Source organism: Arvicanthis niloticus, chromosome 12 (assembly GCF_011762505.2).
Source record: "Arvicanthis niloticus isolate mArvNil1 chromosome 12, mArvNil1.pat.X, whole genome shotgun sequence".
NCBI classification, from domain to species: Eukaryota; Metazoa; Chordata; class Mammalia; order Rodentia; family Muridae; genus Arvicanthis; species Arvicanthis niloticus.
Window position 1 is genome coordinate 19,964,318 of NC_047669.1, and position 471,587 is coordinate 20,435,904.

Consider the following 471,587-nt stretch of genomic DNA (forward strand, 5'->3'; position numbering starts at 1 on the left):
GTCGTTGCCTCAGAAGACCACCTACCTCTGCAACCAAGTGAGTGCTGGGATTAAAGGCATGAGCCACCACTCTCGGCTTTGCTGTGTTAGGAGCGAAAGTTATCAATGTGGACACACATTTTCTTCGATGAGTGCCAACCGTTGTTGATTCACACTCTCCTACGCGGTAGTTAAAAGCACAGCCTAGGGCTTGGGTTGTAGCTTATAGAGTGTATTCCTCTTATGTGTGCCAGGCACTGTGCTCAGTTCCTGACACCACAGAACAATAAAGGAGAAGACAAGCATCATCTCAGAGTGCTCATCCATGCATGTAATCTCAGTACTCAGGTGGTAGGGGCAGGAGGAACACAAGTTTGAGGCCAGCCTAGGCTACATAGTTCCAGGCCAGCATGAGCTAGCTATGCCCCCACCCCCAAAGAAACCTCTTTTGTAAAATGAATTTTAACAGAATATGATAGGGTTTTTTGGGAGAGTGGGGTTAGATTTATGGTATGTGATTTTTTTGTTTAGTTTTGTTTGGTTTCTCGAGACACGGTTTCTCTGTGGAGCCCTGACTGTCCTGGAACTCACTCTGTAGACCAGGCTGGCCTTGAACTCAGAAATCCACCTGCCTCTGCCTTTCAAATACTGGGATTAAAGGTGTGTGCCACCACTCCCTGGCTATGGTATGTGTTTTGAAAGATGAATTTAAAGCCAAATGTGGTGATGTGTGTGCCTGCAATTACGGCTGCACAAGGCTGAAACAGTAGGACCCTTCAGCCCACAAATGGGCTCTCGGTGTGACTTCCTTGGTAGAGTGCTCACCTAGCAAGAGACAAGTCCTGGTGTTGATTCTCAGCACTGAGAATTCTGACCTGGCCTGTAAGCCCAGGCTCAGGAGTAGAGGCTGGAGGGTCAGAATCCCAAGTGACCCCTTGGGTCACTTAGAGAGTTAGAGTACAGACTGGACTACAAGAGACCACTCTGCCCCGGGAAAGGAAAAAAGAACCATTGTATGATCCAGTATTGCCATTTTCTGAGTAAATGCTTGAACACATGGAGAACAGTGTCTAAAGGTGCTGTCCGCAGCAGGCCTCACGATAAATACTAGAACATAGAAGCAGATACGTTGTTTGTTTTTGGTTTTATTTTATTTATTTTGAGATTGCGTTTCTCTGTGTACCCCTGGCTGTTCTTGAACTCAGAGAGATCCACCTGCCTCTGCAGTACTGGATTGCTAGGATCAAAGGTGTGCCACCACCACCTGGCATAAATATATATGTATTGATAGACAAATGAGTTTTAAAAAACTAGGTATCGTTTTTTTTGATACATCGAATGGAGTATTGTTCAGCACTAAAAAAGGAAAGAAATCTTGACACATGCTGTGATATGAACTAACCTTTACTGCATTACACAGTAGTGTCTAAGCCACAGATAGACAACTACTGAGATCCCAACCATAGGGACGGGATCAGAAGGACGGTTGCCAGGACTGGAGGTGGAATTTCAGGTTAATAAACTGAAAAGAACTAAGTAAGGGACAATGCTGGTGTTCTTTGGGCTTGGCCATTATTTCTGATGTGATAGTCAGTCCTAATGAGGTATATTATGTTACATAAATTGACTTACTATATAAACAAAGATATATAAAACCATGACTTCTCTCCTTTCTCTTTACCCATCCTCATACCCACATAAATTGTGTGTCTGTCCGTGAAGCAGGAAAGCAAACAGCAGCCTGAGACTCCACTTGGTTTGGGCTCTAACACTGCACTAGGTACCCGAGACTCTTACCTGCATAGACTATGCACACACCCTTAGCAACCTAGAACCTCCAACAGCTCTGAGCTCTATACACACCCATCCCCACTGTTTTGTTTTTAAATAAATCACTTTAACTATCTCAAGTATAGTTTAGTGGTATTAATTACATTCATAATGCCATACTGATGGCAATGATTACTTAGCTCTTTTCGCTTTATTAACCTGAAATTCCACCTCCAGTCCTGGCAACCGTCCTTCTGATCCCGTCCCTATGGTTGGGATCTCAGTAGTTGTCTATCTGTGGCTTAGACACTACTGTGTAGTGCAGTAAAGGTTAGTTCATATCACAGCATGTGTCAAGATTTCTTTCCTTTTTAGTGCTGATCAATACTCCAGGAGGAAGTGGGGGGGGGGGATCATCCAATGTTCAAGGCCGGTCTCAGCCAGAATCAGACCTTGTTTCAGTCTGTAAGTAAGGAAGAAACTAGTTAGGTACAGTACCTACTTGGATCTATAATTTAGCCATTCAGGAGACACTGACCAGGAAGATCACTTGAGTTTGAATTCCTGACCAGCGCAGACAACATGGTTAAGACTCCCACCCCTGCCCCACCCCCCAAAAATCAAGCAGCCTTAAGTAGTTAAGATGAGGGAAATGACTCCAGCCAGTTGGCCTGTGTGGCTTTCCCAAGTGTCTGTGGTCGCCGCTTCCATTACCTTTCCAGTAGCCTGGGAGGGTGAGCTGAGACTGGCAGAGGTCACTGAGACAGGCGTGTGGGAAGTAAGCAGCCTGAGAGGAAGGCTGCTGCTTCATTTACCCAGGCAGTTACGGTTGCAGATTGCTCTCCAGTTCCTTCCCAAACTTGAGCTGGTATATGACACCCTGGCCTGTGAGCTGGAGGCTGGTGACCTCTTTACAGCAGTTCTACACGAGTGAGGCCCAAACAGCAGGCTTCCTAGTGTCCCCGTTCAGGAACTGGAGGGACCTCAGGAAGCTCCCATATCTGCCTGACACTGGAGCCCTAGGCAGCTCCTGTATGTGCCCAGCTCATGTTCACTTGGTGACATACACCAGCCCAGGAGTAACTGAAGCTTCTGGTGTAGCACCTGGATACCCGTGACAGGAGCACTGTCTGAACGAAGGCTAAGGAAGCAAAGGGCTCACCTGAGTGTGCAGACCTCAGCCTGACTCATGTGACTATATCAGTATTCTAGATGGGATAAAGGCATAGGTGTAATCTCGGCAACAGGATGCTGAGACAGGATTATTGTGAGTTTGAACTCATCTGGGTCTACACAACAAGTAAGTGGGGCCACTTAGCAAGACCTGGGTCAGAAAAGCAAAATAGTTCTGGAGAGTAGGAGTGGGAAGCCTAAGATGTAGAGACTGCATCTGCCGTCTTTTTTTGTTTTGTTTTTTGGTTTTTCAAGACAGGGTTTCTCTGTGTAGCCCTGGCTGTCCTGGAACTCACTCTGTAGACCAGGCTGGCCTCGAACTCAGAAATCTGCCAGTCTCTGCCTCCCAAGTGCTGGGATTAAAGGTGTGCGCCACCACTGCCAGGAGCATCTGCCGTCTTGATGTCTCAGCACATGGTAGACAGAATACAGAGGAAAAGGGGATCAGAAATGGAGGGGACCCTTAGTTATGTAGAGTATGAATTATTCATCCTGGGCTACATGCAGCCCTGTCTCAAAAACGGATGAAACTATGGGTGGATGGGTGGGTGGGTGGATGGGTGAGTGGGTGGATAGATAGCATAAGAGATTACATAAAAGCCTCTTCATAACCAACATTAACCAATTCATGGTCCAATGACTTGTTTTGTTTGTTTTGAAATAGGGTCTTTCTATGCAGCCCAGGCCGGCCTCAAACTCAGAGATCCACCTGCCTCTGCCTCCTGAGTGCTGGGAGTAAAGGTTTGCACCACCACACCTGGCCAACCGCCTTTTAACACTGTTGCATTCCCCAATTACAGTATTGTAAGGTTAACGTCCTGGCACACAAACTTGGGGGCACCGCAGCACCGGCTTCTCACTGCCTCAGGCTTTTGGAAAGGCCGCTTCGATTGCCTGGTATGGCTCAGCTTCAGTCCCCTCCTGTACCTGGGCATAGGTCTCCCCCATAACCACCTCTGGGAGAGCTTCCCTGTGTTTCTGTTCAGAGGCACCATCCCCTAAACCCCCTGAAGTTCACCTGGAGAGGACGCAGCATGAAGTGCTTGAAAGAGTTCAGTGCATGTCTGGTGTGTGTGTAGGGTAGCTGCAGAGATCAGTACACCCTGGGGGCCATTATGTAAGCCTCCAGAGTTCAAACATTTTCCTGACTGGAATTTGTCTTGTTCTACTATGCTGTCTATAACACCATCACTGGGGTCGGTGACAGAAACTATGAGACCAGGAGGCCATTCAAAACAGCTGGAAGGGGCTGGAGAGATGGCTCAGCAGTCAAGAGCACTGTCTGCTCTTCCAGAGGACATGGGTTCAATTCTCAGCAACCACATGGCAGCTTACAACTGTCTGTAACTCTAGTTCCAAAGGATCTGACACCCGCATACCGACATGCATGCACATAAAACACCAGTGCACATAAGAAATAAACAGCTAGAAACCACTCCATGAGATCAAGTTCTCTACAAAGACATTGAATAATTGCGGGACACTAGGCGTTTGATGGTCATTGATTTATTTGATTGTAACAACCTCCCGCTCCCGGATAGAGCACTTTCTATCTCAGTGTATGGAAATTGGAATTCAGAGTAGACCTTGGTCAGGCTGCTTACCTTACTTATAGGAAGTTCCTCTAGCCCAGGCAAGGACACTATTGGCTGTCCCAGATGGCCAGTCCTGAACTCTAGGAATATGCCACTAGGTGGCAGTAGAGCTAACGGACCCGGGAGAAACCTCTGGTTGAAATTGTTTTTGTTTTGTTTTTTTTTTAATAAAAGTAGCATGGACTTTTATTGATGTGACTAAAACTAGATTATTCAACAAAATAAACATTAACCAAGCAGGCACAGTCCTCCGGGTAAAAGGATAATAAACAGACCTTTAAACTTGGACCTTTCTGCCTACATTTCAGCAGTGTAATTGCTCAGAGGAGACTGTCTTCTGGGGACTCACCAGGCTTGAATGGTGCCCCAACTATGATACCTCTGTGTCCTGTGCTGACCCAGCCCTAGTGATGCTGGCTGTGAGGTGACCTTCCCCTAGGACAGTGTGTAAAAATCTGGACCCAGGTTGTAGACAGTGGGACCATGGTGTGCAGTGAAGCCTTCTGAGGGGGAGCTGATGTGCTTGTCTGTCTTCTAAGGAGGAGGAGAGAATCCAGACCCATCACGATCCCAGTTACTTTTTTTTTTTTTTTTTTTTTTTTTTGTGTGATAAAGGATGTATGGAGAATTTTGGTTTCTTAAAAAACCCAGTTATGTTATGTGAATGTTTTTGTTTTAATCCCAGGTGTAGGGTATGGGTTTGGCCATAGCTGCTAGCTGTGATTGTCTTGTGCTCTAGGAGGGGTGTGATCTTTGCCAGCTGAAGATAGTTTGTTTGGCGTTCTGTGGATTCTTGAGAGGGTATAAACGTGAGAGCCCTGAGCGGGCGTGTGGCGGCGGCTGCTGGTTTTTTCTGTTGCTCTGCTGTATTTCCATTGCTGTATTGCTGGTTGGAGCTATCCTCAAGATAGAGATTGGACTTGCCAAGGAACCCAGCAACCCTAATCAGCAGAAAGTAGTGTAAAGAGGTCTATACCTTTCACTTCTAACCTTCTTCCTCTCTTACCCAGTGTTGGGGGTGGGAGGATGGAAGGCATTAAGGTAGGATAAGGGTTGAAAGTGCGGTAGGTATAAGAACCCAATAAAATAACAACAGCAACAAAATCCAAAAAAAAACCACAAGGACATACCATCTTCCTGATCTAAAAGTATGAAAACCTCTCATTTCTTCATTCTCCCGAGTGGGGCGTATAATTCTCCCTTTGAAATGCAGTTTTGAAAAGGAGCCAGCAGTGGTGTCATACAGGTGTATTCCCAGCCTGGACAATGTGACCAGACCCATTCTGAGAAGGATTAGGTTGGGATGTGTGGCTCAGTGGTAGAGCACCTGCTTAGCATATATAAAATATGAAATACTGGGTTTCTTACCACACAATGTAACACGCACACACACACACACAATACATGGATGACTTAAAAGGTTATTTTTCACTTGGCTCTGCGGTTGGCACGGAACCAGACTGTACCCACTCATGTCTTGACAGGGTCCATCTCCTCAGGAAGTGTCCAGCTTCATTCTGCCAGCTTGGAACTGGCACACAGTCATCTCTCTTCACATGGTCAGCCTAAGACCAGCCTGGACCCACACTCAATGCTTTAGGGTCAGAGATCTTTGATCTCACAGCACTGATTGGTCACTGTCAGGTACTGGTCACACTGTGCCTGTCCACTCCACACCCAGAGGAGAACCTTCCAGGTCCTTGGGCATCATCATGAAGCTGGAGGCTGCTCCTCCCAGCAGCTCAGCACAAGCAAAATGTGGCCTAGTGGTCCCAGGAGTACCCATCGCTCAACTGGGATCAGCTCTCCCCTGAGCCATGGCAACCCCTGCTCTCTTGACATCTTAGTCCAAAACCTGACAGTCTGGGCATGATGGCTCATGACTGTGATACCAGCCCTTGGGAAGCTGAACAAATTGACAATGTGACTTTGAGGCTATCCTGAACTACGTAGTACCAGGCTAACCCAGGCAACATCCTAAGAGCCATGCATTTTCTGTGTTCCTAGCAGGGCCTCTCATTTCCTTGAGACAGCAACCTTATATCCCCTTCCTTTTTGAGAAAGCTTAAGACCAGAGGGGAAGGTGACTTTGCTATGTTTACACACAGATCTTCCCCATGTGATAGCAGGCCCCATTTAGAAAGGGAGGTAGGGTTAGGAAAGGGCAGGCCAGTGAGGTCTGCCTGGAGCTGGTCTGGGGCTGAGGCTGCTGATGGTGAAGACTAGAGGAGAGAGGTACAGAGGTTCATGGGAGACTGAGTTTTCATTTTTGATGGGTGCTTCCCTCGTGAGCCCTGCAGTTAGACACTCAATGAATCAGAAACATTGCCTTTTTGAGGATTCGAAGGAAATAGCCCCTTCCTGGCTGTTTAGAAACTCAAGCCTGAACCAGGAGGCTAGGAACCGTAGGTTCCACTGATTTGCATTGTGAGTTGACATTAATTTGTAGATTTCCCCATTTGGAGCCCTAACTAGACATAAAATGAAATTAACTAATTAGTACAAATGTCTGCAAGTGCTCACAGAACAATTACATGAGGAGGGATCGGGAGAGGGAAGGAAGGGACTTTATTGAGTTCTTTCTCCAGTCAGTGCTGAGCTGGGGCGGGGGGGGGGCGGGAGGGGGGGAGGCTTGGCTACAAATAGCAGGACAGCTCTCCTGGAGCCCTCTATGTGTAGATGGGGTCACATTGAGGCCCCTGCTCATCCTGACCTTGGTAAGACTTGGCGTCTGCCTGCTACAAAACCCTCGGCCCTTCCCTTTGCCTCAGTCCCTGAACCCTGGAGCAGGCTTAGAACAGCTGGCTTCAAGGTGGTGGGTACAGGTGAGCCCTGGGGGTCTAACCTCAGGCTGAGAGTCTCAAAATCACAGGCGGGGGAGGGGCACCTTTCCCAGGATGAAAGTGGAAGCCTTTCAGTCCTGGGCCAGCTGAGAAGAAGCTGGGGAGCGGAGTTGTGTTTGAGGGGTGAGCGCCTCCTTCCACTTGGCTATGTTTTGGATCTTTTAAAAAAGAATTTATTTAACTGGGCATGTAGCACACACACACACACCACAGCACACATACAAAGATCAAAGGACCACTGAGGGTCAGCCTTCTTCTTCCATCATGTGGATCCCAAGACAAGGATCCAACTTAGGATGGCAAGAGTCTTTATCCTGAGCCATCTTGCCAACCTATGCTTTGGTTTTAAGTATCCCCCTCCAAAACCCCATGTGCTAAAGACTTGGTTGCCAGCCATGGCACTCACTTTTGGGAGGTAGTTGAACCTTTAAGAGGTAGAGCCTAGTGGAAGGAAGTCATGCCATGGGTGTTCACCCTTAAAGGGAATGCTGGGACACTAGCCCCCACTCCTTCCTGGCTGCCTCGAGGGAAACAGACCTCCTTTGGTACCTGCTCTGCCCTGTGCTAACTGCACTACCACAGGCTCAAAAGGAATCCATCTATCAAAGCAAACCTTTTCTTCTGCTAAGTTGCTTTCCCCAGGCGTTTAGTCACAGCCAGGAGATGGAAAGCTGTTAACACCCACCTGGAGGCAGTGAAGTTAAGATATGGCAACTGGACCAGCAAAGTCAGCCCAGCTGGGATCTAGTTAGAGCAGCAGCCCCCAGCCCTGCCTACAACACTGCCCTGTTCCTACCCTCAGCCCCGCCCCCACCTCTACTTGTAGCTCAGGGCAGGTTGGTTGGTCCCGGCCCTGTGCTGTTCTGAGTGCTCAGGTAACTGAAGGTGTATGGAACTCTACCAAGCCATCCTGGCACTACAGAGGTAAGTCTGTGGAACCGTCATACCTGCACCTTACTTCTGTCTTTGCCCCTGGCCATTTAGGGTGAGGCCAGGGGACACCTAGGGCTGGGGTGGGAAGGAAACTATCTGTAGGAGGCAGCCTCCTTGCAGTTTGTATGCTAGCTACCTAACCTGCTCACCCTCCACCCAGTCCAGGCCTGGCTTAGGTCTGTTCTGTTCCCTCCATGGTGATCTGCAGAGACCTGGAGGTGCAGCAGCAGGCTACCCCCAGATACCCTCAGCACAGGAAGTCAGTCAGTGTTGCTGTTGACTAGACACACAAGTGGAAGGCAAGGAGAGAGGACAGACACATTGGGAACACCCAGTGCAGCCTCCCTGGCACCATGTGAGACAGACCTCTGTTATCCTCTGTGTTTTGCAAGTAAGGAAACTGAGGTTCAGAGAGGCTGACCTGTGCTCAGTCCTGGTCCTTGGGGTTGCATAGGTGGGGATTTATGGAACTTGTGGCATTTTTATCACTCCAGGCACCACTGTGGAAGCACTGAAAGACCCCTTAGAGGGGAGACCCTCATTCAAGTCTCGGGATGTCTCGGCCACCTAATAACTCACAAGACATGGATCTAGATGCAAACAGCAAGAGGCTTTAATCTGGGAATCGGCTGACTGATGGTCAACTCATAACTCACACAGGAGCAGAGGAATTGACAAATTGGCAGGGGAGAGGAAGACTTTAAAGTCCTTACAAACGGAGGTGGGGGAGGGGGTAACCAAGGGAACATATTATAAAAATAGTGGAAAGTCCCAGCCCATAATTCAGTGGGTCATGTGGAAAGCATCCTGTACACACATTTTTCTCAAGAATGCAATCTTGCTCAACCATTCACCTTGTGGTCAGCTAGTTCCTGGAACCACCCAGATGACTTGCATCTTTCTTTGTGGTCAGCTGGTTTCTGGAACCACCCAGATGACTTTGCATTTTTCCTTGTGGTCAGCTAGTTCCTGGAACCAGCTGGCTGACATTCTTGGCTCAGCTCTAGGGGACATAGAGAAAACTTTCTATACCTTTTAAGGAATTTTCTATACTTTTTAGCATGAAAGGATGGTCTCCTCCATCTCTCCAGAACACACAGCAGAGTCTTCAAGGAGAATCTGTCCAGGACTTTCTAAAAAAAAAAAAAAAAAAAAAAAAAGGAGGGGGAGAAAGGGGAGGGGGAGGGGAAAAAGAGGGTGAGGAGGAGAGGAAGAAGGAAAAAGAACAGAAAGGAGGAGGAAGAGGACTGGGTGTAGGTGTGGCACAAACGTGTAATCCTAGCTCTTGGAAATTAGAGGCAGAAGGACCAGGAGTTCAAGGTCAGCCTGGGTTATATGAGATTCTGTCTAAAGAAGTAGGAAAAAAAAAATCACCAGATGGACCTTCATCCTGAAAGCTAGGCAACCCTCCACTCTTGTCACAGAAACTGAAAAGGAGGGAGAGCCTTTGGGTCTCCCTCTAACTAGAACTAATTTCAATGCTATCTGTGGTATCAGTGGTTATAGGCAGAATTCCTGTGTACACTAAATTGGAAAATGTAATTTTAGGGGCCAACAAGGTGACTCAGCAGGTTAGAGCATTTTTGCCAAGCCTGGTGACCTAAGTTCAATCAATCCCCAGGACCCACAGAGTAGAAGGAGAAAACTGACTCCCACAGTTGTCCTGTGAACTCCATACATGCCTTGTGATGAATGCACACACACACACACACACACACACACACACATGTACACACACGTACACACACATGCACATACACGCATGTATACACGTGCGCACGCACAAGTGCATATATGATAAGTAAGTGTTGTGTAAAATGGAGTCTTGGGGCTGGTGAGATGGCTCAGTGGTTAAGAGCACTGACTGCTCTTCCAGAGGTCCTGAGTTCAATTCCCAGCAACTGCATACAACCATCTGTAATGGGATCTGATGCCCTCTTCTGGTGTGTCTGAAGACAGCTACAGTGTTTACATAAAATAAAGCAAAAACAAAAAGTTTGGGCTCTGTTAAATATTATCTTTAAAAAAAAAAAAAGGAGTCTTAGGGCTGGGGTTATAGACTCATACGTTTGAATGCTTGGTCCCAGTTGGTGGAACTGTTTGGGAAGGATTAGAAGGTGTGGCCTTGTTGAATGAGGTGTGTCACTGTGGGTGGGCTTTGAAGTTTCAAAGGATTTTTATCATTCCTAGTTTCTCTCTCTGTCTCCTACCTGTGCCGCCACACCCTGCCCTAATTGAAATTTGAGATGTGAGCTCTCAACAATTACAGCCCCTAAACCTTTGCTCCACCATCAGGGACTCTAACCCTCTGAAACCATAAGCTTAATTAAGTGCTGGTTTTTATAAGTTGCCTAGGTTGTAGTGTTTTGCTTTAATTAATTAATGTGTATGGATATTTTGCCTGTGTGTAAGTCTGTGCACCATGTGTATACCTAGTGCCTGTGGAGGCCAGAGGAGGGCATCAGATCCTCTGAGACTGGAGTTACAGACAATTGTCAGCTGCGATGTGGGTGCTGAGAATCAGACCTGGGTTCAGTGGAAGAGCAGCCAGTGCTCTTAACCACTGAGCCATCTCACCAGCCTGTCCTGGTATTTTATCACATACGGCAACCAAAATGTAACTAGCCAGGCAGTGGTGGCACAGGCCTTTAATTCCAGCACTTGGGAGGCAGAGGCAGGCGGATTTCTGAGTTCGAGACCAGCCTGGTCTACAGAGTGAGTTCCAGGATAGCCAGGGCTACACAGAAAAACCCTGTCTAGAAAAAAAAAACACAAACAAACAAACAAACAGAAAAAAGTATCAAAATGAAACTAAAGCACCTAACACCATCCAGAAAGGAAAGGAAAAAGAAAGAGGAAGAGGAGAAGGAGAAAGAGGAGGAGAAGGAGGAGGAGGAAGAGGAAGAAGAGGAGGAGAAAAAGAAAGAAGGAGGAGGAGGAGAAATCATCTCTTGGGTTCTAGGGCTTGGTGGTTAGGAGCACACACTGTTCTGACAAAGGACCAGAGCCCCGTACCCAGCACTCACAGCAAGTGGCTTACCATTACCTGTAACTCCAGCTCCAAGGAATTGGATATTCCTTCTGGCTTCTAGACACACATACATATAAACAGAAATAAAATGAGTTTTAAAAGTCAGTTGTATATGTCTTGAACATGTCCTTAAGCAGATGGAAGAAGATGGGCTTAGAGTTGGGTGCATTTGCAAAAACAGTTTCTGGGTGAGATCCGCGGCCATACTGAGTACCCGTCCACTCTGACTGTGTAAAAGAAGGGGTGCTGCCTGCCTGCCTGACCTTGTGGGAAGGCCTCCAAAGGGGACCTTAGCAACTGCACCAGTTACTGGTTACAGCAGAACCACTAGCAAGTTAGTACCTTAAACACCATTACCACAGACTCACTAGATGTCACACCGCAGGCTGGACAGCTTGCAAGTATTCCTGGGTTGTCGGTTTCAAAATGGCTTACTCACATTTTGGCTAGAAGATTGTTGTCTGAGGGCCTGGAGCCTCCTCTATTTGGCTTCTGTCCTGTACCCCATCATGAACACTGGGTCCTCCTGGGAGGAGAGGAACTACTTAGCCCTCTGAATGTCTAGAACCCAGTCACTTCCATGCGCTGATGATTTGGCAGCCACAGCCTACCTCGGAGTCAGGCTGTGGTATCATAGGCTGGATAGCTGCATGGAAATGCCCACCGGGGAGAGAAGAAATAATGGCAGCTATCTTTGGAGGAGCTATGCCCACCACAAGACCTGTGAGGTTAGTGAAGGACAGGCTGGGATCTGAGTCCCTTCTCCAATATATCATAGACAGATGAGCTGACTTTGGGCTTTGGGGGAGCAGTCATACCCTTAGGGCTCTTAGAATCTCCGTATAGCCATCAAGAGATGTCGTGGACATTTCTCACAGATCAAAAAGTGAACCGAGGCCAGGCATGGCAGTTCACAGCTTTCATACTAACATTTGGGAGGCTGAGACAGGAGGATTGCTACAAGTCTAAGGCTAGCCACGTCTACATGACAAGTTCCAGGCCAGTTAGAACTACATAGAGAGGCCCAATCTCAAGACTTTCACCCGCTCAAAATAGAAGAAAAAAGTGACCAGGTGTAAGGGCACACACCCTTAATTCCAGAACTAGAGAGGCAGAGGCAGGTGGATGTGCATTTGAGGCCAGCCAGGGCTGCATAGTGAGACCCTGTCTTCAAAACAAACAAAGCCAGGCCAAGCAGACAGCAAGTTCACAATGCTATAACAGCAATAAGTTGAACAAAAAGATGTCATAAGTGACGATCCAGATCACAAGGACCCCGACAACCTCAGGATGGGAGTCTCTGAGCGCTGCAAAGCATTCCAACAGAAGTCACCTGTTTGTCTTGTTTTGTTTAAGACGGGTATGTTTATGTAGCCCTGGCTGTCCTAGAACTCAGAGATAGACCAGGCTATATAGACCAGGCTGGCCTTGAACTCAGAGATACATCTGTCTCTGCCTCCTGAGTGCCGAGATTAAAGGTATGTACCACTGTGCCCCAACATGCAAAGCCATCCAGTTGGGAGGCAGAGGCAGGCGGATTTCTGAGTTCAGGGCCAGCCTGGTCTACAGAGCGAGTTCCAAGACAGCCAGGACTACACAGAGAAACCTTGTCTCAAAAAACAAACAAACAAAAAGCCATCTAGTTGAGTACCAAATAATACCACCCTTCTCCCAGCACATGACAGAAACAAGGCCATGAGGTGGAAGTGGTAAGGGAAGTTGGTTGGTTAAGTCGAAGCCAATCCTACTTTCTCACACAAAGCAGCACCTGCCACTAACTGCCTTGTCCCGGTCAGCACGGTTCTAGAAACCTGCCTGGAGCAATGCAGGTGGTAAGAAATGACAGATACTGAGAAACAATTGACAACATTCAGAAAGGCTGGGAATGAGTGGGTTGTGCTCACTCTGATGGACACAACTGGGGAACTCAACAAGATTCCATCACAGAGAGCAGCTTGGTCATTCTGCTGGTTACCATTTTGTCACATGGGCACAGTTGAAGTCATTTGGGGAGTGGGAGCCTCAACTGAGAGAATGCTCCCACTTGATTAGCCTGCGGTGCCACTTACCTTCCTATCTAATTATTGATGGATGATGTCAGAGAGTTCAGCTCACTGTGGGCCAGCAAGCTTCTGCTTCAGTTCCTGCCTCTAGGCCCTGACTTCCCTCAGTGATGAACCCTAACCTGGAAGTGTAAGATGAAATTTGCTCTTCTTTCTCAAAGTAGCTTTGGTCATGGTCATAGAGTTGTGTCACAGCAATAGAAACTCTATCTAAGACAGTCACAAACTACTCTTGTCTGTCATAGAGTAGGTGCTTCTGCAGTCCCCAGAGCCTAAAGGCCAAATGGGAAGCAGCCATTGTACTAAGCCTTAAGCAAGCCATCTGTTCCTAGGACCGTCCCTGCCTGGGGTCAGGTGGGTCACTAGGAAGTACAGTCAGATCCCAAAGACAGAAGGAACTCAACCATTGCCAGCCCTTCAATGCTTACCCTAGCCTGGAGATCCCTTCCAGTGCTGTGGGTCCCTTGTCTGATGCCTGGGAATAACCACACGCTCAGTTACATCTTTGGGCGTCTGCATGCCCAGGCTAAGATCTGGCTTCTGCTGTATTGACTGCTGCAGTGAGGTGGTGTGACAAGCAGAAGTGGGGAGCTGGTAATGAGGAAATGCCAGATATGTTAATGAAGAAATCCAGAATCTCTGTCTAGTCACAGGAGCAGAGTCTTTTCATGGAGAAACTGTAGCTGGCCTGGGTGGTAGCACTAGAGCTAGAGGCTCCTCCTCCTCTTCTTCCTCCTCCTCTTCCTCCTTGTCCTCCTCCCTCCCTCCCCTCTCCCCTCTCACCGCTGCCCCTGGGTGCTCTGTCTGAAGGGTGCCATGGAGAGTTGAGGTAAAACTACCCCAGTGAAATCAGACATGCAGTGCATAAAAGTGGGAAAGGAATGCAATGATAGTATAAAGTGGGAACTGGATCCAGGCGGAGTTTCCGGGGTGCCCTTCTGGACTGGATCCAGGCGAACTTTCCGGGGTACCCCTCTGGAGGTTCCTAGCTCTTCAGATTTCCCAGTGGTACAGGTGGATACAGTGGTACCACCTTAGCTGTGCCCACCAAGTGAGCTCACGATTAGGACAGGAGGGCTGACAGTAGTGACATATTCTCAGTGTGGCCTGCTTAGGGCATCATTCAAAAAGTCTGTTTCTTAGGAGAGGGACTTTCTCCTCCCATGGGATTAGCCCAGGTGTGACATCATCTCAGGGAAATCCCAGGAAGTCAGAGCAGACAGAAAGGGAGTTGAAGAGCTTATTCACAGGACCCGGTAGGAAGATGGGGTCCAGGTTAGCAAATAAACAGCAAGTAACATCCCTTGGTCATGAATCAGCACAGTCAAGCCTTGCAGGGGCAGGATGGAGTCCCAGCCAGAACTTGCTGAGAATCCTAGGGACAGAAGAAGGCTACCTGGCAGGCCCGTGGTCCCTCGGGTGCAAGCAAGATGGCTCAGTGGGTAAGTGTCCACTGGCAAGCCAGAGTTCTGTCCTCAGGACCCACATGGTAGAAGAGAGAACCAGCTCCTGCAAGTTATCCTCTAGCCTCCAAGTTCATGTTCTGATGACCATTCTCCACTGCCACACAAGTGTACACAGAACAAAAATGGAATGGAGAAATACTTTTAAAGAAAGAAAATCGTGGCTCCTGCCAACCCTCAGCCATGCAAGGGAGGGGATGATATTTGCCCAGCCCCCCTCCCCTTGCCTCCCAGTGGCACTTCCCACTGGGCAACCATGTCATCCTAGGTATTAGTCGGGCCAAGGTTTGAGTGACTTTTTGTTATGTTTTGTTTTTTCAAGACAGGGTTTCTCTGTGTAGTCCTGGCTGTCCTGGAACTCACTCTGTAGACCAGGCTGGCCTCGAACTCAGAAATCCACCTGCCTCTGCCTCCCAAGTGCTGGGATTAAAGGCGTGCGCCACCACTGCCTGGCTTGAGTGACTCTTTAAACGTGGTATGGCAAAGCTCAACCTGACGCTTCTTGATCTTCAGGGCTGCAGTTTGCCGCTAGCTTACTCATCTTGATGGCTTGCTGACAGTGAGTATTTCTTAAAATAGTTACACTGTTCTGGCCATTTGGAGGCTTTAGGTGCTTTTTTAAAGACAGTTTTCATTTTTTTGTTAGGTGCACTTTTTACACTCTCAGAGTCTTGAGAGAGGTGGTAGAGACTGTGCACTCACCTTGAGTCTAGGGTCTATCCAGGCCCTTGTACACGGCCCAGGTCAGCTCCGAGTCCAGTCAGAGAATCTGTATAATGTCCTTCCCGTTAGAGCTGTTTGAACCAATTCCCTCTCTTTAAGTTTTAAAAATATTTATTTTACTTTTATGTATATGTGTGTGTACCTGAGTGTGTACCTATGCACCATGTACATTCAATGTTGTCAATAGGCCAGAAGAGGGCGACATATTCCTGGAACTAGAGTTATAGACACTCCTGCCTTGCCTGGTAGGTACAGGGAACCACACCTGGGTCCTCTGCAAGAGCCGTTAGTGCTCTTAATAACTGAGCCATCTCTCCAATCCCACAATTCTCTTTTCTAATACCCAAAAGTCCTTTTGGGCTCACAAGACAAGGCTGAGTGGACAGGCTCAATGGCTGGCACATAGGAGTTCTTAGCATGTTTTATGCAGTGCCTGTGCCAAATGGGAAGCCTCAACCCTCTCATTCTGAGACTTGTCATTTGAGTGAGGTCAGCCCTGCCCAGTGCCACCCAGACATTCTCTCCAGGGGACATCAGGTAGGTGACAGCTGGCTGGAAACACTAGGGCTTAACAGACCCTTCTTGAATTATAAATACTGGTTCTTGCCTATGATGCCACCCTGATGTTTGTACTGTGTGGGGCAACAGCTTGCTCTGCTGCCTGGAAAGTGTCTAGCTTATAAATGTTACTGATGGGGGGTGGGGAGAGAGAGAGACACACACACACACACACAGAGAGACAGACAGAGAGAGACAGAGAGAAGGGGGAGAGAGAGAAGAGAGAGACAGAGAGGGGGGGAGAGAGAGACAGAGAGAGAGAGACAGACAGAGAGGGGGGAGAGAGAGAAGAGAGGGAGAGAGAGAGAAGAGAGAGACAGAGAGAGGGGGAAGAGAGAGGAGAGAGCGAGAGAGAGAGAGAGAGAGAGAGAGAGAGAGAGAGAGAGAGAAAGAGCCAAAGCCCATAGCCTCCCCCCTATGTCATGAGAATGTACAATGTTCTGTTCCAAGACAGTTAACAATGGAAAAGAAGCAGTTTAATCCTCTAGAGTCCTGGCCCAACATCAAATGCCCATGATGTGTCTGTGGAGATGGGGGAATTGGAGGAGAAAGTCCACCATCGCTTGCCAAGGGATGCTCGAATTGGGTAAATACAGCCCAACCTTAGAGCACCAGTTTTGGTCTAAGTTTTAAGGAAGAAAACACTTTTTTTTTTTTTTTTTTTTGCTATAAACACATTATGAAACCAACTGTAAAACTCACATGGATCTTGAAAATATAAATTGCAAATTTTCAAAGACATTTTTAGCTTACAGCTGGCCTTTTTGGACTTCAAGCCTCTTCTCATCCTCTTCCAGCTTGGATGCACGGGAGGGTGCTTTCGTGGCTGAAGAAGCAGGCTGGGGGAAGAGCCTTGGAGGTGGAGGGACTCTGAGGGTGAGTGTATGGCCTGCAGACAATGCTCCCCCACATAAACACTCGCCTTGCTCAGGAGCTGTCACCTCACGTCACAGAGAGCCACCCAGGTGGATGAGTTTAAGAGGATTCCTTTAACTGATGGAGATGGTCCCAGGTTCCCTCAGTGCCCTCTCAATGACAAGCACGTTACAAATTCCCACTTGATTCCAGATCTCCACAGCTGCCTCCACACAGTGAGTTAGAATTCTTTGTCTTCATTGGACAATGAAATTACATAACTTACTGTGCCTCTTTCTGCTTTCTTACCAGGGTGCTTTGAGTCAAACTCTCCAGTTTTGTAATATGGTCAACCCTGTGCCAGAAAATGCACACCCCTGCCACCATCAGGCAGTTTGTCCCCTGTGTACTAGATCTGGCTCTAGGTTGTAAATTGCTGGCAGAGTGTGTGTGTGAGGGGGGGGGGGAGCATGCTTTTTAGTGTAAATATGCTTCAATGAACTTTTAAAAGAATATAAGTGTATAATGAAAATTCAGACACAAGATCAAAAGCTGTTAATAAAGACAAGGAAAGATGTCAAGCATCAGAGAGAAGCACTTGCTTGTCCCCTACCCTGACCCCAAGTAGTCCTGTCTGCCCTTGATGGGTAACCCAGGCTGACCCTGAACTCCTGATACCCCTGTCTTTAGCTCCAAAGTGCTGAGCTTACAGCCTCGATGGCTTGTTTCTATGGTGCTGGGGATGGAAGCCAGGGCTTTGTGCATGCCAGGCCAGCAATCTATCAACTAAACTACATCCCTGATTTTTTTTTTTTTTTAAAGGAAAACTTGTGCAAATTTAAATAGCTTTTGGTCTTATAAAAAGTAATGCAGGCTGATGTGCAGACTTTCCTGATTAGTTCTTAGAGGTATTTGGGGGTGGGGGTGGGGGGAGAGAAACGCTGGGAAGATGGCTCGTTGGTTCAGAGCCACTCTGCTTCTTCAGTAGTCAGCCCCCGCACCAGCACCTACAGTACCTAACATCCAGTTCCTGGGTCTGGAGCCGTCGTCTGGCTTCTGATGCTGTACTCACATATATGCAGGAAAACACTCATTCACATCAAATAAGAGTGACAAATATGTTTGTTTGTTTGTTTTTGTTTGAGACAGGATTTCCCTGTGTAGCTCTGGCTGTCCTGATACTCACTCTGTAGACCAAGCTGGCTTTGAACTCAGAGATCCACCTGCCTCTACCTCCCAAATGCTGAGATTGAAGGTGTGTGCCATACTACCTGGCTAAGAGTAATAAATATTTTTAAGATTTATGCATGCACGTATGTATGTATATATTTTATGTATATGAGTGTATGTATATATGCATGCATGTCTGTATGTATTTTATGTATATAGGTATATGTATGTATGTATGCATGTCTGTATGTGTTTTATGTATACAGATATATGTATATATGCATGTATATATATAATATACTTTGCATGTACATGATGCACATGAGAAACAGCATCAGACTGTTGTGAGCTGCCATGTGGTTGCTGGGAATTGAACTCAGGACCTTTGGAGGATCAGTGAGTGCCCTTACCAACTGAGCCATCTCTCCAGCTCCCCAAGAATGATAAATATTTTAAAAAACTCTTTAGAATTCATCTACTCCTGGACTAGGGGTAAAGCTCTGTCGGTGTGGTGTTTGCCTGGCATTCATAACTGAGTCCCCATGTTCAATCCCCAGTACCACCCAGTGCTGTGGTGCACACCGGGAGCTCAGCCCTGGTGAGGGAGACCAGATGTTTAGTTGTTCCTCAGTTACATATTGAGTCCCAGGACAGCCTGGAGGACATAAGACGATGCCTCAAGGGGGCAGTTGGTTCTAGAAGTTCACTTTTTGCTCATCTGGTGTTAATTTATTTTAAAGACTTATTTATTTTGATTTTATGTGTATTTGTGAATGCCTGCATGTATGTAGATGTACTAGGTACATGTCTGGTGTCTCTGAAGAGGCCAAAGAGGGCATTAGATGCCCTGGCACTATAGTCACAGGTGGTCATGAGCCACCATGTAGGTGCTTGGAACTGAGCCCAGGTCATTTGCTAGAACGGCCAGTGCTCTTAGCCACTGAGCCATTTCTCCAGCCCTAGTGTTGTGTTAATGGTTACAAGGGCAAATTAGTTTCCTGAATCTGTGAGGATCTTTGGGTCACAAGAGACATATAGCACACCTGCACACACGTCTACACCCACCCACATGTGAACACAGATACACACACACACACACACACACACACACACACATACACACACACACCCCTCTCAGGCGGGGGAGTGGGACTGACTGACTGACTGACTGACAGACTCTGACTGCCTCTCCTTCTGCCAACTATGAAATCTGGTCGTATCTCAGTTACTATCCACTATCCATTGTTCCTGCCACAGTAACCCTCGGTCATGCCGTTGGTCACTTTTAGCCTTTGACTTCTTTTTTGTTTTGTTTTATTTTTCCAAGACAGGGTTTCTCTGTGTAACAACCCTAGCTGTCTTGGAACTCTTTGTAGACCAGGCTAGCCTCAAACTACAGAGATCCAAATTGCCTCTGACTCCTGAGTGCTGGGATTGAAGGCATGTGCCACGATGCCCGGCTGCCTTTATCTTTCTTAATCTCTTGGGAATATTTGATTAAGTCAAAAATATTCTAGGAAGTGAGAACAGGGTATTCAAAGGCCTGATTGTACCTGAGAGCAGGGACCACTCCAGATGAAATCCTGTGGGTCCGCCTCTGGGCTCACTCTGCTTGCCCTTGGCTCAGGCTGTGTGTTTTCTGGGCTTTTTTCCGATTACTCCTTCTAAGGTCTTTCCTTTGACCGTCTCCTTGACCTTGGCTCTCCCCTCAAGGTTCTGTGCTTAGTTACTTCCCTCCTCCCTCCATATGTTCTTTCTGAGAGATCTTTACTCATTTCCAAAGTTCTGATGACAGCCCTGTAAGGGTTAATATTGACTGTCAACTTGACAGGGTCGATAATTGCTCAGGAGACACACCCCTGTGCGTGCCTGTGAGTTTCTGAGTTGGGGTGATTGAGGTGGGAAGCTGCACCCTAAATGTGGGTGGCGCCAGTCCACTGGCCTGGGTCCTGCTCAGAACAAGCAGGAGAAATGAGCACAGCCTCCATCTCTCTGCTTCCTCTCAGCAGTGAGTGAAGTAACTGATACAACCCCCACACTGGTAGACGCCACACAGGCTCCCAGTTCAGGCAGAGTCCCAGCTAGGGATTTTATAGGGTCTCAGGATATCACTCAGCTAATTCATGTATCTTTGTCTTGTGTGTGCTCTGTGGTACCTACCACTGGCTGCTCAGGTTAGAAAGGAGAGGGCCAGCTTTGATCCCATTCCCTTAACCCCCACACAACATGAAATGGCATCCCCTAAGCGGAAGCTGCTCCTCACGGCCAGCACCCTCTTCTAGTCCCCTGGCCTTTCTCGCCTGGGCAGATGAACAGCCTCTTGAATGATCTCTTTACTAACTGCGATGGACTCTAATCCAACAATCACTGACCTCTGGATTTCTTCTTTTACGTCACCAGTAAAAATAGTTTACCCCTTATCACCCTCCGTGGAGAAGTCCTTTGTGAGCTTCCACGGAGCTGCTTTCATCTTGGGGTGCCACGGTCGGGCCTTTGAACACGATGTTCCCTCTTCCTCAGACTTTCACCTGACTTAGCCTGACTCTTTTGATTTTCTGATCTCAAAGTTAGCATCACTTTTTCAGATTAGGTTTCCCAGCCACATGGTTCTTTATCAACATGGACTCTTCTTAGTCTGTACAGAAGCTGGAAATGTCATTGTTCTTCTTGGATTGGACCGTTAGACCATAAGGACCCTGAAGACAGAAGATTTACCGACTTTTGGTTTTGGTTATCCTGAGCCGCAGCGCTGTGCGACAATCAGCAGATGATGAACAGTGACAGGATCCGGGACCAGGTGTATAAGGGATCCGCACTTTGTGTTGTTCATAGGGGCAAAGAACATAACTCCAAATAAAGCATAATTTTCTTAAGTCTGTGTCCGTGTGTGTATGCGTATGGTTCCTAAACACATGGCCACTTTCCACAGTGGGCAGGGTGTGCACCTCAGAGCTAGTGACAAGCTGGGCTGGGATAATTGGAATCTGTAACAATGGGCCCTTTGATTGAAAACCTGAATGCAGAACTTCCCAGAACACCAACCTGCACTTAGCAATCACAGGCTATTGTTGCAGGCCAACTGGACTTAAGAGTTCCTCCTCTGGTCTGCACACCTCTGAAGATGCGGTACACCTTGAACAGCCCTCCTTTTTAAGATGACACAGAGCAGGGACGTCTCCAGAGCCACCTCTAAGACCAGCACCTAGTCATCAACACTTAGTGCCTCATTTTGAATTGCAGCCAGAGAATGTGATAAACACGGGATTTAACATGTGCCCATTTGCATGTACGCATCTGACAGTGCCCATTTGCATGTACGCATCTGACAGTGCCCATTTGCATGTACGCATCTGACAGTGCCCATTTGCATGTACGCATCTGACAGTGCCCATTTGCATGTACGCATCTGACAGTGCCCATTTGCATGTACGCATCTGACAGTGCCCATTTGCATGTACGCATCTGACAGTGCCCATTTGCATGTACGCATCTGACAGTGCCCATTTGCATGTACGCATCTGACAGTGCCCATTTGCATGTATGCATCTGACAGTGCCCATTTGCAGGTACACATCTGACAGTGCCCATTTGCATGTACGCATCTGACAGTGCCCATTTGCATGTATGCATCTGACAGTGCCCATTTGTATGTACACATGTGACAGTGCCCATTTGCATGTACACATCTGACAGTGCCCATTTGCATGTACGCATCTGACAGTGCCCATTTGCAGGTACGCATCTGACAGTGCCCATTTGCATGTACACATCTGACAGTGCCCATTTGCATGTACACATCTGACAGTGCCCATTTGCATGTACGCATCTGACAGTGCCCATTTGCATGTACGCATCTGACAGTGCCCATTTGCATGTACACATTTGACATGTGCCCATTTGTATGTACACATTTGACAGTGCCCATTTGCATGTACGCATCTGACAGTGCCCATTTGCATGTACGCATCTGACAGTGCCCATTTGCATGTACGCATCTGACAGTGCCCATTTGCATGTACGCATCTGACAGTGCCCATTTGCATGTACGCATCTGACAGTGCCCATTTGCATGTACGCATCTGACAGTGCCCATTTGCATGTACGCATCTGACAGTGCCCATTTGCATGTACGCATCTGACAGTGCCCATTTGCATGTACGCATCTGACAATGCCCATTTGCATGTACGCATCTGACAGTGCCCATTTGCATGTACGCATCTGACAATGCCCATTTGCATGTACGCATCTGACAGTGCCCATTTGCATGTACGCATCTGACAGTGCCCATTTGCAGGTACACATCTGACAGTGCCCATTTGCGTGTATGCATCTGACAGTGCCCATTTGCATGTACGCATCTGACAGTGCCCATTTGCATGTACGCATCTGACAGTGCCCATTTGCATGTACGCATCTGACAGTGCCCATTTGCATGTACGCATCTGACAGTGCCCATTTGCATGTACGCATCTGACAGTGCCCATTTGCATGTACGCATCTGACAGTGCCCATTTGCATGTACGCATCTGACAGTGCCCATTTGCATGTACGCATCTGACAGTGCCCATTTGCATGTACGCATCTGACAATGCCCATTTGCATGTACGCATCTGACAGTGCCCATTTGCATGTACGCATCTGACAGTGCCCATTTGCATGTACGCATCTGACAGTGCCCATTTGCATGTACGCATCTGACAGTGCCCATTTGCAGGTACACATCTGACAGTGCCCATTTGCGTGTATGCATCTGACAGTGCCCATTTGCATGTACGCATCTGACAGTGCCCATTTGCATGTACGCATCTGACAGTGCCCATTTGCATGTACGCATCTGACAGTGCCCATTTGCATGTACACATCTGACAGTGCCCATTTGCATGTACGCATCTGACAGTGCCCATTTGCATGTACACATCTGACAGTGCCCATTTGCAGGTACACATCTGACAGTGCCCATTTGCATGTACGCATCTGACAGTGCCCATTTGCATGTACGCATTTGACATGTGCCCACTTATATGTACACACCTGACAGTGCCCATTTGCATGTACATATCAACCCTTATGTCCCCACTGAGCTTCACAGTGAAAATGTCTTTGCTGTGTCAGCCAGAGACTCAGGCAAAGCTGCCAAGTCCTCTGGTCAGAACCAGCTAAAGCAAGAGCTAGCTGACACTGAGTAGAACACTCCCTGTTAGAAACAGGCCTCTTCCTTGTGGGTAACGTGAGAACCACAAGAAAGGTGAGCAGGTCAGAATATGTACTGAACACCACAGTCCATATCCCAGGGAAGAATTTCTGCTCACTGCGAGGACTGTGTTAAGGCCTGGACTGAGGGAACTCAGCTGTGTGGCATTTTTCGCCTCCAAAATTTACTGCTTCTCTGGTGGGAAAGTATTCACACTGCCAAGCTGGACATGGTTCTCTCTCTCTCTCTCTCTCTCTCATTAGAATAAAATGACAAAATTCTCTAGCAGCTTTCTTAGAGGACGATAGGGACATGGTGGCATGGTGGCATCATGGAGACAGACAGAGCAGGGGCTTATTGGTAAAACTGGACTTGTGCAGGGGTGAAGAGCAAAGTAAGCACATTGGAGAAGGGCTTTCCATGGGAGGGAGGGAGGGAGGGAGGGAGGGAGGGAGGGAGGGAGGGAGGGAGGGAGGGAGGGAGGGAAGAGGGAGGGGGACACATTAGTCCGACTACCGCAGAGTGTGAGGCCTGGAGGCACGCTCAGTGGTTAGGATCCAGCAGGTTCAGTTCCAAGCGCCCACACAGCAGATCACAGCAAATGCAAGTCTAGTTCCAGGGGATCCAATGCCCTCTTCCGTCCTCCTTGGGTGCTACACCAGTGTAGTTCACATCGGGACATGAAGGCACACACTCATATATGTAAGCCTTTAAAAATAGAATGTAACAGTCAATCTTTATTGTCATTTAAGATAGATTTGAAATCACCTAAGAGACACAGAAGTGTCCGGATGTTTGAGGATACTTCCAGAGAGGTTTAACTTGGCCTGAAAGAAGGAGCCACCCTTCCAGACTGGGAATATCGACTTAAGAATGGGGAAAGGAGCCTAAGATATTTGTATATAACTTGGGCTTTGTAGCTTTTATTTATTCAGACTCATATGGCATGTTAATTAATGACTTATGATGGTGTCCTACTCTGGGCAGCTGTATAGGATCATCATGTGGTTAAAAGAAGATACTTCAAAAAAAAAAAAAAAAAAAAAAAAAAGAATGGGGAAAGGAGCCAGCAGTGGTGGCACACACTTTTAATCCAGGCACTTGGGAGGCAGAGGCAGGCAGATTTCTGAGTTCGAGGCCAGCCTGGTCTACAGAGTGAGTTCCAGGACAGCCAGGGCTACACAGAGAACCCCTGTCTTGAAAAACAAACAAACAAATAAACAAACAAACAACAAAAGAATGGGGAAAGGAAAACACTAGCCTCTCCCTCTCCCTCTCCCTCTCCCTCTCCCTCTCCCTCTCCCTCTCCCTCTCCCTCTCCCTCACCCTCTCCCTCTCCCTCTCCCTCTCCCTCTCCCTCTCCCTCTCCCTCTCCCTCTCCCTCTCCCTCCCCTGCCCCTCCTCTTCTCCTTCTCTCCTACCCTCCCTGGCTTTGAATGCACAATGCCCAGCCACTGCCCAGTCCTGTCACAGTGACTCCCAGCCACCATGGCTGTATCCCTGTCTGAGGTACTTTTCTATTGCTATGATAAAATACCAGGACCAACGAAGCACAGGAGGAGGGGTTCGTTTGGGGCTTACAGTTATGAGGGATAGGAAGGGGTCCGTCCCCATCACTAGGGCCATGAGGCAGCAGGCAGGCTTGGCAACTGGAGCTGGAAACTGATGGCTGAGGCCTCACATCTTAAGCCACAAACAGGAGGCAGAGAGAGCTAACCTGAGGTGGCATGAGTCTTTAAACTCTCAAAGGCTGCCCCCAGTGATGCATTTCCCAGCAAAGGCACACCTTCTAAGCTTCCCCAAACTGGGGACCACCATTCAAATGTCAGGACCAATGGGGGCTATTCTCATTCAAACCACCTCAGTCCCCTCAGAGAGTTGATTTAGTCAGGTTTCTGGCTACAGCAAGAGGGAACGTAACTAATGCATCTGGCAATGCTGTTTCTGGGGAAGCATCTCTGTGGAGGAACCTTTAATGATGCTGAGGCTGAGGGGCCCTAGGACTATGGGAGTCCAATGAAGGCAGAACCCAGGCTGTCCTGGTTTAAACCTAGAATGTCCCCCATAGCCTTGTGTTTTGAATGCTTGTTCTGCTGTGGTTAGAGTGCTGTATAGCCACTGGGATGTATAAACTCTGAGACAGGATCTCTGTGGGGAGCCAGTGCTACCCCAGTCGGGTCAATCCCAAAGCCATGGAGGCCTCAGCAAGTCTCACCATGTGTTCTTGGCTGGCATGAAACTCAGTATGTAGACCAGGCTGGCCTTTAACTCAAAGAAATTCACCTGCCTCTGCCTCCAAGAGCTGGAATTAAAGATGTGTGCCCCTGCAGGTTTGGCTAGCCCTTAGTTCTAGCCATTTTCTGCTTCCTAGCCCACCACAGTACAGTGATTCCACCCACCACCACTGACAGAGGCGCTCTGTAGGGAGAATCACCTGTCAATAAAAATCTGATTGCCAATGAGCTGAGGCAGGAAATAGGAGGTGGGAGTGTTGGTAGGGAGAGAACTTGGGGATAGAATCAGGTACAGAAAGATATTCACCCCAAACTCTGAGGAAAACAGTCGCATGGAACTGAGGAGAGGTAACTGGATATATGGCAGACTTACAGTAGATTAAATGGGGTAGTTAAGATCTAGCTGGGAACACGCCCAAGCCTACGAGCTAGATATTTGTTCATATATAATTAAGTCTCAGAGCCATTATTTCCAGAACTGGGGCACAGGTGGAAAAGCTCGCAGATACAACCCTCAGCTGTGCCTTTTCTACTATGATGAGGTTTCACATTTTTTCTTTAAACTGAAACATTCCATCTCCTTAAGACACAGGAAGAGAAGCTCATTAAGGCTAAGAAAGTAGAGAGGCCTACCTGCCCCTGATGGCCCGTGTGCACCGCTATGAAAGTCGGGGTCAGCTCTGTACAACCCTTAGACATCAACATGGCCCTGAGAGGCAGCCCAGACCACTGATGTCCACATGGCCACTGGTGGTAACATGGACCACTGCCTCCACAGTGCTAACTTCCTCTAACAAGGCCACACCTATTCCAATAAGGCCACTCCTCCTAGTAGTGCTACTCGCTGTTGGCCAAGCATTCAAACACATGAGTCTACAGGGCCAAACCTGAGGCCCTGAGGTCCTCCTGGTTATGTCTGGGACCCATGCTGGCCACCATGCCAGAGGGCCATGTCTGGGTTCATGTTTCTGCTGCAGAAGGGTCTATGTCAATGTCTATGGTCCATGTTACCACCAAAGGCCATCATTGTGGACATCAGTGGTCTGGGCTGCCACCTGGGGCCATGTTGGTATCTGAGGGCTGGGCTGAGCTGGCCCTGCTCTTCACTGGTTGCAGTACTTGGGAAAGCTGGCTCCACCCCTTATAGGCTGTGGCACTCAGGTGAGCTGGTCCAGCCCCTTGCTGGAACAGAGAGCTGCCTTGGTGGCTTGGGTGGAGGAGAGCTGGCTCCAATAGCACCAGCACAGAAGAGCTGACCCCGCCCCTTTCTGGCATGGATGTGAAAGAGAAGGCCTTACCCCTTCCCTGGGCATCATGGGAGAGCTGGCCCTGGTGGTATGGGTGCAGAAGAGCTGGTCCTGCACTTTTCTGGTTGTCACAGGAAGAAGAGCTGGCCCCACCCCTCACCTGGGCAAAGGGGGAGAGCGGGCCCTGATGGAACAGGTGTTAAGAGAGCTGGTATGCTGACTAAGGATGTAGCTACCACCTAGGCCCAGATCCAGGGCTTTGAGTTGAAACTCTCTAGCATCTACTCCATCAGTGAACTCCTGGAACACTTGAAGGGGCTGGCCCTGTATAACCAAAGCTGCATGATCTCCATGACACAGGGCGACAACAAGGTATTTGAGAAGAGTCCCAGTGTGGATCCAGTATTGATGGCCAGAGGCTTCAAATTAGATCAGTAACTCATTGCAAGTAAAGCTTTTTGGGCAAAAGGGTACCCTGTGGGACACACCATGACACACCACTGCCTTTTTTACGTTTTTATTATTTTTTTATTTTTTGTTTTCTTTAGGGGAGAGGTTGTAAGGGTGGAGGGTTAGGAGGTAAGTGGGATTGGGATACATGATATGAAATTCACAAAGAATCAAAAGTTAAAAATAAAAGGCTCAGGAAGTAAGGGACGTACAAGTCTCAGAAAGCCCCTGAAACTTACCAGATTCACAAAGACTTTCTTTCCCTCCCCCAGGTTATATAAATAGTAAAGACTGTTGAGGAGAGGGGAGACTCTCTGACCTGTTTAACTGCCTGCAAGTTGTGCAGAGCACTCCAGCTTTTGTGACTTAATATCCATGATGGGGTAGGCTTTGAGTTGTCTATGCTCCTTTAAATATCTCCTCACTCATACTCCTATAACCAACTCCAATTTGTTAATGGATTCATGGAGTTGGACTCTGATAGTATTGGTATTTTTCTCTGTCATTGGATCAGGATCTGGGGGTGTAGGTGTTTATATCACTTCAGGAGATAGTATCATACAACATCCAGGAGTTAATATCACACAACATCCAGGAGTTAATATCACACAACATCCAGGAGTTAATATCACACAACATCCAGGAGTTGATATCACACAACATCCAGGAGTGATATCTCAGAGAGACTGAGAGCCCTGAAACCATGAGCTCAAATAAATCTTTCCTCCCTTAAGTTGTTTCTCTCAAGAATTTTGGTCACAGTGATTCAAAGATAATTAACACAGTTTGGTTATTTAGTTAGCGAATTAAAATCCCTATCTATCTATCTATCTATCTATCTATCTATCTATCTATCTATCTATCTGTGTATGTATATATTCACACATGTGTACATGCCCTGGCATACATAGTAGAGGTCAGAGGACAACTTGCAGGACTTGGTTCTCTCTACCATGTGGGTCTCAGGGATTGAACTCAAGACTGTTAAGCATGGCAGAAGTCTTTATTCTCTGAGTCATCTCACCCACATTTATTTATTTTCAGACAGGGCCCTGTGTGCCTTACCACAAACCTGGACCTGGCTGTATAACCCAACCTGGACTTGAACTCAGAATTTTCCTGTCTCAGCCTCTTGAGTGCCAGGACTACAGGAGTATATCAGTGTACTAGGCTAGAGTGGTGTTTTAGAAGTGGTCCAAGGTCCCTCGAGGTGACTGGTCACTGTATTCCTGCTGCTCTCGGATCTTCTGTAAAGTTGTAGGGAAACCAGGAGGTAGAGGCAATTATTTCATTTCTTTTTTGATAGTATTTATAGTTTATCTAGACCCTGATTATTGCTTGGCTTGCTTATTTATTCATTGGTTCATTTATTGAATATATTTCTTAAGCACTTACCCTGTGTTGACACTTCTGTGTGTATACCACCAATATATAAACAGAATTATATATGTGTATACCTAGTTTAAAAAAGAAGAAGAAGAAGAAGCCTTCTTCCTAGTAGGATGGTGCACATCTTTAATCCAAGCAAGAGGCAAGCAGATCTCTGTGGGTTTGAGGCCAGCCTAATCCATATATAAAGCTCCAGGTTAGTCAAGGCTGCATAGTGAGACCCTGTCTTTTTATTATTTTTTTTCTCTAGAGGCCTGATCAGATACACAGACTTTCCCTCAAGAATTAATCAGAGAAGAGACATGATTGTGAGTTCATTTTAGGACCCTGTCTTTAACAACCACAACCACTACCACCACAACAGCAACGACTACAACAGCAGCAGCACCACCAACAACAAGCCTCCTTAGAAGGGTGTGCTCTCTTTTTAAAAATTGTATTAATGGGCTGGTGAGATGCCTTAGTGGTTAAGAGCACCAACTGCTCTTCAGGAGGTCATGAGTTCAAATCCCAGCAACCACATGGTGGCTCACAACCATCCATAATGAGATCTGATACCCTCATATGGGTGTCTGAAGACAGCTACAGTGTACTTTGGGCCAGAGTGGAGCCTGGAGCGAGCAGGGGCTGGAGCAAGAGGGAGAAGGGAAGGGAAAAATATTTATTTTATTTTCTGTGTATGTATGTGAGTCTGAATATATGTACATACAGCATGTGGTTAGGAGCCTGAAGAGGTCAGAAGAGGGCACCAGATCCCCTAGACATGGCTTTACAAGCAGCTGTGAGCCACCATGTAGGTGCTGAGGACTGACCCCAGGTCCCTGACAACAGCAGAAAGCACTCCTAATCACTGAGCCTTCTCTCAGCCCCTCTCCCCTTCTCCAGAACAGGAAGGCTTATGAAAGATGTTCTATGTAGGCAGACAAAGGTGTCATGTCAAGACTCATCAAAGAGGAATGTAAAACACCTGTAGATATTTTAAATTTAACTGAAAGATCTTACTTCTGTCAGGAGAGATGTCAAAACAGCCCCTAGCCTCCACTCCCTTCAGCCCACAGTCAGACTGGATGTTGTGGTCATGAGGCTCAGGCCCACTGAAGCTTAAAGCAGCAAATGGAAAGAAAATATCAGTAGCTGGGCAATGGTGGCCACACCCATGATTATACATGCTTGGGAGGCAGAGGCAAGAGGCACACCAGGAGTCTGAACTTACCATGAGCTCTGCAGGCTTGAGGCCAGCCCTGAGATACAGAGGAAATCTGTCTTAAACAGAAGAAAACAACAACAGAATAATAATTGATCTGAGGCTGAGAGCATAATTCAATGGTAAAGTGCTGCCCATTCATGTACAAGGTCCAGAGTCCTGGCACAGCATGGACAAAAAGAAGGTAGTGGGAAGACGAGGACCCAGGACATGGCTCAGTTGGTGGAGGGCTTGCCTAGCAAGGAGAAAACAGGTATGATGGTGGATGCCTATAACCCCAGCCCTCGAGAAGCAGATTACAAGTTCCAAGGCATCTGAACAAAAATCTGTCCCTGAATAGTATTTTGAGATGAACACTATTAATGTTCTAAAACCCAAGTGTGTGGTGGTTTGAATAAAAATGATCCCCACAGGCCCATAGGGAGGGAAGGACACTATTAGGAGGTGTGGCCTTGTCAGGATAGGCATGGCCTCAGAGGAAGTGCATCATTTGGGGTGGGTTTTGAGGTCTCAGAAGCTCAAATCAGCCGACAATCTCTTTCTTGCTGCCTCTGGATCCAGGGCAGAACTCTCAGCTACCTCTCTGGCACTACCTGCATGTATGACGCCATGCTTCCCACCGTGATGACAATGGACTAAACCTAAGAAACTGTAAGCCAGCCCCAATTAAACGTTTGCCTTTCTAAGAGTTGCTGTGGTCCTGGTGTTTCTTCACAGCAATGAAAACCCAACTAAGATCCCAAGTAAACTGGTTGAACTGAAGTGATGTCTGAGAGGAAATAGGTTACCGAGTGACTCTAACCTCTCAGGGAGGGACTTCTCCTTCCTTGGCTGCAAACTAGAGTGAAGAGAATTTTTAAAGTATCCATGCCTGAGCCTATGCCAGATCTCCTAAGTCGGTAGCCAGGTAGCTGTGGGTGTGCACCTGTTCAGTCACCTTTTTGAGATCTCTTGGAGACGTGGAATGGGCACCTCTGGCCTCCCCTGCTCTGGAATGCCCTAAGATGCTCTAGATGCGTCAGCGGCAGACCTTCTTCCAGAGCAAAGGCAAGTTCACAGGGAAGCCTCCACACCCTGAAAGGGTGGCCAAGGTAACCAGTAAGTTGGTCGGCAAGGTATCAACTTCAAAAGCAAAGAGTTCAAGTCACTTTCCCTGTGGCTAGAAACCTTTAAGATGTCACAAAGCAAACCTTTGTGCTCCAAAGCGGCTTTGAAGTTTAAAATGTAAAGCAAGCGGGGCGTCACCCTACGGAAGGGAACATTTGAAACTCCCAGAGAGCTTGTCAGGATTTCAAAGGAGAAGAATAACAGGTGAAAACCGACTGATGTCTAGAGGCAGCAAGGGCTAACAGGACCACAGTCCCCCCAAACCTTCGGGTCTGACTGTTTTATGCATAGAAATGGACAGTTATAGGACTGGAAGGCCAGCCTTCTCCCAGACAAGAGAATATCCAGAGCAACTTCTCTGTAGGGACAGATGAAACCTACAGGACCAGTCTCAGCAAAAACACCCTTAATGTCTTCTTAGAATGGTCCACACTACTTGTCATGTGACACTATTCCCTGGGGAGATGTGAACAAATATGTACTCACCCCAAATAAGGAACCAAGGACAGACCAAAATTCAGATACCACCAGAGATCAACTTGGCAAACCATTGAGTTATACTGCATAGAAGAATATGGCTGAGGGGTTACTTATAGAAGCTCAGAGACAGCTATATCAACAGAGCATAGGTGATGGCTCATGAAAACTATAGTGCACTGTACAGCCTTCAGGCAGCTCAGCAGGTTGAAGAGTATCCTTTCTTAGTAGTTCAGTTGGTTTGAGCCTCTTCCAGGCAGCTGGTCTTCTCTGAGTGTCTCTCTGTTCTTAAGGCTTGTACTTGCTTAAGGACAGAGAAGCCTGATGAATCTGGTCAGTTTCAGGGACTTCCTGAAGCTTAAAATTGTTCGCTTCCTTATCTTAATGAGCTTCCCTATAGAATGGAATGTTTCACCTTCCCATAAACATCTTTTCTCACAGTGAGCTTCCCTCCAAGATGAAAGGTTTTAATCTTGGAAGAAACTGTCACGAAACACCACTTAAACAGAACTGGGTGACTTAAGCAGTGTCCTTTAGGATGCCCTCACAGTAGCACAATGCTGCCCTGATCCTGTGTTAGAACACCTGTGCCTGTACAAACCACAAACCCTCTCTCTTCTGGTTGAGCATTTTTGTTTTGTTTTGTTTTTTTCCCCTTGTTGGTATAAGATGGTTTCCAGAGTCCTCACTATCTGGTTGTGCTCTCCAATCTGTCAGTGTGCTTCTTACTATCTGACACCCAGAACCAAACACTGGGTATGAAATATCAGATGCATTGGATATATATGGTGGTGGTGGGGGGAGGGTGATGCTTCTCTGTAATTAGAAAGGAAGCCAGTCCCAGGCTGGGTCAGCCCTGGGTCAGTGGCATAGGCTGAGGCCGGCGTTGAAAAAGTCTCTCTCAAGGATAGAAAAACTACATGGTCAGAGGAAAACAGCTAAGGGCTAGCACCAATTTGTGGCACCCAGGAATAGATATGAATGCTGCTTTGCAATTTAGTCCTTTACTTTTTATTAGTAAACATTATGAAAATGTGTGTGGTCTACTCAGGTATAGTCTATGGAGGATAAAAATGAAGAAGGCCACAGGAGTGAGGAAGAAAGGGGGAGAGACGGAGAGAAAGGGAAAAAGAGAGAGGGGAGGGAGAAAAGGGGAGAGAGAGAGGGAGGGAGGGAAGAGAGAGAAATGAGGGAGACTGGCCTCACTGTGATGTTGGCTGAAAACTCAGAGACTTCGATGTCAAACTAGAAATGATATAGAGTCACTAGCTGGTCCCTAGCCAAAAGCTGGTAGAATATTCTAGAAGGCAGGCAGGGACTAAGAGCAATAGTGGGTATTGGCTTTGGTCTCCTGGTCTCCTGCCTGGAACATTGGGAAGCTCAGTGTTCTGAGAGAGCAGGCCACAGGCCAAGGTAGTGTCCCCAAAAATATATCTCTGCGGCTCCTCTTGGGGCAGGAGGGTGGTTCCCGTGCTCACTTGTTCTTGTCTTGTTCCAGAGAGACAGGGCTCTAAAGAACGCTCTAGAGCAGTGGTTCTCAACCTGTGGGTTGTGACCCCCATGGGGGTTGCATATCAGATACCCTATCAGATATTTACATTGCGATTCATAACTAGCCAAATTATGGTTATAAAGTAGCAATGAAATAAATTTATGGTTGGCATCACCATAACATAAGGGTCGAGGCATTAGGAAGGATGAAGACCACTGGCCTAGGGAGTGTCTTGTCTACAAGGCATGGTGTCAGATACCTGAAACCTCCCCAGCACTTGGGAGATGGAGGCAGAATCACCTGGGAGTTCAAAGTCAGCTACCACGCAAGTTCTGGACCAGCCTGGGCTACATGAGAGTCTGCCTTGAAAAAAAAAATACAACAAAAGAAACAAAGAAGAGAAGGTTTGGTCTGGAAAGAGATATGACAGGGGTTACTGAGGGTAGTGGGCCAGTGGCTGCTCTGACCTTCAGCAGGAAGCAGCTTGGTGAGTGAGTGCCAGTCCCACTGGGAGGACAAAAGTGAAGGTTGTGCACCCTTCGGCAGGAGGCGGGCCGCAGTGCAAACGAACTGCGTGATGTCATTATTTGGCTATCCCATAATTTCTGCAGTTTGAAAGCTGAACCTGGTGACTCCCCTACCCTCCTATGGTGAAGATGCGTGTGCCTTACAGCAGACCAGGAAGCTCAGGGGAGGGCTATAGTCTCTGGAGGTCCCCGGGTAGGGACTGTCCACAAGAGGGCGCTTTTGAGCCCATTAAGCTGCAACTACCAATTCTTTTTGTTTCTTTGTATTTAATCTAACACATCACCATCTACAATGACTTTGTAATACGAGATTTCCTGGTTTTGTGAGTGGCTTATAATCGACCAGGAAGTATTTGCTCTAATTTCCCTCCAGGGTCACTGTCTTCTGGAAGTAGTCTCCTAAAATTAAAAAAAAAAAAAAAAAAAAAAAAAAGTACAGACAAGAAAGGTATGTGAGCTCTAATTGTATTTTTGAGAGAAAAGTTTTATTTTAACAGAAAGGGTAGTATGTAGGAGGAGCTAAAGTGAGAGGAAGAGAAGGAGTAAGGAGAGGAGGAGAAGAAGGAGAGGAGAAGCTAGGTGATGAGAGAGAGAAAGAGAGAGAAGGGGTGGGGCATGGAGGCAGATGTTCACGTGTCTCCACCAGTCAAAGATAGTTGATATATCTAGGTTGGGTATTGGGTTACACTTCTGATTGAGCATTACCAAACTTATAAAGCCTTTGATTAACATTTTAAAAAAATTATATAAAAGCAAAAAGGAAAAGGGGGCATGGGATAGGGGTTTTCTAGGGAGGGGAAATGGGGAAAGGGGATGGCATCTGAAATGTAAATAAAATATCCAATTAAAAAAAGAAAGAAAGAAAAAGAAAGGTATGTGAACCGAGGGCAAAAGTGGTGACAGGGACGTTGTTTTGTTTTGTTTGTTTGTTTCTGAGATACCTGAGCATGTACAGATCGTGAGACACTGTCTCAAAATTAGATGGAAACAGGGTCTGTGGGAGAGCTCGGCCCACAAACACCACCCTCAAGGCTGATGACCTGAGTTCAGACCCCCAGAACCCACGTTCTAGAAGGAAAGAACCAATTTCTGCAAGTTGTCCTCTGACCTCCACACACGTGGCATTCATGTTCTTGCCCACAAACACACACGGAAAATACATAATAAATATAACAATAAACATGTTTAAATCAAGCCTGGTGTGGTTGCTTATGTCTTTAATCCTGGCATTTTGGGAGGCAGAGGAAGGCTGATCTCTGAGTTTGAATCCAGCCTGGTCTACAAAGCAAGTCCAAGACAGCCAGGGGTATTCCACAGAGAAACCCTGTCTCAAACAACAACAATTAAAATCACACAAATATGACAAAAAGGAATAAAATATACAGGACTTCCACCAACATCCAGTCACCTTTCTGAGAGGGAAAATATTGCAGCAAGCTCAACCTATTATTTAAATTTGCACCCCCTGATGCTGGGACTTGAACCTGTGCCCTTCATAAGCACTCTCCCACTGACCTACAGTCCTAGCCTATACCACGGCTTTAAACATAGGACGCTGGCATCTGGCTCGAGTGGATCTTCACAATCTCTGATAAATCTAACACATGGCCCAAATGCTGCCTCCTAAAATACATCTCAGTAATACCAGTCTCACCTCTGAGAGGAGGAGGCAGGCTTGTAAACAGACTCTGTGAGATGAGCGTCAGCCCAGAGGAACAGCGGTGTTTGAGGGGGAATTTGAATGTGCTGAGCATGTGCGCCTGTCCAGAGTCACAGGGAGCAAGATGTGTTTGTTCGTTCATTCATGCATGTGCTTGTTTAACAAATATTTATTGAGGGCGACTCTGTGTCCACAGTGTATGTTTGGCTTTCAGGTCTCTCGCTCTGTAGAGGGCGGTACGGCGTATTTATTTATGCCCTGTGAGAGGCAGGGTAGTCCTGGTTAAGATGGCACATGCCTCTGAAATTTCCTAAGCTCTTGGCAGCCTCCGTGTGTACAAATGCAGGCAGGAAACTCTGCATGCATGGGTGTGATTAGACCACCCGAATACAGGCCTGCTCAGTAGTCCCACTCTTTATATTCAAGAGTCTCCATCATTCTCTCTTTAAAAAGATTTATTTTATTTTTACTGTGTCAGGAGGGGAGAGCAGGGGGGAGCTCACGTGTAAGTACAGTTGTCTTCAGAATCTAGAAGAGGGCATCTGATCCCCAGAGCTGAAGTTGCAGGCAGTGTGAGGTCCCAGCATGGGTGCTGGGAACCAAACCCATCTTTTGCAATAGTAGCAAGTGCTCTTGACCACGGAGCCATCTCCCCAGTCCTGGCCCCATCTCTTGACTCAGCAGCTACTCTTTCTCTTTTAATGCAAGAAAGGAGTGTCGAATGCTAACCTCTCCAAGTGTGTTCTCAGGCCCTTCCCGTTCTGATTAACTTGAGCCCTTTCTCAACCAACCAACCAGCCAACCAGCCAACCAACTTCGTGCTCCCTTGCTAGGGTCTGGTAAGACCTTGCTAGGGTCTGGTAAGTCTCCCCTCCCCCTCTTTTCTTACACAAACAACCTTGCTATTCTGCTACTCTTCAAACACCAAGCTTTTCTATTTCCAGTGGCCCCTGGCTTTTTCAGAGGCTAGTTTGTCTCAGTTCAGTCCATCTCCCCTCCCTGGAGACTCTACAGATCCGCTCAGTGAGACCAGAATTGCAAAGGTGACTTGTGGCTTTTCAAGAGAGAGAGCATCTCCCCTTGGCTGCTGTCCTCCTCCACCTTTAAAGATAAACCTCTCAGTTCCAGCTGTGTAACAGATGTTTCGCAGGGTCCCTGGTGCTAGTTGCTGCCATCTTTGTCCTTCTGGGGTCATCTCCATAAAAGGAAAGTGGATACTGTCCATGTTTGTTCTCTTTTATCTCCACAGAGACAGGGAGGTGAAAGAACACCAGAATTGATCATTTTAGATCTGAGATCGGACACACCAGAAGGGGACACTGGATCCCATTACAGATGGTTGTTGAACACAGGAGCCATCTCTCCGGCCCCTTAGAAAGATTCTTAACTGAATCCTGTCTTTGCTGCTTATTCCCTGTGGGGCCTTGGGATTATTTAACCGTCTGCCTTAATTTCCTCATCAACAAAAAGAAGTATAAGAGTAATTATCTCACATGGAATTGGGGAAACTAGGGAGATTGGGGTAGATCTGGGGGGTACTGAGATGGATTGGGTAAGTATAACCAAAATACATTGTATATAATTCTCAAAGAATTAATAAAAATATTATACTCTTAAAAAGAGTGATAATTTATTTCTCTCTGCAAGTGAAAGTGAGCCAACCCAAGCCACATTTTATATATCTATATCTATATATATATCTATATCTATATATATCTATATATATATAGAGAGAGAGAGAGAGAGAGAGAGAGAGAGAGAGAGAGAGAGAGAGAGAGAGAGAGAGAGAGAGAGAGAGAGAGTCAGGTTTATTGGGAAACAGATTGATCTTGGGTAGGGGAGTTCAATGAAGCCAGGGAAGTTGCCATAGGGAGGGAGACAGAGGGGAGGGGGAAGAGAAAGAGAGCGTGCAGAGAGTATGAAAGAAGAGAAAGAAAGAGAACAAAATGTCTGGATAATACATGGAAGAGCCTCTGGAGAAGGGGTAGCCCAGAGCCTGGGTTGGAAAGTTCAAGGCGCAGGGCTGTTATGCCAGGTAAGGACTGAGGGGTGCTGGAAGAACCTGGAGGCCAGGTCGGCTTTGGTATGTAAAATATGCACCTCAGCCCCTAGTCTGTGTCTGAAACCCAGCAAAGAGAATTTATCTCAAAGCATTGTTGTAAAGATAAATGAGTGAACGGATCTGTAGCTGTCAGAACGGAGGTTGTCCTGGGAAAGACCTGTGTGAAGTATTTCTTTTTTCTTTTTTTTTTTTTTTAACATAAAATTTTTATTGATTATCTGGGAATTCCACATAACTCACCCGGGTCACACTCACTTCCCAGCCCCCCACCCTGCCCTCCCCAGAAATATTCCTTTTTGTTGTTTTTGGTATTTGCACCTGAGGACACGGGTTCCGGTTTCTGGCCATGGCTGGTCCAGACATTACCTCAGTCTCACAGACACCTCAGTGCCCGTTGGCGGCTAGAAGGATGCTTGGATTCCTCATCTCTCCCCAACTTCAGCTTCGGAACCTACGGGGCAGCTGCGGTTTCCCTTGTAGCAGTTCTCTTTGGACACCCATCTCTATTCCTACCCTTTGCTAGAGGCCCGGATCTGCCGTTTGACTATGTCACCTAGGGCACCCGTGCGCCTCCCTTCACTGTACTCTGTGTCCACCCTGCTGGGTTCCGGGGTTTGGTGGGATCTGTCCTTATACTGCAGGGCGGATCCAGAATAATGATTCCCAGATGCTACTGAGCGTTTTTTCCCAGAAGTATCCATTTTCTTCTGATGATCGTGTGGTATGAAACCTCTATGGTTTAGGAAGGTGACCTCTGACCCTGGAATCCGACTGATCTGAATTCAAATCCAAGCTGCCCAAGTAGGTAAATTCTTGAACTGTTCAGAGTCTCTTAATAGGCTGGACAGTGGTGGCACACACCTTTAATCCCGGCACTTGGGAGGCAGAGGCAGGCGGATTTCTGAGTTCGAGGCCAGCCTGGTCTACAGAGTGAGTTCCAGGACAGCCAGGACTACACAGAGAAACCCTGTCTCGAAAAGACAAAAAAACAAAAACAAAAACGAGTCTCTTAACAAACAATGTATAAGTGTGTTAGGTTTGTGTGTGTACGGGTGCATTCTGGGTATTAAACCTGCAGAGTCAAGTGCTCAATTGGGCTACAGTACTCAGGCCCCAATTCAGGTATTTTAAATAATAGACAGAGGGAACCAGACTCCCAGGAGGTGTTCACTAAATACCTATTTTTAAAGTTGCTTATTCTACTTACTTGTACTCTATTTTTCTTCCCTATGCACTGTGGGGAGAGGGGCTGAGGGCCCATTGTCCTAACATCCTTCCCTGTGAGGGAAAGCTACTTAGCAGGGTTGCCACCTGGGGCAATGATTTAGAAGTATTAGGCTTTAGCAATGGGTTTGTGCTGAGCTGCTCCCAGAAATGAATTGATGTAGCCTCGTGATAACGATGAGCTCACTCCCTTCCCTGGCCATACCACATGATCAGTCTTGCATCTGCCTCTCCGAGTAACTTAACTTCTTTTTTGGCTTTCTATAGTGTGTTCCTGAAAGGTGCACGCTATAAACGGTCACTGCCCTTTATACTGTTAAAGCCTCATGGCAGACACAGCAGTAGTAGCTGGCTACACCCTATGCAAGCAAGCTTAGGTCTGCAAGATATCAGGTAGACTCTTGTCTGTCCCCCAAAGGAAAGGCTGAGCTTTCTGAATAAAGAGAACCTAGCTCCCCCCCCCCCCCGTGCTACTGTGAATGAATGAAGTCTCCACATATTGCATGAGATATTGCACTCAGATATTGCTGAGGTTGGGAATCTAGTTCTGTGGTGAAGCCTATGATTAGCATAAACACACAGACAATAAATGAAAATGTGATGGGCATTCTGTATTATGGGGAGGGGCAACCATAACCAGGAGGGATAGGAACAGCAGTTGATGGGGACAGGTTCTATTCTAGAAGGGGGAAAGGGAACAGCATGGGCAGAGCTAGTGCCCACTTGTGAAACAAACCAGATTTTTGCACAGGGCCGGTTTTAGTAAGCACAGCAGCTGGAGTCCGAGGCTGGGAACCATCAAGAGCTGGAGCTCTCTGCTTTCCCGCTTTAGAGCATGCTCTGACAGAGGCCTCTACATCCCACTGTCCTCAGAGAATGGGACTCTGCACGCAGCCTGCATTCATTTGCCCTTTGAAGCGTCTTCTGAGAAACGGAGCACCGAGTGGCGAAGAAGACACAGACGAATCTGCATTGAAGTGCCTAAAGTATAACCCAATCTGGGCCAAATGTAGCCCACAGGATCCTAAAAATGAGACACGTGGGCACCTCCAGCCTCTAATTACATGGTGAGGATGACGCAGGTTGGCTGCTGCCTGGGTTGAGAGCGTACAAAGCCTGCTGCCTCTTTCCTTATGGGAGGTGGTGACACAGTCTGGAGAGAACAGGGCAGAGGAAATGTCATTCTTGTCAGCATGAACATGTGTGTATCTTCTTAATGGAATTGTTTGTTTGTTTGTTTGTTGGTAAGATTTTAAAGCACTCAAAATGGCCTGTGTTTTATAAAATGAAACCAAAACAAAATAGCTTCACATTTCTAGACATTAGGGAGAATGCAAATTAAAAGCATAATTTGAGCGAGCCGGGCGCACTCTGATCTTGTAGTCTCAGCAATAGGAAAGCTAAGGAAGCAAGATCACTGGGGCCAGAAGTTCAAGGCCAGTCTAGCTGACTGCATGTCTCAGAACTGAGCCAGGCTCTGTGGCACATGCCTGTAATCCCAGCACTAGGAAGGTAAAGAAATCAGGAGTCCTGGGCTACATGAAGTAGTGTCTCAAGAAGTGGGAGGGGCTGAGATGACGGCCCAGTAAGGAGCATGAGGACCCAAGTTCGGATCCTCAACACCCTTATGAAGTCCAGACACGGCAGCCTGTAATTTTAGTCCTGGGGAGGGAGAGAGAAGATCCTGCGGGTTCTTTGGACAGCCAATCTAGCTGAACCACTGATCTCCAGACTCACTCGAGAGACCCTGTCTAAAGGTAAGATGGAGCTGATGAGACAGATCAGTGGTTAAACACGCCTGCCTGCAAGCCTGACAAGCCGAGTTTGATCCCTGGAACCCACATAGTGAAAGACTCTGGCCTGTACACACCACAATCCCCACTAAAATGCCATGGTCAGCGGTGGTGGCACATGCCTTTAATCCAGGCACTCAGGAGGTAGAGGCAGGTGGATTTCTTTTAGTTTGAGGACAGCCTGGTCTACAACTTGAGTTCCAGGTCAGCCAGGGCTACACAGAGAAACCCTGTCTTGAAGCAAAACAAAACACCCGCCCCCCACCCCCCAAAAAACAACCAACAACAACAAAACAAACAAACAAAAAACCCATTCAATTTTCTGTCTAGAATAAAATTGCTGTCTGATGTTAAAATATAAAGTAACTTTTATTAAGGAAACTTCCCTTTGCAGCAAATGTAGACCACTACAGAAAGCCACAACCAATCAAATGCAGAGTTGTGGATCTCAGTCCCAATGGACAATACTCCAACACCTAGGGCTCAGAGACCATTATGGATAACAGGGTGGAAAGGATGTGAGAGCCAGAGAAACAGGGAGTTTGCTGTGTGATTGTGTCTCCTAAGAATGTCAGAGTCTCCACCCATAAAGTCTCACTAATATGACCACCTAGGCATGAACCAGACAGGAAAGACATCAATAGACATTACAAAGTAAACAGGGGGTGGGGTGGGGTGGGGGGGAGCCACAAGGTCTTGACCCTTCACAAACAGAGACAACTAAGGAATGCTGACATCAGGAGAGATAATGTTCTCCAGTAAAAAAGCACACCAGTGACTTACCCAGTACCAAAAGGCCATCCCTGAAAACGTGTGTCCTGGCTAGTTTCATGTCGACTTGACACAAGCCAGAGTCGTTAGAGAGGAGGGAACCTTGACTGAGAAAATGCCTCCATAAAGCTGTAGGCAAGCCTGTATAGCAGGGGTTTTAAATTAGTGATTGATAGGGAAAGGCCTAGCCCATTGTGGGTGGGGCCAACCCTGGGCTGATGGTCCTTACTTAGTTCTGTAAGAAAGCAGGCTGAACAAGCCACACAGAGCAAGACAGTAAGCAGCACCCCTCCATGGTCTCTATGTCAGCTCCTGCCTCCAGGTTCCTGGTCTGTTTCAGTTCTTACTTTCCTTCAACGATGGACTAAGATGTGGATGTGTAAGCCATAGAAACCCTTTCCTCCCTAGCATGTGTTTTGGTCGTGGTATTTGTCAAAGCAATAGAAAAACCCTAAGACAACAGGTATTATATAAACTGAGTGGGTTTAATTTAAATGTATATATGCATAGCAGTAACAATAAAAAACAATAAAACAATAACAATAAAAAGAGACTGAATTTGGAAGAGGGCAAGGAGGGATATACGAGGGGGTTTGGAGAAAGGGAAGGGAAGGGAGAAGTGATGTAATGAAATTATGATCTCAAAAAAAAAGAAATTTTGTAAAAAACATAAAGACAAAATTCTGAAGCCTCCATGGCTGTCAGGGATGTGGACCAACAGAGCAAACACAGGAAATGCAAACTGTCTTTCTATCAAAGGGCTAAATAAGACAAAACTCCATTTAAAAAATGTAAAGAAGACACTTGGCATAAACTCAAATCTGGGCAGGGTCAGCACTTTTGGAAACCAAAAATATGTGTTCAAGTTTTATTTCTCCCTGGAAACAGCACCAATCTGTGTTAGCCAATCCTGTACAAATGTACTGCCCAGAGTCATCTGAGAGGAAGGAGCCTCCATAAGTCAGACTGTGGGCAAGCCTGTGGGGCATTTCTTAATTAGGGACTGATGAGTGAGGCCATCCCTGGGCTGGTGGTCCGGGGTTCTATAAGAATGCAGGCTGAGCAAAGCATGAGGAGCAAGCCAGTAAGCGGCACTCCCCCATGGCCCCTGCAACAGCAGCTCCTGCCTCCAGGTTTCCACCCTGCTTGAGGTCCTGTCCTAACTTCCTTCAGTGTTGAACAATGATATGAAAGCATAAGATAAGTGAATTCTTTCCTCCCCAGGTTGTTTTTGGTCATGGTGTAACATCATAGCAATGGCAACCGTAATTGTGTTTGCTTGCTTGATTTAGTGTGGCTCCACACCCTTCTGCAGAAGTAAAGCTTTTTGCCTTACTGAAATATTTTGAATACTTCTGGAGACCTCAGACCTGATTCTTACAACAGTCACTTTGGAAACAATTTGGCACATATATTTATATATCCCTTAATAAAGGACTTAGCAGTCCTGTTCCTACTGAGTAACTGAAGAGTTCACCATCTCCAGGAGTGGTCCAAATCATGAAACGCTGCTCAAATACGCAGAAGCAGAGCTACTGCCACAGGCAAGGAAAGCCATGGAGGAGGCTAAACATGTGAGAGAGGTCAACCCAAGGGGTTGCATGCTTAGCTGGGGCGGTGGCACAGTCTGTAATTCCAGAATTTGTGGGCCTGATTAAAGAGGGGTGAGTTCAAGCCCAACCTGGGTTACATAGGGAAACTACTGCAAAAACAAGAACCAACAAACAAAAGCTTGTTCTAGGATCCTGTTCACAGGCTGCCTTTCAAAAACCGCAGGGACAGGAAGTGATCAGTGGTTGTCTGTGACTGGGAGTTTTGTTTTCTATGAGACTCAAACCCAGGGCTTTACACACCCTGGGCATTTGCACTACTGTTGGGCTACATCCCCAGCTTCTGTGAGGATGCAGAACAGGGGAGTATGGAAGGATCAGGGGGCACATGAGACTGTCTGGTAATTTGATGATGGCAGTTACACAATTGTATACATTTCTCAGAGCTCAGTGAAAGAGTTTTACCTTAAAAAGAAGAATGATGCCTGGTGTTGATGGCACACACCTTCAATCCCAGCACCAAGGAGGCAGAGACAGGCAGGCGGATCTCTGAGTTCAAGGCCAATTTGTTCTACAGAGTGAGTTCCAGGACAGCCAATAGCCAGAGAGAAACTCTGTCTTAAAAAAAGAAGTTATTCTCTATGCATTAAACATCACACATCAATTTTTAAAGTATAGTTTATGTTTATTTTGTTTTATGTGCAGGGAGGTGTGTGTGTGTGTGTGTGTGTGTGAATTTTGCCATGGGCACATGGATACCTGTGGAGGCCAGAAAAGTGTGTAGATCTCCTGGAACTGGAGTTAACAGGTTGCTGTGGGCTGCCAGGCATGGGTGCCGAGAATTGAATTTGGAGCCTGTGGAAAAGCAGGAAGCATTCTTAGCCACTATGCTATCTCTCCAGCCCTGGAAACTGGATTTTTAAAAATATCTCATCAAGGGAGCTGGCAAAATGGCTTAGTGGAAAAGGCTCAGTGTCAATGTTAGTGACCTAAGTCCCAGGCCCCACATGGCAGGAGGAGAAGAGATTACTATAAGTCATTCTCTGATCCATAAACAGTGATATAGCATGCCCTTTCCACCCCCTGCAGACAAACAAGTAAAGAAAAGTGTGATTTTCAAGAGCTTTAAAGTTAAAGATTGGAGAGATGGCTCAGAAGAGAGCCTGAGTTCTATTTCCAACACCCATAAGGTGGTACACAAGCATCTGTAACTCAGGTTCTAGGGAGTCTGGTACCCTCTTCTGGCCTCCCTAGACACTAAGCATACACATGGTACACATGCACACATGCAGGCAAGACACTCATAAAATGTAAATCTAAGAAGAAAGAAAATCCCTGTAAAGGATTATTTCCACCGTGCAGTGGTGGCGCACGCCTTTAATCCCAGCACTTGGGAGGCCAGCCTGGTCTACAGAGTGAGTTGCAGGACAGCCAGGACTACACAGAGAAACCCTGTCTGGAAAAAACAAAGAAAAAAAACCAAACCAAAAAAACAAAAAAGGATTATTCCCAGTAGAATGCTGGTGTTATCACCTATGTTGACGTGGGCTAGTGTTTGTCACTTACCGTGTGTCAACCATGGTGCACATATTTGAAAGGTGTGCTAGTTGATTTTATGCAAATAAATACATAGCTATTAGAGTGAGCATTAAATTAATAACAAAACAAAACAAAAAACTCCACCATGGTTTCCAGAGGCTAAACATTCCAGATCAAGGAAGTGGGAAGTGGTACAGCTGGGACTTGAACCCAGGTCAGTTTGAGCAGAGTCAGCTTACTCAGTCTCTCATCTGAACTCCAGTGACACTTTGGACTGGGGAGTTTTGGGTGGAGGCTGAATTGTACCCTGTTTGCTTGGCAGTGCCCTTCTCTTTCATCCACCAGAGGCCAGCAGCGCCCTCTCATGGTGCCCCTAAGTACCTCAGATATTGTTAGATGTACCCTGAGGGCAAAGGCCTATTAAAATATTTAAAAAAAAATTGTAAAGATGTAAAGACCCACATAGAATGGCCACGGAAATACTAAGATCAGAGTAAAAATATGGCCTGTTTGGGTAGCTGGGACACTGTCACTGGGGCCTCTTGGAATCCCCCTGAAGTTGATACATTACGCATAAGACCCAGGATCTATGTGCACAGACAGAGATGGAACATGAAACCATACTATCCCGGAAATAAACCATGTCAAAGTGCTCTTTCCTCTCATGGTCTTCCTGGAATACTTTTGTCTGAGGGGTCTCATCACTAGTACATTGCTAGGTCGCCTTCAGAAACTGCCCGGTTTCCTGTTTTCCGCAGGAAGCCAGTCTTTCTCTTTAAAACTATTACAAGTTACCAAAGGAAGATGAACAGGGTGAGCACTCAGACTAGCTATGAAAAGAAGACACGATCATGAGATTGTGAGGTCTGTTCAATGATTAATATAGGCTTGGCAGTTCTTTAAAGGGACCGGGTCATGGTAGCATCGGCTGCCAGCCACTGAGAGCTCTCACATGTGTCCATAATCAGCACTGTCACCTCATCAAATTGTGACAAGCACTAAGCCTTATTGCCATTATAAAAATTAATCCAGTGATCAGCACAGAACTATAAAACTCCCAGAAGAAAACACGTAAGTCTTTGTAGCCTTGGATGAGGTAATGGTATTTTAGGTATAAATTCAAAACTTCAGTAATTAAAACTCTAAATCGGATGTTATAAAAGTTAAAAAAAATGTGCTTCTAAAGACAGTTATCAAAAGGGTAGGAAGACAACCCACAGAATAGGAAAAGGGACAGTCATATATCTGATAAAGGATTGATATTCAGAATATATTAAGAAGTTGTGTTACTCAACAACAACAGGACAAGTAACCCAATTTAAAAAATAATAAAAATCTGGGTGGTCATGGCACATACCTTTGATCCCAGTACTCAGAAGACAGAGGCAAGCAGGTCTCTGTGAATTTGAGGCCGACCTGCTCTGCAGAGTGAATTCTAGAACAGCCCCAGCTTCACAGAGAAATCCTTTCTGGACAAAACTGGAAAAAAAAAAAAAAAAAAGTAAAGTATTTGAGTAAGTGTGGTGGTTTGAATAGATTTAGCCCCCACAGACTGATGTGTTTGAGTGCTTGGCCCACAAAGAGTGACACTATTAGGAGGTGTGGCCTTGTTGGAGGAAGTGTATTATTATGTAGGTGAACTTGGAGGTCCTATGCTCAAGCTCCACCCAGTGTGGAAGACAGCTTCTCCTGGCTGCCTTCAAATCAAGATGTAGAACTCTGGGCTCCATCTCCAGCCCCATGCCTGCCTAAATGCTGCCATGTTTCCCACCATGATGATAATGGACTGAATCTCTGACCTGTTAGCCAGCCCCAATGAAATGGTTTCTTTTTTAAGAGTTGCCTTGGTCATGGTGTCACAGAAATAGATCCCTAAGACAGTAAGTTTCTCTTAAGATAAACAAGGAGGGTATGGTGGCACTCACCCACCCTTCATCTTAGCACTTGGGAGGCAGAGGCAGGAGGATATGTGTAAGCCTGAAGCCAGTCTGGTCTACACAGTGAGTTTCAGGACAGATAGGACTACATAGTGAGACCCTGTCTCAAATCAAACCAAACCAACAACAACAACAAAAATCACCAAACCAGAACAAACCTAGAAGAAAACAACAACACCCCAAACAACAAAAAGAAGATATACAAGGGACCAACAAGAACATGAAAAGATAAATAGTATCCTTTTAAAATTACAATTATTTTATTATTACAGTGTGTGTGTGTGTGTGTGTGTGTGTGTGTGTGTGTGTACTATGACACAAGTGTGGTGGTCAGAGGACAACTTGTGGGAAGTGGGTTCTTTCTTTCTACCACGTGGGTCCCGGGGATTGAACGCTGTCATCAGGTTTGGCAGCAAGTGCCTTTACCCTCTGTGCTCAACATCCTTAGCCAATGTGAGCAAGCAAATAAAATAACTGATAAAGCCAACAACAACAATGGAAAGGACTTAGTATTTGCATAAAATCCTCTCGGGTTTTTATACTGATAGAAAGTAAGTGCCATGCAAATTAAAAAATTGTGGTGTTTATACAGTGATTATTAGAAAAGACATGAGTGTTGGATTTTAAGTTGGTGTATAAAGTTCTGTTTTAATATGATGTTTATATATGTGCTTTGTTTCTGTTGGTGATCCTCTTCCCTCCCCGTCTTCCCCCCTTGCCTCTGCCTGCTGGATTCTTTCAACTCCTGTCCCCCCCCCCCCATTTCTTTTTATGTCATGTGTATTGCATTGTCCCGTTTCACCCCTGAGACCCTTTTTCCTTCTCCTGGTCCTCTTTCTAGTTTCAGTACTCCACCCCACCCCCAAATTCATAATTTTAATTTCACCCACAATCCTACAAATGAAGACCTGTTTGTTTGTTTGTTTGTTTTTGAGACAATAGTCTCAGTGCCCATGCTGACTTTGAACTCATCACATAGTTGAGTATGACCTCAAACCTCTGATCCCCTTGCCTTTACCTTCTCAAATACTAGGATCATAGACATAGAGCACACCCAGTTTTTATGTGGTGCTGAGAATTGGACCCAGGTCTTGTATATACTAGGTAAACTTTACCAACTAAACCACATGCCCAGCCACATTTTGGTGGTGAATTCAGGATGCAGCAACATTCAGGATGCAGCAACATTCAGGATGCAGCAACATTCAGGATGCAGCAACATTCAGGATGCAGCAACATTCAGGATGCAGCAACATTCAGGATGCAGCAACATTCAGGATGCAGCAACATTCAGGATGCAGCAACATTCAGGATGCAGCAACATTCAGGATGCAGCAACATTCAGGATGCAGTTTTTAAAAAATGTTTTGATCTATGGGCTCCATCCTTAGGATACCAAGGGTCAACTGGAGCCGGGCGGTGGAGCCGGGCACACGCCTTTAATCCCAGCACTTGGGAGGCAGAGGCAGGTGGATTTCTGAGTTTGAGGCCGGCCTGGTCTACAGAGTGAGTTCCAGGACAGCCAGGGCTACACAGAGAAACTCTGTCTCGAAAAACAAAAAGCAAGCAAACAAACAAACAAACAACAACAACAAAAAAACACAAACCCAAGGGTCAACTGTATACACAGGTCCAAGTATGGGGTATGAAAAACAATGTAACTGATTTTATTTTTTAACATCTGGCAACCAGCAGGACTGGGAGTGGAATGTATCTGTCTGCCCCATCTACTCCTGTTATTTCTTCCCACACGTCCTCTTCTTCCTCCTCTTTTTTTTCTTTTTCTTTTTCTTTTTTTTTTTTTTTTTTGATTTTTAATACAGTGTCTCATGCAGTGTCTCAAGTTAGCCTCAGACTCACTATGTAGTCAAGGTTGTCCTTGGGCTCCCTTGACAGGATTCTAGGTGTGCTCTACTCATGTTACAGGAAGAAGTGGCTTGGGATGATGGTCAGGGAGAAGCAGACATGGTTCACTTGGTGCATGGTGCTTATCTACCATGCACAGAACCCCGGGTTTGATCCCCAATACCAAATGAACCATGTAAGGCATGGTGGCGCAGCCATCCCAGCACCAGAGAGGAGAGAGGGACATAGAGACGGAAGAGTCAAGAGTTCAAGGTAATAGCTGCCTAGCAAGTTTGAGACTGTCTCAAAAATAAGTAAAAGATTTATTTTAATGTATTCATTTCTTTGACTTACATTTTTGGTGAAAATGTATTTCTTTTTATATATATTTTAATGATGTTACATAATTTTATTTAGAGTTTTATTTTTAAGTGTGTGTGTGTCTGTGTGTGTGCATGCACACACGTGTGTCTATGCACATAGATGCAGGTGCTCCTGGAGGCATTAATTGGAGTTACAGGTGGTTGGTAGCTGCCCAATTTGCATGCTGGGAACTGAACCCTGGTTCTCTGGAAGGACAGTAAGCACTCTAAACTGGCCCTAAGTCACATCATTTTTAATCTTTTAAGTTACCATTGTCAATGGAATACAAATTATATTAAAATCTTAATTTTAATTAAATTCTGAGGACTAGAGAGGTGGTTCAGTGGTTAAGAGCACTGGCTGCTCTTCCAGAGGACCTGGGTTCAATCCCAGCACCCACAAAGCAGCTCACAACTGTATGTAACTCCAGTTCCAGGGGATCTGACACCTTCACACAGAAATATGGGCAGACAAAACACCAATGCACATAAAAGAAAAAATAAAAAAATAAGTTAGTTGTTTTAAAAAAATACTGAATATATTTTCTAAAGTGAAAACAATAACTTTTATAGAAGAAATATATAATAATCCATGAATTATGTGAGCCCCATAAAACATGCCAAAATTGCTGACCCATTGACAAATTCCTAAATTCTCTTTGATACTTAGTCAGCTTCCATTCATATAAAAAAAATCCATTGCTTTACACTTAATTAAATTCTTTGTCACTTTAAAAATACATTTATTAAAATAAAGAGTACACTGTGTTTTGATTTAGGAATAGGTTAGAGTTTGGGGTATATCTCAATGGCAGAGACACAAAGCCCTCAGTTATATCCCTAACCCTGTGGGGGAAAAAAAGGTTGCATTAACTTGGTTTATAATTAATTTGTAGGTGGCTAGGTCTGTTATGAAGGTTTTTGGGTTCTTGCCTCAGGCTGCCTCTATGTTATAGACAGGACACCTCTGTCAAGGCCTTTTCTTCATATGTTTCCTATATTCATTTTTATAAAATTTAATTTTTGTGTGTGTGTGTGTGCGCGCGCATGTGTGTACATGCACTCCACAGAACATATGTGGATCTTAGAGAACAGCTTTTGGGAGTTAAGTTTTCATTCCATAGCCGGGCAGTGGTGGCGCTCGCCTTTAATCCCAGCACTTGGGAGGCAGAAGCAGGTAGATTTCTGAGGTCAAGGCCAGCCTGGTCTACAGAGTGAGTTCCAGGACAGCCAGGGCTACACAGAGACACCCTGTCTCAAAAAACAAAGAAACAAACAAACAAAAGAACTTTAGAGTCCTTATCTAAGATGGACCTTCTCATCTTCTGAAGTCTTCTCTACCAGTCACAGAGTTAGGAATCATCCTGGTTTCCCTACCCAGGTGGTTCTAGTTTACTCTGGTAGCTTTGATAAAACACTGATCAAAACTAACTTGGGCAGGAAAGGGTTTATTTCGGTTCACAGGCTGTGTCCACCACTGAGGGAAGCCAGCGCAGGAACTCAAGACAGGAGCCAGAGGCAACACCAGAGAATTCTTCTTGCTTGCTTTTTGTCTCTGGCTTGCTTCATTGCCTTTCTTATATAGTCCAGGCCCATCTGTCTAGGAATGGCACCACTCACAGTTGACCGGTTTGTTCAATTTCAGTTAGCAATTAAGAGGATGCTTCACAGACACGGTCAGAGGCCAGACTGAATTGAGCAAGTTTTCAGTTGCGGTTCCCTCTTCCCATATAACTTTTGTTTTGTGTCAAGCTGACAGCTGAAGTTAACTATGACATCCTTGTCAACTTTGACACATGTCCCACTTAAGTTTCCTGTTGCTGTGACAAACACCATAACTAAAAACAAATTGGAGAGATAAGAATTTGTTGGGCCTTTAGGTTACAGTCCGTCTTTCAGGACACCAAGGCAGGCATGCAACGTAGGAGCCTGGAAGTAAGAACTGAAGCAGAGATCATGGAAAAATGATGATTACTGTCTTGTTCTTCATGGCTTTCTCAGCTTGATTTCAATATAACTCAAGACTACATGGGTGGCAACAATCTCAGGAAACTGGGCCCTCCCATACCTAAATCGTTAATCAAGAAAAATCCCTCCAGATATGCTCACAGGACAATCACATGAAGGTAATTTCAGAGTTCAGATTCCTTCTTTCCAGACGACCCCATTTTGTGTCAAGTTGACAAAAACTAACCAGCACAACACACAACATGCCACTTTAAACCATAACCTCTCATTTTCTTGTTTGTCCCCAAAATCTCATGTTAATATCACAATCTACAATACAATGCAACTTTAGAAATCTATAGTTCTTGGCTACACAGAGAAACCCTGTCTCAAACAAACAAACAAAAATCTTATAGTTCTGTAAAAACTCCAATGCTTGCTGTGTGGTGATGGCATATGCCTTTAACCCCAACACTTGGGAGGCAGAGGTAGATGGATCTCTGTGAGTTGAAGACCAGCCTGTTTTACAGATAGAGTTTCCAAGACAGCCAAGACTTCATAGAAAGCCCTACCCCCAGAAAAAAAACCCTCAAACAAAACAAAAATCCAATGTTTTAAAAGTTCAATCTCGCTTTAAAATATTGCTTAGCTGTGGGCTAAATTAAAAAAAAAAAAAAACATTTAATTTAAAAAGGAGAACCAGAATATAGTTAGAGTCTTATCAATGCAAACCGAGATTCAGTAGAGTAAATCACATCCTGTAGTTGGATGTCCAGCCCCTTGGACTTACCCATGATCCTCTGGCCTTCAAAGGGCCTGGGAGCTCCACTAGGCCAGCTCTGCCATCCACAGCACAAGCTAATTTTCAGTCCGTAAGTCGTCACCCAACAGTCCTAGAATTCCCAGTATACTGGGGTCTCCACTGCAACTGAGGCTGTCTCTTTGCCAACGGCCTCTCGTAATGCCAAGACTCACTTGCTCTCTGTAATCCTTTTATGCTTTCAAAACCAGGATGTGGCAGACTCACTCATTGCCAAGTTGAGCTTCCAGCCTGAGATGCACACTTGCCACCCCCTGAACCACACCTTCCACGTGCTGACTCTGAGAAAGTACTTTCCCTCAGTTGGGCTGGCTTCCTACCAACCAGTGGAGTTTTCAGCTCTAGTTAATCAGCATCTAGTGTCCCAGGAAAGACAAGGCTTTTCCACGGGTCTGTAATGAAGAATATAACACAAACCACCCCGACAGAGTCTTTGCTTCCCACTGAAAGTTCACAAGCCAGGCCTCTGTGGTTTGCACCTCTCCCATCATTCCTATCTCTGAAGCTTCCCTAACAACTTGTTAAGTTCTGAGCACACAACAGCTCTATCCCAAAGTTCCAAATGCTTCCATAATCCTTTCCCAAACAACATGTTGAGATCTACCACAGTGATACCCCAATTTCCTGGATTTCCTGGTATCAATGTCTTCCCTGACTTGCTTTCTGTTGCTTCGATAAAACATGGGTCAAAAGCAACTTGAGGCATGGAAAGGTTTATTTGATTTAGAGCTTATAGCCCATTATTGAAAGAAGCTAAGACAGGAGGAACTCAAAGCAGCTCCTGGACACAGAGTGAAGCAGAGGCCATGGAGGAATGCTGCTTGCTGGCTGCCTTTGTCTGGCTTGCTTGGCCATCTTCCTTATGGCTGTTAGGCCAGCACTGCCCATTGTGATCTGGTCCCTTGTAATCAATTAGCAATTAAGACAATGCCTCGAAGGCATGCAGTTCTCCAGCTGAGGGTCTAGCAGGTGACTCTAGATTTGTTGTCAAGTTGACAGCTGAAGTTCACTATGACACAGTCACTTTCCTGTAACTTTTAAAATCATTCTCTGATCGGTCCTTTGCTCTGATCTTTATCATGGCTGCGCCAGCCTGGCTCTATAAGGCTGTGTCACCTCAAGCTTCTGAGTGCTTCAGTTTCTGAAAGGCACACTGACCTGCAGATCATACCTGAACATCTGACGCAGCATGCTCTAGACAAACCCACTAGAGTCTCTTCCAGAGAATGGTCCCTTTGCTGACCTGCAATTACACTCTGAGACTCCATGACCTAGAGGTGGATTTCAAATTTTACACTTTTTAAAACTGGGCAGCAGTGGTGGCCATGCCTTTACTCCTAAACACTTAGGTGGCAGAGGCAGGCAGATTGCTGAGTTGTAGGCCAGCCTGGTCTACAAAGTGAGTTCCAGCACAGTCAGGGCTGCACAGAGAAACCCTGTCTGGAAACATACAATCAGCAACAAAAACTAAAACAAACAAACAAACAAAAATAAATAAATAATCAAAATTCACCCATCTTCCCTGAGTGAACTTGGGCATGTTCCTTAGTTCTCTTGGCCTCTTTTCTTATCTGTAACTTGGTGGTAAAATACAACTTTTAAATGAGATTATATACAGGTCAAACACCCAGCACTGTAAGCCTAACCAAGTAAGGACTTAAGAGATTTAAGCCCTCATTATCTTTCTTCCAGACTCATCACTGATCTTCTCTGTCCCTTATAAAGCCCTTATCCAAGTGATTATCTCTGTTTCTGAACACAGTGTCTATGACTCAGCTTTCTTTCGACATTTTGTTCCTTTTGCTTGGTCTAGTTATATTGAGGGCTTGGTTCTTTAACTGTCTCTTGTATCCCACTCCCTTGCTATGGGCTTAATGTCTAAGTTCTCTCCAGAGACTGCATGAGTGATAGCATGAGTGATAAAGACCCTACTGGTGGCCTCATCTTGGCTGATGGGAGAGACCATTATAATTGTGGAGGACTGGAATGTTGTAGGTTAAGAGCCAAAGTTATTTTTTCTAGGCAATCTTGAACTGTTGCTAGCCATTAGCCTTTTGTATCTGGCGTAATCTTTTTTTTTTTTTTTTCTTTTCTTTTTTTTTTTTTTCCAGAGATAGAGTTTCTCTGTGTAGCCCTGGCTGTCCTGGAACTCACTCTGTAGACCAAGATGGACTCGAACTCAGAAATCCACCTGCCTCTGGCTCCCAAGTGCTGGGATTAAAGGCATGCGCCAGCACCGCCAGGCATCTGGTGTAATCTTGATGTAGCTGATGGATAAACTTTTGGGATGTATCATTAAGCTTGACTGAACTCTAGCCTCCACCACTTGTAATGCTAAGAACACTAGTAAGTAACATCTGAACGGTAGGGAAGAGAGATTTTGCTCTGCTGTAGCTTATCTAGCTGATGCCCCACAATGCAATTGACAAAGGCATTAAATTATGACTTTCTGCCATGAATTTTGTGACCTTAAAAGCTCATACCTCTTGTATGGCAAAACACGTCATTCAGGGGAACTTGGATCTGTGTCTCTGGACCATGGCCACTTATATGTGACTTGGAATAAGCTACCTTCTTAATTTAAAAAGTCACTATGTGATTTTATTATTTTCATTCTTTGTTTCTTGTAGATTGCGATCACTATTTTTGTATCAACACTAACTAGCCCACAGTGACAGTCCCTCTTACCAACACCCTTGATTTTCCTCCCTACAACTCTTGCTGAGCCCTTTTTCCTATGAAACCTTGACTTTGATTCAAAGTGACATCTCCTCTATGAAACCTGAGCCTCAGAGTGCAGCCAGAAAAACAATACACAGACAGCTCCAAATCACTGCCACTCAGTCTTTGAAGCTCCCCTGAATTTGCTTCCTTCACCCTTTATTTTTAGAGCGTGCAAGTGTGTGTGTGTGTGTGTGTGTGTGTGTGTGTGTGTGTGTGTGACTCAGAGGATAGCCTTGAGTCTCATACTTTGGAGTGCCATCTACTTCTTTTGAGACAGGGTCTCTCATTGGCCAGCAGCTCACCAATTAGGCCAAACTGGCTGGCCACCAAACCCCAGGGGTCTGCCCATCTCTACCTTTTCAACACTGGATTGCAAGCATGGCATTTTTATGTGAGTTCCTGGGATTGAATTCAGGTCTTCATGCTTGTAAGGCAAGCACTTTACCAATCAAGCCACTTTCCCAGCGGCTGATGTCTTTGTGTTTGTTTGACTCCACTTATGTTACATCTTGTTCAAACTGCAGAAAATTCCTGCTGTATTAACTCCATTTCCTCTTGTTAGGTGATCTCACCAAGAGGTGAAACAGAAGTTCCCACTGCCTGTCTGCCTCCTTCTCCACAGACTCCTGCACTGACACCATGCCACATCAGCACACTATTACTTCATACTCTGTGGGACTTGTATCCTGTTGTAGCCCAGGCAAAATGTTGAGGCCCGGGCTCGATCGAGTCCCTGTTCGGGTGCCAAAATAATGTTGGGGTCCACACTAGCCCCACGTTGGGGCAGCCAAAATAAATGTTGCAGCCCAGGCAAAATGTTGAGGCCTGGGCCGACCCACGTTTGGGCGGCCACTGTATCCCGGCCCAAGCTGCTGCTCCGGTCTGCGGGTGGAGGTTCAGCAAGAGCGAGGGTGAGAGCAGATTCTACCTAATGTCTGATTCGTCTCTGATCTCAGTCTGTTGTCTGGTTCTGTCTTCTATAGTCTGATTCTAAGCCACGCCTCTAAGTTACACCTTTAATCATGCCCTTAGGTCTTGTCTCTAACTCTGATCTCTATACTTCTAAGTCATACTTTTAAGTCACACACCTTTAATCTCACACACCTTTAATCTCAAGGTATCTAAACCAAGATTATCAGAGTGTGCTCAGCTGTTGTAGGCTATTGTAATCCAAGTCTCATGTCAGGGTGTATGGCTCAAGATGGCTGCAAAGCTGATAGCCGCTTTCTGCTAAAAGTCGGCCCCCAACAGTATCCTACTTGTTTTCTTGAAGAACTTGTATTTTAATTAATCGGTTGATTAACTGATTGTAATACTGTGGATTGGATCTAGGATTTTGGCCTTGCTAGATAAGCACTCTCTCCTGAACTAACCCAGCCTTCCCCTTTTTATTTATTTGTGTATGGTATATATAGTTGCCTGGTGTTTGAATGTGTGGGTGTAGATATGCACTTGTGTGTGTGTGTGTGTGTGTATGTGCCCCTAAGCTTGACATTGGGTGTCTTCCTCTATGAGTAGCCATCTTGTTTGTTTGTTTGTTCTGAGATAGGGTTTCTCTGGTGTAGAATTGGCCTTGGACTCACCAAAAACCTGCCTGCCTCTGACTCCCAAGTGCTGGGATTAAGTCACCTTGTTTTTTGAGGCAAGGTTTGTCACTGAACCAGGAGTTACCACTTGGCTAGGCTGGCTAGCCCGTGAGCTTTACCTTCACCTCCTATCCTGAGTGCTAGGGATATATATATATATATATATATATATATATATATATATATATATTCTCCAAACTTGGATCCCATGCTTATGAACCAAGTACTTTACCAACAGAAACATCTCCTCTATTTTTTTATAAAAGATTCATTTTTATTATTTTTATTTATGTATATATGTATGTATGTGGATATGTATGTATCAGGTGCCAGCAGAGGCCAGCAGAGGGCATTGACCACCTTGAGCTGTAGATATTAATCATTGTGAGCTGCTTAATAGGGGATGCTGGGAATTGCAAGAGCTCTTACTGATGAGCCATCTCTCTAGCTCTCCACCCTCTTTATGAGACAGGCTCTTGTTATGTAGCCTGTGATATTAGTCTTGAACTTGCTATGCATCCCAGGGTGACCTTGAACTCTCAGTCTTTCTGACTGAGACCCACTAAATGGTGGTTATATTTAGTACTGTCTTATGTAGCCTATGCTTGCTTCAAACTCAGTACGTCGCAGAGGATGACCCTGAAATGCCGATCCTCCTGTCTCCACCTCCTATGTGCGGAGATCACAGATGTGGGCCACCATGCTTGGCTTTTCTACTGCTTTTTTATTTTCAGTCTCTAGGTACCCAATATTATCCCAATACGTTCAGATCTATAAAGTTAAAATCCTCAGTCTGGCCTTGACCAGATTTCTTCTTCCTACCTTTGTCTTTTTCTTCACATTGAAAACACCCTGAAAATGTGTCTCCGCTGTTTCTTTCTGCCCTTTTGTTCTGACTCGTTCTTCAGTCCATCCATCACAGCGTGCCCTTTGCCTCCAAACTCTCCTATACCATCTCTTTAAAGCATTGAGTGCTCTCCCCAATGACACACCTCTTGGCTGCTCTTAAAACACTTCAGATGCATCTTCCACTGAAGCCCTAATGCTTGGTTCCTCCTATTCTCTCCCTTTTGTAATCTCTTTCCCTCGCGTTGGCTAAACCTAATAACTCCCTTCAAATAAATACAGTGTGATGGGAAGGCATTGTTCTGTCCCAAGCAGGCGAGATTAGACTTCGTGCTGGTTGGAGAAATGTTCCCTGTAGGCGCTGGTGTTTGAATATTTAGTCTCTGGTAGTGGTACTGTGTGGGAATGTTCAGGAGGTACAGTCATGCTGCAGGAAGAATGTCACTAGTGAGAGGTTTTGAGAGTGTATAGCCTCGCCGGGCAGTGGTGGCACACACCTTTAATCCCAGCACTTGGGAGGCAGAGAGGCAGGTGGATTTCTGACTTCGAGGCCAGCCTGGTCTACAGAGTGAGTTCTGGGACAGCCAGGGCTACACAGAGAAACCCTGTCTCGAAAAACCAAGAAAAAAAAGAGAGAGTGTGTGTGTGTATAGCCTCACATATGTCTAGCTTGCTCTCTCTGCTTTGTGCTTGCTTTTGAGGCTATGAGCTCTGGGCTTCCAGCTCCTACCTCCATGCCAGCCATTGCTGAGATGCCTTCCCACTATGATGGACTCTTACCCCTCTGGAATCTAAGCTCAAATAAACTTTCTCTATCTTAAGTTGCCTGCAGTCATGGTGTTTTTGTCACAGCAGCAGAGCATTGACTTATACAGACTTGCCTGCTCTCTCTAGCCCTCCTGAGAGCCGGCTAGTTAGATGTACTTGCTCTCTTTCTCTCATTCTTCTTGATTTTGCTTTGTGGAGGCCAACCCTATACTCTGAGTTAGTCCAGGAGAAGCCCACATGAGAAGGAACCCATGTCCTCAGTCTGACACCCCTAGGAAAATGGAGTGCTGCTAACTGTTTGGAAAAGGGCCACTTCCAGGCAAGCCTCCAGATGACACCTCGGCCAGTGCTGATTAATATTTTGATGGTTAATAAAAAACCCTGCAAGAGAGGGCCCAGCTAAGCAATGCAGATTGCTCACCCACACAACCGTGTGGTGGGCACGGTGAAGTTTGCTCCTTGTCTAACTGTAGGGGCTTATCTTAATTGAGATGGAAAGGCTTTCCCACTGTGGGTGGCATCATTCCCTGACCAGGTTCTAGACAGTTCTGTGGGGAAGGTGATAGTGATATAAAGTTATGTAGCCTGTTAGAGTCTATGTATCTATCCATCCATCTCCCAAGAAGAGCTGTGGAGGGAAACTGAGCAGGTAGCGGGATGGTGTGGACCATTCATTAAAGCATCAGACAGATGGTGAAAATAGATTTCTTTAAAAACAAGAGGTCTTTAAAAGACCAGGACTGTGTTATATAAATATTTTGGAGCAAAAGGACCAGTTAGGTCAGAGGTCTTGACTAGGACGGTAACTGGGAACTTGAGAACAAGGTGTCCTGAGTAGCTGGAACAGAGACAAACAGGGAGATTACCAGAGAGGAAACTAGTGAGTCCAGACCATGGACCACCTTAACTACTGCAAGGGTTTGGGGTTTTACTCTGAGTACTACAGGGACCTGTGGGAGGGTTCGGCTCAGAGGAGTCACATGATCACGCTGGCTACTATGTTTAGCACCGGCTGGAGAGAAATCTTCCCTGTTCTGTTTTTATCTCTCAGCCCTCAGTCTATTTTTCTCACCTGTTTGTTTCACCTCTTAAATATGCACGGAGCCATCTGCTTCTCCCAATTTCTGTTGTCGCTTCTGAAGTCAAACCAGCCACACCCCTTATTTTATTATTCATTCAGGTTATGCTTAGGGACTAGCTACTGTGTTCCAGGTTTGGTAACAAGCAATGACAAAATTGCCTTTGTGGCACCTACACTCTCCCTTGAATTTATTACTGTTGCTGTTGTTGTTGCTTTCTTTTGAGGCATGGTTCTCAATATATAGCCTTTGATGTCCTGGAAAACTTCCTATGTAGACTGGGCTGGCCTCAATTTTACAAGAGTTTCAAACTGCTAGGGTTAAAGCATGTGCCTCCACACTCAGCTTGAATTCATTACTGTTAAGAGCTTGCCATCTCTTACATGGCATAGGCTTTATTTGCTCACTTGCTCACGGTAGTCTCTTCTCAGCCAAGTGGAAGTTTGGGGGCTGGGGTGTAGCCCAGCCAGAGAGTGTGTCCTTTGCATGTGTGAGATCTTAGTTCCTTAACACACACACACACACACACACACACACACACACACACACACACACAAAACCCAAGAAGCACAAACTCAGCCATAGTATCTAGTTTGTTCACCATCTATAACCCCAGGGCCTTGAACACTGCCAGTTGAATGAATGAATGAATGAATGAATGAATGAAAAACTGTAACAGTCTTCTGGATGATCTCACTCCAATAACTTGAAACTTTCTTTGTGGGACCAGAGAGACAGCTCAGCAGTTAAAGGCAGCTGTGTTCAAACCTAAGGATCCCTGTTCACTTCCTGACCTATATCACAGAAGAAGAGAACCTATTCCCAGAAGCTTTTTTCTGACTTCCACATGTGTACCATGGTGTGCCACCTCCAATAAATAAATAAATAAAATGTAATGAAAAATGAATGTTCGCCGGGCAGTGGTGGCGCACACCTTTAATTCCAGCACTTGGGAGGCAGAGGCAGGCGGATTTCTGAGTTCGAGGCCAGCCTGGTCTACAGAGTGAGTTCCAGGACAGCCAGGGCTGCACAGAGAAACCCTGTCTCGAAAAACAAAACAAAAACAAAACAAAAAAAGAAAAAAAAAGAAAAAAGAAAAAAAAGAAAAATGAATGTTCTTTGACCCTGATCCATGGTAAGAATAGCATGTTACAATGTGAGCAGAGGCTCACATGCAGGCATGTGTGCAGGAGTAGGTATACTGTGATTTGTAGGTGTGTCCCTAAAGGCCCATGTGTCAGTGGTTTGGACCCTGGTCTAAGGCACTATTGAGAAATGGTGGATCCATTAAGAGTGGCAATCTGAGCTAGAGAGATGGTAAGAGAAAGAGGACCCAAGCTCTATTCCCAGTGCCCACATTGGGCAGCTCACAACCACTTGTTCCTATACATGTCACTTTTATTCCCTCAGATGATGGGTGAGATAAGAGCCATACCCAAGCTGTCCAAATACGTGGCTTGAGCTGAGCCCAGAGTGTTTCCTTATCTGTTCTAACTATCCTTAGGCCTAGAAGCTTCTGGCCTTCATACAATCTAATCTTCCAAGCTGATTCAATCTGGCTTCTCTCTGCTTCTGACTGAATTGCTCTGCCTGGCCTCATACTAACTTTGATGATCTGTTCTAATCTCCTGGCTCCTTCTCATTCTCTGGCTTTTTCTCACTTCACTTGTGTCTAGCTTCTTCTGTCTGTAACCTGTTTCTGTAAAAATGTTCAGGTAAACTGTCATATACACATATCACAGGCTACCACCTGTGTCTAGCCTGTTCTCTTTCTCTTTCTCTTTGCTGCTGTTCGGTAACTTCCCTTTCCTGTGCTGCTCTTGTGAAGAGTTGGGCATATCCTTTCTCTTACTCATTCTGTCAAATCCTTCTCTGCTTTGTCATTTTGTCTAAACTACAATTAGATGTCACTTGTAAATATGGCTGCCTCCTTCTATAAACTAAGCTTACCTTTATTGTTAGGGATTAAACATGTGTACTAAGGGCATGTCTGTGTTCCAGCCAGATCATACTGTAATCCAGAGCTTGTCTGAATTCCAGCAGATCACATAGACCTAGAAGGTCTTTGGATGTGATCCCTTGCTGTAGCAGCTGTGGTGCTAGATTAAAATCCCTTTACATGTTCCAGGCAATCCAACACCCTCTTCTGGCCTTCAGAGGTATATGTGGCATACCCGCATATACACATATACACATTATACTTAATTTAAAAATAAAGCAAGTCTTTAAAAAGAAGAGAGGGAGCCTGGTGGAGAAAAAAAAAAATGTTGGGGCTTCAGCTTCCTCCTCTTTCTTTCTTTGATATATACTGGCCATAATGCAGAGAGGCAGGCAGATCTGTAAGTTCAAAGCCAGCCTGGTGTATATTGAGAGTTTCAGGACAGCCAGGGATACACATTGAGACCCTGTCAGTTGCTTGAAATTAGCCTCATGTGCACTGGTACTTGTTGGTGCTCTCTGCTGACACACACCACACATACCACACACACATCCCCCACACACTCACACACAGTCACACACACACACACACACACACACACACACACAAAATATATCTTAAAAATTGTATTATGTAGCAATAAAAATATTTTATTGTGTACTATACTAACATCATAAATGTATTATTTTTTATATAACTATATATTATACAATGAATAATTTTTTATTGTTAATCTATAGTATTATATATTATTGGAAAGAATACAAAGTTAGATATTTTATATGTTATAAAACTATATAATATATTGTTATAAAAGTATGTAATAAAGTTATCTATTGTATATAATATTATATATAGTAAATTCTTATTATATATGTAAATGTTTTCACTTCCTAAGATTCTGAATAATTTGCAGACCCCTGGATGCAGTACAGTTTCTCCCAATAGGGCTCTACACAGGCTATTTTCCTTCTCTCCAGTGCTGTGCCTACCACTCCCTTTCAGGTCTTGGCTTCAATGTCACCTTGGGGAAGCTGTTCTGGCTCTGAGCTGGGCTGTATCCTCCTCCAGCATCCTGTGCTCATCCCTGGGTTAGCCTGTATTTCCTGGACTGAATCACACGTTTTACTCCTCCAAATGGACACTGTTAGCTCTTTCTGTGCTAGAAGGTGTTCTTTTTTGTCAATGTAATTCTAACATCAATTACCAGACATTCAATAGTATTGTTCTGTGAATCAAAGACAAATGTCTAGAATTCTCAATGGAATTATTATTCTTAGCACCAGTATGTTCTCTGACACATAGGAAGCATTCAGGGACTACTCCTGTGTAGTGGACAGATGTGAGTCCTGATGCTCACCCAAGCAGCCTTAGAAAAACAGAGGGGGGATCCAGTTTCAACGTATTGTGCTGTGTGGCCTTATCCTTCCTTTCTGCTTGAACAGAGGTCAGAAACGGAGTAAAGTGTGGATCTACAGCCTAGGAGGCTGAAGGTTTCTCCATATGCAACCCTGCCATGGCAGTGGAGGGGAAGCCACAGCAGATGCATGGACAGTTTCTGCATTCCTCCTGGGTGCATAGAAGCTATAAGGCAAATATCGCACATTTGATTTAATATTAAACATACTCCTTGTATGTTTTTAGTACACTTAATGTTATGATATATATATATATACACACATTGTACATAGTGTTATATATATGTATAATATATGTACGTAACATAACACACACATAATACATTATATATACACACACATATATGTATATGTGTGTATATATATGTATATATATCTATATATATATTCAGAGTTTTATACCATTATCTTCCCTTCTGAGGTGATCTGTAAGACTGGTGATGATGTGCCATGGATAGATAATGAAGGAAACAGATCTGCGACCTTTTTTCTGTAGCAGTTCTCCGATTCAGCATCTTGGGGAATGTGGAGTAAATGATCCCACAGATAACTGACCTTTACTTTTATAAACGTTCAAACTTTTAAAAACTAAAAAGATGGCAACCTTCCCAGTATACTGCACTCCTACACCGACTTTCCAAAACAGAAAGTTCCAAATAGTAATTGTCCTTGCCGACAGGACTGTGATTGTGTGTGCCAGCCATTTGTATGTCATATCTATCGCTGCTAGAGAGGGCATGCAGGGTTGGACACATGCAAGCAGATGCAGTGTGGCCCGAGGCCAGGTGGGTAATGATTTTAAATCATTTATTTATTTATTTTTATTTCGCGTGTTTTATTCTGTTTTCTGCATGTATGTCTGCATGTATGTCTGTTAGTGTGAACCTGTGAGTTACAGACAGTTGTGATTCTCCATGTGAGTGGGTGTTGGGAATGGAACCCATGTCCTCTAGAAGAACAATCAATGCTCTTAATTTCTGAGCCATCTCTCTAGCTCCTGGTAATGATTTTAACAGTAATACTAAAACTTTTTTAAAAAGATTTATTTATTTACTTTATATGAGTACACTGTCACTGTCTTCAGACGTACCAGAAGAGGGCATCAGATCCCATTACAGATGGTTGTGAGCCACCATGAGGGTGTGGGAAGGAATTGAACTTAGGCCCTCTGGAAGAGCAGTCAGTGCTCTTAATCACTGAGCCATCTCTCCAGCCCAAAACCTGTCTTTTTCTTTCTTTCTTTCTTTCTTTCTTTCTTTCTTTCTTTCTTTCTTTCTTTCTTTCTTTCTTTTGTTGTTGTTGTTGTTGTTGTTGTTGTTGTTGTTGTTGTTTTTTCGAGACAGGGTTTCTCTGTGCAGCCCTGGCTGTCCTGGAACTCACTCTGTAGACCAGACTGGCCTCAAACTCAGAAATCCTCCTGCCTCTGCCTCCCAAGTGCTGGGATTAAAGGCGTGCGCCACCACCACCGGCCAAAACCTGTCTTCTTGTTGTTTGAGTCAGACTCTCATTTATAGCCTTGGTTGTCCAAGAACTCATTATGTCCGCCAGGCTGACTTCCAGCTTTTCAGCAATCCTTCTGCCTCAGCCTTCAGAGTTCTGGGATTCTAGGTGTGAGCCACCGCACTTGCCTGAAAGTTATCTTTTCACAAACAAAACAAATCTGCAGCCGGCTGGCTTTTGAACTTTTCTCCGTGCACTCCCTCCCTTTTGTAAGGGAAGAACAGAGAGCATAGAGATGCATAATCTCCCAGAAAGAATAAAATGGCTGCCTCCGGGAAGCAGTATTTATTAAAGAGAGCGTGAGCCACTTCACAGGCTGTGTGAAAGGGACTTGCCTGGGGGTTTAGACACTTTAAATCCTCTCTGTCTCCTGCAGCTGTGTGTGAGTTTAGTCTGCCCTCTCTGAACCATAGTATTGGAGGATTTTCTGGCCTTCGTTTTTTAGGATTTGGGGCACTGGCGTTGAACCATGCAGAGCTTGCTCTAGCGCTGAGCTGTGCTCCCAGCACTGCTCTGTGGCTCTGCGTGGCTACAGAACTCTCCTTAGGAAGGTATGGAATGGTTGTTGCTGGGAATAACCAGCCAATGAGTGAGAAGGTAAAATAGCCAGCAAGGCTTCCTGTGTGCTCAGCCGGCCCCTGCCCGGCTCCCCGCGGTTAGCTCTTTCCATGCCCCTCCACACCACACAGTGGATCTATCTTAGGGTAACCCAGTACCTCGCTTAGCTCGTTTTAGAGTCTTTTCACTGGCTTCCATGTGGACTTTTAATAGACTGAATACTGGCTAGCTGGAAGTTCAAAGTTTTTGTTTGTTTGTTTGTTTTTGTTTTTGTTTTTTTTCCAAACCAACCAGCCTCTGTGTTGATCTAAACATTTGTTTAGTAACAGGGTAACTTTAATATGCTTTGATACCTTTTTTAAATGTGATGGCTACCAGCCTGCTAAAGAATTTGCGCTCTGGATTCGGGAAGAGATCCTGTTTCTAAGGACAGAGGCCAGTGGATGCTTTCTGACCTCCGCGCATGTGCACAGGTAAGCATAGTCACGTGGAGTGCACACCTGCACACAAAACACATATACATGTTTCGTACACACTCGCACAATAGCAATACACAATTGTGTGAAATCTTTATTTATTTATTTTTTTCATTTTTTTTTTTTTTTTATTCTCAGAAATCTTATTTAGACAGAATCTTTTGTAGTCCTGGCTGGTTTTGAACTCCATAGGCAACTAAAGATAGCCATGAACACTGGATCTCCCTGCGGTCACCTCCTAAGGGCTGGACTTACAGGCATGCAGCCCAGGACCAGGCTTTGAAATGTTGTCTGTTGTTTTAAGACTGGTTTGCTTATACAAGCCTCAAAGTCCTGGACTCAGTCAGTTCTCCTGACACAGCCTCTGTAGTGGTTAAAATGGTTAAAACCGCAGGTGCTTACCACCCACACCTGGCTTAAAGAAGTGGGTCTGTACATTCTACAAAAATAAAAACTGAATTGACACCACTTCTGCTTAATAAAAATCCACAGCTCTAATATGTAAAAGAATAATCAGTTTGTCTTCATTTGGTTAAACTCTTGGCAGGCACCAGATTCATTGGTTCCTCCCTTCCTCCCTCCTTCCCTTCCCTCCCTCCCTCCCTCCCTTTCTCCCCTCTGTTTTTTTTCTTCCGGACAGGGTCTTACTATGTAGTCCTGGCTGGCCTGGAATGTTCTATGCAGAGCTCAGACTCCCACCTTCCTTTCCCTCCCAAGTGCTGGGATAAACCCGAGTGCTGGCCAGTAACATCAGCCTCACTGAATTGGTCAGCCAGAGAGCAAGCTCAGAAAGAAGTCCTCTGAAAACTGCTCTATGTTTTTTTTTTTTTTCCCTGCAGCTTTATTGTTTATTTTGCCCTCAGCTCCATATATGATTTCCATGCTAAACATTCTGCATATTTTCTCACCCAAAGCATATTTCTCATGTTCTTTTCATGGAATTGGGGAAGCATCTGTATAGTTTTTTGTCTTTTCTCTCATCCCTATCTACTTGCAAGAACTTTGTTTTCTCTTCCGAATGTATAAATTTTCATTTTAGGAAATTTGGCCTGCTGTGTCCTTAATAATAATACCAACATATACATGGCATACAACAATGCCTTGCCAAACTACTTTCTCTTTGTGTGTTCCTTTGTGTGACACTGAGGTCATTCTTTAGGGACTGTGGGCTTTCTTCTGTCCTGGACTCAAGATCTGGCTGATGCTTCGTATCTTGAGTAGAAGCAAGCAGGCCATTCAGTTAGTTTTAGAGACAGTATGCACATCCACATCACTTAGTATCTGTGAGGGGATGATTCCAGGGACCTAACAGATATCAAAATCTGTGATGTCCAAATTCCTTATGAAAAATAGAACTGACTCCAGCTCTGGCTTCTTTAATACCTCATACAACATAAGTGTTTATACTGTAGTGTTTGAACAAAGTAGTGTTAGAATAAAGACAAGAGGAACAAAAATCTCTATGGTGAAACAGGTAGTATTTCCCAAATGTTTGTCATTCCTAGTTGATTGAATCCACTGATGTGGCACTGACTGGCCTGGAGGGCTGAGTACATAGCACTGACCTTGGACTGCCCTTCAGATCTGTTGTGGGGTATTGGGGGAGGTGTGCCAGGTAAAGAGAGCTCAAGGATCAGCACAAGCTAGTGGGACTGACAAAGTTTAGTGGCGGAGGCTCCTTTGGCCCAGTCTTTGATAAGGACTTGAGTTTCATGCGGGAAAAAAAAAAAAATCGCCAAGTGGAACTAGCCAACAAATGCCCTGTCAGGCAGCCACCTGGGTGGAGAAGGTAGCGGTTCATAGTGTCCTGAGCCTGGGTCCCAGAAAGCTTAGAGGATAGTTAGTTTAGGAGAGTCTAGAGCCCTGGGGAAGTCTTTGGGATTGGGATAGAAGTACATTGCTCCGGGAAGAAGCCCAGGGATCTAGATCTAAGAGCACAGATTCCAGAGCTGGAGTCTAGGAGTGGCCTTGCAAGGCTCTGCAATCCTCTACCAGAGCTGCTGCTCAGTCCATCCCTCCTTGGGTTGCCCCCCAACCCACGGGGGGGGGGGGGGGGTGACACTGGTATCTGCTTGCTGAATCTAGCCCACAGACACATTTTGTCTGACATGTTTTTGTATTCTCCAGAAGTGAAAGCTGGGCAGAGTAGTACACACCTAAACTCGTGGCACTTGAAGGCTGGAGGCAAGGGGATCAGGAGTTCATGGTCGGTCATCCTGATAAGCCATTAGAAACAGTGATCATGCCGGGCGGTGGTGGCGCACGCCTTTGATTCCAGCACTTGGGAGGCAGAGGCAGGCGGATTTCTGAGTTCGAGGCCAGCCTGGTCTACAGAGTGAGTACCAGGACAGCCAGGGCTGCACAGAAAAACCCTGTCTCAAAAAACCAAAAAAAAAAAAAAAAAAAAAAAAAAAAAAAAAAAAAAAAAAAAAAAAAAACCCAGTGATCACAGGAGTGTTCACATAACTGGGTTTAATGCCTTGCTTTTTCTTTGACTATTTGTGTTTATTGTATTGTTTGTTCCTTGCATCTATTGTATTGCTAGACCCTCAACCTAGAACTGACCTTATTACATGCATGTAATCAAAATGGTATAAAAGCATAAAGGAAGAGGGGGTATAAGATAGGGGGTTCTAGGGAGGGGAAATGGGGAGAGGAGATGACATCTGTACTGTAAATAAATAAAATATCCAATAAAAAAAAAGAGTTCATGGCCACTTTGCGATACAACACACACACACACACACACACCCCACAAGTATGTTGGTGCACACCTGTGGAGGCAAGAGGATTAGAAGTTCCAGGCCAGTCCTACTACATAGCAGCTTTGTAGCAAATTTTAAGCCAGCCTGGGCTACATGAGACTATAAACAAAACAAACAAACAAACAAAAATGGTGGAGGTGGGGGGAGGCTGGAGAGATGCCTTAGACAACCCTTGGAGATGGCCATTCTAGAGGAACCAGGTTCAATTCCCACTACCCACATGGCAGCTCACAACTGCCTGAAACTCCAGTTCCAGGAGATCCAATACCCTCACACAGACATATGTGCAGGCAAAACACATAAAACACATAAAATAAAAATAAAGAAATCACTAAAAAAAAGTTACTAGTTAACCCTCAGTTCGGATCTCCAAGTGCCTTATTTCTCATTTTCCTGTTCCTAGCCTGGACACTGTCAGCTGTGTTGAGTGGCTGTGGCCTTTAGACTAGCTGGAGTGCTGTCTCTTCTGTCCCTTTCCCTACCAGTTGTTTCCATATTTGCTGCACTCAGCTCACCTTACCTGCTATTTGTGGGTATATTTGCACGTGGGGTTTGCTACCTGTGCGGCTCCAGAACTCCTTAGTTCAAGTTCTCCTTCCTCCCAACAGTAAGTGCTACATCCATTTGACAAAAAGATCCTGAAGCCATCTTAACAAGGCAGTCAAAGGCTGGCAAGATGGCTCAGCTAGCTAGTAGAGGTGCTTGTCACGCAAGCTTGGTGACCTGAGTTCATCCTTGGAATCCACATAAAGGTGGACAGAAAACTGACTCTATGAAATAGTCATCTGAGATCCACAGGGTGACATGGCATGAACTGTACACACACACACACACACACACACACACACACACACACACACACACACACATGTGCACACATGTACACTCACACACAGAAACATACACAGATACAAGAAATAATTTTAAAAAACTATATTTTTAAGAGACTTCCTAACTCATCAATGATAGTCGTTTCCCTGTAAAGAAATCTTTCAACTAAAGGTGTCTGTGTTCTTTCTTTCTTTCTTTCTTTCTTTCTTTCTTTTCTTTCTTTCTTTCTTTCTTTCTTAATTTCTTTCTTTCTTTCTTTCTTTCTTTCTTTCTTAATTTCTTTCTTTCTTTCTTTCTTTCTTTCTTTCTTAATTTCTTTCTTTCTTTCTTTCTTTCTTTCTTTTTGGTTTTTCGAGACAGGGTTTCTCTGTGTAGCCCTGGCTGTCCTGGAACTCACTCTGTAGACCAGGCTGGCCTTGGACTCAGAAATCTGCCTGCCTCTGCCTCCCAAGTGCTGGGATTAAAGGCATGTGCCACCACTGCCCGGCGTCTGTGTACTTTCACAAGCCCATTAATGAAATCGGGAGTTGGGAGAGTGTGTGTCCCTTTCAGCACTTAGCTTGGAGGAGAAGCCTTTGTTTTGTTTTTAAAGGAAAAGAGCTAAACTAAAATAATACTAGATTATGAAATGTTATAAGGTCAACTCTGCGGTGCACTTGAGAATGCCAACCAGGAATGAATGACTGGATTTCTCAAACGTTGCTGCGGGGTTGGAAATGACAGATGCCTGAGATGCCTCAGTGGGGACAGACATGATGGCCTGAGCTCAGTCTCTGGCACCCACAGGACGGAGGAAGAGACCTGACTCCAGCAAGTCCTCTTTTCTTTTTTTCCTCCTTTCTTTAACAGGCTCTCATATATCCTCAAATGGCCTTGGGCTCACTGTGTAGCTGAGGGTGCCTTTGAACTGCTGATCCTGCTGCCTCTACCCGCTCAGTGCTGTGATATGGGTATGTGCTCCATCTCCTTTCCAGAACAGGAGTTTCTGGGGAGTGGGCTGCTGAGCCTGCTGGCCTTTGATTCCAGCTCTCAGAAAGCCCAGCAAGGAAAGACCTATGTGATTCAAGGCCAGCCTGGTATACATGTATACCTGTATACATAGCAAGTTCCAGGAAAGCCAGGGTTGCATAGTGAGAGCCTGTCCCCGAAACACCAAACCAAACCAAAAAACCAAAACAAAACAAAAAGAATGTCTGTCCTATGATACACCAGTTATACTTCTGGGCATTTTACCCCAGAGAAGTAGAAACTTCAGTTTACACAGAAACCTATATACACAGACTGAGGCTCTAGCTCAGTACTTCAGCATCTTTCTTTCTTTTTTTTTTTTTTTAAATATTATTTATTTAATGTATATGAGTACACTGTTGCTCTCTGCAGACACACCAGAAGACAGCATCCAATCCCATTACAGATGACTGTCACCTACCATGTGGTTGCTGGGAGTTGAACTCACGACCTCTGGAAGAGCAGTCAGTGCTCTTAACCACTGAGCCATCTCTCCAGCCCTACAGCATCTTTCTAGCATGTGGAAGGCCCAGGGTTTAATCCCCAGCACTGGTAAAAACCCACAACTAAATAAAACAAAAGCTGTACAACAATGATCACGGCAGTTTGTGTAATAATAGCAGATAAGCTAGACACAACTTGTATGTACATGGGGATGGAGGGACGGACTCTGGTATACCTGTGTGCACAACAGAACACTTCTCACCAATAGAAAAAAATGAACATTTGACATGTGTGGCAAATAATAGGAATCATGAAGGCCTTGCATTTAGGTAAAGGCATCAATAGGAAAAGGTCTCAATTGGTATGGGCTATAGACCAGTGTATAAGGCCTTAGGTTCAGTCCCCAGTACTGCTAGGAAAAAGGTCACACACACACATATAACACACACACTATATATAAATATACACATATCACATACATATATACATCACACATATATACAACACACATACATCACACTCTCACATGTGTATTATGTATGTGATACATATGTGTGTGATATATTAAATGATATTCGTGCTTATCTAGTATTTTCTTTTTTTTGGGGGGGGGGGATGTTTTCGAGACAAGAGTTTCTCTGTGTAGCTCTGGCTGTCCTGGAACTCACTCTGTACACCAGGCTGGCCTCGAACTCAGAAATCCGCCTGCCTCTGCCTCCCAAATGCTGTGCCCCGCCCCCAGCCCAGCCTATCTAGCATTTTTGAAAGGACTGAAAACAAAAAGCAAAAAAATAGTAACAAAGAGAAAGAGAATAGTTACCTGATACAAAGGAGCAACATTGGTTTTGGCTTGTCCCAAAGAAATGTTGGACATGGTGAGGAAGAAGACCATAGCAAGTGGTAGAGCGAGCTGCTCAGCTCATGGTGGCTACCGAGGGGAGAGGAGGGCTGTGTCCAGGGATAAAACATGCTCTTCAAGGGCACATAGCCTGCTTTGTCCAAATAGGGTTCCCTTCCTAAAGTTTCTACTCTTATTTCTCATGAATATGTCAAACTATGATATTTTAGCAATCCCTTGCTAGGGTTAGAGCCCCCAGAACCTAATCACCTCACAAGGGCCCTGCCTCTGAACCCTGCTGCACCGAGTGCTAAGTCAACACATATACAAACCACAACAGGTGATATGAGGGGGGTTCTTTTGTGATCAGAGTGGTTGCTTTTTTGGGGGTGGGAGGTGTTGTTTCAAGACAGGGTTTCTTTGTGTAACCTTGGCTGTCCTGTCCTGGAACTTGCCTTGTAGACCAGGCTGGCCTCGAACGCATGTCCACCTGCCTTTACCTCCTAAATGCTAGGATTAAAGATGTGCAGCACCATAAGCTGGTAAGGAGTGGTTCTGTCTTCACTGTGGGGACAGACCTTGCTCCTACACAGGATAGAGGTCAATTCTAAACATGTGTGTAGATGGACATAGATTGAGGGGTCACAGACACTGATGAGTTCTGTAGACGTTGTTACAAGCTCCTGTCAATCTGCAGCTGTTGGCGTCTCTCTAGTTTTATGTCACACCAATGGGAGAAGCTGGGGGAAGAGATAAATGAGCTGTTTGGCCCTGTGTTTGTAACTCCGTATGAGTGTACAGTCATTCTTAGAATTTATTATTAGTGGTGCCCATGTGGAAGTGGGGCAACTTTGTGGAATTGGTTCTCTCTACCTTTAGTGCGAGTGGAGCTCAGGTTGCCAGTCTTGAGAAGCAGACTAGCAGACTTGCCTTCACCTGCTGAACCCTCTGGCTGATGCTTTCTATTTTTTTTTTAAGAGTTATTTTTATTCATGCTGTGTGCTTGTGTGTATTATCTGCCGTGTGTGTGTGTGTGTGTGTGTGTGTGTGTGTGTGTGTGTAGGCGCTCAAAATGCTGAGCCATCTCAGACAGGGTTTCTTCTGTGTAGCCCTGGTTGTCCTAGAATTTGCTCTGGAGACCGGCCTGTCTCTTCCTCCCGAGTGCTGGGATTCAAGGCTTGTGACATACCATGTGTGGGTGCCTCTCCTTATTGTTTTAAAGTGGGTGACTGCCGGGAAGAAGAAATTAAGATGGAAAGGAAGCAAGCTGAATGGCTGACACTTGTATTGGGAATCGAAGCAAACAGCAGTATGGCAAAACAAAACAAAACAAAACAAAAAAAACAAAACCAGGAAGTATTTCTAGAAGTTTATAACCTACTGAGAGCCTTCAATCACTCTTACTTTGAAGTCATGGTCTGTAGTCTTCTTCAGTCTGCCCATTTTAGATGGCTGTTTCTTCATTGTCTCTTAATTATTTTCAGAAACAAAGAATTAGATCTATTCGTAGTAGCAACATTATTCATCTTAGTCCATTGGGTGTAACCCCATGCTTTCAGTTCTTTCTAGTTATTAGCTTCTCCACAGCTTAAAACCTGAAAGTTAGCTTCTTTGCTGCCAGACGTTTTTTTTTTTTTTTCCGTTTTAAAAATACATCTGAATTTGATGTCATTGCAGTTGCTAGAAGTTGCCAGAAGGCTGTCCTCCAGATAACTGTCCCTTGCTCTAGCTTATATCACTGTTTTGTTACAATTAGCATTCAGAATATGCACTGTCATCTTATTAAAATTTATATATATTTTTTTTAGTGGAGAAAGCTCATGGAGTTTATTGTGAAGCTGTCGGCCCATCCCTGCTTTTCTTAGTTAACTGTGTTTGAATTCAGCTGAACTTCTGAGCCTCAGCTACTTCAAACAGCATCGTGATTTACTAAGGTTAATGCCTGAGGGAATATTAACCTTGCAGACAGTAATCTAATTCAGTGTCATCACAAGTGCGGAAGTTTGGAGTTTCGCCAAAAAGCACTATTCAAATGAACATTCAAAGGGTGGGGAGGTGGGAGTGGACAAAGAGAATTCCAGAAATGGCTCTTTAGATATTTTAATGTCCTTTCCCTCTCACCTCAAGGGTTATGTTTAAGTATTGCAGAGAGGTGCTAAATAAAGCCTTGAGATTGTGATGAAGAAATCATAATGAAGGTACTCCATCTCTCATTAAGTTCCCGATAACTGTTCGATATTCACTGAACACATTTAGGTTACCTAGCTGACCTTGAACTAGTGTGTGGGTACAAAGGTCAGTAACTGTAAATCCTTCCATTGTACAGGCAACTAAGGGTCTTGGTGTTAGTTAAATGAGGGCACTCCTAAGAAAGGCCATGATTTAGTGAAGGTCATCAAAGCTGCCAAAAGATGGGTCAACTAAGCAATCTTAGGTATGTACAGATTATAACCAAGTCTTTACTGACATGCAGACCGAGGTTTGGGCCCAAAGAAGTCCTGACTGGGATCGCTTGCTTTTTCTCGGTGCCCACATCCTGCATCGCGGTTTGCAGACTCCAACCAGGTTTTCTGGTTTCAAGGGTGCAGGGTTACATCTTCCGGAAAGAGAGGAGAAGCTATGTAAGAGAATAAAAGAAAGAGCCAAGAAATCCTGGCTAAACCCTTCATCTACGTTCCCGCCCCTTCCACTTCCCAGGGCCCGGACCGCTATTAATCCCCATTTTTCACTTCTCGGGGTGCTAGACACGCACCCGGCCTCAAGGAGAGGACGTTCCGCCCAGTAGCTTTCTCAGTTCCGATTTCAAAGCGTTTTCCTTTCAGGCCCATCAGGGGGACCCCCCCCCCCCCCCCCAGCGCGGGCCCCGCTTCCCCGGCCACTCTGCGCCGCTGACACGCAGGCGCTGGAATCAAAGCCACGCTAGGTCTCGCAGCCAGGTCTCCCCGCCAGGCGAGGGCGGGCAGCCCGGAGCGCTTCCTGTGTGCGAGGCTTCCCACAATGCACCGCGCCGGCAGCAGCGGCGACCGCGGCGACGCTCTAGCCGCGCCATGTCTGCCTCTCGACTGCTCTGGGAGGAGGAAGAGAAGGAGGAAGAGGAGGAGGAGGAGGGGGAGGAAGAGGAGAAAGGCGCAGGGGTGGGAGCTGTCGCCGGAGCTGCCACAGCAAAAGTTCTTTCCCCTCCCCCTCGCCCTCCTCGCCGGGCCCGTGGGAAGGTCGGAGCTGCCGCCGCCTGCAGTCAGTGACCGCGCGCCTCGGCGCCAGCCCGCGGTAAACGCTCGGCCTGGCAGGCCCGGGCCCGGGAGGGCGGGGGAGGGGAGGGGGCGGCGCGCGGGGTGGGGGGGACGCGGCGGCGACGGCCTGACCCGCAGGAGCGGCGGGCCAGCCGGGGGGCGGCCCGGGAGGCGGCGGGCGCAGGCCGCGGGAGCGCGGGGCTGGGGGACGCGAGGATGGTGGGTTGGGGCTTGGAGAAGGAGAATGACGGGGGCGGCGGAGGCGAGCGGGCGGCCTCCGAGGCCTGCGGCCGGTGTCGGGTAGGAAGGAGGTGGGATGCACGCGGGGAGGCCTCGGGGTGCCAGGCTGTGGGCGAGGAGGCCGGCCAGACCCCAGGGCTCTCCGCCGTCTTGGTGCAGTGCATTATGCACCGCAGGCCTCGGTCGCTGCTGCTGCCTCGGTGTACTCTTTGGCTGCAGGGAAGGGCAGGGGCTGGTGAAAGGGGATTGCTTGCAGGAAGCATAGTGGGAGTGCGAAAGGGGCGAAAGGGGCCGGAGGGAAGATGCCGGATAGGTGGAGGAATGCCGGGGGTGGCTGCGGAGCAGTCTTGAGGATTCTGGGGGTGTTCATTGTGCAGATATGTTAGGTGTTTTATTATGGAAGGAACCGAAGCGTTTTCCAAGGCAAAGGAAGAAGGCTAGAATAGTTAGTTTCTGCGGATACAAGGAAGAGCGTTTGAAGCCAGAGGAGTGCTAAATATTGGAGAAGATGCAGGGAATGCATAATAGAATAGACAGATGTAGCATAATTATCAAATGCTGGCCCAAGGTCTAAAGAGTTATTCCAGATGGGCCAGAGTGGCCTAGTTCGGAACCTGTTTGGGCTCTTCAGTAGATGACATCCGGTAAGTGTGGGTCCCCGCTTGGTTGGGGTCATTGAGAATTAGTCACTTAGCCTGTAGATTGGTTTGAGACATTTTAGTGCCGCACTAGTGAACTGAAAAATCTTTGAAAGAGACCTTGAGAAACCGCCTGGCCTATGGGAATTCTTGAGGCCACGGAGTTAAGAATTTTAGCAGATTGCGAGTATTGTTTGTTACCGGAGGATGGATGAACACTGTCCTGGCAGACACTGGAATAGGAATTAACTTGGTCTGGCGGTTTTCTTCTTCACTGCCTAGCTTATATGGTTCCAGAAGAGCTGGTGCCGTATTTCAGCCTAGGTTGCAGGACACAAGATTATAATTGTCCACGTCGAGAGTTGGTGCATTATAGTCTGGTCTGTGGAGCTCCATCTGTGGCCCAAAGAAATCTAGTTGAATTGGTTCTGTACCTCGGGTTGGCGGGAGATCCTTTTCCATTCACAATTCCGGATGTACTCTGTCACGGAGGCATGATGTTATTAAAGAAAATAACATCTGCAAGCAAAATGTAGGCATAGAGGATCTAGACTATCTGTGGTGATCTTAGCTTACAAGGCGGACAGGAGTGGTTATCATGATGCCTAAGGAAACCTGAAGTGACCGATGAGTCTTCAGTATGATGAAGACGGACAGTTCTATGTTAGGAAACCCAAGTTCTTTTTGTTGCATTTACTGAATGCACAGTAGATCGTGTTTTTCAAGAAGGAACACTGGGTGAGGACAGTGTCTTGTCTTTTTTGTTTTTTTTGTTTTTTCTCGAGATAGGGTTTCTCTGTGTAGTTCTGGCCGTTCTGGAACTTACTGTTGTATACTAGACTGGCCTCGAACTCATGGAGATCCACCTTCCTCTGCCTCTTTAAATACATGTGCCACTGCCAGGCTAGAACAATGTGTTAAATTCTATTTGGATAGTATTCACCTTTTGTTATTAAGAGATATTACATAATGTGTTGTGATATCACTTTAACTGAAGAGAAGATGAGTATGTTAAATGTGGCAAATCTTTTTTATGGAAATTGAAGGAGAAGAGAATAATGGGGAGAATGGAGTGTCGTTTGGAAGAGAGAAGGCAAACTTAGGTATCACCCATTCCTTTAGCCAAGGTGCTACTTAATACATAAGGTGGGGAGATTAATTTTTCTTATAGAAATAACTGGAATTTTTATTTTGAAAAAACTTGGAAATTTTCCTGTCAGTGCATTTAGATTTTCTCACTTTTAAAGATTTTTATTTATGCATATTTATTTGTCTGTGTGATGTGTGCCATGGATGTGAGAGTACCCAAGGAGGTTAGAAGAGAATGTTGGCCCCTTTGGAGCTAGGGTGACAGGCAGTTTTGAACTGACTGTTGTGGGTTCTGGAAACTGAACTTGGGTCCTTTGGAACAGCAGGAAGCAGGCTTATTAGCTGCTTCTTTGGGCATTTTAAAGAAGAGCTCATTTGATATGATGCACCAGTTTTTACTGTCATCATGGTATCCGTGGCTCAGTTTTTCTCTGCTGCACTAGTATTGTGTATTGCCATTTCTTACTACAGAGCACCAAATACAGTATGTTGTTTTTCTTATGCAAATAATATGAATATGTATGTAATTAAAAAAAAAAGCTGTTCTAAGGGGACTAACAGTGAAAAGCAAAGTCTTCCTAAGACTGTTGCCTGCTATCTACTAGTTCCATATCTAGGATCCCCCCCCCCCCCCACCATGCGCTTCAGAGACAGGGTCTGTTGCTGATATGGAACTGGCTTTGTAGACCAGGCTGGCCTCAAACTCAACAGAGATCCACCTGCCTCTGCCTTCCAAGTGCTGGGATTAAAAGGCCTGCACTACCATGCCCAGTGTACTTTTTTGTTGATGTCCCCCCAGACTGGCCTCTTCAGTGTGTAGGAAAGCTGCCCTTGACTTTTGAACCTTTTGCCTCTTTGATGTCTGCCATTACAGGTGTGAGTTCCACATCTAGATTCTGCAGTGCTGGGAACTGAACCCAGGACTTTTTTTTTTTTTTTTTTTTAAACAGGGTTTGTCTGTGTAGCCCTGGCTGTCCTGGAACTCATTATATGGATGAGGCTGGCCAGGAACAAGTGCTGGAATTAAAGGCCTGGCTGAACCCAGGTCTTTTTTGCATGTTGGGTAAGCACTACCAACCGAGCTCCAGCTCCAGCCCACAATGTTTTTGTTTTTGTTGTTTTTCGAGACAGGGTTTCTCTGTGTAGCCCTGACTGTCCTGAAACTCACTCTGTAGACCAGGCTGGCCTGGAACTCAGAAATCCACCTGCCTCTGCCTCCCAAGTGCTGGGATTAAAGGTGTATGCCTCCACTGCCCAGCTCCCACAATTCTTTTCTTAGCCACATAGTGGGCATGGTGGAGTGCACCTTTAAGCCTAGCATTTGGGAGGCAGAGGCAGTCAGATGTCTGTGTGTTTGGTGCAGCCTGGTTTGGTGTGTTAGTTCCAGGACAGTCAAGGTTAAACCAGGGCTCAGTTACAGAGAGAAACCTTGTGTTATAAAAAAAACCCAAACCACACTTTATACAAAATACCAGTTACTGCATGGCATTTTCATACATGTATATAATTGCTTTGATCATATTGATCTCTCTGCTGCCTTGTCTTACTCTCCCCCACATTTGTCCTCTGTCACAGGCTGCTAGTTCTAAGCATTAATTTTTTTTTGTAGTTCATGTTTTTCTCTGACTCTCCCAAGTAGTTGGTAGGTTTTCATCACTTCTGTTCTTTGGTTTATGGACGTATGCCACCATGCTCTGCCCCATCATTTTTCTCTTTACCAAGATGACATCATCACTTTGGATCATGACTACCGAAGTCAGCTTTCCCTGAGTGAAATGGATGAATAGCATTGATGTCTTTTAGTTTTCATTCCTCCATTCTGATCTTCAGTTATTTTTGTGTATTAGATGTCTTATACTTTCAAATGATCTACCTTGATATTAAAAATGTTATTTTTAAGTTTAACTTTTATTTAAATTTTAGGAATTACTGCATGAGTGTGGGCACATGTGCAGCAATGTGAGTGTGTGTGGAGGTCAGAGGAGAACTTTAGAAGTCAGTTTTTCTGCTCAACCTTTATGTAGGTTCCAGAGATTGAACTCAGGTTGCCAGGCTAGCTTGCATCAGTAAGCAGCAAAGCACATTTACACACTGAACCATCTCGATGGCCCTACCTAAGCCTTGAGTTTTAGAGGTTGAAAAACTCAGTTTAGAAACTTTAAACCAAGTATGTTAGGATGTATCGTTTGACTTCCCACTATATTAGAAGAGGCTTTAAACATAACTTTAAAGAGGGAAAGAAAGTTTTGTTAAAGTAGTCAGAAGTATTGGCTGAAATGAGAAAGGGAGGCTTGGACCCAAACAAGATTTGCAGGAACCAGCGTCTTTGCCACACTAGCTTTGCTGGCTAGAGATGAGGATGCTTGGAAGCAGTGATTGCTTGTCTGGCTTGGAATTACCCACCAGGTTGCAGTGTACTTCAACAGTCTTCTGGAGAGCTTTAGTTGATGAAATGTGGAAATGTGTTAAAATGACCTCTTAATACTCATCCCAGGGGTCTGAGGTCTTCCCTTACCCATTTGAGATAGGACCATGCTAAATTGTCCAGCCATACCTATGTCTGGAATCTCTCAGCCCCCCTGCTTCATTCTTTTGGATTACAGGCACGTATTACATGCCTGGCTATAATTTTTTTTAAATTGCACTTATTTATTGTGTGTGTATGTGTGTGTGTGTGAACATGCACCATGGTCTAAGTGTGGAGGACAACCTGAGTGAGTCAGTTCTACCTTGTGGGTCTGTGGGATTAAACTTGGGTCACCAGTCTTTGCAGTGAATTCTGTCCCCCCACTGAACCATTTCCCTGGCCCCTCACTATAACTCTTAAATTTTTATTAAGTAATGGAGTGGTGGGGACATATGGTGGACAAATCTATGTTGCTTATTTAGAAGAATGGAGTTATTAGGGTTGGTAAAATTGCTTAGCTGGTAAGTGTTTGCTTCCAGGTCTGATAACCTGAGTTCAAATCCTGGGACTTGCATAGTAGAAGGAGAGAGCTGACCCCTGCAATTGCCCACTGACCTCTACGTGCAAGTGGCACGCACACACAGAGTAATAATAAGTACTAAAAAGAATGGAGTCAGTGTTTTCAAAACTGTGCGTGGAGTTGAGGTCTATAGCACTATAGATATGGGGAGTAAGAAGATACTGTTCTATTTCTTTTAGGAAAGCTTAAGTAATCGTACTCCTCTTAATGGCAAGATTTCTTTCACATGTAGTCGTGAATATTGAATCTTCTATTTCTTCTGTTCATTATCCCTGCTCCTCCCCCTTTTGGTATTGCACATTACATTTAGGGTCTTGTGCATGTTAGGCAAAGATTCTGCCTCTGGCCTAGCTGTATTCCCTCTGCATATTCATTTATATCAGTTCTCTCCCTTGCCTTCTTTTGGAAAATGCCAATTAGGTTGAACCTGTTCTAGAACTTCGACTTCATTTAATCTTTGAAGAAACTAAACAGCTTGCCTTTTACTAAATATCTTTTGCATGATTGCTGGAAGGCATTATTAGTCATAACACTCCAGAGGCAGAGGCAGGAGGCTTTCTCAGAGTTTCAGACCATCCTGGTTCATATAGGGAGCTCCAGGTCAGTCAGGTCTACATAGTAAACCTTGTATCAGGGAACAGAGCAACACAGGAGTGTGTGTGTGGGTTTGAGTTTGAGAGATTGGAGGACAAATGGATATTTGGTTGGATACTCTGCATTTGTGGAAGAAGGTGGAATAGATTAGATCTGACCTCTAATCCTGCATAAATGTTGAAGGGGTAAGATCAAAGGGCCTTTTCTAATCAGGGTGGTTTAATCTGGTCTGGAGAAGGACACTGGTTTCAGTGTGTATTTTCTTATCTCTAGCTGTTTGAAGGATCTGATTTGAGGGGTAGGGAGATGTCTCTGGGTGAGAACCCTTGCTGTGCAAGCATGAGGACCTGAGCTTAAATCCTTGAGACCCATAGAAAAGGCTAGAGCGGTTGCACCTATGCCTGCAGCCCCAGTACTGTGTGTAGGGTAGTCGTGGGAGCAGGGGTAGGCAGAGACTGGAATGCCTGCACAGTGGCAGATTCACTGAGAGACCTTGGTTCAAGGGAATAAGTCAGGAGCCAATACACATTCACACATTATTAAAACAGATTAAAAAAAAAGAATCCAATTTAGCTAGCCATGATGACACAAGCCTGTAGTTTCAGTACTACAAGAGGTGGAGGGTAAGGCAGGAAGATTTTGAGTTCTCAGTCAGCCATAGCTACAGTGTTGTGTCCCTCTTTTCCCCAAATCCCAAACAATTTGATATAATCCATTTTGAGAAAAATTTTAAAAAAAAAGTTGTTTTTTTTTTTTTTTTCTCTATGAGGTGAGAAGAACAGTTGTGGAACAATTCAGTAACTAAGAGGTCAGAAATTGATTTTTAAGTTTTTAAAAAATTATTTATTTTGATGTGTGCATGCATATGGGCACTGTGCCATAGTGCATGAGTCATGAGTGCGGAGGTAATGGGACAACTTACAGGAGTTGGTTCTCTCCAATCTTGTAGGTCCCAAGAATTGAACTCAGATTGTGGGACATGGCAGCAGGTGCCTTTACTAGTCTTAATCAGATCTTTTAAAATATAAATATTTGGGCTAGAGAGATGGCTGAGCAGTTAAAAGCACTGACTACTCTTCCAGAGGTCCTGAGTTCAAGTCCTAGCAACCACATGGTGGCTCAACCATCTGTACTAGGATCTGATGCCCTCTTCTGGTGTGTCTGAAGAGAACGACGATGCACCTTTTGTGGAACACCTGTTCTGATTGACTTTTTAACCTCTAGCACTGCTTTATACAAGTATTACCGAGTGTTTGTTGTGTGCTGTTGGGCGAGGGCTTTAAAGTCTATACTTGAGATGTGGTTCTTAGGAGTACATAGTTCTCTGAGGGTGGTACATTTATAAGTAGTACAAAGTATAAAGTTCTGAGTATCATTGTTGACAGATCTTTTTAAAACCATTTTACATTAATTTATTCTATGCATTTGGAGGTCTGAGGACAACTTGTCTGTTCTCTTCCACCCTGTGGATACCAGAGATGAAGGTCAGGTTGTCAGGTTTCTTACTTAAGTTTTGATTTTCTGTTTTTTTTTTAAGAAGTGCTAAAGACCAATCAATATCAAATAGAGAAAATAGAGACAAGTTTTACTTACAATTAGGTAGTCAAAGTTGGGAATATTTTGGACAGTGTTGACCGCTTTACAGTTAGGCACTTTCTAAGTGTTAATTGAGCAAGTCAGATGATTGGAATGAATTTTAAAAAGTATGGGGTAGCTTTGTTTTGCTTTTTGAGTTAGGGTTTCATTTGTAGCTGTAACTGGCTGTCCTGGAACTCTGTGTAGACCAAGCTGGTCTGAAGTCACAGAGATCCTTGTGCCTGTGCCTTGTAAGTACCGGGATTAAAGGTGTGTTTCACCAAGCCTGGTTGGACAAGGAGTTTTGAAGACTGTCAGTAGCATCAGAGTTCGGAGTATTGGGATATTTGCTAATAGTATTGGGGAAGGAGAGAAGGGGACAATGCTTGGGATGTTTGTGAGACTCCTAAGGGATTTCAGAGAGGAGTCACTGGGTTCCAGGTTTCTTGGGTAGCCATAGAGTCAGTCTACTGTCTGGATCTATTTGAATGCTTTCTGCCTTCTTTCTTTTATCTGTTCCTACTGAATTGTTTCTTTCTGAATTACCTTATGTTGGGCAGATTTTTGAGCCCCCTGTAACAACTGTGGGGTCTTCTCCATCTTTGTCTAGTGCATCTTTTAGTTTGTTATCTTCTGAGTCTACCTTGAAGAGTCTTTGAGGAAAGAGCACACCTGAGTCAGTCTAGCCTGCTGTCCTGACATTTTCCTGCACACTCTTCTCAGCTACTGTCTGAACTTCGGATGGGACAGATTGTTGTGAGGGCATATGTGCAATGGATGCACACATGCCTGTTGAACAAATAAGAGAATGGGAAACTGTATGAGGTAGGTAGTTCAGGAGAGCTGAATTATCTTTTCTTTTTTGTTTCACTCATTGATTTATAATTTGCATTTTATATAAACAAGAATTAAGGGGATTGATAAAAACGGGTGTACTAGAAAGAAATGAACATTGCTTGAGGAGATGCAGTTGAAGAAAAATACCTTAAGTATAAAATGTGGTCAGTATGGCTGGGCCTCATGCTTGTAACCTGGCACATAGAACAGGAGGATTGCTACAAGTTTGAGGGGCAGTTTGGTGTACATAGCAAATTCCAAGCTAGCTAGGATGATGGACTGAGAAGCTGTTTGGAAAGCTACCTCCTCACCTCCTGCCTCCAAAAGGAGATTGATTGGTTTAGATGTTGGAGAGTGAGAACTAAGGTGGAAGAGAATCAGATTGTGGAGAAAAGTGATTCTGAAAGAAGGAAATTATCACGATAGGTTATGTCTAATGAGAAGCAGGAGAGTGATGGGAGGGAGGTAAAGAGGATTGCTTGAAAGGGCTATTTTTGAGGAGGAAGATGGTAAGACTACTTGAAGCATGAGAGTTAACAGAAGTTTATACATAAGGCTTTCAGAAAATTCGTTGCTTGATTTTCATTTAACATATATAAAAGCATTGTTAGATGTCATCAAGAATGAACCCTTTGGAACCCTTTATGTTTCTGAGGGAGCTAGACTTGTGCACAAATACACAGTGATCACAAGTGTGCCACAAACAGCAAAGTGTTCCATAAGAAAATGTCCACTGTTACTGAAGTTGCAGAATGTATTTAACTGTAGAAGAACTTGGACTGCATTGCAGTGCTGCAGAAATGGGATTTGAAAGCCTAATGTAATACTGCAGATCTGGTACTCTAGTACTCGGAGACAGAGGCAGGAGGATCCAGTTTTTGGCTTACCAGAGTCGGTCCGGGATACATAATGAGACCTTGTCTCAAAAAAGAAAAAAAGAATACATCAAATAATTTAAAAAGAACATTTTAGTTGCAGAGTTTGGAGATGAGATATCTAAGATCTATGGGGAATGGCGTAGTATTTACATGATGACCCATAGTAAAAAATACAAGGTATGTTTCAGTTAATACGTGTGTGTACGAATATATGTATATGTAAAACAAAAAAATTCATAACTAAAACCATCTTTACCAAGGTAGATACTTTTATAGTAGTATATCCTATTCTCTTTTTAGAAAGTTCTTTCATTATTTTGTGTGCATGGGTGTTTTTGTCTGCATGTATGTCTGTACCCATGTTCATGCAGTGCCCCTGGAGATCAGAAGAGAGCATTGGATCCCTTGGGATTGGAGTTAGAGACAGGTGGGAGCTGCTGTGTGGGTTCTGGGGATTAAACCTGGTCACCTGGAAGAACAGCCCGTTCTCTTTTAACTGCTGAGTCATCCCTCTAGCACCCACCTCCCTTTTTAAAAAGATGGAATCAGACTGTATAGCCCTGTCTCACTATGTAGACCAGGCCTTTAATTTAGAAATTCACCTGCCTCTGCTTCCTGAGTACTTTGATGAAAGATGTGCCATGATGCCCAGACACCCCCCCCCCAAAAAAAAAAAAAAGAAAAAGAAAAAGAAAAAGAAAAAGAAAAAGAAAAAGAAAAAGAAAAAAACTGGCTTAGGGGGTTTGGGTTAGGAACATAGTTATCATGCATGAAATGGGTTTCATGAATTGCTAAATAATCATAACCTGTAGTTTAAGTACAGAGGGCTAATTCACGAGTAGAGCATATTATGTTTTAAAGTAGGAAGAGTTAGTCTGAGTTGGGTAGGATATGGATGATAAGTAGTTTGTATTTGGTGGGTTACTCTTGTGCTTTGTAAGCAAACAGAAGTTGTTTTTGTCTTAGCTCTTGTATTTACGCATCCTGTGATTGTAGAGTATTATTTCCTTTTCTGAATCTCCACTTTCTCATCAGAAAATTGATACATCATTGTACCTTTCTGACTAAGGTTGTGGTGGGGATTTGATGATGAGAATATGTTAGCAATAACATTGAAGTATGTTAATATCATTAATGTGTAGTTACAGAATTCTGAATAGAGGCTTGTCAAAAGCTATATATTAGACAGATTGACATTTCTTTTCTTTTCCCTTATATCCTAGGCCAGTGCTCTACCAGTGAGTTACGTCTAGGCTTATTTATTCAGTCTGACAATAGAAATACCATATAGCATTGGGGCAGTGTGGTGGGAGATGAGAAGACCAGGTAGGAGGCTCTTAACGACGAGCAGAAGGGCTTGAGTTAGTAGCATCAGCAGTGTTGGAGGCGAGAGGGTGGCAGGGGTGATTGCAGTGGAGAGACTAGGTAGCTAGATTCAGATGACAGCAGCTGAAATTGGATTGTATTTTTGGGTAGAATGGTGGGGTACATTACAACAGACAGTTTCTTTCATATAGTAAGAGTTTAATAATTTGTTGTATGATTAAATGTACAAACTGGGATAGAAGGAAGGGTATTACATGTATTTTTTTGATGGACTGCCAGAATTTACTTTGGAATCTTTGTATACTTATATTGCACAAGGTTTTATGGTAGGCAGTGAAAGGCTATATCTATGTTTATGGTCTATTTTCTTGAGGAATTTAGGGACAAAATATGCATCTGTCTATGACACAAGTAATTCGACAGCTTTGATCAGGCTTTGTGGAGAAATTGGTGTGTAGTTTAGAACTTGAAGGAGAGGTAAGATTGTATAGGTCACATGATGAGGGTAATAGAAGTGACAATTCTGGATGTGTTTAGGGGTTGGTGGTTTAAATCATCTATAATTATGGTTCGTGTTGAGGAATGGAAAGAAAGCAAGCTAGACAATAGTAGCGGGGAGAGCTCCAAATCCAGAGCAGAGCCGTCTAAAACATTTTGTTTATTGAAATACGGCCAGTAAAGTGCTCTAATCCTAAAGGCACAGGATAATATATTTCAAAACTTATTTTTATTTATTTATGTATTTATTTACATGGCTCCCTCCTAGTTTAATATGTAGGAGGTTTCTAACATTTCTTCTATTCCCATAAGCTCCCCAGGTGTCACCTCCAAGTAGAAAGATATCTTCTCGAAACCACAATTATTATTTTAATCTCTTTGTAACGGTGTAGTTCTGTGTGACTTTGAACTTCTTATAAATATAGTCTTACCTCTGTCTTTTCTTTTGCTCAAATCATGGCTGTGAGATTCATTTCTGTTGCATGTAGCAGTGATTTATTCATTGTCATTCCTCCTTAGGTATCTCTAGGTCACTGTTCCACAGTGTGTTTGCCTAATTTACAATTGTTGGACAACTGAATAGTCTGTATTTGAGGAACTCAAAGAAACTTTAACTTGATTTAAGATATAATGGGGCACCGTTGATGAAATTTTGTTTTCATTAATGAGTTTTGATTGGGGAAGTAAGAAGAGGGTTTAAGAATGGAGTCTTAAGACATTTTCCTTGTGTGATAGAGACATGACTGAAGAAGACATTTACAAGGCTGTGGCAGAGTGTGAAGTGTTGAGGATGTAAGTTGGCAGTAATAAATGGTAGGAATAAATAGTGACTGAGGGCTGTTGCGCTGTTAGCAGGAGGAAGTGTCAGTTAGTTAGACTGTCTCAGTACTGAGGGCTGTTGTGCTGTTAGCAGGAGGAAGTGTCAGTTAGACTGTCTCAGTACTGAGGGCTGTTGTGCTGTTAGCAGGAGGAAGTGTCAGTTAGTTAGACTGTCTCAGTACTGAGGGCTGTTGTGCTGTTAGCAGGAGGAAGTGTCAGTTAGACTGTCTCAGTACTGAGGGCTGTTGTGCTGTTAGCAGGAGGAAGTGTCAGTTAGTTAGACTGTCTCAGTACTGAGGGCTGTTGTGCTGTTAGCAGGAGGACGTGTCAGTTAGACTGTCTCAGTACTGAGGGCTGTTGTGCTGTTAGCAGGAGGACGTGTCAGTTAGACTGTCTCAGTACTGAGGGCTGTTGTGCTGTTAGCAGGAGGAAGTGTCAGTTAGACTGTCTCAGTGTTCTGGAACTTAACATGTAGACTTAGTACTAGACCTGCCAGCCACCCAGTAATGACAGAAACTTATTACTTATGACTGCTTACACCTTACAGCTCAGGCTTATTTCCAACTAGCTTGTATAACTTAATCCTGCTTATACTAGTCTATGTTTGCCACATGGCCTGCTACCTCTAACTCAGTTATCATATTTCTGATTTCTTCCATGGCTGGGTGGTAAATCTCTCCCCCCATCTCTATTTTTTCCCTAGAATTCCTATCTCTGCCCTCCTGCCTTTCCTCTCCTGTCCTGCTATTGGCCATTCAGTTCTTTATTAAATCAATCAGAATGTGATGGAGAAGATTCTTTTACAAAATACTCAGGGCAGATGATGATCCAGTAAAAATAACAATACCAAGGTCCAGCTTGTACTCAACTCTGAGCCAGTACAGAAATCAACGTTCAAATAAAACAAAGACAACCTTTACACAGTGCATAAAAAGATTATTTCAATATCTCTGTATAACCCTGACTGTCTTGGAACTTATTACATAGACTAGGCTGGCCTTGGACTCACAGAGATCCACCCGCCTCTTGCCTCCCAGTGTTAGCATTAAAAGCATGGGCCACCATACCTGGCTTTATAAATACATAAAATAAAAAAGAAATCAACAGATGCTCAGATCTTTAGGGATAACAGGTTGAGGCAGAGGGTGACGAGTGAAAGCTTATTTCTGGGGAGCTGAGGAAGATATCCATGGGAAGGAAAGTGTTGAGGCAATAATAGTAGAAGAGAGACTATTTTAGAAAGTTCCAAGATGGAGAATTAGAGTACTCAAATTTGGGTAAAGAGGAATGGACTTCACACAAGCAGAGTCTAGTTTAGAGTCATGAACCGAGAATCTAGTGTAGGAATGCTGTGTAAAATCATGCATGTATAAACCAAGACAGGTCTTTAAGCATCTGCCAAAGAGTGAGGACTTGAGTGGGGGCCAAGGGCCTGGCACGTAGGACCTAGCTTTTCTCTGTGGTCTTCAAGAAGGCAGATCACCAGAATGCATGAAGTTACTCAGTGGACTAAGAAAGATGGCAACAATGGATGTAGAGTTGTATTGAGTTAACTTTAGGAAGGGTGGATACTTTCTTCTGTAACTGGAGGCAAGAAGGAACAGACAGGTGAAGGAAGATACAGCATTGTAGAAGCTGTAAAGAGGATTACAGGTGCCAAAGGTATGGTCAGAGATTTTCATGAAGGGACTTGAGTATGAGTGGGATTAAGCATTTATGTATGGAAATGCTTTATGTTAGTTGATGGGATGAATAGTTATATTTAGAATAAACCATGGAAGATTCAGTGGCTTTCTGCTGCTGTTCTTAATACCCAGTGTGTGAGTGTGGAGAAAGCAGGTGAGGACAGACTCACTGAAGAGATGCACAGTGAGTGTGGTAAAAGACAGTGGTGTTCTGAGGAGAGCAGCACGCAGGACTGCTGGTCATAGTTTGTAGGGAGCAAGTGAGGCTAAATGCCAGGAAGAAGCAGGGGTCAAGCAAGGCATGATGGTACCAATACTCAGTAAACTGCGGCAGGAAGACTAAGTTCAAAACCAGCCCAAGCTACATCGCAAGGGCCTGTCTCAAAAAGATGAGGTATATATATATATATATCTCTGTCTGTCTGTGGTTAAGAAAAGAGAATCTTTGAAGTCATGAAGCACACTGAGTTGATGGGTTGTTTTTTAGTATATATATGTGGGTAGCTGATGTGGGTTATCTGTAGGAATGAGGAAGGTACCGAAGAAGAAAGTTTTTGAGCATATTGTTGAGCTCATTGAGAATAATGGCTAACCTAGAACAAAGCAGAATTGAAGTCATTGGAGGAAATATGTCAGAGATTGGTGGATGGTGTAGAAGGGATGAAGTGCACAGTGGGAACTACCCAGCAATCCTTGAGTGATAGAGTAGTAATAGGAGAAGCAGAAAGACATTTTATCAGGCTGAAGGAGTAGGAGAATAGTACTTTAGACATTGGAGAAGCAGTTTATGCAGGAAAGGGTGAGTTTGAGAAGAGTAAGTGGTTACAGCAGTCTGGTCAAGAGGTGAAAAGTCTCGTTTCTGAGGTATGGGATTGAGAGAAACAGACGGATTTGTTATAGACACCAGTTCTTTGATTTTTTTGTACAAAGTAGCATTTGTAGAATCATAATCTGTAATATTCAGATAAACTTATTTGAGAGATACGTGGATTAGGAGGGAAATACTGAAAATGAAGTAGAGTTCTATCAAAGATGAGAGGAAAGGAAAGGCCCCCTTTTTTTTTCTTTTTAGAGAGATGGCCAGTAGTAGTCTAGGCTGTCCTTGATTACTGCAGCTCTTGAACTTCTGATTGTCCTGCCTCTACCTCTCAAGTGCTGGGCCTATAGATTTGTGCACCACATGTGGTTTTATATGGTACTTGGATCAAACCCAGGGTTTGGTGCATGCTAGGTATGCATTCTAGCTACAAGCCACATCCCCAGTCAGAATATAGACAAGTTGATAGATAAATCAATAGAAGCTACTTAAATCAGTGCTTTTCAACCTATACATCATGATTTTTTCCAAAAACCTTTACCTCCAAAAATATTTGTGTTATGATTCATAACAGCAGCAAAATGACAGGAAGTAGCAATGAAAATAACATTATGGTTGGGGGGTGGTTATCACAACATGAGGAGCTGTGTTAAAGGGTCAGTGTTAGGTAGGGTGAGAAGTGCTGAGTAACTGCATAGACTGGAAGTGAACAAGGAGGTCTGAGAGGACCTGAGTGGGATTACAATTGAAGAGCAGTTTACAGGAGAGCACTGTCAGGCAGATGTGCTAACTGGGAACACTACTGTATACAGAGAGATTCAGGACGGATGCAGGAGGAACAGGTTAGATAGGAGGAAAGGCACAGACATCCTGTCCTGTTGAGGAACTTCAAATGCCCCCTTGGTATGTCCTACCTTTTATCTCACTTTCAATCTTTTTTATTTATTTATTTTTAGCTTTTTAAATAAGAGCCACAATCTTAGTTTTCACTAAGCTGGCCCTAAACTGTGATCCTTGTGTCTCAGACCTGTCCTTCTCTCCTCAGTGACTGAGGCTGAGGTATTCCATACCTCACTTATGCCGTATACTTTCTATTTTAGATGTATTTATTTTATTACATGAGTACACTGTCTCTGTCTCCAGACGAAGCACTAGAAGAGGGCATCAGATCCCATTACAGATGGTTGTGAGCCACCATGTGGTTGCTAGGAATTGAACTCAGGACCTCTGGAAGAGCAGACAGTGCTCTTAACTGCTGAGCCATCTCTCCAGCCCTACCAGCCATATACTTTCTTAGTTTTAGGAGTTTGCTTCCCATTTATTGTCAAGGTACAGATGCCTCCCCCACACAATTCTAAATATGTTTTCTTGGCTTGTTTCTATTTCTTTAATTTTTTTTTGATAATTTTGTACTTGTATATTCTAGTCTTATCTATTGAACATCTCTAAGGCGTTGACTTGCTAATCTTAAAGACAAAATATAGTTTAAATGGGAACTTGCCACCTTGAAAATCCTTTATCTTCTGTATACTTACCATGATTAATGGTATTTAAGACCAATACCAGGCCTCTTACTTGCTTGAATCTCTGCTTCCCAACTTAGCCTGCCTAGGTCTGTAGTAGTACTCATTTTTGTCACATTTTATTTTGTCACCTTTTCCTTTATACTATCAAGGATTTAATTTTTTTAAAAAAGGGTATTTATTAGTGTACGTGTGTGTTGCATATAGAGGTTAAAGGGTGACTGTGGGGCTGCCTCTCCACATTGCTGTGGGTTTGGGGGATGAGTGGTTCAGATGACTTTTTAGAATTTTTGTTTGTAGAGCCTTGAACTCAGAGATCTACTTGCCTCTCTGCTTCCATAGTGCTGGGATTAAATGTGCATGCCACCGCCACCAGCTTAGAAAGCATTGTTGATGGCAGGGTTGGAGATACAGCTCAGTTGTGGAGAGCTTGTGTAGCACCCTGGCCCTCAGTTCCATTCTGTCCGTAGTACTAGTACTGTCAAGAGGAAAGACAGGGACTGGGCCACACCTACAAAATGGCTTTTTAAAAGTGACGACTCTGGCATAATTTCACAGAATGTGACTATGTTAGGCTTGGAAATATTAACTTTGAGAGAACGATGGAACCAACCAGAAAAATGAGTGGCTCTATGAATTATTTGGCAGGAGCTGGTACAAGTTATAAAAGTTAAATTTGGTGAAATTTTTGAATAGCAAAGTTCCCGGGAGTAGTGTTATGGAAGAGACTTAGGAATCTTGTTAGGTCAATTTCAAAAAGTAAGTGGAAAGATGGGTTACAGAAAATTCCTTAAGGAAGAACACAGTTCTTACGTTGAAACCAGAGGGAGGGAAGACTGAAATGAGAAAATTAAGGGCTAGAGAAGTGAGAGGAAGAAGGAATGAAGTTACTGAAAGGTTTCTTCCTATTTAAGGCAGTATTCTGCCACGTGCCTGGTACCTTCTGATGACAGGCTCAGTTTTGTAAGGGTGCAGGTTTTTTACCAAAGTTCATTTTAGACACCCGGGAATAGGGAGTCCGAAAGTCTCCTAGGCTTTTGGAGCTCTGGACAGATTGGGGAGTCTGGCCTAACGGAGCCGAACAGCCGAGACAAGCCGAGCCCAGCCGAGCTGAGTCGATCTGATCCGATCCGATCCGATCTGAGTCGAGTTGTGTCGAGTCGAGCCGAGCGGGACCCACGCGCTTGCGGGCAAGAAGGCCCCTTGGCGTCGGTCCGGGGAGTAAGAGAGCCGGGAGGCGGAGCCTTTTGTGTGGAGCGCGTGCGCCCGAGGCCTCTCTGCTGCTTCCGGATCGGCGGTGCGCGCTGGGCCAGGCTGCCAGTGTGCCCCGGTACTGTGTCTGTTCCAGTTGGGCAGCCGAGGTCCAGGGGCTGCTTGCTACTCCTCCTGTTCGCTGCTCTGTGCTTACAGCCTTATGGTTCGTGAGAAGGTCAGGCTAGAATTTGGTTTACAAGACAACTTTGTTTAAAACTTGGACTTTGGCAGAGTATGTGTGCTGCAGTCCTTCTGTTGGTTGTGCTGGTAAAACCTGCGAGGTTAGTGGTGAGAACTCTCCCGAGGACTTTCCAGGGATAGACTGTGAGGCAAACTTTGTTCTCCAGACTGCAGAGTACTTTTTACAGTGACAGAGAACGGCTGCGTATGTAGTAGACTCAAAATTAAAGTTAGGAAATGCAAATTGGAAGCCCTCCACTCCCGCTTGCATTTGTCTTTTATTTTATGTAATAATTATGACTTGTTCAATTTCTCACTTAGAACTTTGAGAAATCAGGCATGATTTTAAAAAGGCTTACTAATTTTGTAGTGAACAATGATAAAAGTACTACTTGAATTTGAAATTTCAAGTGTGTTAAATGTTAAGTTATATAGGATTTTAGAACTAATAAATCTAAAAATATGTTAGCAATTGCTTTTTGGATGTCCGAGGCAGACTCTGGTTTCCCTTGGATTTCTGGATAGTATTATCAGTATGGTATGAGTGTAGAACCTCAACCTGAGTGTATAGTGTTTGAGATTACCAGTGTGTTTGCAGCTGGGAATAGACTCGGTCTCTTATTCCCAGTCTGGTGACCTATCCAAGAATAGACTAATGAAACTGGCTATTTATTTGTTTGGAGGGAAATATGGGCGAGTTGGTTTTAGAGTAAGCAGTAAAAAGCTGAGAAAAATAAATGTGGTAATGTTTAGTTTATTGTTGAAATGTGTAAGCCTAAGAGTAATTTATTTGCATGGAATTTCTTTGGCCTTTAAAAAAACAACAAAGGCCTTGAATATTCCTCAGTGTTAATTCCTTTTATGGGATTTGTGCTGCATTTGAATTTGATGAAATAGATGGATGTAGATGCTTGGCATTTAACTGGGAGATGTGTTTTCCCTGTGGATGTGTTCAGTGCTTACAAGTAACTTGAATGCTTAGCCTTTTCAGAAGTGCCAGGGAGGAAAGGAATTGTGTTAATAGTAGTCTCAGTCTAAACCTTCCTGCCTGGCCATTGCACAGGACTGTGATGCCAGAACTCAGGGGGCTTGAGGCAGGAGGATCACCACTTCCAGGTGAGTGTAGGCTAGAGAGCCAGACTGTCTCAAAACAAAAAAAGAAAAGAAAACCTTTGGACCTTCTTATGGAGGATGCTTAACAAGATACAGATAGAAATATTTATGAATATCTCCCACAGCTTTTAAAAATATTAAAGTTTTTAATTTAAGAAGTTTAAATTTTATATGTGTATGGGTGTTTTGCCTGCATGAATGTGTACTGGAGGCCAGAGGGGCCGTGGTGTCAGATCCTCTGGAATTGGAGTTATAGCTGATTGTGAGCTGTCATGTGGGTGTTGGGAATCGAACCTGGGTCTTCTGGTAGAGCAGCAACTCTTCTTATCAGTGGAACCATCTCTCCAGTCTCTCTCCCATAGCTTGTTATGCTCTTATACTATTTGCTTAGTGGCCTTTTTGTTTGTTTGTTTGTTTGTTTTAATTTTACTTTTTAAATTTTATTTAAAGATTTATTTATTTATTTATTGTATATGAATACACCATCACTGTCTTCAGGCACACCAGAAGAGGGCATCAGATTCCATTACAGATGGTTGTGAGCCACCATGTAGTTGCTGAGAATTGAACTCAGGACCTCTGGAAGAGCAGTAGTCAGTGCTCTTAACTGCTGAGCCATCTCTCCAGCCCTGTTTTTTTTGTTTGTTTGTTTGGTTTTTTTTTTGTTTTTTGTTTTTTTTTGTTTTTTTGAGACTGGTCTTCTCTGCTGCCTTGGCTGTTCTGGAACTTGCTCTGTAGACCAGGCTGATCTCAACTCTGCTTCCCTATTTCTGGGATTAAAGGCCAGCATCACCACTGCCCAGCTATAGTTTAAATTCGCTTACTTTATTGGAATTACTTTTAATCACCACTAAGGGAAAGATTATTTTCTTGACATAATTAAAGTAATCAAATTAAGAAACCTTATCACTTACGTGGCAAGAAGTATTCTTTTTTTAGTAGCCATCAAATTATTGTTTTTTATATTTATTTATATTTGTTGAATTCTTCAGTGAATTGTAATCATTGTGCAGTTTTCAATATTTCCTTTTAATAATTTGTATGTGTGCATAAATGGTTTGTGGTACCTTCCATGAGCACTGCCTTATTTTTCGAGACAATGAATTTCAATGAATTTCTTTCAATGAATTTGGGTAGGCTGGCTGCCAGTGTGTGCAGCAGCCTTGCGCTGGGGGCTCAGACACATGCTTTATTCTCAGAGTCATTGCCCCCAGTCTTCTTTTAAAAACATTCAAAAAGTTAAAAAAGAGCATACACAATTTTAAAACAAGATCATATGTTATATATATTATATATCTTTATATATTATATATTATATATGTAATATACATCACATAATCATATATATAGTATACATTGTATTATATATACATAATATATTATGCATCATATAATACATATTATATAATATAATGCATCATATAATACATATTATATAATATAATGCATCATATAATACATATTATATAATATAATGCATCATATAATACATATTATATAATATAATGCATCATATAATACATATTATATAATATAATGCATCATATAATACATATTATATAATATAATGCATCATATAATACATATTATATGATATATATATGATATATATGATATATATCATATAATATATAGGTAATAGGTATTATGCTATTTAATATATTATAGGTATTATAATATTTAATATATTATTTTTATTTTTGAGACAGGGTTTCTTTACGTGTGCATGCATGCATCTTGGCAGTATGTCTATATGCTTTTTTTTTTTTTTTTTTCCGAGACAGGGTTTCTCTGTGTAGCCCTGGCTATCCTGGAACTCACTCTGTAGACCAGGTTGGCCTCGAACTTAGAAATCCTCCTGCCTCTGCCTCCCAAGTGCTGGGATCAAAGGCATGCGCCACCACCGCCCGGCTGTCTATATGCTTGTATATGAGTAGAGGCTAGAAGATTTCTTGGAGCTGGAGTTCTTAGGTGTTTGTGGCTTATTACATAGATGCTGGGATCTGAACTCGAGTCCTAGTGATATTGTAGCAAACACTTAACTACTGACTCATCTCCCTACCTATCCTCTCAGTATTTTGTTTAATTCTTGTTGAGAGAGAAAATGTGTGTGTGTGTGTGTGTGTGTGTCTGTCTGTCTGTCTGTCTGTCTTTGTGTGTCCATGTACACATACATCCATTGCCCTGGTTTACCTGTTGAGGTCAAATGACAGCTTGTAGGGAGCTCAATCTCTACCTACTATGTGGGTCCCAAGGATCAAACTCTCAGGTCCCTAGACTTGGCAGCAAGTGCATTTTACTTGCCAAACCTGCTGAGCCCACAACTCTTGCTATTTTTAGGATAACTTTATTTTAAAATATTATAGGAAGTGGCTGTGCAGTTGGGTGTGGTGGTTCACACCTTTAATTCCAGCAGTCAGGAATAGTAGGCATTTCTCTGACTTCAAGGCCAATCTGGTCTATATAGCCATATCCAGGCCAGCCAGGGCTATAGAATGAGACTCTATCTCAAAAATAAAACAAAATCAGAAAGAATGCTGTGCTTCCTTCATCCAGACATTTTGTAAGTTACAAAACCCAGAAAATCGACAGTGGTACTTTTCTGTTAATAAGAATACTAAATTTGTAGTTTTTTTTTTTTAAACGATTTTTCGACCTACACTGCTTGTGTATGTATAATTTTGTGCTGTTTTTTTCTCATGTAGAGATGTATATAGCTACTACAGTGAAGATAAAAAACTTGAGTCACCACAAAGGGCACCCCTCTTGCCACCGGGTGAGATAGCCCCTTCACAGTGCTGCTCCCTGACTCCTGGCAGCCTGTCCCCTAGCTCTATGGTGTTTCCTTTTCCAGGATGGTATGTAGTGGTAAGTTAAAGAAAGGCACTTTGTTTAACCTTTCCCCTGTTGAGGGTTTGTTGTGGTGTATGTGCGTGTATGTGCGTGTGTACGTGCTGTGGCCAGAGGGAGGACTAGCATTCTTGTTGCTCTTTGTCCCATTTCAGTGAGACAGGGTCTCTTGCTGAATTTGCAGCTAGGCTGGCGGCCAGTAATCCTTTCTCCACCCCCTCACAGGGCCGGGCTTACAGACACACCTGGCTTTTTATGTGAGCTTTGGAGATTTGAACTAAGGCCTTTGGGTTTACAGAGCCAATGCTCCTTATCTGTTGAGCCATCCCTGAGTCCTGAGGAATGTTTAGAGTTTTTGATTGTAAACCAAGGGCTAGTGAAAATTTGTGCAGGAAATAGGAGGATTTTTTTTTCCCTCTTCGAGACAGGGTTTCTCTGTGTAGCCCTGGCTGTCCTGGAACTCACTCTATGGACCAGGCTGGCCTCAAACTTAGAAATCCACCTGCCTCTGCCTCCCAAGTGCTGGGATTAAAGGCATGCACCACCACTGCCTGACTCTTTTTTTTTTTTTTTTTTTGTAATAGGTGGATTTTATGTAAATAAAAGCTTTCCTTTTTTTCTAAAATAGGTGCTTAGTGGTGAGATTGCTGAGTTGTGTGCTAAGTGTGTGTTTAGTTACTTGCTGTGATGGTTAATGGTTTTGATCATCTTTTTATGTTTTTATTCTTTTCAGATTTTTTGTGAAATGCTTGATATCTTTAATTGAATCAGAATAATTTACTTATTTACTGTTGAGTTTTGAGAATTCTTTATAGAATAGTTTTTATTTAAGACCTTTTGTTGTGGGTTTTTTGTTTGTTTTGTATTTGTTTTTGGAGACAAGGTTTCTCTGTGTAGTCTTAGCTCTCCTGGAACTCACTCTGTAGACCAGGCTGGCCTCAAACTAAGAAATCCTCCTACCTTTGCCTCTAGTGCTGGGATTAAAGGTGTGTGCCACCATTGCCCAGTTGTTTTGAACATTTTAATGAAATCATAAAGTGGATGGATTTCTGTGTCCTGTTTATTTTGCTTACATGATGTAGGGTATGTTATTAGTTGATTCTTTTTTAATGGGTTAGGAGTAACCTATATGAACATACATTTTTGTCTGTTTGATCAGCATTTGGGTTGTTTAGACTTAGGTATTATGAATAATTATATTTTGAATATATGTGTTCGTTTTTTAAAGAGTAATTTTTTTCTTTTTGTGTATGCTGTGTGTATGTGCACATTTTCATGTTAGTTGGCACATTTGTGGGCTTAGACTCAAGGTTAATATCTGATATTTTTCTGATTATTTTTCTACCGTAATGTTTGAGGCAAGTTCTCTTAGTCAAACCCAGAGTTTACTAGTCTCATTAGCTAGCTTGCTCTGGGACTCTGTCTCCAGTCCTGGTTTTTGAGGCTGAATTACAGGTGAGCCAGCACTCATTTACTCAGTGGGTTCTGGGGATCTGAACTCTGTAAGCACGTTGACTACTGAGCTATGCTCTCCATGTAGTCCAGGCTGGGCTTGAACTCAGAGATCCACCAGCTTCCCTCCCACCCCCCGGGATTAAAGGCATACACCATCACACAATGTGGAAAGGAGTCCTTCTTTTAAAAATATGAAGACGCTACAGGTTCTCTGCAGCTGAGCTACACCCCTAAGCCTTGTTTTTGGTGTAAGCCTTTGCTTTCGGTTCTCCTGTGCATATGTCTAACAGCAGAATTGCTGAGTATAGTACTGCCACAATGTTCAATCAGTGAGTATAGCACCGCCAGTGTTCAATCAGTGAGTATAGTACTGCCACAATGTTCAATCAGTGAGTATAGCACCGCCACAGTGTTCAATCAATCAGTGAGTATAGCACCGCCACAGTGTTCAATCAGTGAGTATAGTACCACCACAGTGTTCAATCAGTGAGTATAGTACCACCACAGTGTTCAGTCAGTGAGTATAGTACCGCCACAGTGTTCAATCAGTGAGTATAGTACTGCCACAGTGTTCAATCAGTGAGTATAGTACCGCCACAGTGTTCAATCAGTGAGTATAGTACTGCCACAGTGTTCAATCAGTGAGTATAGTACCACCACAGTGTTCAATCAGTGAGTATAGTACCACCACAGTGTTCAATCAATCAGTGAGTATAGTACCGCCAGTGTTCAGTGAGTATAGCACCGCCACAGTGTTCAATCAGTGAGTATAGTACCGCCACAGTGTTCAATCAATCAGTGAGTATAGTACCGCCAGTGTTCAGTGAGTATAGCACCGCCACAGTGTTCAATCAGTGAGTATAGTACTGCCACAGTGTTCAATCAGTGAGTATAGTACCACCACAGTGTTCAATCAGTGAGTATAGCACCGCCACAGTGTTCAATCAGTGAGTATAGCACCGCCACAGTGTTCAATCAGTGAGTATAGTACCGCCACAGTGTTCAATCAGTGAGTATAGCACCACCACAGTGTTCAATCAGTGAGTATAGCACCGCCACAGTATTCAGTCAGTTAAGAAATCAATCGCAGACTTTTCCAAAGAAGCTTTTCTATTTTATTTTTTCATCAACAGTGTATGAACTTTTCAGTTTTCCTATATCTTATTGATATCACCTGAACTACACCCTCATCACCCATCCCTTGCTCCTTGTTGTATAGTTCAGATTGATTTCAGTTTAAGATCTTCTTATTCAAACTTCTCTAGTGGCAGGAATGTACAGCCTGGTGACAGATAGCCTTTTTGATTATAGCCTTGTTTGTGGGCTGTGAAGTTTAACGATGTGGTATTGTAAAACATGTGTTTGGTCTTTATCAATTTCCTGGCATGTAACTCCTAAAATGCTTGGAATCTCTAATGAGTTTCTTTTGTATTTATTGAGTGTAGTGAGGTTGTAACCTCCTAGTTAGCTTCAAGTGGAGACTGGTCACAGGAAAAATCTAGGTATGATTTGGAGTCCCAAGGATGTGAAGAATAAAGGTTGAAAAGATCTGCCCTTGATCAGAGTTATTATTTATCCTTACTTAGTGAGACCTTAGTTTTGAACACCAGAGATTTGAGTTGGGGAACTACTGGATAGTTCAACTTGTGAAGGAGGACTCTGCAGTATATTGTGCAGGAGAGAGAATGGAAGCAAGGTCATTCCCATGTTCCTTGTGCATGTGTGTCTCAGCTGATGTTTAATCACTGTCTTTTGAATGCCTTTCTTAGTAAGTATAAGATAATGTTTTTCTGAGTTCTGTGAAAAGCTCCAGCAAATTAATTGGATCGAGGTGGGGTTCATGGGAACCCTGATTAATAGCAGGCTAGTTGCTAGATGACCAACCTGGGGTTACATAGATGACATTTAAGGTAAAGCAGCTTATCTCCAGATTTGAGTTGATTTAAAGGTCAGTTTCTTAGAGTTTCTGTTGCTATGATGAAACAGCATGACCAACAGCAACTTGGGGAAGAAAGAACTCTAGGTTACTCTCTATCAACAGGGAAGTCAGGGCAGGAACTCAAGTCAGGAACGGAGGCAGACTTCAGAGGACTGCTGCTTACTGGCTTGCTCCTTATAGCTTTTTCAGCCTGCTTACACGATCTTGGACCAAATGCCAAGAGGGGCACCCTCTCACATCAGTCATTAATCAAGATAATACCCCCATAAACTTGCCCCACAGGCCAGTCTTATGGAGGCATTGTCTCAATTAATTAAGATTCCCTTTTCCTAAATATGTTTAGGTTTGTGTCAAGTTGAAAGAAACCAACCCGCACAGATGCCCAGCTAGTATCTGTTGCAGAACTTCAGAGAAACCCCTCCTGTACTTTTGGTGACGAGGTCAGAGTCTTTGTGTAGCCACAGTTTGTATGTACTTCACCTGAACGGTTGTCTTCACTTTCTTGATGAGATCTTTGAAGTGCAGCACTTAAGATTTTAATTAAAAAAAAAAAAAACAAAACCATAGTATAAGATCTGTGCTCTCAAAATTATATTTAGAGCATGAAATTAACTAGAAGCAGTGTTGGAAAGCAGAGTCCAGAAGCTTTTCACTTTTAAGCAGTGACATTTTAGATCCGTGCAGCATGACTCCTTGTTTTTATTTCCTTGTCCCCTTCAGCCCGCATGCACACTGACTTTCTTCTGTGGTTGCTTTAGACCCCTCATGGTGGAATCACACCATCTGACCATCTGTGGCTGGCTGGTTTGACTTAGCATTTTGTTCTCAATGTTTATCTAGCTTGAATCTCCCTTAAAGTGCTGAATGTTTTGTTGTATGTCTCTATAATACTTTATTGATTGATTGATTGCTTGATTGATTGATTATGTGGGCACACACATACTATACTCACACATAGAGGTCAGACACAACTTGTAGGAGTGGCTCTTCTTGTACTATGTGGACTCTAGGAATGAAACTCAGGTTGTCATGCTTGGTAGCAGCCGCCTTTACCTGCTGTCCCATTTTGAGAACTGGCCCATATCATAAATATTTTCCTTATCCATTATTTGTTGGTATTCATTTTGTTTCCACATTTTGGTTAGTGTGAAGAAGGTTGTAACTATCTGTTTGGGATCTGACTTCAGTTCTTTTGAGTAAATAAATCCCACCTATAGTAGGGTTACTATCTGAAAAGAGCCTCTATAAGCTTTCCTCAGTGGCTGGTATTACCATTTTGCATTCTCATTAGTAAGGCTCAGGGTTTTCAATTTTTTAAATATTCTCTCAACATTTACATTACCCTTTTGATCATGGCCACCCTAATAGGTGTAAGGTAATAATAGTTCAGTGTGATTTTTTTTTTTTTTTAGTTAAGTTTCCCTAGTGACTATAGTTTCCATGGTTTAAAAAAAAAAGGGTTTTTTGTTTGTTTGTTTGTTTTTGGTTTTTCGAGACAGGGTTCTCTGTGTAGCCCTGGCTGTCCTGGAACTCACTCTGTAGACCAGGCTGACCTCGAACTCAGAAATCCACCTGCCTCTGCCTCCCAGGTGCTGGGATTAAAGGTGTGTGCCACCACTGCCCGGAGGGTTTATTTTTATTTTCTGTGTATGTGTGTGTATATGCATGTGTGTATACATGTGCATATGCGCACATACACCTCGGAGGAGCAGAAGAGGGAGATGAATTCTGTGGATCTGGAGTTACAGACAGTTGTGAGTTGCCCATTGTGGGTGCTGGGGTCAAGGGAAGAGCAGCATCACTTTCTTCTTGATTGAGTTTTGGTAGCATTTTAGAACCTAGGGTCAAATTGAAGAGCATAAGATTGATTGCAATATTCCCTTATCTTTTAAACTTAGGGTCTGTAATTGATAATGTCGTTTTATTCTTAATATTGTTTGTGAACTCCTTTTCTGTTAGTTTTTTAGAGAGGTAAGGTAGAGGTAGGTGTGTGTGTGTGTGTGTGTGTGTGTATATGTATGTATGTGTAAACAGGTTTAAAAGTAGCCATGGCTAACCTTTAACTCCTTTTGGGCCTTAACTTGCCTTTAGGCCTTCTGCTACCTTCTAACCCAGCCTCCATCTCTGTGGTGCTGGCATTGCAGGTGTGTGCTCACACATCTGGTTTGTGGGGTGCTGAGGATGGAACATTGGGCTTTGTACATGCTAGGTAGGCACTCTACAGCTCGGTCTGGCCTATAAAGTTTTATTTAAAATGTTTCTTTTCTGTTTGATTTATTTCTGCTCTGCTTGTTTAAAATGCATTTTCCCTTTATGGTTGCATGCATGTGAGTGCACATCTGTATATGTATGCATATGTGTATGTATGCATATGTGTTCAGTACCAGAGGTCACCATTGGGTGTCTTCTTCATTTGTTTTCTATCTTATTCTAAAAGCTTTATTATGTTTGTTTTTTACCAAGATTAAAAAAAAAACATATATTTGTTTTATGTATATGAGTTCTTTATCTGCATATATATCTGAATACCAAAAGAAAGCATCAAAACTCTTTATAGATGGTTGTAAGCCACCATGTGGTTGCTGGGAATTGAACTCTGGAAAAACAGCCAATGCTGTTAGCTGCTGAGCTGTCTTTCCAGCCCCTTTCCCAAGATATATCTTGTTACTTTAAATTATGTATATGTATGTGTGTAAGTGTGAGAGTATGTACACACAGGTATAGAAGCCTATGAAGACCTAGGCACCTACAGTTGTGAGCCCCCTAAGGTGAGTGCTAGGAACTGAATTTGAGTACTCTACAATTGCAGTGTGTGCTCTTAAGTGCTGAACCAACTCTCCAAATTGTTACTTATTTGTGTATGTGTGTATCACCCACGTTCAACACTCTACATGTACAGGTTAAGAACAACTTTTAGGAGTCAGTCCCCTGCCTTGGTCATGTGGGTCTCAGGGATTGCGCTCAGGTGCTCAGGCCACACTTGTGGCAAGCACCTTTACCAGCCTGGCCACCTCACTGGTCCATCATTTTATTCATTCATTTATTCATCTATTGACACATCCATCCATTTATTGTTAAGGCTCTAAGAGTTTTAGAATTTATTATTTTATGTGTATGGGTATCTTGCCTGCATGTTAGTTTGGGCACTGCTTGCTTGTGAGGACCAGAAGAAGGCAGCAAGCTGCATCATATGCAAGAGTAGCATATACTCTTAATGTCTGAGCCATCTCTCCAGCCCTAAGGTGTACTTATTTATTTAGATTTGTTTTATTTGAATGAGTGTTTTGCCAGCATATGAGTACCATGTAAATATATCTGGTATCTACAAAAGTTGGTCTTGAATACCCTGGGACTGGAGTCACGGATGATTGTGGGCTACTATATGTGTGCTAGGATTTGATGTGTGTGTGTGTGAGCCTGGGCACTGTGCAAGGCATTTAGTATTTTAATCATTGAGCTGTCTCTCCAGCCCTCTAAGGTTTATTTTTAGTTATGTGTGTGGGGAGGTATATGCATGTGAATGTAGGCACAGGCCTCTGATCTCTAGAGTTGGAGTCGTAGGTCGCTGTGAGCCATCTGATTTGGGTACAGGGAACCGAGGTCTGGTCTTCTGCATGAGCAGTCTGCTTTTAACTACTGAGCAGAGACAAGGTTTCTTAGTGGATCTGTAGCTCACTGACTTGGCTAGGTTGGCCACTCAGTGAAGTTCAGGGGTCCCCTGTCTTTATGTAGGATTATACACACATGCCACAGTGTCTGGCTTTTTATGTGCTCTGAGGACCCAGACTTAGGTTCTTGTCCTTGTCCCTAGCACTTTGAAAACTGAGCCAGCTTCCCCCCCGCCCCTTCTTTTTTTTTTTTAATAAGGTTTTGTGTGTGTGTGTTTTAGATATACTTCAAGCTTCAGCTTCTCCCCTTTGTTTGGGAAATTTACTTCAATTAATCTTTAAAAAAAGATTTTTAAAGAATTATGTGTATGACTATTTTGCTTTCATGCATGGTTGTGTACCACATGTGTTCCTGGTTTCAGGCAAGGTCAGAAATAGTTATCAGGTTGCCTAGAAGTTAAGTTAGGGATGGTTGTAAGATACTGTGTAGGTGCTGGGACCTTAACCCCTGTCCTGTAAGAATAGCAACTGCTTTTAACTACTGAGCTATCTCTCCAGCTCTCTTCTCCAGCCATGACAGTCAGTCATGAGTAGGTCTACTAGCAATGTATGACTTCGGTTTATCTTCTGAGAGCTATTTATTTTTCTATTTCTGAAGGATAGTTTTACTAAGTGTATTATTAATTCTTCATTGGTATCTCCCTTGGAATTTGAAAAATACAATGCCACATTTATTTTTGGTCGCTGGTTTCAAATGAGAAAACTGTGTGTGTGTGTGTCTGTCTGTCTGTCTGATCCACAGAGGCCAGAAAAAAGATCCCCCATGGAGCTTGAATTTGAAGCAGTTGTGTGCTGCCCAACATAGGTTCTGGGGGACTGATCTCTGGTCCTTTGGAAAAGCATCAAGCTCTCTGAACTGCTCAGCTATCTCTTGAGCCCCCAAGCCCAATTTTTTATTAGCATTTATATTAAGTGCAACAGTTTTCTTTTTGACTCTTCGTAGTTGTTTAGCTGTCTTGTTATAAAGTTCAAGCTCAACAGGACTCGGGATTCTTCTACATCAGCTTCCCAGGTGCTGAGATGACAGGTCTGACCATTATCCCTTGCTTCAGAAGGACTTTTATTATTACGTAGCTTTTTCATGAAGAATTGGCATGTTTGGATATATGCAGTACAAATGTAGATGCCAGTGATTTACATCAGGTGTCTTTTATTGCTTTCCTTATTAGTTTTGAATCTTAAAAAAAAGTACATGCATATTTTATGAGTATACACAGAAGCATGACATGGCACACATGTGGAAGTCAGAGAACAGCTTGGGCATTGGTTTTCTCTCCGCCGCATGGGTTCTAGGGATCAAACTCAGGTCATCAGACTTGACATCACCGTGGAGCTCCAGCTTTGTCTTTCCTTTTAAATTTTTTTTTTTTTTAAAAAACAGGTTTATTTTACGTGTGTGTGTGTGTGCGTGCGTGCGTGTGCATGTGTGTGTGTGTGTGTACATGTACATACACAAATGCCTATGGAGGCCCCTGGACCTGGAGTTAAAAAGTAGGTAGTTGTAAGCTACCTGCTGTGGGTACTGGGGCTCAAACTTGGGTCCTGTGGAAAAGCAGTGAACACTCATAACTGGTAAGCCATATCTCAGCCCTTTCACTTTATTTTTTGAGATGGGGTCTCTCATTAGGACCTGTGGTTCACTGACTGGCTAGGAAGCCTCTGGATCCTCTTGTTTGCAGTGTTGGGATTGTAGGAATGCACTTACTTTATACATGGCTTTTCTGTCCTCAGGTTTAAATAGCAACAGGGTTATGGGTGTGAACCACCATAGTTACTCTGTTTTCTGTTTGTGATAATTGATTTCTTGATTGAAAATATTATTTTTAATAACAGCTTGTAACATAATTTGGTAGACTGTAAGTATGCACTATGGACAACATGCAGATAGACTGTGGAATTACTTGTAACTCTAGAAGTTAATCTAATTTTTTTTAGAACCAAAAACAAGAAGCATCTGTCATAAAAACAAAACAAACAAAAATCTCCCCAAACAAAGCAAACAAATAAGCAAAAATCCCCAAATCCTAAACTTCCAGTCTACTGCCAAGTTCATGCACTTTCTGAAATCTGGCTAAAAGAGAACTTTGTCAGTCAGTGCATTACAGATAGCTTCTGAGGAACCAGTGTGTACGTGTCTGTCTCATTAAGGGAAGAAAACAAAGCACTTCTTTAACTCTCCACTTCTCTCCCAGTGTCTTCCGTTTGTAGCTATGATTTCTCTCCTATCTCTAGTCTGTATCTCCCTGCCTGCCTAATGTGTGACTATCTTGCTGTCTAACAAAGGGCATTGTTCTGTATTTGTTTAACAGCACAGAGAGCATAACATGGGGACGGAGTGAGGGATATCTTTATAGAAGTCTTGAACAGAATTTTACAAAGGGTTAAATCAGTCCATCTGTCCCATCTGCTCCAGGTAGCAAACGTATCATCACCAAACAGTCCTTTTTGGATGGTGTTTGTTGTATAAGATCAGTTTTTATATATTTGCTGTTTTCAGCAAATGATTATCGTAACACACATACACACACACATTGTTCTCTGAGTCAGTAGCGTGGAAGAGTACATAATTTAAAGGGATATGTTAGTTTAGGTTGTTAAGCTGATTGATTACATGAGAAATTCAAGGCAAGTAAGGTTGGTTTTACATTGTTCTTTTAAAGGCAGGTTAAAGGAGGATACACATTATATACATATCCTAATGTATATAAAGGATATACATTAGGATAGTAGTCTTGAGTCCAAGTGACCTTAGTGCCTATTGTTAACTCAACCGTGGGGTCTAGCAAAAGCTTCTGTCTTTGAATACAAGAGATATTTTCATATAATATATCACCACAAACAAGAACTTCTGATTAGTTGTCATTCTTTAAAGCATTGTAAAATAAGTTCTGTAGTACTAAATTATTCCTCACATCTTGCTTTTAAAACAACTAAGCTAGATAGGACTTAACTATTCTGTACATAGATAATACTCACCATGCTGTTTTGTTAAGTGTTCATAATTTTAAACTAGACTCAGGCTTCCAGAATCTGTTTTGATGACCAGAAGTCTTCAAAGGGAAATGTCCCAATACTTGAGCTCTGCCACTTACTGGTTGGGTTTTGTTTTGTGAATGAACCTTCAAGTCTTCTTATTTGTAAAATGTGAGTAGTAAGTAATGACTAGTAACAGTAAGTAGTGTATATGTCTTAGTTGAAATACCTAAGACCAGGAGTGCTTTGGGTGGTGGGATATCTGTCTCTTCTCTTTTCTTTTCCTCCCTTCCTCCCACCTACCCTCCCTCCTTCCCCCCTCTCTTAAATGAGAGGATATTTATTTGCATAGATGTAATGAGATATCTTAGAAATGGCACTCAAATCTAAACATGAAATTCATTCATTTTTTGTGTATACCTAAAGTACATAAAGTGAAGGTAATTTTATATATATAGTATTTTGAAAAATAATTTTGTGTGTAGAACAGTTTTATGGTATGGAATTTTTTATTTGCATCAAATTGACACTCAAAGTTTGGGATTTTAGAACATTTTAAATTTCACATCAGAGATACTTAGCCCCTGTATCAGTTACAGGTATATTTCTTGGATGTCTGTAAGTTCCTGGGAATATTATTCAGCAAAATCTAAATACTGTTCTCTGTATTTTGTATGTGAGATCAGCATTAATAGGTCATCCTTTTTTTTGGTTTTGGAAAGTTAGCAGAGGCAGATAAATTATTCTCACTTTGATTTTCCTGTGATAAGTTGCTTAAACCTCTTCTATAGGACTTAGGACTTTATTATTCCAAATGAATACCGTCTATGCACTTTACCATTGCAAAATTATTAACACCTCTGACAGTGTCTTAGTCTTTTTCTGTTATTCTAATAAAGTATGAGGACAAAAGCAATTTAGAAGAGACTTATTTTCTGACTCACAGTTCAAGGTACAATCTTCTATGGGAAGGAGGTCAGGGTAGCAGGAGCTTGAAACATCTGTTCATGTGACACCCACAATCAGGAGACAGATTAATGCATATTAGTGTTGACCTCTCTTTCTCCATTTAATACAGTTTAGGATCCCAGCCCTGGGAATGGGTGCTACTCACAGTGGGCAGATCTTCCTATCCCAGTCACCACCACCACCATCTCTTACCAGTAAACTCAGAGATGCAAATGTACTGTCTCTCCCTCCTTCCCTCCCCACCCCCGTCTCCCTCCCTATCCCCCTCTCTCCACACTCTTTTTCCCACAGTAATAACAATAATAATTTGTTTTTGTTTTGTCTTGTTTTGTTTTGTTTTTCGAGACAGGGTTTCTCTCTGTAGCCCTGGCTGTCCTGGAACTCACTCTGTAGACCAGGCTGGCCTCGAACTCAGAAATCGGCCTGCCTCTGACTCCCAAGTGCATAATAATAATTTGTGATGGAAAGATAACACAAAAATATTTATGATTTCAGGCTATTTTGTATTATGTGAAGCGTGTTTCTTCTTGATTCATTATTTTTCTTTTTTTTTAAACAAAGCTAGTTATATTCTTTGATATATGACAACCTTTATTTGGTATGTTCAGTAAAAGTTATATAAGAAAGTAAGTAAGTATCCTTTTTGTGAAGATGTTTATGGAACTTTAAAATTTCAGAACCATTTTTCCAGGCAATAACAGTTAACATTTTGTAGTTATAATAATGTCTTGATTATGAAGGAGGTATAGCAAATCAGTTTTTAAAAAGGCTCAGAGAGAAATGTGTGTTTATACGCTTTTAAAATTTCATTTGCACACCAGTATTTTGCTTGCCTGATAGATGTCACCAGGGGTGTGAGCTCAGAAGAGGGGGTCAGTCAGAACCCTGAACCGGAGTGACAGATGATTTGGACAGTTCTATTTTGTGCGGCTGATAGCAGTTGTGAGAAGTGAATACGGCGATGGTCGTAGGACTAGAGAGTGTGAGTTCTGATAGGGAAGGAAGAGTGGAGATGGAGCAGAGTGCAGTGCATACTCAGTGTAGCTCTGACTCTCATGACCTCTACTTTCTCTTCTTCTGTTGCTATAGAAATAGATACTTAATGTGTTTCGGATGTATGGAGGCAGAAGTGGGAAGATTGCTTAAGCTCAGGCATTTGGGATCAGCCTGGAAAACATAGTAGGACTCTGTTAACAGTAATAAGCACATATTGGCTCTTTTGAGTGCTTGGCTTTGGGACAGGCAATGAATTGCTTACTAGAAACTTTTGTTGTTGTGCTGGTGACATAGCTGTTTTGTGACAAATTTTTTTTCTGGGGAGATGCAGCATATGCATTTACTCACTGCAGCTAGGGATCCCACCACAGAGTCGAGTACAGACACCACCAAAGTCAACTTGGGGAACCAACGAGCTCTCCTGGGGTTACTTACAGGAGTATGAGTGGGGGTTGCTTACAGGAGCAAACATGTCTCAAAGACAGCTAGCTATATCACCAAAGCCTACACTAGCATAGGTGACAGCTCACAAAACTGGGAACCTGGAGCTCACTGCACAGCCTGCAGTCAGACCAACAGTTGGGCAAGTGTCATTGTCAGGTGCCTCAGCTGGTTTAAACCTTTTCCAGGCAGCTTGGCTATTTCTGATCATTTCTGGTCATTATGGGCAGGTAGTCTGGTCAGAGTCGTCTGTATCTTGGCTTGCCTGATAATCTTTTTTTTTTTTTTTTTTTTTTTTTTTAAAGCATCATTTGAAGATTTATTTATTTATTTCATGTATGTGAGTACACTGTAGCTCTCTTCAGACACATCAGAAGAGGGCATCAGACCCCATTACAGATGGTTGTGAGCCACCATGTGGTTGCTGGCAGTTGAACCTCTGGAAGAGCAGCCAGTGCTCTTAATCACTGAGCCATCTCTCCAACCAGAGAATCTTTTTTTCAGGTTTTCCTGCTTATCTGTCAGGGAGGGGCCTAGGGAGTCTTGTCAATTTCAGGGATTTCCTGGAGTGTCACCCACGCTGGAGTGTCATCTGTGCTGGAGTGGGCTTTGGCTTGTCTTGGATTCTCTTGTCTGGGGTGAATAGGGGCGTGTGTGTGTGTGTGTGTGTGTGTGTGTGTGTGTGTTGTATTTTCCTAGGAAGGGTCTTGTCACACAAGAGCTCGGGTTGTTAGCATGCTAGGCAGGTGCTCTATCACTGAGCTGCATCATTGTCCCATGAAACAAACTACTTTAAAGTACATTGAGAAAATAATTATAACTAGAGCTACTCATTGTCTATAATATGATGAATTATCAGAAAGATTACTCTTTGGAAACCCATGAAAAACTACTATTAACATAATTTTTAATTGCTTGCTTATTTCTTAGCTATTACATTGATGGCTTTTATTGATTTACAGGACTTATACCAAAGTTTAAAAATGTGTGAGGGGAGTTGGTGAGATGGCTCAGTAAATGAGGTGCTTGGGGCCTGAGATGCAGACAAGGAATCTGTGGGGCAAACCAGCTAGCTAGACTATCCAAATTGTCCAGCTCTAGATTCAGCTTAGAGACCCTGCCTCAATAAATAAAGAGAGTGATCGAGGACAGCATTGGCATCATCTGTGGGCTTTCACATGCACATGTGTGTGCCACATGCACTGCTCATACCTCAGAGTTAAGGAAGTGCCACATATATTTTTTTCTATATACATTTACTTTTGTCCTATTCTGTGTCTGAGAATTTAGCTTTTAGTTTTCATAGCATTTGTTTGATATACCTGGAAAAATATCTCACTTAATATGAAGAAAGTGGATCTGTGCCCTATATCATTACAATGCAAACGAAATGTTAATTTTCTTAGTTTTTGCTAAGAGGTTAATTATTATATATAAATTAAAAATCATCCATAGATTATTTTGACATTATTAAATCTCTTTTGCCTTACAATTAAAAATATATATGTTTTTCTACTTCACAATCTACATTCACCTGTTTTTTTCTTTTTTTTTGGGGGGGGGAATCAAGGGGAAGAGGATGTGAGTAACCAAAGTAATGTAGCTTAGGATGGCCTTGAACTTGTTATGCACTCAAAGATGATCTTGAATTCTGATCTCTTGCCTCCTCTTCAAGTTTGAGCTATAGTATATACTACCATGCTGTGCTTATACAGTTCTGAGTTTTGAACCCAGGGCCTCATAGATGTTAGGTACATTCACAACTACCTGTCCTCCCCTTCCCCTACCCAAGACAGGATCTTGCTGTGTAGCTCTGACTAGCCTAGATTAATTTCACTATGTAGCCCAGGTTGGCCTTGATGGGCATCTTCCAGGCTCACCCTCTTGAATGCTAGGGTTCAAGGTATGAGCCAACATTTTTATTTAAAGTGTGTAGGGTGTGGAGTGAGGTGGGGTGGGGTGTGTGTGCAGGTTCAGAATTGGGTATTGGATCCCTTGGAGCTAGAGTTACAGGCTTCTCAATATGAGTGCTGAGACTTGAACTTGGGGTCCTCTGCAAGGACAGTTGCTCTTTCTGCTAAGCTGCATTTCCAGCTCCCAAACTACAATGCTAACACGTTTAGCCATTTCAGCAAGAGGCGTTGCTCTGGGGTTTTATTAAGAAGTAAATAGTATCATGAGTGATCAACACATGGAGTATGCTTGTTTTTATATTTTCATTTCTTTGTAAGTAGCCCAGGCAGTCCACAACCTGTTTCTGATCCTCCTGTGCCAGTCTTTTTATACCAGCAACACATTTGTACTTTTTTTCTACCTGAAAAATGATTCAAAATTGTCCAAACTTTCAAAACACCTTAATTCCTAACTAGAAGTTTAAAACACTGCAATTTATTGTCTCTGATAAACAGCTAGCATTGATGGGTCATTTTAGTTGAATTGTTAGTTGTGAATTATGTTTAATCCAATAGCATTTATTTATGAGAAGAATTTTGTTAGATTTTTCACATTTAGTTACAACTATTTTGCCTAGCTGTGAGAATGTGTTTAATTCAGTTCTTTTGGGTTACTAACTTGCATTTTCATTCTTTTACAGGATAGAAGAGAAGAATCAGTGACTTGGAAATTTAGCAAAGTGAAGTGGCGGGATGGGCTTATACCTGACACATTTTATAGAGGTAACTCACACTTGCTTTATCGAGGCTTTGGTTTTTACATTCGACTATTGTCCTCATGCTTACACGGATACTCTGTTTCCTGGATAGTGCTTTTGTAGTGCTTATGCATAGTATCACCTTCAAAGAGTCTCGGGTAGTTCTCTATGTTTTGCGCAGATACACTGAAGAGAATTAATGTTATGGAGTTGTAAGTTGAAGGCCATTGTCTTTTCTTTTAACCAGATCTGTTTTTTGTTTTTGTTTTGTTTTTTGTTTTTGATCCCCCAGTTCTTTTATGTTAGGAGGACAGTTGGTGTCTTGGTGGTTGTATTAAACGCGTGCCTTTATCAGACAACATGAAAGAAAATGGAATAACGTTATAGGATATTTATGTATTACAGTTACACACACTCATCTATCTTTTTTCTTTTTTTCTTTTTTCTTTTTTTTTTTTTTGGAGACAAGGTTTCTCTTTGTAACACTGGTTGTCTTGGAACTTGCTCTGTAGACCAGCCTGGCCTCCATATTACCATCCCCCACTATCACCCCCAATTCACTCCTCCTTCGTTTCTTTTCAGAAAAGGGAAGGCTTCCTGTGCATATGAACCAAACATGGCACATCAAGTTGTAGTAAGACTAGGTACCTCTTCTCGTATTAAGGCTGGATGACGCAATCCAGTTTGAGGAAGGGGATCTCAGAAGCAATCAAAAGAATCAGAGACAGCCTCTGCTCCCTCCCACTGTTAGGAGTCCCACAAGAAGACCAAGCTATACAACCAAAACATATGCAGAGGACCTAGGTCAGACCATGTAGGCTCCCTGACTATTGGTTTAGTCTGTGAGTACCTGTGAGCCTAGGTTAGTAGATTCTGTGGTTTTTCTTTGGTGTCCTTGACCCCTTTCCTTTGATTTCTACAATCTCCTTCTACTTCTTCTGCAGGACCCCCTGAGTTGCCTAATGTTTGGCTGTGAGTCTCTGCATCTGTTTCCATTAGTTGCTGGATGAAGCCTCCCTGGTGATGATTATGCTAGGTGCATTATGAATCAGTTCCTTGACCTTTTTTTTTTTTTTTTTTTTTTTTTAAATTGCTCGTCTTGTTTGGTTCTGTCCTGGGTCTCTGGGTTATCCAGCCTCTGGTTCCTGGCTCTCTAGGTAATATCAGGTAGACTCCCTCAAGCTGGACCAGGCATTAGTTGGCCATTCTATAATTTCTGTGCCACCTTTACCCCAGGATATCTTACAGACAGTGCAAATTGTAGGTCAGAGGTTTTGTGGTTGTGTTGTAAATGTATTCTTATGTCAGTTATAAAAATTATTATAAAGTTGTATTATAAATTTTTAAATTTGTTTTGAGAATTCTTTTAGAATGAAGATTGAAACATTCTAGTTTTAATGATCATATTTTAGGGTTTTCTTTATTGTCTATGTCTTTTGGCAAATTGGTACATGCTACTTAAAACCTCTTTTACTTAGGTTTCATTGTAAGTGGTAAAGAATGTCACAATGTTAAAAACAAACAAGAACAGAAAAATGGTCTTCTCTCCCATTCTTTGTTAATATTATAATATTCTCCTAGATATCTCTGAATACACAAGGACCTAATTACTGTTTTCTGAGACAAGGACTCTGCATACTTCATGCTGGTTTCATAACCCTTTTGTAGCCTGAGCTGGCCTTGAACTTTTGTGATAGTCCTCTGTGAGCTGGCTGTGTGTACCACCATAGTGGGCTATATTTACTTTTTTAAGACAGATTTTATGTAGAATGCATTTTAAAATAGTGTCTTTATTGTTGAATTATTTGTCAAAATGTCAAAAAATATTGTCAAAATGTCAAAATATTGACCTTTTAAAATGTCATTATGCTTGGCAGTTTAGATGAGTGTGCACCTCTCCAAAGTATGCTCAGCACCAGCAGTCACTAGAGTGAGTTCCCGTTTGTCTTCTTGACAACACCAGCAAATGATTTATATGTCCATGCTGGGGTTTTTTGTGTTTTGTGGGTTTTTTTTTTTTTTTTTTTTTTTTTTGGTCCTTTTATAATTTTTTGTATATTTACATATTAGGGATAGGATCCTTGTTATGTTAGGAAAATTATTTTTATTTAACATTTGCTTTTTTTCCAATTTTGGTTTTGTTTCAGTTCTACAGATGTTATTTTTTTTTCTAAATTGTTAGATGGTTCTTATCTTTGGCTGTGGTAAATGTAGAGTGGAGATTTCTGCATGCCCTTGAGTGTGTGACTATACCTTAACCTTTACATCGCAATTTTTGTGAATGACCCACATTCTTAACTTGTTCTAGTTTAACGTTCTTTTTCTCTCTTGGTGATATAAAATAGTGTGTATAACACTAGTAGCGGTAGATATAGTCAACTGTGGTATTAAAAAGTCAATAATAGGACATAGGAAATGTAGCAGATGGGCTGCACACCATGGTGTACACCTGTCCTTCCAGCACTTGGGAGGTGGAGGCAGGAACAGGAGTTCAAGACTTGCCTTGGACACATCATAAATTTGAGTCAGGCTGAGCTACTTGAGACCATGTCTCATAAAAGGGAGAAAATTTAGTAAATGATAAGTTTGTTTAAAAAACTGCAGAAAAGAAAATGATAGCCCACAAGATGCCATGGCCAATCCATCTGCATTTGTGGCTCTTGCACAGTTGCTGCTGTGGCCCCAGCCAGCGTACAGCCAAGGGCAAGCTAGAGAGTCAAGGCAGGAAAGGGAGTTTGTCTCTCTGACTGATCTCTCCAAAGCACCCACCTCAGTCAGCTTTAATTAAGAGACGTGGAAAATGAGGCTCATTCCTTAGAAACAAAGCAAGCAAGCAACCTGGTAAACAAGTTGGGACAGTTGGCTCGACGTCTGGAAAATGTAATGCTAGATCTCACATTTGTTGATTATATAAAGATACCGGATGTTATTTTTGTTTGTTTGTTTGTTTTTGGAGACAGAATCTTACTGTAAAGCCCTGGCTGGCCTGGAACTCACTATGTAGAATGGGCTGGCTTTGAATTTACAGAGCTCTGTTCGACTGCCTCCCAAGTACTGGGATTAAAGTTACCATGTGCCCAGCTCATAAATTCAGATATTTAGGCAATTCAAGTTATAAAAAGTAATAGAACAATTATTTATCTAATTTGAATTTATTATGGTTGGAGAGCATATTTTGTAGGAGTTGAGTCCTTTTAATTTTACTGAGGCTGTCTTACCACTTAGTGAGCCCCCATAGTGGCTTGCATTACTGTTTTGAGAGCCATACTGAGGACTAAACCTAGGCCTCATGCATATTATGCAAGTACTCTCCTACTGACCCCATAGTGTGAGTTACATTTTCTGTACATTTTAAAGTATCTTGTAACTGTCGAAACTGCTATTTTGCTATAATGCTATACACATATAATATTGCAAGTTTAGATCATTATTCCTCCCTGTTTCTCCTGGTTTTATTTTTTATATTGTTTATGTGTGATTACAGTCCTGTTGAAAAAGAGTACATTTTATTTTGTACATGTTTTGTTAACAAAAACATAAGCATAAATATTCAGAAATATTTAGGAGTAGAATACTGAGCGTGGATAGGTTTGACTTTGAGCTTTCAGATGCCTATAGAAGTTTTAGTAATTTATCTTTTGTTATATCAGGCCTCACTGTAGCTCTGGCTGGGCTGGAACTCTCTATGTAGACAGGACTGTCCTCAGCCACACAGAGATCACTGCCTCTGCTCCCCTAGTGCTGGGGGGTTAGTACTGTTTGTGCTTTAAATGGGCACTATTATCCTTGTCGCCTTTGTGTCATTGTAAACATGTCAGAGCTGTTTGTCAATCCAACGAAAGCTGTGTGTGGACCCCATAGGGTAGGAAGTTTTATAACATCATTCATTCATTTGATACTTTGCCAAGAAGAGCTTGCTGTCAGAACATTTTCTTGTGTATAGCCTGTGTTCTTCGCTCTAGGTTATATTGCACATTTTCTGTGTGATTATTTCTAAGATTACTCTGTTCAATTTTTGTATTTAGATACTTACATAATTTTAGGATGATACTCTTTCTGTTATGAATATACACACTATTGGTATTTGTTATTTTTGAGCCCTGTCTTTGTTTGCTTCTCTTTCACTTCACAGACTTTTTCGAGACAGGGGTTTTATTTTGTAGGTTGGCTGGTCTGGAGCTCATCATGTAGACCAGGCTGACCTAGAACTAAAGGCATGTATTACCACACCAGTCTACAGACCTAATAAAGTAGATTTGACTAGTGTCTTTATGTCGCTGCTTACCTTATAGTTCTGTAGCCCTCTGAAATTTAATGTAATATTTCATATCTCAGAGTTGTAGATTCCAGGACTAAGCAAATTATATTTACCTAAAATCTTATCCATCCACCCACCGTCCGTCCATCCGTCCATCCACAGAACATGTGTGTGGGGGTCAGCTTGCTAGAATCAGTTCCCTGCTGCCTCCATGTAGTTCTCAGGAATCAAACTCAAATGATCAGGTTTGGCAGCATGCATCTTTACCTGTTGATCATCATTCTGGCCCGAAGTCAATTTTTCTTAAAAATTAGGGCTGCTTCTCCTTTCTTACCTGCATTGTTGGGTTTTCTCAGTCAGTCCCTCTTCCTCAGGCACAGCTCTCTAGACTGCAGGCATCACTGCAGTACTCACGCAGTGCGCACTCACTATGTCGCAGCGTGTTTTCCCTCTCAGAGTGGAGTATGTCTCCCTTATCCCTTATGTATTCTCTTGTAGGCATTGGATGGCACAAGTGACTGAGAGGATCCCGAGAGTTTCTGGAGCCTGTGAAAGGTAGAAACTCAACCATGGTTTCTCTCTCAACTCAACAGCAGTCCCTTCCTTGAAGTCTTCATTTTTACTTTAGCCTCAGGTAACTTTATATCTCATAATCTTGAAAAAGTATATTTTACTTATTTATTTTTAGACTGTGTTTTAATTAAATAATGAATAAAAACAGCATACAGTTTGAGGTAGCCATTTTAGCTATGAAGGCCACTGAAGTATATATAGTTTTGGACCAGGAAAGTGTTTTCAGTGGCTTCAGCTATGTTGAAGTTAATTTTTTCAAATATAAACATTTTTTTCTTGGATGATAGATTTTGTTATTGGGTTTGTATAATAGTTTCAGTTTGGATATTCATATGTGGAGGAAATATGTATTTGTTTGTTTAGTTTTTTCAAGTCAGGTTTTCTCCATGTAGTCCTGGCTGTCTCTGGAACCTAACCAGGCTGGCCTTGAACTTAGGATTAAGGTTTTATGTCACAGTGCCTGGCTTTTTAAGAGAGTTTTGAGATGAAACTGATTGTGTTGTGTAATAAGAAGTAGTAGTTGTTCTCTTAATTAATCTCCTTAACAATGATTATACTTTTACCCCACCATCCCAACATTACATTTCCAAGGAAGTCTAGAGAAACTTTTTGTTCCAAGGAAAAATGTTAGACTGTTAATATAATTGTATCTTCCATATATTTTTAAATATTTTAAAAATACTGGTAGAAATGTAACTAATGGCTAATGTCAGCTAGTTAGGATCTAGAATTGTCTAGAAGCTAAGCCTACAGGCTTACCAGTAAGGGATTATCTAGGTTAAGGTTAAGGTTAGTGTCTGAGACTGTCTGTGAGGGATTAATTGATGTGGGAAGACTCATCACAATTATAGATGAGACCATGCCGTGAACAGGGAGTCCTGTACTGTATAAAATGCAGCAGGTGAAGCTGAGGGCTAGTGTGCTTCATTCATTGCTCACTGCCTGACTGTTGATGCAGCATGTCTCCTATATTCAAGGCAGTTGGGTAGGGTGAGGTTTTGAGGATGATTGAGCTTAGAGCATTGCTCATTCTAAGTGTATTATACTCTATCACTGAATTATCCTCTGAGCCCATGGTGTTCTGAATACTTTTAAAACTTTTTAAAAGACTTTATTCAATTGTTTATGAGCATTTTGTGTGCTTGTATGTATATGCACTACATGCATATAGTACTCTTAGAGACCAGAAGAAGGCAGTGGCCTTGGTAAACAGGAGCTACAAGTGGTTATCAGTCTCCATGTGGGTGCTGAGAATTCAACATAGGTTTTCTGTAATAGCAGCAAGTGCTCTTAACCCATGAAGGATCTTTCCAGTCTATTATTAATATTTAAATTCCAGCTTGTTGGGTGTGGTTGCTACAGTGCCTGTCAATGGAGAGAAGGAAACAGAAGAATACTTTGCATTTTTTGTAGGCAATTTATTATTTTATTTTATGTATATGGATGTTTTGCCTGCATGTATATTTGTTTTGGTTGTCTGTAAGAGCAGCAAGTGTTTTTAACTACTGAGTTATCTCTCCAATCTCAACAAATAACATATTAGATAGAAGACAGTAGATTAGGGGTATGACTGTTGGGTAACCAGCTGTCTGTCACACTAGAGTTTGTGTTAGATTTAATTTTATAAACTGTTACACAATTATAAACTATTTTTAAGTTGTCATATTTACAAATTTGATAAACAGTTAACATCTTTTCTGTTCTTAGACAAATCGTAGTCAATGATCTAGCACATTAAATAAAGTATCAGGCATTAAACATTTGTTCATTGTGTCTAGGGAAATTTAAGAAATATTTCTTATATCTGTGCTACATAAAATGATGGAATTCAGTTTTCTATGGAATGAGTAGTTTGAGTTTGTGTTAGTACTAAATGTAATGTCCAGTGTAACCAGGACCACTGTGTGCTCCCCCAGCCCCATCCTTCTCATCTTGATAAAGATAAATGATACCTGTTTCTTAAATAGTTTGAGTTGGCAAAAATGCAATGTTTTAGATTCTCAGTACCACTATTTTCTGGTTTTGTCATTTTAGAAGACATTTTGATAAATATATGAAATATATGTGCTTAGATACTAGGTTTTTTAATGGTTTTCCTGTTATGTCGGAATGTCTGTTAACTTTCCTTAAATATTTATAGATTATTTTTCTATGGTTAAAAATGGTCACTTTTACATGGCTTAAACCTGAAAATGGAACCCCAGACAGAGTTATTAAATTAACAGGCTGCCAAGCCAAGAACGGGTAAGATTTTGCACAACCTAAGACAGAAGAAGTGCATTGCCTTTGATAATGCATATTCCATGACGGGTAAGGAAGGCATTCTTGTCAGAATGACCTAAGACAGGCTCAGTCTTTTAAAAAGGGGGAAAGGTGGAGAGCCTTTGGGGCTGCTTGACAAGAAGCTGGCACGGGCCAAGGACAAAGAAAGGGGCTGCTTGGTAACAATATGACATTGGCCAAGGACAAGGAAGTAGGCTTCAAGCAGGAATCTAATGTTAGACTAGAACAAAGAAGTAATTTCAGGTAGGAGTCTAAATTGTAGGTTACATCAAAGAAGTAATCTCAGGCAGGAATCTAAATATTAGGCTAGAACAAAGAAGTAATTCCAGACAGGAATCCAAATTTTAGACTAGAACAAGGAAGTAGGTTTCAGACATGAAAATGACCTTGGGTTAGTACAGGGAAGTAGGCTCAGATACTTTGGTCATCCTGATAAGCCTTTAGAAACAGTGATGCCCGAGTTTTCAGGTAACTGGGTTTAATGCCTTGCTTTTTCTTTACTATTTGTGTTTATTGTCTTGCTTGTTCCTTGACTATTTGCATTTATTGTATTGTTAGACCCTCAATGTAGAACTGACCTAAATACATGATGTAATCAAAGTGGTATAAAGCATAAAAGAAGAGGGGGTATAGGATAGGGGTTTCTAGGGAGGGGAAATGGGAAAAGGGGATGACATCTGCATTGTAAATAAATAAAATATCCAATAAAAATTAAACTAAAAAAATAAAATAAAGATAAAAAAATGGTCACTTTTATCTAAGTTGTCATATTTACAAAATGGAGAACTTTATTCTAACTAATAATTTTATTACTATCTGTTAAATTATGTTTATCACTTCAATGTCTTCTGCTGCTGGCATTGAACATAGCTCTCACTAGGCTGTTTTGAAATACCAGCACTTAAAATAGTTTTCAAGAAAGACCTTATAATATGCAAAATAATGTTTATACAAAGATATATCTGAGAGCTGGGCATGGTATGATGCCTGTAATTTTAATGCTTAGAAGGATGAGGCAGGAGGATAGCTGTGAGTTCAGGCCAAACTGGTTCTTGACTCAAAAAACCAATATTAAAAAACAAAAACAAAGACGTATTTGAGATGTGCCCAAATGTAGACTATTTCTAGATAAGAAATACTTGGTTTTTCAATGTGGTAAACACTTTTGAGTAGATCAAAACTCTGTTTTGAAGGGTGTGAGAGTATAGCAGGCTTCTTAGGAATGAAGTGGAAACTGGGTAAAGGGCCATTTTGATATGGATAGGGATTCTTCATTTTACCAACTGTGGTATTAAGGCTTATGTGTGCCCATCACACACTCACCCCAAGCACACTCACACACATTCATGTTTTGTTTGTTTGTTTGCAGAGACAGCATTTTGCTGTCTTGACCAGGCTAGCACCAGACTTGCAGTGGTCCTCTTGCCTTGGTCCCATGTGCTCCGATTGTAGTCAGGCAGCACTGCAACAACCAGCTGGCTGGGTGACATTTGTGTGTGTGTGTGTGTGTGTGTGTGTGTGTCTGGGTGACATTTGTATTTTTCAAGCTATATATATATATGTGTGTGTGTGTGTGTGTGTGTGTGTGTGTGTGTGTGTTTGTTTTGTGTTTTTGCAGTTCAGTGGTGAATGCTTACCTCCCAGGCACACGCCTCTAGGTTCTTTCCTAGTGTCTTGGTGATGGGCTAGAGAAATGATTGATTTTCAGAATAAGTACCTTTGAGTGTCTGTCTAAAGAGAAGTTTCATTTAGGTTGAGAGGGTTCTGGCATATTGTTGACCCTTGGAGAGTAATAAATAATCTAAGTTGGGAATTATTCTTTTCATAGAAAGTAAAATGACACTTAGGTTCATAAGCTTGCCCATCATATTCTGTTTTGACTCATAATGCACATTTGAAGTTTCATAGTAGTCAGTGACAGAGAATAGGAAACAGTGTTACCCCCCAATCTCAACAAATAAATAGAAAAGGAGAATCTTGAAATGAGAAGGGTCCTCCCTCCCTCCCTCCCTCCCTCCCTCCCTCCCTCCCTCCCTCCCTCCTTTCCACTCTCACTCTCTCCCTCCCTCCCTCCCTCCCTCCCTCCCTCCCTCCCTCCCTCCCTCTCTCTTTCTCTTTCTTTCTGTTAAATGCTTGAATGCAGGTTAATTGAAGATAATTTGTGGCTGGTAGAGACATTCTGTATACATTCTGAAAGGGAGCTAACTGCTTTCAAGAATTTTAGAGGATTTAGCAAAAGCTTTCAAATCTTTTTTTCATGTTAAAACTTACAGCCATCTTTTTTTTTGACATAGGTATATTTTTAGTATTGCTCTTTATCAATAATATATTGTATTTCAAAAATTCCAATTGATGTAGAAAAAATCAGGAGAGATTATCTTCATTATGATTTGACGAAAAAGGAGGAAATAAGGAAGGTAGTTTAAGAGGATAAATATGGAAAATAAGAATAGCTTTTTTTTCATGATAAATAAATTGAGATGTGACTAATAAATAGAAACTGGAAAATGAGAAATGTAGAAAGGGATCTTCTCACCTAAAGGAGGAAGATAGATTCTGCATCAGGAAATTCTCATGTGAGCTTCAAGGTGAAGAGTACTCAGTAAGGAGGTGAGAAGTACTCAGAAAAGAGGTGAGAGGTACTCAGTAAAGAGGTGAGAAGTACTCAGAAAAGAGGTGAGAGGTACTCAGGAGGTGAGAAGCACTCAGAAAGGAGGTGAGAGGTACTCAGTAAGGAGGTGAGAAATGCTCAGAAAGGAGGTGAGAGGTACTCAGTAAAGAGGTGAGAAGTACTCAGAAAGGAGGTGAGGTACTCAGTAAGGAGGTGAGAGGTACTCAGTAAAGAGGTGAGAAGTACTCAGAAAGGAGGTGAGAGTTACTCAGTAAAGAGGTGAGAAGTACTCAGTAAGGAGGTGAGAAGCACTCAGAAAGGAGGTGAGAGGCACTCGGAAAGGAGGTGAGAAGTACTCAGAAAGGAGGTGAGAGGTACTCAGTAAAGAGGTGAGAAGTACTCAGAAAGGAGGTGAGAGGTACTCAGTAAAGAGGTGAGGGATTGAACTCATCTCAGATGTTCAGCCAGTCAGCTCCCTTATAAAGAAATCAAAGATCTGCTCCATCTCAGTGGAAGCAAACAAAGGCTCCTCTATACCAGTTGTCCTGAACCAGGTGAATAACTGTTTCAGGGTTTTCTCTCCCCTAAACTTCACTTGATAAAGTTCTGAGAGGGAATAAAAAAAGGTGAGGGGTACTCAGTAAGGAGGTGAGGTGTGGTTAGTAAGGAGATGAAGGGTACTCAAGACCTGAGTGATGGCTTTGTAACTCTTAGTGGTGGTGATGGAGTTAGTCTCAGTAGGTAGTGAACAAAAAATGAAAATAACTTCTTGACAGTTCTAGAGCCTTTTTTGGGTCTGGAAGTTGCTTGATACAGTAAAAACTGCATTGGATCAAAGAAGTTTCATTTTAAATTCTAGTTTTTTTTTGTTTTGTTTTTCGAGACAGGGTTTCTCTGTGTAGCCCTGGCTGTCCTGGAACTCTGTAGACCAGGCTGGCCTCGAACTCAGAAATCCGCCTGCCTCTGCCTCCCAAGTGCTGGGATTAAAGGCGTGCGCCGCCGCCACTGCCCAGCTCTAGTTTATTTCTTAACTGTGTGACCCTTTGTGAGGTTCTTTGTTAAGTGAGGCTTACTTAGCTCGGGAACCCCAATGGAGAAGTAAGGGGAAGGACTGAAGGAGCTGAAGAGGTTAGCAACCCCATAGGAAGAACAACAATGTCAACCAACCGGACCCCACAGAACTCCCAGGGACTAAACCACCAACCAGAGAATACACATGGAGGGACCCATAGCTTCCACTGCAGATGTAACAGAGGATGGCCTTATTTGGCATCAATGGGAGGAGAGGCCCTTGGTCCTGTGGAGACTCAGTGACCCAGTGTAGGGGAATGCTAGGGCGCTGAGGTGGGAGGGGGTGGGTGAATGGGAAAGCACCCTTACAGAGGCAGGGGACGGGGAAGGAATAGGGGGTTTAACTGGGAAAAGGGATAACATTTGAAATGTAAATAAACAAAATAACCAATAAAAAAACTATTGAGCAAGGTAACCTGTATAACAGTGTCCAGCCCAATGCTTTTTACCTAGTAAATAATCACATATATTAGTTATTAGCAGAAGAGTTCTTCCTCTCTATTAATACCGTAATTATTTATAATACAGACACAAACCTACTCATGACTGCAGAATAATATTTTTCACATTGATTGCATAAAATTACTTTTAAAACTTAATGTTTCTAATTTAATGAAAAATAAAAATTAAGTATTTTAGTGTCTTATATAGTTGATTAAAAATGAGTAGTAATACTCAGCTTGTGTATATGTGACACTTCTGTTAGTGGCTGAAGCAAGCCCTCAGACTCTTGAGTCTTAGAAATGACAAGTGCTTGTATTAAAAACTTACATCTTAGCCAGGCGCACGCCTTTAGTCCCAGCACCGGAGGCAGAGGCAGGCAGGTCTCTGAATTCAAGGACAGCCTGGTCTACAGAGTGAGTTCCAGGACAGCCAAGGCTACCCAGAGAAAACAAACCAAACCAAAAGCCAAACCAAACAAACCCTTATATTCTTTAATAAAAGCTCCACTCAAAATTTCTTTATTCTATGTTTACTTGTAAATCTGTGCACCTTGGTTTCTAAGTACTTGTGAGTAGTTCCATTAAGGTAGAAGATGACAGTAAGAGCCAGCTTATCTCTTCCTGAAAACAAGAGGAAAAGGTAATTGACATTCTCTTGGAGAATGTCTTCACTCTGTCCTTGAATGATAGATAGTGGAATTACCCAAACTGCTACAGTGGAGACGATTTCTACACAGACGAGCCCTGAACGTTTGTCAGTAAGAAATGGCAGTGGTTGTGACAAGAGAGGAGCATAAATTACACAGCCAGAGACAGAGCGAGTGGGCTAGCTGTTCAAGCTTATGGGGGAAGAGAACAGGGCAAGCTGAGGAAACAGGGTCTCAGACAGACTTTGATGGAGCACTCACTGTTCTAACTGCATCAGGGCTCTGCTGTACTCTCCCAGCACTGATGCAGACCTCAGACAAAAAACTGCTGCATGGTTCTAAGGAGACAGAGAGCTCATGACTAGCCTTTTTCCTATGGAATCTTTGTTAGTTTGTTTCCTAAATTTTTCACAGTTGTTTCTTTACAGGAAAAAAAGTCTCCATGGTAACAATTTAAAAGTGCATTGGAAGACTCTTACTGTCTGTGAAGTTCCTTAACTTTCATTTGTTTTCTCCTGTAGAAGTACACTATAGACAGCTAATTTCATTCCCTTTAATGGTATAGACATTCTGTTGTGTGATGGGTGTGTTCAAGTAAGTCTCTTGTTTTCCCATTAAAAGGTTGCAGCAAGCATCGCCCAGTGTAGATGTTGGATAGGTTTCTGTGAATAGAAACACAGACTTGTATAGCCCCACTTTCCCTAGCAGTCAGGTGGCCACTTAAATACCCGTCAAAGGGACTTAAAAGGAAGAAAAAAATACGGTTTTGGGCAAAGGAGCCAGTAATGTTTGGAGGAGAGTGAGCAGAGGAGGACAGGGATCCTGTTGCACAGAGACCCAGCCCCGTGATCTGCTTGCTTCCTTCAGCTCAGTCCCACTGCCTTGAGGTTTCTAGAACCTCCCTAAGCACCACCCCCATTGAGCTGCCAACCTTTTAATAAATCATCCTCTTGGGGTTGGGGGAACAATTCATAGTCAAACCAAATCTAGGTTAAGAGTACACACTTTTTCTTTTGATAGATATTTTTCAAGTCTGAATGTGATCATCGATAGAAGAGTATTTTCTGATACTGTAGGAAAGCTGTGGCCGTAGTTTGTAGTTATCCAAGTTAAGCCTAGGTTTCTGGCATACTTTAGAAGTGTAGGAGTAAGTAACCACGGGTGAGGAGGGGGACCCCGTCTCTGCATAGGCTTGATCTCACCAAGAGGTTGGTTTTTACTTGGACTGTTTCTTCTTATTTTTAATACTCTGTGCTTGAAACACGCTATTTAAGACCCTGACTGAAGTCCTTGGTGCTCCCCCCACCCCAAATAGTCTTGTCCAAATTGCTTTTTTGATTCTTACTGTTTAACTTGATGCTATACTTTATTTATTTGTGTGGCCACCCCGGCCCCCCAGTTAATACAAGTACAAGAATGTGATTTTCTTCTTCTTTTTTTGTTTTTTTGTTTTTTTGTTTTTTTGTTTTTTTTTTTGGTTTTGTTTTGTTTTTTATTTTTCGAGACAGGGTTTCCCTGTGTAGCCCTGGCTGTTCTGGAACTCGCTCTGTAGACTAGGCTGGCCTTGAACTCAGAAATCCACCTGCCTCTGACTCCCAAGTGCTGGGATTAAAGGCGTGCGCCACCACTGCCTGGCAAGAATGTGATTTTCAATTGTTCTGGCAGTTAAGATCTTCTACTATAGGGGAATTTAGTCTTATCTGGAGTATCGGATTAGCTGGATGCTTTGCTATTGATAAAGCACAAACCCCAAAACTGACCCTAAGCCACTTACTTAGGCTGGTCTTTTATTTTATTTTAAATTTCTTTTAAATCTTCCATACTCTCTAAAACTGATGGGTTTTTGGTTTTCCCAGACACAGTTTTCACTGTGTAGTCCTGGCTGTCCTGGAACTCCCTCTGTAGACTAGGCAGGCCTTGAACTCAGGGATCTGCCTGCCTCTGCCTCCCACCTGGGAGTGTGTTACCACCTGGATTTTTTTTTTTTAAGTAATGGTATATGTGACAGCAGTCAGTGCAGTAAGGATGTCTTGTATGTGTGCAAATTCCTGTAAATTGGGTTTTTTTTTTCACTCCTTTGAGAAAACAGTAGGTCATCTAGAAACATCATAGTTTGCCAGAATTTCTAAAGAATTGGCCAGACTAATCAATTTTTAGTCCTTTAAACAAGATTCACTTAGTTGTAGAAAACTTGTTTTCTAAGAAATGTATAGAACAGAATGTGAAGATAGCAGCTATTTGGTAAGATGTTCAAAACGATTGACCTTTAAGAGTTTGTTTGCTCTGTGAAGATTTTGAAAAGTAAAATCAAATGCTGCTCTTTGGTCATATATTTTCCAGACTGATAATATCTGGTAGGTACCAGATATTATCATAATATCTGGTAGGCAAGAAAAGCAAGTCTGAATTAGTTAGACCTTTGTTTACTCTGCTGTTCATAAAGGTCTGTGAAGTGTTCATTTAAGAAAAGGTCATTCCCTTGATGATCTCCTTCATAGGGATTGGAATCTAATGTACATGTTGGTCTTGCATTATGAAACCGAAGGTGATCTTCAAAACTGTCTTTAGGAGAGACACCAAAACATAGCGCGCTCCTACTTGTGAGCTTCCTTCCACTTGAGGACCAAGGGTTACGTTTGTTGTATGTGATTTAGAGTGCTTTGGTGCATATCCTGTGCTGTTATATGTGCTGCTGGGGTTTACTGAGCTGAGGGCTTGTCGTGCAGCCAGGCGCTGTTGTAACTGAGCTGCATCATAGCCTCCTTAGGGTTTGTGAGGATCTCTTTTTGCATCTGTGCTGTGCCTGGTAGTGTTCTCTGTTGCTTATGTTTCACTGAGTCCATCCTTTTAAACTTTATGACACTATAATACGTTCAAATCTGAAAGTTCTTGAACTGAAGCTATAAATACTTCCTTTAATCTGTTTTGTGTAATTTTCAGTAATGAAATATATTAGGATTATGCCTTAATTTCAAAATGAAAACTTGTTTTACTTCTCTAGCCTCTGGAAGTCAATCTTGGTAATTATATGAATTAGATAAATAAAAATTTTCTATTTGAATGTAAATCTTTTATAATTTGAAATAGAAAACTGCCAAGTAGGACATATAAACTAATTTTTTATGCTTTGTTGCCAAACTTGGTTTTTCTAGGCAGTTATACTTAAGCATGAACATTGACGACAAACTGGAAGGATTGTTTCTTAAATGTGGCGGCATAGACGAAATGCAGTCTTCCAGGGCAATGGTTGTCATGGGTGGAGTGTCCGGCCAGTCCGCTGTGTCTGGAGAACTGCAGGAGTCAGTACTTCAAGATCGAAGTTTGCCTCACCAGGAGATCCTTGCTGCAGATGAAGTGTTACAAGAGAGTGAAATGAGACAACAGGATATGATATCCCATGATGAACTCATGGTCCATGAGGAGACAGTGAAGAATGACGAAGAGCAGATGGACACCCACGAGCGGCTTCCTCAAGGACTGCAGTATGCACTTAATGTCCCTGTAAGTACTAAACTAGAAATAGTAGACAGTCCTGGAAGTCACCAAAGAAATTACAATGGTTAAAGGCTAATCAGGTTTTTTGTTTTGTTTGTTTTTTAAACTATGGACAGCTATCATATTTGAAAGGCAGAAGTTTTTGCATGTCATTATTTTCAAACTCTATTTTCCACCGTTTATTCTTTGGTAATAGTTATGTGTGTACTGGATTTAAGTGCTTGCTTTTGAAAGACATTGTGATTAGCATTTCATTTTGATTTTTAGAGATGGTTTCTCTGTGTAGTTCTTGCTGTCTTGGAACTTGATCTGTTTGTGGCAGGCTATTGGTATATAGCCCAAGTTGACCTGGAATTTACTGTGGGGACCAGTAGTAAACTTAAAGTTGCTGTTATCCTCCTGCCTCTGCCTCTTTGGTGCTGGAACTACACAGCTCCAAGAAACTTATTTTCAGGCATTTATGTCTTCTTTTCCTCCACCTTTATTTTGCTTGTTTTGCAAAAAGTCTTGTTGTACAGCCCATGCTGCCCTGCCGCCTTACTATGTAGCCCAGGCTAGCTTCAAACTCCTTGGCAATCCTTTTGCTTCAGTTTCCCACCACCCCTGGTATTGGTGTTTATAGGGTTGCTGACACCACACCTAATCGTCTACTTTATTTTCACTCTGAGTAAAACCAGAATTATATTTTGAGTCTTAGCTCTTCCACCACTGGTTCTAGACCCTAAGGCTTTTTTCTCCCTTTGTTTATAATGTAGCACCTTTTCTTTGCTTGAGGATCATTGAATATCTGCCTAAATATGTATTTCAGCCATAACTCATTGCTGTTTTCAGCATCGATAGTGCATCTTCATCACTGTCCTGCTGCTTCCAGGAACTCTAGTTGAGCCCTAAGATAGAGATTCATGGTGACTTACCCAGTGTCTGTCTCTCTTGATAGACTGTAGGTTCTAGAAGGCAACAGTGTTGTCTGGGGTCTGCTGTCTACCACGTGTTGAAGCATAGTGTGACTAACTGGATAGCCATTTACAGTTATGCATATGTGCACCAATTTGTACCTAGCCCATTGCAGAAACCATTTATAATGGATTACATGAATTGCTGTTGAGCCAGCTTTTCATGTCTTCAGTACATCCCAGTATAATTGTTTTTATACATTGTTAGATTTGGTTTGATAACTTTTTTTATAACTTATGAGAGACTGGTATGCAATTTTCTTTCCCTGTAATGTCATTGTTTAGTTTTGGTGTTTTGTATTTCTTGCCTCAGAATGAGTTAATCCTTGTTCTTGTCTTCTGGAAAAGATAGGAGAGAATTGATAAATTTACCCCTTAAATGCTTCCTTGAATTCACCAGGACCTGGTATTCTCTATTTTGGAAGACTTAGAAAATCTTTGACAAATTTTCTTATAGATGTGGGCCTGTTAAGATCATCTGTTTCTTCTATGAGTCTTGGCAGCTTGTTTAAAAAAAAAAAAAAAAAAAAAAGTCAATTCTGTCAAAGTTTTCCAATTATTGGACAGAAATCTGTTTCCAGTTTTCCCTCCCTGCCTCCTCCCTCCTCTTCCTCCTCATCCTCCTTCTCTTCCTCTTCTTCTTCTTCCTCCCCTCCCTCTCCTCTCTTCTTCTTCCTCCTCGTTCTCCTCCTCCTCCTCTTCCTCCTCTTTTTCTTTTTTTCTATCCTTTAAATGCACATGGAGTTGCTTTTGTGTTTGATGTTAATAGTCTGTTTGTCTCTTAGCCTGGCTATAGGTGTGTGTTTGTGGTTTTGTTACTACCTTTATCATTCTTAAGGTTACAGAGTAGTGTTAAATTGTATCTGCAGTTTTGTATAGCAGGTCTCTAGAGCTTCCTTGTCCTATAAAACTGACACTTTATGTGTTGAATCCGTGCTCTCTTACCTCCCTCCAGAAGTGACTTTCTGATTTTATTGATATCGAAAGGAAACTTTATTTTTTCTGTTGATTCCTGTTTTTTTTTTTTTTTAAAGATTTGTGTGTGTGTGTGTGTGTGTGTGTGTTTGTGTGTGTTTGTGGTCAGTATGTGCATGTGAGCATGGAGCAGTGCAGAGACCAGAAGAGGGCCTTTAATTTGCTGGAGCTAAAGTAGCAGGTGATGGTGAGTCATCTGATGTGGTTGCTGGGAATTGAACTCAGAATCTCTAGAAGAACAGCAAGTGCTTTAAACCACTGAGCCATCTCTCTCCTGCCCTTGACTTACTGTTTTCAGTTCATTGATTTGTTGTAATTGTGTGTGTGTGTGTGTGTGTGTGTGTGTGTGTGTGTGTCTTTTAGTCCTAGCTGGCTTTGTACTCTAGCTAAAGAGGATAACTCATGCTCACATGGAGGTCAGGGGACAGCTTGCAGGAATTCATGTATCCTTTCACTCTGTGGTCTTGGGGGTCAGGTCACCACACTCAGGTCATCCACCCAACATGGCAGCAGGTGGCAGAGCTGTCTCACTCGCTCTGTTCTTTCTTATGTTTACTTTGAGTTTCATTCGATTGTTGGTTTCAGGCCTTCTCTCCTGACATGCACCAGTACTGTGAGTTTTCTTCTAAGTGCTGCTTCAGATGCGTCTCTAGTTGGGTGTTTAATTATATTCTCTTTTCTTATATCTTTGATTTCTTTGACCTATGCATTATTTAGAAGTGCGTAGTTTAATTGACAAATATTTGATAGAAGGATATTTTCTAGTTTGTTTTTATTGTTACTTGATTTCTAGTTTTAACTATTGTCAGAGTAAATACTATTTGATTACTGCGTTAAGGTGTCTTTTATGGCCAGATTGTGGTCTGTCTTGAGACGCTTGAGAAGTGTATACATTCTATTGTTGGTTTTATCCAGTAATATAGAGGCCACAGTAACTTTATTGGACAGGCTGTAGCCTGGACTTTCTTTGTTTTTTTGTTTTGTTTTGTTTTGTTTTATAGTTTCTGTGGTGATCTTTTCTTTTTTTTTAATTAAAAAAATTTAATTGGTTTACAAAGGAGCTACAGACTACATTGAAAGTAATCTTTGTACAAAAGGCAGAGATTGAGATAGAGAGAAAGAGATACTGAGATCACCAAAACACCCAGGGACAAATTTAGCCAGAGAGAGACAAGGAAGATAAATGTGGTGATCTTTTCAAATGCAGTATTAACTTCTTGCTCCCTTTGTAAAATGACTTGACTGCTTCCTCATTGCCAGATAGCTAAAATGTGCTTACTGCCATGGCTGGAGATAGTCATTGTGTCAGGTCTCTTAGATAACTTCTTTACTAAACTCTCACTGCTAACCTTTGCTCTGTCTGTCTATGTGCTTTTCATTGGCATATCACTTACAGGATTGTGAGGGGTTTCCTTCCTTACCAGCACTCGAGAACTTTTCTCAACTTCTTGTTCTTTTATCATGTCTGCTTGACACTCCATTTGAATGGGCACTCAATTGAATTGTCACCCTCAGAGATAAGTGAATCTGAAAAATTGGTCATGCCATTTAACAGATGGTCAGAATTTGGGATTCATGTAACATTGTTTTATAATGAGACATAAATAGACATGAGGTATTATTTCCATTCTTAGTCATATATCGCTGTTGGTGGCAAGGGCTAGGGGCTTGGGCTACGTATTGGTTTTCACTGAAAAGCATTTTACCTAGAACAGTATGATTTTGTTTCTCAATGTGAACAGACTTAAGAGTAACAGGCTGTTCTCAACATTCTTTTTAGAATGAATTTTAAAAATGATATTGAACATGGTAGTGATTTTCTTCCTCTGTTTGCTTTTGCTCATTCACTTGGAAATTACAAAGAACTCCTTTTCATATTACTCCTTGTTAGTATAGAATTAGCAGTTGAGTTTTCTCAAATTGTTAGTGACTTTAGGTTTTGTATCCTTAGTAAATTAAATTACAGTTAAAAGTTGTCATTTGTGGCCACATAGTTCTCAGGATTTATTTTGATTTTCTACTCTAAATTAGTAGAGGTCAACTTTTTTTATACAATGAGTGTATAGTTTACTCATTGGACATTTGTTCTCGAATACGTTACATTAAATTAAAACTCGAGGTGTTTAACCTCACTGGGCAATCTGCAGATGCTTATCAACTGCATGGTGTCTACTGGGCAGTGTCCATGCAGGCTGTTTCATCACTGCCTCTGTCTCACTAGACAGTGCCATGGTAGAAGCTTTGCAACATCTCAGAAAATTAAGAAAAGATTTCACCTCCCTTCTCATTCCTATTAAGCTCATCAAAGAAGATTTGAGAATTCTTACACTTCTATGTTCTTTTCTTTCCCAGTTGATGAGGGCATGTTAAGAGGAAAGGTTTGCAGTCTGTATTTACAAATTGGAGCAGATTATAATTGATGATAATACACGTGTCTTCTGAAAAACAGTTGGTCTGTATAACATGAATGAAAATATTTTATAAATTGGGAGTTATCTAAAAATTTATGTTCTTGTCATACAATGGTATATAGAAAAGATTTTAGGAATATATAATTCCTGCAAGATTTACTTCAGAATTTATGTGACATTCTTTTAAACATCTTTTAAAAACTTACATGTGAAGGTCAGAAAGACAGTCTGCAGGGATTATTTCTTACCTTCCACCATGTAGGTCCCAGGGACCAGATTCCAGTCATCAGGTTTGGAGACAGGTGCTTTTACCTGCTGAAGCTCCTCAGTGGCTTTGTGTGACATTGTTAAATCATAAATTTCTAAAGCAGCATGATAGAATTATAGCTGTACTTTAAGGTGTTTTATATGTTTGAATAAGTTTTTAATGGGCCTGGAAACTCAAAATGTATTTGGCCATTGGAGTAAGACTTCTGTTCTCCTTTTCTTTAATTCCTGAAAAATTTCTGAAATCCTTTCATTAAGGAAGATGACACAGGCAATTATAATTGTATTGTATGCTTTTTCAGAGTCATTTGTAAGTTACAGTCTGTTCCTATTTACTATTGCTTATCTTCAGAGTCACTGAGGGAGAGGGATTCGGTAGTAATTTGTTGTTTGTGGGCTGTTGGGTCTTTGGTTCAGGCTGTGTTCCAGGAGGTTAAGGCTGTTTGTCAGGCACAGGACTCTCATGATAACTGATAGAGAGAGGGTGGTTTCTGAGCAGAGTTAGCATGGGCAGAACACTGATCTTTCTTCTTTTCTTTCTTTCTTTCTTTTTTTTTTCTTTTTTTTTTTTTTTTTTTTGTTTGTTTGTTTGGTTTTTTTGTTTGTTTGTTTTTTCAAGACAGGGAGGGTTTCTTAGTCCTGGCTGTCCTGGAACTCACTCTGTAGACCAGGCTGGCCTCGAACTCAGAAATCCGCCTGCCTCTGCCTCCCAAGTGCTGGGATTAAAGGTGTGTACCACCACTGCCCAGCTTACTGATCTTTCATGAACCAGGATTTAATGGGAATTATGTTATTGCTTAGAGATACTAATTTCAGTTTTTTATTAATTAATTTATTTATGTATTGAGACAGGTTTAATTTATACTTTGTAGTCCTGGCTGGTCCAGAACTCACTATATATATTCCTAGACTCATAGACAGGCCCATCATAGTTCAGGTTGTGTAAGTGGATGAATTAGAGTAACATTTTCTAGGTTGAGATATTTTATCTCAAACACTTGTGTCCAAAAGTATTTTAGCATTTTTTTAAAAATTTTGGGATATTAACATTTGAATAACAAGATTTTGGTGATTGGACCTGGGTTAAAATAAGATAGTCATTTTTGTTTCTTATACTTATTACATGAAACCTGGAGATAATTTTATTTAGTAGTTTTACTGTGCATTTTGAGTGTAGCCTTATACATGAAGTCAAGATTGCCAGGTTCTATTTACATCGGAATATTTTGTAGTTTTGGATTAAAGAATGCTTGATTTATAGTTGATTGTTTTAGGGAGCAAACCTAGCAAAGTCTGCTTTTAACTATTTTCTTCTGGTTTTAAACTAATCTGACTCAATTCACTATACTTTTACTCCCATAGGTGGATACAAATTATTAATGAGAATAATTACACACAGAAAAGGAAAATGTTCTTTAGACTTCTATGTAGCTCAGTTATAGAGTGCTGATGTAGAATGCCTGGTCTCCAGAAATACACACATACTAGTGTGTCTGGATGAATGGGTGGGGATTTCTTGTTTCTATCTTTTGCCTATTCTGATCCCAAAGAGATTACTAATATTGATACTCTAGAAAATATTAATTTGGTATATTTATTTTTATATAGTATGCTTTAAAGACATATTGTCTTTATTTTAATGATAATTCCATCATATCACTTTTGAAATTGTGTTTAATGATACTTTGTATTGATTTTCAAGTCACCACATATAAAACTGCTTTGTTTATTTTAGTAATTAAATGACATACTGTTATTTACTTGACATGTTGTTGCTAGGTCTGTTTGAGTGAAATAATGATAAAAGGAACATTTGTACATGTATCTGTACACACATGTAGGCTCTTTCTGTACATGTATGTATGTATATTAAATCAGAGTGTTCATAAAAAATTGGATAAATTGTTAAGTTCCTAAATTTAAGATTGATAAATTTAGTCAAAAATAACTCCCATGTGCCTAAATCATGACATAGTCATTAGTAACCCTGAGACATTGCCCCCAATCCAGTTCCCATTACCTTGGTGCTTTTATCATGGTCTGTTAGCTTGCTTGAGTTGGATTTTGATATAAACATAAGTGTGTGCTCTGTTTTTGTTTGTTGCTTATGAGATGAGCCATCTGATGCATTTAGTAGGTTATTCTCAGTCCTGACTAGTGTTACTGCAGACTGTTTCTGGAGTGAGCTGTAGGTGTGCTCAGTGGAGATTGTTTGCCCAGCCAAGCGGAAAGAACTAGTTTTAATCCTCAACACTCCTCTCCATCAAAAGATTGTGTCTAGATATCGACCATTCAGAGAAGTGCTTCTTTGAGTATCCTTGGGATGTGCGTTTCTGTTCATATTTGTACTTACTGCTTTTGCCTGTTTCCTCAGGATAAAGTTTTGTAGCTTGGCAAGTGTCCTGCTCCACTCGAAGTTTGTGATTGGTTTGACAAGTTATAAAGATTGCTCCTCCTTGGTATCTGGTCTTGTCATGTACTAGATTTTCACTATAACCATTTTAGTTGTATAGTGTAATGAAATGTGGCTTTAGTTTTCCTTTTACTGGTAACTAGTGAAGTTTGCTAACTTGTCCTGTTTAGCCACACTTCATCTATGTACTGTTGTTTGAGTTTTCGCAGGTGATATGAGAACCAAACCAAACCAAAACTTTTTTTTTCTGATTGCTGTTTAATTTTGTAAATTAACCAAGAGATATTTTCTTTCGGTTTCCATTGGTAGCTGTTTGGGTATATCAGTGTATAATAATGAGTGTGTAATAGAAGGTTTTTTTCCCCCTGCATGCCTTTCTCACTGTGTTTCTTCTCTTCCTCCCTTCCTTTTACTTTTCCCCTCCCTCTCCTCTCTCCCCTTCTCTCTTACTTATTTATTCTTCTATTATGTCCAGGGCCTCATGTAGGCTGACCTACTCACTGCAGCTGCAGATGGTTTGACGCCTGCTTCTCTTGCTTCCACTTGACAAGTATGCGGCTTGCAGCCATGTGGTACCATTCCTCAGACAGCTTTACTTTTAACAATAAGGACTTGTACTAGATAGGACTTGATGCCGTTTTAGGATAATAAAGCAATACACACTTACTGAGAAAATACTGAAGGTTTGAAAACATAAAGAACAAAACTAGCTGTAACTAGCCTACCCTAGAATAACCACTATTAATGTTTCCTTGGCAACATTGCAGTATTTCTTTTGTTGTTGCTTTCCTGTGTAAGTATTTGTGTGTTTGGACAAAGTTGGCCCCAAACATATGTGTATATTTGCATAAAGTTTTAAAACATCTTTTCATATTTATTTCTATTTACCACTTAACCTTCACCATGAATATTTCTCTGTCATTTATGTTAATCAAATATAGTACCAATAAACTATAATAACCATAGTTTATTATCAAGTATTAGATTTTGTAGTTTTTATTATCATAATATATTGTGGACATTGTTATGGTTTTTATTTCTTTGATATGGGTTTCTTTAGGCTTTGGAAATATATTGGTTAAATTATAATTCACAAAGAAAAACCCAATGAATTTAGTTTTTGTAGTGGTATTTGAAAATTCCAACCTAGTATCTTTATAAGTAGTATAGCAGAAGAATTTTAAAATATGTTTCTGGGTTCACTTATGATTCCCCCAAAAGTGACAAATGTCCTTGTAGGCTAGAGAAAAAAAAAAGTAAAAGTGAACCAGAAATAAATAAATTGTGTGTGTGTGTGTGTATAAAATTTTGGCTGTGTATGTGTGCCATGGCATGACCTTGAGCTATCAGTTCTCCATCCGTTTGTCTATATGTGGCTCTGTGATAAAACTCAGGTTGTCATGCTTGTGCAGCAATTACTTCACCTGCTGAACTGCTTGCCAGCCCTGGACATGGTTAAAATATTGAAAGGCAGGGAAATTGGAAGGATAATCTTTTCCTTTTAATGTACACATGCATATTTTGCCTGCATGCATGTCTGTGCACCACATGTATGCCTTGTACCTACAAAAGCCAGAGAGGGTTTCGGACACCCCATCCTTCCCCTGGTACTGGAGTTACAGATAGTTGTGAACTGCCGTGTGGGTGCTGGGTATTGAACCCTAGTTCCCTGGAAGAGCGTGGGTAGTACTCTTAACCTGAGCCATCTCTCTAGCCCTGGGAGGAGAATTTTAAAGGAAAGATTAATGAGCTTTTAGCTGTATTAAACTTTAGAAAGCACTTTGTATAAATGGGGCTTTTGTAGCAGTTAGTAACCCTCTGCATATCTGAGAAGCCACACTCCTCAGTGTGTGGTGATGATTAATGACAGATACGTTTATTTGGTGCCTTAGGATCTTTCAAGGATTCTTTTTGTTTGATTTCTCTTTTGTAGAAATGGGTACTGTTACTGCTCCAGTGGACAGCTGAGGAAATGACTGAACTAATGGGTAGCATCATGAATTGTAGATTGCTGTCACCTATTCCTTTTTCCCCTGTGCATAGCATGTGGAGAGCCTATCAGTTTAGTCAGGATTGTTTACACAGCACAGGTAGACAGTGGCTAATTGGTGGTTGTGTCACTGAAGAAAATGACACTTCCCTTCCCTAGCAACCAGCGACTAGCTATAAACCCTCCTATGTGAGGGAACACTGAGAGGCCCAGATGTGTGCAGGCCTGTGCAGTCAGACACTACTAGTGTCATTTTCTGAGTGCACTAGAGGTCTTGGTTCTAATCCTAGTTTTGAAACTGTACAGCATTGGGGGGGGGGGGGGAGTGAGAGGCCTCACTGAACTTACTGGCGGTGTGAGTGTAAGAAATAATGCACAGAACGCAAGAGCTTGCTTTGTGTCCCTAGATTTTTACATTCTCTTTTAATCGGTACAGTTTTAAGCATTAAGTTTAATCTTTTTGGGGGCCTTAGTTTTGTTTTCCAGTGAGATTAAAATTTAACCTTGCTGTATACATGTAAATCTGTAACAGTCTAGAGACTATGTATCCTCTACCCACCATTCCAGTTCACAGTATCCTTAGTGCCCTGGTAGTACCTGGTGTGGGGAGCCCAGTGCTCTGCATTTCTAACAGTGCCACAGGCGTGATCCTGTATCACCCTTGGGTTGTCAGGGGACATATGTGGCCTGTAACTTCATTTAAGATGGTGTTTGCCAGGTTTCCCCATTGTAAAGGTAATGTTTTTAGTTGTAATTGTTAAATATCTTTGATGAGATACTCTATCATTTCAGTATAGATATTTATTTCATAGGATTAAAATTCAGTGTAGCCATTGCTTATTTGCTTGTTTATATTGCTCCAGTTTGGGCCGTTAGGGATTTTCATGTGGCTCCTTTTGACACATTTATGATCCCTTCGTTAAGCACTTGAGTTTCTGGCACCGCAGAAATGCAAGTTTAGCTCTCACCACACTCTGGTTTTTCCTGTCCTAGATGTGGAATCAGCTAAGTAGTCATTGGTCTATTGTATATTGAATGATAGAAACTAATTTCTGGGTGCTGGATGTAGTGAGTGTCATTCCTTCTTGCAGTCTCAGCCAGTGGAACTAAGAAGTACAGGTATGTCTGCTCAGCCCGTGTGTGCACAGCCTTCATACATGTGCCTTATCTTAGTGGGACAAGCATCTCTACAAAGGAGATTAGCTGAAGGAGGAGGAAGAGAAGACTAAGGAGTGTCTAAGTCAGTTTCCACTCTGTTGTTGGAACTCCTCTTCACACTGTTAAACTGAGGACTTGTGAGAGCTTTTGCATTAGAATTTTCTCTATCAGAAAAAAATTAAAGTTTTATCTTAATGTTTGACAAAAGTTTTTAAGTAGTAACATGTTTATAAAAAACTTAAAAAATTTTTAGATTTATTTTCTGCTTTTGAGTTTTTCCTTCATGTATGTACGCCTTTGTACCACGTGTGTACCTAGTACCTATGGAGGTCAGGAGAGTTGGAGCTGTAGCTACAGTCAGTTGGAGCCACAGTGTGAATGTTGGGACTCAAACAAAACAGGTCCTCTGCAAGAGCGGAATGTATTCCCAGCCACCAAACCATTTCTCAGTTCCAACCTTTTGTTGTTATTTTGGTTTTGGTTTGGTTTTTTGAGACAGGTTTTTCTATATAGTCTTGGTTGGCCTAGAACTTGCTCTGTAGACCAGGCTGGCTTTCAACTCAAAGAGATCCACCTGCCTCTACATCTCAAATTCTGGGGTCAAAGGCACCACCATGCCTAGTCTTGTTTTGTTTTAAGGATCTATTTATTATTTTTATTTATAGGTGTATGTGTGCACTTGTGTGAATTTCTCTGTATCATATGCATTATAGGTGCCCTTGGAGGCCAGAGAATATCTGATCCTCTGGAACTGGGGGTGGTTGTGAGCCATGTGATGTAGGTGCTGGGAACCAATTTCAGGTGCTTTTCAAGAGAAGCACTCTTAACTTCTCTACAGCCCTGAAAAATAATGTTCATAGAACAAAAATGTTAATGAGAAGTGAGTTGTGCATTTTTGCAGCTCTCTTCATTGTCTAGATTGATATAAAATGTTTGGGTTCCCATACTTACTATTACACCCAGTCTCTGATACCCTCACTTGTTAAACAACCATAAACTGCTGTTTGATCAAGAAACATGACCTGGAGAAGGTGTCAGAGCCCTTCAGGAGACTCCCACACTGAGGCATCATTGATGTAAAACTTACTAGAAGTTTATTACTGAACCAGTTCAAAGCCCTTGCCACAAGGCAAAGGAGAGAACTTAAGTTGGTACGATGTCATGGAGGTTAGAAGAGTAGAATTCCAATGAGAAGTAATCAACATTACTTTGTTTGAAAGGATAACTTGACATACTCACTGTATTCATTTTGTCTGTGGTTAACTGTAAAATGCTAATATTGCAGAATCATTACATTTATAGTAATAAATATGCTTGGGAAGTAGACCAGAATGTGGACTGCAGATTCCTCAGCCTCCTCACCATCATAAGGACTGTTTACTTCTTCACCTGACAGAGATGGCTCCTTATAAGAGTTCGCATGTGATCATGGGTCCGGAAGAGGAGAGGGTGCAACTCATAATGCACAAACAACTGCCCATCAGCTTCTCCTCCCCAAGCTATTCTGTAGCTTTGGGAGCTTAGATTTTGAAATCTCCCTGTTGGCTGGTTGTATCTAGTTCCTGTCCAGAGTAGTCACTGAAGTTTCCCTTTTCTTCCTGGCTCCTGCCTTAGTTTCTCCTTTCCTATACTCAATAAATATCCCCAGCACTGCTGGCATTCTTCCTTTAGCTTAGTATGTTTGTGTTACAGGTAATTGTGTTTTAGTTTTCTTTTCACACTTAATGCTTCTTATACTTGTGATCATCTTGATTCAGCTTGTTTCCCAGACATTGTTTTGGGACAGGTTCCTTCTCTATAGTATGTACACAGTATAGCTATACACTACTTTGAATCCTAGCATAACCACTTTGTAAAATTTGGAGCCAGTTATTTTCTGTATATTCTAACCATGGAGTCTTGTAAAATCTTTGGCTTTAGGAAAGATAGATATTAGAAAAATTTGGGTCCACAAGAATTTATAGTAGACATTGTGTGGTGTTTTTAAGAGGAAGGAAAGGAGCTGATAGTGCCAGGCATGGTATTGTAGGGAGGTAGTGAGGCAACAGAACCTGGTGATGGATGGGGAGGAGCCATTAGAAGAGTTAGAGGGAAGCTGGAAGGTCAGTGAGTGAGGACTCAGAAATTGAGAGAAAATTGACAAGAATACATCTCTCCAAAAGTGGAGAGATGAGTAAGTCCAGATGTGTTTGCTAGAAGATCACATAAAATCATGAAAGCTGAGATTAGGAGCTAGTTATTAATTCATTGCTAACAGGACAGTGTTACCCTGTTTCTCACTAGAGAAACAGTTTATATTAATATGTTTGTAGAAGGCTCTTAATGAGATGATGTCCTAAGTTAGCAGAGTTGGTGATGTAGCTAGGTTAGCATGTGGGGTGTTGGGATGTGAAAGACAGGGCCAAACGCTGTCAAGGAGTTGGCCGGCTTCCTTCTGGAGAGAGGAGAATAAGTGAAAATATGTAGTCCTCATTAAAGTGCCAGGTGATATTTATGTGTACTACATTTATAACATTATTAGGTCTGAGAAGAGAAAGCTGGGGAGGGAGGCAAGTTTGGAAGTAAAAATGAAAAGGAATATGTAATGACAGACTTGCAAATCTAATTAAGTCTCTTGTTTCATCCATGAAACCTGTCAGGTTGTCACCGTTTTCTGATTCTGCCTTTGTTGTTTTTCTCTGTACTATTCATTCATTTAGTTAGAGAGTGACACGTGTTGTCTCTCTCCCAGTCAGTGTAATTTTTCCCTTGGGATTCAGAACTATGCCATTTAAAGACACAGGAAAAGGAGACCTTGTATTTAAAATGTGTTCTTTACATCTAGAGTGATACTTTGCACATAAGATCTCAGTAGGATTTTGTTGTATTCTTTTAGCTTTACTGAATTTAGTACCAAACAGGTTCTTAGTAGCCATGAGATGAGTACAGAATATAGGGAATTATAACCAAGAATGTTTTCTGTATATATGGAATCTTTAAAGTCACTCTGGACTCTGGGCTTGATTTAGACTTCAGGCTTGAGAATGAAGGAAAGGGTTTTTTAAATTTACTAAGGCTCTTTATGTTCAAGTATGCAAGAATACAAAGAAGCAACAGGAGGGCAGGAGCGGGCCTGCCAGGGCAAGAACAGAGGGTTTAGAGTTTTAAGTGGAGAAATATTTGAGTTTGGTTAATGGGCTTGGGAGTCATATTGCTATTTTTTAGGTAGAAAATGCATTGAAATTTGGGCTCTTAGGTTATGAGGGTGCTGTAAGGGACTGGGTGGTATGGTTAATATCAAATGACAAGTGACACCTGGGATTTTTATTTTGTTCTTTGTTTGTTTGTTTGTTTTCTTTAATTTGGTATACTTTAGCTGGGTAGTGGTTGTATACGCTTTTAGTTTCACCATTGGGGAGTTTGAGGCCAGCCTGGTCTACAGAACGAGTTCCAGAACACCCGAAGTTACACAGAGAAACTCTGTCTTGAATAAAAACAAAACAACCACAACAACAAAAAGTTGATGTATTTTGCAGACTGTTTTTTAGATTCTATTATGGTTTTCAAAAATCTGGCTACCTAGTTTCTTCAGATGTTCACCATTTTTTGATACCTGCTTTTATTAATATTATATTTAGTTTTTGGGAAAATAAACACCATGAAAGTGATTTCTCAGCAAGGCTTCTTAAGCTGAGGAGCTGGCTCAGTTAATAGAGTGCTTCCAAGCACTCAGATGCCCATCTCCAGCCTCACATGCCAGACAAGGCGCACAACCTGCACGACCTGCAGAGGGTAGAGGTGGGAGGGTGAAAAATCACGGTTATTGGAGTTGGAGACATGACTCCGCAGTTAAGAGCACTTGCTGAGCCAGGCGGTGGTGGCGCCTTTAATCCCAGCACTTGGGAGGCAGAGGCAGGCGGATTTCTGAGTTCGAGGCCAGCCTGGTCTACAGAGTGAGTTGCAGGACACCCAAGGCTATCCAGAGAAACCCTGTCTCGAAAAACCAAAAAAAAAAAAAAAAAAAAAAAAAAAGAAAGAAAAGAAAAGAGCACTTGCTGCTCTTGGAGAGGACCAATATTCAGCTCCCAGCACCTCCATTGGGTGCTCAGAGCCTCCTGTAACTTGAGCTCCAGAGGACCCTGCATCTTATAGACTCATCATGCACCCACATATGTTCACAAAAATAAAATAAAATCTAACTTTAAAAAAATCTTGTGATCACCTTCGAGTTTATGAGATCTTACATGTAAGTTTCTTAAAATTCAAAAACCTCCCTGTCAGTGTCAGGCGGTAGCAGTGGCTGTGGTGGTGAAGGTGACAGTGCACGCCTTTAATCCCAGCACTCTGGCAGCAGAGGCAGGCAGATCTCTGGATTTGAGGCCAGCCTGGTCTACACAGTGAGTTCCAGGATAGCCAGGGCTACACAGAGAAACCTGCAAAACAGAAAGGTGGTGAGGGGGAACCTCTGAAGGAAAGGGCAGGACGACTTAATGAATATCTTTGTCACATTTACATAGTTTTCTTGTTTTTATAGATCTTTGTTGAAGTGTTGCATGGACTGGGGAAGATTGAAACTCTTTCATCCTGTATATAATGTACTTTTATCTCTCATACTTTTTGCTCTTGATTTGAATTTTCCAGCATCTTTGAAAAAACCTACTATTTTTATTATTATCTCTCTGTGTATATAATGTGTTATGTGGGCAGAGATCCGAGGACAACTTTGTGAAGTTGGTTCTCTCCTTCACCTTTCTGTGCCTTCCGAGTATTGAACCCTTGTCTCCAGGCTTGTTCAGCAGTGACTTTGTCCCACTAAACCATCTCTTTGACTCATCCCTGTTCTTTTTGTAGAAACCTTTTTGTAAAAGTTTGCAGTAAGGAGGGTTAGCTGAGTGTAGTTTGTGTTTGGATGGACTATGTACTTGAGACTTGAACATAGTTACATTATTCCATTATAGTAGCAAATGTTTGGGACTATTCTAAAACTATAATTTACCGTCTGCCTGGGTTTGTACCTCTTTTATGTTGCACATGTGCCTCATATTTGAAAGGTTGTATTAATATGATCACTTTTCCTGTATGTGTAAGGAAAACTGTATTTTAAAAAAATTGTGTGCTCAGGAAGAGCTGTCACCTGCAGAACTTACTTATGAGTCCGTCTTAACTCTATATTAAAGAATTCCTATGTTTTCTGTTTTGGTATTTTTTTGAGACATGATCTCTGTTTAGTCCTGGCTGCCCTGGAACTCACAGAGATCCTCCTGCCTCTGCTCCTTCAAAGCTGAGATATAGTTTGTGTGTGTGTGTGTGTTTCTCCTATCAATTTATAAACAACAACAACAAAGTCTCAGAATTGCCTTTTGGAGTTCCTGTGAAATTGGAACAATTGCACAGCTGTCTTCTCTCTCACCTCTATTTGCTGTGTGCCTAGCCTCGATGTATGGTTGTTTCAGGGAACCTCAGTGCTGAGGGGTGAGTTACTATTCTGTGCTACCTTCTAGCACCAAGATAACTGTCTAACGCTGCAGCCTGATACAGTTATTAGCCAAGAAATCATTTGCTTGTTGCCGTGTGATTTCATAGATCTTAGTTCAGAAATTCACCATTGCTTCCATTTCCTCTGTCTGTCTGTCTGTCTGTCTGTCTGTCTATCTGTCTAAGACCCCTTCTAGGCTCACTGAGGTTAAAGCTTTCTACTCATGAGTCCTCAGCTGCCACACTGTCTTGCAGCTGAATCTGTGAGATGCTCTGAATCTTTGGTACCCTATTTTTTTGTAGTGTTTTGAAAGTGTAACCACACTGTTGTTTTGGGGGCACAAGACTCAGTTTCAGTGTCCCTAACAAATGAGCCCCAATCTCCTGTTCACAGCGTAGCAGCTGACAGAAGCAATAGTGAAGAACACAGAAAAGAAAACCAGTCTGTGTCCTTACACTGAAAAGAGAGAGGGCTGGTGATGCGAGTCCATGGTTAGGGTTCTGACATGAGAGTTAGGTTAAAACACAGAGCAGAGTATAACTTCCTAGCTAGCAGCCCTGGTCAGAGCACACCTCTGCCTAACATTTGACTGTCTTTGTCTGGGCTTTAGTCTGTCCTGAGGTGGCCTGTTAATTTGTTGAAATCTGTGTGAAATCCCTTTCTAGGAGACAGTTCCTTCCCTGGCTGGCACTTTGGGCTTTGGCCATCCTCCTCCCTAGGGAAACAGCAGTTTCTTGGGGCCCAGTGTTTGACTGGTCAAGTAGGCAGTTAGAGACATTCTGCTCTTGTCAGGACATTTAAATAATTAGCATTTGTGCTTGCTTAGATGGTTTTCAAAGGGTTCTGGTGTATTTTTAACAAAATTTCAGAATTTTTGTATTCATTTTAATGATGTTTAAAAGGTTGCAGTGAGGAGGAGGTTGACTTAGCACCCTCAGTCCAATGATAATTAACTGTACCATCACTAACCATAGGTAGAACCTTGCTGTTTTAAAGATTAGCAGCTCTGGAACCCAGATTTGAAGACAGGATAACAGTCTTGTTGATATTGTATGTCTCCTGGACTCTGTCTCTCTAATTATTGTATAGTAAGTATTATGTCTTGGATAAAACCTTATACAACTTTATAATTATATTTTTGGTAATGATTTGTTGAAAAGGCTAGGAAATGTTGAGCATAGAAAAGGGAAAAATAAAAAAAATATTGAGCATAAATGAAAAACATTGCTTCCATTTGATTTAATTTTCTTTCGATATAATCAGTTTTTAGAATTTTGTGGTTTTCTTGATCTTAAAAAAAAAAAAAAAAAAAGACATCAAAATGTCTAACTATTAGTTCCCAATACTGTACTGACTTTTGTTGGGACCTAACCGTTCTTGTGCTTATAACCTTAGTGTTAGTCCTTTAATTGCTTGTGGCAAGGACACTGATGTCACTTACCTCACTCTGTGCTCTTCAGTCTTAGAGATATCCCTTTCTAAGACATCACTAATCTTTTCTCTACTTCAACAAAGTTTCTCAGTTTCATATACTCTGTTTTTGTTTCTCAACTTGCCTATTAATGATTTTTTTAGCACTTTGTTTACTTGGTGTATATATACATTCAGTCACTCTGAAAACATTATGTAGGTTCAGCAGAAGATAAGAGTACAATTCTGAGGTGGGATATCACAAAAGACTTTCTCCTGTGTGTGTGAAAAGCAGAAAGCAGAGGTTTGTTCAGTGTGAACACAGGAAGAAGAGAACAACCCAGAGGTCCAGTGTGCTAAGCCTTGTTTTTAGAGCACTAACAAGAGGTTTGGGTTTAAAGGAATTGGGGTGTTTGTAAAGTGGGGCAGTGGCAGGAGGTAATTAACAGTCCTGAGTGAGCAGTCCTTTCCCGGCAGGTGGTGGACCGGTGTCTTAGCTCTAGTTGATTTTGAAGAAGTCTCTTGCTTACTCAGATGGGTGTTTATCAGAATAGGATTAGTTCTCCTCCAGGGAACTCTTCCTTGTGAGGGTATGCTGTTCTGGGTAACCAAGGTGACTCAAAAAGAAAGGCTAAGGACAATCAATGATTTATCTATGCTGTCAACCATTTAGGAGATGAGATAGATTATACAGACACTCCTGGAGAGGGAAGAAGGCAACCCAAAGTAAAGGAGACAGACATAAAACCAAAGAAGAGAAGCCAGGCTTTTATCCTGAATTTAGTTACCTTGAAGCCCAAGTAAAGAGTCAGCATGTTTTTTTTAACAAAAGCAGTTTCTAAATGCCTGTTAAAATTTTCCCCTGTGTAGTATTCTCAACCTTGAGAAAACCTTGAGTATCAGCTAATCCTATAGGCTTCCTGACCAATGATAAAGTAGTATATGAGAAAGGGGCAGGATTTAATGTCAGAGGCTTATAGGGGAACAGAGCAGGGTGTTTATACCTAAAAGTAAACATGCCCTTATAGAGCAGAGTCAAAGACATGGAAGAAATTCTCTTGGCAGTCATACTTGTCACAAGCATCATGCGTGTGAAATCTAGTGAAGGGAAATTAGTGTCAGGTAACCATGGGTAAGATTCATTTCCTCCTAACTTCCTGGCTTCAGTTACTCTTGGAAGGGTAAACACAAGTGTCTTTGTGTGTGTTACTGACTTTAAGACAAGGTTTCGGTATGCAGTCTGGGTTGGCTTCAACCTCATGATCCCCTCCTCCACCTTTAGCCTTCCAAATGTTGGAAGTACAGGGACATGTTAACCATGCCATTTCAATTCTTGACCACGTCCCCCCACCCTCCGACACATATGCACCCCTTGTCTCTGAACATTCTCTTGACATTGTTGGCTAACTGTCCTGTGCTTCGATTTTCTTCATCCCTCATCACAGTGGAATTTATCCTGGTTGGTTTGATTTGGTTTCCATATATAGGGAGAAAGAACAGATGACAAGGACTTAACAACCAGTCCAAGCTTTTTGGCTAGTTTCAAACAATTAAAGAAGTATAGACTGAAGTATGCAGAACCTACTTGGAGTCCATCCTCAGGCTTATTCCGTCTGTCCTGTGAGAGATGTCCTAGCATCCCAAAATTACCCCTCAGGTTATCTTGTTAGTTGTACTTCTGCAGAATGCACATTGGACTTTATGCATTTCTAAAATCAGCTTTGTTTTTTTTAAACAGATAAGTGTAAAGCAGGAAATTACTTTTACTGATGTATCTGAGCAACTGATGAGAGACAAAAAACAAGTCAGAGAGCCAGTAGACTTACAGAAAAAGAAGAAGCGGAAGCAACGCTCTCCTGCAAAAGTAAGAGACTGTGTTAAGGTGTGGTCACTAACCTTTTCATTTTAACAGTTGGCTTCTCCTGTGGGCAGAACCTATGTGGACCTTAATCCAGATGTAGAGGTCTTAATGTGGGTTAGTATGGTGTGCTATGCCAGCTTCTGTAGGAGGGAGTAGAGGAGAGAGGATGCATACCTGTGTAACTGTGGTGGGCTGTGGCTTTCAATCCTCCCCCCTTTTCTTCCCTTTTTCTTCTCCCTCCCCTCATCTGTATTTCCCCTTCCTTTTTTCCCTAAAAATGAAGTTTCATCTTTTGGTGTCTCCCTTGTATTTATAAACTAACAAGATATGTAGGATCCTTGTTTATTGTTCATATTTTAATACAAGATGTTAATGTTTCATGATCATTTACACCTTTAATAGACTGTACGCTCCCCGAGGGCAGAGATCGCATTTTATCACAGCTGTATTGGAGCTTGAAGGGGGAGGCTGAATGAACATGTGGTTGGTCCTCTTAGGGTGGTCCTCTTTGGTGCTTCGCCTTGCAGTGTCAGTGTCGTGGTGGCATGTAGTATGTGGCAGTGGTGATTCATCTTCAGAGTTACTTCCCCCATGGTTTATCTTATGTAGTAAAGAAGCTATCCCTTCATTAGCAAGATCTCAGCCAAAACTAGACTTGAATTTAAGATGTAGCCAAGGATGACTTTTTGTTTTTGATTCTCCTGCCTCTACCTCGTAAGTGCTAGGATTACACAGGAGTGTGCCACCATGCATAATTTTATACAGTACTGGATATTGAATAAAGGGTTTATGCATGCTAGACAAGTGCTTGGCATTCTGAGCTGCGTCTTCAGTTCTCCCTTTAAATATATTATATATGACGCCCCCTCCCCTTGTAACAGAGTCTTGCTATGATCTCGATTAGCCTGGCCTTGAACTTGAAGCCTTCCTACCTCCATTTCCTGATTGCTAAGATTATAGGCATGCACTATTCTACTGATTAAGTAACAGGATCTTTTTTATGGCTATTTACTGTAGTTCTTATTTAAAATCATAATCATTATCTGTCTTGTACACTTGATAGTATGGTGGCAAGAGCAGCTAGTAGTACTGGCTTGCAAGAGCAGACTGCTAACATATCAGTAGACTAGGAGATCCTCCCGTTGCTCTCATTCCCCATTGTGAAAGACACCCCTTGCTACTGTCTTAGGGATACAGAACATGTGCCTATGGCATTTTATTATATAAAATAATTGAGTTATGTTTCTGCCATATTCCCTTTCTGTCTACAAAATTTAGTAAATGTAATTGCCTGATTTTTCAACTTGTAAAGTATGTGTAACCCATTTTTGTACTTAAGTTAACAATAGTAATTTTGGTTTTATAATGGTAGATATTACACACACACACACACACACACACACACACACACACACACCCTTGCTCGTGCTAGACAAACATTATATCATTGAGCCATATCTCCCAACTCTGTAAAGTTTTTAAGCATTTTTATTAACTGTAATAAATTACTTTGGCAAGATTATGCAATAATTAATGATTGTTTTGTTGAACACTGCTGTGCACACCTTTTTAAAGTCGATGCTATATATGTATCAATGCTGTCTGTTTATGGAATCAAGGGCTATACTCTTGATTTCCAGAGTCATTGTGCACATTGTATCTTGACTGAGCGTCTGTGGCCGGGCCTGCTGCACTCTTGAGAGCCTGGAGGGTCAGGCTTGGCCTTTTGTAGCCACTACGAGAGCCACACTGGGTCATAGTAAATTCATCTTTCTCATTTGTCTGACATTTTGTGTTTCACATTTTATGAAATTTCCCCCCCTTCTTCCCTGCACACACATACCTTTTTTTTTTTTTTTTGATTCTTACACTGTTTTTCCTCAATGACTAATATGAAGTTTTTATTGTTATTGTCCTTTACATTAACATTTGTCAGAGTCATTTCAGGGTTTATAAAAAATTAACCTCCAAAATTGTGGTGATGGTTGATTGTGCTACTTTGTGCTCCCTGCTTACATATGAGAAATCTATTTTAAGATTTTATGTTTTATTTACTTACTTATTTTTATTGTATATGTATTTTGTGTACATGTATGTGTATATCCATATTCATGCCTAGTGTGTATCTCCACCAGAAGAGACTTTAGATCCCCTGGAACAGGAGTGACAGGTAGCTGTGAGCTGCTGTGTGAGCACTCACAACTGAACCTGGGTGCTCAGGAAGAGCGGCAAATGCCCCTAGCCTCTGAGCCATCTCTTAGGACCCTCTGTTCAAAATATGTGCTCAGTTATTATTTTCCTACTATTTTATTGCCCTGTTTTGCTAGTGCTATTCTGTTAATTCTTTTTTTAAAAAGGATCTCTCTCTCTCTCTCTCTCTCTCTTTCTTTCTTTCTTTCTTTCTTTCTTTCTTTCTTTCTTTCTTAAAGATTGATTTATTTGGTATATGTGTGTAAATCAAGTATCTGAGGAAGTCGGAAGGGGATATTGGATCATCTGAAAATGGAGCTACAGGTGGCTGGCTGTGAGCCACCTTGTGTGCTGGGAACCAAACACAGGTCCTTTGCAAGAACAAGTGCTCTTAACTACTGAGCCTTCTTTTCAGTACCTGTTTTTATTGTTTGTTAATTATATGTGTGTTTGCATATGAATACTGCTACTCTTGGAGGACAGAAAAGGGTATTAGATTCCCTGCAGCTGGAGTTACAGGTGGTTGTGAGCTGCCTGACATGGGCACTGGGAATCAGACCCAGGCTCTCTGCAAGAATGGTACATGTTTTTAACCACTTAACTCACCAGCCCCACCTTCTGAAAGTCTCACTGAAGTCTAGATGATTACTATCTAGTAGACCATTACTGGAATCTTGTCTAAGTCAGTTCTTTGAAGATTTCTAAAAGCATCACTAAGGTATTTTGTCCCAATCCTAGTGGCCAGATGAGAACTAAGTGTTCTAAGTACAATACACACAGGAAAGCATTTAAGGGCAGTCCTTTCAGGGAATTCTTAGAACAGTGAAGTACAGAGCAGACACAGATGAAAACAACAAAAATAGTTACTTTAAAAATCGTTAAAATTGTTTCCAGCAGAGTATGGTGGTGGTATATTCCTCTAATCCCAGCACTTGGGAGGCAGAGACAGGTGCATCTCTTGTTTGTCAAAGTCAACCTGGTGTACATAGTGAGTTATAGAACAACCAAAGTTATACAGAGACCCTGTTTTTTTTTTTTTTTTTTTTAATATTTATTTATTTTATTTATATGACTATATTGTAGCCGTCCTTAGACACACCAGAAGAGGGCATCATATCCCATTACAGATGGTTGTGAGCCACCATCTGTTGCTGGGAATTGAACTCAGGACCTCTGGAAGAGCAGTCAATGCTCTTAACTCTCCAACCCTGAGATACCTTGTCTTAGAAAAAGACAAGAACAACAACAAAAACTCACACAAATTGTTGTTAAATGTTATATGTAGTGGACAGAGAAAAGTGTGGCTAGTTTCAACATGGATCTTTAGCTCCCTAGATGAGTGGTTTCTTTGTGTCTGAAATGTTAGACTTTGAGGCATAATCTGGGTTCTGTTACTCCTCAGGTATGTGTTAGTACCATATAAGATATTTCATTGAAGTAACTTATTCTGCCATTTTCATTAAAGATAAACAAGTTTATCTTGGGTTTATAGTTTGTAAATCAATGTGTTGAGAGGTTTTTTTTTTTTTTTTTTTTTTTTTTTTTTTCTTTCCAATTTTAAGTTTCTCAAAGTTTGAGGGGAAGGTTGTCAGAGAGTGGAATGTTTAGGAATAATATGTAATAGATGGGTGTGAGAACTCGAGTTTATTATCTTTGGAGGGCTACTCTCCACCAAGACCTCTTCCAAACCTCAGTCTTCGCCCACCAGCAGCAGTGTCCTTAGTGTATGCTGTCATTGTGTCAGACGGGATCTGTACAGGAAATACAACCAATGTACTTCGATGGGGCTCTGTTGAACACATCAGAGCTCACGCCATGTTAACTATGTCACTATGGCAGTGACATAGTTAACATTGTTCTGCCAGCATCAGCTGCCACAGGCACTAAGCAGTGGTTATGTTCAGAACCTTAGTCATCTTCAAGTAGGCAAGGATGTGTTGTCACTGAGTTGGGGAGTATTATCTAGGTTAAGGTATTTTCTCTATTGTAAAATAATCTACTTATGAAAATAGAGGAAATTGTGGATACTTGTTTTTTTCAAATGCTAAATTTCTTCTTTGGATGAGGGAGGGAACCTTAGAGCTTCATGCATGCTCAAAAAACACTGTACTGTTAAACTCTATATCCCCAGCGCAAAGATTATTTCATTTTAACTAAAATAGTCCATTTAACCGTAATCATCTTTTGGTGTCTTTGTGCTGGTGTTATAAACCCTTTAAAGTCATACATCTTGTAAAACAGCCCCATGAGAAGACTGTTCTTTCCCCTCACAATGGAGACACAAGCGTTAGACTTGGAAGTGTTCTCTCAGCTGCTTTTGATTGCTTCACTGTCTCATTCCTTAAGGACAAACCACTCACTGTTATATCGCTGTGTCTGTGAGCTACTCAGCATCACTTTGTTTTGCCTCTTTAAATCTGTTTTTGTTCTGTATTACAGATAGCTAAAGTTGTTAGAAGCCTGTGATGTCTGTGTAAATGTAGTACAGTCTCAGTGTATTTATGTCAGTGGTTGTACCACCACCTCCCAGGATCTGTGTTAGTTGTAATCAAGTAGTATAAACAGTTTCTAGGCTTTTCAAACTGTTTAGAACTCAACTGAGAAAGCAGTGTGGTTTTAGTTACTTCCATTCTGCAGTATTTCTCCTTTCCATTTAACAAAGAACTTGAGTGCCTGATCTCTTGACTAGAGCTAAGGAAAGGAATCGGATTGCTATTAGAGCCCTTTAGGAGATCTGAATACAAGCTGATTGTTCAGAAATGTGCTGGACTCCTGAAGACTGAGCATATTCTACACACAGACTATGAACTCCATGGTTATCTCCCAGCACTTTAGTCTGCATCATTGGCCCTAGAAAACAGCTGAGATTAAGACAAAATGATTGTTAAAGGAGGAAAAATAATTTTGAGACAGCAGCAAGTGGATGTATTTGTCACACTTTCTTCTCCATGCTCCCTTGGTTTTTGGAAGAACTACTTTTAAAGATGAACTGATTATAAGACTAGAGATGATTGAAAATAGGAAATCAAACATAATGAGAACATAAAGGAAGAAAGTAGAAAATTAGAAAAATAACACTAGTAATTCATTAATCTGCTTATCCCAGAGTGCGACTTTATTATGGGGGAATTGTTTTCTATAGAACTGGACCTTTAAAAAAAGATTCTAATGCTGAGAAAAATCATTTTTTAGATACTATCACTTACGTTTTTAAATTTAGGAAACAAGTAAGGATCTTTCTAAAACTAACAGTCACAGGCTAATGAGATGGCTCAGTGGTTAAAGGCACTTGCCACCAACTCTGACTTCTTGAGTTTGATTCAGGACCCACACGGTAGAAGGAGAACACTGCCACCTGGTAGTTGTTCTTTGACCTCTGTGTGTCTGCGAGGGTCACATGCATATGCACACTCCAGTGCATACACATACACTGCATTCACACATAAATCCTTTAAACCCTTAAGGCCAGTATACTGAATATGAGTTGTGTTTCATTCTTTTGACACAGTGAGTTTCATATTCTGCCACTGTTCAAGCTTGCCACTTAAAAATGAAAATTGCTAATAAGTAAAATGTAGCATACAGACTGAAGAGATTGTGAATGTGAGGGACTAGCTCTGACTAGTATGGTCACATGACTCTTACTCTGTATGACCTTGCTATGCCTTTGGGGTTGGTTCTTTGGAGAAGGAAGAAAATCTTTAAAGTCCTTCTCTCACTTTCAGGTGTAACCAAAACCTCTCATAATTGACTGGTGAGGTTTTAAATCAGTGGTTCTCAACCTTCCTAATGCTGCGACCCTTTAATACAGTTCCTCGTGTGTGGTGACCTCCAACCATAAAATTATTTATTACTAGTTTATAACTAATTTTTCTACTGTTATGAATTGCAAAGCAGATACCCGATATGCAGGAGATGTGACACGAGACCCCTGTAAAGGGTCGTGTGACCCCCAAAGAGATCATGACCTACTGGTTGAAAAACACTGTTTTAAATCATCTCCTCTAAATTCTGTTGGGTTTGAGTGGCTTAAATGTTGGTATCAGTTAGTGTTGGAAGGTATTATAACATCCACAGACTGTTATATTAAAACATGATGGATAATTTTAGTAGTATACACACAGAATGTGAACAGCTGTGTTTGTCGATTGAGAAGAACCTTTTTTAATGGAGGAGCGTTACTGATCCTGGAGTGAATTCTCTCAATTGAATAAGCAGAATTTAGGTCTTTACTTGATAAAAAGACACATGTTAAGAGAACCCTCCTCATTCCTGACACCTCTCCTGCTGTGTGTGTGTGTGTGCGTGTGTGCGTGTGTGCGTGTGTGCGTGTGTGTGTGTGTGTGTGTGTGTGTGTGTGTGTGTGTGTGAGAGAGAGAGAGAGAGAGAGAGAGAGAGAGAGAGAGAGAGACTAGATATGTGACACTAGGTAGGAACAAATTTGTCTCAAACAAAAAAATGCATAATGAACTATGAGATTAGAGATATAGAATAGCTAGGGAATTCCATTTGATACCAGTTTTTCTTTCTGTAAAATTTTAATTTAGCACAATTAATCAAATATAAATCGAGTTGGATATTTAAATTATTGCTAATTTGTTCACTTGGTAATAGGAGAGCCTGATTGTTGGGTCTTTAAAATGTCCTGTTTCTGCTGAAGTAGTAGGGCAAGAGGAAGCAAAAGCTCCCAGAGCTGCTGCTGTCAGAGTTGGGCTTGGAGGAGCACACCTGTAATTCCAGTTTTGGGGACCATGAACATTCTGGCCTGCAGAGCCAGAGTCTTTCTTCAAAACAGAATCCCCAACCAGAACTAAAAACTTGCTGTCTTCCATGTCCTAAACATGGACCTGCAGCCCTTTCTGCTGTACTGGTGATCGGATGTTGAGTAGGAGGAAAAGCAAAGCAAAGATATTTTTTGGTATTAATAGCAAGTAAGGCAGCTGATCTTTAGAGCAAATGTCTCAAACCATTAGATCATAATTTGAGAAGATCTAAAGGATATAAACAAGAATAAGTCAAGTGCCAAAGAAGACAGAATTCCCATGCTGCCGCTGCCATGCCTGAACTGTGTCTTAGAATGCTCACCTCCCTGTGGTACCTAGTCCGTGGGGGATCTGAAGGCCAAAAGATGGAGAAGTACATTTTTAGCAAAGCCTTTTTGTTTAAGTGGTAAGTTGTGGGGGTATGGAGAGCAGGCAGCTAACTCTCAGGTTTAGGTGCACAATCCCCATTGTGCCCCAGACTCCCAAGTTTGGACATGGGAGTTAGAGCAGAAGATGATGGAGGCAAGTTCATGTGGGTGCATTGCAAACAGATTGTAAACTGGAAAAGCCACTGATGGTTGTTGGTGGCAAGATGGATTCTACTTTGTCCTGTAAACAAAAATATTATTATTCTGTCCTAACAGAGGAAAAGAAAATTAAATTTAACATTTCTAAGAACTTGATATTTCTGCTTGAACTTATAAATATGCTAGATGTATGTTTGCCCATAAGATAAGTAGTATCTGTCTCATCCACATAATTCTACCTTTTATGAAGACCTGAATGAAGACAGCATGATTTCCAGTGTGGTAAACAATAACTGTCTATAAAGGGCTTTGTCCAGTCAGGGATTACGTCCGCTTCACAGCTAAGCCTGATAAAACCTTTCCTTGCAGTGGCTGTGCTGCAGAAAGCCAGTGAACTGCCATGGCTTTTGGTGCTCATTTTTATCAACGTATATGAAAAGAGAAAAGCCTGATATTATTGTCTTACTTATGATATATAATACTTAGCATCGTTCTGTTTTACATATTTTTAATTCTATTTTAAGAGGGTTTGTGTATTTTCTTTTTGTACAGTGTTAACTTGCATTATTATTATGTGACTTGGAGGAAGTGAAAAAAATTTTAAACTTGACTGGCCAGAAATCAAACTTTTATTCTCCCTGACTGTTCAGGAAGCTGTGACACCCACTTCCATTCTCCTGCCAAATGTGTCCCTTCTATGTCTTGAGTGCATAGACTTGAAGCATTGTTGATCATGTTGGCAATTTGCCCAGAACACAAAAACCCTGTATAATTTGCATACTAATTATCATTGATTTGCATTCAGTATAGGCTGAACTGTCTTCCTGAATTTAAAGTAAAAAGATACACTAAAGATTAAAGCTATTTTTCCTTCCCTACTTGTCTTTTCTAGGTTGAAGAAGCTATGGTTTATAGGCCTGAGTCACTTCCCATGGTCCTCCATAGATTGTATGTTGGTCAGTCTCTCGACTCGCTCTCTCTCGGCGCTCTCTCTCTCTCTCTCTCTCTCTCTCTCTCTCTCTCTCTCTCTCTCGTGTGTGTGTGTGTGTGTGTGTGTGTGAGAGAGAGAGAGAGAGAGAGAGGAGAGAGAGAGAGAGAGAGAGAGAGAGAGAGAGAGAGAGAGAGAGAGAGAGAGGTGTTGAGGGTCTCTATCTCCCTGGCTGCTCTACAACTCTCAGTGTAGACCAGGCTGGCCTTGGCCACATAGAGATCCACCTGCCTCTGCCTCTTGACTGCTGGGTTAGTGTGCCACCATTCTCAGCTTACTTTCTACATATTTTTCGCCTCAAGTTGTTTCCCACTTCCTGGCTCAATGCCTCCTGATCTGATCCTGCTTTCCCTCTCCTTGGCTTCAAGTTCTGCTGTGTAGCTCAGGCTGCCCTTGGACTCTCTCTCCTCCTGCTCCAGACTCCTGATCTCTACTACACCTGACATCCTAGTAGAGTTTTCTGTGCTTCTCCACATCCGGTCTTGTCATCTCTTCCTTTCCTTGGTAATGTTAAAGGGATCCTGTGTCTGACAGGAGGTGGTAAAAGGCTGCATGCTGAGTAAGTTGCTGGTAAGTTAGAGTTCATGAGGCTGAAGGTGAGCTTCCACTGCTAACTGTCCAGACCTTACTCACAATGTTCCTAATTATAGGACATTCAGGATAGAAGAGGTGCTTTCTTTTCTTTCATCTTCCTTCCCCTTTCTTACCTTTATTTATCTGACAAATATTTTTAGGACATGTTTAGCAGTGATAGTTCTACAGTATCCTTATAGATCCTAGACTGAGATCCTAGACTGCAGATTCTCTGTGATTACTGGAAAACTTAATTTTCTCTTCTTTAAAATAGAAGAAAATAACAGTAAACTTTTATCTGACTAAAAAGAAAATTACAGTCTGTAAAATATATGTACACCTTTTATTTCCTCATCCATCTCAGCCAAGGTATGAATCCTTTTGTAGTAGTTATTAAACATATATAAATAAAAGTATATTTATATGTGTGGATATATATCCACATATACACAAAAGGATACTATATATCTAGATTGATAGACACTGTCTGTCTATCTAGATATCTATCTAGATATATAGTGTCCTTTTATATTGAAAAATTATATACTGGGTTCTGAACTTTTCTAAGTTGAACACATGCTGATGTTTTTTCTATTGAAGTAGATGGAATTTCTCAACTTATTTACAGTAACATAAAATTAAGTTAAATTGGTTTTCTGTGCTTCAGCTGTTCTCACTGATTGATTGATACCTGACTTTTCTCCCAGCGTATATGAGAATGTGAAATTGAAAATTAAACTGTGCTTACTCTAGCTGCCCTTTATGGGAACACTTAGGGACTCTGGTAGCCGTCAGCATTACAAGGGAGGTGGCATTGTGCTTCCAAGGTTTTTACTACAGACTTTACCCTATCTAAGTCACATTGTACTTTCTTACTTTAAAGGTACCACTATCTTAATAGCCTTTTCCAGATTATTTCTGAAAAAAATTTTTATAACCTCTAGTGACCATTGCTTGTATATTTCTGAAAAAATTTTTTATAACCTCTAATGACCGTTGCTTGTATTGTTCTTTTAAAATGTAGTGTTTACCCTTTAAGAACTTTGTTTTTTGCCTTTTTTTTTAAAACTAGATCCTTACAATAAATGAGGATGGATCACTTGGTTTGAAAACCCCTAAATCTCATGTTTGTGAGCACTGCAATGCTGCCTTTAGAACGAACTATCACTTACAGAGGCATGTCTTCATTCATACAGGTACTGAATTAAAATGGGCTTGTGGCCATTAAAATTATCATTGTTATTTTCATCTTCGTATAAATGTCATCCAATCTTAAGACCATAGCTTACTTGTCATTGTCAATCACAATCCATAGCCAGACCATCAGGAAGAAACCGAGAAAGACTTTAAATGGGAGGACAGTTAGTTAGCGCAGATATATACATTTAATAGTCTTAACTGGGTACTCGCTAGCCTTAAAGCTCTCTTTTTCAACTAGAGAAACTGCTTACGGATGCATTTGTCTTTCTGTGCAAGGTGTATGGCCAGCACAGGCAGTGTTTGGAAATCAGATATTAGAAATGATTACCAACAGAAGTTCAAGTTAAAAATCATGAAATCTTTAAAAATAGAGCTAAAGACTGATCATATACCTTTAGAACAGCAAGCTAGAAATGTAATTGACTTGGTGGATGAAGGAGATGTGTTGACATAAAAAAAATGCAGTGATGGCCAGAAGCTGACAGAGAGAGAGGATTTAAGGAGACCTCTGGGTAGAGAATGGCTGCAATCTGTGGAACAGAGGGGATGACTTCTGTAAGGCTCAAGCCACACTGTGTGGGGAAACACTTGAGACTGCCCTTGTAAGGTGTGGTGGGAGGAAGGAGGAAGGTACCAAGGATCAGTGCAGCTTGGAGGCAGGGCTTCCCAGGGCAGAGCTTCCCAAGGCAGAGCACAGCACTGGGGAATGAAGGCGGGCTCCCACAGAGACAGTGCTTCAGAGGACAGGGGAGAGGGCAGAGAGGGATGGATGCTTAGCCAGAGAACAGGATGCACGTGCCTTCAGATAGGGAACACCAGGACATCTGGAGTGTGCTTTTTTAGCTTGTATATTTTTTAAGTTTTGTTTTCTTTCTTATTAAAAGGATATAAATAGAATTTTATTTTTTGTGTAATTGTGAAAATGTGAAGCTTTAAATCCTGGAGAACATTTTAAAGGGAAAGTATAACTGTTAATGAAAAATGTTTTTAAAAATCATATGGTGTTTTAGAATTTTCCAAAATTTGGGCTTCTAAGACTTATATATCCTTAGAAGTAATGACTTAAAGTATTGTTTTATTCATTAACTAATGTATGGATGTCAAATTATTTTAAGGCGAAAAACCGTTTCAATGTAGTCAATGTGACATGCGTTTCATACAGAAGTACCTGCTTCAGAGACACGAGAAGATCCATACCGGTGAGTGCTGCGTCTTCTCTAAGCTCATTGACATCACCTCAGGTGGAGGGAGGGAGGGAGCGAAGGGTCTAATAAGGCGCACTGCTTAAGACCACCAGTCTCAGCTCAGCTCGTCTCTTAAATCATTGTAGTTAAACCCAGGTTTTAATGTCCAATCACAATAAATTATCTTGAAATAGTTCCATAATAAGCTAAATTACATATTTTAAGTAACAAAGGACAAAGCTTTCCTAAAATAGCTGTTTCTTAAGCTAAGTAAAATTATCATTCACGCTAATTATCTTGTGGACTATTGAATGATCTGGAATCCTGGCGCAGTAGCATCCTCATGTCTCTTTAGATGCCATACTGTATCAAGAAAGAGAATGGGCTGTGTCTCCATTTAGTATTAATGATTTACAAGCAAGTATTTTGAGAGATCACTAAAGTGATCAATATGTTCAATTTTTTAGTCTCATTTTTAAGCGAGTATCTTAAATTTTCTAAGTGACTGATTTAATAGACTGTTGACTTCTTGATATTTCTAAGCACTGTAAAAAGATGTTTCTTTGAAATTAATTTACAGTGTTTAGGAGGAGGAGGAGGAGGTGGTGGTGGTGGTGGTGGTGGGGTGTGTGTGTGTGTGTGTGTGTGTGTGTGTGTGTGTGTAGCCTGGGTTTTATATTTCATTGGAATTGAGAATGATGATGAATGCCAACAGTGAAAACGTTACCCCTGTGAGTTAGGGACTCGTTATGTTGCTGTTCAAGACCGTAAGCTTTTGTAGACATGGAGACGGTGGATGAGGCAAGTTTGTATTTCTCTGTGTTACTGCTTAATTAAGTACCTGTCCCAGAGTTATTTAGATGTGGTCTCATAGTATGTGCAGGATTTGTGGAGTGGGATTCTTGGATACAAGCAGCCTTTTTTAATCAAAAGCTTTCTTGCATCTCTGTTGCCATTAGAGAGAAGTGTGAAGGTGGCCATTCTGCTGTAATGTAGTACCAGCTGTGCCGCAAGTCTGTCAACATGTTTGGTTTTATTTTGAGACAGGGTCTTACTCTGTAGCTAAGATGGCCTAGAACTCAAATCTGTCTTTATGCCTCAGCCTGCTGAATGCTGGTATCATCAGCATGAGCCACCATGCCAGGCTGGATGGTCTGCTCTTTATATCATTATATCTTTATATCATTAGGTAAACATTTATCACTTTAATATGTAGAAGAAAAAATTGTATGGTTTTTATGTAACTCAATAGTTACATTGAAATTTCTGTGCAATAATAAAATGTCAGATATAAGGTGAAAGTAGCTAACTCTTTGCATGTGTTTATTAGGTTTTGATGATTTATTCATTTAACAAAAAACTTAGTGGTGGTCTTCCAATGTTTTTCAGGTACTAGGAGTACACAGAGACTGTATGGAAGGGTCTTCTGTTTTCTTTTATTTTGGAGATAAAAGACATATCAATAAGTATCATGTAATTAAGTGTTGTAGGTTTCTTGAGAATTACCCAGGGAAAGCCTCAGCAAAGCAGCATGAGGCAAAGTTGCAAGCCTGTGTGTGACTGGATGGGTGAGTGTGATCTGAGAAAATGAGACATAACAATGCTTGTCCTTTCGTCACTCCCATTACACTGTGGTGAACTCTGCACGCCCTGGCCACAGTCTTGTAATAGCTCTGACCTGGTTTCATTTCTGATGAAACAACGCAGGGGAAAAGCATTTATTCTAGCTCCCATTTCCAGGCTGCAGTCTGTCACAGGCAAGTCAAGGCTAATGCATGCATGGTGGTTCAGTGCACTTTCCTCCAGGCTCCAACCAGGTGCTTCTCACTTCTAGGCTCTTATCACAGCTATGAATGTAACTAAGAAAATCCCCACAGACTTGCTTACAGACCAACCTGATCTAGACAATGCCTCATTGAGACTCCCAGGTTATTCTAAAGTGTGTTTTGTTGACTATTAAAATGAAGTCACACTTACTGATTGGGTTTAAATGGAGTATGATGAGTCGTTTATTGAGAATTTACTAAATGCCAGGTACTGTTATATAGTCTTTACATTAGTTCTGAAAGGCAGGAGTTATTACTCTCCCCATTTTATTGTTCAGTACATATTAGGCAGCAGAGAGACACTGAGAACTTCTTTAACTTTCTACAATGTAGTAAATGAAGTTGTCCAGGCTCTAGTTCAAGGCTCTGTCACTCTAGAGACCAAGATACAGTCACTGAGCAAAATGAGACAGGAAACAGATACATAACTTTTGGCTCTTTGAATTTTTCTTCCTGTCAATAAGCCAGTCAGTTATGGCTTAGCTTCTGTGTTAGTAACATCCACAAAGGCCAGAGTTCTCATCGTAGAAGACATACCAACTCCAGAGGAGTCATAGCAAGGCCAAGCATGTCTGTCTGTCTGTCTGTCTGTCTGTCTGTCTGATTCACACACACACACACACACACACACACACACACACACACACACACACACAGAGTGTATGTGTGTACACGTGTGTGCACGTCTGCCACAGTGCGTACCTAGAGGTTAGAGAACAACTTCACACAGTTGCTTCTTGCCTTCCACCTTGTTTTAAGACAAGCTTCTCTCGTTCCTCCCAGTGTGCTTTGTATTCCAGGCGATTGTTCCCACCGTCCATCTCGACACAGGAGCACAGGGTTATAGGTGTGCCCTGCTGCATCTGGCTTTTATGTAGGTTTGGGTAATCTGTTTACCGGGAGCCATTGTTGAGCTTCAGAAGCTTCTTTTGAAGAAAGAGTCCTCTTTATTCCATTGCCTCCCCTTTGCCTCCCCCTTTGCCCCAGCTCATTTTCTATCAGGAACTAGGAAAAGGGGGATTAATTTTTGTTACTAGTATTAGATTCCTTTCTTAGATTGATTTTAAAGACAGGAAAATAATTTTGTCTTGAAATCAAGTTGCCTGTTTTGGAATACATGTCAAAAAGTATTTTCTGCACTGATTGTTCCTCTTCGCTTTCTGTCGGCTGTATTAAACACCACTATGAAAAGCAACTTGGGGAGGAAGATGTTTGTTTAACTTTGTGGGTTATAGGCCATCATTGAGGAAAGTCAGGGTAGTAACTCAAGACAGGAACCTGGAGTCAGGAACTGTTGCAGAGACCACCAGGGAGTGATGCTTACTGGCTTGCTTCCTCTGGCTTGTTTAGCTACCTTTCTTATATAGTGCACACCTGCCTGCCCAAGGATGGCACTGCCTACAAAGACTCTCCAATGTTACTTAGAAACAAGAAAATTCCAAAAGACTGATCCAGTGGAAGCAGATCTTCCAGTGAGAGTCTTTCTTACCAAGTATATGTTTGGGTGTATGTCAAGTTGACAGAAACAAGAAATGAGTTTCCCATGGTCAGCTGGTGTGAGACTGTGTAGTCAGATGATCCATCAGTTTTTAAAGGCTCTATCTTCTTTACAACCTTTTACATCCTGGTAGAGCTCATTACAGGGTCTACTATTCTCTCACTGCCCAGCCCATTCTCTGCTCCATTTTTAACATGGATAAAACTCATTACTTGCTTGATTTGACAAATAATACAGTGTTTTCTGGGACTCTTAGGAGCTAAGAATATAACTAGATTGAGTCTTTGTTATTTCAGACATTTTAACCTGCCTTGGTCATCACTAAGCATATTCCTGATGTTGTGCTTGTGTGTTCAGTACTATTTTAGGGTAAAATACTTGGTCATCTAGAAGCTAACCCAGAAACTCTAGTCCTTTTAGACCAATGTCCTGAAAACTGTCATGAGGTGAGTATCCTTGGAACTGCTGGTTTAGGCAGTCTGAGAGATATACATCTTTTTGGAAAGATCATGGGCCCTTTACTTTGCAAATATTTTGGGGTGGTGGTGGGGGTGAGCAGTGTGAGCTCTGAGGCTGAGGCTGAAGACAGTAATCTAGGAGTGCTGCTTGGGTATATTCTCACGGGAAAGCATCCTTGTTATGTGCAGGGTTACTTGAGCAGGGCTTTATGTAAGGTCCCTTGTCCTTTGCATTTCTAAAGGAATGGGTAGGTGAGATGGAAAGTGTGTGAGCAGTCATGAGCTTCTCTAAGACAGCAGCCGACTTCCACCATGGCGATGGGGCCACTGAGGAGTGAGACTCTTAAGTAACAATTTAAATGTTTCTGAATTTCTTTACTAAGTACACAACACCTCTTCTGATACTTCTGATACACAGTTTTAGCAAACTGTGGCTGCTTTTTGTAGTGGTAGCAGTTTGTTTATTTCAGTAAAAATTGCATGAAGCCATTTCTATTTAAAGAGAGTTGATATAAACACCCCATCCAAATTTACAAAAATTTAAAATGTAAGCCACGTTATTGGAATTTACCTATATTGACTAGGTTTCTTATCCCCTGAAATTTTATTTGAGGGGGCTTGAGTGGGTTGGGGTACTTACTGCAACTTCTCTGGGCCCCACACGGTGGGGGGAACCAGTTCCCACAAGTTGTGCACTGTGGTAGATAGATCTGCTCTCCAGTTAACAATCACATGATAAGTGAGAGAAGGAAGGAAGGAAGGAAGGAAGGGAGGGAGGGAGGGAGGAAGGGAGGGAGGGAGGGAACTTAAACTACACAACGGGGTTCTTGTACAGACAATTTTTTTTTTCCCCCGAGACAGGATTTCTCTGTGTAGTCCTGGCTGCCCTGGAACTCACTCTGTAGACCAGGCTAGCCTCGAACTCAGAAATCCACCTGCCTCTGCCTCCTGAGTGCTGGGATTAAAGGCATGCGCCACCACGGCCCCGGCGTACAGACAATTTCTTTATGGACATAGTAAATGGATAGGATGCCACACCCCCCAATCCTAATCCCAGCACTCGGGAGGTGGAGTCAGAAGCAGGAGTCAGAGCTGCCCTTTACTACACGATGAGTTCAAGGCCATTCTGCAAATATCCTGTTTCACAAACAAAGTGAAACAAACAAATATTAAGAAACATTGGAAAACATGCTCTTCTCTTGACTGTGACACATTAACAACCATGTTAAGTAGCTGAAGTATGTAGTACCCTGTAACAAAACAACACAACAGCAACAAAACAACAAGTCCACCAGTGCTTGGGAGAATTCGGTAAGGCAGGCAAGCAAAAGGAGTGCCTTAGGAACCTGGGCTATCACTTAGCTTGGGCTACTCACATATTCCTCCAGGCTAAAACCCTCACCTGCCTACACTGTCCATGTCTTCTAATAGTACCTAGCAACCTACCCCCCACATGAACCTACACTAAACTGCACCCTGTTCCAAACAAGGGTCTCATGTAGACCAGGCTGGTGAGTACTGCTCTTGGAAACATGTATTAGCATACCTGGTTTTATGAGATATAGGAAATTGAACTCAATTGCCCTTAATTACTATATTGGGGACAGATCTCATTTTATCATTATAAGGAAACAAGTTTTAAAACAATGTTAATAAATTGCTCTAATATATGCAGTTGGTTAATGACATCAACTAGTTCTGAGTTCATGCTGTTAACCAGCTGCTATTGAAAGGGTACATCAAGCTCAAAGGAAATTTTGAATTGGCAACTTTTGCTTCTAACAATAGAGGCTTTTATTTTGTTCATTCAAGAACACTGGCAGTCCTGCATCTGGCCTATAGCCTGTGGGTGATTGGGTGTGTTTATCTAAAATGAAGTCTGTGAGCAGATTGTATCCATTTATAGATGAAATGGACAGAGGCAGGCAAGATGGAGAGGATGTAAACGATCATTCCGACTTAGCAGGATGGGTGGGTAGAGGGGCAGTTTAGAATTATGTTGGCTAATCTTGATGTCAAGTTAGCAAGTATCAGTTTTCTTCTGGGAGTGAAATAAAGCATCAGTGTGTTTAGAAGAACAGTGGAAATTGTGGAGCTATTAGGGGGTATTTTGTTATTTGTAACTAATTTGAGACTTTAGTATTAAACATTTTTCTTACAATTTATTCAGATAATTGCAAACATATTAGTTATATTTATCTTTAGACATGCAGAAATATTTCTTTGAAAACAATAAGACAGCATTGCCTTTAGTACTACTTCAGTTTGAAAATGAGACAGAGCTTAGAAACCATAGGTTAGTATAGCAAAACAGGGAAGCAACTCATTTTCAAGAAGCATCTTAAATTTAACAGATGGCAGGTGTTTTATAGTTACTTCTGACAACAGTTTAAAAACATTTTTTTTTTCAACTTTGAGCAACTTCAGAAAATTCAGTGTCAGACAATATGAACCCTTTTGTTCCCTGAGCTCAAACATTTGATTTCTCAGACTCCATATTGAAGCTGCCTTTCTGGTAGCTGCTAGATTACTGTATCAAGAGCCTGTGTTTAATGGGCCATTGGCATCCATGTCTTAGCATGGGTTTGCAGACAAATGTTTAGATCAGCTGACAAAGACTTCCTGTTGTCAATGAAGTTTTTCATTTGGCTTTTTAATAGCATATACTCTTAAAGTTCATGTATTTGAGTTTTTACTAAGAAAACCCCCCAAATTGTCTGATTTGGGCATAATCATAGTGAAGAAAGAGAACTAGAATCATTGAGTAAATATAAGTTCCTCTGAGGTTACTCTCAGTAGTTCTGGAGCCTTTGATGGTCTTTGTATATAATCTCTGCCAAGTCTCTCTGCTTTTCTAAATATACTTTAATGTCATCATTTCAACCTACATTTGAGTTTTTGAAAATGTATTATAATTTATTTTGCCCTTGTATAGAAAGTTTAAGTTTCATTCCCCTTTGACTTAAAGTCTTTTTGTCCATAGGTGAATGAAATGGATATGAAAGGCATTTTAAGGAAGAACAAATATAAGTGAATTTTAATCACAGTTTAATCCAAAGGAATTTAAATTTAAATATTACAAGGGCAGTGATTTTCAAACTCCCACCCATCTTGTGACAGCAAGATTACTCTTTTGAAACTGATGTTTAAATAAAATCCAGCATTGTGGGTTAACAGAAATCAAGGCCTGACCTTGGTCCCCAGCACTAAAAATGAAAAAAGCAAAAGGTGCCAGGCTGTGATGGCGTACCTTTAATCCAGCACTTGGGAGGCAGAGGCAGGCGGATCTTTGAGTTTCAGGACAGCCAAGGCTACATAGAGAAACCCTGTCTCAAATACACACACACACACACACACACACACACACACACACACACACACACACACACCCCTAAAAAAAGAAAAGAAAACCACAGAGAGAAAATCCTAGGGTCAATACTCAGCACTACAGAACAACCAGTTCTCTAACTCCCAGGACACATTTGTGCCTTACAATTGGATACAAGTACTCAGACAGTACTTGAGCTGAAATCCAATCCCACAAGGGTCTAAACAAGACCATCCTCTCTTCAGATGCTGTTTTAAGTCCTCTCATCTGTACTTCTGTCCAGTTGTAAGCTGAGGGTTCCCATGACCTCCTATTCCAGCGTTAGATATAATTCACAGAACCCGAAAAAGCTATTTACTTGTATTTACCACTTTGCTGTAAAGGATGTGGACGAACAGCCAGGTGAGTCTGGAAGGGTCCCACCACCTCCTCGCACATGGATGTGTTGACCACCAGAGGCCTCTGAGTGTTAGCATGCAGGGGCTTTAAAGGAGGTTTCAGAATCCTTGAGGTTGGGGAGAGGGTGGTGAGAACTGAAGGCTAATCAAGGCCTGCTGTTCTTATGAATTGCCTCACCTTGAACCTGTCTAGGGTCCCACCAAGAGTCAACTCAGAAAAAGAAGAGATGATTCTGGGCTGGGAAATGCCCAGGAATTGAAGAGCTCTGTCTGCTGCAGGGACTGAAGACACTTAGCACTAACTACCATCACTGAGGAGGGACCATGAATTTGAGACACTGTCAAGAATCAGGGTCAAAAACCCAATATTGGCACGAAAGACACTGAGTAATTCCAGTCCCTCAGGAGAACACAAGGATTTTAGGAGCTGTTTATCAGAACCTAGAGGCAGAGACCAACTCTTACACTGTATCAGTATTACTGGAGCTAGTTTAAGAAGTCAGTGGCAAGTTTATAGTGACTGAAGAATGATCTGTCTGGAACATAGGGAAGAATATTTTTAAATCTAGTCACATAGTGTAAATGAACCACTGCCATATTGACTTAAATCTCATTGAGACTTTTTTTTCCCCCTTTAAGACTATTTTTTAAAAATGGAGGAAATATTTTGGTCTAATCTGAAGTGAGTCTGTCAAGTTTCGTTGTAACTAATGGTGGAGAAAATATCTACATTGAACAGAAAAAAGTGTCTGGGCAGTAGAAGCCATTTAAAGTCCAGCTTTTCACTGTTCTCTGTGAGTACTGCTGTGAAGTACTTGAAAACACTCTGCATCACTGGAGTAGGCATGTCAGCAACAGGATTTATTTGCTCCAGTGACTTAGCCATCACTGCCTGTGAGTCAGACTTTTCCTGCTATACAGTATGTTGATGTTTTAGAAGTGATAAAGTTTTAGTGGGGAGTTTGCAAACATGTGTGGATACCGTGGTGGTTTAGTGGGAAACCCCCAGGAGTGGATTTTTCCTTCTACCAGGTGGATTCTAGGAATTGAACTCAGGACTACAGCCTTGACAGCAAGCATGTTTACAACAAGCTAAATCTCTGGCCCTTATTGCGAGTTCCTGAGCGTGGAGTCAAGGGGAAATGTATTTCTTTCTTTCTTTGTTTTTAAAGATTTATTTATTGTATGTATTCATCATTGCTCTCTTCAGACACACCAGAAGAGGGCATTAGACCCCATTGCAGATGGTTGTGAGCCACCAGGTGGTTACTGGGAATTGAACTCAGGACCTCTGGAAGAACAGTCTGCTTCTACCTTCTAACCACTGAGCCATCTCTTCAGCCTGGGAAATGTATTTCTGAATAAAGTAAACCACACTCAGTTGTTATTAATGAACATTGCAGCACGGTTTTGGAAATTAGCCTTTGCTTAAGATTGAAAATGTTTCTTAATATATTCAACTTAGCGTTACAGGGGAAACTACTTTTGTGGCAAAATTACTTCAGTGGCAGCTGTTGAGCCCCAAAGTACAGCTGTAACCACTGCCACACTGTTTTGTGTGTGGCATATAACATCTGGCTGTTCGTCCACATCCTTTACAGCAGAGTGGTAAATACAAGTAAAGGGCTTTTCCGAGTTCTGTGAATTATATATAACACTGGAATGTGAGGATCATGGGAACCCTCAGCTTACAACTGGACAGAAGTACAGATGAGAGGACTTAAAACAGTATCTGAAGAGAGGATGGTCGTCTTGTTCAGGCCCTTGTGGGATTGGATTCCAGCTCTAGTTCCGTTAGCTTCTGGACAGTGAGCCAAAAGGAAATGTCTGTGTTTCTGAATTCATTTAAATGGACAACTTCACCCAATCTTTTATTGGCAATTAGTAGTATATAATGTAATAAGTATTAAAAGTCTAGATAGTAGTAATTTACTGTAATTTTACAAATTCCTTTCAGTTTACAAATCATGCTTTCATGGGTTGATACCAATACTTGTGATAAATTTTCATAAAGATGGAAAACATAAAAGTCACATTAACGTTTTGTTGTTTATTTGTTTTTACTTTTTCAGATAGGGTTTCTCTGTGTAGACAAGGCTATTCTCAAACTCAGAGATCTGCCTGCTTCTGGCTCCCAAGTGCTGGGATTAAAATCATATGCTACTGCTACCACTACCCAGCTAAAACTTGCACTGGTTATCGGCATTGTCATTTAAAATAGCCTTTAAGGAAGCACTCTTCAATTTCATTGAGCTTTTTATTACTTTCCACCATAAAAGATAATTCCAGTCTTTTCATATTATGGTTTGAACTTTATTAATAAAAACTTTGTAGAAGTTTATCTTTTTATATTTGTGTCATACAGCATCTTTGATTACTTTTTGGAACATCAAGTCTAATATATTTACTGTCTAGTTTTTATAGGAAAGATATGCTATCTTAGTTTTCCCCTTACTCTTTCAGTTCTGTTTTGTTGATGTTCCTGTCGTTCATTCATTCATTTGTTCGTTCATTTATTTATATATATTTTATTGACAGTGTCTCACTGTTTACCTCCAGCTGGCCTGAAACTATGTAGACTGGGCTGGCTTTGAACTCAAATTATCCACCTGCTTCTACCTTACAAATGTTGGGGCATTAAAGGTGTGCACCTTTACACCTGGCCCCTGTCGTTTATTCTATTGCAGTCATGGTCCCTCCTTACACTGATGGTTAGTAAACGCAGGTGTCTGTGGTTTTAAAACCTGCCACATTTGCTGGATTTTAAGATTACCTCTTCTCTAAAGACTTTTTTTACTATGATAAAACACTGACCAAAAGCAACTTGAGTAAGAGAGGGGCTTATTTCAGTATATGGATTATAGTCCATCATCAAGGGAGGCCAATGCAAGACCACAAGGCAGGACCTGAAGCAGAGCCCATGGAGGAAGAGCATGCTTATTGCTTGCTCCCTTTGGCTTCCTCTTTTCTCTCTCTTATACAGCTTGTACCTACCTGTCCAGGTATGACACCACCCACAGTGGGATGAGCTTTCTGCTTAAATTAGCAGTTAATAAGACCCACAGACACGATCACAAGCCCATCTGATAGAAACAATTGTTAGTGGATGTGCCTTTGTTTCATATTGAGACATGTTCTCTTGTCAGATTGAGAAATCGAGCTAACTGTGACATTCCACTTTGTCAATTTTGACACACAAACCTCCTTGTAAAACTATAACCTTTCCTATCCTATTCTCAAAACTCATATTAATATTATAATATACTTTCTAAAAGTCCTAGTCTTTAAAAAATTCCAGTGATTTAAAAGTCAATCTCTTTTAAAATTAAAAAATCCAAAATAAGCGATATATTTTCTTATTCCAGGAGAGAATAAGTGAGACACAGTTAAATTCAGATCAAAGCAAAACTAAAATTGAACTGTATAGATAGTTAATGTTTGACATGTGGGGCTTACTCATGATCTGGATCCCAGAGGGCCCACGTTGTCCAGCTCCACGCCACAGCTGCTGCTCCTGCAGTTTGTTAGCCCCTGGCTCCATCTCAGGAGCAACGCAGGCTGCCCTTTGACCCGTGACTTCTTGGCTTTTCCTCTGACCATGCCACACGATGCCAGTCCTCAGCTTCTCCGTGGTTCCTTCAGTGCTGCAGCTTTCATGTCCTGTATGTGCTGCTCTGCTGTAGTCCCTCCCATATGGTCTCCAGCTAAGCAGCATCCGTGGTCCCAGGGAAGCACAGGCTCCATGCTGCTGACGATGCTGGATGCTGGTCTCGTCTGATCCGGCAGCCCTATTAACAAAAAAACAGATTCTTTGATTTTTTTTTTTTTTCCTTCCTTTTTGATTTTTTGAAGTAGGTTTGTGTGTCCTGGAGCTTGCTCTGTAGAGCAGGGTGGCCTTGAACTCAACAGAGATGTGCCTGCCTCTGCCTCTGCCTCTGCTGGGATTAAAGGTGTGTTCTACCACTGCCCAGCAGAAACCAGGTTTTTATTCGAAATCTGACACAAATGGCCTGACAGCCTTTGCCCCTTCTAAAAGTTTAAAAGCCAAGCCTTCTTTGTCTGCCTCTCAGGCATTCCTGTAAGCTCACACAGAACAGCACAGAGTTTTGAGCTCTCATTGGCTTTTCTGGAACAGAGGTCCCAGAGTTTCCACAAGCATCTTGCATACAAGCAACTTGAGGAGAGAAGGAATTATCTGTCTTATAGGTCACAGTGCTCTGACTGAGGGGAAGGGACTGAAGCAGAGACAGGGGAGGAAAGCTGCTTTCTGCTCTGCTGTCCCTGACTACGAAACTGCCTTTCTTAAAAAGCTCACCTACCTAGGTGTAGCCCCATCCATAGTGCACTAGGTTCTTCTATAGTAACAGGCCGATCTGACTGAAGCAATTACCTTTTCAAGTGTGTCAAGGTCACAGCTGAAGCTAACTGTGATAGCCCCCTTTCATCATTTTCTACAAATCTTTAGTCTACTTATCTAAATTCTGTCAGTTACAGCTATTCCCATGCCCTTTACACTTTAAAATTATTTCTGTATTTACATTAGTGTTTTACCTATATATGCCTTTTTACCACTTGCGTGCATGGTGAATGAGGAGGCCAGAAGAGATCATCAGGTTGCCTGGAACTGGAGTTACAGATGGTTGTGAGCCTACATGTAGATGCTGTAGACTGAACCCAGGTCCTCTGGAAAAACAGCCAGTGTTCGTAACCACTGAGCCCTTTTTCCAGCCCCAACGATTGTCCTGTCTTTTTAAAGAAACAAATAAACATTTATTTGTTTGTTTATGTATTTAATGTATATGGGTATGCTGTTGCTGACACACCAGAAGAGGGCATCAGATCCCCATTACAGATGGTTGTGAGCCACCATGTGGGTGCTGGGAATTGAACTCAGGACCTTTGGAAGAGCAGCCAGTGCTCTTAACTGCTGAGCCATCTCTCCAGCCCCCATTGTCCTATCTTTATCAGACTTTGTTTTGTGTGGCTAGGGTCCCAGGGATTGAACTGAATGCCCTGTGTCCTAGGCGAAGTACTATTGAGGGCTACATTCTTAGTCTTTCCCTGCCACACTCACCTCATAGTACTTACCTGACTAAACTTTATTTTAGTTAAATATAATTGTATATTTCCGCTCATTTGGCTATTGGAATAAAAAGGCTATGCCAAATTAGAGTCAACATTGGCATTTTGTTTGTATATTTTTATTTCTTTTGTACGAGGCCAAGAGTAGTATGTGCATGCTATAGCTCGTGTGGAAGTCAGAAGACAACTTACATGAGTTGTTTTTCTAAATCATGAGTGTGAAATTCAGGTTGTCAGACTTGATAACACCTTTGCCCACTAAGCCATCTTTCTGGCTTCAAGAATTAGGATAATTTAACTATGGGTTCTGAATATCTATTGTGAATGGTTTCTTTAGTTCACTCATCTGGAATGGGTATGTAGTTTTATAACACATCAAAACTTTTATGTATGTATGTAATAAATGTATGCATGTATTTGAGACTGGGCCTTACTGTCTAGTTCTGGCTGTCATTGGAAGTCACTATGTTATCAGGCTGGCCTCAGACTCAACAGTGAGATTTGCCTGCCTCTGCCTCCCAGGTGCTGAGATCAATTTGTGGACCACCAGGCCTGGCTGTATGTGGTGCTTTTAAAGGAAAGGCTTAGCCGTCTTTTTTATCCAAACAAGTTTTCAGACTTTCTCTCTTTCTGCTTCCCTTCTCTCTTGTGGTTGGTTCCCCACTCACTGTATGATGGAGAAGATTGGGTTACTCAGACATTAAATTCTTAGCACTGTGTATATTCATCCATGTGTTGGAAGTCTTTTGGTGGAAGATGAGCTAATCACTTTCCTTTGAATGACAGTTGAGAATAAGTAAATGTAGTAAAGGTTTGCACAAATAAGGGTCATTAATGTAGCTAGAGTCCCTGGGTCACAGGTCAACCTCTCGGAAGTATTACCTGTAATAAGCAAGAACCATTAGGAAGTAAGCAGTACTTGGGAAGATTTATGGTACTTTACAAAACCTCTGAGGGTTGTCAGCAATTTGTATAGCTGTGAAGAGAAGAAGCTTTTTTATAATTCATTCATTTATTTGTGGTTTTCTGAGACAGAGTTTCTCTGTGTAGCCCAGGCTGTCCTGGAACACCCTGATAGATCAGACTAGCCTTCAGAGATCCCCCTGCCTCTGCTTCCTGAGCACTGGGATTAAAAGTGTGCACCATGGTGCCCAGCTAGCAGAGATCTTTTTTTTTTTTTTTTTTTTTTTTTTTTAAATAAACTTTAGGGGGAGAATATGTGTTGAGCTCATTCTTAACAATATTCACAGAGCAAACAGTGTTGCCACTTTTAGTGTTAGTTCTCCCTTTTTGAAAAACACATACATCTTTGTAACCACACTCTGTGTTTGTTGGAGAAGTTATGTTCAAATTTTTTCTGTCCCATTTTATAGGCAAAGCTATATTTTCTGTTTTGCTTCTTCCAGAATATTATTTAAATGAAAATATATGCTGTGTAGCCCTAAATCTGAATTCTCTCATCAGTAAATTTGGGTGGTTTGGTTTTTTTTTGTTTTTTTTTTTTTTTTGGTTTTGATGAATCAGTAATTTGTTCCTTTTTGTTGCTTTCCATTTTATGGACATAAGCACTTGTGGGGAACATATTTAGAGTTGTTTCCAATGGAAAAAATTGCTTGCAGGAGCTAGAGAGAGATAGCTCAGTGGTTAGGAGCACTTGTTGGGAGACCCAGGCTCAATTCCCAGCACCCACATTGCCACTCACAACCATCTTTAACTCCAGTTCCAAGAAATCTGATACTTTCTTCTGACTTTCACAGGCACCATTCAGGCACATGGTACATAGATAACATGTAGACACCATTCATGCATATAAAATAAAATTAGTATTTTTAAAGTTTCATACAGCTTTTTGGTCAACATGTGTTTCATTTTTGAAACATGCCTTAGAGTAGAATAAGTAGTCCATACTGCAAATGGATGTTTGGTTTTATAGGAAGCCAGTAAATTACTCTGAATTGATTGTGTTATTTTACATTTTTATAGTAACTGATGAACTTTCAATTTGTTCTGTAGCATGTAGCTTTTGCTATCCTGATTTAAGGTCTGGGAATGGGCCATGCTACAATACTCTTCCCCCCACCCATATTGGATCCTTGGGTGAAAAACACAGACACTCACATTGTTCAATTTCAGCCTGCCTTATTGGCCAAATTACTGGGCATTACTAATCTTCTGCAGCTAGTGTGCCCTTCCCAATACTCCTGCTCAGCACCTCTCAACCTGCCCTCAACTTCAGTTGCTCAGTTACCTTTAGTTCCAGCTCAACACCCTAACCTCCTGACTGGAGAAGCAGCCTATAACTGCTCCGCCCGTGATCTCACATGGTTGGTTGGCTTTCCTCCCTCTGAAGCATGGCCAGAATTCCTTTCCTCTCTCTCCTGCATCTGTTACCTTGCCTGTGAGGACCAAGAAGTCCCACCTATTCTGCCCAGCTCATTGACCTCTAGCATCTCTATTGATGGATCAAGGACCTTAGCATCAGAACCACCCCTATGTTGATGGTAATATTTATAATGGCAGCACCAATCTGGCTTGTAATTACAGGGTTCTGACTAGGCAAGGCCAGAGGTCACGAGCGGCCATGTGTTCTCACTGCTGCTACCCCCGCAGCTCAAGCCACCTGCTCACGCAGGCCAGAAGCACCAGCCCTGGTACCCACCAGATGCCATCGTGGGAGATGGCTCTGCTTATCTACCACGATGTCTCCACAAAGGCTGGGCTGAGCCCAGACCATTCCACCATTCACATGATACCCGGTAGAAATGAGACTCTAATGTTTAAAGATTATCCAAAGGCTTTATATGTTTGGTAATGCTCAAATTAACAAGATGCTCACACAATTGGAAGTGTTAACCAATTAACTAACCTAGATATAAGTTGTTACCTAGGACTGCTCTCGATACATGTGTGGTTCTCCATGGCTCCTACATCTCTCTCTAGCTCCTCCTCTTTCGTCTTCTCTTCCTCTCCTCACTCTGCCCACCTCTCATACAGCCCAACCGCTGAGCTTTATACAAATGTAGTGGGGTGGTATCCTGATACATATCACCCTTCTTATAAAAAAACAAAAAACAAAACCTTTCTCTCAAAATATAATTAGAACACAGCTATATCAAATTGTAATTGTTAAAGTACAAGGCTGAAAATCTCACCTATCTTGAAAATAAAATCAATGTAATTACTAAAGTACTGTATGTGCCTATTCTTAGGCCTTTCCTATTTTGTCAAGCAGGACATGAACCCAGAATTCCTGTGGGGCCCACATTAGATAGAACCTGGCTTTGTTTGTTTTTGAGACAGGCTCTTACTGTGTAACCCAGGCTGGTTCAGGCTCATAAGTCTTGCTGAGAGCTTGGATTGCAGGTGTGTACCACCATGTTCAACTTGATCTGAGTTCTTGACATTGTCATATTTACTTTGGCCATTCTAACGAGCTTTACTTTGCTTTTATTATTGTATTTTAATTTTACATGTATGGGTATTTTGTTTACAAGCGTGTCCATGTATCATATGCATGCACAACTGGTACCCATGGAGGCCAAAAGAAAGCATTCGATACCTTGAGATTGGAGTTACAGGCAGTTTTGAGCCATCATGTGGGCTCCAAACCCAGATTCTATATCAGAGCAGCCAGTGCTCTGTATTTACATTTTCCATCAATCTTTTTTCTTCTTACCCGAATTGATAGAGTGATTGATTCCCTCACTCATTAAAGAACATTGGATTATTTTCTTACTGTTGAGTTTTGAGATTATCAGATACATAATTAGTGCCTTTTCTGCTGTAAATTGATGGAAAAGATGTCAATCTTTTCCTAGATCATGTAACAATTAACATTATTTACCATATAAGTTTGTATTTCTTGCTGTGATATAAAAAATAGAGAAAGGTAATGAATTTACATTAATATATTTTCTGAAATATGTAGATATGTAAGTCTAAACTTTGGCAGATACTAGGTTTAGATATTTTTTTCCTATTAATATTGGAACATATAAGAAAAGCCCCGGAATCCAAGTTTTATTATTTATTCAAAAGCCCAATAATTTAGGTAGATGGGCTTTGGTTTAGTGCTTCTATCCCCGCCACTGATGGCTGTCCTCAGGCCTTTGAAGGGTCACCAGCTAGTGTGCGCCCCAAAGTTTGGCAGCTCACGCATCCACTGGCTCACCTGTGGCCACTAATGGCAACCACCAGTACTGCCTCTGCTCTTTGGCCAACAGCAGCGTCTGTAAAGTGCTTGGTCTCACCATCTAGGAGTCTTTCTGCAGGTACTGCCCTGGCTGTTGCTTCTTCTTTGGGAAGTTCATGTCACAGTCATGGCCTTAGTGTTGAGTTCCCTTATGCACTTGGCATAATATTCCAAGACATCTAGCAGTCAGGCAGCCCAAGGCCAAGCAGGGCCAGCCTTTGTCTTGACATGGCAAAACTGCTAGCCTGGGCTTTTTATGTTAATAGGCTAGGGCCATGCTGGACCCATGACCCTGTAAGCCAGACAGGGTACAGTATGCAGTGGAGGCCAACAGAAGCAGTGGGGTGCCCCTTCCTCACTGACTTCACTGCTTTGGCCCGTTAGCTGCCTTGTACAAGCATGAAATGAAGTCCAAATGCATCTGCCTTGCAAAACAAACAAAAGCTCATCATATTATGTGCCAGGCTCTTCTTCCTCTCCAGCACTGCAAAAGGGGGTGGGAGGGCTTACATTTCAAAATAACTGAAGCTGTAAAGATTAAGTACTTGAAAGTTATGTGTGTGCACAGGTGCATGCCAGATGGTACACATGGAGGTCAGGGGCTGCTTCAAGGAGTTAGTTGGTTCCCTTCTTCCACCATGGGTTTTGGGTGTCAAACTGAGGTGTCAGACTTGTGTAGCAAGTGCTTTTACCTGTTCCTACCCCTCAAGAAGCTTCATAGTAATAGCCAGACAAATTGCCCCTGCACCAAAAAGAACAGTACCTAACTTCCTCCCTACGTTTCACTTTTCTTATTAGTGTACTTTTTCATAATTTAATCCTTCCATACTTTGAGCATGGTCTCTCCCTGGCCACTTTCACCACCCCTCCTCCCACTGACCTTCCACCTTTCCTCATCTCTCTCATCTTCCTTTCTTTCTTTTTGGGACCACTGCATTTCACTTAGGGCTGCCTGCATGAACACTGCTGGTCATGGACTTGAGCTGGGGCAACTTAGCAGTGACCACACCACTGAGAAGGAGACTTCTCCCACATGTAATCATTAAGGGCATATAGGTCCTCAGAGAGTGGTGGGGTCTTATAGAGATCTCTTCACCCATGACTGAGTGCTGATGGGTGCAGTTTTGTTGAAGTCTGGAGCAGGTAGCCATTGATGCTGTGAATAAATGGGTACAATAGCCATATTGTTCCAGGAAGGTAATGCATAGCATTGGTGCCTGTGCTCCCTGGGCTTTGGAGGGGTAATATAGTTGTCCTGTTTAGGGGTGAGGACTTCAGTCTCTGGGTCATTAACTCTTGCAGCTGTAAACAGAAAGGTCTGTGACCAGGGCTGAGAAGAACACTCACCTATGGCTGTGAACATTCATTTTTGTTTTAGATGGGCTTTCATGTATCCCTCCCTGGCCTTGAACTCTCTTTGAGGTTGAGAATAATCCAGAATTTCTGGTCTTGCTGTATACATCCCTGATGCTGAGATTACAAGTGTACACCTCCAGACTCCATTTATATGGTATTGGGGGTCAAACCACCACCTTCTGTGTGCTAGGCAAACACTCCACCAACTGAGCGATATATCCCTGGCCCTAGCTCATTTTTTTCAGTAGAGACAATAAAGTTATCAGATAGTATATGACATCTTTATAGATCCATTTTTAAATCAGTGTAGGATTCTGTACTCAGGGACTATTCATCCAAAGTGTGGCTAGAGTTAAACTGTGCAGATGGACAGAAACCAAGGACGTTTCTTTATATCCAGTGGTCCCACAATGTAAAAACTATAAGCATTTCCTTAGATGAAAGGGAAATGATTCATATGGGAAGAAGGAAGTAGGACCAGCAACATGGCTTAGCAGTACAAGCTTCGGTCATACAACCCTGACGGGCTGAGTTCTGCCAGAGATGGTGGCATGCATCGATTAATCCCCGCATTTCTGCAGTAAGACAGGAGGTGGGGATGGGAAATGTGCATGAAGTTCATGGGCTTGCTAGCCTTGAGTATACATAGCACAGCAATAGAATTAAGAAAGACCCTGACTTAACACAGTAGGAAGAGAGAAACAACTCCTTAAAGTTGTCCTTTGACCTCCATATATCATATATCATATTTGGATATATATCCATATATCATATACAATGATGAAGAGAAAAGAAAAACATGGAAAGGCAGAGAAAGACAGAAGAGTGGCAGAGACATTAAATATGTGGCTAAATATGTATCTGTGTGAGTTTGAGGCTGGCCTAGTCTACAGAGCAATTTATAGGACAGCAAGAACTACATGGACCTTGTGTCCAAAAAACAAAATAAAGCAAAATGGGAAGAAGAGGAGGAGAATTGTAAAGCAAGTTACAGTCAATATAATCACACAACAGGAAAAAAAATTGCCAAGAGATACAGTTTGAGTGTTCTTTACCCTAAATGCTTGAGACCCAAAGTGTTTAAAATTGAAATGGTTTAGATTTTGTAATACTTGCTTTTGCATAAGATACCTTAGGGTTGGATCCAAGGATAACATGAGCTTCATTGCTGAGGCACATATAGCCTAAAGGGTAATGTGATAAGGCTTTTAATATGGCTGCACTGTGGTGTAGCATACTTACCATGAGAGGTTACGTGTGCAACTGATTCTTGCTTCACTTTGGCACTCAGAAAGTGGATCTTGTTGCATTTCAGATTTCAAAATTCTGTGCTAGAGTTCCTCAGCATGTACCTAAATAACCCCAAATCAAATGATCCAATAGCAAACTAGTGTATGATTATGTTTAATCCAAAAAAGCTGAGAAAGTACCCTAATATAAATAGCTTAACTACTCCACCATAGAGTCAGGCCGTACCAAGACAGAGAGCAGACATTTGATGTGTAAGGATTAGTCAAGGAAGCACAGAACCTTAGAAAAGTATACACTGTAGACAGTTACGGAAACACAGCTGAAGAAGAGTTTTCAGGCAGCAAACAGAAATGAAGGAAAACATGTCACCATGATAACAAGGTTTGGTAACATCAGAAGACTGGATGTTTTTAAATGTGTGTATGAGAGGAGCCAACACTGAAAGGAAAAGTGTAAGCAAGTTGTCCATTAGATTATTTTTTTTTAATCAGCTAATAGATAACTGGAACCATGACCCCAGGGATCTCATCTGCTCAGCCCATTGACATTGAGATATGTAATGTGTCATCTACAAATGTGTTGGTCCATGTCTATAACAATTCTGAGATATGTCAGAGCCCATGCATCCTCTGCACAATATCAGTATTAGTCTGTAGCCAAGGATGAAAATATGCATATTATTATAGATTTAACACAAGCATTAAAAAACAGGAAAACATTACATTGTTTTAAAAACCAGAAAATGCTTGGGAGGCAGAGGCAGGTGGATTTCTGAGTTTGAGGCCAGCCTGGTCTACAGAGTGAGTTCCAGGACAGCCAGGACTACACAGAGAAACCCTGTCTTGAAAAACAAAAAAAACAAACAAACACAAAATAAAAACCGGAAAATGTAGACAGCAGATGGCTCAGAAGGTAAAGGCACTTGTCACCAAGCCTGCTTTCCGGAGTTGGATTCCTGAGACCCACAAAATGGAAAGAGAGACTTGGCCTCCACAAGGTCTCCACACACAGCATGTGTGGATGTCAGAAATCAACTGTGAGAGTCTGTTTCACACGTGGGTCCTAGGGATTGACTCAGGTTCCCTGAAACACCAGGCTTGTGCAGCAAGTGCCTTTACCATTGATCCAGCTTTCCTCTGTAGTTTTAAGATGATTTTAAAAAACACTGTATATGTTGGAAGGAGATTACTTCATGGCCATAGGATCTGTAGTGCTTGGGTTTTTTGTTTTAGCTCGTTTTGTTTTGTTTTAGCCATTTGACAGTCCAATACAGAGAAGAGATAGATGGCTTAAGAATGACTGATTCTGCATCAGAGTATGTGGAATTTTTATATAGTGTTTGTAGTCTATGGTCAGCATAAAGCATTGAAGCCGTAGTTCTCAAATGCAGTGTGTGTGCCTTAATTAGGAAGATACCAAACAAACTTCAACATAGTAAACACTGTATATTGTAGACTATAAGCCAGCATTATAGTAAATTAGAGCAAACTGAGCATTTTCTCTAAACTCTGGAATGAGACTAAGGTGTCCACTCTGTCCATTCTTACTCAGTATATCAAAGTCTTAACTGAATAGAACACAATTTACAGTTGCTAACTTATGAAACCAACAAGAAGATTCTGTAAGGAAATGTGGTAAATATACACAGTGGACTTCTTTCAGCCATAAAGAACAGATTGTTTCATCTGTGGGTAAGTGGGTGCAGCTGGAGATGGTCATACTAAGTGAATCTAGGCAATACAAATGTACCTTCTTTGATCTGCACTGCCTAGATTTTACATGCAAATATATGTATACTTCAGAATATTTATTTTGGCTGCTCTGTTCTGCCAGAGTGTGTCCCCCCGCCCCAGTTGTATTTATTGATTTAAGTGTTGTGATTGATACACATTAAGTGCATATTTTTATGGAGTGGTGCTGCAGTGCGTATACACAGTGTACAGTGATGGGATCAGGGCAGTTGGCACACTCATTCCCTGAAACGTTAAAAAAAAAAAATCGGTGTATGTGAAATGCAGTGTAAAGTACAGTTAATAAGACCAGGCAAGTCTTTTTATTATAGCAAAATAATAAGACATTAGGTCGCAGGGAATCAACAGAGAGTCTACAGCCCCTGATTAAGACCCTGATTAGGAAAAAATTTAGTGATAAAGTTTGCTTTTCAGGATTGTTTTTTTATTCCTTTATACTTATAATTAAGAAATTATATTCAGTATATATTTATACTGTGTTTAGTATAATTAATAAATATACAAGAAGGCTGAGATGCCTGTATACACTGTTGTATGAAGAGGAGAGAAACAGTCTGGTAAGGGGGATTCATTTCTTGTTAGGAATTCAGTGGGGGGAAGTTCAGCTGACACATGCTGAGGGCCATCTTCATTGTTGATCTGTTAATGTAGAGCACTTACTGTTGGTGGCTGCAAAGTTCAGAAATAGGCTAATTTGAAATGCTATAAGTCAGGACAGTATTTACTTAAGTATTTTAAAATCTGTCTCTATGCTTTGGAATTACATAATCATTTCTTTTTGGCTAAGCACATAGTAACAATAGGAAACCCATTCATTTTACTAATTCTTAGTAATGTCACATTTAGATGACATTTGCCATTAATTAATACTATCCCTAAAGTTAGATCTGCTAGATGCTTTGGGGATGTTAATTACTTAGTATTACTAGGACGAGGTGCTTATACCCATGTGTACAGTGACTGTACAACTTGGCTGATTTTAAAAAAGAAAAAGAAATGTTAAGCTTGTTTTGGTGGTGCACACTTGTAATCCCCACCTCTGGAAGCTGACAGTTTGAGGCCAGCCCACACCGAATAGCCAGGCTTCATTCAAAAGAGAGAGACACAGCGTGGAGCAGTGGCTGGCTGTGCTGCTCAGCTCTGAGGACAGTAGGCAGTGGGTTGCTCTGCTTTCCATTTTTTATAGCTAGTTTCTAGACGAATGGTTCCCAACCTGAGGGTCACGACCCCTGTAAGGATCACATATCAGATATTTATATTATGAGTCATAACAGCAAAATGACAGTTATGAAGTAGCAACAAAATAATATTATGGTTGGGGGCAGCATACCATCGGGGCTGTGTTAAAGGACCACAGCATTGGGAAGGTTGGGAACTCCTGTCCTGGACCAACTCTCAATTGTTTGAAATTATGGTTAGGGTTTTCTTGGGACTTTTCCAGTGTTGTTGGGTAAATAAGAAGTCTAAACATGAATCTTCAGAAGCGGAGAAGCAGTTCCTGTATTAGCTGCTTTATTCTCAGGAGTCTGGGACTAGACTACGTATACAGTCTTACAAGTAGATCCTTTCACAGCTTCGTGAGAGAAGCCTTCTTTTCATTCATTCATGAATAGACCTTATCTTTCTCTGTAGCCTGTGTTTACCTTGAACTTAGTTCTCTAGCCTCAGCCTCCTGAATGCTTTAAGTGTGTCCCACCATGCCTGGGTCTAGCCTACAATTTAAAAAGAAGGGAGGGATGGAGGGAGGCTAGAAAGGAAGGAAGAAGGGAGGGAGGGAGGAAGGGAAGGAAGGAAACATTAAGAGTGTTTTTAAGAGTTTTAACTTGACTTTTCATTTTAAGCAAAGAAAAGTATTTTATATCAGAAAGACAGGGTTTGAAGATTGCATCTCACTGAAGTCACCTGAAGTTACTTTTCCCCTTCCTATTTCTTTTACTTTGTCTTTTCTGAGACAGGTTTTCTCTTTATAGCCCAGTCTGCCCTGGAACTCTTCAACCAGGCTGGCTTCAGACTCCTAAGAGATCATCTGCCTCCTTTACCAAGTGCTAGCATTAAAGGTGTTGATCACCGCCACCTGGCTAAGTCACTTCTTCACTGAGCGTCACCAGGCCACAGTTCTTTTCCAGTTCAGTTGAACCTGACATTGACATGTTTTCATGTTACTGTCTAGTTTGTGTTTAATAAGCTGACTCTCACTTGATGGGTTGTGATTTGTCTCAGATGATTTTCTATAGAATGTCATTTTCCTGGGTAGTAATAGGCTCCCAGCCTGGTGAGTGTTCTTTTCTAGCCTCCTAAATGGACTCGAAGTCAGTCTTAGTGCTCATGTACTCAGCTCAGTAATTCTGATCTCATCTTTGCCCAGGTTCAGTTTAAGAATGCTCTCATTTGATGTGTATGGCCTAGTTGTTGAACTATAATTAGTTTGTAGTGTTAATTTACCTCCAGCCTCTTCATTTTATGGTAATAGCTAACATATTCTTAAATTGCTGCATTTTGTTAGATTTCATTCTCATATCACCACTAATTTTCAGAAGTTGTTCACTTAATGTTTGGTTCTGAGATATGCTCTGATGGTTCCATTTTACTGATGAAAATATCCACTCTGGAAGTTTATATACCATCTGCAGTTTCTTAGCTAAATACTGAGACCATCTTCAAACCTGGCTCTTAGTGGTAGAACCATAGTCTCAAGTACTGCTTTATGTTGCTTCTCTTAATACTATATGGTCTTATTTTTAGCATAATAATTCATTTAACTACTATTTTACTACTGTGTCCACTCTTAAGATTTTTTTTAACCAATAATTCACATCATGTGTGGTTCCTCATGCCTGTAGTGCCAGCACTTGAGGCTAAGACAAGTGACTTGCCATGAGATTGAGCCAGCCTGGGTTATGTAGTGATATCCTATCTCAAAAAAAAAAAAGTTGTAGAGTGTCAATTTCGTTTGTCAAGTATGTTTTACTAAGACTGAACTTTGTTAGAGGTGGGGGTTTTCTTTGCAGACTGGGTTGGGAGGTAAACAGATCTCATAGCTTAGGCTGATCTTGAATTCACTGTGTAGCCAAAGGTGCCCTTGAACTCTTAATCTTCCTGCTTCTACCACCTAAGTACTAGTGTTCTCAGCTTGTGCAGCCATGCCTAGGTCACAAATACGTTAGCCTTAGGGTTTTCATTGAGTTCATTATTTTAAAGCTTATTTACACTATAGTAATACATTTTATTGAGTGTATAAATTCTTTCTATTCATTATAACAAAGAACTGACTAATAATAGTGGGGTTTAGTGTGTAGAAGAATGCATGGCAGCTTTTGAAACTGAAGGGTTAGAGTTGAGAAGTCAAACCCAAGAGAAAGGCAGAGGCCAAATAGACTCACATTTTCTCTTAAGACCATTAGGAGACCACTGATTGGCCAGATAATGGTGGGTCTCAGAAGGCAAAGGCAGACAGATCTCTGAGTCTGAGGCCACCTCTGTCTACAGAGTGATTCTAGGACAGCCAAGGCTACATTGTCTCGGACCACTATGCTTTTAGAGTAATCAGTTTCACTTCTGTCAACAATCTCTTGCTGTGCTGTGGAGTTAGAAAAGGAAAATGCACCCTGGCAGGACTGCTGCTATTAGGGTTTTGAAATGAAATGCTTTTCAGAAGGCTTGGCCCTTAGCTGATGGACCCCAGTCACTGAGAGCTGATTAAGTTATTAAGGCTCAGGCCTAGTCAATGGATTACCCTTTAATGGATTCATATAATGATGATACTATTGGGACACAGTAAAAAATTAAAGTAGGGCCTAGTTGTGGGAACAGGTTCACAGGGGGTTGTAGTACTCTGGAGAACTACAGCTTCTCCATTCTTTCCTGTTTTTCTCTGCTTCCTGACCATCATGAGGTTAGCAGTTCTGTTTCAGCAGTCCTTAAAAGTTCTAAATGTATCATTGCTCTGTGTGTGTGTGTGTGTGTGTGTGTGTGTGTGTGTGTGTGTGTGTGATGGATTTGAGCATGCATGTGTTATGCACACATGTGGAGGTCAGAAGACAAAACTAGAGTCAGTTCTCTGATTTTACTCTCAGTCCTAGGGATTGAGGTCCACTTGTCAGGTTTCTGTGCTGCTCTAGTTTGCATTTCTGTCAGTGAGAAAATACTCTGACCAGAAGCAACTGAGAGGGGGAAAGGGTTTTACCGGTTTACACTTCCAGGTCACAACCCATCATTTGGGAAATGAGGATAGAAGCTGAAACCATGGGGGAGTGCTGCTCTGTGCTTTTGTGTCAGCTTGGCTTGCTTTCTTACACTATCCAGGCCCACATGTGTAGGAATGGTACTACCCACATCAATTCGGTGGGTGTTGAGGACCACACTGCTCCACGCTTGGGGGCCACTGTGTCCCGGACCGCACTTTGCTTGCTTTGTGGCTAAGTGCTCTGGTCCGAGGGGATCAGACAACAGGGTCTAGCAAGAGAGAGAGTGGGGATGGAGGGGCAAGAGATGTGAAGAATGGAGACAAGATAGGATGTGTGGTCAAGTCACTGGTCTCCTTTATTGAAAGGAAATCCTGGATATTTATAAGCACAAGCAGGGGAACACAGCTGAAGACATTTTACCAGGTGCGCCTTGAAGCTGGGGGCACTAAACAACAAAACCAGCTCTGTGGGAAAAACAAGATGTTTGTCAGAGTGTGCTCAGCTGTTGTAGGCTGTTGAAAACAAATCTCTTGTCATGGTATAAGGTCTGAGATGGCTGCAAAGATGATAGCCGCTTTCTGCTAGGAGTCGGCTCCCAACAGGTGGGCCCTTCACAACTCAAGACAGTCACAGACATGCCCACAGGCCAGTTGATGGAGGCAGTTCTTCAGTTAAGGTTATCTAGTATGTCAAAGTGATTAACAACTAGTGGGGACACATGGCATGCACTTTTACCACTAAGCCTTTTTGATGGCTGCCACCACTGCCTCAGACCTGTTTTCTATCTTTTCACATATACAAAGCCAATGGAGTCAGCCACATTGAAACCTGTGAAAGTGTGAGCCAAGCGATTCAATTACCTAGTTCAGATATTAGTTGCAACAAGAGAAAGGTGGCCAACACAGCTAGTTAGAAGGACATTACATCACACTCCAGCCCAGGTACTTTTTTTGAACTAGAGTGGTGACAGTGGGAAATTTAGAGGAATCAGTAGGGTCTGTTAATTGGGAAACTAGGAAGAGACAGGGAAGGTTGTCCAGGCCTCTGGCTTGGACAGCTAAGTGAATAGTAGCTACATTTTAATCTACGATGGTGGTTGATGATCTTCAGGTTACTGTGAGATGCTATGTATTTGAGATCCCAAGGATCAGAAATGTCAGGAGTGGAGAGATGATCCAGTGATTAAAAAGCACTGGCTGCCCTTGAAGAGGACCCAGGTTCAATTCCCAGCATATACACTGACTCCCAACCACCTGTAACTTTAGTTCCAGGAGATCTGACACCTACTTCTGGCCTCGTCCAGCAGTAGGCTTGCATGTGGTAAGCATATATACATATAGGCAAATATTCATACATATAAATAAGTCTAAAATGAAAAAGAAAGAGATACGTTGAGTAGACAAAGGGGAGGTATGGGTCTGGAGATCAGATTTGAGCATAATTAAAGCTATGGCTATAGATGAGCTTCCATCTTGCCAAAGAAAATAACATGAAAGGAGAAAGGCAAAAAGGCTCAGGGCCAGTCTCCAGAACGAAAGCATTTGCATCCAGAAGGAGGGTTAGCTGGAAATACAGTGTCTTGCCGAGCAAGCAGCAGTAGAAAGATCTGCGATGAAATGGGAGAGTTGTTGGAATTAACAACTTTATGGTGGTGAGTCACAAGAACCGCCGTGTGGTGGTACCTGCCATGATCCTGGCACTTGGAAGGATGAGGCAGAAGGATGGTGAATTTAAGACCAGCATGGCGCTAAAAAGAAAGCTTCCAGCTGTCTGAAACAACAAAACAATGCATCAGAAAAGAACTATTTTGATAGGATGGTGGCTAAATCTAATTTATAATAAAATTTAGATAGGAATAATTAGTTCAGACTGTCAAAAATCAGATTATGTCAAGCTATAGAGCAGTAGATTATGCATGAAGCGTAGGGCCTTGCAGTACTCATGTGTACTTTATAGAGAAAGCAGTTCTGTTAGCTTACCACTTGGAGACTAACAATCAAGATGATGTAGCTCTATTAACTTGGCCTCTGGTGAGGACCCCCACCGCATCACGTTATCAGGTAGCATCATGGCAGAATTGGAGTGATCTGAAAGTAATAGGGGAGGCCAGAGCATCCATTCAGTTTCCCCGCAAGAAGCAATCATAGGGTCTACAAACAGTAAGTTTGTTCCTTTTGAGAGTGTTGTCCTTGATGATGTAATCACTTTATGCTAGGCTCCATTTCCTAAAGATTCCCTTCCTCCCAGTGCCATTGTATTAAGGACCAAGCTCCCAACACAGGAGCTTTTGTGGGGTGCACTCAGACTATAGCATGTGACCATCCGTTGGAGGGTTCGTACATCCTTACTCAAGGGTTCTGATGCTCTGCAGGATCCATTGACCAGGGCTAAGAAACTCCAGAGCCCTTGGGCACTAGAAACTTAGTGCTGTGGGACATACTGAGATTGTTTTTGTCTCACATGTTACACTCTCCTGAATGACTTTTTTAAACAATCACAAACTTAATACTCTTCATTTAAATTTTTATGCCAGTCTTAAAATGATTTAACTAGTTGATATAGATAGGCTTCTTTTTCCAGGAGAGGCTCTCACACCCTCCAAGGGAAAAGCATTAAAGCAATTTCATTGAATTGTTTTAGTTTTCATAGAAAAGACGTATCAGTCATTTTATTTCTACTTCTATTCAGCAGAAGCAAACACCAGAGTTTCCAAATCAGGGTTCCCAGTTCTACTGCTTTCTACGATGACGTGTGGAGATAGCTAGCAAAAGTCAGTCAGAACGACACAGGCACACACTGCACAGTGAGGCCTTACCTCAAGAAGAAAATGCAGGAGTCAACTTAAAACTTTACAAATGATTTCATTAACATAGTAGAAAGATACACCTTGTACACACATGCATGGGAGGATACTGGGAAGGAGAACTTTTTTTTTTAACAGTATTTAGTAAAGTACTGTTACTGTGCAGTAGGGAAAACATTCTAGATGACTCTGCCCCGCTGTCCACAGACATCTCCTTGTCTCAATACAAGCTATTTGAACTCAACATTGTATTTCCCCACAGCTAAGAAATCTCCAGGGAATAAAATGATGAGAGCAGTCATGTGTATGGTTGACAGCACACAGGTTAATTCTTTCCACAGATGACATGAGAAGCTTGGCTTTAAGCTAAGAGAAGAAGTAGCCCTTACTTTTGTTTTGCAGTTCTAGGTATGAGTCTCACTCAGGACTGCATGTGTGCTTTGGAGCACACACACAAGTGATTTCCCAGCCTCAAGCCTTTCTTAGGAGACTTTGCCCCGTGCTTTGTGGTAGTGAATTCTCTTTTAAGAGATACTTAGGATCTAGAGCTCACTTACTCCCAAGTGCTTTTGAAGGAATTAAGAGACATACCATCCCTGATGATTTGAATTCAGCCCCTGGGACCACAGGGTGGATTGAGAAAACTGACTTCCTCAGTGTCCTCTCACCTCTGCATGTTCAATGACATGCATGTGTCTACCTCCAGTACACAGAAAAGTAGAAGTAATTTAAAATTAAAAAGAAAAAATAGCCATACCCAGACTAGCAAACTAGCGAAATCCATTTTGGTGTTTGTTGTCAAGACTGAGAGCATGTCAGTTCAAACCCTGGGACCTCCATGGCAGAAGGAGAGAGAGAGCCAAGTCCACAAGTTGTCTTGACCACTGTACGTGTGCCGTGGCGTGCACCACATGATGAAGGAATAATAGAAATCTCCAGGTGATAATGTTAGTTTTAAAAATCTGCACCCAAGAATTGTGTTGGATTGCATCAATACACTAATGACTTTCAGCCTTTAGTATATGGCAGACTTTTTGTTTATGTTAAGAATTTCTTTTGGCAAAACAGTCCATGATTTTACAATGTTTTGTTTTAAATTTTTTAAATCATGTACTAGGTGAAAAACCATTTCGCTGTGATGAATGTGGTATGAGATTCATACAGAAATATCACATGGAAAGGCACAAAAGAACTCACAGTGGAGAGAAGCCTTACCAGTGTGAATACTGCTTACAGGTAAGTTAATCAGCTTGAACTCTCCTACCTCAACTGCAGTGCAAAATCACCAGCAAGTCAGGCACCATTTAGTACTAGAACCATTTGAGATCTTAAACTCTGATTAGATTTATAATAGAAACTTGATCAGTGAATTGGTTTGGAATTATTTATATTGTTATTAATTATCTTGTTTCTTTTCTTCTCTTCCTTGTTGACAAAAAACCAAAAAAACAAACATAAAAACAACAACAAAATACCACTTCCAACCTCTGATTTCAACAGTATTTTTCCAGAACAGATCGTGTATTAAAACATAAACGTATGTGCCATGAAAATCACGACAAAAAACTAAACAGATGTGCCATCAAAGGTGGCCTTCTGACATCAGAGGAAGATTCTGGCTTTTCTACATCACCAAAAGATAATTCACTGCCAAAAAAGAAAAGGCAAAAAACTGAGAAGAAATCGTCTGGGATGGACAAAGAGAGTGTATTGGACAAATCTGACCTGAAGAAAGACAAAAACGATTACCTGCCTCTCTACTCCTCGAGCACTAAAGTAAAGGATGAGTACATGGTGGCAGAGTACGCTGTTGAGATGCCTCATTCTTCAGTGGGAGGGTCCCACTTAGAAGACGCATCTGGAGAAATACACCCACCCAAGTTGGTTCTCAAAAAAATCAACAGTAAGAGAAGTCTGAAACAGCCCCTGGAGCAAAGTCAAACCATTTCACCATTATCCACTTATGAAGACAGCAAAGTTTCCAAGTATGCGTTTGAGCTTGTGGATAAGCAGGCACTACTGGACTCAGAAGGCAGTGCTGACATCGATCAAGTGGATAACTTGCAGGAGGGGCCCAGCAAACCTGTGCACAGCAGTACTAATTACGACGATGCCATGCAGTTTCTGAAGAAGAAGCGGTATCTTCAAGCTGCAAGTAACAATAGCAGGGAGTATGCACTGAATGTGGGCACCATAGCTTCTCAGCCTTCTGTGACACAAGCAGCCGTGGCCAGCGTCATCGATGAAAGCACCACAGCATCCATACTGGATTCCCAGGCACTGAGTGTGGAGATGAAGAGCAATCATGACAAAAACGTTATTCCAGATGAGGTCCTGCAGACTTTGCTGGATCACTATTCCCACAAAGCTAATGGACAGCATGAGATTTCCTTCAGCGTTGCAGATACCGAAGTGACTTCTAGCATATCAATCAATTCTTCCGATGTACCTGAAGTCACCCAGTCAGAGAATGTTGGATCAAGCTCCCAAGCATCCTCATCAGATAAAGCTAACATGTTGCAGGAATACTCCAAGTTTCTGCAGCAGGCTTTGGACAGAACTAGCCAAAACGATGCCTATTTGAATAGCCCGAGCCTTAACTTTGTGACTGACAACCAGACCCTTCCAAATCCGCCAGCATTCTCTTCCATAGACAAGCAAGTCTATGCAGCCATGCCCATCAATAGCTTTCGATCAGGAATGAATTCTCCACTAAGAACAACTCCAGATAAGTCCCACTTTGGACTAATAGTCGGGGACGCACAGCACCCGTTTCCCTTTTCAGGTGACGAGACAAACCATGCCTCTGCCACGTCAACAGCAGACTTTTTGGATCAAGTGACTTCTCAGAAGAAAGCTGAGGCACAGCCTGTCCACCAGGCTTACCAAATGAGCTCCTTTGAACAGCCCTTCCGTGCTCCATATCATGGATCCAGAGCTGGAATAGCAACTCAATTTAGCACTGCCAATGGACAGGTGAACCTTCGGGGACCAGGGACAAGTGCTGAATTTTCAGAATTTCCCTTGGTGAATGTAAATGATAATAGAGCTGGGATGACATCTTCACCAGATGCCACAACTGGCCAGACTTTTGGCTAAAAAAAAAAAAAAAAAAATGTGTAAATAATGCTGGCACTTTAGAACAGATTACTCGAGAGTGGGGTTCCTCTGTAAAATGGAGTGCTGTACAGATCTAAGAGCAGTGCGTTCATAGCAAGCTGATAAGAATAGCAAGATAATCCAATAACTGCATTTCGTTTGGTTAGTCCGCATTCCTTGAACTGCCTTACGTGTCGTCACCGTTAGAGAAGCAATGCATTACCTGTTTTAGATCAGAACCTTGCTATTCACCCACACCAAGATAAAAGAAAAAAAGACTTTCGCACAATTGTTTCCTAACTGATAACATTGTACATTCTTAGGAGGGTAGTAATTGTGTGAAACTTCATCATACTGTTTCTGAGTTTTTCAGCATAGTATTGCACTTCAGCAGGGAATCCGAGGATACGTCACAGACAGTGAACTTAAAGTTTCAATGTCAAGAGATTATGGCTTAAATAAGTAGTTTGTCCTATAGGGGGGAATAAAAAAAAACCACCTTTAAAAATGATATGCCATATACCCTTGGTTTTCGTTTTGCATTATATTGACATGTTTTTTTTTTTTTTTTGAAGAAAAAGTAATAAAAATCTGATAGTCTAAGACTCCACTATTTAAAAGCCTAATTACTTTTAAAGTATGCATACTTTCAAAACTTTTACCAAAACACACAACTGTTGAAGCATTCACTTCTCTATGGAAGTATGCATATTGGTGTCAGTTTCTTTGTACAGATAAACTTAGATATTTTTTATGATTTTTCATGTGCAAGTATCAAGGTTTGAAGTTTTAGTATAAAAAATAAATATTCTGTAGATTACATTCCCAAGAAAATAATGCTTACACAAAATGTATATTCCACGTTTTAAAGCTGAAATGTATTTTATTTTACACACTTCAGTTGACATAGAGCACTTAGAATTAATCTGGTATTTTTGATTTCTCAAAGTTAAAATCATAGATTTTTTTTTTTTTTTTTTTTTTTTTAGGTTTGATATGGTTGTGTCATAATCATCTCGTAATTGACAATTTTGCTTTTTGGCAATAAAAGAAAGTTGGGATATCTTTGGACTGTAAAACCTGGTTTAATTCTTCTCTTTCTGGACTCTTGATAGATTGGATAATTGAACAGTATCCCTAGAAACTAAAGATATGGGCATTTTAATTGCTTAAGTTACATTTAAGTGAATACTGCTCACAACAGTTTTACAAAGCAGAAGTGCTTACTGATGACAGTAACCGCAATTTCTTTTCAGCTTAGATGAGTGATGGGAAATTTTTTGTTGCATTTCAAAATCTAAATAAACTACAGACTTTATCCTTATACCACGAATGTTTTTTTTTATATATGTATACTTTGTCTTAAAATAATACAGCATGTTACAATAAATAGTGCTTTTATATATATATACACTTTTATGAAGAATGATGGTTTGAGTTTCACATCGGACAGTTTTAATTTTTGGAGACTAACATTCGCTCCATCGGCTCTACGTCTCTTTTATTTGTTCCACCTTTTTGGGTTTTGTACTTTCCATTTCTGCCATCTTTATCACAATGCACCAGTGGTGATCTGAAACCAGTGCCCTTGGGAGATGACTCTTTTGTTAACTTCCATTTGACTTTGCTGTTGACCCTGTAGATCTGCGTGATTTGTTTCAGTGTTGAGTATTTTATCCATTTAAATTATTTTTCTTTTATTTAATGTTATCCCAGGACTGTTCTCATAAAGAAGGGAACAAAGAAATATCCTCCCCCAATATTCTTCACTTACACTCATTTATTTTTTAAAATGTTGGTATTTTTATGACAAGGAATATAAGTTATGTTTAATGTGGTTTCCTCTATACTTTGTTATGAAACTTAGCTTGAAATCATAGTTTTCCCATTTGACGGCTTTGCTATCAGATCTTCAAGAACTTTAGACTTCTTTGAAGTAAATATTTTAAGTTCTGCCATTGTTGATCTGGAGACTGACGTGTGTCTGTGGCGCATCACATAACCACAGGAACACTTCATCAGATGAGGTGTGACGGACCGTGTGCACCCTAAACGGGTGCTTATCTTTCTTCATACTACTTTTGATAAGAGCAGACATTTATTTTCTAAGTTGAGCCTGATTAAAAACACAGTGTGGTTCCACTGAGCACTTGACGCATTTCTTGTACAGTGTAAGGGTCTGTTTTTAACATCACCAGCACAGTTTTAAGAATGACGGTTGCTGAGAATTTCAGGTCAGCTTAGGAAGAAAAGCCTTTGAAAATAGAAGTTCTGTAAACAGAATTTCAGGTGTTGCATTCCTGTCTTAAACACATTTCTTTAAATCCACACAATGGCAGACTTTTCTACCAGGTTGTAAGCATTTAAGATAACTGATAGCCAGCATAACTTACTGACTTACCAGTTAAGTATAGTCATCACTTACTGTGAAATTCCAGATGCCTGCCAGGCTCAGCTTGTATCTTCATCCTACGAGAAGCATCTCAACAGGCTGGGTTTCCCCATGTTGGTTTAGAAAGCTTTCCTACCTGGGCATTAGAGAAAGAGAGTGGCCTTGTGTGCTGCTCTGGACAGATCCCTGGAGGATATGAGTTCACACTTCTCATTTCTTCTCGAAGTATAGCTCTACCACCCTTCAGCTTCTGCTCACCGTTAGCCTGTCAGTCTGGGCCCACTAGACAAGGCAGGAGCTCTCCAACATCCAGAAGCATTGTTCCTGTTTGAGCTTCAGTTCTTACTGCACATGTATTTCAATGGGTTTGGAATAGCTGAGTAGCTCCTACAGTTTTTTATTTTTGTGGATCTACAGTGTGCATGTGCTACCTAGTCAGGTAGGAATCCACCATCTTAGCTCTGACTCAGGGTGCCAGCAATGGGTCATTTTTATCTCTTAAGAGGTAGAAGAGGCCTGTGCTCAGGGCAAGCTTTCATTCCCACAGGTGAGGGACACTTGCAAAGTGCCAGTGAGGTTAGATCTTTTGCCACTTCTTTGATTTTTGTTAATTTGGGCTTTTAAAGGGCTGTTTAAAAAACAAAACAAAAAAAGGAGGCCGGAACCTCAGAGTAGGCATGCTGCGTACTGAGCTCCCTAGACCCTTCATGCTAGAGTTCATCTTTTTTCAGTGTATTTACTTGAAGAAGCACTATCATAATCAGTGAGAATCTATTTGAGTCTGCAATTTAATTTAAACCTTTTCCGTTTCAAATTGCTTTATTTCAGGGAAATAATTTTCCAGTTGTTTTTGCTATATTCTGCAAATAAAAACCGTGTGTTTCCTTTTTCCGCCTAAACTTTGGTAGGAAACAGACTAAAGCAGACAAACATTTCTTGTTGTGTTTGTTGCTTTCTTTAATCCAATGGATAAAAAAAGTAAAACCCTGTAAACATTATTTTATTTTTTTATGCAATACCATGCTGTAAATAGGGTTCATCGAGTAAGGATGCACCTACCTATGATTGAACCTTTGATTCTGCACAGTTAGAGTTTATATATAAACGTGTCTTGACAATCAAGGACTTGATGTGAGTCTTCCTTTATGATGTTTATTAATGTTATGCATTCCATTTGTTTGAAGTGAGTACCAATGTGCTAATTTGTATTGTCTGAAAGTATGTAATGTTTTTACAGCTTGTTTTTAAGACTCTGTAAATATGTACAAACCAGCCACAGTACCGCTTTATGTTAGAAGGCGTGTGATGTTGTACTGTATGTAAGCAATAATACATAGCAGTGCTAACTTTACAAGTAGCATCAGGAACATTCTAGAGAGACATTTCAGAGTTATTAGTTATCCTTATTTCATTTAATAATGATTACCTTTAATCAGTTTTTATAAGCAAATTCCATTGTTCCTCCTGTTGGAACGTAACACTGTTTACACAGCATAATTGACATTGCAGGGGAGACAGGCTAGATCTGGCTTCGTCTGTGCTCACTCTCACTAAGCATTGAATGGCCTTACCACTCTTGTGCAAAGATGGAGGAAGACCGCAGAACTTAGTGCCCATCACACTGAAGGAAGGGATGTGTTTTACTTTTGTTTTTGTTTTTTCCCTGCTTCTGTACTGCTACCTAACTCTGTGGATTGCTTTGGGTTTTAATATGTGTTTCTGTTCTAGATTCAAGCCCATAAGTGTTGAGGTAACTTCAGTTCAATTGTGAAGTAGATAGATTTCTTCATATTTCATAGCTACATTTCAATGATTCTAAACTTTCTACTTTGATTTTTAGATACTTATTTTTCAAGCTTGATTTCTCAGCTGACCAGATGAATTTACTCAACTTCAATACAAAGAAAGACAAACTTATAGTTTGAAGTGAGTAGATCTTATCCTGTACAGAGCAGCTCTCTGAATACCCACCACTGCTTTAGAGACGAAGCCGCCAATTTATAAATGATTATGACCTACATTTTATAGGGAAGATGTTTTTAATGATAGTCATTTATATAATGTGCTTTGAAGGATTTCCTAGCCCACTCCTGTCACTCTTTCGTACACTGGTACCTTTTCTATGTAATGTATGCTTTTTATTATTGTAGCAAAGCATTTCAGTAGAAAGAATTTTGCAACAATATGGGGGAAATTTTTCATTGTCGGGTTTGAATTATACTGGATTTTATCTGTCTAGTCTTACTTGTCTTTATTTTAATGCTGTCTGGAAGGGACCTTGGTACCCAAATAAAGCAGGTTAACCTCATTGCTTCAAGGGCATACTGTGTAGTGCTGAGTTTCACCTGGAAATCTGATGACTTTGAAAAGAAAAACACGTTTATAAAAATTGTACAGAAGAAATTAAATGTGTGATGGAAATCCTGATGGTGGAGCACGTTGGGTTTCCTGAGACATAGTGTTATTTTCCTGGAATCCCTCTTGCCTTCTTTGTATTCCAACCAATAAAAGAAAACCTTGTTGTTGAAAGTGGTAGGCTGCTAGGATATTCTGATTATACAGTATTGCTTTTCCTGTCCTGGTCTTGGCCCCTCTCAATCGCTGTAAACTTTTATTTTCTATTTCCTATTGCTAATTAAACATGTATATAATGTAGAGGCTGTTGTATAGAACTGAATGAAGTGGGTTGCTATGCTTGAATGGGTAGCTACATGGAAATATTTGATGGATACTGAGAATTCCTAAGATGCCAGAGTAAATTTACATGGGAAAGGGGGTGTCTTTTCTTGGGAAGGCCACAGCAGATGGTTCCTGCACCCCTAGGGGGTCAGTGGGAGATCAGCTGCAAACTCAGTATCAGACACAAAGTGGGGCTTTCCTTCCCTTCCCTCAAAATATGAGCACTAAATTTCAAAAGTCTACTCAGGTGAAGTTGCTTTGCAGTGAAACTTAACCACATTGAAATTTTCACTGTTAAATACTATATTTGTGATATTTTTAAATATAAACTTTTACACTGCAGTCAGCAGCCTAATGATTGAAATGTAGCCAAGATATTTTAAAATAATAGTTATCCTCCATGTATAATTGTTTTTAAACAATTGGGAGGATTTTTCTGTTGAAAGATTTTTTTATCATCATTGTTTAAAAAAAAAAAAACCATCTTGCTTGAGCCCCCATTTTGTACCATGAGTGAGTCACTGAGCCATTCGAATGCAGTGGCGGCTTGTTTGGTCCCTGGCCACGGGACGTGAACGGACATCACAAGGGTTAACGAGCTCATAGCTTTCAGCACAGTCGCCACAGTTCACCTCGCCTCTTGGAGTTTATAATACTGTTTTGTGTATTGTGATACTAAAGGAAGTTGTTTTACTTTATTTTAAACTGAATTATTAGATTAACTTATATTTGCAAATTCTGCATTTTAAATGTGGACACTTGGCTGTTTGAAAATAAAATACAGAATACAAGTTTTATGAATAATTTTCTAGCTGAATTTTTCACAGTACTTCGAACCAAATAACTACTGGTAAATATGCAAAAAAGTGTGGTACATAGTTATTCTAGAGGAAAGGATGTCCATGTGGAATTAATAGTTCCATAGGTTGAGTAAATATCAGGGCCTTTACTGTAGATTGCTGTGATATGTTACTAGTTCTAAGATCAAGTCAGCTGTTAACTGTCATTAACTATTTCAGACTTGAACCGTGTTGAAGCATAGGGCTAAGAATATATATGGCTTTTCCTTTACAGATAAGATTCCATTAACCTTTCATCAGTAGCATACATGGTTTGTTTGGTTTTTCCTCCCTCCATTAGTGTAGATAGACCTGTTTCCATCCACCAGCCACCTTGCCAGGACCTTGTCTTCTGACAGTGGGATGCATTGTAAAAAAAAAGCAGTTTTCTGTTGAGAGTGCTGCCTCCATTCTTGGGACAAATGTCAATTAATTGGCCCTTGCAGAAGTCAGTGCTCAGACCCTGGCTTATTGGCATGGTGCTGTAACCAACTGTACGTAATGGTACCACTGATGGTCTACTATTCATTTCCTAGATCCCAGTTCTTGAGTGATTTGGCTTGGTGGGGAGAGGGATGGGGAGATATTCTACCTGACACTTCTCCCACCTGAAGATTCTATGAAAAAATAAAATTGAAGTCACTTGAATTAATGTGTTGTCACTGAGTCTTGCTTGACAATTTATCACTCACAACATGATTTCTCTGGTCAGTGTCTGGATACACTTCCCAGTTGTTCAGTCCCCTGATTTTCTGAATCTGATGGATATTAGGATAAACAACATCCACTTCTTGGATCAGGAGTCAGCGGAGGCCAAAGTGCAGTAAATGGAAAACGGGAGTCTCATAATGGGAGTCTTTCCCCGTCCCAGTCCAGTCATTTTAAGATAGAATGGGCAATCAGGACAAAACCTTTTATCCATGGACTTAGGCAGATACACACATGCCCATGTGTAAGGGCTGGGATGAGAAAAAGACACTAAGAATGGTGTTTTCAAGTGCCTGGGAAAAGGCAGGTTAAAACATCCTTGACCTGTAAGTTGGAGCACATTTGAACCTTTGCCTGTTTCCTCACACAGATGAGCTTTTAAAGTTGTAACCTTACTGTTCCTGACTTGTCATGTCCTTAAAGCTGAGACAGATGCCTTGTGGGGAAGGGGGCCTAGGGGAGAGCATCCCCCGGGATAGGACTTGGCGTTTCCTGATGACTTGGATCTTCACTGGATGGGCCTCAGAACTTTCACCCTACATTCAGCACTGATCACCAGACACTATGCTAAGTGAAAATAGTAGATGGCTGAAGCAACCAGTGTCTTTTTAAAAGAGACTAAAGTGTTTTGCCTGCATATATGCCCGTGCACCATGTGAGTGAAAGCTGGGCAAGCACTGAAGAGGGCATCCAATCCTCTGGAACTGGAGTCACAGGGGCTTGTGAGCTGCCACGTGGGTGCCAGGAACCAAACCTGGATCCTCTGGAAGAGCAGCCAGTGCTATTTAGCCATTGGGCCAGCCTGGTTGCTAGCATCTTAACCTGAAAGCATGGTGGTATCAACTACAGATTCCATGTCACAGTGTATGGAATGTCACTTTGTATGGTTAAGGCAAACACTGAGTGTAAAGATGTGTTGGTACTGTGCTGGGCACTTTTAGGTTGAATTCCTCAATAAGTAGGTAAGTGGGCAAGCATGGTTATTCTCTGCTTCAGCGTGGTTGCCTAAGACAGGTGCAGTTTGATAAAGCCAGCTCCAGAAAACAGAAATATGTGAAGATCATTACAGAGGAAATAGAGAGCATTGTCAAAAGTTACCTCCTATATAAACGATCAGATTTATGGGTAGTATTCAAAGCCTGGAGTGTGCAACTGGAGGAGTCCGCTGGAGGCACTGGCCTGTCAAGCCAGGGTAATCTGTGTTCTACAGATTTACAGCTATCCAGAGGAGCATCTCTCTCTCTCTCTCTCTCTCTCTCTCTCTCTCTCTCTCTCTCTCTCTCTCTCTCTCTTTTATTGGGTAGTTATATTTTAGATCCCCTTTCCCCGTTTCCCCTTCCTAGAAAAATCCCTATCACATCCCCCCTCCTCCTTTTTGCTTTTATACAATTTTTTAATGTTAATCAAGGGCTTTATAAGTTTGGTAATGCTCAATAACAAGATGCCCATACAATCAGAAGTGTAACCCAATACCCAACCTAGATACATCAACTATCTTTGGCAAAGACACTTGAACATCTGCCTCCATGTTCCTCCCCCTCTCTCTCCCTCATCTCCTAGCTCCTCTCCTTCTCCTCCTCCTCTCCTTACTCCTCCTACCTTAGCTCCTCCTACATATCACCCTTCCTGTTAAAACTTTTCTCTCAAAATACAATTAGAGCACAACTATACCAATTTGTGTCAGTAAGGTACAAGATAGACATAATACCCAGTCCATCATTTTGTTGACTAATCAGAACCTCTGTCATCTCTCCTAACTAAAAGACTTAGTTCTGAACCTGGCTTTTTTCTTGGCTTTAGAATGAATGTCAGCTGAAAACCATCCTCTCAAATCTTTTCTCTCAAAGTATATAGCCAGGATTGGCTATGAGACTATAAGTTTTCAACCCTGTCAGAAATCCCGAATGACTGAGTTAACTGAAATTATGGGAAGCACAAAGCATAGCTTCTAAAACTTAGCCAATTTATAGAGACCTCTGAACACCTGGACAATCCCTATACTACAAAACATTGGAGCATCTGATCTTCAGCCTTCTGGCCCAGGATCACCTGACAGACCTAGTAATGCAGAATTATTAAGGGCTGATTACTCTGTCTTGGCAGATATAATCAGTCCACTATTCCACAAGTGTGTCCTTTTCTGGACAGTAATTTGTCTGTAAATGAAAAAAGGCAATTCTTGTCTAGTGGCTGTCTCACCACAACTGGAGTAACTCCAAAGATACTCAATTTCTTAGAATCCAAGACAGGGAAGCTGTCAGGAGCAGACAAGTCTCTAATCAAAATAAACATTAATACAGAAATGTTTGTAATGTCAATTCTGTGGACTTCTGACATTTTGAAAACCAACTATCCATGTAAGGCAATCTGAACTGTTGTCTGTTAACTCCTCTCAGCTATTTCTAAATAAAATATAGAAAATACCCTAATAATAAACTCAGAGCCATGAATTTGCTATAGGCCCTTAACTCACAGGCTAACCATCTCAAATCAGTTAAAAGAGTTAAAGAAGGACTGGGTCTAAGCTTTGTATTCCTAAATGTGTTATAAAGGCACAATGCCTATGAGAGTAACAATATTAATCTCACTTTTATATTAAAAGAAACTCATATCAATGAAAACCTTAAGTTTGAAATCAAAGTAAATTTTGTACCATTTAAGAAATTATAACTTCATCTTAATGATAATTATACATATTTCTACCAGTAGGTTATGGCTATGCAATAAATCCTAGCTAATCTTCTCTGTTCCAACAAAACCACCACTTTCCCCTAGAAAGACAGCCCAGTATTAACCACCTCAGTTCCCAAGCCCAGGGAATAGGGGTGCTGACTCTTCATTAACTTCTTCAAGCTGATTATGGGTGTTGAGATATTAGAAGAGGGGTTGGGGGAAGAGTAAATTGATAAGCCTCTGACACCGTGTCTTCACTGCATCCAGCAGAAATTCCAGGACATCAGAGGTTTGAGCAGGTCTGCTCAGCTTGCTTGATGAGTAGATACACCAAGGCTGTGTATTCTGCTATATACAATTCTCAGAACAAATTTCAGTATCAAGATAATTTTTTTTGTTTGAATTCTGGAATCTAGTCTTCTGGCGGCCTGAATACACCAAGGCTGTATATTCTGCAATATACAATTCTAAGATACTGCCCAGGTTAGCGCTCCCGGGAGGGTTCTTCCTCTGGGTTCTGTGAGATTGAGGATCATCTCCTAATGCTAGGACAGTGGAACCTGGTGCTGTAAATGTTTTGCTGGCAGAGGTGAGGCTGGTGGGCTCGTCCTCCGTAGATAAGTGTTAGCATGTCTGATCTCACACACTGATGCAGGTTCCTTCCAGGCTACAGCTGTGCCTACAGCACCCCCATTTTCTCCAAGGTCTTTGAGCAGCTGTAATCTCAAACCTCTGGTGTGACCTCCCTTTGACTGTGGGAGCTGCAGTGCCTTCACTTAAGCAGCTTCTGCCGGTGACAGAATGAGACTTGGGACAATTGCTTGAGCAGAGAACAAAACTGACAGAGATCACAAGTGAATGGGGAGGGTAGTTCGGGGCCTCTCAGATGTCAGGGAGAACTGTATTTACTCAGCTGGCCCACTTGGCTTGAGAGCAGATATTGGTGCTCAAAGCATGAGGGGAGTACAGAGTTTGTAACTTAGGCAAAAAGTGTATTCTTTAGGAAAGACTTCCAAAAAGCATGAACAGTGATGGTGAGCTGGCTTTAAATGAGCCAGCCGCACATGTTTCTCATTGAGGACTGCTGAGACAGTGGGGTGTGGTTTACTCATGTTCTCCATCCAGGCTGTGTGGGCAAAAAGGAACTGGGATGAGACTTGGAGTTAAAGAATTTCCACAGGTTGTCCTTGATCTTGCTAAATGACCTTGTTGAAGCCGGATCTTCATTAGCTTCCTTCTACACCACTGCAGAAATGTGTAAATTATAAAACAGTAAGTAGATTAGATTTGCATATGAGAAAGACAAGCCCCTACCTGAACAAATGATTCTGAGGCTAGGGAGATATTTCATAGTACAGGTGTGTGTAAGTGTGTGTGTTGCAGGGTTATGTGTACACAAGTACAGGTGCCCAGTACAAGCCACCCAACCTGTATGCTAGGAATGAAAGTAGTCTGCAAGAGCAGTGTGTGCATTTAACCACTGAGCCATTCCTCCATTCTCCTTGGAGGCGGCAGTCTGAGTACTGCTTTGTATTGCAACATAGAAGAAACAAGCAGAAACTCTATAAAAGTAAGGGAATAAATACATTGGAGTGGAAGTCTGAAATTTCTCACACACATCTGTTTGGAAGTGGGTTTTTCTTTCTTTCTTTTTCTTATTTTTGAGTTGTTTCTTTCATCATTTAACCCCTACCCCCACCTTTGTTTTCACCTTGTGGCATCGCCATATATGTGCTATCACATGCTAAAGAGCTGAGGTAAGCTACAGGCTGCCCTGTCTCATTAAGGTTAAGTTTATTTGTGTGTTTTTAAATAATAATAATAGTTCAGAAAAATGCAAATATTAACCTCTCACTGAGAGAAGATAAGGGACCCGTGGGTTAATTTGTAAGCTTCTCGAAGGTGTTTAGTTCACAGCCTCAATCAAGCTGCCTCCCATAAACATCTGTGAGTTACACATTTTGCATGGTAGAGAAGGTATTAAAGGTGCTGTTTGAATTCATCCAAAGTGGCATTTTGATGAGGCCATGATCAGATAGGAAAATGCTAGAATTCAGCACTTAATGCAAGCTTCTAAACAAGATTCCCAAAGGAGATGCAAGAATCCAGGGTCAGCTACATAGGGAATATACTTGTAATCCCAGCATTCTTGAGGCTGCTGCTATTGAGTTTGAGTTCAAGGCCAGCCTGAACTTCATAGTGAGAAAACAAAGAATCCAAGGTTACTGGGAAATTAAGGATCTTCTCAAAACATGCTTTCCAAACCTTGGTGTGAAAAGGAATAGAGCGCCAGGCCAGGACAGACCGCGCTCCAGCTGAGCAGGGCATCATTAGATGCTGATAGTAGGAGGGCCAGGCCTCTGGCTATGGCCCGGTGGCACCAACCTTTCCCAGCTGCAAAGGGACAAAGGAAGAAGTGGAACCCCTGGCTCCTCAGTAGAAACAACTTTGCTCCATGCTGGATTTAATTCAATGTGCTCTGTCCTATAGTTAGTCAGAATGTCAGCTCCTGGAGGGGACAGGCTTGTGAATGCTCCTTTAACCCTTTGTAATTCTCCTTCCTTTTATCACAACCATAGCCCAAGCCAACCCAGGCTTACCTGGGTTTCTACACGTTTCTGCACACCCACACTTGTCAGCCTCTAGTCCCTGCTCTAGCTGTGCCTTGTGGAAGCCTTTCCGAAGTTTCTCAGCTCAGTCTGGACCAGCTGTGCCCCTTACCTTGGTCCTGTAGTTGACTGCTTCCCGGTACCACCCTTCCCCAAGAAGGCCTCCCACCTGCTTCCCTGCTGATTGCCAGTACTTGGTCATGGCTCTTCATGCTACAAACACTGTTTTCTCTCTACAATGTTACAAGTCCCCTCTCCACCCTGTCCTTCATATCCTCAGAAGAGCCTGTCCCAATTTGACTGATGAGATCACATCAATCGCAATGAGTTCTCACCAACATGCATGCTTTCCTAGCCTGGTTAGCTATCTATTGCAGCAGTGAATAGTTAATCTGCTTTGACTCTCAGCAGGTTGCGTGTGCACTGCACCTGCCCAAGAACTTTGGATTTATGAATGAAAGACACACACACAACTCAATTTTTAAGATGCCTAACTAGTTTAATGGCTGGGCACTTGTAAATCTCCCTGGGGCTAGCACATACTCCTCTCCGGTATTCCTGAGTTAAGATTTTCTAAATCTATGGTTCCCCAGACCCAAGAAGGGGAGTGGCTCCTGGGGCTGCTTCCCCAGATTCTTACATGTCAGGGTGCCTTTAATTCTGATCTCTTTGCTCCCCTGTCTTGGCTATTCTGTTTGTTCTTCCCTCCCTTGGTCCTTTTGCCTCCATCTCCCTACCTAGTCATTGGCTGTACAATATGTAAATATTATTACATAAAGGTGGCCCATTATGGTTCATAACAGCAGCAAATGACAGTTATGACGTAGTTATGGTTGCAGATCAGCACAACATGAGGAATGGTATTAAAGGTTAGTCAGTAGATGACCTCTTTTGTCAGAAAGTCTGAAGCCAGGGACAGGATCAGAGCTTGGACAGAGTAAAGCAGAACAGAGATATGCAAGCAGACTGAAAACATTTAACAGTGAGGTCACCATATGTGTGCACAGCCTGGACTCCAGCACTAAAGGCCAGGAGCCACAAGGAGGGGTCGGCTGGCCTGGCATGGGCTTTACAACCCCTGTCTGTACTCTACAATCATCTAGGAGTGGGTTCAGAAAAAAACACCTGGGAACCACCTTCCCTAAGGATTCTGACCACATTACTTGACTGGTCTGAGGTGGGGATGAACACATTGGCATCTTCTTTAAGGCCCTCCATTGCCAATGGACAGCCATCGCTAATAATTACGGAATTTCTAGTCCTACAGTTTTTGTCTTTATTCAAAATACTACTTCACAGTGCTGTCTTCCTCTAATTAAAATGTAAAGGATTTATTATCTTTAACTATGCATAGCTATGTGTCTGTACGCATGTATATTCACGTGAGTAAAGTCTCACAGAGGCCAGAGGTGTAGGATGCCCTGGAGCTAGTTACAGAGTTGCAAAACTCCTGACAGGAACGGAACTCAGGTCCTTTGGAAGAACAGCAAATGCTCTTAACGGATGAGCCATCTTTCCAGTCCTCTAATTAAAATTTTAATAGCAAGAAAGACTGTAAATATTGTCCCTGAGATAGATAGTATGCTATATGGTAAATATTTAGCTATTTTCCAAGGGCATGCCTATTCTAAAGTTAAAAGTTTTGTTTTATATTTACTCTTTTACATTTAAGCATGTGTGCGCCTGTGTGTGAGCATGCATGCTCACACAAGTACCCTTGAAGGCCGGAGGGTGCTGGATGCCCTAAAGTTACAGGTGGTTGTGGGCCACCTAACATAAGTGCTGGGAACCAAACTTAAGTTGTCCACAGGAGTGGTATTATGCTCTTAAGTGACCAGCCATCTCTCCAGTCCCACATCAGGTTTTTGAAACAGGATCTTACTCTGTATAGCCCAGGCTGACCTAGAATTCAATATGTAGCCTAGGCTGGCCTCAAAACTCTCAGCAATTCTCCTGGCTCAGTTGGGGATTACAGGTGTGTACTGCACAGCTTGGCTCCTTTCTGGATTTTGAATTGAACTTCAAAGTCCTAGGTAAACAGGGGGAGGGACATGTTATAAGCACTCCAGGAATCCCTGGAAGTGGGATGGAGGACCTCCTGGGTCTCAGAGGAGTAGAGGTGTGATCTTAGGGAGAACAGAACCCTGCTTGGCTTCCTGGGTAGGGCTGAGGGCAGAGAGGGCAGAGGGCAGGGCCCCTCCTCTCAGATATCCACAGCTCCTGTCCAGCAGGTTTCTCATCCAGGATCTAAGGCATTTGTTGACTCTGGGGGTTTGCCTTACAACAAGAGAAAGTCATTCTTCTGGCACTAGTCACCTGCCACCTGTCACAGGCCAGGACCTGGAAGCCTGAGAAAGCATGTGACGAGGACGTCCTGTTTATTTATGACGACAGTGGCAGCCTTTCCGGATGGCAACAGCACTGATTGGCGTTCTTCATCTCCTTAAATGTCACACGCAGAAGGCCCAATGGCAGACCTTTGAGAATATAGATGAGCAAAGTGAAATCTGGCCCAGAGCCCTGGCACTTTTTACTATGACCATGACCAAGGTTTTTGATGTATTCAAGGCCCTATCTCCTAGTTTCTTACAAGCAGTTCACAGTAAGACTCCTAAGCCTACCTGTGAGAGTTGTGGTCTGTTTTGCAGGGGACTGAAATCTAGATCAGTGGCCTGTTGTTTTCAGACCTTACTCTATTTCCTTTCTTTTGGAAAACTCAACACTTAATGCTGTTATCCCAGAACCCCAAACGCCTGGCACTGCAACTTGGATGGGGATCTTATTGCACCCTCACATTAATTCTAGTGCTTAGACCTTCCTTCTCAGGCAAACCCACCAAATACTTGTACACCATCAACCACTGAGGTCAGTCAACACAGAAGATACACAGGGACAAGACCACTCTGAACAGGTGAGGAAGACACTCCTCAGATCCTCCTACTGATAAGCACAGCACTGTAGATTGTTGGGGGTTGATTCTAATGCTTTATCTTAATTCAGCTCTCAAAAGCACTTCTACATGTTGAGGGTTCCTGCCCCCAGCTGGCTTTGATTTGTAATAAAGATTTGTAATAATATGTAATAAAGGGCCACCCCGTGGAAGCATCAACCCATTGGTTGAGAACCTCTGTTCTAAAGCATGGTTTCTTTGCCAGCCTGAGCATAGAGGGCAAGTCTCTGCACCATCGTCTGGAAGGAAGGACATGAACGAGCTTCTGTGTGCCTTGCAGCCTGGTGAGGTGCACGGAGCAACAGCCTCACCATGGGGTTCAGCACTGGAGCCTGAGTTCTTACTCTGTTAAAGAGAAATAGTTCAATAGCTGTATTATATTCTTACATAATTGTGGACTGTATTAACGGGTGAATCCAAACAACAAAATGGATATGGAATATTTGGAGTGGGAGGAGTCACTTTCATCATGGTTGGGATTCTTTGTGTACTTGATGTCTATCGCTGTGTAACAAACTACTCCCAAACTGATTTGTCTAAAGCAGCCACCATCTTTAATCCACTCTGTGAGTCAGGGATTCGGAGCTTGCCCAGAAAGAACAGCTTGCTCTAGAATGCCCAGGACCCCTCGGCTGTGGGCGGGAGTCAATTAAAGGTCTGTTTTGCTCTCAGTTGGTTAATACTGGCTGCTGCCTGGACTATCCACGCACACCCCACAACATAGTGCTGAATCTCAAGTGTGAGCCCTCTAACAGCCAGAACACCTGTGGCCTTTACTGCTGAGCTTGTGAAGCCGAACAGCGTTATTTCTTCCATCAGCCAAGGCGTTTGCAAAAGCCCACTCTGGTCAATGAGAACAAAGCCCCATCTCCTGAGGGAATCTCATTTCCTATTTTATGAAAAGCAGACACAATGGAATGTATTAGTGTGGCTGTCTTGGGAAAGCACCGTTGGCCCCCACATTATCTGTCATTTTAACTTCTTACTCATTTTCCTCCTTCAGATTCTAAAGTAACATGTACTTGTTGTAAGAGAAAAAAGTCAATAAAACTCTAGATGTATCCACTAAAGTGGGTTTCCTCTCATATTTGACTATCCTGGTTCCTCCCTCTAGAGAGAAACATAATAGATTGATGGTGTTTTGTGTGCAAACGATACATCTATAGACATGGGTTACAGTATGCCACTCACTGTGTCCTGCGACTTGCTGTTTGTATTCATTATGTGATGGGCAGAGATCCCGTGTCAGTACACGGAAAACCACCTGATTTAAAGGGCCAGCTGTCCTCCTGTGGGTCTCTCCTAAATTGAACCACCTGCTGCCAATGGACTTTAGGTACTCATGCTTTCAAGTATTAGAGGTAAGCGATGCAGTGGACACCCTTCTCTCTGGCCACGAGGATGGTAGCTTAGAAGTGAAGATGTTCCATTCTAAGAATATGCAAGATACTATTTTTTGGCACAAGCATTTTTGGGTTTTTCTTTGGTTGGTTTTTTTTTTTTTGTTTGTTTGTTTTCTTTGTTTAGTTTTTTTTTTGTTGTTGTTTTTTTGTTTTGTTTTGTTTTTTTTTTTTTTTTTTTTTTTTTTTTTTTTTTTTGTTTTTTTTTTGAGGCAGAGTTTGTCTGTCATGGCTGTCTTGTAACTCACTTTTTAGACCAGGCTATCCTCCACTCAAGGAGATCCACCTGCCTCTGCCTCCCTCCTGCTAGGATTAAAGTTGTGCAACACCACTCCTGTTTTTGTTTGTTTGTTTTTTGTTGTCATTGTTATTTTAAGGTTATAAGTTAAGTTGGCATAAAGCAGGACATACTCTTTCTTTGCAAACAACTGAGTTTCTCTATTTAGCCTTAAAATGAAAAAAAAAAAAAAAGACATGGACACATTTATTCTAAGGTTTAGAAGACAGGCTTTGAAGGAAACTCTTCTTTCATGTATTTAGAAAAGAGTTTATTGCAGGAAACAACGGTAACAAAGAGGGGTGCGTCTCCTCTTCTCCTGCTGCTGACATGAGCTTGCTGGTGGATTTCTCAAAGTTCCATCTGAAGCTTAGCGGTAGGCTCTTCAGAGGTTGACAGCAAACAGGAACCTAGTTAAAGTCAAAGTAAAAAAGTGTCACATATCACCCAAAAAGAGAGGAAGAAAGAAGCTTTCCCTGGCTGGCCGTGCAGGTGACAGAGATGCTCATGTCATGGATCTTAGCAATATGTCATCCTCGTCTCAAAGACAGCTAATCCGTGATTCATTCTGATGGAAATGGGGATTCTGCTGCTTGCAGAGATGGGATATTAATACTCCTCTGCAAGTTGGGGATATAATTCAGTGCTAGAACAGAGTCCAGCGCCGACAAAGCCCTGGGTTCCACGCGCAGCACTGTAAAGCCAAAAATGAAAACAAAACTCCATAAACGAATGAAAACCCGATTTGCTTGCTGAAAAAAAGACCTTGGGGGCGTGGTGCTCAAGTGTAACAAGCCAGGCACAAAATGATAAATATTGTACTATTTCATTTAGAGGCTAGCTATATCCAGAGTAGACAGAAAGATAGACAGGGGAGGAGGGACGAGGCGGGGGGCGGGGGGGGGGACGACGGTGGAGTGTACGTTTTCTGTATGGGGTGATGAAAAACTTTTGGGCATAGTTATGATAAGTCATAACTATGAGCATCAAACACTGTGAGCGAGATTAACCACACTGTTAAAATGGACCAGACGGCAAACTTTATGTAAGACACCTTCGCAGGAACAACTTCCCTGAAACAGCAAAGAAAGGATAGGGCGCCACCAGTGTTCCTGGGCTTCGCCTTCCCTTTTGTTTTAAAAGAACAGCCTCTATTTTTAGGGATTTCACACAAAGGCTTGTGGGCGTGGGAAGTACTCCCAGCTGCCCTCCTGTTTCTCAGAAGCCCACATGGAAGCCTGGCAAGTTATTTAAGGTTTAGGAACTATGCCAGATTGAAAATGGAGATAATTTAATCTCTCTGTATGTTAATTCCCACCCCTAGCCCTGCAACCTGAGCCCCTGGAAACCTTAATTCACCCCTAAGGAAGTCGGCTCGGTGGTCCTGCTGAAGTGGTGAGGGTCACCCCCCTGCCTCAGCATGCCCAGGACGCTCTCTTGTCTCTAGACGCACCATTTCCGGCCAGTTCGGTGTTACCTGGCTGAACCACCGCCCTTCAGGACAGGTGGTGCCCAGAGTCTGGGTCTCTAGTCCAGATGCTCTGTCTGGACGCTGGGGCGGGGTGGCGCAAGACTCAGGGCAGGTGGCCCGGAGCGCGGCCACGTGGCGGGGCGGGGTGGGGCGGGCGTGGCCTCGGGAGCCCCGGTAGGAGCAGGTGAGGGTGCCGGTACTTCTCCGCGGAGGGAAAGAATGGCCGGGGTCGCGAGGACCTGACCCTGGTGACCAGAGCCTCATCCCGCAGCCCCCAGATCTTCTTAGGGTGACCCGTCCCACAGGAATCTTCCCCTGTTCCTCTCCTCACGTTCGCTCAAGTCTCTAGAATCTTTTCCCTCCGCGGGATGGGGAGCACGGTCGGTTGCCTCAGTTCTCCTCTCTCCCAACCTTTCTTCTTCCAAATGTCATGGGGCAAGGTCCCTGGCCACAGGAAAGCCAGGTCAACTCCTGTGGTGGGCCAGCACTGTACTTTTCTGACGTCTTTTTCTTGCCTGCCCTGTTCTGGCCTGGGTCCAGGGGCCTCTCAAGACAGCCCCCAATCCTCTGGCTCTGCCTACAGTTCATTCTGCCTGTGCTCACCAGCAGACACCGGTTCCAGCTAGACCCTGGGGCCCTTGCTCTGAATGAAGGGCTCCCACTGGGAAAGGAGTGTGGGGCTGTGTCTGTAAGGGCGGGGCAGCTGGGAAGTCAGCCTAGACCGTTCCCCAATATTTCAGGAATTGAGGGAGTAGGGAGTGAAGTGTAGGGGTTCCCATGACCTCGGGACAACAGGAAATGAGCAGGTGGGCTCTGAACCATGAATGGGGTACTAAAAAGGTCAGTGGGGGAGGAGTCTCCAGATGGGGCCAACAAGGTTTCTACTTCACCCATGGCCTTCCTCAGTGCAGAGGAAGCTGGACAGACAAGAAGCAGCAGGGGAGGGAGGGCCTGGCCTGACAAAGAGTTATGTTTGCCTTCCAGAGTGGTCTCCCCATTTAGAGTATCAGAACCTCACTTCCTGGAGAATGGCCCAGAGGTCTCCACAGGAACTCTTCCACGAGGCAGCCCAGCAGGTAAGCCTGGTACAGGGGTGGTGATGGAGCTGGCAGAGGCCAGCAGACAGGTGACATCAGACAGATGCCATCAGACAGACAGGTGGGAGCAGAGGGGGTCCGTGGCAGTGCAGTATTTTCAAAGCAGTTATCTTAGGTTTACTTAGGCATTGAGAGAATTCCTTAGAAAACGGTTAACCGTGTGCAGAAAGTCTCCTTTGGCATTAGCTGTAATGTACTCGGTCCTCCGCCCCCCACCCCATCATGGAAAGAATGTCAGGAATGGAGGCTGAGACTCAGATGATATGAGCGCCTTCTAATAACAAGTCAGACCAAAGTCAGAAGGTAAGTTTATTTCCAGAAAAGCCTGTCTACTGAAATCAGGGGCTTTCTGGGCTCCCTGATGTCTACTGTTTGTTTTTGTTTTTGTTTTGTTTTGTTTGTAAGTTCTTCTGGCTGATGAGTACACATACATAAATGTGTGTGTGAATGTGCGTATGTGTATGTATATATGTGTGGTGTGAAATATTCCATGTGTGGTCGATGGTTGATATAGAATTGAAAGACTGATCCCTTAAATGAAAGCTCACACATAGGTGCTTATGGGGTCTCTGCCACACGTGTTCACTCTCCTTGGTGTTTCATTGCCCCCCTGGGTTTCATTAATGCTTTGTATCTAGAGGCAGGGAGGTGTTCCTTCGGCACTGTAAGAGATGGGAGGAAGGCCTTCAGCAGGAGAAGCATACACACACACACACACACACACACACACACACGTACACACACACACACACACACACACACGTCTCATATAGTATATATACAGACATCTCATACACACACATCTCACATAATATATGTATATATACACACGTACACATCTCATATAGTATACACACACACACACACACATACCTCATATAGCAAGAGCAGGGTGTAGAGCTGAAAGTCAGGAGGTGGTAGGGGCATCCAAGCTACATGCTAGCACGTGTGCACGGATGCCCGTGAAGGAATGATGCCTGGTGACTGACAGGCAATAGATGCTCAGTAAGGGACACACTCCCTCTCCCTCTCCCTCATCGGGCACAGAATTTATTTCTCTGACCTTGGCACTTACTATAAATCCTCACACTTCGCCCTAGGAGTGGTCAAGCTGCTTAGAAATGAATGACTAGGAACTTAGAATCGTTCCTCAAAGGTACTTACTTCATCACAGGCTGGGGTGTACCTCAGGGGTGCAGCACTCGCTCTGTGTAATGTCCTGGCTTCCATCCATCACACTGCCAAAAAAAACCAAATGAAATGGAAAAAGATGATTACCCTTGGCTAGAGCTATCGATTCTTGGACAAAAAAAAGTTTGGGGCCCTGTTCTTGCTGTGGGACTCTAAGTCGACCCTAAGAGAGTCTCTCTCTCTCTCTCTCTCTCTCTCTCTCTCTCTCTCTCTCTCTCTCAAGTGGACAGTGAGTGAATGTCAGTTGACTGACCAAATGAACAAATACCAGGCAACTATAGTGCAGAGTCAATTGTTTTAAGTTCCTGAAGAGAATGTCTACTTTAAAATTGTGTATCAAGGCCTCTGCTTCTGTGTTGCGTTCTTTCCCTAATCACTGATGGGATGTCTAGTGTCCAGCATCAATGCCTTTTGTAATCACATTATAGAAACACTGAAATCCATCACTTTTAAGAAAGCTTATTTTTTTTAAAAAAAATATGTGTATATGTTTGTGTCTGTGTTTGCATCTGTGCACGTGAATGCAGTGCTGGTGGAGGCCAGTAGAGGGAGCTACTCCCAGGAGCTGGAGTTACACATCCTTTGAGTTGCTAGAAGGTACAGCAATGCAAGCTCTTACCTCTTTCATCTATCCAGCCCCCATCCCCCCTTCTCCCTCTCTCCTGTGTTGTCTAGGGTACCATTTCTTGCCTGGGTTGTTCATACCCTCCTAACATCTTTCTCCTTTGTTGTGACATAGTTCTTTCTATAGCACTGACCCGTGCATTTGACATCTTGGCTGAGAGCCTTTAAGTAGCTTCTCTTACATCAGTTTTCGGTTTAAACTTTCTGTCTTGGCCCTCAGACCTACTGAGATATGACCAACCTTTGTTTCCCGCTGTATCTGGGTCTTTCCACTTGCAGTGTAGCATGGCCATTTCTGGCTTCTTTCCTTGAAGGGGTGGGGTGTCAGAAGCATTCTCAATACTTGATGCTCAGCCATGCTGGTTGTATGGCTGAGATTGGATAAATGGCCACTTGCCTCGGGTCTTGAAGTGTTGGTAGAAATAGAGCAGGTGGTAAATTCAGGAAACACATCCTAGACAAGATAGATGAAAAATTACAGTAGCCACCAGGTAGTGAGCATTGTCTTATTCTAAACACTTAACACACATTATCTTTACATTCTGGGAGGGATACAGTTACTTTGGGGTGATTGACAAGGACTGGAGTTCTTCCGGTGCTAGTATGTCTGGTATGAAGGGCCAACCTTTCCTCTTTTCTGGTGTATGCCTTCTGTTCCAAATTTATGCAAAATCCATCCAGATGGTAAATCAAGGGCCTCCTCCAGAGCCAGAGAGGAGCAGACAGTAAACTGAGGATCTCCGTGGGAGGCGAAGAGTACTGAGGTAGCTAATGGTTTTGAAGCTGAACGCTGGAATGGCTGGTCTGCAGTAAACATCTGTGAACCTTTTTGTAACCTTTATCCCAGCCATGGTGGTAGGGAGTTCTGTGAAGAGCTTTGGCGTGAGTATAACATGGGATTAAGTAGGCAGAGTCCAGCAGGAAGACAGGCTATGGAGTATTGTACAAAACACTTCAGTCTTGACCTGTCTCTTGAGCATCGTGACTAAGAAGCAGCCTGTGGCTGTGAGTTAGAGAAATGGATGACTGGATTTTTTGATTGGCTTTAGGCATTTTAGGATCAAATGGGGATTAGGGGTGTGTGTGTGTGTTTGTGTGTGTGTGTAAAATGAACTCACTGACAAAGGGGTTGTAGATCTAAGGGTTATGGTGGTCAGGTTACACATACATAACTGGGCTTAAGTGCCGACTCAGCACTTTGTGAGTTTGGATGAGTTTCTTACTTCACTGAGTCTCTATTTCCTCACCTATGACGTGGCTATAATGACTGAGCCTACTCTAGAGGAGTAAGAGAAATAAAGGAGACAATTCTTGTGAGTTATCATACAGGACTTGGTTCGTAGTAAACATTCAGTGAGCGTTTGTAAAGGTAGGGAGGCCACATTTAGTCCCACAGGGCAGCCGTATACATGATCAGAAGGAGCAGCTGGCAAACGCATGCATGATTTAACACAGCAAGGTCAGGCAAAAAAGAGACAAAGGCAGGAATGTCACATCTACAATGACACCCAGAAGGAAGTGCTTCCCAGTGTCTGAACCTGCCTGGGTCAGGTCCCAGCCTGTGGACACTTTGGCCCCTGCCCCTTGTTGTCTGTATTGGTTGCCCGGCAATGCTTGACTTCTAGCTCTTCGTCTTCTCAGTTTTACCTAAATTAACTTGACCAGTCATAGAGAGAAAGTCTGGTCAAATTTGAGAACAGTGCTGAGCCAGAAGGAAGCACTAGTAAAAGAGATGTCTTAGTCAGGATTACTACTGTTTTGATGAGACACCATGACCGAAAGCAACCTGGGTAGGAAAGGGCTTGTTTTGTTTATATTTCCATCTCACAGTTCATCATCTATGGCAGGCAGGACAGGAACTCTAGCAGAGCAGGAACCTGGAGGCAGGAGCTGATGCAGAGGCCATGGAGAGGTGCTGTTTACTGGCTTGCTCCTCGTGGCTTGCTCAGCCTGCTTTCCTCGAGAACCCAGGAGCACCAGCCCAGGGATGGCACCATTGACGATGGGCTGGGTCTTCCTCCATCAATCACTGATTGTACCTGAAGCTTGCCTACGGCCTGATCTTATGGAGGGAGGCATTGTCTCACCTGAGATTCCCTCCTCTCAGGTGACTATAGCTGGTGTCAAGTTGACATAAAAACTAGCCAGCACAAGAGGCAAATCAACCCAAACTTATCAGCAGACGAGAGTCCCCAGAGATTCTATGACCCAGCCCCTTGCTTGGCATGTCAGGGAACAAGCCCAGAGATGTCAAATTTCTTTCCCCAAAACACATGACAAGGAGTGGCAGAACTAGGTTGAGACCAATTAATGACTTCGTAATGCAGTTAGGATGATCTAGTCTCCAAGTAACAGTATTATATGTACCATACGTTGGTGCTAGACCGTGCCATTTAAAACATAATTAAAAACAAAAAAAACAAAAAACCCTTTGCTCTCATTTCTGAGTCCTCAAAAATTCTGTGCCAGCCCATGGGGGATATACCAGGTTTAGTCAGGTGCCCAAAGCCAAGAGTGAGAGAAACCTAAGACCAAGGCTTTGGCTGGAGATTCTGCAAGAACAAGTGTGCAGAACAGAGTGAACGGTTTGGAATGTGCCAGTCTGAAGAATTTTTCTGGACTCTGGATTATAGGGTTCGTCTCTAGTTTCCTAGTAACTGGCCTTGGGATGATTTAGGTCCAAAGAAATTCTGGCTTGGTGTTCAGGAGTTAGTGGCTGCAGCTATAGACTGAGAATTGGTTGGTTGGCTTATGAAAGACATATTCCTGTCTGCTTTCGCCCTCTAAGACAGACAGTGGGATTTGGTCTTTGCCTGCTTGTGAATGGATGGCTTGTGTTACTTCAAACACTTGCGTTGCCTTTTGCTACATTTCATCCATGGCCAGAAGCAGAGAAAAAAATGCTATCTTTGTCTCTATATGATAGACTGGAGTTTGTAATCAGATGTCTAGGTGTAAAGGACGCTGAAGCACGATTCTTGTGATCTCAGTGAGGTGCTGCCGGGTGGGACCTGGAATGTGGGCTGTCTTCCTACGGGGAGGCTGTGTGTGAATTTTACCTTCATTTTGTACTTTTCCTCAGCAAAATATATCTTTTCATGAATGAAAAAAAATGAAACAAAAGGAGGGGGACATGACTCCTCAAATCTGGAGACGATTTTTATTGTAGATGTTCAGGGAGAAAGTAAGCAGAGGGAAGAGTCCAGGCTGAACATAGCTGCTCTACTAAACCTGACCATGAGAAGAGAGAGGAGGAGGGAGAGCAAGAGAGGAGCCACGACCAAGAGAGTAAGAGACGAGTGTGGGCGATATAGCTGAATTATATAGTGACCAGGAGGGAGAGGTTTAGGGTAGACGGCAGTGAGAAATGCTGGGATGCGCCACGGGTACTGAGGGACACTGGGAGAGCTGGGATGCGCCACGGGTACTGAGGGATGCTGGGAGAGCTGGGAGGAGCCACGGTACTGAGGGAGGGCTGGTTTGCATCTGCTTCATTATGTTAATAGGCACATAAAGTTAGCCATTCGTCTCCAATTCCTGAGGCCTAATGCTTCTGGATAATAGTTTAAACACTATAGTTATGTGTTCACAGAGCGAATTATGCTAAACAAATTCACATATCTCAGTATAATGCAATGAAATATCTTCTTTTGCTCATTAATCATTTGTCAAGTGTATTAAATGTGTTGCAAATCAATTTTTAAAAATGTTTTCCTTCTTGAGCTTTAATGCCTTGTTCAGATGGTGCGGTGTGGTGGTGACGGTGGTATAGGATTGTTTCACACAAACGGCCTTTAGAGGCAACACTCAGGCAGCCTACAAGGCTCTTCTGAGGGTACAGTGACTTAGTGTTACCATCTCTCAGGAGATCCCCGAGAGGGATGTTAGTCGGTGGCACGTCGCTACAAGGGCATAGCGGAGCCAAGTAACTTATAAAGGGAAAGGCTTGACTTAATAGGTTCAAAGCTGCATCAGCTTAGTTCTGTTAAAGGTGTGAACTACAGTAATGTGGGGAGCATGTAAAGTAGAGAGAGGTGCATTTGAGCAAGGGTCAGGGGAGGGTGAGAAAGGGGGAGAGATGGGGGAGAGGGAGGGGAGGCATGTACAACAAAATTACAAGTGGGGGTGGGTAGACAAGCTTCTTTGGAGTAATAGCTTGGTGGATTGGATATATTACAGGTGGGAATTTATAGAACTGGCTTACAAGGTGCAGGCTGGGTAATCCAACATTAGAGTCTGAGAACCCGGTAACTGCTGTATGTCTCAGTAGTTCTAATCTGGTGCTAAAAGCCTTGAGCAGTGGCTCTCAGCCTTCCTAAGGCTGCAACCCTTTAATACAGTTCCTCATGTTGTGCTGACCTCCAACCATAAAATCATTCCGTTGCTACTTCCTAACTAATTTTGCTATTTATGAGTCATAATGTAAATATCTGATATGCAGGATATCTGATATGCATCCCCAAAGGGGGTTTCCACCCATAGTGAACCGCTGACCTAAAGGCTTTCCGGAGAACCATTGATCTTCAGTCTACATTGTTCTGATGGCAGCTAAGCATGCTGGGAGTAACAACAGGATAGGTACACTTGTCGCAAGAAGAGGCAGGAAAGCAAACAACCCTGTGTCTTCCTCAGACCTCTTCTTCTAGGCTGACAGTGGAAGGTGCTCCCTACACTGGAGGAGGGTCTTCCTCCTTCAGTTAACCTGTCCTGGAAATACCCTCCTGTATTTACCACCCTGTAATACCACCCTGTAATACCCTCCTGTAATACCACCCTGTAGGGTGTGCTCTTCTCTAATGTTATCTCTGGGTAGCACTCACTACTTAAGGGTCCATGTCATTCCAGTACGTGGGAACCAGAAGTTTGAATGTGGAACATGGCGGTGTTGGACACCCCAACTTCAGCAGGTCATATATACATTTTTCTTATTTTGGGGGAGTGCTTTTCATCCCCACAGGCAAAAAAAAAAAAAAAAGTTGGGAGAATAGTGGAATTTTAAAAAAACCGTCTCGTTTCTATGGCGCATCACTGGTTGTACAGGTGCTTACTGAGTGACCAAGAGCCGCAGAGGCCTAGCACCCTTCCGTAAGCCGGAGGTAACTCCATCCTAGATCTAACACGAATTCCCCTATTTACAGATTTCTTAACTAAAAGAAAACAATGTCATGGCTGGTTTGAGATATTTAATTTTATGTGGTTATTGGTTAATGAATAATAGAAAACAATAGCAAATTACAAGTCATTTTAAAGGCACGGAAGTCGTCGGAGCAGGCAGTCACTTTACAAAGGACCTCATGCAATGCATTTAAAACGCGATTCCGAAGGAGGGACATTGCTTTGTGACTCGGTCCACTGAATATTATAAACGGATTTCTCACATCAGCTTAGCAAAATCACACCAAAAAAGCCCTCATCTGTTTAAAATGTTTTTAATATGTAGTAATTTTTTCTTTAAGTAAAAACCGAGTGTTTTTGTCATTGAAACACCTCATGTGTGCAGGAAGACATCCTCAAGTGTGCATCAGGGCACCCAGACAAAATCCCGCTTTAACTCCCTGCCTGTCCCAGGCTCCAGCCACCGCAAATACTTTCTGGTTTCTATTTCCTCTGCTGGTTATCATTATCACTGTAAATAAAATACTGATATCTTGGTTACTGGGTTATTGATTTACTATCAGCTTACTTGTTGCTTCCTGATACCAAAAAAATAAGACCTTGGCACCCCTGCCTGCCTCCCTCCCTGCTTGCCTGCCAGCTGTTCCACCTTGAGGATCACAACAGCGCTGTTTTCTGTAACTGTCAGGAGCACTTTCTTCTTTAACATAGTTCTGTTCTGGAAGTTTTAAATGGCGAACAGTGTTTATGTGGTGAGGCTATGCACGTGTGCTCAACTGAAAAGCCAAGTGGTACCTCGGGCTCATCTAGAGGGAGTCACAGTCGACAGCATAGTGCCTCTGCTGCCTGAAGTCTTCATTCCCTTTGTTTCCGTTCACTCTGCTCATAAGCTGCTACCTCCGCTTCTAAGATCCTTTGTCTCTTTTCTCTGGGGCGTCTCTTGTCTTTTGAGTGATCCATGATTTCCACACATGGATCAGATATAACAAATTACTCTTTCCTTTTCTGACATAAAAAACGGTACGTTTTGTTGTTGTTCTGTTTTGTCTTTTTCTTCTCTTGTAATTAAAAAAATGACATTTTACAGCAGGTTGAATCCAAGGTACATATTAAAAAAAAAAAAATAGCCAGGTTTGCTCTCAGGCTAGATATTAAGATTTGTAAAATGAAGTCTTTCTTTTCACAACAGAAAATAACTTTGTGTTGCAAAATAGTTTTTCTCTCACTAAAGCCATTTGTCTTACTAGGAAACAAGTTTATGGTTACGTTGAAACAAATAAATACTTAAACATCTCAAGTTCTTAATATGGTAAATATTGGTAGATATCAGTACATGAAAGCAAATGCTCTTGACTCTTCGTGGCCTTCACTAAATGTGTGTGTGTGTGTGTGTGTGTGTGTGTGTGTGTGTGTGCACAGAGGCCAGAGATCAGTGTCAGGGTCTCTATTTTTTGTTTTCCATCTTATTTTTTGAGACAGTCTCTCACTAAACCTAGAGCTCTCATCAGTTCAGTTAGATTCAATGGGCAGCCAGCTCTGGGTTTCCCTGTCAGTGCATCCCTTACAGATGCATGCCACCATGCCTGGCTTTTAGGTGGTTGCCTGGGATCTGAATTAGGGTCCCTGCCTAGTGTCCTGGTTTGGTTTCCTATTGCTATGAAAAACACCATGACCAAAATGAACTTGAGACAGAAATAGCTTACAGGGTACTACCATTCACCATCAAGGGAAGCTAGGGCAGGAGTTCGAGGCAGGAACCTGAAGCCAGCCGAGGGACACTGCTTACTGCCTTGCTCAGGCTGCCGTTCTTAATGAAGCTTTGGGAAGCCTACCCCATCAAAGGGATGAGACCTTTACCTCAGCTAGCAACTTTAAAAAATGTCTCACAGACGTTCACAGGTTAGTCTGATCCAGGCAATGCCCCAACTGAGATACCCTCAGATAATTCTGGCTGTGTTAATGTTGATGGCTGAAGTTAACCACTATGACATACAACAAAGGCTTTATTGGTATCCCAAGGGATCTCCCCAGCCTTCCCTGTGGTCTTCAGTATTGTTTTTTATATTTACTTGCAGTGTATACACAAGAGTCCTGCATGTGCAGGTTAGAGGACAAGTTTCGGGAGTCAGTTCTCTCCTTCCGTCAATCAAGTTCAGGTCATCTGGCTGACCACACAGTGGCAGGAAGAGGTGCAAGGTGGAGGAGGGCACTTTTTATTCTAAGTCAATATCTGAGAATCCTTATTTACTGAACTTATTATTTATTGTCCAGTATTTCGTTGTGGTAAGTAATATGTAACATCAAAGTTACCAACATAACCATTATTAAAATATTTTATTTACAGTTTTTAGTTATGGTATGTATGTGTGTGCAGGGCTTATGTGAGCATGTATGTAGAGGCACCTGTGGAGGCCAGAGGTGGGTTCTCCAGGAGCTGGAGTTGTAGGTGATTGTGAGCCAGCTGATGTGGGTGCTGACCAGTTTAGTAGTTTTAGGTATGCCTGTAATACTGGGAAACCTTATTTTTAAAGTTTATTTTGATAAAATTTAAATGATCATATTTATAGAAAAATTTTGATAGTGCATGCATACACACAACAACCCCAACAAAACCCCTACAAAGCTTCAATGTACTGCTTGTCACAATTTGTCCTTATCATTGGGGTTCACTTGTGCTTATGATTGCCCTCTCTCTCCTTTATGCATGCGTGTGTGTGTGTGTGTGTGTGTGTGTGTGTGTGTGTGTGTGTTCCTTGAGAATGAGAATTGTCTTTTTCTTGGAGCTGGAGAGACAATTCAGCAGTCAAGAGCACTTGCTGCTCTTGTGAAGGACCCATGTTTGAGTCCCAACACCAACAGCAAGAAGCTCACAACTGTCTGTAATTCCGGTTCCATGGGATCCAATGTCCTCTTCCGGTCTCTTTGGACATCTGCACGCACGTGGTACATACATGCAGGCATTCACACAAACACATAAAATAAAAATAAATCTTTAAAAAGTAATTCTTTTAAAAAAATTTTCTTAGTAAATAATAAATTTACTGAGCTCAGAAAACTTGACAATGATATATCTGATTTTCTAATCCACAGTTCATATGCAAATAATACCAATTATCCCACTAATTATCCTATAGCCCCTTCCCCACCCCACCCCGTCCTGGTCCAAGGTTCAATACAAGACTTCTCTGTTTCTTCTGATCTTGATTTTTTTCTTATTTTGAAACAAGTTTTTACTCTCTAGACCCCCCCCACCCCCGGTCCCTGAGAACTCACTGTGTAACCAAAACTAACGACAATCTTGATTTGGCCTCCTGAGTGCCAGGCATGAGTCACCATGTCCAACTGAACTTGACAGTTTTCAAATACATGCCCAATTGTTTTGTAGAATGTCCCACAGTTTGGGACCTGGTTCCTCATGCTAGGTCTGTAAGTTCTTCATACTGACAGTCTTCCGAGGTAGGTGTGTCCTCCAGGCATTGCATCAGGAAGTCCCACTTGGTGATGTGACCTGTTACATCTCCAGGCATTGCATCAGGAGGTCCCACTTGGTGATGTGACCTGTTACATCAGGTGGAGTCTCATGATTGACCAACCAGTTGTTAGGGTAGCTCTGAGGCCCTCAACATTAGCCTTGCTGATAGCTGCCAGTCTGTGGACCCTGTGATTGGGTGCTTCCTGGCTGCAGATGGTAGTTTTCTAATTCCATAAATCCTTCCCCATACCTTTATTTTTCAATGTAAGAGGGCGTCGGGTCCCATGGACCTACAGTTTCAAGCACTGATGCTCCTTCTGTGGATGCTGAGAATTGAATTTTGGTCCTCTGCAGATGCTGTAAGGCTCTTAACTGTTGAACTTCTCTCCAGCCTTCAAATTTCTTTTATCTTTGCATGTCTGTTCATGATCACGTGCGTGAATATGGGTATGCACATGTCATGGTTCACATGTGTAGGTCGAAGAACAACCTTGTGTGTCTGTCATGGCCTTCCACATTGTTTGAAATGGGGTCTCTTTACTGTTCACCACTGTGTACCCAGGTTAGTGGCCCTTGATGGTTTTAGAATTCTCATCTCTGCCTCCTATCTCACTGCGGGAGCACTGGGATTACAGAGCTCTGCTGGCCCTGGCTTTGTATCAGTGCTGGGGGGATTTGAACTCAAATCCGAACACTTACGGTATTGGCTGGTTTTGTGTGTCAACTAGACACAAGCTGGAGTTATCACAGAGAAAGGAACCTCCCTTGAGGAAATGCCTTCATGAGATCTAGCTGTAAAGCATTTTCTCAATCAGTGATCAATGGGGGGAGGGGGGCAATGTGGGTGGTGCCATGCCTGGGCTGGTAGTCCTAGGTTCTATAAGAGCAAGCTGAGCAAGCCAAGGAAAGCAAGCCAGTAAGCAGCACCCCTCCATGGCCTCTGCATCAGCTCCTGTCTCCAAGTTCCTGACCTGCTTAGGTTCCAGTCCTGACTTCCTTTGGTGATGAACAGCAATATGGAAGTGTAAGCTGAATAAACCCTTTCCTCCCCAGCTTGCTTCTTGGTCATGATGTTTGTGCAGGAATAGAAACCCTGACTAAAACACTTACCTAGCCCTGGATCCAAATTTTATTCTTCCGCTGTTATTCTATTTAATTACTAGTATTTTTCACATTTGATAATCACACGGTGCCACACATGGCTAGTGGGAGTCCCCTCAATCCAGCTCCTGTGTCTCTTTAACATTCCCTCCCTTGTCTCTCTTCATCCCAACCCTCATTCTTTCTTTCTTAAGCATTTCCTTACTTCCTGGTACATTAGTCCTTTACCTTTTTTTCTTTTTTTTTTTTCCCCAAAGAACCTTAGTTCCTTAAGTTTACGAATGGTATCTAGAGATGAAGACTTGAGTCCTACGCATGGTCTTTGCTACTGGGATGTCTTTGCTTTTTAGAGAAAGAGAAGATGAGTTTGTAAGCATATACATGTGTACTTATCTGTTGTCCAGATACATACACACATATATGAAAAACCAACAAATTCACACTGTTGGTTCTAGTTCTTCACAGAATTCATTTTTCTCTTCTTTTTTCTTAGTTGGAACCTGAGATGTTTGTTTGGAGAGAGGGGAGAGAGAGAGAGAGACAGAGAGAGAGAGAGAGAGAGAGAGAGAGAGAGAGAGAGAGAGAGAAATTGTGTGTATGTGTAATGTGGAGGTCAGAGAAATCCTGTCATAGGTCACCATGTGTTCTTATCTAGTGAACCATCTTAGTAGCCCTAAGATGCCTCATTTGACTATCAATTTGATTGCATTGAAAAATGTCTAGATTAGTAAAGTCTGTATCTGAGTTTGTCTGTGAAGATGTTTCCTGAAATGATCACAAGTATTTTCAACTAATCAAATATTAAATATAAAAACACTGCTGTAGATCCATAATACTGAGAGGTTGTGAAAGGCAGGGGGTGGAGCGGCGAGGAAATAGTTCACTAGGTGTGTGTAGAACTATATCTCCTGCATTGGTCTCTTCCTGTATTTCCCTTTCACTGGTCAACCATGATGTGGGCAACTTCCTTCCACCATGGATGCCAGCTACTACAAAGCTCTGCTGAAGCACAGGAGCCCAGCAAACTTAGACTGAGCTCACTGAAACCATGAGCCAACATAAATCTCTCTTCCCTCAAGTTCTTTTTGTCAAGTATTTTTGTCCGGATCCAGAAAGATCAGGTTTTGATTGTTCCGGTCAGATTCTTGGTCCTCTCCTGCAGATCTGGTCAACCATCAGTGGGGCTGAAGAAACCATTATCTATGTTTAGGCCACCCGTGTTGAATGTCACTTCTGCAAAGCTTTCACAATGGTCATCTCAGAGAGCTGAACTTTGCACAGTCCCCTGGTGCAACTGTGTGCTTCCTGTAGGTACCCCAGGTGGGTTCTGGCCCCTAAATCCTTGGTCACATCACCTTGGTGCCAAGCTGTCTGTCACAGCTGTGATGTAGCCATGATGTGTTCAGCTCCAGGGTAAAAGAATTAAGTACCCCCGACCAGTCCATTGCATCATGGGTCAGCAGCAGCTTGGGCATATTCTCTGATGGCCAATTAAATAGTCAGCTCTTGAAAAACATGAGAATCTGCAAAAAAAAAGTCCGGCAGGTTCTTGTGCACAAGATATAATCCCTGGAGATCTACTCTGTCACTGTAGGAGAGGGCTCTGGGGAAATGGTAAAAGGTATGCCCTGCATCAATTCACCTCTCACCTTCATCTTTTTCTCTAGTTGCCAGAAGAGACAGTGTTAGTTCATGGTTCAGGTGTGATTATCAAGGCTTGTCAGGTAGCGTAGTGCCAGGGAAGTGTTAGCATTCCCCCCAAAACAGACAGGAACCTATCTGATGCAATTCACAGCAGGGTCTTTATTCTATTCAAGCTAGCTCGGGCCATTCATAGAAGGATGGTTTTGGTGGTAGTTGTGGAGAGAACCCCAAATATCTACCGGGGCAAGGCTTTATAGTAAGCAGCAAGAGGGGGTAAGTGTGTAAGCATCTAATTGGAAAGCGGCTGTGGCCTTTAACATAATTGGCTGGTGCTGGGAGTCATATCATAAACTTAACTGCTGCACCCCTCTGCATCGGTGGTCATTAGGCAGGACGTGGGCCTGCACCTGGGGTGCAGATCTGTTGAGGTAATAACCTGGAGATGCTGGTCTTGTTGGGGATTAGCCTAGAGACTGGAGCCAGGCTTGGGTTTTGTTGGGGGGCATCTTGGAAACTAATGCCTGTTAGTTTACTTGAGTTCAAACTTAGGTCGGGTTCTCTAAAATGAAATGTGAACTTAAAAGATTTGGCCTCTCAGTAGCTACAGGAGCGAAGGGGCTTGAGTCTGTGTTCTTGTGGCTGCCTTGGCAGAACCGTTGTCTTACTTAGCTCAGCTCGATGGTACAGGAATGAGAGTACTTCCATGCTTATGTTGGGATGGTCTGTTTTACAGAGAAATACTGCTCTCTGAAAGCCATTGTCATCTCAGCGTTGGGTACAGAACAGAGTCACCTGGGAAGAGGGATCGTCAAGTGAAAAATTGCCCAAATCACATAGGCCTGTGTCAGTGTCTGTGAGGTAGAATTTTCTTAATTTCTAATTGGTGAGTGGGCCCAGCTCACTATGTGTGGTATCCTCTCTAGACAGTAGGGTCTGGGCTGTAAATGGAAGGTAGCTGAGTAGGTCAGAGAAAACAAGCCAGAAAGCAGTGTTCCTCCATGACCTTTGCTTCAGTTCCTGCCTGATGATGGACTGTAACCTAAGAAGCTGAAATACACCCTTTCTTCCCTGAGCAGCTTTTGGTCAGGGTGATCAACAGCAACAGAAAACCGAACTGGAACGCCAGACTTGCTCTTCACTGGTTCATTCTGCCCAGCCCACATCTCTGCTTCCCGGTGGACCCTGCATGAGACCCATCATCCTTTGCCACTTCCCCTTCCTCAGCCTGCACGTCTGTGTGAACCACCGAGTGAAATTCTGTTATTTTGGGAATTGATGGTCCTAGGCTGAGGACAACTATGTTCTAAAGGCAGTTACCGACAGCTGGGACCAGAGCAGCCCCTGACACTTTGAAAACAAGCCCAGAATTGGCTTAACGTTGGCACTTCTTACCCTAGCCTCCTTTCTCATCCTTTCCCTCTCCCTCTAGGCAAGAGGAGCAATCACTAGGGATTTGAGAGCTGACACTGGGCTCTCCCCCTGTGGGTCTGATTCTATTGCAGGTGGCTGCTGTGCCCCTTATACCTGAGCAGGCTGTGTTGGTTGATGGGTCTGGACCACACCCTCCTGAACAGTAACTCTGACAAAGTGGAATAGCATTGCATGTGTGTCTGTGTGTGTGTGTGTGAGTGGCTAGACTAGGTGTTGCTGCTTCTGTTGGGTGCCTGGTTAGAAGTGTATCCACAGGGTCTGGAATGTCATCTAGGGGCTCTGTGGTACTTACTGGCATTTCATGCTATGGGTCTCTATTCAATTATCTGTCTCTTTTGCTGTCTGTCTGTCTGTCTGTCTGTCTATCTTTGTGTTCACTAGGTTTTTAGTGGTCTTTCTCTCTAAGAACACTGGAATTGCAACTGTAGTCAAAGCCAGGCAGTTCCTGGCCACACTCGGGTGAATGAACTATGGGAAGACTTAGTGATAGTCTTTGATCACTTTGTTTAAAAAAAAAAAAAAAAAGAGTGGAAGGTTCCCCACACCCGCATCCTGAAGCACATAGTCCTGGCTCAGTCACCCGGCCATTTCATAGCTGTTCTGCTCAGGGCAAAAAGTGTCCTGAGGTTTGGACCTACAATAGACATAAAGCACTCTTCAGGCTGATGTCATAGAGTGTGAGGTCAAAAGGCTTTCCACAGCCTTCAGACAAAAGCACAGTCACACAAGCATTCACAGGGTAGACCAGATGGACACAGGTAGGCTCAGAGCATTAGGACCTAAACTTAGGGAAGGAAAGGACACGTTGCCTTTAAGCAAGTATTGTATATGGTAAAGCACACACCCTACAGTCTGGGCACCCATTGGTGCCCCAGCTGGAAGACTTAGAACAGCCAGGTATTTTCTTAGCTTTAGGCAGCACCATTGGGCCTGTCTCCCAAGGCGCAGTCTCCCAGGGCTGTGAGGATTAAAGCAGTCTAGTAGCAAGCAGACGACTAACTCTTGCCATTGCTGATGGCTACAGCTATTACTGCCTCTAATAATAACAGACCCGTGACAGGCCCTGACCGGAGGCTTACAGAAGCAGAGACAGGAAGTTGGGCTGTGTCTTTCATTTTTGAGACTGGTGAACCCAAGTAAACAATCTTGGGTTCACCAGCCTGTCCCTTGGTATTGTAGTTCAAGGACAATCTCAGGCGGCAAAATCCTTGCTCTGATCTCCGTCAGTCATTGACTTTGAGGAGCTTCTGCATTTGTGGTCTGTGAAAGATGGAAGAATTAGGAACGGATAAACAGACGTCAGCAGAGCTGAGAACCGGCAGTTAGGGCTGACCAGAGTCTCACAGGGCCTTTTGCCTCTCCAGTCTAATTGACTCCCTAGTTATTTCTTGAGGCCTTCTCCTCCTCCCTCCCTTTCTCACTCCTTTCTTCCTCTCTTCTCTTTCCCTTCTCTCCTATAGCTTTCAAAAGTAAATTTTATATTTGTGTGACAGAGAGAGAGAGAGAGAGAGAGAGAGAGAGAGAGAGGGACAGAGACTGAGACAGAGACAGACAGAGGGGTGCAGAGTGTACATGCCACGGTACACGTCAAGGTCAAAACACAACTTTCAGAAAATAAGTTTCTCCTTTCATAGTGGATCCAGGTATCGAACCCAGGCCCTCAGGTTTGTGCAGCAAACACTGTTAACTGCTGGCGCCAAATTTAAAAATTGTAATTAACATAAAACATGTACATATATATGAGGTACAGAGCAATACTATTTAAATACACAACGGATGATCATATAGGGTGATTAGCACGTCCATGTCAAACACCGTTTGTTCTTTGTGCTGGAAACCTTGAAGCTTCTCTCTTTGAGCATGTGTAACATGCAGTCAGTAGTCACCCCTGGTGCTAGGAAACACTGTGGTTACTCCCTCCTCCCTGACCTTATGCCCTGACCTCCCAAAATCCAAACTCTCTCCATCTCTTCCTGCCCTTCCTCCCTCCATTCCTTCTCTGTCCCTTCCTTTCCCTCCATTCCTCCTCTGTCCTTCCTCTTCCCCCTTCCCTGTCCTGTGCTTCCTCCCTCCATCCCGTCTCAGTCCCTCTTCCCTCCCCTGTCCTTCCCTGCTTCTGCTTGGAGGCCCTTGAGTGCTCTGTTAGTGTGGGGTAGGGAGGAGGAACCAGCTTTGGGCTCTTTTGTTTTAAGCAGTGCTGTCAATCTAGCTTTGTCTGAGGTCACTGGTGTGTCACGGATCCAAGCCCTGTGACTCTGGGTCTTAAATTTTCTCCTGTTTCTTGTTTTGTTTTTGTTTGTTTGTTTGCCTTCTCTTAGCATTTGTAAATAATAAGACTAGAGTTTTGGGGGGGCGAAAGTTTAGGTTCCAGCAATGCAAGTCTTGGTTACCCATTCCTGATGCACCTGTTAGAGAGACAGCGGTGAGAAGTGGAAGTGAGCTGGTCTGTCGGCTACACTTGAGAGACAAGGATCTCCGTGTCTAATGACCCCAAGGCCATCTTTGGGAATGCTGATATGAATGTTAGGTTTAAACAGAGAAAGGAAGTCCCCACTGCTGTTGCTGCTGAGGGGAGTCTGGTTCTAAGATAATGACTCAAGCCCCAGGATGTATCCTCAGCACTCTGGGTAATTCCTTTCACCTGGTGCCTTGTGAAGAGCTTCATTGCTGGAATTCAAGGTGGCTAGAGATTTAGGACAATTAGTTACTTCTGTGCCCTCATCCTTGGGAGAACATCGGTTAGGCTGGAAAGACACTTTCTTGAGTGATTAACACTCCTGTGGGAGGAGCAGGTGACCTCCAGTAAGGAAGCCAGACTCGGGTGAAGGCAGAAATGCCAGGCTCTCTCGCCTTCTGGGCCCAGGTGAAGACAACACAGTTGATCAAAAGCAGCTTCTAAAGCCTGCTCCGGCCACGTGTGCGCGCCTGCTGCAGACTCTGCACGGGACTCGGTCGAGACCAACCTTCCTGTCTCCTGTTCTGCTGAGAATCCTTAATTACTGCCGCGTGGTTTTAGAGTACCAGGGACTCTGCTGATGCCCAAATTTAGATTAATTACTCAGCCCGTGCAAAAGCAATTCCCAGTATGAGTGGCTACTGGCTCTGTTATCTTATTCTAGTATTGCACAAGCTCTTAGTCATTTTAGTAAAGGGCTTTCGTTTGAGGGCTTGTCTTAGGTGTCTGTCGCTGTGATAAAACACGGTGACTGAAAGAATTGGGGGAGGAAACAGTTTATTTCATTTCAGGGTTCCACATTACAGTCTGTCTTAGTTTGGGTTTTATTGGCTATGATGAGACACCATGACCAAGGCAACTCTTATAAAGGCAAACATCTAATTGGGGCTGGCTTACAGTTTCAGAGGTTCAGTCCATTATCATCATGGCAGGAAGCATGGCAGCATCCAGGCAGACATGGTGCTGGAGGAGCTGAGAGTTCTACATCTTGATCCAAGGGCAGCAGAAGGGAACAACTGGGTGTCACACTGAGCAGAGCTTGAGCCTAGGAGACCTCCAAACCCACCCCACAGTGACACACTTCCTCCAAGGCCACATCTCCTAATAGTGTCACTCCGTATGGACCAAGCATTCAAACACGTGGATCTATGAGTGCCGTTTCTATTCAAACCACCCGCAGGTTGTCACAGGGGGAAGTCAGGGCAGGAACTGATGCAGAAGAGGCATGTAGGTCACTTATTTGCTCCTAAGGGCTTGCTTGCTCAGCCTGCTTTCTTATAGCACCCGACCACCTGCCCACAGGGGTTTGAACCCTCAGACATTGACCAGCACCCACAGGCTTCCCTATAGGCTAATCTGATGGGGAATTTTCTCTGTGGAGGTTCCCTCTTCCAAAATGACTATAGCTTGTGTCAGGTTGACATAGAAACTAGCTAGCACAGGGTTCAGAAATGCTACTGTTATTTTTAAATTAGAAAAATGAGGGGACTGGAGAGATGGCTCAGTGGTTAAGAGCACTGACTGCTCTTCTACCGTTCCTGAGTTCGATTTTCAGCAACCACATGGTAGTTCACAACCATCTGCAATGGGGTCTGATGCCCTCTTCTAGTGTGTCTGAAGAGAGCTAATGATGTACTCATGTACATAAAATAAATAAATAATTTTTAAAAAATGAGCAGAAAACCCACTGAGCCAATGGTATATCTTTGATTCTGAGATAAGCAGCTGAAGCATGCTTTAAAACCCTAGGATCTTGGATAGAAAGGAGGGGTAGGAGGCACCATGGCAGGGTTCTGGCAGAGAAACAAAAGACTTGGGTCTTTTAAACAGAAGGATCTTGTAACAGAGGTATGGGAAAGGCTGAAGAAATGAAAAGTGTCCAGTCATCAGAAGGAGTGAATGCTAGAAGCTGCTCTCATCTGGAAGTCTGAAGGGAATGTGCATTTCTGGGAGCCAGTGATACTGTCTGAGCTGGTAGGAGCCCAACCTACCAAGCCAAAACCTGCTATTGCTTCCAACTACCTCCCTCCTGGCCCCATGATCTCACCTGCCAAGGGGCTGGGAGTGTGGTGAACAGTTAGCTACATACGGATGCAACAACCCCTGCTTCTAAGAGAAAGTAGGGATCCTTTTACAGAGTCATTCCTCACTCCTAGGGGTGTGTGTGTGTGTGTGTAGAGCACGCACTGGAGACAGGGTCTCTCACTGAGCTGAAACTGTTGTGGCTATGCTAGCTGGCCGGTGAGTTCCTGGCATCTCCCCGTCTCTGCCCCACAAAGCTGGGGTTTCCATATGCTGTGCAGCCACATACAGCTTTCCCTGAGCACTGGGGATTTGATCTCAGGTCCTTATGATTGCATAGCAAATCCTTTTACCAGCTGAACCATCTTCCCAGTCCCAAGGTGGAAGTTTCTGTTTTGGGGCTTTTGTTTGCTTGTTGGTTGGTTGTTGTTGTTTTGTTTTCTATGTTCAGTCTCCTCTCTTTTCCTGCTTCTCTTCCGTCTCCCTCTTCCGTCTCCCTCCTCCTCCTGTTGGCTGCTCATCCGACTTCATGATGTTCTTTGCAGGGCATCCTGGCCCAGCCCCAGCCCTGGTGGAAGATCCAACTGTTCATGTGGGAGCCGGTGCTGTTTGGGACCTGGGATGGGGTGTTTACATCCTGCATGATCAACATTTTCGGGGTTGTCCTTTTCTTGAGGACCGGCTGGCTGGTGGTGAGTGAGCTGGAGACCCTGGAGCTTCTGGTGGGCCTGTGACAGAGAAAAGCTTCTTGGATACTGTGGTTTAGGGAATAGATTCCTGAAGCACAGATTCTGAAACAAAGCAGGAAGTACAGGGCATAGCTGGCATTGCTTTTAGAATGGGAATACAGGGAGCCTGGGCCTCAGAGGTTCCCAGTGAGAGCCTTGGGATAGATCTGACTATATATGGGGCCAGGACTCATTGTGGGTGGGACTAGAGTTAGGTCAGGATCAGATAGGTGGTGATTTTTACTCTAGTTTGTGACCCTTCTGGACTTCCTTGGTGTGTCAACTCACTTTGTGCCCCTCTGAAGCACCAGCTCCCCATGCACACGGTTGCTTTCTCACACACTGTCCTGGCCTTGTTCATAGGGCTGCATGGTTGGAGATACAAGCTCCTGCCTCTCAGGATTCATTGCCCAGGACAGACCCTCTTGTACTAGATCCTGATGGTTAGTTCAGGGAACAAAGGGTTTCTGCTTTACTCCTTGGGCAAAAATATCCTAGATCAGGGCTCCCAGACCTGTCCTTCCCAGACAGTGAACTTCAATAGACTGAACAGGCTGAGCAGAACCACCCAGTTAAGAATTAAACACTGGCAAATGCCTACTGTGTGCAGACACTAATGCTGCCAGTGGGATTGTAAAACACCAGCCCTTCTTCCTCTGTGGGTGCAGTATCACACCGAGAGATCTTAGGAGCATTAGGCTCCCCAGGAGCTGAGCTCTGCGGTGGATGCAAGGTGTCTGGGAGAGCTGCTTGCAAGAGGCTCAAAGGCTGATTGGGTTGGATAGATGAAGGAAGAGAGTCGTTCAGGGGGAATATTGTCCTCGAATAGCCAATGCCGTGGGAGACACGCACGTCGGATGTATCATCAGGTAAGACTTGAGTGAAGTCGAGACACTAGCAGGCATTTCTGTTGCAATCTAGATGCAGAAAGCCTCAGACTTTGATCTTTTTGTTGTTTTCTTGTGAAGTTTATCCATGTCCGTCTTGGTTCTCTGGGCTCTGCTGCGTTCAGGGATGGTTAAGGAACAGTAGAAGGAAAAACGTCAGCTCTATGTTAATTATTTGTTTCATTTTTAAGAAATGGCTATTTAGCCAGTGGTGATGGCACACGCCTTTGATCCCAGCACTTGGGAGGCAGAGGCAGCTGGTTCTCTGATCTCAAGGCCAGCCTGGTCTACAGAGTGAGTTCCAGGACAGTCAGGGCTGCACAGAAAAACTCTGTCGTGAAAAACCAAAAACCAACCAACTAAACAACAACAACAATAAATCCAAGAAAGGGCTATCTAAAATTAGTTCCCTCCCCAAAATGAAGGTATGAGTTAGATTCACTGTTTATTGTTGAGTGACAGATTGCCCCAACACTAACAGCTTATAGCAGTTTATATGTGCTCTGTGGTTCTGAGGTCCATGTACTCAAGGTCCCTGTGAGACTGCAGTTGTTGGTCAGGCCTCCAGGCACATGTGAACGCTCTACTGAATCACCCAAGTACCACTTGGCAGGCCTTGGCCATGTCACGTGGTTCCCCATGGGATTGTCTCTTTCTGAGGCTGCAGACTTTCACTAAGACCACAGATAGAATAAGAGAGAGCTCCTCTCCTCGGCAGCCATCGCCTCTTCAACGTCCTAGTCTCCGAAATGATGTCCCAGCACTTCTGCGGTACATTAAAAGCGGTACACGATAAAGCACACAGTCTAAACGGAAACTGTGCGTGTTTAGTCAAACATTGTTCCGTAAATCCCAACTACTGTGATCATTGGACTGACATAAAAAATTTTTTTACCTACTTTAAAAAAAGAAAGCAAATCGCTTCACAGAGCCAGAGACCACACAGGAGCACCAAAGGGTGGCATCGAGCACCATCTTGGGCTTGTCTGTCCTTTTGCCCTAAAATAACCTCTGCCTTTTATGTTCGCCACTTGAATATTTGATGATGAAAAGAAAAAGACAAATATGAAATGTCAGAAACGAGACAAAACATCCAGGGAGTTATATGAACTCGAAATCAATATTAGCATTTCTTAAGTAGAAAATATTAACTCTAAAACAACTCGGAGTCATAGTTTATAAACTGTTAAAGGAACATTTCCCCTCTGAAGACCCAAGGCTGCTTTTGGAATGGGATATTTATATTCACATGCAGACAGCTTTCAAGTACGAACAAAAGAATGTATCCTGTAGGATTTCAGTGAAAGTGTAATATTAGCAAAGTCAGTAGTTAGAACGCTCAGATGTCATGCTCAAGGGCATGTATCCTGGGGACACCAGCATCCTGAGGAACTAGGGCTGTGCCATGGGAGGAGAAGAGGGAGCCACATGGGCCCTTGCCTGTTCTTGCAGCCCTTCTCTACCCTTGGTCTTACCATGACCATCTAGCAGGTTGCCACGCCCAGGAGTTCAGCAGCATCCTTTGCCTCTGGCTTTGCACAGATCCCCACGTGGCTTCATGGCTGTTGGCATTCTGTTTCCAAAGAAAACTGACAGCTGTCCTTATGAACCGGCCCAGGCTTTGAGCAGATTTGGAGGGTGCAATCTTTATGAGCTGTGTAATAATAATAATAAAAGTGTAGCATTTATGGAAAAATAACATATAATGTTTAAGGTTTATTAAGCCCTACATGACAGGTGGTGTTCAAAGTGCAGTGAATGGGTTCAATTCTCTAAAACTTAGTATTTCCCGACAGCTGTGAGGCACATAGCATCTCTGATTTATAGGCGAGGAGACAGCCCAGAGCTGTGAAGCATCAGAAGGCATGGCTGAGGAGATGCTTCGTGTCTGCTCACACTGCACACGGTTGGCATGTGTTGAGGCCCACACTCTGCCTCAACACTTTTCCTCAACACTTTTGGGGCTAAGTGCTCTGGTCAAGAGAGAGTGTGGCTCTTGGGGCAAGAGATGCGAAGAATGGAGACAAGACAGGGTGTGATTCAGTCTCTTCTATTTTCTCATGTCTCTCTTATTGAAGGGAATTTTGAGGTATTTATATACACAAGCAGGAGAACACAGGTGAAAACATTTTACCACGTGCACCATACAGCTGAGGTCACTAAACAGCAAAACAAGCTATGTGGATAAACAAGATATTTATCAGAGTGTGCTCCAGCTGTTATAGGCTTTTGACAACCAAGTCTTTAATCAGGGTATATGGTTCCAGATGGCTGCAAAGTTGATCTAGCCGCTTTCTACTAAAGTCAGCTCCCAACAGGTCCCCCTTTTTAAATTTTTTTCAAAAGGGAAGGCTGGGAAAACTTACGGAAACCGTGCCTGTCCTAGGTTGGAGCAAAGGACCCCAGCCTCACTTAAGATGGTGAGGCCTCCCTTATTTTAGGGGCAAGGGTCTCGATATGGTCTCTTACCCGTCATTGGCTAACAGGCTTAGCTACGCAAGTTAGGGGTTAATCCTCATCAGTCTTGATGACAGAGGTTTCAGAGCCCCCTACTTCCAGCCTGTAATAGTGGACCTGTATGGGTTTCATTTGTTATCTGTTGCCGAACCAAAGCCATCAGTTTGAACAGCATGAACCTGAGAGACAAGAGACTTAATATCTAAACCGTTGATATAAAAGCAACACTCTTTAAGGCAACACACAACTTCCCCTGTTGGAGAAGTGAAAGGTCTAAGCCTTGTACCCACAAATTTATACCAATGAAATCCTTGAATTTTGCATCAGCTTAGTAACAATTATACAGATAAAGACAGCCTAATATTAGCCACCTCAGTCCCCAAGTCCAGGGAATTGGGGCGCCGACTCTTCATTAACTTCTTCAAGCTGAACATGGGCGTTGACTTTTAGAAGAGGAATGAGGGGAAGGGTAAATTGATAAGCATCTGAAGTCTGTCTTAACTGCATCCAGCTGGAAGTCCAGGGCATCAGTGAACATGCAGGTGATAAGATTCATTCTCCAAAGCTGTGTATTCTGCAATATACAAATCTCAAAACAAGTTTTAGTATCTAGATAATTATTTTGTTTCTCTGAAATCTAGTGTTCTGGAGGCCTACCTCTGTCATGTCTGATCCATATAATTCTGGAAGACATAACTACTACCTTAATGACCTCATCAGAAAACTCATAGAAAAACCTTTTTTTCCAAATTAGCCTTTCCTTAAGCCAGTAACCAGAAAAACCTTTACATTGAGTTTTTATCCAGAAAAATATTATACAACTCAGAATCACACCCATTTTGAAAGTTAAATCAATTAACATTATCATTCTGCTTAGCTCTCTGTCTAGAGCAGCCTTCTATTTATTCCTCGCATCTTTAAAGCCTTTTTCATCTGTTTTTACTCACTTATTTCTTGCCCCATTTTCATTACTATAACCTTTATCTATTTATCTGTTTGGCTCTCTTGACTCAGAGCAGCCTGCAATTTACTCCTTGCATCTTTAAAACTTTTTTCATCTGTTTCTATTTACTTATTTCTTCCCCTGTTTTTGTTACTATGCAATCACCTTTGTTTCACTTCCGAATTCAGCCAGCTCCGTCAGTCGACTGGTTCTCCAGCGCAGGGTGTCTTCCACTGTATCCCGCTTACTGGAGCTCTAACATTGAGACCAGTTGACTGGTTCTCCAGTGCAGGGTGTCTTCCACTGTATCCCGCTTACTGGAGTTCAAACGTTGAGGCTCTGTCAGTCGGACTGGTTCTCCAGCGCAGGGTGTCTTCCACTGTATCCCGCTTACTGGAGACCCTGTTCAGGCACCACTAATGTTGACACCCTTTACTCTGCTTCAACGCTTTGCCTCAACGCTTTGGTTGAGCTAAGTGTTCTGGTCAAGAGAGAGTGTTGGGCAAGCGACGCGAAGAATGGAGACAAGACAGGGTGTGATTCAGTCTCTTCTATTTTCTCATGTCTCTCTTATTGAAGGGAATTCTGAGGTATTTATATACACAAGCAGGAGAACACAGGTGAAAACATTTTACCACGTGCACCATACAGCTGAGGTCACTAAACAGCAAAACAAGCTATGTGGGATAAACAATATATTTATCAGAGTGTGCTTCAGCTGTTATAGGCTTTTGACAACCAAGTCTTTAATCAGGGTATATGGTTCCAGATGGCTGCAAAGTTGATCTAGCCGCTTTCTACTAAAGTCAGCTCCCAACAGGCATGCAGAGCCTGCTGCAGACAAATGTCCCGGGAGGGACCCTAGCCTCGCTCCCCGGGACCCTAGCCTCGCTCCAGTCTCTACACTAGGTCAGATGTGCAGAGGCCCCTCTCAGTTTGTCCCAGATGTGTGAGGCTGGCAGTGGTTGCCACCGCACAGCCTTATCTGTTTGGTATGCCCTGCCTTGCCGCAGCCCTGCGCCCCCTATGGATTTTGTTTGGTTTTCTTCTTGGTTGGTTTTGCCTTCTGGACTTGAACCCAGGCTTTGTACTAGACAAGTGATGTATGGAGAAGCTTCAGCCTGATGCTTCATTCCTGTCCTGTTTTATTCCCACATGGAGCTCAACATAGTTAACAAAGATACCTGTAACACTCTAAAAACAAACAAACAAACAAACAAACAAAAAACTGTGGGAGACAGAGTCCTTGAAGGGCCTATGCGTGCTGTCTGAGCACGTCTAGTTGGCCAGGTGTCACTTGCAGGTTACTCCAGTATCAGCTGAACAGTGTGTCTCTGGGCTGACTCTCCCAGTGGCCTCTGAGGGGATAGTGGATACAGGGATTTTCTTCTGGGCCTACTATGTGGCAGTTTTATAGTAAGGGGGAGGTTGCAAGGAAGAGACAAACCAGAATTGGTCCATTTGAGATCTACAGTTAATAAAAGAGCAATAATGCAAATATCCTCATTGGTGTTTAGAAAAACTCGCAGAGATTGGTAAGAACAAGGTAGCAAAGTGCTGGTGTGGGGGACAGAGAGAACACTCTCTTCTTGTGATCCTGCCCCCCATCTCAGACCAGCAGTGCAGCCCGAGCACCCCTCACTTGCAGGGCACCCTCAAGCACGGTTTAAGGTCCCTCTGTCCTCTCACTGCTCTCTCTAACATCAAATCCCTTGGATCCCCTGGGACTGGAATTAGAGATGGTTGTGAGCCTCCATGTGGTGCTGAGAACTGGTCCCCCGATCTTCTGCAAGAGCAACAAGTGCTCGTAACCGCTGAGCCAGCTCATCTCTCTCACCTCCCTTCTGCCCTGTGGGTCACCTAGTGGGTAGAGGTGCTCAGGGCTTCCATCGGAAACAGCTCTAAGTGAGATGTTGTTCCTAACTCTGACACCCCTCCCCCTTCTGCTGCAGGGAAACACGGGTGTGCTCCTGGGCTTGCTCCTGGTGTCCTTCGTCATCCTCGTGGCGCTCATCACCGTGCTGTCTGGCATTGGCGTCGCAGAGCATGGCGGGATAGGCAGTGGCGGCGTCTACTCCATGATCTCCTCGGTGCTTGGTGGGCAGATGGGAGGCACTGTAGGGCTGCTGTATGTATTTGGACAGGTGAGACTGTGGCACAAACTGACTTCATACCTGTTCATTTGCTGTTGTCTCTCTTGCCTTCCTCATTTGACGGGGGTTGGGGGAAAGGAAGAAATGTGGGTGAAAACAAGGGCCCCACTTGACAGAGGACCACACTGGGCTCTGAGGGGGAGGTTGCACCACCAATCCTGAACTCCAGAACTCCTGTCTCCTCCCACCGCTGCTTCATGACTTCCTATGGTGACCAGGGCCAGGGTCTGACAGCTTTTCTTGGAGGAGTGTGCATGGCACACGGCCCTCTACACTTTGCACTCTGGGTGGGCATTGTGCCTCTGCCAGAGGCCTCTGCTATGGAGGTGAGGCTCTGGCAGATCTGATGGCTTGGGTGGCCTTAAGCAGACTACGGGCCCCGTGTGGATACTTAGACTGAGGCGCCATCCAATGAGAAGCCCACATTGCGGTGGACAAAGCCAGGAAGAAAACCAGCAGACGAGGAGAAATTCCAAGGCTCATCTAAAGTTTATTTAGCTGAAACACAGGGATGGGATTTGATGCTGGGAAGGCAGCATTCGAACATTAAGAAGTAGCTTTTGTAAGTGTGGCTTGGACCAAAAAGGGTCTTATGGAAAAATAAAGGGCAGTAGGTGGTTGAAAAGCAATTAAAAGAGAAAAAAAAGGGGGCGGGGGAGGGCTTTGCTACTTTTCATTTTAGGCAGGCAGCAGAGGCACAGGATCAGCACAAATACACTGTACTCTCTAACAGCACAGAGCTGAGGGCATGAGTGTGTGAGCATGTGTGTGTACGAGTGTGTGTGAGTATGCATTGTGTGTGAGTGTGAGGGTATGCATGAGTATGTGAGCATGTGTGTGTATGAGTGTGTATTGTGTGTGAGTGTTAGGGTGAGGGTGTGCATGAGTGTGTGAACATGCGTGTGTATGAGTGTGTGGTGAATATGTGTGTGTGAGTATGTGAGTGTGCATGAGTATGTGAGTGTTGTGTGTGTATGCATATGCATGTGTTTGTGTGAGGGTGTACATGAGTGTGGGTACGTATGCGTGTGTGAGGGTATGCATGAGTGTCTGAACATGTGTGTGTGTGCATGAGTGTGTGCATGTTTGAGGGTGTGTATGAGTGTGTGCATATGTGAGGGTGTGCATGAGTGTATGAGCATGTGTGTGTATGAGTGTGTATTGTGTGTGAGTGTTAGGGTGAGGCTGTGCATGAGTGTGTGAGCATGTGTGTGTGTGTATGAGTATGTGAGTGTGCATGAGTGTGTGAGTGTTGGGTGTGTGTATGCATATGTGTGTGTGTTTGTGTGAGGGTGTACATGAGTGTGGGTGTGTATGCATGTGTGAGGGTATGCGTGAGTATCTGAACATGTGTGTGTGCATAAGTGTGTGCATGTTTGAGGGTGTGTATGAGTGTGTGAGTATGAATGTGTGTGCATGAGTGTGTGCATTACTATATGAGTGGGTGTGTGTGAGTGTGTGCATACGTGAGGGTGTGCATGAGTGTGTGAGTATGGATGTGTGTGCATGAGTGTGTGCATTAGTATGTGAGTATGTGTGTATATGAGTGTGTGCATGAGTGAGGGTCTGTATGAGTGTGTGAGTATGGGTATGTGTGCATGAAGGTGTACATTAGTATGTGAGTGTGTGTGTGTATGAGTATGTGCATTAGTATGTGAGTGGGTGTGCATAAGTGTGTACATTAGTATATCAGTGTGTGTATGAGTGTGTGCATTAGTATGTGAGTGTGTGCATGAGTATGTGCATGTGTGAGGGTGTGCATGCTGTGTATAGGACAGGTGCATGAGAGGCATCTCACTAATTGCTCGGAAAAGGCAGTTGCTTTTTGTTTTGTGTTGTTGTTTTGGAGACAAGGTTTGTCTATGGCCCTGGCTGTCCTGGAACTCACTTTGCAAATCAAACTGGCCTTGAACACAGAGATCTGCCTGCCTCTGCCTCCCAAGTGCTGGGACTAAAGGTGTGTGCCACCACAGCCCAGCAAGGCAGTTATTTTTACTGGAGAAAGATTTTGAAGTATGGTATATATTGAACATCTGTAAGTTAAAGACTCAAAATCCATAATGCTCCAAAAATCCAAAACTTTTGAGCATTGATCATATTGAGCATGGCTTACAATTTTCAGATTTTGAGGCTGTCTGTGGTGGTCCATGCTTCTAATCCTACCATCTGGGAGGTTAAAGCAGGAGGGTTGTGACCACCAGACCAGCCTGGCAAAATAGTAAGACCCTATCTCTAAAAGAGAAAACCACACCAAACAAAAAACAAAACAGAAAACCCCTACCAAACCAAACCCAACCCAACCCAACCCAGCCCAGCCAAACCCAACCCAGCCCAACCCAACCCAACCCAACCCAGCCAAACCCAACCCAACTCAACCCAATCTAACCCAGCCCAACCCAATTAACCCAACCCAACCAACCCAACCCAACCAGCCCAACCAAACCAAACCAACCCAGTCCAGCTAAACCCAACCCAAGTCAACCAAACAAATCCAACCCAACCCAATCCAGCCCAATCCAACCCAATCCAACCCAACTCAACCCAATCCAGCCCAGCCCAACCAAACCCTGCCCAACCCAACCCAACCCATCCCAACCCAACCCAACCAAACCCAACCAAAGCAAACCAAATCTCAAACAAATAACAAACGACAAACCCAACCAACTTTTAGATTTTGGAGCCTTTTTAAAGCTGGATTTTCACATGAAGAAAAATGCTTAATCAATGCAAATTTTATAAGATCCAAAAGAGTAAGATACAGCCATTGCCCCTGTGGCAGATGTTTTCGGGTTGCTTGCAGTTATCACCAGCCTGCTTTGCCACCCTATGGGTTGTTGGGAGACACTTTCCTGCTCTGTCCTGTAGCCACAGTGCCTGCAGGCTGGTCATGTGGACAGCTTCATTTTCCACATTCTCTGGACAGATAGATGAGGACAAGGGCTCACCCCAAGGTGTTCATCACAAGTGAGGAGAGGATGCTATGCCTCTCAGCTATGGTTAGCTGGGCTGACCGGAAGGAAGAGTCTTCACAAAGTTTGCCAACATAGGCAGCCATGGCTGAGACATTTCAGGGCCTGGGCCTCTGTCAGCAGTCCCTGTAGTCAGTGCTGGTGGGTCCTTGACTGTCTGAGCTCCATTGGGTGGAGTCTCTTGCCAGGGGACTTAACCCTGTAGTTCTTACATTGGTTTCTGGGTTCTATCTGCTCCATGTTAGCTGAGAGGATGCCAGCACAAACTTCCTAGAGATGCTGGCCTGCAGCTTCCGTGAGATGCCTTTGTCTGGTTTTGGTGTGGTGTTAACACTGCTGTAAGGACTTACTTAGTGGGGATGGGTGTTCCCCTCTCTTCTAGTCTTTGGAAATGTGTATAAAGGTTTAGTGTTAACTCTATAAATACTAAGTAGAACACATCAGTGCCACCATCTGGTGCTAGGTTTCTTGGTTGCATTTGTTGAAAATGTCTGATTTATTAGCATACTCTCTCCTTGCACAGGTGTGTCCTGATTTCCTGTTTTGTGTAATGTTGGTAGGTTGTGTCTTTCTCCATGACTATCCATTTTATCCCAGCTCTCTGGAGTATGGGTATATTAATTGTTTCCCTCTTCTCTTTATTTTCCTAAGTCTGGCAGTAGTAGCACTTTTTCCATTTCTTACTTCAGTCATTTGACTTTACCTCTCTTCTTGACCAATCAAGATAGATTTATCCACAGCTTTTATTTAATCTTTATAGTGAAATATTATTAGGTTCTCTTCTTTTTTAAATATATAATTTATTTTTACTTTATGTTCACTGGTGTTTTGCTTGTATGTGTCTTTTTCTGATGTCAGAAGCCTTGGAACTGGAGTTACAGTCAGGTTTGAATTGGCATGTGGGTGCTGGGAATTGAACCAGGGGTCCTGTGGAAGAACAGCCAGTGCTCTTAGCTGTTGAGCCAGCTCTCCAGCCCCTTATAATTTTCATTGTGATATTTTCCTGTGAAATTTGTTTCTCTCAGTTCTTCCCCCTTCCCCATCTCCCTGTTTCTTTCCTGTGGCCTTCTCCCTCCGTAGTCTTCTTTCTCAGTTCATGTCACATATCAAACACTCAGTGCTGGTGGGGAGAGGCAGGGTCTCACTATGTAGCCCTGGCTGGCTTAGAATTCACTGTGTAGACCATGCTGGTCTTGAACTTACAGAAATGTGTCTGTCTGTCTCTATTTCCTGAGTTCTGGAATTAAAGGTGTGGACCATCATGCCTGGGTATTCTTTATATTTAATTATGTGCATGTAGTTATATTGGTGAGGGATTGAGCACATGAGAGCAGGGCCCATGGAGGCCAGTAGAGGGCATTGTATTTCTGGAGCTGGAGTTCATACATTGTTGGAGTCTTCTGTAATGTATACTATATACTATTAATCACCGAGCTATCTCCAGCCCCTATATTTTAAAACTACTATTATTAGTTCTTTGAGAATTTCATTCAGTGTGTTTTGATCATATTCAAACACACACTAACTCTTCCCAGATTCACCCATTTTCTTACCCACTCAACTTCTTGCCTTTTTTTCTCTGAAGCTTAGGCTAACCTTGAACTCGTAGTAAGCCTCCTGCCTCAGCCTCTCACATGTTAGAATTTTAGACCTAAAATTTCTAATGCCTGATTAGAATCATGACTTTAAAATCTTGCTTTGTAGGCTTGAGAGACATCTTAGCAGTCGAGAAAGAACATTATCTGCTTTCCCAGAAGACCTGGATTTGATTCCCAGCACCCACAGGGTGGTCAGGGGATCTGATTCCCTTCCTCTTTTGGCCTGCATGGGCACCAATTACCCAAGTGGTACCCAGAAATACATACAAACAAAGCACCCATCCACATAAAATAAAAATGAATAAAATTAATAAAAAAAAAAAACCCACATGAAACAACAAATATTAAAAAAAAAAAAACCCTTGCTATGCCCTATACATACCTCCTATATATACACATGCCTTTATACAAACCTCATTGCCTCAATCCTGAGGCCTGGCAGCTGTCTTACTCTGTGGGACCAGACCATAGCTAGAAACCATCCAATGTCCCTGTTCCGCTCACCCATGATCATCTGAGGGGCCTCTTTGGACGACTTACCTGGATGTGGAAGTGCTGACTATGTAAACACTTCTCACGGCTAATGTGCTCTGGGCTGGGTTCCCTACGCCAACAGTAGAGGAGCAGACAGCTTCTCAAGACCAGGTAGAAGCTAGAGCTTTTCCTGTGAGAGTGAGCAATCCATACTGTTAGCCCACTGCAGCCGAGGTTAGAATTTGAGCCTGACAGAGGGTGTGGAGGGGAGGAGCACCCAGCTTCTGCTCTGGTCCCCTGAACATCTGATTCGTTCAAAACAAATACCCCGGGCTGGATGTTCTATCTAGCCTCTTCTTCTCTTTAAAATGGTGACCACCCCACCTTATGTGTCAGGGAGTTCCAGACGTTTCTGTGTGGAGAATGGTAAAGAAAGAGAAAGGTCCCTTATTGTAAATGTCAGAAGGTGATGCAAACATTCTTCAACCATAGTTATCTCTGGAAATGTTTACAGAAACTCAGCAGTGCTTTCCAAGGAAGACCGACTTCCCAGCCTGGATGCCTTAGGGCAGCTGGTTTGCTCCAGGAAGGCCTGGGGTTCAGACCCGCCCTGTGTCAGCTGTCTCAAGCCGGATGTAGGCTAAGGCTTTGAGTTCAGAACCGGAAGGGAATATACTTCCTGCATAAGGGGGCTCATGCACAGGTTGCATTTTTCACTGAGATGGGCTCACTTTGTAACTGGGTACAAGGTGCTTTTGACAGTACACCCCGAATGTACCCAGGCATTGCAGTTCCGTGGAGATGGGTGTGTCTACCTGTTAGAAATGCAAAGGCATTACCATAATCTCTGATGGGGTGGAGGCTCTTCCCTCTCCACTCAGGAACTCACTATATCATCTAGTCTAACGGAATGTTGCCAAGTAATCCAAGCTTCTCTTGAACTCACAGTCCAAGAGAACTGGACTTTTAGACAAGTGCCCCTCAACCCTAACTTGATAGTTAACCTTGACTATTAACTTGGTTGGGTACAGAGGAAGTAAAGCCCTCTTCTTGCTGTGTCTATGAGGGTGAACAAGAGAGGGACCAAGAGCTGTCCTGGCTGTGGCTACCACAGTCTAGTAATCGAGAATCGGATTTCAGAGGAAGTCAGAGTGGATGATGAAGTCTTCCTCAGCAGGTTCGTGAATGCTACACCAGTGCCTGGCAGCCTTTCAATGCAGACCCATTCCAGTGACTTCCAGGGAGCTGCCAGACCCTTGGCTTTAGACTGGTGTTGAATCTTTGTCCCTCTTGTTCCGAGGCTTTCATCAGCTTAGACTTAGCTGCCATCCATTTGTCTGGTTTTCCAGCTTGTCAATGACCATCACGGGATACCTAGCTTCTGACAATGCAAGCCAACCCAATCCACCCGTTTTGCAATTGCACATGCACCCGTTGGTTCTATTCCTCTACAGAACCCTGGCTGGGGGAGAGTCCTTATGCTTTTCTGTTCACCTAGGGACTCAGACTTCCTCCTTCCTAACTGAGCAGCAAGAGGGTGTGGTTGATAATGTGTTGTGTTGTTAGTGCTGGCCAAGTCCATAGGACTTCTCCCAGCCAGATTTATCTGAGGTAAAGTGAGAGACAGTACAGTAGTAATGTAGGTCACAGACACTGAAAGTCAGCATATCATACAGTATTCACCAAGGGTTTGCATCGTGCTTTGCAAGTGCAGGCTATTGAAGACATAACACAAATGTTAAGTTTTTTAACTTGTATTTGTGACGTCTGCACCTGCGTGATTATGTGTTCACCTGTGAATAGGTGCGTGTGTGTGTGTGTGTGTGTGCATGTATGTGAAGGCCTGAAGTTGACACTGGTCTTTTCCTCAGTTACTCTTTATTTATTGAGGCGGGAGCTTCTTGATGAATTCAGAATTTGCTAATTCCCGGTGGGAATCCCTGGAGATCCCCTTTGTGTGCCTCCTGATGGAGTGCTAGGATTACTGTTGGCCACCACACCGGGCCAGCTTCTTCCTTAGGCTCTGAACATTATTAGCCTTCTCCCTTGTGCAGCCTTGTGCTTTAGCCACTGAGCCAGCTTCCCAGCCCAAATATTTTGTTTTTAAAGGGTATTTGTATTCTTGCTGCAGGAGACAAATTTATCACCATAAAACAATAGTAGACTCTGGACCCGGGTAATCACATAGCACTGCAGATAAGTGGAATGCTTACTGGGAGACTGGAGGGATAAGAAGAAGTTCGTGGAAAGGAAAGAACTTGAATAAACCTGAACTGTATTTGTTTCTGGGATAATGACAAGGACAGGGCTGCACTGACCAGCAGAGCCTGGGGCTCAGGGAGGTGACCGATGTTGATGATTGTGCAAAGTGATGCTCCTGCCATTAAAATTCTATTACATTTGTTTATTGTGCCTTTGTGTATGCATGTATGTGTGGAGTGTGTGTGTGTGTGTGTGTGTGTGTGTGTGTGTGTGTATGCAGGTATATGTGTGTGTGTGTGTGGTGTGTGTGCGTGCATGTATGTGTGTGGGTGTGTATGTATATATGCATGCATGTGTGTGGGTGTGCATGTGTGTATGCATGTATGTGTGTGGGTGTGTATGTAGAAACCAAAGGACAACTTGCAGGAGTTGACTCTCTCCTTCAACCCTGTGAGACCTAGAACTCACACTCAGATCATCAGGCTGGGTGACAAGTGCCTTGGTCATTAGACGTGGTGGCAAGTGCCTTTACCTGATGAGCCATCTTGTTGGCACCACATGACACTTTAAATTTTTTTTTGAAAGACAGAGTCTCACTGTGTGGCTCTGTAGACCATGTTGGCCTTGAACTCACAGAGATCCACCTGCCTCTAGAGCTGGCATTAAAGTGTGCAGCACCATACCCAGTTCACATCACTCTTAACTATTTGTTTGGACCTGTCTTTCCATATTTCCAAAAAATGTAAAATTATGACCCTAGACAAATATAAGATAGCCATGTACCAAGCACACAGTGTATGAATGAGTGCAGCCTGTAAGATGTTTCAGAGCACTGAGGGAGTGTAGAGGCCCGACGGACATTGCAGTCAGGCACTTTAATGAGCAAAGGGAAGGGCAAGTCAGCTGGGTTAGTCATCAAACCAGCTACCGTCTTATAGGACCGTGAACCCTAATCCTTTGTGCTGTCTGTTCACCAGACAGAAGTTGTTTCTGTATCTGTTATAGATGGGAAGAAATCAGTCTATAAGTTAGCATGTCACTTACTCAGTCTGGGATATTTAATGCTAACTCGACCAATAGAGAATAGTGAACCAGGCTCTGATGTCACCTGGGTAGCCTGTGGTCACTTTTGTCACACATCACATTGAAAAGGAGCACCACTCACTCTTTCTTATTTTATTTCTAAATTTTATATTATTTGTTTGAGACAGGCTCATGCTACACATCCCTGGGCAGCCTATGTAGACTAGGCTGGCCTACATAGACGAGGCTGGCCTATGTAGACTAGGCTGGCTTAGTTTTCAAGTAACCTCCTGCTCCTGCCTCTTGAGTACTGGGGTTATAGGCATGTGCCATCATGCTTAGCAGCTAAATAATTAAACACACTGCCAAGAATTGTGGCTCGTGTCTATAATTCCAGCAATCAGAAGGCTGAGGCAGGGGGATAATTGTGAGTTTGAAGCTAATTTGGGATATAGAGTGATGTCTGAGTCAGCCTGGGCTACAGTGTTAGACCCTGTCTTAAAGTACCAAAACCAAATGATACAAACCAAACCAAACCATCAGGTTTACAGACTGGGAAGTCAGTTTCCTCAGTAAAGTGCTTGCCTTGCAAGCCTGGGGGCGTGAGTTTGATCCCCAGCCCCAGTACAAACACAGTGGCACACACTAGCGAGGCAGAGGTGAGAGGATCTGTGGGGTTACTGGTCAGCAGCCTAGCATGCTTGCTCTATCCTAGGCCACTGAGAGACCCTGTTTCAAGAAAGAGGTGGACATGCACACACACACAGACACATACTCACATACTCATTCATACACATGTAATCACGCACACACTCAATACACACACCCACATACATTCACACACTCATTCACACAGTCATTCACACACCATGCACACACATATACATCCACTCACACACATACAAATACACTCATTCACACACATATACACACACATCCACACTCATTCACACATCCGCATTCATTCACACACGCACACATACTCACCTACGCACACTCATTCACACACATAAATACACTTATTCACACACATACATGCATTCACTCATTCACACGTATACATACTCACACACATACTCGTTCACACGCATACATACACACTCACCCACACCCACACCCACACATATATACACCCTCATTCACGCACACACTCTCGTTAAAAGTAATGGCATTTAAATGTTTGTGGGAGTGTGCTTCGGTGGCTCTGAGGACAGAGCCCTGTGTGTACTTGTTTATCGTAGACATTTAGTTCTTGAATAAATTCAGGCAGAGAAAGCCAAATGCCCCCTGACCCAACATCCCATAATCTTTATGCCCGTTTACCACCGACAGCTCTCTACCCAGGGCTCATTGCTCTCTTATTCAAGGTTTAGATGTGAAATGAGGTCTGAGTCAGGTTCCCCTGTGGAGAAGTGGGTTTGACCTGGTGCTGCCTTCCAGATGGAGCCACGGTGCTGGTGCATGTGTGTGTCCGTGAGCAGGCAGGTCTGCTGCTGATGCCTCTCTCTGTTGCTGGCTCTCCCCACCGGGGATTGCCCGGCAGTGTGTTGCAGGTGCCATGTACATCACTGGCTTTGCGGAGTCAATCTCAGATCTGCTGGGCCTTGGGAACATCTGGGCTGTGCGAGGAATTTCAGTTGCTGTGCTTCTGGCTTTGCTGGGCATCAACCTGGCAGGTGTCAAGTGGATAATCCGCCTTCAGCTGCTGCTGCTGTTCCTGCTGGCTGTCTCAACCCTGGACTTTGTGGTGGGCTCTTTCACCCACCTGGACCGAGGTAGGCCCCTGGAGTGCAGTGCTTTGTAGATACAGATAGGTGTGATTTACAGAGTACACTTTCTTCCCCACAGGCTGTACCTCTGATCAGGGTGGGCTGATCTAATCATGTGAACAGGTCCATCAGGGTACAGCTCCCTGGGCCCAGAAGCCTAGAACCCCCTCCACACAAACATCCCCAAACACACCCCCTACCTTACCCTACCCTACCCTACCCTACCCTACCCTACTCTATTGAGACAGGGTTTCACTATGTGTCTCTAGGTGTCCCAGAACTTACTATGTAGACCAAAATGACCTCAAACTCAAAGAGATCCACCTGCCTCTGTCCCTCAAGTGCTGAGACTAAAGGTGTGCATCTCTATGCCCAGAGGTGTTGTAACCATTCAATGAACCCATCACAGGCTAATCTGGTGATTCTCAACCTGTGGGTCACGTTTCTTTTGGGGGGGTGTCAAATGACCTTTCCACGGGATCACCTAAGACCATCAGAAAACACAGATATTTACATTATAATTTATAACAGTAGCAAAATTTACAGTTATGAAGTAGCAACAAAAATAATTTTATGATTGGGGGTCACCACAACATTAGGAACTGCATTAAAGGGTCACAGCATTAGGGAGGGTGAAAACCACTGGTCTAATGGAACCCAGGGTTTCCTGAGCTTCATGGAAGCCTAGCAGCATGAATCCAGCATCTCGCGTCTCTAAATGGAGGTCAGTAACTCTGCCACTTTCTGATGTTCCTTGTCCTCAGCGTACACAGCTGTCACCAGGATGCTGTAGAAAATGCCTAATACTCCAGGAACTCTGTGTTTAATAGAGACTAGTCTTTAAAGAGAGGGAGAGGGAACCAACAGGTGTGTTTAGAATAGGCGGGGATCCATGATGCTGGTAGTGGTGACAGTCACTGTGCCCAAGTACCTGCCACGGTGGGCACTGTGCTAAGTATTTTCCACAGCTTGTCTTACATAGCTCCTGCCAGAACCTTTTGGGATGGGAACACTGATGCCCATTGTACAGACAGAGAAAGGTGCTATGTTTGTGCTAATGCATGGCATGGCTGGGGTTTGAAACCAGACACAATGCTGTAGCCAAGCTCTTCCTGGGGTAGGAAGAGGCCCGTTTCATACAGCATGCTTGTCTGCTCTCTGCTTCCTCCCTTTGAGGTCACTCCTGCACTGTGTTCTTCCTAGTCTTGCCTTTATAAACCAACAAACAAGCTGTGCACACCAGTATACTTTTATTTTTAATGTATTTTTTAGATTTTATTTTTATTTATGTGAGTGTATGCGTGCCTGTTTGTGTATATGTCACAGGTGTGCAGGTGCCTGCTGGTATCAGATCCCTTGAATCTGGAGTTATAGATGGTTGTGAACTGCTTGACATGGGTGCTGGGAATCGAACCCAGGTCCTCTGGAAGAACAGCAAGTGCTCTTAACTACTGAGCCATCTCTGCAGCACCCCCAGTCTTGCCTTTTAAATGCTGTTGGCTGTAGACTGGTCAGAGTCAAGTTGGCACATGCTACTATTTTTTCAGATATTATAGTTCAATGCCAGAAATGGCACATTCTCTGATGTTCCCCATTGATGTCCAGAAGGGCTGACTCCTAGGCAGAAGGGGTCCTCAGGACCCACCCCAGTGCCAAGGACCTGGTGATTCCCTGGGCTCACCCGAAGGGCTGCAGAATGCTCTCTGGGGCTTCTCTGCTGGAGGGAAAGGGTGCTTTTTCCTGGCCTTGCATCATCCTGCAGCAATGGCTCTCACACTGAGGGAGACAGACAGGCCTTTGGCTGCTGAACTGTCTATGAAGGGAGAAACAATCTACCCCATTCCCCACTCCCAGGTGCCCTCCCTTCCACTGACACAGTTGCTAAGAGACTGCAGTTGATTGACAGGGCAGTGCTGTTGGCCACCTCAAACTTCACTAGACTCATGTGTTTTCCTTCTCCATTGGAGACTTTCTTGGCTGCTCTTCTAAGTGACTCCAAATGCTTCTCCTTTCTGGTAGATGCATTAGCAGGGTATAGTTGGAGCTGAAATTTATTTTCAATAATTCCCATAGTAACGGGTATCATTGGTTTTTTTTTATCAAGCAGACTGTTTTTCCTGTAGTTAAAAGCCCCAAACTGAAACCAGACCATAAACTTTTACAATGGATTTAACAGAATGACCATAACTATTAAAGGTAAAAAAGGCACTTGAAAAAGGCCTGGAAGCTAACAATGCCTGTAGGTTAACAGTGATTGTCTGTTGTTATGTGTCACTATATTATTTCAGTTCTACGATTCCTCTAGTTGGCTGGGGTTACTTTATTTTTCAAGATTTATTTACTTATGAATCCATCCATCCATCCATCCATCCATCCATGTGTGTGTTCCATCCATCCATTCATTCATGTGTGTGTATTGCCTGCATGTATGTATATGTTCTGTGTGCATGCCTTGTACCTGTGGAAACCAAAAGAAGGAATCATTCAGAAACCCTGAAGCTGGTTGGGAACTGCCATGTGGCAACTGAACCTGGATCCTCTGTGTAAGATCAGTAAGTGCTCATAGCTACTGAGCCATCTCTCCAGACTAGTATTACTTAAAAAAAATACATACATACATACATACATACATACATACATGCGTGCGTGCATGCATGCATACATACATACATACATACATACATACATGGGGCTGAATAATTGACTGCTCTCATGTCTTCTGGCCTCCAGGGGCATCTGGCACACAGTGCAATGCACAGACACACATGCAGGCACACAGTGCAGTGCACAGACACACGTGCAGGCACACAGTGCAGTGCACAGACACACATGCAGGCACACAGTGCAGTGCTCAGACACACGTGCAGGCACACAGTGCAGTGCACAGACACACGTGCAGGCACACAGTGCAGTGCACAGACACACGTGCAGGCACACAGTGCAGTGCACAGACACACGTGCAGGCACACAGTGCAGTGCACAGACACACATGCAGATGAAACACACACAGAAATTAACATTTGAAAAATTTTTTAAAAAGACAAAAAATTTAAACCTAACCTATACTATGGTTCCCCTTTATTTGTATTTTAAAGGTAAACACGCCTATAGTCTCAGGAAGTTGAGGCAGGGGGATTGGCATGAGTTCAAGGTCAGCCTGGGCTACAGGGCTACAGCCCTGTCTCAGAAAAGGAAGTAGGGGGAAAAGCAAGCAGGGAAATAAACCTCTGTCATCTTATAAACACCCCCCAACACACACACACACACACACACACACACACACACACACACACACACACGACTGTTCTTTGTAGAGATGCAGATAAATTCTCCCTGACCCAGCTACAGTTCCTGCTCTGCTCTGAAGCACCCCGTGGGCACCCTTCTGTTACTCTGTTTTTATGAGATTATAATGTCATGTCCCTCTTCCCTCTTCTCCCTCCAAATCCTCCTGAGTAATTGTCCTTCCTCTCTGTAACATGCATGGCCTCTTCTTTCATTAATTGTTGTTACGTGTGTATATGAACATGCATGCACCACAGCCCCCGTTACTGATCAGAAACGCTTGGAGTTTAAAGTCCTGTTGTGTATTTCAGATTTCCCCAGTTCTGGACCTTCCTTTTCTTTCTTTTCTTTTCTTTTCTTTTCTTTTCTTTTCTTTTCTTTTCTTTTCTTTCTTTCTTTCTTTCTTTCTTTCTTTCTTTCTTTCTTTTGTATAGAATAGAATAGAATTTATTCAAGGCATGGGGAGGAGAGTTGAGAGGGTAGTAGAGGGAGGGGATAGAGAGGGAGAAAGAGAGAGGAGTAGAGGCCAGCCATGAGCACGTAGAGAGAGGGGTAAGGGGAATGGGGAGAGAGGGAAAGGGCAAGAGGACAGACTGGGAGCAAGAAGGCAAGAGAGAAGGAGCAAGAGCCAGTTCTGAACCTTTACAGATATGGCTGATGTGGGCAGCTTGTTCAGATGTGTGTGTGAGGGGGTCTGTTTCTTCAGGAGCGAGTCAAATAGAATTCACAGGAGGAGGGTCAAGTGCACTTTAAACTCTGCTGGATTCTGTCTTCTGATCAGATTGTTCGGAACTCACACTAGTGGGAGATAGAGTTACCAATTCTCTATCTCCTGGAGAACTTTGGGTAGGCGTACGTAATCTTTTACATTTCTGCCATGTTAGACAGTGTGCGTTCCTTTTCTTTCTATTTTTTTTGTAAACAATTGAGGATAATTTGGTCATTTTTAAAATTGCTTCTTCTATTTCTTTTTCCTTGAATTGTCTATAATCTTCCTCTGCTCCTTCTGACTCAGTTCTCTTGTTCCCTGGTGGTTCTTAAAGCTCGCCTACCTTAGTAGTGAGCCCAACACAGAGAAACGTCGGTTTGGTTTTTATTCATGTTGGATACTTGCTACAGATATTGAGGCTTCCCCTGATGTCATCTGTCCTTTTAAAATTACATACAAAGGAGTAATACATGCACAAGACACCCATTTTGATCCAAACTATAGACTCTATTTCCTTGTATATTTTCCTGTAATTAAATGTACTCTTGAGTGTTAGGTTCCCGGGCTGTCTTAACCAACTGCTACACTCACAGAGTGGAAAACAACAGAAATTTATTCTCATGTAGTTCTGAAGGCCAGATGTATGGAATAAAAAGTGTCTTGGGGTCACTGTCCCAGTAAGCCCCTAGAAGAGACTCCTTCTTCACCCTCCTCCAGCCTCTGGGAGCACAGGTGTCACTTAGGAGTGCCTGGTCACTCTAGTCTGTGACTCTCTCTCACATGGACCCATTGTCTTTTTACTGTGTGTTCAGTATTTTAGCAAAAGAAACTCATCTCTACAAGTCAGTCTGATAATCCAGACTGATCTCATATGGAGATTCTTAGGTACATCTGTAAAGACCCTTTTCTCAAATGAGATCACATTTGCAGGTTCTTAGGTCTATGGTGAGAACATATCTTTGTGGGGCACCATTCACCCCAATATGCAGCGTCACTTTTGATTTGCTTCATTTTCTGTGGCCAGTCACTAAGTAGAAAATGCTCTATGGAGCTTCCAGATGCCACTGGTGCTGTCCCTTGCGGGAGCCTCTCCCTTCAGCCTTGCTTTTCCTAGAGAGGTGGTCTTTGCACTGGGTCCCAGCTGGTGTGCTAGAGTTTTCTACCTCTCTGTCTAGGGCCTGGACCCTATCCTGTAGGTCCCAGAAAATGTCACTTCTCTAGCTTCAGCTGTGATTGACACTGGATCAAAATTCCTAAGTTGAAAATACTTTTTAATAGGATTGTGAAAACAGTTTCCTTCACTGCCTCGCATCCCACAGTATTGGGAGCTTGGGCTGTCCTGACTCCTATGCTTAGTAGAAACCTTGTTCTTCTGCAAGCGTTACACATCTCCTCTGGGCTGTCCTGACTCCTATGCTTAGTAGAGACCCTGTTCTTCTGCAAGTGTTACACATCTCCTCTCTACCCATGATGCTCTATAATTCCATAACAAAAATTTGTTAGATTAAAAAATGTAAATTATGTGTATGTGTGCATCTGGAAACATGCATGTGGGTGCCCACAGAATACAGAAAAGGGTGACAGATTCCCCTAGAGCTGGAGTTACAGAGAATTGAGAGCCACCATGTGGGTTCTGACAATCAAACTTGGGTTCTCTGAGAGAGAAGCCAGCACTCTTAACCACTGAGCCATCTCTCCAGCCTCTATAACAACAACATGAATAACAAAAATTTTCAGCTTGTCCCTTTAATTTGGGGGTTACAGGTATTTCTTTTATAGGCTCTTCCCCCATCCCCACTTTTTCCCCCTATTTTGTATGTGTTTAACTCAGACTTTTATCAGGCTGACCTTGATCTCATGATCCTCCTGCCTCAACTCTGGAGAGCTGGAATTACAGGTATGTACTCCCCACAGCCACTCAGCTTACTTTTTTTCCCCTTTCACCCTTAAGTTCTGACCATAGCAATCCTTTTTTAAAACAATTTTAATATTTGCAGTTTAGGTTACCTCAAAAATATTAAATGGAAAACTGGAGAAATAATTCATCAACATTCACAAATAGTTTATAAGTTTCCCAATTACTCAGTTTCGATGTTGTTAGTCTTTTACTGTGCCTACTTTATAGATTAAACTCCATCACAGGTATGTGTAGGAAGGGGCAGGATTTAGTGGGATTTGCAGGTTTGGGTATCCCTGAGATCTGGGGATAATTGGCAGATTATCCCTAGGGATAATTGATAACTACAAGAGTTGGATATTAGGTTTGAATGTTTGTCCTTTTTTTATTATTATTTTTAAGCTCTCTCTCTCTGTTTGTGTGTGTATGCTATATCCCTGTGTCAAGATATCTTTCCGTGTCATATTCTCTTTGTCCTGCCTTTCCTTACTGACGCTGTCCCTTGCCAGGTTATTTGCCGTGTAGGCTGGCAGCAAAGGTCCCTCTTTCTTTTTCCACCTCCCGTCCTGTCTCCCAAGCACACCCCCCCCCCCCCCAGCTTACACACAGTATGGGACTGTACAGAGATGAGCAGCCTGACAGTTTAGACATGACACTCTCAAACATTTGTCTTAAAACTCCTAAAATGCCTTTTGGGGGCTCATATTTTCATGTCTATAAGACGAGTCTCATGCCAGAATGCTCTCACTGCCATGAAAGTCAGGCAAATATAGAGAAAATACATTTTAGAAGCTGAAGTGACATGTGGTGCATTTTAATGCTAGTTTCTACATTTTAAAATGAAACTGCGAGTCTCTGAACATAATCCCTTGGTAATCCTGGCAGGCATTTGCCAAGCTTCTGTGACAAACCCTGCACTTCACAGCCCACATGGTGTCTGAGTCAGTCAGCAGGCCTGGGACAGGCCTGTCTCATGCTGAATCCAGCACATAGAAGCTGCTCTGTGAGGCTGGGGGCTTGTGTTTGGCTGGTGAAGGGCAGGGTCACAACACAGGAGCTATAGAAAGCTCCAGTGAGCTTGCCTGCCTCTGCTCTCTGCTGAAACTGCTCTACCTAAGGTTCCACTGAGCGCTTGATGTCCATAGGACCTTTGCTCAACTCTGATTTCTGTTTGTTTGTTTGTTTGTTAGTTCATTTGAGAGAGAGAGAAATTTCTAGGAACCCAGGCCTCCATGGTCAGCCTCTTGCTGGCCCAGCAGAGAGACACAAAATCCAGCAGTTGACAGACTGAGGTTCCTGCCTAAGGCCTATCCCCTAAGGCATGGACTTTTGCCTAGGTTTATAGTACATGCCTGAGCTCCATCCTTTGGGGCAGGGAACATTCTGGCTGCCCCTCTGGAGCTTGGAGTCAGCCCACATGGTGGCTAAGAAGGGCAAGGCTTGGGTTTTCCAGAATCTCTCAGCACTGGCTTACAGAGATAGGCGGTACATATTTGTATGGAGAAAGCCCACTGAATGAAGGGTAGCCAGACTGCACGGCTCTATTCCGTCCCTGCAGGTGCAGTTGGCTAACAGTGGCAACTGTGAGGGAGGCCTCCATGCTCTTACTGTGGGACCCCTGTCTTGTGTTCCATCTCTACTACCCTGTTTCAGTCCTGAAAAGGGAACAGGGGCCAGGTTACCATGGTGACATCACCTTCCCAACCAAGGTGCCTTCCCACCCAGCTCCTGCCACCTGTGGTCAACACCAACTCTGCATGCTTTGTCCCCAAGTGGTTTCCAGGATGTGAGGCAGGCCTGCCTGAAGGGCCTTGCAGTGCCCTCCGTGGCCTCTGTGTGGAGTTGCAGTCTGTGTGTTCTTGGGGCCTCTGGGCAGGAGACCTCGTCCCAAGGCAGCTCACTAAGCCCGTTTCCCTTCCACAGTCCTAGGAGGAAGCACCAAATCCTGTGTGTGGATTGCTTCTCCAGAGCTGGTGTTTACATTATGTTCAACAAGGACTGTCATACACACACACTCTCGAGTGGCACCGGACAGAGCTGAGCAGGGTTACTTTAGGGATGCTGAAACAGCAGTCTGGAGAGGGGAAGCTGTTTCTGAGAACTCCATGCAGCTAGCTCCTGGCTGGTCCAGCAGAGAGAGGGAAAGTCGGGGAGTAGGCAAGAACAGTTTCAATGGGGGCCCCAATTTTCATTCCAGCCTTGGTCCCCAGAGCCCTGACTTGGCCAGTATGACCTCAGAGGCACCGGCTATAACCATGTGCCATCGGGTAAAGGTGGGGTCTCTTTACTGCTTCCATTCTTTCGTATCAAGAAGGTCTGAGAGCCTGAGTTCTCAGCCAGCCTTCCTTTGCGTGGTCAGATGGTCAGAGCTGAGCCTCAAGAGGGGTAAAATAGAGGGCTGTGAACACCAGGCAGGGCGGTGACAAAGACATGCTCCCCCAGTGCCACCAGGAACAGAGATCACAGACAAGCCAACAAGTGCTTAATTCAGGTCCAAGTCAGACAGGGTTAGTGTCGGGCCACCCAGCCCCTCCCCGTGTGGCCTGCCTCTCACCCCCAGGTCCTTTGGCAGCTGTCTTCTTCTGGAAGGCAGGGTGGTGCAGCAGGTGACTCCACACTAGTTCTCTGCATTGAGGCTGAGGGCAGCCCCACCTCAGCGTGGGTGAGCATTTCTGCCGTTCCCTAGCACAGTTCCTTGACAAAGTATGCCAGCTGAGAATAGACAAGGAGCAGGCTGGGTCGAGGCAGCAAACCTGCCGCATTTGAGGCCACTGTAAAAGGGGAATGACAAATAGTTTTTACTTTTGGGACAGTGTCTCATTGTGTAACTCTAGCTAGGTCTGGATTAACACTATGTAGATCAGGCTAGCTTTGAACTCAGAGATCTACCTGCCTCTGCCTCTCTGCCTCCGCCCCGCCTCCGCCCCGCCTCCGCCCCGCCTCCGCCCCGCCTCCGCCTGCTGGGATTAAAGAGTGTGCCACCAAGACATTGCTGCTGCTGTTGTTGTTCTCCTATCTTCTGTTTCTCCTCCGCCTCTCCCCATACCTGACTTACCTCCCAACTCCCTCCCTTTCTGGTTTCCTTCCCTTCTTTCTTTCCTTCTATCTCTAGGTTGGATCCTTGGAATGAGTCAGTATATGAGAGTTTTTGGGCTAGCCCAGATCGTTTCTATTGCTGTCCTAAGTCTTCTTGGTATACTAAACATTTTGCCGATAAATGTGTGTCAGTGTATTTGGCTGAAGACTCGACACCTGTGGACAAAGGTAACGAGCAGCGTTTGGATGGCTTGGAAGCAGGCATCATGGATGATTTAGACTCGAAGAGCGTGTTCACTCATTTATATTGGATCTTAGCAGACGCCATTCACTGCAAACGGCTTGTGTGACAAGTCCTTGTCATAGACACCGGGCCAGAATCTGGAAGCTCGTGGATACTGAGGGAGAGCTGAAGTTGGGCATGCCTTTGCCTGGTCCCTCTCTTCACAGCCCTCATTTGCTTTGACAGTGATCTGAGGCACACTGTTGGGGTATCACAGTGGGACTGAGGGGGCCGGGCTTCAGAGGAGCTGGGATTGTCCCTTAGGTGACTTGTCACTGCAACATGAATGCTCTGGGGAATAGGGATGGATATCCGTCACGTCAGTGTCGCCCAGCACCAGGCTAGGGCCTAGGGCAGGGTTTGAGACTCTCAGTTAATTGAGCAAATGAAAGAATCAAAGTGTGGAGAACCCTAGGGAAAGGTCTCGGTCACCCTTGGCCCCTTGTCTGCAGACCTGGGTGGCTGATCCCCCACCCAGGCTCCCCCCAGAGAGGCGCCAACCTTCCTGTTTTAACAGTGGCTCTCAGGTATTCTGTCTGCACAGGCTCAGCTGGCAAGGGATTTCACAATGCCTTCACAGAGGGCCCAGCCCTGGGTGGAGACCGGTTGTAAGTTCAGTCAGACCTCCTTGGGCAGAAGGAAGGAAGAAGGGTTACAGCTGGGAGAAGCTGTGGCTTTGAAGGTCTTCCTCCCGGATTGTCTTGTGTGCAAGGAGTGGAGGTGCTTAAGAAGGCATTGCATATTTGATGAAAGAGTGGGGGGGGTGGTCACTGGGAAATCGAATCGTGTATCCTACCTACCTCATGTCAGTACTGTATCTGTGTACGGACGCAGCCTTGGGTAACAATAGTGCCTCCCCCTCCTACTTCCCTTCTTCCCTTCCTTCTTTCCTTTCCTTTCAGCACACATGTGTCATATTACCCACATCCACATGTAAGTAAATCAAACCAGAATCCAGACAACTGGGACAGGGAGTCTCCTGGCTTACTCTTTCCAACTGTGTAGGTCTGAGAGGAAGTCCAGGGACTGGGGATGTTGGCCAGACACTCCCATAGATCAGCTGGAGTCTGGCTGGGGATTTGTGGACGTATGACATGAATAGGCGGTTCAGCACCAACCTGAGGGGCCAAAGAACAAAACTGGTCTGACTTAAACAGACCCTCCTTTGCTCCGGACCGGACACCAGGCGAGGCAGACGTAGGATTTAGGATTGTGGGAATTCAAAAATGCCATTTGCTAACAAACAGCCAGTTGTTGTTCATCACACCCCTCCAGCTATAGCGCATAGGATTGCAGTGATTTCATTTTTGACCAATGGCCAATGCATTCAGCTGTCTGGTGAAATAATCTATTAACTGGGCACCTGCCAATTGTCTGGAGTAGGAACGAGTTTGGGCATATGTTTTAAAAAGCGATAACATTGTTATGGGTCCTGCCTAGACAAGGAGATGGGAAACACAAGCCCGCCAGCACTAGCCCCAGAGTTAGACCTGGATGAGGCGCCGTGTTCTGTGTAACTCGACACCCCTGACTGCTCTCTTTTCCTCTGCAGAGTGCTATGGCAGTGGTTCTCAACCTGTGGGTCATGACCCCTTTGGGGGTGGGGTTGAACGACCTCTTTCACAGGGGTCACCTAAGACCGTCGGAAAACACAGATGTTTACATTATGACTCAAAACGGTAGCAAAATTACAGTTATGAAATAGTAACAAAAATAATGTTACGGTTGGGGTCACCACATGAGGAACTGTGTTAAAGGGGTGCAGTGTTAGGAAAGTTGAGAAACACTGGTCTTTGGGCTCTAAGGACACACCAGCATGTACTCTGAGGAGTAGGGCACAGGGAGCTGGGGGACACTTGCTGGGTCACACGGTTGCCATTGGGACACCCTTCTCTCAACTCCTCGTCCTGTGTCCATGTGTTTTCAGGAGACATGGCTCATACCTGTGTGTTCCTCCCTCCTCTTCCCAGGACCCCTTATGATGCTGGCCGGTGATGAAGGTAGCTGTGCTGGTCCCCAGCCTACCACCAAGCTTAGCCTGTGACTGTTAGGGACCTGTACCTTAGTTCTGGTTGTGAAAGACTTAGATATGTCACAGATTCCTCTGGCTTCATCCAAACCCTTTAGCTAGCTAGGAGAAGATATGAGAAAGTGTTTGACACACTCTGCAGGAAGACTGAATATAGCCAGGCCCTTTGGATGGAAAAAGCTTCCAGAAAAATGGCTCTTGTGTGGTCATTATGTATCTGAAGTGTGATCATGACAACAGCTGTACTTTATCAAACATCACATAGACCTTATTTATTTATTTAGTGCTTTACTTGTACCTGCTTACTTAATTGTTATTCAGTAAGCGTGTCTTGTGATTATTCCCATTTTGTAGATGGGACTATTGAGGCAGTGATCCATAAACACTTTACCATTCACGAGAGCAGAGGAGAATCAAATAAGCTAAGCTCTTACCCACAATACCTTGATATGGGGCCTGGGTAAGTTCTACTTTTTATAGTAAACAGGCCCTCCCTCAGAGATCAGCCTCCAGACTTGTAGTTCCATTGGGTTGAACCAATTGCCTTGAGACAGCAGTATTTCTCCATGTCTTTTTGACTATGACCTGTTTTCTGTTAGACATACACCCAGAGTCTGTTGTCAGACCCAAGGTGTGGACTATGCTGGTCTCCGGGTCTCCTGTGGCTGGCTCGCACTTCTGTTAGCATCAGCTCTCACACATCTACTTTTTAGTTTCCAAAATGTTGTTGCCAGTTTGTTTCCCCAACCTTATGGATTTATATCCTTTTAAAAAACCACCCATTAAACAGACAGACAAAAGCTCCGTGCTGTGTATTAGTTCGGTTTAGAGAGGAAGTAAAATTTTGCACATGTTTAATCTGCTTTTTTGACTCAGAAATTCTGTGTTAATAATTTTATATGACAAACCGGCCACATTTTAAAAATTCTTCATTTTGTTTAGTTCTTGCCTTCATAAAGTATCATTTTTTCCGAAGAGGGATGCGTATTGGTTCAGCTTTCTGGAGAGTGTGCTATCTCTCTTCCTAGCGACCCCCCCCCCCCGAAGTCTTGTGTTTGGGACAGTCACCATCATGTAGGCCATGTCTACATTTGGGCGGACATTTGTGGAAATTAAATAAAACTATAAATAAAAGGTTTCAGAACCTTCTAGAAGTCATTGGGGATCACAGTGTAGAAGGATGATTGTGTCTTGGTTGGCTACTGGTGTGTGATTTCTGATAGTGCCAAAATCAACAGTCAAGAGTCCTTGCTGTCCTTACAGGGGTGGCTTTCTGGGTTGGTCCTTAGTCACAGCAGTCAGGAGGTGTGAATTGGCTTTGTGAACAACTTCCAAGATGAGTGTGAGAGCCCAGGTCAAACACACTGTGAAGTGTGTGTAGGCCGTGGAGAAGCAAGTGTCAGGCGTTGCTCTGGGAAAAACAGCGACTTCATGACTGCAGCGCCTGGAAATAGTGTCAAGAGAGAAGTTCATGCTGTCCAGGGAACGTCCTGCATCCGCTGGTTATCCTCACAGTTACGATCAGGACAAGCTGGGACTGAAATAGACAGAGAAGTGGTCTTCTTGGTAGTGAAAACCTAGAACCAGGTACGGCAGTAGTGCCTGCAGTCCCAGCACCTAGGGGTCCTGTGGAAGATCAGAGTTTAGGATCAGCCTAGGCTATACCATGAGACATTTTCTCAAAACATCCCAGCCATTCACTACAAAAGGAAATAAAATGAATATTTAGGCTAAAATAGGAAAATGCATTTTATTTCTTCCTGGAAATATTTGTCATGATGCATTCATCTTAAAGCTTGTCTAAATGACACTCCTTTCTGGATCCTTTATTTCTTCTTGTCTTTCCTTGGTTCCATTTATCTCCGTCTTCAGTGTCCTCCACAGCCTACCTCTGTTTCTTTCTCCTCTGTGTGATCAGTTGCTTAAGTTCCACTATGTGCAAATACAAAGGATGCTCAACATTGAAGGTGTACAAAGGATAAGGTCCAGGCTCTCTAGCTGGATGGCGTCATGTGCTGGGTAAGGACCATAAAGGAAAGCCTCCATGTCCCGTAAGCGTTATGCAGTGACCTTAGGCTGAGGCTCTAAGGTTGATCTAAGAGAAAGTGTGTCACCTGACAGTGAACGTCAGAGAGTGAACCTAGGGCAAGGGAGCCCTGTGGTTGAAGAGCCAGGAGTGAGAAAGTGCATGGAAAATTTCAGAAGTGCGGGAAGTTAGATACGTGGTGCTTAGGCTCTGGCGTAGGATGAGGAGTGACAGAGGACTAGAGGGAGTGAGGGTGTTGCCGGCTCATGAAGAATCACACTGTCTCCTGATAGTGGCTTCCCTTGACCAGACAAGGCAGTTAAGTAGGCCCTGTGACTTCCCAGGGTTCCAGAATTATACCATAGACCTTGGAGAGAGCATTCCCCCCTTCTCTCTCTCTCTCTCTCTGTGTATATGTCTGTCTGTGTGTGTGTGTGTGTGTGTGTGTGTGTGTGTGTGTGTGTGTGTGTGTGTGTGTGGTATTGTGTGGGGAGGATGATATTGGCTCTTCTTTCTGGAGAGTGAACTATGTTCTCTGGCACACTCCAAAGTCTCATATTCAGGACAGTCACCACCACATGGGATATGCCCTGATTCTGGGGGCCGTTTGTGGAAATCTTAATAAAACTCTATAAATAAATGGTTTCAGAGGATTCTAGATGCCATTCAGGATAATAATGTAGAAAAAAATGAGAGAGTATTTTCTCTCGGTAGGCTGCTGGAGAAGAACAAACATAAATCATAAAAGGTTAGCTTCTGCCTTTCAGCTCACAGCCATGGCTGATACCTGCTGTCCCTTGGTGCGTCAGCTAAGAGCTTCCTACCCTTACTTCCAAAGTGGGATCTGTCAGGACAAGACTTCCTGGGGACCAGGCTCCGCATGCCCATCTCTGTCCAGGGACTGTGTCCAGGGGAGTGAGCCATAGGGCATAGGGCAATGTTGAAGCAGAAACAAATTCTCATGGCCTTTGTTCTCAAGAGACATCCCAAGCATGGAGAGCATCAAAGATCTCCTTGATCATGTGGGACAGTACAGACAGGTCAGGGGTCAGCCAGACCAGGCAGAACTAAGTGGCTAATTTGAGAAAAAAAAAAAAAGAAAAGAAACAAAGTTGTTTTTTTTTTTTTTCTCAAAGCAACGCATATTCCCCTCATAGAGTCTGAGAGACAAAAGCAGAAGGAATGGAAGTCACCCAGAATCCTGCCACTTGGAGAAATAAAGAGAATTAGTCTCTTTAGGCCCACATTTTTTATTCATGTTTGTATTCATTAAATACTGAACATAAGCTACAATTTTATATTCCGAACAGTGCATGCTTATTCTATTTAAATTGGTTTTATATTTATTTATGAAGGTGGCATGTGGGTGTGTGTGTACCATAGCACACATGTGGAGGTTAGAGGTCAACCTGTGGGGAGTTGGTTCTCTCCTACCCTATAAGTTGCAGGGATTAAGGTCAGCAGGCTTAGTGGCTAATGCCTTTACCCCCTGAGCCACATTGCTAGCCCACATGCTTCATTTAAAAGATGAGGTAGAAAGGCTATCTATCCTATCATGGTCTCTTTTTCTTGCAAACATAATTGAGTTCATGGTAGTTCATGTTTTGTTCAAGGTTAAAGTTAATCGGTAGAATTTAGTGGTTAGTCTGTGCACAGCAAAGGCACCCTGTCGAGTCTCTGGGAATTTCTGGGTCTTTCTGGCTAGAAAAAAAAAAAAAAGAAAAGAAAAGGAACAAAAATAAATCATAAAGGCTGAGCAGAAGGTCAGTAGGCTTCCTTTTAAGTAGGGAAGTGGTTAAATTGGGAGTTGCTCTTTAGAAACCCAGCATGGTCAGGTGGGGCGGGATATACTCAGAAACCATCCTGAGGCAGGTTGGACAAGTCACAGCCGGCTGGGACTGTGGGGCTGCACCGGAACAGGCCAGGAGATGTGTGTGTGTGTGTGTGTGTGTGTGTGTGTGTGTGTGTGTGTGTGTGTATGAGAGAGAGAGAGAGAGAGAGAGAGAGAGAGAGAGAGAGAGAGAGAGAGAGAGGTGTGTGTGAGAGGTGTGTGTGAGAGAGGTGTTGTGTGTATGTGTGTGAGAGAGAGATGTGTATGTGTGAGAGAGGTGTCTGTGTGTGTGGGAGGTGTGTGAGAGAGAGAGAGAGAGAGAGCGGTGTCTGTGTGTCTATGTATGTGTGTGTGAGAGGTCTCTGTGTGTGTGAGAGAGAGAGGTGTCTCTGTGTGTGAGAGAGTTGTCTATGTGTTTGTGTGTATGAGAGAGAGAGAGAGAGAGAGAGAGAGAGAGAGAGAGAGAGAGAGATATCTTTCTCTTATTTCTAAATACATATTTAGTTTCTCCATCTCCTCCCTCCCCAGCCTATTTCCCAGGTTGGTTGGTTGGTTGGTTGGTTGGTTGGTTGGTTGGTTGGTTGGTTAGTTGGTTAGTTGGTTGGTTGGTTTCTCAAGACAGAGTCTTCCTACACAGCCCTGGCTGTCCTAGAACTTGTTCTGTAGACCAGGATGGCCTCAAACTCAGACATCTGCCTGCCTCTGCCTCCCCAGTGCTGGGATTAAAGGTGTGTGTCTCCATTCCCAGCTCTATTTCCCACCATCAGGAGCATATGTACCTGCAAACACCAGCAACAATGTTTACCTTAACCTGGGAACCTTAATGGACTTTTCTTTGTTAGCTTATGATCCAAAATAATAACTTTTAAAAGGTTCCAAGATCCTGTTATGAATATTTGGTTTTTCCCATGTGACTTGCTTGTGAGTAGGCACACATGCAATTCCTAACCAGAAACCTATCTAGTCACAAGCACATGTGGCCTGACCCCCTTGGATACTGTAGAGAAAGAAAGCAGTCAGAACAGGGTCAGAACATGAACTGGAGTGTTTCTGTTTCCCAGCAAATTCTGGGCATCTCTGCCTGGGATGCAGTGATTATGCATCCTTAGTCCTAGAAGAATTCATTGGCAAGATTTCCAAGGTGCCAGGCCTGCCTACACATAGGCACCTTCTCCTATCATGCATCCTGCAGGCTCCCTGGTCTCAGGGCTTCGACACTGTCACAGGCTGGACCAGCAGCACAAATCAACAGTTGGCGTCACTGCCTGGCTTGGGAGCCTGCATTATTCTTGTATGTGGCCATGCTTCGCATGAGAAAATAATCTCTCTCTCACAAATCTTCAGCCCAAACAGCTGTCTCCTCCAGAGTCTAGAGATGTCAAGGGAAATTTCCCATTTCTCTGAAAAAGTCTATCACTTAAACATTCGGTATGAATAGTGTGCATTTGTGTGTGCACCGTTGTGCAACCATTAATGTTTTCAAATTAATTTCTAGTGGGCACTCAGGTATCTGACCAAAGTCTGTATCATCTGGCACATCAGAATCTCACAGGGCCATTGTCACATTCCTTACCAAACAGGCTAGGTTTTTTGATTTTTTTTTTTTTAAATTGAAACAGTAAATATTGCGTCTTTCTGCTTATAAGGCATGGAAGCGGGAGAAACTGTTGAAAACAGGATCTTGTTATGTAGCCCCAATTTTATGCAGAACATAAAACATTTATTGTTAAGCTGGCCCCAATTTTCTGTTCTTTTTGTGTGTGTGTGTGTTTTTTTTTCTTGTTTGTGTGTTTTTGGTTTTTTGTCTGTTTTTTTGTTTTGTTTTGTTGTTTTTTGGTTTGTTTTCATAGTCCTGGTCTACCTGAAACTCACTCACTACAGACTCACTGAGATCCACTGTTTCTGCCTCATGAGTTCTGTGGTTAAAGGCATGTGCCACCATGCCCGACTGGCTCCAAACTCTTGATTCTCCTGCTTCTGCTTCCCAATGCTGAGATAAGGGCAGGTCTTGACTTTTGAGGATAACCTGTGGAGGAGCCAGGTTTTTTTCCCTTTGAGCACTAGGGATGAGCTTAGGATTTCCTGCTAAGCACTCTACCCTGAGCTGTACCTCTAGCCTGGTTCCTGTTCTGCATAAACAACAAATTCAGTTTGTTCCTAGCCGTGGTACACCTCCTTCCCCGTGCTATTACTGACAGAACTATAAAATAACTATTGGATTATATTGAATTATTACGTTGAAAATGTCTTTTTAGAGCTGGGGAGGTGGCTCCAAAGAGTAAGGGTCAGGCCAATGTGCTTGTGACTAGATAGGTTTCTGGTTAGGAATTGCATGTGTGCCTACCCACAAGCCGAGTCACATGGGAAAACCCAAATATTCATAGTAGAATCTTGGAACCTTTTAAAAGTTATTATTTTGGATCATAAACTAACAAAAGAAAAGTCCATTAAGGTTCTCAGGTTAAGGTAAACATTGTTGCTGGTGTTTGCAGGTACATACGCTCCTGATGGTGGGAAATAGAGCTGGGAATGGAGACACTCACCTTTAATCCCAGCACTGGGGAGGCAGAGGCAGGCAGATCTCTGAGTTTGAGGCCATCCTGGTCTACAGAACAAGTTCTAGGACAGCCAGGGCTATGTAGGAAGACTCTGTCTTGAGAAACCAACCAACCAACCAACCAACCAACCAACCAACCAACCAACCAACCAACTAACCAACCAACCTGGGAAATAGGCTGGGGAGGGAGGAGATGGAGAAACTAAATATGTATTTAGAAATAAGGGAAAGATCTCTCTCTCTCTCTCTGTCTCTCTCTGTCTCTCTCTGTCTCTCTCTCTGTCTCTCTCTCTCTCTCTCTCTCTCTCTCTCTCTCTCTCTCTCTCACATACACACACACACACACACACACACACACACACACAAATGTCCTTGCAAGCTTGGGGACATTTGTTCAAGTTCCAGAAGCCACACTTTAAAAGTCCGGGTGTGGTGGCACCTGCTTGTAATCCCCATGATAGGGAGATGGAACCAAGCAGATTCCTAGCTCTCTCTGGCTGGCCAGCCTTCATTATTTAATTTTATTATTTCAATGAGAAATTTTTCAATTAATTTTTTCTTTACGGAAAAAAATGAAGCAAGGAATTAGGTATGGTGGGTGGCTCACAGCTTTAATCCCTGCTGAGGCAGGGGAATTATCCATTATTTAAGGCTAACTTGGGCTATATATAACAAGATGGTGCTTTGTCAAACAAAACCAATAAAACACCAAAAAGAGAAACTAAAAGCAAACAAACAAAAGAAAAAAGAGACATGATCTCTCTTTATAGCCAGATTGGCTCCAAATGTATGCTCCTTCTACCTCAGTCTCCTGAGGGCTGGGATTACAGATGTGCAACACCACATCTGTTTCTCCTGTTGGGCCCCCACTGGCTCATTTTAAACCTACTGGGAACCTAGATTTCCCAAGGTGATCCGGTTGTAAGGAATTAAAACTATCCAAAGTAAGTAGGAGAATACATTCAAGCAGCAGATTTATTCTACGTTAGTTGATGTCTGAGAGAGTGTGACCCATTTCCTAAAGTAATGAGGAGACACTAGTTAGAACCAAAACACCAGCATCCAGAAAAACCCACCATGTATCCCCCCACCCCCAGTTCCTACTTGAAACAAAACAGAAGCTGCAAAGTGGAAGTGACATCACAGAGCAGTCACCCCACAGTCTATGAACAAATCTGCCCACACTGCATCAGGGAGGAAGCCATGAGACCCAGACTTTGCCCAGCTCTGCCATTTCCTCACTCTGTGACCTTGGGGAAATCACCTGTCTGCACAGCAGCTTCCACATCTGGGAAACAGAGATTGAGAGTACCTGCCTCTCAGACCCTTCAGAGATTAATGGATGTGATAGACTTTATTTCCTCAAGTCTAGACTGCTGTCAGTTTTACTACACTCAAACATTTTCAGGTGGAAAAAAACCTATCATTACACAGTGTGTTCATTGTAAGACATTCATTCACATTTCAGTGAATCAGAATGTTAAAGATAATCAGATACTTGGCCCGGCATGTAGCTTAGTGCAGGGCACTTGCTTAGGACCAGGGAGGGACAGTGAGCTAAGGGGCCACTGTCTTTACCCTCGACAGTCTCAGTCTCTTCAGAGAAAAGAAAGAAGACAGGGCAGAAGCATAGCTCACGGCAGGATATGTCCTGGTGGGACACCCAGGCTTTCAACCCTAGCACCAAGGAAGATAAGACACTTTGGCAATATCCACTGATTTTGTTGGAGAATTCCAAGAACATTTTGAATTTTTCAAGGCATCCTTATAATAAACCTGGTATCTTGATCAAATGCCATTGGATATGTGGGTACCATAACAATATAAGGCTGTTCCCACCCCACATCCCTCTCCTTTGGTACTAGATTGTACTTTGTAGCCTAGGCTGGTCTTCTACTTGTTATACAGCCCAGGCTGGCCTCAAATTTGAAGCTGTACCTCAGCCTTCCAAGGGCTGGATTTCTGGGTGTGAGCCACCAAGCTCTGCAAGTCCAGAAACCTGCCTCAGTGTCAGAATCAAAATTCAAATGTGTGTGTGTGTGTGTGTGTTCTCTAAGAGCCTGTGACCTAGAAATTTGGATTATGAGAAATATTCCTGGTAACTCTTTTTTTTTTTTTTAAATTTCACATGAGCGTACAAAGTAACAGGTTCTTTATGACATCTTCACGCCTGTGCCATTGTGCTTTATGTACAGCCAGATCTGGGAAGTGTTGCCTTAAGGGTCCCTGTAGCTTTCCACCTTTTTCACTGTGAGAGGAACCTTTTAGATGCAGGAGCCGAAGCGAGTCTTGTGGTATCCTTGCACACGTGCCTAGTCCTGCCCCAGCAGGAGCGGCAGGAATCCGCTAACTGGCCCAGCCTCCCAAGGCTTATTCTGAATTTCTGCGAGGACACAGTGCATCTCAGTTGGGTCTGCAGACTGCCTGCATCCACTCACCCAGAGGCTCACAAGAATAGATTCAAAATCTGAGCTGCAATCTGCATTTTACACAAACATGCTAGTGATTTGTATGTACAGATAGACTTTGGAACTATTGTTACTTAACAATTCCAGGAACCTGTAAAGAGTGAATTCATGGTCTGAACAGGTGGATAGTGCTGCCTGTGTCAAAGGCAGGCCTTTTACTGCATAATAACCATCCATGCACATGACTGGCCCTGGGTCTTGCTTCTAGTTCCTCTGGTAGGGTCTTCTCTAGGGACAAGTGCTTAGGCCCCAGATACTCTCAAGTGCAGCCCGTGTTCTCCCTAAAGCTACGTCCCATCTTCCCTTTCAGGAGACAGGGAACAGAGATGATCTCACTGTCCTGAAAAATGTGCTTTGTAGACCAGACCAGCTTTGAACTTGTAGAGATCCCCCTGCCGCAGCATCCCAAGTGCTGACATTCCAGCATGCATCACCACACCTAACCTCTCCCATCCTTAGTTTAATCTAATTTAGCTTCATTTAAATATTTTTATTTGGGTTATTATAGTTTCCTGATGACAGTGGAGATCTTAGCTCCTAGCATGGAGTCCAAGAGTTCCTGAAATTTCGAGAAGGCTTGTAAGTGGATAAGTATATTTTTCTGGGAGAGAGTCCAGAACTGCGGCCAGATTCCCAGAGGCATCCTTGGCCCTAAAGGGAGAAAGATTAAGCATCAGAACACAGGAATTTTTAGAAGATTAAACAGTGGAAAGTGATAAGAAAGACGAGGGTCTGGGTGGAGATTTTGGAACTACTGACTGATCCCACAGCAAAGCCAGATTGCCACATCCCTTTGAGTTACCTCCCTCTCTCCTCATTCCCTCCTGACTCGCTGTGTCTTCCTTTATTTCTCCCTTTCTCTTTCTGTTCTTCTTCTTTGCCCTCAGTTTCTCCTACATCCGTATCTTCTTTGATAACTCCAGCCAAAGGCAAGTTGTACAGTCGTTTTGTTCCACCTATGGAATATCATTTTATGTGGGGGGGTTCTTGTTTTTAAGAGTAAGTGTGTTGGGCTTTTAATATGTCTCCGGTGAGGGAGAAAGAGCTTTAGATGCCCAGAAGTCCTGCTTTATGGATCTGGCCCATTAGGTTTTCTATGGGCAGAATGGCGGCCAAGGGTGCTATAAGGATTATGCAGTCTTGCTCCCTCCTTTTGTCCTGAGTTTGGTTCTGATAGAGTGACTGTCCGGAATGTTTGCCCCCTGGCTCCAAATCCCACCCTACAACTGAAATGGATTCACGGGATTGTTTTCATTTTGCTGCCCTTCGCACTGAAGGGAGAGAAAGGAACCACAGGCTGAAGGGGCTGTGGAGCCCGATCAATGGTGGGGAGCAAGTAAGAGTCAGTGTTGCGCAGTTTCTGGCCCGTGTGGGATCCAGCTCTGTGGGCAGGCAGCAGGGCTGGCCGGCCTCCCTGGCCAGAGTTCTGGGGACGAATGCCTGGGGTATGAAATCACTGGCTTGGGAAGTTCTTTAACATTACTGAGCTCTAAGAAGCTGGGAGTTCCGAGGAAGTAAAGGATGGCGTCCTGAGGAATGGGCTAGCACGTTCTGCCTGCGACCCACCACGCTCCCCCTCAGCCAGCCTCGTACTCCTCTCACTATAGGGGCTGAGGTCGGTGGCCCGTGGCATTGACTAGTCTGCAGAGTGCTCCACTGTGGCTGTGGGAGAGCAAATCATGCCACTCTGAGGCTCGAGCACTTTGGGAGCACTGTGTGCATGTGGAAGCATCATGATGGTGGGTGGGTGGGTCTCCCAGGCAGGCCTCGTGTCCTACACATTTGTTTGGGGACTGGGTATAGTCTCTGAGAGTCGATGAGGCAGAGCGCCTGTCTAAGGTTGGCTGGAGATCTAGGAGCCTGTGGAGGCCGGCCAGGTGGAGTTGGCTGAGCCATGCTTCCTCCTAGGGTTGTCGTCATAAGTTTGCAAGTTATACAGTAGTTTGGGGATTGACCTGGTGCTCACCCTGCTTTCTTCCCCGTGTCCTCACTCTGGGGTCCAGTGCTGAGATTTCTGAACTCATAATGAAACAGTCCCCAGGCCTGCTCACAGTTCCAACTCCCGTGCCACGCTAGTCCTGGACTCTTGTGCGCTCTGCAGATGTCTGTGTAAGCTCTTCCCCATGGACAAGTTCTCAGAAGATTCTGAGGCTGCTTCGGGCTTAGCCCAGCCGCAGCAGCAGGCCAGGTCTAGGAAGCCTCTGGAACACCTCCCTGGGGAACACAGGTGAATTTCTGGGCCCTAGAGGGGGTCAGCAAGAGGCTGCAGTTGCTGGCCTGGTGTGAAAAGTTGCACCACAGTTACTGTCCTGAGCTCTGTTTTTAGAGTTAGGCCCCTCATAACAAATTCCTGCTTGGCTGCAACTTGCCAGGCAGATCCTACCAACCTCAGTGTCCTCTCCTCACATCTGAAAATCAGCTGGTTATGTCTGCCTTGCTGGACTGTCAAAGAATGAGGTAAGAAACTGTCTGTATGGGACCTGGTGTGGTCTCTGGCATGAAGCAGGTGCTCAGCAGAGAGTTATTGTCACTATCTTTGCTTATTCTAGAAGGAGAAGTCCCTGGAAGCCACTGAGCTATGTGCTAAGACAGTGTTTCTCAGGCTCAGGATCTAGGGCCCATATGAAAATGAAGATTCTTGTGGCTGGGGGTGTGGGGCCATGAGTATGCTTTAAACAGCGCTCAGACCCTGCTGCTCCCGGGACTAGGTTCTGCACCATGAGGTGGGCACCTGGACACTTTAATACAAGCCATCTGGATGAGCCCCTTACTCCTCTGTGTTTTTTTTTTTTTTTTTTTTTTTTAAATGCCGGCTGCCATTAGAACACTTTCTGCCCCATTTACAAAGACTCCAGGTACCAGACCCTGAGGATGACATCCAGTCTGAGATGAGGAATGATGCAGGAGGAGGAGGAGGGACCCTGAGGTGTCCTCTTCTCTTAGGAGATGCCCCAGACAGCCCCTCACTCTGCATGAGCCCTTGCAGCAAAGGCACAGGAAGGCTTGCACAGGAAATGAGCCCACCCCTGCCTGCTTCCTCTTGGTGCCTGAAGGCTGTGGGTGCCTAGAGCATTGAGCTCTGCCAGTCCTGTGAGAACATGGGGACAGTGTGGAGCTTTAGAGTCAGAGCGCTGCCACTGTCACAGGGCCGCCTAGGTCGATAGCACATTACCCCAAGGCTAGCTGTGGCTTATGGGGACCACTGTTACATGCTGTTCCCAGACCTCAAGTCCTGGTGACCACAAGGGTCTTGGAAGTGGGGACATGTGGGTCAAGTGTGATTGCTGAGGACACCTGACACCCAAACCTCTACTTCTTGATGGCCTCCTTGCGTGCTTCTCACCTCCACTGCTGACACACCAAGGCTCCAGGTGCCAGCAAAGGGAGCCCAGGCTTTCACCTAAACTCATGAACACACAGGGGTCTGCCTGTATCTGCACTTCACAGGCAAATCACAGTGAGCCTCGCACTGATCTTTCCCTCCTGGGCTCTAGGCAGCCCTGTTGGAGGAACAGCCACATCTGGGGGGTTATTGCTTTATAGCAGATTTCCCACTGGCCTCAACCAAGAAGTTCTTCTATTCACTGTTTCTATATGTGTAAAGCAGGCAGGAGCTGGGTCTAAATCAAGGCTGTGGGCTGTGATCCCTGAGGGGGCATATGTAAAGAAGTGGGTTTTTTTCCTTTGTATTGTATTGTGGTAAAATATCTCTAAGGTTTGAGTTGATGTTTAAACCATTTTTAGGTAAGCAATTCAATGGGGTTAGTCACAGTCCGCACTATATACTGCAGTCAGCACCATTGGCTCCCAGAAGGTTCCCTCACCCCAAATAGAAACCGAGTCCCTGGGCCCTGGGGAACTTCTGTTCTGCTGTGTCTGTCTCTGAGTTTGCTAGTCAGGCTGGATATTTACACGGATGGACTCCTATGGCATTTGTCCTTTCACTTGGCGTGATGTTTTTAATGACCACCTAAGCTGTAGCATGTCCAGTGTTTCATCCCTTTGTATATGGGGTGTGTGTGTGTGTGTGTGTGTGTGTGTGTGTGTGTGTGTGTGTCTGTCTGTCTGTGTCCATCCATCCATGAGTCTGGTGTGTAGAGGCCAGAGGACAATCTTAGTTGCTGTTCCTCAGGTGTTGTCCACCGTGCTTTTGAGACAGGGTCTCTCACTGGTCTGGGACTCATAAAGTTAGGTAAGACAGACTGGCCAGTGATCCCCAGGGATTTATTTGCTTGTCTCTGTGTCCCCAGTGGCAGGATTATAAGCATGTGTCATCATACCCCACTTTTAAGCATATTTGATTAGTGGGGCTGAGGGATGACTCGGTGGTTAAAAGCACTCTTGTGTTGGATCTGGGCTTGGTTCCCAGCACTCACGAGCATCTGTAGCTCCAGGAGATCTGATGCCCTCTTCTGGCTGCTGCTGGCACTGGGCATGCACATGGTATGCAGACACACATCCAGGCCAGCTACCCAGACAGAATAAAACATTTGCTTAATTAACTAATTAATCAATGTGTGTGTGTGTGTGTGTGTGTGTGTGTGTGTGTGTGATTACATGTGCATGGATAGCATGTGCAAAGGCTAGAAGAGGATGTCAAGTGTCTTTCCCTCTATCTCTCTGCCTTTTCCTCCGAGGCAGAGTCTCTCCCTGAACCTGGAACTTCTGTTTTCTCAGCTAGGCTGGGAACCAGCAAGCCCCTATAATCCTCCCAGCTCCTCACCCTCCTCACCCCTCACTGCTGAAGTTTACAGGCATCTATCTGCAGGGATACCCAACTTGTGACAGGGATGCCGGAATCTGAATTCCTGCCCTCATGACTGTGGAACAAGGTTTCCTGCCCTCCAAGTAAATTCTTTGGTTCTCTGGATATCTGGTCCTCATGTTTGCCAGGCAAGTAGGTCACCAACTACGCTTTCTTTCTAGCCACCACTTCATCCCTTTTTATGGCTGAATGATATTCCATTCCCCCAAGTCCATTACATCTTGCTATGTCTTCTGTTGTGAACACTTGGCTTGATCCCAAATGTTATTCTTAATATTTTTTTTTTATATTTTTGCATGTCTCATGGGGCTAGGCAGTATAGCCATACCAGGAAAATAGCTACCTGGTGCATAGGCTAATATAACAATACACACGACTGCTGCCACAGGGCCTGTGAGGACACACACGGCTTGTTGAGTGGAGGCTTAGATTCCCTGGGTCCTGCACTTACCTGACCAGCTGCCAATCTTGTGGTGTAGGAATCGCTTTTCCTGGGCCTCAGCATCTCCATCTATAAGATGGGTTTCAGGGTAGAGTCCCCGAGATGTTCTCAGGTTCTGTGATGCTGAGCCGTCATCCACAAGATTCGCTGTGTCACTGTTGTTTGTTTTCCGTGTTGCTGGGAATTGAACCCAGGGCCTTGCTCGTGTTGAGTGCACCCAGCTCCATGCCATGGGATTCTAGGAGGCTTCCTGATTTGTTTCCTGGGTAAAATTGGTTTGGAGATTTGCAAGGCAGGAGTTGTGTGTTTTGGTATGTCAGCCTGGTGCACAGCACGAGTGTATCTCTGAGATGGTCTTGTGTACTACAAGGGCACTTGGCATCCTCAGCTGTCTGCCCAGGGAGCTTAGCCATGTAGAAGTGGGGCAGGGGATGGACATCTGCAGAATTACCCAGCAGTATGGAGCTGTGGATGGGTAGCTAATTGGAGGGGGCTTTGGGGGGAGGCAAAGTGGCTTAGAATTCTGTTGTGAAGATCAGGTCAGAAGTTTAAGCAAGGGAAGTGGATGCCAGAGGCAGGGACAGCCAGAAGGAGCAAGTGGTGGCTGGGAGGAACCCACAGCTAGGGTGGAGACTTCCTGTCCAACAGCCCCTTGTCCTGGCAGGAGATCGCATTCCTTTACCCCAGGAGATAAGAGGCCAGATTTTCCTTTCTCAGGGGATCCTTCAGGCTGTGAGTTACACAGGCCAGGCCTCTGGGGGGATCTGGGGCCACAGTGGGTGGGACCTCTCTAGTCCCCAAAGCAGGGCCCCAGTTGACCCTGGAGCTCCTGGTTCCCTTCCAGGGCTCTCTGCACCTTTGGGATAGTTGTGGACCCAGCAGGGGCAGCAGTGTTTGAATCTGCCCTGGAACCCTGTCTTTGCGATTCCTACCTCATTGAGACAATGTGCCAGGCTGTTGGCAGCTTAAATATCCAGCTTGGAAAGCACTCCACATAGAGTCTGCCCCAGTAGCCATTGTTTTCCTTGCCTCAAGGTGATGCTTGCTTCTCAGAGTCCAAGTCCGACTTGGTCCCCATTCCTGGAACTTAACATTGCCTTTCTTAGTCAGCCTCTCCGGGTGAAATCTTTTCTCATCTCAACTTACTGACTCCAAGACCACTGGAAGGGAAAAGTTCAGTACATTAGAGACCATTTTTAAATTATTTTTTTATTATTATTGTTGTATTTCACATCTGTCCCGTGTCATGTCATCCCTTTGCCCTCCCCACTCAACACACACATTGCGGGGAGGGTTCTGTGTAACCCTGTTGTGTAACCCTGTCTGTCCCAGAACATATTCTGCAGATCTGGCTGACCTTGAACTCAGAGATCCACCTGTCTCTGTCTCCAGAGTACTGGGATTAAAGGCGTGCACCTCCCCACTCTCCCCACCTCCCACCCCCACCCCCATCCTGCATCCCCACACTCTCACACCCTTGACTAAAATTTTTATTTTACGTTGGGGCTGGAGAAGTGGCTCAGGGGTTAAGAGCCCCTGTTGACTACGAGAGCTCAGTTTCTCCGCATCCATGAGCCACCTGCCACTTCGGCTCCATGGGATCCTTCTGACCTCCATAGGCACCTGTGCACTCACAGTATACAGATGGATATGCACACACATGCTCATAAATACAAAATTAAAAAAAATTATGTGTGTGTATAATACGCACCAAGCATATGCCTGGTGCCTGCAGAAGCCAGAAGCCAGTGTGGGATCCCTTGGAACTGGAGTCACTGAGGATTGTGAGCTGTGTTGGGAATTGAACTCTGGTCCTCTGGAAGAGGAGCCAGCAGTGCTCTTACTAACTGCTGAGCTGTCTCTCCAGTCCCAAGTACTTTTTAAAACAGAGGACATTGGTTGGTCACAGAAGGCACAATTTGGCTGTCAGTAACCATCTTGCAATAGGAAATTTCACCTTCCCTTCCACAAGGAGGAATGCTTGGCTCCGAGGGAACCAGGCTGCTCTTTTAGAGTGTAGCGGTGGCAGGGGCCCAGTTGCTGGACACTTAGTCACTCCCCCACCAAAGCATCTACCCCCTCCTCTCTCTGGCCCTTCATCCCCTTGGATGCCAGTATGTGTCTGGGGTTGGGGGGGGGTATGTGAGGGGTTACTGCTTCCTGGAAGCCTGTCCCGCTCAGGGTGGAGGCCTTCCCCAGGGACAGAGGAGGCTCCAGGCTGCTTTCCCTGGGCAATCTGGGTGGACTCTGCAGGCCCAGCCCCATTGCACATTTCCCTTCTGGCCCCTGCTGAATGTCCAGCCCTCTCTTGATGTTTTCTCTCTGGGTGGAGTCTCAGGATTGGATTGGAGACCTCATTCATTCCTCTCCTCTCCTCTCCTTAGCCCCTCCTTGAAAGACCAAAGTTACCAGGGCTGAGGCCAGAGTGCAGGTTGAGGGCTGCTCCCAGCTCACTGCCCAGAATTCCCTGGGGCCTCTTCCAAACCTGTCCTATCTCCTCTTCCTTCTCTGCAGGCTATGAGCTGTACACGCTGGGTATGTTCCATTCTTTTTAGGATTTTTTGAGGCCATCTCTTGCTCGGAAGCCAGCCTCAGACTCTTCGCGCACCTGCCCCAGTGTGAGGTCCCAGGCAAGCGCCACCACCTTCAGCTTTAGTTCCGTGTCAAAACACTTTTATAGGACACCTCTAATTGTGCTGAGCGGGAGAACCCGTCATATCTGGACTTGGCAGTATCTGCATCTTCTAAACATTCTGCTTCTGCGCTGCACGCTAGTGTCCTTCGTGGTTAAAATGGCTTGGTCTCTGCAAGCTTACATGTGCGTCCTGTTGGGTCTGAAAAATGATGTTTCTCTGGAGTCATCCTCCGCCTCTGGCTCTTACAATCTGTGTCCATCCTCTTCCTCATGGATCTCGGAAACTTGGACGGAGGCGTTTGATAAAGACATCCCGTTTAGCACAGGGTGTTCCAGAGACTCTCACTCTCTGGACAGTGTCCAGTTGTTGGTCTCCTTGTCGTTAGCTCTCATCTACTGTAGGAAGAGGCCTCTCTGATAGGATGGAGTGATGCTCTATCTGTGGGAATAGCAAGATGTCATTTTATTGCTAGGTTTCTTTAACAGAATAACAGCAGTATGTTTTCGCTAGGGACCATGACCTAAGTAGTCTTAGGTTCTTGGGGATGGTAGCAGTGTCAGACAAAAACCTCCACTCCTAACAAGAAGCTATTTGTAATTGAAACTTTCTGGGAAAGAAAAAAAAAGTCAGTTTTCTCCAATGGTGTGTTACTAGGAATATCAGCTACACTCCAGGTAGGCCTCAAGCCCAGGAGTCATTGGCCAACAAAAAGCAGTCTCTGTGGTTTGGGATGTGTGTGTGTGTGTGTGTGTGTGTGTGTGTGTGTGTGTGTTTTATTGTTTTATTGTGGTATTTTTTGTCTTATTGATTTTTTTCTTTAATTTTTCTGTTTTGATTTTGTGGTTTTGTTTGTTTGTTTTTCTTATTTTGTTTTTGTTTTATTGAGAGGGAGAAGAGAGTAGATATGAAGTTGGTTGTGGAGAAGAATTTAGAAGGAGGAAAGAATATGATTAAAATATATTGTATGAGAATTTTTTTTTAAAAAATACAAATTTTAAAAATGGCCCAGTCAATTAGACCATAGCCCCTTTCTCCCCCCCCCCTTTTCATATCTGCACTCAGGAAAGCCACAAATCATTGGTGACTCATGGAAGATAAAAAAAGCACTCAAGGCCCATGTCAGTGACAGGTTGTAGCTGCTTCGTTGATGCTGGTTGTCGTCTGCTGGTTCCCAGTGCCAGGGCAGGGGCTTCGGGGCAGTCTTATGCCTGCACACCCAATAGACCTCACACCCAATGCCCAGGCAAGAGAAAACCAGCTGGGACCTCTTCCAAAGCCATGCCTCTGTGTGAGCCGCAGATGACAAGGCTAAAGCCCAGGCTGACAGGATCCCAGCGACTAAGCGCCTCCTGTCCATTGTTGCCTTTCTGGGCTTGGGCAGTGGCTCAGCATCTGGCTCTTGGTAGCCCATGCTGCGAGATGGGGCCTTTGAACACTCCCTTTCCAAACCCCTCTGTCAGGCTATTTTAGACGTGCCTGGGTCTCTGTCCCCAAAAGATGACAGGTAATGAAGACACTGGGCCCTTCTGGATTTCAGTCCAATTCCACAGCTGAGGGGGTTGGGGCGGGGTCTTAGGACCGGCCACATGCAGCAGGAGGCTTGAGTAGTACTTCCGGCAGTGACTGTACTGTATTTCCTTCTTCTTTGAGGATCCCAGTGTGCTGAACCCTGGTGGCCTTCCCTTCCCCTGCCAGTGTCCCTCGCGCCCCTCCCTTCGGGGCTGTTTTGGTGCCTGTGCTTTTCCCAGAACCTCGGGCCTCTCCTTTCCTTTTCCTTGCATAGTTACTCTTCCTGTGATCTCTCAGGCCCCACCCTCCCTCAGTCTGGGGGGCGCCGCCTCCTCCCTTCCTCTCTCCGAGCCCTCCCTCCACTCTTTCTATTCCTGGTTGGACCAGACTGCCTCATTGTCCATTCGCAGGAAAGGCTTGTCTGGCTGGTCTCTGATCACTCACTCACTGGTCATCGGTTACTGATTGCAGGGTGGGGGACGTGAGCCCAGAAGAAAGCCCGTGGTGCGGGAAGCTCTGCCCACAGCCCACGGCCCACGGCCCACAGCCCACAGCCCACAGAAGCAACATTTTTAGAAACCTCATTTTCTAAGTTAGTCCACAGTCACAATGGACTCCCTCACCAAGGTCTCAGCAGCCTCTACTCATTTCACCATGGCCTGTGTGTGTAGTGGGCTGGGTGAGTACTTACACCACAGGTGCCACACCGTGTTTCCCAGAAGCCACTGCACCCGGGTGGCTAGGTCTATGAGCCTGGGCAACTGGCACCCAGACCCAGACCAGCGGTTCTTTGTCACTGCTAAAGGCATTTACTATAGGATGAGGAGAACTTCTGTCAGCACCCCCTGAGGAGATAACACTAAGCCCCCAAGAACTACAGCCTACTGGCAGCATCAGGGGAGTGACTGGAATCCGGGAAGAAATTAGGCCTTCCTACACACAGGCCTGCAAGGGCATCACTGTGCCTCTTCCTGCCTGGGCCTGTGAGGATTTGGTTCTCTCACCCCTCCCTCGTTCTGTTTTTGGAGGGGCCCGGAGTATTTTTACTCAGTGGCTACAGAAGCAGATGTTCAGGTCAAGCCCAGACGCATTCACAGGCAGCAGCTGCAGGCTCTCAGCATCCCAGGCCCTTCAGGATTGGAGATGGCAGCTGACAGGATCCAGTTTGTACAGCAAGCAGTTGCCATTCCTGCTGCAGGCAGCAAGCTTTGGTTGGGGTATAACTCAAGGTTAGGGCACTTGCCTAGCACCCTGGTCCTGCAAAACAGAACCTCCAAACAGAGTGCTTGGGAAACCTTGAATGCAGACAGACCTGGAATCCCAACAGGGCTGGCCATCCTCCCAGCTGTGCCTCTATTAGCCCTAACTGGTGCCTCTGACCTGTGGTGCTTCACAGGATTTGCCTGCCTTTCCCAGATGAAGCCTGAGGGAGACACTGGTTTCTGGAACTGAAGAGGACCACTCTGTGTGGGAGGCAGAGTGGCAAGCCTCAGTATGAGCTGTCCTGGGACTTGTAATCCTGAGGGGAGGGGAGGTAATCAGAACCCGCAAGAGTCAACAGGCTTGGGAGACGTGTGTGTGTGTGTGTGTGTGTGTGTGTGTGTGTGTGTGTAATAAGACCAGTCTCAGACACTCCTTTTCACCTGAGAGAAAAGAGCCTATATAGGGCCAAGCCATCAGGCCCAATGCCCTGTCTCTGTGAGCCTGGTCAAAACAATCAGATTAGCTCCTTGGGCCTCAAATTCTAGTCTCATGGACACAGCCACAGATTTCACATTAAGGCCTTATTGAACCCTTCTGGCTGTGTCGTGGGTGAAGCTTCCTCTCTTACTTAAATGTTGTTTGTTCTCTCTTGCTTATGACTTTCTCATAATCTACTCCAATCATTCTGGGAAGCGGGAGAAGCATACACAGGGAAAAATAAAAGAAAGAAGGTAGTACACTTGGGATGTCCCTGCAGACACTTGGCCTTCCCGTGGGATCATTAATTTTCCCAAAAGATACAATTTTTTCATAATAAGTAGATTACCTTCATTTTTTTTTTTTAACTGTGGGGATTTTCTAGGAAATTTTTGAAGGAGAAGAATTGCTGGGTCTGATGGTGAATGTCAGTAACCTGAGCACTGGGGAGGTGGCGAGGTGTGTCAAGAATTCCAGGCCAACCCAAGCTACATAACCAAATCTATCTTGGGAGGGAAAAGTCAGATGGGGAAAGAGAGGAAGACAAGGAGGGGGAGATAGATCCCAAGGAGGGAGGAGGGACAGATAGAGAGATGTGTACGTTTATTTTTAGTATTTATAACACTGGAGGTTTTATTTTTTTTAATTAGGTGTTAGATATAATTATGGCATGTCAGTTTTCTATGCTACTAAGTACTATGGTGGTTCTCTATGATACTGGTCCTCATGCATGCTGGGCAAGAGTGAAACTCTGAGCTATACCTCGGCCCCATTCTCCTCCTGTCAATCAAAATTCTCAGCCTCCATTTCATATATGAACACTGTATTTACATAATTTTCCCCTTTCTCTCCTTCTTCCCACTTTTCCCAACCCCCCCATACTTTTTAAATACATCTTATTATTTAATTATTGTTTATATATGTATACGTGTATAAGTATATATGTTTACACAAATATTGATAAATAAAGCGTTAAAAAAAAAAAAATTCTCAGCCTCCTGAGTGGCTGGGGTTACATGTCAGTGCCTCTAGGTCTGGCTTCAAACATTTTCACTGACATCTAAAATATCTCAGTTCTCCATAGTTAGAGACTTAAACCTTTCCCCAAATTTACATGATTTCAAGAAAGCATTCATTATCTTTGTCAACAGGTTCTTTTCAAGGTTAAGGTTATCTCTCCAAGAAAGCCTTATCCCAGGGCAGAGGGTTAGGGTAGCAGGATTGTGTGTGCCAGTGAATGTGCTCGTGGGTGTGTCGGTGTGAGTGTGTTGGTATGAATGTGCCCACACGTGCTCCTGTGCACACATAAGTGTATTTGTGAACGGGGCGGTGTGGATGTTTGCTTGTGAAATATCCTTGTGTATAGGTATGAATGTGTGTCTGTGGGTCAGTGTATGTGTGTACTCAGGTGCAATGTATGTATGCTTGTGGGTATGTCAGTGTCTCTGCTGTGTGGTAGTTGTGTGTTAGTGTGTGTTCTGTACCACTGTGAGCATGTGCTTGTGGACACGTCAGAGCTGCTTTTCTTCTTGGCCCCATATGAGGCAGCCTTGAGGCCTCTGCCTTGTCCAGTTCTCTTAGCCTGTAGGTGTGAGGGGAAGAGGTAGAGAAGGCTTCCCAACTGACCCCACTAAGCAATCTTTGAGGGAGTAAAAGGCCGTTGAGCCTGCAGGCTGACCAGGCAAAGCTCTCAGGCCAGGGGACCAAAACCCTCCTAGTTCTAGTTCTAAGACCTCCTTGGAGGCTGTGGAGAGGAACAGCGTGGGATGAGGTGTTTATGTGCTGTGGGCTGGCCTGCCCGGGTTGCACAGCCCTGGCTCAGATGTGCGTCATCCTGGCCTGACTGAACTGAGCTCCAAGGGAGGCTGAGCTGGTTTTCTCCTCAGGAAGACTAGTCTGTGGAGTCAGCCAGCGGGCAAGCTAAAGTTAACTTAGCTTGTTATTGCTTTTTGTTGAAGAGAGGAGGACCAGCTGCAAGGAGGACAAGCCATTCAGAAACCCCGTGCTTGGGATTTAATATGCCAGAACAGAGTCTGTATGCAGCCAAGAGAGAACAGTTGACAATGATTTGAAAGTGTGGACCAGACTCCCCAAGGCTCCCTGTGCTTCTTGGAGCTTCATTATTTTCTTGAAGAGTATTTTTCCTGTGAAGTTATGACTCCTGGAAGCTGAGGAAGTGCACGGCCTCCTGGGAGCCATCAGAGCCGAGGGAGCTCCTTTTGTAGAGGGAGGTCTTGGTAGATGGTGGGTGGTATGGACAAGGCCTGCAGCTGCAGTGGGCTCTGTCCTCAAACTCTGGGGTACTGTGGTGTGCAGTGGCGGTGAGGGGGTGGGGTGACACAAGCTATCTAATTTTAGGGGACAAGACTGAAAGGCAAAGCTGAATATTCGGGGTGTCCCTGAGCCGAGAATGTTTTACTGGAGTCTCAGAGTTCCAAGGCCTTCTTGTACCTTCTCATATGCTGTTCAAAGTGACATCTTTCGACAAAGAAGCAAAATGGATTGAAGGCACTTGACAGATGTTGTTGAGGTTGATGCACAAACGTATTTAGAATACTTTGAAGAAGTTAGACCTCAGATGTTCTTGTAATGAAGTGTCTTGTGAATGAGGGTAGCAGGAGGCCGGAGAAGGGGATGTGCCCATGAGATCTAAGAGAGGTTTCATTTTACTGTGAGGTCTATTTGGTGGCCTACCATTTCACTGTGTGGTCTACCTATTCTGGGCCAGGTAGCGTGGAAGTGAGCCACAGTGGATTTCTCACCTCAAGAGCTATAGGCGAGGAGCTGGAGAGATGGCTTGGTGATGAGGAGTGAGTACCTAGTGTCACGGAGGATCTGAGTTCGGTTCCCGGCACCTACATGAGGCAGCGCAAGCTTCAGGGGATCCTGTGCTCTTGTTTGAACTCCATGTGAACACACACACATACATTCACATAACTAAAATTAAAATGAGCAGTTTTAAGACGAGGACTGTGGGACATAGCTCTGTTGGCAGATCGATGTTCTGGCCTGTACTATCGATAGGTTGGATACAACAAGACAAAACAAACAACAACAACAACAAAACCGTGGTGTTCCATAGAGACCACCATAGAGAGTGGCTAGTCTTTTTAAAAGAATTTCTTGCTTTTTATGTGTATAGTTGTTTTGCCTGAATGGATATCTGTGGAGCATATGATACGGTGACCATGGAGGTCAGAAGAGGACATTGCATCCCCTGGGACTGTAGTTACAGACAGCTGTGAGCTGCCATGTGGGAGCTAGAACACCTTCAGGGTACTAGGAATTAAACTCAGGTCCTTTGGAAGAGTAGCAATCGCTCTTAACTGCTGAGCCATCTCTCAAGGCCAATAAAACAGCCAGAGCATAAAACAGCCAGAGTAATGAAGGGGAGACTCAGTTCTGATCAGGACAGATGAAGGAAGCCCCTGTCTGAGCTTAAAGAATGAGTACAGGTCAGGCCTGGTGGTATAGGCCTGTGATGCCGGCCACTTGAGTGGTTGAGACAACAGGACTGACAGTTCCAGACCAGCCTGGGCTACAGAATGAGATCAGAGTCAGCCCGAGCAACTTAGAGTGATCCTGTCTCAAAACTAAAAATAAAACCGGGGGTAGAGATGTGTGATAGAGTGATTAGCTGCACAAGGCCCTGGGGGGAGGGGAGGAGAGAAGAAAAAATTGAGCACATTATTGATGGCTCAGAGAGTGGGATAATACGGCAGGGAACATGGCCCCAGCGAAGGCGTAGGGTGGGGGTAGGATGGATGCTGTGCTCTGGGGGCAGGGGTGGGGGGAACAAAGGGTGAAGGAGTCATGCAGGCTGTTGCCAGGTTGTGGGAAGTTTTGGTGTTTAACTTAAGGAGTTTTGGCTTTATTTTTTAGCTCCCAGGGAGCCATGGCGTTTTTTAAGCAGGGAAGTTATTTGCAAAACCAATTTGTTTTTTACAGAAAGCAATCGCATAAAAAAAAAAGACCCTCACTGAAAAGACCTGGCAGCCATTCTGAAATCTATAAAGCAAAGATAAAGGGTCTTCCCTCCCCAAGCTAACCACTGTTTTCCATGTGATTTCCTCTATAGCCAAAGATACAGACACAGAAAGTCAGACTTCCAAGTCTCTCTCTCTCTCTGCCTCTCTTTCTCTCTCTCTTTCCTCTCTCTTTCACTGGCATGTACACACACACACACACACACACACACACACACACACACACACTGCCTTTGAATGTTCAGTATTATATGTGTGCACATGGATGTATACCTGTAATTACAGCGACTCAGGAGGCTGAGGCAGGAGAATCACAGTAAATTTGAGACTAGCCTAGACTATACCATAAGTTCCAGGCCAGCCTGGGCTACAGAGTATGTCATTGTCTCAAAAAGAAAGAATCCATGCTATAACCAACGCTGTCCCCTTGGGCACTCTCCTCCATCGGCACTCCTTTGTGTCATTACAGAACATGGCTTTATTGGATACTCCCCAGAACTGCTACAGAGCAACACTCTGCCAGAGTACAGCCCCGGGGAGTCATTCTTCACTGTGTTTGGGGTATTCTTCCCGGCAGCTACAGGTAGGTACTCTGGGTTCTTTCTCACCCTTGCCTTAGGGGTGTAAATACTCAATTCCTGAGTTCAACATCACAGTTGGCCTTCATGTGCTCTGGGGTCTGAAGCTGACTTTGGTGATGGCCTTGGCTCTGACTAAAAATCCATTCTTTTAACAATGGTTTTACTTGCTCATAATTTCTGAAGGAGACTGTGGAGCTCTTTCGTCACATGTGGGTTCCTGGCCGAGAAGACAAGAAGCTAACATATGATAGGTGGCCCATGGGAAATGCTTAAGACAGGGATGTTTCCAGGGCACATCTCTGTTGATGATCTGGAGTCACTGTCTCCTATCCTCCGCTTCCTATGTGTGTCGTGTCCTTTCTTGTCACCCTTCCTCCACATACACAAAGGGTGGGAAAAGGAGAAGCTACTGGAATGTCTATGTGAACAAGACTTTCATAAGAGTGTAAGACTGTGGAGACATTCAAAGCACCCGTACTACCGAGGGGAACATGAAATGGTCACACCGCTTTAGAAAACTTTGAACAGTTTCTTAAAAATTCTAAATACCCAGCCATTCCACCCCTAATTATCTGGAAGCACGAACTTGTGTGAAGACTGATATGTAAAAATTCAAAGCAAATTAATTTGGGCTGGAGAGGTGGCTCCAAGGTCAAGAGAGAGCATCTACCATACGTGCAAAAGCTGAGAGATTAGTGCCCAGCTCCTACATGGCTCACAACTGCCTGCAACCCCAATTCCAGGGGATCAGACTCCCTCTTCTGACCTCCATAGACACTGTACTACACACACACACACACACACACACACACACACACACACACTAAAAATAAAAACAAATACTTAAAATATCCAAAGCAGCTTAATTTGTATAGTCCCCAAATGGAAATAGCTGGATGAGTATCAACAGGTCAGTTTTTTTGTGGTTCAGCCACACAAAAAGACCAGCATGAAAGGAAGAAGTTATTGACATACACAGAAAATGTATATGGGCCTCAAAATAATTATGCTGAGCAAGACAGACAAAAAAAGATACAAAACGTTAGGAAAAAAGAGTTTTAAAAATCACATAAACTCCATTTCTATAACATTCTAGAAGAAACAATCTTTAGCTTACAGAGAGCAGGCAGATGCCCAGAGAAGGGGGTGACGGGGTTGGAGGAAGGGCTATGGAGGGACAGGAGGACACTTCAGATGGACAGTACATTCTGGATTATGCTGGCGGCTATGTGGGTGCCGTGCAGCTCACTGAATCTGAGTTATGCTTGAAGAAAGCTGCTAAACAGAAGGAAACACATTTCACCGTCATGCGCCAACCCCACACTCTTCTCTGGTAAAGGCCCCTTGCTCTTCTTCCTCCCCAGGTAAGATGGCTCCCTATTTGCACTTTCCCTGTCTGCTCATCTCTACTGCACTCCCCCCCTTTTGGAGCTCAGAGTATCACCCCAAATGAACTGGATCCTTCCAAGGTCATCAGTGACATCCTACTGACCTCACTACTAAGCAGTGAGCATTTCTTGCTTTATTTGACCTCTCAGTGGCCCCCGCTTCCTCTTCCTTCTGGATGCCTGTCACACCACCAGAGCCTTCCATCCCTGTGTTCTCACCTGCCTGCTTGCTTGCCCGTTCTCTTTTCAGTGTGTGTGTGTGTGTGTGTGTGTGTGTGTGTGTGTGTGTGTGTGCACGTATATGTGGAGGCTGGAAGACAACCTCAGGTATTATTCCTCAGATTCCAGTCTCCATGTTTTTGAGACATGGTCTCTTGGCAGCTTAGAACTTGCCAAGTTGGTTAAGCTGGCTGACCAGTGAGCTCCAAGGTCCTGCTTGCCTCTGACTCCCCTGTACTGGAATTACAAGCCCATACCACCATACCAGGCTTTATCCCTTGGTTCTAGAGATGCAGCTCAGGTCATCATGCCTGCACAGCAAGCACTTGACCAGCTGAGCCATCTCCCCAGCCCTGTCCTCTTCTTAATCTCTTCCAATTCCCTTTAATTATCACCCACAGAGCTGACGACTCCCACATCCACCCCGATAGCCCAGGCTTCTCCTCAGCACATAGTTTCTTCAGTGGCCTGTTTGACAACTGGCACACTTCAGATTCAATGACTTCAGAGCCAAACCCTTTCTGCCTTCCTCCAACTGGCTCTTCTCTTACTCTCCTGTTCTCAGGGATGGCATCCAACAATAGGGACTAACTCCTGACAACTCACCTTCTCCTGACCCTGCCCATCTTCTCTGACTCTGCCCACCATCTTTTGACACCACCCACCTACCTTCTGACACCGCCCACCTCCTTTCTAGAACCCTCCAAGTCCCTCCCGACAAGGTTACCTTCCAGATAGCACTGGATTCTCTTCACGGCCCTTTATGTCTACCACCGACTGCTCTGTTAAATCATTGTCCACCCACTACCACTTCCCCTATCTTAGAAATGAGACTGAAACTAGGGTTGCGTAGTAGGATCTTCATCTGCAGGATCAATTGACCAGAATGATATGTCTCTTTCATGTTTATAAAATGAGAAGAGTTGATCTCTGACTCTTAAGATTTTACCCCACCGGGATGACTCAAAGCTAACGTCAATCATTCTGGATGTCACTACTTGGTGCTGCTATGCTTCCACCGTTCCAGCCTTTTTGGGCTTTCACCCAATGTCAAGACACATCAAGTGGTCATGCTGTTGAGCATCTGGTACAGAGCCAGGCCCTCCCATGTCCTATCTGCAGGGCCTTCCTTTAAGCTGAATTGGGAGACCAGAAACCTGCTGAACGTGAGAACTCTATGCTTGGGATCTAAGCGTTTCCCAGACCCTCCTTTTCTGAGTCCTCTGGGTCCTTACCATATTGCCATGGAAAGGGTCCCATGTCCTCACTGTTCCAGAACTTAAGAGCCTATCTTTCCCTACTCCCAACCCTAGGGCCAGTCTTGTATGTGAATGGAATGGGGAGATGCCCAGGCCCATCTGCTTTAAGGCATGACCAGCGCATTCACACCAGCTCTCTCCCCTAGTATAATGCTTTGCTTTGGATAAAATTCATCATCCATTTTTGAATAAGAGATTTTCCTGAAATTTTATTTGATTGGGCCCCACAAATTATGTAGATCCTGTTCTGGTCCCCCATGTTGTCACCAGCCATTTTGTCCACTTCTCTGAGTCTATGAAACATCATAAGGGCCCAGGCTATGGAGAAACGAGCTCAAACATTAGTCAGGAGAACTCTCTGCACATCTCTCTCAAAGCTGTCAATCAAACCTAAGTCAGCTTCCTGTTGAATGGACAGAAAAAGAATGAGGGAAAAGAGAAGAAATGAAAAGGAAAACGATTGCTATCTGAACCTGCCTACCGGCCCCTCCTGCCCCATCCTTCCCCAGTACCAATGACTACACAGTCATAGGGCTCCAGCTGAGTCTCCCTGAGTACCCCCCAAGTGAAGCCCTGGATCAGAGGCCAGCAGGACCTCCCAGTGGCTGCTTGTGCTCTTGCTCTTGGGTGTCCCTGAGACCCCAGGAGGGTTGTCCTGGGGGTATGATCCTGATGTTCTCACACTTGCTGAGTAAAGTAGGGGACAGTGCCTACCTGTCCTGAGTGGGTGGGGAGTGAGCCCCCTCTCCAGATGAGAATCCTGCAGCCTGGGAATGCCACCTGGCAGGCAGAGCTGACCTCAGTTAACTCTGAGATCAGTCGCCAGGCCAGCCACTCAGCTCCCCTTCCCTTCTTCTGTTCTTTGTGTGTGTGCATACATATGTGCAGTTGGTAGGACTGGAACCCATGGCCTGCTACATTCTAGACAAGTACTCTACCACTGAGCTACACCCCAGTCCCCCCGACTTACTGTCTTTTAATCCACTCTTCCTTCTTGATAACCACACTGCAAATTCTGCTCCAGGCAAGGTCTCTGTATTTCATCTGAGATAGCTACCTAACAATATGGGTTGAGATGTATTTTCTGAGGCTGAGGAGATGGCTCACTGCAGAAAGTGCTTGTCAAGCAAGCCTGATGCCATGGGTTCTATTCACTGAAACACACATAAACACCAGATACAGGAGTGTAAACACCTACAATGAGGCCTCGAGAGATGGGGGTGGAGATGGAAGAATCTCCTGAAGGTTCAAGCCAGCTAACCTGTTTTATGCAGAGACCTTGTCTCAAACAAGGTAGAAAGGTGAGAACATTCCAAGATTGTCCTCTGCCCACCTGCCATGTGTGTCATGGTACATGTTCACCCACGCCCCCACACATGAATGAATATCTACCCCCAACACATATGTATGCTCACAGATTTATTTTCTGTGCTCTATGAAAGTGTCATTTTGTAACAGTTCATGTGTTAAAATTATAATATTGAGTAGAGTGTCCATCCATATGGGCTTGTTCCCTCCATCTTAGAGGCCCGGTGAGTCTCTTGTTCCTCACCATCAGCCTGAGAACCTTTGATGTGAGGGTGTTTGTTTGGGGTTTGGGGGGGGTTGTTTTGTTTTCCCAACTGGGAAAGGAGGGGCACAGAAAAGATTGGGAAGGACCAACAGACATCATACAGACAGCTAGGAAGCAGAGCAGGACCTCCCATTGCTTTAGAATGGAGCCTCCCCTGGCTCTGTTTACTGGGGCCCCAAAGTAAACATGGAAGCAGGGAAATTGATTCAAACCACTTGTTTTCTCCTGGCAGATGTTCAGTTAAGTTATGAAAAGCGTACATGATTGGCAGTTTCCATGGTGATAGGTTTGCCAGGGATGAACTGTGAGTGAGTCATGGCTGGGCCTCCCTCCTGCACCATCCTCTTCCTAGCTGTCAAGAGGAAAGCTTTGAAGAATAAACATATTTGCTTCATCCCCACCTCCAGAGCCATATCACGTACATTACCTAGATACTTTATCCCAGTGGGGCGGTGACTTCTGAGGAGCAGCTGAATATTAGGTGTGGTGCCCCCACAGTATTTATGGAGCCTGACCTCCCGTCCTCACCAAGCTGGGCTCTACCACACCCTGTGGTAGGGGTTGCAGGGGTGAGAATAGGGGTTGGCTTAGATTCTTCATTTGCTTTGCTCCTCAAAGCAGTTTCCTTCTCCAAGCTGTACCAGCAAAATGTCCCTCCCTACAGGGCTTTCCCAAACACACCCTTACGGAGGCAGCCCCTCCAGGACCACAGTTCAAGGAGCTTGCTGAGAAAAATACCAGTTGTATGAAGTCACATAACCCTTGTCCTCAAATCCCAAACTCTTACTGGAAAGGATAAGAGGCGCTTTGGCCACAGTCAGCACTCAGAGCTGTGGTTGACCACACCCAGCATAAAAAACTTGGATGGGAAACCAGCAGCTTTTACCAGAATGGCCCTAGTCACCATCTTCGTCAAGGTCTGTTTCTGTGATGTCCTTGACTCTTGAGCACGACTTCCTGCTTACACCTATGCATCCTGTCAAGCTGTCTGTCTGCAGGACCTAAGCCCGGATTGCTGTTTGTCTCTCTGACACCCCTCCCTGATCCGGGCTATCAGTGCTGACCCTACCAATCATCCAGCTCCAAGCTATTTCCCCGTCTCCTTCACATTTTGTCTGTCATGAATGAGAGCAAGCACCTGCTGGACGAGATGGGGGACTCTAGGTTTAAGGAGTAGAGAGGATCAAGAAAGAATGGGGCAGATACCACTTCTTTCTGGTGGACTCGTGGGCAGGAAAAGGAGAGAGGAAGCTCTGTTTATATTAGATTATTATATTATACTATATTGTATATAATGATATTATCTTGGTTAAAGATTTTATAGAATTTGTAATTTTATCAAAGCTATTATATCTATAACTGTTATTGTCATTCTATCATGTGACACTGTGCTGAGCTCTTGATTATACTGACACATTTAAGCCCTCCCTGTTTCTACGAGAAACAGGTCTGTTATCTTCGTCTAATTTCTACCTCTGTCACAAAATGCCTGAGACTGAGTAGAAGTTTATTCGACTCGTGATTCTGGAGACTGGAAGGTTCAGGAACATAGTGTCCAACATCTGCTCAGCATCTGGTAAAGGCCTTGTGACATGTTAGAACAGGCTGGAGGGTGTCACGTGATGAAACATAGCAAACCATGCTAGCTCGGATTTTCTCCACCCCTCCCTTCTTGTTACAGTCCTTCCTCTATCTTCCGGTGTTGGAATTACAGGGTCGTGCCCCTGGGCTGGGCCGTTGGGCTTTGTTGTAGTTGTTACTGCTTTATGATACAGGGAGTGGAGCCCAGGGCTTCATACATGTAGAGTAAGTCCTGCTTCACCACTGGGCCACATCCACCTAGCCCTCTTTTCTTATAAAGCCACTAAAGTCACCATGTGGTCCCATTCTTATGACTTCATCTTATCCTAATTACCTCTTAAAAGTTCCATCTCCAAATGCCCTTAACATAACCTTCCTTCCCAAAATAGCCCAGGTTAGCCTGGTGCAAGAGATTGGTATCAGCTCAGGAACTCCAAGACCAAGTTCTCAGCACAAAGATGTATTTGCCCCAGAGGGACAGAGGGCAGGGAATAAGAGACAAAGGCAAGAAGTAAAGGACAAGGGAGAAGAGGGAGGGAACAAGGGAGAGGGAGAAGGGGTATTTATTCCAGTGGGGACAAGACTGTCTCTGGATAGAGGGGATATATACATGTTTTATAGGCAAGTGGCAGTTTATCCATGTTAGGATGAGGTGTTTAATTTTAATTGGGCATGTTAATTAGGTGAGCCAGAGGGGGCTTTTGATTGCTGGACTTCAATATTTTGATAACTGGACCTTGGTAGTCAGCTTCAGGAAGAGGAAGTGGCCAAATAAGGGAATGGACCTTGGTGGCTAGCTTTAGGAATGTAATCTAACAGTTTTTTTTAGCAAGGCAGAGGGATGGGAGAGAAGGCCACAGCCTGCCAGAGCCATGGCCCCATGGTCGCATGGTCTTCATGGTCACCATGCTGAAGCTGGCCAGAGTCCCTCCCCCTGGAATTTGCTATACAGCTGATCTTCCAATCGCTGGGATGACCAATAGTCACCACTGTGCTCAGCTAACAGGAACTCTCGCTCCAGTGTCCGGCACACGAACCTGGGGAGGGATTCAGTGAGACCTTGACTCCAAGGTCCCTCATGAGCAGCAACTCCTGCTCAAACCTCTGGTCTCATTTCATATTCAAAACCTTACATAGCTACATCTGCTTAAAATTTAGGCCAAATCTTTACTTGGGGTCTACTGTCATTCCCCAGGATGGTAAGCAGGAGCCCTACTGTTTCTCTGGAGGAGAGATTGCATGGTGTCTGGGGCTATCCCTGTGCAGAAGCCTGCCAACCTTGCTTGAGCCTTGGCATTTGCAAGGCCCTGTCTGATGCTGTGTTTCTTAGCAGCATTCTTACAGCCGTGAGGAGATGGAGGACTGGTGAGTTCTGTCTCCAAGAAGAAAAGAGATAAAGATTCTACCACAGCAACTTAGCTGACCAGGCTGTAAGCCAGTGTGGGGTAGGAATATGGTTTGAAAATGAGGGAGGAGGGGACAGCCCAAGTCTTTGGAACCTTCATGTAGCCCAAACTGGTCTGAACCGTGCTGGCTTCTAACTCTTGATCCTCTTGTCTCAGTCCATTTGTGTGGGTGGACATTGATATAGTAGGTCCTGCTAGGTGCTGAGTACTGTACTAGACACCTTATAAATCTTTCTCTGCCTTTGCCACAGCTCTCCTATAAGGTGCTATTTGATGTGTGGACAAGAAAACTGGGTAAGATTTAGGAGCTTTAGGGTGTATATATTCTTCTTTTAAAAGAAGATTAAATTTGGGAAACCAGAGAAAGAAAGAAAACAGGCGGTGTGGCTAAAGAAACAGAAAGTTGAAGTCTATAAGGTGCAGATGGAAGTCCCCAGGAGGAGGCCTGGGTGTTCCTTGATGAAGAAAGAATAATTGCGCCTTTAGTGAACTCACAAGGAGCCAGGAAAGCAAGCACAGAGCCAAAGCCTAGGCTTGCTCCCCACACCACTCCATTGATCTTCATTTTCAAGAACAGAAGAGAGTGGGGTTGGACTGTCCGTGCTGAGCGGCAGTGGTGAGGGCTTTGGTGTGTTTGTGCCGTGGCGAACTCAGTGCAGAGAGAGGGGAACTGGTCCTGGTTTGGTTCAGTCAGTGGCTGGCTCGTTTTCATTTTACACGTGGGATTATTGTTGAGATGTGTAAGGAGTAAATTCCTTTCCTGGTCGTCTGTGTGTGTTGTGAGAACAGCTCTCTCTTCATCTGGTGCCATCACTGTAGACTGATGAATAGCGGTCCAAACGCCACAGCCACAGCCTCGGTAGGTACAGCTGGTGGCTAATGCCATCATACTTGCATATCAAAGCCAAGCCGACCAAGATATCCCAGGTGATTAGGGCTTGGATGGAGGACTGAGCCCAATAGGCATGTGGTAGCAGCATACCAACTGTGTCATCCTGATACAGGAGAAGATGTAGTTGGGATAGAGCAACCAAATGCTTCTTACGGTGACAGTTTAAAACCCACAAGGAGGGCTGGAGAGATGGATGGATTCTTGAAAGCTTGTACTGCTCCTGCAGAGGAACTAAGTTCAATCCCCAGCACCTGGGATATCTTGGGGCCACTCATGACTGTCTCCATGAGTCATGTCTCATGACTCCAGCTCCAGGGGATCCAACGTCTTCTGGCTTCCGAGAGCACTGTGCTCATGTGTGCACACATCGACACAGGTACACACATATACTCATAATTAAAAATAAAAAAGTAAATTAAAAAAAAAAATCCCACAAGGAGAGGCTGATCCAGACGCACATCGGCAGTGACTCCTGGGGGCTGAAGAGCTGTGAAGAATCCAGTGTATGCTGCCAATTATAATGGTATGCTCAGCCTTCTGGTGAGGGGGTGGAGCCCCAGTTCGTCATGTGATTCTACTGTTTCAGAGAGGATGATCTAAGAAAGTCGTGGGTATTAGAGAGGGGTTAGCTGTGTGATGTGGGGTAAACCCAACTCTTGCATCCTTGAAGCATAAGAGCTAGCAATTAGCTGGAAGGCTTGGTGGCCAGCAGCCTGGGTCTCAGTTTCCTTAGTCTTCAGAAAACAAAAGTTAATTAGGTGCCCTCTGAGATGCCTTCCAGCTGTAAGAATTTTTGAGTCTAAAGAGCCATTTAATACATTTTTAGGAATTCTGCCATAAAAAGTGTAAAGGAAATAGCAATGACAGACGAATGCCTGGCCTTCCCCAAAACGTTTCCCGTGGACTCTAATAACGTCCAAGGTACTTTTTATAAAAATTGTGTTTAATGTCAAGTAAGTTTTAGGAAATAGTATGTATGTATTTCCCTTCTCAGAGTCAGTAACAGCATATTACAGACACTGGTCAACCCAGCAAGACAAACTGGCAGTCTTGTTTTGACTAAACAAGGCTTTCCCTCTTTTGAGACAGGGTCTTGCTATGTAGCCCAGGATGACCTTAAGTTCATACTTCTACCACATCAGCCTCCTGAGCCCTAGGATTGCAGGCATGCACCAGGGCATATGACTAGCTCTGGAGCTTTAAAAAAAAAAAAGTGGTATTTGTAAGACACCTGGATTGCAGTGTGCTGGGTATGGACATACTCAACCGTGGTCTAGCCCCAGCACTTAGTCAGGTCTCCAACTGTACTGGAAGCAGAAACAAAGTGAATGCTTTTGACTAAGTGCTTGACAAGGATGCCCGTCTCTTCCCCAATCAAAACAAGTTTCCTAGATCTAGTTAGTGAGCAAGACACCTATAGTTCAGTAGAGCCAAAGGACAGTATCCCAAGAATCATTCAGCGATGTGTATGCACTTTACCTCTGGGCCCGGCAGGCATCACCCCATGCTTTCTTCCCTTCTGGGACGTCATCATCATCTGGGTCCATCTCATTCCTGTCTGGTTTGTGACTGTCAGTCCTTTCTCTTCCATTGAATAGGAGCCGGGTCTTTCCCCAGTGCAATGGACAGGTGCTATTTGCAATTGTCTGGAACAAAGAGAGAGTGAGCAGAGCTCAGTCGCTTTCTTTGGGATTCTCGTGGGCCTTCAGGCGTGAACTTCCACCAGCGATTAGAAGGAGGGTGTGAAGGCAACCCGGCAAACCACAGGATGTGCAACGTGGGCAGGAATAGAACAGTATACAGTTTCCCAAAGCCGAGTGAATGGCCAGCCATGCTGGGGACTTGAGGCAGAGAGGAATCCTTGCAGAGGAGAGAGTCAAGATGGTAGTCACTGAGGCACAGCCAACAGTCAACCTGGTGATGGGTGAGGACCTTGCCAGAGGGTCTGGATTTAGGAGGACAGTGGAAGGGGAGGTATTAGGGATGGAGCTGGAGCTTGGGAAATACCCCTTGACATCAGATTGCTCTGGCAGCAAGCAGCAGGGCTTTAGCTCTCCAGCTCCACCTCAGGAACAGGAGGCAATGATATCTGCATATGATTGAGTTATGAATATATATATATATATATATATATATATATATATATATATATATACCCGTGTGTATGTCTATAAGCTACGGGTGTTTATAGAGCTGCGGTCTCCCAGCTCTCTTCTTATTCCCCCAATACCCCTCCACAGAGGCGACTGTTTGTATTCATGTTTGGTATTTTGGAGCCTGAGTTTCACAAAACATGTCCTTGTAACTGTAACTTGATTACTCAATGTGAGACGTTAGGCATTAACTTCATGCTAGGAAATATGGATTTATGTTACCTACATGACCCCCCCCACCCATCCACTTCCCCAATTTTGATGAAGTTTTATTAATTATTTATTGATTACCTTGAGAACTTTTAAATACTTAAATTGCTGTTATTTTATCAAACTTAGTTTACGTCTCTTCATTCCTTCCATTGTTTAGGAAGCTGAGACTCTCTGGGTTGTTTCTTGGTTTCTTGTCCCCCCCTCTCCCCTGTGTCTGTCTGTCTGTCTGTCTGTCTCTGTCTCTCTCTCTCTCTGACTGTCTCTCTCTCTCTCTCTCTCTCTCTCTCTCTCTATATATATATATATATATATATATACATACATATAGTGAAATACTTATAATGAATGCTTTAATTGCTGTCATCATCTTAAGGGAATCTGTTTAACCCGTTTATATATTGAGGTTTTAAGGCAACATCAGGAAATCTATAGTAAACTGATTATCCTTGGTAAGTGGACCAAACCTCATGAATAATTAAACTTTCAGTGAGTAAACACTGTCACCCTCACCCTGCCACCTGCCAAGCATTTTTCTGTGTTATGCTTACGAAGCAACTATGAAAAACAACTGCCCCATATTACAGGGAATTTCTTGCCTTTTCTTAATTTAGATGCACCATTGTTTTACATGCATGTGTACCTGCATGCAGTACCCGTGGAGACCAGAAGAGGGCATCTGGGACTGGTGTTACTGGTGGCTGTGACCCACCAATGTGGGCTCTGGGAACTCAACCCAGGTCCTCTGGAAGAACAGTTAGTGCTCTTAACCTCTGAGCCATCTCTCCAGCCCACACTATGTTCTTCCCTTGTAAACATTTAGAAATATAATTTCCCGATGACAATATAGAGTATAAATTTAGTTACAATGTATTTCAGCTGCTATATTAGTATTTTTCTAGCCTTTCCCTTATCTGCCTTAATGGCTAACCCCAAATGCGTATTTGAATTATATTTCAGGTTTCCTCGGTGGTCTCATGAAGCTTGGAGTGTTATCACCCTGACTCTTCATGAGACTGAGGTTTTGTTTTCTATGTTACTGTGGTGCTTTCAGTGTTTTTTTCCTCTATTCCTCTTTTATTCTATCTATAAGCTTTATTTTATCTCTTATTAAGTGTGTGGGGAGGCTCATGTGCCACGGAGTGCGTGGGAGCAACTCCGTGGAATCAATTCTCTTCTTCCACCTCTCTCTGGGTTTTGGAGTTCAAACTTGGTTGTCATGGCTGCGCAGCAAGCTCCCTCACCCACTCAGCCATCTTGCCTCCCTCTTTAATGTCAGGTAGCTTTAGCCTGCCTTTCGTGTCGCCAAAGTATAGAATACTCCCATTCCGCTTTGTAGTTATAGTGTTCTCTCTGTCTTCAGAACAGTTTCAAAAGTTAAAAAACCAAACAAACCAGGGAACAGGTAGGTGCCTGTGACTCTACATGGGTTGCTCGCTGAAGAACAAGTTAGCGGCTGGAATTCTGCAGCCTGCAGGTCCAACATGGCCCTTCTCAGCTGCCATTGGTTAAGATCATGTCACCTCTTAGCTCCCTTCATATTCAGACCTTAGCTCTTTTATTTACTTTCCTCTGGATTTTCAATAACCTTTCTCTTTCCTGCCGCTAACTAAGCAGCCGACGCACCCCTTAAGTCGTTGTGTGTCTGTCGTCATCCATATTGCTTTCTCTGTTCCTGCCCAGGGCCTCTGTCCTTCCGCTTTGGTCTCTGCGCCCTCTCTGTTATCAACCCGTTATCCTGGCCTTCATTTCAAGCCTGTGTTACCACCACTGCTCTTTTCCTTGTGACTGACATTTTCATTTTTCGGGAATGCACACTTTAGAGACCTTCTCTGAAATGATACAGGAAGTTGGAGTTTCTGGGCTCTTGTCAGCCTAACTTTACTGTCACTCAACTGATAATCTGGATGAAATTCTTCTCTTGAAATAGCACAGTGATGTAGTTAGGTGTGGATTTTCCCCTCATCCTTGGTGCTGGAACGCAGTGGGAATAAAGACAAGAGTCTTCATCAGTTTGGGAAAACTTCTGTTCTTTAAAACTTTCTTCTATCTTCTATTTTCTCTGTTTCTGTTATCTTTGTTCTCTGGCTACTACTATTTCATGTTTTCTCTCTGATTTCCCAAACTTTCCTATCTTTTATATTCTTATCCTACACGATTAGGGACACACTTAATTTTATTTTTCACATCTATAGCATTTAAACTTATCATCCCGTTTGTTTCTTGTCCTACCACGTAGGTCTTGGGATTCCAACTTGGTGGTAAAGCGTCTTTACCCACAGAGCCATCTCAGCAGCTCAGTTCTATGGCATTTTTAACTTAAACAGTCACATTTTTATTCCAATTATTCTTTCTTGTTGGAATTTTTTTCTCAGCTTTTTTTTTTTTTTTTTTTTTTTTTTTTTTTGCTGGAAGAATATTCCTCTTGGATGTAACAGGAGCTACTAATTAGTGGCTTTTTTTTCCCCCAAAATTCTCTCAGCCATGATCTGTGTTTCTTCCATCGGGGTTGCTCCATGCTTATTTGTGTTTTTTTTTTTTTTTTAATTTTTGTTTATTGGTTGTGGTTCTCAACATCCATCTTTTGAGTTCTGGTCATTGTGTGGGTTCTTGTGCTCTAGGCCTTCCAGTACTGGTTCCCTGCTGGATGGGAGAGTAAGTGGACACATTTGTGTGCCCACCCGATCCATGCACAGGGCTTCCTCTGAGGTGTGCCTTCCATACTGGCAGCCTGGCTGTCCTCAGGCCAAGCACTGAGGCTCCTTAGGCGCCTCCCAAATTCACCCTCTCCATCTCTGTTGTTTTCGATAATCTCTATGTCCCAAACGGGAGATGTTTTAGTCTTGGAGTAGATGCATTCTCTCTGCATATAGGCTTGTATTAACCACACCACCTTTTTTATCGTTCCTTAACGGAAAGAAGGAATGAGTCAAAAGAAAATATGCCTACTGGGCCATTTTCAATCTTATTTTCCCCATATTGGGAAATTGTTTTGAATTTAGATATAGCTCAGTTGACAGTGTTGGCCTCATATCATGGAGCCTGGGTTGGAGCATCAGTACAGCATACACTGGGAACAATGGCACAAGCCTGTAATCATTGTACTTGGAAGGTACATTCTGGAGATCAGTAGTTCAAGGGCACCCTTTGCTACATAGAGTTCAAGGTCAGCTTGAACAAACAAACAAATAAAAGATAAAAAGTGATCACTGTAAAATGCTAGGAAAATATAAACAACATCAAAAACTGAAGAAATAAATCTGTTCTTCCATCCTGCAGAAATAATATAACATTTGTCATCATCCCTAGCCCCTCTTGAGTGTGTAGTCATATGTGTTAGTATGTGTGTGGGGGCGTGCCATGTATGTGAAGGGGTGGAGGCCAGAGGTCAGCCTTGTGTGTCTTCCTCTGTCCTTCTCCATCCTTTTTTTCTGAGACAAAGTTTTATTGAACCTGGTGCTTGCCAATTCAGCTAGACTGGCTGGGTGCGGACCCCAGGGCTCGTTCTGTCTTGACTTCCCCAGGGCTAGAATTCCAGGAGTATGCTACCCTTCCCTATTTGTATGGGTGCTGAGGGCTCAAACTCGGGCCCTACTCTTTGTGTGGCAAGTACTTCATGGACTGAGGTATTTTCCCACCCTCTGTCTATACCTCTCTCTCCCTCTCTCTCCTCCCCACCTCAGCTAACAGTGGGAATATGATATATGCTCTGCTTCTGCTAAGCCTCTTTAAACAATGGCTTCAGCTACCTTTCTGTGTCACAGCTCATCCCACACTGTCTCTGAGGCCTGGTACTGACAGACCAGCACACCACCATCCTCTTACTGACAGGCGCACCACCATCCACTAGTTTCAGACATGAGATAGTTTGTAATTTTCGCTGCTCCAAACAAGTACTTATAAACATTGTTAGCTACGTTTTTATTTATACCTGTTCTAGTTTGCTTTTCTGTTGCTAGGATAAAACATCCTGACCTAAAGAAAATCAGAGCAGGAAAGGGTTCATTTGGTATCTTAGTTAGGGTTTCCATCACTGTGATGAACACCATGACCAAAAAGCAAGCTGAAGAGGAAAGGGTTTATTCAGCTTACACTTCCACATCGCTGTTCATCATTAAAGGAAGTCAGAACAAGAACTCAAACAAGAGAGGAACCCGAGGCAGGAGCTGATGCAGAGGTCGTGAAGGAGTGCTGCTTACTGGCTTGCTGGTTTGCTCAATCTTCTTTCTTATAGAACCCAGGACTACCAACCCAAGGCTGTCCCCACCCACAGTGGGCTGGGCCCTCCCCCATCAATCACTAATTAGGAAAATGCCCTATGGGCTTGTCTACAACTTGATTTTATGGAGGCATTTTCTTATTTGACATAAAACTATCCAGTTCATTTGATCTATACTTCCTAGTAACAGTCCATCACTGAGAGAACTCAAGGCAGGAACCTGGAGGGAGAAACTAAACCAGAGACCATGGAGGAATGCTGCGTACTGGCGTGCATGTTAGCTTTGTAACATAAGCCAGACCTGCTGGAATAGGGACGGTGCCACCCACAGTGGGCTGGGCCCTCTGACATTGGTCGTCAATCAAGATAATTCCTCACAGACATGTCCACAGACCAATCTGATTGAGACAATACTTCAGTTGAGGTTCTCTCTTCCCAGGTGACTTTAGGTTGTGCCAAGTTGGCAGTGTAGACTGCTCAGCACAGTATCCTTGGCAGAATCCCTGGGACAAAAATGTATGCAGATTCAAGTCTTGGCCAGGACGTTTAGGGTTCTTTTGAAATAGAACCTGTAGCTTTCTGGCCTTAAACTTCCCCTTGACTCTGCTTCCCCAGGGTAAAGCCTGGCTTTGTAGTTCACCACATGTGAGACTTTAGGCTGTCTCCATCAGCTTCTTTAAGAACTTTTTTATAAAATGAGAAAGTCATTCCATTTTTCTGATGTGGTTGTTGTAAGGGTTAAACAAAAATAAAATTCCCATGAAGCTCTCACTCAGCCCTATAGGCTGAATGTAAGTCAATAATGGCAGTATCAGACCCATGTCATCCCTGAATCCACTCAAATCTCCTCCAGGTATGCTTCTGTTTTAGTTACTGCTGTGAACAGACACCATGACCAAGGCAACTCTTATAAAGGACAACATCTAATTGGGGCTGCTTTACAGTTCAGAGGTTCAGTCCATTATCATCATGGCGGGAAGCATGGCAGCATCCAGGCAGACAGTGCTGGAGGCGATGAGAGTTCTACATCTTGATCCAAAGGCAGCAGGAATAGAACTGCAAGCCACTGAGCCTGGGCTTGAACTTCTGAGACCTCACCCTCACAGTGACACTCTTTCTCCAACAAGGCCATACCAACAAGGCCACACGTTTTAATAGTGCCCCTCCATAAGGACCTGTGGGGGCCTGTGGAGGCCTACGGGGGTCATTTTTATTCAAACCATCATGATATAATACTCCACATGAAACCATGTCTCCCTGCTGTGTTGGAGTTTCATGGCCACGTTCCATCACACCGAGTTGACTGAGCACACTCAGGGGCCGGGCCCTTACTCTACTTCAGAACACTCGGTTCTGTTGAGCATGTCTAGAGAGAAAACATCCCTCCTCCCCAGCTCCGCTATCGGACCCTCACCATGATGGATGAATTAATTTTCATTATTTTTTGGGGGGTGGGGGATGGTTAGTTTCTTGAGACAGACTTTCTTTCACTGTGCCTCTCTGGCTATCCTGGAACTTGCCATGCAGACAAGGCTGGCCTCAGACTCACAGAGACCCACCGGCCTCTGCCTTTCAAGTGCTTCCACTGGTCTTCTTGGGACTTGAAGTACTAGGTTAAAGAAGATGTGGCAGAGGGTCACCTCAGAGTTTTGTCATTTGGAGCCCTGAACATTGGCACCTGGTCCTGGCCACTGGATGATACCTAAGCCCAGAAGTACTGGAACTCTCAGGGAAATGGTTGGCAGCAGGAGAAATCTGCAGGCCTTTTTGCTCCTGCCGAGCCACTTGGGCACTGTCCCAGCTAAGCAAGCAGGCAGAGCTCAGCCTGGAGCATCAGGACCTTTGTGTGGCTTTGAGCACATCACCTCCTTCATCCTTAATACCTTCATCCATCGGAGTGATAAGATGCTTTTGTAGCTGGGAGGGATTTCCTCCTCAGCACACAATCCACAAAGGTCCCTTTCACTACCCTGTAGATGCCTCCCCAGTTGCCTGGGGAGATGGAGAGGCGGCCAGCTTGCACTCCTGCAAATGGCAGCTTCCAGGAAAGGGCCTGGAGGAGAGGAAGGGACCACCCTGGGGAGAGCCATTTGATTCAGGAGTACCCTGCCTCACTTCATCTCTTGTCTGGGTGTCTTTCAGGAGTCATGGCTGGCTTCAACATGGGAGGAGACCTGAGGGAGCCTGCTGACAGCATTCCCCTAGGCTCCCTGGCAGCTGTTGGCATCTCGTAAGTTCCCCCTCTCAGCCATTGGTCTGAGCTGGAGAATGGGAGAGAAAACCCAGGCAGAAGAAGGGACTGCCCCTTTTGTTCTGAGAGTGCCCTGGCTGTGACCAACCTATTTCGTATTCCAATCCTCCTTTTTACACTCGGTGGGCTGGAAAATTTACGTCTGGTGGGTTCAGACGCAGTCCTTTCACAGCCCTGCCTGAGAATGCTGTGGGAGGAGGGGGTCATGAATGCAAACTAAATTCTTCCCTTACCCCACCCCACCCTAACCTCCCTGCCTCTTCTCCACCTTCTTTTGAACTTGGGGCTATATATTTTTTTTAACCACTGACTTCCCAGGGTCATGGTGGGAACATAGAGATGAAGCATGTTGTAATCATAGACTAGCATCTGCATTCCATTTGTCAGCCTTCTGAGCTTCTAGAGAAAGAGAGAGAGAGAGAGAGAGAGAGAGAGAGAGAGAGAGAGAGAGAGAGAATGTGACTGTGTGTGTGTGTGTGAATGTGAGTGTGTCTACATGTCATATGTGCACCTTATGGATGGAAGGAGATGCCACATGTTAGGCAAGTAGCAGAAGCTCAGAGATGGGGCTCCCCCCTCCCCGGGTTGCTGGTTTCTGGGGTTTTAGTTCCCATTACACTGCTGTCACGGGACTGACATGGCCTTGAGTCTGTTTTTTTACTTTCTAGAGTCTTCCATTATTTCCCTTGTGTAGTGAACAGGAGGGCACCTCTGTGCCTTCATTGAATAGGTGCGGAAATGCAGTAAGGTCATAGGCAGAACCCTGATGGGAGGAGCTGACAGTGCCTGTGCTATTGTAACTACAGTGCTTGAAAATGTTAAAATATCTACCTGTGAATGCTTACTGCCGTGAGTCCACTGCTGCCGGCCAGGCACAGGGCGCCAGGCCATGTGTATAAAATGAGGAAACACTGTGAAGAACATAAAGAGAGCAGGAAGAGCTGAGTGTGAGGGAGGAAGAGAGCGGGGGTTCCGCATGAGCACCCTGTCCTGCTTTAGACAGAGCCGGAAGTCAGAGGAGTCTTGCTGTGCTCGGTCATCGCCCAGATGGGAATGGGCAGACCTCAGGATCATGTGACTTATTCACCCACACAGAACAGCCTGATGGCAGAACCAAGCTCTGGCTCTACCTTTTCATTCTCCCCTCTGTGTCTTAGTTTGCTTTCTGTTGCTGGACACTAGGGAGGAAACAGTTTTTCTCAGTGTACGGTTCATCATAGCGGAAAGTCAGATTGGAGGCAGGAGCTAAAGCAGAGATGATAGATGAAGGAATGCTGCTTGCTGGCTTGCTCAGCTTGCTTTCTTACACAACCCAGGACCATCTGCCTAGGGATAGTACCACCCACAGTGGGCTGCACCCTCTCCTATCAATCCTTAATCAAGAAAATGCCACCTACACTCAACCTATAGGCCACAGGCCAGTCTTACAGAGATATCTTCTCAGTTGAGGTTTCCTCTTCCCAGGTGACACTAGCTTGTGCCAAGTTAATGAAAACACTCAAGTATACTGTTACCTGTGGTCTAGAGACCGGAGAGCCTCAGAGGTCCAAGACATGACTAGGTAATTCTTCTTCTACTGGAGGAAGATAGATGGGCTGTGGGACAGCAGGTCAACCCTGGCCAAGTCCTGGAAGCTGGGGTTCCCATTTCTTCAATACCCTTCTTTAATATAAGGTTAAAACCACTGCTACCTTGGTTTCTTTTGGCTAAGAAATACACTAGAGGAGAAAGAGTACAAAATGCACCTTTTCAGGTTAGCGCCATGGCTCCATGGCTGGCCTTCTTTCCTGACACAGGTTCCCATAGAAAACTGAGGCTTGGTGGGGTTGGGACTGGACTGCATGGTGGCTCTCTCTCTCTTGGGTTTTGCAGGTGGTTTCTCTACATCATCTTCACCTTCCTGCTTGGTGCCATCTGTACCCGAGAGGCCCTCCGCTCTGACTTCCTGATAGCTGAAAAGGTGGGTGCATCCTGTGCTGCCCAAAGGGATTACTTGTTTCATGAACACCCAACACCCAACTGCCTCCTCTTGTAGCTCTGTCAGGGAAACTGTATTGCTTTCAGCCCAGTACCAAATTGAGAGTTTCAGGTACAGGCGTGGGAAGAATGTGCAGCGTCTCTCTGTGGATCCTCACAATGGCATTTGGAATCCAGCATCCAAAGAGGGACACAAATGCAGGACACTAGATAACTGAGTCATCTTTCCATGTCAAAAATCAAGACAAATGACAGGGTAGGCAGTCAGATGTTAAAAATGGACCCCCACAAGATCCATGTAAAACGCCGGGTGTGGTAGCACACACTTGCAGTTCTGGTATTGGGGAATGGACATAGAATCTCTGGGGCTTTCTGGTCAACCAGCCTACTTAGTGAGCCCAGGTCTCAGTGAGAGACACTGTCTCAAAAAGCAAAAAACAAACAAACAAAAAACCCAAAAAACAAAAACCCAAAAAACAAGGAGGAGGGCCTGAAAGACTGCTCAATGGGCTAAGGTTCTTTTTGCCAAGCCTGAGGACCTAAGTTACATCTCCCAACCCACAAGATGGAAGGAGAATATGGAAATGTGTTCTCACGGCACACGTGCTCCAGCTGGGCAGGGCTGGCATGGAGAAAGACAGGAAGGCAGGCTCTCCTGAGAACCTCAGTAACTCTTGGTCGGGTTAGTTACTACATCTTTGTTTCTGGAGTACAAACCAGGTCAGATTAACGAATTCCGGGAGTTCCATTGCTTCTTTACAGACTGGAGGTCATGTGACACCAAGGACACTCATGTGACACCAGGGACACTTATTTGGCACTTCTCAACCTCACAAGAAGTAAATTTTCTGAGGAAAAAAAATCCCCTAAAACTCCTATGGTGCCCAAGTTCACAGAGGAAAAGCAGACTCTGAAATTCCCATTAGTTTCCGAGAATGGTGGCCAGTTAGGGGGAGGCTCTTGTGAATTCCTGCACTGTTCACTGAGGTGGAACTGAGCACAGAGGCCAGTGACAGGAGGATCCTGACAGAGGAGACGGAACTACTTTTTAAGATGCACTTGAGGCTGAACTTCGCATCCACTCAGGTCTCTTTTATAGTGAGTGGACTCCAGTATGGGTAATACTTGTTTCCTTAGAACAAACGCAGGATGGGAAGGGAGAAGAGATCATGAGAGAGCTGGCCTAATGCCCCAACCTTGGACACTGGGTTGCAAGGTTTGCTTCCAGGGAGGGTTTCTCCTCTCTTCTCTCTCTCACTCTTTCCTTCTCCCTCTCCCCCACCTTCACCCTGTGAGTGTGTGCACGTGAGCGCGCACACACACACACACATGCACGCATGCACATGCACACACACACTTTCATACACTCTGACGCACATGACACACACAGGCACACACATCCTCACACCCACTTTCATACACACACATACATGCATGAACATGAACACACACACACACACACAGAGTTCATCTGGAATTTGACTTCCATGGCCCCTTCTCAGTGGAGCGGCAAGTGTGGCTGCACATGAGAAACTGAAACCTCAGGAAGTCACTGAATTGAGAAGGAGCGCTTCACCAGGGACACCTGCTTGTCTGCAGCTGAGGGTGTGTGTGTCTCTCTGTGTGTGTGTGTACCTCTGCCTGCCTCTGAGACTGCTTCCTCTCTAGTCGCTCCCTCCCCAATGCTGTCTTCATTAGACTCTGGTCTGGATAGAGGGAGGCAGATTACCAGATGGGTGTGGCTCATCTTCCTTTCCTATGCTCTGGAGGGAAAGCTCAGCATGTACATGGGGGAGGTCTTTTCACCAAGGAAGCTGACCCCAGCATAGGTCAAAACCATCTCCAGAGGCACCTGCTGCAGCCTGCATAGCCCCTATGGGTGGAAGGTCCTCAATCAATAATAAACCTGCCGACAGAGAGGCCCTTCTCTGGGTGTGCCACCAGTCCAGAACAGTGAGACAGGCAGGAAGGCCAGACAGCAGCACCCACTAAGCCAGGCCTGGCTCTGGTGTGTGGGAATGCACATATACACACATGCTAGGGTAAAAAATGAAATAGAGGGTACATAGAGACCTTTTCCTGGAACAGGCAATGAAGGCCCACTGAGAAAAGCAAGAAGACCATTCTGGTTCCCAGCAGATGCAGGGTGAACAGGAGGGACCAGGAAGGAAAACTCCAGGACTGGAGCACCCTGCCATTCTCTTCCCCCAAGGGATCACCCAAGATTTCTTCCCAGACTCCTCTCTCCCCCAGTGCCTCCCTCTGGGTCTGGAGCGACTGCAGTGGTGGGCACTATATTCAAACAGTTGGGCCATGTGAGCTGACCACGAGAACCCAGAGATGTCAACTTCTAGAGGTGTCTTTATGATTGTCCATCAGTCTCATGTAGCTTTATTAACCCATTCAGCTCAGCTTCACGTCTCAGATATGTCTGGGTCCTGAGCTGGACTGCATCTGTCCCCACCATCACCTTCAGACACAGCGAGCAGCTGTCTTTGAACACCCTGTCTGTGCTGCTCCTTCACACAGCTCTGCCAGTGCTTGCCATTGGAACAGTTCTCTTGAATGGCTCCCGGTTTTCTCAGTCCTTTACCATGTGTGCCCGGGCAGCTGATCTGCTTCTGTCTGGGTTCCCGGCAGCTTCTCTGATCTATTTCTGATTCTTCGTCTTTCCAACCCGCTTTTCCCATGCTGGAAGAACTTTTTCCTCACTCTTCCTTCAAATGCACGGCTACATGTGGTTGTGAAATCACAATGTGACCCACGGCAGGTGGTTATTAAAATTTAACCCTTTCACACCCATCATGGGGACATCCTTATAGGAGGAGACATCTATTTTACAGACATTTTGTCCCACCTTGTATCCTCCATGTTTAATTCAGTAAGAAAGTTGTCAATTCCACTATTCTCTGTGGTAGAGAATACTAAAGAACAGTATTAGCAAGGAAAAAAAAAAAAAAAAAAAAAAAAAACAAAAAAAAAAAAACAATGTTCCAAAGTAAACCACACACACTCCAGGAAGTGGGTGTTTATAACAGACCAAGAGGACCAAGAATCCTAAGAAATGTCAGTTCACAGAATATGAGCAAATGAAGTTGCGAGAAGACCCCAAAGAGCCTCTGTTGCAGGTAGAAATCCAACCAGAGTCAGCCCTAATCTTCCAGGCTGCTCGTGGCTCCAAGTATTTGGGTTCGGGGGGATGTGAAAGCCCGTGACACAGTTGCATGACGTTGTATGACATCCCTGGGATGGGCAGAGCTCACGGCTGGTGAGCGGCTGTGGGCACCTGCCACTGGCTGAGCCATCCTCTGCTCAGGCCATAGGCAGCCCTGCCCCTCAGAGACAAAGCAGGCTTTGCTCCTTTGTGGGCACAGGCTGCCAAGTGAAGGTAGAATTTGGCTGGGGGCAGAGGTCAATCTGCAGAGTAACGGGAATATTAGAAAACACATTTCTGGAAATCTGAGGTGGGAGGAAGCTAGGGGTGTGGAGGCATTGCCTTCTTAGTTTATTTGAACTTGTAGGGGCATCAGGATGTTCCCCACAGTAACATCCAGGGGACACAGGGATTAGATGAGGTCAAATGAGTCCCTTCTAAATGATGCCAAAGCCAGTCTTTCAAGAGAAGGGAACATCTACTGAGGTAGGGGAGTCCCTTTGTGGCTGAACACAGTGTACGGCCTGAGTAGGACCAAGAGCAGAGAGACATGTATAATATGTGTAATTAATTACTTCCATGAGTAGTTACTGCAAAAAATAACTAGGGTTGTTTACATCCATATAACGGTTTAGAAAGATAGCTTTTTGTGATGGTATGGATGTTGTCTTTAGTTTTTAAAGATTCACTAAAACACACATTTGCACAAAATAAATTCTCATTTCCATGTCTACCAATACGTTTACATTTCCATTTAAACACTAACGTGAAAATGACCTGATTCTGTGGGAGCTGGGGATGAAGGTGCCTGGTCTACTCCTGCGTCTGTCTATGTTGCCTGTACCTTTCCGGGACAGACAGTAACCTTAGTAATGGATGGGTGATGCCTAATGCATGGGTGGATGACAGCTATACAGGAAGAGTTAGGATTCAGCCGGGGAAGAGGAAAGAGCCAACATGTCAGTTAATTTATAAAAATAGATTGAATCATTGTTTTATATAAAGAGTAGTAAGTGAGCAGACACAGTTCCTCTACCAAACGTAAACTAGCTATTATGCTTGGGCAATCCTGGCTCTGACCCCAGCCCACGAGTTCTGGAGGAATCCCAGGGTGTATCTGTGGAAGGAAGCCCAAGATGAAGTCACCAGTGTCATGGAGACTGTGGGGCCAGACTCTGATCAAGTTCTTGGGGTTCAGCCAGCACGGGGGGGATGTAGACTAGGGTGTCTCATTCCCATGGATGGTCATGCTTTAAATGAAAAGAAAAAGTTACACACACAGAGAGAGGGGGTGGGGGAGACAGAGAGACAAAGAGAGATAGAGAAGAAGGTGCACACACACATGCATGCATACATGTATTCTACACATTCAACCCCTAGTTTTTAAAAAATTGCATTCTGTAGCTGGGTGTGGTGGAGTATGCCTTTAATCTCAGCACTAGGGAGACAGAGGCAGGCTGATCTCTTGTGAGTTTGAGACCAGCCTGGTCTGCATAGTGGATCCAGGATAGCCAGAGCTACAACAGTAAGACCCTGTCTCAATACTTCACCCTAAACTATGTTTTTCTAAACCTAGCTTTTCTCTCTATTAACCCCCAACAAATTCAACCATTTGCATTAGATAGTATGTGTAGTAATCTAGAAGTGAGAGGATGTAGGTAAATTTCATCTAGATATTAGGCCATTTTATACCAGGCACCTGCGCATCCAGATTCACACACCCTCGGTGATCCAGAACCCATCCTCTGCAGACACTAAAGGATGTTTTCCTAGCCTCCTGGGCTTCACACTGACTGCCCATTTGAATCACCTGGGAGACCTTTAAAGATCAGAGCCTGTGTTCCACTGAGCACTAATTGAGTCAGAATCTTGGGGGGGGGGAATTCTTAAGGCCAAGAAGAGAGTCACTGAGTTAAATTTTCAAAATGCTTTTGATAAAATTTCATCTGTCTTTTTTTTTAAAAAAGTCACCAGCATAGGATGTAGAGAAGACACACACACACACACACACACACACACACACACACACACACAAAGATTACAGATGGTTCCTCTCAGAATGGACGGAGAAACAACCACAGAGGTAGTTTCCCTAACAGTTGTGTAGAACACCCAGGGCTCAGATCATGTAGAGTGCCCAGGCTTCAGTAATGCATCTGGTTGGCCAGCCTCTGCTGTAGGTGGCTGCTGAGACTTGGTTCCACTGGCCTCCAGGGAGTGCAGGGTGTGCTGCTGAGATAAACCACAACAAGCCTGATTAACTCACCCTTAGGGGGAATAACCCGGAGTGACGGGAAACATAGATAACAATGATTCTAATAATAAAGTGAGAAGGGGAGAGCAGGGCACACCCAGGAAATCCATGGTGGTGGAGCAAGAGGCAGATGAGATCCACCTGGGATGAGGTAATGCCCACAGGAAAGGCAGCCACAGGGAATGAAGAAGATGCTGTAGTGGACCACGTTGCCTCTGTCCAGACTTTGACCACCTCGCCTCCCATCTTGCAGGTTGTGAGACCATCCCCACCCCCCATTTAACATCCAAAAGTCCAAAGGACTGGACCCTTTCTTGATGCCTGTTTGCAACCCTAGTAGGGCTCATGGCTGAGGTTAGATCAATGAACACCTCAAGTGTAATGACTGTGGTGAGGGTCATCGGCAGGGTGCAGGGTACTGAGCTGGATGACCTGTTCTTAGTGAAGAGTGTGAACCTTCAATGTCCTGTGGATATACATACATACATACATACATACATACATACGTGTGTGTGTGTGTGTGTATTATGTATATGGGAAGGGTCACATGCACAGAGGTCAGAGGACAACTTGTGGGTTGCAGGGATCAAACTCAGGTTGTCTGGCTTACTGCTAAGGCATCTCACAAGCCCTGTTGTTTGTAAGTGCTTTCAGCTTAAGAATCCTGAGAGGTACAGGATTTATCAGTCAGATTATTTTATCGATAATTTGTGACACAGGAAGTCAGTTAACCAGGGTCTTGGGTTAAGTGTGACTAGACCACATGGACTTAGCCCATTGCTGAAACAAGGATGTAAAACTTACATGTTCTAGTTTTCATCTCCTTTGTTACGATAAAACACTTGAAGACCCCCATACTCAGGAGACCCTTCCTCAAGTCTCAGGAAATCACGACCACCCAAAGATCACAAGAAACCATACCTGGATGCAATCAGCAGAGGCTTTATTAGGGAAGTTGGCCGGCCAAGGTCAAACCACAAGCTCTCTCAAGAGCAGAGTTTGACCTCGAGTGCCGGGCTAAGGGGTCTTTTAAAGAGGAAAACCGCAAACCAGGGAAGTGAGGAGGGAGTGAGGGGTTGCCAAGGATACATAACATAAGAATAGTGAAACATTCCAGAGAAACCCACCCTGAATGGTTAATAGCCATGAAAATCACTCTGTACACTCATTCTTCTCAAAAATGTGGCTTTACCATATCACTGCCCCACCCTGTCATTTACCAACTATTTATTGGCTATTTCTCATTTGTTTCAACCGTAGAGCCACAGCCCTGTCATCGTGTTTCACCACCTGAATGACTTTCAGCCAGTTCCTGAAACTGGCCTGGCTTGCTTCAGAGAAAATGTTCCATGTCCCTAAAAGAACTTAAAAAGCATCTATATATGTATATATTCTATAAAAATGATTTTTATAATTTTTCATTCTTCACACTGACCAAAAGCCACTTGGGTGGAAAGGGTTTACTTGCCTAAAGGACTTAGTCTATCATCAAGGAGAGCCAAGGCAGAAGCTTGATACAGAAACCAATGGAAAACCACTGCTCACTGGCTCGCTTCTTCTGGCTTGCTCAGTAAGCTCTCTTACTCTGCTCAGGCTCAGCTGCCCACAGTCAACATGGTTCTCCTACATCGGTTAGCAATTAAGAGAATGTCTCAGACAATCTGATCTAGGTGGTTCCCCAATTAAGACTTTCTCACATAACTCTGGACTGTGTCAAGGTGACACCTAAAGCTAAGTAGGACAATGGGAGATGGAGAACCCTCAATAAGAAGGGGGCACATGACAAAGCCCCCTGAAAGTTACATCTGACCCATCTGTCATATTTATGCAAATGAGCACTTGATATACACAGTTCTAACCACTATGTCTGAAGTAAGGCAGTATGGAGGCGGGGAGCTGCCAGTTACCAGAAAGAGCGACTTCCTGAAGTCCAGATGAGGGTGGATTCATGGCTCAACTAGGGACACCACTGCATAAACAGCAGTTGGCACCAAGGAGAAATTTTGTCTTCTCTTGTTCTGTCTCTTGACACCTGTGGGATATGTGGGTTGTGGATTACATTAATTGATTAGTTAATTAATTAATTCACCATTTATATATCTCTGTTGGGCACTGGGAATACTGGAGTGAAAGATCATGAGGTCCACCTAATTGAACATGGCAGCTGGTGGAAGAGCCGGTGGTAGGCCTGCCCTCCTGACGCTGGGGACCAGCCACTGGTATGAGGAGAAGTGAGATGGCTCATAGAGGAGATGGGGTTTGTACTGAGTCTTTTGCGTTTTAAGAATTTTTAAGTTCATGCGTCTGTGCATGTACCCAAGTGAGCTTGTGTGCACCAAGCGTGCAGACGCGTGTGCGTGCAGATGAGTATGGAGGTCAGAGTCAGGTCCTCAGCAAGAGCAGTAAGCATGCCTAACCACTGGGCCATCGATCTGCTGCCTTGTGCGGATTCTTGATGTTCAGTGTTAAGCAATTAGGGAGTGTGGATAGAGGGTCCCAACGGCAAGTGTGACCCTCCCTGTTGCCATGGGGATCGAGGATCATCCGAAAATGGAGCAGAGACTACGGACAGGGGGTTTGGAAGTCCTGTGAGAACAGTGATGATGATACCGGGACCAGCTGCAGGGAGGCAGATCAACTTTACGTGGGGTGATTCAAGGATTATATAGTTTGGGGGATGAGGGTTAGACTATCCAGGATGGGCAAAGATCACTGGCTGAAGGCTTACGGTCTGAGATGCCTGGTTAGCATGGGGAGGCATTGCAGGAGTCTCAGGTGCTAGCTGACCAGGTTCCTATCAGGGGAAAGAAAGCTGAACCTGCAATGTAACTAAGGTTGTGTGACACTCTGCAGGTAGAGGCATGTGGTAGTTAAGGTCAGAGAAGGAGATGCCCTGCTGGTAAAGGGACTCCTTCATTTTGCACAGAGCCCAGAAGGCTATCCGGACAGGGGTAGACTTTGACCTTAATCCTTAATTAGCAGGGCCACATCAAGTGTTGGGTGGAATTCCCATTCCACATGTAGGGGACCCATGGACATGCAGAGTCTGCTTATCAACCAATAGGAGTTGCTATAGCTGGGGTTTTAGGGCCAGGGTTGAGTTTGTCACTCTGGCAGGGGCCTAGGGCATCATTCACAGGGAGTACAAGAGGCTGACTGGAATCATAGCCAGCCAACAGCTCTCAAAGTGTGGGTTCTAGCCACTGGCATCAACAGTACCTTGGAACCTTCTGGAAATCTATATCCTTAGGCGCCCCCCAATGCCTCCTAACTCTGAAATGCCAAGAATAGGGCCAGAAGCCAGGAGCTTGAGAGGTGCTGCAATGAACCCAAGGCTGCTCCATTTGAGAATTAGTGTATTGTAGTCCATATAAGATATGAACCAACCTGAAATAGAGGGCTAAGGGGAGAGGCTGGGGGATGGGGAATCTGAGGCTGAGCTAGAAGACACAGAGTGTAAATAGCTGGAAAGTGGGTAGGTATAAGAAGGTCAGGGTAAGTAGGAAGGGTCAAGTCATGGTCTGACTGGCATAGCATGCCGGTAATCCCAGAATCTGGGGGGTGGAGGTAGGAGTGTTGTGAATTAAGAACAGCCTGCACTTCTAGCAACACTCTGTCTCAGAAGACAAAGCCGACCAAACAAACTAACAGTGGTTAGGCCCTGGAAAGCTCAGAGGCTCAGCTCAGACTGAGCGGTTCTGGGATCCATGTGAAAAGCCCAAGTCACATGTCAGGCACCCCAAGATTTCTGCAGCAAGATGGGTGGTAGAAAAAAGAGAATCATCTAGAAGCTTGCAAGTCATCTGACTGAGAATATGCGTGCAGTGCAGAGGCAAACAAGAGAGACCCTGCTGCAGCATACAAGGTGAGGACTGCTGTCCCAGGTTATCTTCCAACCTGCACGGGTGTACAGGGGCACAGAACACTCCTTCCAAATAAGTAGTAAATGTTTGTAAAACCTTTTTTACAAAACAGCGCTGGTCTTTAGATAACTATAGTACTCAGATTCTGATCACTATCACACAATGCCTGACATAATTATAAAGAGAAAGGTTTGGGCCTGTAAGATGGCTCAACAGGAAAAGAGACACAGTCAAGTCTAGTGATTTCAGTTTGATCCCTGGGCCCCACATGGTAGACAGAGAGATCAGTTTTTATAGGTTCTCTGTTTGATACATGTCGGTCGGTCATGGAATCCATCCCATCCCACACCTCCACACTAAATATATAAAATGTAATAAAGGTATTATTTTGCTTTGGTTTTAGGGGGCTCATTCTATGACCTGTTGTTTTGTGCCTCTTGTAGGAATGCCATGTGGTAATGGCTACACATGTGTAGCACCACGAAACTGTTCTTCTCAAAGGCAAAAGAGAAAGAAGGGTTCCAGGCCCTTCGATCCCCTTCAAGAGTACACACCCATGGCCTAAAGAACTCTCACCAGACCCTGCCCCTGACAGTGCACTTATTGGTCAATAGGTGCTGCCCTGGGGAGGAGTGAGGGCAAGCCCTAGCACAGGGGTGTAGTAGAATTTTAGCAGAGCAGTTGTATCTGGCATGAACCTGGAGTGACCTTCAAAGTAGCCTTTTGTCAGAAACTGTTATCTGAGATTTTATGGGCTTACTCTTTTGAAGGATTTTCAGAGACTTTGCATAATTTAGTCTGGAGACATGCCTGGCAAACCAGGAAGTGTCTAATGGTTGAGAGTTGCTTAGGTGATGGGTCTTTCAAGATAACCCTTAGACCCCTCTGTCTTAGTCAGGGTTTCTATCCCTGCACAAACATCATGACCAAGAAGCAAGTTGGTGAGGAAAGGGTTTATTCAGCTTACACTTCCACATTGCTGTTCATCACCAAAGGAAGTCAAGACTGGAACTCAAGCAGGTTAGGAAACAGGAGCTGATGCAGAGGCTATGGAAGGATGTTACTTACTGGCTTGCTCAGCTTGCTTTCTTATAGAACCCAGGACTACCAGCCCAGGGATGGCACCAATGCACACTCCCCCCTTGATCACTAGTTGAGAAAATGCCTTACAGCTGGATCTCATGGAGGCAATTCTTCAAGGGAGGTTCTTTTCTCTGTGATAACTCCAGCTTGTGTCAAGTTGACATACAAAACTGCCAGTACACCCTAGATCAGGTAAGTTTTGGTATTCAGAGATTGACTTGCTACAGGTGGCCTTTGGTAGAGCTTCAGGGAGGTTGTCAGAGCTCAGTCTGAGAGGCTGATCCTCCTGCCTCTGAGAAGCCTCTCATCGTGTGGTTGCTCTTTAATTTGTCCTGTGTAACCCAGACACAGGGGCCATTGTAGGACATTCAGGATCACCCTGTGGTAATGGTAGGACATCTGCCTCACATAGGTATCTCTGGTTGGTTTCCTCTTCCTGTTGGGCTTGTACATCTCATCCCTGGCTTCCTGTATGGGGGGACTCTATGGAGCCCCCAGGATCCTGCAGTGCATCGCCCAGGACAAAGTGATTCCTGCACTCGCCTTTCTGGGGAACGGGGTGAGTAGTTCATTTTCTTTGCTCTCCCCCTCCCTCCCCCTCCCCCTCCCCCTCCCCTTCCCCTCCCCCTCCCCCTCTCCCTCTCCCTCTCCCTCCCTCTCCCTCTTTACCCCCCTTTCCCTCTCTCCTCCTCCTCTCCCTTCCTCTCCCTCTCTCTCTTCCTCCCGATTTCCCTCCTCTCCCTCCCTTTCTCCCTCCCTCTCCCTGCCCTTCTCCCTCTCTCCCTCCCTCTCCCTCTCTCCTTTTCTCTCCCTTTCCCTCCCTTCCTCCCTTTCCTTCTCCCTCTCTCACTCCTCCACCTCTCTCCCCCATCTCTCTGTTTTTCTGTCTCTATCTCTCTGAAGCATAAGCTTCTGACCAGTGTCTCTGGTCTCTGGGGAGAGACAAAGTGGGGTACAGAAGTTGTATCTTTCAGCCCTGTCCCTCCCTGGATGTCTTAGGCCAGCTGCTAAGATGGAGCGTCTTGCACATCACAGGCACCAGCTTCCCAGTGCTGAGCAGCAGTGAAGCAGGGCCCCTCCTTCAAGGAAAACAAATCCAGGACTCTCCAAGTTTAGCATAAAAGAAAGAATCCTTTGTTTAGGAAAAGAACAGGCCCTTGCAGATCTGCCTTTCCCACGGGCTCACTGTGTCCTGGGTGGTAGTGGTGGTGGTGGTGGTGGTGGAGGTGATGGTGGTTATGGTGGTGACAGTGATGGTGATAATATGGATGTGGTGATGGTGATGATGGTGGTGGTGGCGACAGTGGTGGTGGCAGTGGCTGATGAGGCCCCACACTATGGTCTATGGGCTCTCTATGAGCTATCATGTGCCAAACTGAGTAGCAGGGTTGAGCAATGGCTGAAATGGTTATAGGACTTTCCTAAAGTCCAGTAGAAATTGACACAGGGAATCCCACTTCTCTGTGTCGTGACTTGTAAGCTACACTTTGTTTTTGTATTGTTAGTCCTTCTGACTCCAGCCTCATCCCAAGTGGGTGTGAGTCACCATAACTCCCTCTCTCCGTCCACCTTTGGATTTTTGAAACAGGGTCTCACTAGATAGTCCAGGGCTGCCAGAATTTGCTAGAATTCTCTGGTTGCATGTTCAAATGTTTCTGTTTTTATTTGTTTGTTTACTTATATGTTTGTGGGAGGGAAGGGAAGAGCGAGAGGAAGACTGAGAGGGAGAGGGAGAGAGGGAATGAGGGATGAGGAAGGGAGAGAGAGAGAGAGCACATGTAGATGTGGTCAAGGAGACCTGTTAGCTTGTTAGCATTGCTGCTAGACACCACCCAACAGTTACCTAGCAACAGCCAGGTAGGCCAGGCTTGCTATAAAAGGGACTGTTTGGCCTCTCTTCTCTCTCTCTCTCTGACCCCTTTCTCCCTTTCTCTCCTTCCCCCTCCCTCCCTTCTCTCTCCATGTGTTTCAGACTTAACTCTTCCCTTCCTTTCCTTTCTCCGCATCCCTCCCTCCCTCCCCCATCCCTCTCTGTTCCCTCTCTTTCTCTGTCTCTACTCCCTTCTCAACCCTCCCTTCCCATGCTCCCCAATAAACTCTATTTTATATTAGACACATCATATAACTGGTACCTGGTTTGTGGGGGCGGGGGGAGGATACCTCAGCATGGGCCCCCAGCTGAGGTACCCCCTCCCACAGCACCATACCATGCTTTACAAACCATATCAAAACCACTTGTGGGAGCCATCATGTGGAACAAACTCAGGCCACCAGGCTTAGCATCAAATGGCTTTACCCACGGAGCCACCTCAGCAACCCCTTGTTTGTTTCTTGAAAGAAAGATGCTGGACTGCAACTTGCAATCCTCCTGTCTCCACCATTTGTGTGCTAAGTGTATAGGTATACACTTGACCACAACCAAGTCCTTCTATTTCTTCTCTCCAATTGACATGGGCCGGGAGGAGCATGGTTCATACTTCAAGATTAGGCTGCTGATCTTATCATAGACCTTTATTCTATTTCATTTTTAAGTTATTATTATTATTATTATTAGTATTATTAGTATAGTAGTAGTATTTTATGTGTCTGGATGTTTTGCATGTGTGCACGTGTCTATGCACTACCTGCATGTCTGGTGCCCACAAAGGCCAGAAGAGGGCATCATCTGAGTCCCTAAACGGAGCTAAAGGAGGTCATGAGCTGCCTGCCAAGTGGGTGCTGGGAATTGAACTTGGGTCCTCCAGGACAGCAGCCAACGATCTTAATGGTGGGGCTATCATTCTGGCCCATCCTTTATTTTTTGTGAGGTACAGTGAGTACAGATTTCAAAACTAAAACTTACGTAAACAGCATCCACTGGAAATTTCTACTCCTAGTTGAACCTTCCTACCTGGCCTAACCTTTAAGGCACCGTTTTTCCTGGGTGTTTATGATTAGTGTGTGTGTGTGTGTGTGTGTGTGTGTGTGTGTGTGTGTGTGTGTGTGTTGTGTCTGCATGTATGTCTGTGCACTACTTGCATGCCATGTCCATGAGGGCCACAAGACAGCAGCAGATCACCTAGACCTGGTTGTGAGTTGCTGGGTAGGTGCTGGGAACCGAACTCAGGTCCTCCGGAAGAGGATCGAGTGCTTCTAGCCACTGAGCCATCTCTCTGGCCACACCACCTTATTTTTTTTTAAAGCAAGGTCACTCACTGACATAGCTAGGTTAGTTGGCCAATGAACTCTAGGGATCCTGTCTACACTGCCAGCATCCTATGTTGGGTTTCAGATGCAAGTCACCATGCACAGATTACTTGGGTGCTGGGGATCTGAATTCAGTCCTCATGATTATGAGGGAGGTATTTACTGACTGAGCCATCTCCCCAGGCTCCCCAGTTGTTTTCCAAATCGAATCTTTCCCTTCCATATTTTCATACAACAGACAGTTCTCTCAGTATATTGCTTATGCCTTGGGTTTCTAAATCTTCGTGTGTGGTCTAGAAATCCATCTTCTATATTACTTTAAAGAGGATTTTCTCATTCCTTTTCTGCTATGTTTATGTGACATAGTTGATTTAATCAGTTCTCCATTGACTGATAGGTACCTGAGTGGCTTCCAGTAAACAGTATTGTAGTGGATGATTCTTCCTCTCTGCTACCACAACTGTATGTATATAATTTATATCTGTACTGGCAAATGTTCCGACTCAATCTTTTTGCGTGTGGTAATTTTTAAAAATTTTTTTTATTTATTCCTGGCGACATCATATATGGGTGCCAGGAATACAAGATACATACAAGATACATTGTATCTTGATCATACCCCCCTCCAACTCTCTCTCCCCACACTCCCCCCCCCCCCCCCCCCCCCCGCAAGAAGTCTTCCATTTTCAAGTCCTTTTGTAACCCACTGAGTCCTATTAGTGTGGCCTGCTGGAGTGTTGATTGGTCTTGTCGACTTAATTCTGTGCAGGTAACCGAAGTTGCGTTGCGGTTCCTGAGTGTGATAGACATGTCACGCCCAGAGGAAGGCATTACATAGGACTCCTTCTCATCCTCTGGCTCTTACATTCTCCCCACCCCCTTTTCCAACATGTTCTCTTAGCTGTGGTGTGGAGATTGGTATTGACATCCCGTTGAGGGGTGAGCACTCAGTAGTCACAGGTTCTCATCACTGGCTGGTTATGTATCTATAACACAACAAACAAACAAATAAAACAAAATAAAAACAAACAAACTTCTCTAATGAAGATTAAGAACAACACTAATACTTAATAATATTTTTTTATTATTATTTGTTATTATTCTAAATATTCTAAATATTTAGAAGGCAGTTTGCCAACATGTTTAGCAAAATTACACTAATAGGTTCTCCCTTTGTGGCCTATGACCTCCCCAGCCATGAGCTTTTGACCAGCTTATAGTTCCAGATATAAATTATTTTATGTGGAGCAGTTCTCAAATTCAATCGGAAAGTGGTTGGTTACCCTCACAGCTGTAATACCACTATTGCTCTAGGGGGCGCATCTCTGAATGGTTCTATTTAGGGTTCACTGCTAGGCAATGCCATTGATGGGTTTCCTCTCCAAACAGCCTGCATAGTGTCTTTTGGCCCTGTGCTAAGAGGAGGGTCTGAGGTCAGTTCCAGCTTCACTCTCTATATCCTGTAACCCAAATGGGTTGCTTCTTCAGTAATAGGGTCTTACCAACTGTGTTCATTACTTTTCTGTTCCTATAATAAAATACCATAACCAAAAACAATTTATAGTCAAAAGAAATTTATTTTTGCTTATAATTTTTGTTCAATAATCCATGGCTTCCAGGGGAAGCATTGTCCACTCATGCTGTCACACTCCTTTAAGAACAACAACAACAAAAAAAATCATATACTTAAATCAGCTTACAAAGTAGTGGGCTTCCCTAGGGGTTTTAATATGTTCTTTTTTCTTTTTTGGTTTTTTGAGACAGGATTTCTCTGTGTAGCCCTGGCTGTCCTGGCACTTACTCTGTAGACCAGGCTGGCCTCAAACTCAGAAATCCGCCTGCCTCTGCCTCCCAAGTGCTGGGATTAAAGGCGTGCGCCACCACTGCCCAGCCTTTAATACGTTCTTAGTTCTGGTTAATGTCTCTTACTCCATCCACTCCCGTGTCTTTTAACCTCTGCTATTTCCCCTCCCTCCCTTCCTCCTTCCCTTCTTTCCTTCCTTCCTCTTCTCCTCCTTCTTCCCCCCTCCCTCCCTCCTTCCCTTCCTCCCTCCCTCCCTCCCTTCCTTTCTTCCTTCCTTCTCTTCTTTTTCTTCTTTTTTCTTCTTCTTTCTTTCCTTCATTTTTTTTTTTTTTGAGACAGAGTCTTACTAGGTAGCGCTGGCTGTCTTGGAACTCACTATATAGACTGGCCTGGCCTCAGACTTCTACTTCTGCCTCCCAAGTGCTGGGATTAACGACATGCGCCATCCTGCCTGCCTCTCATCCTTTACTTTATATCACGTGTTCCTCTCTCCCCTCCCCTTTAAAGCTTCTTCCCTTACCCCTCCCACAGGTGTGGCCTTTCCAAATTCCTGTCTTATAGAGATGTTCCACCTTAAACATACGAGCCTCAGGCTTTGAAGCCAGGGTCCACATGAGACAGAATGGGTGGCGTTTGCTGAGCCAGAGTTACCTCGCTTGGTGTGTCATTTTCCAGTTCCACTCATTTCCTGCATAGTGCATTACTTTACTTTATAGCTGAGCAAAATTCCTCTGTGTATATGAACCGTATTGTCGTTACCCACTCATCTGCTGATGGACATCCAGGCTGAGTCTATTTCCTAGCTATCATAAATAGAGCAGCAATGAACATGGATGGGCAGATATCTCCATAAAAACAACACGGAGTCTGTTGGGTGTGTGCCCAGGGGTGATATGACCACATCATATGGTGGTTCTAGCTTTAGCTTCTTGACGAAACTCTACACTGATTTCCATAGTTGCCGTATCAACTTACATTCCTACCACTGTGAGTGAGAACTCCCCTCCCCACATCCTTATATCTGATGCTGTTGGTTTTCTTGATTCCTGACTTGGATGAGGTAGAACCTCAAAAGTTGTTAACTATTATTGACTATATTTCTTTTATGGTTACTGTATGTATGCACACACCAGACACAGTCTCATACACACACACACACACACATGCATGTGCACACACACTCATACATACACACATACCACACACACATACACACTCACACATATACTCATCTATACACACATACATACACATTCTTACACACAGAGATTTATACACACATACATATACATTCTTACACACAGAGACTCATACATACATATTCATTCATACATACACACATACATATGCACTCATACATACACACAGACCACACACACACTCACTCACACACACATACATACACAAAGAAAGAAAACAAAAAAAGAAAATCAAGCATGTCGAGTGGATGGTATTAGCGATTAGACCAGAGCCTACATGGCCAGATCATCTGTTAAACGCCCTCATAAACATTCAAAAGTAAACTTTACTGATCTCCTAGGTGTCTCTCAACCCAACCAAATTGACAATTATGATTAGCCAATGAGATAGGATTTGTTGGTGGGGCTGTAGGAACATTCCTACCTGGGTCCCTGGCACCTGCCTCTATACTGTGTCCAGGAAGCTGCCCTACAGATTTCCCACCCAGATGGCCCCAGCCTACCTCCACAGTCTGCAAAGGCCCCTCATCATACCGTCAGGTATGGGGTGAGAGTCACAGATGAGTGAGTGCCCCTCCCCCATTGTGGTCTACAAACAGGTGGGGATGGGCCCTGTGTATGGGCATTTGTGGATGAGGAAGGCTGGCCAGGAGGTGGTGGTGCACACCTTTAATCCCAGCACGCAGAGGCAGAGGCAGAGGCAGGTGGGGGGGTGCGGGGGCGGTCTCTGTGAGTTTGAGGCCTGGCTGGCTGGTCTGCAGAGCAAATTCCAGGACAGCCAGGGCTACACTGAGAAACCATATTTTAAAAATAAATAAATAAATGAACGAATGAACAAAAGGCCAAGGACTAAAGAGTTCTAAGCTTACACCTGGCCTTCCTCATTATCATGTTGATACGTTTGCCAAGATAGGAGGATAGACATATTTGCTCGGAGTTATGTTATTAGCTTGGTCCGTATATGTAAATATTTAGAAACTGCATGAACCTCATTTGCATACTGTCTTCAGTGACAAGGGCAGAGTTAGGAAGGAGCATATCTGTGGCTTCTTGTTATGTGAACGGTTTAGCCAGTGTACAGCGAGAAATGGCCGTTCAGGACACCAAGATTTGTGTTCGCTTCATCGTGATTGAAACTGAGTATCTCTTCCTGTTTAGTGGTTGTTTGCAATTTTTTTCTGTCACTAAGATTATATTCAATTTCTGATCTGTATTACAGATATTTCTCCCTGGTTATCATGTGTCTTTTAACATCGGAAGCTTCTCTCCTCCCCTAAACGTGTCTTCATGTATGATTATATTTGCTTATTTCCTTTTTAAATGGCAGAACACTAGAAACTTAAATACATTATTGAGGTGCCGTTAACATGATAGGAATGTTCATAAAATCAATGTAAATAGTTTTAAGAATAATTATAAGGTAAGCACCCTGCACCCTGGAGCGTTTACCAAGGAATCCTGCCAACCTGACCCCGCCCCCTAACCCCACCCCTATCCCGTGAGGCCCTTCCCTCTCGCCCGGGTACCCTCTGGCTTCTGTGATGAGAATCCCAGCCCTCTTATGTCCGGCAGCACACACCTTAGATGTTGCAGGCCCTGTGCAGCCATCTGCCCCAGTACATTTCTCTGCTGTTGAAGCTCAGAAATTGCCTCAGAGAGTACCCAACCCCCAACCAAGGACACAAATCTGAATTTAATGCGACAAAACATTCTTCTTCTTTCGATTTCCCCCAAGCTGTTTTAAAATGCAAAGGCACTTGTAGCATAACCAGATTGGGCCCAGGGACCTCAGCTTGCAACTCTGCCCCCTTCAGATGTGTCTCTAAACAGCTTGCTGAGTATGAAGCCTTCTAATACAGATTGGTTGTTTCTTATCTTTCTTGTCTGGGGCCAGAAGCTTTTTGGATTTTGGAGGTTGATTTGTTTTATATTTTGGGATATTCCTATGTCTATAGTACGGCATCTTTACACTCTGCTCATTCGTGTTTCATAAACACCTAGCCTGAAGGTCATTGTATGCAACTTTCTTAGACATCGTCGTCATGAAACAAAGTTTCATCATGTGGGAGTTCCCAATTCAATTTCCATGCAAATCGGATACAGATGTTTAGAATTCCATCATTTTGGATACAGAATTCTTATACTGAGAATACTTAGTCTGTACATGGAATCACGTGTGCGTGTGCATGTGTGTGTGCATGGGTGTCCTTCTCTGCTATTCTCCCTCCCTCATCAGCATCTCTGTGAGCATCCTCCTCCTCTGTGCTGTAGCAGCAGTTTGTTATTTGGGGTTTTATGGATGTTGCGTGTGCTGGACGTAAACTTCCAGACTGCATTTCCATTACCAGAGTGTTTCACCTGCTCCATGCGCCAGGCTTCACATGGTGGGTAGCACCTGGCTCTTTTTCAGGGCATTTGTACTAACTGATGCTGCTATAGAGATGGATGGGCCATCCTAATCCTCTGTATTTTTACATGTTTGCCATGCTCGTGAGTATTTGATGGTATCTCACCATACGGTAAATTTGTGTTCTCTAATTGCTGATGAGGTTGGTCAGTTTTCACGTGTTTAATATCTTTGGTGAGGTGCTTGTTCAGGTCTTTTACTCGTTTGGTCTAGTGGGCTGCCTTTTGAAAAGGACTTTTATTACATTACATGTTTATTCAGTGTGTGTGTGTGTACCTTGAACTACACCATGTGTGTGGAGGTCAGAGGACAGCTTTCAGAGTTGCTTCAGTCCTTCCACCACATGGGTCCTGGGGCTGCAGCTCAGGCTGTTGGGCTTGCTGGCAAACACTTTAGTAGTTGCTGAGGCACCTCGCCTGCCCTGTTTGTCTTTTTTCCAATTATGCGTAGGGATTCACTGTCTGTCTTCCATATCTTTGTCCAGTCTGTGGATTGTCCATCTCTTGGTGGAGAAAGGCTCTCATTGGCTCATTTAAACTGTTCACCTCAAGGTCTTGGCCTAGACTGGCATTTTTGGCAGCTTACTCGAAACTTCTTTTAAAGTTGTGAGTTTCTACAGACTTACTTTATTCTCAGTCATGTTATTGTTAGAATCTTCTATACCACTTTAATAAAAGCACCCCAAAACTAATTTCCAAACATTATAAAATCCTTCTCTTCCTCCTTCCTCTCCTCCTCTCTCTTTCCTTTTCTCCTTTGTAAGGATTGTTCTGGGGAGGGTCTTGGGCAGCATGGGTTCTGACACACCCTTAGAAGCCCCAGTTGATTCCAGAGGAGTGCTGGGAGCACTGTAGGCTGGAAGTTCAAAGCTGGTCAGTGTGGACATAAAGCTGGTGTTTAAAGTCATGAATGGGGTGGTGGGGTGGGATAGGGTGGGCGTGGGGGGTAGGAGCCTAGTGAGTGAGTTTAGGTGGGGAAAAGGGATAGTCTGGGAGATGAGGCAAGGATGCTACTTTAGATACAGCCTCTGAGGCATGGAGATGGGGCTAGGAAGACTGAAAGGGAGCAGCTGGGGAGGAAGGAGACAAATGGAGAGAAGCCAGGTAGAGACTCATCCTGGGGAAGGGCAGCTGGATTGGATGACGCTCCTCAGGAGAAGAGCACGGGACTGAGACATGAACGGTGCTTTGGCCCCAGAATTGTATGAGTGGTTGTGATAGTTTCGAGGAGAGGAGAGTGTAACTGTGTGTACGTAAGTGCATGCACATGTATGTTACCAGAATTGTCCTGTTCTGGCTGCCAGTGATTCTGCCATAGCTTCCGGGTTCTCTTGTCCCTGAGTTGTGCACCCAGCCTGGGGTAAGTGGGGGAGGTCAGGGTTTTGGAATCAATGGGGGCTTTCTATCTGGGGGAGTTGAGACACTAAGACTTCCACAGTTGTACCATAGCATCCCTTGTTAATGGTGATGTTGTCCATGCCTCTGGTGTTCAGGAGCTCCTGGGTCTCCATGTTTGGCTTATGCTATCACACATTAGCTCAGGTCTCACATTGACCCACGAGTTGGATATCATTTTTCCAAGTTTACATGTGAACAGTCCTGTGGGGAGAAGTTCCTGAGGTGTTACATTTGATTTTTATCATCTAACTGTAAAATTTTGGAATCTTTCTATCTGAAATTTCATAATTGTATATTTTTGTTGTTGTTCTCATAGAAAGGGCCAAATAAAACACCTGTAGCAGCCATCTGCCTGACCAGCTTGGTGACCATGGCCTTTGTCCTTGTGGGTCAGGTGAATGTTCTGGCGCCTGTCGTCACCATCAACTTCATGCTGACCTACATCGCCGTGGACTACTCTTACTTTGCCCTCTCCATGGCTCACTGTGGCCTTGCCCAGTCTCCTGAGGCCGTGCCCAGACAAGGCCCAGGTGCCCTGCATTGCTCCGAGCACCTGCTCCAGGACAAGGCTCCCAGCTATGGCTCTGACACCCCTGCCAGAAGCCTCTCTGAGGGCACCCTGCTAGAGTTCACCAAGGACATGGATCAGCTCCTCCAGCCAATAGAGGGGCTCGAGAGTAGTCAGCTTGGGTCAAGAGAAGGTAACCAGATCCCAATGAGTCAGAAGCGCAAGTGTAAGAAAGGCGCCAAGCAAACCCTACGAGATAGCTTCCTCTTGGATCCTGGGTCTCCTTGGCCCTTTCCTCCGGGGACCTCTGAGAGGTTGTCCACTGCCTCCTGTAGGGAGCAAGAGTCCTGTCACAACCAGCAGACTTCTAGGAGTGGATCACATGACCATCTTGTTCCTGATCTGTGCACCCAGCCTAGAGTGAACGGAGAAGGTAAGAGCTTTGGAATGATATTGAGGCCTCCTACTTTGGGGTGCTCACCAGTTGCTTCATCTACATGGTTATTATAACCCAGGTTTCATAACTTTTGGTAATTTTATTATATATATTTCAAAATGTTGAAATTTAGGTGCCGGTTAAATTATTTCCAATTCTACCCTGTTGTATATACACTCGCTAATTTTAGACAGAAATTTCTATCTACTGTGTATAAGAGCTGGGAGCTAGAGCTAGTAATTGAATATCATTTTCCTTCACTCAGAGTTCAGCTGAAGCGTAACCACTGTGAATCAGGCTGTTATCCTTTGGCAGGGACACCTCTTCCTGCTTGCTAAAGGGCTCACTCAGTTTGTCAGCAGAAGAGAACTCTCCTAAATCAGGCTTCATGGAATGAAGGGATGGTAGTTAAAGAAGTCTAGTTTTCCTTAAATCTACAAGCTCAAAGTCACAAAGAAAGATTATAGAACAGGAGAAATCCCGAGAGAAAGAGGAGTCATCATCTTTGTGGACCTGCCGTATCCTAGGTGATTTATAACTTGCTATAATTTGGGTCTGGAATGTCACTGAATGGCCCATGTTACATGTATGGCCCCAGATGGCACTATCGGGAGGTGGTTGAACTTCTAAGAGGAGGAGCCTAATGGGAGATCTTTAGGTCATTGGAACTATGTTTGTCAAGAGGGCTTGGGGCTGCTGGTGCTCTCTCTGCTCTCCCTTGCTCTCTGGCCTGTGATATAAGCAACTTTTATTCTATGATGTGTTCCCACCATGGTGTGCTACCCTAATGGCAGGCACAAATCAGTGGAATCAACTAATCATGGACCCGCACCTCCAAGACCAGGATAAACCATTTTGCTTTAAATTTTTTTGTCACTCTGACAACACACTTGACAAAACAACTTAAGGGAGAAAGAATTTATTTGGGCACACCATTATATAGGTTGATATTGTGTATATTTTTCTTTATTCCACAGTGTTTTCAAGTATATTATGTATATTTTTTTAGTTCAATTCCCAGCTTTCTTTTGCATTTAGTTACCTCAGAACAGGCTTAAAACTACAGAAGAAATGTCACCTCTCTCTTTCTGGTCACTACACATACAGACACAGCCTGGCCAAGTCATCCCGAGGCTAACCCAACGGCTGCTGTTGCTGCTGTTTGTGTTTCCTCACCAAATTCATTCCTGTTCCCTGATATCTTTGATCATTTTCTGCAGCCCAGCCCTGCCGCTCCCCTCCCCCAGAACCCCAACTCCAGTCTATCCTTGTTAAACGATCCTCTGTTTTCTTTTCTTACTATCTTGTTCTCCTTTTTGAAACACATCACAGAATTATTTCACAGTGTTTCTAGTGATTTTTCCCCCAGTGGCCTGCTGTGTCAGCCATAATGAATTGTGATTAGCAATAACAAGATCTCAAGACAGTAGGGATTTAGACTGCCTCTGACCAAAAGAGGTGGGCAGAGCAAGGCGGCCATAGCAAGTCCATGGTCTTGAGTAACTCCTTCTTTTCCTTTACCACCTACACTTAGTACATTGTCCTGTGGCTCAAGGTCTGGCAGCTGGAGCCCTGCTATCACATCCTATCCAGACAGAAGAGAAAGGAAAGGGAGAAACAGAAAAGATGAGCCTCCATGCAGAGAGTCTCACAGCTTACCTGGAAAGCCCAATATGCCTTGCTTTGTTTCCATGGTTGACATTTAGTTGTGCGACTGATTATCACAAGCTGTATGACAGGCTGACAGACGACGTTTTACCTGGTGTGTTGCATTATAAAATGACCCCTTGTGCTCTTCACCAGGAAGGCTATGCTAAGGTGCAAACCATCTGTTTGTGCATCTGTTTGTGCTGCATGGTCTTAGTCTCCAAGCACTTTGGCTGTTACTTGACTTGTCCAGGTCTTCATTTGCTTTCTTTCTTTGAATATCATCCTTTTATTTTCATTTTATGGATACGCTGGCTTCTCTTGTGTCCTTGGCATATATCATTATTCTCTCCCTATAAAATCTTTTATTCCATGTTTTCTCTAGATTTTTCCCCTTTGGTGTTCCCCCATGCTTTCTCCTCCCTCTCTCTCCCTCCCTCATCCCCCCTCCACCCTCACTTCCCCTCCTCTCTCATTCTCCTTCCCTCTCCCTCCCCCTTCCCTTTCCCTCTTCCTTCTCCCTCACTCTCTCCTCCCTCACTTCCCCTCCTTGCTCTCTCTCCTCCCTCATTCTCTCTCCTCCTTCATTCTCCTTCCATCTCCTCTCTCACTCCCCCTCCTTCCTTTCTCTCCTTCATTACTCTTTCCTCCTTCCATTCTTCTCTCTTTTATTGCAATTTTAAATTTTTTTATATATTATGTTCTGATCAGTTCCCCTCCCTTGTCTCCTCCCAGATCATCCCCTCCTCCCCCACAAACATATGGGCCCCTCCCCTCCACCCCCCCCAAAATAATAGAATAAAACAAAACAAACAAATGAGAGGAGGAAGCAAAGAAAAAGCACCAAAAATATGCACACACAGAGAGACATATATACACACACATACATACACACCTGCACATATACAAACACACATACATGCACACACCCACAGAAAACCTGAAACCATATTAGGTAAGCAAAAAACAAGGTACAAATGCCCAGACAAAGCATCACGAGGCAAAACATCTCCAAAGCTAGCACTGAGTTTGATTTGTGCTGGCCATCCACTGCAGGTCATGGGGCCTCCTTAAGTCTGGTGTGTATACCCAGTGAGGTTCTATTGGAGAAAAAATCATTTTTCCTTTGCAATCGACAACTTGATGCACATGTTCCACAAGCTCGATTTATTCAGTGAGTTCTACAGGTGTGGTCTGTCTTCAGTAGTCATTTGTCCTACTGGTGATCTTGTCCTTTCTTATTGGTAAGATGGAATCTCAAAGTAGTTTTGATTAGCATCTCGCTGATGACTAAGAATGTAGAACATTTCTTTCAGTGTTTCTTAAACATTTGAGTTTCTTAAACTTTTGAGAATTATCTATTTAGCTCTGTGTTCTGTACCCCATTTTAATTGGTTTGTCTTCTTGATGTACATTTTTTTTTAGTTTTATATATATATTTTAAATATTAACCTCCTATTAGATGTATAACTGGTAAAGATCTTTTGCCATTTCATAGCTTGCTACTTTGAATGATGGTGTCCCTTGCCATATAGAAGCTTTTCAGTTTTATGAGGTCCTATTTATTAATTGTTGGTCTTAGTGCCTGTGCTACTGGTGTTCCATTCAGAAAGTCTTCTCCTGTGCCAGGGAGTTTAAGACTACTGCCCACTTTCTCTTCTATCAGATTCAGAAGTATATAAGGCTCTATGTTAAGGTCTTTGGTCCATTTGGAGTTGAGTTTTGTGCAAGTGATAAATATGAATCTATCTGCATTCTTCTACATGCAGACAGCCTGTTTGACCAGCACCATTTGTTAAAAATGCTATCTTTTTTTCTACTGTGTAATTTTGGCTTCTTTGTAGAAAATCATGTGACCATAGGGTCTTTAATTTGATTCCAGTGATCAGCATGTCTGTTTTGTGTCAATACTGTGCTGTTTTTATTGCAATAGCTCTGTAGTACAATTTGAGATTGGGGATGGTGATACTTCCAGCAGTTCTTTGATTACTCAGGATTGTTTTCTCTGGCTGTGTGTGTGTGTGTGTGTGTGTGTGTGTGTGTGTGTGTGTGTGTGTGTGTGATGTGAAGCTAAAGATTGTTCTTTCAATTTCTGTGGAGAATTGTGTTGTAGTTTCGATGGGGATAGCTTTGAACTTGTAGATTGCCTTTGGTAGGATGGCCATGTTACTATATTAATCCTGCCATAGAGCTGAGCTTGGGCGATCTTTTATCTTCTGATATTTTGATATTTTCTTTTTCTTTCTTCAGTTTCTTAAGGTATTTTATAATACATGTCTTTCACTTGCTTGGTTAGAATTGCCCAAGATATCTCTCTCTCTCTCTCTCTCTCTCTCTCTCTCTCTCTCTCTCTCTCTCTCTTTCCTTCCCTCCCTCCCTCCCTCCCTCTCTTTCTTTCTCTCTCTCTCTTTCTCTGAGGTTATTGAAAAATGTATTATTTTCCTCATTTTTTTCTGTTTGCTTATCATTTGTTGTATAGGAAGGCTACTAATTTTTGTGTGTTCATTTTGTATACTACTTTCTGAATGTGTTAGCTAGCTGTAGAAGTTTCTGGTGGAATAATTAGGATCACTTGTGTATTCTATCCTATTATCTGCAAATCAGCATACTTGACTTCCTCCTTTCCACCTTGAATCTCCTTGATCTCCTTCAGTTGTTTTACTGTGCTAGCTAAGACCTCAAGCACTATATTGGGTAGGTATGGAGAGAGTGGACAACCTGGTCTTCTTCCTTATTTTTGTGGAAACGCTTTAAGTTTCTCTCCATTTAATTTGATGTTGGCTATGGGCTTACTGGAAATTTCCTTCATTATGTTGAAGTATGTCCATTGTACTCCTTACTCTCCAAGACTTTTATCATGAAGGGGTGTTGCATTTTGTCAAAGGCCTTTTCTGTATCTCTTGAGATGATCATGAAGTTTTTGTCTTTCAATCTGTTTATATGATAGATTACATTTATTGATTTCTATGTGTTGAGCCATCTCTGCATTTCTGGGATAAAGCCTTCTTAATCATTATAGATGATTTTATGTGTCTTTGGATTCAGTATACAAGTATTTTATTGAGAATTTTTGCATCTATGTTCATAAGGGAAATTATAATCCTCTGCCTTTGTTGGGTCTTTGTGTGGTTTGGTTATCAAGGGAACGGTAAGCTCATAAAATGAATTGGGCAATTTCCTTTCTATTTCTATTTTGTGGACTAATTTGAGAAGTATTGGCATTTGCATTCACTCTTTAAAAGTCTGATAGAATTCAGTGCTAAAACTATCTCACACTGGGTTTTGTTTGTTTGTTTGTTCTGGTTTTGTTGTTGTTGTTGTGATATTTTAGTAACTGTTTCTCTGTAACTAGGGTTACAGGTCTATTTAAATTGCTTATGTGTTCCTGATTTAACTTTGTGAGTGGTACATATTGTGAAGGATATCAATTTCTTTTAGAGTTTCCAGTTTGGTAGAATACAAGTTTTTAAAGCATGTCCTTATGAGTCTATGGATTTCTTCAATGTCTATTGCTATATTCCCCTTTTCATTTCTAATTTCGTTAATTTGAATAAGGAAGGGTTTGTCAATCTTACTGATTTTCTTAAAGAGCCAACTTTGTCTCATTGATTCTTTTTTGTTTGTTTATCTGTTTCTATTTTATTGATTTCAGCCCTAAGTTTGATTATTTCTTGCTGTCTACTTCTTTTGATTTGTTTCTTCTTTTTGTTTTATAGCTTTCAGGTGTATGCCAAGGCTTTTATTAAAGCACCTGCTTATCTTTCATAGAACTAACATACACTTGGCCTTTTATATCTATGATCTACATCTGGACATTTAATCAAATTCAGATTAAAAGTATTTGGGGAAAAAAGTGAAATTGCCACTGTCCTATCTTGTTATTTAGTCCTGTGATTATTTCATCTATAGTGAAATCAAACATTCTTCTTCTTTTTAAAAATTTTCAATGGTACAGTTTAATAACTCGTTACATAGCATTATATGTTTTAGGCACCATAAGTAATGTAAACATAATTTACCATGTGAAAGAATATGTAAGTTCTATGAAATATTGCATTTTATGTGCAAGATGTGAATTTTGGTATCTATGGGATCCTGAAACAAATTATCAGTGGATGACAATAGACAGATGACTAGACTGAGAGCCATCTAGAAGACCTGGATACAACAAGACTCATTGTTTGGGACACCATACTGTAGAATGGCTGGGAATAAGCTGGCCTCTTTGCTGGCCCAAATGTGAACAGTTGAAGGCTTTCCCTGGCCCCTTTTTACTCATTTTGGTTTTAATATGTTGAGTAGGGAAGGCACAGATGGCAGCTCATATTCTGGAAATAGAATGAAACAAAGGAGTTGGCAAGTCTTACTGTGTAGGACACAGACCCTTTCTGTTGTTCCTCTGGGTACGTTTGTTCAGAGGAAGAACACCTTGGATGGGATTACAAGCAAGAAGTTTGCCCTTAGTTTGCTGGGCAGAGGAGAGGGTCTTAGCATACAGAGCATACAGAGATGGACCTGTCATCAGACCCCTGGCCTGTAGGACATGGTGCCACTTTTGGCCTGAGTTCTGCTGAGGTCCTCCAGGTGGAATGGCTGGTTCCCATCAGCACCATCTGTGGGGTCAAAAGGTCACCCTTTCTGCTCCACATAGGCTGTCTTCACTGTTACTTCTCCTTGGGTTTATTTTTATCTCTACTCTCTGTCCTCTGTTTCTGGGGTTGCACTTGTTTCAATGCCTTTTTGTCTTTTGTGGTGACATGACAGACATGTGTTGAGTTTGCAAGTTAGGTTTGTTTTTTTTTTTTTTACATTTATATATTATCTTTCTTTTACATGTGTGCATTCATCCGTGTGTTGTCATTGTGCACACACTTGTGCAGAAGCCAAAGGACAACCAGCAAGAGCTGGTTCTCTCCTACTTCATGGGTCCTGGGGATTGAACTCAGGTCATCAGGTTGGCAGAAGATGCCCTTACCTGCTGAGCCATCTCACTGGGCCAGACTGTAATTTTTAATGAACGAAGTGAGCACAATCCAGCTGTCCAGTCTTAGTGCCAGGGCTTTGGTTGGCTGTTCCCTGTGTCTCCCTCCCTTCCTTGCCTTGGCCACTTCTCATCTCAGTGTTGGACTTTTGCCAAGTCTCCAGCCTAGTGTCCTCCTCCAGTCTCCCCCATCCTCCTCCTTGCTCTGCCCACGGAACGACCTTTCTCTCTTGCTTAGAAGCCTCTGTGGGCTCCCATCCTCCTGTCAGAAGTGCAGAACTGTGCCATGTGCTCAGCTCTCCAGCCCTGCTTTTGTCTTCTGGGCCACATACTCCTGAGCCCCCAAGCTCGGAGCATTGCAGTTGAGCCTGAGCTAGGGCCCCAAATCCATCACGTTCTTCTCCTGTACCTCTTCCTCCTCTTCTTCTCCCTCCTCCTCTTCCTCCTCTTCCTTTCTCTATTTGGAGAACTCTGACATTTCAAATCCATCTGGCTTTTAAAAGATGTTCACTGTTTTGAGAACTTAGAGAATTCTTCCAATATGCAACCAAAACATTTGATTCTTGGGAGGCGCCTAAGCTCTTATGGGGTGACAGACATGTATATCAGGTTTGCTTACACAGTCAGGTTCAGGCCCATTCATCTGCATGTCTTAAGGAAGATAAACATCCATTTTCTTCCTCTGCTATGGCCTTGATGCTTCTCTGGATCACACACTGGTCCTTTTCACCTCCATATCCATCACAATGTCTCTTCCTGGTCTGGGGGATGCAGCAGGCATTTGGTAAGGTTTAGTTAAATGGACGAGCAGTTGAACAAATGTTGCCCCAAAACTTGAAACACTGATCAGTAAAATAGGCAAAAAAAGAGTTAAACTGTTAAACAAATGTAGTCTTTAATAAGTCAAATGTTGTCAAATGGTATGAACCAGAAGCAAATATTCTTGACAGCATGGGTCAAAAATAACTTGGGCTGTATTTTATACCTTACATACACATGGAGTCTTTATTTATACCAGCTGGGCAAGAGAGATATTTCTGACTATCATCATCAAAGCAAAAAAGGAGCTGATTAACTAGAAATAAAAAACGTTTGTACAATAGAACACCACAGAAGGGAACAATTACCCTGCCAAACACAACTGATAAAAGCGTACCTTCTAAAGCACATTACTTTTAAAAACAGGAAGGTCAGACTGCAGATTCTTCTGAGAGGTCAGAAGACACAGTTTACATTGGAAAAATTCAGCGCCCAGATTCATTCATGTCCATTCAGGAGCGTTTTATTTTGAAGTATATATTGCCAGGACCTAAAATTAGCAATCCTGTTGACTGTGTCCTATGAGACTTCACAGAGGTTAAGTCTTTAATATGAATCATTCCATCTCTAAAGACTGAGACAGGTATTTGTTATTAGTCTTTTATGGATGATAAAGCCGAAGCCTGGAGAAGTTGAACACTTCAGGATGTCAGACAGTCCGAATTTGAGCACAGGTTTTGGCTACCTTTAAAAGCACAATGCAAAATACCAGAGAGATGGCTCAGTGGTTAAGAGCACTTACTGCTCTTGCAGAGGACCTGGGTTCCCAGCACCCATGTGGCAGCTCACAACCACCTTCAACTCTTGTTCTAGGGGATCCAGCGCGTCTTCAGGCACTTGCATGCTGTGGTACACATAAATGCATGCAAACATGCACATATGTTTAAAAAATAAATGAAAATGCACAGTATAAAAGTGTGTGCTACTTTCTCATGGTGCCTGTTGTGACCTAGACTCTGGTGCTAATTAAATGAACACAACCTAAACCACTTTTTAGATGTCATTACAGCTGTGTGTTGTGGCCCACAACTGTGACCCTAGTAAGCAGGAGGCTGAGGCAAGAAGATTTCCAGGAGTTTGAAGCCAGCCTGGGCTACATAGTGAGTTTCAGACTAGCCTGGGCTACATATTTACTGTCTTAAACAAACAAGAACATGTTTATTAAGTCAGTAATAATTTAAATAAAAGGTACAGACCTGATGATCAGATACAGTTTACTATAAGTAATATCAGATAATCCATTCTTGGATTTTGTTTTTTCTTTTGCCTGCGGCTTTTTAGGACAGTCTCTCTGTATAGCCTTGGCTGTTCTGGAACTCACTCTATAGGTCAGGCTGGCCTCCGATTCAGAGATCGTCCTGCCTCTGCCTCCCAAGTACTGGGATTAAAGGCATGTGCCACTGCCACCCAACTTCTTGGACCTTGTGGTTTAAGTTCATCAAATCCAAGAACCCGTGGGCCATGATTTTAATTGTTGTCTCCAGCACCGTGTTCCTCCCTAGAGTCCCTCCCTGCTCCATATCTTTGGTCCCTGTCATCATCCCACAGATCACTGGGACTGTTCCTTTCTTTGTATAAGTTCTGCTCATCTGTCTTTGAGGTCATGGGTTTTCAGTTCTCAGTTTGCTGGTAAGTCCATCTAGCAAGCTTTCATCCCATCACTGTCTTCTCAGCTGGAAGTCTCACTCTCTCCTCTGTTATACTTCCCTAGTGATGGCTCCTGTTTTTAAGGCCATTGACATCGTGGTCCCTAAGCCACTAATGCTCTATTTCCATTTAGTGCTCTGCATATATTTATTTAGAAGGAGTGCTCTGAAGTCTGTGTTACATCTAACATGTAGACTTACTCCTAGTTTCTTTCCCTTGATTATTGTTTTCTGTAAGAATGGGTTATAGTTTTTTGTTTCTTTGCATGTCTTATAATCTCTGAAAACCAGACAATGTATATGACATTTTGTAGAAGTTCTCAGTTCTGATAAACTCTTACAAGTTTTTTGTATGTTATATGTATCTTTTATGTTTTTGTTTGTCTGAGTAAAATATCTGGAATTGAACTGTGGGATGAGTCTCCCCTGCAGTGTGTGTGTCTGATATCTTTAGTTGGCTTTATATTTTAGTCTTAATTTTTGCCTTTTGAAGCCTGTCCCCACCCCCAGAAGATAGCCCCTGTGTCTACAAGGTCATAGACTTTGGCTGTCTGCAGATGGACTTATGGGGTCATTGAGAAACATAGTCAGTTTGGGACAGGTCTCCAGTCTCCCTTGGCCTTTACATTTTTCTAATCACTCAGGACTTCCTGAGTTGCCTGTAGTGTCTTTCGTTCCCAGGCTCTACCAATGAATTTCTAGGCTACTGTTCAGCCTGGCCAAGGCTACATCCACACACTAGTGAAGTGAAGAAGTAACAGATTGCTCCATTCATCCCTATTCTGCTCACCATATTGCAAAGCTAGCTTTTCTCCCTCATCCATGTCCTTTGTCCGCTCTGCAAGCTTGCAGCTGGCAGGAAGGTCACAGGATCACTGTCCTCACCCTAAGCTCCAGCAATTGTTTTTGTTTGCCTTTAAATGTACTCTTTGATAATTTCATATGTGCACATACTATGTCTTGATCATATCTGAAGTTTTCTGGGTTTTTTTTTTTTTTTTTTTTTTTTTTTTTTGTACTTGGGATTGAACTCAGGGCCCTGTGTATGCCAACCGAGCATTCTGCCACTGAACAACAACCTCAGCATTACTTTTACCTTTATGTCACCTATGTGAGTACACTGACACCAGAAGAGGGCATCGGATCCCATTACAGATGGTTGTGAGCCACCATGTGGTTGCTGGGAACTAAACTCAGGACCTCTGGAAGAGCAGTCAGTGCTTTTAACCGCTGAGCCATCTCTCCAGCCCTGCTTTTACCTTTCATTTTAAGACAGGGTCTCACTAAATTGCTCATGTTGCCTTTGATCTTGTAATCCTCCTGCCTTGGTCTCCTGAGAATATGAGACTACATTCCTGCTATGCTTCTGGGCCCTATGCTTCAGCAGCTTTTGAAAAATAAATGCTTTTCAATTACTTTCCCTATTTGGTAAGTTTCTGAAGCCCTGAGGTAGTTGTTTCTCTCTCTCTCTCTCTCTCTCTCACACACACACACACACACAATTTTACACTTACTTTGGGGAGGAAGATTCATGGTCTCTTCCTCTTACCATAGCTGAAAGTCCCTCTGATTCTCTGATCATGGAGAGCAACCTTTGAAGATTTAACAAGAATTAGAAAATTGTATAACTGACCTGATTTAGAGAATCTGTTTGGGGAATTGTGTATCAGGAAAATGACCCAACCCAAACAGCAAACCAAAAACTGTGTTCCTCCATTGTTATGGTGACATTGCTTGTACTGATGACAAATTAGAAAGAAATGTTCAGTATTTGGAAAGTGGTTAAGCAAATTGTAATATCAATATGATTGGAATATCATGTGGATTTTAAACAATTCTGTACAATGTAAATCTTTGGTTTCTAAATGCCGCTTAGTGAAGGGACTCCAGCTAGCCTGAGCATGGCAAACAGCTCTGGCAGGCCTTGCTCCTCCTCCCTATCCGTTTGCTTAAAACCATTAGATCACATTCCTACAGCCAGCCACCAAGGTCCATTTTCTTATTTGGCCACTTCCTCTTCCTGAGGCTACCAAGGTCCAGTTATCTAAGTATTGAAGTCCAGCAATCAGAAGCCCCCTTTGTCCCACCTGATTAGCATGACCAATTAAAATTAAACATGTCATCCTAACACAAGGTTTCCCTTTTTACCTTCATAAATTGCCATTTTCCTATGGGCCACGTCTGTCTCTTCTCTATCCAGATTCTGTTTATATATTCCAATAAAGATATGGGGGTGGGGTGTGGAGGTGTATTCTTGGTAGTAGAATGCTTGCTTGTCCTAACAAGGCCCTGGATTTGATCTCCAGCATCACAAAAAGAAGGAGGATGGAAGGAAAAAAAGGAATGAATGTTCAGATAGTTTAGTAGAGATTTTAAGTAATTTCTAGAAAAGTTCTTAAATTTCTAACTTAAAAAGTGGACACAATTGTGTTGGTTTCCCCATGCTTAGAATATTTGTGTGTGTGTGTGTGTGTGTGAATTTCATGAGCATAAAAGATTTTAGACATGCCACTAGATTTTACGTCAATAATGTGCACTGTTTATTGATTTGCTATTATTTATCTGAACAATGCACAACTTTGCTCACTTCTTGCTTTCCAACTGTAGGCTTGATAAAGCATAACTGTCTTCCTCTTGCTGCCACAGGGAACTCTCCTCCTGCTCATGCATTTGGAACCCTCCCCCAACATATACATCTACACAGACTTCCTTTAGAAACAATACAGGTGCTTCTTTTGGGCTTGTTATAGAGTATCCTGATAATCCCTTAGCCAGCTGAAGTGGTAAAAAATACATGGAACCCACCCAAACTTACTGAACACTGCCTTAGCACTGCAGGCCTGTTAAATGTCTGTTGCTTCCCTTTATGATCATGGGGCTGTATGAATACTCTGGGGTACTGTATTATGAAAAGAGTGGTGATGATCAAAAGGACCCAAAACAAAGTGCAGTTTCTCCTGAATGCATATCCCTCCTGCACCTTGGACAAGTAGCTAAATCTAAGTTGCACCATCCAGAGTCAGGCACTAATTGTGTAATTGAAGTTGTACAAGATCAAGTGTTGGGAAAGACAGAGCCTAACATCTGAGAAATCTCAGAGAGGCAGAAAGATACATCCTTGGCCAATAGTGTTCCCTCTAAACCAAAAAGTCAGCTGTATTCCATTAAGCCTGTGATTGAAAAGAATGACTCATGCAACAACATGTTAAAATTACACATCGTAAGTCACAGCACTCATAACAGAATTTCTTCTACAGTAATTCTGCCAGGCATGGTGGTTCATACCCGAATCTCAGGGGGAATAGGCAAGAGGATTCTGAGTTCCAGGCCAGCCTGGCCTTCACAGCTAGAGTCTATCTCAAAAGAAAAAAGATAGTAGAACCATCATCCCTTCAAACCAGTGGCAAATCTTGACAGATTTTGTTTAAATCTTTGTTAGGAGACTTATTAACTGTTTTTTACTCACACACTCTTAAATGCCTAGAGGTTTAAAAAGGGCTATTTACCATTCAAATATGGATGTGCAGTACTTTGAGTGTCGTAACTTGCAAGCACATGATGAAATCAAATGGATTTTGAGACTATGAAGATGTCTTTGGGGAGTGAATGGCTCATTTGTTCAACCACATGTATAGAGTATCTGCATTCCATGGAGCATGTTCGGTGCTACAAGAACACGCCTGGAAGATTCAGGAAGAGTTTTGGTGTCATGGAGCTTTCATTCCTGGGGGTGGGGATGCATGATTAGTAAACATACATTGCACTATAAGTGGTAAATATGATAAAGAGTAAAAAAAAAAAAAACAGATAGTGGGATGTAGACTGGAGTCTATATCAGATACTTTACAAATTGCTGAGGAAAGAAGACCTCAGAAGAACAACTTAGGGGAAAAAGGGTTTGTTCTGGCCTACAGTTCAAGGGCAGAGTCCACCATGGGGCAGGAGCTTGAAGAGGCAGCTAGTCACATCCATCCAGAGTCAGGAAGCAGAGACTGGTGGGTGATGGTTCTCAGCTTTTGCATTTTCATGTTGTCTGGTATTGAAGCTCAAAGAATGTCGCCATCCACTTTTAGGGTGGTTCTTCCTATGTCAACTAACCTAACCTTGATAATCCCTGACAGGCATGTCTAGAGGCTTGTGTACTAGAGAGTCTAGATTCTGTCAAGTTGATAATGAACACTAATCATCCCTGTCAGGGAAGATGTGACGTTTCACACACATTCATCAGAAAAGATCTTGTTGGGAGGTAAATAGGCTTAACTGCTCTAATGAAATAAAAACAGTGGTTTGCCCACAACAGAAGGTTATTTCTTATTTGAATTAATAATCTATGAAGGGTATTCCAAGTCTGTGGGAGGTTTTCTTCAGGGGACCAAACGCCTTCAAAGATCTGAAGACACACAGTCCCTTTGGACCTTGCCATGCCAATGTCACAACTGAGCTACACATTCAGATCTCACACAAAGAAAAAACAGAAAAGACACACAGACTCCCAAAGTCATTGGCTCAGAAGTGACACTCTCCATGTTTGCTCTCGATTGGTGAGATCTTAGTCATATGGCCACATAACTGCAAGAACCCCTTAGCGATACAGTAGTTATGATATCTACCACAGGACTCACTGCAGGAAGCAGATGAAAGATGAAATGGTCTTAGACAAGAAAGGGAGCCACAGAGGTAGCAGGGAGTGACCATCTTCAGGATTAACTGGATGTACAGATGGAACAGAGGTAGAAGTGAGACAGAAGTCAGCAGGAATAGTAGCTGCTTATAGAAAACATATCATCCACTCAGTCTTCAAAGAAGATTTGGGAAGAATAGATTTTGGTTTTAGCCATGTTAAGTTTGAGGTGCTTAGCTACCCAGGGGAAGTGTTGGCAAGGAAATTAGATATTGAAACTTAAGTTCAAAGATGACCCAAACTTAGAGTTCTTAGCATATGGCTATATATAGCATATAAAACACTGGATGAGATGAACGCTCTTAGAAGTAGGTGCATAGGGAAAAAGAAGGGTGCTGAGGACTGGACATGGAGGTGCTCCAGTAGTTTTGAAGGAGAAGAGGAAAGAACAAAGGAGATCACAAAAGGATGAAGAGGAAAACAGGAAGGTGGGGTACGCTGGAGATGAAGACATTTCGAGGAGATCTAATGTAGTCAAACGGGATGAGTGGGGCTTGAATTAGATTCAGATCATTGGCAAGCTTGGTAAAGGTACTTAGTGGCATCAGGTATCTCCAGAGTGGATTAGTGAAGCCAGGTATGATGATACATGTCTCTAATCTTGGCACATGGAAGCCGAGGCAGGAGGATTGCAAGTTTGAGGGCACCCTGGCTACCTTGTCTCAAAAATGAAGAGTAGATTGAAAAATATTGAAAAAATAACGGGCTGGAAATACTGTCTTAGTTAGGGTTTTACTGTTGTGAGCAGACACCGTGACCAAGGCAACTCTTATAAAGAACAACAGTTAATTGAGGCTGCCTTACAGGTTCAGAGGTTCAGTCCATTATCATAATAGCAGGAAGCATGGCAACATCCAGGAAAGACATGGTGCTAGAGGAGTCAAGAGTTCTTCATGTTGATCCACAGGCAACAAGAAGAGATTTGAATATATGAACATGTATATGTATTTGTATATGTATATATATACATATGCATATATTGTTGTGTTAGGTTACCTGTGATGACAACCTTCAAGTGTAGTAAACAGTATTTAATATCCCATCCTGGGGCTTCTTATCCTCCTTAGACCATGTGTGCTCTCAGATGAAAGACACACACACACACAGCCTTCACGTTTTTAATATGCCTCAGGCAGCACAATAGCTAGGCATCTGCCTACCTTCCATGCTGTTAGAATCTACTTTTGATAACCCCAAGTTGTCACTTACTATTTACTGTGTTCCATTTGGGCAGCTCTTAACCCAGCTGGGCAGCCCTCTGGGCCACTTATCCCATGTTCTCTTGGCCCTTATCCCATGGCTGCTCTCCTCCCTCCTGCACATTCTTCTTCTTCCATGGTAGCTTCTTCCTGTTCCTTCTAGCTCCTTCCAGCTCCTTCCTTGCTCTCTTCAGCAAGGAGGGGGGGGGAAGAAATGCTCAACCCCACCTATGTCTCTTCTGCCCAGCTATTGGCTGTTAGCATCTTTATTTACCAATCAGAATTAACTTGAGGGCAGGGTCCCAGGGGCTACATGCAGACTCCAGGTCTTGGGACCCATACTTAGCATTACAATAGACAGTAAAAGACAAAAACTCAACCCTCAAGTGTGACTAAGTTAGAAAAAATTGAAGTGAGTGGAAGAAAAGATTGCAGGAGTGAAGCTTTCAAGGAACCAAGAAGCGGATGCTGAGTGTGTTATTTATATAAAAGTTACCACAACCAATGGTGGAGTGCTGACAGAGGAAGACAGCAAGTTACAAGCTGACATCTTTACTCAGAGAAGGACAAGCGATAGATAACCAGGAAGGCGGTAAAGGGCAAAGTGTTAGACTTTCTATTGCTGTTAACAAATCCCCAGGGGAAGTGAGTTAAAGAGAAGAGTCAGTTGCTTTATCTTTTAGTGTCATCACTAAAGTGGTTTTCGTTATCATTGTTGGATGTGCTCCTTCCAGACCCGCAGGGTTGCAGACATCACTGGGTTAGGCGCATGTAGATCAGGCTATTCACCTTATAAAGATAGTAAACAGTGAGAGAAAGACAAGAAATGACAGGGAACAACATACACTCTCAGAGGCACACCCTCCACCTGAGTTACCTCCTTCCTCCAACCAAAGCTCCATTCTAATGGTTCTCTCCTAATAATGTTTTCAAGTTATGAAACCATCAATGGTTAATCCACTTATGACATCATGACTCTCATGATCCAATTGCTTTCCCTGAAAAATACATCAGCAGGCAAGTAAGCCCCCAGTTCATGAGCTTGTAGGGACCTTCCATGTTCAACCACACTAGTCTGGGTTTAAAGTAATGTGATTAATCTGTTATGCTTCAGAGGGGCTACCTCTGCTTCCATTTAGTTTGGTTTGGGTTTTTATTTTAAGACATAGTGTCTTTGGGTAGCCTAGGCTGGCCTAGAATTTGTGATCCTTGTGCCTTAGCTTCTTGAGCGCTGAGATTACAGATTCTACTAGAACAGCTATACAGAGGGACTAGTTCTAAAAGGCACAGGGCCCAGAGAAAAAGAGCAGACTTGCACTGAGATTCATATGATTGCCAGCTATAAGCCCGAGCCTCAAGATCAATAAGGATCCTGAAGATGCATGTACACCAGGGGGCATAGAAACGTATAAATAAGTATATACAAATGCAGATGCATGTGATAGTAAATTCTGGGGGGGGGGGGGGGGGAAGGGAGATGGGACAAAGGAAACATGACCAGTGTGAGGATTTAGGTTTGTGTGATAGGGATGACCTTTTGTGAGGCAGTGATATCATCTATGACCTGAAGGGTGGATGACAGGCAAGCAGGGGATAAGTGATCTCTGAGAAGTGAATCTCAGCAGGATTCCAGAGACATTCTACCCATCAGAAGCAGCTCAAGGAAAGGAGAAAACAGGTGAATGAGATAGGACCAGGACATGGATGAAGAAGGTCTGAGAGAGGAGCTGATGCATTCAAAGTGCTTTGGCTGAAGAAGGAATTTGATACTGCAAAGTAGAGAGTTGAAGGAGTTGATACATGTCCTGAGCTATGGAAGTTCAGTGTCAAAATAAGGCACAAACACACAGCAGAGTCCAGCATCCTCAGGTGTTTGACTCACCATGCATGATGCTCTTGATGAGCAGACCACGTTGTTAAACAAGCTATATGTATTTTCACGGTTACATTGAGTGTGTCTGGGATCATGTAAACTGAGAAGGCAGAGCTAAATAAAACATGCAACTCTGAGAAGCCCCAGTGTCCCTGAAACCCATGATGAAGGGAGCTGAATGTGTATGCATTAGTGCTCAGATCCCTTTGTCAGCTTCTGGTCTATATCTGAGACCAGCCTAAGCTAACTTAAATTACCAGAAGTTAGATGGCAGCAAAAACTATCCTGTTGTAGACAAAAGCCAGCCTGGCCTATCAGTTTCAGTGATCACACCGGGACCCAAACACCAGGTGTCCAGCTCCCCTCTTCTGACCCCCTCTATCTGAAAGAGAGGAAAGATTCAGACTTGGGGTTCCTCCAAAAGACAGATACGGACAAATGTGCAGTAGACTGGGGAGGCTCATTAGTAAGTTACTAATGAAGGGTGTGGCTAACTCGTTTGTTTAGATTTCCTTCTGAAATGCAGACTTCAGGAACAAGAGATCCAGAGGAGACCAAGTGCTTTCTATGCTTGCATGTGTAACCCCTGGGTCTCCCTGGTAGGGGTGAGTAATTTCATCTTGATCACAATGTTCCTAAGAATGCAGATGAAGAGATGTGCATGTGTGATTTGGGGGAAGGAAAAGTATCAATTAGCATCGACATAATTAAATTGCTTGATTTATTGGAATTAAGGTGAGACTGCCATGACAAGATTTATATTTAATGAACCACTCATTTTAATCAATTATCTACTATTTAAGTAATCATATCAGATAAGTTCTGGGTTACTAATTTCATGATCATTTGTTGATTGTAGTGAAGAATGGGGCACTAAAATACTGTAATAGTTAATCTCAAATGTCAAGATGTCTCCTAGAATGGATTGGGAGACAGGCTTTTTTGGCATATCTGTGGGGTTTATCTTGATCAACTGAGGTGGGAAGAATTGCCCACTGTGGGTAGCACCATTCCTTAGGCTGGGATCCTGGACTGGATAAAAAGGAGAAAATGAGCTGTACAAGCATTCTTCACTCTCTGCTCTGGACTGTGGGTGCACTGTAACTGGCTGCCTCAGGTTCCCAGTGTTGTGACTCCTCACAACAATGGACTATGACCATGAGCCTCTGTGAGGCAAAATAAACTCTTTCTTCCTTAAGTTGCTTTTGTCAGAATAGTTTATCAAAGCAACAGGAAAAAATAACTAAGACAGAGTGTCTGCTTTTGGTGGTTTTGATTAAGGGGTGACTTTTAAAAGGGTATTTCCCCCCAAACTTGCTTGAGAAAATGTATAGTTACTTTTTCATTCCAAAATCCAGTTCTAGATCCTGGCTGTAAAATTGACAATTGACACTAACTATCACAGTTCCACCCCTTGTCAATTTAACAACCAAACCACTAACTTCAAAGCCATAACTTTCCCCCCTTTATCATCTCATGCTTATGACCATTTCATAACGTAGGATGTGTTTACTTCACCTCAAAAGGCCCTGTATTCTTTCACAGTTTCAACAGTGTTTAAAGTCCAATGTCTTAACCCTGAACTCCTGCAAAATTGAAACAAATTACATACTTCCAATATGCAATGGCACAGAATAAGTATTCTCATTACAAAAGGAGGGAATTGGGTCATAGGAAAGAATGATCAGAAGAAAGCAAGATCAAAACCCAGCAAAGCAAACACCAAATCCTTCAGCTTTATGTCTGCCGTGGTGGGGCTATGGAATCATATGGGCTCCAAAAGGCCTGGATAGCTCTACCCAGATAGCTCCTCTGCCTGTGGGAACTTAATCTTTTTTCTTCTCAGGCCCACTGTACTCTATGCCTATAGCTTTCCCCAGCAGACAGCTCATGGTTCTGGCATCTCCAATATCCTGGGCCCTTCCTTGTAGCTTAGGCCTCTCTGCACAGTTTCACACTATGGCCTGGCAAGGCCTCCGTAAAGAAGCTCCAACCTTGCAGCACACACACTTACAGGTCCCAACGTCTCTCTGGAACTGTGGTTCAACACCACAACCCCACCCCCAGTCTTGCATCTTTCATGCATTTGGAACCAGTACCACATGAATGATGCTGCCAAATTCTGCTGCCAGCTTGGGAGGCAGCCCGGCCTCCTTGAACCACAGTTGTATCGCTTTTGTGTGCTAATCCTGGGGAACCAAGTCTCTAGGCATGTGCCTTTGAGAATGGGGAAGCTGCTTCAGTGGCAGCCTTTATTTTAATTTACTCTCTCTTCTTTCAAGTAAATGGAGCCTTTGATGGGTAGAGTCTTGTCCTGAGGAGGTATTTCCTCTTATCCCATTACAAAGCAAAATGCTTCTCTTTAATAGTTATAGCCTCTTTTCAGCATGTGCCTTAGGCTTGTGGTTCAACCTGTTCAAACTCTTATTCTTGACAAACACACTTTTTTCCTACCTTTATTATCAACTTTTTGTACTTTTTCACTGTACACCTGAATAAATGCACAGAAAGCCACCATACTATAGCCTGAGTGCTTTGCTGTCTTAAAATTCCTCTACCAAACAAATTAATTTATCATCTTTAAATTTAACTTCACTTACATCCTTAGGGCATGGGCAAAATGAAGCCCACAGTATTGATTAAAATGTCACATGAATGCCCTCTACCCTAGTTCTGACAGAGTCCTCGTTGCCTTCAGAAACATCAGAAGCTAGGTCTCCACTGTCTGCATTTTTTTTTTTTTTTGGCATTCTAATCTTCCAAGCTCCTAAAAGAACAGCCCACTACTATTTACTTGCTGTATTCAAAGGCTTTACAATCACAAAGTTTCAAATACCTCTACATTCTACCTGTAGAACCACTTCTAAAATGCTAAGAACCATGTGGTCAGGTTCATCACAGCAACATCCCCACTTCTGGTACCAATTTTCTGTAATAGTTAGATGTCTTGTTATTCTTAAGAGAAAAGAGCCTTATTTGGGCTCATTGAGGGTAGACTCCATCATGACAGGGAATCCTTGCAGCAAGAGCTTGAAGTAGGCAGTCACATTGTATCTATAATCTGAAAGCAGAAGATCTGTGCTCAACTGGCTTCCTTTTTATGCAGTCTAGGACTCAAGCCCAATGATGGTGTCACCTTCCTTTACACACTGGATCTTAACACCTCAGTAAACCTAATCAAAATAATCTCTCAGTCATGCCCAAGGGCTACCCTAATCTAAATAAATTCCTCACAGACATGCCTACAGGCTTGGTTCTTGGGCAATTCCAGATCCTGTCAAGTTAACATCCAATACAAGCCACCTTAGTTTGCTTTCTTTGGCTGCAGTAAACACTATGACCAAATGCAATTTGGGGAGGAAGGCTTTATTTCATCTTACAGCTTATAGTCCACCACGAAAAGAAGTCAGGGCAGAAACTCAAGGCAAGAACCTGGATACAGTAATTGGTGTAAAGGACCTAGAGGGGTGCTGTTTACTAGTTTCCTCCCCATGGCTTGCCCAGCTTGCTTTCTTATACAACCCAGAAGCACCAGCCCAGTGATGGGTACTTCCACACCAATCAACAATAATCTTTTAAAAAATGCCAAGGGGCCAATTGGATGGGGGAATTTGCTCACTTGGGTTCTCTATCCCCAGATGGCCCTAGTACAAGTTGACAACAAACAACCCAACCAGTACACTACCACAGTAAGATTGTATTATAAGTAAGCTCAATTATTCAGACTATTACAGAGCCCAGAAGCCGATAAGAGACCACTGTCTCCTGAGGTTCTAGCCTTCTGTTTTTATCACCACTGTTAGGTGACTTACTCTTCTATCCATGTCTATAGGCTCTTGCATCACTGCTCATCATGTTTGTGATCCAGTGGCTCTATACCCTAGCTAGCATGGGTGTTGCTGCCCTTGTGTATTTCTACATTGGTCAGACCAGTCCAGGCCTTTACCTCGGTAAGTGGCTAAGTCATTGTGCTACCATTTCCATTATTTTTTTCTAGCTTTCACAGAAGAACTTTGAAATATGACATAGACACAATTTATAAATAAATACACTAGCAATTAGTTGATATTTATAAGACCTATAGAACTAAAATGGATTGGCATCAGTAGCAAAAGAACCAAGAAGGATAAAATACATTGAAATAAAGTATACCAGTGTATCATAATATCATCCACTTTCAGTGCTATGAGTGAATGCTATCGTGTCATTTGAAGATGGGTGGGTTAAGTTTAAGTTGTATAATATAAATCCAGATGCAACTACTAAATAATATAGTGAAGAGTTATACCTAATAAGTCAACAGAGATTTTAAAAATAAATGAATAAGAAAAGAAAAACCAAAGACTTGGAGAGATGGCCTAGTGGGTAAAGGGGTTTGCTGAGAAGCCTGAAAACCTGAGTTTGATCCTCATGACTTACATGGTAGAAAGATGAAACTTTATTATCCTTTGACCTCCACACAGGTACTGTAGTAAGTGTGTGTGTGTGTGTGTGTGTGTGTGTGTGCAAGTGTGTATGTGTGTGTACATGTAATAAATAAAATAAGTAAATGTAATTTAAAATTTAAAGCATATCAAAGGCAGAAAAGAGTAAAAATAAATATAATAATATTTATTGATAAAAATAAAACAAAGACATGACTTGAGGTTATGGACAACAAAAATAGAAAGACAGCAGGTTCCAGGCCAGCCTGAGCTACACAAAGAACAACAGTGATCTATATAAGCCTATCTATGTTGATCATCACAGTCTTAACACTCCTAATTAAGTGGCAGCTGAGTAAGAAAGTGGCCCGAGTGTATGCTGTCTACAAGAAACTTCTTTTAATTGATGAATTTATTTTTGTAGTGTTGGAGATCAACCCCAGGGCCTGTGTATACTATGAAAGTGCTTTGCCCTTGAACTACATCCACAGCTAAAGAAATCTGTTTTATATTTCTAAAAACACACAAATAGGTTAAAAATAAAAGGATGTGAAAATATATACCAGGCTAACACCAATCAAAATATAGCCACTAGAGTGGCTACATTAATATCAAGGTAGGTTTCAGAGGAAAGGCTGTTGCCAATGATCAAGTGGGTCACTTGATAATGATGAGGGGGGAAACTCATGAAGAAAACATAATAAACCTTAACTTTCATGCCCATAAAACAGAGCTTTAACCAGGTGATAGTGGTATAAGCCTTTAATCTCAGAAGGCAGAGGCAGGCTTGAGGCCAGCCTGGTCTAAGAGTGAGTTTCAGGACAGCCAGGGCTACATAAAGAAACCCTGTTTCAGAAAGTCAACCAACCAACCAACCAAACAAAAACAAACAGAACAAAACAGAAGAAAGCAACAACAAAACAGAGCTTTGAAGTACATGGAAACAGAATCTTATAGAATGAGGAAAAATAAAAAACTTCATACCACGTAGGTGTCAGCATCTGCCTCCCAGTAGTTGACACATGTAGAAATAAGGCCATAGAAGGCGTGAGCAGTGCTGTCACAGGCTTGCCCTGATTGTTATAGGATTCACATTCTTTTCAGTAACAGGAAACACGAGGATATTACAGGATACAAACGTTTCAGTAAATTTAAAAGCATTCAGCTCAATTGAATACAATATTTCTCCAAAGGGGAAAGCGGTCAGAAATGAATAACAGGAAGATAATAGAAAAATCCGCAAATATTTAGATGCTAAAGAATGTTAAATAAGAACAGTGAGTAAACTATAGAAACCAGCTTCAAAGAGGAAAACAACTAAAATTATAAAATATTTTGAACTAAATGAAACCAAAAAAAAAAAAAGGAATATCAAAATTGTAAGATATAGCTAATGTCATCAAAGAATAAAGTTTTCAAAATACTGACCTCAGACCTCAGCTTTAAACTTAAGAAACTAGAAAAGAAAAAAAAAAGAAGAGGAAAAGGAGGAAGAAGAGGAGGAGGGGAAAATTAAACTCAAAGTAGCAGGGTAGTGGGGGTAGGGGTGGGGATGCGACAAGGACATGATAAATATCATAGTAAAAATCAAATAGATATAAAAAAATGAGAACACCAACCATGTTGGTTACTTTCCTGTTGCTGTGAAAAACACACGAGGAAGACAAGTTACAGAAGGAAAGGGCTATTTGGCTTATGGCGCCATGGAGGTAACAGTCCATCACGGCAACAAGCGGTAGACATGGAGGCAGGCACCTTGAACAACAGGCACAAAGCGGAAAGAGAGTACCAAGAACGGAGGGAGATTCCCAAACCTCAAAGCTCACCCTTAGTGATGTATCCCCTCCAGCAAGGCCACATTTCCTAAACTCCCCCAAACAGCACCACCAGCTAGGGACCAAGTGTCCAAACCCTTGGGCATTCTCATAAAAACTGCCACACCAGGGAAACAAATCATTGTGTCAGAAGAGCGATAGAATCAGTAGACTTCTGGCCAGACTGAGCAGAATAAGGTAAAATACAAATGACCAAAATTAGGAATAAACACATCGTTGGAGAGTCTATACATATCAAGGGGAAAATAGCTGAGTGTGGCCCTGCACACCTTTAATCCCAGCACTGGAACCCACTCTCTAGATAACTAACTCAATCCCAGTTTAGAGCATTGTGGGTCCATGTTTTGCCCCACTGCTGGGGAGGTGAAACGGGAGCGCTAGATTGCGTATACACTGTGCTGCCATTGGTGTTGGGCTTTAGGAAGCTCTGAGACACTGCTCAGGGGGTGGGAAAGCACAGTCTAGGATGTGGGAGGCGGAAGCTGCGTTTCCCAAGCTCCTGGGCATCCAGTTGCTACTGGAAACGTCACAGACTTGAGAACTAACTGGTCAGAGACCACAGACGAGCAACGAGGCAGGGTGTGGGTCTACAAACTCCTGGATATCCAGGCGCCTGGCCTTCTGCGGGAAGCTTAGACAGTGCCCTTCGGTAGTCCGAAGACCTTCTCCATGACCCCCACCCATGGCAGTTCTTGATGAAAGAGACAGTCTTTGGTTCCAAAGTGTTTATTGGTTGTTCATCATGGAAAATGTGTGCACACTACTTTCTCAGGGTGGAGCAAAGATTAAATACCTTTTGCAGGAAGGAATATCCAGGAAGGGAAGCTTATTGGCTAAAACGTCAGGGCCTCTAGATACCTCATTAGCATAGAGAACTCTGTTCTAGGTTATGTAACAGACATGGGAAGTATGATCCAGGAATCTAGTAGGCAGCAGGGAGACACCTACTGTCTCAGGTGGGTACTTGGGACCCATTCATCCTTACCAAGTTTCCTGGCATGGTCCACTGTCTCACAGAATATCACTCTGGTTATGAGAACAGAATCACCATGGCTGAACCACCTAAGAATCCTCCTGCCTTACACTAGAGATTAAGTTCCCACATATAACCACTGGGGGAGACATCAAGGCAGAGCACATAATTTATATTTTTTTTCTTTATAATAAAGCAATTTAAAAGATATATTAACAGCTGAGTAACACTCCATTGTGTAAATGTACAGTTTTCATTACTCATTCATCTGTTGATGGACATTTAGGCTGTTGTACATTCACACAATGGAATATTAGCCATTAAAGATAAACTCATGCAATGCACATGTAAATGAATGGAGCTGGACCCATCGTGAGGTAACCCAGATTAAGAAAGGCAAAGGTTGCATGTTTTCTCTTACATATAGATGCTAGCTTGAAGTCTTTAGATTCATGTGATTCATTTGAAATACCAATGGAGATTAGGAAAGTAGTAAGGGGCCATTGGGGGTGTGCTTTTAAGATAGGAGATATAGAATAGAGTGATATAAGGAGGAAGAGAGAATAAGAGAACAGGAAGGATTAAAGGAAGTAGGAGATGGGAGGGCAGGGTAGATAAGAAATTATGGGGAAGGATAACTAACACTTTTGAAAAAGGTATTCTTACTATTGTAGAAGTTTCGTAAAAATATACATATAGACATATAAAACAGTTTAAAATAGAATTGCCCTTGACGGGATAATACGCCAATAAGATACCACAAGCCGCCAGATAATAACTCCGGTACCAGAATGGGATACCTCTTTTTAAACCATTGGCCAGTGAGGTCCCATAGAACCTCAAACATTAGAGGTGATTTCTGCTGTCCTTTGTTACCCTCTTGAATCTGGCTAGCTTTCATGGTGCTGGAAGGTGTTATGCAGGCTACTGGAAGAGAAAAGTAACCATCAGTCCCACCCAGCTGCAAACTCTCTGAGCTACAGTAATAACTGACCCCTCAGGATATGCCCACTAGGGCAATAATGACACAAATGTCATAGAAGTAACCAATCACTTTCTAATTGACCTAAAGTCTACTCTGTGAGATGGAACCTGCCTGTGGAACTGTAATGGGGCCAAGAACCTGTGGATAGATAGTTAGGGAGAGGCCCCAGGGAAGAATCTAACACTGCTAAGTAGACATAGCACTAAAACAACTCCTAATGACCTACTGCGACACCCAAAGATCCTATCAGCCTTCATCAGAGAATCTTTTTCTTCAACTAGTTGGCAATTAACAGAGACCCTCAACTAGTCAACATATAGAGAATTAGAGACTGTAGAGTAATGATCCCTAAATGGGACATGCATACCCTACTCCTTACTTCAAGGCTCAGAATCTTTTCTAGACAGAGGCTGGAAGACTGTAAGAGAGAGGTGGTTGATAGCATAGTCTCTTCCAAACACAACAGGGCAGTTGTGCTTATATCCGCACAATGCTTGTGACTATGCACAAGACTGTATGCAAGCCCAAGCTAGCCAAAATTCCAGTGAGGACAGACGGGGGTAGGAACAAAATCCCACCACTAGATAAAGTGCCAATGGCATGTGAAAGCTACTGGGATAGGGAAAGTAAACTTTGTTTTTTGTTTGTGTCTTTTTTTCTTTTGGAAAAAGCCCTGGCTGACCTGGAATTTACAATACATAGACAGAACTGGCCTTGAATTTCCTGAGATCCACCTACCTCTGCCTCCCAAGTTTGGGGATTAAAGGTATACACCAACATACCCAGCCTGAGAGCCAGTTTTCTTTAATCGTGTGACCTCTAGTAGGTTGACCACACTCCAGGGTCACCCGTACTCCCATTAGCAGTGGGCAACACAAGTTAATGGGTTTGAAGAAGAAAAAAACTAGTGAGCCTGCAGTGGCACACGGTTTGGGCGCCTGTCCTCTGGTGGTGGGCTGTGTTCAAGTTCCTGTGTTCCTGAGTTCTAATCCTGCGTGACTCCCGTCGAGTCTCATGGGGGGAAGAAGAAGAAAACTAGAAATGTGGGTGGATTTGGAAGGAGTTGAGGACAGTGAATATATCAAAATTCATTATATGAAATTCTTAAATATTTAATAAAATATTGTTTTTTAAAAGATCTGTTGAAGAGGGACTGGAACAATGGCTTGGCAGTTAAAAGCACCTTCTATGCTTTCAGAAGGCCCAAGTTCATCTTCCGGCACCCATATGGGGCAGTTCTCAACCTCCTGCAATTACAGGTCTGAGGGGTTCAATGTCCTTGTCTGTCCTGAACTCGTGTGAGCACACCCACATACATAGACATTGCTAAAAATAAGAAGACATATTTTTAAAAGATGTGTTAGACCATTGGGCAGTGGTGGCACACACCTTTAATCCCAGCACTTGGGAGGCAGAGGCAGAGGCAGGTGGATTTCTGAGTTCGAGTCCAGCCTGGTCTAGAGTGAGTTCCAGGACAGCCAGGGCTACACAGAGAAACCCTGTCTCGAAAAACAACAACAAATTTTTTAAAAATAAATAAATAAAATAAAAAGATGTGTTAGAGAACTAGAGTGCTTGCATAGTCTGCCCAATGTCCTGTCCTGGGTTCAGTCCCTAGCAACACAAGTGCGCGCACGCGCACACACACACACACACACACACACACACTCGCACACACAGAGACAAACACGAAGGACCTTTTTCATAAAACTCATGATGCTACAATTTAAAATAAAGCAATTAATATCACCAGATGTGGTGGTACATATCTTCAACCCCAGCACCCAGGAGACAGACACAGGTAGGTTGCTATGAGTTCAGGGTCACCTAGTCTATGTAGTGAGTTCTAGGACAGCTAGAGCTACATAGTAAGACCCTATCTCAAAAGGAAAAAAATAATTAATATCAAGTCCTAACTAAAAAGGTCTTCAGATTTATGGTATATGTATTTTTACAGAAATGCTCTTTAGATATCTAAAGTGAAAGCATGTACTAAAAGTAGTGTCTTAGAAAACAAGTAATGCTAGGAAGAGGTCCTATATCATTTAATTTTACAGATAGAATATTTTAATTAACATAATGATTATATCAATGATTGCTTCACCTTAAGAAATTTAAATATTTTCCCAGGAACCCAATCACAGTAAAGTATAAAATAAAATTCCAGGCCAGTGTCTATAATTTAGATAATTTATAATTTAAGTGATCATATAAAACTAAGATCAGTTAATAGCTGTCTTATTTTGATTTTGTAGCTTCTTATAGAAAATATATTATCTGAATATATTAGGAGTCACCCTTCCGAGATTATATACACTAAGATAGATCAGTTATATTTGTTCTGTCTTACAACAGGAGCCCTACAGGATACCAAGAAAAGATTTTAACATAAGCGTCTTAAAATACTGCTGATTTCCTGATCATACATTAAACAGGATCTGACCAGTCAATTTCAACTATATCTGTTCATGCAATTGAGAGATTTTTTTTTTTTCTGGTTCTTTGAGACAGGGTTTCTCTGTGTTAGCCTTAGTTGTCCTAGAACTCACTCTGTAGACCAGGCTGGCCTTGAACTCATAGAAATCCACCTGCCTCTGCCTCCCAAGTGCTGGGATTAAAGGTGTGTACTACCATGCCTGGCTGAGGAATGCGTTTTCTTTCTTTCTTTCTTTCTTTTTTTTTTTAATTTATTTTATGTATGTGAGTACACTGTAGCTGTCTTCAGACACACCAGAAGAGGGCATCAGATCCCATTATAGATGGTTCTGAGCCACCATGTGGTTGCTGGGAATTGAACTCAGGACCTCTGGAAGAGCAGTCAGTGCTCTTAACCACTGAGCCATCTCTCCAGCCCAGGAATGCATTTTCTAAAAATAAGTTTGATTAATTCTTCCAAATTTGTACAAAATTTGAGCTAAGAGCTTGGAATGCAGGGAAAAGAAAGCCATTAAATTCAAGGCCAGCCTGGGCTAGAGTGAAAACCAGTCTTGGTGGGATGGGTAGATTATAGATACCTTACTATGCCAAGATTGTGGTGGTTTTAAGGAAGTGGCCCTCATAGTCTTGGGCATTTGAATACTTGGTCCCAGTTGGTGGTTCTGTTTGGGTTAGGTTTAGAAGGTATAGCCTGACATATTTACCAAAGTCTGACAAATACAGAGGCGGATGCTCGCAGCCAACTGTTGGACTGAGCACAGGATCCCCAATGGAGGAGTTAGAGAAAGGACTGAAGAAGCTGAAGGGGTTTGCAACCCCATAGGAAGAACAACAATGTCAACCAGCCAGACCCCACAGAGCTCCCAGGGACTAAACCACCAATTGAAGAGTACACATGGAACAACCCATGACTCCACCTGCATATGTAGCAGAGGATGGCCTTGTTGGGCATCAATGAGAGGAGAGGCCCTTGGTCCTGTGAAGGCTTGATGCCCCAGTGTAGGGCAGGAAGGCAGGAGTAGGTGGGTAGAAGGAAGTGGGGAGGATGGGATAGGGGATTTCCGGAGGGGAAACCAGGAAAGGGGATAACATTTGTAATGTAAATAAATAAAATATCCACTAAAAAATCCTGAAAATAAATAAGCCCTAAGAAAAAGAAAGAAAGAAAGAGAGAGAGAGAGAAAGAAAGGTGTAGCCTTGCTGGGGGAAGTGTGTCACTAGGTGTGGGCTTTAAGGTTTCTAAAGCCACACAAGATTTTAAAGCCACATGCTGTACCCAGTTTGATTTCTCAGCTTCCTGATTGTGGTTTAAGATGTGAGCTCTCAGCTTGCTGCCCCAGATGCCCCTGCCTGCCTGCTGCCATGCTGCCATGTGGTGATAATATATATTATTATATAATATACAATATAACAATATAATAACCACAAATAGACATTATCACATAAATATTATACCATATAATTATCATTACATAAATACATCTATCTCACTATATATGTATATTTGAAGTAGACTTTTAGTCAGATCAGTGTGCCCTATGCGAAGGTTATTTGGCCAGTAATAGAACAGACAAAACCCCTCCCTTCAGACGTTTCTGCATGCTAAACTCTAAAACTGCCTAAGTGCTAAGTCCCGTGAGGTTGTAGGGATGAGAAGCCATGTTCCCTGTTCTCAGTGTATGGTTCTAGTGGAGGATTTCCCAGCATGCCTCCAGCACACACAGATGTGGGTGGAGGACTGAGTGTCATGAAGTGTATTTCCATTCTTGAGACAAAAGTCAGCCTGTCATCTTCTCTTGTCTTGACAGTAGGCTCCACCCAGTCTCCTCCTAAGATGTTTGTAGTTTAGATATGAGTGTTTAGAAACTGAATGTGAGCACAAGTCAGGCTGTTGCCAGGCTGTAAGACACAGTGTTGTTTGGTTTGAGTGGGAAAGTGTGCGTGTTCTGTGTATGTGCACACATGTGAAAGCCGTCTGTGAGTATGTTTAGGGGTGTGCAAGCCCCTGGTGAAGCTGGGGTTCAAGTTGTCTAATTTTATGAAATCCTCAAAACTTATGCCCATACCTTCTTTGCAGGATCAGCATCAAACTTCAGCTTTTTCCAATGGATGAAGTCCTTCTTGGTCCCCTCCTGCAGGTCTGTGCCCACTGGGGCTGGTACAAGGAGGGATGAGTGTCCCAGAGGCTTGGGAGGTACCGAGTGGTCTTACTCCTGGCTGTGCTTGGGCTTCATCTGTGGTGTGGGACCTGACAATGGAGAAGCTCCAGGAGGTTGGCATTTGCTCCTCACTGTCCCCTGCACTCACTGTCTCACCACACTTTGTACCGGCACCTGTCCATCATGGTCGTCCATACTCAGTGCCAGGCACTTGGCCCTCTTGCTCTGCCACACCTCTTTCCCAGCTTCAGCTCATCAGAACCTCCTACAGGCTCGTGTCCTCTTCCCTTCGTGTCCTCCCTCATTCCTCATGAGCTAAGCCTTCATCTAGAATCTGATTACCGAGTGACAGGTCACCCAAGTCGATCTCAGTGAGTTTGCAGTCAAAGACACAGTCCCACCAATACTTAATCATGCTCAAGATCAAAGCCCAAGAGAATGTGAAACTGGATCTCCTGCTTCTCATCTTAGACCAAAGGTAGTTGGTGTCACCGCATTGGTGACGGACACTCTAGCCAAGCATGACCACGAATGAAAGGCTGTAGGGGGCTGCCGTGTGACTGCCATGCTCACACACACACGGAAGGCAACATTCCCTGTGGCCTCTTTCCTGTGACTCTTTCCCACTCTAGTAGGAAGCAGGACTTCCTCATCCTTTAAGGCTTCAGGGTTCTGGGAACTTCTGCCTTCTGTCCCCTTTCAATAGCAGCATGAAGCCAAAGCTGGGCACCAGGTTTTATTTGGTTGCATTTTGGTGGCTTGATTTTGAAACTCTAGATGTCTAGTTTGTGCTTGCCAATACCTGCACTTTCCACACCCAGATGTTACTAATGAAGTTTAGGACCTGTTCCCATTGATCCCAGTTGTAAGCTTAGAATCCTTTTTCTCTCTTTGTGTCTCCCCCTCTTAATTATCTGTAAGGGTTTTCATGGTACTAAATACCATATTGTCATAAAGCCTTTACCATCACTCATCTCCAGAACTGAAACTCCATGTCCACCCAACTGTATGTAGCTCTGTATTTCCTAGCATGCTTTGTTTTTTTTTTTTTTTTTCTAAATTATATGAATCATGGAGGGAAGTGTATGTATACGAGTGTAGGTGCCCTAGGAGACCGAAGTTGTTAGATCTTTCTAGAGCTGGAGTTACAGGCTGCCCAACTTGGGTTCTGGGACAAGAACTCAGGTTCTCTACAAAAGCAGTACTTTCTCTTAACCACTGAGCCGTGTCTCCGGCCCACACCCCAGCATCTTTTTTGAGATAGCTCTTTTCAAATACTGGCAATCTGTTCAAGTTGGCACAAGAAGTGAGAATTTGGTACTAGAGCTTGGGATGAGAAAGAAAAGGGTGTAGGGGCATGGAAACAAAGGGAGGAATCAGGAGAGCTGAGGACCCAGGGATGGAGGAGGGGAATAGCCTGAAAATGCTTTCAACTGCATTACTGGCTGGTATGTGTTCTTGGAGCTGTGGTAAATATGGGGTAACCTCTGCCTCCCATCTTGTCTGAGGCATGAGGCTGGGTAGCTCAGATCAGAGCATATTTACATAGATTTTTTTTTTCCTCCACAACCTAGTACTGACAGAAAGTAGATTACGTGGAATTAGGTTTGGCATAGAAGCTGCCTACAAAATTTTGAGCTTCAAATGTGTGGGTGGGGATATTTGGCATAATCTGATTTACGAGAATATATTTAGTCATTTCTGGCTTGAAAGTCTAAAAAATGGCCACAGGGTTCACCAGGGTTCCTTCAGCTGTACTCTGAATTCCTGGAATGCCACCTCTAAGGTCACTGCAGGGCACTGTTTTAGGAGGGTGTTCCTAGGAAAAGGCAGCCCTTTGGTTGCACAGAAGTTAGTCTACACAACTCCTTGCTCAGTGCGTGGCTCTGGACTAGTGAAGTGGATTGTGGAGCCTTGGCCAAGTCAGCATCAAACTTGCTGGCCACGCCATGGCCCCTGGGTGTGTTTTGTGATGATTTAGATCAGGGAAGGGCCAAGTAGTGGCTTAAAAATAGAAATTGGTAGCCGAGCTTTCTGTTCTGTAATTTTGACTTTTTCAAGAACGTCCTCTAAACCAAAGGCGAGTCACAGTTAAGTGTGTTTGGGTTGAAGGATTTGGCTACGTTCTGTTCTTTATTACACCTGTATGTCACAGTTGCTCTGTGAGGTTAACCTGGAGTCCTAGCAATGTCCGGAGGAGGGTTCTGTAGCACTTCTAGGAAGCTGATTCCCTAAGTCCAGAACAATGTGTGAGTTTTCCTGGTGTTTGTTGTTGGTTTTTTGTTTTTATTTTGTTTTATTTTATTTTATTTTACTTATTTATTTGGCTACCTCTGTTTTGCAGGTCCTACCCTTATAGAGGCAAATTCAGTTTTCAGGAACTTTGAACCCAACTAATTTAGATACATGTGACCTGACACTTGCCAGGGTTGGCTGAAGCTGCTACTGCTTCAGTTCTACAGACGTATGGCCCCAGCCTCTCTCTTTTTACATCACTCTTGACATCTTGTTTTACATTCCTGATTTTGAGCATGTGAACATTATTCTGAGTAAAGTAGCTGATTCTTTTGGGGCTTAGGAGGTTACAGGCCTAGCAAGGAACTCACTACTGTTGTTTTGCTGAAGAACATATTGTCAAATGTTCAGTGGGGGAAGATGTTCAGTGGAAATCTATGCCTCTGTGGGAACTCAAGGACCTCACAGGCTGTGGACCTGCCATGGAGAGACGAGACAACAGAGGCCTTTGGAGACAGAGGCATCCTGCGGCCATGAAATGATGAGGGACAGAGCTAAGAACAGCTCTCTCTTCTTCAGCATCTAAGACCTTCCTCTGGCACAGTGTCGAACATGATCTTCACTAGTGTATTGTACAGAGGCTGAGGCTGGTGCCAGTGGACTCTGAGTCTGGGCTTCTCTTGGTCTTTACTACTTTGGTACCCAAAGCATGGGCACTTTACCTCTTAGCTGCTTTCTGAGTAATCTTGGTGGCCTAAAAACAACTGCTCACTCAACTTCCTTCCATTCTTTCTTCCTTCCTTCCTTCCTTCCTTCCTTCCTTCCTTCCTTCCTTCCCTCCCTTCCTCCTTCTTTCCTTCCTTCCTTCCTTCCTTCTTTCCTTTCTTTCTTCCTTCCTTTCCTTTTTATAGAATATCTTTTATGTATTTATCTCTTGATAGTTTCATACACATAAGCAATGCATCTTGATCATGTGTACCATGTTCCTCAGGTACCTGCAACACCCTCCCTTTCGTTTCATGTCTTTCCCTTTTTGTGTAATAATACTGAGTCCAGTTAGTGCTGCCAGTTGCTCCTGCCGACTTGATTGTGTGTGAATAATCATAGATGCGATGAGCTCATGAGCCATGAGCAGCGGCCATTCTGTGTCCAAAGGACAGCATTTCACAGTCCTCCCTGTTCTCTGCTCCTCCTTTCTGCCCCTCTTCCTTGAGTTCCTTCAGCCTTGGTGACAGGGATGGATGTGGATGACTTATGTGGGGTTGAAAGCTCAGTAGACACTCATTCTCAGCACTTTGACCAGTTTTGTGTCTGTATTAACTGCTGCCCACTACAGAGAGAAGCTTCTCTGGCTAAAGTTGAGGGCAGCGCTAATCTGCGTGTTTAAGCAGTAATTGTTTAGAAGGCAGTTTGATAATGTGTTCTTTAGCAAAACAACAGTAGTGAGTTCCTCGCTGGGCCTATAACCTCCTAAGCCAGCACTTTTGATCAGGTTTATGGAGCCAAGTCTTAATTCTTTTCTGTGGAGCAGGCCTGAAATCCAATCCAAAAGCAGCTGGTTGCCCCCATAACCTTCCTGCCACTATTGCAACCATAGGCACATTTTGCCTAGAAGGGTGGTTTTGTAGTATGCAGGGTTGGTGTAGGGGAACCTCTGATATCTGTTCTCCCTGCAGCAGCCTGTGTAACACCTCAACTTTCTTTCTAATAAACCCAAGCAGTTTCTCTTTACACTCCTCTCCAGTCTGTAGCTTTGTCCTGCCATTACCTCAAGAGAACAAGGAAAAGCTACTGAACTCTCACAAAACTGTCTTTAGTGTGGGCATCCCTTATTAGAAGGTATTGTTTCATAGTGTTCCCCTTAAGAATGGTCAATCTTACCCTCTTCACCTGATACTGTATCTCCAGCTTTGAGTTCACAGACTGCTGTAGTTCTCAACAATTATATTTTAAACATTTAAAGACATGCTAAGTGTTAGTGCAGTTGACATTTGCACAGTATCGCTATCGGGGTGGACTGGCTTCCACAATTCATCTCCTCCTCTTCTTCCCTTCTCCCCATCCTATGTCTCTCCCTGAAGGAGCCTGAGGTCCACCCGGGAGCAAATCATCTTGGCACCATCCCCAGCCAAGGTCGACATGGCAATGACTCAGCTGACCCAGGACAATGCAGACTTCGCCACCCGAGATCGTTTCCACCACTCCTCCTTCCTGAGTCAGGAGCAGCTGATGCCTCCCTACTAGGATCTTGCTGAACTCCTCCTTTCAGCTGTGGAGATAGGGGAGTGGGGGACCCAAACCTCAGAACCTTTGGAAGTTGCTTCTACCAATAAGAAACCCCAAGACTGGTCTTCCCACCCCGGCCTTGTACACCAAAAATCACATTCTGGTCTGAAGTGGCATGTCTAAGCAGACACCAAGTATGGCCATGGCTTCCACATGTACCCAACCTGAAGAACACACAGGCCATCAGGAGGATCAGGTGACACCACGACAACCCAATGTGGAGAACCAAAATGAGATTTCTTATTCTAAGGGACACAATAAACACTTCTTTTTAATTTTATTGTTTTATTTTTATTATCCATTTAAAGAATTATTTGTTTATATATTTGAATACACTGTAGCTCTCTTCAAACACACCAGAAGAGGGCATCAGATCCCATTACAGATGGTTGTGAGCCACCATGTGGTTGCTGGGAATTGAACTCAGGACCTCTGGAAGAGCAGTCAGTGCTCTTAACTGCTGAGCCATCTCTCCAGCCCCCTCCCCTGTTTTATTTATTTTTCAAAGTATACTACACTCACATGGTTCCAAGCCACAAAGTATAATCATCTGCTGGGTAAAAACCTCCTTCTCCTCCATGGTTCTCATCTGCTTGGTGCCCATCCCCCATCACAGGGACAACCACTTCTCACGTAATCAGCAGCCACCTCATTACAGATGGGAAATGGGGTTCTTATTATACCCCTTCCATCTGCAAATGCAGCTCTGTATACACACACTCTGCAGCTTGCCTTTCTCCCTTCATCTGCCATGGAAGGGTTTCCGTGAAGACGCTAACACAGTTTCCTCATTATGTCTTGATGTCTGAGTGTGCCTTAATTTATATACTCATCCTCATGGTGACTGCATTTTGATTCATTCTGATATTTTGCTATTACAGCTGCTTCTGCAATGAGTCATTATGTTTGTGTGCACAATCATGAAGGATACCTGCAGATAAATTCGCAGAAGGAGAATGAAGGATGAGTGGGGATGTGCATTTGTAAGCTGTTACTGCTTGGAGAAATGCTTTTTAGTTAAAAAGTCAAACCCCATGACCAGGCATGGTAGTCACCTGGAATCCCAGGACTGGAGAGATAGAGACAGGAGGATCAAAAGTTTGAAGCCAATCTGGGTTGTACAGTAGGATCTTCATTATGGGGTAAAGGGAGAAATTACTATGAATTGCCTAACAGTATATCAAAAATATGCGTAGTCTGACTCCCTGACACCTTTGCAGTTGTCTTGTGCCCTGAATGGCAGGAGACGACAGGACTGTTGGTTCTCCTGTGAGCTAGACCTATTGCAAGCATCTAACAGTGGGGGCCAGGCCTCCTAGTAAGCTCAGCCCCTAACCCAGGCTCCAGTTCCATGGCTGAGCATAGAGGGCTGGGCTGCTGACTCACTTTAGACTCTTCCACACATGTTCTCCTGAGATGCTGTGCTAACCTTTCTTGCCACACATGTTCAAAGTGACTCATCCAGGTTTTGGAAGAGTCGGGCTTCACATCTTTAACAATGCCACACACAAGTCAGTGCTGGGTATACCGTGGACACATTCTATGAACCACCTGTGTGTTGAATAGGACAGTTTACAGTAGGTGAGGGCTGAGAAGGGCATGAGGGGTCGGCTTGGTCTTATAACCTTCTCTTCTACAAACCAAGCTCGTGATGGCAGGAAGCGACCTAGCTTTGCTTAAGGAATAAACGTCTAAGCACCTTTAGATACATACATTTAAAGAATGCAGACTTTGAGTTGAAAGCAACACCACAAAAGGGGCCAGCAAGATGGCCCACTGGGGCACGTGCTGCCATGCCTGACCACCTGAGCGCTAGCCCCAGAAGCCACATGGCAGAAGGGGAGAACCAACTCCCACAAGTTGTCCTCTGACCTCCACAGGTGTGCTGTGATTTTTTTCAACACACACACACACACACACACACACACACACACACACACACACACACAACTTTTAGAAGGAAACATAAAAAGACAGTCTGAGGGGATGGAGAAATGGCTTAGTGGTTAAGAACACTTACTACTCTTGCGGACGACCCAGGTTCAGTTCCCAACACTCACATTGGAGAGATAGCTCAGTGGTCAGAAACACTTCTTTCTCTTCCAGAATACCCAGGCTCAATTCTCAGTGCCCATGTGGTATCCTACAACTGTCTGTAACTCCATTTCTAGAGGATCAGAGACTCTCTATTGGCCTCTACAGGCACCAGAGAATGTAGTATATAGCCATACATACAGGCAAAACATCAACACACATAAAATGAAATAACATAAACTAAACAAAAGAAGACTGAGCCGGGCATGGTTTAATAACATCACTTAGGAGGTCAAGGTAGGAGGGTGGTCAAATAAAGCCAACTATTCATGAAGGGCTCAGGGTGGCAATCCCTGAGGACCTGTTTTGGTTTTTGTGTTGTTGGCAGGACTTCAATGTGGTTCAGGCTAGCCTGGAACTCACGATATAGCCCAGGCTAGCTTTAAACTAGTCTTCTGGCTCAGCCTCCAGATCTGAAGGGCCTTATAAAGAACATTCATTTATGAAGTTTTCTATGGCTTCTGTAATTAGTCACACAGACCAGGTGCCTTTAAAACAGAAAAAACACATTTTTTTCATGGCTCTGGAGTACAGAAGCCTCAACTCAGTATTACTGAGTCAAACACAATGGTCAAGCATCGAAGCTGAATCCAAGGATCCACAAGTGTTGGGGGAGTTTGTTTTGTGCCTTCTCTAGCTTTGGTGGCTACCAGCCACCTGGGTTTGTGACCACATCTCTGCAATTCAGAGCCAACACCACAGGCCACAGCTGCCATGGCGTTGCCTTCTGGAAACATGTGAAGTCCATCTCCTCCTCTGTTTTCTAAGGAGGCATGTGATTATACAGAGGCCTAAGATAACCCAGAGCAGTAGAGCTCACCTTTTTGCCCAGCACAGAAGACTTTGACTGCATCTGCTATTGCTGTTTTGAAATCTGCACACCAGGCTAAAAGAGCAACCTCTTTGAAGAAGGTAGTGAGCTAGGATAGCCACAGTGCTTGAGTAGGATGATACCAAGGCCAAAAATAATACATGGAAGATTCCAGAAAAGCATCATCCAATGTGATTCATCTTACAGAGAAGAATCTGAGAGGACTAGGTCATGACAAAAATCAGAAACCATACTGTGTCAGGGATTCCAAAATGTTCAGTGTTGTGGAGCAGGGAGCAGGTGCTAAGCAGGTTGATGCTTACAAGCTACCACATCTGTAAGGAGAGGCAGAAATGAGAGAGCAAGATGACCAAGACAAGGAGGAATGATTTGTAGCCCCACAGGAGCACATGCCTCCTCCTGAAGAGACCACAGAACACCTTTTCTCAAGATCCTCTTCCAGAGGGGGAAGGAAACAAAAGTTGTCTCCTGGTTCCTATTTCTACAAACTAAAAGGGGAGCTTAGGAGGACTCCACTTGTAATGTGCACGCTTAGGAGTGCCTAGTAGTTCTGTATGGAGACAGCCTAACTGGAGTCCACCTGGAAGGGGCCATCACAGCTGAGATGGAAGCAAGTAGTCTGACCATGCACAGGTAGTACTCATGGAACCTGAGGTGACACATTAACCAGTGTCATGTAAAACCCATAGACTGCAGGTCACTATGATGATTAAACATGCTTGTGATTGGCTCATTCAGACAAGGTTTATGCATGTATATTGGTCAGGGCTCTCTGGAGGAGCAGTACTGATGAAATACATATTTCCTAACCACAGACTAGATACCTTTAAAACAGCAGGAAATAGATTTTTCTTGGTTCTGGAGTACAGAAGTATAGAAATGATATTTCATTAGCACCTTACAGCCTGTGGTCCAGCAAGTCCAACATCGACTGTCTCCTGATAAAAGGGCCAAGAATCTGCCAGTTGTTCCATTCACGAGGCTGGCTATCTCAGCTGCTTTTCTATCTCCATTGGAGTCCCAAGGAAGTAAGTTATAATACCAGGAAAGGAATGCTTCAGCAGCAGCATGGATGAACTTGCCAATGAAAGTGGGGGCAAGCAGGCAAAAAGCAAAAGCTGCCTTCTTCCGCATTGTTTTATGTAGGCTGCTACCAGAAGGTGTAGGTCTAAATTTAGGGTGGATTTTCTCACTTCAAATGATCCAGTTCTCACCCAGCCCCCCAAAACATTCCCAACTGTTTGGGTTTTTGTTGATTCCAGATGTGGTCGAGTTGACAACAAAGAGTAGGCACCATGTGATCCCAAAAGATGTTCTTAAATGTCAGCCCAATTAGTGTATGTGGCACCATATGCCAGAAATTTTTCCTAAACTAGGGACAGATTTCTGGCCTAAAAGTTTCACCAACAAATCCACAGCTGTAGTAGACAATGTCTGAGTGAACATAATTACGTCCGACCCTCTGGGACCATGAATGAGTCCCTTCCCTCAAGCCATTCACAGATTGATCCACCTAGTAATTCATCTGCCTACCTACCCCACTATCCATTGATCTGATCATAACTTACCTGCTAATTCTTTAGGCAACCCATCCACCAGTCAATTCTTCCATCTATTCAAGGCTAGAGAAACTCTGCAGATTCGTGCCTGACACCCACCTCAGCTGATCTAGGTAACTCACCAATTGTAGCACCCTTAGGTGAAGATTCAATCACAGGTCACTCAACTCCTCAGTCACCATCTTTGGCTGTTCTGTGTGTGTGTGTGTGTGTGTGTGTGTGTGTGTGTGTGTGTGTGCGCACGCAGCCCAAACACAAAGCATTCTTTTTTTAAAAAATGTTTTACATTATTTTATGTATATGAGTATTTTACTTGCATGTATGTCTGTGTACCACGCAGTTGCTTGGAGCCTATGGAGGCCAGAATAAGGGCTTCTGATCCCCTGAGATTAGGGTTACAGATGATTGTGAGTCGTCATGTGGTTGCTGGGAATTGAACCCAGGTTGTCTGGAAGAGCAGCCAGTGATCTTGACTTTTCAGCCATCCTTCCAGCCCTACCTCCCAAGAGCATCGTTGAACTTAAGGTTAGGAACCAGAGCAAGGGTCATTTTCTCAGATATCTCTGAAGAATCGTGCTGATCTGCCATCTAATTTACATAACCAGATGCAGCATGCAGAAATAAGTTAAGTTAACATGGAGACTGAGATTCAGGATTCAATCAGTCTCTTTAGGTTTCTGACTCAGTGTTTAAAGATGGGGCACAACCAGGCAGTGGTAGTGCACACCTTTAATTGAAGCACTCAGAGGCAGAGGCAGGAGGATTTTTTGAGTTCAAGGCCAGCCTGGTCTATAGAGCTAGTCCCAGGTCAGCCAAGGCTACACAGAGGAACTCAAACACCCCTACCAAATAAAGATAGGACAAAGTTTGCCAGTTTTTGTATTTAATATTATTATTTATTTGTATGCGAATGTCTGCATGTACTCAAGGAGGACACAGATATTAAAGTATCAACTGGAGTTAGAGACAACCATGAGCTGCATGATATGGGTGCTGGGACTTGAACTCAGATCCTCTGCAAGAGTAGTATGGCTGTCTTATCCACTGAGCCATCTCTCTACCCTCAGTTTATATATTAATTCTCTGAAAGTCCACAAAACTTCTGTCTACAACAGTGGTGGATAAATGCCACTGGTATCAGCAGTCTGAGTCAAGGCCCCTGTATCTAACGTTTTTCCTTTCTAGTCTAAGAAGCTGTAACCCCAAAGTTACTTCAGTAAGGAGCTAGAACCAAGGCCTAGCCTGCCTTGTCAGCAGTATCATATGAAAAAGAGGCAACAACCTCACATTCCTTACCTTTCAACTAGGGGTTCTGCTCACTGATGAATGCAGCCCAACTTCTGAATAATCAGATAGGCTCCTGTCTTAAAATATTAAACCCACGATCCAGGTTCAGGGGAAACATAGCTTTAGATGAGTGTGTGGCTATTTCCTCTTGCCATGTCAGTGCAGAAAGAAAAGGGAGTGTTTAGTGGAGAGTTATTTACTGTTAAGACAAGTTATCTAAGAGGGAGGAACCAAGGAGCTAGCTTAGATCTCTAAAGAGGCAAGGGCCAGTTATTTGCGGTTCTAAGGGTCCTATTGTCTGCTGTGCATCAACTGTAGCAATATCTTATACAACTGAGTTGTGAGGATTATTTATTTATTCATTCATTTACTTTTGAGACAGGATCTCATGTAGCCCAGACTGGCCTCAAATTCATTTTCTTATTATGTGACTGAAGATGATCTTGAACTTCCAAGCCTCCTACTGCCATCCCCCAAGTGCCAGGTGACATATTCTAGCATGCCTGGTTTAGGTGGCAGGATTTAGCCCACAGTCTCATGTATGTAGGCAAGCAGTCTTCCCACTGAGCTACATCCCCAGCCTGACTTCCTATGGATGCTGCAACACATTTGGTGGCTTGAAACAGACAAGTTATGCTCTCTTACAGTCATAGATATCAGAAGCCCAAAATGGGTCTTGATGAAATAAGATGATGGTGCAGGCAGAGCCCTGGTTGCTCTAGAACAGTAAGTTCTCAACCTGTGTGTCATGACCTATTTGGCAACCATCTATCACCCAAGCTATTTAAATTATGATTCATAGCCATAGCAAAATCACAGTTATAAAGTAACAATGAAATGATTTTGTGGTTGGGGGTCACAACATGAGGAACTGTATTAAAGGGTCCCAGCATTAGGAAGGTTGAGAATCACTGCTCTACAAACTCTAGGAGAGTTGATTGGTTTGATTCCTTTGGACTCTAGGAGCTGCCTTTATTCCATGGTGTTGTGCCTTCCACTTTTACCACAGCCATCAGCAAGCACACTCTCTCCAGCCTCCGCTTCTCTATTACACTCTTTTTCTGCCTCTCCTGCCTCCCTCTTCTACTTTTTAGGGACCCTTGTGATTCACACAGGGCCTACCTAGTAACCCAGCATAATCTCCCCCACCTCAGAATTTGTAACTATATATACCCAGGTCCCTTCACTATGTCAGTCCCATATCTAGAGTTCATAAGGATGAGGATTAAAGCCATCTTGGAGGAGCATCTTCTGCCTGCCACATCCAATGTTGAAGAAGAGAATAAAGCTTCACTTGGGAAATGGTCGAGTGTGTGTCCAAGGTACTCAGCAGACAGCCAAGCCACTTGCTGCTAGAGAGCCTCAAGAATACTAAGGAGACAAGGGAGGCAGAGACCCAGATTCTGAAGTGAATCTGAAACCATGTTGGTCAGAAGGTGTATAAAGGGAGGCAGAGAAGGAGGCTCAGTGTGTAAGAGGATATGTTGTATGCAGGCATGAGCACCTGAGTTCGTGTCCTCCACACCCACATTAAAAAACCAGGTGAAGCCTTACATACACATAGAAGTCTGTACACATACATGTGAGTGTATCACACATGTAGATATACTACACACACACACACACACAAATTTAAAATTTTAAATAATAACAAAAGAATGCATAAACCTTAAAACAAAAAAAGAAGATATGAAAAGACTTTGAACCAAGAAACAAGGTGAACAGAAACAAATGAGACAGTAGTCAGAGAAAACAGGCTCACTTCAGTCCACCAACTGGTCTACCTCTTTCTTTTAGGTGGGCTTACTGGTCTACCTCTTTCTTTTAAGTGAGTTTACTAATTTGAACTTTATATTACCCAGCCTCTAATATGTTTACTAGCCTTGTGACCTTGAACATGCTTTTTTTCACATCTGTCTCTGTGAAATGGGAATGGAAATTCCTACCAACTAGTGCATGGAGTTCTGAGTACTAAATAAAATGAGACTTTTATATAAACTATTTTTTTTTGAGACGATAAAGATGGAGGAGTGGGTAGCAGTGTTAGGAGCCACCCCCACTAATTCTGTGTCAGTTACTGTGGGCAGAACAGGGAGAATAAAAAACCTCACAAGAAGTGCAATGCTTCTTGGCTGTAGCTAGCCTGAAATTCCTGAGCCAAGTGGAGCCCTGCTGCTTCAGGAGGCCATGTGGCATTTTGTGAGCCACAGACCTAGCAGGACATCTTCTTTAGCCAACAGCAGATCTGGGGCATGTCCAAATCAGAGCAGGGAGAACCACAGAGCTCTGCCCTTGCTCAGCCTGTCAGATTCTTCTGCTCCCTTTCTATCCCCTACAGCCCTCTCTCAGCCTTCTTTCTGCTCTGCCTATAGCCTTGAGAATTTTTCTTTCTTGTTCTTCTGAACCAGGGTGGGGTTCCAGAGCAAGCATCCCTCTCCTGAACTGCCTTAACCCCTCCTAGCCTTGTCTCCTGGGGGTCCATGAGACAAGCCTGAGACAAGAGGCTTTATGTGGTCTCTCATGCACTGCAGTTTCTTTGTGATGTTCACTCCCCTAAAGGCAGGGGAACTAAAGAAATCTCACTAAAGCTTCCTAGCACTTTCATATCTTGGAAACATACTAGGGCTCCTTTAGGGATTCTCACCAGCAGAGATAGTTGCCAGCTTATCAGCGGAGGCATGGAAGGCCTAAGCCCCTAACTCTTGCTGAGGTCTTCTTCTTAGGAGAAGGTCCTATCCAGGTAAAAGAGCAGATAGCAAGGAAGACACTCCCCAGGGTCAGGGGTCCCCAGCTGTCTGTGCTTCTGTCTTACAACATTGAGTTTGGTGGCATCTCTCTTATGTTCTGGATCTGATTGGCTAAACTGAGTGGATGACAGTGAATGTTTCCATCATTCATAAAGTTCAGGGACTACAGCCTTCTAAGAGGGAGAAGGAGAATGGCTCCCTAAGTGGAGCCTGAAATAATGGGCAGCTGAGTCTATGTCCTTCTCTAAGATGCTTTAGTTTGGGGTTAGAGAGACAGCTCAGTGGTTAAAAGCATTCCTGCTCTTGCAGAGGACCAAAGTTTGGTTCCCAAGACCCACACGACACTCGGAACCTTCTGAGGCTCCAGCTCAAGATGATCCAACACCCTCTTTTGGTTCCTTTGGTTGCCTCCATATATGTACACACACACACACACACACACACACACACACACATACACACACACCTAAACAAAAATAAATTTAAATTTTAGATAGGTGGCAGTGATGGTCAACTTTAAAGCCAGCACTCAGGAGGCAGACCAGGAGGAGCTTTGTGAGTCTGAGGCCAGCCTGATCTATAGAGTGAGTTCCAAGACAACCAGGGCTATACAGAGAAACCCTATATCAAAAAAAAATTAATTTTAATTTTAGTTGGGGGAGTATATATATATATATATATATATATATATATGTATGTGATGGCATACAATTTAGCCTATGTCTAGGCTAAGAGACAACTTTGAGTAGTGAGTTCCATGGATTAAACTCTGATCATCAGGCTTGGCTGCAAGCATCTTTACCTGCTGAGCCATAGAGCCATCTCCAAGGCCTGTTCTTTCTCTTTTATCTTGGTAAGACAATAACAACTCTCTCTGTCTCTCTGTTACTGTTTCTCTCTGTCTGTTTCTCTCTGTGTTTCTCTCTGTTTCTCTCTCTCTCTCTCTCTCTCTCTCTCTCTCTCTCTCTCTCTCTCTGTGTGTGTGTGTGTGTGTGTGTGTGTGTGTGTACCTGTGTGCCTGTGTTCCTGGCTGTTATTGTTAAGGACGGCACCATATTAAAAGCTAGACTCACCAGATGTGAAGACTACCTTAGAGTATGGGCCATGTGGCATATATCAGATTCACTTGGAAAAGTCTTATGAGCAGGTAACATCTTGAAGAATTAGCAGTCGATCTGCAGCAACCAGAGAGCCTGGTGAGTGCTGGTTAGTAAGACGTGACACAGAGCACATGTGTTAAAAGACGAGGTGGCATGTACAGCACTGGTTTCAAGTGCAGCCCTTAATCTGAATGTCACGGGGCTGGTACTCCAAATGGCAGCATCAATCTGTAGTTGAACACTTGAGACATGGGCATCTCTGTGGTTCTATGTTAGTCAGGACCCACTTGCTGCTATAATAAAGATTTCCAGGCCTCAGTGACTTGACAGTGTATATGTATTTCAGCCCATGTCACAGTCTGATTCAAGCCAGAGGGAGAAGGAGGCTCTGCATTGGCACCATAGACATAGGCCTCTTTAGGGTACTGGCTGAACCATCTCTGCCATCTTTGTCTTAGTTAGGGTTTCTATTGCTGTGACAAAACCACCATGGCCCAAAAGCAAGTAGGGGAGGAAAGGGTTTATTCAGCTTACACTTCCACAGCACTGTCCAGCACTGAAGGAAGTCAGGGCAGGAACTCAAACAAGGCAGGATCCTGGAGGCAGGAGCTGATGCAGAAGCTATGGAGGGATGCTGCTTACTGGCTTGCTTCACATGGCTTGCTCAGCCTGCCTTCTTATAGAACCCAGGGTCACCACCCACTATGGGCTGTCCCTATCCCCATTGATCACTGATCACTAAATCAAAAAGTCTTTAGGCTGGATCTCATGGAGGCATTTCCTCAACTGAGGCTCCTTCCTCTCGGATGACTTGAGTTTTATGTCAGGTTAACATAAAACCAGTCAGTACAGTTTTCCTCAGAGTTCTCAGCATCTAGCTGACAGGAAACACAAGACAGCAGCATCAGAACAGTACTAGGTAGGTGAGGGAATTAGGACTGAAAGGCTGTGTGACTTCCTCCTGTATGCATTGGTCGGACTAGACAAGTCATCTATATGACTGAAAGACAGGCTGGAAAATGCAAGCCAGCTGGCCGATGAGAATGGGGAGGAACTGCTTTAGAGGACATCTGGCCTGTGCTGTCACTGTGCTTCGGAACAAAAACAGATGGACCAAGGTCTTTACTGATGCTAAATCTCCCAATCTGCCCTGAGAGATGTGTGCCTTCACTCACTCATCCAGTGACACATCTGTCTTCATGTCAGGCTTGGAACTCCATTTTCAGGACGCTCAAGAACCCTTAAAGCCCAGTGTGATGATCTGCTCTGATAATCCCAGCCACTCACCTGAGCCCAGGAGCTCAGGACCAGCCTGGGATAGTAAAATTTCATCTCAAAACTAAAACAAAGCCTGTGAACATTCTAATTGCTGGCACGTTTTTATTTGGTTTCTGAGAGAACTCGAAATTATTTGGAACCAAACCTGGGAATAAAGGAATTGACCAAGCTAAATTGTCATCTTTGAGGGTGGGGATGGGGTGGGGAAGAAGCTGACTCAGCACATTTTGATGATTGCCACTTTGCTGGGATGAGTGCAGGAGCCTCCCAGTATATTGATTTTGAAGGAAGGCTATTTATTTAGACAGGGGCATTGCAGTAAACTGACCATGTGGTTGACTTTGTAATTTCAGTTTATATCTGTTGTCTATGTATATAAGTGGCCTTCTTTTGCCTTGTTGAAAATTATCACAGTGTTCAATTTTTAAGTTGTATTTTGTTTTTCTTGTCATGTGTATGTGGTGGTGGTGTTTGTTATATTACAAAACTTTTCCTGAGGAGATACAACACATACATCTACTCACAGATACTACCACAGCCAAAGTATGGATGCCACCAAAGTCCAACTTGGTGAACCAATGAAATTTTTGGAGTTATTTACAGGAAAAATGGATGAGGGGTTACTTATAGGAGCAGAAATGACTCAAAGATGCTGTGTCACCAAAGCCTACCTCAACATGGATGACAGTTTACAAAGCTGGGAACCTGGATCACACTCCAGGAAACTCAACAGGTCTGAAAGTATTCTTTCTAAGTGGCTCAGTTGCTCTAAACCCCTTCCAGGCAGCTGGTCTGGTTTCAGAGTCTCCTTTGCAGTTTGGCTTATCTAAGAGGGACTCTCAGTAGTCTTTATTGCTTACTCTTTCAGGGAGGGGCCTAATGAATCCTGTCAGTTTCAGGGACTCCGTGAAGCTGCCTTGACGTGTGTACCTTTCTGCTTAAGGATTCCCCTGAGCTCCTTCACTCTCTGAGGAAACTGTTACACAATGGGTATGCAGGCATGTGTGATTGTATATTCACATGTGAATAGTGTGTATGTGTGTGTGTGTGTGTGTGTGTGTGTGTGTGTGTGTGTGTTATGTGTTTGCATACATGTGGCAATCTGAAGATGATGTAAGAAAGCCTCCGGGTTTTCTACCTTATTTATTAAGCAGAGCTTGTCAATCAAACCCAGAGCTCCCTAGCATGAATAGAGTTCATTTGCTCTAAAGCTGGGATTATAGGCGAGCTGCTGTGCTAGCCCAGCATTTCCATGTGTTCTGAGGAACCCAAATCCATTCATCTAGCTTGTACAACAATTTAACCATAGAGCCATAGCCCCAACCCAATTGTAACTATTCTTGACGTGTCCAGTCAACCTATTCAGCCCTGTGGATTCATTCAGACACTCAGTGTTCACTGAATGGTTACATGTACCACATTTTTTTCTTTATTCACCTCTGATACTTGATGACTGCCATTGCTTTCATGGTAGACTCCACATATGGGTACCAAGGAAGAGAGTGTTCTAGGATGAAGAAGCAAGAATTGAGTGCAGCTCTCAGGTGGCCAGAAAGAAAGGAAACTGGCCTTCAAATAGGCTGTACTTGAATGGTGCTACCAAAACCTTCTGAGGACAGTCACTGTAGTGGCTCCTGACTGGTCTCCCCACCCAGGCTCTGTTTTCCTTGCCTTAGCTTTTAAACACTGAGAGACTGATCAGTGGGGTCCAATCCCTTTGTGTTGTCCTTGCCATTTTCCTACAGTGTTGTCCTGCCTTCTGAGTAGATCCTTCCTCTGTCCAAATTCTGTGCTAAAAACAACACCTTTCCTTCACTTCTCACCCCTGCACTTATTAACCCAACTCGATGTCTACCAAATGCAACCCTCTTGAGACATCCTCTCAGCCAGCTAGCTGGGCTTCACTTCCCACCCCTCTCCTCTCCCCAGATTATATCACCCCGGTGGGATGTGGGTCCTCTATATTAGTCCTCCATTAGAATGTTTTGTTGTGGCTGGCTGTGATAGCTCATGCCTATAATCACAGAACTCAGGAGGCAGAAGCAGGAGGATTGCTATGATTTTAAGGCTACCCTTGGGTCATAAGTACCAAGCCAATAAGAGTCTCATAGTAAGACTTTGTCTTAAAAGTAAAATATATATATATGTATATGTATATGTATATGTATATGTATATGTATATGTATATGTATATGTATATGTATATGTATATGTATATAATGGCATTTATGTAAAATAACTTACAGTAAACAGACTGGATTCATTCTTTCTCCTAATCTGCTAACTTGTCAAGGCTAGGGATTGTTTCCTTTTGTTTTGTTTTGTTTTGTTTTGCTGAGACAGGGTTTCTCTGTATAGCCCTGGCTGTCCTGGAACTCACTCTGTAGACCAGGCTGGCCTCGAACTCAGAAATCCGCCTGCCTCTGCCTCCCAAGTGCTGGGATTAAAGGCGTGCGCCACCACTGCCCGGCAGGATTATTTCTTTTTATTTTATATTTCTTTTATTTTTTATTTATGGGTATTTTGCCTGTGTGTATGTCTATGTACTCCATGTGTGTAGTGTCCATAGAGGCCAGAAGAGCGCATCAAATCCTTGACACTGGAGTATATGTAGTGTAAACTGCCCTGTGGGTGCTGGGGACCAAGCATAGTACTTTTGCAAGAGCGGGACATGCTCTTAACCAAGGAGCCATCTCTCTGCCCTCCATATTTATATGCCTTGTTCATCTTTGACTAGCCATAGCCTAGCATAGTGCCTGCTGGCACAAGCTAGGCGCATATCAGCAGCTTCTTCAGAGACCATATTGACTGTGACTCTGCAATGATGGAAGTTGCACACAGTCTCTGTTTCCTTATGCACTGGGTAGGAGTGGCTTCAGCTGCGGCTTCCTGTTCGAATTGCTGGGGGAGCATGTAAGGAATGTTGACGTCTAAGCCCGATGGTTGGGGAGTCTGGTTTAGTAGAAGAATTACACAATATAATTTTGTAAAAGTCAATGCCCTGCCCACAGGTCTGCTGTCCAGACTCTAGTCTAATGCCCAGGTTTCAGGCTCTACCTGGTTGCTCCAGTCTCCTGAGGCTCATAGGGTTCTTTCCCTAGAACACTCCTACACATGTGGCTTGGAGCCTTCTCAAATGGCTCTCTGTCGTCAGGCCATACCACTAGAGGCCATGAAAGTATACTCCAGAGACCTAAGAGAAACGAATTTAGAATGAATTTAGTTCTGTGTCAAACAGCAGTTACGGAGAAGGACTAGGAAAGGGAAGGCGTGAAATATGAGGAGAACATAAGTCGACTGGGAAGAAGTCGTAAACAGAGGGAAAGGGTCTGAGGAGGAGGTGGCGGGGATGACAGTACAGAGGCACAGGAACACAAAGCAAAGCTGGGGTGCCCATAACAGACCCTCAGACAAAACACCTATGAACTGACAACACTTGGCTAAGGTCCAGTAGACTTCAAGGAGGATGGAAACTTCCAGGCTCATGTTGAGTGAGGAGAAGCGTGGCCAGGGGAGTGGCAAGTCTGGGTGGCAGGAAGGTGAGTGTGTAGCACTAATGTGAGCCTGGACTTAGGGAGAAGAGGAAGGAAGCTTTGTAAAAGCAATCTCTCTCTCTCTCTCTCTCTCTCTCTCGCTCTCGCTCTCGCTCTCTCTCTCTCTCTCTCCCTCTCTGTCTATCTATCTATCTATCTATCTATCTATCTATCTATCTATCTATCTATCTATCCATCCATCCCTCTGGACTTTCTGCTCCATCCCTGGGACCCTGGCCACTTTGCCTAGTGTCCCGGCATCCCAGGAATTTCCCTGCTGCTCCAGGGAGGATGTTTCTTGCTGCAAGGTTTTGCAAAATAAGAAAAGGTTTATCAAATCCTATTGCACCACAGGAGAATGTTCCAGGCCCCTTGACGTTTACAGTGTGTAACTGATTTTATCGGGAGGAATGTTGTTTGGAGTGGAGTGGCCTTCTCCAATGGGTAGACAAGAAACGGAAGGTCATTTGAGGATCCACCCCAAGCTATGTGAGTCGGTGCTCAGCATTGCTGTACATAAGGCTTGGGACCCTGGCCAAGCCATGAGCAACCCTTCCTCCCTGGAGGAGGTCCCAGCCAGTTTCCAGAGGGACTGGGTGTTTACATTCTCACCTTGGCCCTGAAGGGCAAAAGCCCTAAGCCCAGCACTGGTCTGCAGAAAACAGCAAGGAAGGGCTTTCTAGCCCTGGACCTAGCATCACTTAACTCTGCCTGGACAAAAGCAGACCATTCCTGACATTCCAGAAAGGGGACAATAAGGCTTCTCCTGGAGGGGGATTAAAAATACAGAAGGGGATTTATTCCTTCAGCTCTTTGGTCAGAATCCCAAAGGCCCTCTGCTTCCTGGAACTCAGAACAAAACAGCATAGACGCAGCATGTATTCATTCCACAAGAGGCTGGGGTTCTGACTCTTCTAGTTCAACTCCCGAGAGGTTGGGTCAGCTCTGCAGCTGGCCTGCACAGTTCTACTGAACAGTAGCTCTTGGGGCTGAGGAAGGTGGCAAAAGGCAGGCAGAGACCCAGCCTGGGGTAGGAATGGAGGGGTAGACAAGAGAAGCTGGAAATCTTCAACCCTAGAGGAAGGGATAGGGTTGAATTGCCTCAAGACCAGCTGCTCAACAGCTGAAGAATAAGTTAGGTAACCACTGGGCAGCAGGATGCTCTTCCAGCCCCTCCCCTCAGTCTGGGTGTGTCCGTGACAAGGTCTAAGTCATGTCACTACAACTATTTTTAGATTGGATAGAATTATATCCCTCGAGTTCTAACTCCTAGAATGTGTGAATGTGATCTTATTTGAAAATAGTCTTCACTGATGTAATCAAGTTAAAATGAGACCATACCGGATTCCAGTGGGCTCTAAACCCACTTACCAGGTCCTTAGAAGAAGGCCAGGATGCACAGAGAGGGAAGGTGCCCATGTCACGACAAAGGGACAGACTGCAAGCTGAGGGTGGCTGGCCACCACTAGGTGCTAGGAAGAGGTGATAATGGTTCCTGCTTTAGATTCCCTCAGTCAGGATTCTGTTAGAGGACAGATTCTTTTCCTACATCCCAGAATTGATGGTACCTTTGTAGGAAACTAGCTGCATGTTCCTCTCAGTCTCACATCCCTCCAGCCTGCCTCTTCGGTTCATCTCACAGCCAGCCTCATCTCCTGCCCTACTCAGGAAACTAAGGTCCTGAGACAGAGATTCAGACCCTTGGCTGGACTGTATTCTCCTTCACCCATCCCCCCTTCCAAGCTTTGCATCCGGCTGCAGCCTGCACCCTCCTGCCTCTGCCTTACTGTCAGTGCCTTTATTCCCTGCACCTTTGTCCTTCTCCCTTCCGAGTACATTCTTGCTCTGTCCAAATTCTGCACTAAAAACACAGCTTCCTCCCTCCTCACCCCTGCAGTCACTGGCCCAACTCACTCTGCCCACCAAACACAACCCTCTTGAGACGTCCTCTCAGCCAGCTGGGCTTCACCTCCCACTCCTCTGTACGCCTCTCATGTGGCTTCTGTTCCAGTCACCACTATTGTTATGATCCCTGCTCACAAATGTTGCCAAAGCAATGGATTCTTTCAGCCTTTGCCTTATGTGACCTTCTTCGGGCTTATACGCTATTGACCGCACCCTCCTTTCCTTGGCCCTGGTGACACTACCACCACCCACTCGCCAACCCCGCCCCCGGCTCTCCTCCACCCTCTCCATGCATGGCTCCTTTCCAGTCTCCTTTCTCTCTAGGGCAGGTCACATTGGGCTCTTAGCTTGTGCTTAAAGCTCTTTGACTTCGGTTCTCCTAGGTGACCTCATCCCCTTCTATTCAGATGAAGACCGCAGACTTGGACTTGTCTGAGCTCCAGGTCTACAGGCTCAAAGGCATATTTGACACTGCCATATGGATGTCTCAGAGTCACTTGGGACCAACGCCCTAACCCCAATAAATGATCTTGACTTGAAAGACCTGCTACTTACATGTTGTCCTTTCTTCCTTGTGAAGGGTACCAATGTCTATCCAAGCACACAAGCCCAGAACTAAGGAAACCTTGACTTTTCCCCAACTTTCTTTCCCATCAACATTGCTTGTGGGGTTTACTTTCTGCTCTTAGTTTCAAACCCAAGGCAAACAGCTGAGACACCTACTTAACACATCAAAGCAGACCTGGCCACCAGGTTCTCCTTGCATCCCTCAGTCCCTACCTATCACAGGGCCCTCAGGCTGGCATACCCTGCCACCTGCTCCAAACTTCTCCAGTCCAGAGAATAGGCTGCCCTTCTCCTGGATGCCCTTCCCTATATAATCTACTTGTCCATTTATCTACTTGTCCCCTTTGGGCCTCCTGGCTGTTACATCTGGTTTTGTTTTTTTTTTTTTTTTTTTTTTTTTTTCTATCCCCCATGGCTCAGGGTCATGTTCACTCTGGCTCTCTGAGAGGACCCTGCCTCTGGCTATGCTCTCCCACATGTCTATAATAAACCTTCTCCACCATACCTGGGACCAGCCATGTCCTGTCCTGTCCTGTCCTGTCCTGTCCTGCCCTGCCCTGCCCTGCCCTCCCCTCCCTTCCCTTCCCTTTCTTTTCTTTTCCTTCCTTCTTCCCTCTCTCCCTTTCTTTTTCTTTTCTTTTTTTCATTTACCTATGATTTTTCAAACCCACGGCATCCTCAGAACTCACCGCTGTCTCTTGTCGAGAACTGTCATTCTCTCACTTGAGTTCTAAGAATCTACACACCAGCCCTTGTTTCTGGGCTGTTTGTCTCATCACAGAGCGATGGTGTCCCATTGTACATCATGTGCCCCAGCCATCTCCACCCCACTGTACCCCATCTCTCCGAGCTAAAACCTTACAGTGATTTCCTAAACTCTTAAAGCACAGATTCTTAAAATGTGCTGCTCGGCATCCCTGGTCTAATTGTTCTCCCAGTCTTTGGGCTTGGTCACCTTCCTCCCTGATCTTCCTTGATCTCTAGCTCCAGCCATACTCCCTCCCGTTTCTTTAAATTTAAGTTTTAAGTTTTTGTGTATGGGTATTTCACATGCATGCATATCTATGCAACATATTCAGGAGGTACCTACGAGGCCCAAAGAGGGCATCAGAGCCTCTGGAACTAGAGTTATAGACAGATGTGAGCTGCCCTGCAGATGCTGGGAATTGAATCCAGGTCCTCTGGAAGAGCAGCCAGTGTTGTTAATCTCTGAGCCATCTCTCCAGCTCCTGATTTTCCTTTGTTCTTTACATCTATCTTATTCCAAGTCTTCCTGCCTTCTGGCTTGTACATATTCTTCTAACTCCCTTTGACCTGGCTAACAACCTCAACGGCTATCAGATCCTGGCTCAACCTCACTTTAGAGGGAAATGACATGCTCTCCTGAACGCTCTTCTTCAGGGCCTTTCCACAGACACCGGCTCACAACGATGCTCTTTTGATGACTGTTTTCCTTCAAACCTTTAAGCTCTGAGGTCAGAGACTCATCCCACCCCCAACACAGAGCCAGGCACAGGGTAGTCACAGAAGAAATATTTATTAAAGGACTAAATGAAAGGAGGCATTGTGTTGAGATCTGTTGATGAAAGACAGGGAAAGTGCAGAAGTTCCAAGAGAGCAGCTCATCTATTGAGTGGGAGGAGACAAGCAAGGAGAGGATGAGTAAACAAGTCCCAGGATGGGCTAGCATGAGGAGGGAGGTAGCCAGGCCTCCCACAGGGATGCCTAAAGCCCACTCTCTGCCTCCCAAGCTAAGCTCAGTGTGGGTGTCTGTTGACTAACAACCTCTGGAACCCCTAGTCACCAGAATCTTGAGCATCCAAGGAATGGTTTGCTGTCCTATGCTGTTACATATGCTCAGGGGTAAAGTGGGCACACATGACAGGCCCTGGTGATCACAGCATTGTGTAGAGGCTGTGGGGCTCGGAAGAGCTCTTCCTGCCTTCACACAGTGACATCGCCGCCTCCTCAGAATCCTCAGACTGACCTAGTGAGGCATCGAAAGGTAACAGGGTTTCTTCTCAATGGACAGCTGGGGACACTGAGGTCAATAGCGATCACTTGACTTGGCTGAGGACTGGGAACAGCTTTGGGAGAGAACTTGGAGACAACCCAAGGTCCTCTCTACTGCCCAATGGGCAGAGGGTGTGCTGCACTGGAGCCTGTTCTGCTTATTCACTTTGAGGCATAGAACATCTTATGCAAATTATGGAATATTCAAGTAGCTGGGCCTCGAGAGATCAGCTGATTAGCTACCCTTTTTGTGCAAGGAAACATGAATGCTTCCCCTCCCTTCCATAACCCTGACGCCAGCTGGTGGAGATTGTTAGCAATCTACCCAAACCTCGCTGGCTCCTCTTGGCCTATGTGTCTAGGCCACATTCTCCAGCTTCCTTCCCAGTTGGGTGAAACCTATTGTCGTGTTCTCCATATCGGAATGTAAGAGGAAGTGAGGCACACCCCTCCCAGGCCTGGCTCAGCAACGTTTCTCCTGCTTACCTCTCCGTGTTCTTACCTCTGGCTAATTGGAATGCCGAATCCCAAAGCAAAATTGGAAGCCATATATTATAGCACGGTAGAACCAGCGAATTGCATGTCCCTAAAAGACTGTGAGGAAAAAAAAGCTACCTCACAGACCTCGACTTCTGTGTGGAAGATTGTGAACAAGGAGGAAACACCATGGGGGTTAAGCTGCTGAATATTGGAGTCTTGTTTGTTACTGCAAACCAAGGCATGAAAGCCTCTGAACATGCTTTGACTCCATGTGGCATGAGGAGGCAGAGACACTGGATTCCTGCCAACTTCCCTGTCAGCCCTTATAGCCCGTCCTCACTTCTGCTTCTGTAGCCCAAGCGCACAGATCCCTCCAATTTGGCCTGAGCCATTTTCAGTCTCGATCATCAGACTCCCAAGGCCAGAATAGATCTATGAGGGCATCTTATATATCCTCCTGGCTCTAAAGAGAAGTTCTTCTAAGTCATCTGAGATGATCAAGACTCTTGCCTATATTTCCACATTCCTGAGGAAGTAACCCTACTGTTAAGTACCAAACCCCAAAAGGCAGTAACTATAGAAGGATTGCTGGTAGCCTCCCTCACACACCTATGTGCCAGAAAGGTCCATTTCCCTTCCCATAAAACTGTATCAGTCCCTAATAACAGTGATATTCTGTTATGAACATCAAAGCCCTCCACATTAGCTGTGGTGATTTGTGTATGCTTGGCCCCAGGGACTGTGGCACTATTAGGAGGTGTGGCCTTGTTGGAAGAAGTGGGCATTGTGGGGGTGGGCAATGAGACCTCTCTCCTAACCACGTGGGATCCAGTCTTCTACTAGTGGCTCTCAGATGAAGATGTAGAACTCTCAGCTCCTGCACTATGGCTGCCTAGATGCTGCCACGGCCCCATCTTGAACCTGTAACCCAGCCCCAGTTAAATGTTGTCCGTATAAGAATTGCCTTGGTCATGGCGTCTGTTCACAGCAGTAAAACCCTAACTAAGACACTAGACTTCCGGCACTTCTCACTCCTCCCTTCACTGCACTATCTCCCACGCTGTTCTGCCATCTGCCACCCACCCCCTGCAACTACCTGTTCTTTATAAAGGATGGGTTTTCCCACTTTTGCTTCACTCCCTCATCTTCTTTTCCCACTTTTTTCCCCTCTGTTCCCAAGAGATGTCCCTGCCCAGGGTCAATTCTCTTGTACCCTCTGTCCCTGAGAGGCAGCCATGGCTACTTTGGACTTCCCGAGTGCCTCTGGTTATTCTCTCCTTCACATGTACAACAAACCTTTTTCTCAGATGCACCCATAGAGTGCTCCAGTCTGGTAGTTTCACTGGGCCCTGGCTTATGTGTCCTTAAGACACCTGTTTTAACAGCCTTGCCCCTGAACCTTAAAACACCAGAAATAGAACACTTCTTATTGACCATCTAGAACAAACTATTTTACAGATGAAGTCATTAAGGCCCAGATCACAGTTAAGGAGTGGAAAATCAGGAAAATAAAGATTCTAGGACCAAGCTGACAGCTGTTTGCAAGTTTTTGTCCTGAGTGTGGCATCCTTGCTGATTCCTCTTGCTTTGTCTTAGGAGATGGAAAGGTATTAGGACCCAGCAACATCTTTGCAGCCACTGATTAGGCTGGCAGTTCCTCTGAAAGTTCAGTTGACTTAAAAGGTAGAAAGACAGATCTGTGATGCTTAAAAGGAGAGGCAGGAGGCAGGTGCAATGCCCTTGGGCATTGGCGGCAAAGGTAAGATTCCCAAGTGAGCTTTCTGTATGCACAGGAGAAGCCCCGACAGGCCTGTAAACACTTACCCCTTCCTGTTTGCCTGAAAGCATGTCCTAGTCACTAACTAGTCCTCCTTTCTGTTGAAGGGAGGAAGCTGTAGTGACTAGAATCTCTGAGCACAGTGTACTGGCCTGCTAGAGCTTGGCCAGCTAGGTCTGGGCTGCTGTGTAGTCCTGCTTGTTAACAGGGAAGCTGTGTCAGGAGGTGCTGAGCTGGGGCCATGCTTGGATTGTTGTTGTTGTTGTTGTTTTAGAGAGAGAGAGAATGAGAGAAAGAGGACTGAACATTTCATGTGAGACCTGAAAAGTTAGGTTTCGTTTGTGGTTCTATAGACCCTAACCAATGCCCTACTCTTTGCTCAGCTGTATACGGTAAGTTTCTTTATATGGAGCATCCTTTGTTTCCTGCCAAGTGAGTCACTTGCACTGAGTCACCAGAAAATGGGTCTAGGCCCATCTGCCGCTGCCTTGGACATTATGATCTGATTGCTCCCCTGGAGGTGGGTCATGGAGGCTTTGAGACAGAGAGAGGCAGAAACATGGGGAAAGAGACAAGCCTGTTTCCTGAACATTTGGTAAACAGACAAAGGACCCTAGCACATCTGAGAGCATCCCAAGGGACCTGTGGTTTTCATTTTGGATGAGACATTGTCTGAATTATTGACAGCTCTAAACTATGAGGTAAGCATGAAGCCACATGGTCATTCAATAAGAAATGCTTTCATTGTTGGTTCTCTTAGCAACTCTTAAGCAAGTTATTTCCCCCATCTTGAGCTGCTCTTTCTTTACTTACAAATAAAAGAGATTTGGGTCCTAAAATCTGGACATTGTATCATTTGTCTCCTGGGAGGGGAGGGAATAGGGACACACACGGAATTTTACTTACCAAGCAAATTTATTGACACTCTGTCTTGGAACATCTCCCCTAAAGTTTTCATTTCAACTTCAGTATGGGCTGCATTTTTTAATGTTTAATTTGCAAATTGCTGTCCTTTTCCTGGCTATGGGTTTCCCCTTGCCCCAGCCTGGGTTCAGTTTTCTCTTCCCTGTGGCCTCTGTGGGTGACTCAACAGCGACATCTCTGAAGAACTGTGTAAACCAAAGACAGCGTGGGAAGGAAATCAGGCTTGTGAGCCTTAAAGAAGATGAGGGTTCCTGCCCTGGCTGAAGCAAGTTCCTCACTAGCGCTGGGAACCCAAGAGGGCAGCAGTGGGTTAGGGCCTCTTCAGATCTTTAAAGGCAATGCTCGTCCACGGTCTGGTACCGGTTCTGGCTTCATTTCTCTTTTGAAAGCACTGTGTATCCTCGCTTACCTGATGTCAATTACATTGCCAGGATCTACTTTTCACAGACCTACTGTGTGGCTAAAGAACGGGAAAGTGTTCCCCACCCCCTAATTCCATTTCTTCAAAAGCCAAAGCGATGCTCCAGGGTGTGGGCCCTGAGATAAAAGTTGCAGGGGGCTCCATGAGTTCACCCGGGGGTTTCGTGAGCTCACCCGGGAGACCCAGACCGCCCCCGCCCTCTTCCTGCCCTCTCCCCGCCCCCGGGCCCCCGCGCGGGGCGGGTGATGTCAACCGAGGAGGAGCCGTCCGCCTCGCGACCCGCCCGGGCTGATTGGCGTGTGGCAGCACCGGGGCCGCCTCCGCCCTCCCGCGGCTCGCACAACTTTTGCGGCTGAGAGCTCGCTCGCACCCCGCTCCGCTCGCCGCCGCCCTCGGCCCGGTGCCCGGCATGTGAGCGCGGGCGGCCGCCGCCACCATGGCCACGCCGCGCGCCCCGCGGTGGCCGCCACCGTCGCTGCTGCTACCGCTGCTGCTGCTGCTGCTGCCGCCCGCCGCCCCCGGGTCGCGGGGCCCCATTCCCTCCCCGGCCCACCGTACTTTCCTCCCGGCCGCGGAGCTGCTTTCGCCGCCTGGCGCTGGACACACGGCCCCCGGGCCCGGCGTCGCGACCCGGCGGGGACGCTCCGGCCGTGTCCCCAGAGGCGTGAGCGCGGGTGAGTGAGAGCCTCCGGCGTGGGGCAGGGGGCGTGGGCGCTCTGGGGCTGCCCCATCCCGGCCGCCGCTTCGTGGACCCTCGAGGGTGGAACCCTGAGGGTGGCCCAGGACGAAGAAACGCTGTCCCTGGCCACTGAAATATAGTGTTCACATGCGTTCCCAGCCTGAGCTTTGGTAGAAAACTCCCTCCTGGGGTAGCCCACACCCTTCTCCCTTTTACAAAAAGAAGACCCCAAAGAGGCTCTCCCACCTCGTGGAGGGAGGTAATAACTTCTGGCTGCTGTCCTTCGGTTTCAGCCCCCGACCCACCAGTCCCCAGATGGAGAACTGGTCTTTCCTGGTCTAGAGCCTGACTTTCCAGTATAAGTAAATAACGGATTTCGGAGTTTGAAAGGCTTCTAGTACTTAGGACATCATAAAGGACAAAGAGTGCGATTTAAAACAAAATGAGCTACCCAGTCAACCTTAGGCACAGGGGTACTTGGGATGGGGTTGGGGGGCTGCAAGGTCAAACCCCTGCAAGATACTGGCTGACTCTGGACTGAGGGGGGGGGGTGGAGGAGGGGCGGCTTTTCTCCCCAGCCAGCTGCTTGCTGTGCAGACAGGCACTCACTCACTGCCTGTCCTGGTCACAGAATGGGGACTCAGCTCCTGTGCCTGCCGCCTTTGTTTGTAATTCCTTTTTCTGCTGGAAGAAAATGCCCCGGCCTGGGTGGGATTTTAATGTAACGCCCATGTGACCTTGGCTGTGTCTCGTCTTTGGCTCTCAGTTTCCCCATCTGTGGAATGGAAGGGTCCCATTCCTCCTAGCCTCCGAGTGACAAGAGGTGACAAAATGAAAGTAAAAATAATAGAAAGTGCTGTGAACCGAACTGGCCTAGGTGATGTCAGCCATTTGTCCTCCCGTGAGAGGCAAAGGGCACAAACTTTCTCCCAACTTGCTCATCCTTAGAATTGAGTAACAGAAACTTTTCTACCCTCATAAAGCCTCAACTGAACAGTAATCCCTCCACAGACTGCCTTGACCTTGTGAACTTCTGAGTTGCTGGTCCAAGACAGAGAGGGAAACTGAGGAAGGGTGAGCGAAGGGAGAGGAAAGCCGCTCTGAAGGTCCTTACAGATACATGCTGTGCAGCCCTGACTTCCATCATCTTGATGATTGATTTTCAGAGAAAGGAATTAAGAACTTAGAAGACATTTACCAACTCTCCTAGTATAGGAAAGTAACCGAGAGATCCGGGAGGGCATTTGGGGGCTGTTCTAGATACAGTGTTGTGTAAGGAACTGATAACTCGGCCACCTGGGAACCCAAGGCAGGCGTCACTAAGTGGTACCCAGGCTGAGGGCTCTGTCTTGTGAGGGGCTATGAAGGAGGTGGGGATGTTGAGCTCCAGCTTGAGGCTGGCACAGGGCTCTCCTTCCTATGGCAGGGAATCGCCCAGGCTCACACAGGAGTTAGGGGGAAATGAGGTAAGAACTGGGGCCTTACGAGAGCCAGGCCTTCAGGCTTTCTTCATGGCCATGGTACTGGAACCTCTCTGTCCCATTCATTTGGGGGGAAGCAGGGTAGAGGCTTCAGGCAGAGGAAGAACCCAGGAAGGAGCGAGAATAATCCAGACTTTCCTTTAAGAAAGTTTCCTGATCTCTGTTGCTCTACGGCCCAGTCTTGGGCAGGGAGGTTTGAAAGGTAAAGTTAGAAGAGGCGTACTCTAAGACCTGTTGAGACCTGCTTCAAGTCATCAGTGTGGCTGAAGATCCAGGCACTGCCTCTCGGGTTTCTGTTAGTGCCTCGAACGATGTCACTTAGAAAAAGGAAATGGCAAACAAACAATTACAGCACCACTGTAATCAGCAACCTCAGAGAGCCGGAGTTTTGTAGCAACCTCTTAAGATTTTCCTGGCCCACTTTGATTGGCCGCTGCAGAAACCCCTTTGTGGTCCTTTGCAAACATCCAGCCTCCCAGGTATCTGGGAAGATGGTCACCCATACTCTGCATCCACATTTTTGTGTTTAAGGAGGTGGGTGTTCCTGATGGTGATAAACCTGAGTCTCACAAAAAATACCCTTAAGCTGACAGTTGAGGAAACTGCCTTGAGCCGCTTCTACTGGGGGTTCGGTGGCCAGTGCCTGGTCATCATGGGTCTGGGTTTCTAAATATTCTCCCATGAGTATCAGAGACTTAATTCTTCCCAGAGGGTCCTTCTAGCTCCTCTCTTCCCAGAGAGTTCAAGGTTCTCACTGCTGGGTGGCTGTGTTTGCATTCCATTTGTGGACTGTTTGCCTATGCCACACTGTCCTCCAAGGAGAGCTGCCCCCTGTTTGTATAGCCATTGTTTGGCTTTTGTGACCCACCTGTCACCCTGTTCCGCTGTGTTTGCTGCTTCAGCCATCAATGGGAAGAGTCTACGAGCTGGAGATTTGCTCTCTCTGTTAGCTTTCCTACGACCAAGTCTCTCCCAGAGCCATAGCTCCGAGCTGAGAACCAAATTTAATTTTTCAGTCCACGGGCCGTGCTCTCATTGTGAGAGCTGCAGAGGGGAGAGAGGGCAGGAAGGTGGGAAAGAGGCTAGACTCAGAAAGAGAATCCTCGAACGAACTTCCCCACCCAAAGGGGAAATGGTGCTGCCTGGTTAAATTAAGCAGCCAGTCCAAGGAATAATAATCTTACAAAAATGTGGCTCTCTAAAGGAAGAGAGCTGTGAGCCCAGCCCCTTCTGAGCTGTTAAATGGCCGTCCCTAATTGCTCTAACTTTGTAGCCGGACTTCATCATTTAGCCTGGCTGCCACGGTACCACTGCAAGGTGCTATGAAGGCTGACTAGGAAAGAAGGTGTGACCCTACTGGCTGAGGCTGAGAGGTGGTTCTGGGCATCCAGAAGCCTGCTTCTCTGACAGAGGTTGTTACAAGCAGAGAGAGGGACTTGGTGTGTGGCGTGCTGAAAGCCACATCCTTTTAACCTTGCCTCTCTCCTGGTGCGTGCAGATGCTGAGTTTGTGGTTTCTGCCCACCAGCCGACTTGTGTGGACAAGGGGAGACTTCACTGTGCCTATGGCAGCTGGGCAGCTGCTGCCTCCTACACGCAGGAGCAAGGGCAGGAGCCTCTGCCTTCCAGGGATCTGTTTCCACTGGCGCTGGCCAGGTGTCCGAGAGCATCCTTATTCAGGGTCAGAAGGAAGGAAGGAGGCAGCAGATGGCAGTTGCTGTGTTCTTAGCTACTCCTTATCTCCTTCAGCATCTTCCCTCTGCCCCAGCATCTTCTCTGTATGAGCAGGACACTTGAGCTGTAATCAGTACCTTTCTTTGAAGAATCCTGAAGAGACGGCAACAGGGAAAGCAACTAACTGAGATCCCTCTTAGACCTCCTAGCCTTTGAGCAACTATGTGTGGTCAGTGCCTGCATGATTTTTACCCTATTTCACCCTCAAAGTCTTGCCGGGGATATTGCTTCTCATTTAATCTCCCTTTATGGGAGATGAAGCCTAGCAAGGTAAGGTCACAGGGAAAGGAGGGAAACTGGATATAAGCCAATTTCAATCAAATTCATTAGTCCATCCCATCATGTTACGAGGTCTCTGTTTCTCATCTGTAGGACAGGAAAACCTTGCTATAGATTCTTAGGGTCCTCTCCAGCTCACCATCCTTCCATGAAGTTGGAAACCATGGTTGGAATGAGGTAACAATCAAGATGCTGACAGGAGAGATTTTTTTTTCCAAAAATAATTTCTAAGGGTAGAGAGATGGTTCAGTGGTTAAGATCACTGGCTACTCTTCCAGAGGACCTGGGTTCAATTCCCAGCACCCACATGGTGGCTCACAACTGTCTGTAACTCTGGTTCCCAAGGGATCTGACGCCCTCAAAAGACATACATGCAAGACAAACATCAATTCACATAAAACAAAAACACACAAAAATAATTTTAAAATTATTTTTATTTGTGTGTGTGTGTGTGTGTGTGTGTGCGCATGTGAGTGCAGGTGCCTGTGGAGGCCAGAGGCATCAGATCCTCTGAACTGGAGTTATAGGTGGTTATAGGCTGACCAGTGTGGCTTCTGGGAACAGAAATCAGGGCCTCTGAAAGACAATTGTACACTTTGAACCTCTAACCATCTCTCCAGCCCCAAGAGGGAAGATATTAAGATTATTTTTAGGAGCAGGGGGGATTTCCCATTAAGTCTATAGATGTATAGAATGATGTTTTACATTGTTATTATAATGTATATATACCTGTAGATATGCCAATCCATAGGTTACGGGTGCCTGGGGAAGCTCATTCATTTTCACTGATATGAAATGTTGACTTTCTGTGGGCTCTGGGCTGGGACCATGGGACAGTGACTAACGTTGGCAGTTGTCAGTTGCTCTCAGCACCTGCTCTGTGGAATGAAAACGCATTCAGAAGTCCTCCTGTCACTTCCATTTTAACATCTGTGCAACTCAATATTCATTTTCCCATAGACGTAAACAAAGAGACTCCTGTCCTGTCTCTTCTCCCCTTCTTTTGTCAGAGTATGACAGATGTCTCCCTGCTTCTAAAAAATAATCCTAAAAATTCTACTCTCTCTGACTGGGAATATGGTTTATTGGCTCCAAGGGCATATGGCTCCTTCAGAGGACCTGGGTTTAGTTACCAGAATCTCACTACAGAAGCTCACAACTGTTGTCACTTCAGCTCCACAACACCATCCATTATAATGCTTCTGGGCTCCACAATCATCCACACTCACATGCAGACACACACACACACACACACACACACACACACATGCACACATACACCTAATTTTAAAATTATTATTATTTTTTAAATCTCTCCTCTAAAGGTTGTCGGCATCTTGGTTACCATCTCTTCTAATCATGATCCCAGAGCAAGCAATTCATGTCTTATTTGATTGGTTTATACATCAGAAGATATTTCCGAAAGCCTGACCCTGTCTGGAGAGCGCTGTCAGGTGACATGGAGGTTGTAGGCACATCTATGTGGTCCTCTTCCTTCCCAGGTTGATCTTGCTGGAGCCCAACTGTTAAGGATGGAAAACGTGGGACAACAACACAGCAGTGATTCATAAACTAAGAAAGATCCAAGTTGGTACCATCCGGAGGAATGGTATGACAGGGCAGACTGAGGTGTGGAAGTGGAGGCTGTAGGGGGTGCAGGCGAGGGGCCTCGTGAGGACGATGGGGGTGCAGTGAGTTTTGGAAGGTTAACTGGGATCTGGATACTCAGAGATGTTGGAGAGGCCTTTGGCTTCAGCAGAATCTCACACGTTGAAAAGCTCAAGGCTGGTTTCTTCCTTTGTTTACGTTTTTGGGTTTATTTTTAGTTATTGCCCAGAATGATGGGTTTCCCTGTGATGTTTTCTGACACGTGTGTTATATGTTGCTCATGTTTCTCTCCTCTCCCCCACCCGCACCGATCCCCTTTCTACCCTCCCCCAGTCCTCATTCTGTTTCCATGCCTCCCACCACATGCATGTGTACATATGAACATAGGTACACACAACACTCGTCTTTGTCTTTCTGCGTCTGGCTCATTTCGCTCGATATGATCTCCAGTTCCGTGCATTCCTCTGGCGTAGCTTCATTCTCCATGGCTGAATACATAGGTGCATGGATTGACAGCACGTTTTCTTTATCTGTTCACATATTGATAGCTGTCTAGGCTGGTTCCATATTAGCTCAAGACTCCCTGCATAGAGGTTATCATCAGTCAAGGCCAGAGGAGAAAAGATGTGGAGACATGAACTGGGATTGTGAAATTATCATAGAACACAGCCTGGGAAGGGAACTAAGGGCCGTTACAGAGGACCTTGAGTCCTGCCCTGTCCACGTAATGGAGCCACCAGCCCTTCATGGCCTTAGAGAAGAGAGCAGTGTCTTTTGTGTGTTCATGTTTATTTAAGCCTGGAGCTGGGCCTTGCTGACGAACCCCTGGCAGGTCTCTGCTTCACTCCAGCCCAGAAGGTACTCTGGAGCTTGTGGAAGGCTAAGAATCCTTGAGTTTGGGGGACTAGACTAAAATCAGGGCAGGGCTGGAATAGTAGCTGTGGGAATTGGAGGGTGAGAAAGACAAAGACCTTTTAAGGGGGAAACAGGGGAGCCTGAGACTGGCAGCCAAGGAGGTACTGGAAGGGGAGGAGGGTATAAAAAGGACTTGTCCTTCAGTTTAAGGAGGTGTCTCCTGCTGCAGCATTTCATTGTAAAGACCCACAGGCAGCAGGTCCCAGTAGAAGAATTCTGCAGTCCTTTGATAGTGGAGACCTGACCTAGAGATAAGCCAGGTCAGGTTCAGCCTGGAAGGGCAGTGGTTGAAGCCACATAGGAAAAGGAAACTAGCTCTTCCTGGGTGGAGAGCATCCAATCTAGATGACAAGAGGAATAGACAGTGGTCCAGGCACCAGCCAGGGCGGGGAGGCACAATGGGAGATGGGATGGTTTAAAAGCTGACTGAGATCAGAAGAACACGTGAATACAGAACTCAGGTTAGCCACGAAACCTGGGAGCTGTCTATCTACCTGTGAGAGTAAGTTAGCATGTTTCTGCTCACACATCCTTTTCTCTTGTTAGATCCAGGTTAGCGGGACCAGGGAGATTGGGGAGGAAGAGGCTGAGCAGCTACCACTCTACTTTATTTGAGCTGTTTAGTCGGGACACGGTAGGATGTAAAGTGAAGCCTGTGTGCAGAATTGTGAGCGGGGGTGGCATCTGATGTGGCATCCCTATGGCAGGTTGGTCATTGCAATGGAGAAAGTCTATCAGAGAGATCAGGCACCCACTGATTCAGGCACCCAAACCGGCCACCCATGTCAGGAGCAGACCACAGCAGGACCCCTGCCCTCTGTCTTTCTTGCCCTTTCCGTTCACCCGACTAACGGATGCTCAGGAAAGCCACAGAGATCTTCTTATAGAGTGAATCAGGTCACCCGATTCTTACCTTAAAACTACTAATAGCTCTGCAGGGCAACACTGCCACCTTTCTAGACTCTGACTCTAAGCTGGCTTGCTACTCAGAGCAGATGGTGTTTTCTTTTGCTTTGTTGGTTTTGAGGTGGGGTTCCACTATGTAGCCCAGACTGGCCTCGAACCTGGGCTGCTTCCTTACCCTGTTACCTTCCCAAGTACTGGGATTACACCACCACAACCAGTAGTCAGTGTGTGTGTGCATGTGTGCGTGCGTGCGTGCGTGCGTGTGTGTAAATGCTAAATTTACTCCTGTCTTGGAGGCTTGACACAGGTGTCCCTTCCTATAGCCTCCCATCATAAATGCATTAATGTCAGTGTTGAAAGGAAGGCAGGTTGGGTGTGGGGACTGGATCTTGAAGGGCCAGGAAAACTGGAAGAAGGTCATATTTCCTTTGAGTGCCCTAGAGGGGCTGTAGCAGGGCTGTACCCCATGCTGTAGGGTTATGGCTACCAGATCCCTTAGGGAGCTAAAAGACCATCTGCTAAATCCTCAGAGGCTACTAAAAACCAGACGAGTTCTTTCTACTTTGTATTTTAGCTCTGGGGTACTTGAACTTAGTGGCATTATGTTACCTTTTAATCCTGTGGAGTTCTTGAGGAAAGCATACAGGTGACATAGCACACTGGGCAAGACCCCATGTTTCTCCTTCCTGGGACTGTTGGGGTGAGGGGGCAAGGCAAAAAAGGGGCTCGGATCTTGCTTAGGAATCCTGGGTTATCTCTGTGTGAGGAAGGAGCTGGGCTTCTGGAGGTGAAGAAGTGGCTTTGGTAAACTGATGTATGTCTCCTCAGTGTTTCTGGTAGATCGGGAGGTAAAAGCCAAGGAGGAATGGGTGGCATGACTCGGTGCTCTGGGGTATCCTGCCACTGCCAATCTTAGAAGCATCCACGGTTCAGGAAGGAGCAGAAAGTGCACAGGAGAGAGTGCTAGGCTGTTGCCTGGAGGGATGAGCCTAGGGCAGTGCTAAAGCCACTGTTTTCTCTCCCTGGGATGTGGGAGGGGGTGGAATAACTTCATTTAGGGAATGAGTTTCATTCTTAGAACCTCTGGGGCCACCGTGGCATTTACTGTTGCTATAGAGTAAGACTTTTGGGAGGATGGTGGCTTGTCAGTGTGTGACTAGAGTCCTGCTGCCTTTACTGGCATAGACCCCAACTGGGGCCAAGCTCAGTCTCTGTCACTTGCCACCTATGGGACTTTGAAGGTTTAGCTTCTTTGTAGCATTGTTTTCTCATCTCTTAAGTGGGCAATTAAAGAGCCCTTCTCAGGGAGTATATGGGCCATCTACCCTGTCAAGCCCACAGCTCTGGGCCCAGCAGGAAAGCACTATAAATACTAGAAATTCTTCTACTGCTGAAACTCAGGCTTGTTTGCATTGGGCACTGACTTACTTTGGTTTCTCCTGTTTTGGGTCAAAACCAAATTGGGGAGGAAAGAGTCTATTTTATCTTACATCTTACGGTCCATCACTGAGGGAAGTCAGGGCAGAAACTGAAACAGACTGTGGAGGAGTGCTGTTCACTGGTTTGCTGCCCTGGGCTTGCTCAGCCTGCTTTCTTATGTGACCCGGAAACACTCCTCATGAGCAGCACTGCCCACAGGTAACCTGGGTCCTCCCACCTCAAACAGCAATCAAGAAAATGCCCCTGCACACTTGCCCACAGCCCAGTCTGATGGAGGCAGTTCTTTTGAAAGTCCTCTTTCTAGGTATGTCTAGGTTTATGTCAGGTTGATAAAAATACAGCCAGAGCCAACACTGTTGCTAGCACCCTGCCCCACACACAGTTGTCCTCCGGGTGTTTTATCGGACAGGGTACCAGTTCTAAAAGCAAGAGGGTCAAGTTTGAATCCTAGAGACCTCTGGCCTTCCTCTGTTCCAGAACTCTGCCATCCTCATCCATCCCTAGAACTCTCTCCATCCTTAGCCTTAAACAGAGAGAAAAGAGCCAGACTCAAAGTCGACAAAGCTCAGTCCAGCCACCGTTGCCTGGGACTATCTGAGATGGGATGATCCCATATGAATCGAATGGGATGCAATCATGTGAGGTATGATTACACAATAATAAGCGTTTGAGGAGCAGGTTTGCCTCTCTGTGCGCAGTGAGCATTATCCTGGGTGAGAACCTCAGGGCAGGTCTTTTTTTTTTTAAAAAGTGTATTTTATTTTTAGTCGTGTGTATATGTGTATGTTTGTGTGGGAATGTTCACACATTAAACATTGTCAGACTCTGGGAAGTGGCTGGAGCAAGAACAGCACTACTAGAGTGTTGTCCCCATGACTTCTTTGAAGAGGTTCACACTCTCGTAGGTGAGGTGTGTGGTTTGTAAGGAGTTATTCATAGTCTAGGCTTGCCTTGTGGTCATAGAGTGCTGCTCTCTGTGTTGGCTGGTAGAGAGACAGCAGTGGTGGCTCTGGGACTCTGACATAGGTCAGAGGACCTTTGGTCTTAGTCTCTTCTCTGTCTAACCATGTGGGGAGCTGCTTCCTAGTGTCTCAGGGTTGTGTTTAAAAAAAAATGGGGCCATTAGGAGCTGGAGAAATGGCTCAGTGCTTAAGGACATTGACTGTCCTTCCAGTGGGCCTGGGTTCAAATCCCAGCACCCACATGGCAGCTTACAACTGTCTGTAACTCTGAGATCTGACACTCTTGTGTAGACATACATGTAGGCAAAACACTATTGCACATTTTTAAAAAGGTAAATGTATTTTTAAAAAAAAAATTTAATGGGGTCATTAATGTCTCTCCCACTTCTTAACAATTGTGACTATGAAGGCACCAATAAACATAGTGAGTGATTTTAGTCATAACACTGTGAATGAAGACCTTGGGCACGCCATTTGCTCTGAACCTGCCCTGACATTTGTAAAACGGAGGTAACAGAACCAGTCCTGTTGATTTCTTGGTTATAAGCGTGAAATAAAGCCACATGGACAAGCTTTGTAAACATGTACACAGTGTTTATTATTAATTCTGTATCAGACTGTCAGTCTAAGGCAGGGTTTCATGAAGGTTGACATGGCAGGATGGGTAGACAGTTGGAAAGGACGAGAAAAGGATTGTTTGTGGTCAATGTCAGCGGTCTTTTTAAACTCTCTCCCTTTGTCCCTTCACTTATCTCTGGTTGCTGTGACCAGTCCTCCCTGTCTGTCTCTCCCTCTGAGAGAAACTTCCTTCATAGGTCCCTTGGCCTTCAGCCTCCAGCTCAGCTCGGGGAGTGTTTGGGTAGTGCCTCCTGTGAGCTATAGTCTCTGGAAAGAGACATAGGGATGCGACCAGATAGTAAGAATGTGGTCGAGTAGGTAAGATTGTCTAACAGAGCAAACATGGGGTCCTAAGGGAGAGCTTTATTTCTGGGCACTGCTGGTGTTGTCTCTTGAGGGGCACGAGGCCATGGAGAGGTGGTTAGTTTCTGAACTGGTTCTGAGAAACAACCAGGTTTTGCTAGAAGACAAGAGGAAAGCAGATAGGACGTGCTAGGCAGGGAGAATTCTACAGGTCTACAGTCCTATGGACTCTGTAGGGCAAAGGTGGAGGGGGCAGCTTGCCTTCACCTGCCTTCTCTGAGGTCAGGCCTGTTTCTTCAGCTAGCTGCCAATTGTTCACCGGCTTAGACCCACAGGTAACAGTTACAGATGTAATGTGACATCCCTTCTACCCAGCTCCCCTTTGCTCTTGGTGGCCCTTCATCTCCCATCCACGCTGAGCCACCATCATTTCTGTACATGACTTCTCTCACCTGCCAGGAGTTACCCACCAACTCCTCCTCCCTCCTTGCTGGGACCCTCCCTTCCTCCCAAGTCCCAGCAGAACACAGGCTCCTCTCAGCTATGGGCTCCCTTGAGCAGCAAGAGGTTAGCATCCTCCTTTGGGCTATAAAACCTCTCTGGATCCCTTTGTCCTTTGGTGACCCACCCTTGGAGCCCACCTAAGGGAAGCCTATTGTTCTTATTTGAGGGGAAATGTGACCCCCCCCCCACCCCCGCCTTTAAAGCAACTTCTTAGCAAGCTGTGTGTAGCCACACATGCCTTTGGTCCCAGCTCGGCAAGTAGAAGCAAGAAGTCTCTATGAGTTCGAGCTCAGCCTGATCTACAGAGCTCATTTCAGGACAGCCAGGGCTATTTAGAGACCTTGTCTCAAAATAAATAAATAAATAAATAAATAAATAAATAAATAAATATTCTTAGCAACCTTTTTCTCTTTAACTGGTCTCACTCCTGCCTGGCTGAGGCCCACAGCGGGCCCCCACCCAGGGACAACTAATAACCCTACTCCCTCGCTTTTGCCTGAGCCCTGTGCCTACCAGGGTCTGCTCCATTCAATTTCCAACAGGCATAAACAAATTATATTTCTACGATTCTCTTGAGGCCAGGGCCACTTCACAGAGGTTGAGAAATAAATTAGCTGCAGAACTTATAAAAGTCACCCACAGGGCTGTGTAAACGTGCGAAGCCCTAGCCCCAGGTCCCACTCACACCCAGGCAGTTTCTTCCTGCCCCTTCTCAGCCCTCCTCTCTCTCCCCCTCTTCCTCCTCGGAACCAGGATGTTTTTCCTTGCCTCTTCATTGTTTCACTAACCTGGCAGGTCTCCTTTGGTGGAGCCCTGCCACCGCTTCCTCTCTGGGTGTGAGCTAACTCAGTGAACACACAGGAGGGGAGACCTGCTCTCGTCCTGTGCCTTCCTCAGCTCTTGGCCAGGCATGGCACAGGCCGCTGGCCTCGGCTTCCTTCCAGAGGTCCCCCTTGGCTGAGGAGTCTCTGCTGCAGCCTTTATTTGTTTTTTTTTTTTTTTTAAAGGATGAGAGAGGCAAAGAAAATGCAAACTGTAAGGTTAGGTGCCCTCCCAAGACAAGGTAGACCACCCATTGCAGAAAGCTTTTGTGTGCTCTTATTTAACAGAGTGGGACTCTTCTGACCCTCGACCCCAAGACTTTCTCTTGAGAACACACACACACACACACACACACACACACACACACACGGGGAAACCCTATGAGTTACTTTCCTCCTGCCTGAGTAGGCTACCTTTCTCCATCGTGATCCTCAAGGCCCCCCTCTGGCCAGCTCTGTTTCTGGGAGGATGACCCTAGTCTTAAAACTCCAGGCTAGCCCCTGTCCCAGCCTGATTGAGTTCAGAGCTCTAGATCTGTCTCTTCCTGAGAGGAAAGGACACTGTAGTGAACAGCTGACAAAGGCTGGCTCTCATGGGCAGAGAGGGTGGTGTGACTTGTCAACTTGACACTCTTCGTCAATAGAGCCTGTCCCAAGGGACTTCTAGAAAAAAAAAAATCATCCTCAGACCTACGTCCAGGCTTTGTGATACGTGTGAATTTTCTTAGGGCTTCTCCTTTTAGGATAAGAGCAAGGAACAAAACAAAGGCCCCGAGAGTCCTGGACCGTCCACATTGACAGCTGAATCTTTTGTTCACATAAACTCATTTGGCTCCCAAATGTCCTCCACCCAAAATCATTACATCCGTAGCAGCAGTTCAAAACACAGCCTGGCGTGCCCAAGCAGGGTAGGCGGCCGTCTTTCTGGGGCGATTACTACCATTTTCCCACAAACACACACACACACACACACACACACACACACACACACACAGAGAGAGAGAGAGAGAGAGAGAGAGAGAGAGAGAGAGAGAGAGATTCCTTCCTGCCCCCAGAATACCCCACCCCTGGCCATCCTGTCTGAAATCCCCCTCGTTTGAAGGGTTCCTGGGAAGGCCAGGAGGCTCCTCCTGGGGAGGGCCTCAGCAGCTCTGGGAGCCAGGAGGGTTTTCCAGCTCCAGGTTTTGCCTTGCAAACTCCCAGGGGCACAAGCTCTGCTTGGCTGGGCTTCCCACACCCCAGAGGGACTCAGCTGACTGATTTACACAGCTCAGTGCTTAGGGCAGCGCTCACGCTCTCTCTCTCTCTCTCTCTCTCTCTCTCTCTCTCTCTGACTCATCCTTGCAGCCTATGGCTGGTGCTCAGTAAAAATATACATTGTTCTGGTTTTCAGTGCCTCTAAGTATACCCAACATAAAAGTTACCTACCGCTTTAACCATTTCCAAGTTCCATCAGCAATCACAATGTTATTGTGCCCCGTCACATTCATCTCAAGAAACCTTTCATCCTAAAGAGAAACTCTTAAGTAATAATCCCTGGCCTCAAGCCCCAAGTAACCTCTGGCCCGCTTTCCAGCTCGATGAAGTTTTAATTCCAAGTACTTCACAAGTAGAGTCGTACAGTGTTTGTCCCCTCGTGTCTGGCTTGGTTTGCTTACACATATTGGTAGCTGTGTGATAGCCGTTGTCGGCATATGCCACGTCCTGTTAACCCTCTTGTCCACTGCCTGCCTTCACCTTTGGCTTGCTGTAGATACTGCTGCTGTGAGCATGTGTCAGTTATCTGTTCAGGTCTCCGCTCTCCGTCTGATGAGCTAGAGACCCAGAAGTGGGATTGCTGAACTATATGCCAACTCTGTGTTTAAGTTTTGCAGGGACTGTCATACTGTTTCCATGATGGCTGAACCATGTTTATATTCCTGCTGGCAGCACATATACTAACCTCCAGTCCCTCTACATACTCCACAGCCCTTGCTGTATGCCCCCCTTAATAGTAGCCATTCCATGGGTATTAGAGCGAATATTTTGAATCCATACATGCCACTCTCTGGCTAGACAGTGGATTTAGAACTCTAATTCTCCCTTTTGCAACTCTGTCCTGTCATCCAAGGCTTAATTCATTCATGATTCATTATCATGATCCCTAGAGGACCTGGTCACCTTTTGAGAGGAACAGGGAGATGCCATTGATAAGCTAGCCACTAGCCAGAATGACTGGTCCAAAGCAATGCTGTAGCAAGTGACTTGGCCACACACTGTAAATTAATTTGGGAGGCACTGTCTGGGCTTCTCTTCTGGCACCTACTGGTTTTATCTGCCATTAATTAGAAAAGACACCAGACATAAAGATGTGGGCTGCCTGGTGACTTCAGGACTGTGCCTCAGTTTCCTCTTCCATTAAAGAGGGAAGAATTACCCTCATGTCTGCCTACTCAGAATGTAAGGCTCTAGAAGGGTCATTTAGGCCCCTTAAATTCTCCTGTAAAAAGTGCTTTGTGGGTAGGAAAATATGTGGGATTCTTAATTGGCTCTCTCGGGGAAAAAAACCATAATTTCATTCTTGTGGGGAGGGCCTGTGAGCTCTCTCTTCAGTAGGTGGCAATGCACACACTAAAGGAACCAAAAAAAGGGGGGGGGGTAAAGGTCTCTCTCCTCCTTAAGACTTGTCTCTTCTCCCTATGTGAGCATTCCAATTTTAGGGAAAATATTTCAGTTACAGAGAAACTCAATCATAAGCATGAGACCCTGTTGCTGTGATCTAACAATTAGATGCAAGGTGCCAGACGCACAGCTCAAAGGGGGCTTTCAAGTTCAGGGTCTTAGGGTAGTGGTGCCCCAAGGAGAAGAGGGACTGGGGAGTTCCAAGGCTGGGGATGAGGGTAGCCAGGCTGCAGACCTTAGCCCTTCATCCTCCACCAATAGACTACTAAGTGGCCATTCTGCAGGACTGGTGCTGGTGTCTCCCTGAGACCCTTCAGCTTATACCACCTTCCTCTTCCAAGACCCTGAAATTACACCTTTGTGCTCTGCTCTGTGTCCCTGCCACTGGCAGACTGAGATCCCTTAAATCAAACCTGATCCTCAATTCTGCCTTCACCCCCCATCTGCCAACCGTCTTCCATGTAAGCCGTCCTAGGCATTAGCCAGATGTCTGCTGCTGGAAGTCAGAACATCACCTCAACTTCACGTGTTAGAAGCAGACTTTTCTTGTTCCCCGAAACTCGTTCTCCTGGCCCATGCCACTCTCTCTATTGCAATTCCTCTCAGCCATCTGTTGACATCATCTCTGCTGGAAGCTGGCTTAGAACATCCTTCTTGCTCAGTCTTTTTCTAATATGCAGCTGTTGGCACAGCAAGTCTGGTTTCAAAGCCCATGCAATAGGCACCATTTCCCTCCTCCGAGGGAGAAACAAGATCGGCAAAGTTGCATTAAAGCCAGAAGTTTGAAAGCCAGTAGGATTTTTTGTTTGTTTGTTTGGTTGGTTTTTTTGTTTGTTTGTTTGTTTGGTTTTTTGTTTGTTTGTTTGTTTGGTTTGGTTTGGTTTGGTTTGGTTCCCTTCGGCTCTACTAGCCAATGACCTGCAGCCTCATGGAATATGCTGGAGAAATAAAGGGCTTATTCTTCAACTCTGTCCCCCAAACACAAGCTGGTACCAGGCTACACTTATGTTTGGCCTTCTGTAGGGCTGGATGGTGAGGGTAGGGGTGAAACCTTCAGGGGGAAATGGCTTATTCGGATAACACAGGCCCATCACTGCTTAGGAGCAAGGCTAGCTTCACAGACACACACACACACACACACACACACACACACACACACACACACACACACTTAGATGGGAATGTGGATTGAAGGACTTGCTGCTTGAAGCAGCTGCTAATTAGTAAATCCGATTCCAGGCTGTGCCAGCTTTCTCATGAACACCAGTTCCCAAACAGATGTTTTAGAGCAGTAAGATGCTACAGAAGTGGAAGTTGGCAACTTGTGTGTGTGTGTGCGGGGGGGGGGGGGGGGGGGGGGGGGTTTAAACATCCAAGCAAAGCAGTGTAACTCTTTTGTTAGTTTAGTCTCCCTTCGTAGTACAGGGTAGAGTTCTGGCCTGACACAGGTGGCTGAGTATAGAAGGATAGCATCCTTGTTCGAGGATGGCTGCGAGTGCAGACACGCCAGCCTCAGTGGTTGGTGTGGCTCCGTGTCATGGGTTTGAATGATTGTCTCTGACAGAGAAAGCTGGGCTGGAAAGGTGAGTGGGGTGGCTTTGGCTAAGCTTCCCAGAGGCCACCTCTGATCCTAAAGTGGGAAAAGCTAGAACTCTACTAAGGCACAAAGAGACACTTAATGACTTCTTACTGATCTAGGCAGGTACTAGATACCTGCCAACCACAGCCAGCAGGTCTCAGGCCACCAGGAATAGCAATTATGACCCAAAGTGTATCTTGTCTCTGGATGCTCTGGAGAGATATGTCCATTGGACTCTTGTCTATGGCTGGTTCACTAGTTATGTCCACAGCTGACATCAGTGGAGGCTGGGCATTGAGAACTAAGCGGCTCATGCTCAAGTTATGTCATGAGGCCTTTGGCTGTAAAGCCACAAGCCACGCACACGCTTATGCTTTATAAATGTCACTGGGGCCCCAGCTCAAACTACTACTTATGAGTCTCATAAACCAACTTTGTATTTAACGGCTACAGACCACCCACCAAGGGGGCAGTTTGGGGGTTCAGTTGACGTCATTATGAAATGGCTTTTCCAGATCTCCAGTCTCTGTGTCTCTATATCAAGATTACCAGATGTGTTAGTTGCTTTTCTGTTGCTCTGAGAAGACACCGTGACTGAGACAACTTAAAGAAGAAAGAGTTTGTTTCTGCTTGCATTCCGGAAGCTTAGAGTCTGGAATGCTGCAGTCAGCATGGCGGCAGGTAGCAGGTATGGCCGCAGGAACAGGGAGCTGGGAACTCACATCCTTTGCTATAAGCACAAAGCAGAGAACAAGCTGGAAATGGCAAGAGAATCTGAGCTTTGAAAGCCCACCCACACAGATGTACCTCCCCCAACAAGGCTGTACCTCCTAAGCCTCCCCAGACAGCACCATTCACTGGGGACCAAGTGCAAGAACAGGGGAGCCTGTGAGGCTACATAGTGAGCTCCAGACCGGACTGGGCTACCAGTATGCTGTGTCTTAATACTCCTTCATTCGCTTTTATTTTTAATAAACCTACATATAGTTTAAAATTTGAGTGGATTTTTACAAAGCTGTAGTGAAACCCCTGACCACTTTCAACACTGTTAGTTGATATCATTGATCATTGTGTCCATATCTATTAGTTTGATTTTGGTTTCAAGTGATGCCCACTAATTTCTCTCTGTGGGAATTTTATGTCCTTCCAAGATCTACCAGGGTGGATGTGACACATTCTGATTATGCTTAGGGTTAGCGTGAGGTCTTGTCAGTGGTTACCCTTCGGCACCAGTGAGTCTGATCCTTCCCTGCATGCTCTTGTTTGCTAGGGTTTATTCTACTTTAATAATCGCATTAATTAAAAAATGACATTAAAAAAAATAAATTCACTGTTTCTTTAGATGCACATTTCCCTTGTGTGTTGAATCGTCTTCCTTCCGTTGTCTAGGATTGCTTTCTTGTTTGAGATCAAACCTCTGTCATTTCTCTTAGTGTTAAGTCTTAAACCTGTGACAATTGGCTGACATGCCTATTAACATATCGAAGCTGAAGGTGGCCACCAGGTTCTCCCAGCATCCCTCAGTCCCTACTTATAACAGGCAATGGCTGGCATGCCCCGCCCTGTACCTGAACTCTCCAGCCCAGGGGCTAGGCTCCTCTTCTTCCCCCAGCTGCTTTTCTCTATATAATCTAGCCATTTTGGTTATCCTGTTCTTTTGGCCCTTTTACCTCTTGGCCAGTCTCTTGGCTTAGGCCACGCCTCTTGATGGGCAGCTCTTCCCACTCTCTCCTCACATGGCCCAGCTCAGTCTGGCTATGCTCACTCTGGACTCTCCCAGCTGGCTCTGCCTCTGCCTGTGCTCTCCCTTATGTCTATAATAATAATAATAATAATAATAATAATAATAATAATAATAATAATAATAACTTCGTCTACTTAGGAGCAGTCAGGTCCTTTTCTTTCTCTCTCTCTCTCTTTTTTTTTTTTTTTTTTCTGTTCAGGGTAGAGGGCAGTTAGCTCACCTTTGAGTGAGAATCATTTTACTTGATACTTTCCAGATACTTCTGAAAGATAGTTTTGCTGCCGATACGAGTCCAGCCACTCTCTCAGAACATTGCAGATGCTGCTCTGTTTGTTGTCTTTTCTTTGGTTTCCTTGGTAGCTGGCTTACCTCTATTTGCTGTTTTTCTTCTGGTTAAGACTTCTGTGAGTTTCTACAGGTTCACTATGATATTAACATATATACATACATACTTATATACATACACATATACACATATATACATTTTTGTGTATACACACATATATATGTGTATATGTGTGTAACACACATATATTATATGTCGCATACACACATATACACATATACACACATATGCACATACACATATATACATACATATGTGCGCGCACACACACATATATATGTGTATACACACACACACATATATGTGTGTATACACACACACACCCTAGGATTTTGTTAGAATTCCTTAGCTTAAAGATTTGTGCTTTTCATTGGTTCTGGAAAGTTCTCCACCATTTTCTTTGTGAATATTGACCTTTGGCCTTCTGTTCTCTCCCCATAGAACTCTAGTTAGGGACTGGAGACAGGGCTCACAAGTTAAGAGAAATTGGTGCTCTTTCAGAGGACCTGACTTTGGTCCCCGGCACCTATGATAGGCAGCTTACAGCTCCCTGGAACTCCAGCTCCAAGGGAGCCTAAGTACTCTGCCAGCTTCCTGGGATACCCACCCACCTACACATCCCCACATAAATAAAAAAAATTTAAATATAATTCCAGTTCAATATGTGTTCAGCTTCTTTTTCCTAATTTGCTAAACTTTTGTTTATAGTTTCTGTTATTTTACCCAGTTCTTAGTGCGCTCTCTCTCTCTCTCTCTTTCTCTCTCTCTCTCTCTCTCTCTCTCTCTCTCTCTCTCTCTCTCTCTTTAAATTATGTGTGTGTGCCTGTGTGTCTGTGCAGGGTGTGTGCCTGTAAGTTCAGGTGTCCGCTAATACACACATCCTCTTCAGTGATCCTAGTATTGGAACTCTTATTCGTTCATGAATATTTTGTTTTTGTTGTTGTTTTACTGCAATGCGTTATTAGAGGTTTTTGTTTGTTTTTAATCAGTAAATGACAGGGATTGCTCCAAAAGTATGTTTATATAGAGATAGAGAGTGTTTGCATGGCTCTGCCAGGTTCCCCAAGACACTCTCAGGGCTACTCCTTGTCTCCCCATCATTCACCTTTTTAGATCATCTTTAGATCTTTAGATCACCTTTTAAAAGATTCAGTCATTTTTAGTGACTCGACAAGGCTCCTGAATCTCCAGGGCACCTGAATCATACAGGGAATGTGAATCTGTGCTGCTTTGGTTTTGTGGTTACAGACTTTACGGTGAGGTTGCTTTTAGCTTTCATCTTAAACCAAGATTGGCTGGCCAGGCTTCCTTGCCGACCTCTGTGGGTTACTTTCTATTTGTCTTTTGTCCAGGGTCGAGCCTTCTGATTCCAACTTTGTACAGTGGTTTCCCTTGAGCCTCCTTGAGAGTTCACACCATCTTGCACCCCTGCCTTCGTCAGAAGGTTGAGATGTTGAATGGATGTTGGCTTCAGACTTTGCTCACCTGCCTCTGTTCCTAGGCTTGGCTGAGTTTGGGCCTCAAAGGATTTGATTCCTTCCCGATGCACCAGCTCAGAAGTGCATTTAGGATATTTTTTTACACCTATTTTATTCAGGATTTTTAGCTGTTGATCGTGGCAGGATTATTGAGGACACCGCAGGAGACTATTGTCAACCTTGTAGTTTTATTTATAGCGTGCATTTTTCTATTCTTACGTCTTTAGTCTGCCCCGAGAGATGGCATGGTTGCGTGTGAGCAGTGCTTTCTGCCTGTGGCCTCTCTTCCTCCAGTGGAGTTCCTTCAGCTGACAGGGGTCTGGGATATCCACCCCTGTCCTATGAAGAAGGCGCCATCACTGCCTTCTCCCAGGCCAACCACACTTCCCAGTGGCTGGGCCTCCTCCGCCTTTTTTATAAGGCTCTAATGGAGTTAAGTTTATTATCTTCCCTTTGTTCCTGGCTTCCTAGCCTCGGGGCATCCCTTTGCTTTTCTGCAACTACTCCCCTCCCCCCATTTCCTTTGAGAGTAATTTTTCTCCTTGTGTCCAATTAACCAAAAGGGTAGAGAAAGCATCCTTACACTTCTGAGCTTCTTCAGTCTTTTCCAGGGAAGCCAGGTAGCTCTGCTGCAGAGCAGGAAGAATAAGGCAAGCATCCCTGTGGGTTTCTGCATTCAGAACCTTAGAGACTTTGTGGTCACCTCTGGCAGTACCCCTCCCACACCCAGCTCCTAGCACATCAGGCAGGCTGCGCCCTGAGAGGAGCCCAGATGTGATTCCCCGATCCCCCCACCCCCCGCCTCTCCAGAAAGGCTCTGCAAATTATCACCTCCAGGAAAGAGAATCAAGACATGAAAACAGTAATTCTCAAGGGACTGGGAGAGGAAGTAACTCCCTTAGGAAGTTCTCAGAACCTCAGAGGGCAGTTTGTGTAATCACCACCCAACCCACTTCAAATAACCCAGTTGCTGGCCACTGCAGTGTAGTGAGGTAACTGCAGCCATGCCCACCCGTGGTTATTGAACCCTTAAAACATGGCCAGTAAGGGGCTGGAGGGATAGCTCAGTGGTTAAGAACACTAGCTACTTTTCCAGATGACCTAGGTTTGATTCCCAGCACCCACCAGTGCCTTCTTCCTGCACTCAAACATGAAAGTGACTCAGACATACACTCAGGCAAAACACCCACATACATAAAGGGGTGGGGCACAGTAAAATATTAATAGGACTTAAGGTTCAAAACAAAAATATAATTACTATCATGATGCTTCTTATATCAAGTTTATATTGAAATGATATTTTGAATATGTTGAATAAAATAACGTTTCATTTTTATTATATATTTAAAGTGGCTACAAAGTTGGTTTTATGGATTGTGAGTTTTGCTCACTGTATCTTCTGGGCAATAGTAATCTAAAAGATAACTTGTTCCCTTTTTTGTGTGTTTGTTATATTTAGATGCAAATGATAGTTCTGCCTGCCTGCAGTCTCTGCTTATCAGATGGCTTGACATTTTTTTGCCCAGGCATATAAAGATAGAAATGACTTCATTCACTTCCCACTGAGAATTTTCCACGGTGCCACAGTCTCCAAACACAAGTAAAGAGAAATAGTCACAAATCAGGAAAATAAAATCAGGGTGGGGGGCAGTTATTTAAATTTTCAATTTGTGTATGCACACACATATTGTGTGTGTGTGTGTGTGTCTCGCACACGTGCGCACGTTGCATATATGCAATGCATGTGTGTGCAGGTGCCCTCAGAGACCAGAAGAGGGCTCTGAATTCCTGGAGCTAGAGACGAAGGTATTGTGAGCCACTCAATGTGGGTGCTGTGCCGGACTCTACTACTCTGTAGGAGCAAGGTGTGCTCCTTACTGAGGCGCCATCACCCTAACTCCTAAATGGAGTTTTTAAGCAGTCAGTCAGCAATAAGTTCTGAGGGTCATTTCCGGGTGCTGAAGGTTTCTTCCGGTTTAGGTCATTTCCGGGTGCTGAAGGTTTCTTTCGGTTTACTTTTCAAAAGCCATTGAGTTTTCAGTGATGCATTTGTTATTTCAGCCGCAGCAAGGAACCATTGGCCGGAAAGTAACAACACCGAACCCCACATAGGATACACCCCCTTTTATCAGAGTCAAGAGGACCATTCAGGTTCCAGAAGGGAAGTGAGAGCTCACGCTGCCAGAATGAGCCACAGTTCCTCAGAAACCTCAGAAAACCCCCCTCTCCTCCCTGAGACAAGCGCTGATTGGAGGAACATGTCTTCTGTCAGAGCAGACATCGCTGCTCTGCACCGTGAGCCCCCACCTGAGATCACCACAGCATGGACCGCCCACAGCAGCTCGTCATGTGAGTGTGTGTTCTGATGCTCATTCATGTATGTCCAGTCCTAGAAAACAAATTCTCTGCCCCAGTCCCACTCTACCCCCAAATCCAGAGCAACTGTGTCCATTTAGAGGTTATGCACTGGGGTGCATTAGGTAAGTCCTCCTCAGAGCCCCTCTTGTAAAGGGAGGAGGATGCAGATTTGTGGAACATACTGGTTGGTCCTTTGGCACCTATTCTCCATGGCAGTCTAAATCCACACCCCCTCTCTCCAGGATCCTGCCACACACTCATGTGTCCCAGGGAATGAGAAAGGTTTGTGTTAATGGAGTCTGGGCGGTAGGTTCTTTCTGCTCCAGTCTGCACAGTTGCTAGCTTAGGACTTCAGTGAAGGACTTGCAATTATTTTTCTTTTAAAGATTTCTTTATTTATTTTATGTATATGAATACACTGTCACTGTATTCAGACACGCAAGAAGAGGGCATCTGATTCCATTACAGATGGTTGTGAGCCACCATGTGGTTGCTGGGAATTGAACTCAGGACCTCTGAAGGAACAGTCAGTGCCCTTAACCAACTGAGCCATCTCTCTAGTCCAGGACTTGCAGTTCTATGAGTACAGCTCAACCTAAGAGGGAAGGCAAGACGTGTAGTGCTAACCAGGCACAACCCTGCATAGCAGCAAGCATGCTCTCCCAGACCTTCCAGCAGTCCACTGAAGTCCATGTCATTTCTTGCTTTGAGGTTTTGGAAACTGAAGCTCCTCACGGAGAATTTCCCCCACTGAGAATAGTGGGCAGACTAGTCAAGCCAGTGTATGGAGAGCAGGCAGCAGGTTTCCAAGTGCAGAAAGCATAAATCTGTATGTTGGGTGAGCGGGCACTGCAGCTGAGGAATGGCGTGCCTAGAGTGAGCAAAGACATAAGGACATAAAAACATGTGGTTTCCTGTGGGCATCAGTGCCAGCATCCTCACTGGGAAAGTACAGAGAGCAGTGGGTGGACAGCACTGTGCGGGGTAGGCACAGGATATTTGCAAGCCAGGCAGTTTCTACCTGATGCACTGAAGGGTTTTTGCACAGCGAAGTGATAGTCTGAGGGAGGAGCCATCCGGCAGCCAGCCTGTAAGGTGTCTGATAGGGGAGTAAAAGGGAACCTGAAGTGAGTTGAACCATCGGGTAGACATCTAGACAGCGGGTGCTGGCTGACCAGGTGACTAGGTAATGAGGAATTGCTCAGCAAAGAGTCTTAACAAAGGAGGGGCTGGAGAGCTCACCTAACAGGCACAAAGCCCTGGATTCAGTCCCCAGCATAGAATTCAGCAAGTGGACACCTGTGCATTCCCGGAATTCAGCGGGTGGAGGCAAGAGAATTATAAGTTCAAGACTGGGCTGGAGAGATGGCTCAACAGCTAAAATCCCTTTTCCAGAGGAGCCATCTTCAATTCCCAGCACCCATGCTGGAGCTCTCACAACCACAGTAACTCTAGCTCCAGGGGAATCAATGTCTCTTCCAGCTTCCAATAGACACGTACACGCATACACGAGTATACACACATAAACACACACACACCTAAAAATAAATCTTTTTTTAAAAAAGTTCTTTAAAGTCATCCTTGAACTGAATCACCAACAAAAAAGCAGGCTGGACCTAGGCTCCCGCACATATGTAGCAGATGTACAGCTCGGTCTTCATGTGGGTCCCAAACATCAGGAGCAGGGGCTATCCCAAAAGCTGATGCCTGTACATGGGCTATGTTCTTCTAGCTGGCTGCCTTGTCTGTCCTCAGTGGGAGAAGAAGCCCCTAGCTTCCCAGAGACTTGAAGTGCCAGGGTGGGCAGTATACCCAGGGGGCACCCACCTACTTAGAAAGGAGAGAGAGGGGGCATGGGGGAAGGATTGTAGGAGGGGGTGACCAGGAGGAGATTAGTGAGTGGAATGTAAAGTAAATACATTAAAAAAATTCTTTTTAGTTATCCTTGAGTTTGAGGCCAGCCTATGCTACATGAGACCCCCACCTCAAAAATTAAGGTTAAAATAAAGACCCTTAAGCCAGGCACAGTAGCACATCCCTTTAATCCCAGCCCCTGAGAGGCAGGCAGATCTCTCTAAGTTCGAGGCTGGCCTGGTCTACGGAGTGAGCAAAACAGAAAAAGGTTCATATCAAAAGAAGGAAGGTTGATAGCTGGTGAGAACCTCTGATGCAGTCTGAAGCCATCGAAGGTGATTCCCTGGTTTCATACCCTGTGACGGTCTGACTGGGGGCACTCCGATCTGTAAGGGAAAGGTATGAAGGCATTTTGTGTTCAAGCTATTCATGAAGGCAGTAGAGCTCAGAAGTCTCTGATTTGGCTGACTGTCCAGTGTTGGGAAGTCTGCATGTGTTGAATTCTGGTACATTCTGGGGCCCTTTGTGGAAGGTGAAGAATAAGACCTCACGGTCCAAGACTGATCTCTGTATTGTAGATCAGTGGTTCTCACCCTTCCTGATGCTGCAGCCCTCTAATCCAGTTCCTCATGCTGTGGTGACCCTCAACCATAAAATCATTTTCTTTGCTACTTCCTAACTGTAATTTTGCCACTGTTATCAGTTGTAATGTAAATATCTGTTTCCTGATGGTCTTAGGTGGCCCCTGTGAAAGGGTTGTTCAACCCCCAACCACCTCAAATATTTTAACCACTACTAAAACCACTATTTTAACTACCTCAGAATAGTCTGAGGCTTAGTAGCAGCTGGCTATGTTACTGATAATCTGTCCCCGAGGGGCAATCATTGGTGAGGTCAAAAGACAAATCTTTGGTTGGTGGTCTCTCTTGCATTTCATTTTTCCTAGAATGGGTAGGTTCTTCCTGCCTGAAATCTGTGTATCTCATAGAATCTGAGGCTGAGCCCACTAAAGAGAATGAGACATTTGGAAGTCCGCTGCTGGGATTTTAACAGCTGTTGTCTGCTTTCAGCCTTGGAGAGCCTTCCCCAGCCACCCAGCAGCTCCAGATCACAAAGAAGAACCACTTCTTCTCAAACAGAGAGTGGAACATCCCCAGGCTTCCTGGAGAGGACAAGGGAGCTCCCAGAAGAAGGGACTGTGCACACACAAGTGGCTGGCACCTGGGTTTCCCACCAAGCCTCCCTTCCTGCTCTGGAACCTGGGGAGCCAACTGTGCTCTCCCAGAAGAGAAATTCATCTGACCAGGAGGACTCCCGGCCACTATTCTCCTTGACCCGGAGTCTCCCTCCTCCCTCAGACCACCCCTCATGTGAGTACTCCTGTCCCCAGCTGAACCTTCCAATCTCAAAATAACCCCAAGTGGATATGTGTAGCCAGGTGGCCAAGTGCTGTGTCAGGATAAGAGAGCAACAATAAACAAAGGATGATTTAAAAACCATTCCTTCAGTGCCAAGGGCTTTGCGTACAATAAGTGCGGCTTATCTCTGTATTGAGCTTCACACTTCAACTGTATGTGGAGGAAAATATCAGCTGGTCTGGTAGCTGCTGTGTCCCCGCCCCTGTCTCCCCCTTTTCCTTTTCTCACCTTTTCTATACACACACACACACACACACACACACACACACACACACACACACACACACAAGAAATATCACATGTGACTGAGGTGTGTGCTTATAAGAGAGACCCTGTGCCAGGGTGCTTGAATAAAATGTGAGTCAGACACCGTTACATCGTCTGATTAGCAGTTTGAGGCTTGTGTGTTTTTCAAAAGCAGTTTCTTTGCTGGCTGAGAAAATAGGTGTGTATGTTTTCCCAGCTTTGTTTCAAAAGTTTACACAGTACAGGTGTTTGCATGGCTTTTGTTAGGCCCTGTGGTTGTAGAGAACTGTCTTGTCCCATTCTGTGATGTCACTTCTGACACACCAGCCCCTGCTAAAGTACTGTAAGCCACTGGTGTTTCTTCTGAGCCACTGAGTCACTTGTCAGACCAGGTCAGCTGATGCCTACCTGCCCAGCGACCGTAGCCCTCTTGAGGACATTTCTAGAACAGTGTTCAGTAGTTAAGCATTGGGGCAGGGCAGGGGGAGATGCTCACATGTGCTCACAGATCCCCTAGGGGGCAGAGCCAAAAAGATGCTGTAAACTGCCCCTCTGCCTGCAGTTAAGGTTGTTTTTATTTAGCCTTGGGCTATGGGAGGCCAGACAGAGAGGCAGGATTAGCCCTTTTCAAAAGCCTTTTGAGGGCTGGAGAGATGGCTCAGAGGTTAAGAGCACTGGCTGCTCTTCCAGAGGTCCTGAGTTCAATTCCCAGCAACTACATGGTGGCTCATAGCCATCTGTAATGGGATCTGATGCCCTCTTCTGGTGTGTCTGAAGATGGCTATAATGTACTCATATACATAAAGCAAATAAATAAATCTTAGAAAAAAAAAAGAAAGAAAAGCCTTTTGAGTCAGTTAGGGGCGGGGAGTTGGTTTGTTTTTAGTTTCTTAAATACATATAGCTTTCTGTTTATTCTTGGGGAATTCCATGCATGCATACAGTGTATTTCAATCATGCTCAGCCTCCCCATAACCACTGTCCAGCTCCTCCAACTCCTCCCAGATTTTCATCACATTATACCTTCATGGCCTCCCTCCCTCCTTCAGTCCCTCCGTCCCTCCGTCCCTCCCTCCATCCCTCCCTCCCTCCCTTCCTCCCTATGCATCCAGTCCTTGCTGCTCAGAAATCCATGGGTGTGAGGCCATCCATTGGCACATGGTCAACCTACCAGGGACCACATCTCCTCAAAGAAACCAGCTCTTCCTCCTGTAGCTACCATCAACTATCAATAGCTCCTCAGCTTGAGGTGGGGGTCATGTTCCACTTCCTCAACCATGACGTCATGTTTTTTTTTTTAAAGTACTTTGCAAAACTGGAAGTTTGTGTTTATGTCATCAAAGCAAAGACTGAGCCCAGAGGTCTCCTCTGGAACCAGTCTTCTTGCCTAGGCTTAGTGTGCACTTCCCTGCTGCTGGGGTGTGGGCAGAATTCATGGTTCATGTTTGTAGGAGATTGCTCTTTAAGATTATTTGTAAGTGGCCTGGAGAGAAGCTCAGTGGTTAAGAGTCCTTCCTGCTCTTCTAGTGGACCCGAGTTCAGTTCCCAGCATCCATATCAAGTGGCACTAAAGTCACAGTGTCTGTAAGTTGAGGTCCAGAGGGTCAGATGTTTTCTTCTGTACATTCACACAAAAACATACATACAGTGATGCTGTGTGGCCTTGGGTTCTGTGGCTTGGTGATTGCAGACAGCTCTGCATTTCCAAGGAATGGCCACTGTGACTCTGGTCAGGGTCATTTGATGTTACTCGTATACATGACACCTAGTACTGTGGTATATTTGAAATGAATCCATGTTTCTAACTTTACTGGGCCGGATTCTCTTCTTCTGTATGTTTCAGGCTAAAAGGCAACAGACCCTCATCTGCCTCTCAAGTGCTGACCCTCACTCTTTGGGTGGTTGTCCTAAATCAGTTGTTCTCAACCGTCCTAATGCTGCAACCCTTTAATACAGTTCTTCGTGTTGTGGTGTCCTCCAACCATAAAATTATTTCATTGTACTTCATAACTAATTTTTCTACTGTTATAAATTATAATGTAAATATCTCTGTTTTCTGATGGTCTTAGGTGACCCCTGTGAAAAAATCATTTGACCCCCCCCCAAAGAGGTTGAGACCCACAGGTTGAGAACTGCTGTTTTAGAACCTTCCATTTCTTTTTTCTTTTTTCTTTTTGGTTTTTCGAGACAGGGTTCCTAGAACTCACTCTGTAGACCAGGCTGGCCTCGAACTCAGAAATCTGCCTGCCTCTGCCTCCCAAGTGCTGGGATTAAAGGCGTTCGCCACCACTGCCTGGTGAACCTTCCATTCCTAATGTTTGCAGTTTTGCTGACTTTCATAGTCCTTGACTCTTACTAAGGATTTCTCTTCCTTAGTGACCTAGGTATTCAGCTGTAGGTGATGTCAGACTGCCCTCTGAAGTGCTTATTAAAGAAAACCTTAGTACAGAGGGCATACCCCAGCAAGTGCCTGAAGCCAATGAGGAAACAAACCTCTGCTCTGTTTTTAAAGCTAGCGTGGCACCTTCTAGCCTACCCAGCAAGTTCTATCTACCTCTCCTTCTACTGAATGGACATCATGAGATTCTACTAACCCTTTCTGAGTCTGTGACTGACACAGGAGTTTCAAGTATGTAGCCAGGAATGCCTATGGAGGGCTAGCAGGACCTGCCAAGGCAGAATTGGAGTCAGCCTGCCTCGCCAGGCTGCTCATTGAACAAGGACAAGCAATGGAGTCCTGGCTCAGGGGAAGAGTTTGTGGGTTTTCTAGCAGTGTGACCGGGGGGAAAGCCCAACACTTAACAGTCAGGTCTGTAATGTCCCTCAGGGGGTGTGCCTACAGATGACAAACTAAGGGCATGGTGGAAGGTTCTTTCCATCTGAAAGGTGGCAGCATGTGATGATCTCTACATACTCAACTGTCTCATCTGGGCCTCCTTTACTGCCACCTAGGTATACAAGTGTGTGGTGCTGGTTGTGTTTTTGCCAACTTGACACAAACTAGGGTTATCTGAGAAGAGAAACCCTTAATTGAGAAAATAGTTCTGTCTGATTGTCCTGTGGGGCAAATTTGTGGGCACTTTTTTTTTTTTGTGGGTCCTTGTTCTGTAAGAAAGCAGGCTGAGAGACTGGAGAGGTGGCTCAGTGGTTAAAAGCACTGACTGCAATTCCAGATGTCCTGAGTTCAGTTCCCAGCAACCACACAGTGGCTCACAACCATCTGTAATGGGATCCGATGCCCTCTTCTGATGTGTCTGAAGACAGATACAGTGTACTCAGATACATAAAATAAATACAATCTTTTAAAAAAGAAAGGAAGCAAGCAAGCAAGCAAGCAAGCAAGCAAGCATGCAAGCATGTTGAGCAAGCCAGTAAGTAGCATCCCTCCATGAGTCTACTTCAAAGATGGACTTTTACCTAGAACTTTACAATAAAATAAAATAAACTTTCTTTCTTTCTTTCCCGAGTTGCTCTTGGTATTTTATTACAGCAATAGAACACAGACCAGAGCACACTGTTCAGCCTCTTCCACATCCTGGACAGCCAGGGGTTCATCTGTGTCTGAATAGAATCTGTATCTTACAGCACCAAAGCAGGCTCAGGAAGATGAACCAGGGGACTGCAAAATGAGGCTTTGCTGTCGACCACCTCCTGCTCTCTGCCTCTCTAGACTTTCCATTGGTCTCTTTGACTGCTTGTCCTGGTGTGGGGGCGGGGCTATAAACAAAGCAACAAGTGGCCCTGCCCCTCGAGGAGGGCGGGGAGGAAGCTCTCTTCTAAAAGCACAAATGTGTATGTTGAATTGTGTGAGAGTGACTACAATTCGGGACTAAATTTAGTATGAGCTTCCTGGAAATGGGGGCACAAAGGAAGCTGGGTGGAGCGTGAGATTGCTGTCAGCATATGGTTTAGCCTCTAGGCAGCGGGCAGTGATTCCAAGAGGAATATTTATGTATGGGATGCTGAAGATCATAATAGAAACTGCTTTCAATTGCAGGTTTGTGAGACTTGGGCTGATGTTCTTTGAAGGTGACATTTTGTAGACTCAGGGATCACTGAGGTGTAATGATGGATTTTGGCTTATGGGAGTCTTTCCTGTGGGCAGCTGAGCTGATGCGGTCCAGGTAAATTGCTTTGTGGTGATGTCACTTTGTGAAGGGAGAGAACAGAAACGACTTGAAGGATTTTGGGTTTAGTCTCCTTACTGTAATATCAGCTGCCTCAGCTTTACTTCTGGGAAATGCTGGATAGCTGTCAAGGTTGAGCAATGAGACCCCAAGGATGCTTTAGGCTCTGGGGTTTTGTCCTGTGACAGAAAGTGACACGTGCTCACACCAGGTAAGCAGCTGTTCCCCCTGTGACCTGTTACAAAGACTAGGAACTTAGCTCAGGCCTTGTCCCAGTGGGTGGAATTCCAATTTTTTTAAATTTTTATTTAAAAATGTTTATTAGTGTAGGGGAGTGCATATGTGTCACAGTGTGTAGGAGCCAGGGGGCAACTTGAAGAACTCAGTTCTTCTCCTCCCAACCTTGGGACACAGGATTGAACTCTTGTCAGCTTTGGTGACAAGGGCCTTCACTGCTGAGTCATCTTACCAGATAGTCACTATATCAGATCCATCCATTCATCCATCCACCCATCTTTCCTTCCTTCTTTTTAATTTTCTATTTATTTTTGCCTTTTCTGAGGTTCAAAGTCAGAAGGTTTCCCATTTTTCTAACGCTAGCCTGCTGGTTAGGAACGTAGTGGGTTTCCTTCTAGCTAGTGCCGCAGGGTCCGTGTAGGATCATAAGCAGTGCCTATGGACAAATTAAGCAAGCATCCCCTGATCCCTTTTTCAAGACAAGATTTCTCTGTGTAGCTCTGGCTGTCCTAGAACTCCCTCTGTAGACCAGACTGGCCTCGAACTCACAGAGATCCTCCTGCTTCTGCCTCCCGAGTGCTAGGACAAAAGGCGTATGCCACCACTGCCAGGCTCAAGCATTCTCTTTTTATGTAGAGGCTTTGCAGAAGTGTTTACACACGTTTGGTTGCTTTACTGTGAGGATTAAATGAAACTGTCAATCAGGGAAATAGCACAATGCCTGGGGGCGTTGCAATTGCTTACTTGAGGATCACTGTTTTGTTTTGTTGGGACAGGTTTTACTCTGTAGTTGAGGTGGGCCTGGAACTTGCTGTGTAGACCAAACTGGCTTCCAGCTCATGACCTTTCTGCCTCAGCCTCCTAAGGTTACAGCATGTGCTGTCACGCCCAACCAGGGTATGATGAGGTTGGATGGCCGTGGGCTGCACAGTCCTTAGGCCAGGGGAGTGGAGCTGCGTTCCTTTTTTTGTTGTTGTTTTTGTTTTTTGAGACAAGGTTTCTCTGTGTAGCCCTGGCTGTCCTGGAACTCACTCTGTAGACCAGGCTGGCCTCGAACTCAGAAATCTGCCTGCCTCTGCCTCCTAAGTGCTGGGATTAAAGGCGTGCACCACCACTGCGTTCCTTTGCGACTCAGCATTTGTGAATTTTGTGATTGTATCTCTGTGGCCATTTCTTTGCTAACACTACCAAAATGGCAGATCTGGGTTTTTCAAAGTGAATCCAATATAGTCATCATAGTGGGTTTTGTCTTTAAGGTTTTATTTGTAAGTGTGCGTGTATGCGTGCGTGCGTGCGTGCAGCATGTGCTATGCACCCCTGTCTGTAGGTTTTGAACATGAATAAAGGTGCCCTCAGGGGCAGGAAGAAGGTGTTGGGATCTCTGGAGCCAGAGCCACAGGCAGCTGTGAGCCGCCCAGTGTGAGTGCTGCCAACCAAGTGCAGGTCCTCTGAAGGAGCAACACGCACTCCTAATTATCAAGTCCTGTCTACCTGCCACCACTGTGCCTTGATGGGAATATTGAACAAATGACATAATGTAGTTGATTAGAAATAAAAATGTCTTTAAAGTAATTTGTAGACCATTTATGGAACATATCCACCTCTCTATCACTCCTTTCTTAGACAAAAGTGGTTCTTGTTTTAGCGCATGACAACTTTTCTTTTTATTGTTTACAAACTTCATATATGCATATAATGTATTTTGACCAAATCCAATTCCCCCATTCTCTGCTTCCCAAAGTGCTTTATGGTTTTTGGTTTTTTTTTTTAACTTTTATTTTATGTGCATTGGTGTTTTGCCTGTATGAGGGTGTCAGATCTTGGAGTTACAGATGGCTGTGAGCTGCCATGTTGGTGCTGGGAATTGAACAGGGCTCCCTCTGGGACAGCAGTTAGTGCTTTTAACCACTGAGCCATTTCTCCAGTCCTGTGGTTTTGTTTTTTGTTTGTGTTCCAGCAAGGCTGGATGCCTTTGCACCCACTGTCTCTGTGGATAGCCTGCACCTGCGTCTGCTCTCATTAAGCTCCAGTAATTAGAGCAGCAGGCTGTACTCCCACTGTCAGGAGTTCATGGATTTGCACAAAAGAAACCTTTTCTTTCTATACTCTATCATCCATCCATCCATCCATCCATCCATCTATCTATCATCTATCTATCTAATTTTTAATGACTTTTTTATTGTTATGTGCACTGGTGTTTTGCCTGTATGTGTTTCAGATCCTCTGGAACTGGAATTACAGACAGTTGTGAGCTGCCATGTGGGTGCTAGGAATTTAACCTGGGTCCTCTGGAAGAGCAACCAGTGCCCTTAACTGCTGAGCCATCTCTCCAGCCCCCACTTCCCCATACTTTCTCTCAGTGTCTAAAATCTGTTTGTGCTTTTGGCCACGACTGCACATGAGACTGGTCTTCAAAGAACTGTAATATAATAGCAGCTTTTTTTTTTCCTTTTTCAGAGCTGTGATTAACAGCTGAAGCCTTTCATGGTAGGGGTATAGATGGTTCTTTGTTACTGTTAGCTTCATGTGGGAAAAAGAAAGAACTCACCTTCTTTCCTTGCCTGCCATCATTTTGTTCTCCAGCTTTCCCGAACTTTATTCTTGGCTGTAATGAGAATATCTTGTGGTGCTGGGTTTGAACACGGCCTGGTCATGCTGAATAAGCTCCCTACCACTGAGATACGGCCGCAGCCCTTTGGTGTTAGGGCTTTAAGGCTTTAAGGTGCCTTGTGGAAGTCAGTTTGGTTTTATTTTTGTATTTTTACTTTTGTTTGTTTGTTTTTATTTGGGTTTTGTTTGTTCGTTTGTTTGTTTCAACAAACAAACAGGGTTTCACTGTGTAGCCTTTGCTGTCCTGGAACTCACTGTGAAGAGCAGGCTGGCCTCGAACTCTAAGATCCTCCTGAGTGCTGGGATTAAATGCTTGTGCCACTACTACCTGGCTAATGGTCAGTTCTCAAGTTCCCTTGGAAAGTTTCCCTCTGGAAGGACACTCTCAGCTGTGCTACCGTGATGAGGAGCAACCTGTGGTATATTTCATTCATATATATATATATATATATATATATATATATATAATTTCCTGAGGCTCTTGACCAAGAGACTTCCATCCAAGGACTTATCCAAGGACTTCCATCCATTTTACTGATCAGAAAAACAAAAAACAAATTGTCCCCAGCCTAGGGTTTTTCATTTCTAGAGTGCTCCCTAGAGTGCTATGATGGTTTGAAGATGGTTCTCTCTAGGTAGTGAGACTTAGTAACTAACTACAGTAATGGAATTTGTCTGCTTTTAGGTGAAATTAAATAAAATTCCTGGAACAATAATACATTCTCCTGTGGGTTAGTAGTTCAGCTGATGTATGTTGTTTGAATGGTCTTTCAAAGCGTAAGCTTTATGCTGACCATGATTTAGGGGATAATCAAGACCCTTTGGGGTTGGGAACCACTGTTCTAAGCCAGTAGTGCCTTGGCTGTGTTCTGCAGAGCCCCGGGGCTGACTGAGGGGTTGCACACTCTGCACTGGCTCAACCCCGATTCATGGTGTTGACTGGATTTTAGTCTATGATAGCATTTGAACAAAAGGATTACATAGCTAAAAACAAACCGGCAGCAACAGCCTGTACTATCACGGTGGCCTATACTGTGGGTTTCCTACGCTATGAAATGCAGTTCCTCTATACAAAACAAGTTGATGTTTTACCTTCGTCTGGGTTTCTCATATCCGCCTTTTAGCACCTATAGAAAACGTAATTTGTGCATGGTGAGGGATCTGACTGTAACCAGCCCTGTGAGGCTCAGAACTGCTGAGGAGAGAGAAAAGGAGGGTGATTTGTATCAATGTGATACAAATGTCTATTATGTCAATCATATTAAAATACTCGTATCAAATGGAATAAGCATTATTTATACCTAAATAGAATCCTGATTTTCTTCACCATTCAAGTAGTTTTGAAGCATGTTCTTCTTCTGTCTTAGCTTCTGGAAGTATAAAGAATGGTAATAACTTCACTGCACTCCAAAACCCATCACTCACTCAGACAAAGAGCATGCTTGTCACGGACACGTTCACGAATGGTGTCCCAAGAACACTGCGGTCTCTGCCTGTCGATGTGGAACCTGCAAATGAGACAGAGGGTTTCCCTGAGCACTCCAGACTAGCTATAACTTCAATGTCAGTCCACTCTTCGCCCTCTGTGAAGGACTCAAGGACAAACAGTGGACTCACTGAGCGTCTGGGAGATGGGGAAGGCACTGAGCTGTCTACAGAAAATGGATACAGACTTCCATCTATACACTGGCAAAGTGATGCCCCCCGTGAGTAATCTACCTTGATTTGACCATGGACATTTTATATAGTTGGTTGTCCTGAGGGAGCCTCTTTAAGACCATTTGCAGTTTCTGAAGGGATATGTGACTTTGGTGACACCAGATCCTCTGTCAGCTTTTTTGTCTTTGGGTGTGATCAAGCGCCCTCCCTAAGAAGAGAACACCAAGACTTGGAGGAGGGGCTAAGTAAAGCAAGCACAACTTCTTAAATCACTCAGCAGAATGGAGACCTCAGCCTTGGGGCTCTCACACGGCTGCTCCATATTCTCTTCATTCTATAATGTCATCTTCAAAGGGAGACCTGGCCTGCCCTTTGTATCTGTATTCGGTGATTTTGTGTATAGACCATCTTTTTAAATAAGTTGTCAGACATAAAGATATTTCCCAAATTCATAGTTTGGCTTACTTTTATAGTTTATTTTACTATGCATTAGAAGTAGAAAAATGTTTATTAATACTCCAGCTGTTTTTTGGGGGGCGGGGATGCCCTACCTATGATGTTTATACCATTGAACTTGCTAGATGTAATGACTCCTCCCTTGAGCTACTTTCTCAAGGGACAGAGAGAAACTCCCAAGCTATAAACTGCTGTTTGTGTATGCTGTTCACAAGTCTCCTGTTCACCAGCCTTTATTTTTATGATTACAATGTTGCTGACATCCAATAATTTTAGAAAAATTTGCAACATGACGGTCAGATGCATGTAGGGCGACCCATATGAACTCTGTTCAAGGCTCCTTGGCAAAGGAAGCTTGCCTGAGAGAGGACATCTTAGTTGTCAAGCATCTTTTCCAGGTCCACTAACGGCCTTTCCCCCTGTGATATCTTACAGCCTTCGGAGGACATCAGCTTACCAGCAGCTCAGAAGCAGGAAATGGAAGTGCCATGCCGCTGACTGAGACTGTGTTTAGGTCAGACCCCTCCATTGGTGGTGGAGAGAGCACAGGACGATGGTTTCCTGCCAAGAATAAAACATCTACAGACGCAGCAGAAAGCTCAGCTTTGCATACAGAAGCTGTGGACACTTGGGGTTTGACTCAGTCCTCACAAGCTGCACAACAGCCCCGAGGCAGTGACTCGGGGGTGGGTGGGAGGAGTTACGCAGAGTCTTCATCTTCTTTATCTACATCTTCCTCCGAAAGTCTGGATTCCTCAGCACCTCACAGAGGGCATTCAAGTGAGTTCTTAGTGTATGGAAACACAGCACAGGGTCTTAGGATGTGTCTGATCCTTCCATCTACCAAAGCATGCTTTAGGAAAAGAATTTTACTATTTCCAGGCCATTCTCCTAGCTGGTTAATGCAAACATGCACACATGCTCCATCATTTTTGTCTGGTACATCTCAATTGTTCTTCTATGGTGTGTGTTTTGTGTGTGTGTGTGTGTGTGTGTGTGTGCGCGCGCGCGCGCGCATGCGTGTGCAGGTTCACAAGTGCACAGATGCAAATGGAGGCCAGTCAACCTCCTGTATTGTTCCTCAGAAGCTATCTACTTTATTTTGGAGACGAATCTCTCACTTAGGATTGGAACTCACTAACTAAATAAGGCTGTCTACTTGTTCCTAGTGTGAAGCTTATAGGAGCATGCTGCCATGCTCTGCTTCCGATGTCAGCTCCTTGTGCCTACACAGCAAGAGCTTTGTTGACTGAGCCACCTCCCCGGCCCCACATGTAAGGAGCCTCTGGTGCCACTTCCTCTTCTCTCACATAGAACTCAGGGTCTTCTGTGTCTGCACCCACCATAGTACAGCCTGTCTCAAACCCAATACCTTCCCATGACAGAACTTTGGGATATTTCCTGTAGAAACCATTATACTACATATGGCCTTTTGTGTATTTAATTCAGATGGCCTCGGCTCATCAAGCAAGTATCTGTACTTCTGAGTAGTGCTCTGTCAGGGATGCATTACTATTTACAGTGTCCCTGTGATTGTTCAGGGACACATTTTGTGTAGATACATGCTGTTTTGGAATTACCAAGTTATAGACTAGTATCCTTTTTAAGTTTTCGAGAAACCACCAAACTATTTTCCAAAGTGAATGTGTGTGTGTGTGTGTGTGTGTGTGTGTGTGTGTGTGTGTGTGTGTGTGTGTACATAGAGAGAGTGGTACAATTCTCAGTTTGTTATACTAGTGACAATGAATATCTATTCATGTAGTAATTGCCCAGGTGTGTGACTTCTTTGAAGATGCCTATTTGAATATTTTGACTATTTTAAAGTTAAGCTATCACTTTTCCCATTGAGTATAAGGTGTTTTGTTTTGTTTTAATATTCTGGACACTAGTCCCTTCTGATATATATAATCAGTGCACTTTCTCTTGTTCTGTACTTTGTTGTTTTTACTTTTTACTAGTTAGTTAGTTAGTTAGTTTTTTGAGACAGGGTTTCTCTGTATAGCCCTGGCTGTCCTGGAACTCACTCTGTAGACCAGGCTGGCCTCGAACTCAGAAATCCACCTGCCTCTGCCTCCCAAGTGCTGGGATTAAAGGCGTGTGCCACCACTGCTTGGCATTTTTACTTTTTTAAAAATTTATTTATTTTTATTTTATGTGCATTAGTGTTTCACCTGCATCTATGTACATGTGTCAGATCCCTTGGACCTGGAGTTACAGACAGTTGTGAGCTGCCATGTGGGTTCCAGGAATTGAACCCAGGTCCTCTGGAAGAACAGCCAGTGCTTTTAACCACTGAGCCATCTCTGTAGCCCATTATCATTTTTGCTTTTTGATGGTATTATTGGAGCATGAAAGTTTTTAATTTTGGTGAAGTCTAATGGGAACATTTTAGAACATTTGTTTTGTTGTTGTTTGTTTTACTTTGTTTTGTTCTTTGGGCTATCTAAATATGCTTTTGAGTAATTTTTGAAAATAATTCCCAGTAGTTTTCTCATCATAATGTAGGTGCTGGTTAAAGTGACCATGCTTGTCATTACATTTCTTTTTTTTAAAGATTTATTTATTTTATGTATATGAGTATACTATAGCTGTTTTCAGACACACCAGAAGAAGGCATCAGATTCCATTACAAATGGTTGTGAGCCACCATGTGGTTGCTGGGAATTGAACTCAGGACCTCCGGAAGAGCAACCAGTGCTCTTAACTTCTGAGCCATCTCTCCATCCCCTCATTACATTTCTAACAGATTTAAATTCTGACACCTCCACCACTGAGGAGATCACTGCTTATTATTATACGAGTAACACGCAAAAGCATCTGATTGTGAAAGAATCAACCTCATGTGTGAGGTTGGTGTGGTTGTGCAAGCCTTATAATTGAGCATTCAGGAGGCAGAAGCAGGTGGATTTCTAAGTTCAAGACCATCCTGGTCTACATAGCAATAGCACAGCCAGAGCTACAGAGTGAGACCCTGTCTCAAAAAAGGACAGAAAAGACTAAAGAGCAAATGTGTAGGGAGAAGATGTTTACAGTCTTTTATTTCTTTGCCTGGGAAATATCATTTTCCACTCTCACCTCTTTAGGGCCTAGGAGGTTTACCTTCTCAACCTGAGACCCTAGGTTCCTCCCCCAGTCCCACCCTGAGTAGTAAGGATTGAATATGAGGCCCAGTACACAGTAAGCAACAAGCATGTTGACGCTGTGATGTGCCCCTAGCACTGTCTTTGGTTTCATAGTTTTACGTTTTCCTGACTCTTATCTCTGCAGGTAATGCTCAGTTGGTTCATGTGGAAAACACGGTTTCATTGCGATCAGACCTTTGTGTGATGAAAATGCTCAATGGGGCTGTAGGGGGTGGGGTGGGAGTGGGGAATGGCTCGGCCATTAAGAACACTTGCTGCTTTTATAGAGGACCTAAATTTGGTTCCTAGCACCCACATCAGGCAGCTCCCAACTCTGGAATATCTATCTGATGCCCTCTTCTGGCCTCCATGGGCAACTGCACCCATATGCACATAAATATACATTCGCATACGCATAATTTTTAAATCCTTTTAAAAAAAAAACTAGTTAAGGAGTAGCCTCATTCCTGAAATGATCTCACTATGGATTCGTATAATACTTTCTCCCTTTGACTCTGAATCAGCCAAAGCTGACTAATTATAACACCTGCCTTGGCTAAGTTCTCAGTCTGCCCCCTTGCTAGGTTCAAACTCAGCTGCTTCAGGCTATGATGTGTCTATCATCAGCCTCTCACCCTGATGTGACTGTTTGCCTGCCTAAATTTTACTTGCAGAGGATACACGATCTCTCAGTCAACATCTTTTCCTCTTTGCCCACAAAATTCCAATTTTGTGGCCCACAAATTTAAGAGTTGGGCCTCTTGCACCCATACTGGGTGGCTCAGCTCCCAGGTATCTCCCAAGTCCTTCAGCATGCCTTAAGTCACCTTTGTGGTTCCTGCTTACTGTTGCTCTGGATCACTGATGTCCTGTCTGCATACTCCTTTCCTGTTGAAGGTTCTTCTCTGTGCCCAGAGAGAGAGAGAGAGAGAGAGAGAGAGAGAGAGAGAGAGAGGAGAGAAGCATCCATTAACACTAATAGTGACTTAGGGATGGTTAATGGGGCTACAGAGATGGCACTCGGCAGTTGAATGCATACCACTATTGCAGAAGACCTGAGTTCTTTTTCCATCACCCTAATCAAATGGCTCACAACCAACTATAAGTCCTGGGGATCTCACGCCCTCTCTGACCACTGTGGGTACTGCACTCATGTTTCCAAATCCACAGTCACATAATTTAAATATAAAAATAAAGGGTCTGGAGAGATGACTCAGTGGCTAAGGGCACTTGTAGATCAGTCTGGCCTCGAACTCGGAGATTCACCTGCCTCTGCCTCCTGAGTGCACCATCACTGTCCATAAGTATCCATGCTATTTTTTGATCCATGATGACTGACATTCCACAGGCACCGCCCTTAACTTGCCACCAACTTCACTGATACAACTCTGATTGTTATCTTTCATCACCGAGCAGAAATCCAGTATTCTGGATCCTTTGTCTGGAGTAATATCCTTACAGTGAATTCATGACACCTGAACAGAGGTATCAACCCTCTGGCCACTGAGAATGAGCCTGGGGAAGCCTCTGGGATCCAATGTGAGGCTAAAGTCCTGTCCCTGCGTTTACCTGCGCTTTCTTGCCTACAGCTCCGGAAGATGGTGCAGTGTTGAGTGACAGCTCAGATCTGACGGACAGCACTTCCGGGGCGCGCGCACCTCACACATCTGCAATGTTCACCCGGAGCGGGGAGCGCACGCTGCGGTCCCTTGACCTCTCCCATGCAGCGACCCACCCTGCGCGCCCCACTCCACGTGAGAACGGGAACGTGACGGAGCATGCTGGCCTGCTGTCCCGGGCACCAACCCTCGGAGGTGTGTCTTCCCACGGCTGTCTGTAGACTGACCGGCAGTCCTGGGATGTTAAGTTGGCTGGCAACTCAAAAAGTAGCTTACTGCTTATTAGGAAAAGAACTTTCTGGGTTCTCCCGTCCCTCTCATGCTTGCTTGAGGTATATGGGATGACATCTGCTTGAGGGGTTTAAAATAAAGGATAGCAGTAACTGTTGAAGGCCGTCTCCCGGGAAGAAATACCTCATTATACAGAGTGGAAAGTTGGGAGCGGATTTCGTTTTCCATTTGATAATGGCAATTACTGTTTGGGATCTGGGGAGGTTTTCAACGGCAATTTGTTTTTATTAGAACGGGGCATGAGGAAGGGCTTTGGAAACATTTCCTATTTTTAGGCTCCTGATCCCCACTTCTCGCTGCTCTTCACAGGGGGAGGGAGGACCTTCTCTGAGTGACCCTATTTTAGCCTTCCTCTGTCATCTTCACTCAGAGTGCTGGCCACGAGAAATCGCCTCTCAGACAGTATCTTCCTCACTTAAGGTCACGGATAAGACACAAAGAGTATTTTCCAGTGCTTGTTTCAAAGACTCCTTGACTCAACCTTGTCGTTTCTGTTTGCAGTCACCGGACTTAGCTCCACTCAAGAGCACGGCTCAGATGCAAGACAAAGGACTTCCAGCGACCACACGGACCACGCCTACGTTCCATCTACTTTCACCAAGGGAGAACGGACGCTACTGTCCATTACAGATAACACTTCCTACCCGGAAGCCAGCGAGAGTTCAACCTCTTCCGCTAAGATCTCAGACTCCCTACACTCGGACTCTCCTCAGGCTCAGCCTAAACAAAGTAGCATATCCTCCTACGATGGCGACCCTGCTCAGTCTTCCACTGAGTCACCGGTTCTGCATACATCCAGCCTTCCAACCTACACATCCACCGCTAATATGCCAAACACCTTGGTTCTTGATACCAGTACCAAATCTGTTGAGGACCCATCTGATTCAGGAGTGCCTTCAGCTCTGCCCTCACCGTCGCAACCCCAGCCGTTCTCATCAGCCTTACCGTCGTCAACCAGGTCTCCCACACAGCAGCTAAAGTCTACCTCTGAGACAGCCACATCCTCACCGTCACCTTCACCGGTCTCCTTAATGGTGTCCACTCTTGCCCCACATTCTGTCTCACAAACAACCTTCCCACATCCATCTTCTACCCTAGTTCCTCACAGGGCAAGGGAGCCACGAGTGACTTCAGTCCAAATGTCAACAACGGTATCAGCCGTAGCATTGGTCCCCAGCAACCAAACAGCAGATCCCAAGAACCAGAGCACCCCTCAGCAAGAGAAACCCATCACAGAAGCTAAGTCACCAAGCTTGGTGTCTCCGCCCACAGACTCTACCAAAGCAGTAACGGTGAGCCTTCCTCCAGGAACCCCTTGGTCCCCAGCCTTTATAGGGTTCTCCACCGAGCCAGTCCTTCCAGCCACAAGCACCAGCTTAGCCCAGATGTCTCCAGCTTTGACACCTGCCATGCCCCAGACAACTAACTCTCCTGTGACCAGTCCCAGCACCCTGTCACGTGTAGAATCTTTGACTCCAGATGTTGTTGTACACACTACCCCGCAGAAACACCTCCCAACCAATCCTGAAATTCTAGTGCCACAAATCTCAACTGAAGGGGCCATCACCACAGAAGGGAACCGGGAGCACATGGCGCCTACCACTCAGCCAATCCCTCCAACCACTTCAATCAGGCCAGCAGAAGAAATGGCCACGGAGCTCGGCCATGTGGAAGAGTCCAGCCCGGTTTCACATTTTCTTAGACTTTCTTCACCTCAAACTACAGAAGTTTCTACAGCTGAAATGTTGACGTCCAGATATTCCACCTTTGCTGCCCAGAGCACCCCACAGTCACCAACAGCACTGTCACCTCTAACCCCAGGTAAAGTGCATCTTACAAACACATTGACCACTAGGCCCTGTCCAATATTAGAGCTACAAGGGGCTTGTGGCTTGTGTGAATGTGTAGACATGGCTAGTATCTGGGACTGTTTTATGACCCAGAATGACTCCCACTGAAGTACAAAGCATGAAGTATGGGCAGCGTGGGCCTAATGTTCTCCTCATAGCCCCCAAGTTACGTGATTCTTTCTGAAGAACGAGGAGAGAGGACACTTTGGCGCTTTTTATGTGTGACATGCATAGAAGATATAACTGTAGCCTGTAATTGTCCAAGCGTTTCAAGTGTGTCTTTAACTCATCTAAGGTCTTTGAGAGGCATAGATGTGGGTTTGGACAGTGGAGAAGCAACTTTCACAGGGCTAGGATGCAGAATGTCAGCAGAACACTTGCCTAGAACACACACAGTCTCCCACAGGTTCTCAGGCACCACATAAGATAAAAGAAGCTTTAGGTGGCCGGGCGGTGGTGGCGCACGCCTTTAATCCCAGCACTTGGGAGGCAGAGGCAGGCGGATTTCTGAGTTCGAGGCCAGCCTGGTCTACAAGAGTGAGTTCCAGGACAGCCAGGGCTACACAGAGAAACCCTGTCTCGAAAAACCAAAAAAAAAAAAAAAAAAAAGAAGCTTTAGGTGGTCTGTTAGAGGCAGGGGTGAGTTGAATGTCTGCTCTCCAAAGAGGGTCCAGAGCTTCCGAGTCAGTCAGCTCAGGGGCTTCCCAGAGTCAAAGGCTTCTCTTCATCCAGGGAGGCCCAGAGTTCTTTGTCTCCCTGATTCTATTGCTAGTTGGTAACCAGAAGACATACAAACAAAAGGATGTTCAACAGACTTCTTCCAAGTGACCGCTTGACCAGAGTTTCTTTGCCTTGTACAGGGTAAGGTTATCTGTACAACGTGTTGAAGGTGCTGGTGTTGGGGGGATGGGGGAAAGGCCGCCCGGGGCAAAGAAAGGCAGAAGCAGGACAGCAGGACAGCAGGACAGCAGGACAGCAAGACAGCAGGACAGCAGGACATGGGGTTCCCAGTGCATTTGTGGTTGATGCAGACTCAGGAAAGAAGAAGTCCCGTTGAAGGAGAGACAGATGGACATCTTAAGTTACAGGGTAAGGAGGGAAACTGTGTGGCGGCTACAGCAGAGAGCTCAGTTTGTGGTACAAATTTCAGTTAGTGAGGATAAACCTGGAGTGTGGGGGTCATAAGCTGTCCCCACTGCTAGGCCACAGTGCCCCCTTCTCAGCGACCTGGGTATGTCTAAGAAGTAAAAGATAATTGCTTCTCCAGAAAAATCTTCATTTCCACCGGCCAATACATCCCGGGTTCAGCAGACTCCCTTAAAGCAAGTGTTAGCTGTTACAGTTGCTGTAGGTGAGTGTTTACAGCATGTTCACAGTGAACTATAGAATTACCTAATTCTATAGGGCACAGTAGGCGCTCTGCTCATATAGGTGATGCTAGGTAACATTTAAAGTATGGGGTCTGGGGAGACGACTCAGTGTCTGTTTGGGAGACATCCTGTTCTTGTAGTGGTCCTGAGTTTGGTTCCCAGCACCCACATGGAGAAACTCACAACCATTGTAATTCCAACTCCAGGGATGTAGTGCCTCCTCCTAGCCTCCATAAACAGTGTGCCCACATGCCCATACCCACACCCTCCACATCCACATAACTTCAGAATGATAAATCTCAACGATAGCTGTGAAAAAGTAGGTAGATTGCCATGTCTAGAGCAGCCTGCTCGTTTCAGGTTAATCTGAAGGACCTGACTTCTGTTTTCTTTCTCCTCTCCCCCAGTGATTTCCTCCCTGCCAGTGATAATGTGGTTTTCAGCTTTTCAAAACCCCTTATGAAACAAGTACTTCATTCTGGAGTGTGACCCTTCTAACTATATAGAGCAAACAGAGTGTGGGCATCATGGGTCAGGGAATGAATGGAAGATTCCAGGGGGACATTAAAGTTTAACCATAAAGGCCCTCATGAATTCAGATGGAGCCTATTGTTGTATAGGAAGGAGCTGGGCATGGAACGCCTGGAATCCTAGCACTTGGGAGGTGGAGACAAGAGAATCAGAAGTTCACTGTCATCCCACTAGGAGTCTAAGACCTCCGTGAACTACGTAAGAAGGGCAGCCCAGTGTTTATCTGATAGTTTTCTAGGCGGTGGGCAATCTGTGGAGACCTAATTAAATAATCTCAAGATATTCAGAAACTGAACACATTGGTACATGTGTATAATCCCAGCACTTGGGAGGTAGAGTTAAGTGAATCAGGGGCTCAAGGGCATCCTGAGCTATGTAGTTAATTTGAGACTAGCCTGGGCTACATGAGACCATCTCAAGAGAAAAACAACAAAAAGTGTAGCAACTACAAATAAATGTACATGTTTCAAGATTTTTTTTTTCAGATAAAGGTTTCTAGAGTTTTAACAGAGTCGAAGAGAAAAAAGTAGCCATGTATATGTGTGCCTTCCTGCACAGAGCAAATCTTGGAGCAGGCAGGATGAGTGGATCAGGGATTCTGTCCACCTTAGAACATGTCTTAAGTTGGCATGTACGGAGTCCAGTAGAATTCTCTAAGTATCACAAAAGCAATGTAATTATGGATCTTGAAACAAGTGGCCTGCAAGAAGCACTGAGTATGTGTGCCTACATTCAGGTACGCAGTTATCTAGCACTTGAATACGAACACAAACTGCATCTGTGCCCAGTACCATCACCTCTGTCTCCGCACCTCTGGGGACCCCACTCTATTTTAGTGGGTGTGAGTTTAAATAGAGCAAGTAAACAAACATAAGCCAGGCCCAAACGTCAGCTTCGAGAATGAGATGCTTGCCAGAGCTGCTTTGACATCGCCTGTGTTACTCCTTCCATGTGTTTAGTCAACAGCTGTACCGTGAACCCTTGTCTTCACGATGGCGAATGCATTGTGGACCTCACCGGTCGTGGATATCGATGTGTGTGCCCATTTGCCTGGCAAGGGGACAACTGCAGTGTGGGTAAGAGGCAGGATTGTTTACTGTAATGTTACCTGGGCTACTGGGCTATTCAGTAAGATCTTTTTTCCAGGGTTGGCAGCACGTAGTGCTGTGTGCTTGCAGAGGACCTAAGTTTGAGTTCTATAACCCAGATCAGGCGGTTCATTACTGCCTATAGTTGTAGCTCCAAAGCAATTGGACACCTCTGGCCTCTGCAGGCACCTGTAGTCATGTACACACGCACACACACACACACACACACAGAGTTAAAAAACAATCATTTTAAAAGAGCCTTTCTCTTCTAGAGTATACAAAGGTATGATTTTTAGTTTAATAGTCTTCTTGCTTGAGTGTTAGGATACTTGTGTGTTGTCTATATGATAATATGAAGGACCGCAGCATGATACAGACAAGCTTTTGGCCTGGTTCTGTTCTATAGATTCTCTATACTTCTACAACACTGGACCATCTAGAGCTCCCTAAAGATACCTACACTCTCCTGCCCTGGGCATTTACTCTGCTGATTCCTCAGTTCAGAATCATACCCTCGTCCCAAAGATCTGCTTGTCAAAGTCTCTTTAGTCTTATTTATTATTTAAGTATAATTTGAAACAGTCTTTAATTCTTCCTGCATCAAAATCTACTGTTTCTGCTGGGCATGTCTTTAATCCCAGCACCCAGGAGCCAGAGATAATAGGATCTCTATGAGTTCAAGGCCACTCTGATCTACATAGTGAGTTCTAGGCCATCCAGGGATAAAAGGATGAGGCCCTCATCCTGTTATTGTTATCTCAAAACAATAACAACAACCGCAACCAACTAGATCGACGTTTACCTCTGTACATCCAAAGCCTGCCTGTGATATAGCTAATTCTTCATATGGCTGCCCACTGCCCTGGCAGGCAGCCATCCCCTTGAGGACAATGGTGACTCCTCACTCTTCTTTTGAAGCACACGCCACACAGTGCCAGTTCGTTTTAGTATGTACTGAATTATGATTCTTTGTCTGCCGCCCCATCAGTATGCTCTTGTTTGTTCCCCCTCCAGATGTGAACGAATGTCTCTCCAGCCCCTGCCCTCCACTAGCCACGTGCAACAATACTCAGGGATCTTTCACGTGCAGATGCCCAGTCGGGTATCAGTTGGAGAAAGGAATATGCAATCTGGGTAAGAGAGCTGAGCCTGCTTGGAACTGTTTCCTTCCTAAGAAAAGCCGACAGTTTTTCCCAAGCTAAAAACCTCAGGAATAGAGAGGTGAAGCACACTGCCTGTTATTCCAACACTTGCAGATGCAATACTTTTCTTCAGCCTTTGTTGATGTACATTATATTTTTATATATCAAAGTCAAAAGCTATCTCTAAGTATATACCTATGTTACTAAAAATGGACAAATATCATAGCATGCTCATTTGTGCATCATTAGATCCAGCAAAAAGATCCAATCTTTTACCCTTCAGTTAAAAAAAAATCAAAAGGATATTCCAACTACATAGGGGTTTTAAACATCATTTATTTACTAACAATTTCAGAGTGTTTATTTATTTATATTTATATTTTAGAGTAAGAAAAGAGTAAAATTCTGATTGCCTTCTGTGTCCACACATTCTTCTTGTTTTTGAAAGTGGTCCTCCAGTTGTTAGCCACAGACAGGTGCATTTGGACACTGCCACCTCTGGAATCTGGCCACAATATCGGTCATGTTTGTTCCTCATTTGACAAGTCCACGAAGCTCCTTGGTTTTCCATTCACTCTTCATCCTACAAGTTAAAAACAAACAAACAAACAAACAAACAACAACAACAAAAAAAACAGATCAACAAATGCAGCAAAGACTAAAGCTCTGAGATGCTCAGTGACCAAGCGTGGGTCACAGCTGATGGGAGGCCTGGCTTCCAGCCCACAGTTTTCTGTTGTACAACAGTGTATTTATTATAAGAGCATTTTTTTGCACATGGGGCATGGCCCTTGTTGGGTTTTCTAAATGTAACACTTTGCTTGCTAGAGAAGTTAGAATAAGAAATACAGTTTCAAAGCTGAAGCTATCAGGTAAAACAATTGGCCTTTGAGTCAGCTGCAGTTGCCCCAGTGTGAGGCCTTATGCACAAGTGCTCAGCCAGGGTTTTGGAGATAACCTCTGTCTGTGCTGCCTGCAAGTGTTAGCTGCATGAACCCCTAACACCCGCAGACACAAGGGGCTTCTTAAGGCTGGCACTCTACTAAAATAAGAATTTGGAAAATTGTCTGAAATACAAAAATTGAGCATTATTTTGTAAAAAGGAAAATCTTCATATGTAGACATGAGTCAAAATCAAGAATTCCTCTCATTCTAACATCTGGGTAACCTGGTCCATGTAGCCACACCCTATAGGAAACTAGCCGAGCATGTGTGGTTGAAGAATGAAGGAGATGGGAATATTTGTTATTGTTGTTTGTGTTTTGAAGCCCACAGTTTCAAATGCCCGACTTTAGGCTCCCAGCCACCACCTGCACTGAATTGCCAGAGCCTCAGTGTTCCCATCTGTTAAATCAGATTGCAGCATGCTCCACTGCTCACTCAAGGTTTGGGGAATGTTGAATAAAATAATCTGTTTGAGCAAGCACTGAGGGTGAAGAGCTGTCCAGATGGAAGGCAGCGTTCACCAGACTGGATGCTATAAAAACACACTGCTCTCAGAAATACAGAGCAGTTGTTATAGGGCAATAGTGAAATCAGCAGTTAAGTTTGAGATAAAAAATCTATCTTGGGCCAGTAAGGTGTTTCAGCAGGTAAAGGTGCTCTCTGCCAAGTCTGCTGACCAGCTGAGTTCGATTCCTGGGACCCACGAGGTAGAAAGAGAAAATCAATTCCCACAAGCTGTTCTCTAAATTTCACAGGAGTGCTTTGGACCATGAATACACATGCAAATGCACGCAGGCAGGCACAAAGTAAACAAATGTAATTTTTTAAAATACTCGATTTAAAGCTGAATGGCGTAACTGTAGACATGGAAGTTATCTTGAATACACTAACCATATTAAACACAGGGACACATCTGTCTCTTTCCACAATGTCAGAATTTATTGAGTAATAATAAGTTCATAAGCTACTTCAATTTCATTTGCTCCAATTTGCCAAATTATTCTGATCTCCCTTGACAGCTGGCCATTGGCAAGCATAGGTTTATTCCAAATTTAATTACAAAAATTAACTCAGATCACATGTTACACATCATAGTATAGGAGTGTGTGTGTGTGTGTGTGTGTGTGTGTGTGTGTGTGTGTGACAGAATAGCTACAAAAGGGTTAAAGAGGCCACAGCAAAATTCAAGAAGTTTAAAGGGGCCTTAGGAGTGTGGGAGAGCTGATATGGATGAGAAGAGAATCAGTCGATTTAATAGTTAGATCAGGAACCACGTTGGAGAGTTGCTGAGAAGTACAGCAAGCTGCTGTGGGGGTGCAGGCTCGAGCTGGGACTCCACCTGAGGGGAGCTGTAGAGGCACAGGACTGTGAGGTGAAGCATAGACCCATATAGGCCACAGAACCGGGGCCAGATGGACAAAGGGACAGAGACTGCCATGACAAGAGTGGAGACCGAGCTGAGCTGAAGCCCTGTAGTCATGCGTCCCTGTGCATACTGGGTAGTCATGATGCCAGGTTGCTGGGACCATTGCCACAAGAGTGTCCAGAGTCCTCCTCTTTATGGGGTGCAGGAGTAGCCGGTGCGCCGTTTCTTGGTGTGTTTCATAAGTTCTTAGGGCCTTCCTTTCCAATAAGAGTTTAGAAAGCCCGGATACTCATACAGATCCAATCTGATTTGATACATTTTTGCAACAAGATATTTAGCAGCCTGTGCCCCATGCTGGACAGGAGCGAGTGTTCTTATCCATATCATGAAACAGAGTCAGACGCTGCTTGTAAAATGGAGTCACCCAGGACAAAGCATAGGCTGAAAGTCCCTGTTTTTACAATAAGCAGGAACTTAAGCCAAGCACAGCCTCATCTCCACAGAGGTATAAATGCAAATCCTTTCCAGGAAAGAAGACAGGGTTTGGGAGAGGACAGATGATATTATTCATGTTAAAAACAGAAGGCACAGGCAGAAAACTTCTGTGTGCCTAACCCTTATCCCGTGCACTTTTCTGAACGGAGAGTGGATTTGAACCTGGGCATGTGAAGGAGTGAAGCCCAGCAGGTCAGGCGACTGTCCTGATAGCTTGTGTGCAGAGTGCCCGCCCACAGGTAGCACAGATGGGAGGAAAGCAGTTCAGTTGTGCTAACAACGAGGACATCTTTCTCTTTTCAAGTCATTTGGCTTCATTGTTCCTAAACGTCAGAGGGGCATGCAAATTAGAGCGTGCTGAGAAGCTTTCCCTTGGCCCAGAGTGTTTTCAAAGAGCTGCCTGCTGTTCGGAAAGAGCCCTAAGCAGCTGGCTTCACTGAACTGTGGAACAAGCAGAAGGGTGTTAAACAATAGCTACAGGCTTCAGTCAGTTAACTCTAAATGTTAGCTGCTCTCCCTGGCTCACTTGCCAGCCTTCCTCTTAATTCAGCTTGCAAGCTTTCCGTGTTAGAAGGATCCCAGCCCCTGTGTCTCGGGTTATTCTTCTGTGTAGAGGGAAAGATATGAATTTAATAATATAAGGATAAGATATAATTTCATATGATAAATTGATTTAACGATAAATAATAATTGATAAATATCATTTAATATAATGAGTGATGAGAGCCAGCGCTAAAAACAGACTGTTAGTTTTTGGTTGTCTGCCCATTCTGGAACCTCGCCCAATCATCAGAAATTGGTGTTATCTAGAATTTTATTTTGTGAGTGAAATAGGCCTTAAAATTAAGGAGGCTTTCCCCCTTTCTGGACCCAGCAGTGTTTCTAACATGGGTTGTTTTCTTTATGTGGCTGATAATAATGGAATCTTAGCACCTTATAATCTAAACCTACTACAAATGTTTGTCACTCCTTGGTCACCTAGAAGAGGAAGGAGTATATTTACCCTCAAGAAGGCACAACCAGACCGTCCTGTGGGGCAATAAAGCTGGCCTTCCCAGAGATTTACAGATGCGTGACTTTGCCTTGGTCTCTGCTGTTTGGCTTGATGAGCAATGTTTTCCTCTTCAGTTAGAACCTTCGTGACTGAGTTTAAGTTAAAGAAGACTTTCCTCAATACTACTGCGGAAAACCATTCTGACACTCATGAGCTTGAAAACGAGATCGCTCAAACGGTAAGTTTCCGGACAATGCTCTGTACACTAGTCCCTTGTTTTCTAGACCAGATCTCATTCAGAATTCTACTTAGGGTCATCTATATCTCCCAGACTTGCTTCTCTATTCACAGGGAAAGTTCAAGGTGAGGTTTAAAAAAAAAAAATGTCTTGGAAATGGAAGAAGGGTGTAAGGATCTGAAGAGTGCTGCTTCAGGCACATCCTCACGCCCAATCCTCGTCTGCCAGGCTGTTCCGTTTTCTTGTGCAAACACAGAGTCGACAGGCATGGCGATGCCTGCCCCCATGTGAGCTTCGGGTGAAGAGGGAAGACCAGAAAAGCGCAGTGTCCCATCTGCTGTTGATACCTGATGTGACCTCCTGTGTTCTCAGAGCTTGGAGAAAGGCTCAAAGGATGCCAGCAGCCTGATCCCAATTCCAATTAGCTGGGCTCCTGAGCTCGCAATGTAAATTATCTAGAGGCCTTAGATGCTGTTCTTTCCCTCTTTGCTTTTATAGTAGGAAGGAAGAGTGGAGAAAAAGAAATGGAAACGAAACACAGACAATACATTTTGTTCTCAGCTGCTGCCCAAGTCAAAGATTTGGTGTTTGGGAACTGAAATTTGCCATTACACTAAATTAGAGATGAAATTAAATTAGATTTGCCACTACATTGAATTAGAGTTCGTATATTAGCCAGGAATTAAGTGTTCTTATAGGACTGTGAATTTTATTTGTATTTTAATTCCATTTCCATGTCTGCTGAGCATTTAATCTGTGCCGAGGACTACACCAGGTGCCCAGTCCTGTGAGAGGGTTGGCGACACATTTGCAGAGGGAAAGCTGGGAGGCTCTGGAAGCTGTCTCATCTGAGTCCACACAAAGCAGAAGCAGTGTTAAAGCAGTTTACTAGGTCACCTCTGTTACACTAATTGCAAGTCTGCAGGTTTCTAAGAGCACTCTACGGTTCAATAATTTACTAGGAGGACCCACAGAATCTATTGGAAGCCATTATCATCACAGATGTGGTCCACTGCACTGACAAGTTTTAAGTTAAAATTAGCAAAGGAAAGAGATGCATGAGCCAGAGTCTGGGGGTCCCAAATGCAGAGATTCTAGTTGCTGTGTCCTTGTGGTATTACTGACAATGGTGGTACCTCTTAACAACAGTGTGTGACTACATGGAGTCCTGCCAACCATAATGCTTACCTGAGCCTTGAGGTTTGAAACATTTTATTTGGATGTTGCCATATAGACATGGCTGACTGCCCATATGGCTGACTTCAGTCTCTAGACCCTCTTGAGGCTGAGATGATGTCATATTACCCAGAGTTCCCTCTATTGTCCATACTACTGGTGTGATCACATGGCTAGTGACAGGGGCTATGCCAAATACTCTGGCATGACCCAGGACTCCCAGCTCAACCAAAATTTTCAAGCAGGACACTCTGAATAATAGCTTAGAAACTGCCTTGCACGGACAGAGGCATGGTGTCTCCAGCCAAAAGAAGACTCAGTGCTCCTCCTGGTTATTCTGTAGACAGATATTTTCTGTCTCCTGGTTATTCTGTAGATAGATATTTTCTGTTTCTTGGTTATTCTGTAGGGAGATATTTTCTTCTAACATACTGTAGGGCAGTAGAGCCCTGTGCAAACGTGTAGTCTTTCATGTTACACTGCGCTAAGCAATTTGCCTAGTTTGATTGTTTCTTTGTTTGGCCAAGTATCATCACATGATATACTGGGCCAGGACACATCTGACCCCAACTAGCAGTGAAGAACTAAATGGCCGTCAGAGAAAGCATTGGCATGGGCTTTCTTATGATAGTAGTCTGTATATACCTAGATAAAAGGTTAATAAGGCAATAATAATAAACCATTGCTATAAAATACACACACATACATTATACTCTATGTATGCATATATACATATATATAGTAATATACATATATATTACTATATATACATATATATATATATATATATATATATATATATATATATATATATATATAGTAATGTAACATTCATACGCACAAACCATTTGGTAACATTCCGCACTTGACTCCATCTTCCCAAGTCAGAGGACTCTGAAGGCAGGTGGATCTACCTGAGCTGAGATACTGAGACCCTCTGCTCCATAAAAGGGAATCTCCAGCCTCGCTGTTAAGGAGGCAGACACAACACTTTGAGGTGCTCAGAGGCTTTCTGCTCTCTGTGGGCCAAAGGCAAACATGAAGCACATAGCTCTAATTTGTTCCCAACAAAAGAGCTCTTGACCTCCTGATGTCCTGTAAGTTCCCACAGAGTCTTTTTGAGGAAGACCTTTGCGTCAGATCAACTCATTGTAGATTATGAGGGGCCTATAGGGCCCATCAGACCTGGGGGGCTGAGAACTTTTTCAGCTAGCTTGTTCACGATGCAGAGTCCAAGTAAACAGTTGCCTGGGTTTTTGTTTTTGAAACCCTGGGTCTTAGAAGGGATCTTCTCCTTTGAAGTTGTTGAGGATGCTGGGCTGAACCATTTCCTGCTGAGATTTCCTTACTAATGCACTATCTGCCCTGGGGAACAACAGAAAGATATTTAGGGGATGTTGGGAGGTGGGGAGGACTACAAAGGCCACACTGCTTCGGGGTAAGCCACCTGCTGATAACTCTGTGGCTACAGAAACCACCTGTTTTATCCTGAAAATAGGAAATTGTCTCTTGGCTCAAGGATTTTGTCTGACAACCTGGTTCTTCATTTCAGTTAAACGTGTGTTTTTCAACATTGCCTGGCTATATCCGAACTACAGTCCGTGTGTCTAGGTGAGTGAATTTCTTTTGCTTATGAATTCATCTGTGGAATGGGGACTGGGGATGAGAAGTGCTGTTCCCAAATGGGTGATCAGAATAAAGCCAGTCTCAGTTTTACAGCCAATATACCTGGTAACCCAAGGCCACGGTCTCTGGGCCTTTCTACTCCCCCATTCTTTCCATGGAGAGTGGCAGTAACATTTACTTTGCAAGCTGCCTGGGACCCACATGTCATTTCAAGTCAGTTAAGGCCTTGCTAACTTTCCCCACAGAGATCCCAGTACAGTGGTCATCTCACTGCAAACCACCTTCGCCCTGGCCTCCAATGTGACGCTGTTTGACCTGGCTGACAGGATCCAGAAATATGTCAACTCCTGCAGATCCTCTGCTGAAGTCTGCCAGCTCTTGGGATCTCAGAGGCGAGTCTTTCGAGGTAAAAAGGGAGTCCTCTAGGGTGGGAACCTGCTCTGGCAGGCAGGCATAGACTTAGAGATGGGAGGTATTTGGGGCTCAGGCCCAGGAATGCTCCTTCACAGAGCCTGTCTTTGGAACGTGTAGCACAACCCTTCACGACACTCAGTGCACACATCTGTCAGCAGACAGCTTTTAGAGCATCAGCTCCTTGGCATCCGGCTCCTTCTGTTTCTTCTATACAGTGCCATGGTGAGAGGAAGATGTTACAGGAGCTGATGGAACCAAAAGCTGTTCCTCCCGTTTCCTGGGGAGACAGAAAGTGACATAAAGTGTTTATAAAGTTGCCAATGATCCAGCAATCTTTATATGGTGATGACTAAGAAAAAACAAAGAGCCATGTGCATGCAGTATTACCTATCTTTTGTTTGTTTTCTATCATGAGAGCATAGAATGACTGAGAGGGCACAGTGCAGGATGCTCCCAGGGGTGCCGGAACGATGGGGCTCTCCATGCCTTGATTCTTGTTTGGTCAGAGGCTCTGCCCTGCGTTAGGATAAGGCCAATGAGGAAAGTGATTCAAGACAAGTCTGGGAGACTTGCATCTTTCAGGGATAGTTTTATAGCTGGGAGAAGAAAACTTGTTGGAATGAGAAGCGCCCTAGGCACAGTGGGCTAGTCCCTCTTGGTGATCAAAGTGTACTCTGGATAGCTCATTGTACCACTGGATGAGGGCTGGCAAAGGAAGGAGAGCTTAGGCTAAGCCTCCCCATCTGGCATCCAGATGTTAGACAGAAATTGAAGGTATCAGGTTTTGGTGCCATATCCGTTGGTTAGTCTAGGCCATTCCCAGTGGGTCAGGATGTTGTAACTGCTGGTCCAGAGCTTTCCTGGCATGAACACGTGCACTGCAGAGCCCGTGAGCTGGTACTTACCCTTTCACCGTGAGATAGGCTCTGGGGGACTGGCTACTTAGTAACTGGGGGAGATGGACTGAACATAACAGAATTGAAGTGTCATGTTTCAAAGTTCATGCCCTGTTCTAGGGTGCTGGAAACCTCGAGGCTCTCTGGTTATGTGGTTTTGTTTCTCTTGCCAAGGGCTCTAGGGTACCATTTTTCCTCCCAGTAAGGTAGGTGCCCTTCAGTTTGCTAACCATTTCTAGACTGCACTTGGTGCGCTCAGCATTGGACCAGGGTACTTTACTTTTCTGTTGCCAGCTTGTGCGTGCATCTGTGCTCCACAGATCAAGTTGGCAAGATTGTGTGGATTTGCAAGAGCCAGCCCTAGCAGAAGTGCCTGCTCACCCAGCTGCCTTGCTTGGACTGCCCCCATGTGGCTTATAGGCAGACGATTGTCCCCATGAGGAGGCCATCCTCACTGCTCCATTCCAGTCCCTTGAGCATAAAGACAGCCATGCAACAGTAGCCAAAAGTGGACTCACATCTGTCTTTCCTCCAGACCTTCTCTGGGTTTTGCCAACGGATCTGGCTCTGTCCCTTGGTAATTTTTCTGGAGCTAAAGAGGAGGCTAGACCAGCAAGTGCTACACACCTCTGGGTTTCCAGCATCTGGGCAACACTAGGCTGCTCTGGACCCTGCCACTGGCAAGGAGGGCTTTCTCCCCTCAGTTCAGAGAATGTCCACCTCCTTCCTTTCAAAGCACATTAGTCTTCATGGTCTCCTGGGATTTAGACACTTTGGAAATCCCCCTTCATTGCCTCAGCCTTGGCTCACTGAGTGCCCATTGTCTATTTTGATGGATGTTATGCCCAGGAAAGACCATGGGAACTGAGAACGCAGAAGACTCACATTACCAAGGATCAATTTAAGTGAGATTCTGCATGGTCCCATTGGGTGGCTTTATGAGACACATTGTTTGAGAAGGCTGAGGAAAGCCACTCCTCGTTGGAAGGGCAGGGCCTCCCCTCCGTGTTCAAACAGAAATCTGGTGGTGGGCAGGCAGTGGTTGCTATGTCATGGCAATGAATATTTATTAGCATCTTAGATTAGTGGGCAGGATGGAAGGAAGACTTAACATTGACTTCCAGAAAATATCTAATCAGAGTCAGCATTTCCCAGCGAAGGATGCCCTGGATAGTCTTTATGCTTGGAGGTGTTTCTCTTCTAAGTCTCATTGACTGGTAAAGCCTTCAAAGAAGTCAGATGTAAGGTCCTGGAGGCTGAGTTCCTCCCTGGTGCCAGCTTTGCAAAGTTTGCCTGGTGAGATTTTTCTGTTTAAACATTTCCCCTTAAATACAAACTTTTTTTTTTTTTTACAATAAACAAAGGAGCCCAGATTTAACACGTCAGCTTCCACTGATAAAGGCAGGAAATGCAGCACTGGGAACTGAAGCTGTACCCTAATTCAACCCTCTGGGAGCAGACAGTCCTGGTTCTTAGGACTCTCAAAGGGGATAGATGCTGGGAATTCCACAAGGGGACCCATCAAGCCTTGGCGTCAGCTCCCATCACCAGAACTTGCCCAGGCAAGGGTTAATTTTGCAGTATTAACAGGAACCTTCTGAAGAGCTTGGGTCCTTTTCTTTGACAATACCTACAAAATTGGCGCCCACTCTCATCCATGCTCATACTCTTCCCATCCCCCTGCTGCTCTCCTCCTGGGTTCAACTTGCTGTTGACCCCACAACAGGAGCACACATCTGTCTTACTTTACCTTGAACATGTGTAGATAAGTTTTTAGCCACTGTCAAGTCGGTTTCATAGTTCTGTTTTCTCTGTGCACCCACTGACATGTGCATCTTTGCCTGTCTTGGGTGGTAAAATGTACCCTTTGTTATCTTTGCCATATAAAACCTCACAGAGGGATATGTCCTCAGCAGTGAATACTTTTTGATACTAATAAACTGATTCTTTATCAACCACAAGGTGAATAAAGCCCCCAAATGAACATGAAACCAGCCTTAAAGCTGGGCTCCTTCTTTGTCTGCCTCTGTTTCTCCTGGTGATGGTGTTGCTACTGATTGGGCCAGTAGGGCCCCCACCCCCACCCCAGCATATGCTCACCTACTGATCTCTGTGCTGAAGATCCAGTGCTGAATAAACCTTCCTACCACTGTAGTGGGAAGACAGAAAGACAGACAGCTTCCTGCCAACCCTGGGGAATCAGATTACCATTTAAACCTTGTTCTGTAATAAACCCCCAAAAGGCAACAAACACACTGAGGGCAAAGCAAGCTGCCTTACCACAGGGAGTGGTCATGGGCCCTTAGGACACACAAAGCCTGGACATGTTTCCACTTGAGACTGGTCGGACTGCCCTGGTTGGTTTGGGTCCAAGTTCTCAACTCCATAATAACGTGGTCACATTTTCTAGTTTGTTCCAGCTCCCCCACCTCCCTTACGCCCAGTCCTGTAACATGAAGATACAGAATACAACACACTGAGGCTGCACTTGTAGTTTGGGCAGCGCCCTTTCCTTCCTCAGTTTGGTTTCTCCATAGGGAATGCTTGTGAATATTTATTTACTGGTGGTGACCAGGGAACAAGAGGCAGAGACTGTGCAGGGCCTCTGAGAGGACTATGGCTCCAAGAAGACTCTGGGAAACTCTCTCCTGAGCCTATTGAAATAGTGAGTTCATGCGTCATAAGGTGTGAAGAAGAGGTTTGCTTTGGTCTCACTCCTTGTTTTTCACATCCCAGCGGGCAGCTTGTGTAAGCGGAAGAGTCCAGAATGTGACAAAGAGACCTCCATCTGCACTGACCTGGATGGCGTTGCGCTGTGTCAATGCAAGTCTGGCTACTTTCAGTTCAACAAGATGGATCACTCTTGCCGAGGTAGCTACGGGTCCTCAGCAGTTGAGTGGCGTATGCTGTGCAGGCGGTCTCTGCTCTGGGCAGGCGCAGTGCGTGCACTGGTGGTTTTTACTCAAGAGTGTGATGCTTTTAAACTGGGGGTAACTGGCTCTTGCTCTTTGGCCCATGCAGGAACAGTGTCCTTGCAAGTATCTCCTGGTGTGTGCTGGTCTAGCCAATACCGTTTTAAAGGGAAAAAAAAAAAAGAAAGCTATCACAAGGTCCCCTTCCCCTCCCTTGCAGTTAGAGGAAGTTAGAAAAATTAATTCTCTCCCCAAAGCTTTGACTGTTGCCTGCTTATCACTAAAGTAGAAATACAGGTACTGAGCTAGGCCTGGGTCTTTCAGGGGCCACTGTGGGTCAGAAGTGAGTGTACTCACCAATGCCCAGGACTCCCAGCTCAGAGCCACATTCTGCCTCACCAATCAGGTGTCCTCTTGAGGAAGCACTTCCTTTCTCTAAACCTCAGTTTCCTCTTCTTTAAAATAAATGTGGTGACACTTCATTAGATGTCCCGAGTAGTACAGAAAGCTGTGATTCAAGCTGGGCTTTGTAACCCACGGGGACCTGCTTTTGTGTTTATCTAGGTTGTTGATGATTTGATGGGTTAACATTATAAAGATTGCTTGGTGTGTTGGAGAGTAGAAATCTAATTCTGCCAGCCTTTGAGAAGAAGCCAAAATTCACTCCATTTGAGACAGAGACCACACCATACTCAATGAGTGTGGTCCAAAAGTTTGTCCTAAAATCAGTTTTATTCAGATCCAGAATGCTGTGTCCCCTGGCTTCAAAGACTGCTACAATCTGTGACTGTCAGGAAGGGTGGCTCCTTTGTCACACAGCATGGTCTCCAGTTGTAATGTGAAAGGCACAGATTTCCTGGTCAGTCAACACCTTGCTGGTGACAGATGTACTGAGATCCAGGTGAACAATCCACACAAGGGCAAGGTGACATGACACTTCAGTCAGGACTTCCCCTCCGAGGACTCATGTCATCAAAAGAATATAAAAATATATCTGGAGGCAGCACTTTTATCCTGAACCTTAGACCTACTGACAGCATTATGTTTAAATAGAAATTTCTTTAGAGATGGGCATTGTCAGCTCTCCACAAAGGACCTGCATTAGGTTTGGAAGAGCATCTGCTTTCAGAATTGGGCTTCCGGCCTGTCATGATTGGTCCCCAATATCCCATTGTCATGCCAGACTGTCACTTTGCCTCAAAAGAAAGAAATGTCCCTAGCTCCTTACCTGCTTTCCTGCCCTTCTTAAAAATGAGGTCTGGAACTCAGCTGCATGTGGGAAAATGACAGCACTAAAGTCTGTGAGTGTTGTGATATTGTGCTATGTGCCATGGTGCCTTCTTAGCGCTGGGATTAAAGGCATGCACCATTACACGTGGCAAATTTTTATTTTAATTTTATGTGTTTGTGGGTCTTCAGTGTTATGTGTGTACAAGTACCCCAGGAGTCCAGAAGAGGGCACCATATCCTCCAAAGTGGGAGTTCCAGGCGCTCAGGAGCCAAACTCCTGTTTCCTGCCATAGCAGTGAGTGCTCTCAATCACTGAACCATCTCACCAGCCCGGATTCTAGCAGTCTTCATCTTTTCAGATGGCAAGTGCCTTAAGACCCAACACTATGTAGGAAGGGTTCAAGTGTCTAATGAAGAGGCCATAGGACAACAGATATGGCTTGAGACCATCAATGTCTTGCAAAGGAGTTACGAAGTGTTACTTAGTATCCTGCAAAGGAGTTACTAGGACTCCACTGTGTATAACCTTGGTTTTGTTTTTTCCTTTGGCAGTAGGTGAAGCTCAGTGCCAAGTCAGTCATACACGCAAATTCTTGCCACATTGGTTCTGTCTCTAGTGCCCTGGGTCAGAGTCCCTCTGTGATGAGGAACTGGAAATGCCTTTACCAGCAAGGTTTTCCCCGAGAGTCCTAAGAGCACCAGGCACTCAATCTTTGATAAGTGATAGATACGCCCTTAAAAGAAAATAGTTTAGGGGTCAAAAAAAGCACTGAAGCCAAGCAGTGATGGCATATGCCTTTAATTCCAATACTCAGAAAGCAAAGGCAGTTGGATCTCTGTGAGTTCGAGACCAATCTGGTCTACAAGAGAGTTCTAGAACAGCCAGGGCTACACAGAGAAACCCCGTCTTAAAAAGCAAAATAAATAAATAAAACCAACAACTTTTTAAATATATTTATTTGTTTGGTTGTTTGACTGGAGGATAACCCAATAGAGTTGCTTCTCTTTCTACCATGTAGGTCCTGATGATTGAACTTAGGTCATCGGGCTTGGAGGCAAATGCCTTTACACACTGAGCCACCTCACCAGCTTGTGTTCTTTTGATTAGAAAAATGTCATTACATCAGGGGGTCTTTTGATGTTAACTAAGAACAGCCCCAGCCACTAGCTGGAGTTCATAAGCAAGACAACAGATGGACCTTGTGCATGGCTGGGTAACAGCCAGGAGCGGAGAGCGTCCCACTCAGCACCTGAGGTTGGGTAGGTAGATGGATGTAAAAATGTTTTCAGGAATGTGCTCAGAATAGAATGAATTGGGGATATCAGCCTACCTCAGCGCCAAGGGTGGAGAGGTGAGCAGTCTTCAGTCTTCGTGGATCGTTCCTGTAGTCTCAGCCAGAAGTCCTTCCTCATTCCACAGCCCCACCGAAGGCCCACAGTAGGAGGGGGACTGTGATCGAGGGTATGAAGCTTTCTACTCAAGCCTGGAAAAAGCTGGAGCAGTCTGCTGGTTCCACAGAGGAGGCCTTGCCCTCCCTAAGGCAGAGAACTCGGGGTGTCAAAGATCAAGGGATTCAGCCTCACCTTTTATCAAAATAGGATATGATTACACTCTATCTTGTTAAATAAAGGATTTGAAACACCTATTGAAAATTCATATCATGAGCTGGGGAATAGTGGCAAACACATTTATCCCAGCGCTCAGGAGGCAGAGGCAGGCAGATCTCTGTGAGGACAGCCTGGTTTGCAGAGTGACTTCCAGGACACCCAGGGCTACACAGAAAAACTCTTACCTAAGAACATTTTTAAAAATAAAATAAAAAACAAACAAACAAAAACAGAGAGAAGAAAGAAAGGAAAGAAGGAGGGAAGACAATTCAAGTAAAGAAAATAAGGTTTTTAAATATTAAAAAGGGGCCTGACAGGATGGCTCGGTGGGTAGGGACGTGACCCTGATACCTCAATTTCCACACCCCATAAAATGGCAGAAAGAACTGACTTCTGGGGTTAACCTCTGACCTCCATGTGTTCTGTGACATGCCCACACCTGTGCACACGCACATACATGCGTGTGCACACACACACAAGTAAAAATAAAATAAACATGAACTTGAAAAGGTACAGACTGGGCAGGGAGAATGAAATGAACAAGTAATTTACAAAAGAAGAGACACAAATGACAGTAACTTTTTTTTAAAAAAGTGTTCAGCATCCCTAGTCATCAAGGAAATGCAAATTAAAACTACTTTGAGATAGCACCTCACCCCAGTCTGAATGGCTGTCATCAACAAATCTGACAGTAAATGTCAGAGGATGTGGGGAATGAAGCCCTGTGGGGAGGCTCCTGGGTGGGGGGAGGGTGCACATCAATATGTCAGTATGGAAATGAGTTTAGAAGTTCCTTAAAGACTAAAATAGGACTACAGGAGTCAGCTGTTTTACTCCTGGTATCTCTGTGGAGAAGCCCACGTCCTACTGCACAGATGTTCACACACCCATGTTTATTGTTGCTCCATTTACGATAACAAGGAAACGAAACTAACCTAGGTGTCCGTCAACAAGTAAATGGATAATGAAATGTGGCGAGCACACACACGGAATGAAATGGAATAAGGCTCTGCTGTAAAGAAAATGGCGTTATGCTATTTGCAGGAAATAGACGGAATTAGAAGGTATAATGTTAAGCAAGGTCACCCAGACTAAGAAAGAAACAAAACAGAACCAAATCACACGTGCTTCGTCCTTCCATACAGGTCCTGGCCTGTAATGTAACATATGCAAACGGCGTCAGTGTAGTATAGCATTTAGAAAGGAGGCCAAGTAAGGAGAATACCAAGTGAGGAGGAAGGCAGAAGAAAGGCAAAGGGACACAGGCCATGAAAGAGAAGATAAAGTTAATTATTTTCTTAGTTTCAACTGTGTTGAACTTTTCTTTTTTTGTGGTGGATAAGTACATAAAAGATGTAACTGATAGTTAGTTAAAGTAAAACCCTAATTGAGGATCTATGGCTCTAGCCTAGAAGTTCTAACTGTGTTGAACTTTACAATAATATATAGAATTAAGAGCAGATCAAATGTGTATTTCAGTGGGTAGCTGAGAGAGTGATGTTTTTGTTTGTAATTTCATTACAATAAAGTGATTTTCTTTTCGAAATGGGGTCTTACTGTATAGCTCTGGCTGGCCTGGAACTCAATATATAGACCAGGCTGCCCTCAAACTCACAAAGACCTGTCTGCCTCTGCCTCTAGACAGCTAGGATTAAAGGCATGTACCACCACACTCTGATACATTATTACCAAAAACAAACAAACAAACAAACAAACAAAGATTTGGCTGGTTAGGTATGGCATGGGAAAAGGGTGTGGGGAATGGGGATAGTCTCATGTACCTGTAACCTCAGCCTTGGGGTGCTGAAGCAGGAAAATTATGAGTTGCAAGCCAGCAAATGTTCATATTTGAACTGTAAGTCAAATTAAGAAAAAGCTGGCTACTTTGTTGAGACTGGAGGGACACAGAATGTACAGAAAGCTAAATTGTGTATTTGCCCAGGAATTTACATGCAAGGTCTAAGATCAGAGACTAACCAGTAAGATCATGATTTGGAAGGTGTCAGAGCCCATGAAGTTCAGAAAGCACACCAGTGAGGGCTAGGAGGCTCCCTGTCTTTTTAGGCATCGGAGTCCACGAGAAGTTTCTCTGGGCATGCTCGCCAAGAAGTTACTATGGTATTGTAGCAATGTGGTCCATGGCATCCTGCAGTAGGTGCCACAGGGATTTCCTGTGGCTGCTGCTTAAAGTAAACAGTCTGCAGCCCTATCCGCAGAGAGTTCCAGGACAGCCAGGGCTACCCTGAGAAACCCTGTCTTGAAAAACCAAACCAAAACCATGGAAATTCATAGCTGGGTGGTGGTGGCACACACCTTTGAACCCAGTACTTGGGGGGCAGAGGTAGGTACATCTCTGTAAGTTTGAGGGCAGCCTGGTCTACACAGTGAGTTCCAAGACAGTCAAGGCTACACAGGTGCATGAGGGTCAGGAATGATGAGCCTGCAGAGCCCGATGTGTAGGAGATCAGTTCCCGGGGTATTTGGAACAGTGTTTTTCAAAGTGTTTTCCAGGTGGATTCCACAGAACTCTATTGCAGTTAATAGATGATGTTCAACAGTAGACTATACACTAGAAATACTCGGCTTCTGGCATTAAAGACTTAAGTGAAGAAAATATTAAACACATCTGCACAGATAATACACTTACACACAAATTCGTGGCAGAGCACGGGAAGTCTGAGAGTCCTCCTGTCCCTCCCGCCTGCAGGGTGTCTACCCTCCATCCCATCCTCAGCCCACGCTTACCCTTCCCTCTCTCAGTTCTCCCCTACGGCGTCTCGAACCTGCTCCCTATGGGTAGCTCTATATTCTGTGCCTTTATTTTTTTTTTCTTTTACTTTTTGGTCTGATTTCTTATACGATGTGTATCAGGCATTCATCATAAATCAAATCTATATCATTCCTCGCTACAAGGAATTTGTGAACTGGGGGCATCTTTCATTGTCTGCTTTCACCGGTGCATGGGTTAGCATTCCAGCTGCTTGGTTGAGTTATGTTGTAATATCGAAAGTGTCCTGTGGTCAGACAAGCTGGAGAACTGCTGATCCAGGAGCAGAGCTGGACCTTACCCTATCTAGTTACACAGCTATATTCTTGCCAAGAAAATTGGGGCATATCTAGATTTGGCTAGAATCCCTGGAACACATAACAGGGCAAGCATTTACTTATGGAAATCTGGGCATCAACCAAGGCTGAGTTTCCGAAGAGTATCACCCATAGCAAGTCTACCTCCTCATGGAAGAGGGCTAAGTGCGCCAGGCCACAACAATTGATGATCAACAATATAGAAGCAAGTATGTCCACGCTGTGTTATAAAGCAAGGCGACTTCAGGGGTGACAGTGTCTTATTTTATATCACCTCTTCAAGAAACCGCTGATGTTAGTGTTCTCTCATTATCCTCTTTTATTGATGGGAAACTGAAACATAATGAGGTCAAGAAAAGTTTCTTGATCATGACAACAGTGTCCGGGTCAGGATATAGATAATTTAAAAATTCCCTGCTTCTAGAATATTCCTGTGGATGTTTGGGTGGCTGGTGTTTAATCAATTGTGATTTCTGGTCACGTTAACCCTCGTGAATTTTTCCTTTTCTCTTCCAGCATGTGAAGATGGATACAGGCTTGAAAATGAAACCTGCATGAGGTAGGCTCCCTACTCCCTTTTTCTGATGAAGTTGTTACAAATGTCTTTTTAAAAAACAAAACAACAACAACCAAAAGATCCTACCCTAGGGCTGGAGACATGACTCAGAGGTTAAGGGCACTGAGTGCTCTTCCAGAAGTTCTGAGTTCAGTTCCCAGCAACCACATGGTGGCTCACAACCATCTGTAATGGAATCTGATGCCCTCTTCTGGTGTGTCTGATGAGAGTGACAGTGTACTCACGTATATAAAATCAATAAATAAATCTTAAAAAAAAAAAAAGATTTGGGGTTTGAGGATATTTCAGATGTGGAGTTTTCAGGAATGTTTGACCTGTAACAAATAGCTTGTTGATAATCAACAATATAGAATGATGTATGCTTATTTAAAAAAAACAAAACAAAAATCGACCCTAAAAGACACACCATTCAGCTGGGGCAGTGTGGTGGCACACACCTTTAATCCCAGCACTTGGAAGGCAGAGGCAGGTGGATCTCTGAGTTCAAAGCCAGCCAGGTCTACAGAGTAAGTTCCAGGACAACCAAGGATAAACAAAGAGACCCTGTTTTGAAAAATGCCTCCCTCCCCTTCCAAAATAAAAGAAAAAAGAAAGAAAGAAAAAAGGAAAGGGAAAAGAAAAAAAAGACAGACCATCCTAAGTAGAGAAATTCCTCACGTATGTCGCCTTGTTACAGATTTTGTGGTTTGAGACTGAGTCTTCTCTTGTCTCTCTTGACTTACAGTTGCCCCTTCGGCCTCGGTGGTCTCAACTGTGGAAACCGTAAGTATTCCAAAGGAGAGAATTGTGACTGGGTGGGGCCATGCCTGCTGGCAGGCTCCTCCCCTCCACTGTGGTGTGTGGGAAAACAAACTAACCAGAGAGTAAGCCCTATATGGTGCTGTCCCAAGCTCAAGGCACAGGGGAAGAAATAAAGCCCCCTGAAAGCTCTGTCTGTACCATGAGCATGGCCAGGCAAGCATGGGGTGAGAGGCATGGAGCTGAGCCCATGCTTAAAGAAGAATCCAAGACACTCATGAGTGTTTCCTGGAAACCATGGAATTGGAGGGAGGCTTAGAAGGACTTTGGGCAGATACATGGGTGGGGCGAGAGTAAGAAGGGGAAAACCCCAGTTAGAACCCATTTAGAGTCTTGGGGCGACAACATGGTGTTTGGGGAACAGTTTGTAAGTGGGTGTGCCCAAATTGAGGAAGGAGAAAAAGACAGGAAGCACAGCATTGGGTTTGCAGGGCACCCAGGAAGTGAGCTGTTGGGCAGGGGAGGTGCTGAGGCTACAATGAGTGACTGCTATGGAGCTATCTATCCATCATAGCACAGGGGAGTTATATGACTGAGGAGAGCCATGGAGACTGCGGTGAGCAAGAGAGCCCGTACAGTAGTCAGGAGACTAATGGTGCAGTGCCAGCTGAACACAAGGACCAGCCTCAGAATTCACCTGCTGTGAGGCAGTCTTACTCCCTGAAGGGGAACATGCATGGTCCAAGCCCGGCCAAGCATGCTGAGGGGGTGGCAAGCATGGTGTCTCAGTCTGGTCTAGTCCTCTCTGAGGAGAAGTTTGAGGCAGTTTAGATTTGCTTGCATGGGTATTCTTTTTGTCTTCAGACGCTTTTGAGATGGAAATTACCTTCAAAACTATGAAACAAAATTTGTGATACAGGAGAGATGGGAGAGCCTAGTGTGAATAATAGCAATCAAGACAGTTTTAGGAGGGCTTTGCCTTGTATGTACAGGTAAATGTGCGAATGTTAACTACCTAAGGTTGGAAGTAGACATGATTTTATTTCCTCTGTGTTGTGTATTGCCCCTCCCTGCTGCTAGTCTCTATTTGTACGCCTCACTTTTTATGTCTTCAGGATACCATCAAGCTTAGCTTAGACTACCCTACCTTTGTTCCTTCTGTCTTTCTTTCCTTTTTTTTTTTTTTAGGAAAAGTCTCTCTATGTAGCACTGGCTAGCCTGGAACCCACTGTATCACTGTACAGACCAGGCTAGCCTTGAGCTTTTAGAGATTCACCTGCCTCCTGAGGGCTGGGTTCCAGAACTTTCTACTATTGTGTTCAAGGGACTAGCTATCTTTCTAAAAGGTGGTATTGCATACACTTACATCCTGGGTTGTGCACCACTGATGTTTTATTGTTTGGGGTTTTTGTTTGTTTGTTGTTTTTTGTTTTTTTTTTTTTTTGTTTTTTTTTTTTTTTTTTTTTTTGCTATGAACAGTCATTGCTACTATCTGTCCAGGGAATGCACACCCTGCATCATCCATTTATTCTCTAAGCTTCTGTGGTGAGGAAATTGTCAAGTTAATCCCATTCTATAACCAGAATTTCTCTCAAGTCCCCGAGATCACTTTTCCCTCCCCATTTATCCAAATGACCATCATTATGTCCGGCAGAGGGCAGACCCCTGCCTGGACTGTCATCGGCCCCAGCCCACTTCAGGAATGAAGCTGGCAGTTTGTCATTAAACTTGGGTAACTTTGAGCTACATCAAGTTAGCATTACGAAACATTTTATGGTGGCTGATAAAAATGTTACAACTTGCGATAGCATGTGCAGGGCACTAGCTGGGCATGCTTCTGCAGCACACACTGAGACACATTTGCCAGCGGGCTCCTTATCTGAGGCCTGGGCCCAGCCCTGGGTATTGGTTATAGAGATGGGCGGACACCTGAATCTCTCCCCATTGGTGACAGAAGCACCCGAGGAGTGTTTTGTACCACCTAGCTAGCCTCAGACTCTTACAAGTCTGCTCTACCCTTCCCAGCCTATCAAGCTGGGTTTTCCATAGGCAGGAAATGTCTCTGGTTAGACTTCTCCACACACGTTGTTTTCAGGCCCCATGAGATCAATAAGCCAACCTCTTCCAGATACCGCTTGACCTCAAACTTCTCTCCTTTCTCCATTCCTGGCTGTCATCCAGTTCCAGCATATTCTAGGCACCAGGATAATCTGTGTCCTGCCTTTTCAGAGTGTTTTGTTAGCTTTCTAGTTCTACCCAGCCTCTATACCTTGCTTCTTGTAGAGTAGAAAATGTCCTCCAAAAGGGTAGGATGTGTCTTTCTCAAGGCTTTAGCTTTCAAGGACATGCAGGTCACCCATACTGAAAGGTCCGGGACCCCAACTGCCTTGTCCCTTTTCTCTCCTTATGGATTATTTGTCTTTGTTCATACCCCATATTTCAACAATTGTATCTTCTTATCCCCTTGTCCAGAATTCTTTTCTAACCAGACCTGTCCCTCCCCCTCTGCTGTCCCCTCCCCCTCTGCTGTCTTTTAGGCTTGCACACTTCCTTAGTTGCTTGAATTTTATGTTGGTTCCTCTGCACAGGTGTATACTGTCACCCCTGCTGCTTTGAGTTGCTTTAACTTTTTCCCATATCATGCATGTGTGTTTGTATATATGTGTATATATGTGTATAGGATGTATGTATATTTGTGTATATGTGTATATGTATACATATGTATGTGTGTATGTATGTATGTGTTTATTTGTTGAATTGGGATTTAACCTATCTCCCAAACTAGCCTAAAACTTACTTTGTAACCTAAGATGACCTCAAACTTGTAATCCTCCTGCCTTAACCCTCCAAGTACTGGGGTTACAGGCATGCACTAGATTGCTGGTCACTTTTTTCTCTTTTTCTAATTAATTATACTTTGCCATAGCATAGAACAATGTAAAATCAATTAGAGTCTAGGTGTAATGTAAGGGAAGGGAACCTGTATACCATCTGTCACCCATTACACGCCACACACCATCTGCGTGAGGACCAGCAGGCACCTACTAGACAGAGTTCCAGACCTCCTCCCTCCATACCCACAGAATCAGAATCTGGAAATTTATCAAACTCAGCAACTTGTTTATATGCTGCCTTGTGTGCATTCTACAGCTTGAAGAACACAGGCATCATCCTGGTGAATGTGTGTCTCTTTTTCAAGGAATTGGACCTCACTGGATATATGATTTTTTAACCTATTTTTTTTTAAACTTTTAAAGTTAAGGTTTAATTTTACGAGGTTGAGTATTTTGCCCATATGTATATATCTGCACAGTGTATATACTGGATGCCCTCAGAGGCCAGAAGAGGGTGGTGGGTCCTCTGGAACTGGAGTCACAGATGACTGTGAGCCACCGTGTGGGTGCCAGCAACCAAACCCAAGTCCTCTGGAGGAGCAGCCAGTGCTGAGCCGTCTCTCCAGCCCTGTCACCTGTTTAATTGTGCAGTGATTTAATTTCTACACTCTTACTATGTTAATTATGATACTGCCATACTATTCTATACTATAATTTCCTTCTGGTTACCTTTTACGACTGCTTTTTATGGGCTCATTCTCTAAGCCATTTCTCTGATTTATGGTTACTGTCACTTCATGACTGCACAACTCGCACCGTTGTTCCTCGTTAGTTTCTACCACAGACATTTTTGTCTGTCCCCTTTTCACGCCCGTTTCACATGCTCTTTGCTTCAAAGGGTCTGGCTCTCCGATGCAGTCCCTTCCCTAACGGCTTTGCAGTGACTTTTTAGAGCTGTCTTTTTGGTTTCTGGTCTCTTCCAATGGACTAGAGCATCCCACTTAAGGATATTCCCAACTGTCTCCCAACCACCCAAAAACCTGGTATAGAAAGAACTTCTCACTTTGCTCTCCCTGCCATCGCATGCGACCACAGGGAGATTCAGATCAGGGGGAGGGAGTGCTGTGTGTCAGCTGGAACAGCTCAGCATGCGCGTAGCTCAGTGCGCATGTCCAGAAAGCCAGAGACAAACCAGGAGGAAAGCTTACTACCCACCCGCACCTCTGTGTTAGCCGTCCGTCCAGTGGCCTCAGCTGGTGTCGGTCCTTTCCCATTAGAACCGGAGGCGAGCAGGGCGTGGAAGGAAGAGAATACTATTCTGTATTTGATATCCCCGAAGCCTGGTGAGATGGAAGGGACAGAAACCTCAGCAGAGAGTGAAAGAGTCACATGGAAAATTCTAATGGAGGAGAAAAGGCACTGGGTAGTGGAAGGAGCCCCTGCGATTCACACATAGCTTGGAGACTAAAGAGGAAGAAAAAGAAGGCCATGAGCTGAGTTGGAAGAGAATGGGAAGGCTTCAGAGACAACACTCTGACCTTATGTGGTTACGTACTGAACGGATTTTAAACAAAAATTAATACAGCTTCCTAGAAAGCTCTGTTCGGCAGTTGAGAGTTCATCGATTGAAGTTCTGGAGTAAGGCTGGCAAGCTTAAGCAAAATTTATTGGAAGGACATGTCCTGGGACCTGAGTGTCTGTTGTGGCAGGAATCGCTCTAGTGGGCAGCTGAGGTCAGAGATTACAAGAGCACACCCAATCGAGACTCCACCTCCTCTCTGCTTTTGCTTTACAAGGCTGTACACAGTCTTCCCAGACCACGTGGTGGAAAACGGAGTCCCCTTACAGCTCTTGAGTGTCTGTGTTGTGGTTTAGTCATTTTGAAAGAGAAAGTTCTCTCTGCTTTCCCTGTGTGTTCTTTCCTCATCAGCTGTGGCTGAGGATGTCAACAGGAGTGACCCCACCCCACCCCCCATGCACACGCGGATCGAGGAATTAAACCATTCCCGGAAGGGGTGGGGTACACAGACAATGGGTTTCTTCCAAATAACCAGGGAAACAAAGCCGAGAGAGTTCCTGGAGGAAGGTGGAAACCAAGGTTGGTTTGCTGGAAAAATCGAGCAAAGATCACAGCCTCAAGCTGAGTGGACAGGCGCTGGTCAGCACTGAACCATCAGTTTGTGTTCATCGGGAAGGAGGCTCAAGCCCCCCCCCCCCCAATTCCCCCAGCATCTCCTCACACTAGAAAGCACAGGACAGATAGAGATGGCATCCCTGTGTATCCTGCGGAAACATTCACAGCACCCGAAAAGCTGGAAGCAAACATGACAGTTGGCATTGGGGAGAAAGACCACCGCGTAAAGCCCAGCAGAAAGCTGAAGTCAGCACTCACACCCACAAGATCAGTTAAAATGATTCTGTAAGACAGTGCTCTTGGTAGAGATGGGAAAGGGTCAAGGACATCTCTTCATCCTGTTTCCTCTTATTATTTCTCTTTTTAAAAAATGTTTAATTTGCATACACATTCAAGTTTCACGTTGGCATTTTTCAAACAATTCATTTAGAAATGGTTAGTTCTTTTTACTCTATGAATTCCTCAAGTCCCTCCCAACCCCCATAGACTCCTTTCCTGTTGTCACGTGTGTACTGTCACCTCCCCCTTAACTCCTAGTTGTCCCCTCTCCTTTTCAGTTTTATAACTCACCTCACTTCTCTCCCCACATTTAAACATTACACATGGGATCACTTAGGATATTTTCCCACTCCATCCATGTTACTGCAAGTCTCATGCTGCCATAGAACACGCTTAGTAGTGTTCCCATTACTGTGACATCCAAACATGGGGCCTTTAAGAACAGAATACTGTTGTGTCTTACCAACGTATTAGTCCACAGTGAATGTCACTAGAAGAAGAAAAGGCAATGTATGGTAGTTGGTACCTAAAGAGAAAGATGGGGAAATGAGTAAGATTTTATTTTGTTTATTTAAAAAGCTATCCAGCCAGGTATGGTGGCACACACTTGCAACTCTAGTGTTTGGAAGGTTGAAGTAGGAGAATCATGAGTTCGAGGCCAGCCTGGGCTACATGGTGAATTCTAGGCTAACCTCGGCTCTATAGCCAGAGTTATTCTTCCCTGTGTATTGTCCTCCTTCTACTTTCATGCTACTCTTGTGTGTATTCATATTTCTGAGTCTGGCTTATTTTATTTAACATGATGCTATACAGTTCCATCTATTTCCCTGCAAAGTATATTTTTTTTCAGACAAACTATTTCAAAGAGGAACAAATGTGCTATAACCTTCAGCCACTTGCAAGGGTCACTCCTATAATAGACATTTGGTTGTTCTGCTATAAGTAAGAACATTTAACCAGAGATGTAGGATAAAAATTAAGCTTTTTTGTTTGTTTTTGTTTTTTGAGACAGGGTCTTTCTGTGTTGCCCTGGCTGTTCTGAAACTCACTCTATAGATCAGGCTGGCCTTGAAGGTACAGAGATCTGCCTGCCTCTGCCTCTCTGCCTCTCTGCCTCTCTGCCTCTCTGCCTCTCTGCCTCTCTGCCTCTCTGCCTCTCTGCCTCTCTGCCTCTCTGCCTCTCTGCCTCTCTGCCTCTCTGCCTCTCTGCCTCTCTGCCTCTCTGCCTCTCTGCCTCTCTGCCTCTCTGCCTCTCTGCCTCTCTGCCTCTCTGCCTCTCTGCCTCTCTGCCTCTCTGCCTCTCTGCCTCTCTGCCTCTCTGCCTCTCTCTGCCTCTCTGCCTCTCTGCCTCTCTCTGCCTCTCTGCCTCTCTCTGCCTCTCTGCCTCTCTCTGCCTGTCTGCCTGTCTGCCTCTCTGCCTCTCTGCCTCTCTGCCTCTCTGCCTCTCTGCCTTCCTCTCTGCCTCCCTCTCTGCCTCCCTCTCTGCCTCCCTCTCTGCCTCCCTCTCTGCCTCCCTCTCTGCCTCCCTCTCTGCCTCCCTCTCTGCCTCCCTCTCTGCCTCTCTGCCTCTCTGCCTCTCTGCCTCCCTCTCTGCCTCCCTCTCTGCCTCCCTCTCTGCCTCCCTCTCTGCCTCCCTCTCTGCCTCCCTCTCTGCCTCCCTCTCTGCCTCCCTCTCTGCCTGCCTCTCTGCCTGCCTCTCTGCCTGCCTCTCTGCCTGCCTCTCTGCCTCTCTCTGCCTCTCTCTGCCTCTCTGCCTCTGCGTGCTGGGATTAAAGGCCATCACTGCCCAGTTTAGACTTTGTTTTTTAAGAGAAGAAGAAACTGGGCATAGTAGCACATGACTGTAATCCCAGGCTCAAACAGGAGGATTATTTCAATTTAGAGACCAGCTTGGGCTACATAGTAAGTTACAGGCTACTAGGCTATACGGTGAGAGCCTATCTCAACTTAAAAAGAAAAAAAAAAAAAAAAAAAAAAAAAAAAAAAAAAAAAAAGGCAGCCAGGCAATGGTAATACTCAAATTTAATCCCGGCACTTGGAAGGCAGAGGCAGGTGGACTTCTGAGTTCAAGGCCAGCCTGGTCTACGGAGAGAGTTCCCTAACAGCACACATACACACAAAGAAAAAACAAAAAAATTAAAACACCAGGGGAGTCAAACATGGTGACAAGGGCCTGTAATCTGAGCACTTGAGAGATGGAGAGGCAGGACACAGAAGTTCAAGGCCAGCCTTGGCTATATGAGTTCCTGTCCAAAAGGGGGGTGGGGAGGTGCAGGATATAGGGAAACCAGATGTGATTGCCTGTAATCCCAGCACTCTGAATGTAGAGGCTAGCAGGAGTTCAAGGGCATGCTTGGCTACATAGCAAGGTTAGAAGCCCACCTTGGCTACACGACAGTTTGTTTCAAAAATGAAAATAAGTAAGTAAGTAGAGCGTTAGAGTCACCAAAGTCTCCTGAAACAGCAAACAGCGAGATCAGACTTGCTGTCTGGAGAAGACATGGCAGGAGCTCAGGGCACAGCTGGCAGAGATGAGCAGGGATGGGGGCTGGAAAGATGGTGTGTGGTTAAGAACGCTAGCTGCCTGTCCAGAGGTCAAGCGTTCAAGCCCACCACCCTCACTGGTTTGTTCACAACTCCCTGTAGCTCCAGTTCCATGGGGTCTGCCACCACCCTCTTCTGGCACATACACACACAGGGCACACACAGACACACATACATATACACAAATGATAAAATCAGTTTTTAAAAAGGGGTGGGGGTAAGAACTGGAGACATGGTAACCATTAAGGTGGTTAAGAGCACACGTTGCTCTTCCAGAGGACAGAGCAGGTTCCATTTTCAGCACACACACATGGTGGCTTACAACCATGTGTAACTCCAGTTCCAAGAAATCCAAAGCCCATTTCTGATCTCCATGGCCAGTGATACACAGTTTGTTTTTTTTTTTAAATATGAACAGTAGATGCATCGAAGAGGTGTGTTTTTTCACTCATATGTGCACACAGGCATGCACACACACTAATATATGAAATTAAAGATAATTATGTAAAAGTAATAACACAGCAGGAGTTGACACAGACGAGAGATGCATATTATCAGAGGCAAGGGAGAAGAGGGACGCATTCCATAGTTTGGCCTTGTTCCCTCTATATTGTAGAGCTAACCCTTTTCATAATAACCTGGCCTCTTTGCTGCTCATTTAAATAAAAGGACAGACAAGGGGTGTATAACTACCAAACCCAGGAAATTACCTGCTGTTCTGGAAAGCCTAGTCAGTACAAAGTTAAGAAAGGACATTCACGGATCTCAGGTCCCAGGAAGTCAAAGAACGTCTGGTATTTCTTGGGAGCCGGTTACGACAGTGGGATGGACCTGGAAAAGGAGGATTCAATAGTGGGGTAGCCCTAAGCAGTGACCCTTGCCTAAGCTTCACGTTTTGCTGTGTCTTTATAACCTGCCCCTGAAATTAAAGTTGCAGAGCTTGATCAAAACCCCAGATTTGGGCGGTGGTGGCACACGCCTTTAATCCCAGCACTTGGGAGGCAGAGGCAGGCAGATTTCTGAGTTCAAGGCCAGCCTGGTCTACAGAGTGAGTTCCAGAACAGCCAGGGCTACACAGAGAAACCCTGTCTCAAAAAACCAAAAATAAATAAATAAATAAATAAATAAAACCCTAGACTTGCTCTCCTCCTTTGTGGCTCTTGTCCCTACATTCTTTTGCCCCCTTCCCGGGGGCCAGGCACATAACTTGTCATTTGTTGTGCTGTAGCCTTGACTTTATAACCATGTCTGCAAATCATGGCTCAGTCTTCGGATACTATAAAGAGTCTGGCCATTTGGGGCTAGAGAGATGGCTCAGTGGTTAAGAGCACTGTCTGCTCTTACAGAGGACCTGAGTTCCACACCCAGAACCTACGTGATGGCTCACAACCCTCTGTAACTGTCACAGGGGAACTGATGTCCTCATCTGGTTTCTTTGGTCATGTCACAAATAGTTGAATAAAATATTGGTAATGAAATAGAAAATAAATATTTTTAAAAAAAAGAAAGTAAAACTAGTTATTGGCTTTTCATACTAGATCTTGCAACCTGAGAAACCAATTTTATTTCCATGAAAAATGGAAATTTTCATATAATTTATCATAAATTTTGCTACAATATACAGATATAAAAACCCAACTAATTAGATATGTTAGCATTACTATATATGGTGTATGCTTCTATCAGTGCTAATTTCTGGTGTTGGGAACCGCGCTAGCCCACATTTGGGTGGCTGAATATGTTGAGGCCCGAGCTGCCCCACTCTGGGCGGCCAAAAATGTTGAGGCCCTCTCCACTCCATGCATGGCAGCCACTGTTTCCCGGCCCAAGCTGCCGATCCGGTCTGCGGGTCAGGGTTCAGCAAGAGAGAGAGAGTGAGGATGGACTCAAAGAATGGAGACCAGACAGAGTGTGATTCAATCCCGTTTATTCTTCAGTCTCTCTTCCTAGTCCAAGTCCCAAGACTTGAGTTCCTAGTTCCTAGTTCCTAGTTGTACTCCTTGTTGTTCTCTTCCGAGTGTCTAATGTCTAAAGTGTCTGATTCTCTGATCTCTCTTCTGTCTGCCTCTCGCCTTTATATGTCTCACTTCTAAGCCATGCCTTTTGGTCACCCCTTTAAGTCATGCCTTTAGGTCTTGTCTCTAAATCTGATCCCTAAGTCACACTCTTAAATCACACACCTTTAATCTCACACACCCAAGGAAAGTCCTGGGTATCTAAAGCAAGATGTTATCAGAGTGTGTTCAGCTGTTGTAGGCTATTGTAATCCAAGTCTCATGTCAGGGTATATGGCTCAAGATGGCTGCAAAGCTGATAGCCGCTTTCTGCTAAAGGTTGGCTCCCAACATTCTGGTAATTAAATTAATAAATCTATAAGGAGCCTTCTGGGTCTTTGGCATGGTTTACGCAGTGACTCCAGACCCTGGACTTAGCAGACTGGTAACATTTCTTCTGAAACTGAAGAGTTTAACCTGTCTCCATTCTGTTTTACCAAGTAAGACCCTAAAACTGAATCAAACATCTGGTGTTTTGTTTTCTTTTTGTGACAGGGTCTCACTGCAGCCCTAGCTTGGCTGGAACTCACGATGTAGACCAGGCTGCCTCTGCCTCCAGTGAGGAACTCACAATGTAGTCCAGGCTGCCTCTGCCTCCAGTGAATCTATATCTTTATGGTTATCATTAAGATAAAAAGTTAAATTCCCTGATGTATCATTTTCACATGATAAAAAGCACTCAGGTGAGAGAGAAAATAAGAGTAAGGTCTTTCAGGATGGTTCAGGGAAACTTGATGGTTGCCTGTCTCTCTTTTGTGGTTTAGTGACTCACCAGGACTGCTCTAGAGAAAGAAATTTGGAGCTGAAAGGGGGAATCCTCTCAACACAAAGGAAGCAGAGCTCGAACCTTTGAGGATCTCTGGGCCAGAGAGCAGGCTGGGAGAGAGCAGCTAGGGCCGTGCTGTGGAGGGGGATGGGTGGAGGGTTATGACTGGGTATCTCCTGCCAATCAACTTTGTTTATTCCTTTGTCTGCTCTGTTTAGCCTATCAGCTCATCACCGTGGTGATCGCAGCAGCAGGAGGTGGCCTTCTGCTCATCCTGGGCATCGCACTCATTGTTACCTGTTGCAGGTGAGTGGTGAGACCTCTCATTTAGATCCCCCTTTCATCCCCTGTGCTATATGAAGGTAGATTCTTAACCTAGCACCTGGGAGACTGAGGCAGCAGGAAAATGGCTCTGAGGACAGCCTGGGTTTATAGCAAGTTCTGGGTAAGCCTGGGCTACATAGTAAGACCCTGTCTCCAAAGCACCAAAACTACATAGATAACACAATCAACGAAATAAAAAGGTGAATTGGACTTTATCAAAATGGAAAACTTACAAACTCTGGAGCTGAAGACATGGCTTGGTTAGTGGATCACTTGCCGAGCCTGTGTGAAGCCCTGCGCTTGCTCTGTAGCTGCGAGGCATGGTGTTGTCCTCCTAGGATCCCGGCCCAGGAGGTGAAGGCAAGAGGAATCAAGAATTCAATGTCATCCTTAGCTCTAAAGCAAGTGCAAAGCCAGCCAGGAATACAGGCAGCTGTGTTGGTCACACACATCTTTAATCCCAGCACTCAGGAGGCAGAGACACCTGGATCTCCTTGAGTTAAAGGCCAACCTGGCCTACATAGTGAGTTCCAGGTTCCAGGACAGCCAGGGCTACACAGCAAGACTATCTTAAAATAAATAAATAACAGAAAATAAGAAATGCTGATGAGAATGTGGCAGGATTGGAGTCCTTATGCATTCATGGCTGGCAGGGACAGAAGAGAGTAAAGCGGCTTTGAATGTCTGGTAAGCCCAGGACTCCCAGTCCCAGGGGATGCCTAGGATGCCTACAGCACATCCACACAAGAACTTGGACCCGTCTATTCACTTCTGTTCCTGAGAGTCAAAAGGGGGAGAGGGCAATCCTTGCGCCTATGAGCTGACAAATACAAAACCCAGATGTGACAGAGAGCCACATTCTGTCAGCCACTGACTGACACACAAGTGACCCTTCAAACCCTTGTTCTCAGTGAAATGAGGCATCTCAACCATCATCTGGGGTGTGATAGGAATATGAGTTATTAAAGTCGCTGCATCTAATAGAGACAGAAAGTAGACCAGTTGGGGTCTAGGGCAGAGGTCAGGGTGGAGAAGTTGGGGCTAAGGAGTCTGAGACTTCTGGGGGTCACGAGGTCGTCTTAAAATTGGGATGATGGTCACACCACTGTGGATATGTTAAAAACCATTATATGAGTAAATTGTATGGTTTTGTCAGTCGTCTCTCAGAGCTGTGTATATAGAGAGAAACAAAGGCAGAGGAAGGGAAGGAGATGCCTGAACTATTTTAGCAGTAAAAAAGTGGGAGCATTTTTGGATGAACTTTGGCTCCAGGCTTCCTCCAATGGGGTTTCCCTGAGAAAGGAAGAGAAAGAGTGAATCCCCTTTGTCTACAATTACCTGTCCGAGTAAAGGAACATTACAGTCATTGATTAAGATGATATCATATGGAAAGAAATATTTGAAGCTGGGAGGTGGTGGCGCATGCCTTTAATCCCAGCACTTGGGAGGCAGAGGCAGGTGGATTTCTGAGTTCGAGGCCAGCCTGGTCTACAGAGTGAGTTTCAGGACAGCCAGGGCTACACAGAGAAACCCTATCTCGAAAAAAAAAAAGAAAAAAAAGAAAAAAGAAAAGAAATATTTGTATGTGACAGATGGAGGGACCTTTCCCAAATCACTAGTTATCTTTTTGTGCCAGTGTTAAAAGGACATTTTAACCCAGCACTTGGGAGGCAGAGGCAGGTGGATTTCTGAGTTCGAGGCCAGTCTGGTCTACAGAGTGAGTTCCAGGACAGCCAGGGCTACACAGAGAAACCCTGTCTCAAAAAACAAAAAACAAAAACAAAACAACAACAACAAGAAAAAAAGGACATTTTAAGGCATCCTCCAGGAAGGCCGCCAGGAATAATCTACTGTAAGCATCCACTCAAGAGTACCTTTAAGTATCCCTTATTAGATTACCATTAAAGATAAGCATGAACCCATTGAGGCAGTTCCTCAGAGAAACAGAGGCAGCTGAGAGCACATGGGCCTTGCATAGGCAACAGTCTCTACCATTTTAGGAGGGAACCTGGACTCTTGTTTTCTGAATGGGAAGCAGTGGCAGCCTGCTCTGAGCCTGGAGGAAGCCAGCACTGAAGGCTGAGTCATTCTGTGCCTTTCCCAGGAACTTAAAGTAGTCATGGGAGAAGGAACCGCGGGGCTTCGGAGTCTCTCACTCAGAGCAAACATAGTAAAGTGTTTCTGATCCTCCGCCCACAAGACGGTTTTAGAAAGTTGTCTTAACCATACCTGGGCCGTAAAACCTCCCAGTTTTGGAGCTCTTGAAATGACAATGTGGAGAGTCTGTAAGCAGGTGACCCCACTGAGGTTTCTGTGGTGTGTAAAGTTGTAAATAAAATTGTGGCTGGGGAAAGGAAAGGCCAGCTCCATCCCAGGTCTCTAGTAGCTGCAGGGGAGGCAGGGGCTAAGTCTTCCTGAGCCAGCGCCGCCCTGTAGTCTGGAAACCCAAGAGCAGCACTGACACTTCACCTGTGGCTTCTGATAGTTAACCACTATTAAGTTCCTTTCCCTCCATAGTCTGTGAACGCTGATTCCCGTTTCCATGGTTACCCCAGGGGAACAGCGCCCTCTGCTTCCAGAGGGCAGGACTCTTAACAGCTCCTCCAGGGTCGTGTCCTCTTTACGCCCCTTTAGGCTCTTTGAGTTGAGAAATCTTTTTGCATCTTTTTTTTTTTTTTTTGATGGCAGGGGGACTCCTAATGGTAGTTTTAGTTTTTTAGTCAAATACTAAATTATACTAGGTTTCGGGTCTCATTTACATTGCAAAACACACTCGGTCTTGTTGAAGATGTCATTTCCTGACACAACTTACTGATAGAATTTGTTGCACGATTTTTTTTTTAAATTCTCACAGAAAGAGTAAAAATGACATAAGTAAACTCATCTTCAAAAGTGGGGACTTCCAAATGTCCCCATACGCCGAGTACCCCAAGAATCCTCGCTCACAAGAGTGGGGCCGAGAAGCCATTGAGATGCATGAGAACGGAAGCACCAAAAACCTTCTGCAGATGACAGACGTGTACTACTCGGTAGGTGTCTGTGACAGCCGGCCTCAGGGCCCCCAGCTCTGAAGCCTCCAGCTCAGGGATCGCAGCTAAGGCGTCACGGAAATAGTGACATAAACCTTTAAGACACACCACGTATTTACTGTTTGGTTTAGCAGTAGCCTAGTTGCATGGAGTTTTTCAGTGTGAGTGTGAGGGACAGTTGCAGAGTAAGTTACTTTTGGGGAGTGGGGATTGTAGTTTCTAAATTTGCTTCTAAGAATAGGAACAGAAACTTCAAAGCAAGAATGTGGTTTCAGGCCTTTGCCCTCGGTCTGTTATCTCCTTTGCTATCTTGTATCTTACCTCATGTGCTTTGTCAGTCAAAACTCAGGGCTGGGAAAGGCATAGCAAGAGTGACTCAAGGTCATCTTCACTGTGGAGGTTTTCCAAACTCAGTAGGTCTTCAATAATTGGCTCCCCAGAGCCCAGGGCTACATCAGTGTGGGAGCTGGAACTTACCTTAAGCCAGCGGTTCTCAGCCTTCCTAATGCTGAGCGCCCCTTTAAGGCAGACAGTTTCTCATGCGGCGGTGATCCCCCCAACCATAAAATTATTTCTGTTGCTATAGCATGGCTGTAATTTTGCTACTGTTATGAATTGTAATGTAAGTATGTGTTTTCTGATGGTCTGAGGCAGCCCCTGTGAAAGGGTCGTTTGACCCCCAAAGGGGCGAGACCCACAGGTTGAGAACCGCTGCCTTAAGCTTCTCCTGCCCCACACTGAAGACAGCACAGCTCTTGTTTCTGTTCCACTTGGCTCCACTTTAATAACACCGTGTCAGCCATGAAGCGGAGACGCAGATGGGGCTATCTGAACCGAAAAATAAACAAATGTCAGATGACCGGTAATCAGTTTGCTGTGTGGCAATAAACATGAGACCTTGCGCTGTGGAGACTTAATGGCACTAGACATTTCGCTATAGAAGCCATAATCCTGCTGATTGCTATGGAGATTAACCAGGAGGATCAGACTTTGGATGGGAGGGGCGGGTTTGTTCCAGTGTCCTCTTTGAAAAATTTCAGCCAGGAGGAAGAACAAGAAAGGTGGAGAAAATAAAGATGAAACTCACCTCTCTAGCTAAACTCTAGTTAAACGTCCCGTTTCTGAACAGACACGGCTTTTCCTTTTTGTCAGAGACATGTTTTCCCTTCCCTAACCGAAGCTATACTAAGTGTGTCCAGAGTCCCACATGCTTTGCTAGGGACTCCTCAGCCCTGGTGTGGTGTGGTAATTATAGCAAACAAGCAGGCTATTCCCCATAACCAAAAAGAAAGTTGGGGGGGGGGGCTTTATTTGACTTACACTACCACATTACCAAAGAAAGTCAAGACAGGAACTCAAAAACGGCAGGAACCTGGAGGCAGGAATCAATGGAGAGGTTGTGGAGAAGTGCTGCTTACTGGCTTGCTTCCCCGGCTTGCTCAGCCTGCTTTCTCATAGAACCCAGGACCACCATCTTAGGGATGGAACCACCCATGGTGGGCTGGGCCTTCCCCCACCAATCACTAATTAAGAAAAGTCCTTACAGCTGGATCTTATGGAGGCATTTTCTCAATTGAGGTTTCCTTTTTTCAGATTACTCTGGCTGTGTCAAGTTGACCTAAAACTAGCCAGGGCAAGTCCCACCCTCCCTTTATAGAAACAGAACCTGAGTTGTCACCTGAGTGCCACTGTCTCTCACAGTGGACACAAAGTGGTCCAGGCATCGCCACACTGGCTCTCATAGGTATCGTATTTATAGTACACACTCTCTGGTATTTTACCTCTACCAAAAAAAAACCATTTCATCTCTGATGTTGTATGAGGACTTTCCAGTGAAACCTTTACTGTTGCTTCAGATACCTGGCCTGAATGTTTTTTTTAAACTCCTTTTAAAAATAAAGTTAAAATCCCTGCCAGGTGTAATGGTACATGCCTATAATCCCAGGATATGGTAGGAAGAAGTAAGAAGAGGTAACAGCCACACATGCAGGCAAAACACCCATATACATAAAATAAAATCCGGGAAAAAATAATTAAAATAATGTTTTAAAAGAAGGAGATGGTGGGGCTGGAGGGATGACTCAGCAGTTAAGAGCACTGGCTACTCATCTTGAGGACCCAGGTTCAATTCCCAGCAATTCTCACTAGGCAGCTCTTTCCAGTTCTAGAGGATCTGACATCCTCTTCTGGCTTCCCAGACACTGAATCCTTGTGGTACATACACATGCCTGCAGGCAAACATGTCCATATACATAAGAAAAGAAAGAAAAAGGAAGAGACTTTGAGTTCCAGGTAACTAGGAACAGATAGCATGACTGTGGTACCCTCCAGCTTCTCCCTCCCCACCTTATCTGAATACATAAATTGACCTGTGTGAGTTGTGCTTCCGGGTGAGACAATGCTTTGCTATTTATGGATCACCCCATTTACATTAATTAGAATATAATGTCCAGGAATAATTGACTTCTCTCCTTTTCCCATTGGCATCCAGCCCACAAATGTAAGGAACCCTGAACTTGAACGCAATGGACTGTACCCAGCCTACACTGGATTGCCCGGATCGAGGCACTCTTGCATTTTCCCAGGACAGTATAACCCATCTTTCATCAGCGACGAGAGCAGGAGGAGAGACTACTTCTGAGTCCAGGAGACAGAGGGGCCTCATTTCTCTGAGCCACTTCCCCGGACGTCTGCTCAGAGGACTGAAGGGAGCACCATGCACTAGCTGCTCCTGGGACTCGTCAGAGCCGTGCCTGAGGGGCCTTTCCACAGTGGAAGGGCCAGACGGATGCGGGACTGCAGGCCACCCATTCAGCACTGTTGCTACTGTGAACATGGTCGTGGGCCAGTACCGAGTCCCTGAATGCCTGGCACGTAGGACTGGATGTCTTCCACGGCAGACCACTAGGCTTCGTCCCCTTAATTTGCACTTTAATAGATTGGGCAGGGAGGCTTCATTTTGGACACATTTCCAGACTATTCCAGAAAGCCTTTCTTCCCTAGGATACTTCCACATGCCTCAGTTTGGTGACTGGTTGGCAGCCAGGTGTTGGCACTTTCGTTTTCCTGCCTGGTGCCTCGTGCTGAACAGAGGGAGGTAAACGTACCACTGTGATGAGGCGCATAGTGTTTTAAGGTTTCTAGGTTGTTTGTGCTCATTCCCAAGCCAATGCCATAAATGAGACGGTATCATTTGCAAGGCTCAGCACAAAATGTTTTTTAAGTCAAGGTGACACATTTGCTTACAATATATTAGTTTTACTTTCTCAAGCAAGTATGAATCAAGGCAAGACAACATTCCTTTGACTTTCATTAGAAGCATCCAGGTGCCCTTTAGTGTGTCCCAGCAGACAATATCAGGCAGGTCCTACATGTGGTGGGGGTATTTTTTGCAATGAGGGAATTGCATGGGGACTGGGGCTCTGACCATCAACGTGGAGCCAGAGTCTGCAGGGTATAGTAGAAGAAGGAGAGGCAGTTGCAGGTGTGTCTGAGCTAGCGTCTCACCTCCAGAGGGAATGAAGTCTGCTATAGGCCCCACAGCAGAATGTGGCAGAGGAATGAACCGAGTAACCTGACACATCCCCCAAACCCCAGTGCAGAAGCTGGGGGCTCCCCCAGGAAGCCACCAGTAAGGGTGCATACCTGCCAATCTTTGAACCCATAATGTTGTCCACAAACTCAATGGAAACTTTTAACCACTTAAAGCTGTTTATTCACTGAAGAGAGAATGAACTTCTTTTCTCTCACCCACTCACACATCTGTGTTCTTGTGCAGTGTCCCCTCAAGACTCCGCTATGGCCCGAGTCCGCTTTGGGGAACTAAAACCTGGCCAGCTAAGAGTCTGAGAGCTTGTTTGGGGGGGGGGAAGGAAGTTCTGTATTTTGTTTATTGTATTGTGGTATGGGGGGTGGGGGGGGAAGAGCTGTGTGGTGTTTGGTCCCCTGTGGAACTATCAGCTTGTGGAATGTCCTGGTTTTGGATAAGGTGAAGAGGTCAAAGCATTATCCCCACCCTGAAGCTGGGGACCCTGCAGCATGTATTTCTGGAAATGGGATAGCTGTTGGAAATTGTTCTGTATGTGTTTCTTTGGAGTTCTCGGGTTCCTCCAAAATTTATGAAGATCCTCATCCTCTTTTAAGTGTGCACTGTGTCCCATGGTCTGGTGACATGTGTCACCACTGAACTGTCACCGCTCACTCTCACCCCCTACAGCAGTCGGGTACAGAGGATTTTAACCATGTTACATTCATTAGTACAGAGAGGACTCTGCTGCTCTTGGTTGATGCTGACTTAAAGTTGCAAAGCATTGCCATCTAGAAGCTGTGGGTCTTGTTTGTGTCTTTGTGGAACCAATGGCTCTTTGTGTCATTGTGAACCCCTATGCTCCACTTGCCTGAGCCCAGATCCCTTTCCAGGGAGCCAGGTTCTAGTCCTTCAGCAGTATTCCTGCTTGTCCCAAACCTCATTGCTGTGGGAAGAGCCAATGCAGTGGTGTTCTGCCATACACTTCTAATGCCTTCAGCTGGCAGTGTAGCTGGTGAGCACCTGTGTAGGGGCAGACTCCCAGCTGGTGAGACCTGTGTAGGGGCAGACTCCCAGCTGGTGAGACCTGTGTAGGGGCAGACTCCCAGCTGGTGAGACTGTGTAGGGGGCAGACTCCCAGCTGGTGAGCACCTGTGTAGGTGGACAGACTCTTAGCTGGTGAGCACCTGTGTAAGGGGCAGACTCCCAGCTGTTGAGCACCTGTGTAGGGACAGATTCTCAGCTGGTGAGCACCTGTGTGTGAGGGAGACTCCAGCTGGTGAGTACCTGTACAGGTCCAGGAGCCTCAAGCATCACAGAATGAAGCACTCTGTTCCTGGAAAGAATTCATCCAGAAAAGTGTCCTGTGAGTTCCAAAAATGCTTGCTGACTCATGAGTTTTGCCCAAATAGAGTGAAAGTGTTTTCATTTTGTTCTCTTTTTCTTTCTTTTCTTTTTTCTTTCTTTCTTTCTTTTTTTTTTTCTGTGAAAAACATGAGAATAGCCCCAAACAAGGGTGCATTCACACTGGATCTACCGTTTGTGGGTGGGGGAGGAGCTTGCAATAGAAAGGCTCTTCTACTCAGGGTTACATCCAGAAGGAACCCAGAGAGGACACCTGCAACCCATGAGCAGGACAAACAGGATGAGCCCATGGCTGGACATGCAGAGTCTTTGTTGGAAAAAAGTGCTCAGAGCCCATCCCCACACCTAGAATGGATAACTTGTGTGCATAGAAGTGTCACAGTCTTGAATTAGGGTCCGATGACAAGGGAGGTGGGCAGAAAGGAAAAGCCACACTGCCTAGGAGATGCTAGAATGGGGAAGATCCAGGTCAGGTAGAACTTGTCTATCCTAGGGCATTGGGAACAGGGCTAAGAAAGAGGGTCTTCCTGGATCCAGCTTGAGCTTGAGCTCTGTATAAACTCCAAGGTTTGTTGTTGTTTGTTGTTTGTTTTTCTTTTTTCAATTCATGAGCCAGCTCGTGACACTGGGGCCTATTTCTTAGGAGGATAAATGTTCCCACCATGGACCAGGCTCTATGCAAGCTATCTGGCCTTACAGCACATGTGCTAACCAGTGATGCACATTCAGACAAGAAGCATGGGAATGTGGCTTCAATGGCAGAGTGCTTGCCTAGCCCTGGGTTTTACCCTCAGAACCACAGAAACAGGGCGTAGTGGTACACTCTTGTAATCTCAGCCCTCAGAAGGTTGAGGGAGGAAGATCAGGAGTTCAAGGCCTTCCTGGAGAACAGGACACCCTGTCTTAAAAGGAAAATATTGCTTGGTTTGTGGTTACCAAGAGGCATATTGGTATGTGGCTTGGGCCCTCGGAAGTGAAAGGGTATGGTCTAGGTGGGTTTTTGAGAACCACAACCAGGCTGAGGCACCCATGTGAGGGCTGCCTGCCTTATTCTCAGAGTGAGGCTGTAAATCCCACGTAGTAGAAGTGTGAACCTGTGTGGGCTGAGGACAGAGTTGAGTGTCTGAGGTGCTGAATGATCTTCCTAATTGGGGGGGTTACTTCTAGAAGCATCTAAGTCATGTTGAACCAGAACTACTGTATGATTGGAGCAGTCAAGCTGCCTGGTGGTATTTGAGGTCAAAAACTAAGAGTTGACTATTAGAGTATTATGGTCTAAAAGAGGAAGTTGTAAAAGTTGGCCCATAGGAGAGAGCAGTGTTGTTGGGAAAAGACCAGAGTAAAGTCTTCCAAGATGCTGTCTATTCAAGTGTGAAGTTCCAGAGTGGGCACTTTAGCATCACCCCTGGTACCTGGCTTCTGGGTGCCTCCTTAAGCCACTTTGCCCAGTAGTGACATGCACAGGTCTCTATAACTATGGGGCTTCGCCTAAAGCTATAAAGCCGCACAGCTAAGCTGCCCTTGGCTTAGTGTTTCATAACCCACTCAAAACCAGGGGCTTTACCTGCATTTCTAAATTTATATTTTGCTTTTGAGACCAAAGCACTTCTTTGGGAAGAAGGACAAGACAGAGTTTTGTATTTTGGTATTTTATTTAAAACACTCCATAACAGCAGGTAGATAGGTTTATCTACCTGAAAGCTTTTTTTGTCTTTTTCTGCTTCTTTGGGAGGGTAGAGTCAGGAATGGACCCCAGGGCCTTGCACATACCAGACAAGTGCCATCCTGTGGAGCTGCACACCCCAGCCCTCTCATTTCTTCTTGACAGTATCATTCCAAGGTTCTCACCAGCGTGTTTGGATACGGAAATGGTTCTGTAGTTCGCCTTCGGGAATGTGTGTTCTTTCTTTTCTTTTCTCAAATCCCCAAAGGGGAGAACACAATAGGAACATTGACGTTAAAATAATAACTTTAAACTTTTTAAAAATAACTGGTTAAAATAATAGGAACATTAAAGTATTAAATGCCAATCAATTCATTGTACTTCAGTGTCTCCACAAGGTCCCACCCGCTTTATATCTGATGGAAACATTAGCCTGCACAATAGCCTGTGAAACCAAAGGAGGGCAGGTCCTGACCTGCCCAACACATGGGCATCTTCAAAGAGAACATTTCCAGTGGGGCCACCTGGTAGATTCTGCTATAATTTTAAATGATGGGCTCAATGTCCTTGTCCCGAATTGTTGAGGACAGGGTAAAAATAGTGGTGGGATGGAGGCAGTTTGTCAGGAGAACTGAACCGAGTCCCTTAACTTTGGGCATTACCTAGGCCTGCTCTACGGAGAAAAGGATGGCTCACCATGAGTTGCTGTGAGTTTTGGTCACATGCGTGTGTTGGTGGTGTTACAGTTAAATGGAGATGAGGCTGCAGTACGAACTCCGTTCTGTTTGTCCTGGATTTTGTTCTGTACACCTTTAATGCTGACACCCAGGTTGACTGTGTGAGACCCCTCATGAGAATGTTATTTAAAGCTGTATTATAATGTCACCTCCACTAATTATTCAGTACTGTAGTAGCAATATATTATTTGTAAGAATTTGGTTATTTTTATACTTATATCCACTCTAAGTCTGGCGTTCTAGTCAGCAAACAATGATGCAATAAAATTAGTAAGATTCCCATTGGTTTTCTCTTAAAACAAGCAAATGAGTGTGTAAGTGGTTTGGTTTCGGTTTTTTGTTTTTTTTTTGTTTTGTTTTGTTTTTTGTTTTTTAACCAGTGCACCATTTAAATAGATGAAGTGAATAAAGTGAATAGTGGACTCTGAATGGCAATGGAGGCAGTGAGTCACCTCTCTGTCCTCAGTGCCCCAAAGTGAAGAAACACACTGTTGAAGATGAATGGGTGGGTGGGTGGGTGGGTGGGTGGATGGATGGATGGATGGGTAGGTGAATGGGTAGGTGAATGGATGGATGGGTGGGTGGGTGGGCAGGTGGCTGGCTGGATGGATGGCTGGATGGATGGATGGATGGATGGGCAGGTGGCTGGATGGGTAGGTGGCTGGGTGGCTGGGTGGGTAGGTGGGTGGACTAACTCAGCTGTAACACCCATCCTCTAAATTGGAGAGCTAGATCAGGCACTGACTGCTGCGTGTGCCCACTCCATACCAACTCCTCTTGTCTTGGAGATGGGACAGTAAATAATCGTGTCTGGGAATCTATGGGACTTTAAAACCAGTTCACGAACCTTTCACATATGGTGGCCAAAAATGTGGCTGTATGGCTAGACAAATGTTCACCAATTTATTCATTAATTGCGTCCTTGGAAACCTTTTATATAATTTATTGGGGGGAAAATCTTCCTACTAGTGGAAGCAAAGCCAATAACCACAGCTTAAGGCATGAGAGCATCTTGTCAATAGACTCAGTCTGAAGCTCACCGAACAGTTCTGGAGCCAGTACCTTCTCTCTCTCCTACCCTCCTCTAACAGTCCCCAACTGAGATCTCTCTCTCTCTCTCTCTCTCTCTCTCTCTCTCTCTCTCTCTCTCTCTCTCTTTCTCTCTCTCTCTCTCTTTCCTCTCTCTGATTTTTTGAGACAGGATTGTACTGTATAACCTGACAGGCCTTGAACTCAAAGATCCACCTCCCTCTGCCTCCTGAATGCTGGAATTAAAGGCATGTACCACCACTGCCCAGCCCTTCTTCCCTTTTTCAATGCTAAATAATATTCACTATATACATCTATACCAATTTGTTTAGCCATTGGCCAGTGGACACTTAGGTTAATTCTACATCTTGGCTTCTGAGACTAGCGCTACATTTTGATAACTGTTTCAAAGCCAAGATGGAAGCCTTATGTTTTATCAGGTGGGCCTGCACGTTCAGCCTACTTGAGCCTCTGCCCCAGGGTCTGGTTTGCTGGGAAGGAAAGTTCTTCAAGCATTCTAAGACTCAGTTTGAAGACTTCTGTACTTGCAGTCACCCGTTTTCCAGTCTCTTGGGGAGCAAAGGTCAGAGGCATCGTGTAGTGATCATCCTCGGGCAGAGTCCTGTGTTGGTAGGTAATGGCTGTGGCACTTGCAGCACTGATAACGGCATTGTGACATCATACAGCTCTTGACATTAGTAAACAGAAACTTCAGATTAGATGGAGCAATAGTGAGAGTGTCTGTGCTGACTTTTAGACTCTATATAATCATTCCACACTACCATTTAGTATATGGCTTTCTGCTATACTTCTCTGCTGTTTCTTCCCAGATCACCATGACAGGTGGGAGTCTAGCCCACTGTCCAAACCTGCCCTCCTCAACATAAAGGGACCAGTTAGCTCAGACTTATAGCTGGGGACGGATAGCAGAACAGTCTTGTCATATATTCTATGCTAAGGGCTTGCCCCAGAGCGAGGAGGCAATTACTAAAGCAAATATGGATTAGTGGGAATCATAAAAAGTACATTAAAATCAAAGGCCCTAGGCATGGTCACTTGTGCCTATAATCCTAGAGGTTGAAGCAGAGGGATGACAGGAAGTTTCTTAAGTGGCTAGCCTGGACAAACTGCGGTGCCTAGCAAGGAGTTGTCTCAGAGAAAGAGACTACCAGACATGTCTAACCTGTGGTCCATGGAGCACATACATCCCAGAATAGCTGTGAAGGCAGATCAACACATTTATAGATGAAACATTGTACTCCAGTGGGGATCATATGTGAAACATGGAATAACTATGCAACTGAGTATCACTGAAAAAAAAATTATAAGGAACAGACTACTATAATAGGGAGAGATGTGGGGGCTGGAGAGATGCCTCAGCGGTTAAGAGCACTGTCTGCTTTTCCAGAGGTCCTGAGTTCAATTCCTAGCAACCACATGGTGGCTCACAACCATCTGTAATAGGATCCGATGCCCTCTTCTGGTGTCTGAAGATAGTGACAGTGTACTCATATAAATAAAATAAATACATAATTAAAAAATAAAATTCAGCCGGGCGGTGGTGGCGCACGCCTTTAATCCCAGCACTTGGGAGGCAGAGGCAGGTGGATTTCTGAGTTCGAGGCCAGCCTGGTCTACAGAGTGAGTTCCAGGACAGCCAGGGCTACACGGAGAAACCCTGTCTCGAAAAAACCAAAAAATAAAATAAAATAAAATTCAGATTTATTTTTTAAAAAAAGAAGAGATGCAGCTACAAGGTTGAGTTCAAAAGCTTTGCACTAAGTGAGAAAAAAGAAAAGAAAGCTGGATGAGCTGGAGAAGTGGCTTAGTAGTCAAGAACACTCACTGCTCTCAGACTTGGGTTCTATTCTCAGCACCCACATGGCAGCTCACAACTTCCTGGCACTTCAGTTCTAAGGGATTTGATGCCCTCTTCAGACCTATTTGGGCTCCTACATGCATGTGGTACACAGACACACACAGACACAAAACTGCACAAATATATTTTTATGCTGAACAAAAAAACCTACACATCAAGTCCATTTATAGTGCATTCTGGAAAGTGCATTTCTATGGAAAACCATAGAAAATAAAAGAGCAATTGACAGAAGGTTGAAAGGAGACTTTCCAGTCACCAAACCTCTCCAGTACTCCCTTCCAGTCCTGTGGTAGCATGCCCTTCCCCAGCCATTGACATGGGGCCTGCTTTGGCTAAAGACATGAATTAAAGTGAAATGTGTCACTTCTGGAAAAACACTTTTAAGAATTAGTATGTGGGGTTAGGTGCGGGAGGCAGAGGCAACCTGGCCTTCACAGAGAAAAACTGTCTCCAAAAACAAACAAACAAACAAATAAATAAATAAGACATTTTAAAGAGGGTCTAAGTGACAGAGTGCATTTGAGAAGACTCTGGACCTGGGATGAAGCAAACATTGAATAAATGTATGTTAGGCTTCGTAGCAAATGTACTTGAAGCAGCTGTCTTATGATAGAAAAATCTAGAATGTTGATTCTTCTGGTGTACCCGCCTACTTCACAGCTGAGCAAACCCTACAGTAATGCGCTGTTACTCTGATCCAGTGACCATCCTCAATAAAGTAGGAGTTGTACTGGATGATACGTCACTATTTAATGATCTACGTGGGACTCGGTCTTTATTTAGCCTGCTGATAAGGAGTCAGGAAACAAAGTCCTTGCTGTCTTATTCCTCGCTTTGTGATTGGTTGGTTCATATCTTGTCCTTTCCAATTCCTTTCTAAATCCCTCAGGACCTAATGTGGTCTTTGTAACCCCTTTACTCCACCACCACCACCACCACCACCACCATCCCACATACACCCTTCCCACACACAGCATTGTATCAGAGAAGCCAGCTAGCCCAGAATTTGCAATCCTGCCAAGAGGGGCCTGGGGGACTAAATAGGTAGAAGTTACGGTGAGTCAGAGGGCAAACATAAAATGGATGACATTTTATGGATGGATTATTCTTTGTTGCTGGTTTTTTTAAAAGCAAAATTTGCTCCATTTCAATGTTATCTTATTGTAAGGACATGATCTCCCTTCTTTTTTTTTTTTTTTTTTTGGTTATAGAAGTGCCTGTATGTTATTAGGTGGTTCTTACAGGATAGAGAAAGAGAACCAACTCTTTACAAAGTGTCCTCTGACCTCTGCTTTTGAGCCACGGCATGTGTAGCTCTTCACAGGCAAAGATAAACAAATGCAATAAAAAGAAACATATGTTACATATATAGATGCTACACAGTATTTGCTAAATCAAGACTCTGTGATGATCACACCATGGAGAAAACTATTATGATCGCTCTCGGCTTCTACATACTGCCCGGCTTTTAAAATCACATTCCTGACACCCTCCTAGGCCATGAAACAAGTGCAGAGTCACATCAGAAAGAGAAGAAGAACATACTAGCGACGTAGCTCAGGCAGAGTGCTTGCCTGGGTCCAATCTCCAGTACCAAAAAAATAGATAAAAAAATAAAAAAGCTGTGTCAATAATTCCTGACACAATAAAGCTCTGTCGATGACTGAAGGGTGACCTGGCAGCTCCTTGGACAGTGTGACAACAGAGAAAGAGGGCCATTCTTTCATTCTTCTCATTCTCTGCAACGTCTTTACTCAACTGTTGCCATACCCCTTTGTTCTCAAGGGCAATGGGAAGTGGCTTGTGGTGGCTTATAGTGGCATTGGAAATGCTCCTGAATGAACACACACAGTGGGCCTCTGCTTGCTAATATATTCTCCAGACTGATATGGTGGTGAATGCCAGTATCTACAACACTTGAGAAGCCAAAGCAGGAAGATCATGTGTTCAAGTCCAGCCCAGGCTACATATGGAGATGTCTCAAAAGAAGATTAAAAAACAACCACAAACTATCCTCAGATACCCTTGTGAATATGTCAACAAGTTAATATTTCTGGTTTTTTTTTATTTCTATTAATAGAAAATGTGTGTGCCTCGCAACAAGGTTCAGGGTCCAGGCCTTCCCGATCCTATATGCAACTTCCCGTTGCTTGTGTGAATAAAGGGATGTGGTGATCCAAAAGCAATAAAGCATGCTTGGAATCAGGTGACTCACAGAGGCTAAAGCTGGAAACGACGTATCAGTTGGCCCCCACTCCTTTTTACTAATAGGGAAACTGAACACCAGAGACGGTGACTTCCCAAGGTTAAATAGCTTGTTTGTAGAGGGGCTTATAAGAAAACCCAGGGTGTAAGTATCCAGTTAATTACACCTTCCAGGGCATGTGTCATTTCTGAAGGAATGTTCCATAAGGGCATGAAGTTGCAGAGTTCAGGAGAAAGCCAACAGGTGCAACTGCACTCCACAGTAGAGGCAGAAGTCCCTGGTGATTCTTGAAAAAGTCTCGTTGGAGACTAGGCAGATGTCTGGATGACATGAAAATGGCACGGCGTGGCGTGGCATAACGTGGTGTGACCTGTGGGGTGTAGAAAGCACAACCCTTGAAACCTGGGTTTGCTGCCAGCTTTGTCTTACTTCATGCTGTTACTTAAAGCCCCGTGACCCGGTGCCTATCTCAGAACTGACTTCCCAGAGTTGATTCACACGATAGACATCTTGATTTTCACCCCAGTACTACAAGAGCACTCTGGGAGAGAGTCTGTGACCTCGCCTGGAAGCCAGTTACTTGGTTCATGCTAGAAGATACGCTGACCACTCCTCTACCAGGCTCCATGATGCTTTTGAGCTGTGATCGGCTGGTTCACACTAGAGCCGTGGTTCTCACCCTCCCTAACCTTGCGACCCTCTAAGACAGCTCCTCATGCTGTGGTAATTCTGCTACTGTTATGAATGTCTGGATATGTTATGAATATGTGGGATGTCTGATATGAGACCCCCCTCCCCAAAGGGGTTGTGACCCACAGGTTGATTGCAGTGGGAGGAAAAAAAAAATGTGTCCAGAGGAAAGAGATTTGTTCAAAACTTGACCATGACTATTATGGCAAAAATGACTCCTAAGGCACCGAGGGCTTCAGTAACAGTGTCAACGGTAAATTTTAACCCAAGACAATGATTTTGAAGAGTTTTCTTTGAGACTAGACAAGATGACATTAAACACGATTTATAATGACAAGGCAAAGTAGTGCTTACATACAGATTTTATACTATGTAAAGGCATTTGATCAATTAATGTTCATGGTTCCCAGTAGTGTGAACCAGCTTTCTAAATATCCTGTGTAGCCAAAAGTTAAACTGAAAAGCAAACACACTTGGATTTGTTGGATTTTTATTAAGCTACAGTTCTTACCATTGTTTTGGGGCCTCAATGAAAATGAATAGTCCTTCCTTCCTTCCTTCCTTCCTTCCTTCCTTCCTTCCTCTCTTTCTTCCTTCCTCTCTTCCTCTCTTTCTCTCTTCCTCTCTTCCTGTCTTTCTTTCTTTCTTTCTTTCTTTCTTTCTTTCTTTCTTTCTTTCTCTCTTTCCTTCTTTCAGAGACAGGGTTTCTCTGTGTAACAGAGCCCTGGCTGTCCTGGAACTAGCTCTATAGACTAGACTGGCCACTAACTCGCAGAGATCCACTTGCCTCTGCCTTCCGCTGGAATCAAAAGCATGCCTCACCATGCCTGGTCCTGTTTTTCACTTCTGTGTTTCAAAGTGCATTTATGTGCTGACGAGAGAGTTATTAGAGCCCAGGAGGCCACTCTGAGCATCTATTGCCTCAAGACACTATTCTCTGAAATTAACATTTTCTCTCTTCTTTCTCCTTCTTTTTCTTTCCTTCCTTCCTTTCTCCCCCTCCCTCCATCCTCTCCTCTCCTACCCTTCCTCTCCTCCTGTACCTTTACTGAGATATAATTCTAACTCGGTCACTGGGGCTCATTATACCACCACAATCAAGTCCATGTTCATTATTACAACAAGAAGCCTGTACTTCTGACCCACCTCCTCCTGCCCTAGCCCACCAGATGGCCTACTTTTCGTCTCTACATCTGTGACTATTTTTACATTTATTATTAACAAAATCCTGCCATATGGATTGTGGGGTAGCCACCAAAGAAGACTGCTTGGATAAGGGTTTAAGCCAATAGAAATCCTTTATTACCTGACTACCCTGGATGTTCAGAATCCCAGTGTAGCCTTGAGCCTTTCTCAGGGTGAGCTTTTAAATGCAAAGGCATCTCAGTTAACAAGAACAGTTAGCCAGAAGCGTAACTATGGAAGCCAAAAAAGAGAAGATAGTACATGGAGGGGCTTTCCCAGAGCTGTGAACTGTGACGGCTTAGCTCTTCATTTTCGTTTTGGCTGGTGGTACCGTCTACCTGCTAAGTTTTGTGGCCCAAATGTCACTTCCACCATGGAGTCAGTTGTGCTAAGGTCTGGGACTCTGTTACAATATCAACACTTTTGTGTGAGCTCTCTCCCCTAGCTGTTATTTCCAAGTTTATTAGTGTTGTGTTCTGCTTCCTCTCTGTGGCTATGAGGAAACAATCTGACCAGACCAGGCATGATGGGCGGGCACACACCTTTAACCCCAGCATTTGAGGCAGAAACCAACATCTCGAAGTTTGAGGCCAGCCTGGTCTAAAAGTGAGTGCCCAGCCGGTTAATGCTGTACCATGAGACCTTATCTCAAAACTAAACTTAACCAAAATCAACACACTCTGACCAAAAGTGACTTAGGGGAAGAAAATATGTATTTGGCTTACATTTCTGAGTTACAGTCTGTCATCAAGGGATACCAAGGCAGGAACTCACCATCTAAGTAGAAACCATGGAGGACTACTGGTCTCTGACTCACTCACAGTTCATGTTTAACTAGCTTGCTTGCTTGCTTGCTTGCTTGCTTGCTTGATTGATTGATTGCTTTAAAAGATTTTATTCTCAATTACACATATGTGTATGTGGATATGAGCCTCCTGTGAGCTGTCTGATGTGGATGTTGAGAATTGAACCCAGGTCGTCTGGAAGCAGCCAATGCTCTTAACCACTAAGCCATATATCCAGCCCTTAGCTAAACTTTCTTACATGATCCAGGACCATCTTCCTAGGGATAGCACGTCCCACAATAGGCTGTGCCCTCTCTCCTGCATGAAATAATTATCAAGATAACCCCCTACACACACACACACACACACACACACACACACACACACACACACAGACATGACCGCAGGCCAATCTGATCTAGGTAATCCCTCAGTCTAGGCTTTCCTCTGGGATGACCAGGCTGTGTCTAGTTGATAGTGAAGGCTAGGCAGGAGGTATAGTTATCAGCACACCAATCCTTTTCATAGATAAGTAATAACCTCTGGTAATGAATAAGCCGTATTCTGTTTATTAGCCAATTGATGAACATTCAGAGTTTTGTTTCTGTGGTGGGGACTGAGGGACTGAGGTGATCTACATCTGTGCTAGCATGAATGTTGCTGCTATGGGTATTCATGCATGAGTTTCTGTGAGGATAATCTTTCATCTCTCCAGCATCTAACTAGAAATGGAGCTGCTGGACCGAAGGCTAATCCTACATCTGCCTTTGCCTTTCTGAGGAGCCACCATCTTGATTTCTAGGTTTGGCTCCATGTGAGTGATCGTTCCCTTCCTCCATCCTTACCAACAGGATGCAGGGAGCTTCTTGTTGGTAGGTAGTCCAGTGGCTAAGTAGCAGGATTCAGCTCATATTCAGTTCTCTGAGATGGGAATGTTGTGGAGAACTTATCCTGCTTACTTTCCCAGACTTGGTCGACACGGGGACCCAGCCCTGTAGAACATCAGGGTGTCTCCACCAAAAATGTTAGTCGGGTGTCAGGGCTTGTGCCCCATTGGTTAATAGCTTTGTGCCTTATAAACTCAAACGCTGAGCTGTTCTCTAAGAAGATGCTATTGCAGGGTTTAGGGTGCCCAAGGGACAATAAGCATTCACAGGAAAGACTATTGAGGATATCTTGACTTCATAGGAGCTAGAACAACAACCCATCCCAGGCAGAAGCCCCATATACAGTGTACCTCAGCCCTGCCTCCCACCTCTTCATAGATCTCCTTCCCCTGCTTCCCCAGACACTAGCAGGGTGCATTCTGGGAAATGGATGGAATGTGGATTTTGCAACCGGTGTTAAGGCAAAGGCAAAACACTGACTGAGGCACCAGTAAGCAACCAGAACCAGAAAAGGGCCACCTTGGAGGAGAAACCTTGCTTGGGAGTCAGGCTCAGCTTCAGAGCAAGAGCTTGGTGGTGGTGGTGGTGGGGGGGGCGGTGGGGGGGATCTTCTCTGGCCCTGACCTGCTTGGCAGTTGCTGACCAAGGTGTAGCATTAAAAGGCCAAAAGAAAAAAAAAAAAAGCAAAGTGCCCCATTTTGTAGCGCGCGCGCGCGCACACACACACACACACACACACACACACACACACACTTGGCCACCCAGTGGCTCAGGCTGCCTTAGAACAGTGGCTCTCACCCTTCCTAAGGCTGTGACCCTTCAATACAGGTCCTCAGGTTTTGGTGACCCCCCAACCTAAAAATTATTTTCATTGCTACTTCACAACTGCAATTTTGCTGTTAGGAATCATGATGTAAATATCTGTGTTTTCCAATGGTCTCAGGCAACCCCTATGAAAGGGGTCGTTTGACCCAAAGGGATCGGGACCCATAAATGGAATACCACTGCCTTACATAGAACCTGACTCCTGCTGTCCCCTGGGGCCTCACCCCAAGAGACTATTCTCAGAAGGGGCAAGTGGGGTGGTAAAACGTGCTGCCTAGTCACACAGTGAGCGGTTCCCCTCTTATCTATTCAGTTAGATCCCCATACAGGAAACAAGGCCAAGTAACGTCTCTTAACTGCCATACAAACCTACTTCCCATAAGGGAAATTCTGAGGGCTCACCTGCTGCATTTCTGTCCACAGTCTATTCTCTATTAAAACTTTTATATCAGGGGCCTGGAGCAGTGGCTAAGTAGCTCATAACCACTCATAACTGCAGTGCCAGGAATTCAACACCCTTTTCCGAACTCCTGAGGGTCCAGGCACATGGTGCACAACCACACATGCAGGCAAAACACTCACGCACATACATAAAATAAATAAATCTAAAGGAAAAAATGTTTGTATCATTTCTCATCTGGCAAAAGCCAGTTGTGTGCTATGTGTTGTCTATTCCGTGCCCACTCTGCAGACACCATGCTTAGTGATCACTGTGGAGGGTCCCAAGGTGAGGTTTTTCTGATTATGGGCAGCCTTCCTATCACAGAAATGCTATCTTTAGTTTCTTGCAGTGTCCCCCACGCCTAGGAGAGTGTCTTCCATTCCTATATGCCAGAAGGACTTGGTAAGGAGGGAGTCTAAACCAGTTGCTGGATGAAAAGTTCTTCAGTGGAATTGCTGGGTCAAGTGACATTCCTATTGGGGGTCGTGCCAGTGTGTGTGGGGGAGGGGGGTGTGCATGTGTGGGTGTTTGCAAGCCCTAGCACATGTATACATGTATAGAGGTCAGAGAACAACCTGTGAGAGTCCATTGTCCCTTCCTGGGTTTTGAACTTCGGTCATCAGGTTTAGCAGCCGTCACCTTTACCTGCTAAGCCACCTTACCAGCACCAACATTTAGTTCAAATTGCCCACAAAGAATAATATTCCCAAGAAAGTTACATCAAAGATTTCACTTGGAAGAGACTTTTCATAGGTGACTTGGGATAACAGTATATAAGAGGTGTAGCTAAGGATTAGTGAGAGATGGCTCAGTGGTTAAGAGCACTGGCTGCTCTTCCAGAGGTCCTGAGTTCATATCCTAGCAACCACATGGCTGTTCACAACTATGTATGACTAGTCCCATAAGAGCTGATACAAGACCCCTATATATTTTTTTAAAGGTGGGAAGGGGGAAGATTAGCGGGAGAGTTGTCAATTGAACTCAAGCTTTGAGTTGTCTTATTATGTATCACTTTGTCCTTCCAGGACACATGGCTGCCAGTGGTCAGGACTCCTGTGAGCTGGGCCTGAGCATGGAAACCAGTAAGAAAGAAGAGTCAAGTTCATTTCAGCCTTTGCACAGTTGCTTCTTTTGCTGGTGTGAGGGAACGGTTTTTCACAATTTAAATGTGCTTTTCTTTGGTTGTTTCCCTGTGGAATAGAAAGTCCCTTCCCTGCTATCTACCCTACAAAGTGCCCTGGATCAGAGCTCCCCAAATTTCAGGTGACTTTGTTGTATCATCGAGGTTCTTTAATTGGCTTTAGGGTTTGGGGATTTTGTTGTTAGTGGTGGTGGTATGTTGTTATTTATTTATTTTTTTTAACGTTTGAATTTATTTTATGTGAATTGGTGTTTTGCCTGCTTTTTTGTCTGTGTAAGGGTGTCAAATCATTTGGGACTAGATTATAGATAGTTGTGAGCTGCTATGTGGATGCTGAAAATTGAACCTGGGTCCTCTGGGAGAGCAAGACAATGAATGCTCTTAACCACTGAGCCATCTCTCCAGCCCCTGGTTTTGATTTTTTGAGACAGGATTGCACTGCATGGCCCTGACTGAATTTGAACTCTGCCCTTGCTTCTGCTTCTGGGATTAATGGCATGCACCACCATATCTGGCTAACCTCAGGATTCTTGACAAACTAACTACATCATCTCTTTACTCTATTACATAATATCGTACTTGAAATTCATTTGTATTTTTAAAGACCTAAATGAATTTTCTTGTGATTTTTTAATATTTGTTTTTGTGTGAGTGTGCATGTATGTATGTGTGCATGTGTATTGCAGCACATGTGGGGGGGGGGGGGCAGAAGACAACTTTCAGGAGTCAGTTCTCTTCTTCTACTGTGTGGGTTCCAGGAATGAACTTCAGCTTATCAAGCTTGGCTGCAAGCTCCTTTGCTGGCTGAGCCATCTCACTAGACCATT

General features: G+C 44.2%; 3 protein-coding genes and 1 long non-coding RNA gene across 12 annotated transcripts; 3 read left to right on the plus strand and 1 right to left on the minus strand.

Annotated features, from left to right (window-relative positions):
- Positions 1-71,849: 71,849 nt before the first annotated feature.
- Positions 71,850-72,780, minus strand: LOC117717935 (uncharacterized). Its single transcript, XR_004607986.2, has 2 exons — positions 72,518-72,780; positions 71,850-72,361 (listed from the first exon to the last, which is right to left on the minus strand). It is a non-coding gene; the product is annotated as an uncharacterized LOC117717935 (long non-coding RNA).
- Positions 72,781-72,812: 32 nt separating this feature from the next.
- Znf148 (zinc finger protein 148) lies at positions 72,813-192,476 on the plus strand. 4 transcript variants are annotated; one of them, XM_034514947.2, is made up of 9 exons: positions 72,813-73,032; positions 108,933-109,014; positions 113,746-113,881; positions 124,028-124,376; positions 143,141-143,266; positions 153,377-153,500; positions 154,620-154,703; positions 183,933-184,051; positions 184,316-192,476. In XM_034514947.2, exons 4-9 carry the CDS (start codon positions 124,044-124,046, stop codon positions 185,912-185,914), a joined length of 2,385 nt encoding a protein of 794 aa, XP_034370838.1. In that variant the 5' UTR covers positions 72,813-73,032; positions 108,933-109,014; positions 113,746-113,881; positions 124,028-124,043; the 3' UTR covers positions 185,915-192,476. The 4 variants fall into 4 exon arrangements, with proteins under 4 accessions (XP_034370838.1, XP_076798955.1, XP_034370839.1 ...); XM_076942840.1 differs by lacking the exon at positions 72,813-73,032 and adding an exon at positions 73,196-73,214; XM_034514948.2 differs by lacking the exon at positions 72,813-73,032 and adding an exon at positions 73,619-73,879.
- Positions 192,477-204,068: 11,592 nt separating this feature from the next.
- On the plus strand, positions 204,069-351,860 carry Slc12a8 (solute carrier family 12 member 8). 6 transcript variants are annotated; one of them, XM_034515388.2, is made up of 14 exons: positions 204,069-204,096; positions 204,897-204,988; positions 224,610-224,756; positions 231,032-231,223; positions 241,042-241,273; positions 276,876-276,989; positions 294,030-294,117; positions 296,011-296,098; positions 306,882-307,028; positions 316,779-317,403; positions 334,760-334,857; positions 338,085-338,202; positions 346,983-347,043; positions 351,381-351,860. In XM_034515388.2, the coding sequence occupies exons 2-14, from the start codon at positions 204,941-204,943 to the stop codon at positions 351,541-351,543; spliced, it is 2,121 nt and encodes a 706-aa protein (XP_034371279.1). In that variant the 5' UTR covers positions 204,069-204,096; positions 204,897-204,940; the 3' UTR covers positions 351,544-351,860. The 6 variants fall into 6 exon arrangements, with proteins under 6 accessions (XP_034371279.1, XP_076798956.1, XP_076798957.1 ...); XM_076942841.1 differs by lacking the exon at positions 204,069-204,096 and adding an exon at positions 204,111-204,292; XM_076942842.1 differs by lacking the exons at positions 204,069-204,096; positions 276,876-276,989 and adding an exon at positions 204,111-204,292.
- Positions 351,861-374,376: 22,516 nt separating this feature from the next.
- Positions 374,377-459,998, plus strand: Heg1 (heart development protein with EGF like domains 1). The gene is made up of 18 exons (XM_034514971.2): positions 374,377-374,776; positions 396,221-396,508; positions 399,442-399,741; positions 408,377-408,715; positions 409,560-409,904; positions 413,836-414,060; positions 414,658-415,977; positions 418,867-418,983; positions 420,010-420,129; positions 424,072-424,175; positions 426,904-426,962; positions 427,223-427,383; positions 431,024-431,158; positions 437,638-437,680; positions 438,423-438,460; positions 449,266-449,353; positions 452,226-452,400; positions 454,892-459,998. Exons 1-18 carry the CDS (start codon positions 374,539-374,541, stop codon positions 455,039-455,041), a joined length of 4,245 nt encoding a protein of 1,414 aa, XP_034370862.1. The 5' UTR covers positions 374,377-374,538; the 3' UTR covers positions 455,042-459,998.
- The last annotated feature ends 11,589 nt before the right edge of the window (positions 459,999-471,587 follow it).

Coding starts and splice junctions, on each gene's coding strand:
- Znf148 (XM_034514947.2), top strand. CDS start 124,044: ATGAACATTGACGACAAACTGGAAGGATTGTTTCTTAAATGTGGCGGC. Junction 153,501..154,619: donor GCATGTCTTCATTCATACAG/GTACTGAATTAA, acceptor AATTATTTTAAG/GCGAAAAACCGTTTCAATGT. Junction 184,052..184,315: donor AGTGTGAATACTGCTTACAG/GTAAGTTAATCA, acceptor TGATTTCAACAG/TATTTTTCCAGAACAGATCG.
- Slc12a8 (XM_034515388.2), top strand. CDS start 204,941: ATGGCCCAGAGGTCTCCACAGGAACTCTTCCACGAGGCAGCCCAGCAG. Junction 241,274..276,875: donor TTTCACCCACCTGGACCGAG/GTAGGCCCCTGG, acceptor GTGTCATTACAG/AACATGGCTTTATTGGATAC. Junction 296,099..306,881: donor ACTTCCTGATAGCTGAAAAG/GTGGGTGCATCC, acceptor TGCCTCACATAG/GTATCTCTGGTTGGTTTCCT.
- Heg1 (XM_034514971.2), top strand. CDS start 374,539: ATGGCCACGCCGCGCGCCCCGCGGTGGCCGCCACCGTCGCTGCTGCTA. Junction 414,061..414,657: donor CCGGGCACCAACCCTCGGAG/GTGTGTCTTCCC, acceptor TTCTGTTTGCAG/TCACCGGACTTAGCTCCACT. Junction 431,159..437,637: donor GATGGATCACTCTTGCCGAG/GTAGCTACGGGT, acceptor TTTCTCTTCCAG/CATGTGAAGATGGATACAGG.